A 576,716-nucleotide genomic window follows, 5' to 3' on the forward strand; every position below is an offset into this window, starting at 1 on the left:
CCCATTTCTAAAAGAATCCATCAATCAATCCCTGTCTGGCCAACCTCCCCTCCCTCAGCCCAACCCTTTGTGCATGTGCAACACCTTCTGGCACTTCATCACCCTCACTTCCATCCTCAGGTGGCTGCACATGAGCATCAGGGGGCAGTGGCACATTTCTGCGACAACAGATGTTGTGCAGCATGGCACATGTCAGTACAATTTTTCCAACTTTTTCTGGTGCATACATCATTGCCCCTCTCGTGCGGTCGAGGCACCGGAAGCGTGCCTTCAGCAGTCCAAATGCCCTCTCCATGCAGATCCGTGTACGGGCATGGCCAAGGTTGTATGCCCGCTCTGTCGCCGTGTGTGGGTGACGCACAGGGGTCATGAGCCACGTGTACTGGGGATATCCAGAATCACCTGCAGGGGAGAGAAAGCCGGTATGGGGACAAGGTAAGTCCAGTGGGTGTACAGAGCCCTGTCATCAGTGTGATTTTGCCATATTTGTCATTTGGCCTATAACATTGTGGAGTGTGCTGTCCTACGGGCACGATTGAATCAATGGGGTACTCTCCACTTGGTACGCCTATGTTTCTGTATGTAACAGTACTCATTGTCGCAGGATAAGGGGGCCCTTCCATCTACTTCTGCTTGACGGCAGTGGCTGCCTCATGTGTCATTGCAAATCCATTTGGCTACAGTTGCATTTGCTGCTCTTCACTATTCTGTACTGTTCTCCATGCATTTCCATGGCCATTTTGGGGACAGTGTTTGTGGGATGTGCATTGTCATTACTCGGCCTACTTATGTGTGAAGCATTTGTGGATGTGCCAGCTCATGGTTTGGAATTTCATTACTGTCGGATGGCCAGGGTGGGATTTCTGTACTGTGCCAGTGTTGGGAGCCATGGGGCTACTCACACAGGAGGCTTTGTTGTGGTGGGGCTTCCATATGTCACTGTGCCGCCACATGTCTTACATCCTGCATGGGTGTGTTCTGCTGTGTTGGACATGTCCAAGGTTCATCGTGCAAGGTGCTTGAATGTGTATGCTGCAGTGATGCTGCTGCCTATTGGGAATGATGGATTCTGTGACAGGCACCATCAGTTGTGGATTGACATGCTTTGTGGTATACATTTGTACTCACCCAGTAGCCATGTGTTTTGGCCTTGGTGCCTTTCCATGTACGCTGGCAGGGTACTGTTGCGTAGGACCATGGAGTTGTGGGTGGATCCTGGGTAGCGGGCACAGCAGTGGCTGAAGGTGAGGTCAGGACCACATGTCATCTGCACGTTGAGGGAATGGTACTGTTTACGGTTTCTGTAGGCAGCCTCATGTGCCTGGGGTGGTACAAGTGCCACATGTGTGCAGTCCAGGGCTGCTATTACATTCGGGACTTGGGCAATGGCATAGAATTGACCCTTAAGCTGGTGCACCTGTGCCTGTGTGGCTGGCAATACAATGTGTTCGTTCACATGATTCAACAGTGCATCAAGCACCTGTCCCAGCATGGCACTGAATGTGGACTGGGCCATTCCATGCATCATGGCAACGGTATGTTGGTAGATGCCAGTCCCAAGAAATTGAAGCACAAACACGAGCTTCACTAGGGGAGGTACTGCCGTGCTGGTGGCTATGAGGCTGCATATGTCACCCTGGATTGTGTCCAGCAACTGGGTGATGGTTGCCCTGTCCAGCCGATATTCTGTCACCAACTGACCATCAGTCAGGGTCCAGGGTGTTGGCCTGACCCTGGGGATGGCTGGCCGCCTTGCTGGTGCTGCTCTCCTCCTCCTTCTCCTCATCCCCACTGCCCCCTGCACTCCCAGGGCCCTGGCCTGGTTGACTGGCCTCTGTAGCTCCAGGCGCAGCAGGTAGAAGTCGACATTAAGGCTCCCCGCTCCAAATGGCGGCATGGTGTTGGGGTAGGTGTGTTGTGCATGGGTGGGTCCTTTGTAGGCCTCTGATTTGCATTGGTTCCACCTGGGCCCTCATTGCTGTTTCCTCCCTGCTCCTGCTGGTGTAATGGTGTTGGGGAGGTTATGTTGTGCATGGGTGGGTCCTTTGTAGGCCTCTGATTTGCATTGGTTCCACCTGGGCCCTTATTGCTGTGGCCTGTGTTCTCTGTTACCTCCAGCTTTTTGCTAGAGGTATTTTTGGCGGATTATCCGCCGCTTTTCTGGCGCTAATAGCGCTTACGCCGGACTAGTGATTGCTGATGTTTTAGCGCGAATGGTTCCTGGCGCTGTTATGGCCGGCGCTTGTACAGCCGGCTGTCCTTGCGCCGGCTGTAATGGCGCCGGCGGTATTTGCAATTGTGATCCGACGGACCCTTAAAATCGGCGTTAAGAGCGTTACCGCCGATTTTAAGGGTTACCGCCCAAGTAGTGATGAGGCCCATTGTCATAGAAATATGTTGAGCAATGGGAGTATGGCTTTAGTTTCATTCTCCCCATTCTGCATGCAAAGTCACAATAGCATCATGCACATTAATGTGAGCCTAACAAATCCTCTTTGGGTGTTAAAGCCATAGTCATTATTTCATAAAGCATGCAACATTATGCACCCTTCTCACTTCTGGTCACTCCCACCCATTCACATTTCTAAAGAGACAAAAGTCTCTGCTAATAGTACCTAGAGGCAGTTTGACCACCCCCTTGCGAGACTTCTGCTCGGTACTCTATTGCTTGGAGCCATATGAACACAGGAAAACATACCTTAATTTTAATCAGTCAGAATCTTGTAGAAAAAAATCTATCAGCACATAGACATATAAGGTGGTGTGCAGAGCCCAAGTTTGGAGATATATGGCATTTAAAAATCAATACCAATTATACTTGGTCACCCACTGCACTGCATTAACCAATGGTTTCTGCCTTTGAATGAAAGAAAAAATCAGGCAAATTGCTGACATTCCAGTGAATCTGGTCCTTTCGGCCATGGCTTTATAATTTAGTTAGATCAAGTCAACGTAGCCCAAAATTTCAGGTATCACGGTGTGATAAAGTCTGTTCTGCTCAATGGACATTGCGCCACTGTTTCCATGTGTTATTGTAAATGTACATATAAATGTTGTGTGCACACAATGTATGTCAGTGGAGGTGCTGGGTGCATTTGTGTGTGAGTGAGAGTGTGTGGAAGCATATGTGTGTTGACCTTTGTGTCTGAATGAATGATAAATAATGCATTGTTTGTATGTTCTAGTGGAATTAAGTTTGTGAATGTTATGTTGTGTCACTGGGTGCTTGGCAGGCCGGCTGAAGATGTGTGGGGGCCCAATTGAATTGTAAAGATACGCCACCAGTCTTATGAAAGTTATAACAGAGCGTCAGCAATGGACTCTTGTGGTGTAGTAGTTTAGTGTACCCCACAGGGATTTAGGTTGTTTGACCAACGAACAAAATCACGGCGGAATTAACTGTAGTCATTTTCGCTGCAAAAACGTTTTTACCTCAGTACAAAAAACCAAACCCATGTCCCCTCAAATCGCCAGTACACCCATAAACCCCCCACTTACCTTTTCCGCATCCGCTGCCTCTCCTGTAACCTGCAGCGTCAGATCGATCCCTTTAACGTGGGTCGAATCTGACGCTGTAGCGTCCCTTTTCTTTTTTTTTGTTGGGTCCCCTGCCACCTGTGCTGAGGAAGCGGGGGACACCCTTGCAACCACTGAAGCCAAAAATACAGAACATGGGCTGAGGGGTCCGCCCCTGCAACCACTGCTCTTCATGTTCATTATCTTCGGCTTCAAACTAATGGTGGTGACCAAATTCTGACAAATCTACCCTTCGACCAATATTTTTTTTACAATTTGGCCAAAACGATCCCTCAGAGCCACCATCCACCCTCCCTTCACCCCACCCCTTTCCTTCAGTTGTCATGCCCCCCCAACATTTTGAGCAAAGTTACTCCACTGCTAAAATGAAAAGATGACGCAAGTGCTCTCCTGACCCAGATTCTGAAATAAAAGAGAAGGAGGCGTGCCATTTTCATACAAAATATCCCTAAAATGTGCTACCCAAGACGATAATGATATTGGGCTAGCAATGTCCTGCACACCATCTCTAAACTCGATCGCAACAAGATTCCAAAAACCTTTAACATTTCTTTCGCATATGACATCTTCCAACCGCTCCCACTGCAGCGCAATGAAAACATTTTTCTTGGACTTCAAAAGCTTTTTGTATTCGCACTTGAGTTTGTATATGTCCCCCGCTGGTTTAGATTTATTAGTAATAACAGGCCACAGATTTAATTTAGCTCTTCGACATTCCGCATCAAACCAGGAAGCATTCCGGAGTGCTCCAAACCTTCGTACAAGAGGGGTATGAGACTAATATACAGCATTAGAGGCAATTAACTTCTCATATATGTTATGTTTTGTTATGTTATGTTATGTTATTCAGATTTATAAAGCGACAAAGCCTGCAGGCATCCAGGCGCCGAAAGACAGAAATGGTGCAGAAAACTAAGATAAATCCTAACTAAACAGAATGGTCTTTAATTGTTTGCGGAAGAGAAGATGGTCTTCAGTCTTGCGTATCCTAGTTGGTAGGGTGTTCCAGGCTTGGGCACCCGAACATGAAAGGCCCGCCCTAGTCCACAAGCTCTTTTTGTTCATGGCATTACCAACAGAGAGCCCTCCATTGATGTTAAGCATCTATTTGGTTGATAAATATTAATCCTCTTCTTCAAGTATGAAGGGGCATTACCAAAGATACATTTATGGCATATAGTAAGCAATTTGAATTGGATACGAGCAGCCACCGGGAGCCAGTGGAGTTTTCTTCTGGCAGTGCTGGTAGGTTCGGAGCTTTTCATCTGAAAGATGATTCATACCGCTGCGTTTTGTATTTTCTGCAACTGTTGAACATTTGCCTTACTGGCTCCTCCTAGTAGGGCATTACAATAGTCAACGCGTGGCAGAATTGCTGCTCTCATGAGTTTTATGCGGTTTTCCACCGATATTGGCAGGGCTACTTGTCTCAGTACCTTAAGATGGTAATTGGTATTGATAGAGACGGCTGTGACATGTGCCTCACTGTCAAGACTTTCCACAAGCGTATCACCTGAAATCAGGTCATGCACCTGTGCGAGAATGTGGGACCTTGCAATGTCTGCACCTGCCAAAATGCCTTGTAGCTTGTCTCTGGGCAACTTCTTAGAGATTAAAGGTGGATTCTGTTCTGCAGAGTTTTCAGAGACATTGCGCACAAGTTTGAAAAATGCATGTTCCATGAAACAATGATAGGATTGTGATCGCTTTCGGAGTGCTCATGGACCACAAAGTCTAAGTAATTTCACTGATGCTGTAAGTAAACTAGACACCTCATATGCCTGTTGTACCCCTGGGCAATAGCAATATCACTCTTTTCCACAGTAGCAGCCACTCTTCCAGTTGAACTGGTCAAAACAGCAGCATCAATAGCTAGAGCAGCCTTTCGAGAGCACCATACTGCGCAAAAGCGTAGACTTTTTCCTTTGCTTGTTTAGATATAATAAACACTTGAGAGGGTTGCTGAATCAATCTTTTTTCAAGTTCATCTCTTGACAGACCTATAATCAAATCGTCCAATAGATTCAGACCTGAACTTGCACACTTCGTTATGCTGCATAATACTTCAGCAGGCTTTTTCTCTACATACAGAGTGTATCAAGTGTAGTGGAGGTGGCATATAAGGGACCTTGCATCTCTATGGACCTTGATTCCCCTACTAGCCAACACTTCATGGAAATTTAGAATGCATGGAGGAAAAGATATATTAGAAAAACAGAATCGAACATTACAACCCTTACAGTACATGCAATCAGAGAGAATTCTAACACTAGGAAACATATTGAAAGTAATATCATTCACTCCTAAAATGTCTGACAGAGCTTTGACTAAAGTTCTTTTATACAGTTTTTTGTTTCCATGAGTATGACCTTTGAAGCACAGTATTAAGTTGTTCTCTCGCCAGCCTGCCAAGGTGTCTTCACCAGATATTGTTCCTCTCGTGCAGTTTGGAAGACTACCTACAGCCCCATCTTCACAATTCATCAACAATGTCTTAGGAGACTGGGCGAGAAGAGGAGTTGTAGTATGTTGATTGGCATATGGACGAGAAACAGTTTGTCCAACTGTAGACAAATTCCTATTATTCAAACTCGACATTAGTGCAGCACTCTGAACATGATGAGAAGCATCTTGGGTGCCCACTTGGGTTCTTGAACCAAAAGTCACTCTACCAGCTAGCCCAGCGGGACAGCACAAGAATGTATGCTTTTGAGGTTTCGTGGTTGTGGGTCTAGCCCTACCGTGGGTCACGCCTACCTTGAGAGCCAATGTAGGCAGTGTTTGCACTAGTGTAGCAATGAGCAACTGCTTACTGCAGCCATCTGGCGTCTGCCCCGGGAGCCTTGTTTCACCTGCCCCCTGCAAGATTACGAAGCCCTCCTCAAAAAGAGATTTTTCAGAAGTGAGCCTGGGCATCTTAGCTTTCTCAATACAAGTGGCACATGCCTTGGGAGCCGTTGCTGACGTTGATTGCTTAATAGGCAGGATTGTCGCTTGCTTGCTTAAAACCTCTAACACATGGGACAAAGAGTCAATTATATTCAAGCATTTATCCATATATACAGCATGTTTAGCGTACGGAGGGAATTGCTCGTCTCACCATAGGTATTAGTTAAGCGATTTACACACTCCACCAAGAAACTTGGGACGCCCAAGATCATCTTGGGTCCTCATGAATGTGTAGTGTCGAAAGATGCATCTAACATTACTGGTGAACATCTGTTTCAAAAATGTCAGTGGCTCCCTTTTGATCCAAAAGAGTGGGTAAACTAGCGGCTGAATGTTCCAAAACACCCCCACAGGATACGTGTGTCAAACACTGCGACATTAGCCTGTTCTGGGAACCATTAGGTGGGGACCCAGCTGAAGCATCAAAATGATCAACTATAATATTGGAAATGCTGGGGGTAGGATGAAAGGTTTGCTTACCAGCCTACACTCCAAGAGGACTAAAATTGGGTGCACCATTGGTGCCATGGGTAGTCAAGGATATTGTCGATTTATCAGCCATAAAATCCACAGTATGCTGATGCAAATTAGAACCCCCACATGTATCACACATACCTATTTCTCTTGACTGTCTGCGTACACAATTCTCTTTGTAATGGCGATCAATAGAGGCCTCCAAAGCCTCGAGAATAGCTCTATCCGATAGCTCCGAAGCAGGGGAAACTACTGTAGTGCTTCATATAATATGATATGATATGATATGATTGGTTATTTATAAAGCTCTTAATACCCAGAGTTTTCTAAGCGCAGACCCTGGGATTGAATTTGTGAGGTTATGTGTTCTCTTGCTTCCAAGGCGAGCACGTTGCCCCTGAGCTATCCTTCCGAGACCCCCATTCAAAGACCTCTGAGCATTTATATTTTCCATTGCATTTGTGCATGCCTCCACCAGCACAACCTCAGGTCTTCCAGCTGGAGTATGGTGGCTCCCACTATCAATGGCACTGCTACTCAGAGCCTGGGGTGCACTTGGGCGGGGACTGGAACGGTGGCTGAAAAGCTCTTGTGGGCAGAAAAAGAGGGGGTCACACATATCCATAGTAGACGGCAAATCCAATGTTGGTAACTGCGTATCGAAGATTGGGTTAATGCTTGGGTGTGACTGACTCCTCAAAGCCCATTTAATTGTGGACTGCTTTAGTACGTCCTTATGTCTATCAGTCTGGCAGCACACACCACTCAGGAACCAAGGTTTCACAATGTGTCCAGATGAGAGCATATTCTTTGTGGGCACTTTACTAACCTTGCCCATTGTTGCGCAAGGCTAAAAACTGCAGACCATCACTGGAACCAATGTGTATGTCCGTGACACTCTGCCGCACAAACATTTCAAACAGCTACCATCACGGCATGGGGTGCAGACTGCCCTCACCACTCACCACATTAAACTGTATTAGTGTTTCAGTATTATGAATCCTGACTTCTGGTGGGTGCTAACGATGGGAGCCGACGAAAAGCGACTACAAAAGAGAGAGTAAAAGCGCAAGTCACGCCGTACACAGTGCCTCTTAGCGTCCTCTCTCACAGTTGCGACCGCTTCTGACGCAAACAGGGATAGCACATTAATTGAGCTTTTCAAAAGAACAGTAACAAGTTAACAACCATTAAAATTATGCAGCAGTGGTTTGCACTCCCCAAGTCATTGCAATAAAAACACTTCAGCCACACTGACCGACATGCGTTTTTTTAATAATAGCCAGTATAACGTGTGGAAGAAGAGCAGCAGTCCTCCGAGCTGCCGAGCTGCCGCCATCAGACTGGCTTCAACACAGAAATGCCAGAGAGCCACCGCTTTCAGGGTGTGGCACTAGTCTCACCCCTTCACCTCAGGACCCAGAGCTTCATGCAGTAAGGCTGCAAAACTGTTGCTTCAAAACTGTAGCTTAGAGCAGCGATGTACTCTGCTGCTGTGCTGCTGTGGCCGCATGGGCTGGAGGACTAGAGGAAAGAACTCAGTGACGTCCCAAAACCTGTCCAGCCACACCGTGAGGCCGCTACCTACACTTCACATAACAAATTGACTGAAAATCATTAATCGTTCTGCCTGTGTAAAGCTCTTCCCTTGTACCGAGAAAAAATTCTCAAGTATCACAAGGACTGGCTAGCGGAAAAGAAAGGAGGGATATTTGAGCCATGGCCAGAACAGGGGACCAATAAAGACATATTAAGTCATATGTGAAAATTGTTTGGTGACTAAGTAGTGTTATGGAAAATGGTGGAGGATTTGGAAGATGTCCCTATAGATCTTCGGAAGATGGTGAGCATGGTGTTTACTCCCTGCGTCCCAGCAACCATCACGCCTACTGTTCCGAGTGCACCTGCGCCCCATGCAAAGGTAGCCCAGAGCCCCCTGTTAGGATGTTATCCCACGTGTGCATGATCAGGGTATACAAATCCCACATACATTCCCTTGCCCACCACTGTTCCAACCAAAAAAGTGATGGGTGGAAGTTTGTGAATTAATCTAAACCACTGGCATTGCTCTGGGCAACCTTCCACATCACCGCTTTTTAGTCTATCTGTGCCATTGTAAAATGGGTTGTGAGAAACCTGAAGGTGTCTCACCTGCAAGTCCCCCGGGGATCTGTCATTCAGAGGACCAGGACATGGCCATCGCTATTGGATCCTGTTCCTGGGGGTGGACCAGTGCGGGAGGATCACCTGGATAGTGGGTTTTTCGGGGAGTACAAGTGGGACACCAAAGGGTGTGATGCAGTATCCCCTTTCTTTTCCCCATCCTGCCCAGTGGGATACTTAGAAACTCTACCCTCCCACCCGTTTCCAACACAAACACGTTCTCACTGTGTGAACGACAACAGACTATAACCTGAGCCATTTACCTGACATGTCCCAACACAAGGGTCAGGCAGAGGTAGGCACTTACCGACAAATATACACACCTGACTACCCTTTCACTTCCCGATTGGGATAAAAGGTGGAGCACAAGAGCACACTCGGAGCAAGGCCGGACACATGAGGAAGCAGCCATTCCATGACAGCAGTTCAAATGGATGAGAAAGGCTTCGAGACATGAGAGGACGTCAAGGAGGGAATTGCTCTTGCCCTTTTCAACACAGACCCACAAAGCTTCCGATGAAAGAAAGATAAGACCGAGAATGGCAGCTGGCAAATAGTGTGACCGATGTCAGCGGTACATGGGACCCTCCCCTGCTGATAGCCAGGGTGGGGAGGCGTGATTGCCATCATGGTACCGTCCTTGACTCCAACGGCAAAGGAACCGCCAACGAGTTCAGGACAGCCGGTGAGTCAGGGGAACGTGATAGTCAATCGGACTGTTCAGGCTCAAGGTTGAAGTGCATTTAGAAGATAATGATACAAGACGACTTTTGTGGACAAACCTGGTACTAGAGATAGAGTGGTCCGGCGCCACGTGGGCGCTCAGTCGAAGGGCTTTAACAGGTACCCCACTTATGAACAAAGAGATTGTATTGGGAAGAAAGAAAACTACAGGTACAAAGAGGGAAGGCCTGTATAAAGTGTTAAGGTGGTCACACAAGGGTCAGGCCAAATCCCTTGTACAATTGTAAGTCCTTGACACATTGCAGAAGTTTTGACATTGTGAAACAGGTGTTTGCACCCGGCGGAGGGAAACGCTGTGTGAACTGTGAATGTGTGAAAACCGCACTGAGCCCATCTACGGGAGACTGATGACTGAGAGAACGATCAGAGCCCAGCTGGGGGGATCCAAGAGGTGAAGGGTTATCACCCAATGTAAAGGTTACCGGAAAGAACTTTTGTTTAGTTGTTTTGAAATTTCAGGCCCTCTGAAGCAAGAGATGAAACTTGGGCACAGAAGACCCTGATATAGAGAAAATGAACTGTAAGTTTGTGCCAGAGAAGCCCAGGAGTGTGCTGTGCTCGAAAATCCAACCTTGTCCCATGCTAAAAATGTGGGGAAGGGAGACCCCAGCCATAGCATCGCAACTTATTATTTTGTGAACACTTCTTTCTGTTCTTGTGAACATTATCCCACAATCTTTTGTAGCATAGCATAAGGATTGACTATATTATTTGTTTAGTATAGGCCCTTCTTATTTGACTAGGCTCCACTAGGACTGTATCATTATTATTTGATGGTCGTAGCTTGCTCCCATCTTGGATTTAGGTTTAGAGTAGGTGTTTATCTCACCCATTTCCATGAACTGTGATCACTTGTGTCTGTCTTACTTTTATGCCATGCCTTCCTTACCTATGGTGCCAGAGTGGGATCTGACTCAATTGAAACTAATTGGGGAACAATACAATTTCAAAAACTCAGTCACAGAGCTTCTAGCCCCTCTGTTGTCATGAAAGAATCGATAGGTATTGATATCAGTAGCAGTAGGGAAGCTGTTATCCCCCCTGGGAAAAGAGGAATGATTCCTACCGATTTGGTTTAGATACCCCCACCCGGGTGTTACATAAGGTTGGCCCCAAAATCTGGCCCAGTGGGGAAGTTTGTTATAGACGTACTAGCAGGGGTTATCGATCCCGACTTCCGGGGAGACTTAAACATTCTCTTACAGAATCATGGTGAAATCCCATTTGAAGTACGCTGTGGGGATAAAATTGATCAATGAATTTTGGAAAGGGCCCTATTTTCTCCGTTTAAAGAAAGTGAACCAGACGAAACAGAAAGAGGTACATTAGGCTTTGGGGAAGCTGATAAACTAGTTAACATTGAAGAAAGGAAAGGAGAAGAGCCTACTATCTATCCCGACCTAGCCTTCGCCCAGTGAAATGATCCAGCTTTAACTGAAGCTTTTTTACAGGCTATTCTGGAAGGACAAGGTATAGAGAAAGGCATCCCCTTTTTCTTCTTGAAGCAGGGACTGTTATATAGAAGAGAAACATCTATATAGGGCTTAATAAAGACGCAGCTAGTTATCTCCAAGACACACCGCAAGTTTGTACTGGACATTGCACACTCCCTTCTTACCGGAGGGCACTTAGCATACACCAAAACCCAAGCACATATCAGTTTGAAGTTTTACTGGCCAGGTATCCATGCTGCCATCAAAGCCTTTGTTCAGACGTGCAACATTTGTCAAAAAACCCGCACAAACATCCCACTTCATGCCCCTCCGAATCCCTTATGAATCATAGAAGTCCCTTTTTTGAGAATCAGGTGGACATTGTTGGTCCTTTAGAAACATCCTGATTAGGCAACAAATATGTCCTTGTCATTGTTAACTATGCCACCTGCTAGGGAGAATTCTCCAGAATGGCTAATTTCCCCTACCTACTGAGTCCCTCAGCAGCTTTGCTGGATTTCTAGGATTTATTTTATCACCTGGTAAGAGTGTGAACCTTTTGTCCCACTCTTACATGTGTTTTGCTGTGTATTTTACATTTTTGTGTTCATAGACTGTGGAGTCGCACCTACTCCATAGGCATCAACGTTTTACTGTGAGTCACACAGCACCTTTAGTGCAGTGACACAGGGTTGTCTTTTTCAGGCTCCCACTTTAAACTGCATTTTGTAGGACTGACTACTGTCTGCCAGAACATGTAAAGTTGCCATTGACTTTATTAGTCTTTTTAAATTCACAGACCCAGTACAAACTATCTTCCACAGAGTACTGGAAAGGGTTAATAGTTATCCCTTTTTGTCTGTCCCTCATGGAACATTATTTTGTTCCCCTTTCTTTAAGATTTGGCTGGTGGCAGTGGTATCTACCATTTTTTCCCTAACGCGGACTATGGGCCTCATTACGACCCAGGCGTTAAGGGTTAACGCCATCGTTAACCCTTAACGCCTATTCTGATTTTAACGGCTGCTCTTAGCAGCCGTTAAAATCCATGGCGCTAACCTGCCATGATGCTAATTACGCCACAGTAATTTACGGTGGCGTAATTAGCGCCTTCCCCTCTCCCATTATGCCCTATGGGGCAAAAATGGGAATGGGGAAGGGAAAATGGGGATTTACCGCCCCACTCACCTTGGAATGGGGCGGTAAATCCGCCATCCACCATGGTGTAAACATAGTTTACACCATGGTGGTAAAGTTGGCGCAATTAGCGCCTGGGTCGTAATGACCCCCTATGAAAATAGCCTTGGTACTGTTTTAGGCTATGTTAGTAGCCTCGAACTATAATTCACTGGACCCCGTTTAATTGTATTTGTTTTTTTCTGGGTTTATTCGTCATTTCTTTTTGTAAAGGTCTTTCTCGTGTTTTACTCTGTGCGCCAAACCAGGTTTGGTCCTTTGTTCGCCGTCCTTTGGCGGGCTTCTGCACAGAAGCCCTCCTTAGGCGCCTGAGAGTCTGGGTGGGCAGGATGTGAGGGAGGGGTTTTAGGCCCCCCGCACAGGGTCTCCTTGGAGACCCAAGTCGCACTCTTGTTTGATTGGCTAGGTGACTGTCCTGCCAGGACAGCCACACTGCTGTGTGATTGACAACCAGGCTGTGTGAATGGGGGAAAACTGCATAAAAAGCAGGTCCCTGAGACTTGGAAGGCAGAGTCGCCACTGGATTGAGAGAACTGAAGAGAAGCTGAAGGAAGAGGATGATTGAAACTACTGAACCTCCCAGTGAAGCCCTGCTGTGGGTCTGAATCTTCTAAACTTCGATGAAAGAGAAGATCTGCATGAAATCTTCTTCCCTTGAGCTGGTGGGACCAACCAGTTCGCCAAACACCAAGCAAGGCCTCCCTCCCCTGGTCGAATTTGCTGTGCACCGCTGCAGTGAACCGGATAGCCAGGAGGACCCGACCCTGTTTGGGTTTTAAGGAGCAAATGTTTTATTCGTTGCTTTGCTCTGCTGCTGGTTTCTTCCCTGGGCAGTGCAGGACCCTCATGTCTTCCTCCTTCTTGTCAGTCTGACAGTCGCTTCAGGAACCATGAGCCTGCAGGACCTGCAGGACCTGCCAGGAACTTCTGCCTCAGCTACAGCATTCTTCTTCTACTAAGGTACTGTTCAAATCCGGTCGTTCGTTCCATCCGACCGCGGTGAAAGTGTTTGAAATCTTTCGCTAATCCAAGGGTTTGTCCTTCTCTACTCTTTTAAATAACTTTTCTTCCGAACAACTTCGTTTCGAACTCTTGGCAAAGACTTAACCACAAACTACTCTGAACTGTGTGTTCCTCTGCAAAGACTCTGAACCATTAAGATTGGCCCAGGCCTATTGATTTGAATCCTAGTTGTAGTTAGCTTTTTCTAGATTGCCCTGCCTACTTACTTGTTGGGACTGCTTGACTTTGAATAACCTTGTCTTTCCCTCCCTTTTTAAATTGCTAGAGTGCCATTTTTCTCACACTTCATTTTGAGCTTAACTTGTCCAGAATTCATTGGGTGGTGTGTAGTGTATTAAGATTGTGATTTTCTGCTGCTTTATATTAGTGCATTTGCATGATGGTGTAAATAAAGGTATATTCTTTTACTCAGAAACCTTGAGTCAGTGTTTGATTGAACCATAGCAATTGGTGTCTTTTGTGTAACTTCTGATACTGCTCACTTTACTCTTGAGATAAGTCTGGCTGCTCAGCCATCGCTACCACTTTACTGTGTAGTAAAGGCTTGTACCAAAGGTGAATTTGTACTTGCACTTGTAGTCTTATTTGTGTGTGGTGTTCCCAAAGGGTACTGCATATGATTCTGCCTAACACCATCAGTTACCCCAAAGTCTTCCCGATGCGAAACAATACCACACAACAAATCCTTTGTCCTGTATCCTTTATCTTTCCCAAAGAAATACTAAGCGATCAAGGTTCAGATTGTATGAGCAAGCTTATGGGAGAAGTCAAAGAGCTGCTCCTTACTACCACTGTACGAACCTCTGTATAGCATCCCCAAACTGATGGCTTGGTGGAAAGGTTCAATTAAACACTGAAATTAATCCTACGGAAATTGGTAGATAAGGACGGGAAAGAATGGGACCAAATGATCCCTTGGACATTATTTGCAATATGGAAAACTCCTCAGACCTCTACAGGATTCTCTCCTTTCAAACTACTTTATGGTAGAGAGCCTAGAGATGTCCTGGACATGCTCTGGGAAACCTGGGAACAGCGAAAAGAGGCACCCATTCCAATCTTGCAAACCGCTACTAGAATGCGAGAACATATGAGACTTGTTTGTGAACAAGTCCACACTCATATGGAAAAAACCCAGAGCCAGCAAAAATCCACTTATGACAAGAAGGTGAGCTTAACATCGTTTTCTATAGGACATAAAAACTACTGGTCCTCGTACCCACCTCAGAAAACACGTTTGTCTCTAAGTGGCATGGGCCCTATGAAATAGTAGAAGAAACGGGAGCCTGTACTTATAAAGTAGCCCAACCGGACAGGAAACAGAAGGTCCATTTGTATCATGTAAATCTCTTAAAAGAGTGGAAAGAGAACCCGTCAGCCACTCATGCCAAAGTACTATCCTGTTTAGCTTTGAATATGACAATACTCGAAGGAGAGATAAGGAGTGGGACACTATCGATGAGTTGGTAGAAGATTAACTGCCAACTGTTGTTTCCCCACAAGTAGAGAGCATGTGGAGACCTGGGTTACGAAATAGATATGGACGCATTGCAGTGGCTAAGGATCAGTGATGGGAAAGAAGAGAGCGGCAAAGACAGTAGGGACGCAGTTTCCAATACTCCACACTTTTTACTGTGAGGGTAATGTTGAACATACATGCATTGGCTATTAAATCAGTAGCGAGAGGAATACTGGTGGCCCCTGATTTGTTCTTATACTGTATCACAATGTTTCTTAGTGCAGTGCCACAGGTAGCCAACAAGTACTGTCGAGTACCCTCTGAATTCTTGTGCAGGTCAGCCCAAACTCAAGAAGTAGTTTCAAGAACAATTATCATGCTTGACATAGAAGGCACTTTGGTGTCAAAGGACAGGATTGTGTTAATAGCAGTCAATTCTGATGATGAGGAGTGGTGTACAATTGTGTGTTGATCCTACCAGACCATTGAACGATGTTTCAGATGAGGACCTTTTTGAGAATAAAAATAATGAGGGGGAGATAATATTAGGATAATATTAGAGGTATGCATCCCTTGTGAAATAATGATACAATACAGAGGGGAGTGGCCAGCAGCCATGCAGTAAAGACATCCTAAAGAGTGCTCCTGCTGGATCTGACATCATCTGTGGAAAAAATCGACTGTTAAAAAAACAACAGAAAACCCAACAGACATGAAACGTAACGCAGTACATGAGGCATGCGAAATTCTTGTTGAAACGGCAAAGATCGACTGAGAAGTGCCTTTTCGTTGCGAGTCTCGGGCCTGCAGTGCACCGTGAGTAAAATGGCAGCTGGCAGTCAGAGACAGTAAACAGAATGCTGCATAGTCAATAAGAAGCGCCACGCATACCACCGTAGAGAGGAGGCATACATATTACGTTGCCGCCAACAGTGCGGCCTGAGCTGTACTGGTAGGCGCAGCTGCTGTTGAAAGTGCAGAGATCATATGAGAAGAGACATTTCATAGCGGGTCCAGGTCCTGAGAGGCACGAAGACTTAAAAAGATGGCAGGCAGCCAGAAACAGCTAACAGAATGCTATGGGGACAGAGAGAGGCACCACACAACTCAACCGAGATGACACAGCATAGACACTGTGTCACTCCTCACAGCGCTGCCCCAAGAGGTACGAGTAGAGATTGGAAGAAATAAGTGGACTTCGGCATGGAGAGGACTCAAAGCAAAACTGGAGCCCAAACAGAATCTTAGATAGAGCGGAAGGGGCACTCGGAGACCGGCAGAGAGGTTGGACTGTGGGAGAACACCAAGAAATAACAGAAGCAGGAGGAGGAAAAAATTCATAGGTGGAAAATGGCAAAGAGGTAATCCGCACCCCAGCACTGCGCATGGTACACATAAAAGTACTGTAAAATAAACAAGGAGGGGAGGTGCTGACATGCCAGGAGCAGAGAGAGTCTGGATAGGTAGTAAGTTATTGACTCTGAGGAGCTCTCTTGCCAGAAAAGCCTCTCGAAAACATATATAACCAAATCATCTACCCCTGATCTTTCTAAATATAAAGGGTGGAATATAAACATAGCCCCTGAACACGCAAGAATAGAGCAAGGGAGTTCGAAGGTTGACCCAATATTGCTACCAGCGCAAAGCAGTAACACAAACTGGGATTGGGATAACAGCAAAGACACCAATGCCAGGACTTTCATGATAACCCTCGGATATTTGAAGTGGAGAGTGTCAACAAGGCTGCATAACACACAAAAGAGTTAAAGAAAAATTCTGCCATTCACACTGCAGACACTAACTGAAGTTCAGATGGCAAGTAAAACTCATAAAGGGAAGGGAAAGCAGACTACGTTGGAATCCTTCACTAAAGGATCAGTGGATAAGAGCTGTGATATGAAAAATAGGCTAGACACATAACCAACCCAGTCAGTGGGGGAGCAACACATACTAACGGCCATTGCAGTGCTAAAGACCGCATTAGAAACGAAGATAGACGCTGTGGGAACAGATGTAAATTTCCTGCACCAAGATGTGTGAGCACTGTCGCAGCGCACAAGCAATGTGGGGAAAAACTGAAGTTCACATATTACAACAACAAGTGAAGCTGCTTGAGGAAAGAGCGGAATATGCGGAAGGAAGGGCCTGCAGAAATAACATTAGGCTAATTGGGCTACCAGAGGGAATGGAAACCTATCACTGCATGAAGTGGGCCCAGGTAACCTGAAGCAGGGGTTTACAGTCGAGTGGGTGCACAGAGCCCTAACTAAGAAGCCCCCCACCCCAGAGCGCACCACCATGGACAATAATAGAAAAAAACTTTAATTACAAGGATAGAGAGAAAATATTAGCATTCTCGAGGACCGGAGGGGTCATGCAGAGAGCATCAGCGAAACTAGTGGTCTACCCAGACTACACCTTTCAGATACAGAGACGCAGGGCCCAGTTTCACCCCACTAAAGAAAGACTAAGAAATGTTGGACTCAAGTACATGCTCATCTACCCGGCACGACTAAAAATTCTACGCAATGGCTGCTCTTCGTTCATCAACAGCCCAGAGGAGGCACAGGACTGGATGGACAGGGAAAGGAACACACAGAGTCATGATCACGAGGACGGATCTGGAAATGTGGCAAATTAATGACTCGATGGAAAGCACCTAAATAAAGGGATCCGACACATATATGTGAATAATACCCACCTAACCTACTACAGATGGATAGAGTTAAAAGCATGTTGGGATTAATCCTCAAAAGAACTTTTTGGAAAAAAGAACACACTTTAGCAGGAAGCACTGATTGGCCATCATAGAGAAAGCTTTGGAGCACAAAAGGCTCTGGCACCACGACCCTTATGAGAAGAAGCCAAGGGTTTTATTTTGAGAGCACCCACTCACAGTGCACCCGTGCCACAAGGACCTGTGAGGTGAGTGTTAGGCAGAATCATATGCAGTACCCTTTGGGAACATCACACACAATTAAGACTACATTGTAGGTACAATTTCACCTTTGGTACAAGCCCGTACTACACAGTAAAGTGGTAGCAATGGTTAAGCAGCCAGACATATCTCAAGAGTAAAGTGAGCAGTACAAGGGGTTACACAAAGGACAACAATTACTATGGTTCAAACAAACACTGATTCAAGGTTTCTGAGTAAAAGAATATACATTTATTTACACCATCAGTTATGAAACAGTTCACTATCATAAAGCAGCAGAAAATCACGATCTTAATATACTACAACAACCACCAATCAATTCTGGACAAGTTAGGCTCAAAATGAAGTGTGAGCAAAATGGCACTCAGGCAATTTAAAATGGAGAAAAGACAAGGTTATTCAAAATCAACAACACAAACAATTTATAGGCAGGGCAATCTAGAAAAGGCTACTACAACTAGGTATCAAGTCAATAGGCCTGGGCCAAGGTTAATGGTTCAGAGACTTTGCAGAGGATCACACAGTCAGAGTAGTTTGCGGATAAGTCTTTGCCAAGAGTTCAAAACGAAGTTGGTCAGAGGAAAAGTTATTCAAAGGAAAAGAGAAGGACAAGCCTTCAGAGAGACAAAAGATTTCAAGCACTTTCACTGTGGTCGGACGGAATGAACGATTGGATTTGCACAGTACCTTAAATGGAGAAGAATGCTGTAGCTGAGGCAGTTAATCCTGGCAGTTCCTGCAGGCTCACGGTTCCTGAAGCTTCAGTCATGGTGACAAGGAGGATGGCTGGAGGCTCCTGCACTGCTGAGGGATGAAGCCAGCAGCGGACCAAAACGTTGAATAAAAGGTGTGCTTCTTAAAACCCAAACAGGTTGCATTCCTCCTGGCTATCCGGTTCACTGCAGCGATGCACAGCAAATTTGACCAGGAGAAGGAGGCCAGTGTTTGGTGTTTGGTGAGATGGTTGGTCCCACCAAGCTCAAGGAAGAAGATTGCTTGCAGATCTTCTCTGTCTTCAAAGTTTCAGGCAATTCGGACCCGCATCAGGGTTTCACCGGAATGTCCAGTAGTTGCAGCAGTCGTCTTCCTTCAACTTCTTTTTGGTTCTCTCGATTCAGTGGCGACTCTGCCTTCCAGTCCCAGAGACTGGCTTTTTATGCACCAAATCCCGCATTCACACGGCCTGGCTGTCAATCACACAGCAGGATGGCTGTCCTGGCAGGACAGCCACCTAGCCAATCAAACTAGAGAGACCCTGTGCAGGTGGCCTCAAACCCCTCTCCCACATCCTATCCACCCAGACACTCAGGCGCCTAAGGAGGAATTCTGTGCAGAAGCCCGCCAAAGGACGGCGAACAAAGGAACCAAACCTGGTTTGGTGCGCAGAGTAAAACACGAGAAAGACATTTACAAAAAAAATGGCAAATAAACCTGACCAGAACCAAAATAAAAGGGGTCCAGCGGGTTAGAGTTTGAGGCTACCACTATAGCCACTAACGTAACGGTACCGAGGCCATTTTCATAGCTCGCGGTAGAATAAAAATGGTAGATACCACTGTCACCAGACAAATCTTAGAGAAAGGGGAACATAACAATGTCCCATGAGAATCAGACAAAAGGGGATAACTATTAACCGCCCCAGTACTCTATTGGGAGATAGGTTGTACTGCGTCTGTAAATTTAAAAAGACTAGTAAAGCCAATGGCAACCTTACACATTCTGGGAGACAGTAGTCAGTCCCAGAAAATGGAGCTTAAAGTGGGAAGTCTAAAAAGACAACTCTGTGTCACTGCACTAAAGGTGCTGTGTGACACAAAGTAAAAAGATGATGCCTATAGGGTGGTTGAGACTCCATAGCCCATGAGCATAAAATGTACAACACACAGCAAAACACATGTAAGAGTGGGAAAAAAAGGCTCACACTCTTACTAGGTAAAAAGATTAAACCCTAAAAATCCAGCAAAGCTGCTGAGGGAGTCGACAGGTAAGGGAAGGAGAATTCTCCCCAACACTCGCCCCCTCCCCCCAGACTAAGGGACAGGAGGATTTAATCCACTCCTGGATGAATCTCTTCACTCTAGTCGGTCATAAACATTCTAGAGAGACAGTCAGCATTTTGGTGGTGACATCCTGACCTGTGCTCAATGGTGAAATCAAACCCTGGCAGGCAGATTGACCATCTTAGTAGTTTTGGGTTTTCCCCTTTCATTTGTATTAAACATCTCAAGGGTTGGTGGTCAGTCTGAATCACAAAAGTAGATCCATACAAGTATGGTCTAAACTTCTTTAGAGACCACACAATAGCAAAACACTCACGATCAATGGTTGCCCAGCTTGTTTCTGGTTCCTTCAGCTTCCTGCTGATGAAGCAAATGGGCTGCTCCCTACCTTTCTCATCCAGTTGACTAAGGACTGCAGCTATACCAGTATTGGAGGTATCTTTTTGCACAATTAAGGGTTGGTGATAATCAGGAGCTCTTAGGACTGGAGCCTGACAAAGGGCTTTCTTCAGGTTTCAAAGGCTTGAGTGCACTCCTCATTCTATCTGACCTTCTTAGGGAATTTTGGAGAGGAGACTACATTCAAGGGAGAAGCTATAGCCCCATAGTTCTCTATGAAGTTCCTGTAGTACCCAGTGAGACCTAGGAAGGCTCTCACCTGGGTTTGAATAGTAGGGGTGGCCCAGTTTTGTGCAGCTTGTACTTTGCTAGGCAATGGCCTTATTTCACCTCCTCCTACCTCATGACCAAGGTAGACCACTTTGCTGTGACCAATTTGACATTTACTTGCCTTTATGGTCAGATGGGCCTGCTCAAGAGCCTGCAATACATATCCTAAGTGGTCAACATGTTCTTTCCAAGTAGGGCTGAACGCTGCAGTGTCATCCAAGTATGCCATGCAGAAGTCCTCCAACCCATTCAGAAGTTGATTAACCATCCTTTGGAATGTAGCAGGTGCATTCTTTAATCCAAAAGGCATAACCTTAAACTGGTAGAGGCATGCTGGGGTTGAATGTGCAGTTTTCTCTTTGGCATGGTCTGTCAGGGATATTTGCCAATAGCCTGAAATAAGATCAAATGTACTGAGGTACTAGGCTGCACCAAATGTATCCACCAGTTCATCTGTCCTTGGTAAAGGATGGGCATCAGTCTTTGTGACTGCATTTAGAGCTCTATAGTCCACGCAGAATCTCAACTCCTTGGATCCTGCCTTTGGTACTAATACAACTGGACTAGATGATGGCCTTGTAGATGGCTCTATAACTCCGAGATCAAGCATATTGTCGACCTCCTCCTTTATGTGGTCCTTACATGGTCTGACAGTCTATAACCTCTACGTTTCACAGGTAAACAGTCACCAGTTAGAATCTCATGCTGGCCCAAAGGGGTCAAGCCTGGTGATAGTGAAAACAGGGAGGCAAACTGATTTAACAGAAACTTGCACTCCTCCTGTTGTTTAGGTGTCAGATTAGAAGAAAGATTAACTCCTTCTATGTTCTCGTCTAAAGGCTGGCCTCTGAGTAGGTCAGGTAGAGATTCACTCTCCTTCTCCTCTTGAGCTGAAGCTAGAAGCAAAGCTCCCACTTCTGGTCTCGAGACTTAGGCCTTCAAACGGTTGGTGTGAAAGACTCTGGGAGCCTCCTTAGGTCTGTCTAAATCCACAAGATAGTTCACCTCTCCAAGTTTTCTGACAACCTTGAAGGGTCCTATCAACTTGCCCTGCAAGGCCCTCTGCCTTGTTGGCACCATAACTAGAACAAGCTGGTCTTGCGTGAACTCAACCATGTTCACCTTCTGGTCATGTCAATGTTTGACCAGAGCCTGACCTGCTTTCAAGTTATCACTAGCTTCTGCATCATGTGTGACATTCTCCTCCGGAGACCTATCACATAATCAATCAATCTGACTGGCTTGGGGGAAGGAGCACTCTCCAATCCCTCCTTAATCAGGGCCAAAGAACCTGTGACTGGATGGCCATAAAGAAGTTCAAAGGAACTATAGCCAGCTCCCTCCTGGGGGACTACTCTATAAGCAAAGAGAAGGCATGGCAGTAGAAGGTCCCGCTTTCTTTTAAGGGGTTCTTCTAAAGCACCTATCATGCTCTTCATAGTATGATTAAACATTTCAACCAGTCCATTGGTTTTTGGATGGTAGGCTGTAGAGAATGTGTAAGTGACACAACAGTTTTTCCACATGGCTTGCATATAGTCAGACATAATATTGGACCCCCTGTCGGATATCACTTCACTAGGAAACCCTACTCTGGTAAAAATACCAAGTAGAGCCTTAGCCACAGCCTTAGCCGTAACAGTTGTCATAGGTACCGCCTCAGGATATCTAGTAGCATGGTCTACTACAACCAGGATGAACCTGTTTCCTGAAGATGTGGGAGGGTCAAGGGGACCAACAATGTTGATTCCCACCTTCTCGAAAGGAACTCCCACCACTGGTAGAGGCACCAATAGTGCCACATTCTTGGCTCCACTCTTGCAAGAGGTTTGGCAAGTGTGACAGCTCCTACAGAATTTGCAACTTCTGAACCCATTTTAGGCCGGTACAAGTATAAAGAGAGCCTTTCCTTGGTCTTTCTGAAACTCAACTGACCAGCCAAAGGTATCTCATGGGCCAATGGAGGAACTGGAGTCTGTTTTCTAGGGGCACTACAAGTCTTTTGCAGTCCCAAGGTATAGACTCAGTTGGTTCACTGTAGAAAAGGCCATCTTCCCAATGCAACCTGTGCTTCCCAGGCTCTTGCACCTCGAGCTGAGAAGCTGCTTGTAGGCGAAGACCTTCAAGGGTAGGACACTCTCTTTGTCCTCTTCTGAAGTCTGCCCTGTTGGGTCCACCTTCTGCCATAAAGACTGCAGCACAGGATGGTCAGCAGGATCCAGATCTCGAACTAGAGTAAGGTCCTCTTCCAGGTCTGATTCTTCAGTAGCTGGATCAACCACACTTTTTTGAAATAGCAGTTAGTAAGTCCTGTGGACTGGAGGGTGATAGTTCCCTCTATCAATTCCCCTGGAGAGCCTCTCAAGGTCCTCTCCCTTACAGGCCCAGTGATCTCCTGTTTGCTTTTATTGGGAGGCTTGGGACACTAGATAGAATTCCAAGTGTTTGCAGGTCATTACCCAACAGGACTCTCCCAAACATTTCACTCTGCACACTAACAGGTATCTTGACAGTCATGTCATTGCACTGGATGAGAGCTGGTAACCAGGGAAGCATTTGCCCAGGGCCTCCAGCTAACTTGGTTAGGTGTTTGGGTGCCTTAGCAACATCCTCTACCTTTAAAAATGATTCATCAACCACAGTTATGCTGGCTCGGGTGTTTCTGATGGCAGGAGTCTCCTGGCCATTCACAAGAACACTGTCTTTACTATACTCTTCAGTATTATCTGGGATGTAATTATAGACATCTAAATTCTGCTGTTCCAACAAACCCAGGGACACTAAAGAAACACTAGCTGAGACTCTTATGGGTTCATCAGCCAGTAGGGGAACATTTCCACTTGCCATAGGTACATCTTCCTCTTGGGAGAAGGCTAAGGAGACAGTGTGGACCCCTGAAGGTTTACCCTTGCATCTGGGGTCCCCTTTCACATGGTCAGTTGACCCACAAACATAACATTTTCCTAATGTTTTGATGAATGGGGGTTTGTTCTGACCGCCATCTGGTTTGTGTCCAGATGGTACACTACCCTGATTTGGTTTCCCTTGTGGTTTACCCTTATGTTGCTGTTTGGGGCCCTCTTTGGATAGGAGGTATTATAATTCTCTCCACAGAATCCTTGTGAGTAGCCCTGTTGGCAACCCACAAGTCAGAATGCCTTAGCTAACTTCTTTGGATCTATCTCATACCTTTATAAGTGTTAACTCTGTAACTCTTAATCCAACCCTCTAAGTTCTTCAAACATTCACACACCCAGGTAGCCCAAGGGGAACCATCATGCTTTTTTAGGGTCTTAAACCTCTTAAGGTACTGGGAAGGGGTCTTCCCAAATCTAGCAATTAAAGTTAGCTTCACACACTCATAATCCATCCTATCCACCTCCCCCAACTACATCACAACATCCGATGCAACAGTGGGTAGCCTAGAGAAGAGCCAAGGAAGCAACTGATTCCCTGTAATGTCTTGAGTCCCATGGTTATATTCAAATATTGCCAACCAATCCAAAATATCAAGCTTAGCCTCATACATACCAACAATTTCTTTAGGCATACAGGGTCTCTTAGGACAGGAAGGCCTAGAAGACTGTGGGAGAGAAGCATTCTCAATAGACAACTTTTTCATTTCTAGTGCATGATTCAACTCCATTTCCCTGAGCTTAAGTTCTTAATGCTTTTGTTCAGTTTCCGCATTAATACGTTTGAATTCCAATTCAAGCCTTATCTTTTCTAGAGCAATGAAATCAGGACTGAGTGTAGGACCTGTAGGGGTCCCAGTGGATAAAGGTTGAGGTTGCTGAGCAGGTAGAGGAGCAATAGGGCCTACATTGTGAGACTCATCTGCCTCATCTAACTCATCCATAATATTTGACACATTATCTTCCGCATCATTTCTCACATTTGCTGGAGGTGTAGGCATCTCAGAGCCCACTCCCCAGACTTTGGTTCTCCAACAACTTTTCAATAATTCTGACTTTTTGCCTTTAACAGAGAGATTCCTATCTCTACACAGATTTTTCAAATGATCATCAGTGTAAGTAGGGAGGGTCTCCTGACTGTAGGTTTCCATATCAGACATGATTAAAATAGCGTTTAGTGGTGTTTAGCCTTTCTGGTTGAGCCAAGGTAATAGCAGCACTCTAAGTGTAATCATTATACTTTATCCTCACCACTGTACACCAGTGTTAGGCAGAATCAGATGCAGTACCCTTTGGGAACACCACACACAATTAACAGTACAAGTGTAAGTACAATTTCACCTTTGGTACAAGCCCGTACTACACAGTAAAATGGTAGCGATGGCTGAGCAGCCAGACCTATCTCAAGAGTAAAGTGAGCAGTACAAGAGGTTACACAAAGGACAACAATTACTATGGTTCAAACAAACACTGATTCAAGGTTTCTGAGTAAAAGAATATACATGTATTTACACCATCAGTTATAAAACAGTTCACTATCATAAAGCAGCAGAAAAACACAATCTTAATATACTACAACAACCCCTAATCAATTCTGGGCACGTTCAGCTCAAAATGAAGTGTGAGCAAAATGGCACTCCAACAATTTAAAAGGGAGAAAAGACAAGGTTATTCGAAATCAACAACACCGTCAAGTTATAGGCAGGGCAATCTAGAAAAGGCGACTACAACTAGGGTTCAAGTCAATAGGCCTGGACCAATGTTTATGGTTCAGAGTCTTTGCAGAGGATCACACAGTTCAGAGTAGTTTGCGGTTAAGTCTTTGCCAAGAGTTCAAAACGCAGTTGGTCAGAGGAAAAGGTATTCAAAGGAGAAGAGAAGGACAACCCTTCAGAGAGATGAAAGATTTCCAGCACTTTCACCGCTGTCGGACGGAACGAACGACCAGATTTACACAGTACCTTAAATGGAGAAAAATACTGTACCTGAGGCAGTTGTTCCTGGCAGTTCCTGCAGGCTCATGGTTCCTGAAGCTTCAGTTGTGGTGTCCAGGGATGAAGCCAACAGCGGAGCAAGACGTCGAATAAAAGGTGTGCTCCTTAAAACCCAAACAGGTTCTGTTGCTCCTGGCTATCCAGTTCACTGCAGTGATGCACAGCAAATTCGACCAGGAGAGGCAGGCCGGCGTTTGGTGAGCTGGTTGGTCCCACCAAGCTCAAGGGAAGAAGATTCCTTGCAGATCTTCTCTGTCGTCTAAGTTTCGGGTGATTCGGACCTGCAGCAGGGCTTCACCAGGATGTCCAGTAGTTGCAACAGTTGTCTTCCTTCAGCTTCTCTTTGGTTCGCTCGATCCAGTGGCGACTCTGCCTTCCAGTCCCAGAGACTGGCTTTTTATGCACCGAATCCCACATTCACACAGCCTGGCTGTCAATCACAGAGCAGGGTGGCTTTCCTGGCACAACAGCCACCTAGCCAATCAAACTAAAGTGTGACTTAGTGACCTCAAACCCCTCCCTCACATCCTGTCCACCCAGACACTCAGGCGCCTAAGGAGGGCTTCTGTGCAGAAGCCCGCCAAAGGACGGCGGACAAAGGAACCAAACCTGGTTTGGCACGCAGAGTAAACCACAAGAAAGACCTTTATAAAAAAGAAATGTCAAAGAAACTCGACCGGAACCAAAATAAAATAAAAGGGGTCCAGCGGGTTAGAGTTTGAGGCTACCACCATAGCCTCTAACGGTACCAAGGCTATTTTCATAGCTCACAGTAGAATAAAAATGGTAGATACCACTGCCACCAGCCAAATCTTAGAGAAAGGGGAACATAAAAATATCCCATGAGAATCAGACAAAAGGGGATAACCATTAACCTATCGAGTACTCTATTGGAAGATAGGTTGTGTACTGGGTCTGTAAATTTAAAAAGACTAGTAAAGTCAATGACAACTTTACACGCTCTGGGAGACAGTAGTCAGTCCCAGAAATTGGAGTTTAAAGTGGGAAGTCTAAAAAGACAACCCTGTGTCACTGCACTAAAGGTGCTGTGTGACACACAGTAAAAATATAATGCCTATTGGGTGTGTGAGACTCCATAGCCCATGAGCATAAAATGTACAACACACAGCAAAATACATGTAAGAGTGGGAAAAAAAGGCTCACACTGTTAGCAGGTAAAAAGATGAAATCCTAGAAATCCAGCAAAGCTGCTGAGGGACTCAATGGGTCAGTGAAATTAGCCATTCTGGAGAATTCTCTCTAACAGTGAGGTGCTGGTTGCGAGCATGCCTGAGCATGCTGGCCAAAGCTGGGCGACAGTTTCAAGTTGGGAAGTTGGGAGGAGGGAACAATGGGGAGGGAGAGTTAAGTGGGAGTTACTACCTTTGTTGAATTATAGGGACCAGAAGCACAAAAGCGAATATGTGAAAGACCAGGTACAGGGGTAATCAGGACCTCTTGTTTCACGATGTGGACAATGGAACAAATTTACTATTCTGACTATGGCAAACAACATTAGACTAAAGACATGGACTGTAAGGGGGTTGAATAATTATGTAAACAGAACTAGAGTCATAACTTACCTGCGCATACAGAAAGTTGATATAGCCCTGTTGCAGGAGACACATCTTACAGAGGAAAGGCAAAACACACTAGCTAGGAATTGGAGAGGACACATAGTGGGCTCAGCACACTCAGCATTCTCAAGAGGTGATCTGGCCTAGGTGGCTCCGATAGTACCCTTCCAAATACTACAGACAGAAATAGACAAAGAAGGTAGGATGGTACTAAAAAAGGGTATCCTGGAGAACTGACATAAATGCATTATAAACCTGAATGCTCAAAATCACGACACAACCACTTTCTTAAGAACTATGTACACTAGGATAGGAGCACATAGGCACAACGTTGTAGTATTGTATTTATTTATTTATTTATTTGTATTTATAAAGTGCGCAAGCGGCCCTGAGGCTTCATAGCGCTATTACAGTTTGGCTTACTTAGTTACATGAGCAGTGCAGAGTAGGGTACATTCACATTCATACATTCACATTCATATCAAGGAAATTGTACATGGAACTTTTGATTGTTTACCTAGGCTAGAGTATGGGGTGGGGACTATAATTGTATGCTCGACCCAATAGTAGATGAATATGACACAAAATTTAAGAAACCGTCTTCTACGGCAAAGGTGCTAGGAACCTTGTTACACTCCTTCACACTGGTAGATATATGGAGGAACCTCCACCCAAAAAAGCAAGACTATTCACACTACTCGGCACCGCATGATGTACATACTAGACAGGACTACTTTTTTTACAGGGAGAGAAACCCAAGGGGAATTCACAGATGCAATATATAAAGGGTGGGTCCTGTCAGAACATGCACCGTGTATTCTCAAAAGGCAGATAACACAACCCAGGTCACCAGTCCCGACTTGGAAGCTTAGAAGTGAATCCCTCAGAGATGTAGCGTTTAGGAGAAAAATCAAAGGCATAACCAAATACTTCAGTTTGCACATGGGTAGCGTGAAATCACCAGGTACTTTGGGGGAGGCATTTAAGATAGTAGTAAGGGGAGAAGCCATAACCAAATCAGAGTGGATACAAGCAGAGCTAACACGCGCACTCGATGATGCTGAGGAAAAGCTGGTAGACTGAGAAAAACAGAACAGAAATAAGAGAGCAGAAAGAAGTAGGGAAGTAGAACGAAGACAAGAGTGCATGACGTGTTGGGACAGTCTTAGGAAGCTAAACTATACAAGATACATAGAAAGGCGGCATGCAAAAGGGGAAAAACCTGGGATACTCTTTGCATGGTTATACAAAGGTGATAGAGTCCGGGACACCATCTGCTCAATCAATGAAAAGCAAGGCCACCTCTGTAATACGCAGGTGGAAGATAATATGACCTTCTATGAGTACTACACTGACCTCTACACGGATTGGAGAGCACTGCAACAACTAGAATTGCACGTAGCTCTAAAATGAATACAGCTACCATGTCTGGGTGAGGAGGAGGCAGGGAAAATGGGTGGCCACATAACAGTGGAGGAGATAAAGGCCACAATTAGAGCACTACCCACTGGGAAAGCACCAGGGCTGTACAGACTACCAGGCGAGTTTTATAAAGAATATGCAGAAGAACTTGCACACCGGCAATGGCAGAAATATTCAATGAAGCATATGAAATAGGATAACTGCCGAATAGCCTTTAAGAGGCAGTAATTATCCAATTGATTAAGCCCAACAAATGTAAAACTGAATGTGGCTCATATAGACCCTTGTCCCTACTAAACCAAGACAGCAAGATATTGGCGGCGATACTGGCGAATGGACTACAGAATACTATTGGGACGTTAGTACATTCAGACCAAACTGGTTATGTACCAGGAAGGAACTTGGCCTGGAATTTAAGACGACTACATCATGTGATAGATAAAACAAGGCTATATCAACACCACTGTGCAATGGCTTCATTAGACGCAATTAAAGCATTTGATTCTGTACAATGGGAGTGGCTATATAGAGTCCTATAGAAATTTGGCATTGGTGAAAGGTAAATCAGATGGGTCAAATTGTTATGCACAGGCCCAAACGCGAGAGTACGAACAGGGGTGTTGTATTCTGCCACAATCAAACTACAAAAAGGCACCAGAAAAGGATGCCCATTGTCGCTACTATTGTTTATCATTGCAATTAATCTAATTGCAGCCTTCCTGAGGGCTGAGTACGGGGAGGCGGGAATAGAGATAGATGGAATAAGGCACCTAGTGTCCATGTTTGCGGACAACATGTTGTTATATGTCCAACCACCCGAAGTTAATATATAACACATATTAGATATGCTAGATAAGTTCAGTGAATTATCTGGCATCACAATAAACAAAGAAAAATCCTGCCTGTTCCCCCTGGCCAGCTTAAAAGGCTTAAAAAAGGAACTACTGCTGAGATTGACACTACAATGGAGCCCTGAATCCTTTAGATATCTGGGGATAGAAACATTCCACGACCCACTAGGTGAACTTAACATAAACACACAAAAAGCAATGAATGGGGTCATAAACTGCATGAACTTCTGGAGGAAACTACCGCTGACACTGATGGGGAGGGCGGCACTGTTGAAAATGGTGGTATTGCCCAGGCTACAGCACTACTTTACAAACATCCCAAATAATATTACAAATCGTTTTTTCCAAAAATTGGACATGGAGTGCAGGAAATTCCTATGGCAAAACAAGCGTAACAGAATTGTTTTAACACACTCCAAAGAACACATGAGGAAGGGGGGGATTAAAATACAGAATTTTGAACTGTACTATATAGCAAGCCAGTTATAATTCGGGGTTGGATGGTTAGCAGATGACCCCAATATAGACACACACCTAATACAATTGGCAATGAAACAACTATATCTAAAAGAATTACTATGGACACTCACCCCACAAGTAGGTCAACACTCACTACTGATAACAATAGGCATCCAAATATGGCGGCAGGTATGTAAAATATTGGGCAGTGCAGACCCGATCTCACTGCAGATTCCCCTGTCAGCAGTAACAGCGGACGAAAGACAGTTGAAATCACATTTTAGGAAGTATTGGGAACTGGTCAGGCTGGTGACTATAGGAGACCTAATACGAAGAGACGAGTTGATAGACTTTAAAACACTTGCAGAAGATACAGGCATAAGCGGAGGTAAATTCTTGCTGTATCTAGCAATAATACATAGGATTAAGCAGAGGTGGCCCAAGTTACCCGAACAGGTGAAACAAAACGAGGTGATAGAGACTATGTATGATGTAGCTGATGGAGGGCATGCAGTGTCATGGCTGTATGACACGCTGTTTACTAATGGGACAATGGGAACATTCACAATTAGACAGAAATGGGAGACAGACATGGGGAATGCATGCATAGATGCAGAATGGGATAGGGTCCTGGGATACCATAAAGAAATGTCTAGGAGTACAAAGTTACAGCTAATACAATAAAATATTACACACAGGGCCTATTTAATGCCACGCAAGATCTCTCGGTTCACAGGTTGCCTGAAGTGTGGAGATAATGATGTAGGGATGCTCCACATGCTATGGTTGTACCATAAGTAACACAATATTGGGAAGATATAGCAAATATGATGACTAAGGGAGAAGTTATGTTGGAGGTACACCACCAGAAAGAAATATATAAGGAAACTGAAAGACCTTGTATACATTTTGGCAAAGCGCAGACTAGCTTTGTTGTGGAAATCCAAAGAAGCGCCTGACATCGAGGCGTGGTGGAAATATTTACAAAAATGGATAATGGCGGAGATGACAGTATGGTTGCATGCTACTAGAGGAGGCAATGGAGATGGCACCGGGGATCTCACATCCTGGAATGAACCCACACAAAGTCTGATTGCGTCCAGACCATAAGGGAACACATGTTGGGATAGTAAGATAGTAGACATTCAATATAAATAAGAGACATAAAACAGAATACGATGGAGTCTGTTTGAATCAGGGCAGACAAAGGCAGGGGGGAGGAGGTTGGGAGGGAGAAATAATACAGAAGAGAACATGTTGAACTGTTTCAAAATTTGAAAAGAGAAGAAAAAAATGAAACAATACAGACATATCTCATGTTCCATGTTACTTGTAGGGAATGCCCCCTCTTTTGTTTCAGAAGATCTGCCCCAAGTGCCTGACGGAATGTGGATGAATATCCTGCATGACGTAGGGCTCTTACGGAGTGTTGCGCCTATAGTCATTACATTAAAACGAGGCACTGTGTTGCCCAGAGTTAAACAGTACCCTCTATCAAAGGCAGCAGATTAAGGAATTTATGGCTCTTTTACACTAGAGTATTATAGTACCATCCAATTCTCCATGTAACACAGACATCTACCCAGTGAAGAAATCGAAAGGGGCGAGTTGCAGGATGATTCAGAATTTACACCTTCTCAATTATATAGTGCAAGCAGAGTTTCCTGTGGTTCCAACCCCTGCTACACTATTGTGCAACATGCCTGTTGAGGCAACCCATTTTACCATGGTGGATCTGAAGAACACTTTTTTCTCAGTTTCCTTCCATCCAGATACTCAGTATCTCACAGGGTTTCCATTTGCCGGGAGCCAATTTCAGCACACTAGACTTCTTCAAGGGTACTGTGAGTGCCCAAGTATCTTTAGTAGGGTTTTACATGAATGCTTACGGAATATTCATGTTCCCAGCACCATTTTCCAATATCTTACTGGTGTGTAGTACTACTGAACAACAGAGTAGGGAGGACTCCATTGCCCTGTTGCAATTGTTATCTGACAAAGGATGTAAGGTGGACAGAGCAAAGTTGCAGTATTGCCAACAGGAGGTGTTGTATTTGGGTCAGTTGATTTCAGGAATGGTAAAAAGGTGACTCCAGAACAAGCCTCAGCGGTGCGCAATACTGCTCAAACAGTAACAGTTAAAGATATGCAAACATTTCTTGGCATATGTAATTATTGTAGAACATGTTTTTTTGATTATATGTCATACACTCAACCTCTGCTGCAGGCCTCAAAGAAGCACAATAAACATAAAATACTATTATTTGGACAGATGAGATGATTACTAGTTTCCAGGAGCTCAAATATGTTATCTCCACTGCTCCCATTCTAGCAACACCTGATTACACTAAGGTCTTATTCTTTTACACTCTAATTGCCATCTGATGACAGCAGTTTTGACACAACACAGTACTATGTGCCTTAAACCTTTAGCATAGTCAGCCACTATTTTATGGGATGTTTGTTGACTTTGTACGTTGAACATGTAATATTTGCGATATTTGAATGGTCCAAATCCACATTGACTTCCTCTGTATATGAGGTAATTCTTTTGAGCCCATCCATTCAAATTGTTTGTTGCAATACAGTGAACAGAACCCGTTTCTGATGATGACAAGGTGCATGATTGTGTCACTTACGGGGGTCCTGAAGATGACATTCCTAAAGTGCATGACTATGCCTTAAATGGCAGAGTGGTAGTCTTTGTTGATGGGTCATCAACTATCAACCAGGAGACAGGTCAGTGGCATAGTGGTACAGCAGTGGTTTGGCTGGTTGACAGTGAGTATGAGGTTTATGTGCAGCAAGGATTACCAGGCTATTATTCAGCACAGGCAGCAGCATTGGTTGGTCTTATTGAAGCACTTAAGGAAGAGCAAGGGTGTCCAATAACAATATATTCTAACTCAGCCTACATTACAACTACTGTTCATTCAGGGTTATTGGGGTTGATGAGGAGAGGATTTTGCAGGGCAGATGGGTCCCCAGTGCAGCATGCAGCTCTTTTAGATAGGTTGATTCATGCCCTCTGGCAACCCACACTTGCCACAGTCATCAAGTGTGCTGCCCACACAAGTGGAAGAGATTTCTTCTCCCTCGAGGCAGCAGACATTGCAGCAGAATTGACAGCATACTTGCCAGTACCAGGCATTCCTGAGAATTAAGGGCTTGTTAATATGCAGTTGCAATTACAGATCCCATATACTGCATTGCCCATCAATGTGATAATTGAAATACAAGGTCAAGCACTGCAAAGTGAGAAATTGTTATGGCAGAGAATGGAGTCGGTGCAATCTCCAACTGATTTGATGTGGAGGCAGACTAGTACTGGAAAGGTAGTGATGCCGCAGAATCGGCTTTAATTGTGTTCGATCAATTGCACTGCTACGCCCATGTGTCTAAACAGCACATTGCTGCAGATACACAAGAAGATTGGTATGTGCCCAACATGCAGGTATTACTGTCCATGTTTACAATACAGTTGTATTGTCTGCCAGACATTCAGCACTGGGCAAACCTTGAGAACTTTGAGAGGCACATAGCCCTGCCCCAATGGTCCCTTTCGAGACCTTCATATAGATTTTGCAAATATGGTATGATATGGTAATATGCAAATGGTAAAGTAATATGGAACATCAATAAGAAGTAAGAACTGTTTCACAATATGGACTGCATACATGCCAAAATTGACATGGATTGGGGCATGTGACACTCCAGTAAAGATTCAACCAGCTGAATAATATCAGTTTTGTTTTCAAGGGCATGGGACTGCTCCTGTGGGCACTAACACTAAGTGCAATAAGACAACGATCATTCCAGATCTTGCAAAAGGAACAGCGGCTCTTATAGATCTGTAATGGGTGTGTGGTCAACAGGAATACCTGTGAACCATGTGTGCACTAACAACATTGCCCTCAGCTATCCTTGTGGTGACTGAAGCTCATCTGACTGTGGCATCTAAGCATGATGCACCACAATCCATCCCAGCTCCAATACAACCCCCCGGGATGAGGAACAAGGAGTATTAATTGAAAATCCGAAGGAAGAGATCAAATTATTTGTTGATTAATACTACTCAAGGCAATTCCAGACAAATATTGGCTGTACACCAAGACAAAGGTGTTCTTTGTGTCTCTCCTTGTGCAAGGGGTTCAGGCTGCAGCCAATGCAAAATGGCTGCAGATCGTTCGATGGGAAGTGATGCAGTTGGCAAATAATGCCGAACAAGGTCAGAATGACATCAAGAGCGAGTTGAGGGTGATCCAGTTGATGGCAGTCCAAAACCGGTATGTCCTGGACCTTCTGACAGCGATGGAAGATGGGCATGTGCAAAAAGATTGGGTTTGTCTTGTTCCACGTACATCCCCCAAATGACACAGAGAACGAGTCCCTTACACATATTATAGGGATCCTGCACAAGCTAAAGACTGGCATGGAAGGTAAAGCTGGAGTACAGGCAGAAGATTGGTTTGACAGGTTGTTCCCATGGGCACCATCCTGGCTGTTGTTCTGTATGTGCTAGATGATGCTTCGATGCTGCGCAAAAACTATCCTGAACAATGCAATGATTCTTTTTTTAAATTCACATATTTATAATATTTACATCAGTGCTGTCATTAAACACCCTCCCACAACCCCCCTCTTTCTGAATTATGAATCACAGAGCTAATACAAATCAAGAAACCTGCTCCAAATATTTTCAAATAGTTTCCTTTTCTTTTGTCGATTATAGATCACTCGCTCCATATCTACAATTTTGAACATTTCATCAAACCATGTATTTTCAGTTGGGGAAATTCTTGATTTCCAATGTCTCAGGATTAACTTCTTTGCCATAATGGAATCTCTAAACAGCCATTTCTTTTGTGCCACTGTCAGCCCTTCAACAAGTTCATCATCGCCCAGAATCAATGGGCCTCATTACGAGTCTGGCGGTAACCGCGGCGGTAAAATCGCCTGGTTACTGCCGGACTCATATTACCATTCCGCCTCCGTGATTCCTGGAATTACCAGGGCATTACAGCCCTGGTGTCCCGGGAGTCACGGAGGCGGTTTGGTGTTAATCCCCATTCCCATTGAGTCCTATAGGACTCAATGGGAATGGGGTAGTGGAAACACCGGCACCATCTCGTGATGGTACTGGTGTTTCCACGTCCGCCTGCGGCGGGAGGTGTTCAACATGCCAGGTCAGACCTGGCGGGAAGATCACCTCCCGCCTGCAGGACTCGGAATCGGGCGGTCTGGAATTAACAGTGGCGGCGGGTTTACCGCCACTGTTAATTCCGGATCGCCTGACCCGTAATGAGGCCCAATGTCTCAAACTCAAGGTCAAGAGATAACCCAAGCACTCTGTTAAATACTATACATACATTCTCCCAGAACTTCCGCATATTAACACATTCCCACATCATATGTCCCAGAGTTCCCATTCTGTGCCTGTAACTCCAGCATTCATTTGTATCAGTCATGCCTTGTTTATGCAGGCGCTCCGGCATCCAATATACCCTTATTTAAGTATTTAACCTGCCTTGACATCTCTCCCAAGCTGATAAATGAGAGAGACACATTCTTAAAGACACTCGCGCAAAGTATCTCTGTCATCCCGCTTGGCAACCTCGTCGACCATTCCTGTATCAGACCTATATTTCTAGTTGCAGATGATACAATTAGTTTGTAATATTTACTCACCAGATGGCGTTCATTTTATATTCCTGATAGACCTTTTTAATTTACGAAATTCCTGAACAGTACAGTTTTGGATTTGCCATGTATTTTTCAACTTATCAAACGTGCACCATTTTCCCCCTTCTATAAGGTCGCCTATCACTGAACATCCCCAAAAACTATTCTGGTCAAAACAGCATTTTCTTCCCTTCTTTCACGGTTGGTTTGTTCCATATTTCCTCCTAGAAGAGTCAGGAGTTTCTGCCATGAAGCCCTCAGAAATTCAGCAGTTAGTGTTGTAGTGTTGTTAGTGTTGTATTCTCAGCCTGTGCCGATTCTGTCGACAAAATCGCCTTTGGTGTCAATGGCCCATTTAGGCATGCCTCTGCCCTTGTCCTTTCATATAGCTCTGATTTCAATAGTGGAGCCAGGTGTCTGGCCATAAAAGCCAGGTTGTAGGCCTGACAATGTGGGACTCCTAATCCACCTCTGTCCACTGATAATTGAAGCTTCCACCGCTTACCATCCCATAAGAAGTTTTGCAACAAGTTTTCAAAATCCAACCACAAAACCAAAAGATGGGCAGGCTCAAAGTGAACAACCAAATAAGTTTTTTACGGTCAGGATTGAAATGCACATCTACCCCTCAGGGACATTGGCCTTTCCCCACCAGATCCAGAAAATTACACTGAACACTGGGTTGATTTAGCAGGAGATGAGGACTGTATATAAATCTTATGTGTACTCCAGAGAACTATGCTCGGGAAGGGGGCAGTTTGCATCACATGTGTAGGGCATGGGTCCCTAAGGATGAAGTGGATATTGAGAGAGAAAGGGAAAAGTTAGTTAATGGAGGATTAATTAAAGGGGGAATGTTGTGATGCACGTTCAGATCCCAATCCCTCCCAAATGATTTAGATTGCGAACAACATACCAACATGTGGGGAACGTGTAGAGGATGGTGTAGGAGGGAGGGTGGAATCATATGGGCAAAGGTGACTGGCGAGAGACATATCGATTGTGGGAGGTTATACATATATTTAAGGGGAATCAATCATTTGCTTTGCAATAATGTTATATAGAATACATTGCAGGCATACAAAATATATGACATGAACTAACACTGTATTTGAGAGTAGGCCTGAATCCTTGCAGGCCATGTTGGAGACACAGAACAACGAGGCCTCTTCTCTTGCTTGATTATTACATTCCAATTCCCAGGAGCGGCAAGCCCCACGCACGTACACACACATACAAACGTATCCAGCTGAAACCTTTTACAATTAGGTAGGAATGCGAGCAGCCAAATGAGAGTAGGGTTGCAGCCCAGTACGAAGTCCACACTCATGGGAAGCAGGACAGAGGTACTGGGCTGCCAAACCACAAGCTGAGATTTAGGACACAACGCCCCCCCAGAATAATGCTAATTCTATTTGACCTACCAGATGGCCAGGAATAAGACTCCTGCATCCTTCATAAATTAGATGAATTAGTGGGACATGTAGGGATTCCAGGCCTACCCCTTGGGAGTAGTAGCTGATAAAGGGGGGAGCAAAGATCAACAAGGTCTATGATTTGTACAAAGAAGAGCAAAGGGAGATGGCAGCATCTATAAGATTGCAGCGGGGAGGCATGATGGGGGCACTTAACGTGTCTGGCATGAAAAGAGTTGCTTTGTTTGCAAGAACCAGGCTGCCCTTAAAGTTATCTGCTGAGTTCCTGTTGATGACCAGGTGCACATCACGTGGTTAGGTTGTGTTAAGTATTTCAATCCAGCGATACACCCTGGTCTCAGCCTAGTATGCAGCGCACAACCGAAATGCTTATTTTGTTATATATGTCGATTCAATATTTGAGAGATACACCACTCATATGACACCCCATTTCAAATACCAGGAATCAGGCTGGTTAGTAAAGGTAATATTTATTTATTTATTTAAAATTCAAATCCAACACACACTTTTTAATATATGGGGCAGAAATCACCAATGTGGTGACAATAACAAATAAGAAGGTATGTAATGCACTTAAAGGCACTCTCTAGCAACACAAAATAGAAAACACCAGAGAAATAGGAACACTTTGAATTTTTGGAAAGCCAGCATTCAAGTTAGAATGTCCCCCTGCAATATTCCTCAACCCACAAACAATCAATTCTAAAGAGATAGAAGGAAGCAGCAGGTAATCAAGAAGGAGGAACAATAAACAAAATTCGAATCCAACCTTCCCTCCTCAAACAAGAAAGAAAAATGGAGTTGAACCTTACAATGATAAACTGACACTCAAAAATGGCTGAATAAAACACTGAAAGTGTATAAAAATCCCTAAATCAGTACAAATTTCTATGGGAGCAACATTGGAAAGATACTAGCAGTCATAAGCAATAGTTTGAGCAAAAATAAACAATTTCGAATTTGAACGGAAGGTTGAAAATAATTTAGAATAAAAATAACACGTGTAAATCTTTGCAAAAATGTTGATTCCCGCCTAAAATTAACCAAACGGTTTTTAATAATAACGGTGAAATTCACTGATTTTGAGTGTGGTTTTTGGGTTAGGGTGTAGTGATAGGTCTTAGGTATAATCGAGAATTGAAATGAGGTCGCTAGCTATTAAACTGAGGGAGATATGAAATGCAGAATGAGAGGCATTTTTAGAAAAATCGGTTAGTGAAAACAGAAAAGAAGCTCAGTTTGGACAAGAATAGTTTTACTTTAAGTTTTACTCTATTCTAGAGCATTCTGGCTAGAATACCAAAGAGGGACACAGTAAGCTCTAGAGTTGATTCATGACTTCAACCCCAGATCCCCAGTGCCCGCCCTAATAGAACTAGTCGGTTCACTCGAAATACGATTGATAGTTTAGGATTTACACAAGATAAAAATGACTAAAGAAATGGTGCTTTGCAAGATAAATCAAGGACAGGATTGCAATAATGATTCTGACAATGTTACAAGTTATTAAGGTAATGATAGGATGGTTTAGAGATTGGGATAGGACAAGGCAAGGCAAGGTACACTCAACGCTCGCTCTGCCATCAGGCATTCCTCTGATATCTGCCGCCTCCTTGAGGAACTGGACATTGACGTCCTCGGTCTTACTGAGACATGGTTCACGGCCAGCTCTGTCACCAGCTTTGACACACTCCTACCTGATGGCTACAAGATCCTCTCCCTTCCAAGACCCAACCGTGCTGGGGGGGGTAGCCCTTATCTTCCCGGAGTGGATTCCTGCCACTGTCACTCCTACGCAGACCTACTCCTCTTTTGAATGTCTTGTCTGCCGACTCTCTCTCTCTCCTAGCCATTCCCTTACCGTGGCTACTATCTATCGGCCACCTGGTCAACTTTCCTCCTTCCTCTCTGAGTGGGCTGACCTCTCCTCCTCACTCCTGTCCTCTACCACTCAACTCCTCTTTCTTGGTGACTTCAACATCCACCTGGATGCCTCCTGTCCCCCCACTGGACTCTTTCGTGACCTCTGCTACTCTCTCTCACTCTCTATTCTCCCGTCTGGGCCTACTCATTCTGCAGGGCACACTCTTGATGCTCTGATCTCTTCTGACCTTCCCCTCTCTGTCCCTCTCTCCACTCCTCTCTCCTGGAGTGATCACTTTCTCCTATCCTCCCACCTCACCCTCCCTACCCCACAGGCAAAGCCACCCTCATCATTGCCACCCACCTTCTCGGTCATTCGACCCATGAAGCGCGTGTCAGTCGCGGCTTTCGCTGCCACCTTCTCGCCCCCTCCTCCCCCTTCGGCTGACTCCCACCCTGACACAGCCCTCTCCTTGCTCCACTCTGCTATATCTGATACTCTTGATATCCTTGCCCCTGTCATGAAAATCCGCCTGAAGCCCAAAGCCAAATGTAACTCCTGGTATGATTCGGATCTCGTCACCCTAAAACGCAAGTGCAGGGTGGCAGAGAGGAAATGGCGTGCTTCATGTTCATCCTCTGACAAACTGGCCTGCCGCCTGCTCCAAAGGCAATACCGTCTCTCTGTTCTCACCAAGAAGAGAGCCCTTATCCAAGCCCGCATCTCTGCGGCATCTAACAACTCGGCTGAGCTCTTTAAAATCTGCAAGGAGCTTGCCAACCCTGCTGCAGTCTCTACCTCTCCCGTCCCCTCCCAGGCCCTCTGCACTGCACTGGCCTCCCACTTCATCTCTAAAACTCAGGACATCCTGTCCTCACTCTCCTCCTATCACCTCCCCCCCTCTCTTCCCTGCTCCTCCTTCGGCCCTTCTGCAGCCACCCCTCCTCCCTCCTTCTCTGCCTTTCCCCTTTTTTCTGCTGACGAGGTTTCCAGACAAGTCCGATCTATGAAAGTCTCGTCTAAACAGATTCACCCCTGTTCCTCCAAAACTATCAAGGACCACATCGACTCCCTGGCTCCTGCCCTGGCTGACTTTTGCAACCATTCCTTCGCCTCTGGAGTCTTCCCATCCCCCCTAAGCACTCCCTTGTGCACCCTCTCCTTAAGAAACCCTCTGCCGACCCCTCCTGTCCGGCTAACTATCGCCCAATCTCCATCACTCCCTTCCTGGGCAAGCTCCTGGAGAAACTGGCCATCTCCCAGCTTAACCTCCATGCTGAAGCTGTTGACAGTCTCCATGACCATCAATCTGGCTTCAGAGCGGCCAGAAGCACGGAAACTGCTCTCCTGAACATCCGTGAGGATCTGCTCTTAAACCTCGACTCCAACACTCCGTGTGTTCTCATTCTGCTCGATCTCTCTTCTGCCTTTGACACTGTCAACCATGCCATCCTGCTCAACCGTCTCCGTGATAACCTGGGTATCACTGGTCAGGCTCTGGCGTGGCTGACCTCTTTCCTTTCCAATCGACCCTCCCAGGTCCAACTTGGGTCCTTCCTCTCTGACATCTTTTTCTCCACCTGTGGCGTTCCCCAGGGATCTAATCTCTCTCCCTGGCTGTTCAACCAGTATCTGGCACTCCTTGCCCACCGCATCGCCGCTCTCTGCCCCAACTTTCAGTGCTATGCGGATGATACCCAGCTCATTTTCAGGCTACCCTCGGCCTCCTCCTCTCCCTCCCTCATCTCTGACTGTCTGTCTGCTATCCAGGATTGGTGTGCTGCCAATGACCTCTGCCTTAATGCTAGTAAGACTGAGATCCTACCCATCAGCACACCCACTCCCTCCTTCCCTGCAGCTCTCTGGCCGGCCTCTCTTGGCCCTCTTCCTGCTCCTACCTGCAAGGCAAAAAACCTCGGGGTCATCTTCGACTCTACACTCTCCTTCTCTCCTCATATATCTGACGTCTCTAAGAAGTCACATTACCAGCTGCACCTCCTCAGAGGTATTCTTCCCTTCCTCTCCTTCCCCCTGAAGCTCACTGTCTGCGAGCCCTGGTTCTCTCGAATCTGGACTACTGTAACAGCCTCTATCTTAATCTGCCTGCCTCCACTCTCCGCCCTCTGCAACTCATCCAGAACAGAACTGCGAGACTTGTCCTTGGCCTCAAGCCCAGGGACCGTATCGCTCCAGGACTGAAATCTCTACACTGGCTCCCAGTGGCTGCGAGGATTAAGTTCAAAACCCTCTGCATTGTCCACAAGGCCTTCTGGGGCCTGGGGCCTAAATACCTTCAACTCTCTCTTCCTAAATATCTTCCTTCCCGAGCCCTACGCTCATCCGTCTACAACTCCCTCAGGGTCAGCCGCTTCTCGAAGCAACGAGCTGGGGGTAGATCTCTCTCCGCGGCAGGTGCCTCCCTCTGGAACAGCCTTCCTGCCTCCCTGAAACTTGAGGAGAACCATCTCCGGTTCCGGAAGCACCTCAAAACCTTCCTCTTCGCTTCTGCTTTCTCTCTCCCTCTCCCCTGCTAAATTCTTCACCAAAACTGCACTGATCCTGCAACTGGGCCACTCTCACCGACCTCGGTCCTGGACCCAGTCACTCTTCACTTGCACTGCCTCCCTGGCAACCCCTGCACTGCGGGACTGTCTCTGTATCACTACAGCCCCCCCACCCCCTCCCAAGCACTTGTCTACACTTACCTTGCACTTGCCACCAGCTGGCCCAATTTATTTATTATTTTATTGCTATTCTACTATTTGTATTGCACTCCCCATCCCCCTTCCCCTTGCATTTTTCCCTTCCCCCTACCCCTGCACTTGCGCGGTCTGAATGACACCTGGCCTAGTAGGATCATTGTCTGTCTTCCCTTTGTTCCCCCCTCCCTGCCTCGTCGCACCTTGAAACACTTGTGTATAGGCGCGTTACAAATGCCATATCATATCATAAGGTATGCTATGGTTTCCTATGATTCCTATTAATACTTGCAGTGCACTTTGATTTAGGATTTTGGACCGTCATGGGTTCTGGTCACCACACGGCTCTGGTCTAACACGGGACAGCTTGGCAAATCTGGCGGAACAGGATGAGCTGGGCCGTTTTGGTCATCGGACTGCACTGGACTGACACCTCTGGTTACTGAATACTAAGTTTGCAGCAGGCATGCATCTAGTAGCAGCAATCCAGGCTGGATCAGGATGCTTCCCTTGAGTTTTTGGGATTTCTTTTTAGAATTTGAGATCTAGCTGAAAATGGGGTCAGCGGTGCATAGGCCTTGTCTTTGTAATGTAGATCTGGAATCAGGATCAAACAGGATGAAGAGATCAGGAACCGGATGCCACGCAGGAAATCAGGAAGAAAGTCAGGAATCAGTGTGTGTCCTGTGTGCTGTCAAGGGCCCTTATTTATAATGCCATATGACATCACTAAAGTATATGACCAGGGCAGGCTTACTACTCCTGCCGTAATTACCAGGATTGGGCAAGGTAGAAGTCTCCTCCTAGCTCTCCGCTGATTGGATCACAGCAAAAGGATGTAATGTTTATGGGGTGATTTTTACAATGTCTAGAAACCTCCCACAAACACATATTTATGCAGTTGCAACCTCTGAGAAAATCAGATACACAGGTTACATATTTTGTGCGCATATTTCAATCCAAACCCCATGTCTGTGGGACCTGGTTTTGCCTTTCTGGCACATTTTGGTAATTCTAAACATGAAGGATTTGGCCTAAAATTCCCCAAATTTGTACACAGATGCACATTTACCCCAGGGATATATGTACAAAATGTTATACACGCAACATCAATACTTTCCCTGTAATCTGTCATTTTTATAACTTCTGTTCCTTATGCAGTAATGAGTTCTACCAAGTTTTCAAAGAAAGAGCATAAAATTAGATTTAGAACTACAAACCTTTCATATTTTCCTAATTCTTGCTGCAACGTAAAATGTCTTTAAAGTTCAGTTACAAAATAGCCATTAAAACCAAAAGGAAGTGCAGTGTCACTTGATCCGTTTCTTTCTTTTTTTCCCCCAACTGCTGTCAATTGTCACTTCCTTTGAAGGAAGATGAGGGGCCTCTCTCTAGATTGAAGGTTTTATTGCCCCTCACACTTGACAGGTGAGAGTCTCAGCCTGCTATTGTCCCAGCCTGGAGCAAAGACGAATGTCTGATGAGCTTGTGAAGTTTCTTTGTCCTGGTGCATTCAAAGTCTTTCAAGCTGGCAATTAGCGCTTTCCTGTGCCAGAAGTTTATGATGTGTCACACTTTCTCAAGGCTAGCAACTGGCACAGCAAGTTTTTTTTTAGCCTGCCAGCTTAGCCTATGAGTTTTACATCTTCACTTAAACCTGTGGAATCAAAACAGTTTATAGGTGCACTTTTACAAGCAACAAATCCTTTTAAATTGCTAGTAAGCAGGCCTTCACACATCAATTTACCTTTACATAGGCAATTTTCTCTCTTCAGTCAGAAGAAGCACATTTTACTATTTCTTTAAATTCGGGTTTTCATCTCCAGCAAATACACACTTAATGCAGTTATAGTTCTTTTCTTGAGTGCTGGAGTTGTTTTGCAGCATGGATTCATTTACACAGGCATCTATTTAGAGTCTTTCTCTGAACAGCTGATTTAGATACTTTTTCAAAGAAAACAGATGCGTTTCCTGTGTAAAATGAAAACAAAGACCCTGGTTGATTTTCAAAGATACTTTTGACAGGAGCTACCATTCAAATGAGGCCTGGTTCCTCTGAGATACAATGGGTGATCCTGGGCATCGCAGGGCCTTTTTAATCACAGCGGTTCATAAGGACTGGATGAGTTTAGCGCCAAATAGCACTTTTAAAGGTTGAAAGAGGTGTCATTTTAAAGAGGCATTTTGGGTTTTCAGCAAAGAAATGCTGCCTCTTTCACTTCATTCCATGTTAAACGTTGCAGAGCACACTGGCACATTCCTGCAGGGAGTACTCTTTTCCACCCCACCTGAAATGTGTGTGGCAGGATGGTGCAGCCATTTTCGGTTGCTGTAAAAATGCAGTTTAGAGGTACTGGCGTGCACAGGAGTCAGCACGGGCATTTTGCTGTTTCTTGCACCACTGCAGCAAAGTGATGTAGTAAAGCACAGCTGAGTGGGTTAATTTATCCCACAGTTTCAAGCATTTTAAAGTCTAACCAATCCCTTTATAGTACATCGACGTGAAGAGGCCGTTACCCACGTGTGAATATGATGGAGAAGATAATGCAGCCAATCAGAGAGGGGTGAAATCTGTACATAGAATACGTCATGAATGATAGTTTTTACGCTTATAATGTGATGTTCACTTTGAAGAAGAGAGAGAGCTCTGCCGCAGTGGACTTATAATACCCTGTTTCCATGTTCCTTTTTGTATACAAAACAAGGGTCTTGTGCTTCTCGAAAAGGGTGCACCGAGCCTCTTTCGGTAGTGGGTTGTTTTTTCTGCATCTGGTCATTATGGAGTTACCCTAAAGAGTGCAGAGGAGAAGAAGCATCCCCCAACTGCCTGACCAGGAAAAGAAGCAGTCAGTGGCAGAGTTGAAGATGTACCAGTGCCGGAACAGATGAGATGACCAAGCAGAAGTGAAGTTGATAGGAACAGGACTATTCAAAATGTTCAGAGTGTGATATACACTGGTGGTTATAGACTGCATTCCAAGCATTGTGATTGTTTTAGAGGAGGCCCTGTGATAGGCCGTTGTATATGTGATGACTTGAACAGTTTGGCTTAATACCCACTATAACATTTTATTTGTCAAACAATACTGACTTGAATCTGTAATGGATGTATTTTTCTACACCCACATGTTGTCATGCAATGTAAAAATGTACTTGAAACCTACTAAAGAAAGGTACTTGTTAGGCAAAGTTTGCATGCAGTACCCTCTGGAACCACTACACACAACTATGACTACAGGTGTAAGCATAACCAACCTTTGGTATAAGTCTGTACCACATAGTTTTTGGTAGCGATCTGAGCAGCCAGGCTTATCTCAAGAGGGAATGTGAGCTTGTAATGAGGTTACACAGAGGTCTACAGTTACAAGTATTCAAATAGACACTTACACTCAAGGTTTCTTGGTAAAACACGTATTCATTTATTACACAGTCAGTTAGAAAACAGTCACTAAAGGGAGGCAATCAATATCACACAACAATATACTATAGTACTTCACACTATCAGGTTCTGAGGCATTTAAACTATTTTGAAGGAGGAGCAAAATGGCATTCAGAGTATTTGAAGTGGGAGCAAAAAGGCATTAGTTAATAAAACGAATAAGTAGAGTTACTCTTAAACAGTGCAAAAAGTTTGAGTTCATCAGAGGAGTGCTGCAATGCAATAGGTAGGCCAAAGTCAATGGGCTAGAGTCGTGTATAAGTAAAAACGGTTCTGGTATTTAAACGGAAATGTCTTTGCCACAGTTCTCAGAAGTAGTTCAAAGAAGAAAGGTTCATATGTCGGGTCACAAGCTGACTAGGCCTGCATGTTGCCAAAGTTTCACACAAGTTAGAGGTAAGTTCTCTCGGTCGGGTTTTCACAGTACCTTAGATTGAATAAAAAGGTGCAGCCAAGGACTTCTGTTCCTGGCAGTTCCTACGGATCTCGCTGTTCCTAAGCCTCAGTCGTGGGGACAAGAGGGAGGATGTCAGGGGACTCCTGCACTGCACGGTGACTGGTCACAAAGCTGGCAAACTGACAATTCTTCGATTCCGGTAGCTGTCTTCAAGCACATAAACTGGTGTCCTTCTCCCTGGCTATTTGGTTTCCTGCAGCACTCTGAGGAAAATACAACCAGCTCTGAGAATGGTGTCCAGGTGGCTTATGAGTTGATTGGTCCCACCAACTCAAAGGAAAAAGTCGTCCTTAAAGGGCTTCTCTGTCGAGATGAACTTGACGATTCGGACCTGCACCAGGGCTTCACCAGGCAAACCAATGGTCTAGGAGTTGCAGCAGCCATCCTCGTCTAGCTCGTCTTCGGTTCTTTCGGTCCAGTGGTCGGCTCTGCCTTCCAAGCCAAGAGACTCACCTTTTTAAACAGTTTTCTCCCATTCATTCCAGCCTAGCTGCCACTCACCCAGCAGGGTGGCTGTCCTTGCCGGACAGTCAGCCAGCCAATCACACCAGAGTGCATTTGGGTCTCCTAGGAGACTAAGCACAGGGAGTTTCTGGCACCTTCCTCACTTCCTGGCCACCCCAGACACTCAGCCGCCAGATGCGGTCTTCAGTCCTGAAGCCCGCCAAAGGCATAGGAACAAAGGGACCAAACCTGGTATGGCACGAAGAGACAAACTCTAGAAGGACCTTGCCAAATAGAAATGGTGAAAAAAGAAGACTGGGACCTGTTTAAACAAAGGAGGCTCAGACGCCATCTTGAAAAACATGGCTCCCGCGATTGAATGCTACCGGTGTTCGCGGTCAGGAAAAATCATGGTAGTTTATTGTAAAACCACTGCCACCAGGAATTTCGAGTGGAAAGGGTAGCATTCGACTGCTACATGAGTTTCTAGACATAGGGGATATTTGGTTAGCCCTCCAGAACTCTATTGTAAGATAGGGTGTGTTGGGTCTAGGAATTTAAAATGACTAGTAAAGTCAATTTAACTTTACTTTCTCTGGGAAACAGTAGTTTATCCCAGACAAGGTATTTAAACCTTTGTTTAAACAGGTCCCGGTCTTCTTTTTTCACCATTTCTATTTGGAAAGGTCCTTCTAGAGTTTGTCTCTTCGTGCTCCATAACCAAATCAAGTAAACACAGAAAACAAACAGAATTAAAAAGTTCAAAGCCTCAAGGTTTAGCAAAAGAGCTAGAGGACTCTAAGGTAGAGGGAATTAGCACATTTATGATAATTCTCCCTAGCAGTACTCAAATCTTCTTTTGGGTATCATGGATGGATAGTAATTGTTAGCTTGCTGCATTATGTTGACTCTTCAAGGTACTTTCACTCCACTGTATGCAGGGATCCCTAATATTAACTCTTTAATTCCTTGCTTCGAAGTTGATTTTAGGAATGCATACGCTCCTTGATTCCTGTTCAGCAAATCCACATGGTTAACACCGAACACATGGGTAAGGAATCCTGGTTTTAATAAAGTCAGAGGGTCTGCATTGCTCCAGACAGATAAACTGCATATTTGTATGTACTGCCAGGGGACCCATAGCTACCCTTCTGGAGTAGTGTCATCATGCATGTATAGTGGTTTACATGAAATTTACACTGGTCTCTCTCGTTGGAGAAATAAAAGGAAGGTTTAGGGTTATGCGAAGCCTGGCTCAGAGTGTTATGATCAAAAAGGTGAAACAAATCTCTCTTTTCTTGGCACACACAATTGTAGCTGAGGTGGTGCTATGGCAATTCTCACCTGCCCCATACCCTGCAACATCTTATCATTGCCTCTACCTGCCTCCTTCCTCTGAGCCCAGGTGAAGCATCTGCGTCCATCCGACGCAACCCCTACATTATTTTATTTTTTCTGCCCTAAAATGATAACTTTGCTCATACGGAGCCACGAGGAGCCTGCAGCGTGCGCAAAATGGCTGCCAAAACAACGCTTCTCAGTTGCTAAGCAACCCGCTCCCCACGCCTTCCCTGATTGGCCCGGCGTCCTGCATCTGTGCCCCAGCCCCACTGGAAGGCGAGAGCCGGCACAGGAAGGGCCGCGTAGAAAGGGTCTCAGCCCGTCTGCGCCTGTCCTCATTACACAACAGCCGCGGACCGAGAAGGGCAGGAGCCCTCTCTCACCAGCCTGCCGTTCAGCTACCAGGAGGTACATCAGGAACCACACGGACTGATGACCAGGAGCTCTGCGCCTCTACCTGCCTCCTTCTTCTGAGCCCAGGTGAAGCATCTTCGTCCATCCGACGCAACCCCTACATTATTTTATTGTTTCTGCCCTAAAATTATAACTTTGCTCATACGGAGCCACGAGGAGCCTGCGGCGTGCGCAAAATGGCTGACAAAACAACGCTTCTCAGTTGCTAAGCAACCCACTCCGCGCACCTTCCCAGATTGGCCCCGCGTCCTGCATCTGTGCCCCGGCCCCACCGGAAGGCGAGAGACAGCACAGGAAGGGCCGCGTAAAAAGGGTCTCAGCCTGTCTGCGCCTGTCCGCAGCAAGTCCACGCAGTGTGCTGTGCCCAAGACTCCAGGACCGTGCTAACCCCTCACAGTCATTGTAACACCCACAAACAGTATGTAGCAATAGAACTCACTACTTAAAAGTACTTTAATATGGCCTCTGCTTGCACCCCTGTGCAATCTTCATTTTACTGCCTCGTCTGCTGGACCTGAAACCTGTTACCTAACCGTCCCCTTGAGACCACTGCTTTAGCACATCGAACTCATCTCCACAGGAGACAAGCCTGTACACATATATTGTCATGCCGAGCTACGGCATGGGTAGCAGTCATTGAAGTATGTATGCATGTTCACAATGCTAATCTGCATATACCTGCAGTGTTATCTCACGCTCTGGTAAATGCGCTTTCTAGTGGATTCTCATTTTGCACGCTGTGTCCGTGCGCTTGTTCAGTCGAATCCTGATGTTTTCTACCACTCTTCTCCCCTACAAGGAAGGATCAACATGTACTTAATTAATCACACAAACCTATCTCTTGGTATACATAGACAGCCCAGTAGCACCTTGCTAACATGTGTATCTCTAATGTCTTTTTCCTGCCTTTGCGAACTTACACGTAAGGCGCCTATACATGTATCACAGTTATCTTCCAATGTCTAGCTATACCGCCTGCGTTAGTACATTTGCATTTAAGCTGACTACAAATGCCCATTAGTTATTTCTGCAGCCAGGATTGCTTGTATTTGCCCACTAGCTACCAGCCCACCTATCCCTGCCTGTCCCAGTAGACCTGCGCTCAGGTGGCCTGTTGCAGCAAATTCACATTTAGGCTGCCTGTACTCATGCCTATCCTAGTAACTTCGCATTTAGATCACCTGTACTTTTGCCCACTCTAGCAAACTTTGCATATAGCTTACCTGTACTTTTGCCTATCCTAGAAACTTTGCATATAGATTACCTGTACTTTTGCCTATCCTAGAAACTTTGCATTTAGATTACCGGTACTTTTGCCTACTCTAGCAAACTTGCACTTAGATTGCCTGGATTTCTGCCTATCCTAGAAACTTCGCATTTAGATTACCGGTACTTTTGCCTACTCTAGCAAACTCGCATTTAGATTGCCTGTATTTCTGCCTACCCTAGAAACTTTGCATTTAGATTACCTGTACTTTTGCCTACTCTAGCAAACTCACATTTAGATTGCCTGTATCTGTCCAACAGCCACCAGACAGTACTCACCTATCCTCACCTGTACTATCAAAGTGGCAATTAGGTTGCTAGCATTCCAGCCACCTACACAAGCTTACTATGTACCTACCACTATTCTACACAGTTCTACTCAGAACCATCCTCTACCTGACCACCCTTCACAACATGAACTCATCCCAGCCACAGAACCAGCTACCTCACGGAAGAGTACCCCTGGAGCTAGCCAACATGACCACTAAACCATGCATCTTCCAACAGCGAAACCTAAGACTCTGCGCTAGACTCCCAAGAATTTATGACCCTCTATCTAACGCCCAACCCGCTTCCAATCATAATAGGCACACCTTGCATACCACCAACACTCCACTACACTCAGATAACTTGGGCCAACACCGACTACAACTCAACAGTGGAATCTTTAGAGATTCCACCCCCCCCCAAAATGCCAACACCAAATCCAGCCGCCCTCTGCCCCAACCACCCTACCTGGAATAAAAGGTGCCCTAATAAACGCCCATTCTATGGTAGCCCACGCCACTGAAATAGCGGACATAATCCAAAATGAAAACTTAGATCTCCTGGCCATCACAGAATCTTGGCTTCATCCCGCAGCAGGACCAGCCATCATGCTAGCCATCCCAGATAACTACACTCGTATACGCATGAATCGCACCACGTCTAGAGGTGTCGGCCTTGCTATAATTGTCAAAAATCATCTAGCCCTAAGACTTTCCTCACCCCATAATACTAACTCCTTTGAATCCCTCACAGCTAAACTTACCATTGCCAACAATCAAACTATCACCATCCACCTGATATACCGACCACCAGGCCCCCTAGGTTCCTTTGAGGAAGACCTTATGAACCTACTATCTGACAACTTAAAAAACTCTACTCAATGTCTCATCCTAGGTGACTTCAACCTTGGATTCAATGACTCATGTGACCCCAACGCCCTACAAATTAACAGCACTCTTGAGGAACTAGGATTCACCCAAAAGATTACAGATCCTACACATATCAAAGGAAGGACCCTCAATTGGCTCGCCAAACACAACTGCCCAACCACCATCACCTCTATAATGCCCCAGCTATGGTCTGATCACCACATGGTATCCTTCACCCTAGAAGCCACCACATCCATGAACAACAGTATCCTAGCTCCCACCGCACCGACCAGAAACAAAAAAAATATTACCCCTGAAAATCTGATCCCCCTCATTCTCCCCACCTTAAACTCCATCTCAGATCAGTCTGACCCAGCCTCCATGGTAGAAAAGTACAATGAAGTGATGCTCGCCTCTCTGGACGCTATCACACCACTGAAAATTAGGAAGAGCAAACCCCGCCAACACCTAAATACCTGGTTCACACCCTACTGCAAGACATCAGACAAAAGAAACGCCTAAGTGAAAAAACTTGGAGATCAGACCCCTCAGACATCAATAAAAATAACCTGAAGAAATTAGCTACCCTCTACAAAAAAGAAATCATCTTCGCGAAACAAACATCTTACAACACCCGTATCACTCAAGCCAAATCCAACACCAAAGAATTGTTCGCCATCCTAAAGGAAGTAGCATCCCCTATCCAAGCTCCCGACTCTTGCCTCAAGGACAAAAACTGGTGCACAGGCATACAAAACACCCTTGCTAATAAGATAACAATGCTTCAGGCGAAGATCATCAACAAAAAAGCTTCCATAACTGTCCCTAACACTGTCAACATAGGCTACCCCTCCAAGGCTACTACGAACCCTCCACCAACTCCGAAATCCACTCCTTCTCCACCCACACTGGACACCCCTCCCTTCTACTTTCGCAAATACTACACTAAAGAAGTTGAGAAAGTCATCCTCACTCTCAAACCCTCCAATTGCCAGGGTGACCCATGTCCAGCCCAAATCATAAAAGACGCTGCCCGTGAACTCTCACCTTTCATTACTAAACTCATAAACGCTTCTTTCACATCAGGCACCTTACCTAGTAACCTGGAACATTCCTGGAGCCTCCCCCTCCTCAAGAAGTAAACCTTGGACCCCTCCATCCCAACCAACTACTGCCCCATAACCACTGTGCCGTTCCTACTGAAAATCCTAGACAAAGTAGCTTACCTACAAATTCAGTTTCTCCTACCCTCTACAATATTTTGACAAAGCCCCTTTTCGATGATCTAGACAGTCTAGGTATCACCTACACTAACTATGCAGATGATACACAGATCCTCATCCCGCTGACGGGAGATTATGACAAGGATTTGGCCTTTGAGAATAGAGTCAACCTCATCATCCAGGGATGGATGGCCTCCCACTATACAACAAAACAGAAGAGGCAGGGGATACCAGGAATATCTTGGTACTATGATCTGGCCTGGATAGAACCTATATATTTATGTTAACATCAGAGATCATAGTACTTGTGTTTCTATGTGGTGAGCTCAGGCGTAGTTATCTCATGTTGACAGTCACCATTTCATCATAACTTCAAAGCATTGTGAAGAAAACGTGTCTCTAAACAGTGGGATGAAAGGCATTCAATTCAAATCAAAGGACTCTTTCTGATAATTCAATATTTTTATTAATATGTAGAAAAAACAACGTAAAAGATTGATCTCATTATTTTTTAGAAAAACATCACAAGTGTCAAAATCAGTGTAAACATTTACCAATCTGATAAAATCACTGGTTCTTCTGATAAAATACATCATTCTCATCTATGACTGAATGATGACAAAACTGAACTCCTCATTCTAGGCACTTCCTCCAACATCAAAAAACTAGGTCCCAACTACGACTCCTTCATAATTGACAATAACATCATTACTGTGGCCAAAGTAGTTAAAACCCTCGGCTTCTACATAGAGTCCACTCTTACATTTAGCAAACAAGTGAATGCCATGGCCTCAGCCACCTCCTACACCTGCAAGTTAATTAGAGCAGCCAAGCCCTTCCTCTTACCTAATAACTGCTTCATTCTAGGAAGGGCACTAATCCTGTCGAAACTAGATTACTGCAATGCCCTCTACATAGACAGTAACAAATACATCACCGCCAAAATACAGACACTTCAAAATAATGCCCTGAGAACCGCCCTAAACTTCCCAAAAAACGCCCATATATAAGACATCAGGAGATCCACTAACTAGCTCTCCACTAAAGACAAAATCCTCCTCAAAACAGCATCCCTTACACACAAATGCCTTAACCACGCAGCCCCACAATATCTTATAGACAGATTCATCAGGCAAACTGCCTCTCGCTCTCTAAGAAAAGCTAACTCCAATCTTTTGTTAGTACCCAGATTCAAACTCACTAAATCTGGTGGGAGAAGCTTTGCTGTCAAAGCAGCACAATATTGGAACTCCCTTCCCCCCGCTCTAAGGGAAGATCTCCCTTACAGGCAATTCCGATACAATCTGATTCAATGGCTAAAAGAACATGATGCCTAACCTCACCCCACTTACACCTCCGATCTCATGTATATCTTGTATATTTGTTCTGCTTTATTAATATGTCACATCTGTACTCTGTATACTTGTAAACATGCCTACAGCACTGTAACCGTAGCTGTACCCCATGTTTAATATGTAAACTGTAACTTAAGTTGAACAACCCTCTTTCTGCCTTCGCGCCCGAATACCTCTGGGTCTGGTGCGCAATATAAATAATAAAAACAAACAAACAAATGGTGTGAGTTGTGATATGTGATATGTCATTTATAACGCGCCTATACACAAGTGTTTCAAGGTGTGACAAGACAATGGTGCGAAGTAGGGAGGACAAGACAAACCATCTTACTAGGCCCTGTTACATTCAGATTGTGCAAGTCTGACAACATGAAGTGCAGTGTAAGGGAGAGGGAGAAGTGCTGGGGAGAGGGAGGGGGAAGTGCAGTCAGGGCAGCATTGCCTGGTTAAGTGCAGTCAGGAAAATGTGGCTCTGGATAAGTGCAAAGGAGGCAGGGGACTCAGGGCAGCATTGCCTGGGTAAGTGCAGCCAGGAAAACGCAGCTCTGGATAAGTGCAAAGTAGGCAGGGGACTCAGGGCAGCATTGCCTGGGTAAGTGCAGCGAGGAAAACGCGGCTCTGCATAAGTGCAAAGGAGGCAGGGGACTGTAGAGGTTGCAGTTACAGCCTCTAAGTGTGTGGTAGGCCAGGAGACAGTGCAGCTGAGACTGATCAGGGGGACCCTGGTATCCAGTGGGACTCTGAGGGTAGAAAGCAACGAGTCACTGCAGCAAACAGGTAGGTCAGCAGGGGAGGGAGAGAGAGAAACCGGAGAAGAAAAGGAAGGTTAGAGCTGCTTCCAGAACTTCAGGTGATCCGGCTCAAGTTTGAGAGGAGGGAAATGTACCCCCCACTCTCTGCCTGGAGAAGCGTCTGACCCTCAGAGAGTTGGAGGTAGCTGCATGAAGAGCTCAGGAAGGAAGGTATTTAGTAATACCAGTCTCTAAGAATGTTTCCAGGGAAATGGAAGCTTGTCCCCGTATTGGACATGGGATTGGATAGGGGACCTAGAGGATCCCACATGCACTGCCTCTGAGGCTGACATCATGGGAAGTGGGGGCAGTGCGGAGCAACCACAGTCAACCCAACCCCATATTCTAGCCTCCAGTATGTGATTTCATTGCATATGGTATTCCCCCATGGTTGCAATGGGGTGGGCAAAAAAGTCAAACCTATGTATAAGTGTTAATGCTGATTGCAGTTTGAATATGCTCCATGCAGCAGAGACACTTTTCACGTGTCCGATGGCCCATGTCTGAAATACTAGAAGTGGGCTCACCAATTTCGTTCAAACACCTGGCACACAACGTTTTTGTCCTATGTGATTAATTTGCTGACTGTTCCGTAGACTACACTACTTGAGCACATACAGATTACTGAGTAATTTTGCCCATGAAGTTGCAACATAATAATTCCAAACAAAGACATCCTGATCTTGTTAGATAGGATAGGGATGGATGAACTTTTGCGTAAAGAACCCGAATCACATGACCTATTAATGATTTTTCATGGATAAGACTAAGACACATTTACCAAAAGTTCATCCAAAGTTTGTGCACATGGTTCAATGGGGACACCTAGCATTTTCCCAAAAAAAGCACTTTTTAAGAACATAATATAACAAGGTAAAAGCCCTCAAAATTAATCAGATGAAAAATCTGTGATGCGTGTGTACAGGGCTCATCGACAAGGCTCCACAGAGAAACAAAAAACGTATCATAGATAGTGTAAAAGAGAGGAACAGGGGGAGAAAGAGAGAGAGAGAGAGAGAGAGAGAGAGAGAGGGCGACAAGGAGGCACTGTAGAGGAGGAAGTTGGAAGTAGGAGGAAGTAGTCAGTGGGGTAGGTAGGTAGCAGAAATAGAAAGTGGCGAGGAGTTTCAGAAGAATGGAGCAACAAGATAGAGGTAGAGAGAGAAAGAGAGGGAGTGAGAAGATCAGAGGGAATAGGGAACGAGAAGAGAAGGTGAAAGAGAAGGGAGCAAAGGCAAGAGGGGGAATAGGTGGAAAGGGTAGAATATTGAGTGAGGCATAAGATCAGGGAAATTAGCCAAAGGAAGTGGGGGGGAGAGAGAGAGAGAATGCCCGAGAGGCTAGGCACCATTCAGAGCCCTACAGAGACCATTCTTGATGGACTATTCGGCTAGGATACTCTTAGGAAGCCTTGCAGGGAGTAAGTTGGAGGAAGACATTCGCCTAGTTGGTCCTCCTGATACAGAGAGATAGCTTAAACAGTAGGAGTGACCAAGCTATACAAGCTACATGGTTTTAAGAAAGCGTATGTTAGATTGGAGGGAGCACATGGGAGGCTCTTGCACCTCACATGGAGAAACGATCAAGAGGTTAGAGTCAAAGCTAGCCTGTGAAGAGAAGGCTCAGTAGACGCTTGAAATGCCCCAACCATCCTCCAGTTCTGCAAAATACTAAAAATTTAGCTTTTTCAACAAAACCTGAGGCAGGACTAAAAATCCCTTTCTCCTTCCACCAAAAGTACTGCGTTACTGTATAAAATGCAAAGTCCAATTATAGCACAATGCTGTTGTAAAGCACTCCGCTGCTCTTGAGATAGGCTTGCGCTATAAGCAATAAAATAGGAAATAGGTTTTGAGGTTAAATTCTCGGGAGGATAGCTCAGCAAGACGACATAGAGCAACACAGGATCGATCCCCGGGTCCGCGCTTATAAAGCTCTGGGTATTAAGCGCATTATAAATAACCTATCATATCACATCATATCATTATATCATAAATAAAAAATACATGTCTGAGTACTGTCATTAAAAACCCTTTAAACCATTACTCAGACTCTTGAGATTCTTAAGGCTACCCATGGCATAGTGCAATGTATGCCTAAATATATTGCAGGAGAGAAAGATCAACTGGTAAAATAATTAAACTCAAAATACTCATATTTAAAAAATGCACTTACCAACGCTAGTGGGCTGTCACTTCATGGAGGACACAGGCACATTGCAGAATTTACAAGTCACAATATTAACTGGTAGTTTTCTGATATTATAAGTGACTGGTGGTACTGGGTTAAACTGATTTGAGTCGAACCTGAATTTCCTGTGCATCAGTGAGATTGACCAGGCTTACGTTCTTAAACATTTATGCAGGTGCACGCTAAAGAGGTTTATGCTGATTCAATAAGGGGTTTAGAGAAAATAAAGTGTCTGAGCTTGCACGTTTCTTAAAGCAGGTTTGCTGTTTCACAGGTGGTCTCAGCAAGGAGAAACTTTAAGTGTGCATGCACATTTCTGACAGCATATTTTCAGCTTTGAAACTAGCACTGTTTTCTTCCCGGATAGTTGACAACCAGCGTTAGCAGAGTAATCCGAGATGCCTTGTAAAGGAAACAAAGAAACCAGGGGCACCTTTCAGAAGCAGTTTATGTTGCTTTGCCCAGTGGAGAGCATCCTTACACCAAATGCTAGTACAGCTGCATCTGCACAAGCATGCAAACCAAGATGTTCCAGGAAATTCGGAAGATATTAATGCCATGCTGCATTTTTTCATTGCTTCATGGGACATGGAGCCCTGGATATACAAATGAAAGGGAAAACTGCATCCACAATTCCCAGGTTTAAACGAAAAAATAAAGATCAATTAGCAGCTTCCAAATCACACAGGACAGGTTGCAATGCATGCAAAACATGTTGATGCGTGCAGATGCACATTGTGTTAAGCAGCTATGATGAGGCTTGAGAATGGAACTATGGAGGCCCTGGAAGCCGGGGACCGCCACCCGCCCAGTGAGGTCTGTGCCAGAATGGGTTTATGGTAGATCCCTAGTCTTCCATCCAAGACTAGCTCTTTTGTAAGACCCCCTACAGCCCCTGACACCTATGGCCAGCCATGAGGAAATGCTCACTGGAATATGTGAGAGAAAATGTGATGGTCCAGGCCAGCTCCAGGTCTGAATAATGTGGTATGAATATGGAAGAATATTTTGTGAAAGACACAATTCCATGCCTTCCGCTGCCAGGAATCCTCAGGTAGCTGTCATGTGACTTGGGTGCATGGGCCTGCATGATGCTGTGTGGCAAGGAACACACAGAGGTGTCTAGCAGTTGCCCTCAAAAGGGCCATGAGAATGATAGCCTGCACCATAAAACACGCTCTTTCCTGTCACCGGAGAATCTCTGCCCAATGCCGTGCTACTACACAACCTTTCCCTAGTTATCTGCTTCCCAGTGGCCGTTCCGGCCAAACATAGCTCTTGCACTTCTTACGACCCAGTCCCGGTCCTTTTGCCCTCGTCTCAGGACAAACATCCCTGCAGAGGCTCCTGACATACACAGATTTTGATTCAGACTTGGCACTATCTTCCAATCCGCTGCCACATCCGCCTGTCATGCTGAACTGGTGAAACTGCTTTCTACTTCAGTTCCTCTCCATGTTCCAGCAGCTGTTCCTGGCACACCGAGGGGCTGTTTTTCTTTCCTTTCTGCTCCTACTTACTCAGCCGTCCTAGCGTTGTGTGTCTGCCTATGCAGGTGCTAGTCCGGCGAATGCAATCTTCTGTAGATGTTCGACACTTTGTGCAAGCATGTGAGAGCCAGAGGGTAGGTAAGCCTCGCTATTTCTGCCCCAGATCTTGCCCAGATATACAGCAACTCCAGAGGTCTAGAATCTCTGTGTTACTCCTACTTAGAACTATTGGGCTTTCCTTCTGTTTCTCCGTCCCTACTCCAGGAAAGAAACCAGTCAAGAATCCAACAAATTGTCCACCTGCAAACCTTCTCATTCACCGGACTGAACCTGCCCACCTCAGAATGTGTTTGGGGATCTGCTGTGTCAGAGGGGGAAAGGAATGGATGGCCCTCATTCAGGATTCACGTGTAAATGTGTTTGCTTGTCTCTACAGCCCTACTAACTTGCTAACACTCCACTCATTAACTTTTGAGATCTCTGCCACTGCTAGCTGCCCTGTCTCCTACTTGAAGGATATTACTTTTGGTGCTGTTTTCCCTTGGGTGGGCTTCACCACCCCTTCAGTTTGTGAAGTGCTATCCTGGCTGAGGGCTTAGATTGTCCAATCTACGATCCCTGGCAGGAGAAGAAGGAGGAGCCATGAATCAATGAAGGCAAGTTGGGGAAGAGTCACACTTGCATAACTTTGCTGGGAAGGAGAAGAAGAGATTCATGGAGGTGGGTGACATGCCAGTCAGTATCCGTCTTTTGACATAAGTGGACAAGACAAATGCCATTGGGTGACACATGGGAGTAAAAGCTGGAAATCCCAGAGCGCAGCTTTTGCTTTTGGAAGAGTCACAGTCACCTTGGTTTGCTAACAGCACCCACACTAGCAATAGACAGAGGGAGACATGCTCCTTTTGGTAATTTTGCCCCTGCAGCAGCACTTTCTGTAGGCATTGGGTAGATCAGAATTAGACATGGTCAGTTTAGGGAATCATTCAATTCCTGTTCAGAGCGCCCAATAACATTTCACTCAGGGATGCATACACCAGTATGCGAAAAATGCCAAAGTATTTCACCATGACAATGAATATCCACGGAGGGCAAGAGACGAGGGCACACTTTCTGTTCCTTCCAGCATCTTAGGGACTGAAGAGGGAATTCTGCAGATCTTATCTGTGGTGATATGGGAAGGAAGCACAAACACTGCCTCGCCCCAGAAGCCCACTACTAATGCTGTGTAAACGATGCTAACATAGTCAGCCTCTGTGCTAAATTTTTCTACCCTCCGTTAGTCAACCATTGTGCTAAGGTTTACAGTTAGACATTGTACAGTATTGTGGAATGAAATGACGTTGCGCAGGATGTAGATGTATTTTGGGGCAAAGAAATGTGTTGTAGCCAGATGTATTTTGGGGGTAGGAAATGTGTTACAATAGACATTTCAGGAAGAGTAGTAATGTGTCACACATAGATAGAATTGTGAAGATCCGCCCCGCATCATATTTAGATCGAACTGTGATGGTTAGCCATGCAACACGTTTGGATAGAACTCTGAAATTAACCCTGTGTCACATTTAGATAGATACATCAAGACTCACCATGCGTCATATTTAGATGAAATTGTGAAAATTAGCCAAGCTTCACATTTAGTTAAAAACTGCAAATAGAATTGTGAACATTACCCATGCGTCATAGTTAGATAGAATTGTGAAAATTAGCCATGCATCACTTTTAAATCGAATCATGAAGATTAGCCACCTAGAAGAACTTTGAGAGCACCCAATGTAGTAACCACCCCTCTTCTGCTCCTCTCCTACACACCTCCCTTGTAATATACATGCCCATTGGTTAGTAAACTACACACAAACACACGCCCAACATACCTAAAACTTGCATAAAACAACAACCCCAGGCACTGGGCCTTACCCCTACAGCCAAAACAAGCCGATGCACACAAGCATTACTTTAAATTACCAGCCAGTTTATCACCTAAAACACATACCCAACCCAACAGACATTTGCACTCAACAAACAACCCAGGCATTGTACCTCACCCTTAAAGATACACAAACCAGTGTGTTTGGCCACAACCTTAAATACCAGTTATTTTACACATAAAACACACAAACATAAACCCAACATAACAAACATTCACTTACAACAAGTATCCCAGGTATTGGGCGTCTACCTTACAGATACAACAAGCCAATACACGCAATCAAGCCATCTGCAACCCAACACACACAGACACCAGTTTCTCCGGGTTTTGGACCTATCCTATACCTCTACCCTCACTAACCAACCCCGTACTCTTTCTTGCAGAGCCACGTGAGTGCCTTGAGACTGCCCCATGGTGGTAGTGGTGTGCGGTATAAATCAATATAACATCTAATTAATGGATGCAGTAATTAAGAAGCAGGAGGAGACTGAAAATCCCAAGTCTCTAATTCCACTGCCCTCATCCACTGGTCCAAACAAACTGTGATGATGATGAGCTGGATGGTGATGGTCTAGACAAAGTGGCACAATCACAGATATGGTAAGAACTAAAAATATTTGAAGTACGTAATATAGCATATCATCTGATAAGTAGCATACATTCACTGGTATGCACTATTACCAATGACATTTCCTCAGCTGCACCAATGCAGTGCATTGGGAGGAGCACACCAATCTTTACATCCTGTTCCCCATGCAGCGCATAGCAGTGATTCCCCATTGTGTCGAAAGTGTTTTTCACACATTTGAGCATAGCCAGAAACATCACAAGTCCCACCAAAGACAGTGCCTGCATGAAAATAAACTAGCGAAAATGTTGGCAATATATCTCTTGCCCTACTCATGTGTGGAAAATGCTGGATTTCGGCCTCTTATGTGAATAGTCGATCACCAGTTTGATGATCACAGCTAATGTTTTTCTCACACAAATCAGTGGCAACGTATGTGAGGTTATGACTACAGTGAGGCGGGCACTACAGCAGTCCATGGGGAAAAAAGTCCACTTCACCATGTACATGTGGGTCAGAGTATTGTCTGCATGGCTTCCCCAGCACACTGAGTAGTCTTTCCTTTCTCCAACAACCAATAGGGGTCACTGAGTAATTAAAGGGGTCAGAAGATGTGTGAAATGTGTCACCAGGAAATCTTTCAAGCAAGAGTTACAGGACAAAAGCTACTAATGTGTGGGAATTTTGGAAAAGGTGGAGGAGTTGGAAGCATAATGATAAGGCATCATTGTTTGCATTAGTTTTTTTTTTCTTCTTTTTTTTACAGCAGACAATGGATCAAATGACCCTGCTGCCTTATGAGTTGGAAAAATAACACACATTCCCTTCTTTGCTTCTGTCCCTCACCTTGTGGTCACACACTTTATCAGCAATTATTAGCCTGCCAAATAAATTGTTGCTGTGGCTAAGATCAGCTCCCATTTTAGGTGGGCTTACCCCCCCAACAATCCACTCTGCCAACTTCATGTGCAACATAAGATGCCACAGCACAACCTGATGGCTTAGCCACTGATTGGACCTCTACTTTTCTAATGATAGACAGACTATTTGAGCAGTGTTACGCCATCCCTAATTACTGAAAAAGCGGTGCTACACATGAAGCATTTTTAAGAACATGGCAGTGGCAGCTGCTGTGTAATGTCTGTATTATGCTACCATCTTTTGTGGAGTCCATCAAGTGGGTTAGCTGCCACAATATATCCCTCAGTGAATTTAGCTCTCTAGTCTACCTGCTGGAACTCAAACTGAACAACAAGGCAAGGGCCCATGCCTTTTTACGCTATTCCAATGAGGCACAGCTGGTAAGAGACTTGCTTTCAACCTTGTGTGGTGGTCCATGAGTAGTTGGATTTAAAGGTAACGTTGCATATCTGCTGGCTTTCTTTGTGGACCCACTTTTATAAGTAGAGGTGGCTGTTTTTCAACTCCATATTTAAGGATATGAGGTCTCACAGCAAGCATCACATGGTAGAGACTTTATAAACATGTGTAAGGAGGAATTGCTAGATCGTTACAAACATCATTTGGTGCAGGAACGCAGGCAGCAGCATGAACCGAAATGAGCCCACAGTTTGCCAAGTGAACCAGGCATTTCAAACTCATGAATGCCAGCAGCATCAATGATCAGTACATCACTGACACCAGATGAAGCTTTGAGGGCAGTGCAGGATGCCCTCCTCTGTGACTTGGGTATCTTGAAAATAGAGGGGTAATCTGGAGATGATAGCAGACCATTAGCCACAGAGATGCTTAATACCCATTGATGCAACACTACATGTGTGGGAAGGAATGATGACCCGTTACACTACTACTACAGCAACTTGTCCATCTTGTCAGCAATACGTATGCAAGTTGATGTTGAATCACTAAGCTGCACCCGGAATGGGAAGTCTATAAGACATCTACCAATAGCCAACACAACATTTCAGAAGATGATGACAATGATTGGTTAGGCAGTTGACTCCAGAAAGGTAGAGTGTGGTAGTTTCATGGCGTATGTGGTTGACTAACAGATAGTTGCAGTAGTTACTGATAAGGAGCAGCACAGATCCATTGCTGCCTTACACATTCCATTTCATTTGACTATAATGCAATTAAGCTTTTCAAATCCTGAACACACACTTGTCAAAGCTTTCCATTTTCTGCAGGGCATAGCCACACCTTAAGGTACATGGGTATTTACAGAGGGTACACCGACCCACTAAAGTTCTCAGGCTCTCCCACAGAACATGTCATAATGTTCTTCAGCTCTCCCATAGACATATGCAGCCAACGTGGTAGGGGGAATCCCCCTATGTGTCCAATGCTTCCCCTATGACTGCCTTATTCCTCTCTGACTACATAATGCCCTACACGAGGGACGAGTGGTGTTTCTCAGTGTGCCTCCATATGCCTTCTTAGGTTACCTGCCACAACTATGCAGTTAAACTACCCAGCCCTAAATAACAGCTTGCAACAAAGGCAGCAGATCCCCTAAGCTACATGATCTTTGATGTTATGTACATACTTCATTTTGAAATTTGTTAGGCCCTTCCTCCTCACAACCACTGAAGGGGGCATTGGTGGTGAATGCATGGGCACAAGCCATTGAGGACACATGCAATTATTATGCCCTCTCGTTTTAACAGTGCAAGTGATTTCTCATTGCCAAGGTCTCTAGGGCTTGTCCCCCTTGCCATGTACCCTGTGACCGCAAATAACCTGCTTCCCACAGTTCTCCATCATGCAGAAGATATCGGGCTCTGCTCCCCTAAGGGTCTTTCCTTGTCACATGGTGAAATCGTCCGAGACCTATGTAGGTTGTTGAGATCACCACTCCCTGAAGGTCCTCCTAGATATCCTCCTTTTCTATTGCAAGATTAGTCTCCACCACAATCACCACTTCCTGTTCCCAATCCTCTTTCTCCTCACCCCCCCTCAGGTGGGCTACTTCCTGCTGTGGCACCTCTGTGGACTGGTCCTTCCCTGAGTGCACTTCTGACAGTCCTGCCCCCTCATTTGCTGCTTCACCATTGGCAAGCTGGTTGGAGAAATCTTCCTCCTCTAAACCCTCGACCCATTCAGGACCCAAACCAAACATCTTCTCCAGGATTCTTGATGTGGCGATCTCATCCTTCCACGTGAGGGGTAGCCTGCATGTTTTTCAATTTGCTCAGTGGGGTGTCCACATGAGGTCTTCCATCCTCTGCCAATGTATTGGTCTCTGCTAGTGTCACAACCCCCATCCAGAAGACCCTCTGGCAAGCCCATGGACCAGGAAGGGTCTCCACTAAAACCAGGCATCCTTGCCCTAGGCCTTCTTGGGGCCAGTCCTGGCGCCTTTGGCGCCAGGCTCATACTTGATAAAGGACTTGTATTGGGAACTACTTTATTTCAGTGTCAATCAACATGGAGGCATCCACATAGCTTGGCTCCTTGGAACCAAGCTATGCGGTATAGTATTTTTGGGTGTGGTACCATAGAACTATTTTAACTGGACTACTTTCTTGAAGCTATTTAAACCACACCCGACTGGGATAACACACTTCGCGTTACTTTGCAATTCTGCAACATAACGCTCACCGTGCTCAGCTGCACCCGCGAACCTCGGAAGAACAGCATCTGTAAATGAGAAAAAGGACATCGTTAGCAGCAGCAGCTTACCTGTAATTTCATCGTTAGCTGTCCGCGGCTCTTGAGATCAGCATCCTGGAACCAGCGCTCCTCCCAAACCGACGGATCTGCAAAAAAGGAAGAAACAAGGCATTAGACATTTTTACAATTTAATGAACGGTGCCGAAAGCTTACCTCGCAAGCCGCTCCTCGACCAGCATCGCCTCAGGAATTCCATGCCCCTGGTGAGCACTGCGACCTGTGGGAAGACAAGACAACAGGTTAGCAAGAGGCAAGACATCATAGCGCTGCACTTAGCGCCTATTCACCGCATCAAGGCGCTCTAAAACGCCATTACTTACCGTCGAGACCCAATTCAGTCTATGCCACATATTGGACTTCCGCGCACCTAAGGAAGAGAAAAGACATTAGTTAAACTGAAAAGGCATGCAAGGACAATAATATAGCACAGAAATAAGACCTACCTGAAAGACTCAAAGCGGGCCAGCATGAGTGAAGTAACTCGATCGCAAACGCCCACCAAGCACAACGCGCCCCTGCCAAGAAGGCAGGACAGAGAACACACCTGCATTAAAAACAAGGTGAGGAGAGGTTCAGTGAGGCCGCGGGTATACAGGGTGGAGGGGGACTGTTTACCCCAGTTGCCCAGTCTTGAACATTGCCCACCTGTATTCCAGGCAGAACCCTCCCGCTGGTCACACCTGGGAACCGCAGAGAAGGATATCTGAGTCCCAACTGCTGGGTGGCGTCCCCTTCGAACCAGGTGAGCGTAACAGCGGGTGCCTCATTGGATGGCTCCACCTCCTCTCCCAATCCTGAGGCCTCTACCAATGCCTCTGCCTTCCCCACCAAAACAGAGGATGAGTGGTGTTCTGTGGCCGGGCCAGCGTATTGGCATGCACAATGTCTCCCATCCTCATCAATCATGTGATTGATCCTGTGAGGAGTAATGCAGCTCCTTCACTTACCAAGCCATCCTTCTCTTTGTCCACAACAAGGCAGTCGGCATGTCAGTCCAACTGCCACAAAAGCTGATAAACATGTCTCTATGAACCCAAGAATCCTGAAAGCTAAAATCCACCACAGCTCCATTAAACAAACAAGTGGACAAACAAGGCAACAAATAAGGAATATAAAAAAACAATCCTATAACTATAACCTACAACTATAACCTAAAATTTCAATCTACAACTACATTTTCCAACTACAACTTGTGGTAGGTTAGAAGAAGGAGACAGACCAGTGTTTTGTATTGTTCACTTTCTTTTATTAAATAATAAGTAAAAAGGTCTCACTATCCCGGATGTCCCTGCCTAACCAAATTAACTAAGGTGCTTGTCGTCTATGGTGAAGTCCAAAGTAAACTGTCTTTCCTCCATCCACAACTAAGCTGCTCTATCCCTACCACTAATACAAAATAACAAAAGACCAGGAGAATGACTCCCTTCTCAGCCTTAGTATACAATTCTGAGATATGGTGCATCTACCCCTTGGATTAATGTATTTAGCTCTTCCAGGGGACTTTTGCAAGTCGTTGGCTCCCCTATTCGTTCTCTGTGTAGGCTTTTCCTCCTTAATGTTACAGACTTCGGATATTTTTGCACAGTGCCTTTCTTAGGTGTCTCTGAAAGTGTCTCCTTCTCAGAGATTACTAGGGATACTCTAGCCATCTTTCTGTGGTTATCCTCTGTATTTCTGTAGTTCTGTAAGTGAATAAGGAATTTAACATCTTGTTCCTCCTGCTCTGTTCCTAGCTGTTTCCCTTTGAGAGGTTTATTGTAAACCCAACAGTTATTCATATTCTCCTGTTCAATTCTTATATTACTGAGACAAGTAAGAGAAGTTTCCTACTGTTTCTCACTCTTCTTGGGTTTGTGCCCTTCACTGGGATGAGTAGGCTGAGTCCCATAGTGCTTCTCACTCTTCTTAATTTCAGAGCACTTACTGGGACGGGCAGGATGAGTCTCAGAGTGATTCTCACTCTTCGTAGTTTCAGGCCACTCACTCGGATGAGTAGGATGTGTCGTAGAGTGTTTATCACTCTTCCTAGTCACAGTAGTGTTGGTTTCCAACCATTGAGTATTCAATATTACTTACTGTTCATTCTTCTCCTTCACAGTATTTTTACTACATTGATCCTCCATTTGGATCTTAGGTCTTATGTTACAATAACAAATGGTGGTTTTATGTGATGGATGTCGCTGGAGTTCTGATGTTACTGCTGTTCTAGAAGAGAGGGTTCTAAGGAGTTCCTCTGCGGAACGGGGTCCTTGTCCCACAGGGGGGTGTCTCTATCTGCAAGGTTCTGCATGCTGCCATCCCTAGCGGGATTATTGCATAGCAGGATCACCTCATTAGCCTCACAAGAAAAGGCTCCCCTCTGGGAAGAAGTGGCTGAATCCCACAATTCGTCACAATCTACAACTATTACAATAAAATAGTACATGAAAAACCTGCAGAGGCGAAGTGTGGGCTTTGTTTTTGGGGAAACAAATTGGTGTGAGAAACTAAAAAAAAAAAATTTTTATAAAGGGACACAAAAAGGGAAAGGTACAACAGGAAAAGACAAACCTTTTTATTTTATTTTTTATAAAGGAAAATTAACATACATTGAACCTCTATAAAAAGGTCAAGTGAACAATGACTCCAAAAATGAACTAAACAGCTAGATACCACATAAAGGAAAAACAGCACACAGAAAAGATTCCTCTAATCTCCTCCAAAGACTTCATAAAAAAGGTTCAAAGCACCAACCACCCTCCAATTGTAAGTCTGCCCTATGTAAGACCTTACTTCGCAGCATGTTAAAACCCACAACTGAACAGGAAACGAGCAGGGCCTTACAAAGGGGGACAAACAACTTTTTAGGAGGAATTGTGGTATCTGAGTGGCTGCTGTGGAGGGCCAGAAGAACGATGCAGACACTGTGATGATATTTCCACTAATAATTTATTAACTAATAAATACAAGGTCTATCTCTTCCTATTGCTATAGGGCATCCCCAACCTATATATATATATATATGTATATTTTTTTTTAAACAGATTATATGGTTTCCATATTTGAAACCTTTAACCTGATCATGTCCATTCTTCCATGATGTGTCTTCAGTTTGATGTGCAGTATCCTGATAGCAGAGCTTGGTAACACCTTATTGTACCTGGGTCATGTTGTTGATCGCCTCTAGTTTCTTGAGGATTAGAATCACTAGTCTTAAGAGTGCTAATGTTATTTTCATATTTTCTCCTTCTACTAGAGTCCTCCACCACTCATCGACATTCCTTGTCATGTGACTTTTAATGATGTCCCCTAAGCACTGCTCTCTCTCTTTCCTTAAACTGGTACACTGAAGAGTGAGATGTTTCAGAGATTCTGTCTCTCCTTTTATTTTACACATTTTGCAGCTATCACGGATGTCCAACCTTTTTCTTCTTTGTAATATTTCTCCCGTTGGTAAAATGTTCAATCTGAATCTCAGAAAAAGGTCTCAGAAGTACCAGTTAGGGAATAGAGTCAGACAGCTCGGGATCTGGTTCAGTTTTCGTGGTTGAGCCCAGAAGTTTTCGTAACCTTTGTATTTGCAGTTGTCTTCTTGGGTTTCAATCCAATCTGCCATGTATAGTTTCTTTTTAGTTTTGTCTGGGTTGATCCATAAGTCGTCCTCTGACTCATTGAGGTTCACTAGGAATCCTCGACATTTCTTTTGCCAGTCTGTTAAGATTATGTCAGATTAGTCTTTTAGGGCTTTTTTCAGCACCGCAAATCCTCCCGTGGTATTTTCCTCAAGACATTTTCGGTAGAAGCTTAACATCTTCCATACCGCTATTGTTTTGAGTGATGTCAATGCCAGCTCTCTCCTTATTTGCTGTATTGGGACTGATTTGGGCAGCTGTAAGGTTTTCCTCCAAAACAGGCCCTCCAGGATTGACCATGTTTGAGCTTTTAGGGGGGTTGGTGATTCTACCCCATATGTTAATATTGGCACCACTTTCATCCTATAAAAGGATATTAGAGGTGATAAGGTGAATCTGCAGTATCTTTTACGCAGAATTCTCCCTTGGGCAGCTAGGTTAGTTGCTTTCCTTTTTAGCCCCACTATTCTTGGCATGTTGTTTTTCGTATTGTCTATACAGGCTCCCAAGTACGTGAACGCTTCAACTTCCAAGATTTTTTTGTTTTTCAGAGACCATCCAAGTTTTTTCCCTCTGTTTTTGTTACCTCCTGGGCATAACTTCAGAATTCTCGATTTTTCAGGATTTATTACCAGATCGTTTGAGTCCACGTACGATTGTAATGTTGTGAGCTGTCTTTGCAAGCCGATTTGGGTTTGGTCCATCAGGACGATGTCATCTGCGTTAAGCAGTCTCCCAATCGGCGTTCCTGCTATTTTTGGTGGAAAGCAGCGAGTGGACTCAAATGACTCTTCCAGGTCTGATGTGAACAGGTTATACAGTTCCGGAGCCAGCGGGCATCCTTGTTTTAAGCCCATTTTTATCTGAATTTCGTCTGTTAATGTACCCGCTGTGTGCAATCTGACTCTGATGCTTGTATCCGTGTACAAGTCTTTGATGTTCTCCACCAGTGATTGTGGACATTCCCGCCTTTCCAATTTCTTCCATAGTTTAGCTCTTTTTATGGTATCGAAAGCCTTCAACAAATCTACAAACGCAATGTAGATTCCTTGGTTTTTATTCCTTTGTGTTCTGGCTTTCATTAAGTTAATCAGGAAGATGTTAAGTGCTGTGCCTCTCCCTTTCACAAAACCCGATTGCCAAGGATCACGTCGTCCACTTTGCTGTACCCAATAGTCTAATGCTTTCAGTAGTGTGGACGCAAAGACCTTCCCCACCACGTCTAGTAATGCGATTGGTCTGTAATTGTCTGCTGATGTTCTGAGACCCTTTTTAAAAATGGGCACCACTACTGCCTTTCACCAGGAATCCGGAATTTTTTCTGTTGTTAGTATGTAATTAAATAGAAGGTGAAGAAATTTAGCCCATTCGCCTGTGTTACTTTTCAGTATTACATTCGTCAGCCCGTCGGGTCCAGGGGCTCTCGAGTCTTTCAGTTTTTTTAGGATGTTCTCAATTGCCTCAATACTGATATCTATTATTGCCTCATTTTTGTTTGTCGTTGATTTCCGCTTTGGGTCGGTGTAACTTTCTCCTTGCAGCTCTGTGTAGTGCTTAACCCATGATGAAGCACTAATTGGGTTCATTTGACTTATTGCTTGAGGCTTCTCCACTTCGTTGATGATTGCCCAGTTTTCAGCTGTATTTTTGGTTCTTATTTTTCCCAGCATTCTTTCTGCATCCTGATTTAGCAAGGTCTTCTTGTGTAAATGTAACCCGTTTCTGTATTTTTGTTTTAGCTTATGTATCTCTTTACTCCAGTTGTCGTATTTAATTTTTTTTTGTCGTCTGATGTCTCTCCTTAGTGCTTTTTTCTTTTCTCGTATACGACTGTCATACTGGTGTTGGTGGGGTGTTGTTTGATGGTTACTTCCAAACTTCCTTTCTGTAACAAATGTTCTGAAAAGCGGGGTGTAATCAATCCTTTTTTGACCTTGTTCGTTTTCAAGCGTCGAGATCATTTGTTTTAAATTATGGTTTAGTTCTCTTGTTTTCTCTGGTCTGATCCTTAGTTTAGTACCTTTTTGGTCTGTGACCAACTTCTGGTTGTACGTTCCGGTCTTGTTATTGCTGATGTTTTTACACGTCAGTTTTAACAAGTTGTGGTCACTTTCTACTGTTGGGATTACTTATCTGACAAATTGCTTGAGATGCAAATATAGTCCAGGATCTCTACAGATTGTGTTCCCTTCCAGGTTGGTTTTGCTGGTTGGTCCCCTTTCACCTTTCCGTTCAGTACTACACAATCCCTTGATTGTACCATACGGCTCCACATTGTTCCTCTTTTTTCCTTTGTTGAAGCTGTTATTATGTCATGCTCTGATTGGTCGTCCTTGTTAAGGCACGAACAATTTAAGTCTCCTACCAGTATGAACATTGGATCAGTCCACTTTTCTCTCTGTTCATCGATTAATTCTGCTATTTCTTCTGGCAGGTTTTCGTGTAGTGAGTTTGCCAGATTCCAGTATATGTTGATCAGTATTAGTACTTTACTGGCTTTTTTATCCAGCTGTAACACTACCATCTGGATGAGTAAGTTTGGGTTTGTCTCCTCCAGCACTTGCCAGTCCAGGTCATTTTTGATGGCTATCAATAGGTCTGACATAGGTCTACCTTTTGGACCTTTGACTGCTGGATTTAGCAATACCACATATCCTTCCAATGTCGGTGGTTGCAACAGCCATGTTTCTTGTAGGCACAACACACTAAATTTCTCTTTTTGAAGCGCTCCATTGGTAAAAAGGTGGTTAGAGCCTCTGGTGTTCCAACTTCCCAGGCTCCATGAACCCACACTTTTTACTGTTTTATATTATTGGGTGTTTGTTTTGTCATCAATCATGTTTTTCAACCATTTCCACCTTGCTGCTTCATTTTCTTCTCCTTGTTGTTGAATTCTATTGTTTGAGCTTTGTGTGTTCTGATCGCCCCTTCTCGCTAATGTTGTTCTGTTTGTCGTAACACTACTGGTCTCTCTATCATTTCTGTTGATCTGTCTCACCGAATGTTTCTTTACTCTCTCCTGGGTTTTTAGGACTCCATCACTTTCTTGTAGGTCAAAACCTTAATTGCGGTCTTAATTGCAGAGCTTCTTCCAGTAGTAGTTGTCTCACCAGATTTGATCTTGTATGCAAGATTACCTTGTCGGTGCGATCTTCCTCGACGAATTCCACGATCGCCAGGTCGTCTGTTGTAATTAGTCTTAGGGCCGGTATGTGGTGGAGGAGTCTTATTACGTTGGTTCTGTTGAGGATTAATCGGTCCTCATAGTGAAGGATACGTTCCAGAACAAGCCCTGGTTGCTTGGAACTGTCAGCAGCGCTTGTTTTGCGTGTGGGTCTGTGCTGTAGATCTCTTACCCCCTCTTTTGTGTACTGCCGGTCTCTTCTTTCCTCCATCTCAATTTGCTTGTTGCTGTATCTTGATTTACTTTCCCGACTGGTTCCGTGGTTTCGGGTCTCAGACCATCCCACAAACCTTTCTCGACCTTGACGTTCGCTCTTCTGAACTCTTTCACTTGATTTCTGGTTTTTCCTCTATCCATCCTTTTCTGTATGAGTATTTGGTACTCTTTTGTTTTCTCTCTGTGTCTCATAACCAGTTTGTGTTGACATTACAGATGAGGTGTCACTCTCGCTATAGTCTGTGTGCTCCTCACTCGCGGAATCATCAGCCCCTGTGTTTACCTAATCGTTGCCTCTTATGCCCTGTTTATCTTCATCATCTGAGACTGGGTATGTGGAAAGGTCCAGTAGGTCGTTGTCAGAACAATCGTCTTCTTCGATTTCTAAGATCTTTTGTTCTTCAATCTTTTGATCTGGTCTAACCTTTTTCTTGTTGTTTCTTAGCTGGTCAATTATACTTGGTTGTTCTTTTGGTATTGTCAAATTTTTTATGACTGCCCGGCATTTACTGCTGCTTGGGGCTTTTGCTGATGGTTGATTTTTTTGTTTTTTAGAGAGTCCTGTGTTCTTGTGGTGCCCCCTGGTTTGTTGTCTACGGTCCCTTTGATCTTCGTTTTTGTTTGGCTATCTAGTTTTTTGTCTTCTGTGTTTATGTCTCTTGTTTTGAAGATCTCGCATACATTCCTCTTTTTCCTTCCTTTCTCCAGACACCTGTCCGTAGTGATGGGGTCTCCAGGCCTTGGTATCGGTCTTTTACTAGAATTAGCATCCACCGTTTCTATTGAGTTGTTTAGCCATTCCCTAGCGCTTCTGTTTAGGGGACTTTCTTTCACCTCGATCTCTGATGATTTCATTGACTCATTTCTTGTTCCTGGTTGAGACGATGTGCTCTTTGGATTTTCTCTCAAAAGAATTTTACTGGCGATGTCCTCAGTCGGGCGTTCTATCTTCGTTCTATCTTCATTTTGTTTTATCTCCCCCTTCTCTTCACTTTGCTCGCGGTCCCATAACGGTTACACTTTGGGTTTCTGAGTCCTCTTCTAAGTTTACTGGCGTTACCGTGATCCTTTCTCCTTTATTTTCTTGCTCGTTGGATCCAGCGTTGTTTTGATTTTCTACACCTGAAATAACCTCATGTACGGTCATTGTTCCTGAGTCTTTTCTTATAGAGTCCTTGCCTTTTGAATTTGGCCTCCCTAATTTTCTTTCTTTTAATATAGGTTCGATTATGTCGTGTAGCAGTTGGGTGACATTGGCGGTGCTGTTGTCCAAATTGTTTTGGATTGCTGAGATGAAACCCTCTACAAATATTGTTTTGGTATGAACCATTGCAAGTATCGTAGAATGGTCTCTTAGTGTGACCGCATGTCCTCATACAGTTTCATGAAAGGTGCTAGGATTCCTGACAAAGTTGCTACCATTAGGAAATTATCTTCTGTTGTTTGACCTGGTTTAACCTGGTCTTCATTTCCCACTTGGTTTGATGGCAACGTTTGCGTCGATTTGTCTTCGATGTCAACTTTGTCAGTAGATCCTCTTTCTTTGTCAACGTTTTTGGTGCCTATGATCTTATCTAGTGCGTTCTCCATGTCCATTGACGTCTCCAACAAGACTGTGTCTGATATTTCGACTCCTGTCGTTTTCTTTATTTGATTAATGCAGGCGGGGCTCCGTCTGCCAAAGCTGAAGCTTAGTGTCTCCCTAGCGTCTGCTGGGGTTACTGTGGTTCCTCCGTTTATGGTATTTGGAGTTTTGGGAGCCCCTGTTGTTAAGTTTGTTGGCAATGGTCCTGCCGTAAATGGTTTCCATATGATGCTTCTGGGTGCACCCTTCTTTTGGTTGTTTGGGTATTTCGTCCTCTTAACTATGTATCTAGATGGAGGGCTAAACTGAGTTCTTGGGGTGGCCCCCTCACTGCCTTCCGACTGTGCTGACTCCTTCCACGGCCTTTCGTCCTCTGCCTCGGAGTTTGAGTTCTTTCTTTTCAGGTTGTTCAGCGTATGGCATTCCCCTGTTGTTGATAGCTTCGGTTTTTCTATCCAACTAGATACAGGCACTTGACTTGCGTTGTGACCAGTTCTTGCCTCCTTTGGGCTTACCAAGGGCTCAATAGTAGAGACATTCAATGCTGTTAGATTTGGAGGACTGACCAGATTTTGCTTTGCTGCCGTCTGTAGGCTTCCTGCTACAATTTCAATTTCATCTATGGCGGCTCCCATGGCTTTGGGTGTTTCTCCGGTATTCGGGGCCCCCTGCCCATTGTCTATGTATAGCGCAGTGCTTGCCCCAATTTTTACTTGTATATTAATGGGGCAAAAATGTTGGTTTAATAAGGGGTCAGGGGCCGCAGGCTGTAGTTCTGCCTCCGCAGCCAGGAGGGGGTGGAGCACGTCACGTCCATATCCCCCACTATGCCCTCTGCCCCTCCATTCTGTTCATTGTCTCTCCTTAAGAGCATTTTATATCCTTGCTCCCTTCAGTTCATCCCAATGGCCCGTGCAGATAAGGCTTACCTTCTTTTTGTATTCTGCAGTTCTTTGACGGCACTGGGGTCTGGTACTCCACACTCCACACGCCACCTGACACCGGACACTCTGACACACTCTGCTACGCTTCGCTTAGCTTCCGCTTTTTGAAGCAAGCGGGCGTAGGGAGGTGGAGCGTCAGGCAGGTGAGAAGGCAAGTGAAAGCAGACTCCTGTGTCTGCAAAGTGAAAGCAAAATGAAAGCAGACTCCACGTAGTTTTTTGCTGCAAAAACGTCTTACAGTAGCAATTTCAGGTGGCAATCCAAAAATAGTGATACAAACTCCACGGCACACCGGACACTCTGACACACTCCCAACCTATATAAATAACTAAGGTGCTCGTCAGTCATCGTAAAATGTCCAAATTAAAGAGTCCACTGTCCAAAAAACAAATCCTAACTGACCGTACAACTATTCAAAACAAATTAAGGTCAGGAGAATGACTCCCTTCTCCTGATGATGCAATGATCTGCTTGTATTTGTAGACTGTATCTTATTAATATCCAGTCTTTTGTCACCTTTCATATCAAATCCTGTAACTTCTTCATAATGTCTGTGTTTTCCCTTATCCTTAGGGAGTTTTCTCCAAATGTCTTTTGCTGCACTTTGTTTGGTCTTTTGATCCAGGTGTTTGCCCTGTATATCCTTGTGGTATATATTTTCTTAGCTAGGATATCTTTTCTGGGTGATTTGCAGTTTTGGTTTATCTGGGATATATTTTATCTTAATGTCTTCTCTTGTCTTCTTTTCATAGTATTCTCTCTCTAATCTACTTCATTCTTGAACACCAGTGGATTCATGCCTCTTCCCGGAGTGGTGTTACCCAATTTTTTATAATCTCTTGATTAAGGCTTCTCCTACTCTTCTTTCCTCGTTAATGACAGTAAAAAATCCTCAACTTGGTATTTAGGGTCTAGTCCCTTCCACTGGGATGAGTTCACATTGCTTCATAGTGTCCTCTCTCTAGTATATTTGTCTCAGTATCTCTTGAATGACAGAATAGTCTCCCGTCTTTACAGGGTAATCTTATCCACCGTTTACCAGTCTCTTTCTCAGGCTTACTTATAATCCTCCTTTCCTTAGTGTTACAGTTCAGGTTTGTCAACTTTGCATTTTGGACTTTGTCAATTTCACTTGGACGAGATTCTCTGATTACATAACAAGTCTCACTGGAACTCCCAATCCTCCCGTTCTCCCCATTACCTTTAGTATCACAGGGGAACGCCTCTGTAGCCTGCAGTTGCTTGGGACCTTCTTTTTCTCTTGGTTTCTCTGCAGATTGCACTCAACAGCATCTGACTTTTACTCTTCTCCGACATTCCGGTGACACTTCTGGTAACCGGCTCGGTAGCTGATATTATCGGCACAGTCATTCAGGCAGACTACCAACAGGGAGCTTCCCTGATCATGCCACCACCGGGATTCATGCTCCAGTTTCCTCAGTTCCACAATGACTTAACACGCTGGGTCTCCAGAATCTGTTCTCGTTCAAAGCAGTTCTGAAGTTTGTGAGCTCTGTGTTATGCAGTCAGGGGCCCTCCCCATCTCACATATGCGTTTCTCATCCTCTCTCTGATTCAGTGTCCTCTATATTCAACCTCCTCATCACAGTTGATTGGAAGTTTGTTCTTAAAGAGACAGATTTTGCTCCTTGATGATCATGGTATATGTTAACTTTGCCTTCTGCCCGGTCTCTGGAATTGTAGCTGTTTTGCCTCTCTGATAGTCCCATGTACCCCTAGGGAGGGTCTTTCACAGCAAGCTCACCTCCCAAGCCTAAATGGGGTAGGCTCCCCCTTGGGTAGAAGGGACAAATTCCCTCAATTTGTCACACTGCACAAACTCAGACAAATTCAACAAATCACATGATAGGGCTCATATTGGCTAGACAAAATTGATAAATAAAACTATTTGTCATAAGGTCTGCCACTCTGGAATAGGATGACAAATAATATCACAAGAACCTAAACCATGTGAAGGATTCAACAGCATACAAAAACCCATCCCATTCTCATGGTAGGGATGAGTCCTTGTTATATTTTGCCTTTCCCTGCACTTTGACCCGTATGCATGGAATGCTGTGAGTGGCTGACATGGAATGATGTGTGTGAGAATGTTATGTCCTGAATGGTTCTGTGAATGTCAGTTGAGATGATGGGTTGACTGAGAGAGGATGCCAGTGTATGTCTGTCTAAGTAACTTACCTGATGTGGCCTAAATGTATTCCTGTACCCTGTGCCTGGAGCAGGAACTTAGTAAAGATGTTTCCTGTTACTACACTGGTGGCAGTGTCATGCTTGGCCAGGAACATTACCGACAAGGATTCTAGCTGTGCTGGGGGTACAGCACCTGGACAGAAGATGGACATCCACCACCTCCTCCAAACCATCAGAAGATTCTCGGTCCAAGGTAGGAGTGCTGTGGGCTTATAGTGGGCCCAGTGAGGCCCAGCCAATGATGTGAGGAGGCAGCGCCGGGTCCTGGGGGCAGGCAGAGTGGAGCCAAGAGAGCCAGTTGAGAGACTGCTCTGCCTGCAGGAAGCAGTGTCAGGTCCTTGGGAGGCAGACAGAACATGGCTGCAAGGGGTGGACTCTCTATCGGATTTCTTTCTTGGAAAAATCTCTACTATCCGCGACCACATAAAGGATGGTTTGCCGTCGCTCACAGCTCCTATAATTGTTACTCCCTCCCCTTCTCCAACTGCTTCTTGGTCTTTGTTTCCGCAGTTTTCTAACTCTGACATATTGTCAGGCATTTCTAGACTTAAGTCTGCATCTCCTAACAATGCTATACCTCTTACTCTTCTAAAGGAGGTATCTGCTGACCTCACTGAACACATCACCACTGCTGTTAATACTTCTTTGTCCACAGGGCTTACTCCTCCCTCTCTTAAGCACGCCCTGGTTGTCCCTCTTCTTAAGAAGCCGTCTCTTGAGCCTGATGTACTGTCAAATTATTGTCCTATCTCACTTCTTCCTTTTCTCATGAAGTTGATGGAGGCTCTGGTATCTCCTCTTCTTTCTTACTTTCTTGAGTCCTCTCATTTCTTCGACCCTTTTCAGTCTGTTTTCCGCCCCGGGAGGGGCACTGAATCTCTCTTGAACTCGGTACTTGATGACCTGGTATGTTTGGTGGACAAGGGTGGTGTCGGAGCAGTTCTACTTTTGGATTTGTCGGCTGCTTTCGACACCGTCGATAATTCCACCTTGCTCTCTTGTCTTTCCAACGCCGGTCTTTCTGGCCGGGTCCTTCATTGGTTCACATTGTTTCTGTCTGATCGCTCTCAGTCCATTTCTCTTCCCCCATTCCGATCTAAGTTGGCTACACTCGTTTGTGGCGTTCTCAGGGCTCTGCACTTTCTCCTATTCTTTTTAACATTTATATTAGATCTCTTATGCTTCTTATCCACTCACATGGTTTCCGCTATTACTCTTATGCGGACGACACACAGATTCTCGTCCGCCTTGATCTTACTCAAGCTGAGACCTCCGTACGACTCAGGAACTGCTTGGAGGATCTGGGGCACTGGATGATGACTAATTGGCTAAAATTGAATGGCAGTAAGACCGAGGTCCTGGTTGTGGGTACTTTGTCTCCCCTTCTTTTTTGGACCTCGCAATTCTGGCCATCGAGCCTTGGCCCTCTTCCTCTCCCGGTTCAATCGGTCCGTAATCTCGGTGTTAAAATCTCTGCCTCTCTGTCTCTTGACAACCAGGTGACTAGTGTATGTAGTGCTGGCCACTTTAAACTCGGCATTCTGTGGAAAGTCTTGCCCTTTATCCCTGCTGAATGCCAGGCTCCGGTAGTGGCAGCGTTGGTTCTCAGCACTCTTGACTATTGCTATTCTCTTTATTTGGCCCAGCCTCGCTATTTGTTCCAAAGGCTTCAACTGCTGCAAAATTGTAACGCTCACCTGATTCCTGTAGAGGCGCCGGTCTTGACTGGGCGTATACCGTATCTTCAAAGGTGATGTGTAACACACGGCTGGCTCTTTGGGCTGGACCTCTGTGCACTGTATGTCTGGCTCGAAGGGTAAGATGTCTGCAGATAGAAAATATGGGATTAAGGAACTGGGTTATTGAATGTCTCTCTCTTCTTCCCTTTCTCTTCTCCTGTAGAACCCCAAAGGTTAACGCTCTCACCTTAGGTAAGTGAACGCCGTGCTCTCCATCTGCCTCGGGGCAGGGTGCTGTAACCAGTTTCTTCACTGGATAAGGGGAGCAGGCCTCTTGACTTCAGAGGACTGCTGTCCGTCGTTTACTGCACGAACGGTAAGTTTCGAGTAATTCTAATGTCTTTAAAGTCTTTAGTAATGATGTTTCTTGTTTTGGAGGGTTCCGGCGATGGCGGATGACAGGCTGAAGTGAGTTGAAGATGGAGCCCGTGTGATGAATAGAAGCGCCTGGAAGCACTTAAGTAAGCGCTTGTTGCCTGCTTCACGATGCGCTCTAACTGTCTTTTTATTTTGCAGGTACAAGTTCGGAGCGGCTGCAGGGTGCCGGAATACCCACTGGGTTAGATGTGGAAAGGAGTAATGGCACGTGAGTATTAAAGTTCCCCAATGTCTTTAAAAGCACCTTGTTTTGTCTTTCAGATGCGGGTTGCAGCGCCGAAGGCCTCCGGAGCGTGCAAAGAGTTGGTAAGCTTTTGTCTTTCAGATGCCGGAATGCAGTGTGAAGACCTCCGGAGCGCACAAAGAGTAGGTAAGCCTTTGTCTTTCAGATGCCGGAATGCAGCGCGAGGCGTTGGTGACAGCCGATGGACCAGGTAAGTGAAGAGCTGTCACTGAAGACCGTAATGCTAACCTGTTCTTTCTTGTCTTTATAGGTGTTGCTGAAGACTGGATTCAGGATGGTAAGCCTTTTTCCTTAGGCCCAGGATCAGATGCAGAAGACACGATGAGCGTTCTGCTGCAGAGGATGCAGAATAACGCAAAGCAAGATTCATCCATCGGGTGTGGTTTAAATAGCCTCCTGTAGTGCTTAGGTGTCTCCTTCCACAGCCACGCCTAGGTAAGAAAAGAGTTCCTGCTTTCCAGAAGAGTTCCAGTGTTCTGAATCTAGGGAGTGGCTCCTGCCCCACCCAACAGGAAAAGTAGTTCCAAACAGAAGAGGATCAGAGGCTCAACTGGCAGGCAAGTAAGCAGCATGGTCTGCTGCAGGTAAGTCCACCCAAGCATTATGAGCCCGGCGCTTCCAGCGCTGGGACTGGGCATATTTATGAGCCTGGTGCCACTGGCGCCAGGACTGGGTCCAAAAGGTCCCAATTGGGACTGGTTGGCACTCGGAACCTGGGTTATGGATCTGCTTCCAAGGGAGTTGGGAAAACCCTGACCTTTTGGAAGCAGAGATCATGACAGTACCCCCCCTCAAGGCCCCTCCCAAACCGGGCTTCTCCGGGGGTTTTGGCTTGTCAGGAAATGTTCGGTGAAATCTTTTGATTAGGCGAGGAGCGTGGACATATTCAGCAGGTTCCCAGGATTTCTCTTGGGGGCCGTAGCCTTTCCAGTCAATTAGGTAAAATAGTTTAGATTTGGAGATCTTGGAGTCCAGAATGCTTTTGACTTCAAACTCGAGTTCTCCATCAACTAGGATAGGTTTTGGAGATTTAGTTAGTCGGGTTTGAGGTTGCACGGGTTTTAATAGAGAGACGTGGAAGACCGGATGTATCTTCATGTGCGGGGGCAAGTCCAACTTGACCGCTACTGGGTTTACTATGGTAGTGATGGAATAGGGACCAAGGTATCTTGGGTTGAATGTGCGTGGCCCTTTTAGAGGTAGATATTTGGTGGATAACCAGACTTGATCCCCTACTTGATATTGAGGGGCTTCCTTCCGATGTTGATCTGATCCTTTCTTGTATTGTTCTTTAGCCCTTTGAAGGTGAGAAACAGCTTCCTTAAAGGCTTGGGTGATTGTAGAATGCAGGTAGTCTACTGCTGGTGTTTCAAGATCTTGGAGGGGATCCAACTCCGAGGTTCGAGGGTGACTGCCGTACAAAAGAAAAAACGGGGTTTTCCCAGTTCCCGAATGGACAGAGTTATTGTAGGCATATTCGGCTATCCAAAGGATGTCTTTCCAAGTTTTTTCAGTTTGTTGCAGCATGCAGCGTAAATACTGTTCCAGAGTTTGATTGGTCCTCTCGGTTTGTCCGTCGGTCTGAGGGTGGTGACTGGTCGATAGTCTCACATCAATTTGAGCCGACCGACAGCAACTTCGCCAAAAATGAGAAATAAATTGACTACCTCGATCCGAAATTAGAACCGAAGGAAAACCGTGCAGTCGGACGATGTTTTCGAGAAATTCTCGGGCCAGAGTTGCTGCTGTTGGCAAGCCTTTGAGCGGAATGAAATGCGCCATCTTGGAGAATAAGTCCACGATTACTAGAATCGTATTGTATCCGGAGCATGGAGGTAGATCGGTGATGAAGTCCATAGAAAGCGTATGCCAAGGGCGAGGTGGGATGTCAATAGGGCGTAAGAGGCCTGCTGGTCTTTCCTTTTGACTCTTGTTTTGGGCACATACTCCACAGGACATTATAAAGTCTCTGATATCTTTTTTCAAAGACGGCCACCAGAAGTAGCGCTTGATCTTTTCTGAGGTCTTGGCCATACCGGGATGTCCTTCCATTAAGGAATCGTAATAACAAGAGATTACTTTTTTCTGTAAATCTGTGCTGGGTAGGTATAATCGTTCTTGGAAATACAATAAGTTGTCCTTTACTGCAAAGTCCTTTCCCTGCAGATGCCAATTCTGTATGTCTGCTGGAGTTACAAGTTGCCTGGCTTTATCCTTAACTTCCTCTATGGATTCTGTGGCGATTACACCCAGAATTCTTTGTTCGGGAATGATTGGTACAGGTTTAGGGTTGATCAAGTGTTCTTCCACTCCCATCCGAGAAAGGGCATCAGCTTTACCGTTCTTTGTAACAGGTCGATAGGTAATTATGAAGTCAAACTCGGCAAAGAATAATGCCCAACGGAGTTGTCTAGAGGATTGGGCTTTTGCGGTTTTCAAATATTGCAGGTTTCGGTGATCCGTAATCACAGTAACGGTGTGTCGGGCCCCCAGCAGATAATGCCGCCAAGCCTTAAAGGCAGACTTGATAGCCAGAAGTTCCTTGTCAGTAATCGTGTAATTGATTTCAGGAGGCGAGAATTTGCGGGACCAAAATGCCACGGGATGCAACTGATTGGTTACCGGGTCCTTTTGTGATAGAACTGCCCCCATGGCAAGGCTTGAAGCATCAGTTTCCACGATGTAGGGGAGTTCGGGGCGAGGGTGTTTTAAGATTGGTGCAGAGATAAATTTAGTCTTCAAATCCTGGAAAGCTTGTTCCGCCTCGGTAGACCATTCAAAACGTTTGTTTTTCTTTAACAAGGCAGTGATGGGCTGGACTATTCGAGAGAATTCGGGGATAAACCTGCGGTAAAAGTTAGCGAAGCCTAACATGCTTTGCACACCTTTTACGGAGGATGGTGATGGCCATTTGAGAACTGCATCGACCTTCTTTGAATCCATACGCACTCCGCCAGGTGATAATATGAATCCCAAGAATTCAACTTCAGTCACGTTGAAAACACATTTTTCCAACTTAGCGAAAAGTTTGTGTTGACGCAATCTTTCGAGGACCATTTTCACGTGTTTCCGATGTTCAGATTCCGATGAAGAATAAACGAGGATGTCGTCAATGTAAACAACAACACACACATCTATGAGCTCTCTGAGGACATCGTTCATAAAATATTGAAAGGCGGCCGGGGCATTGCAAAGTCCGAAGGGCATGACCTGATATTCAAATAGCCCATACTTGGTGCGGAAGGCCGTCTTCCATTCATCGCCCTCTTTTACTGGTACCAAGTGGTAAGCTCCTCTAAGATCCAGCTTTGTATATATGCATGCTTTTCTGACTTGGTCCAGGAGTTCAGGGATCAAAGGTAATGGATATCTATTCTTAATGGTGATCTGGTTCAGGGAGCGATAATCTATACAAGTTCTAAGGTCTCCTTCCTTTTTTGGAACGAAGAACAAAGCTGAAGAAGCAGGGGACTTGGAAGGACGAATAAACCCATTTGCCAGGTATTGATCCAGGTATTGTCGAAGGTGAAGGTTCTCAGGCTCGGTGAGGGCATAAATTCTACTACAAGGAGGAGTAGATCCAGGTATCAGGTCTATCTGGCAGTCATGAGACCTATGAGGAGGTAGAGAGTTAGCCTGATCCTTCCGGAAAACATCTTGGTATTCTAGGTATTCGGGAGGTAACTGGGGAGTCTCTGAAGAAATTGCTGCCAGTGCAACACCAGGTGGAGGGTGACAAGTAGAGACACATTCTGGAAACTGGACCGTTCTTGCTCGCCAATCGATCAGAGGATTGTGTTTCTCTAACCAAGGTATTCCTAGAATAATCTGAAACTGAGGGGCCTTGATCACATCGAACATGATCTTCTCATGGTGTCCATCTTGACTTACTAGCGTCACCTCTTGAGTGATATGCGTTACTGGCCCGGAGGCTATCTCCGTACCATCCACCGTAGTAATGACGTCCTTTACAGCCTTGGGACAAAGAGTTAGATTCATCCTCAAAACCATTTCATGATCCACATAATTGCCGATGGCACCGCTGTCGACGTAAGCTTCAATTGCATGTAATCGATCCGGATTATCAGGGCTAATGAGGACCATAGGTATCACGAAATGCGAGGTCACGGAACTGGTTTTCACGCTCGGCAAGAGGACCTCTATTCTTGTCGGGCGAGGTCGTTTCCCTGCTCAGAGTTTGTAACTTTGGTAACTGCAGCTCCTACTGCCTTCTTGGCAGTTTTCACCGGACAGTCTCGAAGAAAGTGCCCTGAGTTTCCGCAATAGAGGCATAATTGCAACTGTTTTCTCCTTTCCCGCTCCTTTTGTGTTAGAGGACCTTTCAGACCCCCTATTTGCATGGGTTCCTCAGAGTCTACTCCTTTGGAAGGAGTTGGCGGTTTGGAAAATACTCGAGCATCAAACTTAGAACGATCGGCCTTCCTGTTCTGCAGTCTGTGATCTATTTGAACGACTAAGTCTATATAGTCCGAACAATCTTGTGGGGGATTCACTACTTGGGCTAACACATCTTTGAGCTCTCCACGTAGACCTCTATAAAACAGCGTAATCCTTTTGTCCTCAGGCCATTGAGTTTCCACTATCAGTCTGTTGAAAGACGCAATATAAGCCAAAAGGTCTTGATTACCTTGTCGCAACGAAAGAAGCTCATTGTCCAAGGCCTGCCCCTGTGAATGTCTTGCCAACAGTTTTTCCATACTGAGCTGAAAAGCTTGAAAATCATGGAGGACCGGATCATCTTGATTTACTAGAGGGATCGACCAGTCTGCCGCATTGCCACTAAGGTACGAAAGCACACAAGCTACTTTAGCTTGATCAGTTGGAAAGGCTGCTGGCCGGCATAAGAAATGCAACCGGCACTGATTGATAAATACTGCAAACCTCTTTGGGTCACCAGAAAATCGTTCGGGCGGAGCCAGAGGTACATTCCCAGGTAGGTTGATCTGCACTGGATTCATAGAGGATGTAGAAGGAAGATTTCCCCGAGATGCGGGTAACGGGGTCTGTCCGGCTTGTGACTGTAGCAATTGTCTAGCGAGATCATCTGTTCGCTCCTTGGAAATAATCAGTTCCCTTCTTAGAGCGTTCGTTTCTTGACGGGCTGCATGCACTTCTGCCCTTAGTTCCCCAAGTAACTGGGCTAGCTGGTCGGTATCCGAGGTTTCCATAGCGCCTGGACGGGAGTTTTGTGGTAGGCTTTGCGTTCTGTAACGCTCACCTGATTCCCGTAGGGGCGCCGGTCTTGACTGGGCGTATACCGTATCTTCAAAGGTGATGTGTAACACACGGCTGGCTCTTTGGGCTGGACCTCTGTGCACTGTATGTCTGGCTCGAAGGGTAAGATGTCTGCAGATAGAAAATATGGGATTAAGGAACTGGGTTATTGAATGTCTCTCTCTTCTTCCCTTTCTCTTCTCCTGTAGAACCCCAAAGGTTAACGCTCTCACCTTAGGTAAGTGAATGCCGTGCTCTCCATCTGCCTCGGGGCAGGGTGCTGTAACCAGTTTCTTCACTGGATAAGGGGAGCAGGCCTCTTGACTTCAGAGGACTGCTGTCCGTCGTTTACTGCACGAACGGTAAGTTTCGAGTAATTCTAATGTCTTTAAAGTCTTTAGTAATGATGTTTCTTGTTTTGCAGGGTTCCGGCGATGGCGGATGACAGGCTGAAGTGAGTTGAAGATGGAGCCCGTGTGATGAATAGAAGCGCCTGGAAGCACGTAAGTAAGCGCTTGTTGCCTGCTTCACGGTGCGCTCTAACTGTCTTTTTATTTTGCAGGTACAAGTTCGGAGCGGCTGCAGGGTGCCGGAATACCCACTGGGTTAGATGTGGAAAGGAGTAATGGCACGTGAGTATTAAAGTTCCCCAATGTCTTTAAACGCACCTTGTTTTGTCTTTCAGATGCGGGTTGCAGCGCCGAATGCCTCCGGAGCGTGCGAAGAGTTGGTAAGCTTTTGTCTTTCAGATGCCGGAATGCAGCGCGAGGCGTTGGTGACAGCCGATGGACCAGGTAAGTGAAGAGCTGTCACTGAAGACCGTAATGCTAACCTGTTCTTTCTTGTCTTTATAGGTGTTGCTGAAGACTGGATTCAGGATGGTAAGCCTTTTTCCTTAGGCCCAGGATCAGATGCAGAAGACACGAAGAGCGTTCTTCTGCAGAGGATGCAGAATAACGCAAAGCAAGATTCATCCATCGGGTGTGGTTTAAATAGCCTCCTGTAGTGCTTAGGTGTCTCCTTCCACAGCCACGCCTAGGTAAGAAAAGAGTTCCTGCTTTCCAGAAGAGTTCCAGTGTTCTGAATCTAGGGAGTGGCTCCTGCCCCACCCAACAGGAAAAGTAGTTCCAAACAGAAGAGGATCAGAGGCTCAACTGGCAGGCAAGTAAGCAGCATGGTCTGCTGCAGGTAAATCCACCCAAGCATTATGAGCCCGGCGCTTCCAGCGCTGGGACTGGGCATATTTATGAGCCTGGTGCCACTGGCGCCAGGACATGGTCCAAAAGGTCCCAATTGGGACTGGTTGGCACTCGGAACCTGGGTTATGGATCTGCTTCCAAGGGAGTTGGGAAAACCCTGACCTTTTGGAAGCAGAGATCATGACAAAAATGCTGCCCTCCGCTCCATAGTCCGTCCTCCCTTTGGATCCCATATCTCTCCGCTGCTCAAGAAATTACACTGGCTTCCTGTGGCCAGCCGGACCCTGTTTAAATCATTGTGTCTGGTGCATCGTGCCTTTTATGGCTTGGGTGCTGAGTATCTCCAAGCAAAGTTTATTCACTACACTCCTGCTCGTCTGCTGCGCTCTCAATCTGCATGTCTTTTCATTGCCCCCCGCTATCGTTTGTCTCGTATGGGAGGCTGTTCCTTTTCGGTGGCGGCTGCTAGAGCCTGGAACGAGCTGCCTATTGCTCTTCGGGCAACTGAAGACCACCGCACTTTCCACTGGTTGCTGAAAACCACTCTATTTTAGGCCGTCCCTCTCTTACGGTGTTGTTGGCCGCTCTGTTCCTTGATTCCTCTTCAGTAGCTAGCGCCAAGATGCCTTTGGGGCATACCGAGTTTACATAACATAACAGAGTAACTGTGGTGCTGATCAAAGTGGCTAGGAGCCTGCGGGTCTGCAAGGGGGCGACAGTGACTTTTCTGCAAGTAGCAGCTGAGTATAGGTGGCAAACAGTGAGATTTGCTGTAAGGGGGCCGAAGGATCCATTGGCTTGGAGAACAATATGCCAGCAGCTGAAGCTCCAAGAGGCATGTAGGAGAGGTTGCTGCTGCTGGCTGGTCTTTGCTGAGTGCTGGAGAAGGTATGTCAGTTAGAGCATGTGTCTCTGGGGGAACTCTGACGTCCACTGTGGTGCAGGGGTGTTAGGCAGAATTACCTGTAGTACCCTTTGGGAACACTACAGGCAATTAAGACTACAAGTGTAAGCACAATTTCACCTTTGGTACAAGCCTGTACTACACAGTAAAGTGGTAGTGATGGCTGAGCAGCCAGACTTATCTCAAGAGTTTAAGTGAGCAGTAGAACAAGTTACACAAAGGACCAACTAATACAGTGATTCAAGTAAACACTTACTCAAGGTTTCTTGATAAAAGAATATACATTTATTTACTCAGTCCGTTAGAAAACATTACACTAGCATAAGCAGCTCAATATCACATACTTACAAACCACAAAAATCCAACCGGTAAGTAAATGAACACGTTTAGCTCCTATGAAGTGGGAGCAAAATGGCACTTCAAATACTTACTAAAGGGATAAAAAGACAAGATTATAACTATAGACAGCCCAAATACATTCATAGGCAGGGCAAAGGGTTTCAGTTAAATACAACCAGCAATTCTTCTCATAGGCCTGGGCCAAAGTCAATGGTTTGGAGTCTTTGTATAGGATAGGACAGTTCTGGTAGATAACGGTTAAATATTTGCCACAGAGTTTAGAAGAATTTGGCTGGGCGAAAATTTTGATGAATGTTTAGGGAAGGACAAGCCTTCGAAGTTGAGGAAAGTTTTGTGCACCTTCTCGATGTCCGATAATAGTTCCCGACCGCGTTTGCACAGTACCTTGTTCATGAAGAAAGCTGTAGCTGAGGCAGTTGTTCCTGGCAGTTTGAGCAGATCTCGCTGTTCCTGAGCTTCAGTCGTGGGGACAAGAAGAAGGACATCAGGAGGTTCCTGCACTGCCCAGGGATGAGGCCAAAAGCTGTAGCAAGACATTGGTTTAAGGTTTGAGTGCCTTAAATTCCACAAGCTGGTTTCCTTCCCTCTGGCTATCCGGTTTTCAACAGCACTCTGATGAAAATTCGACCAGATGGGGACAGTGTCCAGGAGGCTTACAAATTGGTTGGTCCCACCAAACTCAAGGGAAGACGTTAACCTTGAAGGGCTTCTCTGTCGATTGGAGTTTCAGGCAATTTGGCCTTGCAGCAGGGCTTCAAAGGTCGTCCAGGAGTTGCAGCAGTCCTCTTCCTTCAGCTCGTCTTCGGTTCTTTCGTTCCAGTGGTCGACTCTGCTTTCCAAGTCCCAGAGACCTGCTTTTAAACAGTTTTCCCCATTCATTCCAGCCTGGCTGTCACTCACACAGCAGAGTGGCTGTCTTTGCCAGACACCCAGCCAGCCAATCATGCCAGAGTGCATTCAGGTCTCCTAGGAGACTAAGCACAGGGAGTTTCGGGTACCTCCCTCACATCCTGTCCAACCCAGCCACTCAGGCGCCAGAGGAGGGCTTCAGCACTGAAGCCCGCCAAAGGCCAACAAACAAAGGGACCAAACCTGGTTTGGAGCACAGAGAAAAACACAAGAAGGACTTTTTCTAAAAGAAATGACAAAAAAAGATGACCAGAGTCTGTTTTTACAGACAGGTCTGAGGCGCCATATTGAAAAACATGGCTGACCTGATTTTTAGCTACCGTTGTTAGCGGTCGGGAAAAATCACAGTAGTTGATCTAAACCACTGCCACCAACCATTTAAAGTAGGAAGAGGTAACATTTTACTGTTACATGAGTGTTTTGACTCGGGGGAAGCTAAGCAACCCCTCCAGCACTCTATAGGAAGATAGTGTTTGCTGGGTCAGTAAATTTAAAAAGACTAGTGTCTCCAGAATGGCCAATTTCCCTTACCTGTTGAGTCCCTCAGCAGCTTTGCTCGATTTCTAGGGTTTAATTTCTTTGCCTGGTAAGAGTGTGAGCTTTTTTTCACACTCTTACATGTGTTTTGCTGTGTGTTGTACATTTGTATGCTCATGGGCTATGGAGTCTCACCCACCCCATAGGCATCATCTTTTTACTGTGTGTCACACAGCACCTTTAGTGCAGTGACAAAGGGTTGTCTTTTCTGACTTCCCACTTTAAACTCAATTTTGTGGGACTGACTACTGTCTCCCAGAATATATAAAGTTGCCATTGACTTTACTAGTCTTTTTAAATTTACAAACCTAGTACACCCTATTTCCAATAGAGTACTGGTGGGGTTAATCGTTATCCCCTTTTCTCTGATTCTCCTGGAACATTCGTATGTTCCCCTTTCTCTAAGATTTGGCTGGTGGCAGTGGTATCTACCATTTGTATTCTACTGCGGACTATGAAAAATGCCTTGGTTCTTTTAGAGGCTATGATGGTAGCCTCAAACCCAAACCCAGTAATCCACGTTTATTTTAACTTGGGTCCGGTCGAGTTATTTTGCCATATCTATTTGTAAAGGTTTTTCTAGTGTTTTACTCTGCACGCCAAACCAGGTTTGGTTCCTTTGTTCGCCATCCTTCGGCGGGCTTCTGCACAGAAGCCCTCCTTAGGCACTTGAGTGTCTGGATGGACAGGATGTGAGGGAGGGGTTTGAGGCCAACTGCACAGGGTCTCCTTGTAGACCCAAGTCACACTCTTGTTTGATTGGCTACCCTGCTGTGGGAATGAGAGCCAGGCTGTGTGAATGGGGGATTTGATGCATAAAAAGCCAGTCTCTGGGACTGGAAGGCAGAGTCGCCACTGGATCGAGAGAACCAAAGGGAAGCTGAAGGAAGACGACTGCTGCAACTACTGGACATCCCGGTGAAGCCCTGCTGCAGGTCCGAATTGCCCATAACTTTGACGACAGAGAAGATCTGCAAGGAATCTTCTTCTCTTGAGCTTGGTGGGACCAACTAGCTTGCCAAACACCAAATGCCAGCCTCCCTCTCCTGGTCGAATTTGCTGTGCATCGCTGCAGTAGATCGGATATCCAGTTGGAAGAGAACCAGTTCGGGTTTTAAGGAGCGCACCTTTTATTCATCGTTTTGCTCTGCTGCTGACTTCATCCCTGGGCAGTGCAGGACCCCCCAGCCGTCCCCCTTCTTGTCACCATGGCTGAAGCTTTAGGAACCGTGAGCCTGCAGGAACTACCAGGAACAACTGCCTCAGCTACAGCAATCTTCTTCTTTTAAACTACTGTTCTTTCCATCAGAGCGCAGTGAAAGTTCTTGAAATCTTTCACCTCTTCAAAGGCTTGTCCTTCTCTTCTCCTTTGAATAACTTTTCCTCCGACCAACTTCGTTTTGAACTCTTGGCAAAGACTTAACCGCAAACTACTTTGAACTGTGTGATCCTTTGCAAAGACTCTGATCCATTGACATTGGCCCAGACCTATTGACTTGAATCCTAGTTGTAGTAGCCTTTTCTAGATTTCCCTGCCTACAACTCGTTGGTGCTGTTGATTTTGAATAACCTTGTCTTTTCTGCCTTTTAAATTGCTGGAGTGCCATTTTGCTCACACTTCATTTTGAGCCTAACTTGTCCAGAATTGATTGGGGGTTGTTGTAGTCTATTCAAACTGTGGTTTTCTGCTGCTTTATGATAGTGAACTGTTTTATAAATGATGGTGTAAATAAATGTATATTATTTTACTCAGAAACCTTGAATCAGTGTTTGCTTGAATCATAGTAATTGTTGTCCTTTCTGTAACCTCTTGTACTGCTCACCTCACTCATGAGATAAATCTGGCTGCTCAGCCATTGCTATCACTTTACTTTGTAGTACAGGCTTGTACCAAAGGTGAAATTGTACTTATACTTGTTGTCTTAATTGTTTGTGGTGTTCCCAAAGGTTACTGCATATGATTCTGCCTAACAACTAGTAAAGCCAATTTAACTTTACATACTCTGTCCCGGAGAGGGTATTTAAACCTTGGGGAGTCTGAAAGACACCCCTGTGTCACTGCACGGAAGGTGCTGTGTGACACACAGGAAAATATGATGCCTATGGAGTTGTTTTAAAACTCCATAACCAAAGAACACAAAAGTAAAACATACACAAAATACATGGAAGAGTGGGAAAAAAGGTTGACACTCTTCCCAGGTAAAAAAATAAAATCCTAGAAATCCAGCAAAGTTGCTGGGGGTCTCAAAAGGTAAGGGAAATTAGCACATATTGAGAATTCTCCCTAACACACGTCCCCCCAGAGTAAGGGACAGGAGGATTTAATCCACTCCTGGATGAATCTCCTTACTCCAGTGGTCAAACATATTGGAGAAACCATCAGCGTTTTGATGGGGACACCCCGCCCTGTGTTCAATGGTAAAATCAAACCCTTGCAGGATGATTGACCATCTGATTAGTTTTGGGTTTTCCCCTTTCATTTGCATCAACCATCTCAAGGGTTGGTGGTCAGTCTGAATCACAAAAGTAGATCAATACAAGTATGGCCTAATCTCCTTCAGTGACCACACAATAGCAAAGCACTCACACTCTATGGTTGCCCACCTTGTTTCTGGCTCCTTCAGCTTCCTGCAGATGAAGCAAATGGGGTGCTCCCTACCTTTCTCATCCAGTTGACTAAGGACTGCACCTATACATGTATTTGAAGCATCTGTCTGCACAATGAAGGTTTGGTTATAGTCAGGAGCTCTTAGGACGGGAGCTTGACAAAGGGCTTTCTTTAGGCCTTCAAATGCTTGAGTGCACTCCTCATTCCACCTGAGCTTTTTAGGGAATTTGGGAGAGGAGATCACATTCAAGGGAGAAGCTATGGACCCATAGTTCCCAATTAAGTTCCTATAGTACCCTGTTAGGCCTAGGAATGCTCTCACTTGGGTTTGAGTAGTGGGGGGGGGGCAGTTTTGTACAGCTTGTACTTTACTAGGCAATGGCCTGATTTCACCTCCTCCTACCTCATGTCCAAGGTAGATCACTTTACTCTGACCAATTTGATATTTACTAGCCGTTATGGTCAGATGGGCCTGCTCAAGAGCCTGAAAAACATATCCTAAATGGTCAACATGTTCTTTCCAAGTAGGGCTGAACACTGCAATGTCATCCAAGTATGCCATGCAGAAGTCCTCCATCCCATTTAGAACTTGATTACCATGCTTTGGAATGTAGCAGGTGCATTCTTTAATCCAAAGGCATTATCTTAAACTGGTAGAGACCTGCTGAGGTTGAGAATGCAGTTTTCTCCTTGGCATTGTCGTTCAGTGCTATTTGCCAATAGCCTAAAGTGAGATCAAATGTACTGAGATACTTTGCTGAACCAAGTTTATCCACCAGTTCATCTGCCATTGGTAAAGGGTGGGAATCAGTCTTGGTGACTGCATTAAGAACTCAATAGTCTACACAGAATCTCAACTCCTTGGATCCTGCCTTTGGTACTAGAACAACTGGACTAGACTATGGACTGTTAGAGGGCTCTATTACCCCGAGATCAATCATCTTGGTGACCTTCTCCTTTATGTGGGATCTTACATGATCTGACATCCTGTAACCTCTGCTTTTAATAGGTAAACAGTCACTAGTTTGAATATCATGCTGGCCCCAAAGGGTAAAGCCTGGTGATAGTAAAAACAGGGAGGCAAACTGATTCAACAGAAACTTGCACTCCTCCTGTTGTTCTGGTGTCAAATTAGAAGAGAGATTAACTCCTTCTATTTTCTCATCTAAAGGCTGGCCTCTGAGTAGGTCAGGTAGAAATGCACTCTCCTCCTCCTCTTGGACTGAAGCTAGAAGCAAAGCTCCTACTTCTGGTCTTGAGGCATAAGCTTTTAGACGGTTGGTGTGAAATTCTCTGGGAGCCTCCTTAGGATTGCCTAAGTCCACCAGATAATTGACCTCTCCAACTTTACCCACAACCTTGAAGGGTCCTACCCATTTGTCCTGTAAAGCCATCTGCCTTGTAGGTACCATAACTAGAGCTAGCTGGTCTTGAGAAAACTCAACCATGTTGGCCTTCTGGACATGCCAATGCTTCCCCAGAGCCTGACTTGCTTTCACGTTATCTGATGCTTCTGCCATCATGTCCGACATTCTCCTCCAGAGACCTATCACATAGTGACTCTCACTGGCTTGGGGGAAGGAGCACTCTCCAACCCCTCCTTAATTATGGCCAAGGGGCCTCTAACTGGATGGCCGTAGAGAAGTTCAAAGGGACTAAATCGTACTCCTTCCTGAGGGACTTCTCTATATGCAAATAAATAGAAGCATGGCAGTAGAAGGTCCCAATTCCTTCTAAGGGGTTCCTCTAAAGCACCTATCATGCTCCTCATTGTATGGTTGAACCTCTCTACCAATCCATTTGTCTGAGGATGGTAGGCAGTTGAGAACGTGTAAGTTACTCCACAGTTTTTCCACATGGCCTGCATGTAGTGGGACATAAAATTGGATCCCCTGTCAGAGATGACTTCCTTAGGAAAACCTACTCTGATAAAAATACCAAGTAGGGCCTTAGCCACAGCCTGAGCTGTAACAGTTCTCATAGGTATGGCTTCAGGATACCTAGTAGCATGGTCTACTACAACCAGGATAAACCTGTTTCCTAAAGATGTTGGCGGGTCTAAGGGACAATCAATGTTGATTCCTACCCCCTCAAAAGGGACTCCCACCACTGGGAGAGGCACCAACGGTGCACATTCTTGGCTCCACTCTTGCCAGAAGTTTCAGTGTTCAACCCTACATGGAAAGAACATATTGATCACTTACGATATGTTTTGCAGGCTCTTGAGCAGGCCCATCTGACCATAAAGGCAAGCAAATGTCAAATTGGTCAGAGCAAAGTGGTCTACCTTGGTCATGAGGTAGGAGGAGGTGAAATAAGGCCATTACCCAGCAAAGTACAAGCTGTGCAAAACTGGGCCACCCCTACTGCTCAAACCCAAGTGAGATATTCCTATGTCTCACTGGGTATTACAGGAATTTCATAGAGAACTATGGGACCATAGACTCTCCATTGAATGTGACCTCCTCTCCAAAATTCCCTAAAAAGGTTAGATGGAATGAGGAGTGCACTCAAGCTTTTGAAAACCTGAAAAAAGCCCTTTGTCAAGCTCCAGTCCTTAGAGCTCCTGATTATCACCAACCCTTCATTGTGCAGACAGATGCATCCAATACAGGTATAGGTGCAGTCCTTAGTCAACTGGATGAGAAAGGTAGGGAGTACCCCATTTGCTTCATCAGTAGGAAACTGAAGGAACCAAAAACAAGGTGGGCAACCATAGAGCGTGAATGCTTTGCCATTGTGTGGTCTCTGAAGAAGTTTAGACCATACTTGTATGGATCTACTTTTGTGATTCAGACAGACCACCAACCCTTGAGATGGTTAATGCAAATCAAAGGGAAAAACGCAAATCTTCTGACATGGTCAACCTGCTTGCAAGGGTTTGCTTTCACCATTGAGCACAGAGCAGGATGTCACCACCAAAATGCTGATGGTCTCTCTAGGATGTTTTTAACCAACTAGAGGTAGAGATTAATCCAGTAGTGGATTAAATTCTCCTGTCCCTTAGTCTGGAGCGGGGGGCGGTTGTTAGGAAGAATTCTCAAGAATGGCTAATTTCCCTTACCAACTGAGTCCCTCAGCAGCTTTTCTGGATTTCTAGGATTTATTTTTTTCACCTGGTAAGAGTGTGAGCCTTTTTGCCACTTTTACATGTGTTTTGCTGTGTGTGTTTAACTTTTTTGTGTTCATAGACTGTGGAGCCTCGCCTACTCCATATGCATCATCTCTTTATTGTGTGTTACACTTCACCTTCAGTTCAGTGACACTGTAAGTGATTTCAATCCGGCACTTCACCTAAATCAATGCCTACCATGGGATGGACAACTGAAACCCTTAATTATTTATGTGTGTCTAGAAGTTCTTTTATTCTGAACCATGTACTATTATATCACGCCTCTCTCTTTGAACCCCCCAGTCACACTGAACCAGGAATCAGGCTGGTTTGCAAAGTTAAAATATTTATTTATGTATCACAATATATATCACACTATTTTTAATGGTTATACAGTAATCACCAATGGGGTGATGTCACACTAATAATCTATTTAATCATAAGGAGTAATAATGAGCAAAAACAATGCAGCACAGAAATGATACTCTTGTGGGTTTGTTCAAATCAATAGCAAAGTGGTTACTCTTTCCCCCTGCTCACCTCTCAATCCCCCCCCCAATATGCAATATAGAGAGATAGGAGGAGAGAAAACAGGTTTCAGGAATGCAGAATTAAGCAAATATATCAATCCCAATTTCCCCCAGCAAACACAAGAGAGAAACAGAACTGATTGGCAAACTGTCAAAATGGTTTTAAAGTTGCCTTTGAATGAATAGGCAAAACACTAAACATGGGCTTAAATCACTGAAATTGTTGAAATACTAATGGGAGCCACTTTGTATGGTTGCAGACAAACACTAGCAATGATTTGAGAGTAATAAGTAATGGAAAAACTTAAATTTGAGGTCGGGTGCAATGAGAAGCTATTTTACACGTTATGGATTTTGCCAAAATGAAAAATTCACGGCAAACTTTTCTGCGCGGTAATCATTATCGTGGGAGAACTATAAGGATTTGGGAAGTGGTTTTGGGACAGGACTTTAGCTACCAGCAGACACTTAAATTTCGTTTCTAGCATGAAAATTAAAGAAGTTATGGACATTTTTGTGGAGGTTGTTTTTTCAGATAGAGACAAATGGTAAAATAAGGATGTGCTTTTAAAAAGACAAACAGGATTTCTTGACAGTAGGGATGGACTATGAAGAAACAAACTACACGACAGCTCAGCCACCAGCCCAGGACGTCTCTGGATGGTTTTGCCTGCCGAGACGCTCGCCTTCTTCAGATGAAATATATATCAGCGCAAAGATCGTTTTAACACTACCAGTACAGAAGATAATAGGGAGGAGATAGAGAGTTCAGGCAGTTCAAAAATATTCTAAAAATGCAGTTCTGGATATAAGAGAGGATGGGTTTGGATAGGGAAGACTGTGGACAGTACATATGCTAGTGACAGTCCTATACTACGGATACTCATTACATAGGTTTGGACAGAACCGTCAGGGATTCAGGTCAGTCAAGATTTCTGGACAGGAAATCTGCTGGGCACACTGGACTGGACAGCAAGGTGCTCTGGTCTGCAATCAGCAAGGCGATCTGGTGACCGCATGGTAGGACTGGGCTGGATCTGCAATGGCTCTCTTCTCACAGCACGGCTCTATTTGGTTGGATCTTTGGATTCTGGCAATAATTCTTAGCAGGAAAGCAGTTACAGCACAGCCAGGCTGTCCTTTGGTTCCCCTTAGAGGTCTGGGGTAAATCCTGGTTTCTGGAATTTTTAAGGCCAAGCTGAGAATGGTTCAGCTTTAGAAATGGGCCTTTCTGCTTGCCAAGTTTCTGGAATTTGGAGCAAGGGAGATGTCAGGTCGTCTGGCAGGGTGCTCCACCAGCAATCGGTTGGTGGGTGAATGTGTGTGTGTCCCTCTAAGCCCTCAGTTGTCTCTATTTATACATTTAATAAAGGGATGGGTATGCTGAATTATCCTAGGCGCACCCCCTAGGAAGGCTACTGGCTGGAATCCACTCTCTTCCTTGATTGGAGGAGAAAACAGTGTGTCACCATGATGCTGTGGTTTTATGAGGCAGGGAATCCTCCCCTGGGCTTTTGAACATGAAATATACCTTTCATATAATATATATTTACAATTTTACAAACTTGATAATAATAGCATATGTATATCCCATATTTTGTGGAGCAAATATTCTTCCAAGCCCCGTCTCTGTAAGATCTTGGGTCTGGATTTTACAGAATTTTGCACTTTTTGTCCGGGACACAATATCTAATTTCTCCAAAAATTGGTACATATGTGTGCATTGTCTATGGGCATAAGTGGGAAAAAGTTTCATGTTTCTGACATAAATATATTTTCTGAAAAACCAGAATTTTCACTGTGCCTTCCCAGAACATCGCACAGAGTTCTGGCATCTGTTAAAATGTGCACCCAAAAATCACATTAACAATGCTATTAATTCTATAATTTTTACAAATTCGCACAGTCCTTTATCAGTCTTTTTCAAAAATATGCTTTCTGTGCTTTTGAATCCACAAGTGACTGTCTGTCCCCGCCTCCTTTTCCTCCTGGCAGGTCTGAAGCAATCCGTCCCCTTCCTTCTGGGAGAGGCCACTGTTGACACTTCACAATCTGCATATATTTTCAGCCAAGGAAGGTCCTTTGTCCCCTTCTGCTGCAGCAGCCCGAATCTCCTCCTTCGATCTACTCGTTCCTGGCCTTGGTGGGAAGTAGGAGGGAGATGCCTTTTGTTGGGGGGAAGCTGTGGAACTTGTTTGGGTGGCTTTGAGTTCAGCTTAAATTTACTGTCATTTTATTACATTTCTCTTGGTTTAAAACACAACTTGCAATTTTCACACAAGCAGCTAGAACTCTTATTCCAGCTTCTAAACCATGGAAATTAAATAGTTACAACCTAGTTTCCTCTTAATAACAGGTCACTTAATTTCCAGACATTTGATTTCAATTGCGGAAGTTTAAACCTCTGATGCAAACTAATGGCCGCTGTCATACAGGCGGCCGCTCGTACTGCGCCCATATTTTGACAGATTTTCACAGGCAGGCACACTTTTTACTGTTTGATGACAGATTCCGCTTTCCATGACATTGTAGGTTCATAATGATTTCTTAAAGGAGGGGACGTGTAACACACAGCAAGGATATTGGAAGTTTTGTGGTGTATTGGACCGGTATTTTATATTTTCAGCAACCAAGAAAAAGGGATTTAAGAACAATTTCTGGGTTTTCTTCAGTAAAGCACTGCCTTTCATGCAGTTTCCATTTTTACTTGGTGGGCTTCCCAGTGGCATGTTTCAGCAGTGAGGTCTCCGTTCCACCACTGACACAGGCAAGGTAGACTTGGCATCCATCTTTTTGTGCTTGGTAGAGCGCAATACCCTTAGGTTTTGGCGCGCATGGGGTTTTCACAGCCATTTTGCTGATTTTGGTGCCACCAACACACAGTGATGCCACAGGGTAGAGCAGAGTGGGTTAAAACATCCCACAAAGCCCCCCCTTGCAACTTCACTTTTGACCGCCCGTCAAGGGGACGTTGGGAGATTGGGATGTTTCAGTTGTCATCAAGACATTGGGAAATGTTATGTTTTGTAAGTGATTTCAATCCGGCACATACCCAAGTCTCGCCCAGCATGTATTGTGCAATTGAAGCCCTTATTGTAACGCTCACCTGGCTCCCACGGAGGCGCTGGTCTGGTCTGGGTTGCTGTGGCCTCTTCAAGAGTGATGCGCAGAATTCTGTTTTGCAGTCTGTGATCCAATTGGACCACTAAGTCTATATATTCTGAGCATTCTTGGGGCGGATTTACAACTTGGGCCAGGACATCTTTAAGTTCTCCGCGTAGACCTCGATAAAATAACGTGATTCTTTTATCCTCTGGCCACCCAGTTTCCACAATTAGTCTATTAAAGGTTGCAATGTAGGAAAGGAGGTCTTGATTGCCCTGTCGCAGAGATAGAAGTTCGTCATCTAGAGCCTGCCCCTGGGAGTGACGAGCAAATAACCTTTCCATGCTTGCTTGAAATCCTTGAAAATCACGAAGAATCGGGTCATCTTGAGTTACCAGTGGAACTGACCAATCGGCAGCACTGCCGCTGAGATATGACAATACAAAGGCTACCTTGGGCTGGTCATTAGGGAAGGCCCCCGGTCTGCACAGGAAATGCAAACAACACTGATTCATGAATACGGCGAATCGTTTGGGGTCCCCAGCAAAGCGTTCGGGTGGGGCCAGCGGCATGTTTCCAGGTAGATTAATCTGCACCAGGTTACTGGAAAGCATAGGAGCGGGGTTCCCTCCGGAACCGGGTAAAGGAGTTTGTCCAGCTTGACCTTGCAAAAGCTGTCTAGCCAGGTCATCAGCTCTTTCCTTTGTTACAATCACTTCCCTCCTGAGAGCATTAGTCTCTTGACGAGCGGTGTGTACTTCGGCCCGTAATTCCCCCAGTAGTTGGGCCAACTGGTCAGTCTCGGAAGTTTCCATAGCGCCTGGGTGGGAATTTGTAGGAAGTCTTCGCGTTCTGTAACGCTCACCTGGCTCCCACGGAGGCGCTGGTCTGGTCTGGGTTGCTGTGGCCTCTTCAAGCGTGATGCGCAGAATTCGGACCACCGATTGAACAGGACCCCCAAATCTTGCTTGTCTGGCCCGTAGGAATATCCTTCTGCAGATGAGAAAGGGGATTAACTGTCTGCTGAATAGTGTGCTTGCTCCCCCCTTTCCCCCTTCGTTCTTCTCTGACTTCCTCCAAAACCCCCGGTTTAAGCTCACCTTATGGTTTGGAAGGATGAACTCTCCATCCTGCTTCTGGTGCAGGGGCGCGCGTTCATCCAGTTACTTCACTGGTTTTCAGAATGGCGCTGGCACATCCACTTGACTTTTCTGAGCGATACGCCGTAAGTATGAAGATGCAAAGGTTCAAGTGTGAGCCTCCTTTTATGTTGTTTTTTCTGTCCTTTATTTCAGGTGCAGAACAAAGGCGATGCGTTGAGGGGTTAAATTGCCGGTGGTAAAATCAGGGGAGTTAGTGATGAGGGCGACCCCTCTAAATGTCTTTATAATTCCCCAGTAATGTCTTTTGTCCTTTCCCCATAGGGGCCGGGGTGCGGTACCTGCCAAAGATGTGGCGCCGACCCGAGATGTGAAATGGTTCACCAAGAAAAGCCGGTAAGTAATATGGCTGAAAATTCGGCTTTCCTCTTGTGTTCCCTTGCTCACCTTTTGTCTCTTCTTCTCTCCCCTAGGTGCAGAGATGTGGCGACCGGTGCTGAGAGCCGCGATGGAGCCGGGCGGCGTCTCGGGAACAGGTGAGTGAAGCGCGGCGGTGCAGCGAGCAACGCGGTGCTTTTAAATGGAAGTCTTCCTTCAGGAATGCTGGCGTGATGATTCCGGATGCAGGTAAGAAGGTTGAATAAGTTCTTGGTTTTCACCCTTCCCTTCTCTTATTCCCTTACAGGTGTTCCAGGTTCGAGGCGGGCGTGGCTGGAGTCCAGGTGCAGGAGCAGACACGGTGAGCGTTCAGCTGCTGGGATGCAGAACAACGCGAAGCACGTGTGGCTGTCCGGGCGTAGCTTAAATAGCTTTGGTAGAAGTTCCAGGTGCGTATTCTTCCACAGCCCCACCCAATTACCAAAATAGTTCCTTCAGAAAAATAGTCCCTCCTAAGCCTCATTTGGCTTGGTTCTTCATGCAGCATGGTCTGCATCAGGTGAGTGTGCATCATGGTCTGCGTCAGGTAAGTGCACCAAACACTTCCCCTTATGAGCCTGGCGCCTATGGCGCCAGAACAGAGTCCAAAGAGCTCCTATAAAGGGCTGCTGGGCTTTTACCCGGGGGCGTGATGCCTGCTCCTGGGGGTGCTGGGCCTGGCCTGGTGCTCCGGGGGTAGGCATCATGACACTTATTTATTTTTGTCTATAAGTTCAATATTCTGAATGATATACCACTCATATCACACCCTTCTCCTGGAACGCCCCCGGTCACACTGAACCAGGAATCAGGCTGGTTTGCAAAGGTAAATATTTATTTATGTATTTAAAATTTAATCACACTATATTTTAATAGGTAAACAACAATCACCAATGGGGTAACAGCACACTGAAGAATATACTTTAATACACTAGGAATCAAGGAATGAGCATAACACAAATGCAGCACAGAAAATAATACTTTTGTGTTGGTTTAGAACAGATAGCACTATGGTTAGAGGTTCCCCCTGCAACACCCTAAACCCCCAATAGGCAATGTAAAGAGATGGGAGGAGAGAGCAGGTATTCAGGAATAGCACAAGTCAAACAGAATATCAGTCCCACCTTCCCCCTTCAAACACAAGAGAAAAACGAAATTGACTGTTCAGCTGTCAGTATGGCTTTTAAACTGTCTTTAGAATTGACTGGGCAAAAACACCAAATGTGATCAAAAATACTTAAATTGTTACAAATTCCTATGGGAGCTGCTTTGAACAGTTGCACACAATCATAAGCAATGATTTAGTCCAAAGAAAACATTTGAAATCTTAAAGTCCAAGTAAGAAACAATTTAAAGCTATTTCACACGTGCAGAATTCTTTCATAATTGTAATTTGTGGCAAACTTTTCCTTGCGCGATATTCGCGATAATGGGAGATAACTGTTTTGCAATGTGCTATTGGGTTCTATGGATAGCTATGGATGTTAGGTACAAGTAGGAATTGAAAATGTGTTTCTATCATAAAAACTGAGGGAGTTACAGAGGTTTTAGTAAAGATCATTTTTGTAAAATAGGCGCAAATTGGAAAATGGAAATACACTTTGAAAATGAAAGATGGGTTTGCTTACACTATATTATGACTATGAAAAAGAGAATGTCACAAGTGAATTTCCACAGTAACGTGGCCAGCGTAACCCTTCACATGTGATAATCTAGTTTCCGTTCTAAGATTTACTTTTCTTACTCAAAATCACTATTGACTTATGATTTTATAAAACAAACGAGAAAAATCAGCGCAGGAAAGGTTCTGACAAGACAATGATTCTGAATTAAAAGATAGGATGGGTTGTGATTGGGATAAGGCAATGCAAAGATACTAGAGGTCCCTTTTCTTCCTATTAATACTCGCAAAATAAGTTATTAAATTGGACCGTCAGTTCTGGTCATGGATTGGATCTGGTCTAGGAAGAACAGCACATCAGGCACGGGATTGGATCAGCTAGGCCGGTCACCGGTTTTGCACAGGATCTGTCCTTCTTGTTTGTGGATATTTCAATCAGCTGGATAGCGAGTTCTTCAGACAAGCCTAGTGGTGGCAAGCCAGAAAATGTCAGGATCCGGGTTCAAAAGGCTTTCTCACACCACACAGCGCTTTACTGGGTGGAAAGAATTAATTGGAGAATTTGGGCCTTGCTGAAATCAATAGTTCTCTATTGCTGGTAAGAGTTTTGGCATCTGGATCTGGTAGGATGTGAAAGCTGGATGTAGAATCCTGGATCAGAGTGCTTCGCCGGAATCAGGAAAGTGACTGGATCAGTGAGATCCTATGTGTTGTCAGCTGTCTCTATTTATGCTATGAAATGACATCACAAAGTGGGTGTATGGGCCGGCTTAGCTAAGCTTGCCCCTGTGAGTTGGGATTGGATCAAAACTTCATCTCTGCCTTGCATTTGAATGATTGGATCAAGACCAGATGATTTCACACTTTATAGTTTGCTTTACAGTCTCAGAGACCTCCCTTTGGCCACTGATCTCAAAATCGGATTTTATACTAACTACACATTTGTACATTGGACACCTTTATACAAATCACACACAATGATGCCCTATGTTATGTAGCATCTGTTCATCAAAATCTCGCAGCTGTAGCATCTTGTTTCAACTTTCTACAGAACTTTGTCCTTTTTTGCTATGAACACAATTTCCAAACTTTATGCAAATTTCCACAAATGTGTGTGTTTAACATAGGGATGTGTGTGTACATTTTCAGAATTCTAACATTAAAACATTTTGCATAAAACCACATATATTGCCATTCCTGTCCAGAACATGTTATCCGGTTCTGACACCTCTTCAAACGTGCAGCCAAGAATTAAACTAACAGATATGTCCTTGGAATATTTTTCACCACTTTGAATCACCAGTTATGAGTCTTTAAAAAGAGCTCATTGTTCATGTTTAGCAACAGATGGTCTGCCCCTTTTTGTCTCCCTGCATTCCAGGAGTGTCCCCCTCCTTGTTTGTTCCTTCCAGGAACCATTTACGACCAACTACATACCTCTGTTTCCTGGGCTGAAGCTCTGTCATTGTTCCTTCTCTTTCTATAGACAGCATTCTGGGCTAACCCACAATTAACATCTACAAGTGAGTTTCTGCTGAGAGGAAGGCCCTCCACCTGGGATAAACCTGCTTCTCCAGTTCTTGCAGCTCAGCCAGGCTAATTAACTTCTTAAATCCAGCAAAACCTAAACTTGTTGCATCAAACATAAATACATCACTTTCTTGGCTTTACATCTGGGGAATTAAAACACAACTAAGATCTGTATTCCCTTTAGCAAAAATCCTTTTTTATGTTTGCTAATCCAGCAGACTTCTTAATTTTAGATAATTTTATAGTTTCATCAGTAACTCATCTGACAGCTGTCATTCAGGTGGCCCAGGGTACTGCACCCAGATTCTGACAGAGGCAGTCAGTTTACAGACAATCCAGTTTGTATGATGAATGCTTTGCTCTTCACATTTAGGACTTTGTATGTTCGCAGTGCTTCTTAAGATTACATGAATTTTAGCGCCAAGAAAGATTTTGAATGTGGAGAAGTGTTGTGTATAGGCATTTAGGAGTATTTAGCAACAAAGCAAATGTCATTTGTAGACACATTTTGGGGTTTCACTTGCAAAATGCTGCTTCTCGCTGTTTACTGGTCATGGAGCCCACTGGCACATTTTCTGCGGTGTGTGCTCTATCCCACCACATATGCACCATGGGTGGCAGGTTGTGCATCCCTCTTTTTGTGTGCTGAAGCACACCGTTTTTGTAGGTTTTTGGCACGCACAAGGGTTTTGCTGCCATTGTTGCAGTTTCTTTCACCATAACTGGCAGGGTGATGTCGTATAACATAGTGGAGTGGGTCAATACATCCCACAGTTTGTGGGTCAACTAACCATTGAAAGGGGATCACAGATGTAAGGATAACCCTTCAGGGATCCACACTGTCTCCTTAGCCTTCTCCCCAGAGGAAGAAGTACCTATGTCAAGTGGAAACTTTCACCTACTGGCTGATGAACCCATGAGAGTCTCAGCTAGTGTTTCTTTAGTGTCCCTGGGCTTGTGGGAATAACAGAATTTTGATGTCTATAACTCCATCCCAGATAATACTAAAGAGTATTACAAAGATAGTGTTCTTGTGAATGGACAGGAGACCCCTGCCATCAGAGACACTGGAGCCAGCATAACTGTGGTGAATGAATCATTTTTCAAGGTGGAGAATGTTGCTAAGGCACCCAAACACCTCATCAAGTTAGCATGAGGCCCTGTGCAAATGCTTCCCCAGTTACCAGCTCTCATCCAGTGTAATGATATGGCTGTCAAAATACCTGTTAGTGTGCACAGTGAAGTGCCAGGGAGAGTTCTGTTGGGTAATGACATGAAAACTCTTGGAGTTGTGTCAAGTACCCCCAGGCATCCCAGTAAGAGGGGACAGGAGCTCACTAGGCCTGCAAGGGAGAGGACCTTACGAGGCTCGCCCGAGTAGTTGATAGAGGAAACTGTCACTCCCACTCCACAGGAGTTGCTCACTACTATTTCTGGAAAGAAAGAGGCAAAGGGGAAACCCAAGTCCTCAAGGAAAAAGTCAGACAGCAACCCTGTGCTACCAACAAGGACATCCCCAAGATTGTCCAAGATCACCCCTGTGATCCCTCCACCTGCTGAGGCAGAGAATGAGGTACAACCTTGTGTGGTTGAACCAGTTTCTGAAGAGTCAGATCTGAAAGAAGACACAGTTTTGGTTGGAGATCTTGACCCTGTTGACCATCCTGAGCTGCAGTCTTTACTGGCAGAAGGTGGACCCAACAGGGCAGATTTCAGCAGAGGAGAAAGAGAGTGTCCTACTCTCGAAGGTCTTCGACAACAGGCTGCTAACCAACTTCATGGGCAAGAAGTTGGAAAGCACAGGTTAAACTGGGAAAATGGCCTCTTCTGCAGTGAACCAACAGAGTATATCCCTGGGGACTGCAAAAGAATTGTAGTGCATCTTGCCAACAGACTCCAGTTCCTACAGTTGGCCCATGAGATACTTTTGGCTTTTCATTTGAGTTTCAAAAAGACCAAGGAAAGGCTCTCCTTCTACTTCTACTGGCCTAAGATGGGTTCAGAAGTTGACAAATTCTGTAGGAGCTGTCACACTTGCCAAACCTCTGGCAAGAGCGGAGCCATGAATGTGGCACCCCTGATGCCTCTCCCAGTTGTGGGAGTTCCTTTTGAGAGGGTGGGCATCATCATTGTTGGTCCCCTTGACCCTCCCAAATCTTCAGGGAACAGGTTTATCCTGGTTGTAGTGGACCATGCTACAAGATACCCAGAAGCCATACCTATGAGAACTGTTACGGCTCAGGCTGTGGCTAAGGCTCTGCTTGGTATTTTTACCAGAGTTGAGTTTTCTAAGGAAGTGATATCCGACAGGGGATCTAATTGTATGTCCCACTACATGCAAGCCATGTGGAAAAACGGTGGTGTCACTTAGAAGTTCTCTACAGCCTACCATCCACAGACAAATGGACTGGTAGAGAGGTTTAATCATACAATGAAGAGCATGATAGGTGCTTTAGAAGAACCCCTTAAAAGAAAGTGGGACCTAGTACTGCCATGCCTTCTCTTTGCTTATAGAGAAGTCCCTCGGGAGGGAATTGGTTACAGTCCCTTTGAACTTCTCTATGGCCATCCAGTCAGAGGTCCAGTGGCCCTGATCAAGGAGGGATTGGAGACTGCTCCTTCCCCCAAGCCAGTCTGAGTGACTACCTATGTGATAGGTCTGCAGAGGAGAGTGTCACACATGATGGCAGAAGCTAGTGATAACTCAAAAGCAGGTCAGGCTCTGGTCAAACATTGGCATGACCAGAAGGCCAGCATGTTTGAGTTTATTCAATACCAGCTTGTATTAGTTATGGTGCCAACAAGGCAGAGGGCCTTGCAGGACAAATGGATAGGACCCTTCAAGGTTGTGGGCAAACGTGGAGAGGTGAACTATTTGGTGGACTTAGGCAGACCTAAGGAGGCTCCCAGAGTCTTTCACACCAACCTTTTGAAGGCCAAGATTTGTTCGACCATGACAAACTCTGTGACACACTTGCCAATAATTTTAACCCGACTAAGGATGCCACTGACTCGATCAAATCTTTCCTAGCAGACAGGAAATCAAGAGTGGCTATCGGCAAAGAAGCAGCTGACCCTATACCAGTACCCGTAGGTGTTCCGCAAGGCTCCTGCCTATCACCCACATTGTACAATGCCTATACCAAGTTGCTCTTTGCAGCCCTGGATGCTATGGGTGTCATCTACACCAATTTTGCAGATGACACCCAGATCCTTATCCCACTAACAGGCAAACACGAGTAAGACACACTGCTCATCAACCAAATCTACTCAATCATCCAAAATTGGATGGCTAACAACAGCCTTTGCCTTTATGATGACAAACCAGAGCTACTTACATTAGGTTCATCCTCCAAAATCAACACTCTTCAGCCTGCTTATAAGTCATTCATCATTGATGACACCACGATCCCAGTACTTAAACAAGTTAAGACTCTTGGTGTCTATTTAGACGCCATTTTAACTATGTCAAAACAAGTCAATACCCTAGCCTCCTCCACCTCCTATACCTCAAAACTCATCTCCCTTAGTCGTAAATTCCTCGCACCTGATAACTGTATTACTTTAGCAAGAGCACTTATACTTTCCAAGCTCGACTATTCTAACATCCTTTTCCTTGGCACATCCAAAACCAACATAGCCAAACTCCAACTTATGCAGAATAAAGCCCTCAGAGCTGACCTAGGCATAATAAAATGTGACCACATCGCCAATACCAGGAGAGATAACCACTGGCTCCCCATCCAAGCCAGAATCCTATTTAAAACATTAAGCATTACGCATAAATGCATTACTAACAAAGCTCCTTAATATCTCACCAACACAGTCATGAAGAAATCTCAGACCAGACTTTTCAGATCCGACAACAACTCACACCTTGAAATCCCACGATATAAAAAAGAGAAAGCGGGGGGTAGCAGTTTCTAAGTCCTTGCTCCCAGAAACTGGAACTCCTTACCCACTAACATCAAGAATGAAACATCCTACCCACAATTCAAAAAATCATTGAAAACTTGGTTATTCAACCAATATTAACTAAGCCAGGATCGCCAACCCGACTGAGTTGACTCCACCCCACTTGTATATACACTGTATGTAACATTTTGTTTTGTTTTATTGTATTTCTCAAATCTCTGACATAATAATAATTGTATTTTACCCACTGTCTGTAACTACGCCGTGATACCTTCGGGTCTGGGCGTACAACAAATGTAATAAATAAATAAATAAATAAATATGTCTCGAGACCAGAAGTGGGAGCTTTACTTTTAGATTCAGCTCAAGAGGAGAAGGAGAGTGAACCTCTACCTGACCTCCTCAGAGGCCAACCTTTGGATGAGAAAATAGAAGGAGTCAATCTCTCTTCTCAACTGACTTCTGAACAACAGGAGGAGTGCAACGTTCTGTTAAATTAGTTTGCCTTCCTGTTTTCACTATCACCAGGCTTGACCCCCTTGGGGCCAGCATGATATTCTCACTGGTGACTGTTTACCTGTAAAAAGCAGAGGTTACATAATGTCAGAACATGCGAGATCCCACATCAAAGGAGAGGTCAACAAGATGCTTGATATCGGGGTTATAGAGCCCTCTACAAGTCCATGGTCCAGTCCAGTTATTCTATTACCAAAGGCAGGATCCAAGGAGTTGAGATTCTGCATTGACTACAGAGCTCTTAATACAGTCACCAAGACTGATGCCCACCCTTTACCAAGGACAGATGAACTGGTGGATAAGCTTGGTTCAGCCAAGTACCTCAGTACATTTGATCTCACTTCAGGCTATTGGCAAATAGCCCTGACAGCCCATGCCAAGGAGTAAACTGCATTACCAACCCCAGCAGGCCTCTACCATTTCAAGGTTATGCATTTTGGATTAAAGAATGCACATGCTAGATTCCAAAGGATGGTCAATCAAGTTCTGAATGGGATGGAGGACTTCTGCATGGCATACTTGGATGGTATTGCAGTGTTCAACCCTACATGGAAAGAACATATTGATCACTTACGATATGTTTTGCAGGCTCTTGAGCAGGCCCATCTGACCATAAAGGCAAGCAAATGTCAAATTGGTCAGAGCAAAGTGGTCTACCTTGGTCATGAGGTAGGAGGAGGTGAAATAAGGCCATTACCCAGCAAAGTACAAGCTGTGCAAAACTGGGCCACCCCTACTGCTCAAACCCAAGTGAGATATTTCCTATGTCTCACTGGGTATTACAGGAATTTCATAGAGAACTATGGGACCATAGACTCTCCCTTGAATGTGACCTCCTCTCCAAAATTCCCTAAAAAGGTTAGATGGAATGAGGAGTGCACTCAAGCTTTTGAAAACCTGAAAAAGCCCTTTGTCAAGCTCCAGTCCTAAGAGCTCCTGATTATCACCAACCCTTCATTGTGCAGACAGATGCATCAAAAACAGGTATAGGTGCAGTCCTTAGTCAACTGGATGAGAAAGGTAGGGAGTACCCCATTTGCTTCATCAGTAGGAAACTGAAGGAACCAAAAACAAGGTGGGCAACCATAGAGCGTGAATGCTTTGCTATTGTGTGGTCTCTGAAGAAGTTTAGACCATACTTGTATGGATCTACTTTTGTGATTCAGACAGACCACCAACCCTTGAGATGGTTAATGCAAATGAAAGGGAAAAACGCAAATCTTCTGACATGGTCAACCTGCTTGCAAGGGTTTGCTTTCACCAATGAGCACAGAGCAGGATGTCACCACCAAAATGCTGATGGTCTCTCTAGGATGTTTTTAACCAAGTAGAGGTAGAGATTAATCCAGTAGTGGATTAAATTCTCCTGTCCCTTAGTCTGGAGCGGGGGGCGGTTGTTAGGAAGAATTCTCAAGAATGGCTAATTTCCCTTACCAACTGAGTCCCTCAGCAGCTTTTCTGGATTTCTAGGATTTATTTTTTTCACCTGGTAAGAGTGTGAGCCTTTTTGCCACTTTTACATGTGTTTTGCTGTGTGTGTTTAACTTCTTTGTGTTCATAGACTGTGGAACCTCGCCTACACCATATGCATCATCTCTTTATTGTGTGTTACACTTCACCTTCAGTTCAGTGACACTGTAAGTGATTTCAATCTGGCACTTCACCTAAATCAATGCCTACCATGGGATGCACAACTGAAACCCTTAATTATTTATGTGTGTCTAGAAGTTCTTTTATTCTGAACCATGTACTATTATATCACGCCTCTCTCTTTGAACCCCCGGTCACACTGAACCAGGAATCAGGCTGGTTTGCAAAGTTAAAATATTTATTTATGTATCACAATATATATCACACTATTTTTAATGGTTATACAGTAATCACCAATGGGGTGATGTCACACTAACAATCTCTTTAATCATAAGGAGTAATAATGAGCAAAAACAATGCAGCACAGAAATGATACTCTTGTGGGTTTGCTCAAATCAATAGCAAAGTGGTTACTCTTTCCCCCTGCTCACCTCTCAATCCCCCCCCCGATATGCAATATAGAGAGATAGGAGGAGAGAAAACAGGTTTCAGGAATGCAGAATTAAGCAAATATATCAATCCCAATTTCCCCCAGCAAACACAAGAGAGAAACAGAACTTATTGGCAAACTGTCAAAATGGTTTTGAAGTTGCCTTTGAATGAATAGGCAAAACACTAAACATGGGCTTAAATCACTGAAATTGTTGAAATACTAATGGGAGCCGCTTTGTATGGTTGCAGACAAACACTAGCAATGATTTGAGAGTAATAAGTAATGGAAAAACTTAAATTTGAGGTCGGGTGCAATGAGAAGCTATTTTACACGTTATGGATTTTGCCAAAATGAAAAATTCACGGCAAACTTTTCTGCGCGGTAATCATTATCGTGGGAGAACTATAAGGATTTGGGAAGTGGTTTTGGGATAGGACTTTAGCTACCAGCAGACACTTAAATTTCGTTTCTAGCATGAATATTGAAGAAGTTATGGACATTTTTGTGGAGGTTGTTTTTTCAGATAGAGGCAAATGGTAAAATAAGGATGTGCTTTTAAAAAGACAAACAGGATTTCTTGACAGTAGGGATGGACTATGAAGAAACAAACTACACGACAGCTCAGCCACCAGCCCAGGACGTCTCTGGATGGTTTTGCCTGCCGAGACGCTCGCCTTCTTCAGATGAAATATATATCAGCGCAAAGATCGGTTTAACACTGCCAGTACAGAAGATAATAGGGAGGAGATAGAGAGTTCAGGCAGTTCAAAAATATTCTAAAAATGCAGTTCTGGATATAAGAGAGGATGGGTTTGGATAGGGAAGACTGTGGACAGTACATATGCTAGTGACAGTCCTATACTACGGATACTCATTACATAGGTTTGGACAGAACCGTCAGGGATTCAGGTCAGTCAAGATTTCTGGACAGGAAATCTGCTGGGCACACTGGACTGGACAGCAAGGTGCTCTGGTCTGCAATCAGCAAGGCGATCTGGTGACCGCATGGTAGGACTGGGCTGGATCTGCAATGGCTCTCTTCTCACAGCACGGCTCTATTTGGTTGGATCTTTGGATTCTGGCAATAAATCTTAGCAGGAAAGCAGTTACAGCACAGCCAGGCTGTCCTTTGGTTCCCCTTAGAGGTCTGGGGTAAATCCTGGTTTCTGGAATTTTTAAGGCCAAGCTGAGAATGGTTCAGCTTTAGAAATGGGCCTTTCTGCTTGCCAAGTTTCTGGAGTTTGGAGCAAGGGAGATGTCAGGTCCTCTGGCAGGGTGCTCCACCAGCAATCGGTTGGTGGGTGAATGTGTGTGTGTCCCTCTAAGCCCTCAGTTGTCTCTATTTATACATTTAATAAAGGGGTGGGTATGCTGAATTATCCTAGGCGCACCCCCTAGGAAGGCTACTGGCTGGAATCCACTCTCTTCCTTGATTGGAGGAGAAAACAGTGTGTCACCATGATGCTGTGGTTTTATGAGGCAGGGAATCCTCCCCTGGGCTTTTGAACATGAAATATACCTTTCATATAATATATATTTACAATTTTACAAACTTGATAATAATAGCATATGTATATCCCATATTTTGTGGAGCAAATATTCTTCCAAGCCCCGTCTCTGTAAGATCTTGGGTCTGGATTTTACAGAATTTCGCACTTTTTGTCCGGGACACAATATCTAATTTCTCCAAAAATTGGTACATATGTGTGCATTGTCTATGGGCATAAGTGGGAAAAAGTTTCATGTTTCTGACATAAATATATTTTCTGAAAAACCAGAATTTTCACTGTGCCTTCCCAGAACATCGCACAGAGTTCTGGCATCTGTTAAAATGTGCACCCAAAAATCACATTAACAATGCTATTAATTCTATAATTTTTACAAATTCGCACAGTCCTTTATCAGTCTTTTTCAAAAATATGCTTTCTGTGCTTTTGAATCCACAAGTGACTGTCTGTCCCTGCCTCCTTTTCCTCCTGGCAGGTCTGAAGCAATCCGTCCCCTTCCTTCTGGGAGAGGCCACTGTTGACACTTCACAATCTGCATATATTTTCAGCCAAGGAAGGTCCTTTGTCCCCTTCTGCTGCAGCAGCCCGAATCTCCTCCTTTGATCTACTCCTCACAGAGGTGTGAGTTCCTGGCCTTGGTGGGAAGTAGGAGGGAGATGCCTTTTGTTGGGGGGAAGCTGTGGAACTGGTTTGGGTGGCTTTGAGTTCAGCTTAAATTTACTGTCATTTTATTACATTTCTCTTGGTTTAAAACACAACTTGCAATTTTCACACAAGCAGGTAGAACTCTTATTCCAGCTTCTAAACCATGGAAATTAAATAGTTACAACCTAGGTTCCTCTTAATAACAGGTTACTTAATTTCCAGACATTTGATTTCAATTGCGCAAGTTTAAACCTCTGATGCAAACTAACGGCCGCTGTCATACAGGCGGCCGCTCGTACTGCGCCCATATTTTGACAGATTTTCACAGGCAGGCACACTTTTTACTGTTTGATGACAGATTCCGCTTTCCATGACATTGTAGGTTCATAATGATTTCTTAAAGGAGGGGATGTGTAACACACAGCAAGGATATTGGAAGTTTTGTGGTGTATTGGACCGGTATTTTATATTTTCAGCAACCAAGAAAAAGGGATTTAAGAACAATTTCTGGGTTTTCTTCAGTAAAGCACTGCCTTTCATGCAGTTTCCATTTTTACTTGGTGGGCTTCCCAGTGGCATGTTTCAGCAGTGAGGTCTCCGTTCCACCACTGACACAGGCAAGGTAGACTTGGCATCCATCTTTTTGTGCTTGGTAGAGCGCAATACCCTTAGGTTTTGGCGCGCATGGGGTTTTCACAGCCATTTTGCTGATTCTGGTGCCACCAGCACACAGTGATGCCACAGGGTAGAGCAGAGTGGGTTAAAACAACCCACAAAGCCCCCCCTCGCAACTTCACTTTTGACCGCCCGTCAAGGGGACGTTGGGAGATTGGGATGTTCAGTTTTCTTTTCAGTCCAAGTGGAAACATTTTGTCTGCTCTCCCATCAGTGGTGAATCGACAGTTTCTCATCGCCGGTTCCAGATGGAAGTGTATGGAGCGATACCCCGGGCCCCTTGGGTCTTTCCTCCTGGACCCCGAGTGATCCTCCTTGTGCTTAGGATCCATTGTTTCAGTCCTAGGAGATAAAACAGAGCATATTTGTAGACATTTCCCCACCACAATTCATGTAGTGGGGCAGACGCATACATTTGAAATATACATGACAAAGATTTTTCGCTGATACTTATTACTAATTATAGCAGATGGAATGGCTTTTACAATCAGAATTTTCTAGGGAGCTGGGATATCCCCCTCTGGGTTTCCAGATGAATCCTCTAGTTGCTGATGAGTGTGCCGAGGATGGCAACACTTCAGCTGATTGTTGTAGACCCACTTATCTTCCCCTTCTGCCAAACTGCCTTTGGGATACAGATTTTGTAGGCGACTGGTCAGATTCTGTCTACAATTTCAAAAGGTCCCCGCCAGCTAGGAAGAAATTTGCGCTGTTTGGCCTGGTTCCTTTGGAAATTGTACAAGTAGACCCACTCTCCAACTTGATATTCTTTTCAAGTTGTCTTAAGGTCATAGTGGGTCTTCATACTGTCTGCAGATCTTTCTAGATTTCGCTGAGCATAGGCAAAAGCATGTTGAAGGTGTTTTCTCAGCTTCTCAACATACTCATGAGTTGTGGAGGCATTTATCAATGTCTGCTCTTGGGTTCTGTAGAGAAGATGCTGGGGAAGCTCCTTTGTCCAGTCAACAGCTCAAACGATGACATTTTAGTTGCAGAAGAAGGGGTAGATCTGATGGCCATCAGGACAAGAGGTAATCGAATGTCCCAACTTGGCCCAGAATCTGCCACAAACTGTTTTAATATGCTCACAATTGTCTTGTTGTATCTCTCAACTCCAGCACTAGAGGCGCCGGTAGGCAATGTGTAGTTTCCTGTTGACCCCAAGTATCTCCCACATCTTTGTCATCACTTCGCTAGTGAAGTGGTTACCTCGGTCTGACTCAATCCTTTGGGGTAGTTCAAAACGCGAGAAGATGTGGTTGATCATCAGGGCAGCTGCTGTTTCTGCCTTGCAATTTGGGGCCGGGAGACATTCCACCCATTTAGTGAACAAACATGTCACGGTCAACATGTACTTGGGGAGCGAATCACGGGCCCGATAAAATCAACTTGTAAATCTGACCAACGCAGTGTCATCCCCCTCTTTTGGAGAGGCGCACAGTGTGTGAGGGATGTTGGCTGAAATTGTGCACACACAAGACACCCCTTTAACTATTGGTCGAGGTACTTCCCCGTGTGTGGCCAGTAGGCAACCTCTCTTAAGATTGCAAATGTCGTATGAAACCCCCGATGACTGGCTGTGGCCGCATCATGGGCGTGACTTAGCATCAGGCTTCGGAATGATGTAGGGACCACCCACTGGTCATGGCCAGCTAGGGATCTCCTCACCAACAAACCGTCTTGGATTCGGACCATTTTTGGACATTTCATCAACACTCTGAGGTCCTCTTTCCCTATGTAATCGGTATCCATCAGGGGAAAGTTCTCAGGGTCCTCAATGTGTTGATAAAACGTACCAATTATTGGATCCCCTTTTTGAGCTGTAATCAAATCAGCATCTGGGGTCTCCTTACTCCATTGTGCAGTTGAGAGTTCATTGTGAGCATTTGTCTGGTGCCTAGTGATAGCAGTGACCTGGATTTCCCCCAACAGGGACTCGATCTCAAGTAGATCCCCTTGGATGGCTCCGTATTTGGCCAGCTGATCAGCTAGGGGTAATTTCCAGTTTTGTCTGGTCCCTCTACTTTAGAATGACCCTTTATCTTTTACCAGTAGATGGTCATCCCATTCAAGGTGACCAGATCATCAATATTTTGGATTCATTTTCCATGTTTCGATAGTTTGTTATTAGCACATAGCATGCCTCTGGTTTTCCAGTTAACCAGGTGCTCCACAAACCTGTTCCATACATAATCCAAATCAGTGATTATGACCAGTTTGTGGAGTTGGTATTGGACAGCAGTCAGGATGGCTTGATGCACAGCCATCAACTCTGCCACTTGACTACTTCGGGGACCGATTTTGTACCCAGCGGAGGGTTCTGGGGCATCATTCACCCATGCATTCCCTACGCCGGCTACAAGTTATTTTTCCCCGTTGTTGTCAACATGGTAGGAGCATCCATCCACATAGACAGTGGCCATTCCCTCTCACTTGTCTTCTTCATAGACTGTGTGTGGGGAATTAAGGTATGCCTCCATGTTTTCCTTGATTTTAAGACTTTCGTCCTCGAGACAGTTTTCTCTAACACAATCATGCAAGTCAGCCAGACCTTGCGCAATGGGACTCTTCTTGTTTTGGCCATATCTGACTTCCACAGGAAAGCCTTGCATTGACAGAATCCAGGAGGTAATTCGAGAATTACTCACATTTCCGGCCCGGATTCTGTCACTTTGATATATTGCAGATGCTGCTGTGGAGTCTCCACTATGATGTGTTCCCCCTGGATAAAAGGGTGTTAATTCTTCAATGCCCACACCGTTGCCAGGAGTGCCTTCTCACAATCGTTGAATTTTTCCTCCACAGAGGATAAAGTCTTACTCGCATAGGAGATTACTTTATTTACATTGTCATGCTTTTGATATAATACTGCCATCAAGCATGTGTTTGAGAACCCTGTCTCCAAGAAGAACTCCTTGTTTTTGACAGGGTAAGCTAGGCAAGGCGCTTGTGAGAGACTTCTTTTGAGTTGTTTTACTGCCTCGGCTTAATCTGGACCCCACTCCCACTTGACCCCCCCTTCAAAAGATGGATCAGGGGTCTTGTGATCTTTGCGTAGTCCTCAATGAGCTTTCTACTGCAATTAGTTAGTCCAAGGAGGCTCCTTAGTTCCCGCAGAGTTGTGGGGTCTTTTCATTTCTGGAGTGCTTCAACTTTCTTTTCCTGGGGACAGAGACCCTGAGGAGTAATCTTATGCCCCAAGAAATTGACACGGGTTCTGCACCACTGTGCCTTTTGAAAGGAGAGTTTTGCTCTGGCAGCCCGCAACTGTGTCAGAACATAACGGATCTCAGCTATGTGTTCCTCCACAGTTGAGTTTTTGACTAAAACATCATCTACACAGGCCAGGTTACCCCTCTCAGCAAGGTCGGGCATGGGCTTGTGTAGAAAAATGTTGAATTCATTGCTGGAGTTGATGTATCCGAAGGGAGTCCGGGTCCATGTGTACTGCTGCCCCCCGAAGGTGAAAGCCAGCTTGTATTGGTCCTCCCTACTGACAGGTCCGGTCCAGTACCCATTGGTCAAGTCTATTGCAGTGAATACCTGTGACCCCTGGATCTGGGCCAGCTCTTGGTCAATGTAGGGAAGAGGCCATCAGGAAGTATGGACCCGTTTGTTGAGCTCCCTAAGGTTGGCACAGAGTCTCCACTGGCCGTTTGGCTTCAAAATCCCCAGCACCGGTTTATTGAAGGTGCTGTGGACTGGACAAATTATCCCACGGGACTCAAGGTTCTTAATTATTTCAGTAAGGGACTCCATTGATGCGAGAGGCAAGCGATATTGCTTCACAAACACTGGGGTCATGCCAGGGTCCATGGGAATTGTTGGTGTGTGGATGTCGGTGCGACCACAGTCATATGAGTCCACCACAAAGAGGTCTTGAAAATATAAGAAAACTTGTTTCAATTTTTGCTTTTGCTCCAGAGTCTCACAGGCATCAGCTAGGTTGACTCTCTCTTCAACCATCTGTCTGAAGCCTGAAAAGACTCCCGGTTTTGCTATCCCAGCGGCCTCCTCCAGCTGGGTGGAGAAGTCCCTGGTCAAAGTGCTGATTTGGACTTGTGGCTTCAGATGGGGAAGGCAGTCCTCGTGGACCTGAAAGATCACCTCATCCATCCTGAAGTCACAGGTCACATCTTCCTTACCATAAGGGCAGGAAGTGTACACCAGGAAATTCCCCCCATGCCGGTTGAAGATCCTGTCTGGTGTTGCGTCATCGTCACTATCACTGTCAAAACAGTGCTTGGGGATTGGCCCTAGCATTTCATTACCTAAATCTATGGAAAAATGTTGATCATCAACCGCCATTCCAATAATGGTGCCTGCGGCTAGAGCGATACTCTTTAAGTCGCTGTTATCCACCTCTGTTGGAATGGTGTTGTGTTCTACATTGACTAGTGGTGTTGGGTTTACCCCCAAACCTTGCTGTTGGAAGTGAGCATTAAGATGGATATAGGCGTCAGGGTTTTTCAGTTTCTGTCCTCTTTTCACTTTCACTTCCAGTGAGAATTGTCAGGTCCATTCTGGGATGGTGACTTCTTCGCCAATCTGAATTTCAACTGCATAAGGCAGCAGTTGAGCTGACTTAAATGCTTTCTTTGGGTCATCAAAGCCCATGGGATTACCCACTAGTCGGGACCAAGCTTTGAAGTTTATTAGGTCCAAACTAATGGCAAAGCGTTTGAGAATGTCACTGCCTAAGTAAAATGCGGCAGGACTAAGCTGTACGCCGGGTGATGTTCTGAGACCATACCCCGGAATTTATTAATATTGCAGCTGTAGTGTTTTTGCTATGAACATAAGAACTTACAGTAATATGCCCAGAGAGGATCTGCATGCATGTATCAAATTTGGTGCAGAACCAATATTGGAAAACCCACCAAAATTGCGAATAAGTTGTCATTTCTGAACCAAAGCTCCTAGGAAGATCAGAGTTGGACAAGAATGTACCTTAAATAATTTGTGATGTGTGTATGTATTATGAACAAGTTGTGCACCTTGGAAATATGTTTGTTATGAAAAAGAGATTTTCCAAGTAAAAGCAAAGGGGAGTTTCTTCCCTAGAGGGTAAATGGTAGCATCATGATGACACCTCATGACACGCTGATCCTTTCTCCAGTCAAAAGACAGAGAATCCTCTAACCTATCAAATGCTTAGGGGGTTGGGCATAGAGAATTAGCCTACCCGTCCACTTTGGAAACAGAGAAATATGAACTGCTGAGACCCAGAAAAACACATCTTTTCCACTACTCAACTTTTCTTAGCGCAGCACTCTGCCGGAAGACTCCAGAATCCAGAGAGATCCAGAGACCAGACTCTAGAATCAAGCTCTAGAACCCTGAAGCAAAGGCCTAATTCACAAGCTGAATCCTTCTCAGCAGGCCTTCAGAATCTTCTGCAACCTGATTCTAACCCCTAAACTTCCACAGGGCCTAACCAAACCATTCAACATCCGGGCCGTGCTGTTTGCTTCTAGCTAAGAACCCTGTGCTAGAACCCAGATCCAGACCCTGAGAGCGCAGTGCGGTATCCAGACCCATCAGATCCAGTTCAAGAGACCCAGACGGCCATGCAGTGCTGAGAGCAGAACTCAGAGGGCCTGAGACCTGTCCGGTGGCGAGAGTGAAGCCAAACCCTTGACCAGATCTTTGACGAGGCGCATTCCATTCCAAAGCCTTGGAGTGAGTATCTAGTCTAGAACTGTCCATAACCAAGCTCTTAGTTTAAAGTAATCCTCTTCCATCCAATTTAACCTGTCTAGAACTGCATTATAGAATCTTGTGTCCATCCTGTTGATTTCGAATCTGTAAAGTGCAATCTGTCAAAATGTAACTGTCAATTTAAAGCTAAGATCCTAAGCTTTCCAACAAACCCAAAACGTCATTATAGTTTTTCCGTAATCGAGATTTACGTACACGGAAAAATTGCAGCGAATTGCAATTTAGCTCCATTTCACCACTTGTAAAAATAGCTGTTTCTTGTTTGCAACTGCTGAATTTCGTTTCCAATTTGATAATCATTCATGAATCATTGCTAGTGTTGACCTGAACCAATCTAAAGTAACTATCACTCATCCTGAATCTCTTTTAGTGAATTAAAATCAATTTAGCATATTTTCGCTTTCACTGCAATCACATTTAAAAGTATTTTTGCCTGTTTTAAAATCATACCTGTTTCTCTAAGCTTGCTGGGGAAACTTGGATTGAACTGCATTCTTGATTGTATTCCTGAAACCTGTGTGCCCTCATTTCCACCTATTCATATTGCATTGGGGTGGAGTGAGCAGTCACAGGGAAAAAGTTACCATATTATCTTTTGATTGAAATCATATATAGTCTATTTCTGTGTTGCATTCTTTCCCATTTTTGCATTTCCTTGAATTACATAAAGTATTCTCTGCTACAGTGTCCTCCATATTCATACTCCTAAGTGATTAAGGAGATTGTCAATTTTGTAATATTACCCCTTGTTGATTACCGTCCATATTCATAAGTGGGCTATTCAAATATTATTTTATTCATAAAAGTGTGAAATATATATTGTTTAATTATTCAAATAAACCTTTTAATTTGCAAAACAAACCTACTTCTTGGCTCAGTGTGGTCGGGGGATTCAAATAGAGGGACGTTATATAAGGGTTCATCATCCAGATTCAAAGAACTTTGACATAAAATATCTAAATAAGGGCTTCCATTGGGCATCCCATCCTAAGCATTGACTTAGTTGGATTGCTGGATTGAAGTCACTTACAGTACTAGTTAGGTAGACAGCACCAAAAATACTGTCTCTGAAACGACAGGCCAGGGCCAGGCCCAGGCCACTGCACTTCGAATCGGGAAGCGAAAGCTAGAGCCAGCCAGGCCCAGAAGTAATTTATGCTAAACACTGGGGGTCATTACGAGTTTGGAGGTCGCCATGGTGCTATTAGCACCATGGCTGCTTCCAAACTCGGGTCCCGAATAGTAATTCGGAATGGGGACTTACCGGGACATTCTGACCTATGCGGACCCGGTAAATCCCCATTTCAAATACCATTCCCCATTCCCATTTGAGCCCCCATAGGGCTCAATGGGAATGGGGAAGGAGCTAATAACGGGCCAGCAAATAGCGGGCTCGTTATTAGCTCCATGGTCCCTTAACGGGTCCTGCTAAGAGCGGCTGGAAAAAACCAGCCGGACCTGGTGGGACCCACTAAGGGACCTCGGAATGCGGTGGTAGGGGGTTAACGGCACCGGCATCCTTACCGGTGCTGTTAACCCCCTACCACCAGGGTCGGAATGACCCCCACTGACTTAACACAACCGGCGCGACGCCCAATGAGCTATCTACTCTGATGTGGATGGGGGCAGCAGTTGTAGGGCAACGTGACTGGGTAAACATTGTACAGGCAATGCAATGGTTTGTGGTGCATCTTACCTGACAGAGCACGGGCTCCTAACACAGTGCTGAACTTAGGTCTCTCTGTCTCTCGTGAGTGACTCGTCTTCTCTCTTTGACTTCTTCTCAGGGCAGGCTGGGCCGCTGCTGGGGACTGGAGTGTCTCACTTGCAACAGGTGCTGTCTGCTGTGAAACTGGTGTCAGTCATGGAGTGGACTCGTTATCTCGTGGGCTGGCTCCTCCTGGCGCTGCCTGCTGCCAGTGTCATCATGCCCAGGGGCGGAGGAGAGGCCCAACGTATACTCTCTTTAGTCACGTGGCATGCATTGAAGAGTCCAATTGAGGCGACACAGAGTCTGGGTCAGCGCCGCGGCCTGAGCCACATCCACATATTCCCAGGGCACAGGCCAGCCCCCCCAAGCACAATTTGCTTTCAACTTTGCACACAGGGCTACAACTTCGTTGTTGTTACTTCCTGAAATGTTGAAAGCAACTTGTTATGATAAGGTGCTGGGGAGGCCAGACTGTGTGCTGCTGTGCCCTGGGGCCCAGGCCCAGCCCTCGGCCCAGCCCTGGCAGCAGGAGCCAGGAGGCCGAGGGGGCAGGCAGGCATGCTAATTTCATTAGCATTTCAGAGCGAGCCAGGGGCGGCCCGGGCCCAAGGCGAGTGAGCACCACTATCCGCCCATGGCTGGCACGGCGGCGGCCCCCCTGAGCTCTGTCTGATCTGACTGATGGCATCTGCATAATGCATCATGCATGCACGCAAATTTGCAAATGATTTATCAAATCATCAAAGCAAGGTAACAACGTGTGTGTTGTTACCTTGCTTTGATGAATAATGTATGCTGCACTGCGTGACAGCCCTCCCGACACCTACCCGCCCCCTGCTGCAGACAAAGTGCTTGATGGCATCAGTTTCCTTTCTGCTGCTACTAGCGAGGCGAGGGCAAGCCCGGCGAGGCAGCAGCAGCCAACCTGGCCCAGGCCCTGCTGAGTCGCGTGACGCAACAACATTCCATTAAAAAAAAACACAGCCCAGCTTGGGCCAAGGCCCGTGCCCACGTGTGGCACGCTCACACACGCATGCAGCGCAGGCACTGCCTGACACAGAGGCTGGCTGCCTGCGATCTGTGTGAGTTATATTTATTATAATTTATTAAACACAAAACCAGCTCAGGGCGGCTTCAAGAAAAACTGGCCTCCCAGGTCCTCAAAGTCCATCGGCCAGTGGCCGATCGGCCGATGCCGCCAGTCCAACCCTGGAAGCTAGGTAGGCCTTAAAGCCACCCTGATCTCTCCAGGATGTATTACTAAGATCACAAGCCTTACTGTCGCTAATGGACTCATCAGTACTAGCGGAATCAGAATGTAATGCAAAGATCGCCATATCCGGTGTATTGGATACATTTATATCAATATCGTCCTCCAGATTATTTATTTCAGGCAGAGTCGGTTCACCACCCACAGATGCACGTTTCAGATTTACTACGAGCTTCAAAAAAGAATTGTTGTTATCGATGGCCTGGGAAAGGGATTGTTTGTGCTCCTCGTCCAATGATATAGATGAATGGTGAGGGGCTGCAGAGAATTTTGACCTAAAAAAGGCTGTAATTTGCACTTGCGAAGGTAAGGTATGTGTGGTGTTTTTAACCAGATCATGTTTGGATTGAGTTCTCTTAGAATGACGCTTATTGTCTGCATCAGCACAGCGCATAATTGCTGTTCGCGTTGTTTCTTTAAACAGAATAGATAACTATCAAATGTTCTTACCTATAGAGACCGCAGCAGGTGATACCAGATATGTTAATAGAGGGACAGAGAAAAGAAATCCCCTCTCCCCTCGCCCACCAGACACAAGACACTCAGCACACACTGAACGCACACGTGCTGACATGCTCAAATTGTGTCTTTAAAGGCTGCGGAGCGTAGAAATATGCTGGCAGATTCAGCCATGATGAATGGATTGCTGCAAAGGTAGATTGCCTCCAGGCAAGTGTAGCGGAGTCCAGAACAGTAAATTCCAATAAAAAATGAAACGCCACCACAAGTGTTATCCTGTAACAGGGGCGCTTGGAGGAGCAGCATAAATACCAGCCACGGAGGACACCCAGCGCATACTCAATGCGCACCGTTGAGTGTAGGCTATGCCGAGGGAGTCTAAGATGTTGAACAGTGGCCTGGTGAAGATATTATAGAGGGTGAGGGTGATGCAGGACCCTTGGGGGACACCGCAGGGGATGGGGAAGAGTGAGGCATTGGCTGCATCTGAAAAGGCTCTCATGACTATGCCTTCCAAGAAGGGCGCAATCCAGGAAATGTCAGGTGGGAAAAAGTTGGCATGGGTGGTGAGGTGTTGGCAGAGGAATTGATGGTTGACCAAATCAAAAGCTGCAGATAGATCTAGGTGGAGGAACAGCGCACAGTTTCCTTTATCCCTGATGTTATCAAGCTGATTCTTGAGGTATTGAAGGGCAGATTCGGATCCATGTCCTGGGCGGAAACTGGATTGGCACATCCCTAGTATTTTATTGTCATCCAAGAAATGCTAGTCTAGAATTTTAAGTAGGAAGGGGACTGTTGTGATTGGCCGGTAGTTGGATGGAATGGTTGGGTCAAGTGAGGTTTTTTCAAGAGGGGAAGTACCCAGGCTTCTTTGAGGCTGGCTGGAACAGTACTGTTGGTGAATGAGGCATTAATGAAGGTAGTGATGATTGGGGTTAGCACGTCAACACAGTCTTTGATGAGGGATGCTGGGCAAATATCGCCTTTACATTTAGGGAGTTTCCGGCTCTGGATTAGTTATGAAATGTCAATTTTGGCAAGGTCTCTGAAAGGTGTTATTTATCTCTCTCAACACATGTTTTGTGTCCATTTTATGTTAGGTTCAACTAATGCTTACTCCCTATATAGGCACAGATGTGCTTTCAAATTCACCCCCAACCCATACTAGAGGGATTTGATTTGCTCACTACATTTGACAGGAAGGTTTAATATGGGGCTATTTTGAAAAACATTTCCATGGCTGCTTGTGGATCTCAGACCACTCCTGCCTCAGAGTCAGAATTACATGCGTCATTTTATTAAAAAAGGATCAAACAAGTTTAGGCTGTTCCTGCCCTCACAGATGGCATTTTGTCACACACATACATACATTTAAACAGTAGAACTTGTTTCTGTGAAATCAGATTTGGTGTGCCGCTTTCAATATTACAAGGAGTGTTTGACTATTAATTAAAACTATTGAAGCCCATTTATTTCAGACAATAAATACTCTTTATTGATTCAGAAGAAAAATAAACTCCAAGGCCTACAAGGAAGAGCATAAGGTACTGTTCAGGGATGGGAAGGGTCACAACGCATCCTGAAACAGTGATATATACACCAAACATGAACAGCACTGAGGACCCAATGGGAGACCTCACCAAGAATAAGCTATACATCATCAACCTTTCTGGGGACTAACTATGTACTCTGCCAAGGACTGAATTGCTGCACCAGCCGAGAACTTGATAAAATTCAACTTTGTGGGGTAATTGAAAACTACAGGCAACACTTGTGTCTCAAAGAATACTTTAGAGGGCGGAACAAAGAGCAAAGGGGTCCCCCAAGATTGTGATGGCACAAAACACTTCTGAACTCAATACTTCCATGTGCCCGCAGCTTAAAACATGAAACCTACATTGACTGTCTAACGATGCAAGATCTTACATATTAGATGACTAAGAAGAATTTCACCCTATAAGAGAACGGCAATAAGATCACTCCCAATTAAAAAAAATTCATAATAAAACCAGCTGACAAAGGTAGCACTGTTCAATCATGGATACATAGAAATACAAAAAGGAAGCATACAGTCACCTCCCGACACACATTATTACCAGGAACTTAGTAATAGCACCACCATGGAGTGCAAAGAACTTTGGAACAAATCACCAAATCCATACCAAGCAATTTTGAACACCACCTTTATCTTCCGATACCAGACAATTTAACTCCTGTGATTTGTTATAAGTCCCCCAAAGATCCACAAACCTGGAAATCTGCTCTGCTCGATCATCTCGGACTAAACACATTAACACAATTAATTTAATTAATTTATGGATATACTGATTTTCATCCTGAAACCTACCACAAGATTCATTCCTGGTCATGTTGTACATCTCCTGACATAATTCCAACATTTCGCATTAAGATGGAAATGAAATGCTGCACGCCAGAGATTCCTTCAAAAGATGCACACTAAGATAGACACCATAACAACGGCAATCACATGTCTCTGAAATGTTTTACTTCAATGGAAGACAATTCCTAGAAAAAGTGCACAAACACAGCATTTTTCAATGCTAACGTGCTCATGTCAGACCTTGAAAAAGGGTCCTTACAACATTCTCAAAACCCATGACCATTCCTGCAATACATTGGTGACATCTTCTTGATTTCGACACATGGTGCATTATTTTCTTCAACAATTCTATAAATCACTAAATAGCTTCCACCAATGCATCAGGTTCACAATGGAATAGCCCAAGACAAGCATACACTTCCTGGATACAACTTTCTCTGTTGGAAAGAATGACCACCTGAAAACAGCAGTATACAATAATCCCACAGATAGGAGAAATTACTTGCACAGCGTACGTTTCTATTCAAGCCAGACAAATCAGCCTGTTATCTACAGCCAGGCTATCAGGTACCATATCATGCCTATCTTCCATATGATCCAACAGGAAGACACAGGACAATCAACTTGCCACACTCCTTCTTGCAAAACGGCAACCCAGCCAGACAAAATTACAGGGAATTTTATTGTGTATGGAAAATACCCAGAGACAATGTGCTACAATGCAGAAATGGCATAACTCCAAAACAAACACCCCTATCATCCAGCTCTAAAACAAGTGAACAGGATTGTTAAGGACCTTCAACCAATATTTAACAGAGATGAAGAGCTAAGAGACAGTTTCAAAAAAGCTCCCTCATTGCTTGCAGGCAGTTTAGAAGAATAGCAGTGTCTAATTAAGGAATGCTCAGTAGATCAAGTATGAAGACATGGAACACACCCATACAATATTAACATATGCACAACGTGCCAACACATCTACACCATGTCTACCATGACAGCCCCACAGAACCGGACAATACAGATAACGATACAATTGCAGATCGTCCAATGGTGTATACCTCATCCAATGAAGGTGATGCACGAAGAGAAAGCATGTAAGCTAGCCCTGCTAGGAGTTGCATGAATTGAGGAACCTACACAGATACACTATCTCAACCCAAAAAGCAGAAAAAACAGTAGGCCAACACTTATCACAGGCTGGGCACACATAGCAGGTTCTATCAGTTATGGTTTTGAAAGATGACCTCCCTAATATCACGATAGAAGAACGTGGGAATTCAAGTACCTGAAGGTGCTATAGGTCTTATGACACACTATGGCGAGCTAGCCCAGGACCAGCAGGGACATCACATCCCAAAAGGCAGAGCACAACCCTGCAGTACCACCTCCCACCAAAAGTTACTAGACAATGCTGTTCAGGACAACTAATGGGTGATGATACAGGTCATCGACAACAGACAACAGAGATTTTCAGTGACAAAGCTCAAATAGTAGGAATCCATTCTTAAGCACTTGATAATAGTGGACATTGAACCATTCAGAAATGGGTAACATATTCTTTATTCACCACATGGTATGCAAGCCAATTAGCCATTGTGAAGGGTATTGAATGCTAAGGTAACATTGGAGACGGCACCTGTTTAACCCTTGTTAGGGAGAATTCTCCAAAATGGCTAATTTACCTTACCTACTGAGTCCCAGATTTCTAGGATTTATTTTCTTCACCTGGTAAGAGCATGAGTCTTTTTTCCCACTCTTACATGTGTTTTGCTGTGTGTGTTTAACATTTGTGTGTTCATAGACTGTGGAGCCTCACCTACTCCACAGGCATCATCTTTTTACTGTGTGTTACACAGCACCTTCAGTGCAGTGACACAGGTTTGTCTTTTTCAGACTTCCCACTCTGAACTCCATTTTCTGGGACTGACTATTGTCTCCCAGAACATGTAAAGCTGCCATTGACTTTATTAGTCTTTTTAAAACCACAGACTCAGTGCAAACTATCTTACATAGAGTTCTGGAAAGGGTTAATAGCTATCCCTTTTTGTTTGTTTCTCATGGAACATTGTTTCGTTCCATTTTCATTAAGATTTGGCTGGTGGCAGTGGTAACTACCCTATTTTTCCTACCGCAATAATTTTAAATAGCCTTGGTATTGTTTTAGGCTATCTTAGTAGCCTCGAACCTAAACCCGCTGGACCATATTTACTTTTATACGGTTCCGGCTGTGTTTATACGCCATTTCTTTTTGTAAAAATCTTTCTTGTGTTTTACTCTGTGTTCCTTTGTTCGGCAACCTATGGTGGGCTTCTGCACAGAAGCCCTCCTTAGGCACCTGAATGTCTGAGGGGGACAGGATGTGAGGGAGGGGTTTGAGACTCCCTGCATAGGGTCTCCTTGGAGACCCATGTCTCACTCTGTGTGATTGGCTGTGGTGACTGTCCCGCCGGGACAGGCACCCTGCTGTGTGATTGACAGCCAGGCTGTGTGAATGTGGGAAAACTGCATAAAAAGCAGGTCTCTGGGACTGAGAAGGTTGAGTCGCCACTGGATCGAGAGAACCAAACAGAAGCTGACAGAAGAGGACCTCTACCACGACTGAACCTCCCGGTGAAGCCATGCTGCGGGTCCGAATCTTCAAACTTTGACGACCGGGAAGATCTGCAAGGAATCTTCTCCCTTTGAGATGGTGGGATCAACCACTTCGCCAAACTGCAAGCCAGACCTCCCTCCTCTGGTTGAATTTGCTGTGCACAGCTACAGTGAACCGGATAGCCACGAGAATAGGACCCTGCTTGGGTTTTAAGGAGCGCACCTTTTATTCGTTGCTTTGCTTTGCTGCTGGTTTCTTCCCTGGGCAGTGCATGACCCTCCAGTCTTCCTACTTCGTGTCAGTTCGACAGTCACTTCAGGAACCATGAGCCTGCAGGACCTACCAGGAACTTTTGCCTCAGCTACAGCCCTTTTCTCCATTTAAAGTACTGTTCACATCCAGTCGCTCGTTCCGTCCAACCGCGGTAAAAGTGTTTGAAATCTTTTGCCAATCTGAGGGCTTGTCCTTCTCTATTCTTTAAAGTAACTTTTCGTCCAACCAACTTCATTCTGAACTCTTGGCAAAGACTTAACCGCAAACTACTCTGAACTGTGTGATCCTCTGCAAAGACTCGGATCTCCCAAGCTAATTCCAATACGAAAGAATTAGAGACCCCCATCGCTATACCAGGTACATGTAATAAAGATAGAAAATGGTGCTCAGACATCCAACATGCACTGGATAATAAAGTATCTACTTTACAAAAGAAAATATCCCAAAAAAAGGACTCTTTAAAGAACCCACCATCTCCCATAATAACTGGGAACACAGCCGAAGCCCAACCCACCCAATTCAACTTCTCCAAAGTATCTATCCTCGAAGTGAAAAGAATCATTCTATCCCTTAAGCCATCCAACTGTCAGGGTGATCTGTGCCCGGCACAGCTCATCAAGTATGCGGCTCGAGACCTATCACCCTTCATATCCAAGCTTATTAATGCTTCATTTACCACCGGTACTATACCCACTAACCTCAAACAATCATGGGTACTTCCACTCTTTAAAAAAACAACGCTAGATCCCTCAACACCTACCAACTACTGGCCAATCACAACAGTCCCTTTTCTTTTAAATATTATTAGATAAAGTGGCCTATAAGCAAATACAAAAATATTTGGAATTACACCACCTGCTAGGAGCTAGACAATCAGGATTCCTCCCACAACATGTAACAGAGACTGCCCTCATTGATCTCAAGACCCATGTCGATAGGCTCAAAGACAGTGGCAAATCAGCCTTGCTCCTCCTCCTGGACTTCTCAGCTGCATTCGATCTGGTGGGCCATACAATATTATGCAACCATCTCAACACAGCAGCACACTTCTGTATGGACGCTATAATCTGGATTAGATCTTTCTTAAGTGGCAGAACCATGAAGGTCTTCTCGCCCTCTGCAGCTGCAGACCCCATACCCATCACTTGCAGTGTTCCACACTGTACAACATATTCGCCAAGCCCCTTTTCGATGATCTGGAACATCTTGGTATCACCTACACTAACTATGCAGATGATACCCAGATCCTTCTCCCACTTTCAGGGGATTATGACAAGGATTTGGCCTTGGTGAACAGAGTGTACATCATCATCCAGGCATGGATGGCCACGCACAGTCTATGCCTGAATGATGATAAAACAGAACTCATCATCCTGGGTACCTGTAGTAACTTAAAAAAACTGGGACCTGACTACTCGTCATTCATAATCGATGGCAACCGCATTAAGGTAGCACCGGAGGTAAAAACATTAGGTTTTTATCTTGATTCTACGCTTTCATACACCAAACAGGTCAACATGCTAGTGTCCTCTACAGCCTATACGTGCAAACTTCTAAGAACAGGTAAGCCATTTTTCTCCAATAACAGCTGCACCATCCTGGCCAGAACACTTATCCTGTCCCGCCTGGATTACTGCAATGCCCTGTACATAGGTTCCAACAAAGCCATCATTAGAAAAATTCAAACCCAACAAAACAATGCCCTTAGAGCGGCACTAGGCATTTCCAAAAGAAACTACATCTCTGAGAATAGACGACAGAATAATTGGCTCTGAACCAATAACAAAATCTTTCTAAAAACTGTAACTCACCCATAAATCTTTCAATAACGCCGCCCCTATCTACCTCTCTGAGAGATTCCACAAACAGACATCCATAAGACCTACAAGATCAGCAAACAGGGACCGCTTGTCCATCCCTAAATTCAAACTAACCACGATTGGAGGTAAGGAACAAGTTACTTACCTGTAACTGTTGTTCTCCAGCATGGGTCTGGTATGGATGGATGGATGCACATGCTCATGAATATTCCCTGTCGTCAGGCTGGGAATCCTCCGTAAAGAAAAAAAAATCAGTTTCAGTTTGGTTTCTGAACTGTCTTTCTACTATTAACCAATCACTGGTCTCTGGGTCATACTGCGCCCAGCCAATGACTGCCCTCTACCTAAGCCCCTCCTCTGGCAGCCATCTTCAGATTTGGTAGCACGGAAAGTGGCAGTAGGACCAAGTGAAGAGCCGCAGAGGGGTAGGAGGGAGGGTTCGCATGTGAATCCATGCCAGACCCATGCTGGAGAACAACAGTTACAGGTAAGTAACTTGTTCCTTCTCCAGCATGGAGTCTGGCATGGATTCACATGCTCATGAATATAAGAATACATAGCAGTACACACATGCACAACCACGGGAGGTGGCAAGGCTCAACATTAAGCATTTCATCAACTCAACATTAAGCAACTCTTACCTCTTCACCAGGCCCACCTTCAGATGAACAGGTTGTGCAGCACTGCCTGGCCGACCCTGGACTCCTCCCTGGTATCCCGGTCGACGCAGTAGAATCTTGTGAAGGTGTGCGCCCACCTCCACGTAGCAGCCCTGCAGATGTCCAGCAGGGGTACGCCAGACAAGAACGCCGTGGTAGCAGCGATCACTCTGCGCGAGTGGGCTCTCGGTCGGCCGGGCAACGGTCGGTTTGCCAACCGGTGACAGTGCATGATGCAGCCAGAGAACCATCGAGAAATGGAAGCCTTCGAGAGGGCCTGCCCTTGGTTCACAGGTCCAAAGTTCACAAACAGTTGTGATGTCTTCCGAAGGCTCTTTGTGCGGTCAACGTAGAACTTCAGCGCTCTAGCTACATCCTGCAAAGTCCTCTCAACCGGCGACGAAGGGGACGGGAAGAAAACAGGTAACACCAAGGGCTCGTTGAGATGGAAGTCCGACGGCACCTTGGGCATAAAAGAGGGGTGCGTCCTCAGCACCACCCTCGTCTCGTGGAAAGTCAGGTATGGAGGTTTACAGGAGAGGGCCTGGATCTCTCCCACTCGGCGTGCGGAGGTGATGGCCACAAGAAACGCAGTCTTCCACGAGAGGAACTTCAACGGTGCCGAATGCAGAGGCTCGAATGGCGGCCCCATGTGCCTGCTCAGCACCACGTTGAGCTCCCATGCCGGGGCTAGAGCCTTCACCGGCGGGAATGATCGGAACAATCCTTTCATAAACTCCTTCACCAGATGATGGGACCACAGAGATGATCGTCTTGGAGTTCTGGTGTAGCGGGAGATCGCCACTAGATATATCTTGATGGAGGCGTGCGCTAGCCCCGCCTTGACCAGCGACAGTAGGTACAGCAGCACCTGGGGGGCCGTAATCCGCAGAGGGTTAATCCTCTGTGCACGGCACCAGACAGAGAACCCCTTCCACTTATTTCCATAGCACTTGAGAGTCGAGGACACCCTGGCCTTTACAAGCACCTCATTCCAGTCCGCCGGGATATCGTAGCCTCCAAACTCTAGTGCTGCAGGAGCCAGGCCTGCAAGTTCAGCGACCCCAGGTCGTGGTGGAGGATGGTGCCTCCTTCTCTGGCGAGGAGATCCGCGTCCGTCAGCAGTTTGACTGGGGGGGACGCTGACATGTCCAGAAGGTCCGGGAACCAGATCTGTCTCGGCCACGCCGGTGCGACAAGGATCATCCTGCCCCGGGACCATCTGAGTTGGTTGAAGAGTCGCAGCAGCAATGGCAACGGTGGGAATGCATACAGGAACATGCCGTCCCAAGGGAACGAGAAGGCATCGCCCATGCTCCCCGGGTGGGGAAAACTGCTGGTGAACCTCCGACACTTGGTGTTCGTCGCCGTCGCAAATAGATCGATTTGGGGATTGCCCCATCGTTGTAATAGCAGATCCACTTGATACTGTCGTAGCTCCCACTCGTGGCACGAGCGCAGCTCCCTGCTGAGTGAGTCAGCAATGGTGTTCTTTGTTCCTGCCAGGTGGAAGGGTACCAGAAACATCCCTTGGGTGACGGCCCAATGCCACAGATCCTGCGCCTCCTTTGATAGGGCTGGGGATCTGGTACCTCCCTGCTTCCGGATGTAGAACATTGTGGTGGTGTTGTCAGTGAAGATCCTCACCACCTTGCCCTTGAGGGACAGAAGGAATGACCTCAGGGCCCAGAACACGGCCCAGAGCTCCAGTACGTTGATGTGAAGTTACCTCTCCTCCGCGAGCCAAAGGCCTCCTGCGTGGAGATCTCCGGTGTACGCCCCCATCCTTCCAGGGAGGCGTCCGTCGTCACCGTCTCCTGACGTGCTGGGGTCTGGAAGTCCATACCCACCACCAGAGGCACGCAGCTGCTCCACCACCGGATTGCTTGCCGAAAGGCCTCGTGGAGTGAGATCCTGCCTTCAAAGCTGCCCGTCACTTGCATCCAACGGGCTTCGAGGAACTCCTGCAATGGCCGCATCCGCAGTCTGCACAGGCGCACTAGGAAGATGCACGAGGACATCATTCCGAGAAGGGACTTGATGGACCTCACCCTGGCCACGTCCATGGTCAGCAGCCGCTGCACTTTTCCCATGATGGCGTTCGTCCTTTCCTCCGATGGCGAGGCCAGTCGCGCTACTGTGTCGAGCTTGGCTCCCAGAAACAGTGCGACCTGCGACGGGACCAGGTGGGATTTGGCGAAGTTGATGGAGAATCCCAGGTCCGTGAGCAGTTGGATGGTCTTCGCTGTGTGCCCGACGGTGAGGTCTCTTGTCTTTGCTCAGATGAGCCAATCGTCCAGGTAGGGATAGACGTGGATCCCCTGCAGGCACAGCCGCGCCGCCACTGGTACAAGGCACTTGGTGAATACCCTGGGCGCCGACTTCAATCTGAAAGGAAGGGCCTTGAATTGGTAGTGCTGTCCTTGAACTACGAATCTGAGAAACTTTCAATGTCCTTTTAGAATAGGGATGTGGAAGTAGGCATCCTCCAAGTCCAGCAACGATAGGAGGTCGCCTTCCTCCAGCTGCCCCAGCACATGCTGGAGGGTGACCATCCGGATGTACTTGTTTAAACGACGAAGGTCCAGGATGGGTGACCAACCGCCGGTCTTCTTCCTTACGAGGACGTATCGAGAGTACACTCCGGAGCCCCGGAGCCTCTTTGGGACAAGCTTGATGGCTCCTTTCTTCAGCATCGCCCTTACTTCCAGCAGCAGTTGTGGTACGTAGTTTTCCTTCCTGGCCACGGGTGGAATGCGGGGGCACTTCTTTAAAAACTCGAGAGTGTGCACGCGGGCCAGGGCATCCAGCACCTATTGGTCAGTGGAGATGGACTCCCACACGCTGGTGAACTTCGCCAGCCGGCCTCCCAGCAGGGTGCTCAGGTGGGGGCCTGACGCTATGGCCGTTTCAGTCCTGCTTGGCAGCAGCCTTGCCGCCTTGGCCTCCTTGGCGACGACAACGAGATCCTCCTGACTTGCCGCGTCCTCTGTAGGCCTCCTGCGATGATGAGCGGGCCGTGGTCGGCTGCGCCCTAAGGCACAGAGGTGTGGAATCCGGGACCCGGTACTTTTGTACCGGTCTCTCTTGGCAGGGGACGTGGACGGGTTCTTCAGGAGTAACAGCCCCTCGTCCCAGATGTCGTCAAGTAACAGGACCAAGAGGACAGTCTTCCTTTTGGCTTTACGCCGTTGATAGAGGAAACCTTCCTTCTTCTGTTCTTCGGGGCAGGACTCGAAGAGCTCGGATGCCCTGGCAATCATGGCGTGAAAGGAGTCAATTTCATCGTGCGGGGAGGCCCGAGGGGGTGGTGATGGAAGGCCCATCCCATCGTCACCACCGTCGTCATCCATACCCGTCGTGGTCGTCTCTGTACCCGTGTCCTCCCTAGGATCAGGGGAAGGAGATGAAGGCTGTGAGGGCTGCGAAGGCTGGAAGGGCGGGGGGGATGAACTCTCCTCCGCTTGTTTGGAGGGCTCCCCGCCGGGCCAGGCTCCGCTAGACCGTCTGTTGGGGGTAAGGGCAACCTGGTCCTTATCTCCGTACATAAGGCCTGGATCACCATTAAAATGGCTCCCGAGTTGTCCCGTGGCACGGGTACCGGCTGCGACGGTTGGGGAGTGGAATTCTCCACCTCCACGAGAACCTCGTCGGCACCACCGTGGCTCTCTTCGTCCGCCTCGTCGGGATCCTTCCCGTGGGACCGGACTTCCTCGAACGTCTTGTTGAGGATCTTCACAACTCCAGCCAGCTCCTCTTCGGAGACTGTATCCTTGTCCGTGATGGCCACCGGCCCCTCCCTCTTTTTCCACCGGGGTTCTCACGGGGGTCTTATCGATGGGCTGAAAAGAGGATTCCCTCTGCGGTGGCAGGGAAACTCTGGGCCCTGAGGTCACCTCCACTGGGGGAGCCTCCACAGGCTTCGCCAGGGCCGCCACGACTCCCTCGATAGAGGGCTTAGCCGGGTGAATCAGGGCCTTCATGACTTTTGGCGCACTTGAGGCCTTCACCTTGGGGAGAGGATCACTGCCTCGCTCCCCCTCGGCTGCTTCCGTCGGGATCGACCGAGGCTTCTCCAGAAGCTTACCCGGGTTCTCCGACTTTCTCTTCCCCGAGCCAGAGCATTGGCTCGTGGTTGATGGCGTTGGTGAAAGTGCGCCCTGCCTGGCAGCGGAGGAGCCTGACCGTTCGGTGCTCCCGGTGCCCGCGGACTCGTTGTAACGCTCACCTGGTTCCCACGGAGGCGCGACGTTGAAGGCGCAGAACTCTGAAGATGGACAGGAAGGGCCCCTCTATTCTGGCTTCCCTGGCTCGTTGGATACCCTCCTGTGCGTGAAAAGGGAGTATTAACAACTGTGGAACAATGCTCAAGCCTCCCACACCCTTCCAACCCTCCACGATACCTCCTCCACGATTCCCTGTGAAGCCTCACCTTAGGGTTTGGAAGGATGAGCTCTCCATCCTGCTTCTGATGCAGGGGCACGTTGAAACCCAGTTACTTCACTGGATTGAGGATTGATGGGAGTTCAGGTAAGCTTGACTGTTCAGGTAAGGCGCTGCAAAAGTTCTGTTCAAAAGTTCAAGAATAATGTTCGTTGTCTAATTGCAGCAAGCGCTAATGCTAATGTCTTTTTCCCCTTAGGGGGCGGGGTTCGGAGTGCCAGAGATATGGCACCGACCCGAAGTGAAACAGTTCTGGATGAGCGCTCAGGTAATGTCTTTGCATTCGCTCATTCAATGTCTTTGTCTTTTTTCCCCATAGGGGCCGGGGTCCGGAGATGCCAGGAAGCGGCAGGACCCGAAATGCAGTGGGAATAATCCAACAGGTAAGACTTAAAAGGAAACTGAGCTTTCCTTATTCCTTTTCTCCCTCTCACCTTTGTTCTTGTCTTTTTTCCTCTAGGCGCCGGGGCGTAGCTGAATCGGGAAGATCGCTGCTGAAGATGGAAGCGCCTTGCAAAGGTGAGTAAAATGCAGCGCTGCAGCGATCGAAACGAAATGCCTTTAAAATGATGTCCTCCTTTTCAGGGCCGTTGGAGAAATGACTCCGGGATGCAGATTTAGCAGGTAAGGGCTTTTCTTCTCCTATTCTCTTCCTTTCTCCCCTTGCAGGTGTTCCAGGGTGCTGGCAGGCGTGGCTGAAGTCAGGATGCAGGAGCTGACACGGTGAGCGTCCAGCTGCTAGGTGCAGAACAACGCGAAGCACGTGTGGCTGTTCGGGTGGGGTTTAAATAGCCTTGGAAGAAGTTCCTGGTATGTATCCTTCCACCAATCAGGTATGTATCCTTCCCCGACCACACCCGGGTGGTGAAGTAGTCCTACAGGTAAAGTAGTCCCATTCAGGCCTCAAGAGAGCCTGGATGAAGCAGCAAGGTCTGCATCAGGTAAGTGTGCACCCAAGCACTTAAACACATATCCTCTTCTATGAGCCTGGCGCCTAAGGCGCCAGGACTGGGGTCCGCTATGAGCCTGGCGCCTGAGGCGCCAGGACTGAGTCCAAAGGGCCCCGACTTGGGCACGCTGAGACTTCCCTGGGGAAAATGATGTCTGCCTCTGGGGTTGCTGGGCCCGGCCTGGCTCCTTAGAGGTAGGCATCATGACAGTACCCCCCCTCAAGGCCCCTCCCAAGGTCTTTTCCTGCGGGGGTTTTGGTTTGTGCGGGAATCTTTGATGGAATCTTTGAATTAATCGTGGTGCGTGAACATAGTTACTGGGTTCCCAAGATCTTTCCTGAGGTCCATATCCTTTCCAATCAACAAGATGGAAGAGTTTCGACTTAACTATCTTGGAATCTAAAAGGTCTTTCACTTCGAATTCTAATTCTCCATCAATTTGGACAGGGCCTGGGGGCTCAGACAGTCTGGTTCCAGGTTGTACTGGTTTTAGAAGAGATGCGTGAAAAACGGGATGAATCCGCATATTGGATGGTAAATCGAGTTTAAAGGCCACTGGGTTGATAAAAGCTTTGATGGGGTAAGGCCCAATGAATCTGGGATTAAAAGTTTGCTGACCCTTGAGGCGTAGATGTTTAGTTGCTAGCCATACCTGATCTCCTACTTGGTAAGGAGGAGTTTTACTTCGGTGCAAATCAGCGTTTTCTTTATACTTTTTCTTGGCTTGCTGTTGTAGCTTCTTTGAAGGCTTGGGTTATTGTGGAATGTAGGTGATTTACTGCAGGCATCTCCAGGGTCAGAGGTGGATCTAGGTCAGAGGTCCGAGGATGGTGACCATACAGGGTATAAAAAGGAGTCTGTCCGGTTCCAGAATGCACTGAATTGTTGTATGCATATTCTGCAATCCAAAGGATGTCTTTCCAATTTAACTCGGATTGGTGTAACATGCACCGCAGATATTGCTCGAGAGTCTGATTGGTTCTCTCGGTTTGTCCGTCGGTCTGGGGGTGGTGGCTGGTGGATAACTGCACGTCTATTTGTGCTAGTTGGCAACATTTCTTCCAAAAGTGGGAGATAAATTGACTTCCACGGTCAGAGACTAATATGGAAGGGAAACCATGTAACCGCACTATATTTTCCATAAATTCCTTGGCCAAGGTGGAAGCTGACGTCAATCCTTTTAAAGGGATAAAATGGGCCATTTTGGAGAATAGATCCACTATTACGAGAATCGTGTTGTAACCACCACAAGGAGGCAGGTCAGTTATAAAGTCCATTGACAAGGTGTGCCAAGGTGCTGGTGGAATGTCCAAAGGTTGAAGTAGGCCGGCTGGCCTTTTCTTTTGACTCTTATTTTGGGCACAGATTCCGCAAGACAACACAAATGACTATGTCTTTTCTCTAGGAAGGCCACCAGAAGTAGCGTTTGATCTTTTCTTCTGTTTTCGCGATACCGGGGTGTCCTTCCAATAATGATTCATGATGACGGGTAATGACAAGTTCCTGCAATTCTTTACTTGGCAGAAATAACCGCTCTTGGAAGTAGGGTAAATCATCCTTAACGGTGTAGTGAGGACCCTTTTGACTCCATTCCAGTAAGGCAGAAGAGTCAAAAAGCTGTTTTACTTGAGCTTGGATGTCCTCAATGGTTTGCAATGAAGTCAAGCCCAGAATTCTTTGTTCCGGTATGATTGGCACAGGTTCTAAACTCGAATTGGGTTCTTCCATGCCTATCCGGGATAAGGCATCTGCCTTACCATTCTTGCAGCCAGGGCGATAGGTAATTACAAAATCAAATTCCGCAAAGAATAAAGCCCATCGGAGTTGTCGTGAAGATTGAGCTTTGGCCGTCTTTAAATACTGCAAATTTCTGTGGTCCGTAATTACGGTGATGGTGTGTCTTGCACCGAGAAGATAGTGACGCCAAGCCTTGAAAGCTGATTTAATAGCCAGTAGTTCTTTGTCGGTAATTGCATAATTGAGTTCAGGTGGAGAGAATTTTCTGGACCAAAAGGCTACAGGGTGTAGTTGGTTAGTTTCTGGGTCGCTTTGCGACAGGACAGCTCCCATGGCCGAACTGGATGCATCGGTTTCCACGATGTAAGGGAGATCTGGGCGCGGGTGCTTCAATACAGGTGCAGAGGTGAATTTGGTTTTCAGGTCCTGAAAGGCTTGTTCAGCCTCAAGAGTCCATTCAAAGCGTTTATTTTTCTTTAGGAGAGCTGTGATGGGTTGAACAGTTCGAGAAAATTCCGGGATGAACCTTCGATAGAAATTGGCAAAGCCAAGCATGCTTTGCACTGCCTTCACAGAGCTAGGAGATGGCCATTTGAGAATGGCGTCCACTTTCCGCGAGTCCATTCGGATTCCTTGAGGTGTCAGGATGAATCCGAGAAACTCCACTTCTGTGGTATGAAAAACGCATTTTTCGAGCTTGGCAAATAATTTGTGCTGGCGCAATTTCTCAAGAACTGCCCTAACATGGTTTCTGTGATCAGATTCTGAGGAGGAATACACCAGGATGTCTTCAATATAAACGATGACACAAACATCGATAAGTTCCCGAAGAACATCATTCATGAAGTACTGAAAGGCGGCAGGTGCGTTGCACAAACCGAAGGGCATTACTTGATATTCGAAGAGCCCAAATTTGGTGCGGAATGCAGTCTTCCACTCGTCGCCCTCTTTTATACGTACCAGGTGGTAAGCTCCTCGGAGATCTAGCTTGGTGTACACACGAGCATCTTTTACTTGGTCGATAAGCTCAGGTATCAGGGGCAAAGGGTAACGATTCTTAATCGTTATCTGATTTAGGGCGCGGTAGTCAATACAGGCCCTAAGGTCTCCTTCCTTTTTAGGTACGAAGAACAAAGCGGAAGAGACTGGTGACTTTGATGGGCGAATGAAGCCATTGGCCAGGTATTGATCCAAATACTGGCGCAAATGCAGGTTCTCAGGTTCAGTAAGAGCATAAATCCTACTACAAGGTAGTTGTCCATTGGGTACCAAGTCGATTTGGCAATCGTAAGATCGATGGGGAGGTAAGGTGTTAGCCTGCTCTTTCTGAAAAACGTCTTGGAATTCTTGGTATTCAGATGGTAGCTGTACAGGGGTGGAAGTTACAGAGGCTAGACCCATAGCTGGATTCTTTGGGTAACAGGTTGGTTCACAATCAGGAAAAGTTATCTTCTTTGCTCGCCAGTGTATTCTCGGATTATGTGTTTCTAACCAAGGGATTCAAAGAATTACTTGAAATTGTGGGGCCTTGATCACATCAAACACGATTGCTTCCCGATGTCCGTCCTGACCCACCAGAGTGATTTCAACTGTGGAATGCGTTACAGGCCCTGAGGCTATTTCGGTTCCATCAACAGTAGTAATTACATCTTGGGTTACTTTCGGGCGGAGAGGAAGCTTAATCCTGGAAGCCAATTCACGGTCTATGTAATTTCCAATAGCTCCACTGTCTATGTATGCTTTTATAGCATGCAACTGCTGAGGCTGTTTTGGGTTCACAAGCACCATTGGCATGACAAAATGCGAGGTCAAAGAGTTTGTTTTCAAGCTCGGCAAGCGGACCCCTACGCTTGTCGGGCTAGGTCGTTTCCCGGAGCAGGTGTCAATAACTCGTTATCAGTGGCTCCAACCACCTTCTTGGGTGGTTTAACTGGACAACTTTGAAGAAAGTGACCGGAAGTTCCGCAATACAGACAAAGTTGCATTTGTCGCCTTCTCTCTCGTTCCTTCTGCGTTAATGGTCCTTTAACACTGCCAATTTGCATAGGTTCGGAAAAGTCAGTACTCTTGGAGTTAACGTGGGTCTTGATAGGTACTCTGGTTTCATACTTGAGCCGATCTGCTTTTCTATTTTGAAGTCTGTGATCAAGTTGAACCACTAAGTCTATGTAGTCTGCGCAGGCCTGGGATGGATCTACTATTTGAGCTATAACATCTTTAAGCTCTCCGCGCAGGCCTCGATGAAACAATGTGATCCTTTTATTTTCAGGCCATCCGGTTTCCACAACTAGTCTATTAAAGGTGGCGATATAGGACAAAAGATCCTGATTACCTTGTCGTAAGGATAGCAGTTCGTTGTCAAGGGCCTGTCCCTGCGAGTGTCGAGCGAACAATCCTTCCATGCTGGCCTGGAAGCCCTGGAAATCCCGGAGAATGGGATCATCCTGATTTACCAATGGAATAGACCAATCAGCAGCACAGCCACTGAGGTAAGATAGTACAAAGGCTACTTTGGTCTGGTCGTTGGGGAAGGCCCCGGGCCTGCATAAAAAGTGTAAACGGCATTGGTTCATAAAAACGGCATATTTCTTGGGATCCCCTGCAAAACGTTCCGGCCGGGCCAAAGGCATGTGTCCAGGTAGATTGATTTGTACCGGGTTATTCGAACCCATTGTTGTAGAAATATTTCCGGAAACAGGTAAAGGAGTGTGCTCTGCCTGGCCCTGCAATAACCTTTTGGCCAGATCATCAGTTCTTTTCTTGGATAGGATTAGTTCCCTTCTGAGAGCATTCGTCTCCTGGCGGGCTGAGTGCACTTCTGCCCGTAATTCCCCTAAAAGATGGGCCAGCTGATCTGTCTCGGAAGTCTCCATAGCGCCCAGGTGGGAAATTGTGGTAAGGCTTCGCGTTCTGTAACGCTCACCTGGTTCCCACGGAGGCGCGACGTCGAAGGCGCAGAACTCTGAAGATGGACAGGAAGGGCCCCTCTATTCTGGCTTCCCTGGCTCGTTGGATACCCTCCTGTGCGTGAAAAGGGAGTATTACCAACTGTGGAACAATGCTCAAGCCTCCCACACCCTTCCAACCCTCCACGATACCTCCTCCACGATTCCCCGTGAAGCCTCACCTTAGGGTTTGGAAGGATGAGCTCTCCATCCTGCTTCTGATGCAGGGGCGCGTTGAAACCCAGTTACTTCACTGGATTGAGGATTGATGGGAGTTCAGGTAAGCTTGACTGTTCAGGTAAGGCGCTGTAAAAGTTCTGTTAAAAAGTTCAAGAATAATGTTCGTTGTCTAATTGCAGCAAGCGCTAATGCTAATGTCTTTTTCCCCTTAGGGGGCGGGGTTCGGAGTGCCGGAGATATGGCGCCGACCCGAAGTGAAACAGTTCTGGATGAGCGCTCAGGTAATGTCTTTGCATTCGCTCATTCAATGTCTTTGTCTTTTTTCCCCATAGGGGCCGGGGTCCGGAGATGCCAGGAAGCGGCAGGACCCGAAATGCAGTGGGAATAATCCAACAGGTAAGACTTAAAAGGAAACTGAGCTTTCCTTATTCCTTTTCTCCCTCTCACCTTTGTTCTTGTCTTTTTTCCTCTAGGCACCGGGGCGTAGCTGAATCCGGAAGATCGCTGCTGAAGATGGAAGCGCCTTGCAAAGGTGAGTAAAATGCAGCGCTGCAGCGATCGAAACAAAATGCCTTTAAAATGATGTCCTCCTTTTCAGGGCCGTTGGAGAAATGACTCCGGGATGCAGATTTAGCAGGTAAGGGCTTTTCTTCTCCTATTCTCTTCCTTTCTCCCCTTGCAGGTGTTCCAGGGTGCTGGCAGGCGTGGCTGAAGTCAGGATGCAGGAGCTGACACGGTGAGCGTCCAGCTGCTAGGTGCAGAACAACGCGAAGCACGTGTGGCTGTTCGGGTGGGGTTTAAATAGCCTTGGAAGAAGTTCCTGGTATGTATCCTTCCACCAATCAGGTATGTATCCTTCCCCGACCACACCCGGGTGGTGAAGTAGTCCTACAGGTAAAGTAGTCCCATTCAGGCCTCAAGAGGGCCTGGATGAAGTAGCAAGGTCTGCATCAGGTAAGTGTGCACCCAAGCACTTAAACACATATCCTCTTCTATGAGCCTGGCGCCATAAGGCGCCAGGACTGGGGTCCGCTATGAGCCTGGCGCCTGAGGCGCCAGGACTGAGCGCCAAAGGGCCCCGACTTGGGCCCGCTGAGACTTCCCTGGGGAAAATGATGTCTGCCTCTGGGGTTGCTGGGCCCGGCCTGGCTCCTTAGAGGTAGGCATCATGACACTCGTGGTGCTTAGCCTTCTGTAGGGCCCCCATCGCCGGAGCACCCTCAAAGAACTTAGAAGACCACTCGGACCTCTTTTTCTTCTCACTTACCCAGGGTCGGACTGGGACAAGAAATAGGCCCGGACACTGAAAAAAAAGTGGCCCACCCCTCGCCTCACAAAAGTGGCCCACCCCTCGCCTCAAAAAAAGTGGCCCTCAAACCATCATCTGTAAATCGTGTCAATTCACGACTTTACAGAAAATGCTACTTATGGAGCGTTCATGAGTTTCCCACATTACATCACAGCTCATAAAATATCGCAACTTTGCATACAAGAATGGATCACGATATGTATCATTAATATCTGTGTGTATAGATCCATATTGTCAAATTACTGTGAATGCAAGCAATCGTCCAAGGCCAAATGATAATATGTTATTGTATAGCACTTACGCTTAAGCTCTTTTTTATAGAACAAATTTGCATACAATATCACCCAACCTGTGTTGGTACTCATTTATCGACCTAAGAAGGATGAAAGGCTGAGATGGCCTTGCTGGGATTCACACCTGCAGATCACACACACATCGCAGTAGCGAGCGCTCAACCCACTGACCTATCATATCGGATATAGTAAAATGAGCAATTATTATTTGGTGGATACCATTAAACTGGTAACTGAGATTTAACGGCAGACCAGTTAAGTTCATCTGCAGGTCTGGTGCAAATATGGCTGCATTTCGAGCCCGCGTGCATCTACTTTTCAGGCTTCAGATCAGAGGTTGGCAAAATAGGCAAAGCAGCACACTCACAGGACATCCCATACTCTGATCACTCATTACCTGATACATGCAAACAAACATCCTGAACAGCTTGCCAGAGATGGGAAAAATAGACACATTACAACAAAGCATTCATTCATTGTGGACAAATGAAGACTAGTCAATGGCCACTTGATGTGCTATTGTCAAATATTTCTCAGTAGTCCGTACGGTGTATTACTACTGTAAGTCATCAGTTATCATTTACATTCGCTAAAATATTATGGAAAATGCATGTTTTTTGCAAAAATGTGAGCCGTTTTTCGAAGGAATGTTTCTTGCTTGGGCCCATTTATACTGGAGCGTGTTTACTAATCACAAGAGAGAGATACCACATACATGAAGATCTGTTGAACACATGTGCCCTCATTGATGCATTTAGCAACACCTCTCTGCGGCTTGTCGTTTTAGTGTTAAGTGGATGGAAAGACCAGGAAACTGGAGCTCGCCTGTGTAAGCAACAGGAAGGAGAAAGGATGAGAACTCAGGAGCCAATAAATCACGCTTTTTATGGGTGACCCACTGACCGACCACCCCGGCGAGCGAACAAACACCGAAGAAGGCAGAGCTGCCAGGGTGTTGCAAAAAATAACAATGTAGGGCACCTTCGAACACATCCAACCCCCAGTGAAGGATGTAAGGAGGAGTGTCTCCTAATGTTACACTTGGACTAGAGCGCAGGTCCCTTCCCTCCACCCAACAGGCCGCCTTTGTGCTGCGGTGCACATCCACCCCGTCGAACAACAAACATGAATGACCGTGGTAACCCTTTCAGTGTTGGCCTTTTATGGGACAGGCCGGACAGCCAATGACCCAAAGCATTTCCTAGAGATCTCCCATTTTCTAGAAATGATTTCACACACACAGCCTCTGAAAACATCTTTTTTTGGCAGGCAAATGTTGCTGCGTGCTTTCCAAGTGCGGCAAAATCTTTACCTCAAACCACTTTGACGAATCTAGCCCCAGCTGCATTACATGGACTGGTAACAAATCAAATATCATACTTGAAATGCTTACATTTGGAGCACAACATTTCTTAGCTGTTAAATATGCATGCATGGCAAGCACTTATTGTCATGTGGAAATCAAGAGCTGCACACATCCTCAAACTTAGTCATTGTGAACGGGGACGGGGAGTACCCTCCTCTGGCAGCACATTGTCATCACACAAGCAAGACTGGAATGGTTACTAGTATGATCTCACCTCCTCTCAGCAGGTCCGTCTGCCTCTCTCTCCGCTGCCAGTAGCAGCAGGCAGGCAGCCTGTGGCGCGGGCCTGTGGGGTGGTGGTGTTGGGCTGTGGGTGGTTGATGATGGGTCCCTCACCTCTGTGCCGGCAGGCTGGCCTGGGTGGCTGGTTGCTGCCTGAGTGCTGCTCTGTGCCCTCCTGGGCTGACTGGGGGCGGTGGCCCACCCCAGACCATCCCTGAACACCGTACATGCACCCAAGCCGCCGGAGGAGAGAGCCAGGAGCACCAGGCACACCAGCGGGATCCTGAGAGCTGCCATTCTTGGGCTCCTAGAGAGAAACGTCCATGAACTTCATGAAGGGGTGAGCAGGGAGAGGTGACTGGCGCTGCCTTCTCCGCCCCCACTGCTCCGAGTTCGGGTCGTGCGCTCTGTCCCTGGACCATAAAGGCAGCACGGGGGCGGCGAGGTGATGTCACGAGAGGGGAACGCGCGCCTTTTCAATGAAGCCCCCGCTTCCTCCACCACCCCATCTGCCCAGCTAGAAAGGGACTTCCCTCCTCTCAGAGAAGAGTGTCACCAGTCTGTGCCCAGCGTGTCCTGCGGGGCCAGTGCATGGCAGGAGCCCAAGGGTGGGACCTCCCCAAACTCCCTAAGGTGCCGTGCAGGCAATTTTTCAAAAATGATATGCCCCCCACGCAATACGTTGCAGCCTGGCTCCAGTGTAATACAAAACACTGGGAGGGAGCAGGCCGGGCTGAGGCAGCTCCGCCCAGCATTGCCGCTCCCTCCCAGTGTTTTGTAACACTGACTGCTGCTGGCGCCAGGGTGTCGCGGCCGGGCCGCGGCAGTTGGCCGCCGGCCCGCCGCATTTATCAAAGAAAGGTAACACTTCAGTGTTACCTTTCTCTGCATCCGCGGCGGGCTGGCGGCGGCGGGCGCAGGGCTGCAATTGCAAAGGATCTGTAAGTTGCTTACTTACAGATCCTTTGCAACTTGCATCCATCCGCCCGGCGAGGTTGAGGCCCTGGGGGCTGGTTCCTGAAGTGTGAAGGCTTCACAATGAAGCCCATGCCTGGGCCGAAACCGGCCCACATGGTCTTTACGAACCGGCCCCCAGGTCTCCAGCCATGATTTTGCATCGGCCACGGGCCGATGGGCCGACGACCCAATCCGACCCTGCACTTACCGCTGGGCTCTTCCCTGCCAGCCAGTTAGTGAGGCGGATCCACCGATCCCTCATGGTCCGCTCCGACATGTTCTTGCAAAACGCACAGTCCTTCTCCAAGTGCGTTTTGTCTTTGTGAAGGCAGTCGATGCATCTAGAATGCTTGTCCTCCTTGAACACATTCTGCAATCTGCATCCAGGGCAGTTCCTGAACAGCTTGTATCCGGGCGTCAAGCTTCTTTTGTCCTGGGCCATGTCCACAGGGTAGGCCTCAAGGTCTTCTGGAATCCTCCAAAAAGCGTACTCGATGAAAAAGGGGCATAGAAATTTTCGAAACGGGTCCCCGTTGATCGGAAGTAGAAATGGTGGAGCTTGAGGCTCGATTGACCGAAAAAATGAGATTAAACTCCTTGAAAAATCGCAAAACACAGTAAAAGCTCGAGAGCTATAGCACGCGGACTCCCAACACTTGAACGTGCCGTAAAAATCTGAAGATGGCTGCCAGAGGAGGGGCTTAGGTAGAGGGCAGTCATTGGCTGGGGGAAGTATGACCCAGAGACCAGTGATTGGTTAGTAGTAGAAAGACAGTTCAGAAACGAAACTGAAACAGATTTTTTTTTCTTTACCGAGGATTCCCAGCCTGACGACAGGGAATATTCATGAGCATGTGCATCCATGCCAGACTCCATGCTGGAGAATAGTTTCCCCGTTAAAGCGGCTAAACTATGGAACTCCCTGCCTCCTACACTGAGAACAGACCAGTCTTATCTTAACTTTAGAACCAACACCATCCTGTGGCTGAAAGCCAATGGCCCTCATAAACGACCATGGCGGTACCCATGCCACGGTTGGCGGCATGGCTGCTGCCGAAATCGCGTCCGGGTCCACAGAATGAGGAATTACCGGGCCATTCCGAGTTCAGAAGGCCCGGTAATTCCTCCCTCCAAGGACTCAGACCCGTTCATTCCCCATTCCCATTTCAGCCCCCATAGGGCTGAATGGGAATGGGAGAGGGAGCAAACAACGGGCCATTACGAGTTGGCCCGTTGTTTGCTCCCTCTTCCCCTCGCGGGACCCGGTAAGCACATCTGGTTTTAGCTGGTTTTATCAGGCGTGCTTACCGTGTCCCGCGAGGGGACCTCGTAATGTGGCGGAACGGGTTTAACGAGTCCACATCCTTTTGCGGCACCCGTTAACCCGTTCCGCCAGGGTCGTAATGAGGCCCAATGACTATTAACTCACATGATGTCAACTGAATTGCAACTAATAAGGCTTATCCCAAGTTGCAACCTCTATTTGTTGTTCCTAGCATACAACATTTGTAAATATTTGTACATTTTGCCATTGTAAGAAATGTATTTCACTTTCATGACCTAACATATGTTACCCCGTGGGGATAACTACAACATTGTGCATAATGCATGTACTATCTGTAAATAGCAATTTGTCCTGCTCTGTAATTTATGCTTCACACTTTTGACTCCATGTAACTAAGCTTTGCATTATCTTGTAACTGTTGCACCCTGATACCTCTGGGTCTGGCGCGCATTATAAATAATAAACAAACCTGATCAAATAGCACAGCGAGTAGAGCATTCGCTTTGACATCTGTGCAAAACCTGCTGATGCAGGTTCGAATCCCGGCAGGGCCAAACTCATCCTTCTGAGGTCGATAAATGAGCACCACACACCGCAGGAAATAAGCAGCGCTCAGATACCTGAGGGTTCGTAGCGCTATTTAAAAGAAGCACAAACAAACTTACTTTGGCCCTGACCTCTTGATTTGATTTCCTCACTTTTTCTAGATTGCCCTGCTTACTTACTTGTTGGTGCTGCTCAACTTCTGTCTAACTTTGTCTTTCACTCCCTTTTAAATTGCTGGAGTGCCATCATGCTCACACTTAATTTTGAGCTTAACTTGTCCAGAATCTATTGGGTGTAGTGTAGTGTATTAAGATTGTGATTTTTCAACTGCTTAATAATAGTGAAATATTTTATAACTGATGTGTAAATCAATGTATATTCTTTTACTCAGAAATCTTGAGTCAGTGTTTGTTTGAACCATAGCAATTGCTGTCCTTTGTGTAACCTCTGATACTGCTCACTTTACTCTTGAGATAAGTCTGGCTGCTCAGCCATCGCTACTACTTTACTGTGTAGTACAGATTTGTACCAAAGGTGAATTTGTACTGTCACTTGTAGTCTTAATTGTGTGTGGTGTTCCCAAAGGGTACTGCATATGATTCTGCCTAACAACCCTAAGAACATATTTTGTAGGTTCACATTGTATGCTAGCCAGTAAACCTTAGCAGCTGCGCAGTTCTTCCTTAAGCCTGCTACTTTTTAATTGATATATGAGACCACTGGCTCACTTGATAAGGTCGCCTGGAGTTTGTTTCTATATCTATGCTGATGATACTCAGCTAATCTTTCAGCTGGGTTAGGTGCAAGTTGGCAATAGGTTGAAATCGTGTCAGGAGCAGGTCAACATGTGGATTTGTCAAAACACACTCAAGTTTAATGTTCAGAAGAATGAGCTGTTGGCATGCTCTGTTTATACCATCAGCCCACGTGCTGGTATGTATAGGTTAGCTCAAGTATCTGAATGGGGGTCCCAATTGTGGTCCTCTTCCTTAGGAAACTGTCCTTTACTGGTGCAAAAAGCTAGCAAACTTGGTTTTCTGGCTTGACTCTTCACAATCGCTGGAGAGCCAGATATCCCAAGTTTCGAGTGCTTGTTTCTTTCATTTGAGATCTCTCACACATCTTCGGGAGTTTTGGAGACTTTTGCATAAAATTAAAATTGACAATGCCTTTATTTCTAGCCGGCTCGATTATTTTAATGCTCTGTACCTTGGCCTGCCAAAGGTAGCTATCGGTCGACTTCAAAGAATACAAAATGCAGCCACCACAGAGTGCTGGTGAAAGCTGGTTGAAGAGTGCACATTTTGCCAAGTTTGCACTGTCTGCACCGGCTGCCAGTGGAAAAACGAATACATTTTAAGACACTGTGCATTGTGCATCGACTAACTTTATCACCTCCAAACTCATCCATTATGCTCCAGGTAGATGTCTGTGGTCTGCTTTCTCCAATTTAGTCTGAATTCCCTCCTTTAAATTAGCAAAATGGGGAGGTTGCTCGTTTCCGTTCAGACAGCACGAGGGTCCCGGATTGAAGAACATCTTGATTTTCACCATAAGTTAAATACTTTTTTTTATTCCTTCCGTAAGCTTGAAAAATGGTAGGCTCGGGGGGTGGGAGGGTGGTTCTTCTTTCTGCTTGTCGGTCGGTTGATCGGTTTATTGGGCCACTTGTTTTCAGCACCTTGATGCCACCCTGTGAGATATGTTCTGGGCTTCATAAGTACCGGGGCATAGCATACCATAATTACTGGACCAAAAATACAGTTTTAGACAATGTATGAGTGAAAAGAACATTTTGACGTCATGCTAAACCAGTTTTAAAATCACACAAGATGCAGGTTTTGATACCATTTATTAGACTAACTGAAAATACTATGCAGAGATACAACAAAGCATTAGCTTTCAAAGGCCCACAGACTTCTTCATTGGATGTTGCTTAAGTCACAACGTAGATCATGCTCAATATGAAGAAATAAAATGAACATTGTAAACTTAATTGGCTGAAGGAACAGTATGCCTTAAATGTGGGTCTGGAATTGCTGTATTATCTAAAAGACCATACAGCTCATGGAACCAATAACACATAACGGTTTGGAAACAGTAAACATTCTGAGAGGTGCATTCAACAAAAAAAGATTTTTTTTTTTTTTACATGTAACCGTTAAGTTACCAGTCAGAATAATTTAGCAGCTGCAATGAAATCACTGCAATATCCTGAGACTACGTAGAGGTTGCAAAGCACATTTTTAGACTATATGAAGACATGCCAATACTGGCCTTGTATGTCTCTTCAAACATCTCACTTCAATAAGCTGTTTAAACTAAAATCAGTCATTTTAGGATACTAGTGGGGCCCACCCAGAGACTGCCTGGGCTAATGTTTGGTACCAAATTGACCATTAGCTCACCTTTGCTGCCTTTTTCTTACAAGGAACTTTCTAGAACATGGGGTAGATGAGCAGGCACTCAACTGACACGTCAGAGTGCTTTTCTACCACAGATTGCATATTGTGTGTTTCTTTACAGAGGTGGGCGTTTACTTGTGTGTTTAGTTTAGTTTTATGCATTTTGTTTAATTTATTTATTTATTTAGCCATTTGTATTGCGCGTCTAACCCGGTGGCATCCGAGCGCTTATCTTATATGAGATGAGTATGAGGTACATTTCATTATTGGTTCCAAATAAGCGTAGTACAGTTTGTTGACACGTTCATTCAGTTCAATCACATAGTTACATGAATTAGTTACATAGTCCTTGTGTGAAGAGGTGGGTTTTCAATTGATTATTAAAAGTCTATAGATGTATAGAAACCTGGACATTCTTTTATTTTGGAGTCTTTGTGTTTAGGTTGCTACTGTTATCAGCTCACATCCTTTCTGAAGATATAGCCTGCCCTCCCACATAAGGTGAAGGGGGTATACCTTACTGGATGTACTTGTGTCACCTTAATGATTGGCATCACTGCTGTATTAGTAGTAGTGTTGGGTTGAGTAGGCGGTTTAGCCGCTATTCATCCCTGTACTTGTGCATAGCAGTAGCCATTGCGTCACAGGAAATGAAATTGGGATGTTGAAGGGAGGAATGAAGGTGATCACATGGACTTCGGAAAAGAGGGATAAACATGGCGAGGGGTGCTTAGAAAAAGGCCTGCAATAGGTGGGCAGGGACACATGAGGGAGGACTGCAGGAGTTGAGGAGAGGAGGGAAAGGGTACTGAACGATGTGAGGATGTAAACCCAGGGGGCTGAAGGTGAACGGGTCCAGGTAGAGGAATGATGCATTGAATAAGAGAGACAAGGAAGTGATGTGAAGGAGAGCGAAAGGGGGGACCTATAGAAGGTGAAGAGGTGATCAAAGTCAGGGCTGCAGGATGTGACAGTGGAGAGAGAAGGGAAAGCTTGTGAGACTGGGTGATACAACGACGGCTGAAGGAAGTGAAACCATGAGGAGTGAGAGCAAGCGGGATTAAGGTAGCAGCTATATGTAGTGAAGAGTAATTCAGATGGACTTGCGTGATCTGAATGACGCCTGGCCTAGTAGGATCGTTGTCTGTCCTCCCTTTGTTCCCCCCCTTGCCTCATCGCACCTTGAAACACTTGTGTATAGGCGCGTTATAAATGCCATATCATATCCTATCATATCATGGTGACTAAATAATAATAATTTAGCATTTATATAGCGCTACGAACTCTCAGGCATCTGAGCGCTGCTTATTATTACCCAGGGTGTGTGATGCTTATTTATCGACCGCGGAAGGATGAAAGGCTGATTTTGGCCCTGCCCGGATTCGAACCTGTGTCAGCACTCTCTGCACAGATGTCAAAGCGAGCGCTCTACTCACTGTGCAATCGGACCAACTGCAGAAGAAGAGACGATGCATGGAGATGAGAGAGTGAACCATTCCCCTTTTCGACAGCCCCTGCCATGCTCATCTCACGTGATTGCTTTATTTATTTTAATTTGACAGCACAAGGGATCCCCAGTGACCCCACTGTTTCAGTTTGAGGTTTGGAAGTTATTTGTTTTAATTGTACATGTCTTTAGGAAAGGTTTCTGTATTTCACAATGGAATTTCATGTGAGTCAAACTGTATGTGATGTCACTTCTTGTATGGTCAGCAGCAGGGACATCACTTTCACTAACAACATGGATGTCAGTTGCTGATTGGTTATAAGGGGGGTAGTCACTATTAAAGAATACACTTCACTCAGACTTACGTTTTATAAACGTAAGATTGTATATATTACATTAGGGCAATACTTCATTAGGAATCTGTTTTACAGGTCCTTTGTGCTGTTGTGTCTTACACCTTGCATTTAACAAATTGCCATATTAATTACAAGAAAACCCTTTCAAAGAAACACATCTCAAGTATTGTTAAATGGTTCAAAAGATTTGAAAAACATGGTTTGGAACATACAAGGTTCACCAATTATTTGTAAATAAGGGCATTGTTTTTAAACGTGAGGTCACGAGACATGACGAAGCTAAACGTAGATGCCCACTGCTCGTGTACACGTGTTCCATGACTGTGGGTATACCTGCTGCATATAAGCTAGACTACAAAGTAAAAAGACATGAAGATAAATCAGTGCTTCCTTCATTGGTAGAACAGGACCTTCTACTTTCTGAGTGAAGGAAAAGCAATGCTGCTGTCGCCCAGTGTATGTGCTTTGCACTCATGGATCAACCACTATTGCAGCAAGGTTGTTATTAAATAAAATCTTTCCATCTCTCTTTTGGCTGCATCCCGGGAGCTTTAGATCCTCTAATATTGCAGCTACCATTTCAGGTGAGGCCGTTTTACAAAAATCGCACACTTCCGTCAAAAAGTCCATCAGGAGCTCCCCATTTCTATTTCCTTGGATGAAGCACTCTGATATGTCCATAAATGATGGTAGGTTCAAGTGCTCATACTTTGCTCCCTGGGCGTCCAGAATCTGCTTCATGTCCCAAGAAGTGACAAGTAAATTCATGTCGCACACGGCCAAGTGATGGCTATGTTTTTTCCACAGTGTGTCCCATCCACTGCTTCCTGTAAACATAAAGTGAGAATCTATTGGTTATACGTAACCAGTTAAGCAACATTTGATGGCAAGATAGACTATTTTAGATGTGAAAGAGGTAACATGAACACAGGTTATGACACTAGGATCGTAATAGGTCTGTGAAAACAAGCTCCAAAACTATAATGTTTTAGAGCTCACCTGAAAACCATATGGGAGTTCAAGATGAGGAGCAGAGACCATGTACATTTTGAGCGTTCATAAAGTATATTAATGATTGAAGAAGTTTGCAAGGAGGTCAAATCGGCGATCCATATTTCTCGATAATGAAACTCAAAGCATAGTATGCAAGTGTCTTTAAAAATAAAAATAATAATAATGTAGACATATATTTCCATCTCTATTTGCTTGACAACAAGGAGGCTATGGGCCTCATTATAAGTTTGGGGGTATCCCGTCAGTAATTCCATTGGGCTCCCGGGAAGTGGACCTACTGTTACCAGCGCCTGAAATCCCGGTATTACCAGGATATTACAGTTGCTGGCAACGGTTGTAGTTCCCCATTCCGTGAGTACCATGGGGGAATTCTTGGCTTGAGGTAAATTTATAATGAGGGCCAAGGAATTTAAAACACATTGCAAATTCTGAAGAGACCTGCTGCATATCTATGAAAAGGTTTTCCTTGACCCTTAGTGCAGGGTCCAAGCGGGTAACGGTTCTAGACATGCCAGTGGTATCTTTTGCACTTGCGCAATCTGAATGACACCTGGCCTAGTAAGATCGTTGTCTGTCTTCCCTCTGTTCCCCCTCCCTTGCCTCGTTGCGCCTTGAAACACCTGTGCATAGGCGCGTTATAAATGCCATATCATATCATATATCATATCATGTCTTGGGTTATCCTTGGTTCAGCCAGTAGTGTAAGCAGTGGAAAAGCAAACAAAGTCAAAAGCTGAGCAAGGAAGCGAGTAGACCATGTAATGATATAGTATATGAATACTTGGATTAAAGGACTGTTAACAGCAAGCTTAAGGTAGGTATATTTTACATATAGTTGCAGGTAAGTACTTTATTAGGTACAGAATCAAGCAAGCAAACTTTCATTAAAACCCAAGTTCATTACCCAAAATGTTCTTGGGTTCTTAATGGCAGTGCAAGGATGACCTATGGAGTCTCACACTGGTTGTTTTTACTGGGGTTTGGAATAGTTATGGCTCTTAATGGGTGTTCTAAATGGGTGCAGCAGGAGGACAACAAGGCTTAAAGCAACTGATCTGTGATACATGTTTCTCTTAGACGAGGAGACAGACCAATGTTTTATTGGCAGCGCAGGAGCTCGACCTGATGCAGCACGCATAGCATGGGTGGGGTGACGGGGCTTATGCTAAGCTTAGGTTTATGCTCAGAATTGCATAATCACCTTTGAAATAGCTGCTAAATGCTTGGGTACACATTACTCAAGAGAGTACTTCAGTGTTTTAAAGAAGGTCTTATAATTTTTCAGGACTCACAATGTCCTAGAACCTTCGGTTCTTATAATTTTAGTTGTAAGAAAACGGGTCATGGCAAAGGGCAGGGTTGCATAGGTGCAGACCAAGGGATCCAGCAATGCCAGGGTGCAGATGCCTGCAGTTGAAGCATCATGAAGGAGGGGCAACAGGAGGGGTCAAGAGATGAAGTGCTAAAGTGGCAATGAGAAGCAGAATGGTCAAAAGTAAGGAAGGTAGACACAGAAGGATTCCTGCAACTGTGCTCTGAAAGAAACAGACTAATTGGAGTGTTGGCTCTTTTCTTTGTACTATTCTTTGCAGGTCTATTTACCCTCTAAAGTGATAGCTCACAAGTTTGCCTAGTGGATGTACTTTCCCAAATGAGGAATGAGATCAAACAACCCATACTGCTGGTCAGTAGGAAACTGTCACGAGAGAAAAATCATGACACTATTGAGTTGGAGGGCCTGACTATTAGTTTTGCTCTAGCAGCACTCAGGTATTGTCTCATTTTAAGACAATTTACCCTAATAACCGTTCATACCCAATAACTCAAAACTAATGTGAACCTTCAACAGAGGCAATTTAATTAACCTGACAATATTAACATTTTGAATTCTATTACACTGCAACATACAATGCTAGAAAGTACTTTGCAAGCCCTGATGAGACACAACGGCAGCTGAGGAGGCAGGTGCTTGATGTCATGTTGCAAGTTAACAGGTTTCTGACACTGGGTTTCTCCACATGTGAGCAGACACTTGATACAAGGTTGACAGCTTGTGGTTTCTCAACCGCAGGTTTAACCACATGTGGTTGTGAGACAGCTGAAGGCACTCACACAACTACTCCCCAGGCATCGTCTGCTCAGGTGGTCAGGGAAGGGACATGGCTTTTGGATCCTGACCCTGCGGGTGGACAAGTGAGGGAGGATCACCTGAGTGGAGGGTCCTTGGAGATTAAGGAGAGGGTGCATGAAGGCAAGCCATGGTATCCCCCTGTCCTAACACTGACCTACCCAACTCTCCCTCAGTCTTCATATGGTATTGCCAATACTATCCTATCCTACCCCCTGTTTTCCCACAAAGTACTGGGATGAGGAAGAAACCTCAAAGAGCAATACACACTTCCTATAGACAACACCACTCTAGTACTGGGACGAAGAAGAGGGGTTTGGAGGAATACATGACTAAAAGTCAGGCATGTCCCATTGATTGGGCTGAATGCAGTCAGGCAGGGCAAACCAAGGTCTCACACCTGAGGCCCCTTATAAGGGCTCAGGTGTATAAAGAGTGGGAAACACGATAGAGAGGGGAGAGAGAGAAGCCTGGCTGAAAGGTGCTTGTTTTTTCCAAGGCAGAGAAACCGACCCAGGAGTATCTGAGGTGCAGGAGGTGGGACCTTGATCTCAAATACAGGTGGCTGTGTGAGTGGAGAAACAGTGGAAACCAAGAACATAACCAGTGAGTTTCTCGCATTACAAGAAACCTGATGCGCGAGCGTGTGAAAGTTGTTCACTACATTGTGTCGGAGTGGTTGCGTGCAGTTGAAAACTACTGATCCTGTTGAAGCGTTAATGAGAGACGGGTTGCCTGAAGCCATTGTATAAAAAGGTTATCATAGGGAGCCGGCAAAGTAAACTCGATTTAAGATTACATAAGGGGTGATGAAGAAGGCAGATCACCTACAAGTGAACATTTAGTGTTTGAGTAAACACAGTGAAGGAAGCCAAGTAAAGTTGTAAGAAAACTTGGGCAATTAAGAAGCTAAGGGCCCTGGTTGCACGACCTGTAGTGGGTGGAGCATGCGGTCTGTCAACTGCGGCCAGACCAGAGAGCCCCAATCACCCATGAGAGTTGTTTAAGGAAATTTGAAAGTAAGTAACAGCTGCACATTGTGAACAAGTGCTTTTGAGCTTGGGGAAGGGAATCCAGAGTTCCTGTTGAATATTGTGAAACCTGTTGAACATTGTGAACCAGAGCTTTAAGCTTGAGGAAAGGAATCTTGAGCTCTTTTGGAACATTGTGAACCAGGGTGGTTTTGAGCCTGGGAAAAGGAATCCTGAATTTCTGTTGAACATTGTGAACAAGTGAGATTTGAACTTGGGGAAGGGTTTCCTAAAACCTGATGGAAAATATTTGAAGCAAGCAGCTATTGAAACTGTATTCGCTTTGGGGGAGGGAGGCAAAGAAAAGCTAAAGCTGGAAGCAGCTTTACACTTTATTTCTTAACACTGTTTGAGTTGGTTGAGAAAATCCCTACACAATGTTTAGTTCTAGATGCAAGGGAAAGCATAGGTTTTGATACAGACAGACATTTGATTTGTAATTACGGACATAGACTTTCCTTAGTTTATTTAGGAAGGGAAAACCGACCTTGGTTATAGGGCAAGCTAGGCCTTACATGGAGCTAATATTTAATAAAAGATTTGATTATCAATCGGAAATCTGTTGTCTGTGTCATTTCTTGATACTATGCCTGTCTCACATGGTACACATGTAACCATTTATTGTCTCCTGGTAAAACATTCCCTCGCCAGAGATACAATGTTGGAAGTTAACATGGGATGATTTGTAGACATTTAGAGTAGGTAAATATCTTGCCAAGAGCTTTCTGAGCACGCAATTCACACACTGGGAACCAGCAGCACTAGAGAAGAATAAAGGGCAATCCAAGAAGGTGGACAGGTCAAGTGAAGGCTTGACCAGGCCCTTTCTGCTGATGAGAAGCTAGCGGCACCCAGGAGCAGGAGCCAATACCCAATACCCACCTTGCCCCATTTTCAGGTCACATGTGCAGACCCCTTTCAGAAGCGCAACCCAAAGGGAGGAGCTTGATCCCTATTAAAATCAGGCTTCTCAATGAACTAGTGTGGGTTCTTGGAGAAGGTTGTGGGAGTCAATTGTAGAGTGCTGAACAGTGATACAAGAAGAGCTAACTAGATGTAGTAGGCAAGAGGGGTGCAAGGGACAGGAGATAGTGATAACATCAGAAGGTGAAGGTGTGTAAGATCGAAGGAGGTGGCAAAAGGAGGGACAGAAAATCTGGATGAGGGAGTACTTTCTGAGTAAGAGGTGCTGAAAGGAGATGCAGAGTAGTATGTTGTGGGAGTAAGATCTGAGGAAGATGTGGTGAAAGGAGGATCAGGAGGAGGTAATAAGATCTGAACAGATGATGAATGGTGAAGCTACAATTAAGGAGGAAAACTATCACATAGTTGGGCAGGACAGGACGGTCCTGGTGGGCCAGGCCACCCTTATGCAGTACCAGAAGATGGGAGGAGACAAAATACAGGAAAGCATAAAGGCCATGAGAGAACATTCACTAACAATATGAAGTAGAGCAGGTGGTTTGAGCACAGTTTTAGATTGCATTCTCAAAAATGGTAATTGTTTTCTCCCAGTTCCTAATAAATGGAAGTATACAATTACATATGTGTATTCTATACCTGCTTTCCATCTTATTGGTTTAAAAATACCATTTGTCAATTGGATATGAAATTCATCAGTGTTCCCCTTATCACGCCAATATCACTGCCCTATTTGAATAATGTAGTGATATTGTCACTGCTTCCCTGGAGGGTAGCTTCCCTTATGTGGCCAGGGAAAGGCAGAAGCTACCTGACTCTGACCATTGGGGTGGCTATCTGCGGGAGGACCACATGAGGGAGGACAAACTCCAGGGAGGCAGAGTAAAAACACTATATCAGAACCGTTCTTTACATGGGTTCCTTGGTAACAACCACTTATCTTTCCCCTGTTCTTTTATGACATATGGTAGTGTGGATAGAAAATCTCCAATTTTAACTGATCACCAACCTTACTTACACCCTTTAATAACACTTAGACGAGGAAGAGGGACGGAGTAATGAAGATCACTAGAAGCGGTAAGCCAACGCCACGTTCTAGTCGTTGGGAGGATGTTAACAGGTGCCGGACATTCAAATATGGCACAACTGAACAGAGTGGGAGACTCACGTCTCCCGACGCTGGTTGGACATGGTGACGAGTAAGCTGCCGAGAGTGCCGTCTAGCGAAGTCCGGCAGAGGAGTGTTTGCCATGCTGTTGCCACGTACAGAAGGTGCTGCCAAATGAAGGAGCAGGCAGGGCGGGAACAGAGGAGGTGACGAGACGCACTCCCAGTGAGCAAACAGGCAGCAGAGAAAACAGTGAGATGCGAGGGATGCAGAAGACGCCAATGAAGACCGGTAAGCCCAGAGAAAGATTGGGATACCGGGGCACTTCAAGGCAGATGCTGCACACCTTTAAAGTGGGCAAGCCCAAATAAGGGAGCTGGGACATTTAATACAGAGGTTAAGACTGTTGGAGATGAAATCCAATGAAGAATGGCCCAATATATGAAGAATATAATTACCTGGCTAAAAAAGACAGTGAGTTCTGATGAGAAGTGTAAATCTGGGATATACACCCAAATATTGATCTGACTAAAAAAGCTCTGGCAGGGGAGCAAACTAGGCACTCAGTGAGTCTGGGACATGCACACAACAGATGAGACAAAAAGCCCTGGCAGGAGAGTAAACCAGGCACACAGCGAGTCTGGGACCTGCACCCAAGTAGCAATGGCATACAAATCATGGCAGGAGAGTAAACCAGGGATAGGAGAAAGGGGAGGAGAGACCCTTGGATATGAATTGGGGAATTAAGGAGAAACTGTGGAAAGGCTGACAAGGCTCTGGGCCAGAGCCACCCTCCCCCTCCTTGAATTGTGGAATGAAAGGGAAGAACCATACCGCTTTGCTAAAGGCATTAGAGGTCCAGAGGAAAAACTGTTTATCTGAAAGTGCTGTGTAACCAGAGGAAACTCAAGGGAAGAGACATCCCCTTGAGATTGTGGAAAGTACTGTATACATGGAGGAAACTCAAAGGAAGAGTTGTCTCACATGAGACTGTGGAGTATTGGAAGTGTTAAATTGTGTGACTGGAGAAACTCAGGGGAATAGTCGTCCCCCTTGAGATTGTGGAGTTTTGGAAGTGTTAAATCATGTGACACGCGACACTCAGGGGAAGAGTCGCCCCCCCCCTTGAGATTGTTAAAGTGACAGTGAAAAGCCAGAAGAAACCGGGATGAAGGAAATTGTTTTTCTTTTTCAATCATGTTAAAGTGACAGTGAAAAGCTGCAAAAAACATAGGGAAAGGGAAGGTCTCTTTTCTGATGGAAGTTTGTTGGTTTTCTTTTCTTCACTTTAGAAATGTGTGTTTGGAACTTTGGAAGGAAGCTGTAGGTGTTCACATGAAAGGCATCCGTTTTTTCCACGTTATAATGAGTTTAGTGTGTGAGGTTCAGCTAAGGATTTTGGACAAAGGACGGAGAAATCCTTTTGTTTATTTAGACATCCTGACAAAGACGTTCCTTAGTTTTGTTGAGGCGGGAAAACCCCTCCTATGGTTAGGGATAGGTAGGATTTCCCCAAACTCTGCTTTTTGTTTTGATGATAAAAGTCTTTATCCAACACGAAAAATGTTACTTTGTCCAAGTCTTACTCTTGATCCCTTACACCTAAATAACAAATCGTATGCATTAGCAAAATAAGTTAGTGGAGGGATAAGCCAATCAAGTTGTGCGGAATGTAGGCTCAATCATTTCAAGTCCCATATACAGAGAAAGCTGTTGATTGCTCTGTTACTCACTTACTGACTCACCACAATCCCCGGATTTAATGTTTTTAACTGACTTGCCACTTCTACAAGACCAGTGTCTCCTTTGCTTCTCAAGACCAGACAATGGGAATCTAAAAGGGACTCCTCTGAGTGCTCCGATTGTCATATTCAAGGTAGCCAGTTGATATGTTTCACATAGGATAATAGGCTTGTACCTTCCAGAATAGCTTTATTCTGCTTAACATAATAAGCCAGTATAACCCAGAACATTAACCCTGAGTGCACAGTTCAATAATGTCATCAGTTGTGGCCTGTACCAGGCTGGCAACACAGCACCACCCTCTTTAAAACTCCTTGGTATGCTCTGCCCTATTAACTTGGGTGGTTGGCTGCTACACCCAGCTATCTTCAGAAGGCAGTAGTGCCTGAAAAACATGACTACCTAACAATGCATAGCAGGCAGTGTACGCATTTCCAGACTCAAAATTGAAGTTCATTGTCATTATTGCATGTATCTAACAATTTAACCCAACTTGGCAGTGCTTCAACACACAAGAAGAAAAAGTAAATGTCTTAACTAAGAAAGCAAAAATCACCCACCTGACACTATAATAATGAGGAGTTTGCCATTTGGTGCCATGCACTTTTGGAAGAATTTCACAGTAGCAGAGACATCTTTCACATAATAAAGCATCTGAAATATATATATATACATATGTATAAATGCATGTTAATTGTGAGAAATGAAAAGCAAAATAAATAATGCTTACATATATTTACTCGATTAAAATAAACTGTTTCTTTTAAGTTACTTGTGCTCGCGCCTCTTATCATCAGAGCTATCTCACAGTTCATTCAGGCAGAATGCAGGTGAAATACTTTTGTGCACTGTCAGGGGCATGATTTAAGGAAGTATGACATTGCACAACAGGAACACACCAACACCATTAAGTGAAGTGACACAGAGTGGCTTTTTCTTTCATTTTCAACTGTGACTTTCGTCTTACATACCTGTCTTTGCTGTAGTGTTCCTCAATTTGACTTATCTCTGTCGGGTTACATCAATGTTATCCACAATATATCCTCACCCAGACTGTGACAATCGGTATCTTGGTCTGAAGAGGTGTGTTTAGTAATGAATAAACTCACCTCTGATATAGTAAGTGTGGAAAAATTAGATAATACTACTTTAGTATGCACCAAGGGTATTCAACTCGCATTGGATCCGTTATTGGAACTACCTACAAATATAGTTGCCAATGTAGTAAATCCAGACAAACTTCTCATCAAGCTACTTAACACTAGATCGCTGGTTAAACATGCCACAGAAGGGGCAGATTGCATTCTGGAATATAATCTGGATGTGTGTGCCATTACCGAGAACTGGCTTCACCAGGCAGCTGGAACTGCCCTTAGTCTGGCTATCCTCCCAGGATACACCATGCTGTGGAAGGATAGAGAAGGGCAATCAGGAGGGGGGTTGCTGCCATATATAGAAAAACGCTTGATGTCTGGGAAATAGGGCTTATTGGGCAAATAGGCTGCAAAATGCTACTTGTTAAGACTAGGATTGCAGTTAGCAACACAATAAATATCGCCATCTTGTATCAACCACCAACACCAATGCCTGATTTTAATCACCAATTAGGGGACGTTCTTCTCCCTTTATTGAGCTATAAGCCCTGAGCAAACTCAAACCGAACACGGACATAATCATCAAAAAAGCAGACAAGGGCCGCAACATAGTCATAAAAGACAGGCCGGACTACATCAAAATGGCCACAACACACTTGGAAACCCCAGACTGCTATCAGGTCTTAGCTTCAAATCCTACCATCGCAATTGGAAGGCAATCTAAATAACTAATTAGCAAATGGCACTAACGTGGGCTCCTAACTGATGATGAACTTACATTTCTGAGCACTGATCATCCACGAATGCCTACGATTTACTTCTGGCCCAAGGTACACAAGGATTTCACTCTCATCCCAAAAAGAATACAAAGAGTGGCATTGGATGGGTAATGGAACCAATTGCAAAATACATCAACAATGTAATAGATAGAAAAGTATGCAAATCCCGACCTACCTTAGGGATACAATGGATACCCTTCTAATCCGTCAGGATACGACTTGGAAACCAGGATACCTGCTTGTGACCCTAGATGTGAAGGCCATGTATACCTCTATTGACCATTCATTGGCTCTTAAAATCATTCACCACACCTACGCTAAGGCTTCGGCATCTTTTTACTTGCATTCGGTAATGACCAAAGAATTCCTGGAATTTTCCCTTACCAACAATGTGTTCCTCTTCAATGGGACATAACATAGACAAACCAAAGGCATCATAATGGGAGCAACATACGCCCCGGCAATTGCTAACTTGTTCATGAATCACTACGAACAGGTTCATGCATTTGCAAATCATGATTTCAATAACCACATATACAAGTGGCACAGGTACATTGATGATGTGCTTATGATCTGGTTTGGCACCTTGGAACAACTCACCGCCTTCAAGGAATATTTCAAACACAACACCTTCGGTATCAAACTGATGGGGAAACAGAGCTACCACACCAACGACTTTCTTGATGTCAAAATCACAGTTGACAACTTGGGTCTACACACCACCACATATACAAAACCAGCAGAGGTCAACTCTGTTCTATTCGCTACAAGCTGCCACAGGAAGTCTATCATAGAAAACATCCCACAGGGTGAATTCATTCGGGCAAAAAGAAATTGCAGCAATGTTCCAGCGTACCAAGCTGAATATCATCTCTTGGGAGAAAGATTTACCAATAGGGGATAACAACAAAAGAACATTGAAAAAGCAATTACAATGGGCATGACAACAGCCATGGACACACTCCTCACTCCAAAAGTGAAGACTAAACCTAAGGAAGAGACAATAAAATACGTTACCCAGTTTCACCAAGACAGTTACAAGGTACAGAAAATCCTTAACAGACACTTGCATATACTAACCATTGATGCAGACATTCAGAAACAAATATCTAAAAGACCCCAATTCTCGTGCACCAAAGCACCTACCCATAAAAAACATGCTCAGCCCATCTCACATGGCACCTCTAGAGCCAACAAACCAAAACTGGCTCACCGGGCAAGAAAATCTTTGCTTTCCACTAAATGCAAAGTCTGTATATTTCGATGACACCCGCTATCACCAGATCAACCAATTTATAAACTGCAAATCCAAATTTGTCGTCTACGTGATCATATGTGTGAGCAAACTGAAGTATATTGGAAGCATGATCCGGGAACTCAGAACAAGGATACGTGAACACCTGGGCCTCCTCAACTCACAAGAAGCAAGATACCCACTGGCCTCCCACTGGCAAGTGAACAACCAACGTGACAATAAGCAGAATATCCAATTTGTCGGACTGTAAATTGTTAAATGTGACACAAGAGGAGGGGAGTGGGATCTCAGACTCTGATAAAGAGAACCCAAACTCATTTGCAAATATAAATGTGTAAATCAGGGCCTCAACGCTGAACACAAACGTAGTGTCTTCCTCTGATATACGCTTCTCCATGCCTACTTCCAACACCCAAAATATAAGTCATGTTCCACCATGGAAACTCTCTTCCGGCCCCCTTCTCCCTCCACCCCTTAGGCTGAACTGGGCCCAGTGCTGCCACCGCAGTGATAACTGTTATCAGCCATGACAAGGGCCACATGGTCACCTGCACTCACCAAGACTGCACAAGATTTATTTTTTAAAACATTCATCAACCCCATCCCCACCCCTCAGTTCTACGCACATTCTGTGTTAGGAAGAATCACATGCAGTACCCTTTGGGAACACCACACGATTAAGACTACAAGTGCAAGTACAAATTCACCTTTGGTACAAGCCTGTACTACACAGTAAAGTGGTAGCGATGGCTGAGTAGCAAGATTTATCTCAAGAGAGCAGTATCAATAGTTACACAAAGGACAGCACTTACTATGGTTCAAACAAACACTGACTCAAGGTTACTGAGTAAACGATACATTTATTTACACATCAGTTGGAAAACAGTTCACTAAGTAAAGCAGCAGAAAAATCACACTCTTAATATACTACACAACACTGGAATTCTGGACAAGTTAAGCTCAAAATGAAGTATGAGCAAAATGGCACAACAGCAATTTAAAAGGGAGGGAAAGACAAGGTTATACAAAATTAAGCAGCACCAACAAGTAAGTAGGCAGGGCAATCTTGAAAAGGCTTGCTACAATGAGGATTCAAATCAATAGGCCTGGGCCAATGTTAATGGTACAGAGTCTTTGCAGAGGATCACACAATTCAGAGTAGTTCACGGTTAAGTCTTTGCCAAGAGTTCGAAACGAAGTTGGTCGAAGAAAAAGTAATTTATGAGAGTAGAGAAGGACAAGTCCTGGGATTGGTGAAAGATTTCAACCACTTTCACCGCGGTCGGACGGAATAAACAACCGGGTTAGAACAGTACCTTAAATGAAGAAGAAGGCTGTAGCTGAGGCAGAAGTTCCTGGCAGATCTGGCAGGCTCACGGTTCCTGAAGCGACTGTCGGACTGACACGAAGTAGGAAGACTGGAGGGTCCTGCACTGCCCAGGGAAGAAACCAGCAGCAGAGCAAAGCAACAAATAAAAGGTGCGCTCCTTAAAATACAAGCAGGGTCCGATCCTCCAGGATATCTGGTTCACTGTAGCTGTGCACAGCAAATTCGACCAGAGGAAGGAGGCCTGGCTTGCAGTTTGGCAAACTGGTTGATCCCACCAGCTCAAAGGGAGAAGATTCATTGCAGATATTCCCTGTCTTCGAAATTTGAAGATTCTGACCCGCAGCAGGGCTTCACCTGGAGGTTCAGTCGTGGTAGAGGTCCTCTTCTGTCAGCTTCTCTTTGGTTCTCTTGATCCAGAGGCGACTCTGCCTTCTCAGTCCCAGAGACCTGCTTTTTATGCAGTTTTCCCCCATTCACACAGCCTGGCTGTCAATCACACAGCAGGGTGCCGGTCCCGGCGGGACAGTCACCACAGCCAATCATACAGAGTACGACATTGATCTCCAGTGAGATTCTTCTGCAGGGAGTCTCAAACCCCTCCCTCACATCATGTCCCCCTCAGAGATTCAGGTACCTAAGGAGGGCTTCTGTGCAGAAGCCCACCAAAGGTCGGTGGACAAATGAACAAAACCTGGTTTGGCGCACAGAGTAAAACACAAGAAAGATGTTTACAAAAAGAAATGGCGAATAAACCCAGCCGGAACCGTATAAAAGTAAATATGGTCCTGCGGGTTTAAGTTCGAGGCTACTAAGATAGCCTAAAACAATACCAAGGCTATTTAAAATAACCATGGTAGGAAAAATAGGGTAGTTACCACTGCCATCAGCCAAATCTTAATGAAAAGGTAACGAAACAATGTCCCATGAGAAACAGACAAAAAGGGATAGCTATTAACCCTTTCCAGAACTCTATGTAAGATAGTTTGTAATGATTCTGTGATTTTAAAAAGACTAATAAATTCAATGGCAACTTTACATGTTCTGGGAGACAGTAGTCAGTCCAAGAAAATGGAGTTCAGAGTGGGAAGTCTGAAAAAGACAACCCTGTGTCACTGCAATGAAGGTGCTGTGTAACACACAGTAAAAAGATGATGCCTATGGAGTAGGTGAAGCTCCACAGTCTATGAACACAAACATTGTAAACACATACAGCAAAACACATGTAAGAGTGGGAAAAAAGGCTCACACTCTTACCAGGTGAAGAAAATAAATCCTAGAAATCCAGCAAAGCTGCTGAGGTACTTAGTAGGTAAGGGAAATTAGCCATTCTGGAGAATTCTCCCTACAATCCCCCCTCCTGCCCCAGACTAAGGGACAGGAGGATTTAATCCACTCCCGGATTAATCTCTTCACTCTAGTCGGTTATAAACATCCTAGAGAGACCATCAGCATTTTAGTGGTGACATCCTGACTTGTGCTCAATGGTGAAATCAAAACCTTGCAGGCAGATTGACCATCATAGAAGTTTTGGGGTTTCCCCTTTCATTTGCATTAATCATCTCATGGATTGGTGGACTGTCTGAATCACAAAAGAAGATCCATACAAATATGGTCTAAACTTCTTCAGAGACCACACAATGGCAAAACACTTACGCTCTATGGTGGCCCACATTGTTTCTGGCTCCTTCAGTTTCCTAATGTAGAAGCTACTGGGGTGCTCCGTACCTTTCTCATCCAGTTGACTAAGGACTGCACCTATACCTGTATTGGATGCATTTGTTTGCACAATGAAGGGTTGGTGGTAATCAGGAGCTCTTAGGACTGGAGCTTGACAAAGGGCTTTCTTCAGGTTTTCAAAGGCTTGAGTGTACCCCTCATTCCATCTAACCTTGTTAGGGAATTTTGGAGAGGAGGCTACATTCAAAGGAGAAGCTATGGACCCATAGTTCTCAATGAAATTCCTGTAGTACCCAGTAAGACCTAGTAAGGCTCTCACTTGGGTTTGAGTAGTAGGGGTGGCCCAGTTTTGTACAGCTTGTACTTTGCTAGGCAATGGCCTTATTTCACCTCCCCCTACCTCATGACCAAGGTAGACCACTTTGCTCTGACCAATTTGACATTTGCTTGCCTTTATGGTCAGATGGGCCTGCTCAAGAGCCTGCAAAACATACCCTAAGTGATCAACATGTTCTTTTCAAGTAGAGCTGAACACTGCAATGTCATCCAAGTATGCCATGCACAAGTCCTCCATCCCATTTGGAACTTGATTGACCATCCTTTGGAATGTAGCAGGTGCATTCTCTATTCCAAGAGGCATAACCTTAAACTGGTAGAGACCTGCTGGGGTTGAAAATGCAGTTTTCTCTTTGGCATGGTCCGTCAGAGCTATTTGCCAATAGCCTGACATCAGATCAAATGTACTGAGGTACTTGGCTGCACCAAGTTTATCCACCAGTTCATCTGTCCTTGGTAAAGGATGGCCATCAGTCTTTGTGACTGCATTTAGAGCTCTATAATCCACACAGAATCTCAACTCCTTGGATGCGGCCTTTGGTACTAGAACAACTGGACTAGACCATGGACTTATAGAGGGCTCTATAACCCAGGGAGCAAGCATCTTGGTGACCTCTCCTTTGATGTGGGATCTCACATGTTCTGACATTCTGTAACCTCTGCTTTTCACAGGTAAACAGTCACCAGTGAGAATATCATGCTGGCCCCAAGGGGTCAAACCTGGTGAAAATGAAAACAGGGAGCCAAACTGATTCAACAGAAACCTGCACTCCTCCTGTTGTTCAGATGTCAGATAAGAAGAGAGATTGACTCCTTCTATGTTCTCATCCAAAGGTTGGCCTCTGAGTAGGTCAGTTAGAGGTTCACTCTCCTCCTCCTCTTGAGCTGAAGCTAGATGCAAAGCTCCAACTTCTGGTCTCGAGACATATGACTTCAAACGGTTGGTGTGAAAGACTCTGGGAGCCTCCTTGGGTCTGCCTAAGTCCACCAGATAGTTCTCCTCTCCAGGTTTGCCCACAACCTTGAAGGGTCCTATCCATTTGTCCTGCAAGGCCCTCTGCCTTGTTGGCACCATAACTAGTACAAGCTGGTCTTGAGTAAACTCAACCATGTTGGCCTTCTGGTCATGCCAATGTTTGACCATAGCCTGACCTGCTTTCAAGGTATCACTTGCTTCTGCCATCATGCGTGACATTCTCCTCCGGAGACCTATCACATAGTCATCACTGGATGGCAATGGAGAAGTTCAAAGGGACTGTATCCAACTCCCTCCTGAGGGACTTCGCTATAAGCAAAGAGAAGGCATGGCAGTAGAAGGTCCCACTTTCTCTTAAGGGGGTCCTCTAAAGCACCTATCATGGTATTCATAGTATGATTAAACCTCTCTACCAGTCCATTTGTCTGTGGATGATAGGCTGTAGAGAACTTGTTAAGTGACACCACAGTTTTTCCATATGGCTTGCTTGTAGTGGGACATAAAATTGCATCCCCTGTCGGATATCACTTCCTTAGGAAACCCTACTCTGGTAAAAATACCAAGTAGAGCCTCAGCCGCAACTTGAGCCATAACAGTCCTCATAGGTATTGCTTCAGGATACCTAGTAGCATTGTCTACTACAACCAGGATAAGCCTGTTTCCTGAAGATGTGGGAGGGTCAAAGGGACCAACAATGTCGATGCCCACCCTCTCAAAAGGAACTCCCACCACTGGGAGAGGCACCAGGGGTGCCACATTCTTGGCTCCACTCTTGCCATAGGTTTGGCAAGTGTGACAGCTCCTACAGAATTTGCCAACTTCTGAACCCATCTTAGGCCAGTAGATGTATAAGGAGAGCCTTTCCTTGGTCTTTTTGAAACTCAAATGACCAGCCAAAGGTATCTCATGGGCCAACTCTAGAAACTGCAGTCTGTTTTCTAGGGGCACTATAAGTCTTTTGCAGTCCCCAAGGATAAACTCAGTCAGTTCACTGTAGAAGAGGCCATCTTCCCAGTGCAACCTGTGTTTCCCAGGCTCTTGCCCATCGAGCTGAGAAGCTGCCTGTAGGCGAGGACCTTCAAGAGTAGGACACTCTCTCTGTCCTCTGCTGAGGTCTGCTCTGTTAGGTCCACCTTCTGCCAGTAAAGACTGCAGCTCAGGATGGTCGAGGGGATCCAGATCTCCAACTAGAGTAATGTCTTCTTCCAGGTCTGACTCATCAGAAGCTAGTTCAACCACACAGGGTTGTACCTCACACTCAGCCTCAGCAGGTGGAGGAGTCACAGGTGTGACTTTGGACAATCTTGGGGATGTCCTTGTTGGTAGCATAGGGGTGCTATCTGCTTTCTTCTTGGAGGTCTTGGGTTTCCCCTTTGCCTTTTTCTTTGCTGAAATAGCAGTGAACAACTCCTGTGGGGTGGGGGTGATAGTTTTGTCTATCAATTCCCCTGGAGAGCCTCTCAAGGTCCTCTCTGTAGCAGACCTAGTGAGCTCCTGTTTCCTTTTACTGGGAGGCCTGGGGGTACTAGAGACAATTCCAAGAGTTTTCAGGTCATTACCCAACAGGACAATCCCAGGCACTTCATTCAGCACACTGACAGGTATCTTGACAGTCATGTCATTGCACTGGATGAGAGCTGGTAACTGGGAAGCATTTGCACAGGGCCTCCAGCTAACTTGGTTAGGCATTTGGGTGCCTTAGCAACATCCTCTACCTTGCAAGATTATTCATCAACCACAGTTATGCTGGCTCCAGTGTCTCTGATGGCAGGAGTCCCCTGGCCATTCACAAGAACACTATCTTTATAATACTCTTTAATATTATCTGGGATGGTATTATGGACATCTAAATTCTGTTGTTCCCACAAGCCCAAGGACACTAAAGAAACACTAGCTGAGACTCTCATGGGTTCATCAGCCACTAGGTGAAAGTTTCCACTTGCCATAGGTACTTCTTCTTCTCGGGAGAAGGCTAAGGAGACAGTGTGGACACCTGAAGGTTTACCCTTACATCTGGGATCCCCTTTCACACAGTCAGTTGAACCACAAACATAACAGTTCCCAAATGTTTTGATGAATGGGGGTATGTTCTGACCTCCATCTGGTTTGGGTCCCGATGGTACACTAGCCTGATTTGGTTTCCCTTGTGGTTTACCCTTGTGTTGCTGTTTGGGGCCCTCTTTTGGATTGGAGGTATTATAATTTTCCTTGTTATCTTTCTTTGGCTGATTTCCCTCATCCTTCTTCTGAGTTGCCACGGAATCCTTGTAAGTAGCCCTGTTGACAACCCACAAGTCAGCAGCCTTAGCTAACTTCTTTGGATCTATCTCATACCTTCCTAAGTGTTTACTCTGTAACCCTTAACCCAAGCATCTAAGTTTTTCAAACATTCACATACCCAGGTAGCCCAAGGGGTACCATCATGCTTTTTGAAGGTCCTAAAACTCTTAAGGTACTGGGAGGGGATCTTCCCAAATCTATCAATTAAAGCTAGTTTCACCCACTCATAATCCACCCTTTCCACCTACACCTCCCCCAACTCCATCACAACATCTGATGCAACAGGGGGTAGCCTAGAGAAGAGCCAAGGAAGCAACTGACTCCCTGTAATGTCTTGAATCCCATGGTTATATTTAAACATTGCCAACCAATCCAAAATATCAAGCTTAGCCTCATACATATCCACAATTTATTTAGGCATACGGGGTCTCTTAGGACTGGAAGACCTAGAAGACTCTGGGAGAGAAGCTTTTCTATAGACAACTTTTTCATTTCTAAGGCATGGTTCATCTCCATTTCTCTGAGCTTAAGTTCTTGATGCTTTTGTTCAGTTTGAGCATTTATACGTTTGAATTCCAATTCAAGCCTCATCTTTTTTAGAGAAATAAATTTAGGACTGAGTGTAGGACCCGATGGGGTCCCAGTGGACAAAGGTTGAGGTTGATGAGCAGGTAGAGGAGCAGCCAGGCCTACATTCTGAGACACATTTGCCTCATCTAACTGATCCATAATAACTGACACATTATCATCCTCATCATTTTCCACATTTGCTGGAGGGTCAGGTATTTCAGACCCACTCCCCAGACTTTGTTTCTCTAACAACCTTTCAATTAATTGTGACTTTTTGCCTTTCACAGAGAGATTCCTTTCTCTACACAGGTTTTTCAGATAATCCACAGTGTAACCAAGGAGTGTCTCTTGACTGTAGCTTTCATTATCAGACATGATTAAAATTAGCTTTTTAATGATGTTTAGTCTTGTTGTTAGTTGATCCAAGGTAATAGCAGCACTCTAAGTGTAATCACTATTCGTTATCCTCACCACTGTACTCCAGTGTTAGGCAGAATCATATGCAGTACCCTTTGGGAACACCACACACAATTAAGACTACAAGTGCAAGTACAAATTCATCTTTGGTACTAGGCTGTACTACACAGTAAAGTGGTAGAGATGGCTGAGCAGCCAGACTTATCTCAAGAGTTAAGTGAGCAGTATCAATAGTTTCACTGACTCAAGGTTTCTGAGGAAAAGAATATACATTTATTTACACATCAGTTGTAAAACATTTCACTAAATAAAGCAGCAGAAAAAAATCACACTCTTAATATACTACACAACACCCAATGAATTCTGGACAAGTTAAGCTCAAAATGAAGTATGAGCAAAATGGCACTCCAGCAATTTAAAAGGGAGGGAAAAACAAGGTTATACAAAATTAAGCAGCACCAACAAGTAAGTATGCAGGGCAATCTAGAAAAGGCTTGCTACAAAGAGGATTCAAATTAATAGGCCTGGGCCAATGTTAATGGTACAGAGTCTTTGCAGAGGATCACACAGTTCAGAGTAGTTTGCGGTTAAGTCTTTGCCAAGAGTTTGAAACAAAGTTGGTCGAAGGAAAAGTTATTTAAAAGAGTAGGGCAGGACAAGCCCTCGGATTGGCAAAAGATTTCAAACACTTTCACCGTGGTCGGATGGAACAAACAACCGGGTTAAAACAGTCCCTTAAATGAAGAAGAAGGCTGTAGCTGAGACAGAAGTTCCTGGCAGATCTTGAGTCTCATGGTTCCTGAAGCGACTGTCAGACTGACACGAAGTGGGAAGGCTGGAGGGTCCTGCAATGCCCAGGGAAGAAACCAGCAGCAGAGCAAAGTAACAAATAAAAGGTGCGCTCCTTAAAACCCAAACAGGGCCCGAACCTCCTGGCTATCCGGTTCACTGCAGCGATGCACAGCAAATTCAACCAGGGGAGGGAGGCATTGCTTGGTGTTTGGCAAACGGGTTGGTCCCACCAGCTTAAAGGAAGAAGATTCCTTGCAGATCTTCTCTGTCATCGAAGTTTGGAGATTCGGCCCGCAGCAACAGCTTCACTGGGAGGTTCAGTCGTGGAAGTGGTCCTCTTCTTTCAGCTTCTCTTCCGTTCTCTCGATCCAGTGGCGACTCTGCCTTCCTAGTCCCAGAGACCTGCTTTTTATGCAGTTTTCCCCCATTCACACAGCCTGGCTGTCAATCACACAGCATGGTGGCTGTCCTGGCGGGACAGTCACCACAGCCAATAATACAGAGTGCAACATGGGTATCCAAGGAGACCCTGTACAGGGAGTCTCAAACCCCTCCCTCACATCCTGCCCCCCTCAGAGATTCAGGCGCCTAAGGGGGGCGAACAAAGGATCCAAACTTGGTTTGGTGCGCAGAGTAAAACACGAGAAAGATCTTTACAAAAAGAAATGGCGAATAAACCCAGCCGCAACCAAATAAAAGTAAATGGGGTGCAGCGGGTTTAAGTTCGAGGCTACTAAGATAGCCTAAAACAGTACCAAGGCTATTTACATAGACTGTGGTAGGAAAAATATGGTAGATACCACTGCCACCAGCCAAATCTTAAAGAAAGGGGAACAAAATAATGTTCCATGAGAGACAGACAAAAAGGGATCACTATTAAACCTTTCCAGTACTCTGTGTAAGATAGTTTGTACTGGGTCTGTGAATTTAAAAAGTCTAATAAAGTCAATGGCAACTTTACATATTCCGAGAGACAGTAGTCAGTCCCTGAATATGGAGTTTAAAGTGGGACGTCTTAAAAAGACAACCCTGTGTCACTGCACTAAAAAGATGATGCCTATGGAGTAGGTGAAACTCCACAGTCTATGAACACAAAAAATGTTAAACACACACTGCAAAACACATGTAAGAATGGGAAAAAAGGCTCACACTCCTACCAGGTGAAACAAATAAATCCTAGAAATCCAGAAAAACTGCTGAGGGACTCAGTAGGTAAGGGAAATTAGCCATTCTGGAGATTTCTCCCTAACATTCTGTGCTCCACATTCACAATTCCCTCACATGGTACAGGCCACCGTGATAAGGTGCTTTTTACCCAACCGCAAACATACCAACCAAATGTCCAGGGGCTTGCCTCGTGCCCAACCAGAGTACAGCTACCAAGCACCCCATCACAGGACACCTTTTGTTCTACATAACCTGCAACTCAAGATGGTGATCAGGATCAAAAGATCACTGTGGCTGCTCATCTTGTTTGCAGAGGCTTTGCTGGCCTGACCAGTAAGTGTGCACCCCAGCAAGTGCCCTTGTCGATCCTCCCAGACACTGATTGTACTTCCTATCTCAGACCGCTCATTCTCCCATACCCCCATATCACACAACTCGCCCACTGTAATTCTGCACTGATGCATCCCATATTAACCCACTAACCCAGTAAGGCCATCACTCTTGTGGCTGCCGGATCCCCTATGTCACTTTGTGACTATTCCTGCTCAACCCGATCGGGCACCCCCCAAGCACACTAGACGCTCTGCAACGGGCACCTTCATATCCCGCTCACCTCACTCGAGCCAGCCGCTGGCGACTTCCCCTTTGATTTCCAGTATCACACACTGTCAGCACATTTAAACCCTCCCCAAGCTCTCTCCGCCATTACCTAGTCACAACAGACCCTTGTTCTCGCAGGTCGCCCGGGGCCCCCCCATGACCCCACAACAAAAGCCTGATACCTGGGGCTACAACCCTACCTAGGACTGGTGCAACTCCCCACTCACATTCATACCACGCCAGGCGCAACCCTTGCCCTCACAGCACTAAAATGCCATGGCACCTTGGTAATCGAACCCCCACACTCCTTCCAACCTCTCCTGGAACTCAGTCACAACCACCATCTCCACAAACAACCCATACACTGGGTGAATTACGATACTCTGACACATATATATTGTAATCTCCTTCTCCCAAAGCTTGCTATTCAGCAGAGCCACTACGTTGGAGCTCGTCACCTAGCCCATATGATTTGAACCTCATACAACTCAGTAAGACACAATGCTGAGCCCCATTCTCAACAGGGAGTCAAGTAGCCCAGCATCCCATCTTTGTGCATGACACTATTAACTTCCTACTCTCTGCTTTTCTCCTCCCTTGGCGCACTTTTTTCTCCCCGTTTGACGTATGATCTATCACTGTGCAACTACTATGTGCAACAAACAATATAACCAATTCACCCATGCAACCAAAACCTGTTTATATCTAACCTATCACCATGAACACCATGAACGATATGCAATAACGCTGATATACATATTTCTACCACACCATTATGTTTCTACTATCACCATTATGTTCTAAGGGACACCACTGCACTAATATCACGTAACGCACGATTCTCATCACAATGACAAATTGGTCATTACTCACTATATATCCTCACGGTTTGTTGCGCACAATACAACAATGCAAACTGTACCATGTTTGAACCACCACAGCCTTGATAAAGACCCCTGTTGGGTCAAAACACGTGTCCGCATTTTGTATGTTAATAAACCAGAACTTAAACCCAACCGAAGTGACAAGACTTCTCAACTTCTCATTTCCTTGCTCTATATATATACTCAACTCAATTGGACAAACCCTAAGTATTAAATATCCAGCACCCCGGTGCACACGGTTCTTACACACCATTTCCTGCCTTTATTGAAGCCCACCTGTAGTGCTTATGTGAAAAACAAGCTAAAACAACATGGCGCCGGTGCGCGGCCATTGTGGTCATTCACTTCCACCACTGCAATCAAAGTCTACGTTTTTGTGGGCTCAATAAGTAAACATGCATTTCTGCAGCAGAGGCAAAATCACATAATGATGTCAAATGAACTAACTGTGGAGAATAGTTGCTGTGTTGTCCACTGAAGGACCAGCCAGAAAGGGAGTTGGAGCGCTCTGCAGGTGCAGTGATAAGGAGAACTGGGAACAAAGGCAAAGAAAGGAAGCTGTGTTTTTCCACTTTTAGCTGGATTTTTCCACTCTTTGCTCCTTATGCTTGTGGTCTGCTCTTTGGCCGAAGGCAGCCATAACCAAGGGGGGGGGGGGACTCCCCCATAAACAGAAGAGGTATTCATTCCAATTGGGAAGACAGATAGAATTTGGACCCCCGGGTGATGCAGTCTCGCTGAGATCGATGACACTGCGCTCCAGACCCCATTAGCACGAGTGATCTCTCAGCCTACCTGCTCTGGGACTAAGCAGTTGTAACGCTCACCTGATTCCCGCAGAGGCGCCGGTCTTGACTGGGTGAATGCCGTATCTTCAAAGGTAATGTGTAACACACGGTTGGCTCTTTGGGCTGGACCTCTGTGCACTGTATGTCTGACTTGAAGAGTAAGATGTCTGCAGATAGAAAATATGGGATTAATGAACTGGGGTTATTGGGTGCCTCTCTCCTCTTCCCTTTCTCTTCTCCTGTAGAACCCCAAAGGTTAACGCCCTCACCTTAGGTAAGTGAACGCCGAGCTCTCCATCTGCCTCGGGGCAGGGTGCCGTAACCAGTTTCTTCACTGGATAAGGGTGCAGGCCTCTTGACCTCAGAGGACTGCTGTCCGTCGTTAACTGCACGAACGGTAAGTTCTGGGCACTTCAAATGTCTTAAAAGTCTTTTGTAATGATATCTCTTGTTTTGCAGGGTTCCGGCGATGGCGGATGGCGGGCTGATGAGAGTTGAGGATCGAACCCGCGTGAGGAATAGAAGCGCCTGGAAGCACGTAAGTAAGCGCTTGTAGCCTGCTTCACGATGCGCACTAACTGTCCCTTTTATCTTGCAGGTACAAGTTCGGAGCTTTAGAGAAGCTGAAGGGTGCTGGAATACCCACTGGATTCGGCGTGGGAAGGAGTAATCGCACGTGAGTAATAAAGTTGCCCAATGTCTTTAAACGCACCTTCTTTTGTCTTTAAACGCACCTTCTTTTGTCTTTCAGATGCGGGATGCAGCGCCGAAGAGTAGGTAAGCCTTTGTCTTTCAGATGCCGGAATGCAGCGCGAGGCGTTGGTGACAGCCGATGGACCAGGTAAGAGATGCGCTGCCACTGAAGATTGTAGTGCTAACCTGTTCTTTCTTTGTCTTTACAGGTGCTGCTGAAGACTGGATTCCAGGATGGTAAGCCTTTGTTCCCTTAGGCCCAGGATCAGAAGCAGAAGACACGATGAGCGTTCTGCTGCAGAGAATGCAGAATAACACAAAGCAAGATTCATCCATCGGGTGTGGTTTAAATAGCCTCCTGTAGTGCTTAGGTGTCTCCTTCCACAGCCACGCCTAGGTAAGAAAAGAGTTCCTGCTTTCCAGAAGAGTTCCAGTGTTCTGAACCTAGGGAGTGGCTCCTGCCCCCACCGAAGAGGAAAAGTAGTCCCAAACAGAAGAGGATCAGGGGTTCAACTGGCAGGTAAGTAAGCAGCATGGTCTGCTGCAGGTAAGTCCACCCAAGCATTATGAGCCCGGCGCTTCCAGCGCTGGGACTGGGCATCTTTATGAGCCTGGTGCCACTGGCGCCAGGACAGGGTTCAAAAGGTCCCAATTGGGACTGGCTGGCACTCGGAACCAGGGTTATGGGTCTGCTTCCAAGGGAGTCGGGCAAGTCCTGATCTTTTGGAAGCAGAGATCATGACAGCACCCCCCCCTCAAGGCCCCTCCCAAACCGGGCTTCTCCGGGGGTTTGGGCTTGTTAGGAAATGTTCGATGAAATCTTTTGATTAGACGAGGCGCGTGGACATATTCTGCAGGTTCCCAGGATCTTTCTTGGGGACCGTAGCCTTTCCAGTCAATCAGGTAAAATAGTTTAGATTTGGAGATCTTGGAATCCAGGATGCTTTTGACTTCAAACTCGAGTTCTCCATCAACTAGAATAGGTTTTGGAGATGTAGTTAGTCGGGTTTGAGGTTGCACGGGTTTTAATAGAGAGACGTGGAAGACCGGATGTATCTTCATGTGAGGGGGCAAGTCCAACTTGACCGCTACTGGATTTACTATGGTAGTGATGGAATAGGGACCAAGGTATCTTGGGTTGAATGTGCGTGGTCCTTTTAGAGGTAGATATTTGGTGGATAACCAGACTTGATCTCCTACTTGATATTGGGGGGCTTCCTTCCGATGTTGGTCTGCTCCTTTCTTGTATTGTTCTTTAGCCCTTTGAAGGTGAGAAACGGCTTCTTTAAAGGCTTGGGTGATTGTAGAATGCAGGTGGTCTACTGCTGGTGTTCCAAGATCTTGGAGTGGATCCAACTCCGAGGTTCGAGGGTGACTACCGTATAAAAGAAAAAACGGGGTCTTCCCAGTTCCCGAGTGGACAGAGTTATTGTAGGCATATTCGGCTATCCAAAGGATATCTTTCCAAGTTTTTTCAGTTTGTTGTAGCATGCAGCGCAAATACTGTTCCAGAGTTTGATTGGTCCTCTCGGTTTGTCCGTCGGTTTGAGGATGGTGGCTGGTCGAAAGTCTCACATCAATTTGAGCCGATCGACAGCAACTTCGCCAAAAATGAGAAATAAATTGACTACCTCGATCCGAAATTAGAACTGAAGGAAAACCGTGCAGTTGGACGATGTTTTCGAGAAATTCTCGGGCCAGAGTTGCTGCTGTTGGTAAGCCTTTAAGTGGAATGAAATGCGCCATCTTGGAGAATAGGTCCACAATTACTAGGATCGTATTGTATCCGGAGCATGGAGGTAGATCGGTGATGAAGTCCATAGAAAGCGTATGCCAAGGGCGAGGCGGGATGTCAATAGAGCGTAAGAGGCCGGCTGGTTTTTCCTTTTGACTCTTGTTTTGGGCGCATACTCCACAGGACATTATAAAGTCTCTGATATCTTTTTTCCAAGACGGCCACCAGAAGTAGCGCTTGATCTTTTCCGAGGTCTTGGTCATACCGGGATGTCCTTCCATTAAAGAATCGTGATAACAAGAGATTACCTTTTTCTGTAAATCTGTGCTGGGCAGGTATAACCGCTCTTGGAAATATAATAGGTTGTCCTTCACCGTAAAGTCCTTTCCCTGCAGATGCCAATTCTGTATGTCTGCTGGAGTTACCAGTAGCCTGGCTTTATCCTTAACTTCCTCTATGGATTGTGTGGCGATTACACCTAGAATTCTGTGTTTGGGAATGATAGGTACAGGTTTAGGATTGATCAAATGTTCTTCCACTCCCATCCGAGAAAGGGCATCAGCTTTACCGTTTTTTGTACCAGGTCGATAGGTAATTATGAAGTCAAACTCGGCAAAGAATAGTGCCCAACGGAGTTGCCTAGAGGATTGAGCTTTTGCGGTTTTCAAATATTGCAGGTTTCGGTGATCTGTAATCACAGTAACGGTGTGTCGGGCCCCCAGAAGATAATGCCGCCAAGCCTTAAAGGCGGACTTGATAGCTAGAAGTTCCTTATCAGTAATAGTGTAATTGATTTCAGGAGGCGAGAATTTGCGGGACCAAAATGCCACGGGATGCAACTGATTGGTTACTGGGTCCTTTTGTGATAGAACTGCCCCCATGGCAAGGCTCGAAGCATCAGTTTGAACGATGTAGGGGAGTTCTGGGCGAGGATGTTTTAAGATCGGTGCAGAGATAAATCTAGTCTTCAAATTCTGGAAAGCTTGTTCCGCCTCGGTAGACCATTCAAAACGTTTGTTTTTCTTTAACAAGGCGGTGATGGGATGGACTATTCGAGAGAATTCGGGGATAAACCTGCGGTAAAAGTTAGCGAAGCCTAACATGCTTTGAACACCTTTTACGGAGGATGGCGATGGCCATTTGAGAATTGCATCGACCTTCTTTGAATCCATACGCACTCCGCTAGGTGATAATATGAATCCCAAGAATTCAACTTCAGTCACGTTGAAAACACATTTTTCCAACTTAGCCAAAAGTTTGTGTTGACGCAATCTCTCGAGGACCATTTTCACGTGTTTCCGATGTTCAGTTTCCGATGAAGAATAAACGAGGATGTCGGCAATGTAAACAACAACACACACATCTATGAGCTCTCTGAGGACATCGTTCATAAAATATTGAAAGGCGGCCGGGGCATTGCAAAGTCCGAAGGGCATGACCTGATATTCAAATAGCCCATACTTGGTGCGGAAGGACGTCTTCCATTCATCGCCCTCTTTTACTGGTACAAAGTGGTAGGCTCCTCTAAGATCCAGCTTTGTATATATGCATGCTTTTCTGACTTGGTCCAGGAGTTCAGGGATCAAAGGTAACGGATATCTATTCTTAACGGTGATCTGGTTCAGGGCGCGATAATCTATACAAGTTCTAAGGTCCCCTTCTTTTTTTGGAACGAAGAACAAAGCTGAGGAAGCAGGGGACTTGGAAGGACGAATAAACCCATTCGCTAGGTATTGATCCAGGTATTGTCGGAGGTGAAGATTCTCAGGCTCGGTGAGGGCATAAATTCTACTACAAGGGGGAGTAGATCCAGGTATCAGGTCTATCTGGCAGTCATAAGACCTATGAGGAGGTAGAGAGTTAGCCTGATCCTTCCGGAAAACATCTTGGAATTCTAGGTATTCAGGAGGTAACTGGGGAGCCTCCGAGGAAATTGCTGCCAGTGCAACACCAGGTCGAGGGTGACAAGTAGAGACACATTCTGGAAACTGAACCGTTCTTGCTCGGCAATCGATCTGAGGATTGTGCTTCTCTAACCAAGGAATTCCTAGAATAATCTGGAACTGAGGGGCCTTGATCACATCGAACACGATCTTCTCATGGTGTCCATCTTGACTTACTAGCGTCACTTCTTGGGTGGTATGCGTTACTGGTCCGGAGGCTATCTCCGTACCATCCACCGTAGTAATGACGTCCTTTACAGCCTTTGGACAAAGAGTCAGATTCATCCTCAAAACCATTTCATGATCCACATAATTGCCGATGGAACCGCTGTCGACGTAAGCTTCAATCGCATGTAATCGATCCGGATGTTCAGGGCTAATGAGGACCATAGGTATCACGAAATGCGAGGTCACTGAACTGGTTTTAACGCTCGGCAAGAGGACCTCTATTCTTGTCGGGCGAGGTCGTTTCCCTGCTCAGAGTTTGTGACCCTGGTAACTGCAGCTACTACTGCCTTCTTGGCTGGTTTCACCGGACAGTCTCGAAGAAAGTGCCCCGAGTTTCCGCAATAGAGGCATAATTGCAGCTGTTTTCTCCTTTCCCGCTCCTTTTGTGTTAGTGGTCCTTTCAGGCCCCCTATTTGCATGGGTTCCCCGGAGTCTACTCCTTTGGTAGGAGTTGGTGGTTTGGAAAATACTCGAGCATCAAACTTGGAACGATCGGCCTTCCTGTTCTGCAGTCTGTGGTCAATTTGAACGACTAAGTCAATATAGTCCGAACAGTCTTGCGGGGGATTCACTACTTGGGCTAACACATCTTTGAGCTCTCCACGTAGACCGCTATAAAACAGCGTAATCCTTTTGTCCTCAGGCCATCGAGTTTCCACTATCAGTCTGTTGAAAGACGCAATATAAGCCAAAAGGTCTCGATTACCCTGTCGCAATGAAAGGAGCTCATTGTCCAAGGCCTGCCCCTGTGAATGTCTTGCAAACAGTTTTTCCATACTGAGCTGAAAAGCTTGAAAATCATGGAGAACCGGATCATCTTGATTAACTAGAGGGATCGACCAGTCTGCCGCATTGGCACTAAGGTACGAAAGCACGAAAGCTACCTTAGCTTGATCAGTTGGAAAGGCTGCTGGCCGGCATAAGAAGTGCAACCGGCACTGATTAATAAATACTGCAAACCTCTTTGGGTCACCAGAAAATCGTTCGGGCGGAGCCAGAGGTACATTCCCAGGTAGGTTGATCTGCACTGGGTTCGTAGAGGATGTTGAAGGAAGATTTGCCCCTGATGCGGGTAACGGAGTTTGTCCGGCTTGTGACTGTAGCAATTGTCTAGCGAGATCGTCTGTTCGCTCCTTGGAAATAATCAGTTCCCTTCTTAGAGCATTCGTTTCCTGACGGGCTGCATGCACTTCTGCTCTTAGTTCCCCAAGTAACTGGGCTAGCTGGTCGGTATCCGAGGTTTCCATAGCGCCTGGGTGGGAGTTTTGCGGTAGGCTTTGTGTTCTGTAGCGCTCACCTGAGAGGCGCCGGTCTTGACTGGGTGAATGCCGTATCTTCAAAGGTGATGTGTAACACACGGTTGGCTCTTTGGGCTGGACCTCTGTGCACTGTATGTCTGACTTGAAGAGTAAGATGTCTGCAGATAGAAAATATGGGATTAATGAACTGGGGTTATTGGGTGCCTCTCTCCACTTCCCTTTCTCTTCTCCTGTAGAACCCCAAAGGTTAACGCCCTCACCTTAGGTAAGTGAACGCCGAGCTCTCCATCTGCCTCGGGGCAGGGTGCCGTAACCAGTTTCTTCACTGGATAAGGGTGCAGGCCTCTTGACCTCAGAGGACTGCTGTCCGTCGTTAACTGCACGAACGGTAAGTTCTGGGCACTTCAAATGTCTTAAAAGTCTTTTGTAATGATATCTCTTGTTTTGCAGGGTTCCGGCGATGGCGGATGGCGGGCTGATGAGAGTTGAGGATCGAACCCGCGTGAGGAATAGAAGCGCCTGGAAGCACGTAAGTAAGCGCTTGCAGCCTGCTTCACGATGCGCACTAACTGTCCCTTTTATTTTGCAGGTACAAGTTCGGAGCTTTAGAGAAGCTGAAGGGTGCTGGAATACCCACTGGATTCGGCGTGGGAAGGAGTAATGGCACGTGAGTAATAAAGTTGCCCAATGTCTTTAAACGCACCTTCTTTTGTCTTTCAGATGCGGGATGCAGCGCCGAAGGCCTCCGGAGCGTGCGAAGAGCTGGTAAGCTTTTGTCTTTCAGATGCCGGAATGCAGTGCGAAGACCTCCGGAGCATGCGAAGAGTAGGTAAGCCTTTGTCTTCTAGATGCCGGAATGCAGCGCGAGGCGTTGGTGACAGCCGATGGACCAGGTAAGAGATGCGCTGCCACTGAAGACCGTAGTGCTAACCTGTTCTTTCTTTGTCTTTACAGGTGCTGCTGAAGACTGGATTCCAGGATGGTAAGCCTTTGTTCCCTTAGGCCCAGGATCAGAAGCAGAAGACACGATGAGCGTTCTGCTGCAGAGAATGCAGAATAACACAAAGCAAGATTCATCCATCGGGTGTGGTTTAAATAGCCTCCTGTAGTGCTTAGGTGTCTCCTTCCACAGCCACGCCTAGGTAAGAAAAGAGTTCCTGCTTTCCAGAAGAGTTCCAGTGTTCTGAACCTAGGGAGTGGCTCCTGCCCCACCCAACAGGAAAAGTAGTCCCAAACAGAAGAGGATCAGGGGTTCAACTGGCAGGTAAGTAAGCAGCATGGTCTGCTGCAGGTAAGTCCACCCAAGCATTATGAGCCTGGCGCTTCCAGCGCTGGGACTGGGCATCTTTATGAGCCTGGTGCCACTGGCGCCAGGACAGGGTCCAAAAGGTCCCAATTGGGACTGGCTGGCACTCGGAACCGGGGTTATGGGTCTGCTTCCAAGGGAGTCGGGCAAGTCCTGATCTTTTGGAAGCAGAGATCATGACAGCAGTGTTGAGGTGGCCGAGATGAAGGTGTCTTCTGCAACCATTATACTGCAACCATTATAACAGTGATGCATTTTCTTTATGTTTATGATTAAATGACTATATGTTATGTGATAGTTATGTGTGTGTATAAGGTATTTATTTATTTATTTTAATATTTATATAGCGCCGGTAGCTCGCAAGCCTCGGGGCGCTGAAACAAGAACACGAAAGACAGACAGACAAGTGGTAGGACGGATAGGACGGGACGAACACAAGAAATTGTGGTATGAAGGTATGAATTAAGGGCCTATAACGAGCCATTTTCCTTCATTTATAACTATTGGTTTAAGTGTGATTTCTTGCCTGTCTGATTCAAATAACTTAATTTTGTTGCGGCCTGGGGAAACGTAAGTTTCAGATCCCTCCGCGTGGCCAAGCAAAAGCAAAACACCACCACAAAACCTATCTTGATGCGGGATTTTAATTTATGGAGGAGTAATGACGTAGATCGGGCAGCCAAAAAACTGGAAGAATCCCTCTCCAGTTTGGGCTTTTCCCAGTTGATTAATGAGGCTACCCATATTAAGGGCAATACTTTGGATTGGGTGGCTACATTTAACATTACAACCACCAAGCCAAATGTCTAGTTATGTCCCTGGTCCGATCACTGCTTTGTTAATTTTCAAATATTGTTAACACAGGATCAAAATAAAAAGGAAGTATAAAAAAAATATGGGTTGCTTCTAGAAATACTTGGAGATTACAGCCAGAAATTATAGCAACTTGGCTTGCCCCATGTATGTACATGTTGGGTAGTTTAGAAACCTCAAAGCAAATCTTGAAAGTATTTCAATAGACTATGTTGTTAGCAGTTAACGCTATGGCTCCCTTGAAAACAAGATTGGTATTATGAAGAAAAAAAACACCCTTGGTTTTCTCCTGACTTGCAAAAACTGAAAGTACAAAAAAGGAAAATGTTCACACTTGGAAAAACACACTTTTGGAGACTGATAAAGATGAATATAGTAGGGCAACCAAAAGTTATAAATTGGCTATTTTAATGTTAAAAAAGGGTATGTATGAAGCACGCATACTGGACGCCCAACATGAAACAAAAGAATGTTTTAAAACTTTGAGGGAATTAGAAAAACCTTGCCCATAGGATTTTATAGAGCCTCTGAAACAAGGCTAAATAGTGCATAACCACCCAAGAGGCCATGCTTGATAAACTGGACAGTATTATTGAAAATATGTCTCTGAAAAAAATTAAGAGGGACCCCATCAAGGATGAGAGTAGAGTTGAAAATGTTGTACAAAAGTCAATAGATTTAGGTGTTGTTTCAATTTTAGACCTATCTCTGAGAATGAATTGATGGTAATCATCAGTAAAATAAAACCGGCCAAATGCAAAGGGGATATTTGTCCAGCAATCACAGTGAAAGACTTTGCACCCTCTTTAATAGCAGTGCTTACTAAATTTGTGAACAGATCTTTTTCCAAAACTGATGTTTCAGTCAAATTGAAAGGGTCCTGGATTACACCCCTGATAAAAAAAATAAAAAAACGGTTTGGATCCCTAGATTCCAGCCAATTACAGACCCATCACAAATACTCTCTTTTTACTGAAGATTTTGGACAGAGTGGCGTACGAACAGATCCTAGTCCATTTGACTACAGGGAATATTTTGAACAAGCGACAAACTGGTTTTAGACCAGGCTTTGGGACAGAGTCAGCATTGTTGGATCTAAAATCCAACATATTACAGTACATGGATAAGGGGCAAGTTTCCCTACTCATGTTATTGGATATGTTAGCGGCTTTTGACCTGGTTGGCCATGCACTATTTATCAACTGCCATGAAGAAGGATGTGGCAGGGGAACCAGTTTGGAAGCAGCTTTAGGGGCTGGTTAATGTTGAGTGAGTGGTTTCACAATGATTGTAATCCGTTTTTGGCCTGCTTTATGTACTCTATTGGAGTGGTACAACTGTTTTTTTCAATCGTTTTCGATGAGCAGTGTGTGCTAATCTGGTGGGTTTGGCTAGTGTTTTTGTGGCCTTTTGGCCCTGTTTTTTCTGTGCTGGCCTGCATCCAGAGGGTGCAGTCTGTGGGTTGTAGTCCTTTGTGTCTGGTCTTTTCCCAGTCCCACACTCCCCTCTTGCAATTGGTTAGAAAAGTCAGGTGTGTTTGTGCTTTTTCTCCAGCAGTCATTTTCTACTTGCTTTGTGGACTGCCATGAGGAAGGATGTGGCAGGGGAACCAGTTTGGAAGAGCTTTCGGGGCTGGTTGATGCAGAGTGAGTAGTTTCACAATGATTGTAATCCGTTTTTAGCCTGCTTTATGTACTCTATTAGAGTGGTGTGAGTATTTTTTCATTCGTTTTTGGTGAGCACTTTGTGTTAATCTGGTGGGTTTGACTAGTGTTTTTGTGGCCTTTGACCCTATTTTTTCTGTGCTGGCCTGAATCCAGAGGGTGCAGTCCATGGGTTGCAGTCCTTTGTTTGTGTCTGGCCTTTTCCTAGTCCCACCGTTCCCTCTTGCAATTGGTTGGAAAAGTCAGGTGTGTTTGTACTTTGGCTTCGGCAGCCATATTCCACTTGCTTTGTGGACTGCCATGAAGAAGGATGTGGATTGGGAACCAGTTTGGAAGCAGCTTTAGGGGCTGGTTGATGCTGAGTGAGTAGTTTCACTTAATGTCACATGTTTACCCTATCCATCCTGTCACTTTATATACGTATGCCGCTATGTACACCCCTGGTCCTGCTCTTGTGCTTGGTCGCAGGCGCTTTAACGATAACCACCATATCACACTACTACGCTTACTTTCTCCTATACACCATCATTCAACTAGAACACAGCTATGCTATGACACATTTGGCCTAGCTGTTCTAATACTAACATTACCCCACAAACACCTCATCATCAGGGAGTCGCACATAAATCTCTCCCGACCCGGGCCGCCAACAAAACCACAATAAAGCAGGACAGAAACGCATGAATCGCTACGAAAACCTACCCGAAATAGTAAGGACACCATCGGCAGTTGAGTGCCGACCCTACATATGTGAGGACCGGGAGACGCGGAGCCACAGACGCGGCGAGAAGCGGCCGCCCCTCCCCCACCGGTCGCGGCCATAACCCTCAGCGAGGGCGGAGAACCAGCAGGAGATGCGGGTGGCTGCGGCTCCTCCCCGCAAGCAGTGCGGCTTCGAAAAGGAACACTTGCGGAGGCGGGGGCCATTCCGCGGCGCCATCGGAGCGCTTCTGCATCCGTGCAGGGCAAGCGAGCTCCGACGGGGCGGAGAAGGCACCAGAGAAGCGCAGGGCCCCGATCGGAGGAGGGGAGGCCCAGCAGCCCGAGCAACACCTTGCACGCCATCGGTCGCCCGGAGGCGCATAAGGTGAGCGCCCCCTCCACACACCAGTGATTACCGGTGGACACTCACTAAGTCCCCACCACTCAGAGGCCTAAGCAGGGCTCGAGAGGGGTGCAGAGCGGCAGGGGGGGCACCTAGGAAGGACTTTGCCACGGGCGGCAGCCCCCTCTAGGTTAACTGCCCCCCACCATACAGAAAGACCAACTCCCCCACCCCCCGGGGACCCGCATTTTAAGGGGGAAAGCCACGAGGCGACATCCAAAAAGCTCAAAGGGCCTCCCGATAACCACAGGAGAACGTTATACAACAGGGAAGGAATGTCAAAAGTAAAGGGGAGAGGGAACTCGACTCTCCCGAACCCACACCCAGCTAAATAAGACGCTAACCTGGTACAAATGTGGTCGGCGGAATCACAAGTCCAAACAAGAGGAAGGGCACGGGACGACTCCCCAGAGGACTGCATCCACTCCAACGCCACCACTCTACCTCCGTCACGGGAGGATATGCAGACGTGGTTCGCGGAGCTACAGGATAAATTAATGTCAATTGTCCAGGACCAGTTTGCATCCTTGAGAAACGAAATAAAACAAGTGGTGCAGGAAGTCAAGAGGGATGTAGCCAAACTAGAAGAGATGACCGATATAATGGAGAGAATCGTCCAAAACCTTGAAGATGAAACCCGCCAATACAGCGAGACCCAGGAACAATTGGCGCGCCTAACCCAAAACCTTGAGATCCAAAGCGAAGACTTAGAGAATCGCTCTAGGAGATCAAACATTCGAATCAAAAATATCACGGAGACAGTTCTCGATAAGGACCTCAAAAAAGTGGTCCAAGAAGTGTTCAGAGACATTCTGGAGGAACAGGAAGCGGACCTCATAGGGATTGACAGGGTTCACAGAGTGGGCCCAAAAAGAACAGGGGCGCCCGGAGAAAGACCTAGAGATGTCCCAGCAGCCCTCTCCTCATACCCACAAAAGGAACAAATTCTGAGGAGGGCGCGACAACTGGAACACATCAGGATGAATGGGACAGACATCCATTTATATCAAGATCTGGCAGCGGTCACTCTGCAAAAAAGGAGAGATATGGCACCACTAGTAAAGGAACTGGTGGCAAAAGAAATTCCTTACAAATGGACTTTCCTGTTCGGCCTCCTATTCACCTAGGAAGGTAAAAAAAGAAGAATAACCACATGCGACGAGGGCCTACAGGTGATGGACATACGAAAGGAGGACCCGTCGGGGATGTCCAACAGAACAGGTAATGGGAACAACAAAATGCCGAGGGGATGGGAAGAGATATGGCAAAAGAAGAAGCAAAATGGGTAATTAGGTTGTCAAAGCAAAATGTCCACGGAAAAAAAACGCAGGCAGGCGGCCCGGTGAGGAGCCCTTGGAACTGTAACTCAGGAAGATCTGAGGAAATGCGGGGTATAGGATCCCCCACAAAGTTAATACCGAGCACATTGAGGGATAGACCCAATGCCCTAGCAACCCTAGGTACCCGGGCCCTCCTCGGGAAGTTAATTGTTTCAAAGTTTGTATTGGGGGGGAAGTTTGGGAGTCAGAGAGGGAGGGGGGGAGAGAAAGGCACCGGAAGAAGCAAAAGATCTCAATGCACTGAAAAACAGGAAATGACCAACACCGTAACTCTCAATGGGGAGACTTAGAATCCTAACATACAATATAAGAGGCCTGAACTCCCCGTTAAAGAGGAAAAAAGTTGAGTCCCTGCTGAAGAGAGAAAAGGCAAGCATTCTCCTACTTCAAGAAACATACATCAAAGCTCAGGACAAACAGAAAATACATCTCAGGGGATACCGCATATGGGCGCAATTTAATGCCAAAGACAAAAAAGCAGGAGTCCTGATTGCTATAAAAGGAGTGAATGTAGTCCTCACAGACAGGCTAACTGAAAAGGAAGGGAGGCTCGCGATCATTAATGCCCAGCTCGACGGATGCCGCCTGACCCTGGCTTCCATATACGCACCTAACACGGGACAGGACGGCTTCATTAGAGACGCTCTAGAGAAGCTTGAGGGCTTTGCGAAAGGGGAAGTAATTATGGGGGGAGACCTAAATCTTGCATGGCATCCACAAACAGATAGAAGTACGAGGGGACCCACTACCCAAGGCGCCCCATCCAAACTTCTCAAACAGAAGATGGAACAATTGGCACTCTGTGATGTATGGACACAACTAAAGAACCAACAGAGAGGCTACACATACTTTTCGCACGTATACAATACAATGTCAAGGATTGATTATTTATGGGTATCGGTGGGCCTCATGGGGAACATCCAGGACATAGAAAAGGGATTGATTTCTCTTTCAGATCACGCTCCGCTCTGGCTAGAAATAAAGACCCCAGAAAAGGGGGGAGGACTGTGGCGCTGGCGGCTCCCTCAAGATATTCTCCAAGACCCGGTTCTGGGGGAAACGGTCAGGGACAAGATAACAGAATACTTCTTACAAAATGACACAAGTGAGGTCCCAATAAGCACAGTCTGGGAGGCATTCAAAGCGGTAACCCGCGGCCACTTCATAGCACTAAAAGCCACTAAAGAAAATCAGAGACATTGCTGGGAAAAAGAACTCGAAAAAAAAATATCGGACACACAAAAAGAACTGATATCCCACCCTTCTAGATCCCTAAAGAAGGCCTTAAAACACACACAGGGACAATTAGAAATGCTCCGCACTAAAGTGGCAGAGAGATCCCTCCAATTCCTTAAACAACGGCTATACATAAAGGCCAATAAGGCAGACAGACTCTTAGCAAGACAGCTGCGAGAAAAACAAAAGAATATGAACATAATGAGCATTCGGGACTCGCAGGGGGAACTTCATACACAAACCCAGAATATAGGCAAAGTCTTTAGCGAATTCTACCGAACATTATATACCACAGAGCACCCAAATGAAATCGAACAAGACACATATCTGCAATCCCTCCCCATTACGACAATCCCAGAGGCTGAAAGAGAGGCACTAGAGAACCCGATCACGGAAGAGGAAGTAAAAAAGGCAATAGCGGCACTCCCAAACGACAAGGCACCAGGCCCGGATGGCTTTACCGCACCCTTTTGCAAAAAATACACAGATATACTCATCCCGGTCTTGACTAGACTCCTAAACTCCTTCAAAGAAACCGGCAATGTGACACACACTATGAATGAAGCAAAGGTCCTGGTGTTCCACAAATCAGGAAAAGACCCCCCTCCCCTCCTCATATCTCCCCATTGCACTAATCAATCTAGATGCCAAAATATACACTAAAATTCTGGCAAACATACTATCCCCACTCCTCCCGTCCCTAATAACTCCAGACCAATCAGGATTTATCCCAGGGAGAACGACACACGATAACCTGAGAAGAATAATACATCTAGTGGAGAAAACTGAGATTACCCACACACCGCCAGTCTTGCTCTCACTAGACGCCGAAAAGGCTTTCGATAGGGTGGAATGGTCAATATTATTCAAAACCCTAAAACATATGGGATTTGGGGACCAGTTTATAAAAATGGTGAAAGTTAACTACACCTCCCCTACAATCAGGATAGCTATAAACGGGATGGTCACTGACAAAATAGATATAACACGGGGTACCAAACATGGATGCCCCTTGTTCCCCCTCTTATACGCCATCTTCCTGGAACCTCTCCTGAATAGAATAAGGGAATCCGGCGACATAACGGGGATAGAAATGGGAGGTATACATCATAAGGTAATCGCGTACGCAGATGATATGCTGCTAGCCCTAACAAACCCAGGAACGGCCTTACCCCACGCTATTAGAGAACTCGAAACCTTTGGGGCACTCTCAGGTCTCAAAATAAACAAGAAGAAATCAGAACTGTTACTCTTAACAGGTGACAGGCCGGAAATGGAAAGAATAGCAGCAACACTCGACTTGGCTATAGCTGAAAGGGGAATCAAATATCTGGGGATTACCCTGACACACAAGATAGAAGCACTTTACAATGGGAACTACCCCCCCCTATTAGAACGGGTTAAGAGGGACCTAGAGCGCTGGAACCCCCTGATGGTGTCATGGTGGGGTAGAATACAAGCAGTAAAGATGAATGTCCTTCCTAAAATGCTTTATTACTTCCAGGCTCTTCCGATCAAAGTGCCTAATTCATTCTTTAAAGCACTCTCCAAAGCAACCTCATCCTATATGTGGAATAAAAAAAAAACAAGGATAGCCAGAGCAACCCTTACAGCTCCAACAAAGAAAGGGGGAATGTCCCTGCCACCCTTTCGCAAATATTATCAGGCAGCACAACTCTGGATTCTGAGAGAATGGCTGGGGGATAATCAACAAACAGTATGGGTGTCACAAGACCTGGCGGTAGCTAGATCCCCCTTAGAGGGTACCCTTTGGATAGCTAAACAACATAGACACCCCAACCTCCGAATAAGTGAGATTATGAAAACCACCCTAGAGGCATGGGATGAACAAACAAGGAGAGGCATCATGACTACAGTGGAGGGTCCTTTCACACCCATATGCCGGAACCCCCAGTTCCCATTGGGAATGGAGCAGGGCGCCTATGAGAAATGGGAGGCAGCAGGATTAACAAAAATAGGCGAAATGTACCAAAACGAAGAAATAAGACCGTTCAAAGATTGTAAATCAATACTGAGCTTAACAGAAGCAGACAGATATAAATATGAACAGCTACGGCACTGGCTGGCAACCCCAGACATCCAAGCAGCAGCCACACGAGAACTCAAACCATTTGAGAAATTCCAAATAACCAACCCCGGATCAAGGTAACTTGTCTCCTCGCTCTACTATTACATCAACTCCCAGGAAGAGGAACTCAAATGGGCATACATGGTCAAGTGGACGAAGACATTGGGGGAGGAAATTCACAAAAAGCAGTGGGAAGATCTGTGGAGCACCATACCAAAAATGACCCGATCAGTCCAAAAAAGGGAAATGTGGCTAAAAGTGGTGACCCAATGGCACCTTACACCGGACAGGCTACACGTCACGTACCCCCAAACTCCGAGCACATGCAGGAGAGGCTGCTCAGAAGTGGGCATGTGGAGACACATCTGGTGGGACTGTGGGGGGATCAGGGCTTTCTGGTCGGAAATAAAGAAGGAAATGATCAAGATATTCCCTGATGCCAATCAGCTAGATGAGAAAGTGTGGCTATGCGGCATAAAAGACCAGGCAGCAAGGAAATTCAGGAAACCACAATGGAGAAGCTTCACGGGGCTTCTCATAGCAGCTTGGGCATCAATAGCCCAAAACTGGAAAAAACAAGAACCCCCACTGATCTATACTTGGCTCCAGAAAGTATGGCCACAACTAACCATGGAAAAGCTCACACACACAATACAAGGAAAAAAAGAATTGTTCACAAAGGAATGGGGAGAGATTCTGAACTACCTACAATCAGACTATATGGAGCAATGGTTCCCGCACAATATAAGAATTTCGGACATATTCTCATCATAGACAATCACACGTGCAACAGAGACATTTGGAAATCTTTCGGGCGGGGAGGGGGGAGGGTAAGGGGAAGTTGGGAGAGGTCATGTTCTCCGAGTTTATTTGAAAACAATAAAAATATGTTTAAAAAAACAAAAACAAAACATAGCTAGCCAAGAACATACCAGCTAGCTTAGGTGTCTCCTCAGGCCTAACGCAGCCAGAACTCAGTCTGGGTGTCCGCCCTCAAGACTGAACACATCCAATTGATTACCTCAGCACCACACCTACTGCTAAGAAGCAGCTATCATGCAACAACCACACCAGCTGCACACATATCCGGTGCATCCACGCACTATACTACGCTCTCTCTCTACTGACTTGAACTGCGGTTCCCGAGGGCATTCAACCTACCAGCGCTTTGAGGTCATACCAATGATACATAAGGCACTATATAAATGCCAAGTAACATAACATAACAAAAGACTTAAGAGTGTCGCAAACTGCAGCATCAATGCTGCAGCCTGGGTTAAATCGTTTGGCAGAAGAAAACCCTACAGAGTTGCAATATGGTGTACCCCAGGGGTCTTGTTGATCTCCTTCATTAAACAACATATTCACAGTTCCATTGTTTTAACTGCTTGAGGAAAAGTGTGTCTGTTTCACTAATTAGTGTCATCCCATTATCAGGTCAACATGAAGAAGACACTTGAACCTTGAATATAGTTTACTGTTTGATTGAGGACTGGATGATTGAAAGTGGCCTGTCACTTAATAGTGAAAAAACTGAATTTACGGTAATGGACACTAAGACAAGAGTACATAACCTAGGGTCTGAATACCAGCATTTTTAAGTAGTGGGTTGAAAAATCGCTACTAAAGGGAAAGTAAAAACTCTGGGAATATATCTTGACCAAAATCTAGGCATGCAAGCTCAAGTCAACTTTCTAGTGTCATCAACGGCTTATTATATTAGACTGCTAGCTCAAATTCACCCCTTTATCACAGCCAAATGTTGTGAGACAGTAGGTAGGGTGATAGTAGGTTCTAAAATTGACTATTGCAGCAGCCTCTTAGTAGGGATCACGAAAGGGTATTGTGCAAGGCTTCAAACAATCCAAAACAGCACAGTGAGAGCTGTGCTTGGACTCACAAAATGCGACCTTGTTTCAAAGGCAAGACAAATGCTTCACTGGTTGCCAATCCAAGCAGAATAGAATTCAGGCTTCTGGTTACCATGTTCACATGTTTAAACAGCCTGAATCTTCTTGTGGTACCCAGATGTTAGCTTACCTTAGTAAATGAAAGTGCATATTTGTAGCATCTCCAAAGGCCTGGAATTTGATTCCACCTGATTTGAGAAGCTCAAAAACACAATGAATTCAAAAAGAAAATAAAGACCCATTTATTCAGATAGTTTCTGTCACCGTTGTCCGAACATACGGTTCAGGCCAGTGTAGCATTTACCGTTGTATGTCTTGTTCCTCTGCTATTCCATCTAGTAGTGCCCTTATGTCTCTGGGCCTTATGGCTGCACTTTCCAAATAATAAAATAAAACAAATAAATTAATGAAGCCATGTCTCTTGCAATGACTGTGGCAATGACTGTGGTGGTAACATAGTTCAGAAAGTTGTTGAATGCTACCAGTCACTGTGAATCTGAAGCAATATGCAATTGCCCATTTTATTGAACACAATCATGGTCCATAGGACCTACGTTGACTATGTGACTGATACATTTAGAGAGCCTCAGACTGAACATTTCAGCTAAAAAACAGCAACAGTTGACACAATGACTTGGTACCTACAAGGACAGACTCAATGGGGTGAGGGCATAGAGCGAACTGAGGTTTAGAAGATGAGGGGTCTTGATATGTCACTTTGGATGTTACTAGATGTGTCATGCATCGGACCACACTGGGAATGCCCTATATTTGATTGTGAGACGTGCCATTAATTATACATATTCCACACATTTAGGCTGGGTCAATGATAGTAGTACATGGTGCCCCCTTTTTTGCAATTTTACATTTTTGACAAGTGGGAACGCCCCCTGCTTCCGCCCTTAGTCCCACCTTCCTTTTGATATGATTTTTTATATCAATTTAATATAAATGTAGTATAAAATGTATAACAAAGATGATATCTATTGTATATCAAATGTATATTTCTTGATACAAAGTGCTTTTGTAGTTTGACATGAAAAGGATATAATTTATATCAGTTTGATATAAAGTGAATATAACATTTATATAAAAAAAAGTGTCCGAGCGCACGTATGCGCTGCTGCTTGTTGGAGGGCGAAGTGAGTTGTGAAGAGAGGGACTTTGAATGTTAGGGTTTTGTCTTGGTGACGCATTGATGATGCAGGAGTGGGTTTGGTTTTTAAATATAGAGCTGACGCCATGATTTTATAATACATTTTATATAGATTTAATAAAACATTAGGCGCAGCAGCCGACATCATGAGTTTTTATTTAGATTTAATATAAAGCAAGGCTGAGAGGCTGATGTCATAATTGCATCACTTTCTATATAGATTTAATATAAAAAGGAGGTTGTGTTTTTAAGGCATGCCATCAGAATTTTAAAATGTGAAGGAGAGGCTTGAGCTATAAATAGGTTTGGGAAGATTTTGGCATTTTAAAGTGAATAAAAGCGGAATACAAATGTATGAATTTGAATAATAAATGTTGTTTATAATACGTTGACCTGGGGCGGACATGTCCAATTATAGAGCGGCATGAGGCTAACAGCTAGGGGCAAGCCTTTCCCACCCCCCTAGGCACTTCCAAATAAGGTGAACCCCCGTATGAGGTGATATAACGTACAAGGAGGGAGAAATCTGGATTATTGGGCAACATGTAGAGGCCCTGCTGCACTTAGAAGTAGATGCCTGGCAATAGAATACTCATAGCCCTCGACTCCATCTTGTATTAGGCCCAGAAGGGATAAAGCTGCAGGTTTGCTCTGTTTGCCACAAGGCCCAGTTTTGTACAAACACTTTGAGTCCGCATGAGCCCTGTTCCCACGGAAGTCCATTTCCCTCCATCCCTCCAGTGTTGCGAATATTTAGTATCTTAAGATCCATGCTGCATCCATTCATCTCCACTAAACTGCCATTATGCCTCTAACCACCACCCAGCCAGGTCGAAGCCAGCCCCACACCACTGACTCGACCCCCATACCATGTGCATTCCTCGATGAGTATGTGATCCCCAGGTCCCAGATCCCATCAAGTGTCCACAAAAGATCTAAGCATGCACGACTGTATATCTTCAAAGTAGCAACACATACTCCTTGTAACACAAGGTACCAGGAGGGATACATTCAAACACCAAGGGGAGACCTTGGGTGCGGGACCTGCGGTATCAATGAAGTCCAGAATGTGTGGGTCAGCATGCCTGTATTTTATCCTCACTTCCCCCTGGCATCGTTTCCGTGCCGCCCAGGTGCCTGCCACAATGTGTTAATATTCAGTCTTAGCTTGTTTCGTTTAGACAGGAACAATGTATTTTATGTGTGCCCTAAACTTCACCGTGAGGATGAGCCCAGCTGACCCACGTGGATCCAGACCGACAGAGAAGAACCAGCCAATTACTGCTTGACATCCCCTATGGAGCAGGCTCATGTGTAGGGTGCCTCCAATCAGTGGCACCAAATTATACTATATGGCGTGACCCGGTTGGGGTTTATAAACCCTTGTTTGTAATGTACTACTTAGAGCGCTCTCGAGCAGCAGAGTCCTTTGCTGACATTTGTATTCTGTACGAATAAACCTGGTTATCCTTGCAACGCTACCTCCTGGCCTATTTCCCTAGCGGGTTGTCTTCATTTGGTGATCCCTATGACGTGATTCCATCGCTTCCGTGCTTGCGGAAGCATCCAGGCGGCCTCTCCGGAAGGGCCATGCCTACCTAAGTTGACCAGTCCCCTAAACGCGTACGCAGAAGTGGCCCTTGAGGGGGCCGTCTTTGCAGAATTCCTGCCTGTTCACTGAAGTGGGGTACGGCCCCAGGGAGAGGCCCAGGCTTGTTGTGTATTCAGAAGAACGTGAACACGTGAGTATAGCCTGCTAGGACTAACAATGTCCGGGTGGGGAAATAGGGAAGTGTGAAACAGGTGAACACGCAGTGAATGAGGGTGAAATAATATGTTGATTTAATGATTGCAGACATTTTGTGGCCATTTTTATATTACATTTTTTGACTTTAAGATACATTAAGGATAAGGAAAAAGGAATACAGGAGCCTCCCCGAGTGAAGGGAGAGGGCGGTGCCACAGTGCACTGTCTCGACTAGTGTGGGAGATAAAGATAAATGGAAAATTTAGGAGCTCCACATAATTTAAGAGCTCTGGAAATGTAGTGGTTGTTGTTTTTGCTTGTTGTTTTAGTTTATTCTGTTACTGTACCTTTTTATATGTATGGAGGAGGCCCAGGTGGGGAGTGTATGATGTGTGTGTGTGTGTGTGTGTGTGAGTGCGTAAGGGGAATGTGTAGGGGGGGATTGAAGATGCTTTAAGGGGAAAAAGAAACCATGTAAAATTGATGTTTTTTGTACAAAAATGTTGACAGTATTTTGACTGATAGTACGAACAGGATTATCCTACATATGTTCTAAGTGGTATTGGAAGAATTGTATTATTCAGGTTAACCTGGGGGACAACTAGACTGGCACAGTACTGACTGGGCATAGTCATGGGGGCAGATGCACCCCATGATCATATATGTAAAGCTCTGCCCCTGTATGGTAACCAAATTAAGAAATATCACAACCAATGGGTGATTGAGACTAAAGGGAAAGGAATGCCCCACTCCTGGCCAGAGCGGGGTCCTTTGACAGATGTGCCTTGGATCATATGTACACGTACTTGACTGCCAAGTATAAAGGGAGACCATTGAAAAATAGGAGGGAGATATTGGACCTCTGGAGAATGTTTTGAGGAAACAGAGGCCCCTGAAAGGGATGGGCTGACATCAGACAAGCGGAAAAACACAAGTGCAGAAGAGGATGGGAAGACAGGAGAAAAGAAAAAGGGAATCTATCCACTCGCCACACGACCAGCACCACTCGCCACACGACCAGCAGAGGGGTACACCAATCAGACCTATGTGCCTGGGGGGTGATGATGGCCGGTCCCAGCATGGCCCCACCCGCACCATATATTGCACCCCCTAAGGTGTCCACCCATACAGGGGTAAGCGCAAGAGATCTTAAAGTGGCGCTGGCCACTACTCGCACAGAATTGGATAGGTAAAAACAGCTTGTGAAACAGCACGGGCAACAGAAGTTCCGATGTTGACCCAGGAACTTCCCACCAGCGCCTGGGGATGAAGGGAAGTCAGGAGAATTCCTGTTCAGAATTGACAATGCCCCCGTCCATGTAGAGCGAGAAGAAGAGACTGACAGCCTGGGATATGAAAATGTGGGGTCCCGACGAGGGGACGAGGAATACTGGAGCTTCTTTGATGATGCAGAGAGAGACGCAGAGGGAGAAGCCGAACAGGCGCCCACCACCACCCCAAGAGTAGAAAGCCTATGTGATGGAAGACTGAGGGAACAATTTGGCAGGATAGAATTGGCCAAGAAGAAAATACATGGTGTCAAGGGAGGGAAAGGAAGGACGAAATTGCTGATGCCCTTAATTCATAAGGGTGCAGGTCCCTTGTGCCCAGATGGATAAAAACAATCTTCTGAAACCCCTCCCATGACTCACGGCTGGAGCGGCAGAATGGATCTATCCTTTTGAGAAGAATACTGCTGGGGTGTCCTTAGCTATAGGGGACATTAAGAGCTTATTAGTAGCGGCAGGGGGAGATCAGGCGGAGACAGTGTGGGTGAGGGCCTGGTACCCCGGAGTAGTGTTAAGTAACAACGCTCATGATGGGGCAATGTTCAATAAGATCAGAGCTAGGGTATGGGATGCACTGTGGCGGACGTTCACAGACACCCCCGGTTTACAATCCATAATGCAATGCAAAATGGGGGCTCGGAAAGACGCTGCACAGTACATTCTAAGAGTACAGGAGATGTGGAGAGCCGAAACTGGCAGCGCTTGGGACCAATCCACGTTTTATTTCATTGTAAAGAGAGGGCTACCCAAGGAAGTTGAGAAGGCACTTGATAAAATAGCAGGGGTGGAAGCAAAAGGATGGCCTGAGATTCAAAGCATCATAGTGCACTATTGTAGGAGGATCAAAGAGCGCGAAAAAGAAACTGTTCAGAGGAGACAGGCTGAGTAAGCAAAACTGGTTCAAAATAAACTAGTGAAAGTAGCAGCAGTATCAGCTGTACTGCCCCCATAACAGATGGGAGAGGAAGGTTGTGCCTCCTTCGCAACACAAGCGAGGATGGCAGCAATATGGGCGGACAACGGGCAAGGACAGTGGGTAGGAAAACAACACTTTTCTGGGCCCCAGTGGCAAGGAGGGCCGCAAAGAGAACCAGGTGGGTTCCAAGGGCAGAGAGGAGGGGGATATGGAGGACAAGGACCAAGAGGTGGCGGGCCCGGGCAGTGTTGGTCGTGTGGAAGGTGGGGACACTTTTCTAGAGATTGCTGCAGCAGACAAGGGGGACATTTCATTACTATCAACAACCCTATGGGCACACACACCCAGGGAGCACCCAGTGGCCTGCGCAGGGAACATCCCCAATCCCATATGAAATCCATCAGGCATATACTTGAGGAGTTGCCTCTCCAAATACCCAGCCCATATCACCCCCCACACCAGCAACAGAGCATGCAAACACACCAGCCCCACCCAACCTACCACCTCGAGAAAATAGACACCCGTTCGCCACTACACCCAACAGAGCAGTTGCCCCATACCAGGAGGCTACAGTGGTAGGGGGAACCCATTTTCTTTCCTGTGGACTGACTCCTATCCCGACTAAGAAAGCCCACAGAGAGCACTTGCATGTCCAGTACTATCAATGGCCTTACATCCAGAAGAGGAACGACTGGTGGGGGGAGAGATAGGAAATAAACAATCCATCGTTATGGTGGACTTGGGAGAAGATAAATTGTGTATCAGTGAAGGAAACTTTCCGCTATCAGAAAAAACTCTCGAACACGCAGGGATTCTCTGGGGCTGTATTAATAGTTCCATGGACACAAGATTTACATGTCAATGTGGGAGGGGAGGTTGTGCGAGCATCCCTCCTCTACTCTGAGAGTTCCCCAGTCAACTTATTTGGTAGGGACCTACTGAGTAAACTGAATATGACAATATCATTTACGGACAGAGGGATTGTCTGTGCCACCCCTGGCATGTGCTCCCTCCGAGCAATGCTAGTGATAAACACTGTGGCAAGTGAGATGGTAGTAAGGGGCATCCCTGTTAACCCAGACATGTTTGTTTATGGTATCCGAGTACTTGCTAGAGCTGTCCCCCAGATTACAAGGAAGGAATAGAGAGTACCTGCAGATTTCATTTTTCAACCTGTGGCACTTCCCAAAGTGGTTGCTGGTACAGGCTTGTTCCTAGATCGGGAAGGTTTGATTGTGTCAGAAGGATTGTTGTACTAGGAACTGACCCACATGGGTGCCAATGGCACACAGTGTTGTGTAATTGCCCCAATGTACCTCTTCGAGAAGTGACAGACAAGGATCTCTTTGAAGATGACAATGATGATGGTGAAATAATACTTGAGATTTGCATACCCTTGACATAATGGTGCAATATAGAAAGGTGCAGAGCCCGCTTTTGGGTATTGTCAGCGGACCACCACCATTCAGTGAAAGCGATTTGCAACATGTCCCTACAAAATGTTGACCACTAGCCCTCCTGATGTGGGTATATTAAAAGAGGTAACACCTGTGAAAATAACGCTTAAGCCAGGGGCCATACTCCCAAGTGACATACAATACTCCCTATGGAGAAAGGCAGCAAAAGGAATACAAGAAACACTGCAGGCTCTGTTACAGCAAGGTATTATAGTACCCTCCACCTCGCTGTGCAACACAGCGATATAGCCCATCAAAAAAGCAACGGGAGGAAGTTGGAGAATTATTCAGGATTTGCGCCCCCTTAACGATATTGTACACAAAGAGTTTTCACTAGTTCCGAACCCGGCATCCATTTTGTGCAGCATTCCCAAGGAAACCACCTATTTCACTGTGGTAGATTTGAAAAATGCATTTTTCTCAGTGCCCCTCAACCAAGAGTCACAGTACCTCACTGCATTTACCCTGGGTGGAAGGCGCTACGGACACCGGCGATTACCCAAGGAGTACTGCGAGAGCCCCAGAATTTTCAATAGAATCCTCCACGAAGATTTAGGACACATTCAGGTGTCCGCAACAATCATTCAGTATGTAGATGACATACTGGTCTGTAGCGACAGCGAACAGAGCTGTCGCAGGGACTCCATCACACTACTACAGTTGCTAGCTAAGAAGGGGTACAAAGTGGATAAGAAAAAGCTCCATTATTGTTCTCAATAAGTACTCTACCTATGGCTACTCATATCCAAGGAGGGGAAAAGCATAATTCCAGACTGAGCAGCCACAGTGCGTGCCACTCCCAAACCCACCACAGTGAAGGACATGCAAAAATTCCTAGGGCTCTAACTATTGCAGAGCATGGATCTTAGATTACACAGCATACACCAGGCCACTCCTACATGGCTTCAAAAAGCCCCAAAAGGAGGGCACCACAATTCAGTGGACAGCAGAAATGATGACCAATTTCAATGACGTAAAAGAAGTGATTTCAACAGCCCCTGTTCTAGCCACTCCTGATTACACATTCAAACGGCACACTCATGACAGCAGAGCTCACACAGAAGAGCCCCATGGGCCACAAGCCTTTGGCTTACTACAGCGGCACATTCAACTCTGTCATGCAGGGACAGATCGTTAGCGAACAAGCCCTCACTGCTGCAGCGTTTGCCATTGAAAAGAGCTCAACAATTGTTATGGGGTGATCAGTAACACTGTTCGTCGAACAATCACTGTTCGCAATATTAGACAGATCCAAATCTATGCTCACTACGCAGAGAGCATCCGCATACAAAATTATATTGTTTAACCCCCATATCCATGTGGTACGGTGCAGAACAGTAAATCCTACCATGTTCCTCACAGAGCCATGCACTGCAGAGGACATGCAACAACACGACTGTGGGACATATGAGGGGGAAGATGATGACATCCCCCAAGCCAAAGATAGCGCCTTAACAGAAGGAAAACTATTTTTTGTTAATGGATCAGCATCAATTGACCAGGACTCAGGTGAAAGACATGTTGGGGCAGCAGTAATGCGAATAGAAGAGGGGGAGTACGAAACACTCATAATGAAAAGATTACCCAGGCATTATTCCGCACCGGCAGCAGAACTGATAGAGGCCCTGCGGGCGTCAAAAGGGTGTTGTGTGACCATCTATTACGACTCTGCCTACGTCACCACAACAGTGCTTGCTGGTCTGTTCCGGTGATGAAGGAGGGGGTTCAGAAGAGCGGATGCTTCCTCAGTACTACACGCGGAACCACTGAACAAATTAATTTCGGCCCTCGCAGAGCCGTCTGTAGTGGCGGTCATCAAATACTTAGCACACACCCAAAACACAGACAAAATATCATTGGGAAATGCTCCCGCCGATGCAGCGGCAAAGGAAGCAGCATACCTCCCAATAGCCATGGTAGCAGAATATGTCTTGGCCCCATCCACTGCGGGCCTGACAGCAGATGTATACACAGCCCTCACTACAGCACAAGTTATTGAATTACAGCACAGGGCACCGGCAGAAGAGGAGGACCTGTGGCTCAAGCATGGGTGCACCCAATCACCCACAGATCTCCTCTGGAGACAGCAAGCAACAGGGAAAGTAGGGATGCCTGCTGAATTACTCTTTGCGTCATTTGAGCAGTTACATTTTCCATCTCATAGTTTTAAACAACACATTGCTGCAGACCTTCAGGAAGATTGGTTCATTCCAAATTTACAGGAACACTTAACGCAAATGGTGGTCCAATGTACAACATGTCAGGTGTTCAATACAGGAATGACCCTGAGGACTCTAAGAGGAACATTACCCCACTCTGTGGGCCCCTTCCGTGAGCTGCACATTGACTATGCAGACATGGGAGAGAGGTGCAATGGGGCACGATATCTGATTGTGGTGGTGTGTCAATTTTCTCAGTGGGTCGAAGCGAATCCATGTGCTCACACTGACACCAAGTATGCTGCACAATTTATTGTCAGAGAGGTTTTCACCCGATGGGGAGTGTGCGATGTCTTATGATCAGATAATGGGACTCATTTCTTCAATGAACTAATGAAAGAGGTAACTACTTTGTTGGGGATCAAACACAAAATGTACTCCATTTACCACCCACAAATGAACGGATTGCTCGAGAAAATAAACAGTCCACTCAAAAGTAAACTTGCTAAAGTATGCAACACTCTAAAGAAGAACTGGGTGTACTGCCTACCCCTGGCACAGTTCCAGTTATGCACACAACCCAGTAAGGACCACCACCTGTCCCCCCATGAGGCCGATGCATGCAAACACCAATGTTGCCAGTAAGGAGCGCATCAGATGCTCACAGAGCGGCCACCATCCTGGGTGAAGAGTTTAAGCAGTACCTAACGCAACTTACATACGCAATCAGATGCATTTTGAAACAGATCGCACCACCCCACACAGAAGACAGAGAAATTACAACAACCTCACTGACTGACACCGGTCCAACCCAACCCTTGTTGCCCAGGGAGCAGTTATATGTCAGACGTTTTGTTCAAAAATCGAACACACCCAGATTCCATGGACCCTATGAAGTGGTGTTTTCCACCCCTTTGCAGTGAAATAGAAAGGGCTGAGATATTGGACACACCTCTCTGATGTTCGCAGCGCACCACAATACACCTCACCAGACATCGAAACTGGAAACAACAACACCAGCTCAACCCAGTAGCTCTAAGCTGACCATATCTGTGAATGTTAAAAGTTAATATAGTAAAAGCATTGCTGCTAGAGCATGAGCTACACAAACTAAACAATTATTTCTCTCTTTCTCCTTCTCTCTCTCTCTCCTCCATCTTTCTCGCTCTCCCTCTTTTCCACATCCCTTACACCTTTTTACTCGCCCTATTTTTCCCTTTTTTCCAAAGGTGCAATGATAATGGAGATGACGCAATGAAGAGATTCGTCAAATGTAGATAGCAGTAGAAGCAGAATGAGTTTTACTAGAGCCTACAGCTATGACTGTGAGCTCCAATTTACAGTTATTTTGTTTACAATTTTATTGTTCGCATAGGGCATTTGTTGGGGAGCGTCTTTTATCTGGGCCGGCCATCTAAAAGAAAGGGGTGATGGGGAAAATGGACTTGGAATGGACACACATGGACCTGGAATAGGAGTACACCCTTGAACATTACTAGCCTACACAGAAACAAAACATACATATTATTTAATGTTACTAGCTTATCCTTAAATGTAACTGTAATGCCTCAGAGTTTCCCAAGTCCCACCTCCCGTTATCCTATGCATGATAAGCTCCATCCTACCTCCATCCCTGATTTGAATGAAAGAACGAATGCAAGTATGCCAAAACTAACAACCAAGAGTTTTGTAATGCTAATAAATGTCACAAGATGTTGCAGTAGCAGCTCCCGACCCACACATAGACAATGACAGAACGTACTAGAGAAATGGTAGCCATGCGGAAAAGGTTCATATTACGTAGTAACAGAAAGAGGAGACAAGCACATCAACGTCAATATGATGCGTACCATGGCTTAGGTTTTGATATATTGGGAGACGCTCGCCACCCGGAGCACTTGAATAGTTGGTGCTCCGATATGAGTGCGAAGGTTATTCAAACGACCAATGGGAGTTGCTACGTCTTCTCCTTAATACTGCATGCATCAGGGGCACCCAAGGTCTTAGTTCGACAAGAAGTAAACATGACAGAAACATAATTGGCCTCATCACAAGTTGGGCAGTATCCCGGGTGTCATACCACCCAACTGTAATAGCCTTAGCACCCACCGTTCCGGCGGTATTACCACCAGATCATGGGTTGGGTGTTAACGGTAAATCTCCAATGGGTCCATTGGATGCAATGGGGCATTTTCGGCATTAATACTGTGGGCTAATACAGCCAGCGGTAATACCGCCGAAAACAGGGATTTTCACCTCCAGAAAAAAGCTGGAGGTAAAACAGCCCATTTAGCGCCAAACTCGTGATAGGGCTAGCCCTTAAATACCATTACCGCTGCTGGCTACAGCCCAACTCATGATGAGGCACAATGTCTAATTCATCTCGCTCTATGTAGGATCAAGGGCACTTTTCAGGCACGCAACATTCACCTAGAACTCATCGATCCAGACGCACGGAAATGCAGAACCAGTTCAAACAACCCCAAGTGCCTCAAAGAACCACACCTTGACGTCGAAGGAAAAAGACATGTCAACAACGAATGGCAGGACGCAACATATTTGTGCAGGGCGGAAGGACTGCTTGGGGCGACTGACAAAATCGCAACGCTCATAGCGCAGGCATGCAAACAGACATGGTTAGAACACATCACAAAGCTAACCTAGGTCACAGCCCTCGAGACGCCTATAAAGATACGGCCACCAAAATCATACAAACTCTGTTTCTTCAGTGAATTGGTCATGCCCGAAAAGCACCTAAAGAGGGTTCCCTGCTCGAAGTTACCACTGCACCCCCCACTGAAGAACATCAACCCACCGAACAACCACCAGATGTCCCTGAAAGGAAACTCGATGACCAATTGCGCATACAAAGGAGAGCATCCAACTACATCTCCAGAGACTCGTCTGAACTGCTTGTGAAAATACCGAGGAAGACAAGCTCTACAATTCAGCAGAGATATTTTTTGCATACTTATTGCCCAGCATCCAGACACAAGCAAATGCAAAATGGCTCTAGATAGTTCGATGAGAACTGATCCAGCTGGCAACCGATACCGAACAAGAGTTCAATGTCATAAAGTTGGAACTAAGGGGCCTAAGGCTAATGTCTATGTGAAATAGGTACTTGTTGGACCTCCTGATGGCGATGGAAGGCAGTGTTTGCAAAAAGAATGCTGAGAAAGGGATAATTGTCACACGTCATTGCATCAGTCCATTAACTTGGGGTGAAAACGAAAAAGGAAGTTGGGGTCAAGGAAGAAGATTGGTTCACCATGGCCTTCAGCTGGGCCCCATCATGGCTTGGAACACTGATATAAATGCTGATCTCCATCTTTGTGGTTATCTGGTGATCTTTTGCACGTGCCAATTGGGTCTCTGATGTTGTGCCAAAGCCGTACGTACCTAATAGTGCAATGATGATGGTGACTATTGGGAATATTAATAACATAATACCACGTGATACAAAGGAAGTAGACATCCAAACTGAACACACTGGTGGACACGCACACTGCATGATCCCCCTCCTCCTCAGTGATGTAATGGACACCTTGTATCACACAACCAGTGTGCGTTCCCCAGATCCTGAAAACTCTAAGGAAGTATGGGTAGACTTGGCAGGCGAAGGGGGATGTATATATATAACCTGCACACCTGAGCAGTATGCGCAGCATGGGGAGAGTTTGAGGAGTGTGTGCAAGGTGTGGATGCCCATAAAAGGAACATCAGTGTAGGAAGAAGCAGAAAGATGGGCAAATGAGCAGAAATATGGGTGGGGTGAATTTGTTACTGTAGAAGCATTGAAAGGGGGTCTGTTGGGATGGCAATGAGCCTATCCCACCCCCCAGGGACTTCCAAATAAGGTGAACCCTGTACGAGGTGATATAACGTACAAGGGGGAGCAATCCACATTATTGGGCAACATGTAGAGGCCTGTAGCACTTAGTAGTAGAGCCCTGGCAATAGAAAAACTCATAGCCCTTGACTCCATCTTGTATAAGGCCCAGAAGGGATAAAACTGTAGGCCTGTGCTGTTAGCCACAAGGCTCTGGTTTGTATAAGCACTTTGACTCTGCAGGAGCCCTGTTCCCACGGAAGTCCATTTCCCTTCGTCCCTCCAGTGTTGCGAACATTTAGTATCTTCTAAAAGAATTCGCCCTTCAAGAGCATGAGACAACACCAGGCTCCGCGCTGCGTCCATTCATCTCCACTAAACTGCCATTAGGCCTCTAACTCCCACCCAGCCAGGTCAGAGCCAGCCCCACACCACTGACTTGACCCCAATACCAGGAGCATTCCTCGATGAGCATGCGACCCAAAAGTCCCAGACCCCATCAAGTGTCCACAAAAGATCTAAGCATGCACAACTGTATATCTTCTAAGCAGCAACACATAGCCCTTGTAACAGGCGGGATAAATTAAAGATCAAACCCCAGGGGTGGGAGACCTCCTGTGCGGGAACTGCGGTATCAATTAACTGAATGTGTGGGTCAGTATGCCTGTATTTTATCATCCCTTCCGACTGGCATCGTTTCCCTTTCCACTCAGGTGCCTGCCATAATGAGTTAATATTCAGTCTTAGCTTGTTTAGTTTAGATAGGAATAATATATCTTAAGTGAGCCCGACCTTCACCGCGAGGATGAGCCCAGCTGACCCACGTGGATCCAGACCGATGGAGAAGAACCAGCCAATTACTGCTTGGCATCCCCTATGGAGCAGGCTCATGTGTAGGGTGCCTCCAATCAGTGGCACCAAATTGTACTATATGGTGTGAGGCAGTTGGGGTTAATAAGCCCTTGTTTCTGAATGTACTAGTTAGAGCGCTCTCGAGCAACAGAGTCCTTTACTGACATTTGTATTCTGTACGAGTAAACATTGTTATCCTTGCAACATTATCTCCTAGCCTATTTCCCTATGGGGTTGTCTTTATTCTGGAGTGTGCATAAGAAGGGACTTGCCTTCACATGACTGGGCATGCCCTGACATGAAACCATTGAAAATATAGGCTGATAAAGCAGAGCTATAGGTATAGAAACATATAAATTGCATGGCCTGAGAATATATATTTTACTGACATTATAGTCGATAGAATGAAAATAAGTTTTTTTCCCACCATTGCCCATTGACCTAATGCTGGGCAATGCTCTATGGCTGCGAAACAGTCCTGTGCAGTCAAAAACAAAATGGCAGAATGCTTTCTGGTAGTGCATGTTTGTCATTAAAAAAAACACAATGTTCACAAAAATAAAGCTCCATGCCCGATAGGCAGGCATGAAACCATTACAAATACAGGATGACAAAGCAGAGCTATGGGTATAAAACATCTAGGCTGCATGGCCTGAGAATATATATTCTGCTAACATTATACTTGCTAGAGTGCATATAGTTTAAAAAAATGGTAGGGTAAGGCTTAGGCTCCAGATAATGCTTACCATTTTAAAAACACAGTGCCAGCAACAAAATGACAGTGCAAGGGTTGGTTTAACAGCACGTTGACACAAACTAGAACCCGGAGATCATCAATTCACAATAATAGATCCGGACAATACTTGGTGCAGTTAAATGATAACCAAGCAAATGGCCATGGTCTGAAAAATGCGTCTGGTCTTTCAAACATATGGCATTCTTGTAATTTTAAAACACAGCGTTTGCTATACTTGAAAGCAAGACTTATACACATGAGGCTGGCCGGCCTACACATAACAGCTGAGACAGTGCTTTTTTCTATGAAGCTGCCATCAGTTGTGAATGGGTCAAAATCTACTGTCTCACTTAGCCGGTCAGCTGTGCTGTAGCACAGACAAAAAAATGATGCAATGCTGAAACTGTGACTTTGCAAAAAACACATGAGACCTGGCACCGCTGTGAACTGTTTGACTAACTCAGCTGAGTTCTTGTTTGCAGTCAGTCAAGAGAATGATAAAAACACATGGGCCTCTCCACAATGCGTTATCTCTAACTAGCAAGTTTTGTGTAAGCATGACGCTTATGAAATGTATTTTGAAGTGCCCATCTTTTTTGTGCAGATTAAGCATAAATAACGAACTTGCAGAGGGCTGAGTCATGATTTATGCGCAGAATATGTCATGGTTTCGGCTGCTGACAACAGGATACAGAGGGTGTGGGGTCAATTGTAGGTCTTTAAAAGCAGACCTTGGAAGCCAGCCAGAAATATTGCTTTGACGCTATGGAGGATTGCTGCTGCTGTGTATCCTTGAGCATTGGAATTCTGCTATCTGCAAGCCCTGTGACAGAAGTGGCCTCTTTTTTATGAAGGCAAGAACAATAATGTAAGATGGATTTCACATTCCAAATGAGGGGCAAAATGTAAACCAAATTGTGCTTGGTGTTTATATATTGTAGAGTTTGAGAGCAACTGGGGATATTTAGTATTTCTTATAAACTTGTCTTTTTTTTGTTTTTATTTGCAGCCTTGCACAGGGGTGTGAAGGCATTTTACTTTTAAAATAAACAGCTATGTTTTCTGACTTGATATTTTGGCTATGATAATGTGTATCAGGGCTCATAAGTGTCTAAATATTTAGATGGTCTTTAAGTGTAAAAAGCATTATTGTTTAGGGCTGAGAAGGTGTTCAAAAGCACTAACATGTGTTTTATGGCTTTGCATGCTGTCTAGGGTAAGGGGTAAATATGTTTGTAAGTGTGTATAGCTCAATTTTCCAATAGTCCAGCATTTAAATATTAAAGCTTGAAAAGCAAGCATGAGCTCAAAAAAGTATAGAGGTTTTAAAATCTGAAACCGCACATTATGGATAGATGCACACTTTGGCCCTCTGAAGGCTGGTGTTGTTAAACGGTAATTATATAGTGCCTCCTTAGTATTTATATTGGCCTAAGCCTATTCACGCTACACGGAAAACCGTGTTGCAAAGTTCCGAATTTTGTGTTAACTCCGCTGCCATTTTAAGATTAATCTGCCATTTTGATTTCCACTCGTGTGTTCTACGTTCTAAAATGGTGGACTATGTTACCGACTTACAGCCAACCCTTCCGACATTTGAGTTCTGTTAATGTTTAGGTTGTCCGAGAGCCGACTGTTTAGATTTAGCAAAGAGACCTTGTGCTTCATATGAACTGTCATTTAAGTGTTGTCTGAGCTCACAAGCCGAATAGGGACCCTTAAGATTGATACCACCTTGTTGAAGAGTAGACGCGGCTATCGGATCGGACGGTGAGAAAAAGGGGGCCCCTTTTGGATGAGACGCGACACCTCAACAGTACTGCACAATCCAATCCCTGGACGGTGAGTACGCAGTCCGAGACGGCATCTTGACAAGGGTCCATATATCGAGGCGTGCAATCTTGCCGAAATCACCAACCACGAGGGTCCTTTGTCCTTTGTAATCTGATCGGACCTCCCTTTGTCCTTTGAATCAGATGAGTCATGCCCCGATTTCTAAGTATCCTGATATTTGGTTGTCGAATTGTACTTGCGAGCACAATCAACGCCAGGTAATACCAGTAATCTGACATGCCTGGGAAATTGTCTGCCTGTTTCAGGGCGTTATTCCGCAGAGACAATCTTTGGAATTTGGCTGTCTCGCACCACAGGAGGGGTCGCCGGAATGTACTATGTACTGTAAGTACAGCATTGGTAGTATTGTATTCAATGATATTTGGCACAGACAAACTAGACATGCTTACGAACTTCAGTCGCAAGTCAATGGTAGTTTTGAGATTGCCCGTATAGAGTATTTAGAATCCATATTGTTAAAGAAAAAAGCTAGACCTGCAGCATTTGATGTAATATAAAATTGGAAAAAGGAAACTATGCAGCAACTTAAGTGTAAAGAGAAGCATGCATGTCGTCATATGCCAAATTCAGAAAAGGCATTATTGTATGATCAACAAAAACAGTTAGAGTCTGTTAGAAACATGGATAGGGCTTCTCAACTTGGTATACAGAAAAGATATCCGTCTAGATTTTCATACCTCAGATGAGCTAATTAATAAACTCTTAAATGAACGTAGGTCTGGTGCCACTGCACCACCTCCATATGTACCTCTTCCTGCTGTCTTACCTCTTCCTGCTGTCGTTCCTCCTCCCGTAGCAATTCCTGTTCTTCCTGTTGCTTCTCCGCCACTAGGTATTGCTCTGCTTCCTGTTGTTGTTCCTCTGTCTGTACCGTCACCTTTACATACTCTTACTGTTCCAGTAAATCCGTCTTTGTTGCCACTGGTAGTGTCTCCACTACCTGTTGTACAGGATTTGTCTACTCTCTCTTTCCCAAGCAGTTCTGTTCCGCTTGTAGCTGACTAGGGGGCGAGTGCTGAATCAAAGGTTGTAACGCGGAACACAGTTTCCAAAGAGAAGAGGAGACATTTGAATGCATGGGCTAAGCAATGTATAGAGAAAGGAGAACAATCTACTGTCTTTGCTACACTCCTTAATCTAGAAAGTATTCCTGATCGGAACGTCTTTATTGAGGGAATGGGGATGCATTTGGCTGTAATGTGGAATAGATTGACGGACACAGATGTCCCACAATGGTTGAGGGATTTGAATGTTTTAGCTTATTTAAGGGAGTTAGAACGGTTACAGAATGATGAAATAGATGGTGATAGTTTGGATGTTCTTTACGTACAGAAACGGTTCCTTCCTCCTTGTAAGTCAATGAGTGAAGAAACGCGAATTTGCACAAGGGATGCGCTTAGATGGATTTCAGATATGTCGATATCTCCCGTAGAAGTATATGATACGTATAGTCAGTATACTCCAGAAATGCAGAGGAAAGTGTTACAGGTAATGGTAGAATACCTGCAGGATGAATGTATAAAGAAAAAGGTTAGTTGTCCCGCAGAATTATTGAATATTTATAAGATAGCTTTTGCGTCTGATACTGCTTCCACCACTTCAGCGCTCAATTTGGCTCTTTGCTTAGTAAACGTTCCGAGTTGCCTGCTTCTCAGCTACCTATGAGAGAGGTTCGTCTGACATTTGTTCCCAAAGTTGAGACTCCGGCTAATGTTGCAACGGGTGCAGCAGCCATTGATATTGAAGCTCACTATGTATCGCAGTTTGTTCACGTCCCGTTCTCAAGGCAGGAAGTGAATACTATTAGACAGTCGGTTCCAGACATAAGGAAAAATCCAACAGGGTTTTGCAAAGAAATAGAATCTGTCATGCATTTGTCTGTGTTCACTTTGGGTGATATAGATTTGTTGTTTCCTGTGCTCCTACCTGTTGATTTATGGAAACAGATTAGGACTGTAGATGATCCAGCAGGGTTACGTGACACATGGGTTAATTGGTTAGGTTAGATGGAGAAAGGAAAGCTGGTGAAAGACCACTGCAAGTGATACTGACTTTGCCAGATAGAATAGTAACGAAATTGTAAACTTTGAGCCCAGAGAGAAGGATTGTTTGGGACAAACTTACTGCTTGTACCCAAGGAAAATCTGAAGGTGCTACCGAATTCTTTAATCAGTCCGAACAAGTATTCTTCGATTTTAGTGGACATGATTTAAGCACCGAGTTAGGTAAAAGATTGTTTGTGGATAAGTTTGTGTGTGGATTATTGCCTGATATCTAGTCACAAATTATGACTTCCGAGAGTGCTTGGCGAGGCTAAATCACAGTCCGAAGTATTGCATATGGCTCAGTATTACGAGAATAGAGTCAATAATGAAAAGAAAGGATTGAAAAGAAAAGAGAAGATCTAAAAACCAAAGTATTATTGCAACAGATGGTTAGAGGGCCTAGAGGTGTGAGTACACAGTTCAGAGGTCAATTTGTTCCACAAAGTAGTGCACCATTGGGTCCTGTACACGTGGACCAATGTGCTTATTGCAGAAAAGATGGTCATTGGCGAGTACAAAGCCCCATCCTCCAGCAAAGATCAAATAACACATATGGTGTCATGGGTAGACGATCCAGAGGCCGCCCTGGGGTAGGGGGTCCTGGTAGAAGCCAGTTCGCTCAAGATTCTCAGTCATTTTTGCAAGATAATCAGCAACGTCGTGTAGCTAGCAGAAATATTTTTGATAATCCTTCAACTGCCTATCTTTCTGAAGATCTTGTCTTTGACGATATATTGTTTCGATAAGACAGCCCAAAGCAGGGTCTGGAACCGACACCCATTCCCATTAATCAGAAAGGTCCCTACATTGGGATGATGTTGGGGAATAGGAAGCAACTATTTTTGATAGACACAGGAGCACAGAAGTGTTCCATCGATCATTCACGGGTTCCAGACATTCTACTGTCAGGACAGAATAACGTTTCTGTAGGGTTTTCTGGTACACCAGTGGTTAGTCCGGTTTCTCTGCCGGTACCGATTTCACTGGGGCCATTCACGGATCACTGTCCATTTCTTCTGACAACAAACTGTGGAGAGAATTTGTTGGGGTTAAATCTGTTGAAGGAATTAAATGTGGTAATTCATTGTTCTTCGGATGGAGTGTGTTTGACGATTTCACCTCAGCAATCTTCTGCCTCACAGTTTTTTACTAGACCTTTGCTGCCAGAATTTAGCAAAGTTCCAGCATGTTTATGGGCGGTTGGCGACAATGATGTTGGTATTTTGAAAATTGAGTTAAGTTGCCACGAATTCCACAATATAAGATTTCAGTTGATGGTGAGCAAGCTTTGAAGTGTATAGTTTCAGACTTTGTACATTGTGGAGTAATTGAAGAAATTGCAGGAAGTTTGTGCAATAGCCCTATTTTACCGGTGTATAAGAAAGGGGATAATGCGATTCTGTTCCGTTTCATTATCGATTTGCACGCTATTAATACGATTGTTGCTCCACAATTTCCAATTGTACCTGATGTAACAACGATACTCACAATGATTCCAGCTTCTGCTACTCATTTCAGTGTGGTGGATCTTAAGAATGCCTTCTTTAGCATTCCCACACACGTGGATAGTAGATATTTGTTTGCGTTCACCCTATGGGGACGCTCGTTTACATTCACTCGTGTGACACAAGGGTACACAGAGAGTCTGAACATTTACAGTAGAGCTTTGAGAGAGCAGCTCGATACACTTGAGTTGCCTCCCACTTGTACATTGCTGCAGTACATCGACGACCTTCTCTGTGCTGCAGACTCAGAAAGTGCTTGCAAGGAAGGCACTGTGTTATTGCTTATTCATCTAGCAAAGCATGGGCATAAAGCTTCATTGAAAAAGTTTCAGTATTGTCGACAGGAGGTCGCCTATTTAGGCTATCTCCTGTCAAAGGAGGGAAGAAGATTGACACCTGGATGAATTAAAAGCATTTCTAGCATGCCTGTCCCAAATACACAGAAGGAAGTCAGAGCCTTGACAAGAATGGCTTCTTACTGTAGACAGTGGATCCCCAACTTTCCACTGGTGATAAAACCAATGTTGGCACTGACAAAGAAGGGCATTTCTTTGCCACTACCGTGGAACTTGGAACACCAGAAAGCTTTTGATCTGCTCAAGACTGCACTGTGTTCAGCACCGGTTTTGGGCACACCAAATTATGATAAGGCCTTCGAGTTGTATGTGCATGAACGTGATGGATTTGCTTTGGCTGTGTTAATGCAGGAACATGGGGGGAAGAATATACTGTGCGGTTATTTTTTCTCCACACTTGATCCTTTTGTATGCACTTTGCCGAGATGTTTGAGAGCTGTCGCTGCTGCTGCTGCGTCTGTAAAGTGAGGGCATGGTTCTAGGCCATACTTTGACTGTGATGGTACCTCACTCTGTAGACCTTCTATTAAATAGAATGCAACACCTTACTTCCGCATGACTAACAAGATATGAACTGATCCTATTTGCACTGCATATCCAAATTAAGAGGTGTTGCGTATTGATTCCGGCTGAATTGATACCCCTTCCGCAAGATATTGCTTGCAGTGACGAAATGTCATATGACTGCCTTTATACCACAGAGTAAGAAACTAAAGGCAGGATTGATTTAAAAGATACACCTCTGAATGATCCACAAGGGGAGCTGTTTTGCGATGGCTCCTGCTTTAAACTTACGGAGGGTACATCCACTGCTGCTTATGCCATCACTACACTAAGCACGATCATGGAAACCAAGAGAATTTCGCATGACTCTACGCAGGCTGCAGTGATTATCGCACTGACTCAAGCTTGTGAACTTTCCAAAGGGCTTAGAGTGAATATATATACTGACAGCCAGTATGCCTTTGGGGTGGTTCCCAACTTTGGTAGACTATGGGCAGAACGAGGTTTCTTGACCTCACACGGAGCGAAAATTCAACATGGCACCTTGATAGTCCAGCTACTCTCAGCACTTACGCTTCCTACTCAACTAGCAATCATGAAGTGCACAGCGCATCAGAAGGTAATAGATGATGTAGGGAAAGGGAACGCTTTTGCTGACAGGATAGCTAAACAGACTGCAGAGGGCTGAGTGTTGCAGAGGGCTACTGATTTATATTCAGAAATGTATGGTACAAAGGAAGCCAAAAATTCCTGTATAGTAGATGAAGGGATTGACTCGATAAAGAATATTCAAGCTGATGCCACTTTAGATGAACTTAAACACTGGGCTGAGCGTTTGGCAAGTTTGGATGAGGAAGGGTGTTGGGTAGACAGTTCAAGAGGAAGATGGATGCTACCCGATGCATATGTCATCGCCATGGTCACAATGGCTCATGGTCCCACTCACATATGTGCTGGGAAAATCTGTAAATTACCAGAATCTGTCTAGGTGAATAACAACATCTCAAAAACTGCTGAGCGTTTTGTCCAGAATTGTATAGTTTGCTTAGAGCATAATGCGGGGAAGGGTACGATGACACCAAGGGGTAGTTTTGGACCCCCTCTGCGCCTTTTGAAGTGACTCATTTCGACTTCATCGAGATGGAGCGCTGTAATAACTACAAATATGTCTTGGTAGTCATTTGTGCCTTTAGCAAGTGGGTTGAAGCCTTCCCTGTGAAAGATGCTACAACAATGACAACAGCGAAAACCATGCTTAAGGAATATTTTCCTAGGTTTGGTTTGCCGAGGGTCATCTGGTCGGATAATGGTCCACATTTTATCGCTGCTGTTATTCTGCAAGTATGTGCGGGATTACAGATCGATAAACGGTTCCATTCGGCTAGACACGTTCAGAGGTCTGGACTTGTAGAACGCCATAATGGTATTCTGAAGAATAAACTCCCGAAGGTCTGTGCCAGCAGTAATTTGAAATGGCCAGGCGCCTACCTATAGCGTTACTGTCCATGCGGACAACCCCTCAGACTAGAACTGGACTGAAATCATTTTCGCTTTGCATCAGATGGAGCATTTCATTTAGTTCGTAAGATGGTCTCATATGTGCAGGATACTATGCACATCATAAAAGAAGTTGAAGGTGCACCATTTGACCCGAGCACAGAGATACTCTTGGGTTTGGATGTGGTTGCCCTTTATACGAGTATCCCCCAGAGGGCATCTCTAGAAATGTTAGAGAAAAATTACTACAAGACCATATATTAGGTACTACTTCAATCTCTTTTATACTTTGGTGTGCAGAGATGAGTCTGGTGGAAAATTACTTTCATTTCAATGTGGAGTTTTTTCAACAGACACATGGAACAACCGTGGGCACCGCCATGGCTCCAAGTGCCGCCAATCTCTACATGGAGGCATTTGAATGGTATAAAATTATGAATACCAGCAATCCGTTCATGGATAACATCCGGACTTGGCGACGATAAATTGACAACATATTTGTCATCTGGCATGGCTCCCAAACTGAAGTGCATGATTTTCTGGTATGGATCGACACTCAAGATAGGTTTCAGAAATTTAAATCAATTTACAGTAGAGACACCCAGAATTTCTTAGACATTACCATCACAGCAGACAGAGTCAATCACCACCTATGTCAAACCTTATAATAAACCGACAGATAAGAAATTGGTACTCCATTATGAAAGCTTCCACCCGAAACATGTAAGGGACAACTTACTGTTAGGACAGATTTTAAGACTGAAACAGAATAGTACAAAAAAATCTGACTTTATTTCAGAAGCCAAGAAAATGGAAGAACAACTACACTGAAGGGGCTATCCATCCAGTATTACCAAAACAGCTCTTAAAAGAGCCAAAAATAACCATCGAGAGGCCCTATTGGAATATATAGATCGGTCAACAGGTAAGGAAAAGCCACAAAAACTGGTGTTTGTCAACACATATAGCCATACCTCTAACCCGATCAAGAGAATCATTCAAAGAACTGAAACATTCTGGAGAAAGGTGACTCCCTAATACAACGGTCGGTAGTAGCATTCAGACAGAGTAAAAACATCAAAGAACATTTAACACGTAACAATGTTAGCCTTAAACCAGCTAAACAGACAACCCTGACTGAACAATGGGGACTTCCACGAATTACTGGTCACTTCCCTTGCGGAAAGTGAATGTACTGTAACTTCACATCCAAAAGCACAGAGGTAGATGTGGGACTACAATATCCGTGGAAACAGAAGTCATATACAAACTGCAACTCGTGCAAGGTCATATATATAATATGGTGTCCATGTAGAAAATTCTACATAGTAAAGTTACAAATTGGTGACCATAAAAGCTGCTTAAAGAACCAGATAAGCAATGCCTCAATGGTAGACCATTGGGTAGAGGAAATACATGCCCCAGAAGACTTCAAATTGTCAGTATTGTATAAATGAAATCCCAGCATGGACGCCAACAGGGATAAGGTTACATTACTACGCATATGAACTAACGTATATTTTGCTATTGGGCTACTCAGTTGTCATCAATAACGCATCCATCTGGCAAATAACGTAAGTGACTAGAATGTCAGCTTTACCCCCTTTTTTGTTTTATCCAGTGTGTGGCAACAGTAACTGGTGGGCCCGCATCCCCTTTTCCACTGATTACTTACCCAATGAGCAGCCAATAGACTGCTACAATCCACAATATCCCTGACGTTCGGGCACATACTAGCGCGCCCAACGAGAACTTGTGACGTTGAACCAAAGACCATGTACGTTAGACGGAATGCTGCAAACTTAAACAGATGCAAAATCACATGACACTTGACTTCCAAAGCACGAAACAACGCTGTTTATAAACAATTCGTGGGACTTTCAAATTACCGGTAAGCGTTTGTTTTGTTTGGACTGCAACCCGAACCCTGTAACTAGCATTGTTTGTACTTCGACCAACATGAAAGGGACACAGTTTTATAACGCTGCTTTTTGCACGTCTATTACAGCAACACTTTGCACTGCAACAATAGTCAGAGAAGTGGCACGGACGAGCACTGTGTGCATACACTGGAAACAGTGACCTTTTTCTGTACTCCGGTGGGAAACCTTGTTTCATCCCGCACAGACACTGTGAGGCACCCTATCACAGACTTAGAGAAGGACAGTACAAATCAGGTATTTACAACTGATGTATATTCGTCACATCCGGCTTTATTAATTCTAATCTTCCAATATGGGTGTCCACGGATGGTAACAATAACGGGAATTAGCATGCTTTTAGAACAACCTCTCTTTCATGTGCTTGCTCTTTGATATTAGGATGAACAGTGGATGAAGCTAACCAACCACCAGAAACTGCGTAATCTGTTAATAGATGCGATCCCCACCCCTGGGATCCTACATCCCAAAACAACCATCTTTAGATGAGGAAGCATATACTGAGAATTACTAACAGGTATGGTGATTTCTGTTCAACCTGATTTAGTATCTTTGCCGTACACCCATTTTAGTTCAGGACATGTAGGTGGTAATTTGGCACCTTATACTAAAACTGAAGCAATGCATTGACCTGTTTTGTTTGCATCAAATTACGAATGAAACTCATGAGGTTTGTGGCAAACCTCTATGTTTTACAGACCGGCAATAGTTTTGGAAACAAACTTGACAACTGTTGCTGTGAAAACTAACAACTTTGACAGAATCCAGCCTCCACTAATACAAATGTGCAGAATGGTTTTGCATATATAATTGAATATTTGAGTCATCAATTACGTCTAGCTTGGTAAGTGTATGGTGAACTCTATTTCCTGTTGGAATAGCTATACCGAACCACTATGCGCTATTCTGTGCACAATTGAAGATCCAGCCAGAATAATATTGGACTTGTATGTGTAGACGTTTGCTCCAGGTCTCGAGTGAGGGGCTGAATTCTGGAGAAAGGGGGTGTCCAAATGTCATGCAGCTAGTAATGTCTGGAGGGTCCTAACAGGTAGCTATGCACATCTTGGTGAAGATTGGTGGAAAGGTGTGGAATTGTATAAGGAACAAACTAACAGATGTTCTGCTTTATAGAGAGATTAGCATTAGTAATATTAACAATAATTTAACATGAGAATGATAATATTTTAGTAGATGGTCCGTTTGGAATATTATTATCTTGAAGATATTGCTCTGTCTTCTGCTGACAGAAAAAAACCTAGAGCAGGAAGTACCTTGTAAAAAACATAACACTACATGAGTGCATGCTCTGCTGAGTCGGAGTGTTTTCTTTAGCATTTCTCTGCCAGCATCTGCCAGCATCTGCCTGGGCAGTACTCACTGTGCTGTGCAACTGCTGCATGTGCCACCTTATCAACTCAATAGTGCATTGCTTATTCTATGAGCTTGTCTGTTCAAAAATATTTTCTAATTATTGCTGTACCTGGATCATGTGAATAAAGTCATATTTCTTTTGCTCTTTTCTATCATTCCATTCACATTCAAATTCTGCTGATGTCTTGTTATGCCAGGTGAAGTTGACGTGATCAAGATCGGATTTCTTGGCAACACGTTCTGAAATATAAAGGTATAATTAAACAAAGCAATTTGTTCTGCTTAAGTGTCTTTCTCATTTGATTCCATTTGGATTTCAAGTTAGACAGAGAAACTCTATACAACCAATTATAGATATGTAGCATACACATGCGTTTCAATGTTTACAATGTTCTGCCTCACTCACCTTATCTTTTTGTAAATAAGAAAGTTCAGTTAATTTCATTCTTATTTTTGCAAAATAATATAGTAAAAATAACAAGGTGGGTGAAAGTGGCCCTTTAGTCGAGGTAACGATGCATTCCACAAAGGCGGCTTATAACAACTTTGGTGTCGTACGACAAACCTGCATGAAAAATTAAGAACATTACAAAATAAAGGCCTGCCTCTGAATTGTTTTGGAAAGTCGTGCGCCGTTTCGTTAACAGGGTTTGGGGGAATAGTTGTTGGGGTGAGGACAGATTGTTGTGCTTTTGCAGATTTGGTGTAAATCCGTCCAGCAGGTTCTTTTAAAAATAAGATTGCAAAATTAAATGAGGGATATTTGGGTTTGGCTCATGAACTTACTCGCAGGGGTCTGTCTTTGCAGACTTTTTTTTTAGACAAGTGGTTTGAGAATTTGCAAAATGTCTAACTTGATTGACGAAGCTATACATTTTCAAATTACCACTATTGTTGTTTGTGGACTTTTACAGAGTATTGAAGACCCCGCTTTCCAATGGCCCAACGCTACATTTCTCTGACCCAAGCCAGGATTTGAGGGCACAAAGAGGTGCATTATGCTCCCAAAAAAGAAAAACAACCATTCTTACCTACCAGAGGATTTCAGGATCTGGAACTGGACAGGTCGATGGAGTTGCTCCGAGGCTTGTTCTGCAGACCAAAACAGGAACAATGGACTGGCAAACCTCGGGCTTGGCCAAAGGCCATGTCCCGGACAGAGTGCCTACTGACCATGGCCAGAGGCCATCATTAGTGGCGACTTGACAAGACCGAAGTCCAGGGCCAATAGTAAATTAGGGTGGCTTGGTGGGGCTCAGGGCATGCACAAAAGCCATGCCCTGGGCAAAGTGCTCACTTGTTATACCAGTGACGCAAGGATCTGCATGTGGGGGTTAAAGTGACCACGTCAGCAAGATAGGCCTAGGGGGCACTTTCTGTGGCTTGTTGGGGTCAGGGACATGGCTGAAATGATTTTGACTGACTACACAGTAAACACTAAACTGCCCTCAAATTGTTTGTTGCAGAGTGTGTAACCATTGGTGAGGTCATCCGCGATATAATGTATGACAATTTGTGATGTCATCGTGTGAGGAATTGCCATCTGGTAAGGGAATAGATGCCCTGGCTTTTTAGATTTGTATCAATTTATACAAATATGCGGGTAATTCTATCTCTGAAAGGGTAATCTGGTAATCAGATTTCTCTTTCATAATCTCCATGTCAAAAGCATAGTGTACAGTTGTGTCCTGGTGCATCAGTAGCTTGATCTGGAGCACCATCTCTATAGTGGCACAAAGCAGGTTCAAAGGACACAGTTACTCATTTGACAGCTGCAGTGAGAGCCAAGTCTCTGCAGTGCAGCGCATGGGCTGCATTCAAGATATGCACTTCTGTTCCAAAAACCACATAACAATGAGGATGCTGTCCTAGTCGCAAGCTAAACTGTAAATATAAGCCATACCTGAGTGTAGAGACTGGTGGCCAGCATCTCTTGTAATTATCCAAGCCACTTCAATTTGTCACATGTGTCAGTGCTGCAAGCAGCTCTGCGTGTCAGCTCTGTGAGTGCAGTTCAGCTGTGATAGGGATATGTGTTTTGCCCCCTGACAGACTGTCCTTGTGCCTAGCAAGACTGTGGCCTTGGGGGCTGCCTCTCTTTGTTCCTTTGTGAGGGCATGTAACACCCTCCCCAGAGAGACAGCCACTCCACAGGCAGCTGTCCTGGGAACAGGAATCAAAGGGCACACCTATAGACAAAATGAGCAGCATCACACCAGGGTGCTGCATACCAAAAGTCCTTCCTTCTATTGGCAAGGGAAGAAGGTTGGGATTAGTGTAGACAGAGGGAGCTCTTTACAGCTGGAGAAAGGTTCAACCATCTTATTTCTCTCTGTCTCAATCTTCCCTTCCGGTCCCCTCCACTTCTTGTACCACAAAGCACTTAGAGTGTGATATCAATAAGCAAAGCCCACTGATAACTAAATCAAGGCTTGGACCCCTAAAGCAGGCTAGATTCACTCCAAACAGGTGCAGGCTTCTTCCTTTAATTGAAAAGGCTCCCACTCCTTCTTTGATTCACTTTGGACAAACACTTAAGGAGGAATTCATTGTAACTCTTTGGGAAAGTTGATTTTTCCCAAAGACCTACACCAGTGAGGCTAAGGCTGGGTGGCCAACGCAGCAGGAAGTTCTGTCCCCTAGCCATCCCCAGGGACCACTGGGTACACTAATAGTACTGGGACAAGACCTGCCTTTCTGCAGCCACAACGGTACCCAGGACCTCACTGTGCTGAAGGACCCTTACAGTTGTGTGCCAGCCTCCCCTGTGTCTGGGAGCCTGAGAACAAGGACTAATCTGCTCCTTCAATCCTTGGATTGGCATTCACAGCATCCTGAGAGCCAAGACATACAGGAAGCCTGTTATCATTGCCTCAAAACAGTCAAACTGCTTTTGAACCAGGTTCCTCACATCTTGAACCACAGGAAGCACCATTGCCACTTCTGGCATTCAACCAATGGGCTTTGATGTCGCCTTTGAATCGCTCTGAAACACCAGATTAAAACCGACTCAACGTCAGCTCGCAGATTGGTTCAACACAACTCGCTTCACATGATCTGGGTCTCAAACTGCTTGAACAACAGCTTGAAAACTGGTTTGACTCTGTTGATTGGCCCAGAACCACTACAAGTTAAGTTAAGTTGACTGTTACTGTCCCTTGGTCCATCTTTGGGCCCTAGACACAGTTTAGGTTACTTACATAGCTTCTGCACTGAAGAACATTCCTTTTCAAGAATACTGCAGCTTTTACTTATTTCTCACACCTGATTCGTTACCCAGAGTGCTGCATCTAGCTACCTTTGCCTATTCTGTGTTCTTTCCTTATAGGTGGGTTTTGGGTAGTGTTTTTCTATTTAGTTATTCTTGGATATGGTGTGTTTAATTAAAGTGTATATATTTTTATAGAACCTTAAGTGGACATTCCTCTATGTTGGACTGTTATACGTTGCGGTTTGGGTTGCTACTGAATCACATTCACACCCCTCTTGAGATTGTATCCTTCCCTCGGGACCACATAACCACAAACTGTTTTACCTTTATGATTCTGTTGGTACTTGATTTGTAGAAGTGTGAGGTCTGAGTAGGCTCTTTTGCCTCTACTCATCCTTGTATTCCAGCATGGCAAAAGTCAATTGATGGTCTGGGTGTCCAATTTGCGAATTACGCGGATGACACCCAGATCCTGTTTGAATTATCTGGTGATTATCTTAAGGATACCGCCAAAGTAAATCTTGTTTATTGTAAAATACAGGTCTGGATGGCACAGAATTCTCTCGCACTGAACGGCTCAAAACGGAGCTTCTCATCATGGCCTCTGGTCCTCGCTTGAAGACGCTCCATAACCAATACACACATTTTGAAATTGCTGGTACTGCTATCGCTGTTAGTAACTCAGTGAAAACTCTTGGGGTCTTTCTTGATGCTGATCTATCAATGAAGAAACAGGTATCACAGATTTGTTCCACCTGTGGTCATGTAATCAAGCTGTTCCACCATATCAGGCCATACCTGGCAACCTCACTCGTGAATTCACGGTTGGGCTACTGCAATAGTCTATTGATAGGCACCTCACAGGCCAACATCCATTGTCTTCAGACTACTCAAAATGGGGCTGTTAGAGCAGTGTTTGGATTATCTAGACAAGATCATGTCACAGCATTCAGGAGAGAACTGCACTGGCTTCCAATTGAGCAGAGAATTAGACATAAGACATTGGGCCTCATTATGAGTTCAGATGTAGCCATGCCGTCATTACCGGCATGGCTACCTCCAAACCCATGTCCGAAAAAGGGAATTACCGGGCCATTCCGACTTTTGCGGGCCCGGTAATTCCCATTTTCGGGACCCGGTACGTCCTCATTCCCAGTTGAGCCCCCATAGGGCCCAATGAGAATGGGGAGGATGCTAACAACGGACCCGTTAATGATGAGTCCGTTGTTAGCATCCTGGTCTGCTCGCGGGTGCCGGTATGCACGTCTGGCCAGACTGGACGTGCATACCGCCACCCGGGAGGAAACTCGTAATGTGGCGGCCAGGTATGAACGGTGCCGGTACCTTACCGGCACCGTGCATACCACGGCCACTAGGGTCGTAATGAGGCCCATTGACTCGCACATTGCGCTCCCTTTTATCTTAGCAAGAGACTATCACTGAAACAACCCAGCCAAGTGCTGTGCTCTTCTGATAATCCGCAGCGGAACCGACCCCACTTTCGCCTAAAAAGATTTGGCGAGTCTAGCTTTCATTTTCATTCTCCACAAGAGTGAAATGCTCTGCCCCTGGCTATTAAATCACCTCAATCTTTGACAACAATTAAGAGAAGTATAAAAACTCTACTCTTTAACTCAGCTGAATACCGGTCTTGTTTTCTACTGGGTCCGACTCCTTCTGTCGCTCTGCTGAAATGTGTCTTTGATGCAGTCAGAGGCCTACATGCATGCAGCGCTTTATCAAGAATAAAAAATAATAATAATTCATCACACATTGGTGGTGTCACAGATTACATTATTTGTGATTTAATCATGTTGTTTTGCATGGCATCTGAGCCTCGCAACATGGAAGCCGAGTTACGGTTCCTGGTGAATTATGGGTGTACTGTTTGCTTAAACTGCAAAGATAATGTCACTTTAGCAAAGGTTTTGCATTGATATTTTCTATTGTATTTTAACAAAATTCATCATGGTAATGGTGGATTACAAAATGCCTAATAACATGACACCATACTTAAAGTGACATAAAGGAGATTTGCGAAACTTACCATTTGGAGGAAGAAGGCACTTTCTCATCAGAACCCCATCACCAGCATCAGGGTAATTCTATGAAGATGCATGATCAAGCACAGTGATCTACCCATTCTATTTGCCCCCACCCCCATCTACTTCACGTACTTAAAGTGAATCTTGATCCACTGCCTTTCCCAAAATGCTATGGCTAACAAATGTTGTTCTGTTTGATTAATCATGAACACTGGCCATACTGTTGGTCAGAAAAAGAAAAAGTACACGCCCATAATCTTGTTTAGACAAGTAACAGCAAAACTATAAAGAGTTGCAAAATTCCATCTAATAGGCCACGGAAGGGGGAGCTGGGTTTGTATGAACATTGGAGTATCATGTTGCACCTACAACCTACAAATGATGCTGAAAATGGGTCCCTGAAGCACATTATAGGGTCCCTGCACAAGCTGAAGATAGATGAACATGCATACTGAGGGTGGAATTTACGCAGACGACTGGTTCGATAACATGTTCTCATGGGCGCCATCCTGGATGGGAGAACTGTTGAAGATATTGGTCCCCATTTTAGTACATTGTGGGTGATGTTCTGCACCTACCAGATGATCCTTCGATGTTGTATAAAGACTCTTCCTTATAGCGCAATGATGATAGTTACAAATGGGGTAAATAGCGCTCTTAGTGGTACAAAAGATGGGCAGGCCCAAACAGTTGATCATAACAAACCCCATAAGGTGGGGAAAAGTGGAGTATTCACCCTCCAGGAATGTTGACCACGGTCCTACCAGACCCAGAGAATAACACTGAGCATTGGGTGGATTTGGCAGGCGATGGAGGGTGCATTTACCCCGCATGTACCCCATAACAGTATGCCCAGGCTTGCAAAGGTTTGTGTGATGTATGTGAAGTTTGGGTGCCAAAGGAAGGGACGTGCAGGTATGAGGAAGCAAAGAGAATAGCAGCAGAGTCAGTTAATGTAGGATTAACTAAATGGGAGAATGTTGGGATGCATACCAAGCTCTCCTGTCCCCCCAAGCAGTTCAGATTCAGAGCAATACTCTAGGGGTGCGTATACCTATGGGTACGAGGTGGCAGAGGGGAGCGGGAGGTGTTTAGAAGGGACGATGGGATGTAGAAATGTAGAGGTTGAAGACGTTACGCATTTTAAGTGGCAAACATATACTGAACTGCTGCCATTTTGGAAGCCAGGCCCGGAGTGGCTGGGAGCCAGTACCAGAACATGATAGACGTAGGCCTTAGCAGGAATACACCCTCCTATACCTGTTCCCATCTCAGGTGGCAGTATAGATGGTTGTTTCAACAAGCAAGATGTAACCCTTTATTGTTTCACACTGCAGGCCCATGTAAGCTGAAAGGAACGTGAACAGAGAAGCGTGGGTAGGGTTGTGCCTGTCCATGAAGCACAATCTCATGTGAGGCAGGCCAGAGGTCTGGGGCTGCTAAAGCATGTATCCCAGATTTAGGGCATGCATGCACCCAGACCCCCAGTTATCTTATTTGATCTACCAGATGCCCACTGTCCGAACTCTGAAATCCCTCAGCAACTAAGTGATTAGTGTGTCCGCAGTGGACAGTCCAGGGAGGGGGCAGATGCGAAGGGTGAGGCACAAACAGAATTTCCTGTGATTTGTATTGTGAGATGCTCGAGGTGAGGGTAACAAATGTAGGTCAATGGTGGCGAGGTATGGTGGAGGCGCCAGAGTGTCTGGGATCGAACAAAGCTCCTTTGCATTTCCAAGAAGCTATCTTGACCTCGAGAGTATCCACTGAGCGCATGTCTGATTACCAGGTGCACATCATGTGGTCGAGATGTGGGGAGAAGAGTCTTTTTCATCTAATGAACCAAATGTGTTGCCAAGGTGTAAAATCAACAGGGCCAAGGACCATGTGGAAGAAGATCGACACAGGAAACCACAGCCAATCATATGATATATGATATGGTGAGGCATTTATAACGTGCCTGTACACAATCAAGTGGCCGATAAGGGGCCGACACTATGTATATAGGGGCCAACCAATGAGAATGATGAGATGATACTGTATATAGTTTACATCATGAGAGATGTTACTGCCCTTTAAAATAATCTATCTGCTATGAACTAACCAGTGTGCTCTGTGGGATTAGGGTTTGAATGCCCCTGTGACATGTATTTTTCTTTTTGGAAGCAAAACTTTGTTATTCCTGCAAAAGGTGCTCCAGGCATTTTTGCCTAGAAGGTTGTATTTATTCTGTGTCTGGTTGTCTGGAGGTCAGCCTACAAATACTCCCAAAGTAATTAGCAAGAGCTGAGGTGTTCTAGAAATAACATGTTTGGGGGTGGGGGGGAGTGCTGTTGCGCAGTTGAGAAATGGCCACCTGATGGAGTTTCTCCGTCTTGGGCTACATTCTAAGGCACTAATCATCCTCATTGGTGCTGCGTTACTTTAGGAAAAGCAGCAAGACTGGTACCTAATAACATTGTGCAGATGCTGTCTTATTGCCGTTCTCCTATCTGGTACTGTAACTGAGAAATCTGCATCTGTCTGCACACTGACTGCTGCCAGGATCGCGACCTGCCTAAGACTTCCAAGGGACGCGGTTTGCCACTAGTGGGCAGAGCAAGGCTCCTGAGGCCATGGTGGGGGAGGGGCTGCCATTGTTCCATAGCACCAGATTGTGAGACTTCCTCCATCGGCGGCTCCCGGCTTGCATAGCTGGTGGCGTTGGGGACCGCTGGGACCCTGGGCATCGGGTGACCTATTATACCCTCGATGGCGGCACCTCCGACCCAGCTGCATGACTGCCATGATAACTTGTTGCCGGGGAACCTCCGGACCAGGCTGGGTAACCAGGTTGTATGAGCGGCGCGCCCTGCACATATAATGTACTTCAGTGATTACCGCGCCGCCTTAGTGGAGGACACCGTGATCTGAGTTGATCACTTGTACGGACATCTTTGGCTGCTGGGCTGAGTGTGAGATAAGGCAGCTGCAGCGATCTGGCGGTAGACAGTGATCTCAGTGAACAAGGGACTCTCATCATACTCAGATTGCAGGTACCAGATCCCCTGCACTTACCACCAGCTCACACACGGCCGTGTGAACCAGCCTCTATTTAATCGACCCTAAGGGAAACAGTGGGGCCTCCACGTGCCTGGCTCTTTGCTGCCACCCCAGCTACATGATAAGCCCTGCCATGGGGCATTTTCACTGGACCCTGTGGGACTGGAGGGACCCTGCTGGGTGCTGGTGTCAACTACATGAACCCCACGTTGATCCTGGATGCCTCCCACCACTGCATCCACCACGCAGACCGTCACCCTTACGTACTCTGGGCCTGAGGAGGTCGAGGGGCGGACATGCCCTACTGAACTGGTGTAGCGGATGACTTCTGGAAGCGGTAGCCCACATCCTACCCTACTTCCACAGGGCAAGACGGATGATCCGTTTCTATGCCGTGGCGACCCATGAGCTCTGCCTGGCCTCCCCTAGTACTGGGCTTTCCCTGATGGGTTGTGTACTTCCCTGGCACTCTTCTTCGCATGCCACCACTGGTTGGGTGAGTCGCTACCCAGTTTGCATGAACTTTACTAATTGCCTGCAGTTTGGGGATATGGTCGGATACTGTCTGCTTGATTGGAACGGTCCAAGGACCCACAGCGCGGTCCAGGACTGCAGAATACAGCAGTGTTTATGGGGGACGACACAACCCACTCTATCCTATGCAGGTTGTGACGGGTCCAGTGCTGCGGTCGGAGTGTGGTGGACATCCTGGAGCTGACCAAAGGGGCCAACAGAAAACAAAGCTCTAGAGACCTGTTTGCCAAGGCTGACGCACAAGCCAAACAAACTACCACCTGAAGCCGAGGCCCCCCAGCAGTATATCTCCTGAATCCGCAAACCTCCAGAAAATGATGGCTTATATGCGGGAGAGGTTCACTACACTCCAGTCCACTCAAACCTTGATGATATGAGCAGGACTATCAGCTCTATCAAAGCCTAGGTGGAAAAGACTGATACCCGGGTGACAGAGGTGAAATCTAGGGTTGGTTTGGCAGAGGATAACATCAATACACTTAGATCAGAAGTGGTCACGCTGTCCAGACAATTCCAAGTTGTCAGTAAAAAGAACGAAGACCTGGAACCTAGGTCCAGGTGGAATAACCTGCGTATCATCGGCGTTCCGGAAGATACAATTGACAGCCCCATGGAAGTGTACGTGGAACGTACCCTTCTCTCTTTATTGGATTCCCTAAAGCTTTCACCTCAATTTGCAATTGAACAGGCCCACTGATCCTTAGCCACAAAACCCATGCCTGGTGCTCCCCTATCCCATTATAGCCAGAGTACTAAACTATCGAGATAGAGATGCTCTACTATGCCCAGCAAGAAACGAGGGGGAACTGCTACTCGGCTCCGACAGGATCCATCTATATCTGGACTGCTCTGTGGCTATCAAACAGGAGGGCAAAACCTTTGTAGCCACCAAGAAATGACCCTGAGAGCTGGGGGTCAAATACTCTGTGTTGTACCCAGCAGAATTGAGGGTCGAGCATGCGGGCAAATTTTTCTTCTTCACTATCCCGGAGAAGGGCTCCAAGTTCATTGACAATCACTTACCGGGCTAGCAACTGTATCCTGCCGCTCTTGTTAGCTCTCCTGACTTCTCCCGTGAGGAAAACCTCCCATACATACCCATGAGATTGGCGCTGGAACTTACTGTTCGATCTCTTTCTGCGATGCACCAGCCTTGTTGGGAGGACTTGAGTCCGGATCTGGCCCCATCCATGGCCTCCACTATCCTTCTGTGTTTTATCTCTAAATTGTGCACCACAGTATGTTTCCTTCATGCCCAGCCCCCCAGACAGAGTTGTGATTGTTGCTGTTTTGGTTTGATGTTCTATTGCGGTGTCACCCTTATGATTGGGAGGTGGTTAGGGGTGGGGGAGGGAGGGGTGGTCAAATGTTCGAAAAGCTGCTTGGCGTGCAATTGAGGAGACAAGTTTCGGACTATTCCCAGATTGAGCACACCAGATTACGACCCTTTCTAGTCTGGATTAAATTCCACAGAGCATGCTCCCGCCTGGCCATGCCTCCACTGAAACAAGCCTACCGCCTTGATGGCGGATGAATGCATTGCATGTATGAGCTGGAATATCAGAGGATTGGGTAACCCCGTTAAAATGCATAAATTGCAACTGGATGTTGAACGACACAAAGTCAAGGTCCTCTTCTTACAAGAAACCCACGCATTGTCTAAGGGGTGTGATAGATTTGACAGATCGTGGGGTCCCTGGCGCTACTACACCAACTACTCTACTCAAAGCCGTGGAGTTATGATCCTCATCCACAAGACCCTCAAATGTGTACATAAGGTAACACATACAGACCCCCTGGGGTGCTATGTTTTATTGTTTGGTTCTATTCTGGGTCGGGAGGTGGTTCTACTCAATATTTATGGACCTAACATTGGTGACTTTTTTCTACTCAATACCGGGTCTGTGGAGTCTCAGGGCACACTCTGGGAGATGTTTAAGGTCTACATACGAGGTATCACACTGGCCGAAGAGACTGGGATCCTGACACTGAGTGATTCGGTGTGTCCATTGAGGAGAGTGAACTCCTACTTGCCAGACCTGAAACCCAATACGCTGCGTCCCTGACTCCCGCCACACTCAGTGAGATAGGGACATTGCTAGATACCTTCTGGGCCCAGCCCGACTGTGAACTTAGCTTTCTGGATGACCCCCAGACTGCCAGGAGGTATGGGAAGGAGGAGCACCCTGGCCGCCTTTTAGCCAGACTAATCCGTAAAGAAAGTGGGGCACCCCATATTCCAGCTATTGAAAGAGTGGACGGTACCCTGGCGCTCTCATTTAAAGAAAGTAATGACGAGTTCCGCTCCTTCTATGAAACGCTTTATTCTAATGTCGACAGCGCCCCCATGGCAGATACAGAATCCTTCCTTGACAGTCCATCGCTCTCAATACTGTCTGCAGAGACCAGGGAGGCCCTGGACCGACCATTGTCAGCGGAGCAGCTTTCCAATGCAATAGACTCACTATCATCAGGGAGGGCGCACAGTGCAGACGGGCTCACTACTGAATTTTATAAATGTTAGGAGGGCCGCTTGGTTCCCCAGTTGGTTACTGTGTGGGAGGAGGCATACCAGGTCAGTAAACACCCCCCCTCTCTTTGTGAGGCGGTTATCTCAGTGTTACTGAAACCCGGCAAGCCGGCCACGCAGTGCGGCTCCTACCGGCCCCTCTCTCTCATTAATTGTGACGTTAAAATATTTGCCACGGTACTGGCCCTCTGGCTGGCACCGTATATGTCATTTATTGTCCACCGTGACCAGTCGGGTTTCATTTCGGGGCATTGCACCTCTCTTAATCTGCGTCGTTTATTTAACATCCTAGCTTGAATTTTCCCAGACATGCAGCCCGTGGCAGCCACATTAGATATGCAAAAGGTATTTAACTCTGTATCCTGGAGGTTTCTGTGGTTGGTGTTGGAGAAGAGTAATTTCGGCCCCCACTTCCTATCCTGGGTGACACTTTTATATGCCTCCCCTGTTGCCAGGGTCTGCACTGAAGACCGGTGCTCCACCCAATTTGAGATAGCTAGGGGCACCAGACGGGGTTGCCCCTTCTCGCCGTTGATATTTGCATTAGCTATCGAACCCTTGGTGGATTGGACTCAACAGTGGCATGTTCATAGGGGTATAAGACTCTCCAGGAACCCAGAAATAATTTCTCTCTATGTGGACGGCACTTTACTTTTCATCCACTCTGCCGATGAGAATTTGGCCCCCAATATTGGACAACGTTATTCTTTTTAGCAAATTATCAGGTTTAAATGTGAATTGTACCAAATCCGTACTGTTCCCATTGACCGATGCCACTGCGGTCCCTCGAGATCTCTGTGGGTTTGCCTGGTCTCAAACAGAGATTACATACCTCGCAGTAGTTGTTGCACGTCACCGGACTCCATTATATGATCATAACTTCAGGAATTACCTTACCTCTCTTACCCGAAAGACAGCAGACTGGGCCATATTACCATTTACACTAGCCAGGCGGGTGGTGTTCTCAAAATGATAGTTCTACCAAAACTCCTCTATAGGTTCCAGAATGTCCCGCTATTGGCTGGTGGCCCATTTTCCAAGTCACTGACCCGGACTGTCAGTGCCTTTCTGTGGCACTCTGGGGCTGTCTGTCTGAAATTAGAAATGGTGGCTACTCCATTTTTGTGCAGGGTGGGTTTGGTGCCCCTAACTTTGAGTGATACTGGATCACTGCACAGGCCCATTTTGCTGCTTTCCGGTTTGAATCCAGCGGATCCTCCCCCCATGTCAAACTCGAACGCCTGGTGGCCGGTGAGCTGGTTGCCACCGGGGTCATGATGATGGCATGGCGCAGTCTCTGGAAACGGGTAGGGACCCCACGTCCATTTCATGGTGACTTCCCCCTGTGGAACTATCTCCCTGAGTCTCCCCGAGTGTATGCCGCAACGGTTCGCCTCTGGTCTGAGGAAGGCCTCGACACTCTACGGGATGCTTTCACTATGGGGACCTTTACAGAAGTGCTGGACCTGCCCCAGTCCTTGAGAGAGCAGCCATACCGCTAGCTTCAATATGCAGGCTTGAATCAGACTCCCAAGAGCAGGTGGCTTGAATTCCCCTCAATTCCCCCCTCAATTCACTATTGTCTGAGATCATGATAAGCACCACCACCAAGGGGAGGGTCTCCAGACTGTATGGCCTTCTTCAGGGTAGGATAGGCCACTCATGTGATAGGCTTAGGGGTGCGTGGTGTAGAGATTATGTATTGAAATAACTAATCAACAATGGAAATCTATGTGCGCCCACACCCAAGAAGTCTCCTTTAACACTAGATTTAAGCTGATCCAATTTTAAATACTCCAGAGATACCACTACACCCCAGCTAGACTACATCACATGTCAGGGGATCAGCCTTCTGAGTGCCCCAGATGCAGAACAGACAATGCTGTCTATATACACATGCTCTGGTCCTGCCCGAACCTTTCTCTGTTCTGGGAGGAAGTATGTGTAGCCGTATCTCAAATACTTGATTGCACCATTACATCATCCACATTGGCTTGCCTCTTCCACGAGTTCCCCCCGCATCGGCTGCGACCTCAAGAAGCTAGCCGGATTATGTATGTTGCATGTGACTTGCTGTGTTTTACTACTCTGGTTGCGCCCTAGGGCTCCCACTTTCAACCAATGGCTTCCACCCTAGGGCTCCCACTTTCAACCAATGGCTTCAGGCTGTTACTTAGGCCTCTGACATGGAGGAGCACTGGTCTGTCATGCAGCCGACAGTGAGTAGACCCAGAAACATCTGGACCCCCATCCGGTCCTATTTGTTCTCCTTGACTAATGAAGATGAAGATGACATTGATGATCCGCATTTCCCTGACCTTAATTCTGGTTAAGTTATCTGTATATATACCGGGTACCTACTTTACTTGATGCAGTGCTCGTAAATTCCTCTATTATGGTCCTGAGTAGCCACATTACCAGACTGTGTACATTTCATATGAAATGCTGATTGCTTACATTGTGCTTGTTGTTCTCTGTTGTACTATCAAGCAAATTAAATAAAGTTTTTTAAAAAAAGAAATAACATCTTTTACTTCACAATAATTTTTTTTTTGTTGAAAATTTGGTTTTATTGGAGTTTTACAATTATGACATAATTCAAAAAATAATGCAAACATTGATATATATCAAAGTGAGGTCACAACTTTTCCCCCCCCCCCACATCCCACACCCTCCCCCCCCCATCCCATGCCATGGTTTAATGGTCGATAACAACAACAGGGTCCAGCACATCATCTGAAGATGCAATGCGAGCATAGGGTTGCTTCCGAAAGAAAGACGGTGCTCAAATAATAAGGTCCAACATATAAAAGTCACATTTCCTGTAACAATCGATCTCTTCCCACTCCAGGGGGGTTGCCCCGATAGTATTGTTCCCATCACGAGGACCGTCTGAGATGATTACTTATGCCTCAGGCTATTTTCCCATATTTATCAAAAAATGGCAGCCATAGGGCCTCAATGTTAGATTTGGATTCATCGGGTTAAATACTCCATATCATAGATTGCCCGTGTTTTCGCTACCCACTCCCCCTCCCCAGGAGGTCGGGGTGATTTCCATTTTTGGGCCCAGCAGCATCTAGCCACGACTAGCATGACCTGCAACATGTGGTCGTGTTTCACCTTGGGGCTCCCCTCAACCTCAATTCCGAACAAAACCAGCCAGGGGGACAGAGTTCTCACCATTCCGTCTACTCCTCTTATCCATGACAGGACCTTGCTCCAGTAGGTTTGCGCCACCTGGCCCTTCCACCAAATATGGACATAGTCCCCTTTTTCAACGTGGCATTATCAGCAGTGGGGGTCGTAACCTTTTCTCATTCTGGCTATCCTCTGTGGGGGTAGTGCCATCTGTGTATCAACTTCAGGGCCTGGTGGCGGTATTGGGGTGCAGTTGTGGAACGGTGTGCCTGCCTACAGATCTTGGTCCATCTTTTTTCTGTTATGGGGGTGCCTAGGTCCTTCCCCCATTGTACTTGGGAAGATGGGGGGTCCCGTGCGGTAGAGAACAGCAAAAAGCTATAAAGCCGCGATATCACCCCCTTGGAACCTTTGTGTGTTATGAGGAATTTCACAAAATTGGTTAGGTCCCACCTAAGTGTGTCTCCCCATCTGTTCTCGTTAAGGGCACCATTAAGCTGTAGATATCGAAAGGTGGAGAGGTTAGGGAGGCCCAGGGCATCCTTCAGGTCACCAAGAGATATAAACACCCCATCCACCCAGAGCTGTCCGGCCCTACAAAGACCCACCTCGTACCATTGCTGGAAGGCTAGTGGTTCGTTGATCCCTTCCCAAAGTGGGGGAGCCCAGATGCAGCTCAAAGGTGAGGGCCACGTTGTGAGCTATCTTAGATAACCCCCTTCCTTCCAAATGGACCACAGCCCTCCCAATACTGGATGTTTCAAAACCCTTCTCGGAATAGATGTCTTGGGGACCCATAGCCACTCCAATGTGACCAGCGAGAAGAGTGTGTTATCCAATGTTACCCATTGTTTCTTTGGGCAAGTCGTCAAATGGTCAACAAGGACGCGCAATTGTGACGCCTTATAATAAGTGTTTAGATCGAGGAAATTAACTCCCTCATCTTTGGATCTTATGAGAGTGTCATAAGCAATCCTATGGTATTTACCGGCCCATAGATAACGGAGAAGGGCCCGCTTGATCTCTAGGAGAAATGAGTTCGTTATCTGGGTTGGCAGCATTTGAAACAGATATAAGAATTTGGGGAGGATTACCATTTTGATGGAGTTGAGGGTAGCCATCCATGAGAGGCCGGATTTTGACCAGCGTCCCAGGTCGTGTTTGATCGACCTCCATAGGGGCGGGTAGTTTACCTTAAAGAGATCCTCTAGGTATGATGGAATTTGGATCCCCAGCTGAGAGAGTCCCTCTGTTTGTTTACAAAACGGAAGGTTATCGATGTATTGTCTCTCGGTCTCGTTGAGCTGGCCTGCCGGGAAAGCCACTGATTTATCTACGTTGACCTTATAGCCTGCCAGGGAAACATATCGCTCTAGACTATTCAACACCTCTGGGACTGATTGGGATGGTTTAGAGAGGTACAGGAGGACATCGTCGGCAAACAGGGTTATTTTGTAGTCAGTTCCCCCTATTTTAACACCCTGGATCTGATTGTTAGTCCTGATTGCTGTAGCCCAAGGTTCCATCACCAGGGCGTATATGAGGGGAGACAATGGGCATCCCAGTCTTGTGCCTCTCTCTAAAGGAAAGGACTCCGACTCTCCTCCATTGACCACCACTTTCGCGGAAGGGCGGGAGTAAAGGGCCGTCATCCATCCCCGCCACCTGGGCCCCATCCCCAAGGACGACAAAACCCCCTGCATGAAGGCCCAGCTCACCCTGTCAAACACCTTCTCTGCGTCTAGAGACAGGAGAAGGGCACCGTCAGATTTCACTCCATTTGAGCTCAGTATGTGCAGGGTTTTGCGCATGTTGTCTGCTCCTTGTCTATTTACTACAAAGCCTACCTGATCGGGATGGATCAGTCGGGGGAGACACTTTTCTAGACGTGTCGCCCGGATCCTGGTGAAGATCTTGGCATCTGTGTTCAGGAGCGAGATGGGCCTATATGAGCCACACTCTGCTGGGTCTCTGCCCGGCTTAGGGATAACTGTGATTATGGCCTGCAGGAATGTTGGTGGAATGGTGGTTTCTAAGGTTTTGATTTGGTTAAATAATTTGGTCAGTGGTTGGGTTAGTTCGGACTAGAATTGTTTATAGAAATCCACTGTGTACCCATCTTCCCCCGGGGTCTTGCCTATTTTAAGCTTTTTGATGGCTTCTTCCACCTCCTCCTCTGTTATCTCCTTGTACAGTGTCTCCCTCTCTAGGTCTGTGAGCTTGGGTAGGGGGTAGTCTTCAAGATATTTTCGAATTTCATCCAGTGATTCACCCTCTTGTTTAGTGTAGAGAGCCCTATAGAAGGCCGCAAATGATTCGGCTATGTGTTCAGTTTTTATCTGGGCGTTACCCGCCCCGTCCTTGACCTTTTCTATGTGTCTGCCCGCCCTGTTTCCCCTCAGCCTATGTGCCAGAAGAGTTCCAACCCTGTCGCCCCTCTCATAGTATCTCTGCTTCGTGTATCTCATTTCTTTTTTAACTACCTCTCCAATCAGGATTGTATGCAGAGCTTGTCTCTTCTCTCTCATTTCACTCAGGAGATTTTCATGTTTCCCTTGGTGAGCTGTGCCCTCATGGCCCGCAGGTCTTCCCGGATTCTGGATTCTATCAGGGCCCTCTCTCGCTTCTTGCTCGAACCCTCTGCGATGAGGAGACCCCTGAAGGTGGCCTTCGCTGCCTCCCAAACTGTAACCATTGGGACTTCCCCTGTGTCGTTTGATAAGACGAAGGCTTCTATTTCGTTCCTAAGGAATTCCCTAAACACCTGGACCCTCATGAGGGTATCGTTACAGCGCCACCTACGTGATTTCACGGTGGCTTGCAACTGCCATTCCATAACGAGGAGTTCATGATCCGACCAGGTCACAGATTGAACCGTAGGGTTTCCAACCTCTCCCCCTCCCACCTCCGACACCAGCAGCAAGTCAATTCTGGTATATGTTTGGTGGGGAGGGGAGAAGAACGTGTAACCCCCAGGGGTTTGCCAGCATTTGCGCCATACATCGACCTAGTAGTACTCTTGTAGGAGGTCCCTCAAGGCGAGATTATCTTTTGTGGGGGCTTTTGGTCCCGTCCCTTTGGCCGACCACCAGTCAAGATGGGGGTCTGTAATGAAATTGAAGTCTCCGCCCAGGATTGTGGCTCCCTCGGCCCACCCGTCCATGACCCCAAGAACCTTGTGGATAAACTTGACTTGGCCGGCATTGGGCACGTACAGGGTGGCTAGTGTGACTCGTGTGCCCTGGGCTGACCCCTTGATCGCAAGAAATCTGCCTCCAAAGCCCCTTTTCGTCTCTACATCGGTGAGATGCAGCGATTTACCCAACAGGATACCCACTCCCTCCTTCTTTGAGGATTTGTGTGAGGCCCAGAAGTTTCTGCCTATCTCCTTTCCTTTGATCGTTGACTCGGCCCCCCTTCTGTAGTGGGTTTCTTGTAGGAAGAGGGCCAGTAATTTCTGTTTGTGGAATAAGTTACTTGGGAGAGACCGCTTGTTTTGCGAGTTGAGACCTTTAACGTTGAGCGTACCGATCCGACCTTCAACCATGGTCGTCGTTATCCTTGCCCTGTGAAGCCTCAGTGAGTGCCCCCGTTATCATCCGTAGACTTGAACCCCAGAACCATGGCATGGCGTTCCCTATTTCTTTCTCCTCCCCCCTCCCCTCTCCCCTCTCCCCTCTCCCCTCCCCGGTTCCCCATTTCCCTTACCCATTTTGGTAGGCGTCCGTCTCCATCGCCAGACATACATCGGGTTTAGTCAACGAACCACCAGGGCCGCTGCCCGGGCCCCGAGAGAGAAATAGTGTTGATCGTACCCTCCAGGTTATACCTATCGGATCATTTTACAGGTTTAGTCGGAGTCCAATCCCTCTACAGGACCTCCCCCGCCCCAGCCCTCTCTACTCCCGCTGCATGTCTTGTGTCTCATAGGGGCTGGGTCCAACCGTGAACTAGCTTCCAGTGTGAATTGGGGGGGTTTTCAAAGGTCTCGGGGGATGCACCTGGCCACCTTCCGACAACCGAGAACATCCCTCTTAATCACTCGGATCCATTGCGCGGGCCTTGGCATCAGCAAAAGTGGAACAAATGTTTCTCCTCAATTTGCCAGCGGCCACGGGGGGCGAGTGAGCGAATGAACCACAACAGATCGGCACTGCATTCCTTTTCTTTTCTCCTCTGTCCCATAATCATGCGGGTCCTCCACGTCCCTCCGAGGGGTGCCTGGTTTTTCTGAATTTCCGGGTACCCTTCACTTTGTGTTTCCCCTGGCTGAGCTCGGGCCTCTGTCGGGTCCACCGTTCTCCCCTGAGGGCCCCGGGGGACACCCGATCAGTTCGTTGATGCCTCTTTGGATGTCCTCTTCTGTAACGAGCTGAAAGTTTTCCCCTTGCCATTCAAAGGATAGGTAGAATGGGCGTCCCCAGCGGTACCGGACCCCCTTCTCCTGCAGCCACCTAGTGATCGGACCGCATTTTTTCCTCATTTGTAGCGTGAGGGCGGATAAGTCCTGGTAGATGCCACCCTGGAGTTGTCGTATTGTATCTCTCTTAGGGTTCTAGCTCTTTCAAGTATTTTTGCTTTGTCTCTGTAATAGTGGAACTTCGCAAGCATGGAGCGTGGGCCCCTACCGCCTCTGCCAGCTCGATGAACCCTATCAATCAGGATGGTTTCTCCGGAGTCAGTTCCCAAGACAATCCTAATGATCTCCTGCACTTTGCCCTCCAGGCCGGTCTGGGTCTCCCCCTCCACCTCCGTCAGGCCGAAGAATCGCAGGTTCCATCTCCGTTCACGATTTTCCATGTCTTCCACTTTAAAGCGGAGCTCCCTCTCGCGCCGCTGCATCTCTTTAAACCTTGCCTCCATCTGAGCCTCCAGGAAGTCGGTGGACGCCTGGTTATTCTCTACCCCTCCATTCTGTCCTCCAACGTGGAGACCTTGGCGGTGAGCTCGGCCAGCTTGGCTCCCATGTCCATTCTCATCCCCCTGATTTCGTCTAGGATTGTCTGGATATTGTTCTGCATGGTGTTCGTGTCGGGGGTTGGCGTGGATGGGGAGTTGATCTCCATCTCTTGTTTTCGGGGAGTGAATTGGTATCTTGCCAGGGTTTCTTTCCAACTCATGGGGTGTCTCCACTTCTAGATCTTCGTGGTTTCCCAATGTTCCACAAGGTCTCCCTCCGGGGCTCGGGGAGACGGTCCCCCCGGTTCCGTACCAACTCCGATGAGGTGTGGTGGTTAGGACGGGCGGGTCGGGCCCAAACCCCGCCCCCCGACAGCCACTACTCACGGTTGCTCCGACGTGGGGCCAGTGGGTGCATTCAAGGGTCGCTGTGGATGGCAAGTAGTAGGCCCCTAAATAGGGTGGTGAACCCCACGATGGGCCCGGCACTCCGCAGAGGGGCCCAGGCGCGCTCCCGCGTCAGCCCGGGCCTGTTAGGTGTAGGCCTCTGAGGGTTGTGTCGGAGCAGCAGCCGGGGGGAGTCCTTATGTTAGTTGTTGCGAAGATGTTCCCCACCGCCAGGGGGGCGAGGAGAGGAAGCGGCCCGGGTGCGCTCCTGCGATGGGCCGGGTCGAGATACACAGACGTGTGTGCGGCGGCCGGGGTCCGGCCGTGAAGGCCCGGGGCGTACTGTCATCCAAAACCGCTGCAGCGGGAGCCGAAGGTGGGCTCGTTGGGGGACGTTCCCGTGGACGAGGGCCCCGGTCCCTGAGGGGCTCCCACGGGCTTTCAGTGATGCCGGCAGAGGCGCAGGGTGTCGATTCCTCAGATTGATCCCGGCGCAGCGCCCATCTGCGGAGAGGAGGGGCCCGGCCACGGAGCCTCACCTCGTGCGCAGCACGGGCCTGGAGGTGGGAGGGGGAGCGCGGAAGCTCCAAGTCAAATATCCCGGGGACCCAGGCACCCCCAAAGCTCGGGAAGGTATCGCCGGAGTCCCCAGGAGTTCCCCCACCTGGATTCAGCCTTTGTAGGAGGATAACGTTCCTTTTATCGCAGTTTACTCCACAAGTCTCTCGGGGCTTCAGGGGAGCCGAACGATCAGGCAGCCATCATGCCTGCACCCCCTGGTGGCCTCCCACAATAATTTTTAAAGCCTTTGTGATTCACAGAAAATAAAATGTGCTTAAAAAGAGATACAATGATGGTCTATGGTATGTTTGTCCATTTGGACAATGTGAGGTAGGTAATATGTTAGGTTTGCAGATGGGAAGGTGTTCTTTGGGAGGACTTGAAATGAAATGTTGAATGATTTTACAATATGGGGTCACATTACAGAAATGTTGCACAGGTGCAAGTGCAAGGTTGCACGGTATTAGCAGCAGGGCAAAGTTTGCCCTATTTATTAAAACACTAGGACATATTAGAAAACTATTTCATCATAATAAGTGCAGTTTGGCATGGGATAAGCACCAGGGCAAAAATTGTCATTGGGCAAAGAAGATACATTTTCACTGGATTATTGCAACAGGGCAAAGTTTGCCTTAGTGCTAATACGGAATGATAGTAGCACTGTGGAAAACGGTGCCCTGGTAAAAAAAATCTCATAGAGCCACATTACAAGTGTGCCAGTCCGGTAAAAATGGAAGGAAAAATGCTGGTAATACTGGATGCAACATTTTTACTGGCCTGCCACACTCTTGAGTTCGCCGGTAGGGGCAGGGAACTACCAGCAGGCCTGACCAGCCGGGAGTTGAGGCCCCTACCAGTAAAGAATTTCCCCAATCACTGGCACCAGATGTACCGGTGCCGGTGATATTGGCAAACCCATTACATGTAGTCCTCTAGTACTCCATGGAATGGGAACCTACTAATATTGCAAGCATCCGTAATATCCTGGTAACACCGGAATATCTGTTGCTGCTAACAGAACGGCGGGTTTGCCAGTAACCCACCGGTATTACAGGCGGGCTACCGGCAAACCCGTAATGACTCCCATAGAAAATGTATCTTTTTTGCACTATGGCAAACTGCACTTCTGCACTCCTGTAATCTGGCCCATGATGTTACAAAGTTTGATGAGTAAATGCAATTTAAACTCATGTACAAGTGTTTATCAGCACATGTATGCCAGCAAAAACTACCAATACTCTAATTAGATGGACAGAAAAGTGAAAGTTTAAAATCAATCTAGAGTGCTGCACACACTGGAAAAGGAAGAAGAGTAGATTAGGTGCTAAATTAGATTTAGAAAAGGAATGGTGTTTCGGAGGACAAAGGTATTGATGCAGCATCCTGAAAATGGTGCCAGATTGTGTAAACTAGGAAGTGGAACAATACTACTGTGCAAAACAGATGCATACGCTACGGCAGGTGTGAAAGATATTTGTAAAATCGACTGGAAGGCTCTTTTTGTTCTGCTAAACAACAAAATGTTGCGAGGCTCCTCAATCGGTTGGCAAGGATTTGAAGTTTCAAATGCAGAGGCAAGGGGACCCAGTAGGAACAATCAATTAGTGTAAAACTCTTTTCAGCTTATTGAGAAAGGAAGGGAAACATGTTCCTTATGCCCCTCCCTTTGCCCTGTGATACAGGATTTAAAAAGTAAGATGTTAATTCACAGGCATGCAATGTAATAGGAAAGCACTAAAAACGTTTTGTACCCTGACGTATATAGTGTTCCATTTGAATCGATTGCCAATAACAGCATAAGCCCGGTAGCTAAGCTAAATGTATCCAGCTCTGTACGGCCCCTTTGCAAGTAATATTTAGCATGTAACAGCCCCTCGTTAGTTGCTTGCTCTCTGAAAGCTCCAATAGATTGAACTAGGATGAAGTGGTTTTACTTTGAAGACAGTTCCTGCCCTTGACAATCCATGGGGTTTTTCGTCAGTGTATTGCTTTACAATTCTGTTGTGAATTAACTCTGAAATGCAGGAGTAGAAGGATGAGTAGTGGCTAAACCACCCGTTTAGCGCATACACTTCTATAAACCAAAATTATCCCAATCATAAAGGTAAAAAACACGCACAGACAAGAGAAATACCTCCTTCCCGTCTGGTAGTAACGCAGGCTGAAGGAAGGTTATGGGGGTCATTATGACCCAGGCGTTAACCATGGCGCTATTGGCGCCATGGTTGACGCCGGTATTTTACCGATTGCGCCATGGTGGGGCGGTAATTCCCCATTCACCATTGGCCCTTCCCCATTCCCATTTTTGCCCCCATAGGGCTCAATGGGAATGGGGAAGGCGGTACTTACGGTACAGCATTTACCTCGGAAGTCCCTTTGCGGGTTCCTTCCTTAACGGCTGGTAAAACCAGCCGTTAAGGTCGGGACCCGCAAAGGGACCTCGTAATTAGGCGGTAAGGAGTTAACGGCGCCGCCACCTTTTTTACGGCGCCGTTAACCCCTTATCGCCTGTGTCGTAATGAGGCCCATAGTCTTACAAGGGGTGCGCAACTGTGATCCAGTAGTGACCCAAACAACAACGTATAACAGTCCAAAATGTCCTATCAAGGTTCTATAAGAATAGATGCACTTTAATTAAACACTCCAATTTACCAATAACTATTAAAAACACTATAAAATCCGACCCCTGTAAGAGAGAACACAAAATATGCAGAGATAGAAAGATGCAGCCCTCCCGGTAACAAAACAAGGGTGAAAAGGCAATATGCAACCAGCACAGATTCAAAAAGCACGTCTTCTAGTAGAATGGTGCTAAAATGATCTAAACAATCTGTAAGGCCCAAAGATAGACAGGGTGTAGATATGGGTTAATGGTACATTTCCACTATTCTTAGGGGATTCTACAGTATCAAGCCTGGTTTGTAGCTGTGCGGAGGTGCGGATTGCACAAGGTCAGGTGTAGTGAGTCGTGCTGGGCCCAGCAGTGAGCTGGTGTTTTGTCGGTTCGAATCGGGAGCTTAATGCAGTTCGAATGCAGCGTTTGGGTTGTGCAGTTTGGATGGCTTCACAAGATCAGATCGGGAGTTGAGGTGGTTCAAGACATTGGCAACACCTGGTTTGGGTTGGCAAGTGATGCCATGGTCAAGCAGTTCGACTCAGGATCTGTTGGTTCAATGCAGTAATCTTGGTGCTCTGAAGAAGGGTAAAAGTGGTGGCAGTGAGAGTTTGTTTCACAGCGATGAGCAGGTTGTTCGAACCAAGCAGGTTACATGCTGCATGATGAAGCAGCGTGCTGGTTCAACAGGTGCAATGCAGTGGTAGTTTTGAACTTGACTGAGTGCCAAAAGCAGCACTGATGAGTCTCTTGCAGAGCACAGTTGGAATGTGATTTGACCAGTTTGATGCATCAGAACATGGAGATTTGGCTGATCTGGTCCTCCAGTTGCTGTGGGACCCACTCCAAAAGGTTTAGAACAGGATGGGTCTATTCAGGCTCTTCTCTCCAAGTATAAGGAGGTTAAGTGGAGAGTGGCAGGTCCCGATCCTCAGCAAGAGTCTCGCTGAATGTGCCATGTTAGTGGGTAGTGAGCAGAGCGTGCCTCTCCCTTGGCATGCTCCTCCTTAATCTCAATGAATGAGGGCTTTGAAAAGGTCCACTCCCCCATACAGTTACAGATGGACTCTTCCTCAGGTGTTTGTCCAAAAGTGAATCATAAAAGGAGGGGGAGAAATCTTATAGTAAAAACAAAAGTGTACATGGGTGATTGGTCTACAGCAAGCATATTTTTTGGGGTTCAATCATTGCGATTGGGACAAGTGGTCTTAGCCATCTGACATCATACCCAAAGTGTGTTGTGCTAAAGGAAGTAAAGAAGACAGGTAGGAAAACGAGATACAGAAAGAAGCAAGATGGTGGAATCATCCTCCAGCTACGTGCAACTCTCCACCTACACTAACTCCGTCCTTTCTCTTGTTAATAGCATCAAAGGCCCCTTTGGTATGCAACATCCTGGTATGAGGCAAGCCCTTTTTTTGGGTGTGCCCATTGATTCCTGTTTCTCAGGACAGATCCTGCTGGGAGGCTGTCTTGCTGGAGAGAGGTGTTCTCCTGGCCTTGCAAACGATCGATGAAGAGGCATATACATTCAGTCTATTGTCCTGTCAGGTGGCAGTGCCAGGCTGTCTGACCAGAATACACATAACCCTTGCACCGTTGAGCTGGACTCACAGTGCAGAAACAAGTATGATATCAAATGTATGTGGTTATCATATGTATGAGAGTAGCTAGACACCATACCCCAACTCGGGTATGGCTTATATTTAAAGTTATAACTGTCAGCAGGATAGTAGCTCTCATAGTTATGTGATTTAGGAACAAGGGTGCATGTCTTAAATTCAGCTCTTGCGCTGGAGTGAATTAGCGATCATTGCAGCTGTACAGAGGGCACCTGTGCCCCTTAACCTCTTCTTTGGCAATGAGAAGCACGCACTGCAGATCAGTATACTGATTCAGCAGGGTAAAGGTGTACACTATGCATCACTAGCAGAGCCTGTCACCTGTTTGGCTAGAACCAACAGATCGTTGACAGACCTCGTATTGAAATGCTGGAAGCATTACATCACGCATAGACCTAACCCTGTGGTCACCAACCAACTAAAACCAGTATGACATTGAGTTTCTGCCATGTCAAACTGCACTAGGATCATAAATCACAGCTTCGAACCATCAACAGACCTCGACTAGAACCGTTGGAGTGTCAAATGCGGACACTAAAAAGCAGTTTCCACGTCTCGAACCAAAGTCGATCTTCAAACCGACCCTGGTGAACCATCAACATGCCTTGCTTGAACACTGCATTCTAACTGCTCTGAGCTACTATTTCGAACCAGCTCAACGACCGCTCCCTGTTTGGGCCTACATCAATCACTGCACCAAAACGATTGACTTGCACATCACCGTGAAGCCTGGTTCGGCACTGTCGAACTCCCGAGAAATGCAGAAAGGCATTATTGACTGCCAACTGCCTCTTCGATCCTTCTTTGGGCTCTAGAGACTGGTTAGGTCACATTTAAACCTCTTTTGACACAAGAAAATATCCCTTTAAATAATGTTGTGGTTTTTACTTGCCTTTCACCCCTGATTCAATGCCCAGTGTGCTGCATATTTCTACTGTGCATACTCTGTGTTATTTCCTCAGGGGTGTGTTTTCTGTAGGGTTTTTCAATTTGATTATTTTTGCAGGCGATGTGTTTAATTAAAGTTTACATATTTTAGAAAACCTTCATTGCAGAATCCCTTTGTATTGGACTGTTATGATTTACAGTTTGGGTTTCTACTGGATCACATTCACACCCATCTTGAGAGGAAGCCTTCCATCGGCCCATGTTACCACAAAAGTTGAAGATGGTATATCTCTTAACTGTGCTTATTTTACCTTTATGATTGGGATCACCCTTGTTCTGTAGCAGTTGATGGCAGAGTAGGTGCTTTAGTCACTACTCACCCTACTACTCCTGCCAGGCAAAAAGTAATGTTGTCACATTGGTGGCAGTGGTAGGATTTGAGATAGGCTGTGCCTAAATATTGACAAGACATATTTTAATTGCTACGGTGTGGCTCACAAGCAGCGGTGCAAGAGACCTGGAAGCAGGTTGCCTGCACAAGCTCTACAAGAGGTTGGGTCTCCCCAATGGTGCTAAGGTTAGGAAGACTGAACTGATTAACTAGGAGATGGTGGGAATGGAGTTTGAAGTGGCGACCCACAAAACCCATATTGGGGAGGGAAGTATCTCAGGTGGTGGCACCCAAAGACAGCCTGTGCGCCACATCCTCAATGATTTAGTCCCTCCTTATGAGATGGGTAAGGATATCAATTATTGTTTTGAGGGACTGGAGCTCAAATTAGACATGCACAATTTGAAAGAAGAGTTGTGGGGTGCAGCCCATTTGTGCCTTCTAATTATTCATTTGGCTCCTGTGCAGAGGTCCATTTATTAAATAAATTAAGTCTACTCTGCAAGACCCCCGAGCAGTATCTCAGGAGCTTTAGAGCACTCACTAAGAAAGGATGTCAAACGTTTGAGGCATTTGCGCACCAGTCCTTGAAATATCTGAATGGATGGGTGACGGGTAACACAGTTGACGCATTTAGGGGAATGTTCAATCTGATAGCATGTGAGAATATTCTTAAAAATTGTGAAATGGAGTTACACCAGCATCTTGTGGACAAGAGTATCACAGACTCAATGGAGCTTGAAAAGGCTGCTAACAGATATATGAGCACTCAAGTCCAGAAGAAGGCTCAGGCAACTACATCTAAGCCAGATGAAAAGACAATTGTTAAAAGTAAATCCACGGCGGGCACCCTCTTGTCAAGAAAGGACCCCAAACGAACACAGGTATATCTGTGACACCTAGTTTTTATTTTATTTATTTATTTATTTAATGTGATACAGTCTATTTAATAAACTTTACACATATTAATAAACAAGCATCATATATAGATTAAACTTCCGAGAACAGAATAGCAACAATATGACACTGATATAACATTATAATGATAATAAGCTATTTACATATATAAAATCAATCTCAAAGCTCAAGGCTCAGATAACATATAAAATGACAAGTAAAGAAGGTGCTGAGAAGAGGGGGAACAAAGGGCCGGGGCAGTTACAGTTATAGATTACGAGTGCTGATTTCAGATCTGAATATTCAATATTTCTTCTATCTTAGTCCAGATATTGAAGAGAGCTATCATTTCTCGCATGCTCTCAGAGTTCATGCAGTGATGCCAAAATAATGGCGTTCCAATTGATGCTGGGTTATGGGCGAACTTTCCCAGATGACAATGGATTACGTCAATCATAGTGCCGCATTCTGTCAGAACATGCCTTGCTGACTCTAATACTTTGTTTCCTTCACACAGTCGACAAGTGCGTTGTTCCAGTGGTAACTGCTGTCTTCTGCCCGTAACCAGGAGAATAGGCAGTTGGTCCATCCTTAACAAAAGGATAAATCGTCGCAGTTTTTTTGCGGGACATAGTGTGAGATACCCTTGGGGTTGCAAGAATGAGTATAGCCTATACTGAACAAATGCGTAGCTTTTCAACGCGCTAAGGTGAGCGAAGTTCTCTAGCCAATCCCACATTTCTACCCTCTTGTCGAGTGCATTTTGAACTTGCTTGGTATATGGGCCAGCTCGCCAGGTCCATCCTATGGTAGCAAGAAGTTTTATCATCGTCGCATATGGAGACTGAGGTTTTTGTTTCTTGCACAATTCTTGGAAGATGGTAAGCAGCAGAGGGTTAGCTGTTGAACTGCGCATTTTCAGAAAGTTACCCAATCTTCTTTTCATAACGATCGCCCTCATAGAGGGTAGCCCTGGTTCTAATCGAATAATTGCCATCGGGACTCCCGGGGACAGGCCAAGTATGCGACGCCAGAATTTCCCCTCGATGACTTGAAGCCAGCTAAGATCTAGATCAAAAAGTGAATCCAGACCATACGTCATCATAGGGATGAATACCTGTATGTATAATTGGCGCGTACCCCAGAGTGTAAATCCTCCTTGCTGATTGGTAAAGTTGGCTATTAAAGATGTTATTTGTGCTGCTCGCATTGTACGTGAGAGCTTAAGAGCCCCAAAATCCCCATTGGGCTCAAAATCAATACCTAGATAACGGTAGAGTGGGGCATATGAGATCAGGTTGTTATTCACTCTAAGGTTCACACGGGACACTTTTTTGCTAGTGAATCTCAGTACCTTGGTTTTGTCTAGGTTAATAATGAGACCATTAGATTCGGCGTACTCCCATAATGCAATGGCTGATCTACGTAAGCCACTAATAGTGTGGTCAAAAATGACCAAATCGTCAGCATATGCCATGACGGCGCAGGCAGAGTCCCCAATTTTAGGGGGGCAATTATGAGTAGAAGTTAGAGCAAGCGGAATATCATGCACGTACAGATTGTACACTAGGGGGGCAGTCACACAGCCCTGTTTGACCCCCCTATTTTGATATACCTTGCCGGTCAGATGTCCCTCTTGGTCCAATTTTAACCTGACTGAGGTATTCTGATGTAACAATCTGAGAAAATATAGTACGCCAGCAGGGCAGCCTAGAGCAGCCAGTTTAAACCATAGGCGTTCTCTAGGTACCAGATCAAAAGCTGCTTTAAAATCGATGTATAGTGCATATAACGGTGGCTCATCTCTTTTACGGGCTCTTGCTCTTAATAAATTCATTACCATCAAATTGTACCAGGTAGAGTAGCCTTTTCTGAAACCACATTGGAATTTGGATAATATATGAGCCTCGTCTACCCATGTCTGAAGGTCCTTGAGCAGCAAAGCGGCAAACAATTTGCCTGTCGTGTCCAGCATAGAGAGGAGTCTGTAATTATTCGGGTCTAGCCGGTTTCCCTTTTTAAACACCGGGATCAACACGGCTGTTTGCCACGATTTAGGTATCACCCCTTGGTTCAGAATTTTTTCAAACATAATTGTCAACAGTCCTGCCCAAAACTCAGGTTGGGCTTTGATAACTATATTGGCTAGGCCATTGGGGCCAGGAGCTCTAGAGGATTTTAGAGTTTTTATCTTATCGAGTATCGCTATGTATGACATGTCAAATGATATACTAGATCTTGGAGGAGGCGATGGAAAACTCTCCTCAGGCTGTGCGATGGCGTTACGATTCAACAGGAACTCCTCCCATTCCTTTGCACCAATAGGGTTGGCAAGTTGCCCCTTGTTAGTTTCTCTAGCTTCACGTAGCAGTGCCCAGATGCTACGAGTGTTTTTCGAGCAAATGGTGTGAATCAATTTCTGATATGCCAGAGTTCTTTCGGTAAGCCGTAGTTTTTTGATATTGGTTCTATATTTGTTCTTGCATTTCCTAAGAGCCACCCTGATATTTTCTAAAGGTTCGCTCCTTCGTTTGATCGTTCGCAGCTCCCTTCTAAATTCCCTCTTGGTGTCTCTAATCTTTTTGTTAAACGGGAGTATACCACCCTCTGGTTTAATCATACTCCGATTAGGGGTGGATGCATGAGTATTAGAAAAATGACTGATCCAGGTTTCTATAGCTTCTATAGACATATCGTTGAAGTTGGGTAATAGGGGCCAGTTGTCAGTATTTAATGCTTTTGAAGCCAAGAGTATGTTCTGGACAGTCCACCTGATACTAGAGCCCGCTTTGTTTACCTGAATTGTACCCAGATTACTCTTTTCTGTTTTAGTGTGATCAATATTTAATACACACTGAAGTGCAGCATGGTCACTCCATTCATTTAAAGAAACCATTAAGTCATCAACACATAGCAGCATTTTAGGGCACAAAAATATATAGTCAATAGTACTGGTAGAAGAACCATTTGCCCATGTTGGTTTACCTGGATGGTCACTAACAGTGTAGCCGTTCATCATCTCAAGGTCCCAGTCATCAAATAAGAGGCGCCATTGCGGGCCTTCAGTATCTTTTTTGCTATGCGTAAGTGACCGCATGTTTCTTAGCCTAGAGTTTTGTGGGTGTAGCCCTCCCTCCCCTGGTATACGGCAGTTGAAATCGCCGACTACTATAACCGCACCATTTCCCTGAGTGGCTGACCAGGATGCCAACAGTTCTTGAAGGGCTGCTTGAAGTGGTTCACTTATACGGGCATAAGGAGGATTATATATATTTATCAACAATATCTTTTCTCCTTTATCCTTATGTCCGTATTTAACTTCCACTGCCAACAGATTATTGTCAAGACTACAGGGTATCTGTTTCGAGATCAGGCGGCTCGCCACCCCAGTAAGCAACCCGCCGAATGGTCTACCCTTCTCTCCCCTTTTCGCAAAAGACTGATAAGTCACAAAACCATCCAGTAATAAAGGGTCCATCGCCCAGGTCTCTTGTAAACATATTAGCTCATGTTTGGCGACAAAGTTTGCTGATCCCTCGGAGGACAGCAGATGCGCAAAACCTCTGCAGTTCCACGAAAGTAATGACCAGGTTCAATGGTTGGCTAGAGCTTCGGGGAGTGCTTCAGTCAACCATTTTAACACATGTTGTATTTCTGCCACTTCTACTTTCTTTCCCTTAGGTACAATCGGGTATACATCTAAATCAGCTGAACCACTTGTTTCGCCGTTATCGACACAGGGATCAGGTTCATCCAAGTCAGCGTCTATCTCCACGTCAACTGCCCAGAGTTCATCACGATACTTCCTGATCAGCTGTGCGGTTGAGAGAAACTTGCAATGGAGGGCAGATACACACGAATTCCGCCCCTTCAATGGTTCCACAAACTGAAAGTCATCAGATTGCAATACTCGCAATTCCGGGACGGAGTATAATCGGGTTAAAAGTTCTGACCGAGACAGCCATCTGCGCCCGCCGTTGTTATAAAGGTTCTTGATCCGACATATCCTACTGAACGGAGTACTCAAACCCTCCTCCGTTGGTTTGATAGGAGGATGGATGATTTTAGCCTGAGGCAGCAGGGGATGGGAAGGTTTCTCCGGGGACCTACATAACCTTTCCTCTGGCAGCTGAGCATCGACTTCAAGGTGTTCCAACTCTTCGTCCAGTGCTTCTAGGTCATCCAAAGTCAATGTACCTTTAGCCTCAGTATCCTCGTCCTCCCTTGCAGGCATTGGCGGCTTCTTCGACTGTTCCTTGTACTGGTCTTGGTCTGTAATCAGCCAGCTCGTCAGGCAGCCACCTCCATTGTTATTCCTTTTCTTAGCTCGGGCAGCTCTTTTCTTTGCTTTTTTTGAGCGGCCCCCGGTTTTCACAAGTTCTTCTACTGAGGGGCACTCTAACAGTTTTTTCCTGTTTTGCTGAGCCTTCTTAGCCAGTTTGCGCTGTTTGCGCGAGTAAAAAACCATCTCGCTCTGGTCCATATTTACAGATGCTTCGTTGATGGGCATGGCATTTATCTCTTCAGCTAGATCAATGGCCTCCGCTAAATTGATTTCTGCCTCATCTTCCACAGGATTTTCATAAGTCCGGGGTGTGCTTGGTGCGGTGGTATTGGTTAAGATGCGCCCGGCCATTTGGAGCAGTATTTTTAGAGCAAACTGGATAGAAGTTATAGAGGATTGTATCTCTGCTATTTCATTTGCTCCAGGAAACGGGATAGAAGGGTCCACATCCTCATTGTCCGGGACGTCCTCCATTGATACCATTACTAGGTTGGGGGAGGCTGATAATCTGCCCCCCTGCTCAGAGTAGCCCGAGATAATGACAGGAGAAGCCACAGGGTGTGTTCCCTGTGTCAGATCTTTATCATCCTGTCTCTTGGGTATCAGGGGGGTCATCCCACGTTATATGCTCAGACATAGGTCAAGTAGAGAATTATTATCGATGTCGTCGAAATTAGTGGTGCTCATACAGTCCCCCCCATCCCCTCCAATGTATGTTGGTTCCTCTATGATCGTTGAATTAGTTTCAGGTATGGAGTTTGTAGGGAAGAAACCAGTGATCTTCCCTTGACCTGGGAGGGTGGGCTTTTTGAGCTTCTTCATGGGATTTTCCTTAGTACTGCCCTTCTCCTCACTCCGCGGTGCCTCTGCTTCTCGGGCTTTCGGTGTCTTTCGTAAATTATATTTGTTTTGTGCTGTCTTTTGTCTAGGAGGCATTTTAAGTTGTTCAAATGAGTAGATAATTAGAGGGAGGGTAGTGGTACTGTTTTATGGAGTCACCTGTCTGTCACACAGGGGGAGAGGGGGTCCAATGGGCCTCTTCCACTGGGGATACAGGGAGTACTTCCCACCTCTCTTACAGTTCCAGCACCTCCCCAACAAAGTCTTAGTGTGTCCCCTGCACCACCGGTTCCAGCTTGCAGTACTGTGCCAGGGGTGAGGGGGGGGGGGGGAGCAGGGACGTCAATAGGCACCCACAGGCACCAGATATAACGGCCGCTGAACTTCCTTAAGTTCAGCGGTCCCGGCAAAGACACCCGCACCTTCCTCCCGCGCTTCTGTCTTTACGGGGGGGAGTAATAAAAAGTAATAAAAAAGCGGGAGTGGCGTAACAAAGGAAAAAATATCAGGACCAGGAGCAAAACAGACCGCTAGCGAAAAAGGAGATTGTGGCGTGTCATAGACAGGAATATCAGGAGCAAGGTAACGGTAAGGTGCCTTTGCACCAATGCTCTCTGTTGTTTCTGTTGGCAGCCTTAATGAGGCATTACTGCTTACCGCCTCGTAGCTGCCTCTTCGCAGGGGGGCCTCTCCATTGGTTGCTTTGCCAGCTGACCGCAGCAACACCCCCCCCACACACCGCCTCAACGGGACGCTCCTCAGTTCAGCAGCTCCGCGGGCTCCACCACTGCCGCTCTGCCGGGTGCCTCAGTGAGCGTCCTGCTTCGCTTCAGGCCGCGTAGCACTACGTCGGCTCCTTCCGCACTCCTCGCAGAGAAACGCAGAGAAACGTTTAGAGGAAGGGACCTCACACGCTCTGACGAGTAGACGAGTCAAGCCGCACTGTGAGACACTGCTCACTCTCCCAGCCGCTTCCGACTCACAGTTCCTCAGCACTGTGAGAAACCTGAGCATATTCTCCCAGATAGACCTCAAAAATCCCTTATTCAGGTGGCCAGGGACAGGCTGGCACTCTCAGATCCCAACCCTGGGGGTGGATGAGCGAGGGAGGATTCCCTTGGTAGGGGAACCACAGGTTATGTTTGGGGGAATATCCAAGGTGAGATGCTGTATTTCCCCTGGGATGAAGGTGAGGAGGACAAAGTCCCTGAGACCTTTATGTTTTGTTCCAAGTCTACCTCTCTTCCACCCACAGAATTTCCCTTACCCAAATCCAACGACCCCTCCATATCTGACCAATCCCCTAGGAGCCCAAACCCGGTAACACTTAAAAACCACAACTCACAGAATCCCTGGTTTTCTGTTTCCTATCCAAACCCCCCCAGTCATTCTTCTCCACGTCTAGGTGGTCCAAACACTACTGTTCCCACAATCCCCGCTTTTTATTTTTCAACAATAATCCTGGGCATTCCCGTTTGTTCTACACCCCTTACAAATCTTGCCCTTCTGAATTTACCAAACTCCCCCATTCGAAGGTTATAACTTCGTACAACACTGTTTCCCCCTTCTATCCCGCAGGATATCTGGAAACTCTCACAACCCCCTTCTCCACTTTCTCCGGTCATAACAAACTGACAATAAAACTATTTACCTGACATGCCCCAACCAAAGGGTCAGGCAGAGTCAGGCAACTGACAAGAACCACACACATCTGATGACCCTTTCCTTTCCCCACAGGGATAAAGGTTAGAACATGAGAGCTCATGACGAACAAGGCAGACTGCACAACGTAAGAGTTAACTCAGCATGGCAGTTCGAGAGGATGAGAAAGACGGTGCAGATCGAGGGGTTGACAAGGAGAGAAGTGACCTTGCCCTTTCCGAGCCAGTCCAGAGAAGCCTCCACAAATGAAGACAGAAGACCGCAAAAAAAGGCCTGTGTGTGTTGCAGCAGATGTCTAAGGTACGCAAGACCATCCTCTGCTGATAACCAAGCCGGGGAAGGGCGTTGGTCGCGGAGATATCAACCTTGACTCCAAGAAACAGAGGAGGTCGGCACCACATGGGACCTCAGGCAGGAAACTCTGGCCGGTTACCCAATGGTAGAAAGGCTACCATAGCCAGAAGCCCTTGGGAAGAGGCAAAAAGAGGTCAAAGCGGTCCTACAGAGGTCTTGTGATATCCTCTTTGCCATTGAAATTCTTTGACCGGCAGATGATTGAGAAAGCTAAAGGAAGTGTGTCAGGATCTGAAGTACCTCCCGTTCCCTCTCCTCACCTGAGTCTTCAATAGTGTCTTTGGCGTTATCAGATTCCTTCTTCCTTCTGGTTTTCTTGGTTTCTTTGAGCTCCTTTTCCTTTTTTATGTGCAAGTAAGGGCGAACTCCCTCGGAGGCCACCGTGACCTGCAGGGGAACAGGATCAAGGGGAACCCCAAGGAGCAAGCTCCCAAAATGTCCAGGAAAAAAGCCAAATGCAGCAGAAAAAACCCTGCTTGAGATGTGTGACCAGTTCCAGGCTTGTAAGAGTAGCCGTTGTCTTGAGTAAAGAATATCCTGTTCAACAGATGTAGAAATGTTCTTCCATAAACGAGGAATAAGGAAATGCAGTGGAACAAAGACTGGTATTTCTGTACCTAAAAGGCTGGATTTGCAACCTTCAAAGAGGATAAGAGGTTGGCTGTAAAGGTGGATCAGGTGTTCCCCGTAACTAGAATTCCTGAGGAATAGGGAATCCAAAAGAGCAATGTACGGTATATATCACGTACAGAAGGACAGCCAGATGAAAGGTAGTAGATAAGACTAATATGTGTACCAGAATAAACAGACAAGAGAACCCCAAACGGTAGAAACAGAAGGGTTCACATGAGAAGGTAAACCGGAAAAGGCAGGTCTGAGTGAAAGACAGGTAAGAACAACAAAGGATAGATAGAACGGAAAGTCAGAGTGACTAAGTACAGATTAGTAAAGTGTCGGCATCGGTCAAAAAACCTTAAAAAAAAAGGGAAGAAGGCCGAACACTTCACACCGTTAGATGCGAGAAGACAGAAAGTAAGCGAGAGAGAAGCGTGCAAAGCAGAATAGACCCGATACCAAGAGAGGGTACAAAACCGAAAGTAAAACAAGAGTTCCGTCAGCACGGCAAGCTAGAAGGAAAGAAAAGTACGAGAAAGCATGGAGCGAAGAGGCAGAAGCCGAGCAAGAGACAGATATGAGCGATTGAAACTGAAGAGAGGAAAAAGGCAATTAACAAACAAAGCAGAACCCTAGTACCAGGGCAGCAGTACCAGCAGCGTAGGTCCAAGAACGGATACAACGCACCGCGTATCCGGAAGTGACCGCCTATATTACCCTGGTGGCCATTTTAGGGGTAGACTAGACCGTTGAATACGGTTGGAGTGAACAATGCTACCCAATCTCCACTGATTCCAGCATTTCCAGGGACGGAGCATGACAAAGTGAATCCCGCATGGTGAACATTAATACATGATTTGAATGGGATATAAATCCTGCTTCACGAATTCAGCTCTTGAACAAAGGGAATTGAGAAGTGGCAAGAGTGGATGCCAATTGAGAGGAGCAAAGACTAAAGTCCCGAGAAACAGTTTGTTGACAAAAATGAAACCGGCAGAGAGATGTCCACGAGCATTGTTTGAAAACTCATTAACACTGCCGAAAGTTAAATGATGAACTGTCGGGTGGGGGGGACACTGTTGCGCACAAAGCACTATGCAGCTTTGAGCGTGAGCTCCTGAGGCGTGCTGTGGAACGGGACACAGAACTTGCTGAAAAATGTCCGGTTCTCATCATCATTGAAGGAGAAGGTGTCTAAGGTTGCTGGCCACAGCCTCTCAAAACATTGCAGAATTCTGGCTGGTAACAACAGAGCTATGTTGAGCTTTTGAAGAGGCCCTCCACGACAGCTGGGACAAGGTCTGGAAATTCTATGAGCCTGCCCCTTGCGGTAGCAGAGCCACCTGAGGACCGCCCGCACATTCGACTCCGGCCCCTCTCAGTTGTCAGTATTGTGAATACACCGAAGACCCACAGTCTCCGAGAGCATTTATCCACAAAGTAAGATGTGACTCCTGAACCAACGGCAAAACTGCAAGGCTCAGAGCTCGAGATCGACGAGATATTTGGAGGCTCCACCTGGAGTGTGGCAACTGACCGCTTGGCTTCCCGACTGACCTTAAGTTACACAGTGATAGAAAACTGAGGGTGATATTCAAGGAGCGCCTGCACCCGAGGCACTGGAACAGCAATCTGACCGCAGCAAGACGGCGATAAGCTGGCACGCTGGGTGGTATTTGCTCACATACTGGAACAGTGGCAAGCTGACTAGCACCCGCTCGACCCACCAAGCATTGGATCCTGAAACCCCTCATGCCTCCATAACTCGGGCAGACTATATGGTGCGCTAATAAGGGAAGAAGCCCACAAACCCTTACAGGCACGTGAGAGGCATGCAGAGGGGTTAACAAGGGAAACAGCACACAAACCCTCACTGGCATGAACCAAGCAGCGGCGAGCATGTGAATGGCACTAGAGAGAACCCGACGCGTTACCCTGGCAGGCCACGGCTTCATAACTCTTGCAAGTGCAGCAGAGGACTGCCTCAGTATCTCAGACCACTGCAAGAAGCCGCAGATGAGAACAGTCACACACCATTGAAGGAGTACCTAAGAGAAGCAGTCGCCATCGAACACTTAGACTGGCCTGGCGCACCCCTCAAACGGTGTGCCCGCACACGACAATACACTCACCCTAAAACACTGTATAGCCACTAAAGTAATCGAACACAAGCGGAACAGCTAACTACGTGCAAGCGGCTGGTGTTGCAGGACCGTGGAGCTCCTCTGATCACGCACTATCCGGACAGGGACACAGGTACCCGTATCACCCACAGGCCACAGTGTCGTAAAACCAGCGGGAGAAGGCTTTGGGGGCAGACCTTGGTACATAGCGCATACCTCTGATGCGCACTACAGCAGCATAAGCCACGTGGGATATAGCGAGGGATAGATCCATTGCCAATCAACCCCGATCAAGGATCCCAGCAGAGGCTAACACTAACTATTCCCCCCTGCGATGCTGAGATCACTGTAGATGCAAACGAGGCAGAACTGCGGAGCAGGCTGTGAACAATCCCACAGGCAAAGGGAACACTGACTGGCGAACGCCCAAAACTGCTATAACACGCCCACTCTGCAACATCCACGAAAAGGTGCATATTATGTGACACTTCAGTAATTGGGTCCCTTGCCAAACAGCGTTGTCAGTAGTGGTAAGGTACACCAGCAACAAACGCTTAAGCCCCAGTGTACAACCGGGCATGACAACGCGGAACCGCCCAGCATACAAAACTGAACAGCCTGCTCCTTAGAAAGGCGGCACTCTCAAGGCAAACATCAAGAGCTAACGGGAGCTGTGAATAAGGGCACACATTGCCCGACCATACCACGAGGCAGGGCGCACAAAGGTACGTTAGTTACACCCTTTGGGCAAGTCTCAATAACCTAGAAGATACCAGACTGGTCAGGAAGCAGGAGATCATACAGGGACTCCTCCAGTGGGGAGAAGAGATATCAGTGAACAAACTCAGTCCTCGGAATTCCAAAGTGGCTGACCCCGAACATAAAGTATCTAGCCAAACCCACTCCTAGCGATGCAGTGCAGTAAGGGTTGACCCAGCTGAGGCACCTAGGAATGCTGAGACGCAATACCACGAACACTAAAGTGAGAAGATACCTGCAGAGCGCAGTACGATGTCCAAAGGGGGAACAATAGAAAAGTTCAAAAAGCCGACCAACAAAGAAAATGTCATGAGTAGTGAGGGAACCGGCCACAGTGCCTCATCCTCATCATCGGCATCATCAGCTCCCATGGACCTACACAGGGTCTTCACATCTATGCAGCAACGCTTTGCTGCCCTCAATGATAAACTTGATGGCATTAATATCAATGTCACATCAATTTGAAATCAGCTGGAGTAGGTCACAAGCCGCATTACTGAAGCCGAGACAAGGATCAGCGCGAGTGAAGACACGCTTGCGACACTGTCAAATACGGTGACCAACATGGCAAAGGATTTGGGCACAGTCAAACTGAAGGGCGAGGACTTGGAAACAAGGTCACGCTGCAACACTATACGCATAGTAGGAGTGCCAGAAGAGACACTTAAAGGCCCAATGGAGCTTGCTGTGGAAGAGTTACTTAAGGAACTGCTCGGAGACCCTGGATGGTCTGCAATGTTTGTGGTACAGCGAGCACACAGAAACACACAAAAAAGCTGGATGGGCTCACCCAGCTAAGTCTGATGCTCTCAAAAGCTCAAAAGAGCTTTGTGCTATTACTTTAACAATTCCTTTGGTTTTATAATATTTCATCTCGCAGTCATACATGCTTTTAAATCAGAGTTGAGTCATTCATATGATTTCATAGTTGTAATAAAATAACCAATTTTATTCAACATAATTTGTCTGCTGAATTCGGTTAATGCTCTTAGAAAAGCAGATCTTAGGTCTAAGTCTGGCTAGAGAGCCGATGCATTTTGGAGTGATTCTCCATCTTCAGGGCTTACATTTTGCCATATTATACAGTAATTAATACATCATCCCAATTTTTAAGAAGACAAAAACATCAAACAAATAATAAAGTACATAGCATGTGCACCCATTGACAGTTTCAGCATAAAGGAAGATAGAAAAGAGAAATAGAATGTCATTGTGAATATTATGCATCTCATTATGTTAAGTGATATAATGGCACTAAATTGCATTAAAATGTACCTTCATCTCTGAACCTTGTTGCTGCTGTTCAGTCAAGAGGGAAAAGAGAAAACATGTGTATATGTTTGTTTGTTTGTTTGTTTGTTTATTTATATTGCACATCAGACCCAAGGGTATTCGGGCGCGATGGCAGAAAGAGGGTTGTTCAATTTAGGTTACATGTTACAAATAAACAGGGGTACAGCTACGGTTACAATGCTGTAGACATGTAGTGTCAAAAAATCACAGAAGTTTGTACAGTGAGTTAACAAGAATGCAGATGTGACAGATAAATAGAGCAGAGCAAATATACAAAATATACATGAGATCCCTAATGACAGTAGGGCGAAGTTAGGAATCATGATCTTTTAGCCATTGGATCAGATTGGATCTGAATTGCTGGTAAGGGAGATCTTTCCTTAGAGCAGTTGGAAGGGAGTTCCACAGTTGTGCCGCTTTAACAGTGAAGCTACTCCCACCAGATTTAGTAAGTTTGAATCTGGGTACTAACAAAAGGTTAGAGTTAGCTTTTCGTAAGGGGCGAGAGGCTGTTTGTCTGGTGAATCTGTCTATAAGGTATTGCGGGGCTGCCAGGGAGACTGTTTTGAGGAGGATTTTGTCTTTAGTGGAGAGCCAGTTGGTAGATCTCCTAGGGTCTGATATGTGGGTATTTGTAGGGGAGTTTAGGGCGGATCTCAGGGCATTATTTTGAAGTTTCTGAATTTTGGAGGTGATGTATTTGTTACTGCCTATGTAGAGGGCGTTGCAGTAATCTAGTTTCGACAGGATTAATGCCCTTGCTAGAATGACGCAATTATTAGGTGAGAGGAAGGGCTTGGCTGCTCTAAATGACTGAAACACACGATGTAGGTCCAACAAGCCTTTTGCATAAACTGACCAGGGGTGGATTGAGGAACGATAACTATATGGACCCTAAACGCACCACATGCAGAGCATGGTCCAGACTAACGGATAATCCCAGAACCACAGTGTTATACAGCCCTGGCATGCCCCTATGGGACGCGCCATACATTCCACCTACCCGAGATACGACACTGGCCGCACACTGGAGAGACAGGGGCACAGTCCACTTTGGGGATCTGTTTGTCAATAAACAATTCATTAGCTGGGACGAAATCAAAATGATCATAGACGACACACTGATGCAGAAATTGCAATACCTCATGCTACGTTCGGCAATTGCCAACACGTGGGAGTGTTTTCCCAAAGAACCCCTATCACATAGGAGTCTGGGATATGTACTCTCCCCAAGTGCGGTCAGGAAATCAGCCTCTACACTATACAAAATCACACTCGTAACCAGGCACATCCAAGCCCCAAACATTAAAGAGGAATGGCAACGCTACTTGGAAACCACCATTTCTGAAACACAGTGGACACAACTATGGGGCCTGACCAAAAACATATCTTGTTATTCCAGATACACTTTAAAATACTGAACAGAGTTCATTTCACCCCGACCCGACTCAAAAACATGTACACCACGGTCACAGGGAAATGTCCAAGATGCGGGTGCAAGGAGGCGGGTATACTCCACATGTTGTGGTCCTGCACAAGCCTGACCGAATACTGGTCAGACGTGTGTAAAGAACTAGAAGAGATGTCTGAAATTCCATTAGCTGGGACCCAGGAAAATGTGTATTGGGGATTGTCTCCAAAATGAGCCCAACTTTGCGCGAATTCTTGAACCTGCGCCTTTTGTTAGCCAAACAAGTGATATTGATGTGATGGAAGAACAGGGAGACGCTGGTACTGGGAGACTGAATGAAAGATATGATTTGTGAGAATGACAACAAAGAGATATATTCCAGCCTATTGCCAGTGACATGCCGTCCGAAAGATGTATGGGGAGGGTTCAGACAGTATCTTGTGGACAAAAGTGTAAATGATGAGGAACAAGGAAGTCTTGAAAATATAATATGTTACACTACAACAATGTACTAAAATGTCAACAACTGTAACGTTAATGATGCAATGAAAGTACTTTAATGTGATCATCTGTGCAAGTTAAATACAAGTTTAAAAAAAAGAAAAAAAAAGGTGAACTGTCTTTGTCCAAAGCCATAGTGAACCTGGAAGAGGGCGGCTGAGAACCGACACATATATTCAAAAGGGTTCTATGCCCGGAAGAGGGGGACCAAGGGATGCCAAATCCTCACCTCAAGTGCAAAAAGCAAGAAGTATTGCAAGAAAAGGGGAAGGGAAGTGTCATTTGGGATGCGAGCCCGATGCGAGCCCGGCTGAGGGAGATCCATGGGTGGAAAGCTAGCACCCAAAGTTCACTGAGAAGAGACCTGTCTTGTGAATTTGTTGGATATGATATTGTGAAAGGTCTGCACCCAGAAGAGGGAAACATAGGGGTGAAGCCGTCACCCAAAGTATACATGAAGCACAACTTTGTGTTTGTTTGTTTGTTCGTTATATCAGACCTCGAAGGCAAGAGACTTTTTATTGAAAAGAGACTTTACCATTGAAGAACCTGATAGCTGCAACAAAATTGCCGACTCGTGCTAAGAAAGCTTGAGCGTGTGCTGTGCCAGCTAGAACGGAACTGTCAGCTCGTGCTAAGAAAGCCTAAGTGTGTTCTGTACTCCAAGGTCCCATCTTTCCCCTTGCAAAAAATGTGGAGAAGGGAGACCCAGGACAATCACATTCTGTCTTATGATTTGAGAACAGTTCTTTCTTTATTTATACCGTATCCCACACTCTTTCTGTAATTAATTGGCAATAGGTTTTTTCTTAGGATAGGCCCTTTTATTTTGACACAACGCCACTAAGTCTGCCTTATTTTTCATTTGATGGTCAACGATTGCACCCATTTAAGATTTAGGTTTGGGTTAGGTGTTTTTCCACCCTGCATTCATTAATCAATAAACACCCTTGAACTCTGATCACTTGTGTCTGTCTTTACTGTTGCCAACATGAGTCACTTACAGCGCCCACAGCAAGAAAGAGTGAGGGCACCCGGCTCCACTGCACCAAGAGGCTGATTTCTATGTGGTGACATGACATATAGGAGAGATCCATCTTGCAAGGGTATACTCAAGCAGGCTGTAGTTAGTGCCACCCTCATGGAGGATAAGGAGGCAATACTCAGTATGGGTATCATAGATGAGTTCCCACTAGGCAGTCGTTGGCCAAATGTACCCTAATATCGCTATTTAGGAAAGATACTGGTTCGCCCATCTAGGTCCTGGTTCCCAACAACACAGCAAATCTCTTGGACAATGTGTTCATAAATGGCAACAAAGCCCCAGCACTTTGTACTACTGCAGCGAGTATCGCTGATGTCTGACAACAATGTATGCAGGAGGACAAGGTTGTTCAGAAGTTAATTATTAGATTTGATGGACTCACCAGATGCCAATTGGCTATCATAGTGTTTAGTTGGAGGGGTGAAACCTCTCAGCTTTGCATTGCTGTCAAGAAAGCAATTCCAGCGGACTGTCTGTTAGGGAATGACAAGCCCAATGTAGAAATCATTTCCATGATCCCCCTTACTAATGCCTTTATAGGGTATGCAGGGGCTAGGTTTTGTATTAATCATATACACCCTTTAATCATGGCTGACTTCGCTTTTGACCGTAGATATGCCCTATCCCAAACAAAGTATATGAGCAGATGTGTTAACCAGCCCTCTGGAGGAGGGTCCGTGAGATGGTCAACCACGGAGGAACCTCATCAGGCCCTCAATTAACTGTGTGATACAGGGCAAAGAAGAATAGGGCAGAGACAGAGAAGCCAGCATCGGCGTGCTCGGCCGGGACACACTGAAGCAAAATGTAGCAGGTCACAGCAGAAATAACCTTGCAGTACCCAGTTGAAGATTCGCCTAAGCGAATTCACGTCAGCGGAGAATAGAATAGACTACCCTCGCGAAGAGCCCACTGCCGGACATCCGGTAAGCAGTTGCTCAATTGCATGCAGCAGATGCCTGGTGACAGCCGCACCGAGAGGCGGACACAAAGCAAGAGAGAAGCCACCAAGAAGAACAACCCAGGCCCAGTTGAAGATTTGCATAAGCGGCTCTGCGCCAGCAGAGGAGGCAGAGAAGGCAGAGAAACTCGATGGCCCACCCATGAAGCACCGCTACAGATCCCAGGTACAGGTCGCTCAGTGGTAGAGAGAGGCGGGTGATCGAGAGAGAGAGAGAGAGAGAGAGAGACAAACCACAGAGGGGGAAATGAGAAAGATTGAAATTCCAGAGTGGGGAGTGAAGACAAGAACTGAAATCCCAGAGTAGGGATACATTTTATTATCACTTGATGACAATGAAAGGAGGATTGAACCAACATGCATAACATAAAGAAGTTATACTATTAGTTGCATTAAAAGATTATTGCATTATTAAAACGTTGGAATTGAATTGAAAAATCCAATTAGGTTTCCTTTAATGCTCTTTCATGGCCACTTTTTTCCTTTAATTTTGATTTAACCTAATTCACTGCCTTTCGGATGCCCCCCATATCCATCTCTCTGTGCACTACTCCCCCATTATCTTGAAAGGAGCTTCATCTGATGACATACAAAGCAGGTAATGACAATGTATTATTTCCCTCATATTTATCACATTAAGAACTCAAGGAGACTAAACGAATCATTTGACATAGTCAAACGCTATCCTGTAATGCACAATCATAGGACTCTACATAAAAAAACAACTAAAATCTGTCACTTAAGTATTCATGTTATTGTACAGTTGCCCTACCAATCAAATCAAGTGCCAGTGAAACACCAAACATAGACTAGTTCCAATTTGAGCACCAAGGAGTCAGGTAGAGAATAACCTTGCATGGAATGGAAAGAAAGAACACAGGGGGGAAAATACACATTTAGAAAAGGTAGAAAAAAGATTGCGTTTTAAAAAAGCACTAAGCAAACCACACAAAAAAATGATTATTACTTAAGGCAATTGAAATCTTGAGTGAACACTTTGTCCTGCTCTGAATTCACTGAAAACCAGTCTCTACCTGCTACCTCCCCTTTTAACTACATCATTCCTGAAACTACTTTAAGCCTAGTTGGTACCCTTCACCCTAGAGAACTGAAATGTGCTTTGCCGACTCTAATCCTTACTTTTCCATTTAGGTTTCTGTCTGATTCCAAACACCATTCTGCCAATCCTTCTGTCTCATCTATGGGCTAACAGACAAAATTCTTGTCCATGGCAACATCCTCCAAGTAATTACCTATTATTCTGCAGGTCCAAACCCTTCACAACCTAACTACCTTTGCTTCAAAGTGCCAATACAAATTCTGCTTAGTTTTATCAGCCCCATCGAAGACATAGACCCCCTGTCAATTTTTAGCATTCTAGCAACCGTGGAGCTTTTCCTCTATGAGGGCAGTGAGTAACAACAGCCCTGGAACGTTCTTCTTTATAACAACTTCCCCTGCAGAAAATGGAATCTTCCATAACTTTCAGGACTGGACACTTCAGAGAACCTGAAAATGTGATTAAACCTCTCTATTTCCGGCCAGGCCCCACTGCTGGCGACACACCATCAGAAACTGACTGAAGTAGGACTGCTCTTCCAGAGACCTCCTTCAAACTCATAGCCTCCTATATCGAGATGCTCTTGCTGATCAACTTTGGTTGTTCTATTCACAGATGACAAAGCACTAGCCTAAAACATTGCCAATTCTCACCGAACAGGAAGGGTACCAATCACACAGTGAGGGACCCTATTCTGCTACCTCATTGTGTATTATTTTTCATTCCTTGACTCGACCCAGGACAGTGCCACATGTGTTGACATAAAAATGGTAATTTGTGATATGAATGGTTCACTTGTGACACGGGCAAAGACGCAATATTCCCGCATCCATTGTGTTTGAAAGGATATTAGAAAGGGTGTAGACAGTGTTTAATTGAAAACATGGTACAGTAGGCAACAATTCCTTCAAGGCACTGAATTTAGGCATAGATTATTTAAGTATTACCTTTGTAACTTGAGATTTGCTCAGAACTTGGCTCAACTACATCATAGTTAACTCGAACTCCTGGGTACTTTCTTTGGATGTGTGACAATAGCTGCAGATCAATTTCACCTAAACAAGAAAAAACATATTTTTAACAGAGAAAAGGGTAAAACAAAATGCTCAACAGTACTTGCTCATATAGAATACTGCTACTGTGCTATGCGTCATCGGATGCAATGTTGGGTGAAAGCTTTAAATGCATGTTATAGAGAGTGCCAGTTGGAGCTGTGATGACAATGACTATGGTTGATGTCCATATGGCTCTGTTTTTCTTGGCACCTACTGCAACGTAGTAACAGCATGTCAAGAATCAGCCAAGACAAGGTTTTCAAGCTTAAGCACCAGAACTGATATGGGAATTTACAAAAACCTAAGTCCCAGAGTCTCCTCTTCCTGGTAAATCTCCCTCTGACTAGGGACCCTGGTAACCACTGACTCCGTTCTCTTGAGTGGGTCTCAGTCTCTCACATGTTAGGGATTCTTCAGGTGTCCACATACCCTAAAGAAAACCTGGTGCACCAAAAGAAAAAGTCCCAAAAGAAAGGCCACATTTGAAGACTTTGTTATGACTTTTAGGGTTTCATGCACCCTTAACCTCGCAAACATGGTCTCACTCCTTTCTGTAGGGTCTGATGTGTACTCTTGAGGAGGAAGAGGTATAGCTGAAGGTAATTCAATAGGCTCTTACTCTGGATATACTCTATCTCCAGTTCCCTCTCTGCTCACAACCTCTTTCTTTTATAATACACTTCCAACAACGTACTTCCGGTCTGGTCCTCAACTGCGTCATAGCCGTCGTCTTCCACTGGGCTCAAGCTCTCACTAACCAACTGCTACTCCCCATTTGTACTCACAAACACCCCTTACTCCTCCTTGATATCCTTTGGCTTCACAAACTCTCTTTCCATCTCCTTCTCCCTCTCTGGTCTCACCATTTCTTTTTCATCCTCTGCCACCCCCTCAAGCTTCACACACACTCTATGTCCAGCTCTGTCTCCTCAGGTCTCCCAAACTCTCATTTCACCTCCTTCTCCCTTTTCTTCTCCCCTCTGGCTTCATAAACTCTCTTCCCACCACCAATCTGCTCTCGAAAAACCTTAATTCAACCTCCAATCTCCAACTCTAGTTTCACAAACTCTCTTCCTCTTTCACCCTCTCGTATCAAATCTCTACTCCAACCTTGTTTTATGTAAACTATCTTCTCTAACAATGTTTCATCTTGGTCTTCCTGCTTCAGGCTCTCCTCCAAAATGTCCAAAATCACCTCGCTCCAACCTGGCTTATATCCACTAACTCTGCCAACTTTCTCCAAATTCCAGCTCCAACAACTCATCCTTTTTACGGGGCTCTCACTCCTCAATCTTGGTCAGACTTCTGATTGAAGTTTGCACCTGTGTGTATTGACCTATACAGGACTGCAAAGAGGCACAATCTGATCCACTGGAGGTTAAGAAAAGTAAAAATCATTCCAAGTTCCAGTTCAAACCACTCACTATAGCAGAGATGGAGAGAACTCTATCTATGTATTTATTTTATTTATTGGATATTTGTAAGGCACCTATACAACAAATGGTGTTTCAAGGTTCCACAAGACAAAAAAGGGGGGGAAAAGGTAGAAAGATAACAATAACGGTCCTAACAGGCCTTGTGACATTTGGATCGTGCAAGTGTAGTAACAAAAAGTGCGAGGGCGGCGGGGGGAAAGTGCTAAGGTCGGAAGGGAATTACTGGGTAAAGAGCAGATAGTGCAAGTGTATGATATGATATGATATGATATGGTATTTGTAACGCGCCTATACACAAGTGTTTCAAGGCGCGACGAGGCAGGGAGGGAGGGAAACAAGGGGAAGACAGACAAACGATCCTACTAGGCCAGGTGTCATTCAGATCGCGCAAGTGCAGAGGTAAGGGGCAAAGGAGAAAGTGCAGGGGGAGGAGGTGGGGGGGAAGTGCAGTACAAGGTAAGTAGCGTAATAAAATAATAAATAATAAATAAAAAGGGCCAGCTGGTGGCAAGTGCGAGGTAAGTGCAGAGCAAGTGCTGAGAAGTGCTGGGAAGGGGGTCTGTAGGGATACAGTGACAGTCCCACAGTGCAGGGGGAGCTAGGGAGGCAGTGCAAGTGGAGAGTGGCTGGGCCCTGGACCGAGGTCGCTGAGAGTGGCCCAGATGCAGGTTTAGTGCAGAATTCAGTGGGGAGTTAAGCAGGTTTAGCAGGGGAGAGGGAGAGAGAAGGCAGAAGCGAAGAGGAAGGTTTTGAGGTACTTCTGGAACCGGAGATGGTTCTCCTCAAGTTTCAGGGAGGCAGGAAGGCTGTTCCAGAGGGAGGCCCCTGCTGCGGAGAGAGATCTACCCCCAGCTCGTTGCTTCGAGAAGCGGCTGACCATGAGGGAGTTGGAGATGGATGAGCGAAGGGCTCGTGAAGGAAGATATTTAGGAAGAGAGAGTTGAAGGTATTTAGGCCCCAGAAGGCCTTGTGGACAAACAGAGGGTTTTGAACTTAATCCTCGCAGCCACTGGGAGCCAGTGAAGAGATTTCAGTCCTGGAGAGATACGGTCCCTGGGCTTGAGGCCAAGGACAAGTCTTGCAGTTCTGTTCTGGATAAGTTGCAGAGGGCGGAGAGTGGAGGCAGGCAGATTAAGATAGAGGCTGTTACAGTAGTCCAGCCTTGAGAGAACCAGGGCTCGGGAGACAGTGAGCTTCTGGGGGAAGGAGAGGAAGGGAAGAATACCTCTGAGGAGGTGCAGCTGGTAGTGTGACTTCTTAGAGAGGGGCCGGTGGGGGGGAAAGAGGGCCACAGGGCTAGGCGAGTACTAAGGGGAGATCAGGAGGGCAAGTGCTCGGTATATGCACACCAACACACAATATAGAAGGCCTCATCAGGAGCTGGGCAGTATCCTGGTGTTAATTCTGCTCGTTACCACTGTGGCATGCGGGTGAATCAGCACCGGAAATAGCGTGCCGTGAACGTGCACACCACTCCGACGGTAACAGTAATTCGGGCCGGCAGAATTAGCTCTGAAACAGGGCACTCCACACTTTAACTGCCGAAACCCGACAGAATTAGCGTTACTGCAGGTAATTAGCACGGGCGGAAATAGCATTATCGCCGGAACGGAAAGCATGGCGGTGGCCATCTTGACAAACAGAATCCACCCTGAATCCCCCCACTTCCTGCATCCATCCGGACCCAAAAGTCACAGGAATCATGTCATAAGACAGGACCAGAGGGAAGGAGTCCGAACACTGGCTTCGGAAGCTGAGTTTCAGTGAGGGGGAGTTACAAGTCCTCACTCATGAGGTGGTTGACAATTGTGAGGAATTATATGGAAGAAGGCAGAGCAAAACATCTGGGCAGCAGAAGACTGCAATCTGGCAATCAATAAGCCAGAAGGTGAAACGTTGGAATTACCTTCGGCTCCGAATGCAGGGGCTCCTCTCCCAACACAGACAGGATGCCATGGCCACAGGAGGCAGCACCACAGAGCCCCTTGCCCTCAGACCGTGGGAGGAGAAGGTGAGCACCATCCTCGATATGGAGGGGATCAAGGGAGTTTGTGGAGCAGAGATGGGTGCCAGGAGTCAAGAGGTCAGTCACCCACCAACCCCCCCAAATGCACATTGCAAATGACCAACCAAATAAAAAGTGTCCCTTAGCACCATTTGTACCAATGGACAGGTACAGATGACAGTGTTAGACAGTTTTTCTGAAGTCCAACTAAGGGCTTAGTAAAAACCATACAACTGAGAAAGTACAAACCTACACTCTCAGTGTAAGTCTGTACCACCTGAGTATTTGGTAGCGTAGACAGAGCAGCCAGGCTTATCTTAGGAGGAAGAGAGGGCTGTAGCTTGGTACAAAGAAATTGTTGCATACATATGGTCCAAAGAAACACTGAAACACTATGTATTGTAAAAACAAAAGGGTTTATTTAAATACACGTAGGCCAAGACGAATCTTGGGTAAATAAGTACTATCACAATATATGATATGAAATGATATGGCATTTATAACGCGCCTATATACAAGTGTTTCAAGGTGCAACGAGGCAAGGAGGGGGGGGCAGCGGGAACACAGACAACAATCCTACTAGGCCAGATGACATTTTGATCCCGAAAGTGCAGGGAAGGGGGGAAGGGGAAAAGTGCAGGGGGAAAGGGAACGGGACAGTGCAGTACATAGGATAACAGTAAAATAAATAAAGCCAATAAATAAAAGTGTAGTCAGCTGGTGGCAAGTGCAAGGGTAAGTGCAAAAATCAGGTGTCAAGTGCTAGTAGGGGCTGTAGGATACAGAAACAATACCTGAGCGCAAGGGTTACCGGGGGGGTAGTGCAGGTGTACAACTGGCGGGGGGGTCCTGGGCCCGAGATCAGAGAGAAGCCAGGTAACTAGTGCAGTATCAGATTTAGCCAGGAGATCAGCAGGGGAGAGGAGGAGAGAAGGCAGAAGCTAAGAGGAAGGTCTTGAGGTGCTTCCGGAACCGGAGATGGTCCTCCTCAAGTTTCAGAGAGGCAGGGAGGCTGTTCCAGAGGGAGACCCCAGCAGAAGAAAGAGATCGACCACCAACTGGCTGCTTGGAGAAGCGACTAACCCTGAGGGAGTTGGAGGCGGATGAGCAAAGAGCCCGTGAAGGAAGATATTTAGGAAGAGAGAGTTGAAGGTATTGAGGTCCCAGGCCCCAGAAGGCCTTGTGGACCATGCAGAGGGTGTTTAACTTAATCCTTGCCACCATTGGGAGCCAGTACAGAGATTTCAGTCCTGGAGAGATAAGATTCCTGGGCTTGAGGCCAAGAACAAGTCTAGCAATCCTGTTTTGGATGAGCTGCAGAGGGCGGAGAGTAGAGGCAGGCAGATTTAGAAAGAGGCTGTTGCAGTAGTCCAGGCAAGAGAGAACCAGAGCTCTAGAGAAAGTGAGCTTCTGGGGGAAGGAGAGGAAAGGAAGAATAACTCTGAGGAGGTGCAGCTGGTAGTGTGACTTCTTAGAGATGTCAGAGATGTGAGGAGAGAAGGAAAGTGTGGAGTCGAAGATGACACTGAAGTTTTTAGCCTCACATGTAGGAGCAGGAAGAGGACCAAGAGTGGCCAGCCAGAGAGTGACAGGAAAGGAGGGAGAAGGTGTGCCGATGAGGAGAATCTCTGTCTTACTGGCATTAAGGCAGAGATCATTGGTGGCACATCATTCCTGGATGGCGGAGAGACAGTCAGAGATGAGAGAAGGAGAAGAGGTGGCTGAAGGGAGCCTGAAAATGAGCTGAGTGTCAATTATAAAAACCTTGTTAAGAATAGCAGTCAGCAGTTCAAGGTTAGATAAACCTATAATACAATTAGAATGCAATCGACGGAGAGTAAAACCAGGTTACGTATACTATTTGAATACAGTCAGTAATTCAAGGGTAGTAGACCCTGTCAGTTATGCAGTGACACTCAGTTAAGGAATCACTTAGTAAACCAACCATTTAACCAGGATACCTTTCTGAATAGTGGAACACCAATTCATGAAACGGTATGAACCTATAACTACATTCAGGATAACCCTCAGTCATACTAGGTGAGTAAAGCCTAATGTTGTAATACACTATTACAGTTGCTTTTCAGATTAGTGGACCACAGATTAAGGTAAGCAATAACTCTTCCACTAGTTTAGGACGGCACAAGGGAGACCAGGATTAGTAAAACCTAACTACATTCAGTAAAACATCCAGTTTAGGTAAGACCTACTGATGTAATAAAGTATTACAGATGTGTTTCGGATCAATGGAACACAGACTTAGGTAAGCAAAAACTCTTACACTATTTGAGGATTGCACCAGGCAGTCCAAGGTCAGCTAAACCCACAGTACACTTATGTGGAATGGCAGACAGCTACTCAAGGTAGGTAAAAACCAAGGCAGACTTATTCCAGACAGACTATACAGCATTTATGGGGAAGCAAGACCCAGTTGGTGAATGTATACACTTATATTCTGAAAGAAATAATTTGGTGAAGCCAACAGTATTACTTTTGGGAAGAGGGGAAACCAATTCACAGGTGAGTAAAAACATTATATATACTTTTAAGAAGGGACAACACATTAAAAGTAAGAACTTATAACTGCTCATATTTCAGAGGGACAGTTACCAAACCAACTCTTTTCAAGATAGAATACTTTTGTTATCCAGTCCTTCCCTAGTCTATTGCATGAGTTCTCTCAGAGGCAGAAGAGGGACCCTAGTGGTCTAGGGGGCAGCTGTAGGCAGGTTGAGATAGGGTTCAGTGGCAGGAAAAGTCTGAGTTCCTGCGGAAGTCTCTTCAAAACAAATTAGTTCATTTTAGAGTTAGTTAGGGTTCAGGGACATCAGAGAATACACCCTAGGGGGATTCCAGTAATGGGCCTGGGTGAACTAGATGAGAGGACTCCCCATCACATGAATCACCTCCAAAGATTCACAGGAATCACAAAAGGCTTAAAGTAAGTAAAACCCCAGTCAACACTTACCTCAGCACAGAAGAAGAGTTGGCAGCAGGATGTCTTCAGGACCTGCAGCAAAAAAACCTGGTTGATGAATTCCTTGTCGTGAAGACTGAAGAGAGGGCTCTGGAAGGGAATGTGCAGCAGGGATCAATGGGGAACACTCCAGGCAAGGGTTTCTTTGTGGCTGAATGTGGTTCTGGCACCCTTTTCAGCAGCCAGGAGAAGACTGAATATCGCTAGTCGGATTCTCGCCGCTAATCTGTTCCAGCACTCTGGTGAGGGCACTTCAAGAATTCTAATTAATTTTCTGGAGGTCCAGAAGGATGTCACCAAAGTTTTAGCGCAATTTGAAATTCGGAAGATTGTGCGCCACACAATGGCTATAGGTCCCAGGGTATTGCATCCCTGCAAGGTGGCAGCATTCCATGGGATGGCTCAAAATGTAGGTCTTCTTGAGTCTAGCGATTCTCACCAGGCTCTGGGTTAGGCTGTTCTTCTTGGGGTCCCCAGATCACTTGGAAGGAAGGGTTACAGCAGGCTCTCCACTCGTTGGAAATTGATACAGCCGTTGTTTCTTCATCTTCTTCTTCGGTTTCAGCTCCAGTGGTCGACTGGTCAGAAGCTTCCAGGTTCAGAGTAACTACAGCACAACTTCTGCAATCTCCCCCTGCATTTAACAGAAAGGGGCGGTTTGGCTGTCCAATCAGGACAGCCAGACCCTCACTGGGAGTTGGTTGCTTTCAGGCAAGGTGGAAGACAAAGGGCTGCAGATGTTTGGACTCCTCCCTCGCTTCCTGCCTTCCCAGACAGTCTGGAGCATGGGGGGTCCAAAGGATTCCCGCCAAAGACAAAATGGTCACTGGGATTGTTTCCACCTAGAATAGCAGAGGAAGACATTGGAAACAACAAGCACACAAGAAATGGTGACAAAAGAAGGAACCCACCATTTTAGCAAAATGGTGGCCCTTCTGTGCGTTTCTGTGGCTGAATTAATAGCCTGCGAGTGATAGTGGCTAAAAGTCATAAAAGTAGTTACACAGCCACCAGTCATTCGAGTAAACATGCAATTGTAACAAAATGTTACCAGGTAAGAAAGAAAGGGAATACATTGTATTCCCCAAGTACTCCACATAAGGTGTGGGGGAGGGGAGTGTTGGCTCACTTATACAAAAAGTAAGGGGGTAAAATCCCTCTTTACTACTTGAGAACAGTAGTTCACCCAAGCACATGAAAGAGAAATTAACAGGGGAGCTCAAAGAGGCAATCGAGCCTAAGCCCAAAAGTTATAGGAGACAAAAACTCCAACCATACTCTAGGGAGAGACATGAAAAGGTCACCCATAAAAAGAGTAAAAGATTAGGTGAGAGGGGAAAAAGATTCCCACTCACCTTGTGAAAAAGTAAAATAATTACAAAGTCCAAGAAAAATGTTCTGTGGTTGACACAGGTCAGGAAGATTTATCATGAATATGAAAATCTTATTTAACAGCCAGCAAGCCCAGTATCAGGCCCGTGCAGTCGGGATGACCTGATTGGGTGTATGATGCTGGAAATGCATCAGAGGGACAGGGCCTGCGTATCATTGTCCTTTATTGCTTTATCATGTATGTTCTGTCATGTTTTCCATGCAGGAGTTCACGTGGGACTCCTGGCAGTGCAGCTCTTCCTCTTTTTGGTTTGGTGAACAGACCCCTGGGATACCCTTATGGCACCAATGGGTGGGATACAACCCTGTACCCTAGTGTATGTTTTAGAGCACCTGAGTGTGGCCCACAGAGCTGGGTATGGGCTGGTGGCAGCTCCATGCTGAATTTGACCGGTGCTGTGAGTAGCCTCCATTTTGGGATACCCAGGCCCTGCCATTGGAATCCGTTGATTCCTGATAGAAAACAAGATGGCCCCTGTGGCCTCCTGATTTCTATTGCCTTTTATCTTTTGTTTCCCAAAGTCCTGGGAAGCCCTGACTCCGTCCCATCCCCTTCACCGGCTGTTGGGTGGAAGTTCCATATATAGCATTGTGGGAAGTCCAGGCCAGACTGGCTGGAGCCTTCCCAATGACTGTATGTTGTGGGTACGCCCTGGGGGTGGGACCTGGGTGAATGGAGTGTGTGAACAATATACAATGGTATTTGGTTAGTGACACAAAGAATGAGACAACCCTGCCCGAAACTGGTATGAATGCAGTGTGGAGTGCTAAATGGCTGGGTACTTGTCCCAATATACATTCCTTGTTGTGAGTTTCTGGAGGAAAGAGAATGGCCTGAATGCACTGTTAGCCTGATTGGCTGCCTGCCTGCATGAATGCCCTTCTGCATGATTGGTTACCTGAGTGTGGCCCAGCAGAATGAATGAGAGACCAAACAGTATATCTGGGGACCTCTCAACAATGGAAATCATTCCAGAGCTGAAGTCGATACTTGATGCTTACTCTCGAAGAAGAAGGTGAACCGATGTTCCCTTCGACGCAATCTGAAAGCTGCTGTGCCTTCAATAACCTGATCCAAGAGAGGACCTGGCTAGGAGACCTCTTCCCAAGCTACGAGGTACCATTGTGCACCAGCTGACCTTTGCCAAAGCTGTCATGATGCCTGCCTCCAAGGAGCCAGGTCCGACCCAGCAACCCCAGAGGCAGGCATCATTTCCCCCAGGGGAGTGCCAGCGGGCCCAAGCTGGGGCCCTTTGGACGCAGTCCTGGCGCCTTAGGCGCCAGGCTCATGTTGAACCCCTGTCCTGGCGCCTTAGGCGCCAGGCTCATAAAGCTAGACATGTGTTCAAGTGTTTTAATGTGCACTTACCTGATGCAGACCATGCTGCTACATCCAGAACCCTCTTGAGGCCTGAATGGAACTACTTTACCTGTGGGACTACTTTCCACCCGGGTGTGGTCGGGGGAGGATACATACCTGATCGGTGGAAGGATACACACTGGGAACTTCTTCCAAAGCTATTTAAACCACACCAGATCAGCAACTCACGCTTCGCGTTGTTCTGCTCCTCGCAGCTGGACGCTCACCGTGTCAGCTCCTGCATCTGGACCTCAGCCACGCCTGTCAGTATCCTGGGTCACCTGCAAAGGGAGAAAAAAGACCTTACCTGCTAAATCAGCACCACGGAGACATCACACCGACGATCCTGAAAAGGAAGACATCATTTTAAAAGCATTTCGCTACGATCGCTGCAGCGCTGCATTTCACTCACCTATCATGGACTCCTCCATCTTCAGCAGCGATCATCCAGATCCACAGCCACTTCCCAGAGCCTAGAGAGAAAAAGACAAGAACAAGGTGAGAGAAGGAAAGGAATAGGAAAAGCTCAGTTTCCTTCTAAGACTTCTGTTGGGTCATTCCCATTTCATTACGGGTCTTGGCGCTTCCAGGCATTTTCCGGACCCCGGCCCCTATGGGGAAAAAAGACAAAGACATTGAATGAGCGAATGCAAAGACATTACCCGAGCGCTCATCCGGAACTTACCTGTCATTTACTGGAACTGCACGTTTCACTTCGGGTCGGCGCCATATCTCCGGCATTCTGCAACCAGACAATGAACATTATTTTTAAGCTTGGACTTTAGAACTTGCAGCAGAACTTTTACAGCGCCTTACCTGAATAGTCAAGCTTACTTGAACTCCCATCAATCCTCAATCCAGTGAAGTAACTGGGTTTCAACGCGCCCCTGCATCAGAAGCAGGATGGAGAGCTCATCCTTCTTGACCCTAAGGTGAGACTTCACGGGGAATCGTGGAAGGGTATCGTGGAGGGCTGGAGGAGAGTGGGAGGCTTGAGCATAACTCAGTCAGTAGGTAATACTCCCTTTTCACGCACAGGGGAATATTCCTGCAAGCCAGAGAAGCCAGAGTAGAGGGGCCCTTCCTGTCCATCTTCAGGGTCCTGCGCTTCACCATTGAAGAAGCACCAGCACTCGAAGCCAGACCTGCGCCTCCGTGGGAATCAGGTGAGCGTTACAGAACGCGAAGCCTACCCACAATTTCCCACCCGGGTGCTATGGAGACTTCCGAGACTGACCAGCTGGCCCAGCTTTTGGGGGAATTGCGGGCAGAGGTGCACTCAGCCCGCCAGGAGACTAACGCTCTCAAAAGAGAACTGATCCTATCCAAGGAAAGAACAGATGACCTAGCCAAAAGGTTATTACAGGCCCAGGCAGGGCACACTCCTTTACCTAATTCCGGAGACATTTCCACATCAATGGGTTTGAATAACCCGGTACAAATCAATCTACCTGGACACATGCCTTTGGCCCCGCCTGAACGTTTTGCGGGGGATCCCAAGAAATATGCCGTCTTTATGAACCAATGTCGTTTACACTTTCTATGCAGACCCGGAGCCTTCCCTAACGACCAGACCAAGGTAGCCTTTATACTATCTTACCTCAGTGGCAGTGCTGCCGATTGGTCTATTCCATTGGTAAATCAGGATGATCCCATTCTCCAGAATTTTCAGGGCTTCCAGGCCAGCATGGAAAGATTGTTCGCTCGACACTCTCAAGGACAGGCCCTTGATAACAAACTGCTATCCTTACGACAAGGTAATCAGGATCTTCTGCCCTACATTGCCACCTTTAACAGATTGGTTGTGGAAACTGGATGGCCAGAAAACAAAAGGATCACATTGTTTCATCGAAGCCTGCGCGGAGAGCTTAAGGATGTTCTAGCTCAGATAGTAAACCCACCCCAGGTCTGCGCAGACTACATTGACTTGGTGGTTCAACTTGATCACAGACTTCAAAACAGAAAAGCAGATCGGTTCAAGCACGAAACCCGAACACTGATCAAAACCCACGCTAACTCCAAGATTACCGACGTATCCGAACCTATGCAAATCGGTGGTGTTAAAGGACCATTAACGCAGAAAGAACGAGAGAGAAGGCGGCAAATGCAACTTTGTCTGTATTGCGGGACTTCCGGTCACTTTCTTCGAAATTGTCCAGTTAAACCACCTAAGAAGGTGGTTGGAGCTACTGATAACAAACTATTGACACCTGATTCGGGAAACGACCTAGCCCGACAAGCGTAAGGGTCCGCTTGCCGAGCTTGAAAACAAACTCTTTGACCTCGCATTTTGTCATGCCAATGGTGCTCGTGGACCCAAAACAGCCTCAGCAGTTGCATGCTATAAAAGCATACATCGACAGTGGAGCTATTGGAAATTACATAGACCGTGAATTGGCTTCCAGGATTAAGCTTCCTCTCCGCCTGAAAGTAACCCAAGATGTCATTACTACAGTAGATGGAACCGAAATAGCCTCAGGGCCTGTAACGCATTCCATTGTTGAAGTGACACTGGTGGGTCAGGACGGTCATCGGGAAGCAATAGTGTTTGATGTGATCAAGGCCCCACAATTTCAAGTAATTCTTGGAATTCCTTGGTTAGAAACACATAATCCCAGAATTCACTGGCGAGCAAAGAAGATAAGTTTTCCTGATTGTGAACCAACTTGTTATCCAAGAAATCCAGCTATGGGTCTAGCCTCAGCAACTTCCACCCCTGTACAGTTACCGTCAGAATACCAAGAATTCCAAGACGTTTTTCAGAAAGAACAGGCTAACACGTTACCTCCCCATCGGTCTTATGATTGCCAAATCGATCTGGTACCCAATGCTCAACTACCTTGTAGTAGGATTTATGCTCTTACGGAACCTGAGAACCTGCATTTGCGTCAGTATTTAGATCAGTACCTAGCCAATGGTTTTATTCGCCCGTCCAAGTCTCCTGTCTCTTCAGCTCTGGTCTTCGTGCCGAAAAAAGAGGGCGACCTTAGAACGTGTATAGACTATCGCGCCCTAAATCTAATAACGGTTAAGAATCGTTATCCTCTGCCCTTGATCCCTGAGCTTATCGACCAGGTGAAAGACGCTTGTGTGTACACCAAGTTAGATCTCCGAGGAGCTTATCACCTGGTGCGTATAAAAGAAGGCGACGAATGGAAGACTGCATTCCGCACCAAGTTTGGGCTCTTCGAATATCAGGTGATGCCCTTCGGTTTGTGCAATGCACCTGCCGCCTTTCAGTACTTTATGAATGATGTTCTTCGGGAACTTATCGATGTCTGTGTCATTGTTTACATTGACGACATCCTGGTGTACTCCTCTTCAGAATCGGATCACAGAAAACATGTTAGGGCAGTTCTTGAGAAATTGCGCCAGCACAGACTATTTGCAAAACTAGAAAAATGCGTTTTTCATACCACTGAAGTTGAGTTTCTCGGATTCATCCTGACACCTCAAGGAGTCCGAATGGACTCGCGAAAGGTGGACGCCATCCTCAAATGGCCATCTCCTAGTTCGGTGAAGGGAGTTCAGAGCATGCTCGGCTTTGCCAATTTCTATCGAAGATTCATCCTGGAATTTTCACGAACAGTCCAACCCATCACAGCTCTCCTAAAGTAAAACAAACGCTTCGAATGGACTCTTGAGGCCGAACAAGCCTTTCAGGACCTGAAAACCAAATTCACCTCTGCACCTGTATTGAAGCACCCGCACCCAGATCTCCCGTACATTGTGGAAACCGACGCATCCAGTTCGGCCATGGGAGCTGTTCTGTCGCAAAGAGACCCAAAATCTAACCAACTACACCCAGTGGCCTTTTGGTCCAGAAAATGTTCTCCTCCTGAAATCAACTACTCAATTACCAATAAAGAGTTACTGGCCATCAAATCTGCTTTCAAGGCTTGGCATCACTACCTTCTCGGGGCAAGACACACCATCACCGTAATTACGGACCACAGAAACTTACAGTATTTAAAGACGGCCAAAGCTCAATCTTCACGACAACTCCGATGGGCTCTATTCTTCGCGGAATTTGATTTTGTAATTACCTATCGCCCTGGCTGCAAGAATGGAAAAGCGGACGCCTTATCCCGGATTGGCATGGAAGAACCTAATTCGAGCTTAGAACCTGTGCCCATCATACCTGAGCAAAGAATCTTAGGCTTAACTTCATTGCAAACTATTGAGGACATCCAAACGCAAGTGAAACAACTTCTAGACTCTTCAACCTTACTGGAATGGAGTCAAAAGGGTCCTCATTACACCGTTAAGGATGACTTACCCTACTTCCAGGAGCGGTTGCTTCTGCCAAGTAAAGAATTGCAAGAACTTGTTATTGCCCATCATCATGAATCTTTAATGGAAGGACACCCTGGTATCGCTAAAACGGAGGAAAAAATCAAACGCCACTTCTGGTGGCCTTCTTGGAGAAAAGACATAAAGTCTTTTGTTCTGTCTTGCGGAATTTGCGCCCAAAACAAAGCTCAAAAGAAAAGGCCAGCCGGCCTACTTCAACCCTTGGATATTCCACCGGCACCATGGCACACCCTGTCAATGGACTTTATAACCGACCTGCCTCCTTGTGCTGGTTACAACACAATCCTTGTAATTGTGGAACTATTCTCCAAAATGGCCCACTTTATCCCTTTAAAAGGTTTGCCTTCAGCTTCCACCTTGGCCAAGGAATTCCTGGAGAATATAGTTCGCATACATGGTTTCCCTTCCGTATTAGTCTCGGATCGTGGAAGTCAATTTATCTCCCATTTTTGGAAGAAGTGTTGCCGATTAGCACAAATAGATGTGCGGTTATCCACCAGCCACCACCCCCAGACCGACGGACAAACCGAGAGAACCAATCAGACTCTCGAGCAATATCTTCGGTGCATGTTACACCAATCTGAGTTGAATTGGAAAGACATTCTTTGGATCGCAGAATATGCATACAACAATTCAGTGCATTCTGGAACCGGACAAACCCCCTTTTATACTTTGTATGGTCACCATCCTCGGACCTCTGACCTAGATCCACCTCTGACCCTGGAAATGCCCGCAGTAAATCATCTGCATTCCACAATAACCCGAGCCTTCAAAGAAGCTGCAAGTCATTTACAGCAAGCCAAGAAAAAGTATAAAGAAAACGCTGATTTGCACCGAAGTAAAACTCCTCCTTACCAAGTAGGAGACCAGGTATGGCTAGCAACTAAACATTTACCCCTCAAGGGCCCGCGAACCTTCAATCCCAGATTCATAGGACCTTACCCCTCAAGGCTATAATCAACCCAGTGGCCTTTAAACTGGATCTACCGTCAAACATGCGTATTCATCCAGTTTTTCATGCGTCACTTTTGAAGCCAGTACAACCAGGAACCCGATTGTCCAAGCCTCCAGATCCAGTTCAAATTGAAGGGGAATTAGAATTCGAAGTTAAAGACATTTTAGACTCCAAGGTGGTAAAGTCAAAACTCTTCTATCTTGTTGACTGGAAGGGATATGGACCTCAGGAGAGATCGTGGGAGCCTAGTAACCATGGCCACGCACCTCGATTAGTACAAAGGTTTCACCAGAGATTTCCGAACAAGCCAAAACCCCCGGAGGAAAGAACCTTGGGAGGGGCCTTGAGGGGGGGTACTGTCATGATGCCTACCTCCAAGGAGCCAGGTCCGACCCAGCAACCCCAGAGGCAGGCATCATTTCCCCCAGGGGAGTGCCAGCGGGCCCAAGCTGGGGCCCTTTGGACGCAGTCCTGGCGCCTTAGGCGCCAGGCTCATGTTGGACCCCTGTCCTGGCGCCTTAGGCGCCAGGCTCATAAAGCTAGACATGTGTTCAAGTGTTTTAATGTGCACTTACCTGATGCAGACCATGCTGCTACATCCAGACCCTCTTGAGGCCTGAATGGAACTACTTTACCTGTGGGACTACTTTCCACCCGGGTGTGGTCGGGGAAGGATACATACCTGATCGGTGGAAGGATACACACTGGAAACTTCTTCCAAAGCTATTTAAACCACACCCGATCAGCAACTCACGCTTCGCGTTGTTCTGCTCCTCGCAGCTGGACGCTCACCGTGTCAGCTCCTGCATCTGGACCTCAGCCACGCCTGTCAGTATCCTGGGTCACCTGCAAAGGGAGACAAAAGACCTTACCTGCTAAATCAGCACCACGGAGACATCACACCGACGATCCTGAAAAGGAAGACATCATTTTAAAAGCATTTCGCTACGATCGCTGCAGCGCTGCATTTCACTCACCTATCCTGGACTCCTCCATCTTCAGCAGCGATCATCCGGATCCACAGCCACTTCCCAGAGCCTAGAGAGAAAAAGACAAGAACAAGGTGAGAGAAGGAAAGGAATAGGAAAAGCTCAGTTTCCTTCTAAGACTTCTGTTGGGTCATTCCCATTTCATTACGGGTCTTGGCGCTTCCAGGCATTTTCCGGACCCCGGCCCCTATGGGCAAAAAAGACAAGGACATTGAATGAGCGAATGCAAAGACATTACCCGAGCGCTCATCCGGAACTTACCTGTCATTTACTGGAACTGCACGTTTCACTTCGGGTCGGCGCCATATCTCCGGCATTCTGCAACCAGACAATGAACATTATTTTTAAGCTTGGACTTTAGAACTTGCAGCAGAACTTTTACAGCGCCTTACCTGAATAGTCAAGCTTACCTGAACTCCCATCAATCCTCAATCCAGTGAAGTAACTGGGTTTCAACGCGCCCCTGCATCAGAAGCAGGATGGAGAACTCATCCTTCTTGACCCTAAGGTGAGACTTCACGGGGAATCGTGGAAGGGTATCGTAGAGGTCTGGAGGAGAGTGGGAGGCTTGAGCATAACTCAGTCAGTAGGTAATACTCCCTTTTCACGCACAGGGGAATATTCCTGCAAGCCAGAGAAGCCAGAGTAGAGGGGCCCTTCCTGTCCATCTTCAGGGTCCTGCGCTTCACCATTGAAGAAGCACCAGCACTCGAAGCCAGACCTGCGCCTCCGTGGGAATCAGGTGAGAGTTACAAAAGCTCCCTGGAATTCAGACCCTCGAAAAGGCTGCCGACCGGAGAAGTGGACCCCTGCAGAATCCGAAGTGAAGCACCCAGACATTGAAGTCCATCCCCGTCGAAGACCACCGTCGCCGACCGGAGCTGTAGTGTCCCCTTGCCTAAGACATTTGATCCAAGGACTCCCTTGTTCATCACCGTCAACCGCTTTCGTCCTGTCAGAGAAAGTCAAGGTCATTCCGCCAGTGGGTTTCCCGCTACCCGAAGACCACATAGACGCTGATGACCCGACACCCTTAAGGGGCCAAGGATCTTAGTAACTCTTTGCGTCAACAAACTATCGTTGTTGCGGTGCACTGCACGCCTCACCTTCGCAGGACATCCACGACTGATCGTCGACAAGCACCGCTGGGACCGAAATGCTGCCCCAATGCCTTTGTTCACCCTTTTCTTTGTGGGATCTCAACAATAAGTGGCTCCTGCTTTAAAGGGAGTCCACTCAAGATGGATCCGTTGACGACCCGAAACCGAAGTCTGCTATTCCAGGTACATTGGGGTGGTAGAACAATTGTAGAAGGAAATAAGACTCATAATAGACAATATATGGACTGGGCTTGTATTATATCTTTATTTACATGTTGCACAGGTGGTGGGGGGTCCGCACATAGGTCTGTGCCCAGTATTCTGCCTATTGTTTTAACGAACCTGCTTTCCTACTATGTCTATGGTTGGTTCACTTTATTAACTGATTTGTATGACATTTGAACTGAGTACAGTTGATGCATTTTAATAGAATCAAAGAGAATTGTGGTACCACCTAGAAAATGTATATATTTACCATTTTAGATCAACGTGAGCACAAAGTGTTATTGTTATTGTGTACATAACTTGAGCCTATTTATATAAAGAACTGTGTTTTCACTAACATAGTGCGTCGACATTCCTTTGTGGGTGCCTGGGGACTACACTGTACTTAAGAACCAGCCTGCATCACCTCCTGAGAGCTTAATCCTTGATTGTTCACCCATAGCTACCGAACAGAGAATCTTAGCTGGGGTGCCCTATGCTTCCACTCTGCCATATAGAAAGCAGGAGTACAGACACCCCACTCCAGTCTTTACAGGGTGCCACATCAGCCCACCACCACGGCACCCTTGAACTGGTGTGGAGTATGAAGGTGTGGCATGTGACCCATCAAAGTGTAATGCGCCCCACTCCTCTGCTGGTCCTGGCCATGCCAGCACGAGTGTGATGTGCAAGTAATCATGACACAGCGCGGCTGTCAAGCCAGCATGTGGCAGGCCCTGTCGGGCAGGCCCATGGAGGTATGGCAGATGAGCAGTATGGCAGTGCTGGGCACCCTCCATCTACATGGGGGCAGTGAGCCAAACATCAAACCAAACTCAGCAGTGCTACTGGCTCCACAGCAGCGTCCAATGGAGCCATGGTAGTGCCCTGGATGATGCAAATAAATCCACTCACCCCAGGTGTATGTCGCCAGGGGAGGGGTTGGGGGTGCATGAGTAAATAAAATTGGCCCATGCACTGCTACAGCAAATGTTCACAAGAGTATGCCACAACATGCATGGCCATGCAGAGCCACTTGCATGCATGGTTGATCAAGCCAGCTCCACCTGCATGGACAGGCCGCCTTGGTCGCACAAGGGCCAAGGGCACCTGGACATGGGTCAGAAGCACTCAGCTGAGAAAAGACCCGCCCTGCTGTGGTCACATGCAATGCCCCATTTAAATCCTTACCCTCCTGGCCACATGGGTGGGATGTCCTTCTGAATAATAGTATGTGTGATTTGCATGTCAATGCACAGGAATACATAACATCTGACAGCCTATCATTTGGCCCCCTACAGGCTCTCAGCCCACTCAGGATGAGGCAGAGGAGGAGGAGAGGGAAGGCCCATTGATGACTGGGGCATCCAAGGGGTCAATGTGCACTACAACCCCGGAAGGGCCGTCTGACTGGATGGGCAAGCGCAAGGGACAGCATGAAAAACCAGGCCAGCTGGTGCCAGCGTAGGCCCTGCGCCCATCCCATGTGCCTCAGGGATCACTACTCCAACAGCATCGCAACAGCCGGCCAAAGGGACTGTGACAGGTGACACAGCTGCTTGCAGGCATGATGAAGCCAGTGTGGACCAACCCACCCGACAGGCATAGGGCCCCGGAGCATCACCTAGACAAGACATCATGCAACATGGTCAGCAGGTTCAGACACCAGAGGGAGACACGGAAACCCCCTTGTATGGGTCACCATGTTTCAGCCCAAGCTCCCCCCATAGCCCACGACCCATTCCCCAGTCTATACTTGACCATACCATCATGCTGAGGCTGGATGCAATGGACACGTGCCACGTCCAAATGGAGGCAATTGCAAAAACACACTTCCTCCACCTCCAGGCCATTCGGGACTGCATCCAAGGTACTGCATGCCGGATTGTGCGATGCATGGTGTGCGACCGGGCCCAGGCGGCTTCTACGACTGCCGCACTGAGTGTATGGGCAGTGCTTTAGGGAGCTAACCAAGGGCTTCTCTGCCTTTGCCGAGGTCATGCAATAGAACATGGAACTAACTAAGCAACATATCCGGGCACCAGGGTCAATTCCATCTAGTTCGCCTACACCTATGGAAGGTTCCTTGGCAAGCACCCCAAGGCCAAGGCACCGTTCAGAGTGTATTCTGGGCCCTAAGTCACTGGGGGAAGCCTTGAAGGTGAAGAGGCCATGCAAGTGACTCTGTACACCTAGTTAGGCACAGTGGGTGTTGGAGTGGTGTTGAGGGGTGAAGGAGGGGGTATAGTGTGTTGGGGTGGTGTTGCAGGGCGGGATAGTTTGTCCACTACCACATTAAACATTTGTTCAGCTGTATCAATGACAGGCCATTCCTCATTGTGTCCATGTGTTTAATCATAATTGTGTGAGTTCATACAGTGGTGCATGGTATTTGAAATGTTACATCATCAGAAAAATTGGCCATCAGTTCCTGGCGAACCACTCGCCCAGCTCTGACGCCATCTCTGTAAATGCGTACGGATGCCTCTGCCACAGGCAGTGTGTCCTCATCCTCAGAGTGTGGCATGTAAACCTCAAGGGGTAGAGGGACAGACCGCTGGAGGCAGATATTGTGCAGCATGGCACACACCAGCATGATTTCCCGAACCTTTTCAGGACTATACATTGGTGCCCCTCCAATACAGTCCAGGCAGCAGAAACAGGCCTTCAGTAGCCAAAAGGTATGCTCGATAGAGACCCGGGTCCAGTCCTGTGGTGTCTATGGATCCTGCACAGGTGTCATGAGCCAAGGTAGCTGTAGTATTCAGAGTCACCTGCAAGCACAAAGGTCTGAGGCGTAAGTCACAGTGTATTGTGTGGGTGTTGCCATTCACTGCATCATGGCAAAGGGCATCATGTGCATGCATATGGTGCTTCATTGTAAGGCACATATTAATTTCACTGTTGTGTCTAGCGCTTCGTGCATTGCAGTGTGATTACATGCACCAAGTTCTCTTGCAGAAGATGTCATTTCAAGGGTCTATCGTTTTCATGTCAAGATGACATGGTGGCAGTCTTGTGCCTGTATTTTGCTCTTGTACATGTGTCTTGGTGGATGGTTTCTTGTGCCTCCATAGGTTTCTGGTGGCAGCAGCTCTACATTGATGGCTGAGTGTACCTGGGTACCTGGCTGTGGAACTGCCAGGGTCATTGGTGTGGGTTGTCATGTCACACGCAGTCTAACATTGATGAGGCTTCTATCATGTAGCATTGTGGTACCTGCATTCATGTTTGTGTTGGTAGTCCTAACTGTTGATGTGCATATGCATATATTCATCCAGATTTGTCCAGCATGTACAGGTTATGTGGGTGTTCAGTGCCATTAGTGCGGGATGAGGGCAGGTCAAACATGTACATTTGCTTGTTAGGGCATCCAATCTGCCGTTGTGCCCATTCAACCCCGCCCCCCAATGTAGTTGGCTGGATTGCAGCACCTTGATGTATTGTGTGATGTCACTTTACTCACCCACTATTCACGTAGTCCTCTCTGCCTCTCCATGTAGCCAGGCAGTGTACTGTTGCGTAGGTCCATGGCATAGTGGGTGGAACAAGGGTACTGGGAACAGCAGTGTGTGATTTACAGGTCGGGATCACAGGTCTCTTGCATGTTCAGTGAGTGGTAATGCTTCCTGTTGCGGTACAGAGCTTCGTGTGCCTGGGGAGCCACCAACCCCACATGGGTGCAGTCCAGGGCTGCAATAACATTTGGCATGTGTGCAACAGCATGGAATCGTGCTTTCACGGCATGCACCTGTGCTGAGGTGGTGGGCAGTGAGATGTACCATGAAACATGGCGCAGGAGCGTATCCAGCACCTGGATGAGCACAGCACAAAATATTGGCTGTGCCATGCCGTGCAGCATGGCCACTGAGTGCTGGAAGGTGCCAGTTCCTAGGAATTGCAGGATGGACGATAGCTTTAGCAGTGGGGGCACAGCTGTCCTGATGTTACTCCTGCTCTCTATGTTCCCCTGGATTGTGGTGAGCAGCTCACTTATGGTCTCCCCATTGAGGCGGTACAGGGTTACCAGCTAGCTGTCTGTGAGGCTCCAGGGTGAAGGCCTGACCCTGAGTATGGGTGCTCACCTTAGATGACGTCCTCTCCTCCTCCTATCTGCAGCCTGGGCCCTGGACTATTTTCCTGTCTGTTTAGTTCCAGATGCAGCATGAGCAGCTGTATGTCCCATTCCACAATTTCTAGTGACAGCATGGTGTTCGAAACTGTGTTTGGGAAAGGTGTGTGCTTTATGTAGCCCTCTTGAGTGGAGTCCAGCTGTGGCTTCATTTGTGGCACCTGTATGCATTTACCTCCACCTGGATGCTGAAGGTAACTGCGCTGTGTTTTGTGTAGTATTAGCGCCAAATTATGGCGCTAATTCTGCCATCTCAAGACTTGTGATGAGACGGTAATTGCGCTTTGTTTCATCGGCGGAATTACAGCCGGCGCAAATTCCACCGGCTGTAATAGTGCTAGCTGTAATTCCGCCGACTGTAACAAAGTGCAGTATTTGCGCCTTCTCCTGATTCGGCTGGGTTGTACTTGCAGTGGTAAATCTGTTAACGCCAGTTTTAAGGGTTACCGCCAGAGTCGTGATGTAGCCCAAAATCATTTATCCCTTTTCTCGTATGATTTGTCAACACTTCCTTTTCCCATAAATCGGTCCCTGACACTATCAAGGAAGTTGTGGTAACCCCCCTGATAAACAAAAAAAAGTGGCCTAAATCCTAAAGAAGCATCTAACCTGAGGCCTATTACCAACACTCCATTTCTCTTGAAGATTTTAGATAAAATTGATGCTTCCCAGTTACAAGAACACCTAGAAGTCTTGGTTATTCTTCACCCAAGACAATGGAGCTTGCGGGAAAACCACAGGACGGAAAGTGCCCTGTTGGACCTCCAAATAGGCACCATGGAAAGAAGCAAGACTGGGCTGCTGATATTGTTGGACCTGTCAGCAGCTTTCAATTTGTTAGACGTCGAGCACCTGTTTAAAAGATTAGAACTCACAGGCAACTGTTCGAGGGACACTACTGATTGAATCAACTCATTCTTGAGCAGGAGAAGGTCCAGAGTGTGTTGCGGGAATGGCACTTCAGAATCGGCACAAATACACTGTAGAGTCCCACAGGGTTCCTATTTGTTCCCCGCCCTGTTTAATGTTTACATCAGACACCTTTGTGACCAGCTGAAACACATGGGAATACAGTTTACCAACTATGTGGACACATTCACCTGCTGATAGAGGTAAGGGGGGACTTTATCAAGGGCTCAGAAAGGCTGACCAATACCTATAGGTCCAATACGATCTGGATGATAACAAGCTGGATGTGCTTGAACAGCACCAAAACAAAGTTTTTGATTTATGGATCTAAGCAAGCCAGGGCAAAACTGGGTCTTGAATACTCAAAATTTGATGTTCGAGGCAGTTGCACCCAGACAATTTCCTGGACAGAAGATTGTAAAATGTTTCTGGTATTGAATTCACACCCTGAGAGCGCAGGGGCACTCCGTACGATGCAAGAAATAAAGGCTATGATCTAAGGGGGATTAATGACTGCCAAGATTGTTAACAGGCCAGTTATAGGGTGTGTATCATTCATTACGCCTAAACTAACCTCAGGTGCGCGCTTGGACCAAAAACAATGTAATTATTTATTTGTTATGCGTCAAAAGCCAGCGGGCATCAGGGCGCAGTTCTACACATGGACATTTCAGTGATAAATGACATAACACATAGATCAATTCCAGAATCTCTCTCTCAGATGGCCAGCGCACGGCCATCGCCTTTGGATCCACACCCTGGGGGTTGGCTAGTACGGGAGAATCCCCTGGGTGAGAGGTCTTCTGGAGTGGGGGTGTGGCAACCGATGGTGAGATGCGGTATCCCCACCTTTCCCATATCCATACCTAATCCTATTTTATAGGATTCTCCAATGTCCCAACTCACCCCCCTTTTTGCACAAACACTGGGCCAAGGAAGAGAGTGACAGAGTAAAGAGGCTAGCTCTTACATATCTCATTGGACATGTCCCACTAATCCGGTCAGGCAAAATCAGGCACTTGACTCTAATCACACACATCTGATACTCATTGGCTCTCCCCACACAGATGAAAGGCGTAACAGAGACACACTCTGAGCAAGGTGGAACACGAGAAGGAGCAGATCTTCCGGGGAGAAAGGCAAACCTACTGGAGCAAGACGACTGATTGACGGACGAGAGCAAAGGGTAGAGAAACCCTGAAGTTTCCTGCAGGAGGTTGTTACCTCCGGGAAGCCGGGAAGGAGACGTGGAGAAAGCCAAACCACAGACAAGAAGAAACCCGCATTGTGTTTCAATGATGCCAGTGACCCGCCTGGGTGAACAACAGAGTTGGGGAGGGGAGGTCAAGCCTGTGGTATTAACCTTGACTCGTGAATCAAAGCCACAGAGACGAGAATGGAACTTGCACAACCGGTGAGTTAGTGAAAGACATGAAAGGCCGGTTTGTGACAAGGAAAGATGGAAGTCGCAACAGTGTACCTCACAATTGAAGGTTGTGCACATGCTGATGAGACGTCAAAGAAAGCTAACCAGCTGATCACTGTGAAGCCAGTGATAGAGAATAGCGGAGTGGTCAAACAAAAGGAAGTAGCCCACTCGGAAGTCTCAGCGAAATGTGAAATGTTTTGTTATAAAGCAACAAATTCTGAAATGCATAATGGTCAAGATTAACCCAAGGAAAAGGGGAAGTGTAACGGTGAATGCTTAAGAGACAGATTTCTTTGAACCTTTTGTGCTTACGGTAGTGAACTACCAAGACCAAGCGACACTGGGGCAAATAATATGAGAGCGTGAGCAGAAGAGAAAGTCGAAGTGGTCCTATTGTAAAAGCCTTGCACATTCGAAAGTCTTTGACATCCATGAAAGGTCCGATCCCGATTGAGGGAGACTGGAAGTGTGATAAGTTAGAGGAAGGGAACACCTAACAAATGCGAATTGAGCTTTGGGAAGGGAACCCCTGCAAATGCTGTGATTGAGAGGTCGGGAGCCGGCTGAGGGAGACCTATGTGAACTGTTAAAGCTTTGAGAGGTCCGAGTCGACGGAAGGAGACCTACGTGAACTTTTTGTTGAACTGTGAAATAACTTTTGGAATGCTGGAATAAGTGACTTTCACGTGGAGGGCCAGGCAGGCCTCGATTCACATTTTGAACTGCATTTTGTTTTGAGAACCTGAGCCAGAGTGTGTCTTCCTGTCTACGGTGGTTACCTTACTATTGCTGTCCAACGTGGGGAGGAGAGCTGACGCAGTCACTTGATTCTTTATGTAATAACACCTGATTTTCCTTTGCATACATCTTCCCCTTTACACATGTTTTGTATAAGAGATTCGGGCAGGTATTAGGTTTTGTTAGTATAGGGACATTTTGGTTTGACAAAGACTGACTAGGACTGTGTTTTCTTTATTATTTGATGGTAGAGACTACTCCCATCAAAGCTATAGGGAAAAGTAGGAGTGTTTACCAACCCAGAAAATTAAATAAAGGTTTTGGAAAGTGTATCTCGTGTGTCAGTGTCATACTTGTGATACCATACCTCCCTGACAGTATGAAAAGCTGTCTCCCTATGAAAGGCACAGAAGTAGGTTTGGAATTCACACAGCTGCATACATCCAATATGCCATAGCATTGTGGAGATGCTCACTGACAGCTTTATTTGGCTTTGCATTCTGGGAGGAGTAGTTTTATATTTCACAATATAATACACCACTATAAGTTCCAACAAACTGAAAACATAACTGTATGAGCCTCTTTCTAATTACATGAGTCATGTTGGTTCATGTAAGCAACTATCTCTCTTTTAGTAGCATAGAAAAGAATAGCTAGAAAGACATACAGCACTCTTCATAACAATCACTTTGTGTCTCTTTTCATTTTCTGTGTCTTCATTATCTTCCTCCCATTCTGATATTTCTCTCTCCATCCCACACTTTCTTTTTTACATTGCTCACCAATTCTTCTCCGCCTCCTTTCTACTTCTCGTTCCCATTTTAACTTTCTTTCTTTGGCCATGTGTGCGACAAATGCACCAATGTCTGCATCTTTATGAGGGGATGGGTGACACCTCTATTGAATCCACTGAATCACACCCTGAGAATTACAGGTTGTACTAGAATGTTCTTGAATTTAAAACAGAATTTGCTAAGAATTGACCCTGAGGCTATCTGTTCCATCATGTGTTTGCTGGGCCCCCTGCTGGAAATGATTTCAGGCTGCTGTTGACAACCCACTCGGCACCTTGAATAGCCCCACCATGCCATAGATTGACGATCATTGCCCTCGAGCAATAACAGCCTCTGCCCCCTCCAGCATACTCTGTGTGCAATAGTACAGGTGTGACAATCATTCCTTCACAAACCAGGAATGGAGTAGTAAGTGGCCTCACAGTCCCCTAACTAAAAGCCCCTTTTAAGATAGCTACGAGGATTCCCAGCAGATGGGGATGGGTGTTTAGTGACCATGCTTGGTCGTGGGACACCCAGAGGTATTAGAAGCCTGTTCAAATATTTAGAAATGTTAGAGAAGAACCAGGAAGGCTCACAGAAAAGTTGCAGAGATTAATCCAGTATTAGAATCCATCTTGCTCTGATGTGAATCAACTAATTTGAAGGTTTTTGCTGCCAGAGGTATGGCAGTGCCTTATAGCATGTAATAACTGACCAGTACTAGACTTGGTCATAGGCACAGAGCTAGCTAAAGCTTGAGAGACTTTAATAGCAAGAATACCTTATGTTTGTCCATGAAACAGTGATTGGGTTAAAATTAACAAATACAAACAAAATTGGGGTTGAGTCTTTGCCCAACACTTGGAATCAACAAGTGCAGAAACCACAGTGTTTGTGATTAATGTAACATTTGTTCAGGGGCTATAACCGAAATTAGAACATTTACTATTGATTCCCTTGAAGAGTGGGGTGCACCGAGGTGTTTATCTTTGAGCCACGTGCTACTGTCATAGTGTGTCTTCTTTGTTTATTCTGAGACACACCCTTCAGTTGCGTGCACATGGACTGACACCTCGAGTCAGCGCATGCACTACTAAATTCCTTGGAGTCTGGGGTGCATCACAGTGACTGAGGGGATTTTTTTCTCGATGACTTGTGTGCTACTGTCACAGTGTGTCTTCTTTGTTTATTCTGACACACTCCCTTCAGCTGGATAAAAGTGGATTGACGCACAACAGTGGCACAGCAGTGATGCACGTGTGAAGCTTGTCACCATCACGCAGTCATCCGGCCTTCCGACCGCTGGCCTAAGGGTTTTTTCAGAAATGGAAACGCCACTGGCTGCCGCCAATTGAAGTTAGAATTGACCCTGAAAACTCGAAGATGCTTGTAAATTTGGGCAAACCTAGAGGCAGTGATAACGTTGTGGCGGCTGTGTGCAAATATGATCTTACACGCCCTTGGGCATGTAAGTCAATTCCACTCAAGGGCAAGCTCCTTGTTAATGAACAATCCTCAGCTGCTAGAATCACTGAATTCTTTGCCCCAGCCTCATCTACTGTTAGCACCTTAGTGACATTAATTGATGAAGGTTCATCCCTGTTCCTCTGAAACCATCAAGGACCACATTGACACCCTCGCTCTGGCCCTTGCAACCACTACTTTGCCTCAGGATCCTTCCCCTCCCCTCTGAAGCACTCCCTTGTGCATCCTCTTCTCAAGAAACCCACAGCTGACCCTTCCTGTCTAGCTAACTATCGTCCAATTTCCATTACTCCTTTTCTGGGCAAACTACTGGAAAAGCTGGCCCTCTCTCAGCTTAACCTTCATTCCGATTCTGTTTGCTGTCTGCATGAACATCAGTCTGGCTTCAGGGCTGCCAGAAGCACGGAAACTGCTCTCTTGAACATCCATGAAGATCTGCTCTCCAACCTTGACTCTAACATTCCCTCTGTACTCATCCTACTTGATCCCTCTTCTGCCTTCGACACGGTCAACTATACCATCCTGCTCAACCATCTCCATGATAACCTGGGTATCACTGATCAGGCTCGGGCCTGGCTGACCTCTTTCCTCTCTGATCAACCCTCCCAGGTCCAACTTGGATCCTTCCTATCATTTATCTTCCTCTCTACCTGTGGTGTTCCCCAGGGATCTAACCTCTCGTCCTGGCTTTTCAACCAATACCTGGCAACTCTCGCCCACTGCATTGCCATTTTCTGCTCAGATTTTCAGTGCTACGCTGATGACACTCAACTCATTTTCAGGCTGCCCTCAGCCACCTCCTCTACCTCTCTCATCTCTAATTGCCTAACTGCCATTCAAGATCGGTGTGCCGCCAATGATCTCGGTCTGAATGCCAGCAAGACAAAGCTCCTCCTCATCGGTACACCTTCACCATCCTTTCCCCTTACTCTCTGGCCGGCCTTCCTTGGCCCTCCTCCTACCCCAACCTGCGAGGGTCATCTTTGACTTCACACTTTCCTTCTCTGCCCATATCTCCGAGCTCTCTAAAAAGTCAAACTTCCTACTGCACCTCCTCAGAGGTACTCTGCCTGTCCTCTACTTCCCACAGAAGCTCACTGTCTCCCAAGCTCTGGTTCCCTCTAGGTTGGACTATTGTAACAGCCTCTTTCTAAATCTACCTTCCTCTACTCTCCGTCCTCTGAAACTAATCCAGAACAGGACTACGAGACTTGTCCTTGGCCGCAAGCCCTGGGATCGTATCTCTCCAGCTCTGAAATGGATGTAAGCATCACATTTAAAACCCTCTGCATTGTCCACAATGTCTTCTGGGTCCAAAATACCTTCAGCTATCCCTCCACAAATACCTCCCCTCTCGAGCTCTTCGCTCCTCTATCTCTAACTCCCTCGGGGTCAGTCGTTTTTCAAAGAAACAAGCTGGGGGTAGATCTCTGTCTTCGGCTGGGGCCTCCCTCTGGAACAGCCTCCCTGCCACTCTAAAACTTGAGGAGAATCATCTCTGGTTCCAGAAGCACCTCAAGACCTTTCTCTTTGCTTCTGCCTTCGCTCCCCCTGTCCCCTGCTGATCTGCTCTCTCTTGGCACTGTGCACCTGGCCACTTTCTGTCCCCTGGGCCCAGGTACCTGCTCACCCTCCTGCACTGCCTCCTGGCCAGCCCTTGCACTGGGGACTATATCTATACCCATACAGTCCCCCGCCCCCACATTTTCTTCTTTTTCTGTTGATCTATTATCTATTTATTTATAATTATTTATCTGTTCTCCTCTGCTCTGCACTTTCCACTCTCCGCCTTCCATGCAGTTTTTCCCCTTTCCCTTTCCCATGCACTTGCGTGTTCTCAATGTCACTGGCCCTAGTAAGATCGTTGTTTTGTTCTCCCCTGTTGCCCCTCCCTTGCCTTGTCGCGCTCTGAAACACTTGTGTACGAGCATGATACAAATAAATTATCATATTATATCAAGCTGTAACTAACTCTTTGGCCTGTTTAGGGATATAAATAACTGACTATTATTCTATTACCTTCTACTTGAGGTGTTGCTACTAGCCAACTTGATACTAATACGAGTAAGCCCGAGGCTAATGGTAACGAGGCTGTTAAATGTAGTGGCATTGGCATATTAGCCCTGCTAATAGCCCCATACCTATCAAGACGTAACCAAGTAAACAAATAGAGTATTTTGTTGTCCATATTACTAGTGCTGACTTCAAAGACAGGAATTTACTTGGCACCCTGACTATTCCTTTGATGAACTCTACCAATTATAATATAGAGGAGAACGAAGGGGGCTCTACTTTAAATCTATATATAATAGTAAGGAGCTGGCCAATATCACAACTATGCAGTGTGATTGGATCTATGTGATTTTAACGATAACATATTTTTTTTATTTGGTTTGTCTGCCCCAATCCCCCCATTTCCTCATGCTTTTAAACCCACCATCAGCCCCCACACCACCGTTTTAACCCCTTACCACTCCCTCCATTTTTAAATTCGATATTTCGTCATTATTATTGTTTAGTTATAACTCTGTTTTCTATTCAGTAAAATTACTGGATAGCAGTGTGAGTTACCTCTCCAGTTACAACAATCTATACTTAATTAAGTGATTCTGAGTTTGTAGCTACAAACTCTAGATTTCCTACTACAATCTTTGGTGAAACTCCGATGAGGGCAGGCGTAATGACCTTACAAAGAACACAGATATTACTGCTCGTATGCAGATTAATCAGACAAAACAGAATAAGTGCACTAGGGAAACACTTATCAAGCATCAGAATAATAAACAAAATATTTAACAAATCAAGAACAATGTGGCAAAGCAGAAGGAGTCGGACTAAGATGTGTCAAGTTCAAGGTTATTTATTAAAATAAAAATGAAAACGCCTCTCTAGCCCTACCGCTAAGATGGAAGTTCCCTGCCTAACAAAACTAAAAGTAAGGGTGCTCCTCAAAGTGTTTGCATGCGGATATCAATTCTCTTTTTAACTTTATAAAGGATGCATTGCTTTCAAAAAGTGACAGTCTAATACTAGCTTGGGAAAATAATGGTGTGAATTTAACTGGGGATTCAGATATTAATATAGATTTGATATCAGGAAACCCAGTTGAAGCCAAACTGGGATCGTTGAATTAATTAGAACTCTTACATTTGACATCTTTTGCGAATCTGGAAGGTGAAACAAAGGTTCTTAATCAGCTACCCAATTATTTGAGGAAATTCCCAAATGCGGATTTTAGAAAATAAATGTAAGAGCTCATTTTAACTTACTCCCAACAGGAGAGGTTTGTGAGAAACCAATAAGTTATCTCACCCACTAGTCCCCAGGGATCTGTCATCCAGGTGGCCAGGACACGGCCATCGCTTTTGGATACATTCCCTGGGGGTGGGCCAGTATGGGAAGATCACCTGGGTGAGGCATCTTCGGGAAGTGGGAGTGGGACACGGATGGTGAGACGCGGTATCCTCTTCCCTGTAACACCTTTACCCCATCCCACCAGGTAGGATATTTAGGAACTCTAGCCCCCCATCCTTTGACAACAGGAACACTTCCACAGAGACAGCTCGCTATGAGAGAAAAAAGACTAACACCCAAGCAGTAAACCATACGTGTCCCAAAACAATGGTCATTAGAGATCAGGCAATTACTGACCATCACACACACCTGACTGCCATTAAGCTTCCCCACATGGGTAAAAGGCGGAGCACGAGAGCACACTCTGAGTGAGGCAAAGCACACAAGGAAACACAAGTTTCAAAATGGCAGCTGAATGAGAGAAGAAAGATGCCAGACCGGAAGAGGATCACAAGAAGGGAAGGTCCCTTGAGCTTTTCGACAAGGAACCGTTACTTTCCAGAAACCTCGAGAATAGAAAGCGTAAGACCAGGAAACCAGGCTGCAGAATCCTGCATTGTGTGTCAGAGATACCCAGCGCCCTTCCGCATCTTTAATCAAGGCAGGGAGAAGCACCAGCCGACGTGGTACCGTCCTTGGTTCCAAGAACAAAGCAGCATCAGTGAAATCAACACAGCCGGTGAGTATGGGAGACCGATACAAGACTGGTCTGTGTTGAAGCCAAGGTTGCAAGCAGCAACATTGTATGGCAAGCACTAGAACAAACATTGTTACAATAGGTGTGATACGAGACGCAAGTAAAGGTGAACTGCTGATGAGTGACTGAACTTTAAAAACAAAATACAATACCTTTGACAGAGTGGCCCGGCACGGCACAGGTTCTCAATCAAAGGACTCTGTAAGGCATCCAACTGAGAAGTGGTAAAAGAGAAAGTGAGGAAAAGGTTATATCAAGAAGGGAACAAGTAATTGTGAATAAAGTGGTCCTGAGACGGGTCAAGCAAAATCCTGCGCACAGTCGAAAGTATCTGATTTTGATGAAGTAGAGAGATTTCGTCTGAGCCCGGCGGAGGGAGACCAATTAAAGGTTTTGTCTTACAGTGGGTATGAGCCCACCGGAGGGGCACCTAGGGTGAACAGTAGATCACCTGAGAAGTTGTATATGTGAAATATTTGGTCCGAGCCCGGCAGAGGGAAACCAATTGAAGATTTTGTGTCAAAGTGGGTCTGAGTCCGGCGGAGGCAGACCCGGGGTGAACAGTAGAACACCCAGGAAGTTGTATATGTGAAATCCTAAGAAGAAAGGAACTTTTTTGTTTGTTGTGTTGCATCAGGCCCTCTGAAATAAGAGACTTTGAATGGCAAAGAAACTTTGGCACACAAGGCCCTGATGTTGAGGTTATGGACTGCATCCTTGTGCTAGAGAAGCCACAGAGTGTGCTAAGCTCTAGGGTGCCACCTTGCCCTATGCTGAAAACGTGGGGAAGGGAGGCCAACGACTTGAATATCCTGACATATCATTTCCTGAACACTTTTCTTTTGCATAACATTATTTCCCACACTATTTGTATTTAGAAGTAAAGATTGGCAATAGGTTTATTAGTATAGGCTCTTTTATTTTGACAGACTCGACTAGGACTGTGTTATTATTTGATGGTCATAGCTTGCTCCCATTTTTAGATTTTGGATAAGATAGGTGTTTTTCTTGCACCTCGTTTTCTGCAAAACTGGCCCGATTTCATCAGTGTTTGCTCTGAAATACAGCGCTCTTCCCCAGGATCCGGCCTACTGCTGCCATGAGTCAAGCCCATAAGGGCATTATTACACTGTGTGCAGCCTCCAGGATAACTTCCTCTACTTCGAGCAAAGGCACTTACTACTTTTGTAACATTGTAGTGCTGCTTGGCTTATGTAAATCCTGCACCTCGTTTTCTGCACAACTGGTCCAATTTCGTCAGTGTTTGCTCCGAAATACATGATGCCTGCATCTTATTAAGATGGCCACTGCTTTATCTCCATGGCGACCAACAACACAGAGGGAGTCAGCCACTCCGACTCCATTGGCTGCATGATTTAAACCAATAGGCAGGACCGGCAGGTGAAAGCCACCCCCCCCACTAAAGGCTCCTGTCTGTGCCTGTGCCTCATTTCTAACATGCCGAGCCTAGGAAGGGTCACCTGCCAGGTGCCCCGTAGGAGCAGTGCTCCTCCCCAGCATCCCGTCTACTGCTGCCATGAGTTAAGCCCATCAGGTTATTATTACACTGTGTGCAGCCTCCAGGATAACTTACTCTACTTCAACCAAAGGCACATACTACTTTTGTAACATTGCAGTGCTGCTTGGCTTATGTAAATCCTGCACCTCGTTTTCTGCACAACTGGCACAATTTCGTTGGTGTTTGCTCCGAAATGCATGATGCCTGCATCTTATTGAGATGGCCACCACGTTATCTCCATAGCGACCAACAACACAGAGGGAGTCAGCCACTCCGACTCCATTGGCTGCTTTATTTAAACCAATAGGGAGGACCGGCATGCGAAAGCTGGCCCCCCACCGAAGGCACCACACTAAAGGCTCCTGTCTGAGCCTGTTAGAGCCGGGCGGACGGAGCAAACGGTCCCCCCTTCCTTCAACGCACTCAGAGTTCCGGCTCCGGTACACCTCCAACCTAAATCTGGTATGCGTCTGCTTGAGGGTTTTCCCGCAGAGCCAAATACTGTTCAGGTGTGTATAGCCGAAACATAGCAATTCAGATCGCCCATTACATTCTATACCATTACTCACCTATACTTTCCATCTGCATCTCCCTCCAAATGTGAATGTGTCACTGATATATCTACTCTCTGCGTTCCACAGGTTTCTAACCCTGCAGACATTCCCAAACCTACCGGCTGCCTGCCGGCCATTGCCATTACCCTTCACATCCAATCTGCGTCACCTGCACTAGCCTTTCTCCTCTGCATCAGACTGTTGTCACACTAGTCACAGTATCAGCACTTTAAACTTTGGCAGCACCACTGTTCGGTATCACTCTGGGTGTGTACTACAAAATCCACTAGTGCTATTCCTGATTTCAACCACATTAATTGACTACTTCCACTGCAGTGGCCCTTGGCACCTTACACCCGCTGCCACAATCATAAATAGCGCACGACTGTTATTAGCCTTTGAAGTACCATAGGCTATCTTTTGGCCCGCCACTGTGTAACATTAACCTGCAACTCTAATATTGTACTGTGACCATCCTCTGCTTATACCACATTTCACCCTTCATATATGCACTGTGACCCGTTACTGTCTATATTGTATTTCACTGTGCTTACGATACCTGCTTGCTTACTTGCAGCGCATGCCTCTGGCACCCGCTTCGCATACTATAGATTGTAGCACTGCGATTTGCCTATCTACGTGATCCCAACTTACGCTGTGCCTCCTACGCCCCCCTCAAGCTTAAATTGCTGAGTGCCTCCTTAGGCAGCTTCTGCATGAAGTTGTTACATATCTTGCTACCATCGTGATCCTATTATTTACTAGACCTAGTACACTGCTAAACCTACCACTCGCATTCATTGTTGTATCTGACTTATGTTGTATAGAACCCATTATAGTTGAACACTTCACTTTGTAGTCACTGCTGTACTGAACTTACCATGCTTGTTGTCACTGATATACGTCCCACTGTATTTCAAAAGCCTAGTGTTGTATAAATCCTATGACAGCCCTGAACACTACACTTAGGCACCTCTGATCCATCATGGAACGATCTCCTTGTATCATTTTACCTACTATCCACTTAGCACTGTTGCAAGAAGCTCTTATACCACCTAGTCCCGGACCCACAATCCTACCCGTCTGAGTATTATTTAACAAGTAAAAACAGTTCTACCAAGTGTTTAAATATCCTAGTATCCTGTCTAGGAACATTAACATTGCCACTAAATACCCTTTCAGCATACATGGCCACTCTACGCAAGGTAAACTTAACCATGGGTACCTTTTTACCACTACTCAACACCATAGCAGACCACTAAGTTCCTTTCCGCTCTCCAGCTAGGCGAGACCCTGACTAAATTGAAACCAGAAACATCAGCAAGTAGCCTTTGCCCCATCACACCGTTACAATGGATCCAGCGCTATGCATCCGGCCAACTCCCAACCAACCATGCCTAGCAAAACTCACCTATGCCCCAAGACCACGCCTACCAGAACTACAAGAGACATGTATGATCACAATAACATTAGTAACATCCCGCCCCTACCAGCACACATCCTCTCACTAACAGGTATACCCATATCAGATACACCACATATCAAAGGAGCTCTCATGAATGCTAGGTCACTACTAGCTCATGCTCTAGACATAGCCGACCTCATTGTATCTAACCATTTAGACTTCCTAGCAATCACAGAAACCTGGCTACACTCGGCAGCAGGCCCAACCCTTTCTCTTGCTATACTTGAAAATTACACAATCCTCAGAACAGACAGAGAAGTGACCAGAGGTGGGCTAGTAGCCTTCATCACCAAAACCCAGCTAGGCTTCAGGGAATTTACCAACAAACCATTCCCCTCAGCAGAACTTCTTTCGGTCAAACTACTGTTATCATCAGCACACGCTATTTTGACACATCTCCTGGACAGAGCCGCTGGTCCACTATCTTCATACGAGGAAGACATTACACACCTCCTCACTTGGAACACCAAACAGGGCTCCCAGATCATGTTGCTGGGAGACCTAAACCTAGGCCTCAATGACACGAACGATGACAACGTAACAGCCTTAGCAAACACACTCTCAGAGCTCGGTTTCTCACACAGCACCACCAAACCGACACATAGCAAAGGCAGAACCTTGGACTGGTTAGCAGACCTAAGATGCAATACCAAGATCCTCTCCAATTCTCCATGTGTCTGGTCCTACCACCATGTTATTACCTTTACAATCCAGGAGGGCCGGCGACTAAACTCTTGGGCATTACAGGTACCTCCTGCTCTCATCAGAAACAAACATCATATTGCAGTGGAAAAATTATTTCCACTACTCCAGCCTATCACTAATGAACCCAAGCTCAAAAATAAGGTCTCATTCTCTCTTGTGGAGCTGTACAATCACACTCTACTCCATGCTCTAGACAAAATTGCGCCTCTAAAAAATAGAAATGCCAAGCCACAGGCTCACCTAAATATGTGGTTCACTTCCGACTTGAAAGACTTACCTAGATCTAAAAGAACTTCTGAAGCAATCTAGAAAAAAGCTCCTACAGATTTGAATAAGGAACATTTCACAGCCATATCTAACAAATACAAAGCAGCCATCCTAAAAACAAAAAGTGACAACTTCAACAAGAGAATTCAAAATGCTAAATCTGGTTCCAAAGAGTTATTCACCATCCTCCAGCACCACCAACAGAATCATGCACTAAAGATGCCTCCCGGTGCGCAAACATTCATTCAAAAAGCACTACTGGATAAAATCTTGCTCCAGCAAACAAAAATTGAAGCCAAAAGACTTAGCCTGCCATTAGGCTCAAAATTTAGCGAGACTCTGGACCCACCGCCTAAACCCTGCTGTCCATTCGAATTTACCCCTGTCGCCATAAGTGAAGTAGAAGGAATCATAGCTAGCCTAAAACCTTCAAGATGTCAAGACCTTCAAGAGCTCTAGACGATATGGGTGTCATCTACACAAATTTTGCAGATGACACCCAGATCCTCATCCCTATTACAGGGGACTACACCCAAGATACCCAAACCATCAATAAAGTCTACGGCATCATTCACAATTGGATGGCCCTAAACAGCCTTTGTCTCAATGATGAGAAAGTTGAGGTCCTCATCGTGGGCTCACAAAAAAGAATAAGTACCCTCCATCCTGCCTACTCACACATCAACATAGACGGTACCCGGATCCCAGTACTTAAGCAAGTCAAAACTCTTGGGGTATATATAGACGCCAAGCTCACCATGCATAGACAAATATCAGCCCTCTCCTCCTCAACAGCATATACAGCCAAACCTATCGCACTCAGCCGCCAATTCCTCACTCCTACAAACTGTATCACGCTGGCTAGAGCATTGATTTTAACGAAAGTGGACTACTGTAACATCCTTCTTTTAGGAACATCCAAAACAAATATCAATAAGATACAACTATTACAGAACAAAGCCCTTAGAGCAGCTCTAGGTATAAAGAAATCCGAACACATATCCAACATTAGGCCTATCGAAGCCAGAATCATTTTCAAAACACGTTGTGTCATTCATAAATGCATCACAAACAAAGCCCCTAGTTACCTCAATAACACTATCAAGCAAGAAACTTCCTGTAGGTCCCTTAGATACAATAAATTGGCCCTCCTCGAAATACTGCAAGACAAATACAACAGAGCAGGAGGAAGTAGCTTCAAAGTCCTAGCCCCAACTCATTGGAATGCATTACCACTTAGTATTAGAAATGAGGACACGCTATTAGGGTTCAAAAAAGCCCTGAAAACTTGGTTGTTCAACAAATACTAAATTCAGCTACTCCCAATCAACCATAGTACCAGAATGGCCCAGACTTACCTCGACTTACCTAAATTGCAATATCAAATGTTGGTCGTATGGCCTATATGTGGACCCAGTAGCCTAACATGTCTGTAACAAGAGTTTTAAATGAACTGTTATCACTATTTTGATGGATTGTAACATTGTATAAGAAATCTGATAAGCTGCCTGAAATTTCGCCGTGATACCTTCGGGTCTGGGCGAGTAACAAATGTAATAAATAAAATAAATAAGGGGACATATGTCCAGCAACAGTCATAAAAGAAGGGGCGAAGAAGATGAGTCATTTCATCACTGCTGTGATAAATGCCTCATTTGAAATGTGCATAGTCCCTAACAAACTCAAAGAAAAGATGCCTGGGTCATACCACTTCTCAAAAAATGGAACCTTGACCCAAGAACCCCCACCAACTACAGGCTTATAACTACAGAACATTTCCTATTGAAAATCCTGGATAGAGCGCGTACCTTCAAATTCAAAAGCATTTAGAAGACAATAACCTCCTAGGCCTGCGTCAATCAGGGTTTAGACCAAGACATGGCACAGAATCAGCCCTCATTGATTTAAAAATTCAAATGAATGAATTAAAAGATAAAAGTAATTTGGTCCTCCTCCACTTGCTTGATTTATCAGCGGCTTTTGATTTAGTCAACCACAAAGTCCTCACTAAAGTAATATGCCCTGAGCGGCGGGGCATTACCGACTCAGGTAATGCCCCGGGGCCCATAGTTATAGGCCCAAGCGAAGCGAGGGCCTTAATGAATGCCCCCGAGGCGAGGGGCATATAGCTATTAGTACCCCAGCCCGCAAAAACTGCGTGACCGGGGAACTAAAAGCTTTCTTTTGTCCCGAAACGCTGCAGCAAAAAAAATAAAAACGACAAAGAAAAAGGCCACCGGGAAAGGGAAAACCAAGTCTGTTTTCCATTTCCATGACGGCCGTCGGGAACAAATGCACTGGAAACAGAAGTGTTTCCAGCGCACCCACTCCCGAAAAAAAAAAGAACGTAAGAATGGCTGGGAGGGCGCAAGGGAGGGAAAGGGGAAAAAAATGAGGAAAAAAAAAATGTACCTGGGTTCCCGGCAGGGGACCATGGAAGCCTCCAGCCGTGTGGAGGCTCGGAGCGGGGATGGCACCGCTCCGAGTCTCCACGCGGCAGGAGGCTGTCATTACCCCCCACCGGGGGCCAAGGGATAGAAGGTAAGCGGGTGGGGAGGGCAGCCTCCTGCCGTGTGGAGAATTAGAGTGGGGAGATCCCCGCTCCGAGCCGCCACACGGCTGGAGGCTTCCATCATCCCCCGACGATGGAGGGAGGGAAGGGAAAGGAAAAAAAAAAGCTTAACTGAGTCCCCGGCGGGGGGCGAAGGCAGCCTCTCAGCCATGGGGAGGCTCGGAGAGGGGATGGCCCCGCTTCGAGCCTCCTCATTGGCGTGTTGCATTCTGCTTGACTCTCACCGGGTACTAATATACATTTGATTTCAGCAGCCTCCTTCTCCTCGAATGCCGCTGCCTGGATTCAGTCCTTCCTAGCGAACAGGAACATGAGGGTATTCGCACCGACAGCCTCAGCAAAACCCACCCCAATTTCGTGCAGAGTTCCGCAGGGCTCTTGTGTCTCCCCTACCTTACACAATATCTTTACTAAGCTATTGTTCGACCATTTGGTCGGATTTAGATGTCACCTACACTAACTAGGCAGATGACACGCATATCCTCATCGCTCTGACAGGCTCCTACAACAAAGATACCAAACAATGAAATATATCTAAGGATCCAGGCATGGATGGCCACCTACGGCCTCTGTCTTAATGATGACAAGAACAAGTTACTTATTATTGGATCATGGCCTTGTCTAAATAAACTAGACAACCTATACAAAGTCTTCAATATCGATCGTAGCAACATTAAAGTCTCAAATGAATTCAAAACACTTGGTATATACTTGGATTTCACCCTCTCCCTTACCAGACAAGTCAACACGACAGCCTAAGCAACAGCCTAGACCTCCAAATTGATCAATGCTTGTAAACCCTTTTTGCCCACCAATAGTTATATCACTCTGGCTAGAGCACTTATATTATCAAAATTGGATTATTACAATGCTCTATACTTAGGCACAAATAAACAAAACTTGAATAAACTATAGATTCTTCAAAATAATGTTCTCAGATGGCTCTAAACATTCCGAGAGCCAACCACATATCACCAGCAAGACGCAATGCCCATTGGCTCCCAGTGCAAGACAGAATCACTCTTAAAACATTAGCGATTACGCAAAAATGACTCTCGAACTCTGCCTCAAAATATTTGATTGACAAATTCACCAGAAGCTAATCCAATAGGCCTACCCGGTCTAAATACACACACTGCCTAAATATCCCTAGATTCAAGCTACCAAAAGCAGGCGGGATCAGTTTCCCGGTTCTCGCAGCTAAATGTTGCAACGCACTGCCCATGGCACTAAGAGCTGGACCATCTTTCTGGAATTTTAGAAAAAAAATAAAAACCTGGCTCTTCGCCCAGCAGAGCGAAGGATGCTAATGTCACATGATCTGTCTGGATAACTGGCTAGTCCTGTTTCACTAGGCAATGCTGTGTACTCTCCTAAGTCTGAAACTACTGTACCCTCTTTGTCTGAGACTATTGTGCATAACCTAAGCAATGCTCTTGTCTGGCAAGTTGACTCGATTTGTAACACTAGTCAACTGTCATCTATATCTGCTATGTATGTAACTATTATTGATGTCACAAGCAAGAGCGCTCAGATACCTATGGGTTAGGTGTGCTCTATAAATAAATAAATAAATAAAGCCTCCATCTAAATTCCCATTCTTTTTTTAACTGTGCACAAGCACCGAAAGATCCTTTCTTAACAGTTCCTATCTTGCTGTGCTGTTTTACCATATTCCTGTCTGGCTGTAATGGTTTAACTCTATTCTATATTCTCGCCTTCCCCTCGCTATTAGGCCGATGCACCTTGGTTTGAATTATATTTAGAGTGTCTTCAAAAGCTTTGATGATATTTTCTCCATTATTTTCACTAACAGTATCTTCTTGCTGTGTTATATATTTAATTCTCTACTCACAATTCATCTGTCTTGTTCAGACATCCAGGTTATTCGATTTAGGCCTCGATTAACCTCCAACGCACCACATTGAAATACATCTAGATTTGGATTTTCATATTGTAGTATGGCCCACAGAGGTAAATGATCACTTTCTTCCCTTGTGGCGATCACCATATCAATGACCATGTCTAAATAAGGAAGGTTTACGAGCAGATCATATCTAGTGGAGGTACTTCTCTCAAACATTTTCGTATATCCTCCATGTCAGTCTCTCATACAATATCCATTAAGCATTCTAAATCCATACAGCTGTAATATGTTAGAACAGGAGAGACCTTTTTTACTGTATCTTTTTGGTTCAAATGGAGTCGATCTTTCAGAAGTCCTACTTTCCTCTAATATGGTGGGAATGCTTGCATTGAAATCTCCTATTAAATTATCATTCGTCTTATCCATCATTTGTTTTATTATCTGCAGATTTATCTTATGTGTTTTGCATATCCGGTGGATCATAAACATGAGTTAATATTTGCCTCTTATCCCTCTCAAATATTTTTATGTTTCCTCCCAATACAAATTCAGTGCTTAAAGAATGTTTACATATGGTCCATACATTATCTACTGATATGTTTCCTGTAATAGTAAAAACGAGTAGGCACTACAATAGTCACAAAGACCTCCTTCATCCCAATAATGGCTGACCCCCTGGTATTCCATGAGCATAACAATATATAGTTGTCAAGGCTTCTTTGTAAAGTGGACTTGAAAGGCTTTAGGCACCCATTGCCAGTATCCCTCTGTATCTACCTCCTCCCTTGTCCTACTCATACCCACACACTGCTCTCTAATATTTTCTCTCTTTTTTTGTATTAATGTTCAATATTTCATTTACTTCAATATCTTTCACCTACTGCTTGGGTGCCCTCTCTTTCATCTTACGGATGGTGTCCTGCGTGCATCCATATCCCTGCAAAATTGATCTTCGTCATACATCATGCCAAACTCCATTATATCACTCGTCTTAAATACATTATTTGAAGTAGGAACTGTACTGCCATCCACTTGATCAACAATTAGGATATTATGATATGGTATGATAAGATTGGTTATGTATAACGTGCTTAATACCCAGAGGTTTCTAAGCACAGACCCGGGGATCGAACCCGTGTTGCTCCGTGACGTGTTGCTTCCAAGGCGAGCACGTTGCCGCTGAGCTATCCTCCCGAGACATCACATGTAATACTGTGTAAAATGTGCATAAAAACCTTCTGATTTATCAGAGGATGTTTATTGATAGTAGATACATAGCTAAATTGTAATGCATTATATCCTTAAACTTCTACTTCCTTGTTACATGTGGTCATTTTACCTACAGTCATCATATTTATTTTTCCCCTTCTTGCCCAGAATTCTCCTCAGGAAAGTTCTCCTTTTCCCGGGATCTGAGTCTATCAACCTTTAAATGCATCTGTATTCTATCAGCATGTGTTTTTTTATTCTCTATCTCTTCTTTCCTTGTAATATATACCCTTATATCTTTACTCTTTTCCTTATTCATTTTCGTGTTGTAATCGTTATCTTCATATATCTTTTCAACTTCCGGGATATGAATTTCCTCCACAGCAAGATTGATATATCTTTTCCACATTATTAAGTCAAGACTTTTTCTTATTTTTTTTTAGTGCTCCTCTACCAAGACCCCCCTCCTGTTGATTCTAATTCAATCACATCATATTTCCCATCATGATCTTCCACTAACACCATTTGTTCTCAACTAGTGGCTATGACAGTCTTCTTGCTCTTTCCTTCTTTCATTATACATTGTGGCTTGATGTTCCGGGTTTTTCTGCCGTGTCACCTTTGTGCCTTTCTTACTACCGTTAAAGCATCATTTACCAGTGTGATTTCCATTCCAAACCCATGGTCTTCATTTGATGTTTGTTCATGCTCTATATTTTCTAGTTTCAATGTTGAAGATTATGGTTTTACTCCCCATACACACCTGCATAATGCCTTCCATTAATGTAGTGTGATTGTCAAGTTTGCTTTCCAGAATTACACGTTTCCCCAAGTTCATTACAGGTCTTTATTTGGTTATTACCTAACATGCATATCAATCTAAGATCTTTTAATTCCTCAGCTGTGTATTGAGATCTGTTTCAATATTTTCACATTTCTATATAACCACCATTAGTAACAGTTCAAGAGCCAAATATTGTGTCATAGATGTTTCACTCTCCTGCTCACTACACAAGGACTCATTTATGGTATGCACCTCTTCCCTCATTCTAATATTATATATCTGTTTCTTGTCTTCCTCATGTGGTAAGGTTAGTGTTTCTCCTAAAACACCGCCTATGTCCTTCATCCTAGTGGTCTGAAATATTTTTTTTTGACCTATGCACATTAATTTTGACCTTAGTAGCTTTTGCCGCTACTATCTGTTCCCCATTGATGTTGGAATCGATATTTAGTAACGGATGTTCCAATTCTGTACTTATTCTTTCTATTTGGGGCACCTCTCCCACTGTAATAATACTTAAATGTACAGTATTTGTATTTTGCTTGCAGACCTTTTCAACAATGTAGTCATCTGGATTCTGGTCCCAGGAGTCTGACATGCAGCTTCACCAGGTAGGGACAATATCAAAAATTACAGTGCCACTTCAGCGCTTCTTTTATTTTTGTAGTGGTGCAAGTGGGTGGCTCAAAGGCAATTAGCCTACAGGATTCTGGTCCAAGGAGTCTGATGTGCAGTTTCAAAAGGTAGGAACAATATAAAAAGCGACAGCCTATTGTTCAAATAACCTTTATCTGTTAGATAAATTAAAGAAATACCAAAGGTGTATTCAGTGGCCTGTAGTTGGTAAGGGAAAGACAGTAGTCTGATATCGATACTATCATTACCACTGTAAGCGAGTGATTTCTCACGGTCTCTGTTTCTGAGTATGTGGAAATGGCATACTGTATCCCAGAACATGAAGCCATATTTAACTGTGATGGGGTTACCCACTCAATTTAGAACGGCAATACTGTGGAAAGTCTATGCACTTTGACCCTCCAAATCTCATGTCTTGAGGTTCCAACAACATCCGGTATTTGCAGAACACTGTTTAAAGGTTTGCACCGTTTCATCCCCCCCCCCCCCCCAAGTACTGCACACGTTAGGAATCTTACTACATTATTAGAGCATCAACTATGGTATGCCACTCAATTGAATTTCCGTAGTTGGTGACATGGATGGACAATCCTGGATGCCTCTATACAGTTTAACACATGTTATTATACCCTTTCCAGGTTTTTGGATAATATCACATTTTTCGAACTGCACAAAGGGTTTCACTGGAGTACCGTCTGACCTGTGTTGTATTTCTTGCATATAGGGCCATTAATAGAATATGGACCCCACCTACCAGATCCTGCCCCGGGTCCTTGGGCACAGTAGGACTGGGATTGGATCCTCCATCAGGACATGTGTGAGATTAAGACTCCTGGAGAACAGAGCAGGTTTGTAATCAGCACCTTTCTATTATTCGAGATGACGTGATAGACGTTGGAACTGAATGGAGCATCTGGCCTAAAGAGCCACTCTAGCTACAGGTCAAAGAGAAACTGATACCAGGTCAGGTACTGACTTCTGCAAAAATAAAAAATCTTCTGGGAAGCATTAGCTGGTAGGTTTCTCATGGAATAAAATGAACTTTTGAAGCTAATGATAGTTGCACCTGACTGAATGATGATCAAGTTACCAGGAAATACATTTCACACTCATTACTAAGTAAAATATATATCATTTACTAGCCTGCAGAACAAAAAATACAAGTAAGCTTACATTTTGACTTTCTTTTTTTGACTAGGCTTCCTTAGGTCTCCAATGTTTACACAACCTCTTAGAACTGCCCTGAATACAGAGAATTCCATATAGAGTCGAGCAAACTCTGAGAAACATGCTTTCCAAATAGCCTTTAAAAAAGCCACTATGTGTAACACTAGCCGTGGCCTTTGTAACATTACCAAAATAGCCACACCCCAAACTCCCTATGTGGGTTATTCATATTGCAGTAATATTGGTTAACATCGCCATGTTTATCTATTGCTGGCATTGTAGTGTACACCAATCCAGAGGGTTGTTGGCATATCTATAAAGATACCATGCAGCCCTACCGAATTAGATTGTTGGGCTCCCCTGTAAATAAAGAGAGTTAACCTAGTGATGAACATGAATTCCTAACCCCCCAGAGAATAAAACATATGCAGACATATAATGTGTATTGCATTTAGCAAACATTGGGCCTCATTACACGGACGGCGGTGGACCAAGGAGCTATTAGCACCTTGGTCCATGCCGGTAAAATACCGGCACCGCCTTTGTAGAAAGGGGAATTACCGCCCTATTCCAAGGTTGGTGGGGCGGTAATTCCCCCTTCCCCCATTGCCCTTCCCCTTTCCCATTTTTGCCCCATAGGGCATAATGGGAATGGGGAAGGTGCTAATTACGGCACCGCAAATTGCGGTACCGTAATTAGCTCCCTGGTCCCTTTGCGGGTTGGAGAATTTAACGCCTGCTTTTTGCAGGCGTTAAAAACCAACCCGCAAAGGGACCTCGTAGTAAGGCGGTAAGGATTTACCGGTACCGGTAAAATACCGGTACCGGTAAACCCTTACTGCCGTGTAATGAGGCCCATTGTATTGATTTTACCAAGCTCCTATTCGGAATTTATGAAATATCATGTTTGGTATTAAGAACAAATGTGGTAGCCATGTTTGAATGGAACATTGTAATCCTCTGGTCATTGATTGGTTGAAACTAAGATGTCGTAATGCCCATTAGGCTGTGCAATTAGAAATGTATAGCATGTCAGAAAGCGTTACGCAAGCAGGGAGATATTTCCTGTAAGAACCGTATAAACCTCTGAGGCAGGAATAAAAGGCCATGTAGAAAATGTTATGTAGCTAGGTTAAAAAGAAAGGCATGAGCAAGAGACAGGATAGCAACATCTTTAAGGATGAAATACTGTAAAAACGTCACTAGAAAGTGATGTACTGTATAACACCCCAAGTGTATCTTGTAGTTCTCTCGCAGGGGGGAAACTATACAAGTATGCTTGTATACAAGTAGCCGGTCAAGTGGCACAGCGAGTAGAGCGCTCGCTTTGGCATCAGTGCAGAGTCTGCTAACGCAGGTTCGAATCCCGGCGGGGCCAAACTCAGCCTTTCATCCTTCCGAGGTCGATAAATGAGCACCACACACCGTGGGTAATAATAAGCAGCGCTCAGATACCTGAGGGTTCGTAGCGCTATATAAATGCCAAATTATTATTATTATTTATTATTATTATGCTTAATCTTGGTAAGGCAGAGCTACTTTGTCAGACGTCGTTACTATGTATGATATGTTTCTTGCATTGCTATGAAATAATGCTAACTGTTGCTTCTAAATTATAGTCCTTTAGTGTTATTGAGATTATGCTTTTACTGAGTTTCGCTTCATTTTTCTCATCTACCCAGTACTAGTACGGTTTTTGTACTACTTTATGTCAATGTGGGAAACAGAGTAACAATCTCACATCACATTGCTGAAGGTCATTTAAGTCAAGCATGACTCATATATGTAAATCATTTCACAGTGCTTTGTTATATGACTTAGTAATTGGCTATGCTCAAAGTGACCCACAACATGACTAGCTTAATTATGATTGTTGCAATGTAGTTAATTCTCTATAGGGAAGAACATTAAAGCAATCTAATCCCCATATTTTAGCAAAATATATCTCCACATGTCACCATAGCCAAATTAATAATATTGACAAAATAGTAGATTGATTACCTGCTCCGCTCCCAATCCCTAAGACATTGAGTGAGGTCTTCCCGTGTCCAATGCTGAAAGAATATGCAATTTTGTTAGTATCACTATTTATTTCAGATAAACACATAAAAATAAAATAAAATCTACCGTTGGCAAAGAAGAGTTATAAAAGATGTAAACTTTAAAAATGGAATAGTTCCAGAAGAGAGTGTGATAGCTTTCTTTCTTTCTTCGTGCGTTCTTGCTTTTCACATGAAATACAAGTGTATGCTGTTTTACGTTATGTTATGTTACGAGGCTTGTACATTGCGCCAAGACCCTACCTTAGTGGTCTAGGAGCACATGGATTGTTTGGAAGGTAGTCTATTGTTCCCACACGCGGTGCATAGAGACCTTACTCTGCAGAGGAAAAGGAGTAGGGAGAAGATAAGAGTATGGGAAAGTGGGTATACTGCAACAGACAGGTATGGGGTGATAGCTTTGGTGCATGTGGATCCATGACGGTGGACCATAGATTGGGATTCCAGAAAGGAAGGTATGTTCTAAATGTATCTGGCATCAATATAAGTGTCTATGTGAAGCAGTTTAGAGGATTCTGAGTAGTTAATAACATAGTGTTTGACCATGTGATGAGCCTGTTAAAGTGTGATGGCTTTTTGACCCAGAATTACATTTTATATTTCTGCCAGGGCATACTTTTTAATAGTAACCAGGACTGCGAAGCTCGGATGCCAGAGGTAGCCTCTTCTAGAATGGACTATGTGAAAGGTGAGTTTATATAGTGAACAAAAGCTAAAACAGGATGAAAAGGATCTGTGGACACATCATTGAATAAGTTGCAAGCATGGCACTCCAGAAGAGTGGGCACTGTTTGCTATTCTGACATATTTGCTGAGATGCGGTCCCTGAGCAGCTCAGGGGTCCTTTGCAGAGGGGTGCATGTGTTGACTGACTTACCATAAGACTATGACACAAGGTTTTCCTGTATGACCCTTTATGCCACTGTCAGGCCATCTCACAGCACAGAGGAGTGGGCACGGTAATATGTCAAGTTGCAACCAACAACATAATCACCAGCACACCCAAAGATCAACATTGAGGGACCTTCAGCTCCCAACTAGAAAAGTTTTCTAGCAGGGATAAGTGACTGGCCCTGAAGACACTTCAAGATTAAGGTAACATTCAACATGCAGGTTCCTATCTAAGGATTACGCCATCATACTTCTCCCTGAGACCCTTTGAGGATTTTTGGGGCTTTGTGATGACTGGGTCCCTTTAAAGTAATTACTGTAATGCTCTGGGAATAATCTGCTTATACTCTATCCTATACGTCCTCCTGGGCACTGGCATCCACCCCCAATCGCCTTCATCCAGCACACACTACCAGCACTTGCATTGGCACCCACTGGCCTATGCCACCATATGCTTGCACTTACTATTTATTGGCAGCTGACCACTCACCTTGGCACTTACAGCTGCTACCCCCTAGTACTTCCCTCTTGTACACCTAGCATGTTCCCGCCCCGACTCCCATTTCCCTTCTCTCTCTCTCTGCACTTGCAAGTTCTGAATACTCACATGGCCTAGTAGGTCCATCTCTATCTTTTATTGTTGTATCGATTTTCATTCCCATGGTCCCTCCCTGTTGCCCTGTGGGCGATTTGAAACACAATTTATTTGATGTATAAGCGCCTTACAAATGCACAATAAATAAATACATTAAGTTTAACAGGTGTTGCAAAGGGGCAGCCACCCCTAGGCGCTTTAAAGTGAGGTGAGATGCATTAGGGGCACTGTGATGAGCTAGGAGGGATGGGGTGGGGACAGTGAGAAAGACGCCCTACCATTTAACAGGACCCCATTTTAATATAATAAAACATAGTTTAACTACATGGAGTGGTTAAAGGTGCGAGCGGCATCGCTATTTTGCATAGTTATTATTAGTCATCGGTAGACGGGAAGGCCTGCGCGGTAAATGCAGCATTGCATGCACTTGGCCGAAATTCGCGAGACCACAGAAATCCCCAGCCATTCCCGAGCACCCAGAAGGACAGTTCAGACCCCCAATCGTCACAACATCTATTTATTGTTCCAAAAGTCTTGCAAAGATGTGTTTTTTCACCCAAGAGGAATGTGCCCTACAAAGCCGAGATCACAGACTGGCACCTGGTGTGCATGTTATCTCACAATAGCCAAAGCATGGCTTGGCTCACTCCTGGGTGACCACGAATTATAGCCCATATAACTGACTAAACCCTAAGAGCCCCGAATTCCATGGCACCAGGTATCCTTTGACCACCAACCCCAAAGTAACAAGTCCTGAAATGTTCAAAGAAGGACGGACATGGCATATTGGCAAAGAGACAATCGTGTGATTTGTATTGCGAGGTGCTGGGAGGGATAAATTATAGTTAGAAACGAGGGTGGAGAACTTGGAGCCGGGTGGCGCGGAGGGAGTGAGTGATATGTGTGTGTGAAGGTTAGAGTGCCCCAGAACCTCCTTTGTGTCCATCTTAAGGCCTGCCAAGTGCACAGTATGAGTGATAAAACAAGCTGTGTAGTAGGAGTATAATTAATTTGTTTTCTGACCTTCCATTTGAGAAGAAGAGCCCTGGAGCACCCACATGATGGAAGACGGAGAGACTGGGCTAGAACCAATACATTTCCATACCTTATGGATAAAGGTGGCACTGTTATAGGGTCCATTCAATCAGCCACACAGGATTTTACTGTATATTGTTATGTCATCATGATGCTGTGTACCTTTAAAGGTTTCTGCTTGTACCTCTGTTTGGCAGAATATTCTTAGCAGCAGAGTTCTTTTCTGTTGCTCTCATGTGCGTGTGAAATTAAAACTTGTTATCCTTACAAGATCTTGTTGGGCCTTTCTTCCCTAGTGGATTGTATTCTCTCTAGTATGAGCATTTAGGAGCATGTCTTCAATTGGTGACCCCGACGGGATCCCAACGCCCCCATACCTACAGAGGCTTCCAGGCTGCTTCTCCAGATGGAGCCGCGCCCAACTATAGTGACCGGCCCTGAAAAAACACGTTTGAATGGTTTAGCAGGAGCCATTTTAAGATAAGTCCTCTCTGCTCTTTGAAGCGGGGCGTGGCTCTCAGGAGAGTGCAGGCCGGTGTTGGAATCCTGTGACGGAGGAGTTTGGGTGAGCATGCACATGTGAGTAGGTTCTTGTAAGAGATAACAAGTAGAGGACAGATGCAAGGGGAAGTGTGAAAGATGCGAGTATGTGGAGAAGCGTGGTCATTGGTGTGACATGGATGAGGTCAAGGTTATTTGTTGTTAAAATGTGTATTATGAATGGAGTACTTCAGTAGGGTATTACAAAGTAAGGCATTATAAGATAACGCAAAGGTAAGGCAGGGAGCCCCTCCTTGGAAGGGGAGGTAATGTGGTACCACAAGGCAGTATAACATTTGTTAGGGAGAATTCTCCATTCCGTGTTAATTCCCTTCTACCTTTAGAGACCTCCAGCTCTTTTGCTGGACTTCAGGACTTTTAATTTTTATCCTGAAGAGAGTGAGTCCTTTTTCCCACTCTCTCATGCATTTTTATTTGATTTGAACCCTGTGTTTCTTTTGGTTTTGGAGTCTGACAAACTCCTTAGGCCTCATCTTCTTACAGTGTGACACACAACATCCCTCAGTGTAGTGTCTCTAATGGCAGGGTCCCCTGACCATTCATAAGTACACTGTCCTGGTAATATTCTTTTGTGTTATCTGGAATGGAGTTGTACACATTCACATTCTGCTGTTCCCACAGACACAGGGACACTAAAGAAACACTGGCTGAGACTCCAATGGGGTCTTAAGCCAGTAGTTGAAAGTTACCACCTTCCATATTGAAGGTGGTAACAGAGAAGTCCTTTGGATTTCTGCAGAGGTTTAAATACCTTCTCTTGGATAAACTACTGTTTCCAAGAGAAGTAAAGTGAAATTGACTTTACTTACCTTTTTCTCTTTGTAGACCCAGCACACACCATCTTACATACAGTGCTGCTGGGGTTACTTAGTATCCCCTTTGTCTACCTTCTCATGTAACTATTTTATGTTACCCTTTCTATAATTAATGGCTGGTGGAAGTGGTTTACTTTTTCCTACCATTGTGCGTTTTTACCGCAGGCTGAATCCTCAGCTGCAGTATTGCACACATCGGTGCCCATTTTGACAAAATGGCACCGGTCTTCTTTTTTTGCCATTTCTTGTTGGAAAGGTCCTTCTTTAGATTTACCGAAGAAGAAGCTTGCTGTAACCTCCTGGACTGTTAGTTTGCCCGGTGAAGCTCTGCTGCATTGCTGAAACTCCAAATTTCCAATCGACTAGAGAAGCCCTGCAAGGACGACTTCCCCCCTTGGGTTGGTGGGACCAATCAGCCCCAAGACGAACTCGACTGGAACCCCTCTCTCTGCTGGTTGTACTTCATTGCTGCTGCAGGAACTGAGTGCCAGGGGACGGGAACACCAGAATCGAGTGCATCACCTTTAAGACAGACCGGAGCTCCAGGAATATCTTCCGGACTCTCTCAAAGCAGGACTCACCAAGCCTGAGCCACCTCAACAGAGTGCTGGACCCCAGAAGCAAAGAAAGTCCACAAGGTGTCCAAGAACCACGGCAGTGTTATTTGCGAGTAGCTGAAACCGCAAAGTGCTGCTGGTCTGAATTGTACCCATTGCTGCCGCCGACTTTCAAACCGTAGTGCAGGAGTCCCCAGACATCCTCTCTCTTGTCCCCACGACTGAGGCCCAGGAACAACAGGAACAACAGGATCTGCAGGACTACAACAGGAACAGAAGCCAGCAGGAACCATTTCTACAGACTCAAGGTATTGTGAACTAAGGGGTACTTACCTCTTGTTGTGTGTAGCTCGCTTGCTCTCATTGGAGACTTGCATTGGCGGCCCTTTGCAGAGTTGCTTGCATCTTTGCTTCCAACAAGCCTCCCAGATTGTGGCCCAACAGTGATTCTTTTTACAACAAAACTCTCTTTAACATTGTGCAAGACTTTTGTGCTAATCTTCAAAGAAAGGCCTCAGCTCCCCTAGACTTTGCTCAATTGACATTGGCTTTCCTGGTTCCCTGAAGACTCTTCTGACCCTCTGACTTTGTGTTTAACTGTCCGTTCAGAAAGTCATATATACCTTACTTGTATAGCTGGGAAAGGGTTAATCTATATTGCATTGGGGGATTCTAAAAGTGCTTACCCGTTGGAGAAACTTGTTAACCATTGTTTCCTTCCCTAACCTTTTCCTTTTTGCCACAACTTCAGTATTACCATTTAAGTGTGAAAAGTGATATATTAATGTCCACAGTGTCCTAACTATTGACGTCACCTAATATGTAGGAATATCTGTGTGCCATCCCAAAAGGGTATCTACTTACTTTATTGAACTGAAGGAGTGTATTGTTGGAGTATATTTTAAGTGTTGCATATTGCTTCCTTCTAAAGGCTTATTTTAAAACTGACTGTTAAATTAATAAATCATTATTTTATCAAGAATCCTTGAGTATAAGTGTTTTTTGAATACCTGTCACTGTGAAACTATGTTACAACCCTACAGCTCACATGGACCCCTCTTGAGATAAGCATGGTTGCTCAGTCACTCTACCAACTTGTGTAGTGCAGGCCTATACCAAAGGTTGGGTTACCTACTGCTAAGAGGACAAGGCTGGTCTAGTCTCCCACAGGGTTACTACATACAATCTTGCCTAACACTGATGGCAGATGGTGAGGATCTATTGTAAGGTTGTTACATTGAGTATTTTGCTTTGCTTGTGATCAACTAAACCCCCACAAGTATACGTTCCATTAGAAAAGCAATTGTAACATTTTTTATTTATTTATTTATTTGTTTGTAATGTGTCGGAAGCCCGCAGACATCAGGGCGCAGAGAGAAAAAATTAGAGTTAGGCAGAACGCTAGGTGGGAACTAGGGGTGGCACTTTTTTTGAAGAGATGAGTCTTTAGGTTTTCCCTAAAGATTAACAGGTTAGGCTCTGCTCTCAAAGTACCTGGAAGATTGTTCCACTGCTGAGCTGCACGGACCGGAAAAGATTTCGCGGCACCCGTATTTCAGGATGCCTGGGGTATCTGTAGCTTGCCAGATGTTTGAGATCTTAAAGCCCTAATAGGGATGTATTGTGTGTATTTGGTTCTAAGGTAGGATGAAGCCACTCCGTACAAACATCTGTGTACTAGACTCATGGACTTAAAGAGGATTCTCTCGTCAACTCTAAGCCAGTGGAGGGATCTTCTAGCCTCCGTCACATGACTTCTTCTATCGATCCCTTTTACGACCCGGACTCCATTGTTCTCCATTATCTGGCATTTACTGCCAAATATGGATAACTTCAGTCAGAAAGCCCTGAACATTTTAACAGTAGATCAACAGAAAGAAATGTGTAAAGTCAGGAATCTTACTGTAACAGGAAAGAAAAATGTATTGATTACAAGGTTGTTGAATCATAAAAGTTTGGGTAGTAGGCCTGCAACACCTACTAACCGAAGAAATGTGGAAAATGATAAAGAGGGCGGCAGTTCAGAATCTAACTCTACTGTACAGGAGGAGTCAGATGAGGTAGAGGAGTCCCAGGATAGGAGCTCCTCTTTGCCAAAGCCTGCCCTTTTGCCTCAAGCCATGTCCACTGGCGCCCCACAAGGTCCAACACTTAGTCCAGAGTATGTGTCTCTTGAAACAATGAGACTAGAATTGGAATTTAAAAGGATGAAAGCTCAAACTGAAGCCAAACATCAGAACATCAAACTCAGGGAAAAGGAAATACAGCATGCTATTGATATGAAAATATTTTCTATTGAAACTCCTTTCCTCCCAGGGTCCTCTAGGTCTTCCAGTCCCAAGAGGCCCTGCCTGCCTAAAGAAGCTGTGAGTATGTATGATGTGAAACGTGATATTTTGGATTGGTTGGGTGCCTTTGAGTACAACCATGGGATTCAGGGTGTCAAAGGGAATGAGTTAATTCCCTGGATTTTGTCTAGGCTACCCCAGAGTGCAATTAATTCTGTAATGGAGGTGGGTGAACCTGAAAGACAGGAGTATGAGAATGTGAAGCTGGCCTTGATAGCCAGATTTGGGAAAACTCCTTCCCAGTACTTTAAGAGGTTTAGGACCCTCAAAAAGACTGATCGTACCCCTTGGGCTACCTGGGTGTGTGAATGTTTGAAAAACTTAGATGGTTGGGTTAGGGTTACAGAGTGAACACCTTTGAAGGAATGAGAAATCTGTTTTTATTACAATCTATTTTTGATGCCTGCTCTCCTGAGCTGAGACAGCACTTGGCTGATTCAAATGAGATTGATACCAAAAAGTCAGCAAAGGCTGCTGACTTCTGGGTAGCCAACGGGGCCACTGACAATGATTCTGGGGCCACTCACAAGAAGGATGAGGGAAAGCAGCAGAAGAAAGAGGGAAAAGAGTATTCTAAATCCAACCATCCAAAAGAGGGCCACAAACATAAGAATGGTAAACCCCATGGGAAACCAGGTCAGTCTAGTGAAACCTATGCTAAACCAGAGGGATGTCAGCATAAGCCCCCATTCCAAAGAACATTTGGTAAATGTTATGCTTGAGAGTCAACTGATCATGTGAAAGATCCCAGATGCAAGGGTAAACCTTCAGGGGTCCACACAGCCTCTTTAGCCTTCATCCCCGAGGGAAAAGTTCAAATGTGTTAGGCAAGATTGTATGCAGTACCCTTTGGGTGCACTACAACAACCCTACCTCCTGTTAATAGAAACCCAAGCTTTGGTATAAGTCTGTACTACACAGGTTGGTAGCGTGTTGAACAGCCAGGCTTATCTCAAGAGGGGTCAATGTGAGCTGCAGGGGAGTTACACAGAGATTCACAGTGACAAGTATTCAAATAAACTCTTACACACAAGGTTTCTTGATTAAACAAGTATTAATGCATTTAACAGTCAGTGTAAGCCTTCTTAAGAAGGGGCAATATAACAGTAACACTCAAATACACTTAAAGAAATAAGACACTCTTCAGATTTCTAAATCAGCGAATACCATTTGGGATGGCCCACAGACACTGCCTACACCCTCAGTTGACTTCAATAGTTGGAGTGCTGGGGACATTAATATATCACTGTTGCATTTAGAATCAGATGTAGGAATATGTCAAAGGAAAAAGGTTATGGAGAACAACACAAGAGCTCACACAACTATTCTGAAGCAGGTTAGTGCTTTTGGTTACCCCCAATGCAAAGTTAGTTAACTCCTTCCTGGAAGGAAGACACAACACCTAAGCAGAGGAGAGAAGAGTCATTCAGGGAGCCAGGCCAGCCAATGTTAAGTTAGCAAAAGTCAAGGTGAACTGAAACACTTCTTGCAGGTAAGTAAAAGTCTTAAACAATGTTTTAGAAGTCTTTGTAGAATAAGAAGAAATTCAAAGTAGGGCCACAAGCTGATTAGGCTTGTGAGGTAAAGAAGCTGTCAGCAACTCTGCAGAGGCAACCGAGACAAGTGTCCAACGAGGACAAGCAAGGTGGCAAAACAAGAGGTAAGTTCTCTCAGAATTTACAGTACCTTAAGGTTGAAGAAAATTGCAGCGGATTACTTCTGTTCCTATGCAGCTCTGCAGATCCAGGTGTTCCTGGGCCTCAGTCGTGGGGACAAGGGGGAGGACTTCTGGGGTCTCCTGCACTACAATGGTTCGGTCACCGCTCGCAATCGGCAAACTTCAAACAAGTGGCACTTCAGTGTTTCAGCTCCTTGCGTCTACCCCAAATATCAACACTGCGGTTCCTGGCTGTCGAGATAGGCTTTCTGGGGTTCCGCACTCTGTTGAGGGGACTCAGGCTCATTCAGTCCTGCTTCCTGGGAGTCCGGAGGATCTTCCTGGAGCTCTTGGCCAGCTTAAAAGCAACGCACACAAACTGGTGTTCCTCTCCCTGGCTATTTGGTTCCAGCAGCGACTGCAGTGGAAATTCAGCCAGCTCTGAGAGGATGTCCAGGTGGCTTAGTTTGGAGTTGATTGGTCTCACCAACTGAAAAGGTAGAAGTCGTCCTTGCAGGGGCTTCTCTGTCGATACGAATTTGCAGTTTCAGCACAGCAGCAGGGCTTCACCGGGCAACCCAACAGTCTTCAGGTTCTTCTTCGGATTCCTTCGTCCAGTGGCAGACTCTGCCTTCCAAGCCAAAAAGCCTCGCCTTTTATGCAGGTTTCTCAAATTCATTCCAGCATAGCTGTCAGTCACCCAGCATGGTGGCTGTCCTCGCCGGACAGCCAGCCGGACTATCACCTAAGAGTGCATTCCTGTCTCCTAGGAGACTAAGCACAGGGAGTTTCGGGCACCTCCCTTACTTCCTCCCCCCGCCAGACACCCTGGAGCCAAAGGCAGGCTTCACTCGTGAATCCCACCAGAGGCAAAATGAACAAAGGGCCCAAACATGGTTTGGCGCGCAGAGTAAATCTCAAGAAGGACCTTTCCACAAAGAAATGGCGAAAAAAGAAGACCGGGCCATTTTGACAAAAATGGCACCCATGGCTGCTTTATGGTGGCTACGAACGCAGCCCGCAGTAAAAACACTCACTGATAGAAAAAGTAAACCACTGCCACCAGACATTCAGTGAGGAAAGGGTAACATAAAAACTGGTACATGAGAAGATAGACAAGGGAGATACTAAGTAACCCATCCAGCACCCTATTGTAAGATAGTGTGTGCTGGATCTAGAAAGTTACAAAGGTAGTGAATTTCCCTTTACTGCTCTGGGAATCAGTAGTTTATCCCAGAGAAGGAATTTAAACCATTGGGTAATCTTGAAGACATCCCTCTGCCACTGCACTGAAGGTGCTGTGTGACACAATGTAAAAGATGATGCCTATGGAGTTTGTCAGACTCCATAGCCAAAACAAACACAGAATTCAAAATCACATTAAAATACATGAGAGAGTGGGAAAAAAAGGTCTCACTCTCTCTAGGTTAACAAAAATCAAGTTCACAAAATCCAGCAAGGTTGCTGGGGGTGTCTAAGGTAGAGGGAATTAGCACATTTCTGAGAATTCTCCATAACAATATGGAAGGTGGTAACTTTCAACTACTGGCTTAAGACCCCATTGGAGTCTCAGCCAGTGTTTCTTTAGTGTCCCTGTGTCTGTGGGAACAGCAGAATGTGAATGTGTACAACTCCATTCCAGATAACACAAAAGAATATTACCAGGACAGTGTACTTATGAATGGTCAGGGGACCCTGCCATTAGAGACACTGGGGCCTGCATTACAGTGGTTGATGAAAGTTTTTTCCAAACCTGAGGATGTTGCTTAGGCACCCAAAGGTCCCACTAAACATGCTGGAGGCCCAATCCAGATGGTTCCAATACTGCTAGCGCTCATCCAGTGCAATAATATGACTGTAAGAATACCTGTCAGTGTACAAAATGAGGTGCCTGGGAGGGTCCTGCTGGGGAATGACTTAAAGACTCATGAAGTTGTATCAAGCACCCCCAGGCCTACCAGTAAAAGGAAGCAGGAGCAGACTAGGTTGGCCAGAGAGGCAACTTTAGATGACCCTCAATGGGAGGTTACATAGGTACCTATAACCCCACAGTCCTCAGGAAGGACACCCTTCTAATTCCAGGCCAAAGAAAGAGACAAAGGGGAAACCCAGGGTCTCAGGAAAGGAGAAAGGTATCACACCTGTACAAAGGACAAGCACAATCCCGAGAGGACAGTCCAGGGTCATACCTGTGACCCCTCCACCAGCTGAGGCTGAGTGGGAGGATCAACCAGAAAGTTGTGAATAAGCTACTGGTGAAACAGAGCTGGAAGAAGCCCTTCCATATGTTGGAGATCTGGATCCTACAGACCATCCTGAGCTGCAGACTTTGCTTGCAGAAGGTGGAGCCTCTAGGGCAGACAGCAGCATAGGTCAAAGAGAGTGTCCTACACTTGAAGGACTTTGCCAAGAGGCAGCTTCCCAGATTGAAGGGCAAGAGCCAGGGAAGCACATGCTGTACTGGGAGGATGGCATCCTTTACAGTGAGTCTATAGAATCTACCCCAGGAGACTACAGAAGACTTGTAATGCCCCGGGTGGTGAGATTCCAGTTTCTACAGTTAGCCCATGAGATCCCTCTGGCTGGTCACTTAAGTTTTAAGAACACCAAGAGAGGATAGCTCTGTATTTCTACTGGCACAAGATGGGGTCTGATGTAGATACATTCTGTAGAAGCTGTCACACTTGTCAGACATCTGGCAAGAGTGGAGCCAATAATGTGGCACCCTTGGTGGCTCGCCCAGTGGTGGGAGCTCCTTTTGAGAGGGTAGAGATTGACATTGTTGGTTCCCCTGACCCTCCCACATCTTCAGGCAAGTGATTTATATTGGTTATGGTAGACCATGCTACCAGGTATCCTAAAGCCATACCTATGAGGACTGTTACTGCTCAGGCAGTGGCTAAGGCCCTCCTTGCTATTTTTACCAGGGTTGGTTTTCCTAAGGAGGTCATCTCAGACAGGGGTCCGATTCTATATCCCACTACAGGCAGACCATGTGGTAAAACTGTGGAGTGGCCTACACGTTCTCAACAACCTACCATCCACAAACCAATGGGTTGGTGGAGAGGTTTAATAGAACTATGAAGAGCATGATTGGTGCTTTAGATGAACCCCTTAGAAGTAAGTGGGACCGTCTGCTGCCATGCCTTCTCTTTGCTTATAGAGACGTCCCTCTGTAAGGGGTTGGTTTCAGCCCCTTTGAGCTGCTCTATGGTCATCCGTTTAGAGGTCGTTGGACCCTGTTCAAGTAAAAGTTGGAGAGTGCTCCTGCCCTCAAGCCAGTGAGAGTCCCTGACTATGTGCTAGGTCTCCGAAGGAGAATGGCACAAATTATGACAGAAGCTTCAGATAACTTGAAAGCAGGTCAGGCTCTGAATATTAGCATGACCAGAGGCCAACATGGTGGAGTTTACTCCAGACCAGCTGGTTCTAGTTATGGTACCTACAAGGCAGAAGGCCTTACAGGACAAATGGATTGGACCCTTCAAGGTTGTGGACAAACTTGGAGAGGTCAATTACTTGGTGGACTTGGGAAATCCCAAGGAGGCCCCTTGGGTCTTTCACACTAACCGCCTAAAGGAATATGTATCCAGACCAGTACTAGGAGCTTTGCTCTAAGCATCTGATCAAGAGGAGGAGGGGAGTGAGCCTCTACCTGACCTCCTCAGGGGACAGCCTTCAGATGGAAAAATAGGAGTTAATCTCTCTTCTGATCTGACTCTGCAAAAACAGGAGGAGTGCGAAGATCAGTTTGCCTCCCTGTTTTCGCTAAAATCAGGCTTCACCCCTTGGGGCCAGCATGATTTAATCTCTGGTGACTGTCTCCCTGTCAAAAGCAAGGGTCACGGAATATCAGACCATGTAGGAACCCACATAAAGGAAGAGGTCAAGAAGATGCTTGATCTTGAGGTAATAGAGCCATCTACAAGTCCATGGGCTAGTCCTAGTACTAGTACCAAAGGCAGGATCCAAGGAGTTGAGATACTGTGTGGATTATAGAGCTCTTAATGCAGTCACCACGACTGATGCTCATCCTTTACCTAGGACAGATAAACCGGTGGACAAATTTGGTTCAGCCAATTTCCTCAGTAGATTTGACCTAACATCAGGCTATTAGCAAATAGCTCTGACAAACCATGCCAAGGAGAAAACTGCATTTTTTACCCCAGGAAGCCTCTACCAGTTGAAGGTTATACCTTTTGGATGCAAAAATGCAACTGCTACATTCCAGAGGTTGGTGAATCAAGTTCTGAATGGGATGGAGGACCTCTGCATGGCATGCTTGGATGGCATTGCAGTGTTCAGCCCCACTTTTGAAGAACACCTTGACCCACTTGGATATGTTTTGCACGCTCTTGAACAGTCCCATCTGACCATAAAGAAGAGCAAATGTCAAATTGGTCAGAGCAAAGTGGTCTAGCTTGGACATGAGGCAGTAGGAAGTGAAATAAGGCCATTGCCTAGAAAACTACAGGCTGTACAAGACTGGGCCACCCCTACTACTGAAACCCAAGTCAGAGCCTTTCTAGGTCTCACTGGTTACTATAGGAACTTCAGTGAGAACTATGGGACCATAGCTTCTCCATTGAATGTGATCTCCTCACCCAAATTTCACAAGAAGGTCAGGTGGAATGAGGAGTGCACTCAAGCCTTTGAAGGATTTAAGAAAGCCCTTTGTCAAGCTCCAGTCTTGAGAGCTCCTGACTACAACCAATCCTTTATTGTACAAACTGATGCTTCAAATACAGGAGTAGGTGGACTTTTGAGTCAGCTGGATGAGAAACGCAGGGTACACCCTATCTGCTTCATCAGTAGGAAACTGAAGAACCGTGACACACGGTGGGCAACTATTGAACGTGAGTGTTTTGCCATTGTGTGGTCTTTGAAGAAGTTTAGACCATACTTGTATGGATCTACTTTTGTAATTCAAACAGACCACAACCCTTGAGATGGTTAATGCAGATGAAGGGGGAGAATCCTAAATTGTTATGATGGTCAATCAGCCTCCAAGGGTTTGATTTCACCATAGAATACAGGTCAGGCTGTAATCACCAAAATGCTGATGGTTTCTCCAGAAAGTATGACCAACGGGATTAAGAGATTCATCCAGGAGTGGATTAAATCCTTCTGTCCTTTAGTCTGGGGGGACGAGTTTTAGGAAGAACTCTCCATTCTGTTTTAATTCCCTTTTACCTAAGAGAGCCCCAGCTCTTTTGCAGGACTTTAGGACTTTACATTTTTATCCTGGAGAGAGTGAGACCTTTTTCCCACTCTCTCATGTATTTTTATTTGATTTGAACCCTGTGTTTCTTTTGGTTTTGGAGTCTAACAAACTCCACAGGCATCATCGTTTTACATTGTGACACACAGCACCCTCAGTGCAGTGTCACAGAGAAATCCTTTGGATTTCTGCCAAGGTTTAAATACCTTCTCTTGGATAAACTACTGTTACCAAGAGTAGAAAAGAGAAATTTACTTTGCTTACCTTTTTCTCTTTGTAGACCCAGAACACATTATCTTACATACAGTGCTGCTGGGGTTACTTAGTATCCCCCTTGTCTACCTTCTCATGTAACAGTTTTATGTTCCCATTTCTATAATTAATGGCTGGTGGCAGTGGTTTACTTTTTCCTACCATTGTGCATTTTTACCACAGGCAGAATCCTCAGCTGCAGTATTGCACCCATGAGTGCCCATTTTGTCAAAATGGCCGGTCATCTTTTTCTGCCATTTCTTATTGGAAAGGTCCTTGAGATTTACTATGCGCGCCAAACCAGGTTTGGTCCCTTTGTTCATTTTGTCTTTGGCGGGATTCACTGGTGAAGCCTGCTTCTGACTCCAGTGTGTCTGGCAGGGCAGGGCGTGAGGGAGGTTCCCAAAACTCCCTGTGGTTAGTCTCCTTGGTTACAGGAATGTGCCCAAAGGCATTGGCCAGCTGGCTGTCCTTCTTGGACAGCCACCATGCTGTGTGAGTGACAGTTAGGCTGCAAATTAATGGGAGAAACTTGCATAAAATGCGAGGTCTTTCGCAAGGAAGGCAGAGTCGACCACTGGAAGGAAGGAATCGAAGAAACTGAAGGAAAACGTACTGTAACCTCCTAGACCATTGATTTGCCCGGTGAAGCCCTGCTGCATTGCTGAAACTCTGAATTTCTAATCGAATAGAGAAGCCCTGCAAGGACCACTTCCCCCTTTGGTTGGTGGGACCAATCAGCCCCAAGACAAACTCGACTGGAACCCCTCTCTCTGCTGGCTGTACTTCATTGCTGCTGCAAGAACAGGAACAGGGACAGGAACACCAGAATCGAGTGTATCACCTTTAAGCCGGACCCAAGCTCCAGGAAGATCCTCCAGACTCCCTCGAAGCAGGACTCATGAAGCCTGAGCCACCTCAACAGAGTGATGAACCCCAGAAGCAAGGAAAGTCCACAAGGTGTCCAAGAACCGCGGTGGTGCTATTTGCGAGTAGCTGAAACCGCAATGTGCCGCTGGTCTGAATTGTGACCATTGCTGCTGCCGACCTTCAAACCATAGTGCCGGAGTTCCCAGACATCCTCCCTCTTGTATCCAGGACTGAGTGCCAGGAACAACAGGATCTGCAGGACTACAACAGGAACAGAAGCCAGCTGGAACCTTTTCTTCAGACTCAAGGCACTGTGAACTAAGGGGTACTTACCTCTTGTTGTGTGTAGCTCGCTTGCTCTCACTGGATACTTGCATTGGCGGCCCTTTGCTGAGTTGCTTGCATCTTTGCTTCTCACAAGCCTCCCAGCATGTGGCCCAACAGCGATTCATTTTACAACAAAACTCTCTTTAACATTGTGCAAGACTTTTGTGCTAATCTACAAAGAAGTACCTCAGCAGCCCTAGACTTTGCCAAATTGACATTCGCTGTCCTGGCTCCCTGAAGACTCTTCTGACACTCTGACTTTGGCCCTCATTACGACCCTGGCGGAAAGTAACTGACCTGACCGCCATAGCGTAAATAGCGTTTCCGCCATTGCACGATGGAGTAAAGTGCGGCTAATTCTGACCCATCGGGCACGAGCATTACGCCATGGCGGAAGTGCAAAGTCCGCGATGGCGGAAATGTCCCCAAAACGCCCCTCACCGCCGTCGTACGGCGCCCTAGGTGCAATTCCGCCACCCATCATAGCGGTCACCGTAATGAGCGGTAATCGCAAAATACGGTGACCGTAAATATACGGAAACGGAAGTAAAAACATGGGGCCGGAACGGGAAACAGCACGCCGTACACCTATAAAATCAGAATCCCAACACAACCATCAAAAATCCGACACTGAGACACATCCCAACCCGTTAGCCACCCTAGTTAAAACAAACAAAATGGGAAAAGTTGCTAAAAAAGCGTGCGACCGCAAGCGGCAGGTCCACTTCTCCCATGAGGAACTCACCGTGCTCACAGAGACCCTCCAGGAGAATGCTGCCGTCGTCTTCTCGACGCAAATGACCAGGACGGCACTTGCGAACAAGAAGGCCATATGGGCCCTGGTGGCACAGCGGGTAAGTGCAGTGGGGACCGCACCCCGCAACCCACAGCAATGCAGAAAGCGATGGGACGACTTGCGGATACGCGTACGGAGCATACTATCAGCCAACCGTAACATTGCCACAGCAACCGGGGGAGGATCGGAATCACCCATCAAGTTGACCCCCTGGGAAGAAATCTGTGCCTCCACCATTGGAATGGAGAGTATAGAGGGAGTCGGAGGGATGGAGAAAGGAGTGCAGACAACCGAAGAATCAGGTAGGTGGGCCAAATAAAACAATGCTAAATCCACAATGGCCAATCATGTGAAGTACCATGTGTCCACATAGTGCAACAGAAACACATGTCCAGGAGAACGTCCACATACATAGCGCACTCTAAAAGTCACATAAAATACATAAATAATTAAAAATCCTAAAAACACCCTCTACACGTGCAGCATGCACACCCTAACTGCAGGCTGCAAAACAACTGCATCCTCAATCCACACAAAAATGAAACCACCTCCAAGGCCCTGACCCAAATCACCCTCAGGTACCACCCCAATGCATGTGATACATTGCCATTCCAATTTCCACAGACCCATAAATAACGCTCGCCCTCCTTTACTCCACCACAGGGTCCGATTCAAACGACGAGCTTCAGGACACCCCTACCAGCACACCTGCAAAGAGGGCCAAGACCAACGGCCAAAGACCCTCCACCTCAGCTGCACGGACCAAGACACGGCAGCAGCACAAATCAAGTGGCAGCACACAGGAGGGGACTTCAACAGGCACCCCAGCAGCCAGCATGCCCACAACAGCAGCACCACAGGTCCCCCCAATGGATGCCACAGAAGGCACTGCTTCTGGTGGCAGCAGCACCATAGGTGACACTGCATTAATGGCAGCATGCTCCGACACAGAAAACGGTGCTGTCGATGTAGGACCCATCCATGACCTGTCTCAATCCCCCTGTTTGTTTCATCCCGTACACCATGAGGATACCACGCAGGGGCACCCACAAGACGACGACTGGCCATCCCCCACAAGCCCTGTGGCAAGGCAACATGAGGTGATCAGCCCCTCTGTGACACCACCGCAAATGGGCATGGCCCAGCAGAGGCAACAGTCCCTCGACCAGGTGATCGTGCAACAGCAGCAACTGGCCACGCTCCTCAAGGAGCATGCTGATGAATGTGGGGGTTCTAAGGCAGCCATAGAAACATCTACTGAGACACTTAGGGCACAAATGGAGCGAAGTACAGAGACACTAAGGGTACAAATGGAGAGAAGCACCGAGAGCCTGAGGGGGGAACTGCATGCAACGTCCAAAGACGTATGTGGTGAACTTGCCGCTGTGCGCCGTGTGCTCACTGAGCTCTCACAAACCCTTAGGGACATGCATGGACGTGAGCAGGCAGAGACATCATCCGTTGCAAGTTCCGTCCAGGGCAGCCCCCAACGTAGATCTGGGAGGAACCTGCGCTCCACAGGCAGGGGTGCCCCTGATACCCGGAGAGGGGGCTTGCAATAGCGTCTGCCCACTGACAATGAGCATCTTTGGACACTGGTGTTCGGGGGGGAGGTAGGAGGGTGGAGGGGGGGTGTTGGGCTTTCTTGGGTGGCGGGTCGATGGGGTGTGTAATATAATTTCACATATGCAATGAACATTTCATAATCATCCAATGAGATGTGTGGACATTGATCTTTGTGTACGAGGCCTTTATAGGCGTACAGTCCACATTGTGCATGTTCCAGACACACACAGCGCCACAAGTCCCGTGTCCATGTATCAGCCACCAGGCGTGAGTGCTAGAAGCATGAATCTATGATATTCTGACGAATTTCACGGGCCTCCTGTGCCTCGCGGACTCCTTGAGGTGCTGCCACATCCCCACCCTCATCATGACCATCTTCAGGTGCTTGCAGTTCTGCGTCAGGGAGCATGGGCACATTTCTACGTACGCACATGTTGTGTAGCATGACACATGCCATGACCATCTTTGCAACCTTCTCATGGCGGTACAGGAGTGCCCCGCCAGACCTGCTGAGGCAGCGGAAACGAGCCTTCAGTAGGCCGAATGCCTGTTCTATGACTACACGGGTACGTGAGTGGGCATGGTTGTAGTCCTCCTCATGCTGGTTCTGTGGGTTCCGGAGTGGTGTAAGGAGCCATCTCTTCAGTGGATACCCGGCATCACCTGTATGTGGACAATAAAGGATGTTTGTGGAATGACATTGCTACGTACGCATCCCCCCCCCCTTCCTGCCAGGTCATTGCCGCATCACATACCCCACATTATCATGCATGAAATGAGACTCACCGAGTAGCCAGGATCTGTTCCCTGCGTGTCGCTCCATGTAGCGTGGTATTGTAGAGTTCCTCAAGACCATAGAATCATGGGTTGATCCAGGAAATCGGGCACAACAATGTGTAAAGATCCTGTTGGAGTCACACACCATTTGTACATTAAGAGAATGATATTGTTTCCGGTTGCGGTACTGGACCTCCATGGCATGTGGGACAACCAATTCCACATGGGTGCAGTCGATGGCACCAATGCAACCCGGTATGCCGGCAAGTGCATGGAATCCCACTTTTGTGTTTGTAATCTCCTGCTCCGAGCGTGGTAAAGAGATGTAGTCGTCTGCGTGCTTCAGGAGGGCATCGAGCACTTGCAATAGTGTCCGTGACAACAGTGGCTGTGAAATGCCATGCAACTGTCCGACTGTGTGCTGGTAGGTGCCTGTGGCCAGGAAGTGGAGTACAGACACCACCTTCAGTAGGGGTGGGATGGCGGTTGGGCTATCTATCATGCTGACAAGGTCAGCGTGTGTCATGTTCACAATGGCGATTATGGTGTCCCGGTCCAAGCGGTAGAGGGTGTGGATCTGCTCAGCAGTGAGGTTGAACGGATGAGCTCGGAGGCGTGGGATTGCGGGCTGCCTGCGTGGTGGTAGTGGCTGTGCTGGTGGGCCTTGCTGGCCCTGCCTTGCCCTCCTCCTCCTCCTGCGTCTCCTCTGTGCGGCCGGTTGTTGTAGTAGTTGGTGTTCGTCTTCTTCTTGAAGTTGGAGTACTTGCAGTGCTATCAGGTCCCCCAGGGCCAACATCGCTAGTCCTGCCGGTAGCATTTTGGAGTGGGTGTGGTTGTGGGAGGGGGTTGGGTGTGCAATTTATGTGTTTTCAGGCTGTATAGCCTCCACCTGTGGTGATTCTTTCCACCTGTGCCAGCTGCAATCCCCTTTGGGCGAGCACGTCCCGCACACAACGCTGCAATGTGTCGCATGGCATCTTGCTATTACAATCATGTATTTAATCCCGATGGCAGTGTAATATTGGTTTATATGTTCATTCTGCTATGGTCCCATTGTTTCACATACAATCTTTGCAGTCGCGAACAAACTTGTGAAGGGTCAGTGGAATGTAGTACTCGATTAACGGTGGACCCTCATGCAGCACTGTACCGAGGTTCACCGACGGGCGGGGCGTCCCATTTGTGAGTGAAGCCAGTTGCCATTTTCACACACTGCCGCACTACATGGATGAATTTGTGATTTCGAGCGGTCACAGATGCCTTTTCGACGTGATGTTGCAAATGAGGAATTCGAAGGACAGCGCTTTCGGTTTTCAGCTAGCGGCGAGGAGACGCCCACAGGTCTGACTGCAAATATAACGTTCTATTGTTTAATGTCCTTGGGACAGGGGCCATGGCGAGAATGCAATGATTGATATGAATAGTATGGGATGCGCAATAGCGTAGTGGACGATAAGGCAGGACGTTCCCAAATACATGTTACTTCACATCACTAGAATTCCGGCCTGGAGCACAGTGGATTTTGCAGACTGCATTACGCACAGACTCAATGGAAATTTCAAATGTTATGTGAGTAATTAATCAGGCGTTTTTATACCGGGATGAGGGAATGATGTATGGATGCATGGACAGATGATTTAATTGAGAGTTTGCCATGTACATGGCTTTTTGGAATCTATCCCCTTCCCCTGCACTATGTGATGCAGAGCTGCCATAGTGGGACCATCGTCTATCTGCCCTTGTTGAACCCTCCCTGTCTCGACGCGCCTTCAAACACTTGTGTCTATGCACGTTACTAATCCCATCAAATGGATTCTGTTTTAACAGACGCATGCACACAAACACTCGTTTGTAATAGTGTTTTCACCTCGATTTATATGGTTATGATTCGCAAGTGATTTTTGGGTGGAAATAATCCTTTTGAGTGGGCTAGCATGCATATGCCTGTAGATTTAGTGTGATCATTGAAGTGAGTAATACAAATGAAGTTCTGATGCCCATACTATTCTTTTTCATTTCATTTGGGTGACAGGTATCTCCTCCCCTTTTGCCGCTGCCATCTGTATGCCACTCCTGGAGATGGCTTTTACTCCCGACACCTGCTGCTTCGAGTTAATCAGTGGAGCACCATTACGATCTTATGGGACGATCGCCAATGGGCCACATGCCCTTACGCAGTACTAGTGGCTAGGAGCAACATATCAACCTTTCAGCTGGACTAGTGCCTACCTAATGGGACGGCCCTGCGGTTCAAGGCGCTTCCATGTTGCCTTTTTGAACGTGGATGTAGCCCCTGTGTACCATGAAGGAACAGGGCGTCACACAAGAAGAAGCTGGTCATTTATTGCGGATGCAGCCCACAGTAATGAAAAATATTTTGGAGTTTATGACCTAATAGCTGTATGGGCTTGGTGAATTTGATGTGCATTAATATTTTATTCAGATATTAACCGTGTAGCGTTATTCTTTGCAAGTAATGTAGCATATTCCTATTTGTGGAGCGATGTATTGTGAGAAGATCTGCATTGGGTTCCGGCTTCTGAGTATAGTTGCGTGGTACTGTACTGGCCGCGTTTGCCTACGAAGCCCAGTAAGGTCAGGGATAGGGGCAGCCATTTTGACTGTTTTAATGATGTCATGCTCAGGGGCGGGGGATTAGCTTTTGTGTAACAGATGCCGGTCAGCCAGGTGGATTGGTGGACTGATGTGATTATCAGAAAATGGCTGGTCACAGGTGCCTGTGTTTGCGTGCGTTTCTTGGAGGGAGACTGAGGTCATGTCCATTGGAATAGCTTCTGTATTCGTGCCATCTGTGCCCTGCAGCTCCCATTGGCCCCTCTTGGGATGAGCCTGGCTGCTCAGTCACTCTGCCAACTTGTGTGGTACATGCTTATGCTGATGGTTGGTTTGTTTACTGGCAAGAGTACAGGGCTGGTGCAGTCTCCCTCAGGATACTGCTTTGAATGTTGCCTTACACTGGTGTCAAGCGATGGGGGCCTGTTGTTGTTTTGTCTCATATTTCAGTTCATATTGCTGTACTTGAACCTTCACATGCCTGTGCTGCATCGGTACGGCAATGGTGACATGCCAAATATGGATGGCCACTCACAAGGCACTTGGAGCCCCTACATTCATTTGTTCGTTGGCATGCATGGGTGACTTGTACATTTCACTGGTTGCATTGTGTGACTTCATTGCACCTACGAGGAGTTGTGCAATGTGGGCAGGGAGTGGTGTACAGGCACTCAGTAGGGCCATTTACGGTTGGTTCACGATGCCGTAATTCTCACCATGGCGGAATGGTACTTTCCGCCATGCTTGATGGCGTTAAGTAAATGTCCGCTAGGGTCAGAATTCGCGTACCGTTGCGCCATGGTGGTAATTACGGTTTTGCATGGCGCGCGTGCGCGTACTTGGTGCAGTTAGCGTTGGCGTTCACTACGGTGTCGCTAATGGCATCGTACTTTGCGGTGACGGGTCATGATCGCACCGAGCGGTATTCGATGGCGGTATTACATTTCCGCCATCGTTTTTCGATTTCCGCCAGGGTCGTAATGAGGGCCTTTGAGTTTAACTGTCCCTCCAAACTTGTATAGCTGAGAAAGGGTTAATCTATATTGCATTGGGGGATTCTAAAAGTGCATACCTGTTGGAGAAACTTGTTAATCTTCGTTTCCTTCCCTAACCTTTTCCTTTTTGCCACAACTTCAGTATTACCATTTAAGTGTGAAACGTGATATATTAATGTTAAATTAATAAATAATTATTTTATCAAGAAACCTTGAGTATAAGTGTTACTTGAATACCTACCTGTCACTGTGTAACTCTATGTTATGATATGATATGACGTGATAGGTTATTTATAATGAGCTTAATACCCAGAGGATTCTAAGCGCGGACCAGGGGATCGAACCTCCGTTGCTCCGCGTCATCTTGCTTCAAAGACGAGCACGTTGCCCCTGAGCTATCCTCCTGAGACAACCCTACACCTCGCATTGACCCAGATAAGCCTGGCTGCTCAGTCACTCTACCAACAGGCCTATACCAAAGTTTGGTTTACTTATTGCCATGAGGAGAAGGCTGATGTAGTCTCCCACAGGTCTACTACATACAATCTTGCCTAACAATATTTTAAGGAGGTAAATGGAAATAAAAAGTAGTGGTCTTGTATAAGTAGTAGGCCTGGAACAAGTCGTGATTGTTAGGTCAGCGTGTTTTAATTTATGGCGGTTGTGTTTTCTGGGTGAAAAACAGACCCTAGATGGGGCGGTAATTGTGTGCGGTGTGGTGTGGTGCTGGACGATTTTGTGGAGTGGTGTGTCTGTGCGCATATGGTAGCGTGAGAGAGAAGGGTGGAGGTTGATTTTCTTGTTTTTGTTGTTAAAAGCAAGTGGCAGTGTGTGCAGCGCGTTAGAGGGGCTTTGCAGTAAGAGATAGACACCACTAGCATGGGGGGAGAAACACCAATAGAGCATATGTACAAGGCCCTGCCACAGTATCGTGACAGGGTGGAGAAATATAAGCAGTGGATCGCGGAGACAGGAGGAGGGGGGATGCCCTGCCCATGTCCAGGGCAGGGCTCAAACAAAAAGAGTATTTTGGAACACATGTCCACATTTCTTGTACAAAAATATAAGGGAAAGCAGCTACAGAAGAGAAAAGAAATTATCAATCTTTGACGCATGTTCGAAGACGCAGAAGATCAAGGAAATGGAGTGGAGGCGCAGAGACAAAAAAGATGGGAGTGTAGGGAGGGAGAAGGAGAAGACGGGCGTCAGTGGAGGGTTTACGATTATATCCCTTGACAACATATCCTGCAGAAGGGTATACTAATCCATGCTATGTACCCGCTCAATAGGGACCTCTTCTGCTGTGGTAGGGTCTCCCGCAGTGCAAGCAACACCACAGGCTACCGCACCCCTACCTCCGTATACCCACCCGCCTGAAATACTGGCATCGGCGGGTTACAGGTCTAGGGAGTTTGAGCATAGGTTAACAGGATTGTTAACAGAACTGAGAAGGATGCAGACATCCCCAGGAACAGCAAGGGATACAGGTGCATCAAGAGAAAGGTCAGGAGAATGGAAGTCAGGGGAAGTGCTGCTTAAGATGGATACTGAAGGTATAAGACTTGTAGGTGTTGAGAAAGAAAGAAACCGGGTGGGTGGATCATCCTAGGAGAGGAGAAAACAGTGTTGGGAGAGTATGGGGAGGAAAGAGATGCTGATACGTTTACTGAGGAGCAGACTGAAAGAGAAGGGAGGGGTGAAGAGGCGGCTGAAAATCCCCCCCCAAGTAGAAGGGCTGTGGGAGGGGCGCAGGTGAGGAACTGGGCCGGTTGGATGGCATTAGTAAAGAGAAGAGTTGTGTAGAAGGGTGTGTGAAGTAGGGCAAAGATGCAGATGCCCCTCATACATAAGGGGGCAGAGAGGTCACAGTATGTGCCCTGGCCCCAAATAGGAGGGGTGAGCAAGTGGATATACAAAATCGAAAAGCAAACAGCAGGGCTGGCCCTGGCAACTGGGGAGCCTAAGGGCCTGTTAGTTGCTGTAATTGGGGACCAGGCTGGGGACATGAGGTTTAAGGCCGGATACCTGGGAGTAACCCTGGGGAACAATGCACATGATGTAGCACCATTTAATGGAGTTAGGGCAATGGTATGGGACGCATTACAAAGGGCCTTCCCAGATACCCTTGATTTACAGTTGATGATGCAGTATACTATGGTGTATGATGAGGAACCAGCTAGATTTATTATTAAAATGCAAGAGAAATGGAGAGCTGAGACAGGAGGGCCATGTGGTCAATCGATACCATTCTTCTATTTTATTGTGAAGAGGGGCTTGCCGAAGGAAGTACAGAAGACGCTGGATTAGATTGTGGGTATTGAGACGAAGAGGTGGCCGGAAATACAGAGTATAATAGTCCATAATTATAAAAGGATTAAGAAGAGGGAGAGAGAAACCGTCCAAAGGCGTTAGGGGGATGAAGCGAAATTTGTGGAGAAAAAATTGACAAAGGTAGTAGTCCTGCTGCCTGTACGGGTGCCAGTACAGGGGGAGGGAACAGAGAGTACCCAGCAAGTGGTCAGTGCTACTATTGTGGCGCTCTTGGCTGAAGGAGGACAAGGATGGTGGGGCAGGGGGCCCCTGTATGCTGGCCCATAGTAGAAGCAAGGGGGGCCACAGTGAGGAAGAGGGGGATTTCGAGGAGCAAGAGGAGGAAGGTTTGGACCCAGGGGAGGTGGATTCAGACCATCTCAATGTTGGAATTGTTTATGGTGGAGGCATTTTACAAGGGAATGCAGGAGCAGGTCTGCAATGGGGTATAATTATGGGCCTCAGCAACAGGGCCAAGGGCCCCAAGGACTAGGATACCCGCAACAGGGGAAAGGGTATCAGAATCAAGAGTATCCACTGGGCAATATCAAAACTATAATCAGCAGTCCCAAGCACCGGACATACAAGTGCAGCACCTGCCTCAACAACAGCAAAGCGGTGCAAACCAAGTGAACAGAGTACCAGGTGGGGCTGCCGCTCCCTTTGCGGGAGTAGCAGTGGTAGGAGTTAGCCCCTTCTCATTCCCTGGAACAAATACATATCCTGAATAGGACAGCCCACACAGAGCACTTTCGTGTCTGATCTTGTTTGCGACTACCCACCCTAAAGAGGCACCTTTGGTGGGGCAAAGATAGGAAATAAGCAATACATATTCATGGTGGACTCTGGTGCAACTAAATCATGTATCATGGAAGGAAACTTTCCACTATCAAGAAAATATCTTGACCCGCAGGGTTTCTCTGGGGACATTTACAAGGTACCATACACTGAGGAGTTGGATGTAAAGATGAGAGGGAAGGTAGTACAGGTGCCCTTACTATATTCCAAGAGTTCCCCAGTCAATTTACTGGATGGGTACCTGCCCAGCAAGTTAAGCAAGGCTATATCCTTTACAGATCATGATGTAGTCTGTTCCAAGCCTGGGATATGCGCTGTAAGGGTGATGTTGATAATACATACAATGACAAGGGAAGTGGTAGTCTGCGGGATTCCCATAGACCCGTACATGTTCATTAATGGTATCACAGTGCTTGTGAAGGTGGTGCCTCAGAATGCCAAACAATGTTGGCGAGTGCCTACTGATTTCATCTTTCGGTCAGCGTTGTCACCTGAGGCGGTAGCAGGAACGATATTATCGTTGGATTTACAGGGGGTGTTGGTGTTGGACAAAAGTGTTGTCTTATTGGGAATGGACAGGGACGGGTGTGAGTGGCACACAGTGCTGTGCATAGATCTGTTAGTACACCTAAAGGAGATGATGGATGACACATTTTTGAAAATAACGACAAATAGGGGGAAAAATCCTAGAGTTTTGCATCCCATGTGACATAATGATACAGTACCGAAGAGTGCAGTGTCCCTTAATGGCAGCATTAACTCTATCTCCATTTTTTAATGATTTACAGCAAGTGCCTTCACAGTTGTGGACTACAAATGCACATGATTACGATTATTGAAAGTTGTTAAACCTGTGAGTATAACATTGAAGCCTGGTGCTGCCCAGGTTTAGACAATATCCACTATTGAGAGAGGCTTAGGTGGGAATTAGAAAAAGAATACAGGCCCTACACGACCAGGGGATTATCATGCTATCAATGGCCCAGTGTATCATGGCAATATACCCTGTTAGAAAATCCACGGGGAGCAATTAGAAAATGATTCAGGACTTGTTCCCCCTAAATGAAGTGTTGCAGAAAGAATTTCCAGAAGTTCCAAATCCTGCAACAATTTAATGCAGCATCCCCAAAGAAGCCACATATTTTATTGTAGTGGATTTGAAGAATGCATTTTTCTCGATTCAACTCCATCCAAAATCGAGATACCTCACAGCATTTACACAGGGTCAGGTGCAGTTCGAACACACTAGATTACCTCAGGGGTAATGCGAGAGCCTGAGTATATTTAACAGACAGAGCATGCCGATCTTGGGAATATTCAGGTGCCTAGCACAATTATCCAGTATGTGGATGATCTGCGAGTGTTTAGTGACTGTGAACAGCACTGCCGCAGAGACTCCATTAATCTCCTACATTGCTGGCCTTTATGCGGAACAAGGCCATCAAGGCCAAATTGCAATATTGCCAAGAGGAAGTAATCTATCTGAGGCAGTTCATATCAGCAAATGGTAAGAGAATACTACCCGACAGGCCAGCGTCTGTATGCACCACACCCAGACCCGCCTCAGTTAAAGAGATGCAGAAGTTTCTGAGCCTGTGTAATTACTTTAGGGCTTGGATCCTAGATTATGCGGCATACACAAGACCACTTCTACAGGCCCTTAGGGAAGCACAAAAGACAAAGGACCATCAGTTACAATGGACAGCTCAGATGAGCAGACAATTTCACGACTTTGGCACTTTGGATGCAGTGATGCAGGGGCAGTTTGCATGCGAACAAGCTCTTGCAGCTGCTGCCTTTGCAATAGAGAACATTTCTATGATTTTAATGGGGGTTTCAGTAACGTTGTATGTGGAACAGTCTTTGTTTGCCATTCTAGAAAGTTCAAATCTACCATGATTACGCAAAGGTCATCGGCATATGATATTATTATTTCTAAACCCCATATTCATGGGGTTAGGTGTAAAACAGTGAATCCTGACACCTTTTTAACAGACATGCCTACCACAGAGGACCTGATGGTGCATGACAGTGCCACATACGAGGGGGAGGAGGATGACACTCCCAAAGCAAGCAAGTGTGCATTGACGGAGGATGAGGTACTCTTTGTTGATGGGTCTTCCACAATTGATCAGGAGGGTGGGCAGGGACGGACAGGGGCAGAGGTGGTATGACTTGAGGGAGGGGAGTACAAGACTGTGGTCATGAAAAGGTTACCTACACATTATTCTGCACAAGTGGCGGAACTTGTGGCGCTCATCAAAGGACTGAGAGCATCACAAGGGTGTCATGTGACAATATATTCTGACTTGGCATACGTTACAACAACGCTGGAAGAGGAGGGGGTTTCAGAGGGAGAAATGAGCCCCAGTGCAGCATGCAGAATTGCTAGAAAAACAGACAGAAGCGTTATCACAGCCATCTGCCATGGCTGTTGTTAAGTGCACCACCCACATGGGACAGATGAAATATCAATGCGAAATGAAGTTGCCGAGGCTGCAGCCAAACCAGCGGTGTATCTGCCAAATGAAATACTCACCTGAAAAAACTGAAAGTACTTTATGGCTGCCCCTCCCGCAAGCGAACCTCCAGCATCTTATACAGCATTGCCTAACTCCCACATTATCAAGCTACAAGGAAGGGCATCTGAAAGGGAGAGAGAGGTAGCAAGCAATCCCTGAGAAGTTTGTTATGGAGGCAGCAGACCTCTGGGAAGAGAGAAATGCCCCAGGAGCTGCTAGCAGTGGCCTTCAAACAGTTACGTTATCAATCCCACAGTTCAAAGCAGCACATAGCCACAGACATACAGGAAGATTGGTTTATACCAAACGTCCAGGAACGCATTACAGAAATGGTCATACATTGCACCACATGTCATCAAGGGGTGACACTACAGACATTATGTGGCACCCTGCCCCGCCCTACTAGGTTGTTCTGTGAATTACATGTAGATTATGCTGATATGGGTGAGCCTTGTAATGGATCTAGGTACCTCATTGTGGTGGTCTGTCCTTTCTATAGGTGGGTGGAAGCAGGGCCATGTACACACTCGGATGCCAAGTGTGCTGCAAGGTTTTTAGTGCAGGAAGTATTTCCGCGATGGGATGTCTGTGAGAATTTAAGGTCAGATAACGGCACACATTTTTTCAATGCATTATTTCAACATGTTAAAGCACTACTTGGAATCAAGCACTGGATGTGTTTGATCTATCACCCACAGGCCAATGGCATTGTGTAGAGAATAAATGAGCTTTTTAAAAGTAAATTATCCAAACTGTGTACCACGTTGAAGAAAAAATATATGCACTACTTGCCCCTGGCCCTTTTCAGTTTACACACGCAGCCAAGCAAAGACCACCATTTGTCACCCGAAGTAGTGGTCACTGGCTGCTGTATGCATACTCCCATTTCCCCTGTAAGAAGGGCTTCTGATGCATATAGGGGTGGAGCGGTGCTAGGGGAGGAGTTCAAGGAATATTTGACTACACTAAACTCAGGCAATTAAATGTGTCTCCCGACAGATTGCACCTCCCAGGACTGTGATGACAGAGACGCCACATGTCGAGACTACTACGATGAGAGATCCTGAGCATATGACCACACAACCACTGCTGCCTGGCGACCTTGTTTATGTCCGTAATTTTGAACATTGGTGGAACAAACCTCGGTTCCAAGGAACTTACAAGGTGGGTGGTGTATCTCACTGGCATGCCCAGGGGAAATACGGGTGTGGTGGTGTGATCAATTAGCAGGCCATAGCTGAGCTTTGCTCCTAGCTCCTAGCTACTAGCTCCTAGCTTTCTTTTTTCCAGAAGCACATTCATTCTCTCTCTCTCTCTCTCTCTCTCTCTCTCTATCTTTTTCTCGCTTTTTTCTTTCCTCCTTTATCTCTCTTTCTCGCTCTCTTTTTCTTCTTTATTTCTCTCTCTTGTTTCTTCTTCTTTAGTGTACAGAGTACATCTTGCTTCTATTTCAGGAAAAAAAAAGATGAGGCAACTAATGTAAATAATGTGTTAATTAGGGACTCAAGGCGTAGACACACGAATGAAAGAATATGGACCTATATCTACTATTATAGATCAGTTGTTGCTGGAGGATTGTGTGTGATATTGCTAGTACAGGTGGGAGTATATTGGGGGAGGGTATTATAGGGGGAGGTCCTTGTTAGGGAGAATTCTCCAGAATGGCTAATTTCCCTTACCTACTGAGTCCCTCAGCAGCTTTGCTTGATTTCTAGGATTTTTTTTTTCACCTGGTAAGAGTGTGAGCCATTTTTCCTACTCTTACATGTGTTTTGCTGTGTGTGTTTAACATTTTCTTGTGTTCATAGACTGTGGAGCCTCACCTACTCCATAGGCATCATCTTTTTACTGTGTGTTACACAGCACCTTCAGTGTAGTAACACAGGGTTGTCTTTTTCAGACTTCCCAACCGAAACTCCATTTTCTGGGACTGACTACTGTCTCCCAGAAACATGTAAAGTTGCCATTGACTTTATTAGTCTTTTTAAATCACAGACCCAGTACAAACTATCTTACATAGAGTTCTGGAAAGGGTTAATAGCTATCCTTTTTTGTCCGTTTCTCATGGAACATTGTTTCGTTCCCTTTTCATTGAGATTTGGCTCGTAGCAGTGGTAACTACCCTATTTTTCCTACCGCGGTTATTTTCAATAGCCTTGGTATTGTTTTAGGCTATCTTAGTAGCCTCGAACTTAAACACGCTGGACCATATTTACGTTTATACGGTTCCGGCTGGGTTTATTTGCCATTTCTTTTTGTAAAAGTCTTTCTCGTGTTTTACTCTGCGCGCCAAACCAGGTTTGGTTTCTTTGTTTGTCGACCTTTTGCGGGCTTCTGCACAGAAGCCATCCTTAGGTGCCTGAATGTCTGAGGGGGACAGGATGTGAGGGAGGGGTTTTAGACTCCCTGCACTCTGGTATGATTGGCTGTAATGACTGTGCCAGCGGGACAACCACCCTGCTGTAAGATTCACAGCCAGGCTGGGTGAAAGGGGGAAAACTGCATAAAAAAGTCTCTGGCACTGAGAAGGCAGAGTCGCCACTGGATCGAGAGAACCGAAGAGAAGCTGACTTAATAGGACCCCTAACACGACTGAAACTCCCGGTGAAGCCCTGCTGCAGGTCCGAATCTCCAAACTTCGACGACAGGGAAGATCTGCAAGGAATCTTCTCCTCTTGAGCCGATGGGACCAACCAGCTCGCCAAACTACTAGCCAGGCCTCCCTCCTCTGGTCGAATTTGCTATGCACAGCTGCAGTGAACCGGATAGCCAGGAGGAACGGACCCAGTTTGGGTTTTAAGGAGCACACCTTTTATTCGTCGCTTTGCTCCGCTGCTGATTTCTTCCCTGGGCAGTGCAGGACCCTCCAGTCTTTCTCCTTCTTGTCAGTCCGACAGTCACTTCAGAAACCGTCTGCCTCAGCTACAGCATTCTTCTGCTCTAAAGGTACTGTGCTAATCCAGTTGTTCGTTTCGTCCGACCGCGGTGAAAGTGTGTGAAACCTTTCACCAATCTGAGGGCTTGTCCTTCTCTAGTCTTTAAAGTAACTTTTTGTCTGACCAACTTCGTTCTGAACTCTTGGCAAAGTCTTAACCGCAAAGTACCCTGAACTGTGTGATCCTCTGCAAAGACTTTGGCCATTGACTTTGGCCCTGTCCTCTTAATTTGATATCCTCACTTTAGTTCCTTTTTCTAGATTGCCCTGCTTCCTTACTTGTTGGTGCTACTCAACTTCTGTCTAACGTTGTCTTTCCATCCCTTTTTATTGCTGCAGTGCTATTTTGCTCACACTTCATTATGAGCCTAACTTGTCCAGAATCTATTGGGTGTGGTGTAGTGTATTAGAATCATGATTTTTCAACTGCTTGATAATAGTGAAATGTTTAAATAAATGTATATTCTTTTACTCAGAAACCTTGAGTCAGTGTTTGTTTGAATCATAGTAATTGCTGTCCTTTGTGTAACTATTGATACTGCTCACTTTACTCTTGAGATAAGTGTGGCTGCTCAGCCATCGTTACCATGTTACTGTGTACCAAAGGTGAATTTTTACTGTCACTTGTAATCCTAATTGTGTGTGGTGTTCCCAAAGGGTACTGCATATAACTCTGCCTAACAGTACTATAAAGGGGGGAATGGGGAAATAGGATTGTATATTATCCAATGGAACGATACATGTAAAGGTTAATAATACGAGTGGATTTACATATATCAGCACTAATGTGAACACTAACAATAATAATGGAAATTAAGTTAATGATTCTAATATGCATAATATGTTTGTGGGGGAAGCAGAGAATAGGTTGTTTACACCAAGTAGGGGATTGTCTACCACTAGAGAACAATATACTGTTATTTTCGATAGTACTGCTAAAGCAGCCATCCCCGATAATGTGTAAAGAAGAATGAAAGAAAAGCATGACATGTATCAAGGGCTGGGTTTTGATGTGATTGAGGATATTCCTCACCCCGAGTTCACTAACTGATACTCTGCTATAAGTGGTGTGGGGAGAAAAGCTGTGAATGGGAGCTGTTATGTGTGTTCACTCATTCCACACGTGTCAGGAGCTCCCAACATGTTAGTACTGCAAGGAGTCCCAATTATAGAGGCACAATATCTAGTTCATCTCATGCTATGCAGAATAAACTGAACGTTCCAGGCACATAGCATGCAACTGCAAATGGTGGGCCCAGATTTTGTAAAGTGTAATGAATACCCGAAAAACAACAAGTGTGAGGAGCTACACTATCTGATGGTAAAATGGCGGAAACAGGTCAATAACAACTGGCAGGACATCACACTACCTTGCTTAGCAGAGGGACTGGTAACATATCGCAAGGAAAGGATAGCACGAGTGGACATGTTCTGTGCGCAAATATGGATAGAGCACATCACAAAGCTAACGTAGATTGCGCCAATGGAAAAGCCGGTGTGAATGCACAAGGAAGAGGAATATAAACTCTGTTTCCGCAGCAAGGGTACAGTCTTTGTTGGCACAAATGAACACTGCAATATAACTCTCTTGATCATAGACATGAAGAAAGGAACGGTGGTGCTGATGGATTACTACTAGGTCTGCGACCGACAAGCTTACTTGCACCTCTCACTATCATGGAAGGGCTGTTGTTCACTGGCCACACTGCACTGAGCGCTATTAGTAATCCCAGAAGAACACCTGAAAGGGGAAGTATTGCCGGCAGAGGGTCCAACAAGTTTCCCCACAGTCGAAAATGAAGATAAGAGCGTGGTATCCACACAAGAGCCCTAAATCCGGGTAGGAAAAGGACAGTTCAACAACCACAGAGGATGAAAAGATTAAATTACATATCCAAAGACTCTTCCACATTGCTTGCTGAAATACCAGAAGAGTACAGGCTTTTCAGCTCAGTAGAATCCTTTTTTGCCTCTTATCTCTTGTCGGGAGTACAGGCTGCAGCCATTGCCAAATGGTTACAAATAGTGAGGTGAGAACTGGTCCAGCTTGCGAACGACAAAGAAAAAGGTTCATTGTGATCAAGGTCGAGTTGCGGTCATTCAGACTTATGACAATGCAAAATTGATACGTGCTGGACATGTGAACAGCAATGGAGGGTGGGGTTTGCAAAACATTTGGCGATTCCTGCTGTACATTTGTGTCTCCAGAGTATGCAGAGAGCGCATCATTATCCCACATAAGTTGTCCATGGCTTGGGTGTTCGCATGAAGGAGGAGAGAGCAATACAGGACAGTGATTGGCTGACTGTGGCATTTAACTGGGCCCCATCTTGGCTAGGAGCGATTGTGAAGATGTTGTGTTCATCCTGGTCATTTTCTGCACTTGTCAGCTGGTCCTTCAATGCTGTGCCACTGTGGCACCTGATAGCGCAAGAATGATGGTATCAATTGGGGTTCCAAAAACACCTCATGAAACTAAAAATATTGAAGTGCAAACTGATGTGTTCCACAGGGTGGTCCGAAGTATGAAATGTTCCCCATCCCATACGGAGATGAAGTTGATCCTCTATACCATACTATCATTTCCCCACCCCCTGATCATGAAAATTGCACAGAGGTTTGGGTGGGCCTGGTGGGGGTGGGGGTTGCATTTATAGGTTGTGTTCAGCTGAGGAGTATGTGCGTAAGGGAGAGAGTTTGCGATCAGTGTGTAGGGCCTGGGTGCAAATGAATGTGAATGCAGAAACAGGGGAGTGGGAGCGCAGAAGCATTCCAGAATTTGTTTCTGTAGAAATAACAAAAGGGGGGAATGTTGGGAAGGGGACAGCCCTGTCCCCCCCCGAGGTGCTTCAAAGTGAGGCGAGATGCATTCGAGGCACTGTGATGAGCCAGGGGGGAAGGGGAAACATGGACGCCTTCACGTTTAATAGTACCCCATTTTAAAATAATCTCACATAGTCTCACTACATGATGTGGCTCAAGGTGCGAGAAGCATCGCTATTTTGCTTAGTTATTAGTAATCATAGGTAGAAGGGAAGGCATGCATGGTAAATGTTCTATTGCATGCACTAGGCCGAAATTCATGAGACCACAGAAATCCCCAGCCATGCCCGAGCTCCTAGAAGGACAGTTCACACCCCCAACCGCCACAACATCTATTCATTGTGCCAAATGTGTTGCAAAGATGTGTTTTTTCACGCAAGAGGAATGTGCCCTACAAGGACACGATCACAGACCAGTGCCTGGTGAGCCTGTTATCTAACACTGGCCAAAGAATGACCCGGCTCACTCCCGGGTACCACGAATTATAGCCCATATAAATGACTTAACCCTAACACCCCTGAATTCCATGGCATCAGGTGCCATTTGACCACCAACCCAAAGTAACAAGCACTGAAATGTTCAAAGAAGGACGGACAGGGCATATTGGCGATGTGACAATCATGTGATTTGTATTGTGAGGTGCTGGGAGGGATAAATTAGTCAAAATGTGGGTGGAGACCTTGGAACCGAATGGCACAGAGGGAGGGAGTGAAATGTATGTGTGAAGGTTAGAGTGCCCCATAACCTCCTTTGTGTCTGGCTTAAGGCCTGCCAAGTGCACAGTATGAGTGATTAAACAAGCTGTATAGTATAAATCATTTGTTTTCTGACCTTCGACGTTAGTAGATGAGCCCAGCAGCACCCACGTGATGGAAGACACCAGAATGTACTGGGACCAATAAAACTGCCATCCCTTATGGATAAAGGTGCTACTTAAATAGGGTCCATTCAATCAGCTGTGCAAGTATTTTACTGTGTATTGTTTCATCATTATGATGCTTTGTATCTTTAAATGTTTCTGCTTGTACCTCTCTTTGGCAGAACGTTCTTAGCAACAGAGTTCTTTGCTGTTGCTCTTACTTAAGTGTGAGATTAAAACTTGTTATCCTTACAAGATCGACTTGGGCCTTTCTTCCCTAGCGGATTGTATTCTATGGTGTGAGGGTTTAGGGGCGTGCCTTCACAGGTGGCATGAGCAAAAACCGAAATAACTTTGAAAAAACATCTCTGCTTATTGGACAACCTGCTCTTTCTACAGCACTGAGAATTCTTCAGACCCATACTCCCAGGAGGCCCAAAGTGCAGAGAATGGTCTTGAAACACAAGTGAATTTGTTCCAAAATCGACTCACAAACAAGAATAAAGAATTATCTGGCCAGCTTGCACACCAGGAAATCCTTTTAATTCAACAGTCAGGATTGGCTGTACATTGAAAATGTGAATAATCCATTTTCACGACGACCTGAAAATTAGCAACATTTTCGATTTTTGTTTTGGACACATTTTCTGTTTCTTTATTTATGACATGTTACGTTAAGACGTTTTTATGCTGGGCCAAATCACCACTGGTAGTCTGTGAGGAAAGGGAAAATGGGAGGGGGAGAAGAAGAGGGGGACAAAGGACGAACAGAGAAATATATAAACTTTAAAGTAAAACAGAGAGGGGTAAGGTTTGTGAAAGTTGCATGATGATTCAATAAGCCTGGAATGTAAAATAATATTCAGATTTAACATTGAAGATTACAAATTGTGCTGTATGGTTACATGATGCATTTGAGATTTGCTCAAATGACCCCTTGAAGAATGGTGGCTTTCATTTCCCTGAGTAGGTTTAATTTCGCCCTCAAAACAAACTTCAGAATAGTAATTCTGGAACTGTTAAGTCAGTTGGTTAAGAGTAGCCAAGTCAAGAACAGACTGTTTAAAAGGAGACTGTGGATAGCAACAAATATGGTGGGTAAGGGAAGATCCAACAGACGTCTGTCATTCTGTATCTAGTGACAGGCACATTGTGCACAATGTTCTAAGGATGTTAACACAGCCCCTTCCAAAGTGCCAGGTCACTGATGCCAGCCTAGGCATGTTGAAATCATGCACAAGTGAACAGGAGAGCAAAGCCCTTCTTCTTCCTTCTCTAGTTCTCAAACAACCATGTTCTATAGACAGGAAACCTGGGGGTTATTATGACACTTGAAGAGAGGGTGGTGCTTTAAAACAGGGTTTATCTGGGAACAAAGCTCTAGGCCAGGCTTCTTGGAAGTGAAGTTCTTGAGGCTTGCTAGGCACTTTCTGCAGATGGTTATAGTGGTAAGTGACGCAGGACTCCTCTTGGGCCGAGGCGTGGCTCTTTTTGGAGCCAATGTGCATAATTCCGCCTTCGTCTCGGCTGCAGTTACCTTGTCCTGTTAAAGAGTGCAGTATGGAGATATTAGATGAAACTGGGTAGTGGTGTCTTCTTACAAGCCTAATTAGTTATTTGCACATTTTTGCAGTAAAACCTGTCGTTTTCAGGCTGCTTCAAAGTGTCGGCCTTATACAAAGGAACATGACATTGATGTGAAACAACATGAAAGAACATGACATAATGTAAGAAGACGTAAAACGGCATAACCAGCTTGTATAACAAAAACTGCCATTCTGTCCCAAAAAGCAAAATGCAAGGGGGCATAAAATAATAAACAAATAAATACAAATGAAGAAGAGAAAAAAACGTCCTTAAAAGAAAAAAGCATTTTGACTACAAGCTCGCAATTCTGAATGAAGGAATGGGAAAGGGAGTGTGGAGCAAGTTTAGGTATAGCTGAAGAGAGCGATAGAGTAGAGTTTGAACTAGAGTCTGGGTTTGGACAGAGGAAGAAACAGCCTCCAAAAGCAAAAGAATGGAGGATATCAGAAACTCGATTTCAAGTTACTGGGCCACATCACAAGTTATAGCTTTACAGCCAAACCCCCGGCGCTATTACCGCCGGATCACGGGTTTGGCTGAACGGTAATTCCCCATTCCCCACAGGGGCCATTCAGGAATTCCCCATTGGGCCCACTGGGGAATTTTCGCTGCTACTACCATCTCTGAGCTGGGGGTAAATCCTGCCAAACCCGTGATTTGGCGGACCCTTAAATGAGGCGGCAGTAGTGTTACTGCTGCATTTAAGGGTTACCGCCAAACTCGTGATGAGGCAGACTTTCAAGCAAAGGGACATTTGGGGCTCATTTTGAGTTAGGCGGTATTCTGACGGTAAATCCACTGAAATACTGCCCAGCAAAATTACTGTTAGTCTCACCTTGTCTGGCGGAATTACCGCTGCAGTAATTCCACCGATTTTCTGCAGAAAGTGGGAGGATTTACCTCCAGCAAGAAGCTGGAGGTAAATCCCCCACCTTAAAGCCATAATCGTAGTATGGCGAAGTGGCAAGTGTGGCAGTAATTCTGTTACCGCCAATAGTTTCTCGCACCGCCATATTCGTAATGAGCCCCATAGATCCTAACAGAACCTAGTTCCTACAAATACCAGCAGTTTACATATGACATGGCTATGGATACCATACAAAGATGGCATAGGGTAGCATCGTAGTCACATAGCAACACCATGCCATAGCACAGCAAACTAGAGAAATAAGTGTAATCTAGAATAACAGTACCACACAGATATCATGTTACAAATAAAAGAGTACATGCTATACAAACTAACAGACATACGTGTTTCATCCCGTTGGCCCTTCCCTCTACTCCATCCTCTTCATTTCCCATTTCTCCCTTTTTTTACCCTTTCGTCCCACTTTTCCTTTAGTTTGCATATCATCCATTCATTTAAACGATATTAATGTAAATAAGTCAATTTTGGGGTGGGAGGGTCGATAAATTAGGGTTTTCAGCCTTGTTTTTCAATTTATGAATGCAAGATGGCAGGATTTTGTTCAATTCTATAATGCATGAGGAATCCCAGACTGTCACGGTTAGGTGACTTCCCTACCTTTTACTGGGAGGTAAGTAATAATACATGGATGGGGTAGTAGGATATTATAAAAAGTTATGCAAAATTACAATGATGCTTTTAAAAAAACCATATAGGACCTCATTGCGACTTTGGAGGTAGCCATGCCCTTAAAAAGGGCATGGCTACCCCCAAACCCGGGTCTGGGTTCCCTGAATGGGGAAATACCGGGCCATTCTGACGTTGGAGGGCCCGGTATTTCCCTATTCAGGAAACCCGGACCCGCCCCATCCCCATTCCCATTTGAGCCCCCATAGGGCTCAATGGGAATGGGGAGCATGCTAACAATGGGCCCGTTAATGACGGGCCCGTTGTTAGCATGCTGGGTCGGTCACGGGACCCGCTAAGGACGTCTGGTAAAACCAGGCGTCCTGAGCGGGTCCCGCGAGCGGACCTCGTAATGGGACGGTAAGCGGTTAACGGCTCCAGCACCTTTACTGGCAGCGTTAACCCCTTACCGCCCTCCTCGTAATGAGGCCCATAGATTTATTCACAATATGGTAAAAAATACGTATAAATGGTACATTTTAGAAAAGTTAGAAAAACATCACAGTGCATACAATGTTAAAACTATTTTGTAAAAAACAACAACAATAGTCTTTGTGACATCAATGCTTTTCCTTTTTAATAGGTCACTGAGTATAAAAATTGCTCCGTTTTTATTTATCGGCCTCTGCACTTGTTTTGAACTTATTGAGTGTAGGCAAAACTTCAAAGGTTTTCATGAAAGTTTCTAGATATATTATTACTAGACTGAAAGACTCGACATGTTTCTGTTCTCTATTTTCATGTGGGCATTCATCAGGAGGTGTCACGTGAATTCCAATTCTAACATAAAGAAATAAATCTTTGCCGTTGAAGTATGTATCTTGTATTAATTGGAATAACTGTTGATAAAAATATATAGAAACACCTGGTCAGTTATGAGTACTATAATTCCTGGTGACAATATAAAGTTGGGTTTGCTAGTTAGCTGGTATAACTATTAACTGCTTCTGCGTGTGGATTACGTCAATAAAACGGCATCTTAAGTGAATCTGGATACCGTGGACCACTTCAGGTTACTATGTCGTCTAGAAAAAAGCATATCAATTGCATTTAGGGACTATATTAGTTCACGATTGTGTTACTGTGTCTGATTTCTCTCTTTTAAATTCTCCCTTTGGTCTTACCTTCCCAGTTCTGGAAGTCTCTTGTTTTCTATTTTCAAAACAGAGCATTCATATCTCTTTAGTATTTCCTATTAGAAAGTCACGATATGGCATGTTTACGTGATCTTGAGGGAGGTTGATTCTCTGGAATGTAACACAAAAAGGGTAATCTATCTCTGTTTTGTAATTTTAGGATTTATCTGGATTAGTATACATGGGTTCTCTTACTTCCTGTGGCATTGAAATCCAAATTAGAAGAATAGGTCTTCTCTCATATCGTAGAGTGGTGTCTAATCTCTTGTCTTGATGTGAGAGGCAGGGTTAGATATTCCTATCTCTTCTGTGCAAACTTTTTGGAAGTTTCTGTAAAGTAAATACAACGCAGCAATCAGTAGTTATCTGTTTTCCGCAGCATATTACAAAAGACTTGGGTTAAGATTACTGTGTAGTACCTGTGACTCGATTTTGGACGAAAAAGCTCTTGCTTACTTGTGGCTTCTGCGGTCGGTTTTTAATGGAACTTCGGTTTGCGGAAGACTAGCTGTATCAAATCCCGTGGATCGAGTATAGAGTTACAGCGTAAGTGGATAGACGTTCCATCTTTGTAGGACTCTGCAAGATTTAGAAGTCCTTTGTTTATTTTTAGTGTTGGTATCTCGCTGTCCCTGAAAACGCTGAATCTTACGGTGGTTTTCAGTGTTCATGTCCTTAAAGCTATGTTTCTGTATGGATCGAACTATCGATACCTAGTTTTATAACCTGTTGGTTCCTGTGTCACAGGAATTATGTCTCAATTGTCCTTGATGGTATATTTATTGTTAGGTCGTTTTGGGTATAGAATAAGGACATAATGTAGAGCTATTAGGTTCTGTCTCTACTCTGGTTGGGTAAGGGTGTATCTTAAAATTTGCTGTTCAAATCTTATGCCATTCGATGGCTTCATTTAACCCTTTCTTGTCGCTTTGGGTCAAATAGATACGTTTTTGTTCTATGGCTAACAATAATTTGTTTTTGATGTTGTGATTGATACCATGTATCAACATTAAGACGGTCCATTTAAAATCTTCACTTTCATGCTTTTTTTCAACAAAATGTTTTACCATAGGAGCCAAAATAATTTTATTCTTTATGCAGCTCTTATGCTCGATTATCTGAGTTTTTACTTTTCTGTTAGTTTTTCCAAAGTAGATCAGGTTGCAGGGACAGGTAATCATGTATACTGCAAACTGAGTTACAATTAGAAAGGTTTGCCAATTGCCAGGGCTTTCCTGTTCTGATGTCTATCTCTTTGGCTTGATAGGTCATTTCGCAAACTATGCAGTTGCCACCAGGGTGGTGGCCAATCACTGGTTCGAGGCCCCATGATTATGTTATACTTTCTTTTAAGATAGTTTTGTTGGTGAGTCTACTCTTACTTACTCTATTACCTATGGTCATAGATTTCTTATAGGCAAACGTGGGTACTTTTAATTTTGAAGCTGTTTGGTCAAATATTTTCCATTGTTTGCAAATGATATTGCGTATAGTGAGGCTGAGGTTAGTTAACGTGTTCACGCATACCAGTCGGTCATCCTTTGGTTTATATATCTTTTCTTCTAATAGAGCATCTTGGTTATAATTAAATGCTCTTTCAGATTTTTTTATTTTATTTATTATTTATTTATTTGCATTTTTAAAGTGCTCACACAGCCCACGGGCATCGAGATGCTGTTACAGGAATTGGTTTTTTTTGTTGCATAATTGTAATTGTTGTCTTAGTTGCGTATTTATAACGCGCTTAAATGCCCACAGGTTTCTAAGCACGGACCCGGGAATCGAACCTGTGTTGCTTCGTGTAGTCTTGCTTCCAAGGTGAACACGTTGCCGCTGAGCTATCCTCCCTTTAACAAGTTTTTTGGGGTATCCTCTTTGTCTTAATTTATGAGTTAGATTCTTAGCTTCTTCTTCGTAAGCTTCTGTTTTACTGTTGTTGCGTTTGAGACTCAGGAATTGTCCATACGGCAAATTCACTTTCAGGTGTTTGACGTGATGAATCTGTGGCCTTATGGTATGGTTTTACGAGTAGTTGGCCTGCAGTTTGGTAAATAGTGAGGTCTAGGAAGTCTAGAGTTTCATTGTTGATAGTCATACTACATTTTAGATGTTAATTCCGTTGATTTAACCACGTAAGGAATTCCCTGGCTAGCTCCTCCGAACCTTTCCAAATCACGATTATATCATCGATATATCATTCCCATACATGTAGATTTTCATCGAAGGGGTTCTGGGTGTATATGTACTGTTTTTAGAAGAATTCCACATATAAGTCTGCCAGGCTCAGATCCATGGTGGCACCCATAACAGTCCCTTCTACTTGTTGGTAGAAGGAGCCCTAGAATTCAAAGTAGTTCCTTGTTAATGCGACTTCTATACACCAGAGTATAAAAGAAGTAGGTACTGGGTGGTTATCCGATCAAGAGAGTAGAATTTCTTCCAGTGATGTGATGTCTAATTCAATCATGTATTGGTAGGATTATATGGAAGATGTTCAAATTTCTCAATAGCATCTTTAGTATCCTTCAAATAGGATTTAATTTTCGTTACATATCCTTTTAGAGAGAAACCTGCAAATTTGGAAAGCGGTTCTAAAACAGAATTGATTCCTGAGACAATAGGTCTTCCTGGAGGGTTAATCAGCGTCTTATGAATTTTAGGAAGACAATAAAAGCTAGGAATAGCTGGTTCTTTATTAATCAGGAAGTCACACTCTTGTTGCTTGCGTATCCATGCTCTATCTTTTGCTTTATTAGCTTTTATTTCAATCATCACTTGTAATTCCTTGGTAGGATTATGTGCAAGTTTTTTGTAGTATTTAGTATTGTTTAGTTGGGAAGAGCATTCTTCAATGTAGTTGGTTTTATTGAGAATCACAATCCCTCCTCCTTTGTCTGCCCTTTTTATGACGATGTTCTCATTGTTAGCTGGTGCTGTCAGTACCACTTTTTCAGATTTTCTTTTTGAGTTTTTGGAAAGGGGAAGATTTTTGTTTTCCAGTTAGTCTATTTCTGCCAGGACTTTTTTTCTCAAAGATCAAAGATTCTGGTGTATAGGTGTTTGAAGGTGGACAAAAGTTGGAGGGAGATCTGAGACCTGTGTAGTTGGTAATAACAGGATCATGTGTTTCTTCTGTTTTTCAAAGAATTCTTCAAGGTGTATTTATTCTTTGTTTTTCTAACTTTTCTAAAATGGACCATTTATATGTATTTTTTACCTATATGTTTTTAAAAGCATCATTGCAATTTTGGCATAATTTTTGATAATATCCTACTCCCTCATCCATATATTAGGATTATGTTCAAACCTTTCAAAACAAATTTATTTACCCGAAGCTTTTTCCCAGGCGTATGTACTTGGCCAGAAACAGAATAAATGTCAGAAGCCTACTGTGCCCCAGGATGCAGGTGTTATCGCCGGCTGGGTGCTGTTCTGTTTCACCTGAGCTGGGGGTATCCCTACAAAATATTGTTAAGTGACTTCAATTCAGCACTCCAACTAAGGCAATGCCTAGTCTGGGATGCCCAAGGGAAGCCCTTATTTATATATTTTTATGACAAGTTCATAGATCTGGATGATAAACCCTTGTATAAACGCCCCTCTCTTTGAATCCCCCTGACCTCACTGAGCCAAGAAGTAGGTTTGTTTTGCAAATTAAATGATTTATTGAAAAATTAAACAAGATATATATCACACTTTTATAAATAAATTAATATTTGATAGCACACTTATGAATATAATGTTGATCAACAATGGGTAATGTTACAGTTGCACACTATTTTCAATCAGTGAGGAGTTAGTATAGAAAGGATAAGGTAGCAGAGAATACTTTTGTGGTTTCAAGGAAAAGCAATGATGGGAAAGAATGCAGCACAGAAATAAACTGATATGGTTTCAACAAGAGATAATATGATCACTTTTTATTTTGACAATTTACTCCCCCCCGATGCAATATAAGGAGATGGAAAAGAAAGAACACAAGTTTTCAGGAATACAATCAAAAGCAATACAAATTCTAGTTCCCCCCTAGCAAGCTTAGAGCAACCGGTATGCTTTTAAATCATGCAGAAATACTTTTAATGTGATTTGCAATGAAGTGAAAATATGCTAAAAATGATTTTAATTCCCTATAGGAGATTCAGGGTAGGTGACAGCTACTTTTTTGAAATTAGTTCAGGTCAACACTAGCAATGATCCATGAGGGATTATCAGGTTGAAAACGAATTTCAGCAATGAAAGCAAAAGACAGCTATTTTTGACAGGTGAAGAAGTTTGAGTCAAATTGCAATTCGCGGCTCTTTTTCTGAGTGCGTCGTGCGCGATTACGGAAAAACTATAAGGAGTAGAATGTCGGTTTTGGGCTTGTTGGAAAGCTTAGATTCTTAGCTTTAAAATGGAAGTTACATCTCGCTCCTAGGACGGTTCAAAGGATACGGACAATTTAGTGGTGGTCGATTCTCAGAAATAAAGTAAGATTCAAATGACAAATGACACTCTCACAGGTTTGAAATCACAGAATGGACACACAATTTCTATGCAGTTCTAAATAGGTTGAAATGATTTGAATTTGATTATTTTAAACTAAGAGATTTGTTTTGCACAGCTCTGGCTGGATAGTCGCTCCTAATTTTGGAAGGAATGGGCCTCGTAACAGATCTGGTCAACAGGTTTAGCTGCGGTTCTCTCTGCTCTGCTGGTCTGGATCTCTGGTTCTGGCAAAAGTTCTTGGCACTGCACAGCGGTCTGGTCTTCTATCGGCACTGCACAGCGGTCTGGTCTGGGTCTGGTCTGCGGTTCTGGATACAGCTCTGCTTTCTGGGTTCTGGCACAGGGTTCTAGCCAGAATCAAACAACTCGCCCGGCTGTTGAATATCAGGTTGCAAAAGATTTTGAGGCCTGCTGAAAATGGATTCAGCTTGTGGTTCAGGCCTCTCTGCTTTAAGTTCTGGAATCTGGAGTCTTCTGGCAAAGCGTTTCGCAAGAAATCAGTTTGAATTGGAAAGTGAATGTCTCTACCTGGGTCTCAGTGGCTCTTTTTTATGACTTTTGAAAGTGGGTGGGAAGGCTGACTTTCTATGCCCCACCCTCTGAGGATCCTGATAGGCTAGAGGATTCTCTGTCGCCTGACTGCGGAGCTGAGCTGTGAGTCATCCCATGTCATGAGACATCATTTTTATGGCATACAGAAAGAACACTCCCCTTGTCACTTTGTACACAAATCTATTCTTGACTTAAATGCATATTTATCTATGTACAATTTTTCTAATATTATAAGTCCGGTTAACATATTTTCTGAAGCGCCAAACCATCCGAACCCTGTCTTTGTAAGATGTTGTGTTCACTTCTAACAGAATTCTGCCCTTTTCATCCAGAACACAATCACTAAACTTTTCCAGAATTTACACAAATGTGCGCAAGGAATATGGGCATCAGATGATGAAGTATCAGATTTTTAACATACAGACATTTGGAGTAATACCCTATTTTCCGCTACTACCCCCCGGAACATACCACAGAGTCCTAACACCTCCTAAAATGTGCACAGAAAAATCACAGGAATAATGATATCATTGATATAATTTTGACAATTATGTATTATGAATTATCTATCTTTCTAAAATTATGCTCTGGCCCAGAGGGGTGTAGTTTCCCAAAGCACATGGGGGAATTTCTGGTGTGTTCACTTCCTCCAAGCTCAGCTGGCTCACAGAGGCAGTGCCCCTCCCATTTCCTTCCAAGAGGAAGCCATTTACAACCCCCTGATTTAGCAATTGCTTGGAGCAAAGGGAAGTTCATTGTTCTGTTTTCCTGCAGTCCCAGGTACCCCTCCCCTGATTCAATCAGAGAGGTGTTATCTCCTTTTGGTGAGGCAGCAGAAGGCAGGCCAGGCCTGTGAATACAGTTGCTGGGAAAGTTTCAACTCCTGTCGGGGGTAGTTGCCGGGCAGAATTCAATCTCCTTAAGCCAGGCTTCAGCCAAAGGTCACTTTTGTTCCCATTTTTCTTCTTTCAAATCAAACTTACAATTTTGACACATGCAGCTAGAACGCCAATTCTAAGTTCAAAATTATGACATTTAAACAGTTGCAACCTATGTGACACTCAAAAGTAGGTCACTCATTTATTTTAAACATTTCGATTTTAGTGGCTTTAAATCCTATTTCACTTAAGCTGCTGACATCCACAGCTCAGCCAGTTTTGTTATGAACATTATTTTAGGCTCTTCATCTTTCCAGATTTGGTATGCACACAAGACTTCATTCTACCAGACGTCTGCTGGTGTTCAGTAAGATTTTTGAATATCTTGCAATGTTTGAATAGGCATTTTGAGCTTGCATTCAGAGAAACAAAGGTGATTTCAAAGCGCTTTTTGAGATAACAGGCACTGCTGTTTTTCCTTTGGCACCACGTTTCACTCATGAGGCTTCTGGCCCATCACGCTTGCACTGGTGGGTGGCGGGTCACGCGACCATTTTGGTGTGCGCAAAAACTGCGCAGTTTTCCTGGATTCTGGCGCAAATGTGGGCTTTTCGGCCATCTTGGATTTTCTAAGCCCACAGCACCAAATGTTGCAGCATAATAACTTGAACGTGGGTCGATACACCTAACAATATCCCCACCAAAAATATCGCCGTACATATGGCCCTTTGTCTAGCCATAGGCAATATTTTTGGGGGGGATAATTTGTGGGAGCTGGGGTTACGGGGGTGTCCCCCGCACATTTTAAAATAATGCAGGGGGAGCAGCAAGGGTGTCCCCAGCAGGGTCCATGGGTCAATATTGCCGCAAAAATATAACAATATTTTTGTATCGCAATATTTTTGCACGGATATTAACACATGGAACCAAGCTGGGGCTCAAGCAAATCATTGCTGCTGTTGCTGTTGGAGCCATGCTGCCACCTACATAATTAGCCTCAGTTCCCCGCTGTGGCGAAGCCTGCGGTTGACAAGGGTGCGGGTGTTAGCACCTGCAAAGTGCTATTCTGCTTCACCTGAGCAGGGGCTCAAGCAAATAATTGCTGTTGCCGTTGGAGCCACGCCCGCCCATACAGAATCAGCCTCAGTTTCCCATCCTGGTGAAGCCCACTATGACCAAGGGCATAGGCGTTAGCATATGCAGCGTGTTCGCGCTGCAGGCACGCCTACTACAATAATCTGGACTTAATCTGCTTTCAATCAGCTCTCAGTCCACCTGTCACTTGCAGTCCTGTTAGATCGAATTTGGATGCTGGCTTTGGCCGTAAGTGAAGGACAATCTGCACTAACATTTTAGATGCTGACAACTATTGGAAATTATGTCTGCTGGAGCACTAATGTAGTAGGGCAGGCCAGGACCCTATGTAGAGCCTTCTACTAAGTCCAAAGATATGAAACTCACTATGGTGTCGACCTGCTTGTTAAAGGTTCTTACTAAGGGAGAAGGCCATGAGTGCGGAGAGGGAGACAGACTTTGAGAAAGCGTGACCGCCCTCTTGGCGGTCACGCTTTCTCCCGCTGATTGGTATGATTTTACTGCAACGACATTGACCGCAACGGAAATGACCGTTATACAACTTGATCACACGGAATGCAGTGTCATTTAAAATTTATTTTCATGACTGTGGAAGAGTGGAAATTACTATATATGTAAATAACAATACTTGAATTGATGAAATAAACAAAAGCTCTTCTCAGAGAAAACCCGATTCAGGAAGTGACAATGCTATGGAACGTAATCATGCAATGTACGTATAATGCAAACGCAGCCTCTGAGAAAAGAGTTGCACTGACTAAAATGAAAAAAAAACATCCAGTAACAGTAATTTCTAACAGTGAAAGAAGAAGAGCTGAAACATTGGAATTCATAGGTGAATTGTGACAAAAGTGTCACAGTCGAGCCACGGAACCTCTAGATACATTGGTGTGATTAATAAGGAATTTAATTTCCTGAGGCAGGATTTGTATGGGTTAATGGAAAGAAGGCCAACATTTAAAGTTATGGAGGTTATAATTTGTTTTAAGAGACTAATTGGTGGATTTGGTATTTTATTTGTATATAAGAGTTGAAAACTGAAAAAATGGAAAAGCTGATTTAAAGATTGTCAACAAAGGGGAAGGAACAGCTGAAAAACAATGGATGTATTTACAATTTGGAAAGATTGCGAAGTGAAAAGAAATGGTGGAAATGTGTAGAGTATAAAAAAAAGACTGTAGAGGACGAGCAAGCACAACGGGGGAGCATGGGGATTTCACTAGAGAGCATAATCATGAGCCCGATATAGCAAAAATAGAGGTGAAAGAAAGGATACATAATTTGAAAAGAAAAGCAAGAACCGAAGCAGGTATGAGTGGAGAGAAAAACTGAAGAAAACAGATATATTATTTATGCAACAGAGCAAAATATGTGAAGCCTAGCATTGAGAAAAACCAGGATGTTGGATGGAACATTCAAGTGTTGTCCCAAGCCGTTCAAACAGCTGTACGGTGTACAAGGGGAGATAGATGCCAAATTCTTCCCATTAATATACATATTAATGAGTGAAAAAAGGAAAAAATTATCAGGAAATATTCACAAAATTAAAGGAAGTCTTGCCGGAAACATGCAATACTACAAAAACTTTTAGCATGGACTTTGAATTGGCTGCAATAAAGGCCATAAAACATGTGTTCCCTACATATGAAATACAGGGGTGCTATTTCCATTATTAACAAGCATTGTGGCGTAACATGCAAAACCATGGATTTCAAAAGAAATATAGTATGGACAGCGAATTCCAGCATCAAATACAAAATCTGCGCTAACTAGCATTCATTCCTAAGGAACATGTGGTTGCAGCATACATAACAATTCTAAACAGTAGTTACTATCAACAAAACGAGAAGGAAATGGCCAAGTTTCTGAACTATTATGAGGAAACATGGCTTGGACCGCAAACACATTTTGGTTGTAAAGTTCCAAAAATGTAAATTGAATTATGGAATTGTTACAGCACATTAGTAACTTGCTCATCCAAAACATACAAACAGGTGGAGGGGTGGCATGATGGACTGAAAGTAGTTAAACCTTTGTCTGAGTTTGCAAAGAGACTCTTTCGGAGCAGCTGCAGTGGTATCAAACATGTCAGCCTGGTATGATAACTTTATTGGAATGGAACCCATTTTTCTGCCTCTCTGGATCTGTCTCAACATTGGAGTCTTCGACAGTAACATTGACACTGAATCTTAAATATTTTGGGAGATTCTACCAGAGGAGCTGGGGCCGTCAGCACACTCTTTGAATGAGATAGCAGTTACTGTTGATGGTGAAGGTGCGGTCTGACATGAAGAGAATACTGGCAAAATATGGCGAAGGTGCAGTCTGACATGAAGAGAATATTGTCCAGAGTGGTTGATGTTACCTTAGATAATTATGACAGAGCTGCTTAACCTAAAGTGAGCGCCTTCAGCGGGGACTGTCATCCTACAACTCCTTCAACTTCATTTAGACCGCCTTGTACTGACAGGATGGCCCAACAGGTAGCTTTGGCTGCCCCTAGTACCTGCATTACTAATTCTCCACCACAATCACTTGGGCCTAACCAGGTTACCCAGAGTCTTCCCTTAGGTCCTGGGATAGCGGCCCCAGTCTCCACACTGCTACCCTTGGTAGAGGAAGCATCTATTTTAAGTGACTGTCCAGATTAGCAACTGGCTCGGAATAAATTGCCAACGGAAACGCAAGCTTCCTAATCTTCCAACAATGCAGGATGCTAGCAAAGAGGTATCTTCCTTGTATAATAGTAAACCGTGTGGTGCCTGCCAATGTACTCATAAAAACCAATCATTACCTTCTAAAGCAGCACAGTTAAAACCCTACCAGAAGGTACTGTCCATCAGGTTCAGTTAGGGGGCCCTATGGATAAATAGCTCCAAATGGTGGAGGGTGGTATGGATCTTAATAGTCCTTCTGTGGGCGATGTTCCTGTTGCTTCACATGACATGTTACCTGCTGCTTCTATACAACATGTTAGATCTGACCCATTGCATGGCCCTTCAAATCTACTGCTTACCATTCCCTGTTTGCGGCCTGTACATTCGAAGATTTGAGCCTAGGCTGGTATTTCTCAATCAATTGGTGTTTCTTCCTTTCCATTGTCAAGACTTGATTGTAATTCCACATGCACTTTGGGCGAGCTGCTGTCTACCATTGCTGCCCCTCCCTTAGGGAAATGGGTTACATTGGACGAACTAAAGCCCACGGCTGAGAGTCCTTTTTTGAATCACAGCTATCTGTTATGATAGTCCCAACAAGTATATCTCCTGAAATATATTGGCTCCGACGATATTGTCCATATTGAACTACCTGATATTGAATTGGGCAGTGATAGAGTTCATTTCGCCTATAGTTGTGGAGTTGTTTTGTTCTTGTTTTCATCATTTTATATTATTGGGCTTTGTACATATGGTTTAAATAATCATCACAAAGAGATTATCCAGCTGGTTCATTGTCAGGTTGAGAGATCACTATTGGCATGTAGTTATACTGAGGAGAGAGCTAGTCTTTTGTCCTCTTTTTTTTAAACCAACAGTAAAGAGATCTCTCTTGAGCGAGGTAAAAAGCTGGTTTCCCGATAGTAATCATTGACACACCTGATCGTTGGATTTCGTTAAATGGATTTCAGGAAATAGACAGGGTTTTCAGAACCTATTTATGTCATCCTTTTTCGTTTTTCTATCCTTACTTCCAGCAATATTTTTATATTACATGAAACCTGGGCATGTAGTTATTTTAAAACTGATGGTTATAACATTATTTGCCGAACAGAAATTTCTAAGGAGAGAGGTTGCCCTTTGGAGGTTCTTGCAATTGGGGCTAAAGTTTAATTGGGGGCCAACTACACCTTATGTTTTATGTGCTGTACTTATAGGTCTATCACCAACTTTTGGTAAGAGCTTGATTCTTAATCTTTACGACCCTCCTGGTGGTCTTTTCTCTCTAACCACCCAAATATCTATTGAGAGTCTTTTACTAACATGGATTGATAGGCATCCTTGCAGGAATATAATTGTCACAGGTGATTTTAATGCCCGCTGTACCCTCTCTTCTGCAGATGCTTCTGATGAACTTTCCAGTGCGCCTGTATTGTCTTTACCTGGTGTAAAAGGTACTTCTGGGGGGTGAAATGTTTGAATGTGTTCGTTTTGAGCTGTTTAAACATGAAGAATCTTGGTGGAAAAACTCTAAAACATACTTGGACGAATGGCCAGGTCTCTTCAAGTCTTGATTATGTTTTTATTGATACTACCTTGTTGATGATGACTAGCTGTTTACAGATCAATTTTACAGATCTTAGCGATCACGCTATTTTCTCATGGCATCAGAACCTTTTACATAAAAATCTAATTTCTCATCTATGCGATGACTTTGTCGTGAATCACCAGGGTAATTGTATAATCTTGACTGTAATGTTAAGAAAGTAAACCAGATTCTCCCTCACAACCATCCTGTCGCTGATTTGCTGTTATTGCAGAATGACTGGGCCACATGAGTATTAATGGCTAATTATCTTGACCTAATCCAGTCGGACCGAGTCTTTCATAATAACAAAAATGAACCCTTTGGATTGTTCAATGTTATTATCAAAAAAGAAAAAAGCCCATCGCAGGGTGATTGCAGCTATTAAGAGATCATGATTATTGCCCCGAGCTGACATGGAAAAGCAACAAATTTCCCTTTGTACTCGGTACAAGAATTGGCTGAATAGGCACAATGTAAATAATGCTAATTGGACATTTCTTTTCAGCCTGCTTAAGGGGAATGATAGTAAAATGTTTTGGTACAACTAGAGACATTATTTGGCAGGGAATACACTGCAGAGCTTAATCCCCTATCCAAAATAGTTTGGGTTCATTATATTATAAAACTTTATTTCGAACATGGTTTGGCTGGCGCTGTGACCTTTTCTTACAAACACAATGCCCCCTCTTTTGAAGGTTTCCAAGCGGCAGACATACTTGAGGTAATTAAGGAAATAAAGGCATCCCGCACTCCAGGCCCTGATGGTGTGGCGAACAATGTAATAAAAGAAAACCTGAACTTTTGGGCCTTTATGCCGGCCCAATTAGTATTTTGCATCATTGCGCAGGGAATAATACCACCTAGCCGGTGTGAGTCCATTTGAATTCTGGTCTATAAAAAAAGGGCAAAGGAACCGATGCCTCTAATTACAGCCTCCTTACAAAATGTTCTCTTCTAGTTTTACACAAAGTAAATAAATGGGTCGAACAGAAAAGTTTACTAAAAAAGTATCAGACCGGTTTCTGGCGAGCCCATAGTACTTCTCATAACATTTGGGTTCTTCATCACTTCAATGCTTGATGGCACCCAGAAAGAAAACTGTTTCTTTGTTTTGTAGACTACACCCGTGCTTTTGATTGTTTCTCGCACCCTTTACTATGGAGCAAGCTTGAAAGTTGGGAAATAGACCCTGTTTTTGCTTAATTTCATAAGGCTAATGTATTCTGATACCATGGTTGTCGTCCGTGTCAGCCAGGATGGAACTATTACACGGTATATTCCCACCAACCGAGGGGTGCATACTCGCCCTTGTTGTTTAACATCTATGAGCCACATCATGAGTTGGGCCTTAGCCCTTAAATGGGGTGGTAACGGTATTAAAGCTGCATTTAAAGGTTGGCCCAAACAAGAGCTTTTTGCTGGATGTAAAAATGTCCCCTTACTGCCCGTTTCCAGCCATTTTCAGCATTATCACCAACAGCGCAATTACCACCAGTGGTAATAGTGCCCCTCCTAACCCCATTGGGCCCAATGGGGAATGGGAATGTACTGCTGCACCGCTACTCGTGATCCAGCACTAAGAGCGCCAGACCGAATAGTGGTAATGCTATTTACACTGGCAGCATCTCAGCGGGATTACCGCCACAATACCGCAGACTCCTGATGAGGCCCATGTGTCTGTCATATATGGATGCAGGAATTATTTCTAGCCATCATTTTCCTCCAAATATTGGGAATGCTGATGACACGTTGTTACTTGCGTTCACCCCGATTGGCCTTCAACGCTCCATTGAGGCCTTGTTTGCCTTTGCCACCGAGAATAATATGAACATTAATTCTCGGAAAACCAAAATCATGGTTATCGGCAACAGGTCTCGCATTAAGTTTCCATATAACTGGAGTTTGGAGCATATGTGAGAGAGGCATGGTATCACAAGGAGGACACTGAAATAAAAGATTCAAAGTTGACCATTTTTATTCAAAGTGAAAGGCTTTGAAAAACACCTGTCTGCTATAGCTAAAATGGGAGTGTGCTCTACCATAAAATAAAATAAAAACAGTACTAGTCAGTCGTGTCCAAAATCATAAGATTTGAACTAGAAAACGTAATGCCTGCCCTCGCTCTATTACAATACATGTGCACAGGGAAATTGTTTTAAAAAAGGAAAGTCAGTGTTCAACAAAAATGTCAGAATGGCAAAAATGTTTCACTATGTCTTCTCTTTCCCACGTTGTACAGCACACGGATTTGGGTGGAACACTTTGCACTCACCCACACTCTGGCTTGCAAATATATGTTGGCAGCCTGCTCTGCCTTCCAGAGCCTCCTGGGTTCTCGAATTGCCAGTCACAAATCGGAGGGTTTAACCTCTCAGGTTTCCCTTTTCCAAAGTCCAGGTTAACCCCCTTATCCTCTGCATAGTTCAAAAAAAGGTTCACAGAGGTCTCCCTCAGTCGGGGTCGGACCCTTCAAAGCAAATGTTTAACAAAATGATGTCTCTCAATCTGGTCACAGTTCAGCATGGACCCCCTCATTCGGGCTCAAGCCTTCTTTCCACATTACTTGTCAGGGTTTGAGTCTCTTTCTCGTCGTCGAAGACTTTCAAAACGGCAAGGACTTTTATTTTCCCTCTGCATGACCACTTCAACTTCTATTTGCCTTTGCAATGCATCCTGATATTTAGAGTTCCCTTTTTTATTATGGTTTCCCTCTCCCGGGATCAAACCATGAAGAGAGTTTCGATTGGGCAGCTTCCTTCTCGCCGAACCACTCTGCTACTTAGTATTTAAACATAAATGTTCAGAACAATGGGTTCATTTTCCCTCACGGTTCATTTACACATGCGTAACTTTCATTTTTCTTGGCAACTGTTATAAGCCCTCCGAAACACAAACCAGACTTTCATATCTTCAATCGACTCACCGGTTGCGTTGGGAGGCTTGCCACCTTTGCGTCTTTTGGGGTAGAATCAAGGGCGTTATTCTCACTGTCTTCATGCCTCCCCAACTCTGCCGTTCACCCGGTAGGACAGCTGTTAACTTGGTAGAAATGTTCTCCTCTTTCAGGATACAATGCTTTCTGGCCAAAGGGTTTTCTGGTTTGTAGGTTCGGTACCCTCTCAGGGTCTCCCTCAGTCGGGCTTGGACCCCTCTTGAAGTTTACAGATGGATCTCCTTCAGTCGGGTTGGGAACCCTCTCAAAGTTCCAAAATAATGTTTGGACTTCCAGTTCCAGAGTACACTTCTAATTATCGCTCCCACTTCGCTAGCCCTGCGAAAACAGCCTTCTCGGGTTTGGGAGCAGCGAGAGCACACAGGAATGTTTGTTGAGGTCAGGGTCCTACCACCTGCCCCTCAAAAGCCTGTGCTCTCCTGTTTGAACAGGGGAGGAGATCTGGTGTGGGAACTGCCAGGAAACTCCCAGCTGCCCCTGGTTTTGGCTCCTGAAGTTGGCACTTCCTCGCTCGCTACACTGCAGCCTCCCCTGTACTCACAAGTCCAGCAATTAGGCAGTCGTGGGTCTTTCCGGCCTTACAGGGTCTCTCCAGCTCGAATGTTTCCCCTAACATCTGTGCTCCATCCAGCATCCCCAGCTCGCTCAAAGTGTGCTTGTGTGTTCTGCTTTTTATAGTGACTGGGAGTCTTGATAGATTTCAGGTGGAAATGGTTGTAGTGGGAGGCCTGACCCTGCCTGGCCTCATTACTGGGACATAATGGTGACTCTTTAAAGTTCTCTTTGTCCACTTCTTCGTCCCAGTGGTTTTTGGAAACAGCAGTGGAGAGGAATTATGGGAGTTATGGTATTCTACAAAAAAGGGATAGAGATTATGTGGATTTTTATCGGAAAAGGGGATCTGAATGTAAGGTTGTTGAGAAGTGGGTGCCGAGGAAGGAGGGGTAAAACATTTGTTGGGATCTAGGGATCATTTTGGTTGTCCCCAATGGTTTCGTCCTTCTTGTCGGTATAGGGAAAGGTTGGGGCATGATGGGTCTTTGGTGATAATATTCTACAAAGACAGAGGGGATGTTGGGTAGGGGTGTGTTGGAAAAAAGGGGATACTGTGTCTCGCCCGAGGGAGCTCCTCTCACAGTGCCCAAGGACCCCTTGACCAGGTGATCCTCCCTCGCTCATCCGCCCCCAGGGTTGGGATCCAAGAGCCTTCCCTGGCCACCTGAACAAAAAATCCCTGAGGTCTACCAGTGAGAACACCCTCAGGTTTCTCACACATATCACTATGCAAATAGTTGATAGTTATGTCTACTTTGTCTTGGCCTGCCGTTTCCTTTTATGGGGATTTTATTTTGCCTAATGTGTTAAAAGAATTGTTAGTCATCAGGAGGTTTATTGCTAGTAAAGGAGGATTTAACATGGAGGGCCACGACACTATTAATAAAGTGAGCGTGATTCCCAGCTTGAATCGCTATCGACACAACATGCCGCATGGCTTGATAAAACGGAAGGGAAACGCCTTAATTCTTTTTTGGGTGTGGCGAGCACAGTCCCGGTAGAGGCTACGAGGTGTGAGCTTGGTCCCACATCTATCAGGTCCCTCTGGTTGATACTGCGCTGTACATTTTATATAAAACTATGTTCTGGTTATCTTGAAAATAACACCTATTAGGAATGATTACCACTCACACTCATGACAATATTTCTAATCCATTCTTTCATGATTTACAAGCATCAGTATTGGGTCATTGTTATGTTATGTACACACTGACCCCACATCAGTGTGGAATGTTTGTAGTTGAACGCTCTCACACGGAGTGTTCGTGTCATTACGATCCTGGCAGCCCAACCTCCGGGGGCCTTCCAATAAAGCTTAGTTAAAGCTTACTTGGGTCCACTCCTCTTTTTCACAAATGGCGGCGAGGAGTACCCGATAAGGCCCCTGGGGTGAACCCCGTTCCCACCTCATGCGAGAGAGGCCTCGCCAGCTGTTCCCGCAAGCTTCAGCACTCCGCCTGTGAAGGGCGCCGCTCCTCCCTGCTGGGAGTTCAGAGCGGCGCACAGCTTACAACCGGCCAGCCCTAACAGTACACCAGGGGGCAGGAGCTGTCCACCTCCCAGGTCAGAGCAGGGCTCCACAGAGGAGGGGGGAGGACACTTCACTAAAATTTCATGAAGTAGCATGTTTTGTTCTAAACAAAACGTACGTGTTTTTATTGGGACTTGGAAGGATTCTTCCTTATCAGATCATCAAAACGAACTCCGCTGCCCTGATTGGAACTTTGCATCCATTTTAAAAGCTGCCATCTGTTGCCCCGGCAGGAAGGGGCTTTGACTCTGTCAATAGCCATTGTGATGTAATCTGAGAGCCCACATTGAATAATCCATCAAAGACATTCCAGGACTGGTCACCTTGCCCTTCCGGCCTATTGTGAGGTCACAATCCGTGCTGAGTGCCATCTGTTATAGTGATGCCTAAAGACTCTGTGATCACATTATAGAGCCATCAAAAGGCTGACATAAAAAAAGGATTCTCTCAGCACGCTGTCTGAATCTAGTTCAGGATAACCTCCTCAGGCTTTTCAGTCCATGCTGAACTAGTAAAGACGTTTTCTAACCAAAGCTGTGTGCAACAGTGTTAACCCACACATATTCTCATTAGTGGTACACCGCACCGTGCATTCAAACCACGCTGTACACAAAGTGTTACAAGGTGTTACTTGTCATAGTAAGCACATAAAGCGCACATCATTACCTGCACCAGACCAAAAGACAAGTATCAGTGCAATCCACAGCTGCAAGCAAGAGCCATCCTTTGGAGCCTCGACCACCAATGAGATCACCTCACTGAGAGCTCTTTCCCGAATATACCCCATGCCCATTAGGACATTCAGCACAGCAAGTGCATATGAGTTAAGGATAGGGCAGTTTCACATTAACTGTTACGTGCATTTACCTCTTTTCTCGACCAGTCCACCCTCATAAGGCAACTTCGCCTTGCTCCCAAAACTACCACCATGCAGAGTGTTCCCCCACCAACAAAGTTCCTTTCGTGTCCCGGCAATCCCACATAGAAAGTTTGTAGTTTAACGCTCTCACACGGAGTGTTCGTGTCATTATGATCCTGGCAGCCCAACCTCCGGGGGCCTTCCAATAAAGCTTAGTTAAAGCTTACTTGGGTCCGCTCCTCTTTTTCACAGTCATCTACGTTGTATTGACATGACTTATCGTCTGCCCTCTCTTTGCCTAATTTTACTAATGTATGTACTAATGTAATTTTACTAATGTATGTACTAATGTAATGTATCGGAGAAGTGGGCAGCAGATTTCAGATGCTGACAGAGAATTTGGTGATTGACCAGCTTGAAGGCTGCAGATAAGTCTAGTAAGAATAGAAGGGCCAGTTTGCCGTTGTCTTTTAAGTCCTCAATTTGAGTTTTAAGGTCTAGGAGAGCTGTTTCTGTCCCGTGCTTTGGTCTAAAACCAGATTATCTTGTGCCAAGGAGGATGTTGGTTTCCAAATAGTTCTGTATCTGTAAATATGCTGCTCTGTCTAATATTTTTAGAAGGAATGGGACGGTGATGATAGGTCTGTAGTTTGTTGGTATCTCGGGGTCTAAAGTTGTTTTCTTTAGAAGATGGATGACCCAGCCATCCTTCAAGTTATTGGATACCATTCCAGATTGGAATGATGAGTTGATGAAGGTAGTTATAAAGGGAGCAAGGTCATGTGCAGATTCCTTGATGATAGGTGCCGGACAGGAGTCACCTTGGCAGTTAGATGGTTTTAAATTACAGATAAAATGTTCAACCTCAGAGATGGTGAGTGGAGTGAGGCTGAAAGAGGTGTGAGAAAAGGAGGCTGTTGAGGGCATTACAGGTTTAGATAAGGGGGAGGTAAGGAGGGTGATTTGTATGGCATTGATTTTAGATTGCAAGGTGGTTATTTTGTTGAGAACAGCATTTTGGATGTTGTTGCACCAGGTGCTGTCTTTACTGCAAGTATCAGGTGCAGGAGAAGGGGATTCTAATTCTTTGAGAATTGTGAATAACTCCTCCGTGTTGGATTCCGCTTCTGATATCCGCTGGTTGTAGGTCTCTTTTTTGGCTTGTAGGAACTCTTCCTTATAGTTAAGGGAAGTGATGAGGAGGTGGTCTTTGTTGGATTTGCAAGGGCGACTTTTCCAAAGAGCTTCAGCCTTGCTCTTTTCTTTGCGCAGGACTCTAAGCTGTGGGGTGAACCATGAGTTCAGATGGGCTCGTTGTTTAGCTTTCCGTATTTTAAGCGATGCTATAGTATCAATAGCTCTGAGCAATGTTTGATTGAAGGTGTCTACTAGGACAGTAGGGTCTTTGTGCCGAGATGCACAGTTGTTCTGATGTTCTGATCCTTGCTAGTGATTGGGACCTAGTCGAAACCTTTGAAGTCCATGATCGTGATTAGAGCGACCTCAAGGCACTAATTGTTACCTTTAAAACTTTGCATGAGTTTGATAAATGTAAGTGAATTCTAAATCTTCTGATTTAGTGTTGTCAGGTCATGCCTGACGTACAGTTAAATGGGCAAAGAATGAAACTGAGGGGACAAAGCTGCATATTTATAAGGTGGCACTACCTACTATTGAGAATATTTACAACACATCGAGCTGTGATGAGTGCATAATGTAAGAGTTAATAATTTGGTCCATCATCTTTCCCCCCTTCTGACGCACCCGATGGGTGAAGACAGGAATTTGTCAATCTAAAAGGAGGGAGGGTTTGATGACGATTGCAGGGCAGCTAAAAGGGAATTGAGGACCTGTGTGCATTTACAGCCAATTGTAAAACAAAGATTAGAAACAAGAAAAGGGCCTTTGAGCAAGCCAACTGGGATAATTTGCTGGATACAGCAAAGAGGGGTAACCCATCTACATTTCGGAAATGAATGTCTGGAAGGCAGTTGAACAGTGTAGAAATACTACAGTGTAGCCTTGGGCCTGAAGTGTGGCATGATAATTTCAAGGAGTTGTATAAGGCCTCTCTAGATATAACTGCCGATTCATCATAACCTATGCTAAATACAGAAGGGATCCCAAAGTCGGGATTGGGCGATTTTAGTCTTTCATTGGCTAAAAATCAGGGAGGCTTTAGATTCAATAAAACCGCACAAAGCCCCGGGATCATGTTCCTGCCAATCTTTACAACGACAAACCCCTAGTGTGGGTACCAGTCCTGTGTCAGCTTCTTAATGCAGTGATTATATCTAATGTCATACCCATCTCTTGGCATATGACTGTTATAATCCCAATATACAAAAAAGGGAGCAGGGAGTCTCCAAGTAATTAACGTCCGATTTAATTCCTGGACGCGGCTGGGAAACATTTTGCCAAAGTCATTTTGAGCCACCTCCAACTATGGGTTAACACCAATGGGATTATTAGCCACTTACAAACCGGGTTCCAGTCTGTAATGCGCTCCATTGACCAGAGCTTTTTCTAATCCTGAAGAGCTACAATGTCCTTAAAAAAGTAAACATCTATGCAGCCTTAGTGGACACTGCTTTTGACAGGTACTAAAAGGGACATCCCAGGCCACCTATTGGCTATCATCTGCCAATTGTATGCTGACAAAATGGAGGAAGTGTGATGCGCCTAGGGGGTGAAGTAACAGACAAATTCGAGGTTGGAAGAGGAGTGAAGCAGGATGTGTCCTTGCCTCACTCCTCTTCAACATTTACATTTGCATTAATGAGGTAATTGAAGAGCTCACTGAGGACTGTCTCGAACCACCTAGATTAGGCATATATGGGTTCCCAGGGTTATTTTTTGCAGATGATGCTGTCTTACTAGATACTACCCCAATGGGACCTAAGCACACTTTAGTTTTATTCGGAAGTGTAACCACCTAGAGTTGGAGCTAAATAAAGACAAAACAAAGGTAATGGTTTGTAGGCCGAAATTTTCCAAATCACGCAATCTGGTCATGAAGTAGGACGGCTATAGATTTGAACAAGTCCCCTACTATGACTGTTTAGGTATTAGATTCCAAGAAAACAACCGTTGGCAGGCCCAGCTTACAAAAACATGAGTATCTTTGTAAAAGAACAGTGGGGGTGTAAAAAGGTTTGCAGCCAATCATGGAAGTGGAGCGGTGTCCCCAACTCTGGAGATTTACAATTTACAGGCCCTATCTTCAGCACTATAGGGTGCTGAAATCTGGGGCAATGTAAACTGTCAACTAGTGGCAAGGATCGAGAATAACTTTTTCAAGTCACCGCTGAAACTCCCAAACAGTTCCCCCTAACGCTCCTGTTTACTTGGAGTGTGTTATTCGCCCAATTTTTGATATAGCTTTGTTTAGACCAGTGTTGTTTTGGGTGAAAATATGGACTGTGCCAGAATTGGGGCAGTATAGGGCAGCTCAAACCCATGTTTTGGCTTTGGAGGGGGGCCGCTCTAACCCGTGGTTAATGCATGTTACAAAACGGTTACCGACTCTGAATATGAATAGATTATGACATGACACAGCTGCAATGAGTTGGGGAAACAAGATTGAGGCATCTGAAGCAGTGAAACAGTACTCTAGGAAAAGATTGGAGGACTCCTGCCATTTACTGAGCATACGCCAGATGTATTTGATGAGTAAACATGTGATCAAGCTCACTACCTCTTCCATGAATTTGGGATGAGTACATAGAGATTGGCAAAGTTCACATGTAGCTGGAGTGGGCTTAATTCTGCCACCTGCACTATATGCAGTACTGGTGATGAGATGACCATGTATTTTTTGTTTCTCTGTGTTGGATATAGGGAATTGGGGACTAAATATCTGATCCTATTGTTCAAAGTTGATAGTATCTGCCGCACAGAGGAAGCTTTGGCTTATTGTGGGTCGACAAAATCTTAATGCTGTATGCTTTGCAGCCAAATGTATCCATCGTGCATGGCTGATAAGAAAGCGACCAGTCACTTAACTATTAATCATTGTGGTGAAATGGTTGTTGCCTGTTTAGCTATTTATTGTATTTTATAGTTTCACGTGTACCTAACTTGTTCTTGTTCTGCTGATTTTTAACTGCATTTTATATTGACTGGATTGTAATGCTAATGACGGATGTCAAATAAAGCTTAATTGATAAATGGCAGTAGATTGGTTGAGAAAGCCTTCATAAACCATTCCAAAATCCGAAGCAGAATTATATTGAAACTTGTGGGAACATGCATTAATTTCCACAAATCCTGAGCCTCAGACTAGGCATATTCCCTGCAGGAAGAAGACATGCATTCTAGGTCATTTGTTCAAAACATTTCAAAACACCTTTCTCCATCTCCATCTTCAGAGAGAGAAAATGTGTTAAGGTTCTCAGGAGGTCAGGTACAGCCATTCTCAGCCTAAAAAAAAAACATGCAGAATCTCACACTTTGCAGAGTCTCTGTGACTGGCATTTTGAGGAACCTATGCAGCAGAAATCAGCTGAGCAGAGATGTTACTCACATATGAATAGACTGAACAACATTCTACAATCACAGAGGGAACCCTCCTGTATGCTCCTATGATCATAGGAAGAGGATACCTCTATCATTTCACTGCACTAACTCACTTATAGTGCCAGGGCGGGTATTCCACTTAATCATAAGGAGGATTGAGGATGTGAAACCAGCCCATGCAATGAGCAGGTCTGGAACAATAAAAGCACATGTTTTGCCCAGCAGTAGTTGGAGAAACAGTGAGGGTAAAAGGAGATTAGATCCAGGAGGGTAGAAGGAGAGTAGATACAGAGAAGAAAAGAAAACATCACGGGGGAGTGGAGAACAGTGCAAACTGAGCACAGGTAGAAACATCTGGAGACCAAGAGGACAGAGGAGGAGAGTGGAAGAGGAGGAGAAGAGAAGAAGAATAAATAAAAGCGAGAGGGCAAACCCAGAGTCTAGACGGGTTGAGCCTAAGGAGGGTCTAGGAACAAACATGTGGCGAAGCATCAAGGAGGTGCAGGTGCAGCATGAAGATGACAGGAGGAGAGAGAGGTGAAGAATAGGTTCCCTTGGTTACAAGCAAATGGAAGACAACTGAGCACGAGGGTTAGAGCAGAGCCAGGTGCTTGAGACAGTAAGGTGGAAAGAATCCTGAACGACCAATAGTGGAAATACTAAAAAGGCCTTAGCTTTTAAAAAACATGGGCTCAAGCCCAACACCCAACGTCATCACAACCGGCAAGTTTCCTTCAAAAGCTGAGACCGCGGAATGGCATTTCCTCACCAAATTCAAGTGTCAAAAGACCCAGCCAAGAAAATCAGAAGAACAAGGAAGACATGGCACTCCACGTAGAGAAACTGGTTCACTGGGGTGTGAACCTGGGATTCTGTGAGAGGAATGATATAAATTGTTGTGTTGCAAAGGTCAAGTCATCCATTATTGAGATGTTTGAGTAAGTTACCTATTTCTTTGGACAATCCTGTCACTTGTCTGAATAAACAAGAGTTGAGTTTTTTTTAATACACTCAGCTTCATAATAGTTGTAAGAAGTGGGATCCATAAAGACCTCCATTGGCCACCTTTAAAGTGGTAAGTAACACACAGTCAGTGATGCTACCCTTCAAGCCATGCAATGATTTATATATATGGCTTATGTTGCGACATGCCAGCAGGTGTCAAGCCCTGGTTTACAGTGTTCTGAAAGCACATCTTGCTGAGAGAACGTGTGCTGGTATATCCTAAAAATAGCAGTTGTCACTAAATTATGGAATTAAAGTGGGAGCTGGATTTGTGGATGATGATAACAGTTGCACAATTCAGAGAAGACTGGACGCCCTTGCAAAGCTTATTACGCCTGACCAACAAAATCTAAACTCCCTTTTGCCACAACTAAGAAATTGTGACCATCCAACACAATGATCACTTCTTTAGGTGCAACAACCCAGCCTTGTCTTACTTCGGCCCTGTGTCATTCCCTAAGTCGCGCTGAACACCAATCTCGTTCTCATTCTGACCTTCTTAATCTTTCCTTTCTCCATTTTTTCTCCAAACAACACTTCTACACCAATCTTCTTCAATCACTCTCCTCCTATCCAAGCTGCTTTATCCAGGTTCTCAATCATATTCTTTAACCTCCTACCCGTGACCTTCCCTCTCCTCATTCATCTCGGCCTCTAAACATGCCTCTCACTTTTCTACTAATGTCACCCTTCAACGTTCACCTATTGTTTTGTCTTCTCCTTCCCAATCCTTTTCCTGTTCCTAGCTCCCCTGTGTCACTCTGCGGTCTTCCTTTTGCCCCTTTTACTTCTGCTGATACCTCTGGTTTTCTTGCCAAAGCCCATCCTACAGCATCTCCCTCTGACCCGCTTCCTTCCTCTCTTATACCCAAAGTCTATGACTGCCTTTCTTCATATCTAGTCCTACTTTTTAATTATTTCCCTTTAGTCTTCTACCTTTCCTTCCTCATTTAAACCTGCATCCATTCTCCCTATCCTTAAAAAAACATTTTTTGGACCATTCTCTCTCTTCTAATTACTGACCTATTTAGCTCTTACCTTTTCTCTCTGAACTTCTGGACAATATCCTTTATTCTCATTGTTCCGTTCATGATAACAGTACCTCCCACCTTCCTATCCATCACTGTCTCCACTCCAACAAAACTGCTCTTCTCTCTGTTAGTGATGTACTTTATTCGCTCGCCACTCAAACCAATCATCTCTTCTAGTCCGACTCGATCTGTCTGCAGCTTTTGACACTGTTGATCACTCTCTGCTTCTTCAATCTCTTTCCTCTCTTAGTCTCTGTGGTTCCGTTCCAAATTGAGTTCACTCATTTCTCTCTAATTGTACATATTTGGTATCCTGGGCTGGCCTAAACTCCCCAACCATTCCTATTTAGTATGGCATGCCTCTGTGTTCAGTGCCGTGTCCCCTCTTTCTTTACACCATTCTTCTTGCCTCTCTCATCTCCTCAGTTGGCGTTTCTCATTATCTTTATGCTGATGAAACACAACTCTTTCTTTCTTTGTCCTCTTTCCTTCTCCCTATTCAGTTTTGGTTGTTGGCCCACTTCCTCCATCACAATCCCTCCAAGACTGAGGTTCTCTTTTCCCTGCCATCAATGTGCCCCCACCACTTGCTCCCCCTAATATGTCTTACCCCTCTTTCTCTCCTCATTTCTCCCCTGGCACAGAATATTGGTGTTGCTCTTAACTCTTCTCTCTCTTTCTCCCGTCATATTCCTAGTCTTTCCTGCTCCTGTCGGTTTCAGCTATTTAACATCTAAAAGACTAAACCTTTTCTTTCCTTAACTGCCACCCGAAATCTTAGCTCTTATCTTACTTTCTTCCGCCTGGTCTCCTGTTCCCCTCGGCCTTCCTGCTACTCATCTATCTCCACCTCATTACATCTATAACTTAGCTATACGTCTCCTCTTTTCTCTAACCTCTCGCTACTCTTTTGCCCCTGCTCTTGCCTCACTTCATCAGCTCCCCTTTGAGTCATGTTTGTTACTTAACTTTCTTTGCTTGGTCTTGAAATGTAATGTTTCCATGACCTTGACCCTCTCTATCTTTCTTCTCTTATTTCTTTCTATGTCCAATCCCGTTACCTCCGCTCTGAAATCTCTTTCTTGTTACTGCTCCTTATCCCCCTTGCGCTAATTCCCATTTGCATTCATTCTCTCTCTCTCTCTTGGCCCCTAACGACCGGAATGCACTTCCACACCCACTTCGAGCCCTCTCCTCTTTCTCTGTTTTCCGCTCATGCCTTACAACTCATTTGCTTGCCTATTCATTTGTGTTTCTTATGTTGTTTTGCATGAATTGTACTTTTCATTTTATTTTTTGGAAAGCGCTTTGGTGTATGCCCTTATATAAACACAAATCAAACAAACAATCTCCCTGTAGGGGGGGCTACACATGAATGCTTCTTAAGAAGTGAGGTGTACTATATTGAGTAGAAAACAATCACAAGCTGAAAAAGACACACCATTAACAACTACCAGAAACCTCACCATTCAGAAAAGCAGCTATAGATTTGGCACACTTACACTTGTCTTGAGGTCATCAGAGCATTGTAAAGATACATGACCAAGCCCAAAGGGGATTCTTCTGACTAGGAATTTACAAACATTTAAAAAGACACTGTAAAGCGCAGTGGTCGAAGTGAGCAGGAGCGGTTGGTAGCGGTGCTCCTCTACTTTTTATAATTCGGTTTCACTGTTCCTACACTTTTATTTTAAAAATAAACCGTTCTGGAATGGTTTAGTTTTAAAATAAAAGTGTAGGAAGAAATGGAAACTTGCACTGTCTGTTCACTGCACTGAACGTTCCCTTAAACAGCAGGCACAAGTGCTTGGGGGTATGTATTGTGCATGCAAGGGGGTGCAGCGATGGGGTTTGTGGGGAACGGGGGCAGGCCGGTGGGGCACATAGTTCCACTACTTCTTTTCAGACACTTCGACCAATGGTAAAGCGTTTAGTATCTCTCAGACAACCTCTCGAAGTGATGTGGGATGGGTCCCCTCCCTGCAACTTATACCTATCACAAATGTGCTCTATTCAGGTCTGGTTGTGGGCATCAAGGGACACATAAGACCCTTCAAAGTGGAGTATATGTGCATTACATGGATTGTACACTATGCACCTGATTTGCTTTGCTGAATAATATCACGTAGCAAACCGTTTAAGCATTAAGTCACCTTTTTCATCAGAGTAGGTTTCCTGCAAGAACTACACACCAGAGATCAACATTTATGTCAAAATTAAGGACATAACTTAAAACCCTCTTTTTCAAGGAATCCATATGCACCTCCATCTCTAAACCCAAACTAAATGGCTTAGAGGGGAGATTCGATCAGTCCTTGCAAAACCTCTTGCAGAAAATGCTCATCAAAAAGACCAGATACAGTGATTTAACTTCTCCCCTGGGCCCTGTTCACTATGTTGGAGATCCTGTAAGCCTCCACTACATTTTCAGCCTTTGAACTACTTTATCGTGAGCAACCCATCAATATCTTAGCTATGCCAAAGGAGGGCTGGGAAAGCCAAGAGAACAACAGGCTAAACACTGTCCAGATTGTCTAGGCCACTGAGAAAAGACTTCTGCAGATGAAAGTTGTGATGAAGCAGAATTTGCATGTCAGTAAGTAGAAACAGCAGTGCCCCTAACAAGCTCAACTGAGGTTTTTCCTAGTCCTCGTTCTCCTTTCCACTTCAGCGAACAAACTCCTCACCAGGTAGCATGGACCCTTCTGAGTAACCAACGTTCATAGTGATTTTAATAATCATTTCCAATAGGATAATTGTCAAAAGACTTCCAAGGTGTACCATATTAATTGGTGTGGATGCACGGCAATACCCCAGAGGTAAGGTCAGTATGTAAGACTACCCAGTGTCAGATAGTACCACTAACCTTCGGAAGTTAGTACCAGTGAACTTGTAGCCATATCAGGTACTGGACCAGAGGGACTACTTCGAACATGTCCGCAATGACTTTGTGAAGAAGCTAAAAAGAGCTACAAGTTTTATGCACAGAATAGATACCCCCACCAGAAGATAGTCTTCATTAGATCCTACTGCCTTCCAGAATCTTGAAGGAAGATCATACAAGAGGAATTTCAGAAGAAGCTGGAACTGGGCAGTATCAAACCTTCAGAGAGTCACCGCTCTTATCTTACTGTACTGGTGGACAAACCACATGGCTTATAAACCTCAGGAAAATCAACACTTTATCAAGGTTTGATTCCCACCCAATGCCTAGCCAAGTAAATCTCCACTCCTGACTTAACCAGTGGGTATTCGAAAATACCCTTGACTCTGGAAGGCTGTGTGAAGGATGCCTTCATGACACCTCCGCGCCTCTTCCAGTTCAGTGTTCTTTTGTGCTCTATGAAGTGGCAGTTGTTTTCAATGTGTTATGATGTGTTTATTGCAACCCTATCAAGTCTAACGCTATCTCTGAAAAAATGATTCCTCTTTATTTTTCTATAGACTTCACAGGTGCTGCTGATATCAGAGTATCCACAAAGGAGAACAGATTCTAAGCCTGTTTCGGCCAGGTGCACACACGCATCGTAATCGTCCCCCAGGACCTCCAACATTCTGGACTTCGGTCCTTTGAGGGCATTCCCACTAACAGTGCATTGAAACTATAAAAATGTTACAATTGGTGCTATACAAATGACAAGTACAATACAATTACTTATAGCAAGGAACAATTATACATCGGAAAAATATGATTATCTTTAACCATGGCTCCTCTTGACCATTCCACTGCAAACCTTACACAAATATTGCTTTAAAAACTAAGAATACTCAAGCCAGGGGAAAAGTGTTGCTGGGGTTCCCCAAAAAAACACATTTATAGCTACCTAGGAGAGTTTGTTCCTGTGCAGTAATGGCAGAAAACCATTAAGTAGGATGCTCATTAAATGTATTTTTGTAGAAATAAATCATGCCTTTTCATATAGGTTTCATGACTCAGAGTGAATGTGTGAGTGAGTGAGTGAGTGAGTGGGATGATTTGTTTATCATGCACGGTTGGCTAAATCACCTCTCGCCGCCAATCATCACCACAAGCATAACGCATCCAGTAGTAGACAATAAGCAGTGAGAAAATAGCCAGGATTTAAGCATGGATCTAAAGCACAGATGGTTAGGCTGTAACCAAAGGGAAATGGGGAGGTGATTCCACGGTTTCGCTCCCAGACAGAGACACATTGCCTGCCCGTAGTGAAGTCTATGGACAACAAGGAGAACTTTTGCAAAAATCAGAGAAATTTCGAGGGAGAGTAGCATTTTATGCGTGTACTTCAATGCATCCAGGCACGACACTACAGAAAGATTTTTAAAATGATCCTATCTTTCGCCTTCAGGCATTAGTAGACTATGAGCCTCATTACACGGTAGGCGGTAAGGGTTTACCGGTACCGGTATTTTACGGGTACCGGTAAATCCTTACCGCCTTACTACGAGGTCCCTTTGCGGGTTGGGGAATTTAACGCCTGCTTTTTGCAGGCGTTAAAAACCAACCCGCAAAGGGACCCAGGGAGCTAATTGCGGTACCGCAATTTGCGGTGCCGTAATTAGCGCCTTCCCCATTCCCATTATGCCCTATGGGGCAAAAATGGGAATGGGGAAGGGCAATGGTGGAAGGGGGAATTACCGCCCCTTCAACCTTGGAATGGGGCGGTAATTCCCCTTTCCACCAAGGCGGTGCCGGTATTTTACCGGCATGAACCATGGCGCTAATTGCGCCATGGTTCACCGCCTACCGTGTAATGAGGCCCTATGCGCTGATGTGACAGGATCATGTGGGTTGAAGGACGCTAGTAGACAAAAATGTTGTTAAGTTTGTGGTTTTCAAATGCTCGACATAGGGAATCCTGCAAAAAGAGTTTTAATAATCCAAACTGAAGTTCAGGAATGAACCTACCACTATGCAATGATCTCTGACATGCAGTTAGGTAAGGATCTGACTGAGTACATTAAATTGGAAATAGCACATTTTCTTGCATTCATAATCTGTGGTTCCAATGAGATTTTGAGATCAATCAATACTCCCAGGTTCTCGGCATTAGATGTGAAAATAGGAATATTCTTGTTCAAATGGGGAAGGTGGATAGAAAGACCAAATAGGCTGACTTTTGTAGTGGGTCCTAGTAACAGAGTTTCAGTTTGTCCTTATTTACTTAGAGTCAGTTGTGTTAAGTCCTGGGTGGGTACTTTATGACATGTTGTTTATCACCACCCTTTTAATGATGTGCAATGTTAAAGGTTTCAATTATAAAGAACATTCTGACATACAGGATAAATAATAAATGACATATAGGGAAACCCTGCAGGGGGCAGCAAGTCATCTTCACTGATGAGGAACAAAAGGAACACAGGATGTCCTGCTGAGAACATGCTGTTCAAAAGGAAGAGCTGTGTTTATTGGGATTAGTGGAAAGAAAAGTGCAGCGTCTTTCCAGCAGGATACTATGGCCTACCATGTTGAATACTGCTCATGGCCCTCTAGATACAGGCCACAACTAGCTGCAACTACATCTCTGTAGATCAGTGAAAGATAAACTTTGGTGTGCCTTTCCCAATGGTAACATTCACTAACGAGGGAATGACACAGTAACGTTTGTACACGAGACATCCAAATATCACTATCATCACAACCCAACATTGTTCCAAGGGTAGTTGTCCCTGAGTTTAACAACTTCTTTTAGATAAAGTTCTATAAATTGAAGACCTAGGGTAACACAAATCCCTACACCTTTCTGTTTAAGAGCAGACTTCATTAGTCCTTGGGGAGGAAGATCTGCTTAATAGTTAGCAAATTACTGACAGAAGTGGATCGTACAGAACTAAAACCGTTTTGATCAAGTCAAAACACTAATAGTGTACTCCAATAATGTGTGTGCTGAAAAAACCTGAAAGAAAATATTTGATTTGATGCGTATTGCCCTGAATGTAAAACACTCGGAGAAATTATTAGCCATTGCATTACTGCCATTGATAGATTGATTCTTTAACTACAACTCCTCTAGCCTTTCAGTTTTTCCCTAGGTGCATCTTGATAGGTGTTGAGACGGATTTCTGAACTCTGACCTGGTGGGCAGAGGTTCAGAAGGTCAGCCTAGTTTCTTGGAACAGGGTAACCTTCTGGTCAAGCCAGACCGGTCAAGGTAGCATTGACGGTGGTCAAGCATATGTCTCAGGAGGGGTGAGGGTGACTGAAAGACCTCAATGAGCACAGAGTAAAATACATGTATAAATCACTCCCAGGCAGGTGTATCTATATTGAAAATATAAGTACATTTATTCCAGGCATTTGAAGTTTCACACACAGTAATAATCACAGTAATACTTTGAAACCTCCAAGTGGCCTAAAGGGTTAAATACACAGAATGGGTCCACAACTTAGAGAGGGAATGAAGCAGGCAGTGCAAAGAGTCTTTAGGCAGTTCTGCAGTAATCACAATCCTAACTGAAAGGCAGTCCAGTCCCTAAGAAGAGGGGAGCCTATTACTCAAATGTACTTGCAATGCTGGCGCACGCGGCACTGCAGATGGGCGAAAACATGGTCTCTTGTAGGGTCTGTAGCAGCTCAGAAAGGTGGGTGAGGTGATGCAGAATAAGTTCCCACTATTCGTGGATGGTATCCCCGAGAGGGCAGAGCAGGTTCCACGAGTTGGGAATAGTTTGAAAGCTCAGGCTATCTGTGGAAAGGAGCGGGGCCCTCGGGGGCCACTCGTGCATTAAAACGGATGGATTCACTAGGGGCCACCGGTAAGGGTTGTAATGACTCCCCGACCCCTAGCGCACTCCGGACCAAACTTTGGCAGTCGAGACCACTTCGGTTGCAGGTTCAATGGTGCGGCTCTGCGGCTTTCAGCACCGAAATTACAGCGATGATTCTCAAATGGGACTGTGGTGATTTTTCCGCACCAGGTGGATGGATCAGGCCAGTTTCACTGCAGCAGGCTTCAGGGCACAGATGGGCACAGCAGCAAGGCACCTGCGAAGTGTGTCACCACGGCTGAGAGACACAGTAACCGCCTTTAATCCGGTTCGGGCACTCTCTCTTTACTCCAGACCTGGGAACGCCAAGTGTACGAAATTCAGTGTGAGAGTGCCGTGAACACAGAGCTTGCGATGTACCAAGTTTCAAGTGTCTCCTCGAAACGGTGGCGGTGTCAGAGCAAAGGTCGTGCGCAAGCTGGTCAGCCCACTGGTTGACCCAGGGACACTTCCAAGAAGGCTTACTTGCAATGTTTGATGAAGGTTCTGAGAATAGTTAGTCCCACCATTCCAATGGGTCAAAGTGTCTTCGCAGACCTTCTAGTTTGATTAAATGCAGAGGGGTCCAGCGGGACGAGAGCAGGCTCTGGGTTCCAAACCTTCCAGTGGGTCACCAGCGGTTCCTTCACTCGCCTTCTTAGTTTCAGGATACTTGGATCCTATCCTTCGTTCAGTCAGAACTCAAGAGATCGACATGGTATGGGTGTTTGGAGCCTTTTCTTATCCGGAATCTCCTTCACGCCAAAACGAAGAGTACCCAATGGGAGATCTGCTCACATACAGGCACACCATACATGGACCAATCACGGACCACGGTGGTCCAAGGAATCACAGCACACCAGACTCTCTGGCACCGAGGATGTGTATTGGAACCAGACAGTCCAACCCACATCCTGGAAGTGCACACACACAAGGCATGCAAAAGCCTGTGAAAACTTGGCGTTTCATAGGAGAAGGCATGCCCAAATAAGGACTGACTTCCCCAGCTCAGCTCCACCTGGGGAAGGTGAAGGGGCAAGATGGCCAAAGGACAGGACAAAGAACCTTGTGGCATGGCCATTTTGGAGCGAGGCCACCTATTCGTGCCAAACACGGTACGTACGGTTTACCTGTCAGGAAAGAGATAACAATACATGAAAAGATAAACTGCCGCCAGCCCTGTCCAAGGCACATCTGCACTTCTCTTAAAAAAATCCTTTGAGGCTGTCTAGGGCCTTTACAATGACAGGAAGACCCAAGGGCACTGTACTGTAAGGTACATTGTGCACTTGCAACATGTTGCAGAAATGTTGCAACATTGACAAGGACTAAGGGAAACAAAGGGCCTCATTACAAGCTTTGCGGTAGCCGTGCCTGTTTTACCGTCACGGCTACCGCCAAACTCGCTACCGGCACCACCACCCGCGAATGGCCAATTACTGGCCCATTATGAGTTGAATGGGCGGTAATTGCCCATTCGCGGGTGGCGGTATTGCCGGGCTCCCCAACCCCATTCTGCCCATAGGGCAGAATGGGGGTGGGGAGCATGGATGCACCGGCACAGTTGATAATGGTGCCGGCGCAATTACGAATTATGCTTGCGGGTGCCGCACAGCCTGCCAGGTCAGACATGGCGGGCTGTCAGGCACCCGCGAGCAGAACTCGTAATTCAGCAGTACGGTATGAACGGTGCCGGTGCCTTACCGGCACTGTTCACACGGTACCGCCAATATTATAATGAGGCCCACAGTCTCCCAGTACTGACTGTCTTTAAGGGCATGTCAGTTTCCCCATAACAAAGTGAGTGAAAACGGCCAGGGGAGTGCAGCAGAAGGATGTGCTCTGTGCTCCACTGGCAAAGCCAGACTATGGTGTAAAAAAGCAGCAAAAAGTTGGGGGGTACACAACTGGAGGGAAATCTTCACATCAATGGGGATTGTTAGGCAGAATTATATGCAGTCCCCTTTGGGAACACCACACACAATTAAGAATACAAGATACAGTACCAATTCACCTTTGGTACAAGCCTGTACTACACAGTAAAGTGGTAGCGATGGCAGAGCAGCCAGACTTATCTCAAGAGCAAGTGAGCAGTATCAATAGTTAGACAAAGGACAGCAATTACAATGATTCAAACAAACACTGACTCAAGGTTTCTGAGTAAAAGAATATACATATATTTACACATCAGTTAGAAAACATTCCACTAAAGTAAAGCAGTCGAAAAATCACACTCTTAATACACAACACCACACCCAATAGATTCTGGACAGGTTAGGCTCAAAATGAAGCATGAGCAAAATGGCACTCCAGCGATGTAAAAGGGAGGGAAAGACAAAGTTAGGCAAACATAGAGCAGCACCAACAGGTATGTAAGCAGGGCAATCTAGAAAGATGAACTACAGTGATGGAATCAAATCAAAAAGGCTTAGGGCCAAAGTCAATAGGACAAAAGTCTGTTGCTCCACATCACACAGTTCAGGGTAGTTTGCGGTTAGGTCTTTGCCAAGAGTTCCGGATGAAGCTTGTCGGCAGAAAAGTTAGTTTAAAGAGTAGTGAAGGACAAGCCCTCGGATTGGCGAAAGGTTTCACACACCTTCACCGCGGCTGGACGAAACAAACAACCAGATTTGCACAGTACGTTTAAATGGAGAAGAGGCTGTAGCTGAGGCGGACGTTCCTGGCAGGTCCTGCAGGCTCACGGTTCCTGAAGCGACTGTCGGACTGACATGAAGTAGGAAGAATGGAAGGTCCTGCACTGCCCAGGGAAGAAACCAGCAGCAGAGCAAAGCAACAAATACAAGGCGCGCTTCTTAAAACCCAAGCTGGGTTCGACCTTCCTGGCTATCTGGTTCACTGTTGCTCTGTACAGCAAATTCGACCAGAGGAGGGAGTCCTGGCTTGCAGTTTGGGTGAACTGGTTGGTCCCACCAGCTCGGGGGAAGAAGATTCCTGGTAGATCTTCTCCGTCGTTGGAATCTGAAGATTCTGACCTGCAGCAGGGCTTCACCGGGCGGTTCAGTCATTGTAGGGGTCCTCTTCTGTCAGCTCTTTCCCCCATTCACACAGCCTGGCTGTCAATCACACAGCAGGGTGGCTGTACCACCGGGACAGTCACCCCAGCCAATAAGATCAGAGTGCGACATGGGTCTCCAAGGAGACCCTGTGCAGGGAGTCCTAAACCCCTCCCTCACATCCTGTCCCCCCCAGACATACAGGCGCCCAGAGAAAAACACAAGAAAGACTTTTACAAAAAGAAATGACGAATAACCCCAGCCGGAACCGTATAAAAACGTATATGGCCTAGTGGGTTTAAATTCGAGGCTACCAAGATAGCCTCAAACAATACCAAGGTTATTTAAGATAACCGCGGTAGGAAAAATAGGGTAGTTACCACTGCCACCAGACAAGTCTTAACAAAAAGGGAGCGAAACAATGCTCCAAGAGAAACAGACAAAAAGGGATACGTATTAACCCTTCCCAGTACTCTATGTAAGACAGTTTGTACTGGGTCTGTGGATTTAAAAGTCTAATAAAGTCAATGGCAACTTTACATGTTTCTGAGAGACAGTAGTCAGTCTCAGAAAATGGAGTGTGAGTTGGGAAGTCTAAAAGACAACCCTGTGTCACTGCACTGAAGGTGCTGTGTAACACACAGTAAAAAGATGATGCCTATGGAGTAGGTGAGGCTCCACAGTCCATGAACACAGAAAATGTTAAATGCACAGCAAAACACATGTAAGAGTGGGAAAAAAAGGCTCACACTCTTACCAGGTGAAAAAAAAAATCCTAGAAATCCAGCAAAGCTGCTGAGGGACTCCGTAGGTAAGAGAAATTAGCCATTCTGGAGAATTCTCCCTAAAAGGGATCTTTCGTAACAACAGGGATTAGGGATCATAGAGCATGGGGGCAGCAACGGGATCTTTATGCTGCCTGCAATTTCCTCATGTTATGAGCTTTGATGAGCATTGGCCAAAACCATTAGGGGATCCATCGCCTTCCCCGCTGCAGAGACTTCAGGAGCAATTGGGCTGTAGAACAGAAAGCATATTTGTGCAGGCCTACGTGTATTTTCATCTCTCAATCAAGGATGAAAAGGCATTTTCACATTTAAAAAAAAAAGAGAACATGCAGAATTCGAGAATGCTGCATGGTTTGTATGGCACTGTCACAGTGCTGGTAAAGTCCTAATGCTTGCTGACACCTCAGGACTGTGCATGCTGTAACAGTACATGTTGTGTGCGATTATTTAATGAGACATTCTCATAATGACCACCTCAGGCTCAGACTTGCAATAGCAAATGTGAAATAATATGCACATTTGCACATCCTACTGAGAGAGAGGATGATATTATACATGCATTAATAATATTTGTTGTTTTTTTCATCACCAAACTTCCCAAAGCAATCGAAGAAACAGCTAAGAATGCTCCTGGGTAGCAGTGGAAGGACTGTTCAGAGGACCAACATCGTTAAGTTGGGGGGTGGAGGGGCGGGTCAAAAAGAAGCATTAAACACTCCATAGAGAACATTTGGTCATGTGTGGTGTGAAAACCATTCAACGGATAATCAGAACATGTGCTGTGCCTTGCAGCATGAGTTTATTCCAAAATATGCAGTTCCAATCGAATGGTGTAAATGCATATTTATTTGTTTACATTTTTAGGATTTGGACTTTTTTTGCTACCAATTGTCACACAATGATTTCTGCTCTGCAGGAGTCCAGGGGACGACTAGTGTCTAAACCGTCTACTATGCCCCTGCACTTCTACAAGCCAACAGTGATGTCAATTCTAAAGGTAAAACAGGCCCAGCTAAGAGATATGCCTCCTATGAGGCCAGAAGAAGGCTTTACTCTGAGAAGGGGTGTGAATGTGAGCCAGTAGCAACTCGAACCGCAATAGTGCAATAGTTCCAAAATAAAAGAATGACTAAAGAAGGTTCTAGACAAATAATGAACTTAACCAGTCTCTAAGGCCCCAAAAGGTGGAATGCGGGACAGGGTAACTTGAAAATGCCTGGTTACACCCAATTCCAGTGTAAGGCGGTTTGACGAAGTCGAACTAGGCTTCGAGGTGTTTTAGATGAGGGTCGTAACAGATTTGGGTGTGGTGAGGTGCACTGGTTCAAGCGTCGAGCTGTTATGGAGTCGGTCCAAAGCAGATGCTTGATGTGCTTTGAGTCCAGCATTTCAGAGATGCTGCTCAGATGGCTGACCTATTTCGAACGTACTCAACCTTCGAGCCGAGACATTGGTAACCACTGGTTCAGGTCAACGAGTGCAGCGATTCTCCAGGAATTCAAGCCGAGATCCAGTGGTTTTAAGCTGTGATCCTAATGGTCCGATGCAATGGTGCAATTCGGCTGCGAGCCGGTTCAATGGTTGCAAAACAGAGGTAGTTTGAAATTCGAAAGAGTACCAAAAGAATCTCCAGTGGGCCACTTTGGTTTGAGTGAAATGAACACAGCTCAAATGTGATTTGATCAGTTTGAATTGATGAAAACACTGATCCTGGCTGTTGTTACTCTCAGGATGCCGTGAGAACCACTGCAGAAGGCTCTAGAACAAAGTGAGTTCTTCTCAGCGTCTGTTCTCACAGTCTAGGAATGTTTGCAAGCAGAGTGGTAGGCCTTGTTCTCTGCAAGAGTCACCCCAATGTGCTCTGGTAATGGGTAGGGAGCAGAGCCTTCCTCTGCCTTGGAGCCCTCCTTCATCTCAATGGCTGAGGACTTTTGAAAGATCAGTTTTCCCAAAAGAGGTGCATGTGAATTCTTCCTTATATCCTTGATGGTCCAAAAGAGAATGAAAGAAGGGGAGGGAGCCCCCCTCATTTACAGGTAAAACAGAATTGGAGGAAAGAAAGCCGGCTTTAAAGGGGTACAATCCCTTTCCTTCTGACAATTGGACTTTGTATTGTTGCATCATATCCAGTGTTTTGGTGCTAGAAGACTTGTAAGAGAAAGGAAGGTAGGAGAGGTACAGAGAAAGGCAAGATGGTGGAATTATTTCTCCAACTATGCTGAGCTCCCAACAGTAAGCCCACCCACTTCTCAAGACCATGGCACCGAAGGCCTTTGGTATGCAATAACCTGGTGTCAGGCTAGTCCTTTTGTTTAGGGTGGGCCCCCTAAAGCCCTATTCCCAGGCTGTCCTGCTGAGAGCTTCCAGAGTTGTAAAGAGGTGTTACCCATCCTCACAAAAGATCAAAGAGAGCCAACGCCCACTGGCTATGTTCCTTCTGATTGCAGTAAAGACAATCAGTTTAGGAAGAATACACGCAGGTTCCAAAGGTGTTGACATTAGTATGGCACAGATCAAATGCGACTTTATATGTGAAATTCCAGCCACCATACCCCAAACAAGGGTATTACTTATGTTTTACGAATAAACTGCTACCACAATGATGGTTTTTCATATTATGTGATTTTGAAACAGAGGTGCAGATTTTAAATGCAGCCTCTGCACTGTACCTACTTTGTTGTCACTGCAGTTGTCAAACAGGGCACCTTTGACCTCTGAACCTGCTCTGTGCCACTGGAGAGCGGGCACTGCAGATCAGCATACTGATGCTGCAGGACACATGTTCACACTATGCTTTTGGCATCGAGTTTAATGAAAGGAGGGTGCGTTTAGTGGACCACCCTCACTTAGATGGATTACCAGCATCATATTATTACTGATAAAGATCAAAAAAGCTAGAGCTTTTACATGCTTGGCAGATGCCAATCCTTAACATTAATCTCTGCAGACTCTGATAATTGCACGGAACCAACTGCAGAGCCACAGGCTGTGGGTGCCATTTGTGTACACCGCCAATGCTCAAAGCAGCCCCTGTGACCCGTCACTTTGTGTACAACTCAGAATATCCTAAAGAAAAGATGCAGCCTTGCTCTACAGAGCTAGCAGCTTTGCTCTTTATAACAAGGTTGCATATTTTCTTTGGGATAATCTGAGTTGTACACACAGTGATGGGTCACATGGCCTGCACGGAGTAGAACAGTTGATCATGTATTTGTTTTCTAAAGCGATAGTTTGTCGCCTTGTGGCCTCTTTATAGCGCTGTTTACAGAAGTGATTATTGAGGTAGATGAATAAGCCCCCTTTAAGGGCGGGGTGAAGGTGTTAGACCCGAGTCATCACTTGGACTGGAGGTCATCTCAGATACGACCGATGTGCTTCTACATTTACTCTACATAAGGTCTGCAGGAACACTCTGTTAAAGTCTTTTGTTCTATGGGGTATTTGTGCGTGCGTGCGTGTGTGAAGCGCACACAACCACAAAAGTAGAAAATATACATGCCATACATCTCACAATATGGACACGTGCACAACATTAGAAAGCTCACATGAAATCAGAACAATCATACGCAGATAGTCCCACCAACCACTGCTTCTGGACAAAACATACAATTTGCACTTGCACACAACATGAAAAAAATACATATGGAATTAGGACACATGCTTTCGAAAATCGACATTCAGACCTATTTGGTATTCACAGAGCTGGACCGAGGCATGGGCAGTCTGTGCCATCACCCCTTGTCCGTGATCTTGGGGGGCCCTGCAGCTACCTTTTGCTGTATAAGTAGTAACGAGGGCTGGGCTGCTTCAAGCCACATGGCGTTTCTTTATGCCTGTTTTAGCAAGGCCGTGCTGTCAGCTCCCAACCTCTGTGACGCACTTCTAGAAACAAATTACTACTGACCACCTCAGCTGCAGCCCATCAGACCTGTGCCATTGGACCTCACAGTGAGGGCTTATCACGCTGTTTGTTAAAGTAATGATCCATTTAAGAGCCTTTGTTTTGGACAAGGGATTGAAAGCACACACAGAAAAACGAGTTGCCACCCAAATCTATCTTCTTTGAAGACAATTCAAATATGTTGACAAAACTGAGTTGTGCACTCTCTCAATAGTATTCATATGTCCGCATTTGGTGTGTTAAATACATATTTATTTATTTTTTAGGAGGAATGTCATAATGCACTCGCACAAAGCATGCCTTTGCTAAACAATGCAAAAGGTTACCATTTCACATTGTCTTTCGTTATGATGAAGTTTTGAAAGACACTACAAGTCATTTTTTATAATTTTGTGATATTGCATTCTGGTATTTGTAGTCTTCAAAATGGGCTGAAAATAACACCACATCTGTACTCTTTTGTTTGCCATATTTTTATAAGAATTCCTATATTGTTGGGGTACGTTATGATGTGTGTACTTTTCAAGTCCGATTTATAAAACAGAGTATTGTTGGAAGTCAAACATCGGTTTGAGGAGTGGAAATGATCAGAGGCAACATTTGTTGTAATTATTTACCCGGTCCATTGATGTGGGAGGAGAGGTTGCTGGACTGAAGATGTTCTACCTGGCCCTGTGCGGATTTTCAGGGTACAAGGTGAGATTACATGTGGGTTGACAGCATCTGCCTCCTTTTTATACAGTGGCCGACTCCATCCCCATGGGCATTTCAGAGGGAAACTCCATCCGCCGTAAGCGTTTTAGAGGCCAGCATGCAAAAAAGCGTGTTTGCTCAAGTTTCCGCCCACCGGGATTTGAACCCACTAAACCACAACACCACATAAAAGTGTCTTCAAAGTGTATTGTTATTTTGCTTTCCATAGAATACTTCAATATAGATTCCTGGGTAAAAGGTGCACATCTTTTATAATTTGCCATCAGTGTTCTAGTAAAACAGCCTCTAGCTGTTTGTTTTTTTTTTTCGGGTATTGAGGATTAATTTTGTGAAAAACAATGCTCATTTCTATTTTGAATGTTCTGCTATTGGGAAAGTCTAGTTGAATTAAATTTGCATATTTCACTTTAGGATACGTTCTGTCCCTGTGCGTATGTTAATGATGCACGCAATACTTTTTTCTGGACTTGAGCACTACTGAAGACATTTCAAGGCCTGCCGGAATTGCTTACCCTGACTGCCTCATTACCTTTCTGGTGAATAGTCTTTGTTACGATTGCACTATCCTGCAGAAAAAGCACTTTGCCCTGTCTGGCTCAGGGTCAATCCCTGCCCTTACATCCTTGGAACGTGCAGTCACATTAGGTATGTTTGGCTTGCTTACCAGTGATCTTCATTACTCGTTGTCCTGCTCTTCCTCATCACAGTACTTTCTTTTGAGGTACCCATCTCTACAAATGATTCACTTCACTCGGTCAACTACTCCAAAATAAGCCTCACTCCTGATATTGCTACAACCGTAATGTTAACAGTTAAAATTCAGATAATGAATGCCAGTTCATTTTATCCACACGGATATTAATTGGCTAATTTTGTGAGATCATTTTCTGCGATGCAAATAACGGGGCCCTCATTTGCCGCCCAGGGCCCTGTGAATCCTATTCCCGCCCCTGGATATAGAGGGGTACTACAAGCCACATTGAAAAATGCAAACACGTGGTCACCGCCACAGACACTGCACGCTTAAAAAAAGGTAGAGGTATCAAGTGCCAGTCTTTACGTGCATATTTTTTGTAGTTTTTGCTTTATTTTGCTTTGAGTTAAGCAAACAAGTGGATTGTCCATACCCGATGTAATTCATCTGGTCCTATTATTTCTTTGCTTCATGGTCCCTGTAGATCTGTTTATCCCATTGCAAATGCTAATAGAAGAACAGAAATAAAAAAAGCTATACCTGCTACATCAACCCACGCCTTAAATGGAGCAGGTGGATTTCTATGTGCCAATGCCGGGAATATGGGGTAAATCACCCGTTCTAAGACTCTATAGGACCAGGAGGTTATTTCCTGAATATATTACCATTGGTAAAGTAAATGCTTGCACACTAAAGTGAATCCGGTTCTACTTTTCATTTGACATTTTGCATATACCTGTTAATACTATGTGTGTTGCCTTTACACTCATCCCTATTCAATGGTCCCATTAATGTGACCCTACATTGCTGACCAATTGCTCATCGCCGACCTAGGCATACCCCCTGTCCTGAGACTGCTCCGCTTTGTACAGTGCTTTTTATTGAAACGCTAGTCCTGTTACTCAATATAATAAATACAAGTACATGAAAAGACACCATTTTCTAGTAACAATACTGAGGATGGGTAGCATTAACTACGACTTTTAAAGTGTGTTAACTACCTCATTAGCTCCAAGCTGGGCAAACCATGTCTTTGAATGCTAGACACATTTTGGAGATGTTTGCCTTAATTGAAAGTCATTTTTTAAGTGAAAGATTGGTTTTACATTTTCTAATCTTTGGGTTGGAATGAGTATATCCAGTAAGGGGCCATTAAACTGTGATTATGTGCATACACATTGCATCTATGTGGGGCCTTGTCTGATGTTCTCCCCATAAAAGAATACAGTATAGGTGGCACATGGTGTCAGTGTGCATATACCACAGGGCGTGTATCGCACCTCTGCACATGGTGTCAGTGTGCATATACCACAGGGCGTGTATCTCACCTCTGCACATGGTGTCAGTGTGCATATACCACAGGGCGTGTATCGCACCTCTGCACATGGTGTCAGTGTGCATATACCACAGGGCGTGTATCTCACCTCTGCACATGGTGTCAGTGTGCATATACCACAGGGCGTGTATCGCACCTCTGCACATGGTGTCAGTGTGCATATACCACAGGGCGTGTATCTCACCTCTGCACATGGGGTCAGTGTGCATATACCACAGGGCGTGTATCTCACCTCTGCACACGGTGTCAGTGTGCATATACCACAGGGCGTGTATCTCACCTCTGCACACGGTGTCAGTGTGCATATACCACAGGGCGTGTATCTCACCTCTGCACACGCTGTCAGTGTGCATATACCACAGGGCGTGTATCGCACCTCTGCACACGGTGTCAGTGTGCATATACCACAGGGCGTGTATCTCACCTCTGGACACAGAGTCAGTGTGCATATACCAGAGGGCGTGTAGCTCACCTCTGCACACGGTGTCAGTGTGCATATACCACAGGGCATGTAGCTCACCTCTGCACACGGTGTCAGTGTGCATATACCACAGGGCGTGTATCGCACCTCTGCACACGGTGTCAGTGTGCATATATCACAGGGCGTGTATCTCACCTCTGCACAGTGTCAGTGTGCATATACCACAGGGCATGTATCGCATCTCTGCACACGGTATCAGTGTGCATATACCACAGGACATGTATCTCACCTCTGATATCACAGGGTGTGTATCTCACCTCTGCAGAACAAGGAAAGGCAGATAGGTAAGCAGTGGAGCAAGCCCCTAGCTTGCATGGGTTTAGGGCCTCCCATATTAAGGGGTTTTCAGGCAGAAGGAAACAGTGGCACTCAGCTCAGGGGTGCCGATGGGTGCAGAGCACAGTCCGGTCAAATTCCTCACCTGGGAGAGGAGATTATTTATGCTTAAACAATCATTAACGTGAAAGCAACAGCCATACAGGACAAAAGCCTGCCCAGGCGATTTCAATATACTCCTATGAGGGAGGCAAAGACTTACCTGCTACTTACCTGCTTTCCGCAGCATTTAGATGGGCCACACCTTCAGTGATTAGCGTCTCTTTGTGAAACTAAATATCCTCTTAGTTTGGATTAATTATACATGTAATGGACCAAAGGAAGGTGTAGTAGGTATTCAGTTTTCTGGACTTAGTGGAGGACTTGGGGGGGTGGGGGTGTTATAGCCCCACCCACGACCACCTTTTAAAACTGTCATCCAGCCCCTCTCCCCCCTCACATTTTGAGGCTGCTTCTGCGCCTCCAGACAACAGAAGAGCTAACTGAACACCTAAGAAAGCATGCAAAGTTTCCACAGTACACCCATCTGTCTACCACCTACCAAGGTCTCGGGAGGATAGCTCAGCGGCAAAGTGATCACCTTGGAAGCAAAACGACATGGAGCAACACCAGTTTGATTCCGAGGTCCTCTGAGTATTAAGCGCGTTATAAATAAACGATTATATCATATCATAAGGTCCGGTCCCCCTACATTGGAGAAGAGTGAAATGCCATAACACCAGGCATGTTCTGTCCCTCCAATATTTAAGATACATGCATTCATGCCTGCACAAATCACGCTAATTACTCGGGTAATACATGAGGTTCCCATCCCTCATATCAATATTGCTTGCATGAGCGGTCAAATTCAGGAAGTGCAGCGTCCATCAGGAGATACTGCATCTAAACAGTCGGAAATAATGCAATGGCTTTATCAGCATACTGGTTATGTTAGGGCACATGACACAAAGCACCATAGTTACCCGGATATGATGTCTGGGAACTGCTTCTCGATGAAGTCCTGCATGCACTGGTGCTCCGTCGATCGCTCAAGGAACAGGTGGAATGCTTGCAAATACTTGCTGTTGTCGGATGACAGGCTTCTCATGGATGACGCGGCCATGCCTGTTTTCTGTGTGGATAAAGGACACGCACGGGAAGTTAGACAATGCTTCTTCTATGGCCCTCGCTCTCTCGCTCTCTCTCTCCCTCTCTCTCTTTCTCTCTCTCTCGCTCTCTCGCTCTCTCTCACTCTCTCTCTCTCTCTTCCCCGGTCTCACCTAAAGCTTCTCTGCGGGGTTGCGGTTCTCGAGGCTAGGCTATCTGTCCTTTGCCAGCCTGCACTGCTGGACTTTGCTCGGTATGGGCGTGATAATCTTTCAAAGTTCTTGCTGAGTGACCAAAGAGAAACAGCGTGCAGCCTTCCCCTTGCCCTACTCAGTATTTATAGTCAAGAAAGGGACTTAATATCCTGTTTAGTTCATTATTGTATATGACAAAGCCATGAGGAAATGGAGTCTTCAACAATATTCGGCCGCTGAGATGAACAGTGCGATAGCGGGTGCCTGTGAAAGAGAGTGCACGCGAGGAGAATATCAATGCTCTCCATTATTACACCAAGAACAGACTGAAATTAAAATCCTCCTGCAGTGTACGTGTCTCGATTTTATAAACTATGCGTAAAGTGGGGTGTTGAAATTTTCTGAAGAATTCCAATGTCCTGGGAAATGAAATAGAGTCATGAGGGTCCATTATATTGAGTATAGGAAGGTTAATGTATGGATTCTAGATTTGTGAACTCCAGATACATGCAATACACGTGAAAACAAAGTTACAGGAAAGGACCAAATGAACACTGAATTATGGAGGACATCTTTGCAAGTCGTCTATTCTGACTAGAATGTGTATTATTCTCTATATGATCTAATTTCATTTTTCGTATTTTGTATTTTTGTGTAAGGTATCATGTATACTATAAACACACAACAAATAAATCAATTTTAAAAAACGAAGTCGTCTATTCATGTCCGGCTCCTAGAACAGTAATTTGAAACCTGTCACTTCGGACGTGCAGCACTGGGCCAATTGGAGTACACGTGGGAAGTGTCTGCCATCACTATAGGAATAGTTCATGCTGGGTGTTCAGGCAGCCGCTTGTTCTTTTGCTTGCATCATGCTACCATTAAGCTCTTTTTTAAGAAATCATACCTGATGAATAATGACTCCCACAAACAATTCCAGGCATCAAACCCTCCATCACGGACTAACATCCTAAATGGCTTGTGCGAGGCAAGCATGTTAGCAAGAGAGACACCGAAACAGGTGATACAGTTTGAAAACCTTTATTCAATTGATCAGGATGGGTGAAATGCCTACCTGGCCCTCTCGCTATGGTGGTACTTTCCTGCCTAAATAAACTTAGGAACATCAAAGTCAATGGGCCTCATTATGAGGTTGGAGGCAGCCATGGCGTTATTAGCGCCATGGCTGCCTCCAAACTCGTTCCGACTCCGCCCTGGTGAATGGAGCAATTACCGGTCCATTCCAAGGTTGGCGGGAACGGTAATTCCCCATTCACCAGGGTCATTCCCCATTCCCATTTGAGCCCCCATAGGGCTCAATGGGAATGGGGAAGGCGCTAATAACGGTAGCGCAAATTGCGGTACTGTTATTAGCTCCAGAGTCCCTTTGCGGGTCCCGTCCTTAACGCCTGGAAAAACCAGGTGTTAAGGGAGGAGCCGCAAAGGGAACTCGTAGTAGGGCGGTAAGGGATTACCGGCACTGGTGCCCTTACCGGTGCTGGTAATCCCTTACCGACCACCTCGTAATGAGGCCCAATGTGTGCAAATTTAAAAGTCTGTCTGTGTCCAAACCTATGCTTGCCCTCACAACTAAGAGAAAACTATGGTGAAGGGATGGTTCAACTGAAAAAGTGGATAACAAAGTTTGGAGAAATCACTAGCTCCCTTCGCCAAGTCGGGAAACAGTTCTTTTTACAAGGTCTGGCAAGACTTGTACCTCCTACTGGCTCCGTCTCTGCTTCCAATCCATGTGGACTTTTAATAGTCAAGTTTCGTTCAACACAAAAGTTTACACAGTCCAGGGTTCCCTTCCCCAAACTGTAGACACCAGTTTCATGAAAATCCTTAGCTGGTTAAAGTTCACAACTCTTAAAGTTCACAAGAAACAGTATCAGAGTATGTACTTCAAACTCAGGGTTCCCTTCCCCAAGTTGAATACAGGTTTCTTTGCAGCACAACATTCACACGTTCCTCTCACCTGATAGTTCTTTCGTTGGAGCCCATCCTGATCGTGGTGCAGTTTGCAGGCCGCCCGGTCCACCCATTACACGTTGTGCAACCAGTGGCTCTTTATTCTTGGCACAGTGTTAGGTCTTAGGGCTTTTCTTGATACGTTAGAGCTTCCTAGTCCAGGCACAGTTTTAGATCACACGGTCCACCCATTACAGGTCACGCAACCAGTCACCCGGTTCTACCCTTAGCCTCTTCTTGGCGGTTCAGTCCACTTTCACGTTTTCTGGGCACTTCTCTGGCCCCCTCTCATACTTTAGGATCTTCACCTCCTTTCAAGGTTCTATTTGCATCATTGTTTTCTCCTTTGGGTTCTTTCTCTCTGACCCATACTTCCTTTTTGGCTCACATGCCTAATTCTGGCTTCTTTAATGTTCGTTATGCACTTTTCGTACTTTTGCTCCGACTTTGCCAGTTCCCCTCAACAGTTTCTTCCCTTTTCATTCAGAGACCTCAGGAGTTCGATTGTGCTACAGTGTTTCACTTGTTTGTCAATTACCGATTAGGCATTTCATTGACTCGTGTACTTCTATCTCCTTAAAAGTATGCCATACATGATCACTCGGCTAGTCTACATCAATCCAGATTAGACGTTGCCCAGTTTCCTTAATACTTTGAAACTCACTGGCGGTACCGTCAGAGCTCCTGACCTTCTCGTCCTTCTTCGTTGAAGACAGGGCTCTTTCACCTACTCCTTGGACAACCCTGGACTGGTGCTGCCAGCCAGGGTAATGAGCAGTCTCTGGCCACAAAGAGGGGGAACGCCCACACACGTGGCTCCCTTTGATCCTTCTCTCTGGCTCCTTGGAGAAACGGCTCCTTAGCCACATGCACACTGCCTGATTTCTCAAGCAGACTTCCAGTGATTCGGTACTCCGTTATCATTGGGACACTCACAGACTGGATTGGCCTTCCTGCAGATCCTCGCTCTTCTTTCTCTTTGCTGATGCTTGGCCTCCTATACACCTGTACCCTGCAAGGGTTCTCGGTGTATCTCCTTTGATCGGCTTGCCTGACTAAAATCAAGCCAACTACTGGGACATGCCTGGCCTTCTGAGCCTCTAGGCTTCCTCTTTTCAACCCAGCACCATAATCGCTTGTTTCACATGTAATCTTCCTCATACGAAGATGCCTTGTTCTCTTCATATTTTGTCAAGGGCTAAGGTACAGTCCCAGTAGGCTACAAAGGCTTAGGGGGTGTAGGATGGATCGCCGTCAGGACAGGGGGAATACCATGTCCCGCCCTCTAGCACCCTCCCGCCCATCCCCAGAGACCCTCTGCCCAGGAGATCCTGCTTCGCTTGTCCGCCCCCAGGCTCGGGACCCAAAAGCGATGGCCCTTCCCTGGCCACCTCAGCAAAGGATCCTAGGGGAGTGAATGTGAGGATGCCACCAGGCTTCTAACACTTTCCAGTACCATCAGATATAGATTGATATGGATTTCAGCAACTCTTGGACCCTTATAAATCCCCTTTTGTATTGAACTGAATCCCCATTCCGAGTAGTTCTTGAAGAGGCAAAATGGATGCAAAGACAAATAACACATGAAATATTGACACAGTACATTTAGAGATATGTGCCTGAAACACACAAGCTGTTTCCCCCATATTCAATTGGCCCAGCTCCTGGGTTAATGCAGTATAACTTTAGGTACATTCAATATTCTTCATTTGAATGCCCGGCTTCCTGAAGAATGATAATATCCCAAAGTGCTGTAGGAAATGGTACAAGATCCAAGAACACTGAATAAAACTAGGTTGAGTAATTGTAAGCAGAGAGAGAGGCCGGTCGTTTGGGTGTGAGGAGTGTGAGGAGTCAGCACTAGGGTTCCCTGGGCTGTCCCATATATACTGGGTACATGGGAAGGGAGGTAGGTGGGGGAAGGAGAGCAGGAGGTATACATTTTGGAACTCCCATTGTGCAAAGAACAGAGGGCAGTGGGAGATCTGAAATAGATTTCAGAATAGGCCCATACAAAACACTGAAATGCTTACTGTTGAACACTCTGTCCCTTCTAAAACATACCCTCAAGGTCTCTACATACATATCCTCACAGAATGTGGATATCTGTGTTCTCACAGAGACGTGGAACCATGCAGCATCAGGGCCCTCACTTGCCTTGGCCATACCACAGGGTTACAAAAGTGCGTGCCAGGATAGACAGGAGGGGAAAGAAGGTGGGGGGTTGGGGGTGCCAATGATTTACAAAGAAACCTTAAACCTATGGAGAATTGACTCCATAAATATTGAGAGCTGTGACATTCTCCACATTAAAGTCAGAACTGATGCTGAGAATGCTATAAACATGATTCTTGCGTATAGACCCCCCTCCCCTATGCAAGACTTCACAAATCAGATATGTGACCTACTCCTTACTTTTTTGAAACCCAGCTCCAAAATCATACTCTTGGGGGATTGTAACTATTGGTTGTCAGATGAAAATGACGTGCAAGCTTAGACTCTAGATGATGCCCTCACTGACTTGGGTTTTATTCAATTCATGAAAATGTCACCACATATAATGGGCAATACGCTTGACTGGTTAACAGGACACAATGTTACCCTTATGGGACAGAATGCATGCCCCTGCCCGTGGTCTGACCACTTTTTAATTCATTTTGAAGTTCTGACTGAAAACAAGGTCACGAGGAAGAAAATGATTACTGCCACAATAAGGTGTAGAAACCTAAAAAATCTTACACCAGAAGCACTCCATCCAACCGTGACTCTATCATCTGCAACAGAACGTGAATAAATCCACATCATTTGATGAAATCATGGAGACATATCACTCTATCTTACAGAAAGCTGTGGACTAATTAGCTCCTTTACGTAATAAGAAAGTTATTAAAAGGAGACCAACCCTTGGTTTTCTACAGACTTACAAAAGTTAAGAAGTGAAAAATGTAAACCACTTGGTAACTGGAAAAGATTGCTTGCAGAACCCGATAAAGAAATGTATAAATTAACGGCAAAAAGAGTTAAGTTAGCTGTTATCACCGCTAAAAAATCATACTTGTACAATCGCATAACCAAGGCACATTCTCATCCTAGGGAACTCTTCAAGGTGTTGAAAGAGCTGGAAACTCCCACGCAAGATAATACTGAGATAGTTAGTCGTGATGCTGCAAGGTGTAAGCAAGTAAACATGGTGTGATGAATCATAAACTTAAGAATATCAAGGACAAGATTGTCTTACCTAGGAAAGCTATTATTTTGGAAGATAGCGGCATTCCAGACACAAAGGGCCTGTTACCGCCGGATTTAAGGGTCTGCCAAATCAGGGTTATGGCGGATTTCTCCCCAGCTCTGAGCTGGGGGGAAATCTGCTGAAAATTCGCGCTCATACCGCCGGCAGGAAATCCGCCGGCGGTATGAGCGCAAACTTTTCCCATTGAGCCCAATGGGGAATGGGGCATTCCCGAATGGGCTCAATGGGGAATAAGGATTTCCAAATCCGCCAAACCCGTGATCTGGCGCTAATAGCGCCGGTGGGTTTGGCCGTAGGGCAGATAGCACCAGCGCTATTAGCGCCGGCGTTACCGCCCAACTCGTGATGAGGCCCAAAATGTAGAATATGGTAACCGGAAGAAAAATTCACGTTTAAACCCATAAGTGAAATGGAGTTGGTGGTGATTATTGAAAAATAAAAAGCCACAAACTGCAAAGTGTTTGTCTGTCTGGCCCTGGTCATTAAGGCATGCTCCCTATTACTAATTTTAACAGTATGCAGATTCGTGAATACTTCTTTCAGGGACTGTTGTGTCCCAAGAAGCATTAAAAATTCAGGGATCACACCCCTATTTAAAAAAAACAGGGTTGTGTCCTAGAGATCTGATGAATTATCATCCCATTACTAATTCTCCTTTTCTTCTTAAAATCTTAGATCAAGTGGCGGATTCACAAATTCTTACCCACCTCAGATCCAATAACATCTTGAACCGATGGCAATCCGGTTTTAAAGAGAGAGTCATGGGACGGAGACGGCGATGTTGGATCTCAAATCCAGGTTACTGCGTCACATGGATCAGGGGGAAACTACCATGCTTATGCCCCTTGATCTGTCCGCCGCCTTCGACCTGGTCGACCATGCTTTATTGGATGCCAGGTTGGAGGAGGTGTCAAGTTTTGCAACATCAGCAGTGCAGTGGGTCAAATCCTTATTGAGCGAACGTCAGTTTAAGGTGAGCAGCGCTCTTGCAGATGCTAATCCTACAGAGTTGGCCCAAGAAGTGCAACAGGGGGCTTACTTGTCGCAAATGTTCTATAACATTTTTTCCGTTCCTTGACTTTTTGGAGGACAGTAACATCGGGTTTACCAACTACGCCGATGACACACAATGTGTCATCCCTCTGACAGACAAGTTTGATGAAGACAAGCTCAATATCAACAGGATTTATGGTTTAATACAAAAATGGTTGTGTATCAAAGGCCTCTCTCTTAATACTAGCAAAATGGAGCTGATGTTAGTAGGAACTGAAGCCAAAACCCGGAAGTTGGATGTGGAATATGCCCAGCTCCAGATTGATGGTTGTATAACCAAAGCCAAGAATACATTCAAGAACCTGGGGGTTTATCTTGATCGGAAACCTGAACATGAAAGCCATAGTTAGCAGCCTGGTCTTGTCTGCCTCTTACTATATCAAGCTCTTGACTTACGCGCGCCCTTTTATTTCAAAAGAGAGCCGGGAAATATTAGCAGGAACACTGATGGGGTCCAGAATGACTACTGCAGTAGCCTCATTATTGGTGTAGCTAAAGCAGAGGTTAACAGACTGCAGGTTGTGCAAAATAATACGGTTAGAGTCATCATGGAGCGCAAGAAAAAGGACCACATATCTGAGGAAAGAAGAGCCTCAACTGGATTCCGATCAAAGACAGAATCTGTTTCCGTTTTATGTTGATCACTTTTTAGTGCCTAAGAAGTACTGCACCAGCTTATTTTAAGGATGAATTGGTGGTCAAATTTAATATTCACAATCTGAGATCTAATAATTCCTGTCAATTGAAAGTCCCGTCTTGTAGGTTGGTACAGGCTAAGAAGGGTGCTTTCTAAGCTGCAGCTCTGGCTGCATAGAACAGCCTTCCGTCAAGGCTGAGAGAAGAACCTTCCATCACAGACTTAAGACTTTTCTTTTTAACTAATTTGTCTTGTCCATCATCTGAGAACTGTGGATGTGGATAGACCCCACAATATCCCTTATAATGTATCTTTTTTGCTATTTTGTCCTGTGTTTTAGCACCATTAAGCCTCCGGGTCAGTGTCTGCGCAACATAAATTAATAAAGTAAAGTAAAGTATAATGACTGAAGAAGCAGATAAATTAGAATTGCAAACATATTTATGTATCTAATTCACTGTGCGCCTATATTGTGGTTGGTGGAAAAGCCATCTAAACTTCAGATCTGCTGCATTTGGATAGGAAACTACTGCCACTCTACTGGAGGTAGCCCTGCCTCCACAACCATGCCCCACCTTCAATCCACCTACACTAGACTAAGTGCCAGAACTTACACCTCGATTCAGTGATCAGTGGAGTGTTCAAGCATTTGGCAGTAGTTTTCTATCACCAATACCTTCTCAGGACTTAACAAAGCTCTTTCCCATCCACCTTCTAGGCCTAACGCTCACCTGTACTAGTCCTTGCATATGTAGCAGAGTAAAGTGGACCTTTCTGTCAAGTCAAAGCATGGGTGGAGTGTCAGAGGGAGGCTGTACCCGTCAGGCCCAAGCAGATACATTATCTGCCAGAGGACTGATAGGACATACAAATAAAATACAGATTGTACTAGTTATGTAATGAAAAGGCAAGATATCATTAAGGACACTGTGCCATAATTATGCATCCAACTCTTTTCTTTATTAATAGTAGCAAGAATATTATTAATGTTATAGAACTACAACTCCCATATTCCTTAGAGAGCCATAGTCCAGAATCAGGGCAGGGTTGCAACACCAATTGACATTTCTGTTATTACTCCATAATCAGATCAGTCCTATTTTCTTCAGGTCACCCGTCAAAAAGGACCCTTTATCTTCACCGGAAAATTAGACAATCAAAAAGCTATCCCAGTGAATAGCCCACACCATAAGACATCATCTGTTTCTTAGACATGAGGAAGCACTGGCATGGCAGGTGGATTAAATTAGGAGCAATCAGGAAATTCAATGAGGGTGGGTTTAAAAACACAATGGCATGAGGTATCTAAGCTCTGCACAATTAATACTGTCATGACCATTTATAGTATAACTAAACAAATCAATATTTTGAGACTTTCTATTATGTAAGCTCAAAACTGAGCTAATACTGAAGCTGAAGCATTTGTAATAGATCTACAGTAGAACCATCAAAACACTGTATAATTTGACCAATCCGCAGACCTAAATAAACATAGCTCTTAAAAATCAGAGCAAAGTGTCTTTGAAGCTTCCTAGCTTTAACACAGAAATGTCCACCTTTGCTCGACACATAACCAAGGCAAATCCATTTAGCTAAAATGCGAGAAGATACTAGGGAAAAGGGTCACCTACAGGAAATTAAGAGCCGTGTAGAAGAAGAGTCCCCATGTGACATGAGGTGCTATCGTCATACCCTTTCAGACATCACACAATGTAATAACATTTTAATACATTGTGATAAGGCAAATCATACACTGCAGTGGGAAAATGAGCGACCAGTCACAGCTAAGCCTCGTACAGCCGAACCTCATCTAATGGAGATCAGACAAAAAAGCATAACCAATTTCGGTGGCAAAACTTGTAATTTTAGATTTGGTTTTCAAGCCACTCCTGAATAAGAGAAGGAACCACATTCATATCACACGAGAGAGGATAACAGGCGAGGAAGACCTTTAACCTGAATTTCCTATAAATAAAAAAAAAACAGTAAACTATTGGCTGTTCCCAGATTGCCTGTCCATCTCCCAGCTCATGGAGTTCAGAGACTGATGATGGATACACATTGAAAGAATGATAGGAATGGAACAATGCCAATTAACTCAATAAATTACCACAGGCACTAAAACCACATATGTTTCTAACCCTCCAATTTATAGCAATTTTGCAATCCCGCTAAATACTGCGAAAATGGCTGTTTTTTAAAAAGCGCAAAAACAGCAGTTTTTGCAAAAACACCCATGAAAATGGCTGGTTGTTTCAAAAACGACCATAAAAAGAAAAACACGGGGCAAGTTTCTCAAAACACTTTTTTTTTACTCAAGAAATATGCGCAAACACATCTCATCACTTGTGCCAAAAAGAGAGCAGCCCAATTCACTATGGCAGCTGAATGAATGGGCATGTATAAAATGCACTCATTCAGGTGCCCATTTTCAACCCTTTGCGCAAATCAGGTTCTGTATATGCACATTTAAAAGCGCACCCCAAATTTCCAAACAAGATACGCTTTTAAATGTACAGCAATTGTGGGGAACCCTACGCAACTACTTTGAGTAGACACAGGGTGGGTGCCACTGCATGTTAGGGTCTTCCTGACCCGGTCATACGTTTTCTAGTGTGACAGCAGAGTTATTAACCACTGTTATCTCACTTGCATTTCTGTTAATAGAAATGCGTTTTTGAGTCACATTCTAGGCCCATCACGGAGAAATGCACTGGGAGCCTGTAGGACGTCGTCGGGAGAGCAATTTCGACACAAACGTATTCAAGGTGGCTGGCCAGCAGCCAAAATTTCATTTGTGCCACAACTCAGTCATGCGGAAATTCGCAGATCACCTTTTAGAGTAGAGTAACCTGCTCATTTTCAAAAAATGTGTATTTAAAAATAGCATATCCTCTTTTTTTTTTTTTTTAGATGCCCCATTTTTTTAGGATCTGGGCCCAAATCTACATTTCTTTTGTTTTTTAAATGGTCACAATATGAGAGGGACAAGAGAGAGGTGGGGTGGGTGATGGGTGAGATGTGCAGTTGTAGGCAAGAACGCAGAGGCAGAGCAGTGGGTTAGAGGGGGAAGCGGTGTTGCAGGAGAACAGAGAGGAAGCATTGGGGCAGTGGGCCAGAAATCAGAGAGGGAGCAGAGGTACAGAAACTAGAGGTGAGTGTGAGCTCAGGGGGAGCAGTGGGCCAAAAAGCAGAGAGGGAGTGGTTGGCCAGAAAGAGGCAGTGAGCTGCACATTGGGAGAAGGGATGAGGGAAGAGTGCAATAGAATGGGAGAAAGAATGCAAGATGCAGAAGTAGCGTGAAAGAATGAAGCACTGTATATTGCAGGAGGAATTGGGGAGCGTAAGGTGCCAGTTGGGAGTATGATTTGGAGTGTGGCAGGAGCTGGGGATTGCAAATTGTGACTTGGCAGTGTGACAGAGCACATGAGTATGTGTAGCACAGAATGAGAGGTTGGGAACACAATTTGCGATGGGGAATTGGTGAGACGTGTGTGGTGTGTTGGTGAGAGATGTGTGTGGGTGGTTGGGGTTTGGAGAACATAGAAGGGGAATATTTTCAGATATTGATCAATACTATCAATAATATAAAATAGGCATGCACATTAAACCAAAAACATAGCCAACACAAACACTGTTCTGCCAACTCTTCCTATTAAATGTATACAAAAAGGTAAAAATAATGACACCCTTGCTCTCTTGTAGCCTTAAACACTGCCTCTTTCCTGGAATGTGCAAATCTTACACCCTCCAGTCAATAAGAAATGTGCCAAAAAAATGCCGCAAAAAGTAAAGTTTTGTGCCGCAAAATTTGCCATTTCATGCTGCAATATCCTGGAGGGTCACTTAGAGCCACTTTTATAGCATGCTATCACCAGGAGGTATCCGGGCGCTAGAGAAGGAAATAGCCTTCAACAGAAAAATAGTTCAGACATAGCGACTCACCTCAGACATAAGAAAGTTTTAGGTAGTTTCCAGAATTTAAGAACATCTTTTGTAAGCCTTGAGGTAAAGGAAGTTAATTCCACATGAGAGAGGCAGCAACAGAAAAGGCTGAACCTCCAAATGATTTTTTCTTGAATCTCTGGACTGTCAAAAGCCCAAGATTATCAGAACGAAGAGTTCTGGAAGGAACATAAAGCGTGATTTTCTCCTGATGGAAGACTGCATCCTGTTTAGAAGCACCCAGTAAGTTAGGCAAACAGCCTTGAGCTTGATCCTGCTTTCAACAGGTAGCCAGTGGAGCTGGGCCAAAATCGGAGAAGAATGAGAGCATTTTGGCAGACCCATAACGAGTTTAGCAGCTGAATTGTATAGGATGTGAAGCCTTCTAACATGGTACAACAGCTGAGCCAGGAGAACGGTGTTACAGTAATCAAGGACTCCAAAGACCGCCTTAGCATTCACAAGAGCCCAAAATTGCAAGAGTAAGACAGGAATCACCCTTTTCAGTGTTTTAAGCTTAAAAAGCCGTTTTGCAGATAACACTGATCTGCAATTAAGGCGATAGAGTGGAGGTGATTTTTACACCAGGATTATTTACTGAATCTACTGGTGTAGGCAGGTTCTCCAAGTTAGAAGGCCAGAAATGTGAGGTTAGCAGTTGACTCGCAACCAGAGGGCAGATGATCATGACCATGGTCTTCTCACCATTGAGCTTGAGCCAGTTTGTATTCATCCAGCCCCCTATTGCAACAAGACAAGATCTAATGTGCATGGCAGAATTCAATGGGTTTTGATCCACTCTCAAGAGGAATTGAGTTCGTCTACATAGGAATAAAATCGACAACCATAAGAGTGGATCAAAGTAGCCAGAGGCTTAACATGAATGTTAAACAATAACGGAGAAATTGCTGAGCCGTGGGAAACCCTGCAGGTCACTGTAGACGGTTCGTACCTAAATGGGGGAAGAGAGAGTGACTGAGAAAGATCGGACAAAAAAGAAGCAAACCATTGAAAAACGGTTCCTGTAATTCTGATGTCCTTGAGTCGTTGACACAGGATGAATGGTCAACGCAGCTGACAAGTCGATTATCAGGAGAACAGTCCCGCCCTAGTCTCTAATCAAGGCGATATTGTCAAGAACCAAAACATTTGCAAATTTAGTACCCATTAAAGGGCAGAAACTTTATTGAAGGGCTCTCGAATCAAATTCTCCTGTAAGAAATCTCTCAGTTGAGGAGTAACAATGGCTTCAAGTATTTTCATAAGGAAACTCAAGAGAGATTCATAGATCCAAATCCCCAGTCATACTCCAGAAAACCCAGTAATTCACGCAGAAATGTGAATCTTTGTTACCCAGAGGAAGCACAATTCCTGATGGAACTCTAAAGGAATTGGCAAAATACCAGAGGATGGCCATCCAGACCCAAGTATATCCATGCCATGAGCATAAGAATCCCTTTCATTACTCTGGAATGGCTACAATCGTTTTCTTCAGTCAAGAGTTGGGGAACTAGGCTACAGGTGGATATAATGGGCTGATAATATATGTCATCCAGCCTGCATAAATAAATGTAGGTGACACTTCATCAACACAGGAATCAGATCTAATAACAAAGGCATTACATTAAAAAATCTAGGAAAGGTAAAGGTGCATGACAAAAGGATTTATGAGGACTCTAACAAGAACAATGGTACATAAATATCTATCTGAGGAGGCACCAGCTTCTGTCATCGGACAGCCTCCTTCAGCATCCACTTGCCACTATGCTGTGTGTGCCTGAACAAAATTGCAACATGCACCAGAATTAGTTGGGAAAGCAAAAGTCTGAAAAGAACTTGGCATAATGATTGTGCATGACTTTTGAACAAGTTTCTCTTAGGTGACCGATAGAACAGGTGACTGAATCATTTTCCATCCAAAGAAGGATGGAACATTATACTTGATTATTTAAAAAATCTGAAACTGCAAAAGAGCCTACGAGCACCTCCTAACAATGTGAGCTCTCCAGTCTACACTCTCCCACACCGCCCTCAACCAAAATGGCTTCCATCTGAATTTAAGGGAAAGCCCGGAGAGAAAACGAAAATGGATCAACCATTCCAAGAATCCATAAGGAGAGTGGAACACACTCTGCATGTTACTGCTCTGTAATTTATTAACATATTTATTTATATTATATTAATATAGCACGTTGTATCCAAAGTGTTGAACATTTAAATTAATGGTACAAAACTATGAGCATAGTCTGTAAACAAAGAAAGCTAAACTGCCCATGATTCAGTTAGGTTTCAGAAGGAAAGACACACTGCAATAGATGATCATTTAAACTTGCATTAAAATGGCAAAAGAAGATGATAAAGGCAGCTACCGTGGCAAAACATTCTATAATGCAGGTGCCAGCAGCTGGAAAAAGAAATGAGAAGAAGTGCAAGGAGGGCGGAAGCTGCACAAACATGAAAAAAGGAACAAAGGTGACATAAGTGTACATATCAGGTAACATGGTCAGAAAGATAGGATAGGGACAAAGCAAACTTGCATTTAAAAACTATGCATAACAGGTGAAATGGTGACTCTTGTTGGGATAAGAAGCCAGTACAATCTAGCTAAATAAGGAGAAACAACGGAAGAATAAATAAGATTAAAGAGAATACCAACCACGGAATGCAAGATACATTGGAAGAGAAGTACGCAATACTTAGGGGGAGCAACATAGATTGAAAAACACTAATTTAAATGAGAAACAAAAGGGGATGCTATAATCATTTTAGTATAGCAAAATGTGAATAAATGCTGAATTTTCCTAATGTTGTAAAGCTGGAAATGGCAGACAAGGCAAACAGCGAAACTGTTATTTCTATGTAATAGCAGATTTAAAGATAAAGCTAAGGTTAAAGGCAGAAGAAGCAGTAGACACGGAAAGAGGAACACAATATTTGGAACTTTGGTGAGAAACCAACAGAGAGGCAGGCTAAATAAATGTTTAGTTTTGCCAGGATTAAGAGGACGAAAATGAGCTTCCACCCAAGACTCAACAGCCAACAGACACAGAGAGACACATATAAAGAGCATCAGAAAAGGTCAATCACTGCCATGTGATACCTCATAGGAGGGAGAATAAGATTACATTCCACTTAACCAATATGTAGAGAGATAATGATTCTGCCCGGGAACCATGAGAGCACAGCCCCACTAATACCAAGAGAAGATAAAGAGACAAGAGTTGAATTACCTACTGTGTCAAAAGCTGAAGACTGATTCACTAGGACCAGAACCAGAGAAGGTTTGTGATGACGTGCATAACGAATATAATCAGAAACAGTGAGAAAAAAGGTCTCTGTGGAGAAAAGTGAACGGAAACCAGATTGAACTGCAGCTGAGAGAGGAGGTTGAGAAAGGCAGAAAGCTGCAAGAGACCCATGCAGAGGAGCCAGAAGAAATCTCCTGGAAGGGGATAGAAGGGGCCACATCACACTGTACCATGATTACTGGATGAGCTGGACCTTCCTAAATCTCACTTTATGGAGTGTATCTTTGATAAAGGCAGTGCTGAAGGGCAATACTGAGTTTCAAAGTGGCATCTGCTCAGCCTGTGACATCTCTGACTTCTCATGCTTTTTAACAAACCCAATATCTTGAATTGTTATTTGGAGACAGAATTCTGCCTCCTGCTGAAGGATGCAATATCAAGATATTATCCAGGTAACATATATAGAGAAATTACCTGCCATCTTAGAATCCCTGCCGCTAGTTGCAGAAGATTCATGAACCAGATGGACCATCAGATTATGTTGTCACAGCAGATCCCAAAGACATGCTATAGTTTCCAATATGAAGTGATGATATGAAGCTAAATCACTGGGACCCCTCACGTCTATTACTCGATGAATCAATGTGTCCATTGGTTTACTGATAACAAATTAGTGAGTAAGCCCCAATGGATAATAAAAGGGCATTCAATAGTGCTCTTCTGTTAAAGATTCAACATTTTCTGGTCGGTGAAATCGTGAACTTGACTTAAAAATCGTATCTGCTTGAGATACATGTGTTATACAGTAGGCCTGGAGAAATGTACGTGGACAACTGAAACCATTGGAAGAATCTAAGAGTCCCATAGCACATATATATCTAGGTGTGCATTAGCAACTTCAGACTACCCCCAAGTGTTAGTAAGAAAAAAGAACTGAGTGGTTGGCTCATCACTGAAACGCCAGAAAGGATCCCAACCCTGAAAAATCTTGCATGACTGGACTGTCCTCTATGGGGGGAAAAAGCACAGGTTGTATGTCTGCAGGCTAAGCTTGGGGGACCTCTGTCCTGTGATGGGCCACTAAAGCCAGAGCATCTCTGGATGCGACAAGCTGCAGGTAGGTCTACTTCTATGGTGGCCTCTGCAAACAAGGAGGTATAGAATATTTTCATAAAAGTCCATCCTAAGCATAACACAGGGAGGTAAAAGTCGACACATGGATACTACCATACAAATGAATTCCTCCCTAAACAGAAAGCCTTCGGCATCCACACATTGTTGAGATTTAGAGAAACCTCACATGCAGCATGGGATTAATCTTTAATAAAACATCTGCACTCGAAAAAGCAATTTCATTGCACAAAAAAACACAATGCTAACTGAGCCCAGGTGCTAAAAATATTGGAGTTTAAAGTTGAACTACCTGTCCTTGAAGTCACAGCTATTTTTACGATTGTCACCAGCTGTCAACGGTATCTGTAAGCTAATTTTAACAATTCCATTTACCAGTGTCTTTGCCATATTTGGATTAAAAGAGAGCAAATTTGGCATCAACTGTCGGCATAAGGGATCCCTTACCAGGAATAATAGTCCTTGGACATCCTGATCTTATACAACCTTCAGATGTACCATCGAGCCTGCAGTCCATATGAGCCTGGAGGTAAAAGGTAATGTGTGGTAAAGCTAACCACTTTGATAAATTAGGATCCCTCATGGAAAGCGGTTCCGACATGAGGCCATCACTGGTGTCCTTTAACACACTAGTAGCTGAAAGGAGAGTCCCGGATATTGTTTGTTTTGTATCATTTAGCGACAATTCTTTAGAGCCATCATAATATGTTTGAGAGGTATTCTGGAAAAATTACCACAGCTTGCAGAAACCTTGCTCTCAAGGTCATCCTCAGCCCCTGCCATGAGAGTTCAGTGGAGGCAAAGTCCAACAAAGACTGAGTATCCTGCTCCATAGCAAAGAGAAAGAGTTCTGAAAGGTGAAAACACTACCATTAACCTCTATATTGTCCAGGCGTTTCCCCATTTTCCACTTTTTCGAAACAAGGCAGGGCCTGGATGAGCATCCTTCATTGATATTGTTCACAATAGGGCCCTTTGACAGTCTAGCTGGAAGGCATTAACCGTGAAAAGAACTGGAAATAATACAGATGACCCGAATCGGACAATTTCCATTGAGACATCGGATATAGAGGAGACCACAGCCCTGCCCATGGACTCAGGCATAGTGTCATCCCAAAAGGAGATACAATCTCTTTTCCAAATTCACATAGGTTTTTCATTTAAATCCTCACCCTACAGGAATTTATGTGAAGGAAATACTTTGAAATAGTCTAAGATGGGAGCAAGCTACGACCATCAAATAATAAAGAATGCAGTTCTAGTGGATTCTTGTCAAAATAAAAGGGATAAACTAAAATAAACGATTGCCAATCCTTACCGCTAATGTAAAAATAGTGTGCGGGAATGTTTATGAAAAAGAAAGAAGTATTCACAAAATGATAAGTCAGGATGTTCGGGCTCTTCGCCTCCGTTCCCCATATTTTCAGCACGGGGCAAGACGATTCACTCGAGCCAGGCACACATTCTGGCTTCCTTGACACGAGGATACAGTTCCAATTCCAGCATCAGGGCCTTCTGTGCTCAAGTCTCTTTTCCATCAAAGTCTGTTGATTCAGAGTGCCCGATGTACAAAACAAAATTAGAAAGTTCTTTTCCTCTTATAATTATATGATTTGGATGTCTCTTCCTGGACCCCCCTCATCCGGGCTCAGATCCCTTTATTTTAAGATTTCAAAAGTATACCTTATTGGGTTACTCGCGGTTTACCCCGGATCCCCCTCAGCCGGGCTCAAATCCCTTTTTTGCTTCTCGGGTAACCCACGGTTCACCCTAGTCCCCCTCAGCCGGGCTCGGACCAATTGCAATTGACTTTATATTTATGAAAGACTTTCGAATATACACCGGGTTTAGCTTGACCCGTCGCAGGACCACTTCGATACAAAGTTCATTTTTTACAGTGCAGTTCCCTGTCAGTTGAATACCTTACAGAGACCTACGAATGAGTACCCACGTGGCGCCAGACCACTCTGTACCCTGGTATCGTATTTGGCCTTTTCAAAGTACATTCACTCCCTTAGTTTCCACTTGTTTGCGCCTCTCATGCACTTCAAACACTGTCCTTTGTGGATTTCTTCATACAATGTTGCCTCTTGCAACCTTGGTTCAAACATTAGCTGATTTTGTATCGGTTTCTCCGACTGACCGGCGGTGCTGCTTTTACTATCGCTGCTTTCTTGCGGGAACCAAAGCGGCAAGCGCTCCTCCCGTCCTGGGTTATCAATACGGGAGCCCACAGAATACTTTGATGCACAGCATAGGACAGATCAGCGCCAATTCACGGTTATAGGCTTCTCACTTTCCAAGGCTTGTGAAAGTAATTTGTATTTGTATTATTTATATTGCGCACCGGGCCCAAGGGCATCTGGGCGCATATCTTACACAGCTTACAGATAACAACCTCAAGTTACATAGTTTGAAGTACATGGTACAGGTAATAGTGGCACATAGGCATATATTACAATATATATTACAAAGAACACGCACGATATACACATGAACATACACAGAATTATAAGGAGTAGCTAAAGCTGCCCGCAAATGAGGGTCTTGTCGGTGCGGGCATAGCTGTAGCGTGACAGGTATGTATCATTTATGCACAAGTAGTGGCTAGATCTTGCTCCATAAGCCAAAGTTTGGCTGTGTGCTTGAATGTGGTGTAACAGGGTTCAGATCTCAGAGAGTTGGGGAGTGTTTTCCAAAGTTTGGAGGCAAGGACTGGGAAACTGGACCCTCTGCGTTCTGTGATTTAAATGTAGGAATAGCAAGCGAGTGTGCTTGTGCAGATCTAAGTGTTCGGGTAGCTGTGTGTGCTGTAAAGCAGTTGGACAGATATTCAGGGGCTTGATAGGCTCAGCACTTATGTGCGAGGGCTTTAAGAGAAATTCTGAGTGACACAGGGAGCCAGTGGAGGCTCTGTCTGGTGTCAGAGATGTGCATTTTTCGCGGGATATTGAGGACCGCTCTGATAGCATTATTCTGGGTTACTTGGAGCTTGTTAACGTTCTTTTGGCTGGTACCTAGGTAAAGGGCATTGCAGTAGCATTTTGGCCATTACAAGGGTTCTTGCCAGGATGATGCAGTTAGGAGTGGAGATGAAGGGTCTGCATGCTGTCACCAATTTACAAGTGTAATGGTTTCTAGAGGTCAAAGGTACTTCCCTCATTGAAACCCTCTCCGGTCTCGCCACTTTTCTCCTTGTGTAAAAATCACCATCTTGGAACTGCTGCTTCCTTGTGTGCTTTTCCTCGCTCAGTGTGTGCTTTCAGGCTCTGCCTTTTTTCCGTGTGGGGAAGTGTGATGGGAGTCAAGTGTGTGTAATGGTTAGAGATTGCCTGACCTTGCCTGACCAGGGTGTTGGGACATGTCAGTATACAGCTCTGTTGTTAGTCATTTGTCGCTCACGATGAACTGTCTGTGAGAAAGTGTTTGTGTCAGGAAAGGAGGGGCAGGGGCTATATTGAGCTTCTACGTATCCTATCAGTGTCCAACTTCCACTCCCTGCAGACCCCTCATCCAGGTGATCCTCCCACACTGGTCCACCCTCAAGAACTGGATCCAATAGGGATGGCTGTGTCCTGGCCAATAGCGATGGCTGTGTCCTGGATGACAGATCCCATGGCACTAGCGGGTGAGACACCTTCAGGTTTCTCACATACCTTTCCCCTATGCAAGGTGGATATGATTGGTCTTTGTCCAGGTCCTTCATTGTTAAGACCTGGGAATGAACAGGAACGAGATATATCCAGAGACTCTTGCATAATCCACTGACCTCTTTTTGATGGTATATGCAGAGGTGTGGTGGTTTTGTCAGTCTCTCGATAAAAAAATGTAGTATTTAGTATTTATTTATATTTGTATAGTGCACCTAGCCCTCAGAGATCTGGGCGCATTGTTTAGGTTACATTGGAGCAAGGTTACAAGTTATGGGCACACACATATGAGTGGAAGTAACAATATATACAGTAATAGATACAGTAGCAAAATGGAAACATTAGTAAGGTGTAGATCTTAGATCGGTAAATCATATGTAAATCATAGATCGGTGTAAAAAATCAACAATGTATACAGTAAAGGAAGGGGCGATTGTAAACAGGTTACATCAAATGTACAGTAATATAGAGAGTTAGAGAAAGCTGGAGTTGAGGCTAGCAAGTTTCCTGGGAGGAAAGCCAGCTTTTAGTTTTCGATCTGAATAATGTAAATGATGGTTCTATTCTTAGGTCGGTAGGTATGGAGTTCCATAATTTAGAAGCGAGGACAGGTAAGCTGCTGCCTCCAGTTTGTTGATGGTTGAATCTCGGGACTGAGAGACAGTTCAGTTGCGCTGATCTAGTTGGTCAGTTTGATTGCCTTTTGGTGAATTTGAACACCAGGTTATTGGGTGCTGAATTGGATAAGCATTTGTGTGTGAGGGTCAGGGTTTTGAGTGAGATTCTGCTCGCGATAGACGGCCAATGGGAGTTGTGTCTAGTTTCAGAGATATGGTGAGATCTAGGTATGTTGAAAGCCGCTCGTTGTTTTGAAGGACCTGTATCTTATTTAGGTTGCGTTTTCTAGTGACTAGGTAGAGTGTGTTACAGTAAACCAATTTGTATAGGATAAGCACTCTGACTTATGTGGAGCAACATGCTGGTGAGAGGAATGATCTACACAAGTTTATTAATTTACAAGTCTATGCTGTAGTTGAGGCTGTGGTATTCACTTGTTTTGTCAGAGTTAGGGTGGAGTCAAGGTAGATGCCAAGTGTCTTGATGGATTTGGAGACTGGGATGATTATGCTGTCTATGGTGAATGGTTTAAAGGAGGTGTCTAGGTTGTTTAAATTGGCTTGGGAGCCAGTTAATAGAAGTTCGGCCTTCTCATCATAGAGGCAGTGGCCATAGGTGGCCATCCATGCCCTAATATTGAGGTACATTTTGTTCAGTAATGTGGAGTCCTTGTCGTAGTTGCCAGAGATCAGGATGAGGACCTGGGTATCATCTGCATAGTTGGTGTAGGTGACACCCAGGTGATCCAAATCATTGAATAGTGGCTTGGTAAAAATATTATAAAGTGTCGGCGCCACGCAGGATCCTTGTGGTACCCCACAAGTTACTGGAGCTGGGTTGGCCGCTGCTATGGGAGAGAAGACTCTCATCGTCTTTTTGTCTAGAAATTACTGTATACAGGCAGTGGCTTTCTCATATAAATGGGCTGAGGAGGTGAGGGGGTTACAAAGCACTTTGAGGCTGACAAGGCCGAACGCACCTGATAAATCTAACAGTAAGAGGAGTGTTATGTTGCTTTTATCTTTTTGATTATCAATTTGCATTTTAAGGTCTATTAATGCTGTTTCTGTTCTGTGTCTGGGTCTGAACCCGATTGTCTGAGGCCAAGAAGGTTATTTGTTTCAATGTGAGCCTGTATTTGCAAGTAGACTGCCCTGTCCAGAATTTTCAATAGGAATGCACTGTGGTGATGGGCCTATAATTGATGGAGGTTGGGCTTTTTCCGCAGTGGAAGGACCCAAGCATCTTTTAGGTTGGTGGGAACTATACTGGTTTCAAAGGAGGAATTTATGAAAGACGTGATGGCGGGTACCAAGTCTGTCGCTGCCTCTTTAATGATAGTTGCAGGGCTTACGTCACCTTGGCATCGAGATGGTTTAATGCCAAGGATTATGTTTTCCACTTCTAGGATGGATAGTGGGTAGAATTCGAAGGGGATGCAGGGTGTTCCTACTGAGCTTTGTGGCTTAGCAGGGCTAATGTCAAAGCTAATGTTACGTTTTTTTGTTTCTATTTGGGTCTGAAGCAAAGATATTTTGTCTAGAATTGCTGCTTGTATTTTAGAGCAACAGGTCTTATCTTTAATGCACGTGACAATAGGAGGGATGGGTGATCCCAACTCTTTAAGAATTTTGAATAATTCTTTGGTGCCAGATTTGGCGTTAGTTATTCTAAGGTTGAAAGAATCACTTTTAGTTTGTATAATAGCATGCTTGTATTCCTTTGCATTTTTTAGGAAGGTGTCTCTGTTGGAAGTAGAAGGATGATTTTTCCAGTCTGTTTCAGCCTTTTGTTTGTTATCACATAAGATTTTAAGGCTGGCGGTGAACCAGTTGTTAAGGAGCGCCAGAGGCTTAGCTTTTCTAGATTTTAGAGGAGCAATGATGTCAATGTCTCTATGGAGTGTTTGGTTATAAAGGTTCACAAAGGTGTCTGGGTCCGTATCAGTGTTTGAGTAATTTAGAATAGGTTGTAGGAGAGGGAGTATATTTTTTAATGTGATGTTTTTGCTGTTTCTCGTTAGAGCAGGGGGGGCTATGGCTTTAGCAGTTTCCGGTTGCATACAGTATTGTACCGTGAACTTTATAAAGTGATGGTCTGTCCAAGCGCAATGTGAATTGAAGATGATGTTAGTTTCACGTTGACAATCCAATTGAGGATTCTGCCTTTGTTGTGGGTGGGTTTGGTGATGCAGTGTGTGAATCCTAGCTCTGAGATAGAGTTAGCTAAGGTGGTGGCAGATTGTCCTTGGTGTTGAGGTAGCCAAGATTGAGATTGCCTATAGTAGAATTTGGGAGCTAGGTTTAGTGTTGGTGGCCAGGAGTTGAAGCATGTCGTCTTCAAAGGAGGATGTAGGTCCAGGTGGTCTATAGACCAGGTGGATCTTTAGTGTGCGAGAGGCTGAAAGTGGGAGTTTTAAAGAGAGGAGTTCAGCAGGTGGGAGTGGGTGGTGTGGTGAGGCTCTCAGTCCGATGGCAGTCTTGCTGATGATGGTGATGCTGCCATCTTTGGACGTTTCTCTATCAAGTCTGGTAATCATATAGTTGTCTGGGATGGCTAGGTCCAGTGATGGACCTGCTGCTGCATGCTGCCAGGTCTCTGTAATGGCTACGAAGTCAAGTTGGTTGGTGGTGATGAGGTCAGCCACATTTAGGGTGTGTGCTGTTAGTGATCTAGCATTGATTAGTGCTCCTTTGATTGGATAGGTGTTGTTGTTAGGCTTCTTTGGTCTGGTTAGGGTCTTAGAGGAGGAAGAGCCAAGGTTTGTGATAGTCTCATCTGGTTTCAATGTTTTATTAATTGGGGTTTTAGGCTTGGTTAATGGTTTATTGGTAGTGTGATATTGAAGCTGCAGTCTGGATCCTAGTATGAGATTTCTAGTGGCTATGGTGCAAGGTTGATTCGGCGTAGGTTTGGAGGCATAGCGTTGGATCCATAAGGCTGGTGAGAGGGTTATGGTATCATTTGTAGGTGCAGAGGCATGATGAGGTTGAAGGGTTAATGGAGGCAGAAACTGTTTGGGTGCTATAGAATCATGGCAAGGTAGGGCAGTCGTAATGGATAGTGAGGCAGTATTTTTGATAGAAGGGGCATGGTGCTGGTGATAGGCTCCATCTTGCAAGGGCTTGAGGCTATAGTTTGTAGGAGTCGAAAGGTCAGTGTGGCCAATAGAGACCACTTCTGCAAGGGGGAGTTAGCGTTGTGCATAGGCATGGTTGGTTTTTCTGGTGGCAAGCAGAATGTGACTATCAACCTAGAGCACAATGATACATGCACCGAACACAAGGTGCTTATATGTAATTAGTACCCGGCAATCCAAGGGATTACCGAGCCATACCTCACTGTAATCCCGTAGATGCACGTACGTGCACTGCCTGTGTTCGTTCCCGGCGGGGGGCGTGGCAGCCCCTTAGCCAATGAGGATGCTAGAAACCGGGCAATCCCTGCTCCGAAACTCCCCTTGGCTGGAGGCTTCCTTTGTTCCCCGCAGGTGTCTCAGGTAAGTTTATTTTTTTCCTCCACCCCCCCTCCCCTGTAAACTATCCCCTCGTTACCCTCCCAACCCCACTTACTTTCTTTTTTATTCTTTTCACGCTAGCGAACACGCTGGGAACACTTCTATTCCCAGCGCGTCCGCTTCCGATGGCTACCATGGAAAGGGAAAACAGACTACGTTTTCCCTTTCCCGGCGTGCATTTTATTTGACTTTTTTAATTTTTTTTCTGTTCCGAAACGCGGCAGTGTTTTGGAACAGAAAAAAATGCTGCTATTAGTACCCTGGTCTAACGGGCCGTGGTACTAATGCCTATTAGCCCCTCGACAGCGGGCCAATACAGCCCGCGGTAATGCCGATGGGGCCTTGTTAACTATGGGCCCCGGGGGCATTACCTGGGGCGGTTTTGGCCACATAAACAAAGGCTAGGATGTAAGTGTTAGTAAGTGTTAGCTTGAGCACACAGCACATGTGAAATAGAATGGCAGAATATAGGCATGGGCAGAATGCGACTATCCGCATAGAACACGCAGGATGCTTCTAGTAATACAAATTGGCAAAAGTAAGAATGGCAGGATCTAGGTATGGGCAAGATGCGACTATCCGCATAGAACACAGTAATACGTGCTCCAACGCAGGGTGCTTACAGTAATAAAATTGGCAAAAATAAGAATGGCAGACAAATGGCAGGATATGGCATGGGCAAGATGGGACTGTCCACATACAACACAGTAATGTGTGCGCCAACACAGGGTGCTTACAGTAATACAAAATGGCAAAAATAAGAATGGCAGACACATGGCAGGGTGTAGGCTTGGGCAAGATGCGACTATCCGCATAGAACAGTCATACGTGCTGCAACGCAGGGTGCTTACAGTAATACAAATTGGCAATAATAAGAATGGCAGGATATAGGCATGGGCAAAATGTAACTATCCACATGAAAATACCCTATGAACTGGTCCCTAGGGATTGACTCTCATTTTATAGGTTCTGTTTTTTCCGAGTGCCATATTGGAGAATTTTAGGAGTAGTAATATGTGTGCCAGCAGTCCTGGGGGTAAAACTCTCTAGAGGGAGATGGAGTTTCCTGCAAGAGTGTGGAAGAGGTAGGGAAATCTCAGCCCAGAATAACTTCTTCGGGGAGTCAAGGAATGATGGATGACAATATTAAACAGGATTCGTCCCTGATGTTAATGTGTACAGGTATTTTGGGGGTATAATTAATTGTCCCCATGTACACAGCTAACTCTAACTAGGGTAGCATTCTCGAGGTCTGTGGTTGTGTCTTTGTCAGCTCTTATTGCAGTTTGCTTGCTGTCCGAGTCAATTAATGTTTTTACTCACTTCCCATTCACCCAAGCCTTTTCAAACGTGAAATCAGTAGATGACTGACACAAACATTTGCTGAAGGTCTCAAGAACTTCTTTGAGTTTTCCCCACTCTTTTCCCTTTAAACAGCCTATCTCCATAGGATCACCTTCTACATTTTTCAGACAGTGCCTGGCCAAATGCCCAGTTTCCCTACATGAAAACAGATAAGACGGGGCGGTCTGCTTCCTTTAGGTTTCTCCCTCTTACTTTCATCTTTGGTTTTAAGGTCAGATTTCTTGGCTTCTAGTCTCTCTTTTTGTATCCATTCTTTAATTCTATATGACCCTACTTGTTTGTCAACCCCTTGAGGTTGGGTTCGGAGGGCATGTTTGTAATCTTTCCGTTCCTCACCTCAATGTACCTAGTGGAAGTGTTGGCCGCTTCCGAGTGGTTTTCTGTGGTTTCAATCGCCATGATTAGGATAGGTCGACTTAATTGTAAGACGTCCATTTGCAGAAAAGGGGGCAAGAAATTGGTGAACTGTTCTAGTGTGATCATTTCTATTAACTCTTCTAAGGACTTCTTATTGAGCCAAAGGGCTACAGTGTTTTTGATACGTTCACCCATGTCCAGGGGGTTTCTCCCGGATTTAATCTAATGGCCCTCAATTTTTGCCGATAGAAATTATAAGTTTTAACTCCCTTTTTTTAAGAGCCCTACTTGATGGACACAAAGGTGGCTCCCTGGGCAAGATGAAGTAGTTGTAGGCCTTCCGTAGTCACCTTTCAATAGAGGACCAAAAATAGCATATTTGTAGGTTTTCTTCCCATCCTAGTTGGTCAGATTATCTTTCTAAATTAAAAGAAAAGGTTCCCTAGATCTTCGCCTTCTAGGTACAGTTGAACTATCCCCTAGGGCAATAGGGGCCTAGCTTGCATTTCTACCAATGTTGTGAGGTTTTCTTAGATTCCAGCTTTGTCCTGCATCTGATGGGCCACTAACTGCGCTATAATCGCTGTTAGGTCGGCCATTTCTTCCGGTGGGGTAAAGGTTCCTTCTGTGTTTTTTTCTGAATTGGAAAAAAAGCAGGTCTCGACTCCTTCAGATAAGGTTTCAAAGTCGTGTCACTCTGCCAAAGGGAATGGTTTTTCTAGGTTGGTCTCTAACCCTGATGGTCCTGCAACGAATAGTAGTTGGGTAACAAAATAAAAGGCTCAGAGGGTTGGGGGGGGGCTTTTAAGGCACTAGGCCTAATAAAGCCAAAGGCTGGCTGAACTTTCAGATTATTCAATCCCACTGTAGTATATTATAATGAGAGAGTGCAAGAGTATCTAAGAGTACTTACGTTTTGAAGAACAGATCTTGTTGACTAGTCGGGATACTTAGTTGAGAAAGTAAAACATCTTTTAGAGTGGCTACACGGTCAGCGTCAAGGAGTTCAGCTATTCTATATTCCCCTTTCGGTGGTATGACAATTATCAGCATGGATCTTCAAATTTTAACAATTGAATCGCATCCCACTCCTGACACCATATATAAGGAAGACATGGTAGCGAAGTAAGACCGACACAAGTGACCACAGTTTAAGGGTGGTTATTGAACTTTCATATGGGTATGATAAACACCTATCTAAACCTAAAATGGGAGCAAGCTATGGCCATCAACTAATAAAGAATGCAGTCCTAGTGGAGTTTTGTCAAGATAAAAGGGCCTATACTAAAAGAAAACTATTGCCAATACTTACGGCTAATTTACAAATAGTGTATGGGAATGTTCATGAAAAAAAAGAAGTATTCACAAAATGATAAATCAGGAAGTACGGGCCGTTGGCCTCCCTTACCCATGTTTTCAGCATGGGGAAGGCTGTTCACTCGAGCCAAGCACACACGCTGGTTTCCTTGACATGAGGATATAGTTCCAATTCCAGCATCAGGGCCTGATGTGCTTAAGTCTCTTTTCCATCAAAGTCTCTTGATTCTGAGGGCCTGATGTACAAAACAAAATTAGAGAGTTATTTTCTTCTTATAATTATAAGATTTGGGTGTCTCTACCTGCATCCCCCATCAGCCAGGCTCAGATCTCTTTATTCCTTCTTGGGTGACCCACGGTTCACCCCGGATTCCCCTAAGCTGTGCTCCGATCCCTTCTTCACATTCAATCAGTCTCCCTCAGTCGGGCTCGGACCAATTGCAGTTCACTTTATATTTATCAAAGACCTTTGAATATGCACAGGGTTTAGCTCGACCCGTCGCAGTAGCACTTCGATACAAAGTTCCTTTTTTACAATGCAGTTGCCATTCAGTTCTATACCTTACAGAGACCTTCGAAGAGCACCCATTTGGCGCCAGAACACTCTGACCCGGTATCTCATTTGGCCTTTTCAAAGTACATTCACTCCCTAAGTTTCCACTTGTTCTCGCCTGTCATCACATGCGCTTCAAACACTGTCCTTTGTGGATTTCTTCATACAATGTTGCCGCTTGCAACCTTGGTTCAAACATAAGCTGATCTTGTATCGGTTTCTCCAACTCTCCGGCTGTGCTGCTTTTACTAGCGCAGCTTTCTTGCGGGAGCCAAGGACAGTACAGAGGCGGCCATCGCTCCTCCCGGCCGGGATGATCAATACAGGGGCACCCCGGATACATTTGATGCACAGCGTAGGACAGATCAGTGACCAGTTCTCGGTCTTAGGCTTCTCACTTTCCAAGGCTTGTGAAAGTAACGGTTTCTAGAGGTCAAGGGTACTTGCCTTCTTTCCAACCTCTCTGGTCTCGCCACCTTTCTCTTTGTGTTAAATCACCATCTTGGAACTGATGCTTCCTTGTGTGATTTTCCTCACTCAGAGTGTGCTTTCAGGCTCCGCCGTTTATCCATGTGGGGAAGTGTGATGGGAGTCAAGTGTGTGTAATGGTTAGTAACTGCCTGACCTTGCCCGACCAGGGTGTTGGGACTTGTCAGATATACGTCTCTGGTGTTAGTCTGCTCATGATGAACTGTCCGTGAAAAAGTGTTTGTGTCAGGAAGGGGGGAGGAGGGTGAGCTTCTATGTATCCTACCTAGTAGGAGATGGAAAAGGTGTTACAGGAAAGGGGATACCGCGTCTCACCCTTCGATGTCCCACTTCCACCTCCCCTGAAAACCCATCATCCAGGTGATCCTCCCACATTTGTCCACCCCCAGGAACTGAATCCAATAGTGATGGCCGTGTCCTGGCCACCTGGATGACAGATCTCTGGGGACTAGCGGGTGAGACGCCTTTGGGTTTCTCACAATGCCCATTCCCATGCAAGTCACAGATCAGTTTGATTCTTCTTAGACCTCTTTAAAAAAAAATCAAAAAGAGCCAACCTCTATTCCCAAACTCCAAAGACCTTCTTTCATATTGTTTCTTTGAGAATCATACTCTGGACATTCTACAATATTGTGCCACACTTTCCTGGCCCATGCCTACTCATCTTGAACAATTAATAGTTTGATTTGGTATGATATAAACAAAGTATTTTCAAAATACTTACATGTCTTTTAGATGAGGATTCTTATCCCTATTCTTAGTTCTAACTCTTTCTGTGGGTCAAATAAAATTCTCCCTTGCTGCTATAAACCTATCTTTCTAGCCACTCCGTTATAACTGCCCTCTTTATTATGCTTATTATTTCCACTTTACTCAGAGGAATTCTAATCTCCACCTGCCCCCGCTCCATCCCTTCTCTTGATGCAATGTCTGATGTTTCATTTCCTTGTACCCAAAATGACTTGTCACCCATGCAAATTCTATGTTTATTCCCTTATTAATTCATCTGTTATACCATTGTGTAACATCTGGAATAATGTCTTGAATTTCTCCTTTGCCTTTCCCCCAAGGCAGTTAATGCACTAAGTGAATCTGAGAATAGCACAGCCTCTTATTCTTTAATTTCATCTATGATTTTCTTCATGGCCATAAGAATCACTTACAATTCTGACCTACATATCGACACCATGAGCTTACGCCTCATCAAGTGTCATCCTAAAAGGAAATATATCTGTTCCAAATTCACATAGGTTCTTCATTTAAACCCTCACCCTACAGGCATGTATGTGAAAGAAATACTTTGAAATAGATACACAACAGGAACAGAGAACTGTTGTTGTATGCTACATTCCCATTCCCATGAAAGTCACAGATGCACAGATCAGTTTGCATCCACAATCGCTCATGCAGTTCTACACAAAGCTATTTGAATGGATGTGCACAGGTAGGTGCATTAGCACAAGATGCCCTGAATGGAAATGAGCCATTGTGACTTAATCTGAAGAGCCATAGCACGGTCTACAAATAAAGCGGTTGAACCATCCACGAATGACAATGTCACTGTACATAAGGATTTGCCGAATCGACACATTAGAGGACCTTGAGTACCAGGGAGAATCAGCACCTCATGGAACGCTCATAAAGAACATCAACCAGAGAAAATGGTATTGTGATGTGAATTTGCCTTCACAACAGCCAGTGGACAACCTCATGGCCATGCAGTCGCCTTTGGGTCATAGTACACAACACAACAATTGTGCAGCTCTTTCTTTGAGCTTACTATTATGCAGAAAACATTTGTCACAAATGTATAAGTTCTCCTTGATATGGGTTTTTTCTGAATAATTATTCCAATTGTTTTCTTTATAGAAAAAGAAAAAGGTACACTTACTGCAAATATTTGTATATCAGATATAATGTGCGAAGTAACAGGGTACATGAAAACAAAATTATTATTATTGTTATGGTATTTATTGAGCACAGACCTAGCTTCAAGAAGCAACGGAGCGCTTTACAGACATATTCCAAAATATAAACCAACCAGCAATATTTGTATTTGTATTTGTATTCAGTGATATACCTTATGAAGCAATTGGATTTATCCAATAAGAACACTTGTATTTAAAAATGTAACCTCAGTTGGACTCTATCTATGGGGCCACTGTAACTAAGCTTTACAATCCTCTTGCTGCTTCTGCGCCTTGCTACCCTTGGGTTAGGTGCGCATTACAAATAAACAAACAAACATACAAACAAATATAAAAACACCTGCAGGTTGGGGTCATGGGTGAAGGGGCTGGGGTATCCCATGTGGAGGGGGCTGCCTGCAGGGTGGGGTCATGGGTGATGGGGGCTGTGGTGTCCCATATGGAGGGGGCTGCCTGCAGGGTGGGGTCACGGGTGATGGGGGCTGGGGTGGGGGTGTGCCATCTGAAGGGGGCTGCCTGCAGGGTGGTGTGACGCGGGCTGGGGTATCCCATGTGGAAGGGGCTGCCAGCAGGGTGGGGTCACGGGTGATGGGGGCTAGGGTGTCCCATGTGGAGGGGGCTGCCTGCAAGGTGGTGTCAAGGGTGATAGGGTGTCCCTTGTGGAAGGGGCTGCCTACAGGGTGGGGTCACTGGTGATGGGGGCTGGAGTGTCCCATGTGGAGGGGGCTGGCTGCAGGGTGAGGTCACAGGTGATGGGGCTGGGGTGGGGGTGTCCCATCTGAAGGGGGCTGCCTGCAGGGTTGGGTCACGGGTGATGGGGGCTGGCATGTCCCATGTGGAGGGGGCTGCCTGCAGGGTGGGGTCACGGGTGATGGATGCTGGGGTGTCCCATGTTGAGGGGGCTGCCTGAAGAGTTGTTGATACAGATGATGGAGGCTGGGGTGGGGGTTCCTATCTAAAGGGGTCTGCATGCCAAGGATTGTGAGGTGTTCGGGCGCTATTTCGCTGGTGGTGGGCCAGGACTTGCGTGGGAGGGCAAGCATTTTCTAGGGTGGCAAAGAGGGTTCACTGGGAGTTTTCGCACGATTACGCTGGGGTGCGGCCGGAGATCGCAAGGTGTTTTTGCGCGATTACGCTGGGGTGCGGCCGGGGATCGCAAGGTGTTTTTGTGCGATTACGGTGGGGTGCGGCCGGGTTCGCAAGGTGTTTTTGCACGATTATGCTGGGGTGCGGCCGGGGATCACAAGGTGTTTTCGTACGTTTACGCTGGGATGCGGCCGATGATTGTGAGGTGTTTTCACGCGATTATGCTGGGGAGCGGCCAGGGATAACGGGGCATTTTTGCGCAATTGCGTTGGGGTGCGGGTGTGGATCGTGGGGTGTTTTTGCGCGATTATGCTGGGGTGCGGCTGGGGATTGCGAGGTGTTTTTGCACAATTACGCTGGGCTGCAGCTGGGAATCATGGGGTGTTTTGTGCGATTACACTGGGGTCTGGCTGGGGATCGCTGGATGTTTTAGCGCAATTGGGCAGGGGTGCGGCCGGGGAACGCAGGGTGTTTTCACACGATTACGCTGGGGTGCGGCCAGAGATAGTGAGGTGTTTTTGTGCAATTTGCCTGGGGTGCGGCCAGGGATTGTGCGGTGTTTCCACATGATTTCGCTAGGGGGGCTGTATGCTGGCCCAAGGATGGCACAGAGGATTGCACTGTGTTCGGCATTTCACTTTCTTTTTGTAAAGACTGGAGGGGGGGTTTCTGTACTCATTCTCTCTATTTGATAGAGGAGAGGCACAGATGACCCCAGCCAAGATTCTCTATTTAGAAAAACGTGGGCGAGCAATCAAGGCCTGGCTCTCAGGAGGTGATGCGGGCTGGTTCTTAAGTACAGTGTAGTCCCCAAGCACCCACAAAGGAATGTCCACACACTATGTTAGTGAAAACAGTCTTTATATGAATAAGGTTTTGATTATTTACACATACAATAACACACTTTGTGCTCCAACAATTCTAAAAATGGGAAATATATACAGTCTCAATGTAGTACCACAATTACTCTTGATTCCATTAAAATGCATCAACTGTACTCAGTTCAAATGTCATACAAATCAGTTAATCGACTGATAGCCGACAGATCCTTCTTCAGCAGCTCCCTTTAAGGCAGGAGCCACGGATCGTGGACAATCCCTTCGGTTCTTGCAGTGCTCTTTGACGTTTGGTCGAAAAAGTCCTGCAGGCTGAGGCGTGCGGTGCACCTCGACGATGAGTGTTCGTTGCCACAAAGAATCAATGAAGAACTGTGGCCCAGCAAGTGCGTCGAGTCATCAGCGTCTCTGTGGTCTTCAGGTGGCGGGAAACCCCCTGGTGGATTCTCATCATTAGTCGGCGGCCTTGACTTTCTCCGGCAGGACGAAAGCAGTCGACGATGATGAGCAAGGGAGTCATTGTTCCAATGTTCTTAGGCAAAGGAGCATTGCGGCTCCGGTCGGCTATGGACTTTGCTTCGTGATTCCGCGACGGTCCCCATCTCCAGTCAGCAACCTTTCGAGTTTATGACGTCCAGGGAGCTTTGGCAAAGATCAGCTGGTGCATAATGGTCCCTCGTCGCTCGGGAAGAGGTCTCCTAACCAGGTTCTCTCTTGTATCAGTTCCTTGACAGTCACGCAGCTTTCAGATTAGCAAAGGACAGCAGAAGCAATTCTTCTTCCAGTGGGCTTCAAGGCTAAGCATCATATATTAACTTCAGCTTCTGAACGAATTCTAGTAGTGAGAGGCCCCATACCGTTCCGTCTCTCATTCACTCTGCTGGGTCCGACTCAGGCAAACAATCACTCAGAAGGGCATTCAGGCAATCAGGCAGCCAATTAGGCTCACAGTAATCCAGGCCATTCTCCTCCCTCTCAGACACTCACAACAAGGAATGTGTATTGGGACAAGTACCCAGCCATTCAGCACTCCATACTGCATTCATACCAGTTTCGGGCAGGGCTGTCTCATTCATTGTAATACATACCAGAAACCAGACACCCATAACAAGAAGTGCATATTAGCCACACACTCCATTCACCCAGGTCCCACCCCTAGGGTGTACTCACAACATACAGTCACTGGGAAGGCTCCAGCCAGTCTGGCCTGGACTTCACAACGTCTTTGGGGAAACAAGGTAACATGCAATAGAAAGCAAGAGGCCTAGGGGGCCATCTTGTTTCCTATCAGGAATCAACTGATTCTAATGGCAGGGCCTGAGTATCCCAAAATGGAGGATACTCGGAGCACCTGTCAAATGCAGCATGGAGTTGCCACCAGCCCATACCCTGCTCTGTGGGCCACACAGGGGTGCCCAAAAACATACACTAGGGGCACAGGGTTGTACCCGCACCCATGGGTGCCTTAAGGGTATCCCATGGGTCTGTACACAAAACCAAAAGAGAGAGCTGCACCGCCTGCACGGAATACATGACAGAACACACAATAGAAGGCAGTAAAGGGCAAGGATACGGAGGCTCTGTCCCTCCGATGCATTTCCAGCATCACAGTCGCCCCCCCAGACTGAGGTTAGGGTGCCTAATCTCCCACAAGATAGACACCCTCATCCAGACGGTCAACATACCTTCTGGAAAGGCCATCTGCATTATTGTGACTCTTCCCTGGTCTATGCTCTATGGTGAAGTCTAGCCCTTGCAGGCTAATGGACCACCTTGGCAGTTTTGGGTTCTCAGCCTTCATCTGCATAAGCCACTTCAGGGGCTTATGATCTGTTTAGACCTTGAAGGTAGACCTGGTAAGGTAGGGTCTAAAACGCCTAAGGCTCCAAACTATACTAAAACATTCCTTTTCAATCGTAGCCCACCTAAGTTCTCTACCCTTAAATTGTCTACTGATGAAAATGATCGGATGTTCTCTTCCTTTGTCATCTAACTGGGACAAGACAGCTCCAATTCCGGTGTCACAGGCGTCCATTTGAACAATATAGGGCTTGCTGTATTAGGTGCACACAACACAGGTGCCCTACACAGACTTTATTTCAAGCCATCAAAGGCCCTCTGACAGTCTTCAGTCCAATCAACCTTCCTCGGCTGTTTGGATTAAGTCAGTGCTGTCAGGGGTGCAGCTATGGTTCCATAGTCTGCCATGAAATTGCAATAATACCCAGTGAGACCCAAAAAGGCTCTCCCCTGGGTTTGAGTAGTGGGAGTCTCCCAGTCATGTACATCCTGTACTTTACTGGGGAGAGGTTGGATTTGACCCCCCTCCTACCTCATGACCAAGATATGTGACTTTACCCTGAGCTATCTGGCACTTGGTGGCCTTGATAGTGAGGTTAGCCCTTTTCAAGGCCTGCAACACCTTATCCAGATGTGTCAAATGCTCTTCCCAGGTGGAACTCTAGACAGCAATGTCGTCTAAGTAAGCCACACAAAAGGCCTCCAGCCCACTGAGCGCATGATTGACCAATCTCTGGAAGGTGGCAGGGGCATTCTTCAACCCAAAAGGCAAGACCCTTAACTGGTAGAGCCCCTCAGGTGTTAAGAATGTCGTCTTTTCCTTGGCATGGTCCGTCAGAGCTATTTGCCAATAGCCTTAGGTAAGGTCAAAGGTGCTCCCTAATTTGGCAGCACCTATGGTGTCCACGAGCTCATCAGCCCAGGGCAATGGGTGCGTGTTGGGATAATACTTTTATTACTTGTATTTGTGGACTGACAAGTGTCAGAGTGCCTTTCTAAAGATCAAAGATTGTATTGTGAGTGCGCCCTCTTTTGGGGGGTTTGTTGCTAATAGGAAAACTGTGCTAGCGGTGGATGCGAGTACCTTGGGCTTGGGTGCTGCTCTCTCTCAGTTTGATGCTGGCAAGGTGGAACATGTCATCGCTTTTGCCTCTCGACCTTTGAGGGGGGCTGAAGAAAATGATTCTGTTGTAGAATGGGAGGCTTTAGCAGTCTCATGGGCTGTTGCGCTTTTCAAGTTTTATCTCTGTGGTCAGACCTTTATCGTGAGAACGGACCACAAGCCATTAGTTCAATTGTTGGGAAGCGTGGAGTGGGCCAAAGGTTCTCCTAGGATATCCATATGGATGGTTGATTTACTAGCTTATGACTTTAGGGTTGTCTATATTCCTGGGAAAGACAATATTGTAGCAGACTGCTTGTCAAGGTTGCCTGTGCAAGACAAAGACTCTAGGGAAGTGAATATTGAACATGGTTTGAGCATTTATGAGGTCGAATATGAAGCCATAGGGAGAGATGAGTGGAAGATTGCTGATGATATGGATGAAATGCTCAAACAAGTAAAAATGTGGACCAAAACAGGTTGGCCCAGGAAATATCTCATTGAAAAGAAATATGAGTGTTACCATGGAATAAAGGAAGAATTAAGTTTATCAGAGGATGGCTTTCAGCTCAGGAAGGGAGTGAGAGTGGTTCCCCCTTGTAATATTAGATCCAAATTGGTGAATATTGCACTTCAGGGTCATCTGGGCATGGGGAGCACGAAAAGACATATTAGGCAATCTTTTTGGTGGCCAGGAATGGATAGTGAGGTTGAGAAATGTGTGAGAGGTTGCAGAGAATGTGAGAAGAGGGACAAGAGTAAGGTTATTAGGGAGACTCCAATAAGACCCGTGAGTGTTCCAAGTGAGCCATGGAAAAAGGTTGCAGTGGATTTGATGGGTCCTCTGCAAGATTTGGGAAATTACTTTAAGTACTTGATTGTTCATGTGGATTACCATTCAAAGTGGGTTGAGTGGAAGGCGATAAGAGTGGCTACCACTGCTCAAATGATTACATTTTTCGAAGAGGTATTTTATAGGGAGGGATTCCCCACAGAGCTGGTATCAGACAATGGGGTTCAGTTCTGTTCTGACAGAATGGTGGAGTTCTTTAGGAGGTTTGGTATCAGACATTACAGAACCTCTACCAACCTAGGGCAAATGGTTTGGTAGAGAGGGCGAACAGATTTATAAAAGGAGGGATACAGTTAGCCATGGTGTCAGGTCTAAATTGGCAGACTGTTTTAAGGGAAATGGTGTGGAATTACTGCACGACCCCACATTAGGTTACCAGAGTTTCTCCGTTTATGTCCCTCAAAGGTAGGCAACCAGGGACCAAACTGTGTCCGGGATGGTTGGACTTGGCGAAGAGTACTTATGTGGACAGAACTAAGGTTATGTCACTTATAAGAGAGACTCAGGATGAGTACATGGAGAGGGTGGATGCTGAAAGGAAGTCCAAAGCCATAGCTTGGAGAAAATGAGATATGGTTTATATCAAAAGCCCCCGATTGTCTCCCAAGTGTATTGAGAGCAAATTTATTGGGCCAAAAAGAATTTCTGTAGTGAGAGGAAATGTAGCCATCATGGAGGGAGGTGAGTGCTCGTCTATGTCAAGGCTGGTGAAATGTAACAATTGCCCGGTTGAGGACTGTGAAGGTACTGAGGGTGACAATGATGATGATTTGTCATCTAGTCCAAATGTAAACAAGAGTGTAAACAAAAGTGTATTAAAGGATAACAATGTGAATTTGGAGAGAGTGAGGAGTAAACTTCTCTGGTTAAGAGATTATTATCTTGAATGAATTCAACATTGTAAGGGAGGAGATGTGTTGGGATAATACTTGTATTACTTGTATTACTTGTATTAAGCATCAGTTCTTTATGGTTTAACATGTATCTGTACATGTAATCTTTTGTACATTGATTCATTCCTATTCTGTTCTACTGTGAGGTAATGTATTCTGTTGAGAGCGTTGCTCTTTAAGAGCATTCCATATATAGAGTCAGTTGGTGCCTGCTGCTTGAGGCAGTGCCTGCTGTCACCATATGTCAAGCTAAACAAATAACTTAATGTGCACACTGTTGACCTGACCCTAATTCTTAACAGTGCGTGTCAGTTTTGGTGACGGCATTGACTCCTCTGTAGTCCACACAGAACCTCCAAACCTTGGTACCTGCCTGGGAACTTGCCTTGGGGACAAGGACCACCGGACTGGACCAGGGACTGGTTGAGGGTTCAATAACACCCAGATCCAACATCTTGGTGACCTCAGCCTTGATGTGGTTCTTAACTGTATCTGACATACGGTAGCACCTGCTTTTAACTGGCACAATGTCACCAGTGTCAATTTCGTGCCTATACCATGATGTAAGGCCTGGTGTCAGTGAAAACAGCGAGGCATACTGCAGGAGCAAAGCCCTGCAGGCCTTCTGCTGCTCTGTCGTCAGATCTGGAGAGAGAGGTACTCCCTCCACTGAGCCATCCTGAGGGTTGGTATGCAGCAAGTCAGGAAGGGGGTCACTCTCATCCTCTTCTTGCTCTTCAGCTAGCGAGAGACCTGAGACTTCTGCTCGCCTGTGGAAAGGAATGAGCCTGTTAACATGGAATACCTGAGGGGCTACCCCATGGACTCCCATGTCAACCAGATAATTGACTTCGCCCATCTTGGAGATGATCCTCAAGGGCCAAGTCCACTTGTCTGACAAAGCTCCAAAGCTCTAGGCTTGGTAGCCTCATTCAAAAGGATTTCCTGTCCCGGAGTCCAATCCACTTGCGAGGCTTTAAGGTCATGCCAGTACTTATTCAATTCCTGGCTGGCCTTGAGATTCGCTGTCATCTGGGTCATCCTCCGTCTGAGGCCTAACACATAGTCCCCCCCTTGCTTGGCGGGACCCGGAGGGGTGGCCTCCCAACCTTCTCTGATCAAGGCAAGGGGCCCCCTCACAGGATGTCCAAAGAGTAACTCAAAGGGGCTGAACCCAACACCCTCTTGAGGTACCTCTCTGTAAGCGAACAGCAGGAATGGCAGGAGGAGATCCCATTTCCTCCTTAGGGGCTCTTCCAAAGCGCCTAGCATGCCTTTGAGAGTTTTATTAAATCTCTCAACCAGACCATTGGTCAGGGGATGGTAAGAGGTGGAGAACTTGTAGCGTACCCCGCACTCTTTCCACATGGATTTCATGTAACTAGACATAAAGTTGGATCCTCTGTCAGAGACAACCTCCTTAGGGAATCCAACATGGGTGAAAATGCCAAGGAGAGCCCTGGCAACCACCTTGGCAGTAACAGTCTGAAGGGGTATAGCGTCAGGGTACCTGGTGGCATGATCAACCAAGACCAGGATGAACCGATGTCCACCTGAAGTGGGAGGCTCAAGGTGACCGACAATGTCGATGCCCACCCTCTCAAACTGTGTGCCAACCACTGGCAATGGCTGCAGTGGGGCAATGACACTGCCGCCAATCTTGCCAGACAACTGACAAGTTGGGCAGGTCCTGAAGTGGGACTCCACTTCCACTCCTATCCGGGGCCAGTAGAAATGAGCAGAGAGCCTCTGCTTAGTCTTCTTGGTACCAAGATGACCAGCTAAGGGCACCTCATGCGCCAACTGCAGCAGGAAGGGCCTGTAAACCTGGGGTACCACCAACCTCTTGAGGTCACCAGGTTCAGGCTTAGTGGGCTCACTAACAACGAGCTCACCTTCCCAATACATCCGGAATGTCCTAGGCACTTCTCCCTGTGCCTGGAACAGGGCCTGTTTCCTCAGGCCCTCGAGAGAGTGACACTCTCTCTGTCCTTTACAGAAGTCCGCCCGGGTGGGTCCCCCTTCAGCCAACAGCCACTGAAGGTCGGGGTGGTCCTGCGGGTTGAGAACCTCTTCCACAGAAGAGTCTTCTGTCTCTTCTCCCTCAGCAGTTGAGTTTGGGTTTTCCACTGGACCCAGCCCGTCCGGAGCATGGATCCCAATGGGTGCTGTAGGAACAGCAGGAAGAGAAGGCTCCCCCTTCACAGAGGTGGCCTTCTTGTGCTTCTGTCTTCTTGCCTTAGGCCTCGCCTTTGGCTCGGGTACCTCACTCACAGCCAGACCATGTGTCACCTGTGACCTAGTGACTGCAGCAGCAGTCATGGGGAGACCATCAGAGATCAACCCCAACTCTACTAGATCATTACCTAACAAAATGTTAGCAGGGACATTGTCCTGAACCAAGACAGGAAGCTTTTCTGTCTTGTCTCCAATCATGAGTGTGACTAAGGCTACAGGCGATACTTTAGGAGGCCCACCAGCTAACCTGGTGGTTCTCAGAGGAGCACTTACATAGTCCTCTGAGCCACTGGAGGACGGTGGCCTCCACCTCAGACCTGGGGTAAGGGTAGCTCAGGCTGACAGCCTGTACTCCAAGTGCCTTACCTTTACAATTGGAGTCACCCTTCTTGTGATCCAGAGCCCCACATTCCCAACAAGTGCCAGGAATGCGGGGTACGGTACTGGAACCACTGGGAGCCTGCTTTGCAGGTGGACCACTACTCTTATTCCCACCCACAGATGACTTACCCCCACTAGATGTTTGGGTCTTAGGAGAGGAAGGTTTTGGTTTATTCGACTGTGATTGCTTCTGGGACTCCACAGCTTTCTGAGAGGTCCCCGTTTCTTTGTCCTTGTCCTTCCCACTGGAGTCCTTAAGGGACACCCGGTGGGAGACCCACTTGTCAGCCAACCTAGCCAGCTTAAAGGAATCCAAATGTTCTGGTCAGCAACATACTGACACAGCTCTTGTGAACAGGCTTCAGAAAAATGCTCAAAAAACAAAAGGTGGGACAATTCAACAAACGTTTTCACTTTGTAACCATCAATCCACCCCATCATGTTCATGTGCGCAACACTCACCCAGTCAACCCAACACATTCTCTCTTTTCTTAAAATCCCTGAACCTTTTAAGGTATTGGGTAGGTGTCTTGCCAAACTTGGCAATCAAAGCAGACTTCCTGCACTCATACTGACCCCTTTCTTCCACACTCAGTTTCAGAATACAGTCATATCCAGTCTGAGGCACTCTGCTTAACAAACACTTAACATCATGAATTGCACAAGCCATTTCAAACATTTCAATCCATTGTAGGATATCTGAACCCTCCACAAAGACACCAACCAAATCTTTCATAAACTTGGTGGCTGGGGACCTGCCACCCTCAACTGGTTTAGCTGAAGTGGTGTGCAGTCATAATGTCGACATCAATAATGTCGACAGTCAAAATGTCGACAAATTAATGTCGAAAATCAATAATGTCGACATACAAAAATGTCGACATTTTACATTAATGTCGACATTTTTTCGAAATGTTGTATAAATAAATAAATATATATTTATTGTTGTGTTGTATGTGTTGAGTATGAGGGGTGGGGGGTGGCAGGGGGTATTGGGTGAGAGGGGTTGGGGGGGACATCCCCATAGTAAATGATATTCTTTTTATTTATTTGTTTATTTATTTATTGAATAATAAATAAATAAATAAATATATAATTACTATGTGTTGGGAATGAGGGTGAGAGGGTGGTTGGGGGGGGTGTGGGGGGGTGTCAGGGGGGTGTTGGGTGAGTGGGGGTTGGGGGGGGGACCCCCCCCATAGTAAATTAGACTCTTTTTGGTTATTTATTTATTGAAAAAATAAATAAATAAATAAATAAATAATTAGATTGTGTTGAGTATGAGGGGTGAGAGGGTGGTTAGGGGGTGTGGTGGGGTGGCAGGGGGGTGTTGGGTGAGGGGGGGTTGGGGGGGGACCCCCCCATAGTAAATGATACTTTTTGTTGGTTATTTATTTATTGAAAAAATAAATAAATAAATATATAAATAATTAGAATGTGTTGCATATGAGGGGTGGGAGGGTGGTGGTGTGGGGTGTGGGGGGGTTGCAGGAGGGTGTTGGGTGAGATGTTGATAGTGTTAAGGGTTTATAGTCATATTGTCGGAAAAAAAATGTCGACATTTTTTTTTCGACATTATGACTTTTTACATTAAAAGTATAGAATGTCGACATTATTATTTTCGACATTATTTTTCGACATTTTTGTCTGTCGACATTTTTTTGTCGACATTATGACTATAAACCAGCTGAAGTCTCCACTCTAGCTTTCTGTAGCTGGATTCTTTGGTGCTCAGTGTCCCTATCTTTGAGTATCACTTGCTGTACCATCTCCTCTTTCTTGAACTCAGCTTCTGTTTCCAACTTATTGTACTGAAAGGCTAACTGTTCCCGGTGTAGCTCCAATTTTAAAAGTTCAATCTTCAGGGCTTCCCCCTGAAGGGCAGTGCTGGGGTTTGGAACAGAGGCAGCAGGAATGGTGGCATTCCCAGAATCAGATTCAGTGACAACCCCAGGGGTGGAGACCCCATTGGTTGCATTCCCCCCCTCATTAAGAGTTTCACCATCAGTCTGGTAGTCCACCAGGGCAGCTATCAGCTCAGTCCTAGACTTATCCACAAAGTCTAACTCCCTGGCTCCACAAGCACTCTGGAAAGCCTCTAAGCTCACCCTAGTCAATTTACCATTTGCAATAGGCTCCATTCAGTTATCTTGTACACAACTAAACCTCAATTTAACAAAGTGCACATATTTTGTAAGTGGCACGGTTATACACTGATTTTTAAAACCATAAGCATCCCACCGCTGCCACCAGTGTAAAGTCCTTAGGGGGGGTCTGTACTTCTGCTCTCTATATGGCAGAGGAGAGGCACAGAGGACCCCAGCCAAGATTCTCTACTATTGGTACGTGGTCGAGCAATCAAGGCCTAGCTTCTCAGGAGGTGATGCAGGCTGGTTCTTAAGTACAGTGTTGTCCCCAAGCCCCCACAAAGGAATGACTGCACACTGTATTAGTTAAAACACAGTCTTTATATAAATTAATATTCAAGGTTATGTACAATATCACAATAACTCACTTTGTACTCAGTTATCTATAATGGAAAATCTATACAGTTCTACGTGGTACCACAATTACTATTCAATCTCTTTAAAGTATATCTACTTTACGGGTAAATGTCACACAAATCAGTTCGTAAAGGAAACCAACAATAGATATAAGAGGAAAGTAGTTGGTTAGAACAATAGGCAGAATACTGGCACTGCTACCTAGACAGAGCTCTGTGTGGAGATCCCCCCACCTGGGCAGCCTGTAAAGTAAAGATATATCACAAGCCCAGTCCATATATTGTTCACCAGAATCTTTCTAATAGTTCAGCAACCCCAAAGTACCTGGTGTTGTAGAGTTCCTCGTCGGGAGATCGACGGCCCTTCTTGAGTGCACTCCCTTTAAGGCAGGAGCCATGGGTCGTCGAACGTCCGGCGATGAACACGGTGAACTACAGCGGTGAAGTGGCAGCTTCGTTCCTAGCAGCGCTCGCCGACGGGGAAGCGTAAACGTCCTGCAAGGAAGAGGTGTGCGGGGCACCTCAATGTCGATATTTCTGGACCGCAAAGAGTTTGAAGAATGGTGGCCCAGCTAGGGCGTCGAGTCGTCGGCGTCTCTGTGGTCTTTGGGTGGCAGGAAACCCACCGGCGGATGCTTCTCAGCGCGTCGATGGCCTGGCCTTCTCCAGCGTGATAAGGCGGGCCGCGGTGCAGATGAGAGCATCCCTGAATTGAAAGTTCTTAGGCAACGGGAACACGGTGGCTCTGGTCGGCGACGGCAGTCATCGACGGTGGCGGACAACAGTCCGGACGCTTATCTTTGGGATCCCGCTGCAGTCCCTTTCTCCGGTCGGCAGCCTGTCATAAGTCTGTCTACCAGGGAGCTTTGGCAAAGATCAGCTGGTGCACAATGGTCCCTCGTAGCTCAGGAAGAGGGCGCCTTAACAGATCCTCTCTGGGTCAGTCCTTGGAGACGCAGCAGTTTAAGGGCAACAGCAGTTCTTCTCTTCCAGCAGGGCTTCAAGGCTAAGCTTCAGTTTCAACTCAGTTTCTCTTCAGCTTCTGAACACGAATTCTGGACGTGTGAGGCCCCCAGATATACTAGTTGATCTCCCATTCATTCTGCTGGGTCACACTGAGGCAACCAATCGGTCAGAAGGGCATTCATGCAGACAGTCATCCAATCAGGTGCATAGTGCATTCAGGACATTCACTTCTCTCCAGACACTCACAACAATTTATGTGTATTGGGACAAGTACCCAGCCATTCAACACTCCACACTGCATTCATGCAGGTTTTGGGCACGGCTGTCTCAGTCATTGTGTCAAACACCAGATACTAGGCATCCACAACACAGAATGCGTATTCGTCACACACTCCATTCACCCAGGTCCCACCCACAGGGTGTACCCACAACATACAGCCACTGGGAAGGCTCCAGCCAGTCTGGCCTGGTCTTCACAACAATACCATATATGGAACTTCCACCCAACAGCCAGTAAGGGGGAAGAGACAGAGTCAGGGCTTCCCAGGACTTTGAGAAAACAAGGTAACAGGCAATAGAAAGCAAGCGGCCACAGGGGCCATCTTGTTTCCTATCAGGAAACAACTGATTTCAATGGCAGGGCCTGGGTATCCCAAAATGGAGGATACTCAGAGCACCTGTCAAATTCAGCATGGAGCTGCCACCAGCCCATACCCTGCTCTGTGGGCCACACACAGGCGCCCAAAAACATACACTAGGGGCACAGGGTTGTACCCCCACCCATGGGTGCCATAATGGTATCCCATGGGTCTCTACACAAAACCAAAAGAGAGAGCTGCACCGCCAGGAGTCCCACATGAACTCCTGCACGGAAAACACGACAGAATGCACAATAAAAGGCAGTAAAGGACAAGGATATAGAAGCCCTGTCCCTCCGATGCATTTCCAGCATCACAGTAAGGGAAATTTGCACATTTTGAGAACTCTCCCTAACACTCATCTATCATGAAATGTCGGCATACCTACTTACAAGGACTGAATTCCAACTCATTCCTCCAAGCAATTCTAAAAATGCTACCTCAGAGCGATAGTGTTTTTTCTTGTCTATCACTAAAATTTATCACACTCAGTTACAGCCACTGAGTGTAATCTCCTGCTACAAAACATTCTATGTTTTTCTTTGCATTCATTAACTTGTATTCATAGATTTTCCATTTAACATTCAAGAACCTCAAGTCTAACATTAAAAAGAGGAAGAAACCTGGACCACAATTTCTCAAAATAAATTGGACATTTTAGCAATTATACTGCCCTGTCCTTTGTAACTTTATATTTAAAATGGGAAAAGTAAAACCGATGTCCCAGAATCCAAGCCTTTTGTCAATCTCAGGGTGTGCATAGCCCTCAAGGTTTTCCCATTCAGAATACCTTAAGAGACGTTCAGCTGCTCCTGGTTTTCACTTCTCTTTCAGGGACCTGCAGCCATGCTGTTACAAGAGAAGCAGCTAAACAAATATAACCAAAATACAAGAACAATTAGGGCTACAGAGCTACTTATGTCTGACATGAGGCAACTTCATCATTTTGGCATGAATGGTGTTGTGAAGGTTAAGTCGGTGTACAATTTCTTAATATAGAGTTGTCAATTAAGTCATCCATTGTTTTATTTATTTGTATTTTTGGATTAGTCCTGGGTTTAAAATGTAATGAACTACAACTAAGACATAAAATAACATGAAAGCGGAGCTTTCAACTATCCCCCTTGCAATGTGTGAGACGTCCACCCAGTCTTCTTCATTTTAGGGTTTTCCCGGGTGACTACCCCCATTATGTTGGTGATTTGCACCCGCTGTCGTTTACTATTTCTATTACAGTTTCCCCCACTAGCAAGACCATCTGATTCTTCTCAGACCTCACTCAAAATATCTCTAATAGAGCCAACCTCCAGTCCCAAACTTGAAAGGCCTTTTTTCATATTGTTTTTTGGAGAATCATACTCTGGACATTCTACAGTGCAGTGCTGGATCGTTCCTGCGTGTCCGCAAGTGACACACTTTCCTAGCTCATGCGTACCCATCTTGAACAACAGATAGTTTAATTTGGTATGGCCTAAACATAGTCTGTTCAAAATGGTTACATGTTTTCTAGATGAGGATTCTTATCCCTATTCTTAGTTCTATCCTCTTTTTGTAAGTCAAATAAATGCCTCCCTTTGCTGCTATTAATCCATCTTTCTAGCCACTCGTTATAACTGCCCTCCTTATTACGCTTTTTATTTCCACTTTACTCAGAGGAATTCTAATGTCCATCTGCCTCTGCTCCATTCTTTCTCTTGAAGCAATGACTGATGTATCATTTCCTTGTACCCAAAATGACTTGTTGCACATGCAACATCAATGTTTATTCCCTTATTAATTCTTCCATTATGCCATTGTGTAACATGTAGAATAATGTCTTGAATTTCTCCTCTGCCTTTCCCCCAAGGCAGTTAATGCACTAAGTGAATCTGAGAATAGCACAGCCTCTTATTCTTTAATGTCATCTATGATTTTCTTCATGGCCATAAGAATCACTTGCAATTCCAACCTACATATAGACACCATGAACGTTATTTTCCCTATTTTGCATATTCATTTTGCTGGTATTTCATAGGCTATGCCTACTTTTTCGGCAACATACAATTCTGTTTGTTCTTCCCCATTTTAAATTTACGCTAAGGGGTGACTTCAGAGTTCAGTTAAAGCTGCCTAGTGCCCCTGTTGATATTTGACTCTGCCGGCCAGTCCGTGCATTGCCAACAGGTGCACAACACCATTGGGCTAAACGCGCTTCAGCCCCCCTCCCACAAAATGTGAGTTGAGGGGCAGGCCTTCCCCAATTGCTTTGTGTTAGGCAGAGGGGTGGGAAGCAATTCCTGAAACTGGTGGTGTTAAAGTTTTACTGTGTTCTGTTTGTTTTTTGTTTGTGTAATGCTGGCCCGAGGAGCTTGTTTTGATGTGTGGAGGGTGGTAGGTGGGTTTGCTAAACATGCCATTTCAGTGGGCTTTGTTTCAAAGCAGAGGCGAACGTTCCAGCTCTCCAGGCGATTTAGGCAAAGTGGTTGTAGAAGGAGATTATGCAGGGGAGCTGGGAGAATGGAGGGGACCCGCTCATAGAAGCTGGAGTGTAGCAGAAATGCAGTGGATTGTAAAATTAGAATCACGTGTGTAATGAAAATCCATTTTAGAAGTTAGATGCCATCATTGACGCCTAATGCCATGGCTATGTAAGTACACTTGCATTCAGTCCCGAGGGCTAGAAGGATGTGCGTGCGTTCTTGCAGCCTTGGTAGCTTCGCAGAAGGTTAATTTCTTGAATACACACGCACACAGTTGTTTATTGTGTCTTATCAGCAGTGCATGCAAACCAGAAAGAATGTGCCCCGGGGTATTTATTTTCATTACCACTCAGGATTGAATATTCTGTGCATCCAGGAGAGAATGGAGCAAGTGGTCTGGTACAGATGGGCGTCTTGCAGAAGAGGGACGGCGCGGTTTCAGCGTGACCATGTGGCGCTTCATTATGGGGGAACTTTCAGAGCACGTAGCAGGTGATTTTGCTTTGTTGGGCCACCTGCCCACATCAAGACCGCAAAACACTAGTGAAGCAGAGCAGGGAGAGTGTGCTCCAGTGGATGCACGTTCTCCTGCAGGGATGCTGGATTCTCTACGCAGTGCGTGTGCCAGAAGGAGTATTTATTCTTGTCAGGGCTGCTGCATCAGAAGCAACCTGGTTGTGTGTTCATGTGCAGGTCCTCCTGCTATTATCTTGGCATTAGAGCAGATGTGGGGAATTTGAAGACACTAAATGTTACAGAGAGGCCAAATGCTACTGGAAGAGCCAGCTGCAAGAAGCCAAACAGAAGGCTATTCGGTGGATATTAACAGCAGGTTGATGGAGCCACAGAGGGCACATGCACTCCTGTCCACAGGGAAATCAGAGATGAGCTGGAGCATTTCATCCAGATGGCAAGGTCAGCTGCATTCAGGCATGGCTCCAGCTGGCTATAGAGAATGGCGGCAGAGCTGGATGGGGGCCCAGCAGGGTCATCAAGCAGTGGCTCACAATCCCCACCCCTTTTTCTGGCATCAACAGAAGAGCAGGCGCTGGAAGAACTAGTTTCACTTGGCAAAGAAGAGCCAGTGGCCAAAAGGAGGAAGACTTTGACAGCAAAGAGGCAGCAGACAGAAGCAGCAAAATGAAAGAAAGGGGCAGGTAAGAAAACAGTAGGATGGAAAGCCAGCGGAAGGAAGCAGGGGCTTTCTGCAACCACCGTAGCACCTGAAAGGGAAGGCTAAAGGTAGATCAGCAGTGAGCAGGAAACACTTGTCTGGGGTGCTGTTGGTACTCTGGTTCAGAAGAGAATTGCCATAGCATTTCGGTGCTGCACTGCCCATGTGGTCGGGACAAAGACTGATATGCAAATGGATAATTTCCCTTCTGTGAAAGGTAAAGTGAGCTAAGGTGTGGCTGCGGACTCTCCAGCGGTTACCTTCCCAAAGAACAGGTCATTTAGCCGGGTCTGTTCTCGCAGAGGGGTGCCTATAACTATTTTTTGACCATTCAGAGAGCAGCTATGGGGGGAAATTGTCAACATCTGACCACCCCCGTCGGCACAGCCCTCGCTCCAAATACGGCAAAGAGGTACAAGGCCTGCTGGGACACTTTTATTAATTTCAGTGAAGGACTGTAAGGGGAGCAGAGAAGGGCACCAGTGAGATCATTCATTCAGTGGGTGTAGGTGGAAAGACCGATCCAACAAACGAACAATATGTTAGGATGACAATGAAGGGTCGGGCCAGACAAACAGGAAAAGGGAAGATGCATAGACATTGTAAAACTGCATGACATGCTCAGTGGGCAGGGGGAATATGCAGAGACAGCTTTGAAGCCTCATATTTGAAACAGCATTTTCCTTGCCCTTTTTTGGGGCCCTCCAGATCAGCCAGTTAGTGGCATGCAACAAAGAAGGGGGAGGAATAGGATTCCTCAGGATTGACGAAGGAACAGTCTTGGGCAGGACAGCAGATCTGCACCTGCGCAGGTCAAAAACTGACCAGATGGAACTGACCAGATGGAGAAAGGGAGGTCAATAGTGATACACTGCATTAGGGACCATCCCTGTTGCCCGGTGTGCTGCCTCACAGTATAATTAACGCAGAGACCCCAGAGTATAGGCGGGGCTCCGCTATTAGTACACCCAGACAGCTCAACGTTGAGTAGGTTTCAATTTAAAGGGGTGATGGACATGCCATTGAAATAAATAGTGGCAACTGAAGGGGTCTTTGGCACCCACTCTTTTAGGATTGGAGCCGCCACATCATCAGCAGGGGCAGGCATGTCACCGGAAGATATTAAAGAATAGGGGGTTGGAAATCAAACTGTTTAAAGAGGTACGTGAGGCTGGGAAGATGTGACAGGACACAGTTCATTGCATATCCTCCATCACCCTTTTCCCAATACAAATCATCAAGAAGGAGCAGAGGAACAGTGTGAGCAGTGGGCTAATAGTTTGCAACAAGGGCCAAGGCAAGGTGGACAACGCAAAGGGGGCAAATGACCGCAAGACACTTCAAGGTCGAATGGTTGGAAATTCCAGGCATGAAATGGGCACAGCTGGAAGAGCATTTTGAGAGATTATTGCAGATGTACCCCAAACCTGAGGTCTTGCTTGTACACCTGAGTGCTTACAAACCTGGGGAGAGGAATGTTGCATTGAGCAATTATGGGAACCTTACAAAGTTTGGGTGCCCGCCTGGGACACATGGAAATTATGTGGTTAGAGATTATACCAAGACAATTATGGCAAGGGGCTGAGTCACATCAGGCGATGAAGAATTGACAAAGGAAATGGAGCAATGGCAAAGATTTGCAAGGGCATGGGGTTCACCCGGACCCGCCACGGACTGATCAATTTAAAGTCTACGGAATATTATGAAGGCGATGGGGTGCATTAGTCAAAGAGTAACATGGATCTTTTCTTTTGGAACATAAGCACAAAGTTGATGGAATTATATGTCACAATTGGGGGGAGCCAACAATGGGCGTAGACCCCTCTGTGGCGTGGTGGTATGTAAGCGCCCAGTTGGATTGTAAGGACTATAAAGTGAGCTTGGTAGGAATCAGGAGGGGTTTTCGCTCCTCTCGGGATCAGCACCCCTCCGAGGCCCAGCGGCGAGGGGGCTTGCGGAAAAGATGAGAGCTCAGCTTCCCCCGTCATGAATGGCACTGCTCCAGCCCAAGATCTCCTGCGAGGGCACGAGGATCTAGGACAGTTTCGGTTGGGGGAGCTTTGGCCTAACGAATAAAGAGGAGTTGGTTGGAAATAGCAAGGAATTTGTGATTTAGTCGGCTGGTCGCTGCACAAGAATAACAATTTACCAAAGTGTGTTTTTGCAGTGATAACAAACATGTAGTAGATTTGGATTGGCTGATTGCTGTGTAAATGTAATAAACCTGCGGCCTTTCAAGCCATAAAGAAACAACTGACTGACATTTATGAATATCGCTATAAGAAAGATGCAGGTATGGATTACATGTGAAGAATGGATTGTGGTACTGGAAGTGGCCAAGTGCCCAGGTTTTGAAACCAGCAACCATGATGTGAGGCTGCAGATTCAAACCACCTTTGGGTGTTTTACTTCTATGAGACCTGCGTTTCCCACGTGTACAGTGCAGGAGCCCTGTGTTCATAGGACCGTGATAGAGAGAGGGAGAGGGTGAAGGAGAAGTAGAAGGAGAAGGAGAGAGAGAGATTGATTAACCAAGCCATGTTTGGCTGTGCAAGACGTTCTGGTTCGGCACTTTGCACGAGAAAATCAGCACTACAAACCCCAGACTAGAAAGTGACGCCGACTGGAAGGCAAAGTCTCACACACGGGCTCACACACAAACAGTGGTGGTCAGTAATCCATTACAGTAAACACACAGTGATGTGAAACAGAAATCCACTCCAGTAACAATTCAACATTGTGTACTCAGAACAGACATTCAGTTGTTGTGCTTCCGCTGGGGATAAAAAAAAAAAACACGAATCTGGTAAGCATCCAGTTTCCTTATTTTCAATTCCCATTCAGCTCAGCTGACCGCTCTCCCACGCCCCCTGCTCTACGTTCTTGGAAATGCCGATGAAGAGAGGAAGTGCATTCCGCAGCCCTGCTGCTTAGACCTCCTGTTAACAGCACTGTTTACACATTCCTTTGCAAACTGAACAATACCTGCATTCCTCTCCTACTTCATCAACACGTGCCATCGCTGCCTCAACGCTACGCATTCGTATGAAATGTTAGATACCGAATAGGGCACACCTAACTAACTGCGAAAAAGAAAACGTTGCGCAGAAATCCTCTATCATGAAACGAACACTTTCGCACCAAGGACTGCGGTATTTTCCCAATGGCGATTCTATTACGATCAACCGGTTTAATCGATAAAGCAGAACCAACTGCGTTTATGTTTTCACGATTCACGCATAAAAAGCAAAGCGATGTGCTTCAGAAACGTACGTACCTGGTGGCTGATGAAAGCAGGATTCGAGACTATCATGTCGGGAGCGGTCTTAGTCACATGTTTTGTACTTACGCAGTGATAATGGCTGACGCTTTTTCGCACATTAGATTGTTGGAGGAGCTACAGGAAGCAGCTTCTTGGAAACCAGCAGAGTGACAGTTCAAGTTTTGGATTGCTCCACCTACAGGAATCTTTTACTTTCGCATACACTTTTTTTTCCTTTCTATAAAGAACAGCTGTTGTTAGATAAACCTATGCACGATGGAATATTTCTCATAGCGATTGCTAGGCACATTTTACAAATGCTAAGAATGTTGTTTTTTGGCCGTTGGTAGAGCAAACGTAAATAAACACGTAACCATGGCTTGCGAAGACTTAACATTGCAGCTGTTGATGTCAGAAAGCAGCTCTCTGTTAACTCTCCCTTTCACGCCTGAAACCAGCCACTTAAGGACTGTGAGAATGAACTGTCTTCTGCCCCCTGACATGCAAGCGCTAACTGTTATGATCTTGGATCCACTCTCAAGATCAGGCAGTGCCCCAGTACATGAAGCAGGACATGGACACAGGGTGTCAGTCCACTGGGTTCCGCTCCTGCACTAACTTGTGACTTGTGGCGCCCAGTGCCTTGAGTGGCACTGCAAAATGAGCCCGTGCTCATCAAGGGGGCGTGAACTAACGGGGATAGGGGGTAAAGGGGAGCTCATGCTGGCTCATTAGGCCACACCCCTGTACGCCAGGCTCATTGGGCTACAGACACCCCCCCACCCCCAGGCAGCCGTTTTGTAGAGATTGTTACATGGAGGCCCCGCAGCCCAGTGCGCGCGGGGACGGGCATAGAGTGAGAGATAGGCCGCGCGGCCTGTGGCGAAGCTCCGGTGGGAGCTGAATAATCACGCAGCACACACTGTGATGATTTGCCCGGAACTGCCTCCCGTACTCGGGGGCGGGGCTTTTATTGGAGCGCCCTGGGTCACCGCGTAGCGGGACGCAGGGCGGATGCAACATTCCTCCTTTATTTTAAACAAAACAACAATAACACAAATGCACTAATATCAACTCACAACAAATACCCAAATGTCAGAAAACCACCAAGTTCTTACTATTCATAATCTACGGGGGATGACTACCACACATAGTCATTGAGCCGGGCGGTTTTGTAGCAGTTCTCAGACCATACCGCCCTACTCGGGTGCTAACCCCCGCTGACCCAGTGGGTGGCTCACCTTCACTGTCCGGGTCCCCCAGGTCCGGCTCGCTCAACTGTTCCCAAGTTCTGTCACCCGCTCCTGCCTCGTCCTGGATGGACACGGGCTCTTCTTCGCTGGGCTGAACTTCTTCGTCTTCCTGGTGGCACTCGCCATCGGTCCACAGATTCCGTGGCACCGTCTTGAACCATGACGCATTTCTCTGTCACAGTCACAATGGTTCCTTGCCTGCCACTGACGGTCCATGGGAGCTCTTCATAGCTGGTGTCCAGTTTTGACTTTGTTGTATTACGCAGCGTGACCACTTGGTCACCCACTTGGTGATTGGACGGCCTCGCCCTCCTCTTGGCGCTCATGTGGGTGTTGGTGCTCCTTCTCCTCCTTTCTGTGCGCTCTTCGTTGACCTCATCCGGGGTCCTGCTAGGATGATGCGGAATCGAGGATTTGATGACTGTTCCAAACATGAGGTCCGCAGGCGGTATGCCTGTCGTGCTGTGGGGGGTGACTCGATAGTTCTGTAGGAAACCGTAGAGGTCAATCTTCCACGGGCTGGCTTTCGCCCTCGCCACTCTTAACACTTTGTTTATGGTCCTCATGAATCGTTCTACATCCCCGTTTGCCTGGGGCCACCTCAGCATGATGTGACGGTATTTTACATTGAGTTCATGCAGATACTGTTTGAATTCCTCCCCCGTGAAGGGGGGCCCATTGTCACTTTTAATGGAGGTTGGCAGACCATGGGTTGCGAACATTTTCTCTATGGCCGGGATGACCACCTCCGCTGCTGTGGATTCAACTATTTCGACTTCTAGGTAGCGGGACTGGTCGTCGATTGCCACCAAAAGGTAGAGGCCTTCCCGTAGCTTGCAGAAATCAATGCTAATGGCCTCCCATCGGGCACGGCCACGTTCTGCTCATAGAATTGGTTCTGGTTCCGGTGGGGCCCCAGTTATCTGGCAGGGTAGGAACGTGCTTAGGAGTGTCTCGACCCGGTCATCGCTCTGGGAACCATACCCTGTGCCTGATCTGAGCTTTCGTCCGTGCCATCCCTTGATGTCCCTCGTGGGCTAATGTCACTATCCTGTCTTGTATGCTCAATGGGATGACGATGCGATTTCCTCTTAGCAGCAGTCCGCTCTCGGTGATTGACAAATCTTGTCGGACGGTGAACATGCCAGATAGAAAACCCTTCGCTTCCACCGTTCTGTTGTGTGTGTGCTTCATGAACGTCTTCCAATCGCCTGAAATGATAGAATCCTTCACTAGGTCACAGCAAGGATCTCTGTGAGACTCAATGTCCTCAATGCTGACGGCCTTTGGCCTCATGGCACGTACCACCTGGCATATATGCTCCTCCGTCTCTTCGGCCACTTGGACTTCTTGTGGGGTTGCCGCTCGAGGATGCCTTGAGAGGAAATCTGCCGGGTTTCCGCTGCCTGGCTGGTAGACCAGTTCAAAGTTGGACTTCTGAAGGTGGAGCAGCCATTTGGTGATCCTTGCCGGCGGGTGTGACGACGTACCCATGAAAATGGGTAGTAGGGGTTTATGATCAGTGATTGTCGTGAATCGGCATAAATATAGGTAGAGATGAAAATGCCAACACCCCCACAGCACAGCAATGGCCTCCTTTTCAATGTGGGAGTATCTCTGTTCTGTCTCCATGAGGGCTCTCGAAGCGGACACGATGGGCCTTTTTTGCCCCTCTTTAGTTACTTGCATCAGGATGGCTCTGAGCCCTATTGGGCTCGCATCCACAAACAGTTCTGTGGGGAGCTCAGTGTTGTAGTATGCCATTTTTGTGTCGACGGACTGGGATTCCTTGATGTTTTCGAAGGCCTCTTGGCACTCCTGCCCCCACTCCCACTTGGTATTCAATTTGGTCAGTTCGCGTAGGGGCTCAGAAAGAGTGGCCAGGTTTCGGATGAACCTCCCGCAGTAGGTGGCCATGCCCAGGAAGCTACGTACTTCAGTGGGAGTCATTGGCGGGCTTGCGGCCTGAATGTCTGAGACTTTCTGGGGATCAGGGGAGAAGCCTGTGCTGCCGAATTTGTAACCAAAAAAAGTGATTTCAGATCTGAGGAATTTGCGCTTTTCCCTGTGGATGGTTAATCCAGCGTCTTCTAGCCTGCCCAGTAGGGTCTGGAGCCTCTTGAGATGTTCTTCCCTGTCAGGAGCGTGAATCAGGATATCGTCGCTCACGTTAAGGACACCAGGTATGCCCCTGATGACTTCTTGAATGGTTTGTTGAAAAACATCGGCCGCTGACGATATCCCGAAGCTCAGGCATTTGTACCTTCGCAGCCCTAGATGCGTTGAGAAAGTTGTAATGTAGCGAGAATCCCTGTGAAGTTTGAGCTGGTGGTACCCCGCCTTCAGATCAACCTTGACGAATACACAGAACCCTGTAAGGTCGGCCACAATTTCATCAATCGTCGGTGTGATGTGACGTTCCCTTTTAATGGCAGTGTTCGGGAGACGCATGTCTATGCAAATCCGGACTTTTCCGGGCTGTTTGGGCTTCCTTGTTACCACCATTGGAGAGACCCATGGTGTAGGCCCTGTGACCTCCTCTATGATGCCGGCATCTTCCAGTGCTTTGAGTTCTCTCTCCACTTGTTCCCGCATGTGGAATGGTGTTCTCCTGTGCCTTACTGCTCTCGGTTGTACTGATTCATCAATATGCAGTCTGATGGTCTTACCTTTCAAACACCCTATCCCGTCTTGCAGCTTGGGGTATTGACTTAAGATGTTTTCCACCTCTTTTACCTCATCGACTTGGCAGATGAACTTGACCACCCCCAGATCCTCCGCTGCGTCCCCACTCAGAAGGATCTCTATCCCCGCCTTCACGACGTAGATTTTCGACCATAGCCTGTTTTCGCATGGACCAGAGTGGTGCGGAACCTGCCAATGACTGGTAGGGGCTTCAGGCTGCCGTACGCAAAAAGCAGTGTGTCCGTGCTCTTTAGATCTGGTTGTGGTTTTAGTGTCTGGAATATGCTTGTGGGCATGACGTTCACCGAGGCACCCGTGTCGATGGTCATCAGAACCTGCTGGTTTTGGATGGTGACTACGCACTCACGCCTTCGGACAGTCTTTCTCTGTGGTGCTTGACCTTGGTTCAATGCAGACACCAGGTAGATCTTCCTCCCTTTTCTGTCTTTTTCCTTACCCGGGTCATGGTGCATGCCCGAGACATCATCGCCATCTTAATCCGTTGAGGAATTGGCTGCATCGACCCTCCTTGCGCTGGCCTGCTTTTTCTTCTTGGTCGCGTTCTTTTCCTGAGGGTTCTGTGACGGCTGTGCCGTGGTGCCCACTGACCTGCATACTTTCTTATAGTGGTCCTTCCTGCCACATGCTCCGCATGTGGTACCTTGCGCGGGGCAGTTTCGTCGGCCATGTCATGGTCCACCACACCAACCGCATTCCGTAGGCCCTGGGACACGTGGTTGCCCCCGGTTTTGAGCGTAGCCACTGCCAACCTTGTCCCTTGTGACTTGTCTGTTGGTGATCTGGGACACCATAGCCGTGGTGAGGGCGGGTTGCAGTTTGTGTAGCATGGCCACCATGTTGGCAGCCCTGGTGTGTGCCAGTTCGCTTTGTCGTCCCAATTCGAGGATCCGTTGGAGGGAAATGCCTCTCTCACTAAGCACCATCCGCCTCAGCTTTTCCGATTGGATGCCATTAATGATTTGCCTCCGGATCTCTTTCTCGACGTTGGTAAATTCACAGGACATGGCCAACTTCCTTAACCGTGTGTGGTAGGCATCCAGTGTTTCATCCTCTGCCTGAATAGTAGTGCAAAATATGAATGTCTCATAGTCCGGGTTTAGTTGTGGGAGGAAGTGCGCCGTTAGGGCATCTTTTGCACTCAGATATGCGTCCTGGCCATCGTCAACGTTTATGGAATTGAAAATGCGGAGTACCTCATCGCCCACGCTTAGCAGCAGGTGCGCCTTCATCTTCCTGGCAGTCGTTATGTCCTTGCATTCCATCGCCATTTCAAACTTTTGGGTCCATAGCTGCCACCTGGGTCCACTTGACGACGGGTCTGTGAAGGGTGTGGGATGTATTTACCCATGCATCCGAGCCCTACCTCAAAACTGTGCAGTACTGACATGGAAAATATCATGATGGCCAGAGCTTCCCAGAAAATGCACAGGGAAATGCATGAAGAATAGGCTGCCACTCATTTTTGCCGATGTTATGGGCACAGAAGGACACTGCCTAAAACCACCATTGGACTACCCACACAGTAGTCTGAAACCATTGGGAATGGCAATGCTGATTGCCAAAAGCAAACCCATAACTGTTGGGAATTCATTTCTTAAATCCCAAAAATGGGTGCAATACCAGTACTCACCACTATCCAAAAGCCGGCGTTTTAAAACCACCAGATTTTACTTTTTTGTAGAAAACTGAATAAATGAACCCAAAACATGCCAAAGAAAGACTTACTGAGAGGTGGATCCAATGTAAAGTTATATTCTGAAGTGACTTGAAGGTTTATAACAAGACTGGCTGAGCTGTGGATTTCAGCAATTTAAGTAAATTTGGACTGAAAGACATTAAAAATCTAAATGTTTAAATTGACTGAGTGACCTACTTCTGAGTGTCACATAGGTTGCAATTGTTTAAATGTCATAGTTTTAAACTTAGAATCAGCATTCTAGCTGCATATGTAAACATTGTCTTGACTTAAACTGGGTAACAAAAAGTGACATTTTATCTGAAACCTGGCTTAAGGAACTGGATTCTGCCTGGCAACTACCCCCATCAGGATTGAAACTTGAGTCACAGCTGTGTTCCCAGGCCTATCTGCCTTTTGCTGGCCACACTAAGGATATGCCATCTCTCTGATAATTGAATTAAGGGGAGCCCCCACAGAATACAGGAGCTCTGAACAAAGCCCTCTCCTGACTCAGGCAGATGGTTTATTGCAGATGTCGTAAAAGTAGCTTCCTCCTGAAGCAAAGGGGAGGGGCACTGCCTGTGAGAAGCAAGCTGGCTTGGCAGAACTGGAAAAAACAGAAATTCAACCATGTGCTGGGGGAAAACCACACCCCTTTGGGGCCAGAACATAACTCTACAAAGATGAATAACTCATAGAGCGGACATGTGAAAATTTTATAAATGATACCATAATTCTTGTGATTTTTCTGCCCACATTTTAAGAGGTTTTTAGAACCGGTGGCATGTTCAGGGGAGTTTTAGCGGAAAAGAGGATATTACTCAAAATGTGTGCATGTGAAAAATCTGACACTTCATCAACTAATGTCCATACTCCTTGCGCACATGTGTGTAAATTTGGGGTAATGTCCTGTATTGCAAACCAGTTAAAAAGTGCAAAACATTGCCATTTCTGAATGCAAGCTCCCAGGAAGAGCAGAGTTTGAACAGGGTATACCTCCTGTGATATGTGAGGGGTGCGTGTAATTTTAAAACAATATGTACCTCTGCAAATATGTATTTGGTTCAAATCTAGATTTGTGTGTAAGTTGACAGGAGGAGTGGACTTTCTGCAGGCTGTAAAATGACATCACTCTGACACAACTTAGCTCCCCCAATCAGGGGAGAAATGAAAGCTTGGCCAATGATAAGTGGAGAGGGGCTGGCTAGTGATGCTGCTCACACACACCCATTTTAAAAACACATAAAAGCTGAGAGACAGGACATATAGGGACCTTCAAATCCATTTGCTGCGGGACGCTCTGCTGGAAAATCCATACTTTACCTCCATCAAACTTCAGAGACCCAGACCAGACCAGCAGAGTAGAGCTGACCTGTTAGCAGAACCAGAGAGAGCTGACCCAGATCACTGTGAAGTGCAGAGACCAGAGAGACCAGAGTCCAGTCCAAAACCTGACCAGATCCATGGCGAGGCATATTTTAAAGAATATAGTGTGAGTACCTAGAAAACTGTGCAGAACCAATCTCTTAGTTAAAATAATATAATCCAAGATATTTTAATCTAAGTAGAACTGCCTCCTAACTGTCACCTGTCATTTGTAAAGCTGTCACCTGTGATTTGCTAGTTGCAAGCTGCACTTGTCTTTGTGAACTTTAAAATTTCAATCTGAAAAACGACCTTTATTTAATCGCTCATATCTCCGTAACCGTTTGTGCTAGAGACTTGCAGTAACTTTCATCTGGAAGCTGAGATCCTAGGCTTTCATAGGACCCCAATACGATATTGCTAGCCCTTGTAGTTCCTCTGTAATCGCGCCAGACGCATTCGCGAATTTTGCCGCGATTTGAAAATTTCTCCACATGTAAAAATCTGCTGCTGCTTGCCTTCCATTTGCCAAAAATTCGTTTAACCTACCGATTACTCCTAGATCCTTGCTAAAGTGAGCCTGGACTAATATTAACTTGATATCACTCACCCTGAACTCCTAGAGGGAATTAAAAGCATTTTAGTATATTTTTTCACTTCATTTCCAGCACATGTAAAAGCATTTTTGGGCCTGTGTTTCCAACTTCTGTAGTCTAAGCCTGCTGGGGTGAACTGAATCACATTTGATTGCATTTCTGAGAACTGTGTGCTTCCTTCCATTTCCTTGCATCGCATAAAAGGGGGGGTGAATTGTACATGAAAGTGATTACATTGTCTTTTGCTGAAATCCTATCAAGTTATTTTCTGTACTGCATTTCATTCCACATTGCATCCATTGGAAACCATAAAAGTATTGTTGCTATCTTATCCATCCTATATCCACTCATCATTGATTATTAAAAAGTGTGCTAGTGCCAGATTCTCCGTTGTTAATCTTTATCATATCAGATTAAGTGTGCTATTCAATTATTAATTTATTCTAAAGTGAGATATATATATCTATTGTTTAAATTATCAAATAAACCTTTTAACTTGCAAAACAGAACTACTTCTTGGCTCAGTGGGGTCAGGGGGATTCCAAGGGAGGGGTGTTATATAGGGGTAGTCATCCAGAACGCATGAACTGGACATAAAGATATATCAATAAGGGTTTCCATTCAGTATCCCAGACTAGGCATTGACTTAGCTGTAGTGTTGAATTGAATCCTCTTACAAATTGGGGGCTCGTGCCGGACGTTTGGGTTAGATCTATCACTTGTGCAGATTAATACAGCGTGCCAGCTGACCAGATACACATATCCGGTCGGATCACCACGCTGTGTTACGCTGTAAAGCACTCCTCATAGGAACGCTCTAAGAAAAAGGTCTGTTTTGCAAAAATAAAATACTAATTTCTGTAAGTCAGGACAGAGACCAATCTCTAGAATGACGACCTTAGTAGACATGAAAATAGCCAGAGAGCACCTCTTACATAAACTATTTGTGAGAGGTGAATGGACTGAACAGGGCCAGGATGCCTGGTTGCAGGCCATCACGCGACAGGTCACTGAAACATGGTCAGACCTATGTAGAGATCAGGGTCCATTACATGTGGCCCTGAGTGACCTATATATGGCTCCTAAAGCCAAAGATGAACACAATAAGATTGCCAGGGTAGCGGCATATTTATATTTACATATGGGAGCCATGCAGGACAAATGTGCTGAAGGCCAAGATCTGGCGAGTAGGCAACTGCTGGCATTACAGAAGGCCCAATCTGAGCTGGACTCTTCTGAGCAGAGGCTGCTCAGGAGCCAGGAGTCAGAAAATGATAGTAGGCAATATATCATTAAAATAAAAGAGGATATGGGCATCCTACAAAAGGAAAAGACAGACCAGGATACCAGATTTCTGGCCCTGCAGAAGGAGCACCAAGACAGTTTGGACTCCTTACTGCAGAACCAGAAAAAGTTGGAGCAACAGATCAATTTCAACAGGGCATGCACAGAGCAGGTAGCCACCCTGCAAATCCAACTAGACAGAGAGAAAGAGGAGAGCAATAAACTGATTCTGAAAGACCTGGATACCCAGGCAGAGTTTGATGAGGAGCGCCAAAAAGCTGGTGCCTTTCAACGACAGAGGGACGACCTGGCAGCACAGATGCAGGCTCTCAGTCAGGAAAGAGACACTTTAGGCCAGGAAGTCTGCCACTTAAAAAAGGAAATTGAAGAAAATCACCTGGCCCTCCAGGGGCTGGGTGACCTCCAAAAAGAAAACCAGAACTTGGTAGAGCACACCAGAAGGGTGGAGGATGCTCTAGCAAGAACGGAGCAGACCAATAGGGACACAGGTCAGGAGGTAACCCTCCTGCAGCAAAGACTGGCCCAGTTCTCCAGGACCAACCAGGAAGCACAGAGGGAAAATGAGGCCCTCTGTCAACACAATGATAGGCTCCAACAACAGGTAGCGATGCAGGAGAGACTGATAGAGTCCAGTAAGGCCTTAACTGAGGAACTGAAGGCACAAATGCAGGCTCTTGCATTGCAACAGGGAGCAGGGGCGGATAGAGATGAGGTTCGCTGGGAAAGGGAAACTCCGGAGCATAACCTCAGGAGCCCTAGTACCAGAGGCCCTCATACCTCTCAGTCCCTGGACTCTGCCACCCCCATGTTCCCCGGCGCACATGAGCACCGGGCCACCGGGATGGCAGACTACTATCCAGACAAAAGTATGGGGCTCATAGGCCAGTACCACCCAGGTATGGAGGGGCGGGCATCCGGGTATGGGCACCCAAGTACAGTACAGTTCAGTGGGGAACCCCAGGAGAGTAGGCCCCTTAAGGGCATCCTGAAAACCTCTGCCCAGTTAGGTCAGTGGGGGGGGGGTACCCAGCAAATCCTGGCAGCAAGGAGGGATCTGAGGACTCCTCTGAGCACCACAGGAAACAGGAGACCAGGTCCCCACATTCTGCCAGCCATTCCCAGGCTCGCAGAATCCGGGAAAACCTGGAAGATCTGACGGGAACCTCTGGGAGCAGTGCCTCTGAGTCAGAGGATGAATGGACCAGGGTTACCCGAACCAAAAGGGCCAGTAAGGCAAAAAGGGCCTTGCTTAAGGACCCCTTAAAGCAGATTAAGGCGATCAGGAGCGTCATCACGCCTTACCATAAGAACGCTAAGTATTCTGTTTGGGAGCACTTAGAGTTGTTTGAGCAAATGATGGAGACTTTCCATTTGAAGGACAGCCAAAGCTGTATTCAATATGTAAAGTGGACCTTCTCCCCGGAATACTCCAGTTTCTTTGCGGGTCTGGAGGACCAAAATCATTTAAGATGGTCCACCTATAAGGCGGCCATCTTGAAACATTTTTCCATTCATAGAAATCCTCAAGAGGCTCGCAAGGCAGCCTACAATTTGCAATGTGGGGAGGATCAGGCCCCACAAGAATTTGTGCAAGAACTGAAACGTGCTTTTGCGCAGACCACCAGAAGGGTGCGCACAGACAATAGAGAATTCATTAATACATTTTTTCATGCCTTGCCCAAATACATAATGACCCAGCTCGTGAGGGATTTTCACGAGAAAAGATCTTTAGACTGGGTCATTGAACAGGCTACCCGGATCTATGAGGTGCAGAAACCGGTAGATAGCAAAAGTAATGCCCAGAAAAACCCCAAAGCCAACAGCACCCCTGCTGCTGCCAAGGTGGCAGAGGTAAAGGTCACCCCCGTTTTGGAATTGGAGATGGGGGGGCCTAAAAACCTACCTGCACCTAACAATGCTAGGCCCAGGAGGTCCTCGGGTCAGTCACAGACAGGGAGCCAAGGAGGCAGCCCCACAAATGGGGTCCCTCGCTCTCCTGATTATGTAAGTCCCCGTTACAAGGGAAATCGACCCATCCTGGGTTATGTGTGGACTCCCCCAGCCCAAGGGGGGGGGATCCAACCGAGCACCGAACCCAGGGAACTTCCCTCCAAACTTTCCACAGGAGGGCAGAAATTTACCAAACCCTGGGCAGAACTTTTTCCCCAGATATCCACCCGACTTTCAGCCCCAAAACCATCCATCCTTCTTTCCCCAATTCCCTGAGCCCAGACCACTGAATCCGGGAGAGGGGAGGCCAAGGGTGGAGGGGTACCCAAATCTTCCCAACCCGGGGTATTACCAGAGGAGGGACAGCTACCCTTCCCGGGATCAGCACAGGGGAGAAAACAGGGCCCCGTATCAGCCTGAGCGGGTTTCCCAGTTAGAGCGCCAGGTTCAAAACATGGCGCGGGATCTGGGTCACATACTGAGGGCTCAGCAGAACCCTCAGATGGGCATGCCGGCGCAGAACGCACCCAACTCTGGACCTGGTGCCCCAGAACAATGACGGGGGCAGCACCCCGATAACTCACCGGTTCCCAGGGAGGAGGCACAAAGGGAAGGGGGGTGTAAAGCCTTGGAGGAAGCTTCCTTCCTCACTTGTAAACAGCCCCTGGAAACCCAGGAACCGGAAACAAAATCTCTTGCCCCTGAAAGTCTGCCTCCTAAGGAGCAGAGGGGGGGGTAGGAGAAACAAAAGACCCAAACAGACTCAGTTTGAGGAGGAGGTACAGATCTTCCAATTTGAGGGAGAGGGATCCTCAGAGGATCCTGGGAAAAGGATCTTCTCCTTCACAGAGGGGGGAACTCCTCCCAAAGAAAAATGGGTCCCTAGGGATGCAAATCCAGACTGGGGAGATGTGGAGACTGAGCTACCGCCGCCCACCATCTCATCCCAGAACCAACCGCAAGAAAATCCCCTGGTTAAAACCCATCCAAAAGGGGGGGGGCGGCCCGGAACCGGAGCCAGGGGAACCCACAATGGCTCCGATCTCCAGTTGCCAACTTTTTCTTTCAGATTCCAAAGGCTCTCCACAGAATTCTGCCCAAATCTCTTCGCTAGCGATGTCCAAAACCAGAAAGTTAGCCCACCAGTTGTCCAAAAATGTGCATTATCTGTGCCCCCTTGAGGAGAAGGAGGGAAGATACTCTGCCCCGGTACAAGTACAGGGGCAGGGTACAATTTTGGCTTTGGTGGACACTGGATCTCAAGCTACCCTTCTGTCCAGAAGGGCCTTTGATGAACTGAATGCAGGAAGGGGAGAGAATTACCAAATTCCTCTCACCTCACTTCCTGGACAACTGCAGAACTTTGACGGGAAGGAAATTCCCGTTGAGGGGACTGCAGACTTGGACATTAAGATCGGGCGACACAAGGTGAAACACCCGGTCATAGTATTGACTCCAGAGGGCACCCCTTGTTTACTGGGCAATGACCTCCTGAGGAGGTTGTCACCCCTAATAGATTGTGTAAACAAGGTCCTCTGGACCCAGACTAGCCGACCAATAAAATTAAAACAGAGTGTCAACCATGTTAGTTTAAACGGCACCTGCCACATGGTTGAACAAAAATCTGACCAAGTAGAATTTCACTTCCAGAATAACCAGATTCCAGACGTGACAGTAATAGTAGTAGGACAACAGACTGGTGATGGGGGGTCCTCTCTATTTCTGAAAATCAACCTTCCTTCCAGTTCAAAGTGGTATTCCACGCTGGAAGGAAACACTCTGAAATTCTATACTAATCCACAATCAGAAACCCCCACTCCTATAGTCCAGAAAGATGTGAAATCAGCTCAAAGCCTGGCTGATATTCAGCAAATTGGAGAGCAGTTGTTCATCCCTGTTCAGTTAAATGATGGGAAGGACTCTGTTCTCGCTCGAGTGTGCGTGAACAATGGTAAGAGCTTCATCAGCGAAGCCCTGTTCCGCCAACTCCCAAAAGATCCAGCCATTCCCACATTCAAACTGATAGACAAATGGGAAATGGACCTGGAAGCACCTAATTCCAAACATCTCCTGCCAAGCAGGTGTATGCTCAAAATCTCCATTGGCAACAAGAGCATAGTCCACAATTGTTGGGTCGTGCGAGACGTCCCTGCCGCCTTTTACTTAGGCGGTGACATTCTCAATCGCTTTGCCATTAGTTTGGACCTAATAAACTTCAAAGCTTGGTCCCGATTAGCGGATAATCCCATGGGCTTTGATGATCCAGAAAAAGCATTTAGGTCAGCTCAATTGCTACCTTATGCAGTTGAAATTCAGGTTAAAGAGAAAGTCACCATCCCAGAAAGGACCCGACAATTCTCCCTGGAAGTGAAAGTTAAAAGAGGACAATATTTGCAAAACCCTGATGCTTACATACATCTAAACGCTTCTCTCCAACAGCAAGGGTTGGGGGTAACCCAACTCCATTAGTCAACATAGAACATGACACCCTTCTAATAGAGGTGGATAACAGCGACTTAAAGAGTATGACTCTAGCCGCCGGCACCATTATTGGAATGGCGGTTGATGACCGACATTTTTCCATCGACTTAGTAAATGAACTGTTAGGACCAATCCCCAAGGACTGCATTGACAGTGACAGTGAGGACAATACAACACCAGACAGGATTTTTACCCGGCATGGGGGGAACTTCCTGGTGTACACTTCCTGCCCCTATGGTAAGGAAGATGTGACTTGTGACTTCAGGAGGGATGAGGTGATTTTCCAGGTCCATGAGGGCTGCCTTTCCCACCTGAAGCCTCCAGTCCAAATCAGCACTCTGACCAGGGACTTCTCCACCCAGCTGGAGGAGGCCGCTGAAATAGCCAAACCAGAAGTCTTTCCAGGCTTCAGGCAGATGGTGGAAGAGAGAGTCAACCTAGCTGATGCCTGTGTGACTCTGGAACAAAAGCAAAAGTTGAAACAAGTTTTCTTGGATTTCCAAGATCTCTTTGCGGTAGACTCATATGACTGTGGTCGCACCGACATCCACACAACAACAATCCCCACGGACCCTGGCATGACTCCAGTGTTTGTGAAGCAATATCGCTTGCCTCTCGCATCCATGGAGTCCCTTACTGAAATAATTAAGAACCTTGAGTCCCGGGGAATAATCCGTCCAGTCCACAGCACCTTCAATAATCCGGTGCTGGGAATATTAAAGCCAAACGGCCAGTGGAGACTCTGCGCCGACCTCAGGGAGCTCAACAAACGGGTCCATACTTCCCGATGGCCTCTGCCCTACATTGACCAAGGGTTGGCCCAGATCCAGGGGTCACAGGTATTCACTGCAATAGACCTGACCAATGGATACTGGACCGTGCCTGTCAGTAGGGAGGACCAATACAAGCTGGCTTTTACCTTTGGGGGCCAGCAGTACACATGGACCCGGACTCCCTTCGGATACCTCAACTCCGGCAATGAATTCAACATTTTCCTACATAAGGCCATGCCCGACCTGGGTGCGAGGGGTAACCTGGCTTATGTAGATGATGTCCTCATCAAAAGCTCAACTGTGGAGGAACACATAGCGGAGATCCGTTATGTTCTGACACAGTTGAGGGCCGCCGGAGCAAAACTTTCCTTTCAGAAAGCACAGTGGTGTAGAAACCGTGTTAATTTCTTGGGGCATGAGATTACTCCTCAGGGTCTCTGTCCCCAGGAAAAGAAAGTGGAAGCACTTCAGAAACTGAAAGACCCCACAACTCTGCGGGAACTAAGGAGCCTCCTTGGACTGACTAATTACAGCAGAAAGTTCATTGAGGGCTACGCAGAGATCACCAGACCTCTGATTCATCTCCTGAAGGGGGGGTCAAGTGGGAATGGGGTCCAGAACAAGCCGAGGCAGTAAAACAACTCAAAAGAAGCCTCTCACAAGCGCCTTGCCTGGCTTACCCTGTCAGAAACAAGGAGTTCTTCCTGGAGACGGGGTTCTCTAATACGTGCTTGACGGCAGTATTATACCAAAAGCATGACAAGGTCAATAAAGTAATCTCCTATGCGAGCAAAACTTTATCCTCTGTGGAGGAAAAATTCAACGATTGTGAGAAGGCACTCCTGGCAACGGTGTGGGCATTGAAGAATTACCGCCCGTTTATCCAGGGGGAACACATCATAGTGGAGACTCCACACCAGCCTCTGCAATATCTCCAAAGTGACCGAATCCGGGCCGGAAATGTGAGTAATTCCCGAATTACTTCCTGGATTCTGTCAATGCAAGGCTTTCCTGTGGAGGTCAGATATGGCCAAAACAAGAAGAGTCCCCTCGCGCAAGGTCTGGCTGACTTGCATGATTGTGCCAGAGAAAACTGTCTCGAGGACGAAAGTCTAAAAATCAAGGACAACACGGAGGCATACCTTAATTCCCCACACAAAGTCTTTGAAGAGGACAAGTGTGAGGGAATGCCCACTGTCTATGTGGATGGATGCTCGTACCATGTTGACAACAACGGGGAGAAAGAACTGGTGGCCGGCGTAGGGAATGCATGGGTGAATGAGTCCCCAGAACCCTCCGCTGGATACAAAATTGGTCCCCGAAGTAGTCAGGTGGCAGAATTGATGGCTGTGCATCAGGCCATCCTCACTGCTGTCCAGCATCAACTCCACGAACTGGTCATAATCACAGATTCGGATTATGTACGGAACGGGTTCGTGGAGCACCTGGTTAATTGGAAAACCAGAGGCATGTTATGTGCTAACAACAAACCCTTGAAACATGGGAAGTTGATCCAAAACATTGATGATCTGGTCACCTCGAAAGGAATGACCATCTATTGGAAGAAGATCAAGGGTCATTCCAAAGTAGAGGGACCAGACAAAACTGAAAATGACTTAGCTGATCAGCTGGCCAAAACCGGGGCCATCCAAGGGGATCTAATTGAGATTGAGTCCCTGTTGGGGGAAATCCAGGTCACTGCTATCACTAGGTCCCAGACAAATGCTCACAACGACCTTCCAATTGCACAATGGAGTAAGGAGACCCCTGATGCTGATTTGATTACCGCTCAGAAGGGGGATCCAATAATTGGTAAATTTTACCAGCACCTTGAGGACCCTGAGAACTTTCCCCTGACGGATACCGATTACACTGGGAAAGAGGACCTAAGGGTGTTGATGAAATGTCCAAAAATGTTCCGAATCCAAGACGGTTTGTTGGTAAGGAAATCCAAAGCTGGCCACGATCAGTGGGTGGTTCCTACCTCATTCCGAAGCCTGATGTTAAGTCACGCCCATGATGCGGCCTCCGCCGGTCATAGGGGTTTCACACAACACTGGAAATCTTAAGAGAGGTTGCATACTGGCCACACATGGGGCAGGACCTCGACCAATACTTGAAGGGGTGTCTTGTGTGTGCACAATTTCAGCCATCATCCCTCACACACCGTGCGCCTCTCCAAAAGCGGGGGATGACACTGCCATGGTCAGATTTACAAATCGACTTTGTAGGCCCCGTGATTCGCTCTGCTAGGGGGAATAAGTACATGTTGACTGTGACATGCTTGTTTACCAAGTGGGTGGAATGTCTCCCAGCCCCAAATTGCAAGGCAGAAACAGCAGCTGCCCTGATGATTAACCATATCTTTTCCCGTTTTGGTCTACCTCAAAGGATTGAGTCAGACAGGGGTAGCCACTTTACCAGTGAAGTAATGACAAAGATGTGGGAGATACTGGGGGTCAAAAGGAAGTTGCATATTGCTTACAGACCAGCTTCTTCTGGGGCAGTAGAGAGATATAACCGGACAATTGTGAGCATATTAAAGAAGTTTGTGGCAGATTCTGGGCCAAGTTGGGATATCCGATTACCTCTGGTCCTAATGGCCATCAGATCTACCCTTTCATTTGCAACCAAAATGTCACCATTTGAGTTGATGACTGGGCGCAAGATGGTGCTTCCTCAGCATTTGCTCTACAGGACCCAAGAGCAGACACTGATAAATGCCTCCACTACTCATGAGTATGTGGAGAATTTAAGGAAACACCTCCAACATGCTTTTGCTTACGCTCAGCGGAATCTAGAAAGATCGGCTGATAGCATGAAGACCCACTATGACCTGAAGACTTCCAGGAAGGAATATCAGGTGGGGGACCGGGTCTATCTATACAACTTCCAAAGGAACCAGGCCAAGCAGCGCAAATTTTTGCCTACATGGAAGGGACCCTTTGAGATCATCGACAAGATCTCCCCTGTGGCCTACAAAATCCACATCCCCAAAGGTCCGTTGGCAGCGGGGGAAGACAAGTGGGTCCACATAAACCAGTTGAAATGTTGCCATTCCAGGCCCACTCTGCAACAACTGGAGGAATCCTCTGGAATCCTAGCGGGTACTGTCTCAGATTAATTCAGTTCCAACCATAAAACATACCACATCTAGTCTCTAAAATATTGTGATTTGCATGAAACTGTCTCGTAGTTATACTGTTTTTTTTTTTCAAAATAAGAATGTAATGTTTCGTTATGATGAAATGCATATGCTGCCCCACTATCTCAACAGTGGTGGAAATGTCCATGAATAGGTATTGCCGCTCTTCCTTTGTCGTCCTAGGAGAAAGAAAACCTGGAGACGGGCCAAGGAGGATGATCCGGAGACTGGGAGGATGACGCAAGGGGGCCCGGGGTACCGCCCAATATTCCCATCAGGACTGGCGAGGAGAACCGATCGACCAGTACCGGATGGAGGAAGAGATGCTGAACTGGCCATCCACCGGAAGAAGATGAGAACTACATCCCAGATCTTGCGGTTCCCACCAGTGAAGGATCAGATGGCCACCGCAAGAAGGGGGGCTTGTGGGATGTATTTACCCATGCATCCGAGCCCTACCTCAAAACTGTGCAGTACTGACATGGAAAATACATGATGGCCAGAGCTTCCCAGAAAATGCACAGGGAAATGCATGAAGAATAGGCTGCCACTCATTTTTGCCGATGTTATGGGCACAGAAGGACACTGCCTAAAACCACCATTGGACTACCCACACAGTAGTCTGAAACCATTGGGAATGGCAATGCTGATTGCCAAAAGCAAACCCATAACTGTTGGGAATTCATTTCTTAAATCCCAAAAATGGGTGCAGTACCAGTACTCACCACTATCCAAAAGCCGGCGTTTTAAAACCACCAGATTTTACTTTTTTGTAGAAAACTGAATAAATGAACCCAAAACATGCCAAAGAAAGACTTACTGAGAGGTGGATCCAATGTAAAGTTATATTCTGAAGTGACTTGAAGGTTTATAACAAGACTGGCTGAGCTGTGGATTTCAGCAATTTAAGTAAATTTCGACTGATAGACATTAAAAATCTAAATGTTTAAATTGACTGAGTGACCTACTTCTGAGTGTCACATAGGTTGCAATTGTTTAAATGTCATAGTTTTAAACTTAGAATCAGCATTCTAGCTGCATATGTAAACATTGTCTTGACTTAAACTGGGTAACAAAAAGTGACATTTTATCTGAAACCTGGCTTAAGGAACTGGATTCTGCCTGGCAACTACCCCCATCAGGAGTGAAACTTGAGTCACAGCTGTGTTCCCAGGCCTATCTGCCTTTTGCTGGCCACACTAAGGATATGCCATTTCTCTGATAATTGAATTAAGGGGAGCCCCCACAGAATACAGGAGCTCTGAACAAAGCCCTCTCCTGACTCAGGCAGATGGTTTATTGCAGATGTCGTAAAAGTAGCTTCCTCCTGAAGCAAAGGGGAGGGGCACTGCCTGTGAGAAGCAAGCTGGCTTGGCAGAACTGGAAAAACCAGAAATTCAACTTTGTGCTGGGGGAAAACCACACCCCTTTGGGGCCAGAACATAACTCTACAAAGATGAATAACTCATAGAGCGGACATGTGAACATTTTATAAATGATACCATAATTCTTGTGATTTTTCTGCCCACATTTTAAGAGGTTTTTAGAACCGGTGGCATGTTCAGGGGAATTTTAGCGGAAAAGAGGATATTACTCAAAATGTGTGCATGTGAAAAATCTGACACTTCATCAACTAATGTCCATACTCCTTGCGCACATGTGTGTACATTTGGGGTAATGTCCTGTATTGCAAACCAGTTAAAAAGTGCAAAATACTGCCATTTCTCAATGCAAGCTCCCAGGAAGAGCAGAGTTTGAACAGGGTATACCTCCTGTGATATGTGAGGGGTGCGTGTAATTTTAAAACAATATGTACCTCTGCAAATATGTATTTGGTTCAAATCTAGATTTGTGTGTAAGTTGACAGGAGGAGTGGACTTTCTGCAGGCTGTAAAATGACATCACTCTGACACAACTTAGCTCCGCCAATCAGGGGAGAAATGAAAGCTTGGCCAATGATAAGTGGAGAGGGGCTGGCTAGTGATGCTGCTCACACACACCCATTTTAAAAACACATAAAAGCAGAGAGACAGGACAGATAGGGACCTTCAAATCCATTTGCTGCGGGACGCTCTGCTGGAAAATCCATACTTTACCTCCATCAACCTTCAGAGACCCAGACCAGACCAGCAGAGTAGAGCTGACCTGTTAGCAGAACCAGAGAGAGCTGACCCAGATCACTGTGAAGTGCAGAGACCAGAGTCCAGTCCAAAACCTGACCAGATCCGTGGCGAGGCATATTTTAAAGAATATAGTGTGAGTACCTAGAAAACTGTGCAGAACCAATCTCTTAGTTAAAATAATATAATCCAAGCTATTTTAATCTAAGTAGAACTGCCTCCTAACTGTCACCTGTCATTTGTAAAGCTGTCACCTGTGATTTGCTAGTTGCAAGCTGCACTTGTCTTTGTGAACTTTAAAATTTCAATCTGAAAAACGACCTTTATTTAATCGCTCATATCTCCGTAACCATTTGTGCTAGAGACTTGCAGTAACTTTCATCTGGAAGCTGAGATCCTAGGCTTTCATAGGACCCCAAAACCCCAAAATGATATTGCTAGCCCTTGTAGTTCTTCTGTATTCGCGCCAGACGCATTCGCGAATTTTGCCGCGATTTGAAAATTTCTCCACGTGTAAAAATCTGCTGCTGCTTGCCTTCCATTTGCCAAAAATTCGTTTAACCTACCGATTACTCCTAGATCCTTGCTAAAGTGAGCCTGGACTAATATTAACTTGATATCACTCACCCTGAACTCCTAGAGGGAATTAAAAGCATTTTAGTATATTTTTTCACTTCATTTCCAGCACATGTAAAAGCATTTTTGGGCCTGTGTTTCCAACTTCTGTAGTCTAAGCCTGCTGGGGTGAACTGAATCACATTTGATTGCATTTCTGAGAACTGTGTGCTTCCTTCCATTTCCTTGCATCACATAAAAGGGGGGGTGAATTGTACAAGAAAGTGATTACATTGTCTTTTGCTGAAATCCTATCAAGTTATTTTCTGTACTGCATTTCATTCCACATTGCATCCATTGGAAACCATAAAAGTATTGTTGCTATCTTATCCATCCTATATCCACTCATCATTGATTATTAAAAAGTGTGCTAGTGCCAGATTCTCCGTTGTTAATCTTTATCATATCAGATTAAGTGTGCTATTCAATTATTAATTTATTCTAAAGTGAGATATATATATCTATTGTTTAAATTATCAAATAAACCTTTTAACTTGCAAAACAGAACTACTTCTTGGCTCAGTGGGGTCAGGGGGATTCCAAGGGAGGGGTGTTATATAGGGGTAGTCATCCAGAATGCATGAACTGGACATAAAGATATATCAATAAGGGTTTCCATTCAGTATCCCAGACTAGGCATTGATTTAGCTGTAGTGTTGAATTGAATCCTCTTACAAGGGGTCGACTGGTTGGACCAGTGCCGATGAACCTCCTTGTGGGCGAGGCTGTGGTGATGACATTGAAAGGTTTGCCGCGATTCTTGATGGCGTGCTCGGTCCAGGGGTGGATGTCCCGGTCGCCATGTCGTAGTGCTCTTGTTCTTCCTCGGTGTGGGTCCTTGGGCGAAATCCGCGGATTGTACCACTGCGCAGTGGTGGCCAGAACCGGCGCTCACCTCATGTGCTCCCGTCAGGTCAGGCACGTTATGCCAGTTCCAGGAATCCCGTGAAGTTTCCTGGAGCTCCAGGTCCCTGGGGAGTTGGATGTGGGATCAGGTGCTTCCACGTCTGGATGGGGGAAGGGGGCACCCTTCACCTTGTGCCTGGTGAATGCTGGTGTGTTGCATCTGCCCTTGGTGAGCGGATGGCACCGAGAGAAGGAGAAAAAACATTTTTTTTTTTTTTTTGGGTGGGGGATCACGTGTGTGGTCCCCCCACCGGGTGTCCAAAAATGTATGCGCGATGGTCGTGGGCCATCTGCATTCCGTTGTTCGCCGAGCGCGTGTGTTTTACGAGCTCCACCTCGTCACCATTGTTACATGGAGGCCCTGTGCCCCAGTGCACGCGGGAGTGGGCAAAAAGTGAGAGATAGGCCGCGCAGCCTGTGGTGCAGCTCGGGCGGAAGCTGAATAATCACGCAGCACACATGATCTGCCCGAAACTGCCTCCCGTACTCGGGGGTGGGGCTTTTATTGGAGCGCCCTGCGTCACCGTGTAGTGGGACGCAGGGCGGATGCAACAGAGATCAGCACACTCTTCCCACTGGGGGAGCGGGTGCTAATCTCTGCATTTATTTTCTACAGGCTTGCCTGGCAGGGGACAGTGACTCGCCTTTTCAGCCTTAATGGTGGTGCTGCCCCTCGCCAGCTGGGGAGGGCAGCTTCAGCATTAAGGCTGAAAAGGTGAGGCCGCTGGGAGCCGAGGCCTTTTTCCTAAAGACTGAAACTCGCGGGAGCTTCAGGATTTTGAAAATAAGGCCTCTGCTTCCACCAGCCTCACGTTTCTCTCCATAATGGTAGCGTTGGCCCACGGGCATCTCTTGCTTGAACGATGCCTTTCTGGTGCGGTGCCACCATTATGAAGAGACTGAAGCTCACGCACACAGAAAATCCTTGTCATGTAGTGGCGGGGGCAGCCAGGGGAGATTAGGGAGCCCCGCCAGGGCCCCTCCTCAAAAAGAGATTTTGGGGATTGCCGGTGCTCGGCCCCACCTGGTCCCGGCCCACTTTGTCATGGTTTATAACATGGCACATGCTAGCTAGGGAACTCCTTCCCCTACAATGGATGTGGCGCACTATAAAACGCTGTTTATTTTAATATACTACGGATTCTTTTGAGTAGGCCTCCAACCCGTCTTGCACCCAACCTCCACAAACACCCTGTGTCACAATGGACTAGGAACCAGGCTGGTGTGTATCAATAGGATATTTATTAATTTATTATTTAATGAAAAGGGAAAATCAAACAATTTCACAGCCAGCAATGTTATGGCAACACTAATGCAATGATCTGTACAGAACAATTAGGTATCCTAATTATAATTCACACAGTTCTTTAATGGCAAAACAGAAGAAAAAAATTACCAATTGATAGCACCAACGGTTTAGCACTCCCCCCTGCAAAACTCACCCCAAACATCAGCTAAACCTGATTCCTTTGAATGGTAGGCAGTGGCAAAGGGTAGGAATAGAGAGAGAAAATCGGATTTGGGGGAAAGCCCATCACCACAAGATGGAAAGCTAGCAAAGAAAGTGAAAACCCGTTTTTGGAGAAAAATCGCACAATGGGATTTCGATTATTTTTCACAACTGCTAGGGGATAGAATGAAAGGAAGTTTGTACTGCTCACACTTCAGGAAATTGGGAAAGTTTATAGAATACTAATCAGCACACCAGGGCAAGAATAGACATGGAGTGGGAAAAACGGTTTTGGGAGAAAGCAAATGCAAAAGGGAGAAATACAGTGGCAAATGGAAATTCATTTAGTCTGGGTTTACAATGACAGACAGCTCAGGAAAAGGGTTTATCTTACAATAGGAAAATCAGTTTTCAATGACAAGGACAGAGCCACATAAAAGGTAGACTTCTAGGCAAAAGGGATTGCTCACAAGGGAACAACGGTTTGGGGTTTAATAGGAGAGCAAATTGAGCTGGCTGTCACGTTCATCAGAGATTGATGAACGTGCATCACTGCTTGGGTTCAAAAATATTTTGGCCAATTTATCTGACCAGGAGGACTCCATGAAGAGAAGATCAGGGAGTTCGACCTGGTCCACTTTGCAGATAAAAAAGTGTTTAGGCCCAAAAAGAGTATCCTGAAAACCTTCACCCAAGGTGGCAGAGGTGAAGTTATCCCCATTTTGGACCTAGAAATGAGGGGGCCTAAAAATACACCTCACGCTAACCAACCAAACCAGAGGCAGAGAAGACCCTCTGACCAGTGCCAAGCAGGTGGCATCCAGGCAGGTTACCCTACAAATGTGTCACCTGACTTTGCCACCTACATCAGCCCGAGGTACAAGGGGAAGAGACCCATCTTGGGGTAGGTATGGACGGCCTCGGATCATGGGGGGATCCAACCAGGTAAGTACGGCCCCATGAAACTTTCCTCCATACTTCTTTCGAAATTTCCCACAGAACGTCCCGCAGGAAGGCAGTAATCTTCCACCCTCTAGTTTAAGTTTCTTCCGCAGGTACCCTCACAACCCCAACATTCAGAACCACCCCCTTACTCTCCCAGCTTTCAGGAGTCTAGACCACCGAATCAGGGAGAGGGGAGACAAAGGATGGAGGGCTACCCGGGAAACCTTCAATATCCAAGCTACTCTGGGAAAAGAGACAATTACCCTTCCCGAGAGCAGCAAAGAGTTGACCCAAGAGGCTCTCAATCACACAGCAGGGTGACTGTCCTGCAGGACAGCCAGTCGGCCATTTGGAACTGGTTTCACTCAGGCACACCTAGAGACAAAGGTCAGGGAAGTTTCGGGACCCTCCTTCACTTCCCACCTTTACAGACACACTGGAGCCTGGTCGGGCTTCAGGGCTGAAATCCGCCAAAGGCAAACCACACAAAGGACTCAAACCTGATGCAAACAACAGAGTAAAAGCCCAGACGGAACTAACAAGAAATGGCGAAAAAAAAGAAGACAGGGGCAATTTTGAGAGCATGGTCACCCATGGGTGCAGCACTGCAGCTGATGTATCAGCCTGCAGATACATGTCACTAGGTAAAAAAAAAGAAAACAGTGCCACCAGCAATTCAAGTTAGTTAGTGTAACAAAATGCTACATAAGGAATGGGTTAAATGAATTGCTATGTAACCCCCCACCACTCCACATAGGGTGGTGTGTGCTGGACCCATAAAGTAAAAGTAATCAAGACAGGGGTCATCTTACTAATCTTGGGAACAGTAGTCCACCAAGGAAAATGTAGTTAAACATTAAGAGATGTCTAAGGGACTTCTCGGTGGCACTGCACAAAAGGTGCTGTGTGTCACAATGCAAAAGCAGATGCCTATGGAGTTTACCAGACTCCATAAAATAGTAAGGAACATAGACAATCATAGTCAGAAAAACACATGAGTGAGTGAGTAAAATGTCCCACTCACTCAGGAGTAAAAATTAAAAAGCCCTGAGTCCAGTAAAAAGATGGGGGTCTCTAAGGTTAAAGGGAATGGGCACAGAAATGAACATTCTCCCTAACACTAGTCTTGATAGATGGGGCCTGATCAGAAATATTTTGTGCAATACGTGATGCTGCAGACTTTGTAAAGGTGACTCATTACAGGAAACCTTACCCCATCTTTTGCTATACTGTAGAGAAACATTTAGCTTAAAATGCAATTTATTTGGAAAATGTGTCTACAGTAACGTTTCTTTGCTACGTGAGGAATTTTGGAATACACTACTCAGTGGCCACCAAATATATTTGATCATTGCTCTGGTCCAGTGTCTAATTGCTATCCATGCTATTTTGCATGAAAGTGCTTACAGTTCTTGAGGTTTTATATGAATGAATTCTTAGTATGTTTTATCACACTGATTTGGTATTAATTACATTGAAGACATATATTGATAGTCTTGATATATATAATTGTTTTTGTTGTTGTTATTGAATGTGTAAAAAGTTAATTATGAACTAAATACACAGCAAACAAATAAAACAAATGTAAAAACAATTTTGCACATGTGGATGCACACATTTTGACAACTAGCCCAAAACCCAAACCTTCCAAAACAGAACTCTTATCATGGGTAGACAATACAGATGTGTTTATCGTTCATGACCTAGGATACAGTTACCTGGCCCTTTTTAAATAGGTCAGCAGGAGAATCTTAGGTCCAAATGTGGTGTAAAATCTGCTTACCAGCTTACATCTACATATTTGGTGTCATGGCCTTTTCCCCGAACAACTGGGTGGCACTTACCTGTATTATGTATTCATTTGGGAGTTTTGTGGAATTCTACATGTCACCTTGCAGCTGCTTCAAACTGGTCTTTGGTTTTGTATAAATCAATGCAACATTAATGTAAAAAGAAAAATATTATATGAACAACCCTCTCATATCCAGCTGATATATTAACACTAGCATTATGTCCTAAACAAATAAAGGGGGGGGGCAGAATAAATAAATGAAAAGGAAAAGGAGCAAAATGTAACATTGAAAATGTAATTAAATTACGAGTTGGGAATTGAGAAGGGAGAATTAAAAATCATCAAATTTATAAATTAATGTTTTCAGGTATGGGCATGATACATTCCCGATCAGGTTTTTGGATCCTCGTTATGAGATAAGATAATCACAGGGAGAGTGAATTGAAAAGTTATCTTGGGTAGGAATGAAAGTATGACAAGCATGGTATTGCAGAAGTCAAAAAAACGAGCTGGGGGTATATCTCTGTCTTCGGCTGGGGCCTCCCTTTGGAACTGCCTCTCTGCCACCTTGAAATTTGAGGAGAACCATCTATGGTTCCGAAAGCTCCTCAAGACCTTCCTCTTTGCTTCTGCCTTTGCCCCGCTCCTCCCCTGCTGATCTGCTTTCTCTGTCGGCACTGTGCACCTGGCCACCCTCAGTCCTTCGGGCTCAGGTACCTGCTCACCTTGCCACCTTACTGCACTGCCTCCGGACCACCCCTTGCACTGGGTCCTGTATCTGTACCCATACAGTCCCCCACCTACTCTTCTTCTGCACTTATCAGATACACCCTATCTGACTAACCTAGCACTTTGTCACCTACCGGCTGCACTACCACTGTTTATCACCTTTATTTAATTTATTTGACTTTTTATTTATTTTGTTCTCTCCTATGCTCTGCACTTTCCAATTTCTCCCCCCTCCCATGCATTTTCCCCCTTTGCCCCTCCCCCATGCACTTGCCTGTTCTCAATGTCACTGGGCCTAGTAAGATCGTTTTTTTGTTTCTCCCCTGTTCCTGCCCCTTCGCCTGGTCGCACTCTGAAACACCTGTGAACGAGCGCGATGTAAATAAAATATCATATATCATATATCATATTGCCCAATTGACCTTATCCACTCTGTCAGTCAATTTGATTAAAAAAAATATATACTTTAATTAAAAACACCAATATGCAATAACTGTACTATAAAAACACTCAAAAAACATCCATGTGGAAAGAACACAGAATATGCAGTATGTAGATGATGAATGCACTCTGGGTAATCTAAAAGGGATGAAAAGCAATACATAACAAACATTGTGACCAAAAAGAATGTTTCTTGAAAATTTAGCATATGGGGGCTTAGCAGTCTCTAGGGAACCAGTAGTGGAGGAAGGAGGCAGGAACCTCTCAATAGTACCTTTCTCAGTTGTTTGCAGTTCCATGGTGTTGAAACAGACTTCTCAATGTTGTGTGAGTGGATTGAACCCGGTTTGCATGCAGCAAGCCATGGATTTGCAGACAGGGAGTTGGCATCGAACCATGTTCAAGATTAAGCTCTATGCAGTTTCAATGCAGTGTTCGAAAAATGCGGGTCAAGGCGCCACCAGGGTCAGTTCGATGGTACAGTTTGGGTTGATGCCAAAGGTGCTTTTGGTTTGACGTACAGTATTAGACGTGGTGGTTTTCAGGATTCTTTAGTGGCTACCTACTTCAGGCTGGAGCAAAGGATGCACTCAGTTGGTACAATGCAGCGTCAAACTGGTAGGAGTGATTCAGCAATGGTGGTTTCAAGAGGTTCAAAGCAGTGCGGAAGGCAGCACCATGGGTCCTGCTGCTCCAAAGGCATTTGAATATGGTCACTGATGGTTCAAGGACAGTTCATTGCTGTAGAATCAAGATTTGTCCTTGATCCCTTCACTTCCACCTGTGGATGGCTAGCTAGTACCTGCAGGAGTCCTTCACCTCAAGTGAGGTGCCTGAATACCAGTGTAGCAGGCAGGGAAGCAGGTGCTGCTCCAGCAGCAGTTCATATCAATGTGCCCTGGGGATGGGTAGTGAGCATAGCTTACCTCTGCCTTGGAACACCTTCATTCACCCCAAAACTGGAAGACTTTGGAAAGGAAGTGTCAAAAAAAATTCTTTCTGATTTCATTGAAGGTCCAAACATTATTCCCTTTCCTGTGAAGGCAAATGGCCGCAGGGTATTGGGTAAAAGCAAAGCTGCTTTAAGAGTAACATTTCTGTTAAGGTAACAGGTGACATTTTGTTACACTGCTCGCCCTCAGAGTGTTCACCCACCTGTCTCCACTTACCTTGAGGATCCCCTCTCACCTGCCATCACACACCTCACAAAGTCCTCGCCATCCAGCCCATTGTGACGACTTTATCCCTGTTGGCGCTCCTCATGGGTCAATTCTATGTGGGCATCGTTAACAATGGGTGCAGGCATCTTTTTGGGGGCACGCATGCGTGGACAGCCATGTCCAATGCTCCACGCGTGTGCAGTATGTCGGACCTTGCGACAACAATGGCTTGTTTTCATCTTACAGATACAGAGCGTTCCTGCCTTTGCCAGTTCTCTGTGTCTTAACAAGGTTTTCTCTCGAACTTTGAAATTCCTATCCGTGATTCTAGCCTTCCCCATGATCCTTGTTTCCTCTGTTTGTTCTTGCTGGCTTGTTCTCTGCTTGCTTTCCCTTGCTTCCTCTTGTCTCTCCTTGCAGTGTCCACTGCCCTCCTCTGTTTATGTTACTGTGATTTCTACCAATGGTTCCTCTACTCAGTCTCTCGTTCCACGCCCAGCCTCCTGCAGTTTCTAATGCTGCATACTCTTGTTTTCATCTACATTTCTGAAAATTGCAGCCTGTTCCAACCTGTTCTACTGCCAGCCTCCAGACAGCTACTCTTGCTGTACATCTGTATTCACCTCAAAGAAATCATCTTGGACAACAGTATTCTGCTTAGCCTTCCCTGTCAGTGCTTGCCCTGTCCCTGCACCATGAAAATCTGTTACTAGCCACCCTGTGGTGTGGGGAGCTGATTCAGGACTCCCCAGTCGCATCCTGGTGGGTCTTGGGTTGGTTCCTTACTTCGCACTGACAAATGAACTTCCATCTTTGACAGTCTGGCTTCTACATCACAATCAACCGCCAACGTGATGCATTGCTTAACACATCTGCCCACTTGCACCATACCCAGTGCTTTGCTGTGCAGGAAGTAGAGGGGACAGGAAGAAACAATAATCCAACAGAAATGGAAAGATGGGGAACCCTTTCTCCATTACATTCTGTTCGGTTCTGACCTTCTAATCCCACCCTCTTCCCAGGCCTGCAACTTCAGATGATGTTTGGTGTGACATGCCCGGTGGGAAGCTGGCTTTTTTTTTAGGTTGTGCTCCTTGGAAATTTGGTTCCCAGGCAAATCGCTCTGAGATTTTCCTGGGCTGGAGAGAGGTTTTACTCAACCTCACAAATGATCAAAGAGACACACACCCCTCTGCCTATAGTCCTGCTGGCTGCAGAAGTGACAGGCAGTCTAGAGAATAAAACTACACAGCCTGCCCATGTCTGGCATGCGCTCACAGTGTTGACATGAGTATGTTTCATACCTCGATTGCGTTTGAAGTTTCTGCACACCGGTGCGCCGAAAGACATACATGGTTGCTATAGCGACAATGGAAGCTTGCTAGCCTCCACCAAGATGGTACACGTACATGCCATTGCATGTAGTATGTCTACGTTGATGTCACGTTGTAACACTTCATTGTGACACGTCACGCCTTTTTCTCCAGAGACTCTGCATAGTGGGATTGAAATGTCAAGGAATTTCATCTCTACGCGTTGCGACACCAGGTATTCTGCCACCCGTTGCCCCATTGTTTTCCTTGTTTCTCGCCCCTCTCTCCCTTGCTTGCTTCCTAACTCCCTGTTACTACTGCACATCCTAATTTCAGTCCAGTCTGTGTTCTGACTATCCTTGCCTTCCCTTTGTATGCAAACCCACTTCATCCTGTGTGTTCTACATTTTCAGGATACTCCATCCATCAGGAAGCCCTAAAGACATATCTAGACATCAACCTGAAGAACAGCCTTATCCGTGAGTCCAAGTTCCATCTTTTTGAATACATACTAAAAGCCCTTTGAGGTGCCTCCATCTTTTCCAAGCTCAACCTCTCCAGAGGTTATCAGCTCATTTGGATTTGAGCAGGTGATGGATTGAAGACACGCCTTTTCCTCCAGAGACCCTGCACAATGGGATTTAAATGCCAAGGAATTTCACCTCTGCACATTACGACACCAGGTATTGTGCCGTCCTTTGCCATACTGTTTTCCTTGTTTCTCACGCCTCTCTCCATTGCTTACTTTGTGACTCCCTGTTACTACTGTCCTTCGTAATTCCAGCCCATCCTGTGTTCTGACTATCCTGACTATCTTGTCTCTGAGGAAGAGAAGCTTGAAGGTGGAGACCAGAAGAGAAGAGATGGGGTCAGACCACTCCGAAAGAAAGTGGGAGACTGGACCAGAGGTCCTGTAGATGGTGGCAAGAGCCCGCAAAAGGATTGGAGAGACACCAAGCTTACAGACGAGGCATTCCAAGGAAGAGTAGGTCTGAGTGGGTATGATAGTAGCAGGGACCCATTCAGGGAAGATCAGAGCCACTCCGCCCCACTACTGGCTAGGACTGGGCTTAGAGAGGATCTTGTAGCCCTCTGGGTGGAGAGTGTCAAAAGCAGTGTCAGAGTCAGAACTGGCAGTGAACCATGTCTCGGTGAGATTGAAGTCTGCCACCTTCAAAATGGGTCCATTACAGAAAATGCATTTTAACTGGTCGAAACATGCTTGATCTTCCCGATGGCACTTACGTTTTTGGGGTTCTGAATTTTTAAGCTTATCAGTAAGAGGACCAGAAATAGTAGAGAAATTTGGAATTAATCTACGATGATAACCAACTAAGCTCAACAAGACTCAATTCTTTTTTAGTTTTTGGAGCTGGAGTTTCCATAACAGCTTTAACCTTTTCAGTCTGAGGCTGAGCCAGTCGAGTCCCTAGAGAAAAAAACAAATACTTTACTGCAGGTCTAGCCAGCCGACATTTCCTTGGGTTTGCTGTGAGCCCAGCTTTTTGTAAGGCTCAGGTGACTTGGTATAAATGTGACATATTTTCAGACCATGTTTTGCTATGAATAATGATGTCATCAATGTAGGCCGCACAGAATGATGAATAGGGCCTCAACACCTGGTCAATTAGTCTCTGAAAAGTAGCGGCTTCCATGTAACCCAAATGGCAATACTTTTAATTGGAACAACCCAAGAGAAGTAGAAAAGGATGTCTTGGGGTTATATGTGGGATTGACTGGCACCTGCCAGTAACCCATTGTCAGGTCAATGGTTGAAAGATACACAGCACCACGCAATCTGTTAATTAAGTAATCTATCTTGGGCATGGAATAGCTGTCAAACTGTGATACTTCATTGACCTTCCTAAAATCTATACAGAACCTCCAGGAATGATCTGGTTGTGCAACTAACACAACAGGAAAGGACCAAGGATTTTGTGACAGTTCTATAATGTCTTTGATCATAGCCTCTATCTCATCTTGGATAATTAGCTTTCTGCTCTCAGGGATTGTATACGGTTTCTGGTGAACTACTTGCCCAGGGGGAGTGCATATACAATTGTATACTCATTTTACTCTTCCCTGGTCAGTTCAAAACACATCAGGGAATTTTAGTAATATGTCTAATAAATCTTGTTTAGGATTCTGGGTTAAGTCCGTAGAAATTAACTGCTTAGCATCACTTTCTTCAGACAACCAGCTTGTTAATATGATTGAAGTATTTTCCAATGGATCTTCTTTCCATTATTTAAGTAAACTGATATGGTATATATGTGTTTTGATTTTTCTGTCAGGCAGAGAAACTTTATAATTACAAGGTCCTAATTGTTCTAGAATTACGTAGAATACATGCCACCTACAAAGCATCTTATTTTCAGATGATAGGAGCAGAACCAACACTTTCTGTTCTACCAGGAAGGATCTCATCACTGCCCTCTTATTATGACATTATTTCTGATGTTCCTGTACTCGGCCATATTGGTCTGTGCTATACTTCCAACTGCCTTCATATGTTCTTTTAGTCTTTGGGCAGTTTGGGATAACGGAATAGTAGGACTCTCTCTTTCTTCCCAATGTTCCAAGAGTTTTTCTATCACATCTCTGGACTCCCTCCCATATAATAATTCGAAGGGGGAAACTCCAGTTGATGACTGAGGAGTTTTCCTGATAGCCAATTAGACCCATGCTATCATGATATCTCAATTTTTCCTGTCTGCTTCTACTCATTTCTTTAAGATATGTTTCAGGGTTTGGTTAAATCTCTCGACTAATCCATCCATCTGAGGAGTGTAAATGGAGGTACACAAGGTCTTAATCTGAAGAATATTGTTCAACTCATCCATGAGTTTACTCATAAAAGTTGATACATGGTCAATCAGAATTTCTTTAGGAAACCAGATTCTGGAAATGGATGGGAGTTAGTGCTTCAGAATCTGTTATGAAGGATTGTTTCGTAGTGGGAAGGCCTCAGGGCAACATGTTGAATAGTCCAAAATGATTAATATATATTTGTTACCTAATTTAGATTTTTCTAATGGTCCAACTATGTCCATCCCAATTCTAGAAAAGGGAACCTCTATAATAGGTAGAGGTTGCAATGGAATGGGAGGAAGTATTTGAGTACTAGTTTTCTGACACAACGCACAGGTGTTTACAAAATAAATTCTTCATACCAGCATGCATTCCTGGCCAATAGAATCTATTGACAATTTGTGCTTGGGTTTTTGCAGTTCTCAAATGCCCCCCTGTTAGATGAGCATGAGCCATTTCTAATACAATATTTGTATGACTTTTGAGAATCACAATTTGGGTTCTAAGTGTACCTGATAGGTATACATATCCCCTATAAAATACTCCGTTTTCAGAAGAAAGAAACAGTCAGTTCTTTCTCCTTCTTCCTTGCGTATTACCTGATTAGAGGGTTTTGCCATTTTTGGATCATTAGGTTGTGCAAAAGCAAAATCAGGGTTGATTACATCTTCTCCCTCTGTATTGAGTTCTACTACTGATTCATGGTCTTCTTCCCCAAAAGCGTGAGTTCCTCTTTTAGTTTGATCACTATTTTACCTTCTTTTGGTTTTGGAAACATAGCCTTCTACAGTATTCCTTGGGCAATCCATTCCCTGGCCTTAATTGGGAATGCTTTCTTATCATTGTTTTGTATTAGTATTTTAACATCTCTGTAATCAGGGTCAATCACTCCTGCCAATGCAGCTAAGACATAGCGCCATGCTAGGCCTGACCTAGAGGCAAGTCAGATAAAAGTACCCTTGGGAGGAATGAAGATTAAGTCTGTGGGAATCAAGGTCGTCTCCTGGTTGAATTAATTCTGCTCTACTACTTTATATATGGAAGCCTATGGACTGCTCAGTATCTACAGTAGGTGAGGAGGCTCTTTTGCTAAGTTTCTTAAATTTAAGGGTTCCAATTTGTGTCAATTGATTCACATCCCACCCTGACACCATATGTGAGGGGTCAGAAATGTGAGGCAGAAAACTTTGTGAAGGTTTTTCAAAAGATGCCATTTTATTAACTCAAAAGTTTGGATAAACAACTCACTATTCCTACCCTTATGAGAATTTCACTGCCTGAAATAAACTAAAGGAAACACTCTAACAAAAGGTTCCTGTCTCTCACACTTGTTCATACACCAACTCCACAAGGAAATATATGGCAGTTCAAAAGTAACAAATATAACAGTTAAGCTCACATCATGATAACTGTTTATCCTTATAATATGGGTAAATTCCCCTTCCCCAGATTCAAGTAGGATTTTGTTTAGCTGTACCAAAGGATAAGGAAATCCTGTCTCATAACAAAAAGTTCCACTTCAGTTTGCTTTTTGTTCCAACTTCATAATCCAAAGTTCCATCTTGAATTCAGCCAACAGTTTGCAAGTGTTCGGTTTTCCTTTTTAGACAATATTAAATAATTCAATAGTTCATACACCACTTGTATCAGTGATATTAATCTGTCAGAATGATTCTGTATTGATCCACAAAACCCTTCAGTGATTCTTCAACTGCCTTTTCAAGAATTTTAACCACACCACAGTACTTCAACGACTTCCTCCTGGTCTACTCACTTGCCAGGCCTACTACTGCAAAGTTCTCTGCTCTGGTGTGATCTCCTGCCAGAACAGAACACATTGTCACAAAACTACTAACTAAAAGTACTTCTGTGGTAACGGTCAACTTTCAACAATTTAGAAATGTCTCTTCTTTCACAACAACTAGATTAAGAATGTATTTGAGGGAAAAAAGATCCACGCTGGTGCTGTATATTACTCATACGTGATTGCCACACATAATACAGGCTATTCCCACTTTTCCTGAATACCTTTGATCAGAAGGGTAGCCCTCCTACCACTCTTGTTTCCACACTATGTCTTTTCTTTCATCTGCTTCTCACTGAGAGTGAGGTCCTGTTTCCACCCTCCTGGCCATCTGTTGTTTTCCTGCACATTTGGAGTTTGTGCCTGGCGGCGACCATTCCATTAGGTAGGTGCACTTTCTGTGCATTACTGCACCTCGAGGGGAATTATTGAACCCGAAAAATCAAAATTGGAAAAAAAGAGAAGAAAAAGAAAAAAATGAAATTTGCATAAAATTGTTGGAAAGGACTGTTTTATTTGGCATTTTCATCGTGCTGCCATTTTTTGAGCTTCTTAATACTTGGAGGTGCCATGTTATTTTCAAAGCGCAAGTTGTTCCCACTATTGCCTGCTTATTTGACTGTTTTTTGGCCCTTCCAAGATGGCCGCCGTGGTTTTCTTTCTTGTGTAGGCAGGCTGTGCTGAACCACCTCTCCCTATGCTGCACTCCCATTGTTTGCTGAGTGTTTTCTTCCATCCAATCAGGGACCGGCAGGCTTCAGCGGGCCCTCTCAGCAAAGGCCCACTTCTAAGGCCCCTGTCTGCTCACTGTCTGCGTCCGGAACGCTAATTGGGGTCCTCCCTACACCTTAACCACAATGATGCTGCCACCTCACTCCTCTAAGAAATCCGGACTGCTCTGACTTTGCTTCCTCCAGAACTATGGGTTAGTTCCCTCCTTATGGACTCACTTCTAGTGCCTTTGACTATCATTGTTCTTTCTGCTTGTTACTCCCATGTTGTCATCTTGATGCACAGTGCTTCCTAAAACCCTTTGCTAACATCCGATTCCAAGATTGAAAAGTCAAATCTTGCTGTTTTTGCTTTGTGCTAAAAAGTCAAATCTTGCTATTTTTGCTTTGTGTTAAAAAGTCAAATCTTGCTGTTTTTGCTTTGTTCTAAAAAGTCAAATCTTGCTGTTTTTGCTTTGTGCTAAAAAGTCAAATCTTGCTGCCCATTGCGAAATTCTTTGTATTTTGCTGGTATACTGTTTCCTCTCTGTAACTTGCCAGCCCAGTGACCTCACCGCTCTCTTTTGTCCCACAAATACCTGCTTTAGCCCCCCCAGTATGTCCATCCTCTCCTCGCTTCCACCCCAATGGCGCTTTCTGTTTCTCCTATCTTTTCCAACTGCTTCTCCATTGATTATTCTTCCCTTCTCACTAAGTCTGGTAGGAAGAAGTTCAAAAAGGATATCTTGGCCTCTAACCCCGGTCTTCCTATCGCTGACACCTACTCCAATGCTTCCGTAAGACAGACCCTGACTGACATCCTCTTTGTCGTTCCTTCGCCAGATCTATGGACTCCTTTTATGGTCTCTGTGCTCTGCCCTATCTCCTCCTCTCCCATTAATGGTGGCACTCGCTGTGAAGTTCTCATGGCTTCCTTCGACTCCTCTAAAGTCATCATTAATGTCTACCTAAATGGCAGTGTCATGGTCCAAGGCCCTCAGGCCAATCTCCTCCTCTTTGATAGGCGCTTCCTTCGCTTCATCAATTTCCTCTCATCTCCTGCTGTCCCCTCCGCTCCCCCCTTAGCTACCTTTCCCTCTCTCTCCTCCTCCTCCTCTTCCTCCTCTCAGCACCCAGATCCTCCCGGTCCGGTGGGGGGGCGGTTAGCCCTGATCTTTCCTGAGTGGATTCCTGCCTCTATCATTCCCACTCAGACCTACTCCTCTTTTGAATGCCTTGTCTGTAGGCTTTCTCTCTCGCCTGCCCATTCTCTTACCGTGGTTGCCATCTACCGGCCTTCTGGTCAAATCACCTCATTTCTCTCTGAGTGGGCAGACCTCTCTTCCTCCCTCCTGGTCTCTACCACTCAACTCCTCCTCCTCGGTGACGTCAATATACATTTAGACTCTCCTTGCTCCTCCTCTGTACTCTTCCGTGACCTCTGCGACTCCCTCTCCCTGTCCATCCTCCCCTCCGGCCCGACTCACTCTGCAGGGCACACATTCGATGTCTTGATCTCCTCTGACCAGCCCCTCTCCATCCCTCTGACCACTCATCTCTCCTGGAGCAATCACTCCCTCCTCTCCTCTCATCTCTCCCTCTCTTCCCCCCAAGCCAAGCCTATCCCAACACTGCCACCTACCTTCTCGGACATCCGGCCCGTGAAGCGTGTGTCAGTTGAGGCTTTTGACGCCACTTTCTCTCCCCATGCCACCTTTGGCTGTCTCACATCCTGACACAGCCCTGTCTCTGCTGTATTCTTCAATTTCTGATACGCTTGATGCTTTTGCCCCTGTCATGAGGATCCATTTGAAGTCCAAAGCCAAGTCCAATTCCTGGTATGACTCTGACCTAGCTACACTTAAACGTAAGTGTAGGGCGGCTGAGAGGAAATGGAAGACTTCCTGTTCATCCTCCGATCAAAGTGGCCTGCCACCTGCTACAAAGGCAATACCGATTCTCTGTCCTCACCAAGAAGAGAGTCCACATTCAAGCTTGTGTCTCTGCGGCATCTAACAACTCTGCCGAACTCTTTAAAATCTGCAAGGTTCTGGCCAACCCTGCTGCAGTCTCTACCCTCTGGTTGCCTCCCAGGCTCTTTGCAATGCCCTTGCCTCTCACTTCATTTAAAAATCCCAAGACATCCTGTCCACCCTCTCCACCCACACCCCTCCTCTCCCCTCTACATCTGTGCTTGCTGACCCTCCTTTAGCCACCCCCATACCATCCTTCTCGTCCTTTCCTCTTTTCTCCCCTGACGAGGTCGCTAGACAAGTCCGATCTATGAAAGCCTTGTCAAAACAGGTTCATCCCTGTTCCTCTAAAACCATCAAGGACCACATTGGCACCCTCGCTCCGGCCCTTGCTGATTTTTGCAACCACTCCTTTGCCTCAGGATCCTTCCCCTCCCCTCTGAAGCACTCTTTTGTGCATCCTCTTCTCAAGAAACCCACAGCTGATCCTTTTTGTCCAGCTAACTATTATCCAATTTCCATTACTCCCCTTCTGGGCAAACTCCTGGAAAAGTTGGCCACCTCTCAGCTTAACCTTCATTCCAATTCTGTTGGCTGTCTCCATGACCACCAGTCTGGCTACAGAGCTGCCAGAAGCACGGAAACTGCTCTCCTGAACATCCGTGAAGATCTGCTCTCCAACTTTGACTGTAACATGCCCTCTGTCCTCATCCTCCTCAATCTCTCTTCTGCCTTTGACACGGTCAACCATACCATCCTGCTCAACCGTCTCTGTGAAAACCTGGGTATCATTGATCAGGCTCTGGCTTGGCTGACATATTTCCTCTCTGATCAACCCACCCAGGTCCAACTTGGGTCCTTCCTTTCATCTATCTTCCTCTCTACCTGTGGTGTTCCCCAGGGGTCTAACCTCTCGCCCTGGCTTTTCAACCAATACCTGGCAACTCTCGCCCACTGCATTGCCACTTTCTGCTCAAATTTCCAGTGCTAAGCTGACAACACTGAGCTCATTTTCAGGCTGCCCTCTGCCACCTCCTCTCCTTCTCTCATCTCTGATAGCCTAACTGCCATTCAAGATTGGTGTGCCGCCAATGATCTTTGTCTGAATGCCAGCAAGACGGAGATCCTCCTCATCGGCACACCTTCACCATCCTTTCCCCTCACTCTCTGGCCGGTCTCCCTTGGCCCTCCTCCTACCCCCACCTGTGAGGCTAAGAACCTCGGGGTCATCGTTGACTCCACCCTTTCCTTCTCTGCCCACATCTCTGAGGTCTCTAAAAAGTCAAATTTCCTACTGCACCTCCTCAGAGGTAGTCTGCCTTTCCTCTCCTTCCCCCAGAAGCTCATGGTATCCCAAGCTCTGGTTCACTCTAGCTCGGACTATTGTAACAGCCTCTTTCTAAATCTACCTGCCGCTACTATCTCTGTCCTCTGCAACTAATCCAGAACAGGACTGCAAGACTTCTCCTTGGCCTCAAACCCTGGGATTGTATCTCTCCAGCTCTGAAATCTCTCAATTGGCTCCCAGTGGATGCAAGGATTAAATTCAAAACCCTCTGCATTGTCCACAAGGCTTTCTGGGGCCTGGGTCCAAAATACCTTGAGCTATCCTTCAGCAAGTCCCTCCCCTCTCGAGCTCTTCGTTCCTCTACCTCCAACTCCCTCAGGGTCAGTCATTTTTCAAAGAAACAAGCTGGGGGTAGATCTCTGTCTTCGGCTGGGGCCTCCCTCTGGAACAGCCTCTCTGCCACTCTAAAACGTGAGGAACACCATCTCCGGTTCCGGAAGCACCTCAAGACCTTCCTCTTTTCTTCTGCCTTCGCTCCCCCTCTCCCGTGCTGATCTGTTCTCTCTTGGTACCGTGCACCTGCCCACCCTCTGTCCTCCGGGGCCAGGTACCTGCTCACCCTGCCACCCTCCCGCACTGCCTCCGGGCCACCCCTTGCACTGGGGTCTTTATCTGTACCCATACGGACCCCCCCTTTTTCTTCCTGCCCTTATCAGACCTACCCTGTCTGCTGCCTTAAACCTAGCACTTGCAAATTGCTGGCTGCACTACCACTGTTTGTTGCCTTTATTATTTATTTATTGTTATTTATCTGTTTCTCCTCTGCTTCGCACTTTCCACTTCTCCCCCTTCCATGCACTTTTCCCCTCCCCCTCTCCCATGCTGTTTTGTTCTCCCCTGTTCCCTTCCCTTGCCTTGTCGCGCTCTGAAACACTTGTGTACGAGTGCGATAGAAATAAAATATCAATATCAATATTAATACCAAATGATGATAATGGTTCTTACTCACGTTGATACTTCTTTGGCTTTGGCAATGTAGTTTTAATTAATCTCCTCTTATGACATCCTCTACATATGGACAATAGTCTTTACAAACACTGAAATACTCAATTGCCTTCTTTTGGCTTGGGCAATATTGGTTGTTTATAAATTGCCTTGGTATGATTCTCTTTTGGCTTTGGCAATAGTGTTTTTTATTTTCTATTCGACTTATTGCCCTTTTTTGGTGTTGGCTTTTAATATAACCCACTATGTTATAATCAAACCCTTCTGGTTTGATTAAGTTCTTGTTCTGCCGTCTGCTCCCTTTTAAATCAGCTTGGTATTCGATAGAATAATTGGCCGGCTTTCCATTAGTTTGGTATTCAAAAAGTGTCCTCTTCTTGAACGTTACTCTGTCTACCTCATTTCTGAGGCTTGGCCAGCGGACAGTTACGGAGCACTCTGGGGTCGCAATATAACAGTGAACTCACTGGGTCTGGTGAATGCATCCATTCACCTCGCTGCCTCCAGAACTTCTGCTTCGGTTTCCCTGCATGTCCCGGCAAACTCTCCTTCCCGGCTTACCGCTGCCTGTCAATATCAGAGCTCTCCTGGCCACCACAGCTATACGGTGCTCGCCTGCCACCAGTGCTTGTCTGACAGTTGGTAAAATTGCAAAATGGTGCAATTTCCGCTGTGTGACGTCTGCAGCTGCAATCTCGAGCTTGAGAGACCCTCTGAGGACCGGTATTCATCTGACACAGCACAACGGTCCCAGCGTCTTGACTCTTCTTCAACTTCTGCTTCTGCTGCCACATGGTGGTATCAAAACTACTCCACCTTCTGCTACTGCTATGCTTCTTCTTAATGGCCTGCACCTGAGGGGGATTTTCATGCCTCTGAGTCTCCCTCATCGTTGGGTCATTTATTTCTAATGGGCTGTCTTGCAGTCTTGTGCCTCTGTAGTCCTCTTCTTCGCCCAAGTACTTTGGGAATTGTGGGACTCGAAGTCCATAACATAAAAATTAGCCTTTCCACAGTTTCTATTTTACATTAGGAGGTTGAGGTCTTGGGTAAAGTTATACAAGGGGGTTTCCCATTCTTCCTGATCTGCTTCCCCCCTCATGTGATGCTGCCGCAGAACACAGCTCCCAGGGTCAGAATCAGAAAGCGTCTGCCTTTCCCTTGCCACATGGGATGGGTGCCAAGCCAGGTTTTCTGGCTGAATCATCTTTGATTCTTCACATTACAGAGACATGGTTTCCCTTTGGGCTTTTCCTCTCTTTGATGGAGGTTTTGCTTTGGTTGTCACCCCTTCCATTCTTCGATCCATTGCTTCTGGGAGGATCGTCCCTTAACACAGGACTTCTTTCAAAGCAGTACATAAAGCAGCCTCATTAGACATTGTATCTTCTAAACCATGCTGCAGATCTCCATTCAGACCAGCAATGACACCTCTCTCACATCAGGGGAGCACTATTATTGACAGTGTGCTAAAAATTAGATGTGGCTTTAATTATTACCACTGAACCAAAATCCCATGTAGGCCTTCAAAATCACCCTGTCTCTAGGCGGCAATTTATCTGAATTGTTATTGTTTTGATTCAGAGGTGCTGATTTAAATGCAGACTCTGTCAGCAGTAACTGTCATGACATGATGCAAATGTGGAAGCACCCGCCAGACAGCCGCAGACTGCTGCACTGGCGCTACGGCACACCCCATCCAAAATGCTGGTGCTGCTGTGTTGTGTTGTCACGTATGTGCCTCTACTAAGATGGTGGCACGCACTGGTGGTTGGAAACAACAATTACGTTCAGATCCCTCATTCTCCTGGCTGCATCACGAGGAAACACTACCGAAGCAATGTGTCACAACGCTGAATGTACTTTCCTTGTTAGTTTCAATGTTCATATGCCATGTTACTGTCTCTATTTCTTGTCCTTACCTCCCCTGTTACTCCCTTCCAGTCCTGATCGTTTTTGGTCCTCCCTTCTATCTTAATTCCTGCCTGCTCTATGTGTCCTTACCTCTGGAAGATTGGTTATCTGAAGTTTCCTGAGGATTCCTTCCTGGATTTTCTCTTCCTGGCTTCTATCTCGAAAGAGTTTTTTTCCCCGTTGTGGGTTCTCCTCTGTATATTGGAGGTCCCCTCCAGATGTCACCCATCCTGCTGTTCTATACTGCAGGCAGGGTGGTGTCAAGAGGGTTCTATGATGTTATTCCACAGGCGAGTATGCTAAAACTCGTTTTGCTGAGTCCGGTTTCAGTGCTGCAGGGAAACATCATTCCCTCTCAGTGCCCCCTCCCTTGTCATCTCGCAAAGTGGGGGACACCCCTGCAACCCCTTTCTCCCTCCCCCGATCCCCCACACCATGCCAACTGTTGAACAGGTTACAGCCCCACCACCCACGCACTCCTCATCCACCCTCCCGTTCCCCACATGATATGATATGATACGTCATTTATAACGCACCTGTACACAAGTGTTTTTAGTCGTGACAAGACAAGGAAGGGGAGACAGAGGGAGGACAAATGCAAACGATCTTACTGTGTCATTCAGATTGTGCAAGTGTGAGGGGGAAGGGAGAGGAGAAGTGCCAGGGGGAAGGAGAGTGCAATAGGCATAGCTCAATTAAGTGCTGCCGGGGTGGCTGGCTCAAGTAAGTGGAAGGAGGCAGGGGACTGTAGGGTTGCAGATACAGTCCCTAAGTGCCTGGTAGGCCCGGAGGCATTGCAAGGGGCTACTGGTAGTGAAGGAACCTGGCACCCATTAGGATCAGAGGGTGGCCAGGTAACCAGTTAGCACAACAGACTAGTATATCACCAGGGGAGAGAGAGAGAGAGAAAGCAGAAGCAAAAACAAAGGTCTTGAGTTGCTTCCCAAACCTATGGTTGTCTTGCTCAAATTTGACAGAGGTAGGGAGGCTGTTATAGAGGGAGGAGCCAATTGAGAAGAGAGATCTTCCCTCCACTCTCTGCCTGGAAAGCATCTGACCCTCAGAGAGTTGGAGGTGGATAAGCGCAGGGCTCGAGAAGGAAAATGCTTAGGAAGAGAGAGTTGGATGTAGCGTGGTCCCTGGCCTCAGAAAGCCGTGTGGACAATGCAGTGGGTCTTGAACTTGATCCTTGCAGCCACTGGGAGCCGGTGGAGATATTTCAGGGCTGGAGAGATACAAGTCTCACAGTCCTGTTCTGGATTAGTTGCAAAGGGTGAAGAGTAGAGGCAGGCAGATTTATAAAGGGGCTGTTGCAGTAGTCAGTCCAGACTAGAGAGAATCAGGGCTCTGGAGACAGTGAGCTTCTGGGGGAAACTAAGAAAAGGAATGATACCTCTGAGGAGGTGCAGATGGTCATTGGACTTCTTGAAGATGTCCATGGTGTGAGGAGATAAGGGTGGAGTCGATGATGATTCCAAGGTTTTTGCCTCATTGGAAGGCACAGGTAGAGGGCCCATGGAGGGCGGCCAGAGTGAAAGAGGGAATGTCGGAGCAGGGGTCCCAATGACATGGATCTCAGTCTGACTTACAGTGGTGAGAAGCTTGGAGAGGGGGATGTCTGAAGGGATGAAAACATCAAGGGTGTGCCCGGCAGAGTGTGTAGAGGCATGTGGTATGCCCGGCGTAGGTGGTAGAGGGGCCCGACAGTGGGCAGAGGAGAAAAAAGGAGATGGCAGAATAGTCAGAGAAGATGAGGAGGGTGCCAGAGAGGTGGCAGAGGAAGGAGGTGGCAGAGCAGCTAGAGAAGATGAGAAGGGCACCAGAGAGGTGGCTGACGAGAGAGGTGGCATAGGAATCAGAGATGAGTAGGTAGGAGTAGCAGGAGAAGGAAGGAAGTTGCTAAGATGCAGGGAACGTCTATCAAAAAGGAGGATATTGGGCTCAGAGCCCTGGACCAAGACGGTGCCATTTAGATAGACATTAATGATGGTCTTAGAGGAGTGGAAGTGTGCCAGGAAGACCTCCCACCGAGTGTCACCATTAATGTGGGAGGAGGAAGATGGGGAGAGAACAGAGACCATATGGGTGGTCCATAGGCCTGGAGAGGGAACGACAAAGAGGATGCTGGTAAGGGTCTGTCTGGAGGAAGCACTGGTGTAGGTATCAGCGATAGGGAGGCCTGGGTTGGAGATCAGGATGCCCAAATGAACTTTTTCTTGCCAGACTTAGTGAGAGGGATAGGACAGGAAATATAGTAGCAGTAGAGAATATAGGGGAGACTGAGATCACCATAGAGGGGTGCGTGGAGGAGCAGGAAGAGGGGGCAGCCCAATCCGGAGGGTGTGGGGCATACACAGGGGGAGAGCGCACGGGAAGGACCGGTACAGTCAACACGGAATACCATAGCAACAGTAATAACAGTTAGGGGGGGAGGACCTAAAGAAAGGAAGGCAGTGCAGTAAGATAATAGAAACCACTGGGGAGGGCAACAAGAGAAGTGAGAAGAGAAATGCACACAATACAGTACAAAATATGCAATACCATAGTAACTCCAAGGGGACCTAGAGAAGTGATGAGAGAATGCACACAATACAACGCACGAATATACTACACACTAGTAACACCCAGGGGGACCTGGAGAGGTAGGAGAAGAAAGAGAGAACAGGAGCCTACGTTGCCAGGGGAAACAGTGCACATTGAGTTGGTAGTAAAGGGAAAGATGCGCAAGGCCGGGAGAAGAGAAGCCTAAGTTGGCTGGGGAACACTGCACATGGAGTCAGGCAGAAATGGGAAGATGCGCAAGGTCAGGAGAAGAGGAGCCTAAGTTGCATGGGGAGCACCGCACTTGGAGTCGGGTGGAAAGGGGAAGACACACAAGGCTGGGAGAAGAGGAGCCTAGGTTGCATGGGGAGCAGCGCACACAGAGTCGGGAGGAAAGAGGAAAGACACAAAAGGCCGGGGAGTTGCACAGAGCGCATTAGTGGCTACGCTCCCTCCCCATACCTTCTTACCTTTTGGATGCAGATGAATGGCGATTTTCGTCTTGCGCTCGCACTCTGCGCTGCTACCCCTATGCCGCCAAACACATGCGTCGCACAACGCAGGCCACAGTGGCCTTGTCCTGTGAGGGCTTTGCCGCAGAGGGTCCGATCCTCGGTTTTTAAAGGTTTCAATGAGTGGACATTGGCGCAACATATTACATGGCAACGGGCAGCGTCTCCTGCGCACCTGCGTTACACAACACTGCAGCCTTGTCCTGCGAGGGCTTTGCCGCAGAGGGTCTGATCCTCGATTTTTAAAGGTTTCAATGCTTTGTCATAGGCGCAACATATTACGTGTCGACGGGCAGTGTCTCTTGCACACTTGCATAGCACAACAATGCAGCCTTGTCCTGCTTGGGCTTTGGCGCAGAGGGTCCGATACTCGGTTTTTAAAGTTTCAATGCGTGGATGTAGGGGAACGTATTATGTGTCGACGGGCACCGTCTGCTGAGTCCGTGCATCATGCAACACCACAGCCTTGTCCTGTGAGTGCTTTAAGTACACACAGTCGTATAATGCCAGATCTGTAGTGGCTCATGCCACAGAAATAGCTGATATCCTAACTTCTGATGACCTAGACCTCCTAGCTGTTACAGAAACCTGGCTGCATGAGGCAGCAGGCCCAGCCCTCACATTAGCCATATCGGAGGATTATCAATTAATTGGAATGGATAGACCGAATGCCAGAGGAGGTGGCTTAGCCATTATAGCTAAAGCTAACCTTGACCGAAGACTTTCAACTTTACCACCACTCAAATCATGTGAACTACTCACTGCCAAATGGCCCATATTTCCCTGTCGTACATTAACTATCTACCTAATATATAAGCCACCAGGACCCGTCAGCACGTTTGAAGAGGACCTATCTAGCCTTCTAGCAAATAACACCAAAGACTCCTCTCAAATACTTATGCTGGGTGATTTTAACCTAGGTTTCAATGATCCAGAGGACAAACAAGCCCAAGCAATAGCAACCATGCTCGCTGAACACGGCCTAAACCAAAAGGTCCTCTCTCCAAATCATGACAAAGGAAGGACGCTAGACTGCGTAGCCACCTTGAACTGTCCCAGCGCTATTACTAAATCTACCCCCAACCATGGACTGACCAGCATCTAATTGACTTCTGCCTAACTTTAGACAAACAAATAGCCAATGATAACATTATGGCACCTCCTCTCCCCACTAGATCAACAAAAAAAAAGATTACACCTCACAAACTTCTACCTCTCCCCCTCCCCATTATTAATGCTCTCTCAAGTAACTCAGATCCCGATACTCTGGTGGAGTTCTACAATAATACTATGACTAAGCCCTTGACACCATTACGTCTTTTAAGCTTTGCAAGAGTAAACAGCAGGCACACCTCAACGTCTGGTTTACCCCTCACCTTAAAGAAGAGAAAACTAGAAACTCTATGGCGACACTGCCCAAAGGACGAAAACAAACTGCAATTAAAACTCTTGGCAAATAACTACAAGAAAGAAATCATCCGCACGAAAAAAAGATCTCTTCAACGAAAGAATCTCATTGCCCGCTCCAATACTAAGGAATTTTTTGTGATCCTTCGGGAACTGAATCACCCATACCTCCTCCTGACAATTTACCCAAAGACAAACAATGGTGCACCAGCATCCAGAACGCATTAGCTAACAAAATAACAACACTGCAAACAAAACTTGCCATAGAAAAGCCTCCTTGCCCTCTACCGAGATGCTAACTGCCGTCCCTACTTAAGACAAGTCCAGTCCAGCACCGTTTAAATTTACCACAGTATCCATTCAGGAAAATGACACAATTATCGCATCCCTGAAGCCTTCTAATTGCAAAGGTGACAATTACCCTGCTCAAATAATTAAGGATGCTGCAAGAGATTTAGCCCCCTTCATCTCTAAACTAATGAATGCCTCTTTTTCATCTAATACTGTCCAAAGTAATTTAAAAGAGTCCTGGGTTTTACCTCTTCTCAAGAAATAAACACTAGACCCCTCCATCCCTACTTATTATAGCGCCATTACCACGGTCCCCTTCCTCCTCAAGATAATAGATAGAGTAGCATATCTTCAAATTCAGAAATATCTTGAGATTAACCAACTATTGGGCTCCCGGATTCAGACCACAACATGGTACGGAGACGGCCTTAATCGACCTCAAGGCACAAATTGCTCCTTCTTGATCTTTCGGCAGCCTTTGACCTGGTGGACCAGGCAGTTTTATGCAAACACCTAGCATCGGCTGCCCACTTCTCGAGCAACTCCATAGCCTGGGTCCAGTCATTCCTGTACAACAGAACTATGCGAATCTTCTCTATCTCAGCATCGGCAGACCCAATTCAAACAACATGTGGCGTTCCACAGGGCTCTTGTGTCTCACCAACTATGCATAATATTTTTACCAAGCCTTTATTCGACAAATTGGACATACTGGGTGTCACCTACACGAACTACGCAGACGACACCCAGATCCTCATTCCCCTTTCAGGCAATTTCGTCTCATATACGACCTTGGTAAATGAAATATACATCCTCATTCAGGCATGTATGGCAACTCATGGCCTCTGCCTGAACGACGATAAAAAATAGATCCTGATTCTTGGCTCCGCCACTAATCTAAAAGAACTTGACAATAATGACTCCGCCTTCAACATCGATGGAAACATAATTACAGCAGCCAAAAGAAGTGAAGACGCTAGGCTTCTACCTTGACTCTACATTAACCTTGAAAAAACAGGCAAACTCTTTGGCTTCATCGACCGACTACACCTGTAAACTTATTAGATCATGTAGGCCATTCCTTACACAAGCTAGTTGCATTATCCTAGCCAATGCCCTAATATTATCTAAACTTGATTACTGCAAAGCCCTATATCTGGGAGCCAGCAAATACATCACTAATAAAATCCAGACACTGCAAAACAATGCCCTTAGAATTGGCTTGAACTTCCCTACCAGAGAACATGTATCCAATACGAGAAGAGACCATCACTGGCATAACATCAGTGATAGGATCCTGTAGTGATTAGCTTTCCATGTTATCTATGTATTATGAATGGAATGTGGACTGAGTGACATGGAATGCTGGGGTTGAGAATGTTGATGTATAGTTGAGAGTTCTGTGTGAGTCCGTTGGTGAGATGTAGCCTACCTGAGAGGATGCCGGTGCATGTTTGCCTGGAGCTCTGATGAACTTGACATATGAAACATAAAAAATATACTGGAACTTCATTAAAGGAACAACTGGAACATCAAGAGATGCCAGAGTCATCATTGGGAACCCAGAGCTTTACAGATCCTCCTCAAAACAGGTTTGTTAACTTTGAAATGCCTAAATAACGCAGAAACAATCTCCACCTTATCTCATGGAAAGAATAATCAGAAGAACATCAACCCGCCCTTCTAGAGTGGCTAACTCCCACTGCCTACAAATACCTAGATTCAGGTTAAACAAAAAAACAGGCGGAAACAGCTTTCCAGTAAAAGCTGCTCAGCACTGGAATGCACTCCCACTTGATCTAAGAATAGATCAAGTGGGAGCTACTATAGCTTCAGACGCAACACCCTCAACTGACTACGATCCAACGACCACTATGACTAGCCGACTAGCACTTGCCCCGTAACCTACATCCGCTTGTACCTCGTTTCCCAGCTCCTCACTGTATTTTACTCTGACTCTGTAATTAATGTATGTATGTACACTAGCTTATCTGTCTCTACTTTGTAACTAAGCTATAAGTATCCTTTGTATTCTGTTGCGCCCAGTTACCTAAGGGTTTGGTGCACACTACAAATTAATAAACAAACACACGCATACCCAAACACACATACATATACAAATACATACACGCATACCACTGCTCCTCCCCCTCCCCAAACAACATCTTTACTTACCACTTACACCGCCAGACCCACTTCCTGTGTGAGCTGTAAGTGCATGCATTGTTCCTCAACAGCCACTGTTTGGCAAAAGCTGCATTTCAGGGAATTGTATGCGGGCGAATGCTTGATATACCACCAAGACTGGATCGCCCCTACCTCCAGGACTCTCTAATATATCAACAACATTAGACAAACCATGCTGCAGACTCACCACAACAGCGCTCAAGATCCCAGGTGAGCCCAGAACTTGACAGTGACTTGGTGTCAGAGCAGCTGGCAAATAGGGCACCTGTGACCTGTGAACCTTTTCTGGCAGGAGCATCAGATCAGGGAGAGTGAGGCAGCAGGGTACAGGTGTACACTATGATTTGGGCATGGTGGTTTCTGAAAGGGGGGGGTTGTGTAACAGACCACCCTTTCTGAGATAGATTAATCGCATCATTTTGCTATTGTTAACAATTTTAAAAAACAGGGCTTCCACACCCTTGCCAGATGGCAATCCCTCACAAGTATCTCTTGCTTCTGCAGTCCCTATGTGTGCATATCACCTCTAGTTACACGGGCCAGACACACAAGTATTGATGAAGCCAACAGTTCTATTTTTTGCGAGGGGTGTGCATAAGCATTTGTAAAGCTATGTTATATGTGCCTGGGTACTGACACCATTTTCCAAATATTGTCAATGTATGTCGAAGTAGCATCATCATTTTCTGTCTAATGCCACTTTAAACTATGTACTCCTATAATATGGCAGGTATTACAGTTATTTTCCAGGTATTGCCTTCTCAAGACCTTGCACTTACACCTGCACTTACACCATTTACACTCATCAAAATCACATAATACCACAAATACAATAACTATTTCCATGTACATCAAATAACCAGGGATTGCCACCTACTGACTAATAATCTTCATTATTCCTAATCTTACTCTTCCTCATCACAGTACTTACATTTGAAGCCCCGCCTCCACTCCAGGAACCCCTTTTCACTTTCTTTTCTTCTGAGGTATAATAATTACCATGTACACATCAGCCCCAGTTACCAATTTCCAAGCCGGAGCATGGAACCCTCCCCACTGGGAGGGAGCAGAGGGTTGTCAGTACTGTTATGAGGACAAGTAGGATTAGGAGTAATGAAGGGTTTATAGTGATAAAATCGAATGACATTATGTCGAAAGTCATGATGTTGAAAAAAAAAGTACAAAAAAGAAATTTGAATGTCTATTTTGAATTGCTTTTTGTTAGAAATGGTGGGGTTCCCCCCAGGCCCCTTTTTATTTAATTTTTTTTGTTTTACCCCTTTTTTTAACTCGCGGAACCCAAAAAACATGTAAATAAAAAAGAAAACATTCACATTTTTTTTCGACATTTTTTTTTTGACATTATGGGCCTCATTACGACCCTGGCGGTACGGAGTGAATGGCGCTGTAAAAGGTGCCGGTGCCGTTCACCCCGTACCGCCGCATTACTAGTTCCCCTCGCGGGACACGGTAAGCACGCCTGGGAAAACCAGGCATGCTTACCGGGTCCCGCGAGGGGAAGAGGGAGCAAACAACGGGCCATCTCGTAACGGCCTGTTGTTTGCTCCCTCTCCCATTCCCATTCAGCAGTATGGGGGCTGAAATGGGAATGGGGAAGGACCGTGTCTGGGTCCTTGGAGGACCCGGACCCCGACCTGATTTCGGCAGCAGCCATGCCGCCAATAGCGGCATGGTTAACGCCAAACTCGTAATGAGGGCCTATGTCTTTCGACATAATGTTTTCAACTTTTTCACTGCCTACTGTAATGAAGATTACCGGTAAGTAATCATAGCATTACCTCTATGTCCCCGGCACTTGGGCAATCTCAATGTCACTGGGCCTAGTAAGATTGTTGTCTCTGTCCTCCCTTTGTTCCCCTTCCCCTGCCTCGTCGCACCTTGAAGCACTTGTGTATAGTCCTGTTATAAATGCCATATCATATCATGTCCCTCTTCCTCGTCCCAGTACTTACTTCTGAGGCATACCAAAGCATAGACAATGGGAAGAGGTCCCAATGAAACACAGAGAGACAGAAGCGCTGTGACACCATCAACACCACTTTATTTCACCTGAACAATCAGCCCATCCCCACAGACAAAGACTCTACACCCAAAGACCCATCCCTGGAGTAATGCACGTTGAGCCTGTAGTGTTTGAAAACGTGCTCTGATCATCCCAAATAGCAGCCCTGCAAATTTCTTGCAGGGACATCCCCTGGGTGTCTGTCTAGGAAGCAGCCATCCCACTAGTGGAACAACTCCAGACATGTTCTGGAACGGTCAACACAGCAGACACATATGCCATGGAAATGATAATCCTGATCCTACGGCTGATGGACACCACCGAGTCCACAGCTCCAGCCAGCCAAAAAGTAACAAGAAGACTGTAAGTCCATCAGAAATACACAGTCCTAGAGAGGTTCTCCTGTACCATCATCCAGACATCAATGGAGTGCCGAGTCAACTCCTTAGGACCCTGTGGATTCTGGAAAAAAGCCAGGAGAACCAGTTCCTGGAACGTGTGAAGCCTCAACAGCACCCTAGGAAGTAATTTTCACAGCGTAAGGCAATAGCATCTGGGAGGGCTTGCAGAAAAGGGTTACACAACAAAGCCCTCACCTCCCCCAACGTAGGAGTCGAAGTAATAGCGATCAATAAGCCAGTCTTGAGCGTGAGGTGCTGGACGTCGATGTCGGCAAGAAGCTCAAAGTGAGGACCCTGGAAGAACTTCAAGACCAGGGTCAGGTCCAACTAAGAGAACAGGGGCGAGAAGAAACCAGACGCTAAGGAACCTCTCCACTAAATCATCCCCTTCCATCCTGCCCTCAGATTCCCCCTTGAATATCTTAATGGAAGCCCACTGTGAGAGAAGAGTGGATACCACAAGCCCCTTTTTTAACCCCTCCTGGAGGAACCAAAGCACAGAGGGAAGCCCACAAATAAGGGGGGATGCCTCCATAGTGCCTCTCATAGGTTTTCAAGGTAGTCAGCCTCCGGTCCCGAAGGATAGATTCAACCACTGGACCAAAAAAACCACCGTGCAGTAAACTAAAACCTTGTAATTTCCAGACTGCCCATTGAATCTTCCAGACCTTGCACCCAAGCCCGGCTCATAGAGGGCAAGGCCACGTCACAATTAACCACTGGTTCTGACAATGGAGGTCCAGGAGAGAAGGGAACCACCCCTGCAAGGGCCAAAAGGGGGACACTAGGAGGACTGTAGCCCTGCACCCTAATCCGCTGAACCACCTGGGGGAGAAGGTAGATAGAGGGAAGGCATACAAGAGACCCTGTGGCCAGTCCAAATTCAAGGCATCCACCCCCCCAGGCTCCTACCACCTGGGACCTGGAGCAGAAGTGGTGGACCTTTGCCGAAGACGGGAGGCAAAGAGATTGAGACTTGGGCACCCAAACCTGTGACCGATCTCTGAAAAGACCCTGTCTGACAGTACCAGGTCCTGAGAGGAGGGGAACCACCTGCTGAGGTGATCTGCTGGACATTGTCCATCCCCTGATATTAATGACCTCGAGAGAGAGAGAGCAGATGTCCATCCTCCAGGCAGCTATCTGAGAGTCCAAGGCATCGAAGGACCGATACCCTGCGCACCTCTGATGGTTCACCTAAGCCAGAGCATTAGTGTTCTCCGTCCAGAACACCACTGTCTGACCCTCCAGGGACATGCTGAAAGCCAACAGGGCATGATAAATACAACTCCTTCCAGTTGGAAGTTTGGAGCGGCTCCTCTGGGGCCCATAACCCCTGAGTTATCCGGGACCCCAGAGTGCACAGGGTCCATCCCCCTCCAGAGATGTTTGGCACTCAACCAACACAGCAGCCCCTGTTTCAGACCCAGGGACAACGGGACCCGGACCACGTAAACCTGAGAAGCAGGAAGATCCAGGAAATATGTATTGTCTTATTGTAGGTTCTGTACAATCGCCCTGGACGAATGGTTCCGAGAAACCGATGCCGTCCCACATCTGCAACAGTACAGTCTGCACATCCTCCCTGTCCAGGTACTTCCCCTCAGCCTCTAAGGTGGGGGCAACTGACAAGGGGGAATCCGAACTCGAGCAATTAGAAGAGGAAAGGGAGGTTCTCTTGTGCTTCTTCCCCCCCTCATGTTGACAAATAGTCTGTTTCATCAGGCTCTTAATCTCCTTCTAGGACAAGGAGAACTGTAGAGACTTTCCCGCAGTATCCTTAACAGCCCTTCTCTTACTAGGCTGGTCCGCGGAACCGGAAGAGACAGACAACTCCAAGTGCCTTTGTTTCTCGATATGCTTCTCCATATTGCAGGAAAACCGAGACGAGGAGACCGGCTGGGGAGGGAGGCAACAGCACAACAGAGGCCTGGTATGCTGTACCTAAATGGTGCGTAAAACCAAGAAGGGCCCAATCATGGCCCCACCTGACCGCGCATGCTGCCGTTGCAGGAAGCCATGGCAACCGAGCTACTGCCAGCTGGTGCCAACCATGCCAACCAGGGCTGCCCGCTTGGATGGGGCAGCAACAAGCATCTCTGGACAGCTGTCCTGCCGCCAGAGAGAAAGCGAGCCACAGAGACACTCACATCGGGCCCCCTCACCCTACAAGGGAACCGAGGATACAAGTACATTGGCATTCAACCGCAGCATCTGCCCCGCAGGGAAACCAGGAACATTCCCCACAGAAGAGGATCTGCTGCCCTGCCAAGGGCACCATTCCAGGGGGCCAGCAGACAGACAGTGCTCTGCGGTACCCCACACCCGAAAGAATGATTCCTGGCCAGAGGACAGGAAATGTTGTAACTGGAGCCTATGAGTGTGTGGGAGGTATTATACCCCAGAAGATAAAGAAAGTGAAAAGCGGTTCCTGGGATGGAGGAGGGGCCTAAGAGGTAAGTATTGGGTCGAGGAAGAGGGGCGTTGAGGTACTGGCAGATACACAATGTTCAAGAGTGCACATACTTACACCATTGCCACAGATTACCATGCATAATATCAATGTACCAACATTGTTGCTAAGAAGTGCCATCAAGCCCCATATACTCACCTCATTGTCCTGATGCTGCCATCAAATTCCAAGTACAGGATGGGTTGCTGGTTAATCTGGCGACTGCATGCTCCTCCCTCCCTGTAGGTTCCAAAAGTAGAAGAGGCGGAAATGTGAGGACCACATATCTTCAGGGATTCTGGACAGTGAGTGTTTGTGGGAGACCCTGTTAGGCAGAATTATATGCAGTACCCTTTGGGAAAACTACACACAATTAAGACTACAAGTGACAGTAGAATTTGACCTTTGGTACAAGCCTGTACTACACAGTTATAGTGGTAGCAGTAGCAGAGCAGCCAGACCGATCTCAAGAGTAAGTGAGCAGTACAAATAGTTACACAAAGGACAGCAGTTACTATGATTCAGGCAAACACTGACTCAAGGTTTCTAAGTAAAAGAATATATATTTATTTACTCAACAGTTGTATAACATTTCCCTATTCTAAGCAAGTCAAAATCACAATCATAAATACACCACACCACTTCCCTTAAATTCCAGACACAAAATGAAGTGGGAGCAAAATGGCACGCCAGCAATTTAGAAGAGAGGGAAAGACAAAAGGCCTCATTACACCGTAGGCGGTAACCATGGCACTATTAGCGCCATGGTTGCCACCGGTATTTTACTGTGTCCGCCTTGGTGGATGGCGGAATTACCGCCCTATTCCAAGGTGAGCGGGCGGTAATTCCCCATTCACCAAGGAACTTCCCCATTCCCATTTTTGCCCCCATAGGGCATAATGGGAATGGGGAAGGAGCTAATTAGGGTACCGCAAATTGCGGTACCTTAATTAGCACCGAGGTCCCTTTGCGGCACCCTACTTTAACGGCTGGTAAAACCAGCCGTTAAGGTCGGGTCCCGCAAAGGGAACTCGTAGTAAGGCGGTAAGGGTTTACCGGTACCGGTGACCTTACCGGTACAGGTAAACCCTTACCGCATAATGTGTAATGAGGCCCAAAGTTATCAGCAATTAGGCAAAACCAACAGGTAAGTATTCTGAGCAGTTGAACAAGAGAGACTACAGTGAGGAGATCAGCTAGAAAAGGCTTTGGGCTAAAGTCAATAGGTCAAAAGTCTTTTGCTCAAGATCAAACAGTTCAGGGTAGATCGCAGTAAATTTTGTGGCACAAATTCCGGACGAGGTTGGTTGGTAGAAAAGTTAGTTCAAAGAGAAGAGAAGGACAAGCCCTCAGATTGGAGAAAGATTTCATACACTTTCAACGCGGCTCAGCGAAACGCACAACCGGATTTGCACAGTACCTTAAAACGGAGAGGGGGCTGTAGCTGAGGCAGACGTTCCTGGTAGTTCCTGCAAGCTCACGGTTCCTGAAGCGACTGTCGGGCTGATCAGAAGTATGAAGACTGGAGGGTCCTGCACTACCCAGGGAAGAAACCAGCAGCAGTGCTAAACAACGACTAAAGGGTGTGTTCCTTAAAACCCAAGCAGGGTCCGGCCTTCCTGGCTATCCGGCCCATTGTAGCTCTGTACAGCGAATTCGAACAGAGAAGGGGTCCTGGCTTGTAGTTTGGGCACACTGGTTGGTCCCACCAGCTCAAGGGAAGAAGTTTCCTGGAGCATCTTCTCTGTCGTTGGATTTGGAGATTCGGACCTGCAGCAGAGCTTCACCGGGCAGTTCAGCCGTTGTAAGGGTTCTCTTCTTCCAGTTCCTCATTGTTTCTTTTGTTCCAGTGGTGACTCTGTCTTTCCAGTCCCAGAGACCTGCTTTTTATGCAGTTTTCCCCCATTCATACAGCCTGGCTGTCAATCACACAGCAGGGTGGCTGCCCTGGCAAGACCAGTCCCCTTAGCCAATCAGACAAGAGTGCGACTTGGGTTACCAGGGGAACCTATGGCAGGGGTACGAAGATTCCTTCCCCACATCCTGCCTACCTAGACTATCAGGCGCCTTAAGAAGGGCTTCTGTGCAGAAGCCTGTGAAAAGACAGCAAACAAAGGAGTCATCCCCGGTTTGGCGTGCAGAGAAAAACACGAGAAAGACTTTAAGAAAAAGAAATGGTGACTAAACCCAGCCGGAACCAAAATAAAATGTATTTGGTCAAGCGGGTTTATGTTCAAGGCTAATATAGTAGCCTAAAACATGACCACGTTATATAAGGTAATCGCGGTAGGAAAGTTAGGGTAGATACCACTTGCATCAACCAAGTCTTAATGTTAAGGGAGCAAAACAATGCCCTAATAGGTAAAGACAAAAAGGGATAAGAGTTAATCCTTTCCAATACTCGATGTAAGATGGGGTGTACTGGGTCTGTGGTTTAAAGTGACTATATAAAGTTAATGTCAACTTTACATGTTTCTGGGGGACAGTAGTCAGCCCCAGAAAAATGGAGTCAGTGGGAAGTCTCTAAGACAACCCTGTGTCACTGCACTGGAGGTGCTGTGTAACACACACAAAAAGTGGTGCACATGGAGTAGGTGAGACTCCAGTGCCCAAGATCACACAGAAAGTAGAGATACACATAGAAAAACACTAGTAAGAATGGGAAAAAGGCTCACACTCTTACCAGGTGAAAAAAATAAATCCCAGAAAGCCAGCAAAGCTGCTGGTGGGCTCTTTAGGTAAGGGAAATGAACCATTTATGAGAATTCTCCCTAACACTCGCCCCCCGCCCCCAGACTAAAGGACAGGAGGATTTAATCCACTCTGGGATGAATCTGTACCTCCTGCCAATTATAAACATCCTAGAAAGACCATCAGCATTTTGGTGGTGACATCCTGCTCTGTGCTCAATGGTAAAATCAAACCCTTGCAGGCAGATTGACCATTTTAGCAGTTTTGGGTTTTCCCCTTTCATTTGCATTAACCATCTCAAGGGTTTGTGGTCAGTATGAATCACAAAAGTAGATCCATACAAGTATGGTCTAAACTTCTTCAGACTCCACACAATGGCAAAGCATTCATGCTCTATGGTTGCTCACCTTGTTTCTGGTTCCTTCAGTTTCCTACTGATGAAGCAAATGGGGTCCTCCCTACCTTTCCCTTCCAGTTGACTAAGGACTGCACCTATGCCTATATTAAAGGCATCTGTCTGCACAATGAAGGGTTGATGATAATCAGGAGCTCTTAGGACAGGAGCTTGAGAAAGGGCTTTCTTCAGGCTTTCAAGGGCTTGAGTGCACTCCTCATTCCATCTAACCTTTTTAGAGAATTTTGGAGAGGAGATCACATTCAAAGGAGAAGCTATGGTCTCATAGTTCTCAATGAAATTCCTGTAGTACCCAGTGAGGCCTAGGAAAGCTCTAACTTGGGTTTGAGTAGTGGGGGTGGCCCAGTTTTGCACAGCTTGTACTGTGCTGGGCAATGGCCTTATCTCACCTCCTCCTACCTCATGACCAAGGTAGACCACTTTACTCTGACCAATTTGACATTTGCTTGCCTTTATGGTCAGATGGGCCTGCTCAAGAGCCTGCAAACCCTATCCAAGGTGATCAATATGTTCTTTCCATGTAGGGCTGAACACTGTAATGTCATCCAAGTATGCCATGCTGAAGTCATCCATCCCATTCAGAACTTGATTAACCATCCTTTGAAATGTAGCAGGTGCATTATTTAGTCCAAAAGGCATTACCTTAAACTGGTCGAGGCCTGCTGGGGTAGAACATTTCGGTTTTCTCCTTGGCATGGTCTGTCAGTGCTATTTGGCAATAGCCTGAGGTCAGGTCAAATGCACTGAGGTACTTGGCTGAACCAAGTCTATCCACCAGCTCATCTGTCCTTGGAAAAGGATGGGCATCAGTTTTAGTGACTGCATTTAGAGCTCTATAGTCCACACATGATCTCAACTCCTTGGATCCTGTCTTTGGTACTAGAATAACTGGACTAGACCATGGACTTGTAGAGGGCTCTATAACCCCACGATCAAGCATCTTGTTGACCTCTCCTTTGATGTGGGATCTCACACGTTCTGAAATTCTGTAACCCCTGCTTTTGACAGGTAAAATGTCACCAGTGAGAATATCATGTTGGCCCCAAGGGGTCAAGCCTGGTGATAGAGAAAACAAGGGGTCAACCGGATTCAACAGAACTTTGCACTCCTCCTGTTGTTCAGAAGTCAGCTGAGAAGAGAGATTAACTCCTTCTATCTGTTCATCTAAGGGTTGGCCTCTGAGGAGGTCAGGTAGAGGTTCACTCTCCTCTTCCTCTTGAGCTGAAGCTAGAAGCAAAGCTCCTACATCTGGTCTTGAGACATAAGCCTTTAAACGGTTGGTATGAAAGACTCTGGGAGCCTCCTTACGTCTGCCTAAATCCACCAGATAATTCACCTCTCCAAGTTTGCCCACAACCTTGAAGGGTCCTGTCCACTTGTCCTGCAAGGCCCTCTGCCTTGTTGGCACCATAACTAGCACAAGCTGGTCTTGAGTAAACTCAACCATGTTGGCCTTCTGGTCATGCCAATGTTTGACCAGAGCCTGACCTGCTTTCAAGTTATCACTTGCTTATGCCATCATGTGTGACATTCTCCTCCGGAGACCTATCACATAGTCAGTCACTCTGACTGGCTTGGGGGAAGAGCACTCTCAAACCCCTCCTTGATCAGGGCCAATGGACCTCTGACTAGATGGCCATAGAGAAGTTCAAAGGGACTGTAACCGACTCCCTCATAAGGGACTTCCCTATATACAAAGAGAAGACATGGTAGTAGAAGGTCCCACTTTTTCTTAAGGGGTTCCTCTAAAGCACCTATCATGCTCTTCATAGTATGATTAAACCTCTCTACCACTCCATTTGTCTGTGGATGGTAGGCTGTAGAGAACTTGTAAGTGACACCACAGTTTTTCCACATGGCTTGCATGTAGTGGGACATAAAATTGGATTCCCTGTCGGATATAATTTCCTTAGGAAACTCTACTCTGGTAAAAATATGAAGTAGAGCCTTAGCCACAGCCTGAGCCGTAACAGTTCTCATAGGTATGGCTTCTGGGTAACTTGTAGCATGGTCTACTACAGCCAGGATAAACCTGTTCCCTGAAGATGTGGGAGGGTCAAGGGGACCGACAATATGAATGCCCACCCTCTCAAAAGGAACTCCCACCACTGGGAGAGGCACCAGGGGTGCCACATTCTTGACTCCACTCTTGCCAAAGGTTTGGCAAGTATGACAGCTCCTACAGAATTTGTCCACTTCTGAACCTATCTTAGGTTAAAAAAAAAGTATCCGGCCCACTGTAGCTCTGTACAGCGAATTCGACCAGAGGAAGGGTCCTGGCTTGTAGTTTGGGCAGACTGGTTGGTCCCACCAGCTCAAGGGAAGAAGTTTCCTGGAGGATCTTCTCTGTCGTCGGATTTGGAGATTCGGACCTGCAGCAGGGCTTCACCGGGCGGTTCAGTCATTGTAGGGGTCCTCTTCTTCCAGTTCCTCATTGGTTCTTTTGTTCCAGTGGCGACGCAGTCTTTCCAGTCCCAGAGTCCTGCTTTTTATGCAGTTTTCCCCTATTCATACAGCCTGGCTGTCAATCACACAGCAGGGTGGCTGGCATGGCAAGGCCTGTCCCCTTAGCCAATTAGACAAGAGTGCGACTTGGGTTACCAAGAGAACCCATGGCAGGGGTCCAAAGATCTCTCCCTCACATCATGCCTACCTAGACTATCAGGTGCCTTAAGGAGGGCTTCTGTGCAGAAGCCCGCGAAAAGACAGCGAACAAAGGAGTCATCCCCAGTTTGGCGCGCAGAGAAAAACACAGGAAAGACTTTATCAAAAAGAAATGGCGACTAAACCCAGCCGGAACCAAAATACAATGTATTTGGTCAAGCGGGTTCATGTTCGAGGCTAATATAATAGCCTAAAACATTGCCACGTTATATAAGATAATTGTGGTAGGGAAGTTAGGGTAGATACCACTGCCACCAGCCAAGTCAAGTTAAGGGAGCAAAACAATGCCCCAAGAGGTACAAACAAAAAGGGACAAGAGTTAACCCTTTCCAATACTCCATGTAAGATGGGGTGTACTGGGTCTATGGTTTAAAGTGACTATATAAAGTTAATGGCCATTTTACCCCGTTTCTGGGGGACAGTAGTCAGCCCCAGAAAAATTGAGTCAGTGGGAAGTCTCAAAGACAACCCTCTGTCACTGCACTGAAGGTGCTGTGTAACACACACAAAAAGTGGTGCACATAGAGTAGGTGACACTCCAGTGCCCAAGATCACACAGAAAGTAGAGATACGCATAGCAAAACAAATGTAAGAGTGGGAACAAAAAGGCTCACACTCTTACCAGGTGAAAAAAATAAATCCTAGAAATCCAGCAAAGCTGCTGGGGGACTCTTTAGGCAAGGGAAATCAACCATTTAAGAGAATTCTCCCTAACAGACCCCCTAGCCTCCTTCCATAAATAACTTACTCTAGTTCATATTTATAATTGAACATTTTCTATGAACAAAATGTATGCTTGCTCTGTCTCTGAGGTGTGCCATTTTGATAATTCCTTTCACTCCTTCTTGACACTGCACAAGAAGGCCCATTATTTGTCTAGTCCATTATATCGATCTTTTAATGCGACACTACAACGAATGTCCACTGTGATTCTAGTGAATATAGAACATCTCTTGCACTATAGGAAAAGGAAAGCGTCTTTGCCGAAATCAGCTGCATTACATCCCCAGCATACATGTTTACTATTAACTTTGAAATCTCATTTAAAAGAGTTATTTGTTTGCATGCTGACGGCATAGGGAAAGTGAGATGTCGTGGGCAATGCATTAAAAATAATAACCTGAAAATAAAAGTAGTTAAACAATGATTTTGATAAATTTCCCGTTCTGGGTTGAAAAAGGCCCTATAATACGTTTCCATTGACGGGACGTATCTTCTTTAGAAATGATGCGATGTTTTACGTGCGCCTCTCAAAGGGGCTGACACTGGGATATTATTAGCTGGATTCCGAGAGACGCCGGAAACGAGCTTTTCGGAAACCAGCCGTGATGGTGCACGCATTGGAAAGACCCCCTCGCGCCGCGCTTGCCCATGATGACACGCAGTCAAAACGTGTTATTCACACGCAGAGCAGTTAAGCTCTAAATGATCCTTCTCACAGCCCGGCACATCCGTTTTGCAGTTGACATATAAAATTAGCATATAACACCCTAACACAAATTTCAAGGCACTTGTAAATTCTGGGGGCTGGCTGTTTATCACACCCCCTTCCTAACGGAGGGTGTTCGTGAATAGTTTTATAGTTCGAGTTGATTGGCTATTTCTTCCCACTGCAAGCATTTCCTAAATGTATGAAGTTCAAAGATGTGACATATTGAAGCATTGGGAGATAGGTGCCATAGCGGTGGCAGGGGAAGTAGGCGCACCCCGTTGTTCACAGCGGATTCCAAGCCATGTGTGACACCTCCATCCCTATGTCTATTTTTAACCAGCAGGACGTTGGCTTATAGTCTCAAGAAAAAGCAAAAAGCAAAACCCCTTAGTGTCTAACTATTCGGCGTTCTGCTGACAAAAACACAAATGAAAACAGGTGCGTGTTAACAGCTCCATGCAAGACCTCAACAATGGGAAGACATTCAGTCATCGGTATCATGTTAGTGTGACAGTGGGTCTACATGATCAGGACGTGGGAACCATATGTTTGTGAGTCACACTGCGAATGTGAACGTGACATACGCTTATGTTGATGTATATATACATAGTTCTCTTGTTTTTAGATGTTTTACCTTTAGGACTGCGCGTTGTTATGCAGACCCACGGGCAACCTGGAGATCTGGCCCATGTGATTGCAGCTACTGCCTTCTCTGCCAAGGGCGTGGCAGTATTGTACTTGGTTTAAACTCCTGGGTGAAGTGTGGTGGAGCACCTTCACGTGGATGTGAATTCCCTTTCTAAGACTGGCGAACAACGTGCACAGGATGCCCACCACCCACAATCTACCTACAGCTGAGTTCATTCCCTCTGCCAAGAACTCACCTGGTGCTCCTTCGTAACATATTGGACATAATATCCATCTATCCATCAGACTTGCCTGTATTAGTCCTAGAGAAAGCTGACAGCGTTCATAATGCAGGAAGGCACATTTCAATGCAAATGTAGGCCCTCTGCCTTAGTTTGAGGATTATCGATTTTTTAGAAGGCTTGTACAAATTATTTGGCACCAAAGAAAGATGTCATGTAACATATTGGTTACTGGTTCAAAATTGAAGGGAAAGTACTAAACGTGCTTTGTCAATGGGGATTGACTGCGTGCAAAGACAAATAGCAATTTAAGATGGGTCAGATCAACTATGTGGGCCACCACATCTTGTGTGTGGGTATCAGACGAAAGGATACCTTAGTTAAAGGCCACTACGAAGATATCAGATCCCCAGAGCACAGTGCAATTGAGTCGTTTCCTTGGAATGGTGGAGCTGTACCACAAATTCCCACCAGATTTTGCAGACAAGATTAGTCCTGCTCAAGAAAAGGGTTGCCTTTGGATGGCAGCTAGAAAAGAATTTTAGAACATAAGGACTGAGACTGACATCTCCAAATAGCTTTTTTCAATGTGACTCAAGGTTGCCCAAATTGCTCTCAACTGGCAACAGTCACATCGGATTGGAAGCAGCTCTATTTCAAGAGCAGAATGGTCACTGTTGCGCATGATTCAAGATTGCAGAGAAGGCACGGAAACATATATCACCCAATTGAAGCAGAAGCTCTAACATATGTCTTTCGTATAGAGAGTTTTGCATATTTCTTTGGGAAATATGGATTATATTTGGTATGGAAAACAAACTGCTGAAAGCACACTTTGAAGGCAAGGCTTCAAAGTGGTCTCTGGAAGGGTAGTTACCTTGGCCTATAGATACAATTTTACAGGCAGGTGTCTACCAGTTACAAGACATTATTTTCCACCCGTCTTGACTCTTTTTCCCAACATGGAATGAAGTGGTGTATTCGGTAAGTCAGTAAGGTGATGTGGCAATCTGAAGTGCACATGGTGGTGAGTGGGAAACTGTTCTGCGATTTGTTGAGCGAGGGTGGACCAGCAAGGCAACTCTTAATGAAAAACAATGCAACTATTGGGTCGTCTAGGAGGAAGTCAATGCTAAAGGAGATGTTTGTACTCCAGTAAAAGAGCTGTGGCAATAGAGGGTCTCTGGCAAAGCTTACTTCATTTGCTTCACAAAGGCCACATTGGGCTCAGAAGGATATAAATGTTGTTAAGGGCCGACTACTGGGGCACAGTTTTGATAAGGGTCTGCAACAGGAGCTGAAGGAATGAGTAGTCTGTAAAAATGCAGGCAATAATTTGAAACTAAAAAAGCAACCTGTGAGATCACATAGACTTCGTAGGGGGGCCTTCTTAGCAGTTGAAATTCGATGTGCTGTGCGCAGTGTGTCTTGGTCTCTCACCAACAATGTTCATTCTACGTACACTTAACATCTTTTCAAACTTAATAGAGTACAACATTCTGTGACAGTGACTGAATTTGTGGTAACATTTCTTAGTGCAATTTATATCAGAAAGGTATCTCCTGCAAGCATCACAAATGACAACAGTCCACAATTCACCAGCAGATTGCTAGAATAATTCTGTTTTACCATGGAACTGTGCAGAAGTGCACTCCTGTTTACCACCAAGAAATGACTGACATGGTTGAGAGAGTTAACAGATCAATTGTGGAGGCTGTGCAAATGGCCAACATGTGTGGTGACAGGTGCTAAGCTTTAGTGCATGCTAACGTTTAGGAAATACACTTTTCACTACATGGCACCATTGGGGACGCTCCCTTCACTTATTTAGAGTTTGAAAACTGTGGCATGTGGCATGCTAGCCAGCCTCACCTGGCTAGCATGCCACACCCCGTGAGGGTTGGCCAGCAGTGAACGTGCACCAGTCTATAGGAAAATGTGCCTTTGTGGAATGTTTGTGGATAGGAACAAGATGTTTGGAGTGACTGATGCAAAGGAGCGTGCCATGGTTAGGATGAGAAAACCTGTGCAGTTTGTAAAGGTCTACCATCATCCTCTGACCCTGATAGAAGTGATGGTTGGTGACTACACCTTAGCAACAGAGAAGGGACACGTATGGAATAAGAACAAGGTTGTAAAGATTGCTGGGTAGCAAAAGAGGGAGGTTTGTGGTGCCCATTGTTTGGTACCTGTTACATATTTGCGCTCCAGTGAATGAACGGGCTACACGCGTATTCTATGTTACTTTTGTACGCAGTTCTCTATACATTGAATGTTTACTTGTAGTACTGTGTGTCGTAGCATGTAGAACATCAGGCTGCCCCGAGTTCCACCCTAAAACAGTTATGCCATTTGCTGGCTGCTTTGCCAAGCCTATGGGTTTTTGTGCTCCATAGTAATCTTGAAATACATTGTGATGGGACACCTTCGAGGTGCTAGGGATTAACCCTGTACTTTGTACGAGGGGGTAGTCCTGTCCTCAAACGTTTTCACATTACAATAATTTGTTGCAGTAATTATTCAGAAGCCTTCACTTTATTAGTAATACATCCTCACCAGTATGCGTTACTAGAAAAGAGGTACTGATCCAAATGCTGGAGAAAAACTATGGTGTCCTTTATTTAATTTGGCCACACATGTAGGTATAAAAATAGAAAGTAAGTAAACACATTACCAACTAAACATTTTGTGTTAAGTCAATAACAAGTTATTCAAATGTTCTGCACATAGCAGTTTCAAAAAGGTGCATGTACATTGGTGACAGGCGGACACTGAGTATAACACTTTCAAATGGGTGGAAAGTCCAATTCTGGAGTGTCCTGTGCAGATACACTGAAAGTTCAAAGGCACATGTACAAAGTTTATGTAGTGTGTTTACAATACACATAAACATTTGCGTGGTATTGTTTCTCCTGTACAAAGTTTTGCTAAGTATTGCTTCATATTAGACAAAGAACAATGTATTCAACAGTTAAACAATATTGTGCGAAAAACAAAGCAAGTTGCTTTGTGACCAAAAACCTTAATAATAGGGTCTGCTGTAGGCTGGTTTGAAAGGGATAACCAAGAAATGGGTCCATTGGTGATGTGTTTACTTACTTTCTATTTTTATACCTACATGTGTGGCCAAATTAAATAAAGGACACCATAGTTTTTCTCCAGCATTTGGATCAGTACCTCTTTTCTAGTAACGCATACTGGTGAGGATGTATTACTAATAATGTGAAGGTTTTTGAATAATTACTGCAACAAATTATTGTAGTGTGAAAATGTTTGAGGACAGGACTACCCCCTCGTACAAAGTACTAGCTTAGCCTCTCCGTCCTGCCCGACCTTAGGCTGTCCCTTCTGTTACAAAGGGGATTAACCCTGTAACACAGAACTCGACTGAGAGCAACTAATGTAGGCCCATTAGTAATGGCAAGCCATTGTTGTACCCCCCCTGCACCTGCTTCATACTTAAGGATACAATATGCTATGAAAAGGATCAAACAAAAGCACCTGTGACCTCAAGAAATAGGATATTCTGCAGATTTCTTCCACGACTAATTTTCAGAAAAATGTCTATGAACTAAAGTTTGTAATTGGTAAGATCTGTGAGCCCAGCTGAATAACTTCAGACCCCCTCTGACAAGATCAGCATTCAGCTTAAGAGAACCTTTGACTGGAACTTTGGCCAAATATCAGGCCATGATCAGCAACTGGCTAGGTAGCTCCTTTCACACCAGGTATGCTCCTAGTGCCAATCTGTTTCTCAAATTGATTATAAATATGTTCTATTTTGGTTGTATGACTCATACATATCTTGTGCTGTGCATTGCTAGGAATGCACGTGCGTGTGCAGTTGGGAATGCACATTTTTCATTTGCAGCATTCATTTTGTTTTTTTTCATTGTGGCACACACCACTGTGGGAGCGCGATGAAATTCATACTGCTCTGCAGAGTTCAGGAATAGATAGTTTCTAATGTGCCTGCTCAGCCCCAAACTTCTTAAACCAGCAGCGATCACAATTATGAAGGTGACACAGGCACAGCCCAAAAGGTATACCTCCTTTGCCTTGTGTGGTTGTGCTGGCCAAGGGCAGAGCATATCATCTGGAGGGCTGTAAACTGATAACAATAGCAACTCAAAGAGCAATAGTACAAAGACTACAAAATAAAGAATGTTTAATCAAGGTTCTATAACAATATGTCACGGTTTTATTATGCAGCACACTCCCGCCAGGGGCTCCTAACCCGACAATGAATGTGGCGTACAATAAAGCGCTTTTTATTTTTAATAAACCACGGGTTCTTTTATTTGAGTAGGCCTCCAACCAGTCTTGCACCCAACCTCCACAAACACCCTGTGTCACAATAGACCAGGAATCAGGCCGGTGTGCATCAAGAAGATATGTATTAATTCATTATTTAATGAAAAAGGGAAAATATTCAAAATACAACAGCTACTAATATGTGGCAACACAAATGCAATGATTCCTACAGAACAATTAGTTTCAGATTTCCTATCACAATTTACACAGATCTTTAATGGCAAAACAGGAAAAAGAAACAGCTTTTAATCAAGTGATATCACCAAGGTTTAGCACTCCCCCATTCAACACTCACCCCCAAACATCAGCTAACTTAATTCTTTTGAATGGAAGGTAGTGGCAAGGAGTAAGGATAGAGAGAGACAAATTGGATTTCGAATTAAGCCCACCACCCCAAGATGGGAAGCCAGAAAAGAAAACTAAAACACATTTTTGTAGCAAAACGGCAGAATCGAACATGGATTATTATTCACATGGCTACTCACAACTACTGTGGGACAGAATAGAGGAAATTTGTGTTGCTACACTTGAGGACATAGGGTTTTACAATGACAGGTAGCTAAGGCTAAGGCTATGACAAGTAGCTAAGGAAAGGGTTTAGCTTTCAAATTCGGAAATCGGATTTCAAAATCAAGGACACAGGCATGTGACAGATGGGGTGCTAAGCAAAAGGGATTGCTCTCAGTGGGGCTAAGGTTTGGGGTTTTCAATAGTACTGCTGCAAATAGGAATTCACGGGGAATGCACACAATACACAGACAAATTCGGTTTTCAGAGAAGGAGACTAATTCCTTTGAAGCAATACTTTAATGACTATAGTCAATAAAAACACTCGACAAGCTTGTTGATTTCAAATGGCAACAATTTTGAACGTGAATTTCAATAGGGGAATTAATTGTTTTATTTCAAAATGATATGAAGGACTTATACAGACATCTGAAAAATGTATCAAAGGAATATGCTAACATATACAGGCTCATACAGATTCTTCTATGGAACGGTGAATGGATTATACTGGCAATTTGGTATTTTCAATGTGCTTTTCAATGTGGTTATGTTTCAAAAAGGAAAAGATTATGCAATTTAGGGTGGAAGTTATTTGCTACTTACAAAGTAAGCCTTGGTTTAGGATTCTGGAAAGTCAGCTGGATCTCAGGACACTCTGGACAGCTAGGGCAAAGGGTATGGTCTCTGCATTCTCCTAGATGGGATTCTGGACAGCCAGCTGGATCTCAGGACACTCTGGACAGCTAGGCAAGAGGTCTGGTCTCTGCACTCTGCCTTGGAATGGTTCAGCTGCCTCCTCTCTGTCCTCCTTCTCCTGTCTCCCCAGATTCTTGTGTGTAGGTCTGCGTGTCCCTCTCTCTAGTACAGCCCCCCCCTTATGTAGCCCAAATGACATCATTCACCTTACAATCTGGGGAAGTACTCTATAATTACTCCTACCTTGGGATAGGACAATCTAGAATTCCTCTCCCCGCCCCCTGCCATCATTGGTTCAAGGGGAGGGAGCACCATCTGTCTGTTTGGCATTTATAACAGTTCTTTGTTTCTCAGGTCAACTTTTTGGCAAAACTGAGTTATGTTTCCTAACTTCATATTTATACTAGCCACCGCCATAAGAAATAGATATGTGGTTTCTGTTAGTCATAGGGAATATGGTAAGCCGATTGCCAACTCTGTGCGAGGTAGCATGGCACTTTGGTACATTTATGTCCTTTTCATAAAATATGTAACAATTATATCTCTGCAAATGATTAAGCATGTTCATAATCTCATTTTCAATCTTTCCCTGAAATCTCATGCTTGTCACATTTTTAAATCAGCCAGAAACTAGCCCTTACTGGCCATTTCAGTCCACAAAGTCCTCAGAACATGCACTTAGGGCCTCATTACACGTTGTGCGGTAAAAACCTCAAAATACTGGCATGGCGCTATCAACGTGTCCGCCCTCGCAAGAAGGCGCTAATTAGGTACCATTATGAGTACGGGGACACAAGCATAGCGCCATGCCGGTAATTCCCCTACCGCCATGGCGGTAAAGACCCAAAAAAGTCACTTACTGCCCTCGACGAAAGTGCAGATTGCACCTCCGCCCTCCTGCTGCATGCAAATAGCGGTCACCGCAATTAGCGGTGACCGTTAAATTGCGGAACTGGAAATAGCGTCATCGCACAGGAACAGGAAAGAGCACGGCAGCCATCTTCAAAAACACAATCCATTGCCATCCTCTGCCCCCTGGACCTGTTTGGAGTCGTTAGCATCCGGGACACCTTCAACATGCCCAAGGCATTCAAAAAAAGCACTGACAGGCAGCGCAAAGAAAAATTCACAGCAGAGGAGTTGAACATGCTGACCCAGACCCTGGCTGAGAATGCTGAGGTTGTTTTTGCCAATGACATGCGGCGGCCGACACTACTTAAGAAAAAAGGCATCTGGGAAGAAGTTGCAGTGAAAGTCAGTGCAGTGGGCACCAGCACCCGCATTGTGCGTGAGTGCAGGAAAAGGTGGGATGACTTCAGACTGCGGGTGAGGGGCATCCTTGCCGAAAACCACCGAATAGCCAGTGCAGGTGGAGCTGGTTCACCCATCAGACTTAAAGAATGGGAGGAGACCTGTGGAAACCTAATCGCTGTGGAATCCATTGAGGGAGTAGGCACCATGGAGCTAGGCGTGGGTACCACTTCGGATGGAGTTGAGTGTACACATGACAGGATGCTATGTGAATGTACTGTTCCCCCCATATGTGAGCACAGAATCCTCTCATGCATGGACACACATCCACACATGCATCCATCCCTCACCATGTCAGTGTTACACCCAAACACACACACATGCACACATCACCAGAGACAAGTTCCAAACACAACCATGCATGGATGAGGCACTGAACTGGCACATCACCTGCATCCACAACTACTAAGTCCCAATGGCCACAACTGCATCATTGATGTATTCTGCATTAAGTATATTGAAACGCAAACAATACCATCCCCCTTCTTGTCCCTGACAGGCTCACATACAGATGGTGAGGATGCCGCAAATGCATCCAAGGCACCAGCTACGAGTAAGAGGCCAAGGGCAGAGGACTCGGAGGACACCCCCACAACATCAAGGGGCAAGGGGGGAAGGTCACACCTGATGAGTGTGAAACATCATAGGAGTGCCACTGCCAGGGCAGAAGTAGCTGCACCACAAACTGCAGCCCCACCACCGGAGGTGAACCCACAGCCACCAATACCAGCCACCGAGGGCCCACCATCAGCTGTGGCAAGCTCCGCTGGAGAGGCAGCCGCTACTGCCCCCCTATCTGATCCTGAGGACACTATAGTTGGCCCAATGGAGATGCACACCCCAAGCCCCCCTAGAACACCAGAGCCAGCACCATTCCAGACACCTGGGTCTGATGTTACTGTTGAGGACAACAATCCAGCCATAATGTCCCCCATGGTGGCTTCACCTGCTGCAATGGATGCATCTGAGGGCACAGCATCCAGTACACCATCACCCAGCACTGCCCTCCATCTGCCCACCATCCTGCAGCGTCAACAGGAACTGACTGTGCTGGTTGGCCAGCATGTTGAGGAGGCTGCCCATCTCAGGGAGGATATTGTGGAGACAGCAAGGCACTCCACTGAGAGGATGGACGCCTGTACTGACAGGCTGTGTGACAAGATATCCAGGCTAAGGGAGGTCCTTACTCGCCACTTCTCACAACCAGGACAGTCTGCCCCATCGTCATCTGCCGGCTCAACACAGACAAGCCCCCTCCGCCGCTCAACACGCACCACCAGGCGCACATCTGGCCATCCTCCAAATGCTGCTACAGACAATGGCCAATAGGGGGTTAATGGCGATTCCTCTGCGTGCATGGGCCAACGCAAACATGGCAGACACATGAGGAACTGTTGTGGGGGGTGGGGGGAAGGGTGTCGTGCGTCTGTTGTGGGGGAAGGGTGTCATGGGTCTGTTGTGGGGGGTGGGGGGAAGGGTGTTATGGTTCTGTTGTGGGGGTGGGGGGAAGGGTGTTATGGGTCTGTTGTGGGGGGTGGTGGGAAGGGTGTTATGGATCTGTTGTGGGGGGTGGGGGGAAGGGTGTTATGGGTCTGTTGTGGGGGGTGGGGGGAAGGGTGGTGGGATGTTTGGGGACATGCACTTTTTTATCTTTCCGTTACTTAATACACTGGTGTCTAATCAAAACACAGGCTTGGACATCTTCATTGTGTTTGTGTACTTTATTGGAGACAGTGTTCATTGCGTACATCTAAACATACACCAGTGCATCACTACCCATGTCCATCTGACAGTACCAAACATGTCCCTCAGAATATTTGGTTGATCAGATGCTGTCTCACAGCACGTCCCTCCTGGCCATCCCCTCTTGCATGTCCTGCATCCCCTTCGCCTCCGTCCTCATCAGCTTCATCTTCCTCATCAGGTGCTTCTATTTCAACGTCAGGGGGCAGTGGCACATTCCATCTGATACACATATTGTGCAGCATGACACATGCCATGGTGATCTTGTCCACTTTCTCATGGCCATACAGGAGAGCGCCACCAGACGTGCTAATGCACCTAAGCCATGATTTCAAAAGGCCAAAAGTCTGTTTGATCACGATGCGGGTACGGGTATGTGCACGATTGTATTCCTCTTCGTGCCTGTTCTGTGGGTTCCGTACAGGTGTGAGGAGCCAGCTCTTCTGGGGATAGCCCGCATCACCTGTCTGGGGGAACGAATGGGGTCCTGTTACTGTTCACCTGCAGAGCAGCCTGTTCATATCACACAAATTGACATTGCATAGTGATTCCAGTACACAGTCAATGGCATACATGCAGATGGTCCGTGTGACAGCAATGTGCAAGGGTGAGCTCGACCCTGCAAGGAGACATGCCCCATTACTGTCTACAACAGTAATTGGCATGTCCTGGGTGAGGCGAGGTCTTAGGTGTCCCTGGGCCCAGGCAGATTTTGTTCCTCACTGTTGTTGTACTGCCATTCCAACATAGATGTTGCCATGCAGTGAGGCATCACTTCAGTGGTGGTAAAGGTGCGTGGTGAAATGCAATGTGTATGGCTAGGGCTGATCCTTTTGCATGCATCATACGGCACATTGCATTATTGATGTTGTGCTGGACTGATTCTGGATGACTATCTTCATGGCACGTATGGAATCTGGCCATTTTGTGGCGTACAATGCTGTGCAATGTGTTTGTGAATGGATGTTTGATGCTAATAGACCTGGAATTTCTGGTGTGTAGTGTAGCTCATACTTGCATGTCGGTTCATCTCTAGTACGTTGCGGCCTTCCCAGATGGACATTGGCGTACATCTTTATGTGCATTTCCCAGACAGATGACAAGCTACACCCTGTTGGAGAATGTATCTCTCCCCCGCCCCCCAATCGCACCCAGTTGGAGTATGTTTCTCTCCCCCCCCAATCACACTGCCATGTGCTTGCCCTGCCACTCACCAAGTAGCCATGAACGTTGTGCGGTTTGTTGCTCCATGTAGCGTGGGATAGTTGAGTTCCGCAGGACCTTGGAGTCATGGGTTGATCCGGGAAATCGGGCACAGCAATGTGTGATTATCTTGTTGGCGTCACATACCATTTGGACATTGATGAAGTGGAATTGCTTCCTGTTTCGGTAGACCACTTCATTGCGATGTGGGACCACCAATTCCACATGTGTACACTCGATGACCCCGGTGCAACTTGGGATGCCTGCCAGTGAATAAAATCCAACTTTGGTGTTTGCAATCTCCTGGGCAGTCCGTGGCATGGATATGTGTTCAGGTGCATGCTTCAGGAGGGCATCAAGTACCTGATTCAGCGTGCGTGAGAATACTGGTTGGGAGATGCCATGCCTCTGGGCCACTGTATGCTGGTAGGTGCCTGTGGCCAGGAAGTGGAGCACAGTCACCACCTTGATTAGAGGGGGGATGGCAGTTCTGATGTCTATGAGGCTCACAATGTCGTTGTGTATCATGTCCATGATGCTGGTGATGGTATCCCTGTCCAGACGGTACAGGGTGTGTATCTGTGCAGGGGTTAGGTTAAATGGACTGGCTCTGATCCTGGGGATTGGTGGGTGCCTCTGTGGTATGATTAGGTGCCGTGGTGGTGCTTGCTGTGCCTGTCTTGCCCTCCTCCTCCTCCCCCTGCGTCTTCTTTGTGCTGCCTGTTGTTGTTGCAGCTGCGCTGCAATCATGTCCTCCAGCCCATGTAATGCTGCTAGTATTGGAACCATCTTGGTGTTGGAAGGGGTGTGTGAAGGGGTGTGGTGTGCTCCTTTTGAGCTGCCACAGTCTCCATTGCCTCCACCTGTGCTGATTGTGTCCTCCTGTGGCAGGTGGGAACACTGCTCAGTTCTCTTAACGTGTGGTTCGTGATGCTGGTATTTGCGCCATGGCGGTAAGGGGCTTGGGGGGCTTTACCATGCCGCTATTGGCGTGTCCGCTCAACTTGTGATGCTGTGCTAATAGCGGCATGGCGTAATTTACGGGATGGTGGGTCGCGCGCACGCGGACTGCCCGCTATCAGTGGCACCGTACGTAGCGGTGCCGCTAATAGCGGTGTGTCGGGTCGTGATTCGCATGGGGATTTAGCGTTACTGGTATTTCATTACCGGTAACGTTAAATCCCTACCGCCTACCGTGTAATGAGGCCCTTAGTCTCTAAACAACCGCCTGGAAATCACATGGAAAAATAACAGAAATTACTTCTTATTCTGAGTGCTGTGAAAAATGCCTAAAATGAACCAATCCTTTAATGTCAATTTAGAGGATCTGTCACATATGGGGTGGCGGTGCTTCAGCCAACTGTTTTCCCCTAGCCCAGTCGGTTTTTCAGTTTGTCCTTGGTAGTGTGTGCAGGAGGAACTCACACTTCCTGCTCAAGCACTAGCCACACTTGCTTTCTTTGTCCTCTCTGCTAGTACTGCCTTCCAGTTTGGCAGAGCAGGGAATTATAACACCCTCAGTCACATCACATGTAATTGCGGAATAATTCACTTGTAGGTGCAACTTCCAGTGGGAGGCAAGGCTTTCAATTGAGTTTTGTGCCTGAGCCCAAAAATTGTTTTTTCTGGTATTCTGAGCCTCTTCCAAGTGAACGAAGTCTTGTGGGGGAAAACATAATGTCCATGGCTTTAGTCAACACCCCACCCACAACATATTTCACTTGCATTTTTGTGCGAGGAATGCTATCCTTTCACAGTGGCTTTTAAAAGTCATTTTTCTTTATTTCACACGTGTGCAAGCCGTTTTTCATCTACCATTTGAAATGCTGTTCTGTTGGGCTGTCCTAAAGCCCGATTGTTGTGGATGAAGTAGGTTGTTTTCATCCACAAATTCCTGGAGTTGTTCGGTGGCAATCCTGTCTAGTATTTTTAATAAAAAGTTGCAGTTGGTAATTGGCCTTAGATTTGCGGGGTCTTGTTGGTTAAGTTCAGGTTTTTTAGGTGATGGTGTTACCGTAACCGTTTTGATAGCGTCCGGGACATTACCATCTCTAAATGATGCATTTACCATTCTTGTCAGAAATGGTGCAAAGATAGCAGTGTTGTCAAGGATTAGTTTTGGGGGCAGTACATTTTCAGTGCATGAGGTACATTTGATACTTAAGAGGGTTTTATTCATACCTTCCAGTGATATGGGTTTAAAATGAAATTTTGGACTTTGTGAGTCAATCTTGTTTGTCCCTATGTTGTCTGGAATGGGGATGTTAGTTACCTTACAATTGGCGATTGTTTCTCTTGCTTTGATAATTTTATTGTGAAAGACACAGTCCTTTTGAGTGGGTTGAAAAGGGGGAGATAGTGCTACAGGTTTTTCAATATTTTTGAGTATCTGGAAGAGTTTCCCAGTCGAATTAGATGCAGTAGTAATTTGTTCATTATAATGATTTTTCTTTAAGTTAGTTATTTTAGTCCTGTATGTTATGTCAGCGGTTTGCCAGTTTTTTTGTTGTTTTCTGTAGGGTCTTTTAGCCATATTCTTTCTAGCTTCCGCTTTTCCTTTTTAAGGTTCGAAGCTTCAGAATTAAACCATTTTTGATGGTTAATATTAGCTCGAATTTGCTTATTTTTAGGGGAGCATATTGGTTTAGTAGAACATTCATGTGTTTGTTATATGCGGAGATAATGTCCTCACAGGAATCTGCATCCTTAGTTTCCCGCATGATTTGCATAATACCACTAAGAGAGTAAATAGCGTACAGGACATCAGTCGTCTCCTCGATTACCTTGTCATCATCCTAGATGTCGACTGCCTACCTAAACCTAAACCCACCGAAGACTGAATTCATCCTCATTGGTTCACCGGCTGAAAAACAACTTGCCAAACAATGGCTCAATGATATGCGCCTGGAAGGATTTGATCCACAACTCTCAGACTCAGCAAAATCCTTAGGCTTCACCAATGACAGCAGCCTGTCCTTCCTGAAACACATAGCCGAGAATGTCCAAATAGCCTGGCTCAGAATTTCTACCCTTCGAAAAAAATCAAACCATTCTTTCCCACCGCAGGACTTCCAGACCATAGTGCAGGCCTTTGTGGTCTTGCACATCGATGGGGGAAATGCTCTCCTGACAGGGGTCCCGGCTGCTCACTTGCTCCCCCTAAAAGCAGTTCACCACGCTGCAGCATGTCTTATTACAGGAGCACGGAAATGTGTCCAAATTACTCCCATCCTATGCAAACTACGTTGGCTTCCACTCCAAGCCAGGATACTGTTCAAGACTGCATGTGTCATCTACAAAGTAGTCACATTTAGCACACCAGTGTACCTGGTGGGTAACCTCCACATATCTGGTGGCACATGCTCCTCACACAGCAAACTGACCAACAGGCTTGAATCACAACTCGTCCGCAAAGAGGGGGTTTGCAAACAATCCTTCTCTTGTCATACACCCACCCTATGGAGCTCGATCCCAGTGTCACAGATCTCTCAAAACATAGCTCTTTCAACAACACCGGAGCAAGGACTTATTCCAATGGAAACAAATGCCAAATAGTACTGTGCTTCTGTTAAGAGATGCCAGCCCGAATGCTGGCTACCCACACTCTGTTCAGTGTTCTGGTGCTCTCGAGCTAGGTCAATGCTTGAAACAATATTAGAACACCCTTCTGGTGTTTCCACAAACCTGATTGGTTAATCTCTGGGCTGTACGAACTGGTATAGCCTGCAGATACAATAAAGCTCTGAAAATTTGCAGACACGTTTCTACGCCACCCATTACAGCACTGAAAAGAAGTTTCTGCTGCCTTAATCACCCACCCGTGTCCCTTTCCACACCTGCAATTGTGTGTTGCCGTGCGAGATTACCTAAGTGGCCTGGCCCTGTCACGGAAGTTATCCAAACAAATGCTTTGTTTTCCTTCGCCGATTTACCCATGCTCCTGCGTCCCATTCCACACCGGCAATAGCTTATCTGCCTAATTGCGTGCGAACATACTAACGTGGCCCCACTTTATTTTGGGATCCATAACAAAGAAAAACAAATGCTGCAACGCAAAGAAACAGAAACATCTATAAACAAAGGTAAGTGAACATTATGCAGTGCTCAACTGCTGAATGTTATTCATACACTCATTTTTGCGGTTTAAATTAATCAATATTATATTTACATTTGTAACTACTAGCGTTTCTTGTGCATTCCGCTGCCTGATAAAATGTAGAAATAGCTACTCACACCTGCAGTTGCTTTCACCAATTAAATACTCCACCCCCCACTGCTAATTACCTCCCACAACCCTATAAAAAAGTCACAACCAGGAAAACGCCTGTAGGATAGCAGCTTCTACTTTCTACTCCTACAGTGTGTGTAAATGTTATTCCTGACAATACTGCCCTTTCCATCCTGTAACCCTTTTCCAAATAAAAATTAATTTCTGCAGTATTTATTAGTCATATGTCTTTTTTCTTCTTTAATAAAATACTGAGGGTGTTCTAATAGCTTGATGAACATGCAGTTCGCGCCGTACGAGGTGTTAAGGTCCCTCATACCTCATCTTCAGGGCCCATACCGCCGTCTATGCCCCTCACTGCAGGTCAATAAAGCTATAAAATAAAATAAAAAATAAATACATATGAGTTTATTTACAATCTTTTTTGCTGGATCTAACACTGAGAAATACTGCATATTGGCCATGTAACTCCATAAATACAAATCTTTGGTTACTCTTCTGCAAATTAGAACACCCTAGTTGTGTTTCCACAAACCTGATTGGCTACTCTGCAGACTATACAAACTGGTATAGCCTGCAGATTGAATATAGCCCAGAAACATGCATTGATACATGCCTCTGCTGTACGTTATAGTCCGCAAAGTAATTGCTGCCACTTATCTAATCTGCTTGTGTCCAATTTTGCACCTGCACTGACAAGAGTTTGCTTGTTGCCTTGCTGTGCGTGCGTACCTAACGTAGTCTTCATCCCTGCCCCCTCACAGAAGCGATCAGAAGGAAAGCTTCCTTATTGCAAACATTAGACCAGTAAGAATCACTGCAGTGAGCAGAAAGTAAAGTTCCATTGACAAAGGTAAATACACCTTACAAAACCTTGAATCCCAACAGTGTCCATTTACTAAATGTTTTTGAAACACTCATTTATATTTGTGTATAAATACACATTATATTTGATTTTAAAAATTCCAACTTTAACCCTGCATTCACCTGCCAGAGTAAAACAACACATAATAACTGACACATGCATTTAATTTGCCCATTTAAAAACTCCACTCCCCAATACTAATTAGCTGCCTGACAAACAAAACAAAAAGCAACTACTCACACCTGCATTTGGATACTCCACAACCCCTAATGCGAATGACCTCTCACTACCCTATAGAAAAGCCACAACCAGAAAAGCGCCACTAGGATAGCAGCTTCTACTTTGTACTCCAAAACGGTGTATGTTTACCGCAATGACACAGAACCTAAAATAGATGTTTGTCTTTACAACACTACATTTTCCACCCTCTAACCCTTTTCCCAATGAAAATTAATTTCCGCAGCATTTTGCATTTTTATGTCATTTGTCATTGTTTCTAGTTCAATTCAATACTAAAGGTGTCCTAATAGCTTTATAAACCTGCAGCTCGGGCCGTAACGGGCGTTATGGTCCCTCATACCGTGTTAAAGGCCGCTACAGGTCTATAAAGCTTTATTATTTCCTCTGAAGAGTCTATCAGAACATAAGTATGTTGGTAATTTGTCTCTACTAAGAGCAATTTTTAATTTGCACGTGCCTAATCGTGGAGGCATATTCTAAAGTCCTGTTGTTCTCCCAAATAGGCTAATGGCTTCACAAGTCAAATCCTTATGTGTAAATGGACCATGGAGATAAAGATAATGGGCCTCATTACGACCCTGGCGGTAAGTAGCCGACATTACCGCCATGGCATAATGAACGTTTACGCCGTGGACCGATGGCGGAAAGAGCGCCACATTCGAACCCATCGCGCCGAGCATTACACCATGGCGGTAATGTAAATAACGCCATGGCGGAAGGCCCCTACCGGCATCGTAGGCCGCGCGAGGTGCACTACCGCCACCCATCTCAGTGGCCACCGTAATCAGCTGTGGCCGCAATTAGCGGTCACCGTAAAAAGCGGAACCGGAAATAGCGTCATCGCGGCGGAACGGGAAACAGCACAGCGGCCATCTTTAAAAACACAATCCATTGCCATCCTTCTCAACAACACCAGATCCAACCCTGACACCTGTCCAACCCATCACCCACCCACTTAACCACCCAAAAATGCCCAAAGTTGTCAAGAAGGCATGCGACCGCCAGTGCCAGGACAGATTCTCCCGGGAGGAACTGAGCATGCTCGCGGAGACCCTAGAAGACAATGCAGCCGTTGTTTTTTCGCCGCAAATGACCAGGCCGGCGATAGCCAAAAAGAAGGCCATATGGGCCCTGGTGGCAGAGCGCGTCAGCGTGGTGGGGACCGCACCCCGCACCCCACAGCAGTGCAGGAAGCGGTGGGATGACCTTAGGCTACGTGTAAGAAGCATCATCTCTGCCAACCGCAACCTTGCCCTGGCTACCGGTGGAGGTTCTGAATCCCCACTGAAACTCCAACCGTGGGAGGAAATATGTGCCAGCACAATTGGCATGGAAGGCATTGAAGGCGTCGGAGGGATGGAAAGAGGAGTACCGACATCAGGCGATGAAGGTAGGTGCCTCAAATCAAGACATGCCATAGTCACTGAAGTCCATTCATGTGTAGCACAATGTTGCCCTAGAGTGTAAATGCAACACATTAGCTGGGCACTGCCCACAGCCACATGCGAGCTCCACCCTGTATACATGTAGCATGCACACCCTAACTGCCGGCACCCACATACCTCCATCCTCATTCCACACAAAAAGGAGACAACCTGCATGCCCCTGCCTCAAATGTGCCTCATCTACTGACCAAAATTATGTCAATCATTGTCATTCCAATGTCCGCAGACCCATCAATAACGCTCTCCCTCCTTTGCTCCACCACAGGCTCAGAATCACACCCCGAGGACGAGGACACCCCTGCGACAAAAAGAGCCAAGAAGGCCAAGACAACCATTCACGCACCCTCAACCTCAGCTGCAGTGAGCCAGACCCCACAGCAAGCACAATCCACTGCCAGCAAACAGGACGCCCCAACGGCAAGCACCCCAGTAGGCAGCAGGCCAGCAGCAGCAGCACCACCTGTTCCAACATTGCCTGCCACAGAAGGCACCGGTTCTGCGGCCAGCAGCACCATTGGAGAATCAGCTGCCATTGCAGCATGCTCAGACTCCGACATTGAGGAGCACGACGTCAGACGCCCCACTGACCTTCCACATTCCCCCTGTTTGTCCCATGCCAGCCCCCATGAGGATCCCACACAGGGGCACACAGAGGAAGAGGAGTGGCCATCTGCCCCATGCCCAGCTCTAAGTCCACAGGAGGGGAGCAGCCCCTCCATCACACCACCGGCAATGTGCATGGCCCAGCAGGGGCAACAGTCCCTTGAGGAAATCATTCAACGGCAGCAACAGCTGTCCACGCTACTCACCGAGCATGCTGCGGAATGTGTGGGGGCTAGGGCAGTCATCGAACAGGATACAGAGACCCTAAGGGCCGAAATTACGTGGAGCACTGACACCCTGAGGGATGCAATGCAGTCCATGTCAAGGGACATTTGTGGCGAACTTGCCGGGGTGCGCCGTGTGCTCACAGAGCTCTCCCACACCCTACAGGACATGCATGCACGGGAGCAGGCAGGGACATCCTCCGCTGGCAGTTCTGCCCAGAGCAGCCCCGTCCGACGTTCAGGACGCAACCTGCGCTCCACAGGCAGGGGTGCCCCGGGGGCCGGGAGAGGGGGCTTGTAATAGCCTGTGCCCACTGTTACAGGCATCTGTAGACAGTCACAGGGGGTGTGTTGGGGTGTGCAGGGGGGAGGGCGGAAGAGGGAGGGGGTGTGTTGGGGTGTGCAGAGGGGAGAGGGGCGGGGGGAGGGGGTGTGTTGGGGTGTGCAGGGGGGAGGGGGGAGGGGGTGTGTTGGGGTGTGCAGGGGGGAGGGGGGAGGGTCAATTTATGATTAAAATACACTTTTTCCTTTTTCCGAAATGAAATGTGTGGACATTTTCATTGCATATGTGTGCTTTATTGGTGTACAGTCCACAGCGTGCATATCCCAGAGACACACAGTGCCCCAAGTGCCGTCTCCATGTGATACACACCAGCCGTGTGTGCTAGAAGCATTGGTCGATGATATTTTGACGCATTTCACGCCCCTCCTGTGCATCGCCTCCTCCATGAGGTGCGGCCCCATCTGCACCCTCCTCATCCTCATCGTCAGGTGGTTGCAGTTCTGCATCAGGTGGCAGGGGCACATTTCGTCTGACGCACATATTGTGTAGCATGACACATGCCATGACGATCTTTGCCACCTTCTCATGGCGGTACAGGAGTGCCCCACCAGACCTGCTGAGGCATCGGAACCGTGCCTTCAATAGGCCGAATGTCTGCTCAATGACCACACGGGTACGTGTATGTGCACGGTTGAAGTCCTCCTCGTGCTGGTTCTGCGGGTTCCGGACTGGTGTAAGGAGCCACCTCTTCAGGGGATAGCCTGCATCACCTGTATGTAGGTGAGAATGTATGTGTCAGTCATGACATCTGATCAAGAACATGATGTGCCACCATGGCTTGCATCCAACTGTTACTTTGGACGACTTCTAAATGCACTAATTGATTCACACAATGCAACCAGTATATGCTCATGGCTCTCATGGCCTGTTTTGCATGCCATCACCCAATGTATGCAAAGGGATGGAGTGCATTGTGAGTGCCCATCCGCTGTGTCCGTTCATGCCGTTTGTTTTGTTGGCCTGGCACGTGTCCTGTGATGTCAATGTGCACATCATTGCAACATTGATGTGGGCCTCATCATGACCCCAGTGAGCAATGCTGATGTTGATAGGGACATTTTGGGGGCCCTGCCGTCTGTGTAATGGTGTGTTGATGTTTCTGTCCGTCGTGCCTCCTTCGTGGGCAGTTATGGGGGACAGGCCTTTCGGTTGATGGTGTTTGGTGACGTGCATGTAGGTGCATTTCATTGTTGACAATGTGGTTTGAATAGGTAGAATGCACTTGCAGATGGTTGTGTCATGGTTGGGACACAACCTCATTCTCATGGTAGGGCTGCATACATTGGGTATTGGCTTTACTGGTGTTGGGTGGAGTTTGGGTTGCTTTAGGGTATCATCTGTCTCCGTTCTCTCTGCTACTCACAGCCAGGTGGAGTATGCATCATTCGTCCCCCCCACCTTTCAGCCAGGTTGGGTATGCATCATTCCCCCCCCCTTTCAGCCAGGTGGAGTATGCATCATTCCCCCCCCTTTCAGCCAGGTGGAGTATGCATCACCCCCCCCATTCAGCCAGGTGGAGTATGCATCATCCCCCCCCTTTCAGCCAGGTGGAGTATGCATCATCCCCCCCCCCCTTTCAGCCAGGTGGAGTATGCATCATTCCCCCCCCTTTCAGCCAGGTGGAGTATGCATTGGTAGATCGTTCACCTACCCACTTCACATTTCCATGGTCATGACATTAGACTCACCGAGTAGCCAGGATCTTGGGCCTGCATGTCGCTCCATGTAGCGTGGTATTGTGGAGTTCCTCAGGACCATTGAATCATGGGTTGATCCGGGGAATCGGGCACAACAATGTGTGATGATCTTGTTGGAGTCACAGACCATTTGCACGTTGATTGAGTGGAATTGTTTCCGGTTGCGGTACGGTACCTCCATGGCACGTGGAACCACCAATTCCACACGGGTGCAGTCGTTGGCACCAATGCAACCAGGTATGCCGGCTAGTGCATGGAAACCCACTTTGGTGTTTGCAATCTCCTCGGCAGTCCGTGGTAATGAGATGTGGTCGTCTGTGTGCTTGAGGAGGGCATCGAGCACTTGGATAAGTGTACGTGAGAATAATGGTTGTGAAATGCCATGCAAGTGCCCCACTGTGTGCTGGTAGGTGCCTGTGGCCAGGAAGTGGAGTACAGATACTACCTTTAGTAGGGGTGGGATGGCGGTTGGACTTTCTATCATGCTGACGATGTCGTTGTGTGTCATGTCTACGATGGCGTTGATGGTGTCCCCGTCCAAACGGTACAGGGTGTGGATCTGCTCAGCAGTGAGGTTGTATGGACTGGCTCTGATGCGTGGGATTGGGGGCTGCCTGCGTGGTGGCACTGGCTGTGCTGGTGGGGCTTGCTGGCCCTGCCTTGCCCTCCTTCTCCTCCTGCGTCTCCTCTGTGCTGCCTGTTGTTGTTGTTGTTGTAGTAGCACTTGGATTGCTATCAGGTCCTCCAGCCCCAACATTGCAAGTCGTATTGGTATCATTGTGGAGTGTGACTGGGTGTGGGAAGGGGTGGGGTGTGCTCTTTTTGTACTTCCTGAGTCTGTATTGCCTCCACCTGTGCTGTTTCTGTGCACCTGTGGCAGCTGGATTCACTTTACATGGCCATTTACGGTTGGTTCACGATGGCGTACTTAGCGCCATGGCGGTCAGGTACTTAACGGGCTGGGTGATGGCGTTAGGTGCATGTCCGCATGGGTCGGCATTCGCGTACTTTTCCACCATGGCGCTAAGTACGGTGTGGGAGGTCGCGTGCGCGCGCCCTTGGCGCAGATAGCGGCAGCGTTGACTACGATGCCGCTAATGGCATCGTAGTTAACGGTCAAGGGTCATAATCGGACCTAGCGGAAAACGATGGCGGTAATCATTTACCGCCATCGTTTTTCGCTTACCGCCAAGGTCGTAATGAGGCCCAATATCTTAACATAAGGTAATACTAGCCACTACTTAGAAGACTCAAGAAGTTGCTTAGATATATACATGTTGTCTCTAGTTATATTAATTACATAATGATAAATTGCAGGAGAAAAAGACCATAGCTATTCTACATTGAAGCTGATCAAAGTGCTTCATACCCTTGCTAGCATTCGTTTGTACTACTATTTCTCCCCTGAAGGAGGTTCAGAATACATAGGAACTGAAACATGTTGGGGCACATTGGTTGCTTAGGAGAATTTGGTTTAGGAACCATACTGTTTTAAAATATTTTAATTGTTACTAAGCAAACAGTTTGGTAATGATATTTGATATTGCTTCAGGTGTACATTTTTTATACATCCCACTGAGGGAATAAGAGACATGTGTTTGGTGTATATCTGTTAAATCGTATTGAAATAGAGAAGTTTGAGTCACAAAGTGGTAGGGTCATGCATTTTCAGTGCTGGTGAATTGAATTTGAATTGTGTCAATTTTTTGTATTTTTGTACTTGTGTATTTTTTATATCGAGGATAATAAATACTATTGATTTCAATACCTTGAAGAAGAGTGGGAACCCCTCTGTTCTTAAGAACCAATAATGATACTCAAACCTAATGCTGCTGACACTATATCAGGGGAAAGTTTTGAGTCCACTGAGTGTGAAAACCTCATGGTGTCCGGGATTCTCTTTTCTGTTTATAAATGTGGATGTGTGATGGCCTTGTGGTGTGATCAAGGATTCTTAAGACTTGTGGGGGCTACTAACCAAATAATTAAAATGTATCCCCTCCTGCAGATCTGATGGCCGGAGGGGCTTCTGGTAAAGCCGAGTCACTGACTGAGGTATCAGGACCAGGAATTGGCTGTGTGCAAAATCGGTGCTGAGGGACACAAACTGAGTTTGATAAAAAAAGACCTCCCCACCTTGTTTAATAATTTATGTGTTTAATAATGTATAGATTGGCTCACGGTAGCATGGCATGCCAGTCTCACATTCCCATTTATGCAATCCTACCCAACAATTATGTGCAAGGAATAGACAGTGTGGTATTCAGAAATGTACATGTATTTAAAAGAATAATGAAGATCAATACAATGCTATGCATAGCAAATCCAAACAATCCGAATTACCTGCTTATCCCCACCCCAATATTGGTAGTCATTCAGGTATTCACACTCAATTCGAAATATCGAGTATTCTAAAAGATACGAGGCATTCTAAACATTTCTTTTGCATTTTCAACAGTCTAAATACCAACAAATGCTTCATAGATATCATATCAATATAAGGAAAGTGTGTTTAAAACATGTGATTTTCACCAGTCCTAGTATGGTATCAGAGAAAGCTAATTGAAAAATGTATTTAGAATATATATATACAATGACGTGGAATTCCCTGCATAAGTGTGAGGTACTGAATGTATAGATTTTGTCTATCCCACTTATCTGTAGACAATGACCAGCTTGCAGTTGTCTCCCGTAGGTTTGAATTTGAAGTAAAAATCCTAGGAATCCAATTATTCTATTCTGAACCCATATGCATATTGTGTTCTCAAAATATGTGGGTGCAGCTTTCACTAATGCAGCACGTGTGACTTTCACTAAACTTGACTATGTTACTTGCATTCTGTACCTGTGATTGTGTGTGTGTGCATGTGTGACTGCACTTAAAATTCATGCGTGTGTGTCTGTGTGTGTGTGTGTGTGTGTGTGTGTGCTGTTTTCAAGCGGCTTGCGGGTCAACTTTCAATCTGTGTATTCCTGCACAGCGTTAATGCATCTATGTGCATGGTTTTCAGGCTGCATGTATTTACGGGCTGGAGATATATGCTTTCCCTATAACATGTACAATGTTAAAAAAACTTCCCTTGAACCTTACACTTGAGTTATCTGTGCATTTAAAGAGAAGCAAATGAAGCGTTTTGCACTTTTGCACAATTATTCTTAAATATAACTAATTACTTCAGCATGGATTTTGTTGTGCAAACACTTAATCTATAACTATGGCTTCGCCCGGGTGCATGAATGACCCAGGATGACTGTGGAAGGGCTTAAGCCACTAATTATTTTTGATAGCAGTTAATTTTCCAAAGGCAATGCTTCCTTAAAGTGGCACCAAAATGCATCAATTTGTACATGTTGTTTCCTGACACAAAGTGCATTTGGATTTAAAGGAGTAACTCACTTGTTTGCCAAATAACTGGGAGAACACGGGGAATTGGATTATCACCATCTGTGTTCCTATTTTCAAATTGCATTCTCCTCAGTTGCCTTATCTTTATTTCCCCAGATGTTACCCTGATCACTACATATGGAAGATTTGGGGTAGCATGATGCTTGATTTACATTTTCAGATGTGACTTCTGATTTTTGGAGTGTTAGTTGGAGGCTCAATGAGTCTGGAATCATTCCTTCAGCAAACACTCTCTTCAGGTGGCTATTTGGAAATCAATCTGCCAAGGACTGGCCTCCTCCTTTCCTGGGGTCAATCTTTCAAGTTCTGTTCTCCACTCTCCAGATAGTTCCTCATGTCTATCTCTGAATATTCCAGAATTCTTCTTCTCCTTCGTCTTTTCCCTGTCGTATGTGCATGTTAATGTTATTTTATATCTTTCCAGCGCCACTTCTGCCTTGTAGCAGATGTGTGGTTTTCTCAGTGCCAAAGGTGGGAGTGAGGCCACTCCTATTGAAGAAAAGTCTGTTTTGTTTTTGGACTCTAAATCTGAATTAAAATATGCTAAATTAATACAACTAATATTTTTAGATTCTGTACATCGATGGGCACATTTAGACACTTTGTAGATTGCACTACAACCTCATTTTGGTTCAGTTACATGTTTTTGTCATTTTATACCTATTCAATAGGTGCTATAATAGATAGTACTTCTATCTTCAAACAGTCAACATTTCTTGTTGATCAGACCTACTGTTGCAACTCAGCTATCAATTTGGCAAAAACACATTTGATCTAAGATTTTCCTTTATGTTAAGATGTAAAGTTTCTGATGTTTTCCTGCAGGTGGCAGTGGTGCTGTATAACCTACCTTCTCCTTTTCCACGATTTATTGAGATGTAAGGGTGTCGAAGAAGGATGCTGACACAAAGGTGGCATGGTTTTGGTTATAGAGTTTTATTTTGAAATGAAAAGGATCCTTACTATCCCTAACTTTGAAGAGGGGTTTCCCAGCCTCAAAACAAATACTAAAAGGGTCTGTGTGAGGGGTCAGTAATGCGAGGCAGACAACTGCTTGAAGTTTTCTCAAAATATGACATTTTATTGAAGTAAATATATTCAAATAAAGCCTTGCTTGCCCTGCACTACCAAGGAATTCCCTACCTAGTCTAAAGACTAAGGGAACAATCTCCAGCATGGGTAAACAGGACCTCACTCCAAACAACAAAACATACAAAGAAAATTATACAGGAACGTAAGTTAAACAATATCAGAATGGTCATCACCTGTCCTGCGTAAGATCCCTTCCCCAGGTCTTAAAACCAACTTCAAAGTGTTCAAATGAAAAGAAAAGTCTTGAACCAGTTCTTGTGAGTTCCAAATCAAAGCAAAAGTTAATTGAAAAAAGGCCACTGGTAACAAATCTTTGTACCTGGGTGAAAAGAATCCTTTCCAACTTCCAACTAAAAAAATAGCACAAATAGTAATCCTGGTTATGTTGATAATTTGTCTCCTTCAAAATAGTTTGTCACAGTTTAAAATGAAAGTGCAATATTTCCTAAATGACAATAATACACCATTCTTTAGGACATATTCTGCTACAATTTCACATTTGATTAGCACTTCTTCAGTACATGTGGTATATTTGTCAGGATGCTTTTCTTTGGGTTGTTGCTTCCCTTTCAACAACCACCCTTCTACTGTTGCTACTATGATAACAGCCACATTTGTCCCACAGCACACTGCTACTTCAAATCACTTCAATGTGGCATCTGCTGACAACCTAGATGACAAACCATAGTGCCACTCTTTCAGCTTTACGTAACAATGCCACACTGGTATCTTGGGCCACTTGACAGTTAGTAGCTTCACAGTGTAGGTAGGTACATTTGTAACTCTTAACAAGGATGGTTTCACTATGAAAAGGGGTTGCCTCTTGGCTTTGGTAATGTCTGTTAATCTCTTCAATATGTTAAACTCTTTAATTCTGTTGGGATGCATCTTCAAATTACTTCCCCTCCCAAATGATTCAGATTACGGAAAATATATTAAAACAAGGAGAATGCGTAGAGGATGGTGTACGGGGGTGGGGGAAACCTTATGGGTGGAAACACCTGGCAGGACACCTCTGTATTTTGGAAGTTCATAGAGGGGAAAAGTAATCATTTGCTTTGCGATAATGTCATGAAGAATATGTTGCATGTGTGTGATGTTTATAAGATGAAATAACCCTGCACTGAAGAGTAGGACCGAATCCTTGCAGTTCGTGTTGGAGACAACGAACAATGAGGCCCCATCTCTTGCTTATCACATTCCCAGGCAGGGTAGTGAACACGCTTGTACACCCACATATAAAATGTATCAAGCCAGACCTCTGAAAAATTAGCTAGGAATACCTTCAACTCTCTCTTCCTAAATATCTTCCTTCTCGAGCCTTTGGCGAATCCGCTTCCAACTCCCTCATGGTCAGTCACTTCTCCAAGCAACAAGTTGGTGGTAGATCTCTTTGTTCGAAATTGCACTGGTCACCTGACTACCCTCTGTTCTCCGGCCCAGGTCCTCTCCCCACAAGTTGCACACCTGCACTGCCCCCCTGGCAAACCCCCTGCACTTGGGGGCTGTTCACTGTATCCCTACAGTGTCCTACCAGCACCTGACACCTTATGTCTGCACTTACCCCTGTACTTGCCACCACTTGGTTGCACCTTTTATTTATTGTATTCATTGGTTTTTATTTATTACAATGTTCCTATGTACTGCAATTCCCCCTCCCATTTCTCCTCGCACTTTTCCCTTTCCCCCTCCCCTGCACTTGCGCGATCTCAATGTCATCTGGCCTTGTAGGATCGTTGTCTTTGTCTACCCTTTGTTCCCCCTCCCTTGCTTTGTTGCGCCTTGAAAGACTTGTGTATAGGTGCATTATACATTCCATATCATATCAATGCGAGAAGCCGAATGGGAGAAGAGCTGCGGCTCAGTACGAAGACCATACTCATGGGAGCCGGGGCAGAGGTCTTGAGTTGCCAAAACATAAACTGAGATTTAGGACACTAGCGCCCCCCAGAGTGATGGTCATTGCATTTGAACTGCCAGATGTACAGCACTTCATGAATTGGATGGATTAGTGGGACACTAGTGTCGGGGTGATTTCCTGGGGGCCGGCAGAGCCGTCCGCGGACCTCCGGGGCTGGGATTGACCCAACTCCTCCCGCATTCCAAAAGGAGTATGAGACACACACAAGAGCAAAGTAATTACTGCTGTTTATTATAGTAACGGCAGGGATAGTTCTCAGCTCGTATGCATCCGGAGAGACTCTCGGCATTAGTGGGGCTTGCAGACCCTTTTTACCATAGCATGACGCGCTACCTGCGTCACCTGGGAAAATTGTCACAAAACCTAATGCCACTTCGGGTTGGCTCCCGAGTGGTAGGGTTAGTATGGTTACCTATAGGAGAAAGGATTATTGGATAAGGACAGGTCAGGTGGTACACTTGGGTTGTCCCTAAAAGTTGCTACACCGAAATTGTTACAAGGGGACACTTGGTGATTGGGTAACTAAAATGGCGTCAGTGATGAGCCCCTCATATTCTGATTGGTTCCCTCGCGAGCCCCCAAGCCTGGGGCCATCGCCGTTCCCATCTCACGATGTACCTGGTGCTGGCAACAATGTGCAACTATGTGTTAGAGGTGGACAATGGACAGGTCTGGCTAGTGGCTAATGTGCATGTCTTTCCCATTGCTGTAGATGTCCAACTTGTTGCTTCATTGTTGCAGCCTGTGCCCCAGACTCCGGCAATTTTCTGTCTCGTAAGCTTGGCATCTTGTCAGTTTGGCTTGGTCACGTGTGGAGAGACTGTGGGTGGAGCAGAATTATGAGCATTTGATTTGTATTTCGGCTCTGAGGAGCGCTTGGCGGTGGCAGGTGTAACCTTGGCGCAGGGAGCGCGGCATGTGGGTTGCAACATCGCAGCCTTGGCTGAGGGCTCTCGTTGGGCTCGTTCTGCGTGGTCAGCGCTTTGCTTTTTCGTTCTGGGAGGATTTTCATCTGAGAGGCTCCTGCCTATGGACTCTTGCATTGCGGCCTACTTTGGGCTTAGCTTCTAGGTGGTGGTACACAATCCATAATATGGGGTTGTGAGGGCGACAGAGTGTCACAAGCGTCAGTAAATACATAGGGTGGCGTCTTCATAGGGATAGGTAGCGAGAAAGCATCTGCAAGCATGTATACACGAGCTCTTCAGGCTTCTTGCATTTCTGCGGTGCTGTAGGAGGCCTATGTGAAAAATAACAATGATGCGTGTCTGTGGGTGTGTCATTCCGCTGTGTAAGAGCATTGAGTATGTTCTTCGTGTGGGTTGGTGTGTGAGTGACCAGTGTGCATGATGGCACGTGTTCTTGTCTGTTGGCTATGTCGTCATGGCATCTCTAACGATGATGGTGTTTGTGGCTGTTGTCTAATCGAGTTAGTCCATGAGGCTGACATCGGCTTGACCAGGACGTGGTAGGTGGCAGGCTCCCCGGGTGTGTTTGGGTCATGGACCCGGGGACCTGGGCATCTGGTGAGGAGGTGAATTGGACAAACTCCTCTTACGGGGGGTGCTTGGTTCTTGATGTCCTGGGCAATGGTCTGGATGAGACTGGGGAGGGTATTTTCCCATTTTCCCACTTCAGTCCCCCCTCTGGTCGAGTTTCCGACCATAAAATTATCTGCTCTCTTTTCTCCTCGCACTCTACATACTTTCATTATTCCTGCCAGGTGTCCATACTGGTTCACGTGGTCTTCAAACGACCATTACATGTATACATATCCACTACCAGGCTTGCAATAAACCCACTTTCCAACGTAACTCTTCGGGTTCCTTGGGTTTTCTACCTTCACTTATGGTGGATATAAGTCTGCTTCCATTATCTGCTGGCGTAACCTTTCTCGTTCCTTTATGATGATGTCTGTGTGTTTGTCGTCTTCAGCTGGTATCAGGGTGTGCATTCCGATCATTTCTATCATTTCATCAGTAGTACGTGCTGTCCTTGCTTTCCACAATCTCATTCTAACAGGGCGGCCATTCCCAATATTATGCCTCCAGCTATGATTTTAAGACCATCTGACAGCCATAATGGCATCCATGACCAGAAGTATGAAAATCAGCTACCATCACTCTTCACTCCTTTTGCTTCTTCTTCCGTCTTGGCGTTCATCTTGGCAAGTTGTGTTACTGCCTCAGAAAGCATGCCATTGTCTGCGTCATTGGCAGGAATGAATATGCAACATGAGCTCCCGATTTTTGCACAAACTCCTCCTTCCATTGCCGCTAGGAGATCCAACACATATCTGTTCTGGAGTGCCACCATTCGTACTGCCCTCAGTTCTTCTTTTATTACGTTGAATCCATTGACAGTGGAGTTAATAGTCATCATTAGTTCCCATCTGGTGATCTGGAGCCACTTCGCATTTGCGTATGCCTGCATCCCTGGATGTATTACGGAGGAGAAAAACATTGCCACTCCGCTGAACAGTCTGTGTTCTGGTGGGATGTCACTAAGAGCTGTTTCTGATCTTCCTCACAGGTAGTTCCCCGTCAGTGGTTCTCCTTGTCATTTTACTCTTGACAATAGTGTCGTGCAGTTCTTTTCCCTTCCTCCTCCTATCTTCACTGATCTTTTCTTCCTTCTGTTCCCTTCGTCCATCTTAGGGAAGTTCCCCAGGTTGACATGTTTCTGCGGTACTACCACGGATGGTACTTTGATGTGTACCATAGCGCATATTCCATTCCAAGATGGCGGCAAGCTGTGGTATGCCCCTGCTCCGCAGGCCTAATAGTGGTCCATTAGAACTGCTGTACCGGCAACCCCGTACAGCTATCATTACAGTTCTTTTGCAGTTGCTGTTCCTTCCAACATCAACATCCCCGTCGTCTTGATAACATAGTGTAGCTGCAGTTAGTGGAAGTATTGTTATTGGATCCTCGTCCTTCTTTAGCCATGTTACTAGTGCTGCGCTCCTTGTCCATCCGTTGTAATATTTATTGTTCTCTTCAGTTACTGTTACTACTGTTGCCTTTGTCAATGTTACCATATTGCTTCCCACAACCCCATCTACCCATCCTTCTTTCGTGTGTATACCTTTCCATATATTAATATCCTTGGTCTTTCCCAGCACCCTGGTATCCCAGGGACTTCTCTTGTGCGCCATTCACATGGTAGGTAATTCAATGTTACTTCCTTTGTTTCCCCTTTATCAGGTCCATCCGTCACATATTGGAGCCCTTGTGTATGCTGCCAATAGTTGTCGTACATGGGTAGTGTTTTGATGAAGTTATTTTCATACGGGTACGTGTCCCTCGTCTTCCATTTCAGCGTTGCTAGTCTCCCTTGGAATCGTCCTTTTGTTTGGAACAGGGCCAGGTATAGCAGGCACTCCACTGATGTTGCCGGTACCTCAGTCGCCACAAATGTTCTGGATGTGCTCATGGCGTATGGGATCAATGAGCACACATAGCAGTTGTCCTTAGTTGTCCCCTTACCAATTTTGGACATGTGCTGGTACCACATGTTATTTGAGACGTGTGCGGATTCTGTAAGGTATGTGTCTACCCCGTTGTTATCAATAGAGGTACTACGCTTAACCCTCTTCCCGTTTTCTCTTGGGTTACTTGTACCACCTGACACTGTACCTGTTGCAGCCATGGAGGGGGGTTGGTTAGTAGGAGGTGCAGCCATGACGTGGGAAGCATAGTGTGCCTGCCAGACAGTGGCAGCAAGTAGACCAGTGATAAACAATAGGCCTATAGTCTTTATTACAACTGCTAATATCACTGGCATGGTTCTTCTTACCTGTGCTGCGGTCCTGCAGCTTTTACCTTTACTTTTGGCGATATAGAGGGCCGCCTGAAAATTTCTAAAAATAATCATTAATTTGTTAGTTTCTTTATTCAAGCTCTCCCTATCATATAGTCGTTCAGTGCCCAGGCGAAAAGCTGTTCCCACGCTTTCCTCACAGTCCTATCCCTTAGAACTGGTAGGTGTTCATGGATATGTGGGAATGATTGCTCTATGCTCAAAAGAAAGGTGTTATAATACATGCGTATCTTTTTATGACATAAACAAATTGATGTGACAATGCTTCTGGGGTATTGTCATCAGCGGGCTGCATTTACCTCTGGGCAATGACATGTGCATTAGTACGTTTATTCAACTCCTTCAATATAAAACAGTACTGCACAGTACCTGCATGTGCGAGACAAAAAGAGAAGAGAACATGCATGTGTCTACACAGTGTGGTGTAAAATTGCAGATCTTTTGACAATGTTCTTTATTTAGGTAGTGGCTTGGGCGGGGCTTGTCGGGTCGGGGCTTTTTGGGGCAGTGTTTGTTTTACTCTGGGATCTCGTGACCATGGGGTGGGCTATGGGTGATTGTTCACTTATGTCCTTAGGGGGTTTGTGGTTTAGGCTGTGTTGCCGTTGGTTGGTTTTGCTGCTGCATTGGCCCTGTCGTTAACGCAAGGGCGGGTCTGATCTTTGTAGGGCTTGATGTCGTGCAGATGGGTCCAGACGTTTTTATCTCAGAGCTTCACAGCTCTAGGAGCTGTTTTCTCCACCTGGTGGGGCCCAGTAAACCGGGGGCTGTTCCACCGGCGGTTGAAATTATGCAGGAGGACGTAGTCCCCCTCTTTTACTGTCCACTGTGCTGCTTGTTCCTGTTCTTTCCTTGTTTCTCCTTTTTGGTGTGTGTTCTTCGACCTGCCCCGCGTCCGTTCAATCTGTTGAGAGATAAAGGCGACACTAGTCACCAAGGAAGAGACGTATTCATACATTTCTTCACCAAATATATTCTGCGATGCATGACAATCTGTTATGGATCTTGATGGTGGTGTGAGTGGAAGGTGCATTTGGCGTCCGGTCACCACTTCCTGGGGTGTGATGTGGTGGTCCGACCCTGGCCTGTTTCTTAACTCAAATAGGGCTAAGGGGAGGCAGTAGAGCCAACTTTTCTTGGTTGTTTGCTGAATTTTTGCTATTTCTTCTTTTAGGAGGCCGTTGAGGCATTCACAGACGCCATTTGCCTGTGGGTGGTACGCGCATGAAAACTTGTGCTTTATACCAAGGAGGGCAGTGATATGTTGGAACATTTAATTGGCAAAGTGTGTGCCGTTATCAGACCGCAGCACTTCGCATATCCCCATCCCGGGACCACCTCCCTTACCAGGAACTTCGCTTCTCTGAAGGCACCTGCATGGGAGCATGGACCGACATCGATCCACCTTGAAAATGGGCATACTACTACAATCATGTACATGTATCCTTGACATATGTTGATCATGTCAACGTAGTCAATATGTAGGTGCAGGAAGGGTCCTTCTGGCCGGGGTATAGTACCTTTGATCACTTGCAGCGTGTGACCGGCCGTGAATTGTTGACAAGTGAGGCAATTGCTAATGAAGTTTGCAACGTGTGAATTTAGCTCGGGACAGAACCGCGCCTCTTTTATTCATGCAGCAATCACCTCTTTTCCTGTATGTGTGGGATGGTGTAGTTGGGCCAAGGCTGTTTTCAATAGGGCCAGGGGCATCACTATTTTGCCTGTATTGTTCTGTCGCCATAATGCGTCTGTGGGGGACATTGTGCATCCTCTTTTGACCCATAGCTCCTTCTTTGCCATAGGTGCTGCTGCCTGTAATTCCATTATTTGATTTTCAGGGATGTGTGTGTACCCATCCTTCATCAACAGCTGTCTTGCCCCCGCCCTCCCCTTGTCTTTTTCTTTTTCTGGGGGGGGGTCCAGATCTCGCCAAAATACTCAGCATGTTTAGCATGTGCGTCTGCTGTTTCGTTACCTTTGGAAATGGGATCATCCCCGTTTGTATGGGCCTGACACTTCGCCAAGGCTATTTCTTTGGGGTCTTCAATTACCTCAATTAGTTCAGCAAGTAGTAGAGCATGTTGCACTGGGGTGCCGTCTGCTCTACTGAACCTTCTTGGCTGCCACTTAATTAATCCAGAGTGTACAGTTGATGTGAGGTATGCACTGACAGAATATATGGTTACTCTTTTGTCATTGCTTTCCTTCAGTGCTAAAATTAGGGCCACTAATTCTGCTGCTTGGGCTGAGTACTGTTGTGGTAACTGAAGGCATTTTACTGGGACATAGGTCCAATCCTCTCTCAGTCTCACCACTGCTCCTCATGTTCTGCGTACCCCATCACTCTGGTCAATTGTTGAGGACCCATCAATGTACATTATCTCTCCCCCCTCTAGGGCGTTTTCCTCAACTTTTCTCGTGCTGGAGTACATTTCAATGGCCTGTGTGCAGTCATGAGCGTAGTTGCCATCTTCTACTACCTCTGCTATAAACCTCGCTGGGTTCACGTTGCTGCACCTCACAATTTTTAACTCTGGTCTGGACAAGATTACTTCATACCATGATGCCCTTTGGGTGGTCAAGGTTGATTTTGGTTTGTTCAGTATTGCAAAAACGGCATGTTCCACGTACAGTGTGGTTGGGCAGCCCATTGTTATTGAGGATGATTTTTCTACCGCAAAAGCTGTGGTGCCCAGACTCTGTTCGCACGGGAAGTGACCTAACATTACAGGGTCCAGGTGTCCACTGTAGACTGCTACTGGTTTGTGTCCCATGCTAGTTTTTTGTGTCAGTACTGCCCTCATTATTGCTGAGCTACAATGTGAAAAGATGAAAAATTGTTCCTCATAATTTGGGGTGGCCAATACTGGTGCTGTGGATATGGCATGTTTTAGTTCCTGAAATGCCTCTGTCATTTCCCTGGTCCATCCCAACTTCTTCTCCCCACTCTGTGCTTCTCTGAGGGCCTCAAGCAGGGGTCCTATGCATGAGCTATAGTCAAAAACCCATGCCCTGCAGTAGTTGCATAGGCCCTTTGTGGTGCAATGTTCCTTCCATGTTGTGAAATGAGCTGGCCTATGTAGAGCACTTGTTCTTGGCAGTTATACAGCTTTTCCTTGTCTACCTTGTACCCTTTTTCTGCTAACACCGTGAGCATTTTGACAGAGTCTTTCCTGCACTTCTCTTCTGTGGTGCTGCAGATGATAATGTCATCTACATATTGCAGCATTGTGCTTTCAATGTCAATATTACCCAAGTCCATTTGTATCACCCTGTTAAAGATGGATGGTGACTCGCAGTACCCCTGGGGCAGCCTGGTGTGTTTCCATTTTGTGTTGCGGTATGTGAAACTTGTCAAATCTTGTGAGTGAGGGTGCAGAGGTTGAGAAAAATGAGTTTTTGAGGTCATCCACAGTAAATCGTGACGTCTCCGCTGGTATTCCACATAGTATAGTGGCTGGGTTAGCTGCTATAGGGTATTCTGCTTCTACAATGTGGTTGAGGGGTCGTAAATCCTGGATGAAACGCCAAGACCCTCCCTTAGCCTTGCGTACGGGGTACACACCAGTGTTGCATGGAGACTCTGATGGTACTAGTATACCTCTGTTTATTTATTTTAAAATTTGTTTATTGGCATTTGTAGTTATAAGCATTTTACATTATTACTGGTCAGGACCTTTATTCAGGATACCTGACTGACTTATTGCGATTATGCCTTGTTTGTAAAATAAAATAACAACATTCATACAACAAATTTAACATTAACTGTCTCCTTACAATGGGCGAGTGGTGGCTGGTATTATCGGGGAGGGTGGGTGTCCTGTCCTCAGGGGAGCGGGAGGAATCCTTTCTGGAGTAGTTCAGGGTTTAGGGGGTCTGGTGCTCAGTTTTCTGTACATTCATGTGGATCAGTAGGACAATAATTTGCGTCGTTCAAGGGGGTTTATCATCAGAGGATCGGAACAGTTTAGATATGGTGTCTTTCCATGCCTCTAATGCTCGAGTCTTCAGTGGATCTAGTTTCGGCATTCGCCTATCTTTCCAATTCTTTGCGCCATACTTTGTGACTTGGTCCTGTGGGCTTTTTCCAGGCCATGGCGATAGTTCTTTTGGCCGTTATGCACAGCAAGTCCATTAGTTTTACAGCATATTTAAGTTTGGCTAGCCTGGGGTAGCTGCCTAGGAGGCATTCAGCTGGAGTCCATTTGTATCTTGTGACTTCTGCGTCTTCGCAGGTTTGTTTTACTTTCGACCAGAGGTTCTGTGCCTTGGTGCAGTTCCATAGCATGTGGATCAAGTCTGCCCCATCTGTCCCGCACCAGGTGCATTGTGTCTCAGCGGTTCTGCTGAACATCGCTATTTTGCTTGGGGTCAAGTAGGTGTGGTATAATACATTGATTTGTATTAATCGAAATCTCTGGTTCCTGGAGACCTCTTTTGGGAAGAGCCATTCATTTTCAGTCATTTTGTGTCCCATGTCCGTTTCCCAGCGGGTCTTTAGTGCAGCACTCCGAGGGTTGGGGATGTCCCTTAGAAGACTATATATTTGAGATACCGCTTTCCCTCCTTCGTTCAATTTATACATCAGTGTCAAGAAGGGGTCCTCTTCGGGTTCTCCTGGCCAGGTAGTCCATCTCGTGCGGGCTATGCTGCGGATCTTTTGGTACCACAGGAATTGACCGGCCTGGATGTCTTCTACCGCCTGCAGCTCAGGGAATTCTCTGAATATACCGTCAGTGTTTAGGTTACCCCAAGTATATATCCCTTTCTTTTCCCATAGCCTGATGTTGTATAGGTTGGTATCTGTTTTGTCAAGCCCCGAGATTATTGGCACTTCCCGGAAGTATGGATGTTTCAGGCGCAAGCCCGTTATGGTTCTGTGCCATATCTTCTTGCCTAGGGTCGCCAGAAATGGTGGTCTGTGCATCAATTTCTGTAACGCTCACCTGATTCCCGTAGAGGCGCCGGTCTTGACTGGGCGTATACCGTATCTGCAAAGGTGATGTGTAACACACGGCTGGCTCTTTGGGCTGGACCTCTGTGCACTGTATGTCTGACTTGAAGGGTAAAATGTCTGCAGATAGAAAATATGGGATTAAGGAACTGGGTTATTGAATGTCTCTCTCTTCTTCCCTTTCTCTTCTCCTGTAGAACCCCAAAGGTTAACGCTCTCACCTTAGGTAAGTGAACGCTGTGCTCTCCATCTGTCTCGGGGCAGGGTGCTGTAACCAGTTTCTTCACTGGATAAGGGGAACAGGCCTCTTGACTTCAGAGGACTGCTGTCCGTCGTTTACTGCACGAACGGTAAGTTTCGAGTAGTTCTAATGTCTTTAAAGTCTTTAGTAATGATGTTTCTTGTTTTGCAGGGTTCCTGCGATGGCGGATGACGGGCTGAAGTGAGTTGAAGATGGAGCCTGTGTGATGAATAGAAGCACCTGGAAGCACGTAAGTAAGCGCTTGTTGCCTGCTTCACGATGCGCTCTAACTGTCTTTTTATTTTGCAGGTACAAGTTCGGAGCGGCTGCAGAGTGCCGGAATACCCACTGGGTTAGATGTGGAAAGGAGTAATGGCACGTGAGTATTAAAGTTCCCCAATGTCTTTAAACGCACCTTGTTTTGTCTTTCAGATGCGGGATGCAGCGCCGAAGGCCTCCGGAGCGTGCGAAGAGTTGGTAAGCTTTTGTCTTTCAGATGCCGAAATGCAGTGTGAAGACCTCCGGAGCGCACGAAGAGTAGGTAAGCCTTTGTCTTTCAGATGCCGGAATGCAGCGTGAGGCGTTGGTGACAGCCGATGGACCAGGTAAGTGAAGAGCTGTCACTGAAGACCGTAATGCTAACCTGTTCTTTCTTGTCTTTATAGGTGTTGCTGAAGACTGGATTCAGGATGGTAAGCCTTTTTCCTTAGGCCCAGGATCAGATGCAGAAGACACGATGAGCGTTCTGCTGCAGAGGATGCAGAATAACGCAAAGCAAGATTCATCCATCGGGTGTGGTTTAAATAGCCTCCTGTAGTGCTTAGGTGTCTCCTTCCACAGCCACGCCTAGGTAAGAAAAGAGTTCCTGCTTTCCAGAAGAGTTCCAGTGTTCTGAATCTAGGGAGTGGCTCCTGCCCCACCCAACAGGAAAAGTAGTTCCAAACAGAAGAGGATCAGAGGCTCAACTGGCAGGCAAGTAAGCAGCATGGTCTGCTGCAGGTAAGTCAACCCAAGCATTATGAGCCCGGCGCTTCCAGCGCTGGGACTGGGCATATTTATGAGCCTGGTGCCACTGGCGCCAGGACTGGGTCCAAAAGGTCCCAATTGGGACTGGTTGGCACTCGGAACCTGGGTTATGGATCTGCTTCCAAGGGAGTTGGGAAAACCCTGACCTTTTGGAAGCAGAGATCATGACAGTACCCCCCCTCAAAGCCCCTCCCAAACCGGGCTTCTCCGGGGGTTTTGGCTTGTCAGGAAATGTTCGGTGAAATCTTTTGATTAGGCGAGGAGCGTGGACATATTCAGCAGGTTCCCAGGATCTCTCTTGGGGGCCGTAGCCTTTCCAGTCAATTAGGTAAAATAGTTTAGATTTGGAGATCTTGGAGTCCAGAATGCTTTTGACTTCAAACTCGAGTTCTCCATCAACTAGGATAGGTTTTGGAGATTTAGTTAGTCGGGTTTGAGGTTGCACGGGTTTTAATAGAGAGACGTGGAAGACCGGATGTATCTTCTTGTGCGGGGGCAAGTCCAACTTGACCGCTACTAGGTTTACTATGGTAGTGATGGAATAGGGAGCAAGGTATCTTGGGTTGAATGTGCGTGGCCCTTTTAGAGGTAGATATTTGGTGGATAACCAGACTTGATCCCCTACTTGATATTGAGGGGCTTCCTTCCGATGTTGATCTGCTCCTTTCTTGTATTGTTCTTTAGCCCTTTGAAGGTGAGAAACAGCTTCCTTAAAGGCTTGGGTGATTGTAGAATGCAGGTAGTCTACTGCTGGTGTTTCAAGATCTTGGAGGGGATCCAACTCCGCGGTTCGAGGGTGACTGCCGTACAAAAGAAAAAATGGGGTTTTCCCAGTTCCCGAATGGACAGAGTTATTGTAGGCATATTCGGCTATCCAAAGGATGTCTTTCCAAGTTTTTTCAGTTTGTTGCAGCATGCAGCGTAAATACTGTTCCAGAGTTTGATTGGCCCTCTCGGTTTGTCCGTCGGTCTGAGGGTGGTGACTGGTCGATAGTCTCACATCAATTTGAGCCGACCGACAGCAACTTCGCCAAAAATGAGAAATAAATTGACTACCTCGATCCGAAATTAGAACCGAAGGAAAACCGTGCAGTCGGACGATGTTTTCGAGAAATTCTCGGGCCAGAGTTGCTGCTGTTGGCAAGCCTTTGAGCGGAATGAAATGCGCCATCTTGGAGAATAAGTCCACGATTACTAGAATCGTATTGTATCCGGAGCATGGAGGTAGATCGGTGATGAAGTCCATAGAAAGCGTATGCCAAGGGCGAGGTGGGATGTCAATAGGGCGTAAGAGGCCTGCTGGTCTTTCCTTTTGACTCTTTTTTTGGGCGCATACTCCACAGGACATTATAAAGTCTCTGATATCTTTTTTCCAAGACGGCCACCAGAAGTAGCGCTTGATCTTTTCTGAGGTCTTGGCCATACCGGGATGTCCTTCCATTAAAGAATCGTGATAACAAGAGATTACTTTTTTCTGTAAATCTGTGCTGGGTAGGTATAATCGTTCTTGGAAATACAATAAGTTGTCCTTTACTGCAAAGTCCTTTCCCTGCAGATGCCAATTCTGTGTGTCTGCTGGAGTTACAAGTTGCCTGGCCTTATCCTTAACTTCCTCTATGGATTCTGTGGCGATTACACCCAGAATTCTTTGTTCGGGAATGATTGGTACAGGTTTAGGGTTAATCAAGTGTTCTTCCACTCCCATCCGAGAAAGGGCATCAGCTTTACCGTTCTTTGTACCAGGTCGATAGGTAATTATGAAGTCAAACTCGGCAAAGAATAATGCCCAACGGAGTTGTCTAGAGGATTGGGCTTTTGCGGTTTTCAAATATTGCAGGTTTCGGTGATCCGTAATCACAGTAACGGTGTGTCGGGCCCCCAGCAGATAATGCCGCCAAGCCTTAAAGGCAGACTTGATAGCCAGAAGTTCCTTGTCAGTAATCGTGTAATTGATTTCAGGAGGCGAGAATTTGCGGGACCAAAATGCCACGGGATGCAACTGATTGGTTACCGGGTCCTTTTGTGATAGAACTGCCCCCATGGCAAGGCTTGAAGCATCAGTTTCCACGATGTAGGGGAGTTCGGGGCGAGGGTGTTTTAAGATTGGTGCAGAGATAAATTTAGTCTTCAAATCCTGGAAAGCTTGTTCCGCCTCGGTAGACCATTCAAAACGTTTGTTTTTCTTTAACAAGGCAGTGATGGGCTGGACTATTCGAGAGAATTCGGGGATAAACCTGCGGTAAAAGTTAGTGAAGCCTAACATGCTTTGCACACCTTTTACGGAGGATGGTGATGGCCATTTGAGAACTGCATCGACCTTCTTTGAATCCATACGCACTCCGCCAGGTGATAATATGAATCCCAAGAATTCAACTTCAGTCACGTTGAAAACACATTTTTCCAACTTAGCGAAAAGTTTGTGTTGACTCAATCTTTCGAGGACCATTTTCACGTGTTTCCGATGTTCAGATTCCGATGAAGAATAAACGAGGATGTCGTCAATGTAAACAACAACACACACATCTATGAGCTCTCTGAGGACATCGTTCATAAAATATTGAAAGGCGGCCGGGGCATTGCAAAGTCCGAAGGGCATGACCTGATATTCAAATAGCCCATACTTGGTGCGGAAGGCCGTCTTCCATTCATCACCCTCTTTTACTCGTACCAAGTGGTAAGCTCCTCTAAGATCCAGCTTTGTATATATGCATGCTTTTCTGACTTGGCCCAGGAGTTCAGGGATCAAAGGTAACGGATATCTATTCTTAACAGTGATCTGGTTCAGGGAGCGATAATCTATACAAGTTCTAAGGTCTCCTTCCTTTTTTGGAACGAAGAACAAAGCTGAAGAAGCAGGGGACTTGGAAGGACGAATAAACCCATTTACCAGGTATTGATCCAGGTATTGTCGAAGGTGAAGGTTCTCAGGCTCGGTGAGGGCATAAATTCTACTACAAGGAGGAGTAGATCCAGGTATCAGGTCTATCTGGCAGTCATAAGACCTATGAGGAGGTAGAGAGTTAGCCTGATCCTTCCGGAAAACATCTTGGTATTCTAGGCATTCGGGAGGTAACTGGGGAGTCTCTGAAGAAATTGCTGCCAGTGCAACACCAGGTGGAGGGTGACAAGTAGAGACACATTCTGGAAACTGGACCGTTCTTGCTCGCCAATCGATCAGAGGATTGTGTTTCTCTAACCAAGGTATTCCTAGAATAATCTGAAACTGAGGGGCCTTGATCACATCAAACACAATCTTCTCATGGTGTCCATCTTGACTTACTAGCGTCACCTCTTGAGTGGTATGCGTTACTGGCCCGGAGGCTATCTCCGTACCATCCACCGTAGTAATGACGTCCTTTACAGCCTTGGGACAAAGAGTTAGATTCATCTTCAAAACCATTTCATGATCCACATAATTGCCGATGGCACCGCTGTCGACGTAAGCTTCAATTGCATGTAATCGATCCGGATTATCAGGGCTAATGAGGACCATAGGTATCACGAAATGCGAGGTCACGGAACTGGTTTTCACGCTCGGCAAGAGGACCTCTATTCTTGTCGGGCGAGGTCGTTTCCCTGCTCAGAGTTTGTTACTTTGGTAACTGCAGCTCCTACTGCCTTCTTGGCAGGTTTCACCGGACAGTCTCGAAGAAAGTGCCCTGAGTTTCCGCAATAGAGGCATAATTGCAACTGTTTTCTCCTTTCCCGCTCCTTTTGTGTTAGAGGACCTTTCAGACCCCCTATTTGCATGGGTTCCCCAGAGTCTACTCCTTTGGATGGAGTTGGCGGTTTGGAAAATACTCGAGCATCAAACTTGGAACGATCGGCCTTCCTGCTCTGCAGTCTGTGATCTATTTGAACGACTAAGTCTATATAGTCCGAACAATCTTGTGGGGGATTCACTACTTGGGCTAACACATCTTTGAGCTCTCCACGTAGACCTCTATAAAACAGCGTAATCCTTTTGTCCTCAGGCCATTGAGTTTCCACTATCAGTCTGTTGAAAGACGCAATATAAGCCAAAAGGTCTTGATTACCTTGTCGCAACGAAAGAAGCTCATTGTCCAAGGCCTGCCCCTGTGAATGTCTTGCGAACAGTTTTTCCATACTGAGCTGAAAAGCTTGAAAATCATGGAGGACCGGATCATCTTGATTTACTAGAGGGATCGACCAGTCTGCCGCTTTGCCACTAAGGTAGGAAAGCACGAAAGCTACTTTAGCTTGATCAGTTGGAAAGGCTGCTGGCCGGCATAAGAAATGCAACCGGCACTGATTGATAAATACTGCAAACCTCTTTGGGTCACCAGAAAATCGTTCGGGCGGAGCCAGAGGTACATTCCCAGGTAGGTTGATCTGCCCTGGATTCATAGAGGATGTAGAAGGAAGATTTCCCCCAGATGCGGGTAACGGGGTCTGTCCGGCTTGTGACTGTAGCAATTGTCTAGCGAGATCATCTGTTCGCTCCTTGGAAATAATCAGTTCCCTTCTTAGAGCGTTGGTTTCCTGACGGGCTGCATGCACTTCTGCCCTTAGTTCCCCAAGTAACTGGGCTAGCTGGTTGGTATCCTAGGTTTCCATAGCGCCTGGACGGGAGTTTTGTGGTTGGCTTTGCGTTCTGTAACGCTCACCTGATTCCCGTAGAGGCGCCGGTCTTGACTGGGCGTATACCGTATCTGCAAAGGTGATGTGTAACACACGGCTGGCTCTTTGGGCTGGACCTCTGTGTACTGTATGTCTGACTTGAAGGGTAAAATGTCTGCAGATAGAAAATATGGGATTAAGGAACTGGGTTATTGAATGTCTCTCTCTTCTTCCCTTTCTCTTCTCCTGTAGAACCCCAAAGGTTAACGCTCTCACCTTAGGTAAGTGAACGCCGTGCTCTCCATCTGCCTCGGGGCAGGGTGCTGTAACCAGTTTCTTCACTGGATAAGGGGAGCAGGCCTCTTGACTTCAGAGGACTGCTGTCCGTCGTTTACTGCACGAACGGTAAGTTTCGAGTAGTTCTAATGTCTTTAAAGTCTTTAGTGATGATGTTTCTTGTTTTGCAGGGTTCCGGCGATGGCGGATGACGGGCTGAAGTGAGTTGAAGATGGAGCCCGTGTGATGAATAGAAGCGCCTGGAAGCATGTAAGTAAGCGCTTGTTGCCTGCTTCACGATGCGCTCTAACTGTCTTTTTATTTTGCAGGTACAAGTTCGGAGCGGCCGCAGAGTGCCGGAATACCCACTGGGTTAGATGTGGAAAGGAGTAATGGCACGTGAGTATTAAAGTTCCCCAATGTCTTTAAACGCACCTTGTTTTGTCTTTCAGATGCGGGATGCAGCGCCGAAGGCCTCCGGAGCGTGCGAAGAGTTGGTAAGCTTTTGTCTTTCAAATGCCGGAATGCAGTGTGAAGACCTCCGGAGCGCACGAAGAGTAGGTAAGCCTTTGTCTTTCAGATGCCGGAATGCAGCGCGAGGCGTTGGTGACAGCCGATGGACCAGGTAAGTGAAGAGCTGTCACTGAAGACCGTAATGCTAACCTGTTCTTTCTTGTCTTTATAGGTGTTGCTGAAGACTGGATTCAGGATGGTAAGCCTTTTTCCTTAGGCCCAGGATCAGATGCAGAAGACATGATGAGCGTTCTGCTGCAGAGGATGCAGAATAACGCAAAGCAAGATTCATCCATCGGGTGTGGTTTAAATAGCCTCCTGTAGTGCTTAGTTGTCTCCTTCCACAGCCACGCCTAGGTAAGAAAAGAGTTCCTGCTTTCCAGAAGAGTTCCAGTGTTCTGAATCTAGGGAGTGGCTCCTGCCCCACCCAACAGGAAAAGTAGTTCCAAACAGAAGAGGATCAGAGGCTCAACTGGCAGGCAAGTAAGCAGCATGGTCTGCTGCAGGTAAGTCCACCCAAGCATTATGAGCCCGGCGCTTCCAGCGCTGGGACTGGGCATATTTATGAGACTGGTGCCACTGGCGCCAGGACTGGGTCCAAAAGGTCCCAATTGGGACTGGTTGGCACTCGGAACCTGGGTTATGGATCTGCTTCCAAGGGAGTTGGGAAAACCCTGACCTTTTGGAAGCAGAGATCATGACAATTTCTGAGGGGCCCAGAGTAATTCTTTCAGCTGGATCGGGTAATCATGGCCTGTAGCAGGGGGGTCTCGTATGTGGCCTCATCCTCCAGCCATTTGGACACATGGCTCAGCTGGGCTGCCAGATAATACTTTTCTAGACTTGGTAGTTGGATGCCACCTTGATCGTATGGTAGGACTAGTGTGGATAGGGCCACACGGTGTCTGCCCTTTCCCCATAGGAATTCTTTGATTATTGTGTCAAGAAGTTGGAAAAAGGGTTTTGTGATGTAGAAGTGGACATTCTGGAATCCGTACAAGAATCTGGGGAGAATAATCATCTTGGCTATCGAAGCCCTCCCTAGCATGGATAATGGAAGCTTTGCACAGAATCTTATGGATTTGCGTAGTGTGGGTACTGCAGCCTTCGTATTGTGTATATGCATCAGCTCCGGGGTGTGCATTATTTTGATCCCGAGGTAACGGAAGGAGGTTGTCTGCCACTTTACGCCGACCTTGGGGAGTTCTTCATTGCCTCTGTTTTTCAGTCCTGCCAGAGGGAACAAGCAGGATTTAGTTTTGCTAAATTTAATGCCAGAGAATTTGGCGAAGTTGTCGAGGACTTCCAGTATTGTCGGCACATTTAGATGGGGATTGTTAACATATATTAGAACATCATCAGCATATAATGAGATGATATGGCCGATTCCTGCCAACCTGATCCCTGCATCAAAAAACTGCTGCCTAAAATAAATTGCTATAGGTTCCAATCCTAAAACATAGAGCATGGGGGAGAGTGGGCAGCCCTGCCTAGAACCCCTCTGAATGTCCCATGCTTCTGACACATACTTCCCAGATTTCAGCCTGGCCTTTGGTTTGTTGTACATGATCTCGACCCATCTGATGAATCCCTGGCCGACTCCGAATCCCTCCAGGACCGCTATTAGCCATTCGCAGTATATGGAGTCGAAAGCCTTAATGGCGACTAAGGATAATAGTGCTAGTCGTTTGTCGCATTTGTTGGTTTGGGTTATGATATGTTGAAGCCTGCGCAAATTTAGGGATGTGTTGCGGCCGGATATGAAGCCGTTTTGGTCTGCATGTACTATTTCTCCTATCACTTTGGATAGTCGCTTTGCTAGGATCGTCGTCAATATTTTAACGTCATAATTAAGCATAGCAAGCGGGCGATAGGAATCGCATTTGTCGGGAGGCCTATCGGGCTTAAGCATCGGGATCACTAGGGTCTCTCTAATGCTGAAGGACACCTCTTTCGTATGCCTCTGAAAAGACTTGGTGCAGTAGGGGCGTTAGGGAGGGTTCAAATGCTTTATAGAACTTGGGGGGGAGCCCATCACTTCCCGGGATTTTACACGTGGCCAGGGACCGAATAGCTTCTGTAATGTCTTCCAGTGTGATGTCAGAATCCAAGGTGTCAGATTGTGCTGGCGATAGCTTAGGTAAGCCTATTTCCTCTAGTGTATCCGTGATTTGTTCTAGTGGGATCCTGTCCACATGGGAGTATAGATTTGCATAGTAAAGTTTAAAAGTGTCGTTGATACTCTGCTGGGTTCTGTGCTCTGTACCGTGTTCATCCCTTAATATTGTGGTTATATGTCTGGGGTGTTCTCGTTTACACAGCCAGGCCAGTAACCGGCCCGGTTTATCGGCTTCTGAGTGTGTTCTATCAGTTCTAGCGCTAAAATCAAATTTGGCTAGTCCATTCCACGCGCCGGAGCAGGCATCTCTAAGGGTTCTGAGGTCGTCCTCCCTCCCAGGGGTTTCTACTGGGGTGGCCTCTAGTTTTAGGATCTCGCATTCTCTCTGCTCGAGTTCAGCTCTTAGTGTTTTCCTGATGCCCCCCGCTTTCGCAATAACTTCTCCTCGCGTGACTACTTTTAAGGCTTCCCAAACCGTGCTGGTGTGTTCTACGCTACCTGAATTTTCTGTTATGTAATTCTCTATGGATTCTTGCAATTCCTCCCTGAAGGCTGGGTCCTTCAGGGACTCGGTAGGCATCCTCCACATGGGGATGGGTGGTCTGGGACTGTTGTGATGCCAGTCCAAAAGGAGTGGGGAATGTTCGGAGATAGTCCTCCCCAAATATTGCATGCCCCCTACTTGTGGCAGGTGCTCCTTGCTTATGAAGAGGTAGTCCAGCCTAGTGTGGAGTTTATGGGGGGGGATGAATAGTATGAATAGGCTCTCTCGTCCGGGTGCAATTCCCGCCATGCATCTGCCAAGTCTAATTCCTTGACCAGGGTGGCTAGGGACATAGTGGCTGCGGAGGGACCTTTCACTGGAGGCCAGGACCTGTCCAACTCAGAGTCGTGGACACAATTGAAATCTCCTCCCCACAGAAAAAAGCCCTCTCTAAATTGCACCATCTTGGCACTCAGTGCTTTCAAATGGGCTGGGATATTGTTGTTGGGGAAATATGAGTTTACTATGCAAATCTCTCTTTGCTCGAAAGTACCCCATATTATTAGGTATCTGCCCTCTGGGTCCTTTTCCATTTTAGTCAGGTGGAATGGTACCTGGGGGTTGATCCAGGTGTAAACCCCTCTGGCGTATTTGGAGTAGGGTGCTCCGAAACCCTGTCCCCCCCAGTGTTCCTTCAGTTTTGCGTTGGCTTCTGTGGTGCAGTGTGTCTCCTGCAGTAGGGCAATGTCCACTTTTTTCCTGCGTAAGTAGGATTTAATCCTATTCCTACGGAGATAAGTGCCCAGGCCCCTCACATTCCAAGTTATTATCTTAATGTGCATAGCTATCCTGGTTTCGGGCGAGGTTCAGAAGACGCTTGCTTCCCCCCAAAGTGTTTGCGGTCACGTCTAGTGCCCCAAGGTTGTCGCCAGCTCGTGGATTCCAGCCCATCCCGACCACTGTTCCAGCCCGCCAGACCTCTGGTTGTGTTTTACTGTATGGAGACTTACTAACTATTTTAACTACCATTCCGTGGAATGGATTAAGTAGGAAAAACAACAAGGAACTGCCCCCAGCAGTCATTTCAAACTCACAACGCTCGGGGGCTCCGGGCCTTCCAGTCCTGTCCAGGTCTTTCGGCTCGGGCAGTGTGTAGGTGTTTTGCCTACACCTTTCCGGTTGGGGGGGGTCATCAGCGGTCCTGTGATTGGGCTTCCCGTTTCCTGCTCAGTTGTGATATTTCCTTGATGCAGCATTGGATTTGATCGCAATATTTAGCTGCACGTAGTACCTTTGTACAGTCTCATCGTTTGCTGTGTTCCACCAATTCCTCAGTGTCTTCTGCGAGGTTATTGTGTTCGAGCCATTGGTTTGCTGCAGCCGGGGTCTCTAGGAAAATGGCCTTTCCCTTGTATAGTATTTTAAGTCTTGCCGGGTACAGCAGCATATATATAAGGTTCAGTTTCCGTAGTCTGGCCTTTGTAGGTATGAAGGAGTTTCTTGCCCGCTGTACTGCGGGAGTGTAGTCAGGGTACATGACTATTGACGCATTGTTTCTTTTGATCTCACCTCCCTCCCTCGAGAAACTCAGTATAGTCTCTCGGTCTCTGAAGTTCAATATTTTCGCAATCATTGGTCTTGGGTAAGACCCAGGGGGTGGTCGCTTCTGAAGAGATCTATGGGCCCGCTCCACAGAGAACCCTTGGGTGAGATTGCCTGCTCCGATTCCCTGCATCAACAGTGTTTCTATGAACTCCGTGGGGTTCGAGCCCTCCATGTCTTCCGAAATTCCCAGAATTCGGACGTTATTTCGTCGGGCCCGGACTTCCGCATCTTCGGAGCGTGCTTCTAAACGAGCCACAGTTGTTTCCAGCTCTTTAACTTTCGCTTTTAGCTCCTGTGTGGTCTCTGTGGTTTCCTTTAGGGTGGCTTCTGTGACAGTGACTCTCTCGACCAGGTTACGGGCATCTTGTCTTATTAATTGCAAGTCCGATTTTATTTCTCCTCTCATGTCTTCAACAGTTGTTTTCAGTGCTGCGATCGCCTGAAGGATCTGAGAGTCATGGGGGTCCTCCGCCGGGGTTGGAGGCTCGGTCATGGTGTCCCCTTCTTGTGGCATCTATGTCTTTGGTCGAGCTGTGGTGAACGAGTCCATCGTTACGGTTCTGGACCTATTTTTGGGAGGAGACATTGCACCATACGAGGGTTCCAGGTTTCGTGCAGTGTAATGTTAGCTTTGGCTGTTGCGGTCGGCGGCCTTAGTTTGATGTGGGGAGCCCACTTCTGGGGGTCGCTGCGAGTATGAGGTTGAGTTGCGCTCTGATCCGACTTCTCAGCAGCTGAGCCTATGTGGTAGTTAAGCAGAGCTATGGTATAGTTAATAGCTGTTTTCAGGCTAATTGCTGTTTCCAGGCTTGTACGAGGCGCTTCCCCTGGCACAATACCCAGTTCACTGTCCGCGGCCTATGCAAGGAGGATAGTTGCCCCTGCACAACTGGTGATAGTGTGGGGCAGTGAGCTCTTAAATAGGGGCAGCCACTTACTTCCTTTTGGGTTGGGTGGGTCCACAGGTGTCGGCAGGCTCGTATTTTTGGGTGTGGGTGCCTCGTGGTAGCTGTCTGAACTGCTGCGTGGGTTCCTGGCTGCTCACTCATGTGGATCTTCCACTTCTGTCACTTGGCTAGTCCCACGTGTTGGGGGGCACCTTCCATAAGCGGACCGCGACGGGGGCCCACAGGTCTCCAGCCGGGACCCCCGGTCACACCGAGGTGAGTTGCTTCGGGGAGCTCCCTCCCCGGGAGAACCAGCGGGGGCGACGGTGTGTTTTGCTCGGCTGCTCCGTCCGGGCCCCCCGGGTCCTGCCACCTTCTGCTGCTCCTGGGTCACTACGAGGATCCTTCCTCTTTCCCACCACAGGATGGGTTAGCGGGAGCCTGATGGGGGTGTTTTCCACACTCGTTGCGGGGTCAAGCTGTCTTGGCTGTCCGCGGAGGTCTGCAATCTTCGTTCGAGCTCCGCAGCCCTCTGTGAGTCTCTCCGTTACAGGCCGCTTGGTGTAACCGCCATCTTGGGTGCCGCAGGGGGGGAATCTCAGGGCGCCTCATTTCTGGCACTGCTTGCACCGATTTCCTCCGCCAATTCGGCCGAGTGCTCTCAAGCGGTTCTTCCGTGGCTCTGTTTAATTTCAGCTCTGGAGCATCGACGTGTATGCCGCAGTTACTTGTGTTGGAGCCGCTGCGTGGGTTTCTGGCTGCTCAGAGCTGCCCACGCATGTGGGTCCTTTGCTTCTGTCGCTTAGCCGATCCCGCCTGTACCCTGCAGTGGGGGGAACCTTCCGCGAGCAGACCTCCACGAGGCCCGCGGGTCCCCAACCGGGTCCCCCAGTCGTGCAAGGGCAGGTTACTTCCGGGAGCGCTCCCGCTGGAAGGCCCGGCGGGAACGGCGGTAAGCTTTGTTCGGCCACCTCGTCCGGGGCCCCCCGGGTCCTACCGTCTGCTGCCCACCCTGGGTCACCTCGAGCGTCCTCCCTCCCCTTTGCCTTGGGATGGAGCTGTAGGAGCCCGATGGTGGTGTTTTCGGCCGAGGCGAGTTGTTGTGGTGGTCAGTGGAGGTCTGCGGACCTCGTTTCAGTCCCGCATCACCTAGTGGGTCGCTCCGTTACAGGCCGCCATCCTGGATGCCGCAGGGGGGAGTCTCAGGACGCTTCATTTTTGGCGTTGCTTGCACCGATTATCTCCGATAATTCGGTCGGGTGCGCTTGAGAGGTTCTATTATGGTTCGGTTAAATTTCAGCTCTGGAGCTTTGATATTTTTGCCGCTATTACTTGTGCTGTAGGATCATGGGCAGGAGCTCCTTGGAAAGACATCTTCACTACATGCGCGCTGGCCATGCCCCCCCTATACCTCTGTTTATTAGTGCTGTTATTGTTTCATATATCCCCTCATCTGCCTCTTTTGATAGTTGGTATTGCTTTACTCTTGGCAGCATTGCTCCTTTTTTCAATTTTATTTTCACCCCTCCAATGCTTTTGATGCAGCCCACGTCATATGGGCTGGTGGTCCATAGAGATTCTGGTACTGCTGCCAGATCCTCCTCGTAAAATGGCACATCTGTAGTGGCTGGTGCCTCTAGAGCCAGTGCCATCTTTTGTGCTACTTCTTTGTATGTCACTGTCACCTAGATCTGAACGCCCATCTCAAACACCATCTCCCCCTCACCATTATCGTCCGAGAAGAGCTCCTCATCGGATACCTGGGTTAATCGGCACCCCTCTGCTAATGCTATTACTGCTCTCCATGCTCTCCCTTCCCTGTCCTGGGCATGTACTGCAATGTAGTCTGGTGTTGCTACAATGCTCTCAATGCTCACTAATATTGTTGCCCCTTCCTATTCACTGGCTGCTGTTTCGGGTCTAAAAAGGTAGGCTGCTGGTCTCCTCCAAATTTTTCCTTCAATTCCTGGTAACCATGCTATTGCCATGTCTGTCCCATATTGGAAGATGTCTCCACCTACTGGTTCTGCCCTGGCCACTGTTTTGCCGCAATAGGCCTGCAGTATTTGTCATGCTGTGAGCATGTTAATGCCTGGTGTGGAGCATATTATTCCCTTTTCAGTAAAGGAGATGGTCATATTCAATCTGCTCATGATGTCTCTACCTAGTATGTTTACTGGTGATTACTTTGAGTACAGCAGGGAGAGACATATCGTGATCTCCTACCGATAAGGAGATGTTATCAGGGAAGGGATCCAACCCTTGATCCCCAGAGAATCCTTGAGTGTTCATAGCTTCGCATGACAATTTAAACTTTCCCTCCCTTATGCATGACCTAGTGGCCCCTGTGTCATTTTTTGACATTTTTTGTCACCTATCACCACCTATATGTGTGGATCCTCCGCAGGGTTAGGTGTTACTGATAGGCTGGGACACATCAAAGACATCTGTGGGTTGTCCTATTGTGGGTATAGTGACTGTACATTCCCCGTGTAAGGGTTGTGACCCAATATTGTCACCTTCCCCAGCTGCGTCTGTGTTACAGGTGTGTCAGTCGATGTTATTGCACTGTCCTGTATTTGTGTGAGCTGTTGTACTGTTTGGACTTGTTGTTGTTGTTTTGCAATTGTCTGCTGCTGTGGTTGCGTGTATGTTTATATGTGTAGTTGTGGTTGCTGTTGTGTTTGCAGTGCCTGTTGTTATGGTTGTTGTGGCATTTGTGGTTGTTATGTGTACGCTTGTAATTGTAGCTGGGGCTGTGTCATTATCTGTGCTTGCTGTAATGGTACTACCTGTTGTTGTGCTGTGTCTTGCGTCAATGTGGCCTGCGTGGGTGCGGGTGCTGTTATCAGTGCTCCTTCCATGGCATATTTAGATAATTTCTTTTGGACCAATTTCGCTTCCTCTGTCTTTCTATCATCTTCTTTTTGTTTCATCTTTTCCTGCCACATCCTGCAGTGGTGCACTATAGTCAGTTGTATTTCTGGCCATGCTTTTGCTTCCATCCCCACTAATTTCTTCAACTGCCTTTGTACTTGCTCCGGGAGCCCTTGTATTAGTATGTTGTAGAAAATTGCTAGTGTTTTGTGCCACGGTTCCCCCGTTTCCAAGAGCCACTTCTGAATCTCCTGGATGTAATCAACAGGATCTTCAGTCTCACACATCTTGCGTGAGGTTATGGCTCCTATGTCTGATGTGTCTGGGTATTGGACCCTCAATGCCTGCCAGAGCGCATGTCTGCAGTTGGCGAATGGTGCTCCATCATGTGACGTGTCGCTTATTGTTACCCCAGGGAATCCCGCCCTTTTCCAAATGTCATCAGCAGCATCCCCCAGTATGGAAATTAGCAGCCCCTTCACGTCTCCCACCGATAATTTTTGCCCCGCAGTTTGTTTATCCATCTCATATATCCACTTCCCAGCTCCTCCACTTAGAGATGGAAGTCTGCATTTTATATTTTCCTTATCGGCATGCTTCCGGGGGACATATTGTGGTCTGGCTCCTCCCCTCTCTAGTAGTGGCATTAAATTGTACTCCCTCACCTCCCCCGATGTCCGCCTGCATGGGGTTATGTTAGTATATTCATCATCTTCCTCCATATTTGGTAACTCTTCAATGCTATCAATGTTACAGTAGTTTATTCTATCACCTCCTACGTTCTTCCTTCCCCTCCTGTTACCCTCTTGCCCCATCATGGGCGTGTTTGCTCGCTCTTCCTGTCTGCGTCCTGGGAGGTCCCTAAGTCTGCCGACATATGAGGTGTGTACAGGGGTTGGTGTTAGTGGGCATGGTGTTTTGCTGTTTGCTTCTCTTATTTTTGTTTCTCCTGTGTTTGGTTCTCCCTGTGTCTCGCATGCCCATGGTGACTCGCAGTTAGTGCGCGTTATGTGCAATTTATCTAAACTCTCCCTATTTCCATCTCTTCCACTGTCACACAAACCTTCCTCTTCCTCGCTGCAAAATCCATCAGGAGATGTCAATCCCCACTCTGTGCGTTTTCCCCCCACTGTCACTGTCCTTAAATCTATTAAGTCCACGTCGGTGTACTCACCTCCTTTAACCGCAGACCCCTGTGTTGATGTTGTTGCCACCTCCTTGTCCTGGCGTGTATACTTTTTTGCTCCATGTTCCACTCTCCTTTCACTACCTCACCACCTATTTCCGCTCGTTTCCTGTGGAGTTCTTCCAACACGTCTGCGCTCACCTTTGCTACTATCCTTTCCTCTTCTTCTTTTCTCCCCCATGTTCCCCCTTCCCTCTTTAGTATGCTTTCTATAACCTTCCCTTCTTCATATTTCCGGGCGCTTTCTGATATAATCTTCTTTTTCCACAGTCCCATTTCCCTATCATTTTCTTCCCTCTCCTCCTCCTTCCTTCTCTTCTCCCTGTGCTCTGCGCGTGCCACTCTTTCTGCTATTGCCCTAATGCGCTCTTCTTCCTTCTTCCTTTCTTCTGTCTGTTCCTTCATTCTCGCCTTCTCTTCCTTATGTGCTTTCTTTTCTTCCTGTCTTTCCTGTGTTTCCTTCTCGAACTGCCTTATCAGTGCGCTTCGTACATCCCTCAATTCTGCCAACCTTTCCTCCAGCATCTCTTCCTCTTCTTGTGAAAGTCACCCTTCACTCCCTTTACTTACCTCATGCCCTGTTTGTGTGTGATCCATCTCTTCCTGGTTTACCCTTTTCATTGCGTCCTCCTCTTCCTCTGTTAGGGTCCCCCGGAGCTTCAGAAGCACCTGCGCTGCTATCCATTCATCTGACCCTATGTTTGCAAAACTTCCCAGGGCCCTCCTTTCGCCCCCCATTCCTGCCTGTGTGGTGGTTGAATCTACCGTGCCCGTCGCCCCATTCTCTTTTGAGAATCATCTGTGGGTGCGTATGGTGGAGGGCTGTATGCGGGTTTTGAGTACCCCTCAAGAGCTGTTGGTTGCTGTCGGATGGCTTCTCTAAGTTCTGTTATTGGATACAACTCCTATTCCTCCTCTTCACTACCTTAGCCATCGGCATGTCCTCTGCCCCTTCTTTTTTACCTTTGCCTCTGCTACCGCAAATGATCCTTCTGCCTCCTCCTCACTTTCTTCAGTGCTGGGTGGGTTTTTGTGCGCCGTACCCCCACCCCCTCCTTTCACCTGCTCTTCTTTTACCTCCTTCTCTTCCCTTATCCCCTTCTTCTCCTTTACCCCCTGTACCGCGAACATTCCCGGGGCTCCTGGTGTACCTCCCTGGAACATCTTCCAGAGATAAAAAACCTCTAAATGGTTTGCTAACTTTTTCCCTTTGTATGTGCTATGTAGATCTGTCCGCAAGTAGTGTTGGGTAAATGTGTCGAAGCTGCCGTTGGGTGGCCACAGTACCCTTATTTTGTTGTCTGTTCCTTGTGTCCATTCAATACTGTATTTTATAATTTTCTCTTTGTGCAGTGACAGTGTCGTGCATATGTGCTGCAGTGGTGTAGTTAAAGTGCTTGCTCTGAACCCCAACCCTGCTCCTGTCCCCGACCCATAGTAAGTGGCCATGTTACAATTTTATTTTTCTCAACGTCAACCTTTTACCTGGCCCCGTATGCTGGGGACTTTTGACTGTCCGCTGAAAGGAAAAGCAATTTTAATTTTACAATACTTTGCTTTTGCTGTTCTTTCTTCCCGATGTTACAACTATGGCCCCCTTCGGCCGTGGTGCACAAAGCCCCCTGCGGCTATGTGCCCTGTGCAGCGTGCCTTTGGGCTGCCCCACCTTCCTGTGCTGCCTGTACTTAGCACACCTTCAACTTAGTTCCTTCTCCTCCCCGTCCCTATTGTCTGCTCAGCCCCCTCCCTCTTCTGGTGCAACCCATTTGTCAAGCACGGCCGGCGTTCTCTGTGCGCGGCCACCTCCCCCCTTGGCTCCTCCCCGTTCGAGTGCAGTCAGCGTTCTCTGGATGAACGTGAGATGATCGTTGAGTCCTATACAAGCCCTGTGGGTGACGTCACCAACCTCTACAACTGCCTTCCCACTATGTCTGGAGTGGAGTAATCAACAATCAATTTACTTAGTATAATCGGACTGCGCACACTGCGTCACCTCGCGTGTGACATGCCCCCTCATCACGGAGCTGAACCAGCCAATTATCTTCCACACTCGGGAAACAATCTAGCTACCTCCTGCGGGAAAACATCATCTACCTAACGAGCTTCAATACTCAATTAGTAGGGATCCTCATCTACTCATTGATCTACAACGTCAATTCATAGGAAGCCACACCTCCCTTATACAGGTGTCCGCGATCTAGACCAATCCACGCCCTCCATCAGTCACACGTGGGTGCTTGAAGCCCCACCCAATCCACTTTGTGACGATGTAGCGTACGGCCCTCGTGCCTGTCCCACTACACCTCACACCTCTATCGCCGCTTATCAGTCAAAATCAATTTCCACACACTGTCACAAACACTTGCCACCCTCTTTACATTCCTCCACCCTCCCGCACAAAATTACATTGCTGGTTGGGTGTGCCATACTCACCAAGTCCTCGTGTGCCGGTGCTGCTCGACTGCGGGCACCCCTCCAAAGCGGCTCGCCACCTCCCCTCGTCTGGACCACACCTGGACACTCGCCAACCGTGGGCGGGATACTTCTCAAGTCGGCTCCCGATGGCCAATGTCTGGATTGCGCTGTCCGGTCATCTCGCAGTTCCGCAATGGTCCTGTAGTCCCCAAAAGGGGGCAACGGCAGAGTTGGCCGTGATGCCGGGTTGCCTCGTTGCAAGAGGCCTGGTAGTTGCCCTTAGGTTAGGTAGACCTCAAACAGATCTCAGCAGTGTCTCCAACTTGTCGGGGTGATTTCCCAGGGGCCGGCAGAGCCGTCCGCGGACCTCCGGGGCTGGGGAGGCCCCAACTCCTCCCACGTCCCAAAAGGAGTATGAGACACACAGAAGAGCAAAGTAATTACTGCTGTTTATTATAGTAACGGCAGGGATAGTTCTCAGCTCGTATGCATCGGAGAGACTCTTGGCATTAGTGGGGCTCTCAGGCCCTTTTTACCGTAGGATGACGCGCTACCTGCGTCACCTGGGAAAATTGTCACAAAACCTAACGCCACTTTGGGTTGGCTCCCCGAGTGGTAGGGTTAGTATGGTTACCTATGGGAGAAAGGATTATTGGATAAGGACAGGTCAGGTGGTACACTTGGGTTGTCCCTAAAAGTTGCTCCACTGAAATTGTTACAAGGGGACCCTTGGTGATTGGCTAACTAAAATAGCGTCAGTGATGAGCCCCTCGTATTCTGATTGGTTCCCTCACGAGCCACCAAGCCTGGGACCATCACTGTTCCCAGCTCACGATGTACCTAGTGCTGGCAACAATGTGCAACTATGTGTTAGAGGTGGACAATGGACAGGTCTGGCTAGTGGCTAATGTGCATGTCTTTCCCATCGCTGTAGATGTCCAACTTGCCACTTCGTTGTTGCAGCCTGTGTCCCAGACGTGGGACTCCAGTGACTTTCTGTCTGGTAAGCTTGGCATCTTGTCAGTTCTGCTTGGTCAAGCATGGAGAGACCGTGGCTGGAGCAGAATTATGAGCATTTGATTTGTATTTCGGCTCTGAGGAGCGCTTGGCGGTGGCAGGTGTAACCTTGGTGCTGTTGCGGCATGTGGGTTGCAACATCGCAGCTTTGGCTGTGGGCTCTCATTTGGCTTGTTCTGCGTGGTCAGCGCTTTGCTTTTTTCGTTCTGGGAGGATTTTCGTCTGAGAGGCTCCTGCCTGGGGACTCGTGCATTGCGGCCTACTTTGGGCCTAGCTTCTGGGTGGCGGTGCACAATCCTCAATATGGGGTCATGAGGGTGACAGAGTGTCACAAGCATCAGTAAATGCATAGGGTGGCGTCTTCACAGGGCTAGGTAGCGAGAAAGCATCTACAAGCATGTATACACAAGCTCTTCAGGTGTCTTGCGTTTCTGCGGTGCTGTAGGAGGCCTATGTGAAAAATAACAACGATGCGTGTCTGTGGGTGTGTCAGTCCGCTTTGTCAGAGCACTGAGTATGTGTCATGATGCCTACCCCCGGGCATCCGGATCGAGTCCATCAGCCCCAGGAGCAGGCATCCAGATACTTGTTAAAACCCCAGCAGCCCCGGCTGGGGGCTGTTTGGGTTCAGTCCTGGCGCCTTAGGGACCAAGCTCATCTTAGAAACCAGTCCTGGTGCCATAGGCGCCAGGCTCATAGACATTACTTACCTCATGCAGATCATGCTGTAAATGAATCCAAGCCAACGTGAGGCCTGGATGGGACTATTTTGTTACAGGGACTATTTTTTACTCGGGTGTGGTTCTGGGGAACTTCTTACCTGGAACTACTTTGGAGGCTATTTAAACCACGCCCGAACAGCCGCACATGCTTCGCGTTATTCTGCATCCTGCAGCGTAACGCTCACTGTGCCTGCAAGTCAGCATCCAGTCTTCTGCCACGCCCGCCTCGAATCCGGAGACCCTAGAAAAAGGGGAAAAAGGAAGAAAAGGTTAGATCACGGACACTATTTTAATTCCTTACCTGATTCCAGATCCAGCACGTCTCCGAGCCTGGAAAGGACATTATTCCAGCACGCGTCGCATCGCCAGCAGCAGCGCCGCATTATACTCACCAGTCCACAGCATCTTTCGACTCGGCGCTGCCTCCATCATTTTCTTCGTCGAACTCCAGCACCTGGGGGAAAACAAAAGAAACAACAAGGTGAGCCAAGAGAGCCGAGAAATACAATCTCTTACCACCATAGGCTTACCTTATTTACCACTGGAGGCATTACCCTTTAAGACGCCTCATCTTCATATGCCGCACCTATAAAGGGAGAGAAAAAAACAAGTTAAACTCATGCAACTTTTACCGGACAGTGTTGGGTAATACAGACTCTTACCTGGACTCCATCAGCTGCCTCCAGGCAACATTCTTTTGAACCAGCTGCAATTCAACAAGGGAATGGAACAAGAGTGAATATCGGACATATTGAACTCTTTGAACTTTATAAACCCCGGAGTCAATATTCCTCCGGAACTCCTCCAGTACCTTCAAAGCAGTGAAGTAAGTGGTATCTACGCGCCCCTGCATGCCATGCAGGATGGAGAGCTCATCATTTAAAAACATAAGGTGAGGTTACTAAAAGGGGATATCGGAGGTGACAAGTGGGGAGAACGAGAACAGTTGGAGGGGGCCATCACTAAAATCCACGGGTGGCTAAATCCCTTTCTCCACTTGCAGGAGAATACTTCTATGGATCAAGCAGACGAGATTAGGCGGGCCAGTCCAGACAGTCATCTCGGCACTACGCATCACGTTGGTGGAGACCGCAGCTGTCCGGGTCCGATCAACGCCCCTGTGGGAACAAGGTGTGCGTAACAGAATGCAAAGCCTATCTACAAATCCCCACCCGGGCGTAATGGAAACCTCAGAAACCAACCAACTAGCCCTATTGTTAGGGGAACTTAGGGCAGAAGTGCACTCCGCTCGCCAAGAAACTAATGCCCTCAGGAGAGAACTGATTGTGTCAAAGGAGCGCACTGATGATCTTGCTAGACAATTGCTGCAAAACCATGCTGGGCAGACACCACTACCTGGACTCGGGGGGAATCCAACTCCCGTTTCATCGAGCAATCCTGTGCAAGTGGTTCTACCAGGGAGCATTCCTTTAGCTCCACCCGAACGTTTTGCTGGGGTCCCGAAAAAGTTTGCCGTGTTTATGAACCAATGCCGCTTGCACTTTTCATGCAGACCTGGAGCTTTTGCAAACAACCAAGCCAAAGTAGCCTTTGTACTATCATACCTTAGTGGCAGCGCAGCGGATTGGTCAATTCCGCTAGTCAACCAGGATGACCCTCTTCTTCGGGATTTTCAGGGTTTTCAATTGAGCATGGAAAGACTATTCGCCAGCCATTCACAGGGACAGGCCCTGGATAACGAACTTTTATCCTTACGACAAGGTAACCAGGATCTACTAACCTATATCGCAACCTTCAATAGGTTGGTGGTGGAAACCGGATGGCCAGAGGTAAAACGAATTACATTATTTCATCGTGAACTTCGGGGTGAACTCAAAGATGTTTGGCCCAAGTTGTGAACCCACCTCAGGATTGCACAGAATATATAGACTTAGTGGTCCAGTTAGACCACCGACTTCAGAATAGAAAGGCTGATCGAGCTAAGTTCGAGAATCAGGTATTGGTTAAACCCAATCTTACCCCCAAAGGAACAGATGCATCAGAACCGATGCAGATCGGGGGGGTTAAGGGACCCTTAACTCAAAAGGAGAGAGAAAGGAGACGGCAGATGCAATTGTGTCTGTACTGTGGGGCCTCAGGACATTTTCAACGGGATTGCCCTATAAAACCATCCAAGAAAGTAGTCGGAGTTGCTGATAGAAATCAAACAGAGCCTGATTCGGGAAACGACCACGCCCGACAAGCATAGAGATCCGCTTGCCGAGCTTAAAGAAGGATACACAGACCTCGCACCTAATCATGCCAATGGTCCTTATTGATCCAAGGCAGCCATCATGTATGCAAGCAGTAAGGGCATACATTGATAGCGGGGCCATAGGAAACTATATGGACCACAAATTGGCTTCTAGGAGGAATCTACCTCTCTGCAAAAAGACCACTTCGGATGTCATCACCACAGTCGATGGAACTGAAATTGCCTCTGAGCCTGTAACTCATTCCACCGCAGAGATGACACTGTTGGGTCAGGATGGGCATCGAGAGACTATTGTGTTTGATTTAATCAAAGCCCCGCAGTTCCAAATAATACTGGGGATACCTTGGTTGGAAACACATAATCCTTGTATTGATTGGCGAGAGAAGAGAATAACCTTCCCGGATTGTGCACACACCTGTTACCCGGAAAAAACCTTGAACAAAGGCCTGGCCACAGTCGCTAATCCAGTCGTGCAGTTACCTCAGGAACATCAAGAATTCCAGGATGTTTTCCAAAAAGAACAGGCAAACACCTTACTACCTCACAGATTATCCGATTGTCAAATCGACCTCATGCCCATGCACAACCTCCATGTAGTAGGATCTACGCCCTTACGGAACCCGAAAACCTTCACCTACGACAGTACTTGGACCAATTCCGTGCTAATGGCTTCATTCATCCATCAAAGTCTCCTGCATCCTCAGCTTTGTGCTTTGTTCCTAAAAAGGAAGGTGACCTCAGAACGTGCATAGACTACTGCAATCAAATCTCCAATGTTTGATTTAGCTCTAGGTTAAACCATACCTCTCTTTTAGATTTGCACTTTCTATTACATGTTCATTTACTGGCATTTTCAGTTTTAAATAATTAGACATCTCAGAGTCATTATGCGAAATTACATCAGAGCAATCTGTCTTTTCGGCGCTGTAGGTATCATGAGTACTTAGTCACTTTTCAGAAGAAGCCCCCGGTCATTGCTATGGCCATCAGCCCCCTCCTTTGATGACTGTTTTTGTGCTGTACAAAGCTTCCCTATTTGTTCAGCTAACATTTTCACTTGGGCCTCAAGGCACTGGAATCTTTCCATCTCTCTAGAATCCTCCCTCTGTGGCCTAGATCGATATTGGTTGCTTTCTCCCTGATTGGATCTATTCTGATACCTCTCAGGTGAGTGATTTCTATTGGGATAGTTTCTGAACTCTTGATTCATTTGTGGAGGGGAGCGGGGTGCACCCATCCTTTGGTTGTAGTCCCCTGGTGGGGGATCATTGTACTGATGTGGAGTATAATTCACGTTCTGTCTCATGTCCTGTCTCTCATGTTGTGGGTACTGACCCCTATGTTGATTCCCATTATCAGCAAATCGATCCACATATCGGGGTCTATCTTGATTACCATATATCATGGTGTTGGGATCAAATTTGCTCTGTGTCCCCAATGTCTGGTAGGGACCATCATTTCTTTGATCTTGATTTTGTCTCTGATTATAGTTCATACCTGACATATCAGGTCGATAGCCTGCCCGGGGCCTATCTCCTAAATACCTAGGACTGATGTAGCTCTCCCTATTACTAGGATCATGTGATTGAAACATTGGTGCAGATGTGATGACCTTTGTTGATTAACCCTTTGTTCAGGTGCCGAATTATTTTTACCTGGACTTTGAGCAGACTCAAGGGACATTTTGGCTGACCTGATTTCCATCACTGTTGCTGAGGGTTCTTTAGATTTAGGTCTAGTATCTTTCATTTTATCACTTTCTCTACCCTGACAATAGAGTACCTCATATAGTTTTGTGCTTTGATGCACAACCCACTCAAGAGACTTGTCACGATCAAATTCACAAACCAATTGGGATATGATGTCTTTCTGTAGCCCATAGAAGTAGGCGGTTTTAAATTCATTAGAATTGGGGTCAAAAGATACATCAAAGCGAGAAAATGCTCTTTTTAAGTCTTGTAAGAACTGGCGAGGGGATGTATTAGGCCCAGCGGTAATGTAAGCAACTTTCTTTGCCTCCTGTAATGACTGGAAAGGAGAAAAATGACGCCTAATTTCTTTTTCAAACTGCACCCATGTCATATTCTGCTGTTCATTTAATCCCCTTATGATGCTGGCCGTCGGAGCACCTAAAGTTAAATGAAAATATTGTCTGTACTGTTCCTTAGGTATCTGGAGTGCTTTAAAAATGTCATGAACCGCTTCTGAGTGATCCTCAATGCAGCATTCCCCTCCTTTTTTAAATGGTTTGATCAGAGCTTTAATAGATTTCATTATTTTTATGGGGCTACTTGTTGCAATGCATGGAATTGCATTACTTGGTGACTCAATCCTGGTTCCAGGTGTATGGGATTGGTGGCTGCGCCCAATGGGAGTATCAAATCCCCCAAGGGCGTTGCAACCAAGTTCAGTCACCGGCCCAGTCACTGGAGCACTAGCTCTTTGGGCAGAACTAGAATTCACCTCCACTCCATTGAATGTAGTACCCTGCCGCCTCTACTGGGACCTGGGAATGCACATTTGCTGTTCTAAGTCTTTGCACTTTTTAAGGAGCCTGTGTGCTTCATTTTGCAGATAGTTGTTTCCATCACTCATTTTATTTATTACCTCCTGCATGTCGCACATTTGCATTTGGCATTCATTGAATTCTTGGTTTCTCTTGTCTCTTTCTTGAATCATTTTAACCATTTCTTGCTCTGCACCTTGGAGATCACTTTCTTTTTCAAAATTTTCTTTTTGTAAAATCTGCATTTCTGAAACAATCTCATCTTTATCCTGGTCCACTAAGGCTTTTAAATGTACCAATTCTTGCTCACTGTCTTCAAACTGTTTCTTTCCCGGCCTGCAACGCACCATAAATATGTTGGGTATTTTGTATAGATTTGGGGCCTAGCTGTATTTTCTTACCGCCAAAATGAAAATAATTCAGTAATAATCACTCTTTGCATTCAGATTAGATTTGGTATATAATACTACAGTATACATACAATATTTCAGCACACTGATACATTTAGTGGTATACATTATGTTGGTATGTGTTATTGGTGGTATTTCTGGTGAGCATAATTCCTTTGTTTTATATGTGGCCCCAATATCCAGAACCCCTTATTTTTGCTTAGTTTGTTTGTGTGATCACTAGAGAGGCCTCAGGCTTACATTTCAGGAACACCACATTTTCAATTGGAGTGCCACCATGGGCTGTCCTCGCTGTTTTATCTACGGCAGTGAGCTAACATGCGGTATTTATCACCAACTTATCTACATCGGTGAACTATGTCCAGGGCCTCTCTTTCTGCTGACTCATGTACCTCCAGCTGGTTATTTCACACACACAGTTATTTATAATTGCTCATACTGAATGAAATCGTGCACACAGCTGCAGCCAAATGTTATTTTTAGCTATCTTAAAAATGACAATTGCACTGTCTAAACATCTTCCCACATCATCAGCACTGTAATGGTAAATTTACAAAGGAAAGAGAAAATAAAACACACTACCCGTCTGCTTTCAGATATTTTTGTGTATTATAAAAATTGCATTTAAACACGATCTTATTCTTTTTACAGAAATAAATGAAATAGCACAGTCAACATTATCTGTAACAAAATGAGAAGAGGGCGACGAGAACAGTCGCAACATTAAACATGTTGATAAAACACTGGAATTATTTCTTCTACACTGACTGAATAGTTTCACACTCATGCACACTGCCCCCGTACTTTGCAATGTATAATTACCTAATCTGTTCAGCATGTGAAATTCTTCGGCTGGTCGCCTTCCGGATGTGGCAATTCCCTCTTCAAGCACCCCCAGTGAGAACAGGCATCTGCCGTTACTCAAACCGGGGATTATTGTCTGGAATTCCCAGTCTCTGCAGCAGTGCAGCTGGGATCTGCTTTTTCAATCAGGAACTCCCCAGCCACCAGTCAAGTCTTTCCCCGAGCTGTGTAAAATGCATTCTGCCTCTCTCCTTCCCCCAGATTCTACAGGAAAACTTGGTTACAGCCTCTAATATGATGCTTGCCCAATAAGAATCCCCTATGCCCTATCCTCCTCCTGCACACAATAGAAATCTTTTACAGTAAGCAACTGTAACAAAACTGATTTCCTGCTTATTCGAATCTTTGCTTCCTGCAAATACTGTGGACAAAGCAGCACAGAGAAAACAAAATCTGGATGCGCGTTTAAAATGACTTTCCGAGTCTGCCTCATTTTGCAGTGGAGAACACATTATATTATTAAGAAGTTAAGATCAGGTTAGATTTGTTAATGAGGTTAGTTTATTAATTCTCAAATGTGTCTCTTGCAACAGAGGAATTTCAGGTGATAAAATGGTGTGCATTTTGAATGTGAAAAATGTGTGCTTTTAAAATGAGAAAATGGTTTGTTTTTTACCTGTGTAGCCTGTCTTCATTTACATGTCCATAGGTTGCACTGGCAACACATATCTTGAAACAATTGCATCATAGCAATGCACCAAACCCATGCAATGGCGCTGCACTTCAAAAACATGCTATACATTGATCCTGTGCAGAGGTGCTGTGCTCTGTCTTCCCAAAACACGCTAATTAATCTTACAGCACCAGAAGTTACGAGAAGATCAGAGGAAGAGAGTCATATCCTTTGGCAGAAGACAGAACTGTGATAAAGAGGCTGTTGATAAAATGAAATGTTGACACAAGCGGCAAGAGGTCCAAGGGAAGAGACCCTTTGGCACAAGAAGTTCTGAGAAGACCAATGGAAGAGAGTCATATCCTTTGGCCGAAGGTAGAACTCTGATAAAGAGACTGTTGATAAAAAGAACCTTTGACACAAGTGACAAGAGGTCCAAGGGAAGAGACATGTTGGCACAAGTCACGGAAAGCCTAAGGGGGGAAGAAAGAGCCTTTTGGCACAAATCATGAGAAGACCATAGGAAGGGAGTCATATCCTTTGGCAAAAGACAGAACAGTGATAAAGAGACCATTGATAAAGAGAACCCGATGAATAGGGGAAGGGAGACACCTTCCCAAGATTGTTAATTTTGAACTGCTTAAAGCATCCCAAAAAGGGAGTAATCCTGTTCTAATCAGAGTGAAGTTTAGTTATTGGTTTTCTTTTGACTGCCATTCTGACATTATCTCAGTAATCAGCTGTGATCAACTGTATCTTTCTTGTACAGTCCCCGTATGAACACTAGCATTTTGCTCGCATGAAGTCAGCATACGCATGCACATATACATGTTCACGCCATTTATATAAAAAATACAGCCAGTACCTTTAAAATTCCTCTTTTTTCTAACAAGAGGTACACAAATGCACGTTGGTCTTTTATATACTTATTCGACATATTCATGCAGATTAGCAAGTCCTTGGGACGATTCCTATGACGTCACTCGCGCATGCGCGAGTGACGTCACATACCTCTGAATATACAAACATGCCGTTTTACATCTACAAAGCAGTCATCATTTGAACTAGTTCCACTAACAATGTATTTATAATTGTGGGTCTCCGCGATATTGAGCATGTTGTCACTCGTGCATGCACTTAGTGACGTAATTGACTTTCCGGTACATAAATACGTCCGGACGAAGTTCCAACATTGTCCGACTTCACCTCTCCTGCTTCAAACTCCAAGTAAGTTTGTAAGACTCGCAGCACATCGCTAATACTTGGTTCGTAGACCAGACCCGGATCAATATCTTACCATGTCTTGCAGATCCCTGTAACGTCGCTCGAGATTTCGTTCTAGGAGGGAACTCCCCACCACTGGGGTGAAAAACAGCATTCACTTTGATGCTTGAAACACCTATATCTAGACAGATTCGGTATACGCTGTAGAATATTGGGAAACACCTTTTTTGATAAGCCCAACTGTTCATAAACATCACCTTATTATTTGTTTCTATACTTGACAGTTTCACTAAATGTCATCATCTCCCCTTAGGGATAGTTTGCAAATTCGAATGCAAAGGAATTTCGCCTCCACGCAATTACAGCATTCATACAAGAATTGTGCCATCTCCCATAGGTAGGATTCACGTATTGAATTAATACACATATACCGGCTAGAAAGGTAAAGCAATAACATTTATTCTGCAACATTAGATCTTTTAGAACAAGCGGACATCCGATAATGGGCATTGGAAACAACGGGTGTTCCCCACAGACTTGCACTACAGAAGAGATAACGGGAATCCTCATCCTTAGATGTGACTAGTGTTGAAACAAAGTTTAATCTTCTAGTAGCGTAACTCAAACAGTGAACACCTTTGGGAGCCTGGGCCATAGTGCTTCCTCTCCAGAAGAGCGATCAGATTAATTATGATAATTCGCAGGGTTGGATTCTGACTGACGTAAAGGGAAGATATCTCGCCAGGATGTGGGTTGAGTACTGTGTCTGCCCCAATTCGTCTTTGGAGGTGTACGGGCTGTGGTACCACCAGTAGTGCACAAGTATTATTGTTGGGGGTTGGGGAGAGAGTTTGATTTGCTTACAAGTGGTGTAACATTCAGAATGCAAGCAAATTTTGTAACCTTAAGGAAAAATGCTAATAAAAACTAAAGTTAAAATAAAAAAAATCGCTGGTATGACAGTGGCCAGTAATACCAGCGCCTGTAATACTGGCAAAGTCCCCCATGGAGTCCAATCAGAGTCCATGAAATGAGGACATACACTGGCACTCGTAATCCAGCGGTAATTCCGCTGGACCAAGTGCTGGCATTGGTAATTCAGTTTGCCAGTGTCCTGGCGGATTTACCCACAGGATACCAGCAAACTTATAATGAGCCCCATTATATACCCCCATTATTAGCTATCTAATTTTCAACCTATTTCTCTATTGCGCTTCCTATTTAACCTTCTCAAGAGGGTTGTTTATTCTCAAATCTTCGCTTTTCCCCACCTTCATTCTTCTCCAATTTGGGTTTCTTTCCACCCACTCAACTGAGTTTGCAGTACTACATGTCTCTAACTCTTTACGTTCTGCTAGACACACCAAACAATCCTCAATTCCTATTCTTATTGACGTTTTGGCAGTGTTCAACACTGTCAATAACTCTATTCTTCTCTCCTCCGTTTCCTCACTCGATCTCTCTAGGCCTGTCCTAAAGTTGGTTGAGTATTACCTTTCTAGCAACTCTTATTCTGTCTCTTGGGCTGGCAACTCTCTCCTTCATTCTCGCTTCTCTGTGACGTTCCACAGGGTTCTGTTCTCAGTTCCCTCCTTTTATCCCTCTACACCATCCCTCCCTCTGCGCTCATCAGCTCTTTGAATTTAGTGTGTCATTTTTACACTGATAACACAGATAACACACACAAATGTTCCTTTCTTTTTCTTCCTTCACTTTATCTCTTCATGCTAATATATTCTTTTTTCTCTTGGCAGTCAAATCCTGGATAGCCTCTTGCTTTCTCCATCTTAACCCCCCTAAAACCAAGGTTCTTTACTTCCCTGTGCCCCTCTCTTTCCTCCTTCTGCTCTCTTCTTCCCTCCTTTTATTTTCCCCTTCTCTTTTTTCATCCGAAACCTTGGAGTTATCTTTGATGCTTCTCTTGTCCGTTCCCTTCATATCTCCAACACGGCCATTCTGCCCATTTTCACCTCCACAATCTCACCCGCGCCCTTCCTTTCTTCTCTTTTCAGGACACTAAGCTGTTGACGTACTCATTCATCTTTTCTCGGGCTCAACTATTGCTCCGTGCTTCTGCTTGGCCTTTCTTGCTCTCATCTAACCCCACTCTGCTCTGTCTTTAACTCAGCTATCTGTCTACTTTGTCGCTTCTCTCTGCCGCCATGTTAGAACTAAAGATGTAACCATGGTTGGGCTCGTAGCATCTGCACACAGACCAGCTGTGGAGCCATAGGTGTATCCAGGACATCTTTATTGTACATGTATACAAATGTGCATCCACCAGTTTCTCTTGTATTTATACAGTGGCACAGAAGACATGACATAATTACAGAGCAGACCATTCGGCCATCCTTGCATACCCAGCTCAGGCCCCCAACTGACATTCATAGAACATTCACTCATGGACTCACTCAACATTCCCCTGAGCTGCTCATCATTCATACATCAACATCCTAGGGGAATGCACCCCTGGCCAGTGACAATACAAGACAACATCAATACATAACACTCTTTTGGCCTTTACCTCCTTTTCCCTTTTTTTGCTTTGTCTATAAACCTCTGCATTGTCTCACCCTTCTTATCTGTGCTCTCTTGTTTCTTTTTTTGCTCCTGCTTGTTCTGTTTGTTCCCAAACTCTCTTTGTTCTCTCAGTCCCCAAACCTCCACGTGCCTCCTCACGCTTTCACTCCTTTTCCCTCCTTGCACCTAAGTGTTGGAACACCATACTGTTATCCATCCAGACTTCACCCTCTTTTCATCTTTTGCTCAGTCTTAAAGTCCGATGTATTACATTTTCATCTTTGTTCATAAATATATTGTACTGTGGTAAATTATTTGTTTTCAAGCGCTTTGACGAAAGCGCTGTACAAATTTAATAAATACGAATACAAATGTTCTCTCTTAATTTTATTTCCTTGCATTTTTGTTATGGGCCTATCTGCTGACTAATCACTGTCCCTCTATCTCTATTGCTCCCCTAAACATGCTCTAACCAGTTCGGAAAAAAAACGCGAATGTCACATTTTCAGAGAGTGTGACTAAATCGAACTTCTCATACGTATAATTATTTTTCAGGTAAAAAAATTGATCACGTTTGGAAATGTTCTCTAAAAGAGGGGGTGAAAAGGTTCGGGGAGCTAAGATGAAATAACATTGGTTCACGGATAATCTGGTGATGGTCTAAGCAAGGTCACACAATAACTCTTCATGTACATTTTTTGAAAGCCTTCTGCTGACAAAATGCAAGGTTTACAAAAAATGTAAATTCGAGTCTGTCATTGAAATGACCGTCTTTTGCAAATGATAAGCTCACATGTTGGCCTGACATAAGCAATCAGTGGTGCTTTGTAAAGGATGATATTAAATAAGATAAACACTGGCCATGTCACAGAAGGTGTGCAAGGTGATCTGTGCAGCAGCACACTGCTTCTTCAGCATGTGAACTGGTACCGGGACAGCTGCAAAGCCAGCGAATCCAGTCTTGGTGGTTGCACTTGCTCCAGCTGAAGGACTAAAGAATACGTGTCCGGCGCGGAGTACATTAACACACCTCTGCAATCTTGCACTTGTCCCTTAGCTGTAATCTTTACTAAGTTGTGACCTTAAGGGAACAGGGTGGTGCTGGAGGTTAACTAGCTGTTTGGGGGTCATACATCAAGCACGGCTGGCATTTTTGGGCGCCTAATTTGTAGTCTTTGTAACTTGATTTGTGCATTCAAAGTGTCGGGAGTACCAGGAACCCTACTGGCATCTGGGGGTTGCACGTAGAGGTCTTCAGCAGGTCCATTAGCCCACTAAGCTGTGCTACAAAAGAGTAATAGGACTAAACATAATATTAATATAGCAAACATTTGAGCTGTATGAATGTAACTTCCCATGACTGGTAAGACAGCTCAGTGGGTCAGTGGACCTGCTGCAGACAAAGGCGGGCAAGCTTGTAATTCACAGTTTCAAATGTGGGCATGAATGATTTAACCGTTCATTCTTCAGCTGTTAATAAAATGAGATCCCTGAGTTGCAAAACAACTCCTAATACTCCACCAAGAGCTGAATGCAGGTCTGATGTGTGGTTATTTAATATAACCTATTGACTGCTCTTTACACTTTGTATGATCTAGATGTTTCTTCCTATAACCTATCTGGTGTTATAACCTTAAACATGTAGGGTAAAGCTTGAGACTAATGAGACATTTCGAGTTAAAACTCATGAATGGTTATAGAAACAATCTTCTGGTTTTCTTTTGTATGTTTTATTTGTACTTAATATTACTTGTACTATATCAACCCTTCCTATTACAGCTCAGTGTGTTAACATACTGCTGTATACTTTTTGTGCAACCTGTAGATCACAGGTTTCAATGTGGACAGGAAGGATTCAGCCGTTCACCATTCTAAGGCCCATGACATGAGCCTCACTGAGTTGTGAAACAGGTTCTAGTAATCTGTGCTTTGTGCAGTTCAGACCATGCATTGAATTGTTTCATGGTGAAACAACAGAAAGAGTGATTTCTCCCACCTCCCAAGACACCGAAAAATAAGGGCAGCAGAGAAAGAAAGACATCCGACAGGGGATATCTACACAATGGTGATGCACAGTTTTTCTGTCTCCTATGCAACCTGTGGGATGCCAATTGCGGCAGCCTCTCACAGCAAAGAGAGATGTCATCCATGCAGTTCAAATGACCCGTACTCCTCTGAAGTCAGGTGTGGACTGAGACGCAAAAGTGCCCCTGGAAATATTTTTCGAAGTGGCCCCATATTACACTGTGCGAGCAAATTAAGAGAGTGAGTAGGGTTTAGTGGGTTCTCTGCAGGAGACCATTCGGGAAGATGTGTCCAAATAGTACACTTTAAAGCCCATTTGTCTCTATAGAGGGATTAAGAAGTAGTAAAACAACAAAACAACTGATATAGAACATGTGTTATCAGTGAACAATAACATACTGGACGTTGTATAACGCATTCTTTGCTTCCAGGGGATTTGGTGAATGAGGTTAGATGGTAGGAAGGGGTTGGGTGACTGGGAGAGAAGATAAGAGGAGCAGAAAACCCGTGTTCCCACGCCAAAAACTCCCATGGCGTAGAGGCCCACAGGGAAATCTCCAGAGTTCCCTGCAGGCTAGTCCACCCCTGTCTACAGTGGCACTGCCATATTCAGGAGCTACTGGTTACTGAGGAGGGAGCAAAGGGCCAGCAGTTATGCAATATGTGTCTTCTGTGGCCTCCTTCACCCTCCTGCTCTGCTCAGTGCAGGCTAGGATGCAGGTGGGGCGTGTGGGCACAGGGTCGCCATGCTCCAGCATTCCTGCACTTCCTCATGTCAGGTTTCCTGATGGGTCCCACTGTCCAGGGCAGGAGACACGGCCAACCAGGCAAGTGCTTGTTAGTTGCTGTCTTCGCATGCGGCATGAGTTGCTATGACGCAGGTGCTCTGTGGGTTAATGCAGCAGCATTAGTTCGACATCGCAGCCGCCTCACACGACCCTCTGCCTGGGAACAGTGTGGCAGCATGGGCAGCCGAAGGAGTTCATCATTCAGATGCCAAACTTGCTGGCTGTGGAAATGTTTGTTTCTTAATATTCTGGATACTGAAGTCTCGCTTTTGTTATAGGATGAGCAAAACAACAAGTATGAGAATTAAAACAAATACAACCAGAACTGGATGACCTACTCTCCAGGGGACGTTTTGAGAGATCTTTATTGACTTGTATTTCCAGAAATGAGTGAGGGCAGTTAAAAAAAAAAGTCACCCATATAAAAAACATGTTCTGACGTGTTTGGTGTAGCTGTTTTCTGAGAATGTATACAGGTAAGCGGTTCTGAAGAGGGATTCAAAAACATTCTGTGTGTATAAACGAGCGGCTACATCACGTGTTATCTTTTCATTACAGTTATCGTGGAAAGATCTTTAATCAAACATCTCCTGCTTTTTACAATTTTGTGTGCATAATGAGGTAGAAGACAGCAGTGCTTACCCGCATCGATTCCTTGAAGTGATGGATGCAGGCTGATCTTTAAAGATAACTGCAGGAATTCTAACCAGGTCTTATTGCAGCCGGCTTGGTGGCGCATTGCGACTGGTCAATACATTGCACGGTAACAAAGCATTGGCGTCTCTATTACAAGGAATGCGTTGCCTATCGCTCCAATAACCACGGAATGTGATGGACGGGTATATCCACGCAGGGGAGTTGCTAGGTCTGGAAAAGACCCGGGGCTACGCTGATGTCGGAACTGTTGGGACTGGGGGCTAGCTAGTCTGGTGGCTGTAGCACCTGAGATTCTATCCGGGGCTACAACCAAAAGATCAGGGGCTATACCCCCCCTTAGCCCCCCCTAGCAACGCCCCTGTATCCACGGCTACATTCTGCCTAATAGGACAGTCAATTCTCCAGATACATTTTCCACATTTTCACCGAGTTCCAGACCTGTCAAATTCGTATTTATATTTATAATTTTCTGCAAGTATTTTACCAATATTTACCAAAATACACACAATTGCATAACATGCAGTGTGGCAGTTTGTAAATGAATTGCAGTGGACAGCAGCATATATAAAAATAGGAGCGAATACGGGTGTGTCATCCAGTCCTGTTCCTTGGGGCTTGGGGTAGGGGCAAGGGAAAAGTCTACCGAGCAACAGTATCCTATTCAACAGTATCCTATACACATGATTTACCTGCACAGCAGAATGGTTTGATTGATTGATTGATTGATTGATTAAGCGGTTTTTGTACATCTTGCTTTGCGAATCGGAGAGAAGATGATGGATCTTGAGAATCATCAAGATTACAATATCTGCAGTTATTTATATCTACCTCCTGATCTTTGTCTAATCTCGGGGGGATGTGGATAAGAAGACCCTTGCATATACAAATTCTGACTTGCTAAAAAGCAATTTTATTAGGGTCAACATTATTTTAATATTGGGCCTCATTACGAGTCCGGCGGTAGCCATGCTGGAAAAATCGGCAGGCTGCCGCCGGACTGGTAATACCATTCCGCCTCCGTGATTGACGGAATCACCGGGGCATTACAACTCCGGTGACCCGGTAATTCTGGAGGAGGAATTTTGTAAATCCCCATTCCCATGGAAAAACCGGTTCTGTCTATGACAGAGCCGGTGTTTCCATGTCCGCCTGCAGGCGGGTGGTGTTACTTCTGCCAGGTCAGACCTAGACCTGGCGGGAGTGACACCTCCCGCCTGCAGGACTTGGAATCAGCCGGTCCGGAAACAACAGTGACTCATAATGTGTTTTTTTTGTATATATTGTATTAAGTAATCATTATTTATTAGCATTCTGTATAGATGGAAATCAAGGAATTAAAACATTCTTGTGTTTGTTCAGCTCCCAGAGTATGCAATGTGTAAGTGGTCTTGTATAGCGCCCCCCTGCCACTGGTGGCCTCACTGCAAATGGCGCTGTAAGAACAAATGGGGGCGGTGGTGGTGGTTCATTAGTGGGACGGCAGATACAAAATCTGTGGTGTTGATTGGTGCAGGTCGAAAGTACCCAGTTCCTGAGTGCGATTCAGCTTTCTATGGGTTTGGTGGAGTATTTTCTCCACAGGGAAGAGCCAACATCTGATAGACTACAACGCTTTCAGTCTGGTTAGTCGCTGATGTTGGAGAGTGCAACACGACTAAGTAGGGGAGCTTAGTTGTGGATCGGTTAGTGTCTGTGGTGGGTTTGTGTGTATTGTAAGTTAGTAGGATAACTCAGACGGGAGACGATTAGTCAGGGGAATGGATGCGTAAGCCTTACAAGGCAAAACAACCTGCAACTCTGCACGCTCACCACTGACCTCTCACATACAGGTGCCTTTTCAGTAGCTCTCACTACCCTTGTCAATCCCTTTCTTTTTCTCTCTGTCACTGCCTCTCTCTCACTCACACATTAATATATTGTATCCCATGTGCAGCAAAACAAGCTTGATCGAGATGGCAGATAAGGGGAAAGGGTCACTCTGTAATCTCCAGTCAAGTACGATAAGCTACAGATAACGGTTAAGGGAGGTCAGAACCTTTGGTTCAGAGAAAGGGATACTTGAAATTTGGGGCCTCAATCATCCATTTTGCTATGCCTAGCGTGCTGGTTTTCAGGCTTAGAGATGCCTCAAATACCACTGTACCATGCCCAGATGCTGTGCTCAGTGGCCTGCTGGGAATTCTGCTTGTCAGGGCAGGGCATATCTTGGGCAGGCCAATAAGCTTTTGTGAGATGGGGGCATGGCTAACTGCCATGTAGAACGGACGTATTCAGAAGGTTCTCTGACAGATCCGACAAAAATAAGCTTAATGAGACACAGAAGAGCTGTGGAAATCGATGAGTGTTGCTGTGAATACTGCAGCAGTTAGGGCATGCAATTAGCTTAGCACAAGCTAGTTGAGACAGCGGGGTGAATTGAGTGAAAACCCCCCCTCTGCTGCACTGCCCGGGCGAAAATGGCGGCGGTCATGATGGAACTCTGAGGATCCAGCATAGCTGAAGAAAAAAAGCCGCCGTGGGTCGGAAAATCATCCAAAGACACGGATGGAATGAAAAGTGACACTGGAGCTACAAGATACAAAGAAGACCAGAGACCCAAACGAAGAGACAAAGTGAGAGGAGGTAGCCATCCCTGGACGTTGTGTGGGATGCATACTCGCGGTACTAGGTCCCGAAGGAGAGAGCACTTCTAGTAATCAAAAGCTTCCTGGCAGGCTAGGTGGGCTGTGTTGGAGCGCACAGCTTCGGGAAGAAAGCAGTCCGGCACCAGGACAGTGTGCAATCTGGGTCAGCACACTGTGGAGACCCAAATCGAGCTGGATAAAGACTGCCGCAGTGCGGCGAGGCAGTGGATGGCGACACGAGAAGCAAGTCCTTGGAAGGGCAATAGTGGTACTGTATAGAGACACCTACGGAGGTGAGTGGAAGGGGAGATCTTGCAGAGTAGGACAACCGGTGCTAAAATAAATCACGGTGGCGAACAAGCTCTGATATCGGAGGAGCCAGAGCAAACAGTTTGTGTTGGACTGGAGTGGGGCACAGCCCGTGAAGTGACCAGCACTGATAAAGGGGCAGTGCCGGTGCCGAAACGGAGCAGCTGCATCGTGCCCTAATAGGAATGGAAACAGCGACGGCATTGCAGGATCACGTTTTGTGAGTTGGCAGAAGGCCCCTAGTCCCAAGTCAGAGGGAAGTTGACAGACAGTTACAGTAAGGAACTGGGGAGGACAGGGAGGATCCTGCTCTCCTTCAGTGTGTGAGGCTGGGGGAGTTGTATGTACTGGACCCTGAGTGGGGCAAATAAGCAAGTTTATCCCGCAACGGCCCCGTCACAGGCACTGCCATAAAGAATAGAGCACAGGGAGAGGCTTTCCTTGGAGCACAAGACCCCCGGAGTCAAACAGCTCCGATACGGGGGGGCTTGGGGATATGATAGATTGAAACTAGCAAGTGATTACACCTACCATGGCGTATAGAAGCTCATGATTTCCAGGGATGGTGCGCTACGAACTTGGAGATTCAAATGAGCCATTTTGAGGGAGCCGCTACCCCCGCTGACAAGCAGTAAGTAAGCCAAGAGAAGTGGAAATGTATAGGCATGGCAAACCAGCATATGGACCGAATAAGAGGAAGTATAGCATATGGTCAGGTAGAAGTGACCCACGGCTCTTGACCAACAGCACAGCACAGGGGTGGCCTGCAGGCTAATGAAAGGAGGAATCCGGAGCAAAGGCGGCCAGGTGGCCAATCCCCGATAAGCAGAAAGAGGCACTTACTCCCACCCAACTCTACCCCAACTGGGCCTGGGGGGAGGGCCACAATCTCCCAAGTCCAATCGGCAACCCAAGGTAAGAAATATCCAGATATCGGCCTCTACCACTGGGAACCCTCCTCGGAGTCCAGGCGCAGAGAGGCTGCAGCAGTGATAACCTTGGAATTAGCTCCATACAGCGTACAATATAGAGCGAATGAAGCTACACCCAACAGTGGTTAAGATGGCGACGAAAGGAAACAAGACTTAGCCAAAACAAACCATGATTAATGCATTTGACAAAGGGACAAGGGAGCCCTTCTAGAGACAATAGCAAAGGAGAAGGGGCGGACCAGTCAAAGGGCCATGAAGATACCACTGACTGTGTGAACCAGCAAATTCTAAAGGCAATCGCAGAACTGCAAACCAACCTGGAATCCAAAATAGATGATGCCAGGATAGACTTCGGCCTATTAAGACAAGATGTGAGAGGACTGGTGGAGCGCACTGGTCAACTGGAGAAACAAGTCCAGGAAAATACAACCGAAAGGATACAAACATCCAAGGAGGTGCATATACTAAAGCAACAAGTCAAACTGCTTGAGGAAAGAGCAGAAGAGGCCGTGCCGCAATAACATCTGAATAATTGGATTACCCAAGGGAATGGAAGGCTCGGACCCCAAAAACTATATTGAGACCCTTTTGCTACAAGAAATAGGCCCAGCTAACCGAGCACAGGGGTTCACCATAGAGTGAGCGCACCACTCCCTCGTGAGCCTGGCCTGGCTGTGTCGGTTGCAGGATGGTGCAGAGCAGTGTCAGAAAGAGATTTTGGGGCTGTGGGATATGATGGACTTTCCAATAAAATTGCAATCTCGAGTTTGCAGTCTCTATGGCCTCTTTCTAGCTAGGGGTCTTGGGGGCTGGCCTTACTTGTGCCACAGCTGACTGATGGGCACAGGGCATGAACAGCCATGCTTTATTAATCTAGATTGTAAGGGCTGTCCTTCTAAGGATAGGGAGTCGCTGCCAGTGATTGGGATGTGTAAAGGTGTGAACTGTTCCCCAAAGAGGGTTTCCTGGAGCCAGGAAAAGTAATGCCTCACCCATTAACAGTTATTTACACTACAGAAGAGAGGAAGGAGAAGAGAGACTGTTGGCTGTCTCTAAGAAGTACATGCAGTGTTGACTGAATTGTATTATTACATTTCCAACTTTGACAGAAGTTGGTAAGATGTCTGTGGAAAAGGTCAGAGAAGGCAGCAGAGGTACACTACAACACAATCACATCTAAAACCGGGCAGCTCCTGTGTGTGTCCTCGGTGACTACAACAGCAATGGTAGATAGCCCTCAGCTCAGTCTCATGATAAACAAGTTAAGACATTTTTACAGGGGATCTACGCCACAAAGAAGACACTTGCGGGTCCCTGAAAATTGAGAAGAAATTGCATCTGTGTGGGTAGAATCAGCCATTTTGTGAATGCCTAGGCTACAGTATAAGCTGGATCTAAGCTTGTAGAATACTGTTGTAAAAGCTCCTTTAGTCTATCCTGACCTGAGTATAGACAGACACCCCCCCTCAAGCGCACACAGAACATTTCTCTTTCACACTCTCTCTCTTGCACACATATACACACACACACATACACACACGCACACACACACACACACACACACACACACGTATGTAGAGGCAACCCAGACCTGCAGAAATCTATGTGAAAGCCGCTGAAGAACAGTTAAATATGTTGATATGAAAAGGGAAATACTGCATTGGAATCAACAGAAATACTGTGTATTTGAGGATACATGTAGTGATTTGGTATCTATGTTTCTTTTGTTAGTATGAGTGGAATGTTGGATGAGTGACATAGAATGCTGCCTGTGAGAATGTTGTTGTATGGTTGAGAGTTCTGAGTGAGTCAGTTGGAGTGATGTAGCCTACCTGAGAGGATGCCGGTGTATGTTGCCTAGAACTCAGATGTGCTTGAACTGATAAGCTTAATACAATGTACTGGAACTTCAATAAAGAAGCTACAAGAACATCATCTGAGGTCAGAGTTATCATTGGGAACCCAAAGCTTTACAATGTCGACGAGGCTGCTGGCAGTGCTGGGGGGACAGCACTAAGGATGGCACATGCACCACCTCCCAACCAAAGAAGATCCTCTCAGGTAGGTCGAGCGCTATTTGTAAATAAGCACAGAAGCGTCCAGTGCAAAGGGCACAGGCGCAGGATGTAGTGAGCGGCGCCAGGGCCTGTGGCCAGGAGGCCTGCCATCAGTGAGCAGGCTAAGAACAGTGGTGATCAAAATACTGTCAGCAATGAAATTGGACTTTGGCGGGGCCTGGACCCTACAGCTGCTTTGGAGGGGCTTTGTGCCCAGGCGCTGCGTTTTGAAGAAGAGTGGCAGCAGCACCTGAGGGGCCAGGGGCCCGTTGCTGTTTTGCAGAGGGGCTTGGAGCCCATAGCTGTGCGGTTGAGGGGCTTACAGCCACTTACAAAGCGCCTGAGGGGCTAGGAGCCTTTTGCAAAGCGTTTGAGAGACAATTGCAGCACATAGGAGGGAGAGCTTCTTGCGTGGGAGGAGGTAGCTAACCAAGTAGCTGTTGACACATGAAGAGCAAGTTACTGGATTTTGTAGACTTACTTTTGGGTAACAGTGTGTTCCCATGCTGGAAAAGGTGGCTGCGGTGTCGGGAGGTGGCAGCAGGGGTGAGCTGTTATGTTGTGCCAGGCGGTGCTTTGAGGGTCATGGGTGGCACCGTTGCAGCTTGAGTGCGGACCTTGTCCGGCGGTGAATGTGACCGTTGGTTCAAGGAGCTTAGTGCTTCCAGGCGTCCCAACAGAAGTGGTGATGTCACACTTGAGTGCTGTGGAGTTGGTGATTGTGTGGAGTGTTCGGTACGCCACAGAGGTGATGAAGCTTGAGGGAGCTTTGCGTGAAGACCAAGAAGAGGACCCACTACGCTTGCTGAGGCTGCATTACGTCTTAAAAGCATGGTTCTTTAATCTAACAGTGTCTGCAACAGTTATAGGGATGGCGCAGAGTGATGAGAAGCCTCAATGGGCTTCAAGTACAGTGGCGCAAGGTGTTGTCGAAATGTGTTTGGGAGCCGAGAAGAAAGGAAAAATCTGAGGTGCAACCTTGGTGGGCGCAGATGCAGAAGTGGTAAATGGAAATGAAAGCGCAATATGAGTGTCGGGAAAATAGTAAAGTGTACCGAAGAGATGTCGGATGAGAACTAGGAAGGAAGGTGCCGTGGAAGGAAAGTGCTGCGGTCCGTGGGTTGTTCCCCGAGGGGCTTTCGGAATCCTTCTCAAAGGAAGTGGAGCGCATTTGGTCGTTGGACCGAGTAAGCGCAGCAAATGGAAAATGGGCTGTGTCCCCTGAGGTACATTTAATTGATATGAGTAGCAGGGAATGGAGACGACTTGGGCCGAGTTCCCCAAAGGTACTTTGTTTTCAAAATGGGTTGGCAGATGAAGCGGTAATCAAAGAGGATGCATTTTACTTGTTTCTGGTTATAGTATGTTCTTGTACCAAAGTTACTGTAGTGGCATGATGTGAGGCCTGGGTGTGATTGATGATGTGCACGAGATGTATGTAAATGTGTCGTGGCCTCTGTGTAGATATTACAGGGTATGAAGAATGGTGGTAGCATATGCTACGACAGTTTTGGTTAACATTTTCTTGCCATTGGTGGACTTTTAATGCAATAGGCAATGTGGATTGATTAGTGTTATAGTACATGGTATACAGAAATGTGATTAATGGAATATGCCACACTAATATTTTGCTTTGCAGGTGGGACTATTATTATTGTTGAGAACTGAGAAGCGTAGTTGGAGTTTTAGTAGAAATGTTAAGTGTTTTAATGTAGTGACATGTTATTGCAGTGTGTGGACGTGGTGTGAGACGGTCCTTGCTGGTGTGCTGGAGGCATTTCATTATGAAGCGATTGTTGTTGCTTGTGTGCAAGAAGCATTTAATAATGTGGTGTGTCTTATGTGATGCTTCCTCACAACGGTTGTGGTAGTGTAGTTTCAGGGAACACAGGTGAAGATGGGGGTGGCATCACAGCACCGTAGGGGTTCATGCTTTGTTCATGTTTTGTGTCGTTTCACTCGGTGTTTGGAACACCCAGCCTGGTTCTTAGGAATGTGTGGGTGCACAACTTGGAGTTGTGTGTTTGGTGTGGCTGTGAGGAGAGTAGTGGAGGTGTGGTTGGTTTGGGTGGTTCAAGTTGTGCAGAAGTGGAGAGAAATTGTGGGGCCTGAGTTTATGAGGATGCGTAGTGGTGCAATTTTCAATGGTTGGTGTCCTTTCTCCACTGTGTAGAAAAGGGGAAGGGCACTGTTGGAATGTGTTTTGGTACCATTATTGCTGGTGACGTTTTCATGGTTTGCAGTTGTGGTGGTAAGAATTTGGTAGTTATGCACGCAAAGGAGGTGGTGTGCGTGTCGTGTATGTGGGTGTTGTTTGTACTTTGTTCTGGTAGGTGTTATTTGTGTTCTCTAAGGAGGGGAGATGTGTAGTGATTTGGTATCTATGTTGCTTTTGTTAGTATGAGTGGAATGTTGGATGAGTGACATAGAATGCTGCCTGTGAGAATGTTGTTGTATGGTTGAGAGTTCAGAGTGAGTCAGTTGGAGTGATATAGCCTACCTGAGAGGATGCCGGTGTATGCTGCCTGGAACTCAGATGTACTTGAACTGATAAGCTTTATTCAATGTACTGGAACTTCAATAAAGAAGCTACAAGAACATCATCTGAGGTCAGAATGATCACTGGGAACCCAGAGCTTTACAATATGATATTCACCATGTCCATTACCTGTCTAAAAATGCATGCAAAACATAATCCAGAATTCACAAACAACATGCATCATCTGCTTACATTCACTTAAAATCTTCACAATTTTGATGACATCTGTTGAAGCTGTATAGCAGGCTTAGGTATGTATGCTGAAATATACACCCTCTACTGTCACTCTCACTTCCTGTGACAAAAACTAGGGTCATCACTATTTGTAGTATGTGATTTCTATTGACAGAAAATAAACTGGATATCACTGAATCGTAACAGGTAACATCTACCTATGTTTCCTAGCCACTAATTACCCAAGAAAACCAATACCTACTGGTCCCTAACAAACAACATTGTGCAATATAATTTGTCATTGACAGTTTGCCAGAGCCACATAAACTGGGGTGATGTCAGAAGAACTTGTGGAAGTACGATGGGTTATATGGTGGCAAAAGAAAGAAGAGTGCTCAACACAGAGTCGGTTAGGGTGGATGTGCCCAGGGCATTCTGGGCATTGGACTGTGCCAACTCCTCAAGACAATTAAGGTATGGGTAAATCAAGATGGCATGCTCCCAGTGAGTTTGTGGATGCCCAGGAGCACGGGGATTGCACTGAAGTTGCTTCCTGTATCACTTTGAGGACTGCATATGCTTGCACTTCTGTGTTTTTATGGTTTACAATATGTGCAACTTTCTTTGCTGACATGTATAATTGTAAAACATGCACCAAAATCCAATTGCTCAGTGGTTCTGTTAATAATTTATGCACGCATGTCACAAATTGTTACTGCTGCTTGTCATTATAGTCATGGCAGATAGCATTCACATGGATCCCTCTGTGATCTGATTGGTTTATGCAGTTGCACGGACAAGGAAGATTTCATTTAAATCCAATCTTCTACACCCACATGAATATGCAATGCATAGAACAGCTGTGATGTGCACCCAGTCTTTCCTCTCCACTCCAAACCTGAGTGCATAAGTTACATATATTACTACGCAGCATCTCACATTGCCACAGCAATGGGGGCATTACCTCTCTTCCGGCTTGTTCCTTCATTAGCAGAGTGATCTCAGACCAGAGCGTATCTCAACACTTGTGCTCGCTCTAAGGCATTTTTCTCCCTCTCTAGTTCTTGGAGCTCTCAGTCTCCTGTAGTTTTTCCCATGTTCCTTTTTGCTTCTTCCTTGTTCTGTGCTCGTTGGCCTTCCTCCTTCTTGATTTTCCCCCCACTTGGCCTTGTTCTCCCTCTGGCCTTGCCTATGCTTCCCTTCCTTTTGCCTTGTAAATTCTTGTCCTCTCCAGGTTTCACTGCTACCTTGGCTCTGTTCTTGCCCACGTAAAACCCCAGGGTGTTATTCCATGGTGCCGGGAGATAGTCTCAGAGCACTAGCGCATAGTCACTTTATGGCTGTGATCCTGTGCCATATTCCTGTATCAGTTATACTCGACTTCAGTTATCTCAGTGATGACAACGTGGCAAAGTCAGGATCTTCCACACCACTGAGGAATATGGGTATGTGACATCGGCACCCTGCGCATCTTGCCACTTTGGCCTTTTATAACAGCATGACACACTTTTATCAAAACTCCTGGGTTGCTGCTGAAGAAAAGGAAGTGGCTCAAGAACTATAATGGAAAATAGTGACAAAAGACTTTTAGCTCCACCCAAATGACTCTCTAGCTCTAAAATATATAGTACCACTGGGTGAATATGTTAGTTTGCATAATAATGGAGACATATTCTTTGAAAAAGGTTGAAAAGTATTAATGAAGTCGACTAGAGTCCCAAATGCCACTGCATTGCACTATGGGTTATTGAAGCTTGAAGTGACAAGTCTGTGTGCTTCTAGCTTCCAGAGGGCTGTTGGGTATTTTGTATAGATTTGGGGCCTAGCGGTATTTTCTTATCGCCAAAAATGAAAAGAATTCAGTAATAATCACTCTTTGCATTCAGATTGGATTTGGTATATAGTACTACAGTATACATACATTGTTTCAGCACACAGATACATTTAGTGGTATACATTATGTTGGTATGTGTTATTGGTGGTATTTCTGGTGAGCATAATTCCTTTGTTTTATATGTGGCCACAATATCGAGAACCCCTTATTTTTGTTTAGTTTGTTCGTGTGATCACTAAAAAGGCCTCAGGCTTACATTTCAGGAACACCACATTTTCATTTGGAGTGCCACCATGGGCTGTTCTCACTGACTTATCTGCGACAGCGAGCTAACATGTGGTATTCATCACCAACCTATCTACATCAGTGAACTATGTCCAGGCCTCTCTTTCTGCTGACTCATGTACCTCCAGCAGCAGGCTATTTCATTATGTTATTATTATGTTCCGTTCAAAAAACACACTCACTTATATACTGAATGGAATCGTGCACACAGCTACCGCCAAGTCTTATTTTTAGCTACCTTAAAAATGACAATTGCACTGTCTAAACATCTTCCCATATTATCAGTGCTATAATGGTAGATGCACAAAGAAAAGAGAAAAATAAAACACACTACCCGTCTGCTTTCAGATATTTTTGTGTATTATAAAAATTGCATTTCAACACAATCTTACTCTTTTTACAGAAATAAATGGAAATTGCACAGTAACAACACTATCTGTAACAAAATGAGAAGAGAGCGGCGAGAATATATACAATTTGCAACATTAAACATGTTGATAAAACACTGGAATTCCCTCTTCTACTCTGACTGAATAGTTTCGCACACATACACACTGCCCCCGCACTCTGCAATATAATTACCAAGCCTGTCCAGCATGTGAAATTCTTCGGCTGGTCGCCTTCTGGAAATGGCTCAATGCTCCCTCTTAATTCACCCCAGCAAGGACGAGCATCTGCCGTCACTCAAACCGGGGCTTATTGACTGGAATTCCCAGTCTCTGCAGCACTGCACTGGGATCTGTTTTTTTCAATCAGGAAACTCCCCAGCCACCAGCCAGGTCTTTCTCCGAGCTGTGTAAAATGTCTTCTAACTCTTTTCTTCCCCTAGATTCTACAGGAAAACTCTTGTTACCTCCCTTAATGTGACGTGCATCCAATAAAATCCATCATGTCCTATACTCCTACTTTCAACAATGGCTTGGCTTATACAGTTGCAACTGTAACAAAACCCGTTTCCTGCTTATTTGAGTCTTTGCTTCCTGCAAATACTGTGGACAGAGCACAGATAGAAGCAAAGAGAAAAAAATCTGGATGCACGTTTAAAATCTTCAGAGCCTGTCTTTTCCATCTCATTTTGCACTGGAGAACACATTATATTATTAATGAGTTAAAATCATGTTAGTATTGTTAATGAGGTTAGTTCATTAATCCTCGAATGTGTCTCCTGCAACAGAGGAATTTCAGGTGAGAAAAAAAAATATATGCTTTTAACTGTGAAAAAAAAATTATTTGCATTTTAGATGTAGAAATCGTTTTTGACTGAATAGCCTGTTTTCATTTACATGTCCATGTCACACTGGCAACACATGCCTTGCTGTACCGCATTATAGCAATGTACCAAACCTATGCAGTGGTGCTGCATGAAAAAAAATATGCTAAATAATCTTACATATTCCCTCCTTTTTTTTTTAGAATTTGGCTATGATCCAAGCCAATTTGAAAAAAACTTGCCCCCCGTTCTTCTTTTAAAATGTATGCGTATTGGGATATCTTTCTCTTCCTGACGTAGTTACTAAGATTAGCAACATTTTCATTTTTACTGATAGCACAATCAACCATCCACCCATGATTAGCACCAGGACAGCTAAACCCACTATTGAACGTTCCCCCCATGTTCCCCAATTAAATCTTTCCACCTCCATTATACCCAGGTTACTAACTGTAATATTGTTTTTTCTCAGATTCATTTTTATTACATGTTTTTCTTTATGATTCAATAAAAACTCCACATCTGGATCTATTGGAAATGTGTCCCTTTGAAAGAAATCAATATTTTCTACTTGGCTTTCCCAAATATCATTTGTCACGTGAAACAATGTTAACCCTCCAATTGACACAATTGTATCCTTCGGAACCTGTAAGTAAAAAACATTATATTTCACCTGTTTAACCACATATGTTCCATGATTCAAATGTACTATTGTCATGTTCTTTAAATAGGTGCTGACCAACCATTTACCTCTGACCATCTTAGCCTGTGCCAGTTCTTCACTCCCCATATTGCTAATGATCACTTCACATCCTTCTGATATACTTGGGTCAGATTTCAAGCCACAAATAGCATCTGTGGCATCAGGAACAAACCGTTTACCTGGACACATATCATTTTGTTCTTTAAATTTGACACACGTTTCCAAGTTTGGTATTAAGTAAACTTCAGACTCCCATGACTGAAACGCCACCACTTCTGGAGTCTTACTCTTAATAAATTTGTCCTCTTGCCAAAACCCCACGTTGTGTACCCACTTGGTTTGATAAATAAGTTCAGGAGCTACATATGGGATGCATATTAAAAACCCAATCTCCAACCTTTCCAGGTCCACATACAATGGCATTGCATTACCCATTTCAAATGCAATTTTTACCTGTACCACATCAATTTCCCTCCTGGTCAATCTTTCTATCATTTGATGAATAATATCCTGCGAAACAAAATACAAGGGGATATGTCCTTGAATCAATTGTGAAACTGCAGTTTGAACTTCTCTCATATAATTCGTTAATAGTCTATCAACAGGACTCATTATATTCAATATTTCATTTAAAGTTCTGTCATGCTTAATAATTAGCTTAGTCACCCGTTGCATCACATTCGCTTCTTCATTTAGAATGATTGCAGTTTCATTTATGAATCTTACTTGTTCATCCAATCCCCCTCTAATCCCATCTAATGTTTTTTGTATTATTTCTAGGTCAACACTCAGTTGTTGCTCTTTAGTACTCAGCGTTCCTACCGAAATGGCATTGGCTGTTGATATTGTGGTACCTATTATGGCTCCAACTATAGACATTACCAATGATATCGTGAGCATCATCGCTCCTCTTTTTCCTCTCCTCTTCTTAATGTCTGCTGAATTCACAAATGTTTTTTCCAATTGCATCAATATATCTCTTATTGACTGCTTAGAGTCCTCTTTTCTTGTTTCCAACCACTCTTTAGTCTGTTCAATCTTAATTCCGGTATGGTTCAAATCTTTTTCAATCAAAATCTCAGGATTCAATGGTATGTAGATATTCTGGAAAATCATCCTTCTATCACACATGATGAATCCTGGTGCCTCTTCTACCGCGATACCAGATGCTGGTCCAGGTTCAATGACAACCTGTGCTTCTGAATTTTTGAAGATCCCTCCGAATATCATCATCATTAACCATATTGTTGGTGTCATCTTCAATGTTGATCGCTTTGCAGCCTTGGTCTTCGCCCCCCTTCGGGGCTTTTCCGGAATCCGTCCACGTGGGCTCCAGAACTCCATTGTCTCCCGTGACCTCCGGTACAAATATGTTAATATTCAAAATCAAATAGAAAGGAAACATTTAAGTATATAGCACAATATTAACTTCACCCTTTTGCCAAAAATAAAACATGCTTTGTAAAACATTTTGCCCTTTTACTTTCACCTTCTGAAATTAAGCACAGGTTATAGAGAACAAGCATACATAAAACAACATTCAATATTTAATGCATTTTCATTCTGCACACCACAGCTTCTATTTTTTTTTATATTATATATATATTTACATATATTACAGTGTTTATGTGCCATTATAATCAACCATCTTTATTTAACTTCTCTGTCACTGCCTCCTGACTGTGCCCATTTATTTTACCTTTTTGTGTTCAAGGGACTTTATCTGTTTCTAGACGCTCCAGATTTTTTATCTCATGTCTGGGATGACATGGCTTGATTTGGTTTACATGCACAAACTGTTCTGTTGCTGTTTCACCTTCAGTCTTTAAAATTTTGTAAACTACAGGAGAGACTTTATCTATAATTCGGAATGGCCCCTGCCAGGCTGCTAGGAATTTGAAATTTTTCTGTTTACTTTTTCCAAAATGAAATTTATACACCTGATCCCCTACACAATATTCCTTTACTGTTGACTTTTATCATAATATGTTTTAGCACTGTCAGCAGCCCTTTCCAGATTTCTCTGTACAAAAGCAAATGCATGTCGTAAATGCGTCCTCAGCTCATCAATGTATTCATGAACTGTAGATGCGCTTACAAGTGTCTGCTCATGTGTTCTGTATAGCAGTTGTTGTGGTAACACCATTTTCCTACCTGGCAATACTTCATGGGGGCTAACACCTGTTGCTTTGGCAGGAGTTGATCTGATTGCCATCAAAACCAACGGTAAATGTAAATCCCAGCTGGAACCTGCTTCTGCCACAAATTTCTTTAAAATGTCCACAACAGACTTATTACCCCGTTCAACTCCACCTGAAGAAGCCGCCCGATATGCGATACGTAGTTTCCTTTTCACACCCAGTATTTGCCATACCTTGCTCATTAGAGCACTTGTGAAATGGCTTCCTCTGTCTGACTCAATTCTTTGTGGCAACCCAAACCTTGAGAACACATGATTCACTAGCAATGTGGCTGATGTTTGCGCACTACAATCTGGTGCAGGAATACATTCAATCCACTTCGACATCAAACATACCACACCCAAAATATAACGGTTTCCTCTGGCCGACCTTTTTAAAGGCCCTACATAGTCTATTTTCAAATCTGACCATGGAAGGGTTAGGCCTCTTTTCATTAGTGGAGCTCTGTGCATTGGTGAAGCAGGTTTAAATTGGGCACATACTAGACATCCTCTAGTATACAATTCCACATCTTGG

General features: G+C 45.7%; 1 protein-coding gene across 3 annotated transcripts; it reads right to left on the reverse strand.

Annotated features, from left to right (window-relative positions):
- Positions 1-144,644: 144,644 nt before the first annotated feature.
- HNMT (histamine N-methyltransferase) lies at positions 144,645-433,018 on the reverse strand. 3 transcript variants are annotated; one of them, XM_069616534.1, is made up of 7 exons: positions 432,919-433,018; positions 383,294-383,442; positions 302,172-302,224; positions 257,066-257,173; positions 212,557-212,687; positions 155,523-155,616; positions 144,645-147,844 (listed from the first exon to the last, which is right to left on the reverse strand). In XM_069616534.1, the coding sequence occupies exons 2-7, from the start codon at positions 383,431-383,433 to the stop codon at positions 147,489-147,491; spliced, it is 882 nt and encodes a 293-aa protein (XP_069472635.1). In that variant the 5' UTR covers positions 383,434-383,442; positions 432,919-433,018; the 3' UTR covers positions 144,645-147,488. The 3 variants fall into 3 exon arrangements, with proteins under 3 accessions (XP_069472635.1, XP_069472634.1, XP_069472636.1); XM_069616533.1 differs by having other exon boundaries at positions 432,847-432,978; XM_069616535.1 differs by lacking the exon at positions 432,919-433,018 and adding an exon at positions 383,591-383,870.
- Between the last annotated feature and the right edge of the window lie 143,698 nt (positions 433,019-576,716).

This window comes from Ambystoma mexicanum, chromosome 9 (genome assembly GCF_040938575.1).
Source record: "Ambystoma mexicanum isolate Mex_15411 chromosome 9, UKY_AmexF1_1, whole genome shotgun sequence".
In the NCBI taxonomy this organism is placed as follows: Eukaryota; Metazoa; Chordata; class Amphibia; order Caudata; family Ambystomatidae; genus Ambystoma; species Ambystoma mexicanum.

Bases quoted from the DNA above. Each gene is read 5' to 3' on its own strand.
- HNMT (XM_069616533.1), bottom strand. From the start codon at position 432,882: ATGATAGTCTCGAATCCTGCTTTCATCAGCCACCAG. The intron at 257,174-302,171 runs GTAATCAATCTA...TTTCTTGTTTAG, and splicing joins AGGGATTGGGAGCGGAGCAG to GTGAAATTGATCTGCAGCTA. The intron at 147,845-155,522 runs GTGGGTGATTTT...TTATGTTTACAG, and splicing joins CCTCATTATTATAGTGTCAG to GAAGCAGTGGATGGGACACA.